General features: G+C 42.0%; 6 protein-coding genes and 1 long non-coding RNA gene across 20 annotated transcripts; 3 read left to right on the forward strand and 4 right to left on the reverse strand.

Moving 5' to 3' along the window:
* Positions 1 to 82,452: 82,452 nt before the first annotated feature.
* On the reverse strand, positions 82,453 to 88,395 carry LOC118922790 (uncharacterized). The gene is made up of 3 exons (XR_005028884.2): positions 87,050 to 88,395; positions 86,049 to 86,138; positions 82,453 to 84,518 (listed from the first exon to the last, which is right to left on the reverse strand). It is a non-coding gene; the product is annotated as an uncharacterized LOC118922790 (long non-coding RNA).
* A 38,346-nt stretch (positions 88,396 to 126,741) lies between these two features.
* On the reverse strand, positions 126,742 to 245,902 carry ANAPC1 (anaphase promoting complex subunit 1). Of its 7 annotated transcripts, XM_057496996.1 has the most exons (49): positions 245,650 to 245,902; positions 244,654 to 244,768; positions 243,448 to 243,684; positions 241,933 to 242,094; positions 241,010 to 241,061; positions 240,687 to 240,787; positions 240,001 to 240,083; positions 238,855 to 238,928; positions 236,987 to 237,132; positions 236,567 to 236,787; positions 235,640 to 235,849; positions 230,802 to 230,897; positions 229,346 to 229,436; positions 229,189 to 229,254; positions 225,953 to 226,087; positions 221,972 to 222,112; positions 221,368 to 221,428; positions 219,402 to 219,589; positions 205,821 to 205,895; positions 203,633 to 203,901; positions 202,275 to 202,366; positions 201,357 to 201,505; positions 198,543 to 198,621; positions 198,092 to 198,128; positions 197,926 to 197,996; positions 184,118 to 184,296; positions 180,768 to 180,982; positions 178,461 to 178,579; positions 174,962 to 175,233; positions 172,477 to 172,711; positions 170,214 to 170,305; positions 168,749 to 168,883; positions 168,500 to 168,582; positions 167,549 to 167,627; positions 166,890 to 166,964; positions 150,915 to 150,991; positions 150,297 to 150,387; positions 150,146 to 150,199; positions 149,052 to 149,245; positions 146,407 to 146,493; positions 144,260 to 144,377; positions 143,280 to 143,357; positions 142,863 to 142,930; positions 141,787 to 141,925; positions 138,143 to 138,229; positions 136,821 to 136,916; positions 135,026 to 135,224; positions 132,077 to 132,205; positions 126,742 to 127,089 (listed from the first exon to the last, which is right to left on the reverse strand). In XM_057496996.1, exons 3-49 carry the CDS (start codon positions 243,658 to 243,660, stop codon positions 126,974 to 126,976), a joined length of 5,829 nt encoding a protein of 1,942 aa, XP_057352979.1. In that variant the 5' UTR covers positions 243,661 to 243,684; positions 244,654 to 244,768; positions 245,650 to 245,902; the 3' UTR covers positions 126,742 to 126,973. The 7 variants fall into 7 exon arrangements, with proteins under 7 accessions (XP_057352979.1, XP_057352980.1, XP_057352978.1 ...); XM_057496997.1 differs by lacking the exon at positions 244,654 to 244,768 and having other exon boundaries at positions 132,077 to 132,202; XM_057496995.1 differs by lacking the exon at positions 244,654 to 244,768.
* Positions 245,903 to 255,140: 9,238 nt separating this feature from the next.
* On the forward strand, positions 255,141 to 363,132 carry MERTK (MER proto-oncogene, tyrosine kinase). 3 transcript variants are annotated; one of them, XM_036905061.2, is made up of 20 exons: positions 255,141 to 255,812; positions 277,501 to 277,605; positions 278,500 to 278,908; positions 286,324 to 286,424; positions 288,589 to 288,762; positions 311,180 to 311,266; positions 314,107 to 314,222; positions 319,181 to 319,364; positions 324,269 to 324,420; positions 333,060 to 333,213; positions 335,309 to 335,462; positions 338,214 to 338,299; positions 339,738 to 339,833; positions 340,508 to 340,588; positions 343,519 to 343,611; positions 344,969 to 345,087; positions 354,136 to 354,245; positions 355,702 to 355,861; positions 356,490 to 356,626; positions 362,058 to 363,132. In XM_036905061.2, exons 1-20 carry the CDS (start codon positions 255,689 to 255,691, stop codon positions 362,569 to 362,571), a joined length of 3,156 nt encoding a protein of 1,051 aa, XP_036760956.2. In that variant the 5' UTR covers positions 255,141 to 255,688; the 3' UTR covers positions 362,572 to 363,132. The 3 variants fall into 3 exon arrangements, with proteins under 3 accessions (XP_036760956.2, XP_036760957.2, XP_057352985.1); XM_036905062.2 differs by lacking the exon at positions 277,501 to 277,605; XM_057497002.1 differs by lacking the exons at positions 255,141 to 255,812; positions 277,501 to 277,605 and adding an exon at positions 255,837 to 256,068.
* Positions 363,133 to 371,089: 7,957 nt separating this feature from the next.
* On the forward strand, positions 371,090 to 428,589 carry TMEM87B (transmembrane protein 87B). 4 transcript variants are annotated; one of them, XR_008995750.1, is made up of 20 exons: positions 371,090 to 371,458; positions 374,709 to 374,769; positions 385,427 to 385,518; positions 387,488 to 387,625; positions 388,558 to 388,611; positions 389,834 to 389,924; positions 391,334 to 391,395; positions 391,627 to 391,810; positions 395,961 to 396,060; positions 405,566 to 405,659; positions 407,176 to 407,246; positions 411,681 to 411,790; positions 411,872 to 411,930; positions 413,125 to 413,228; positions 414,353 to 414,426; positions 417,670 to 417,743; positions 419,972 to 420,024; positions 423,176 to 423,263; positions 424,254 to 424,284; positions 425,365 to 428,589. XR_008995750.1 is itself a non-coding variant. In XM_057497003.1 (19 exons), exons 1-19 carry the CDS (start codon positions 371,303 to 371,305, stop codon positions 425,422 to 425,424), a joined length of 1,668 nt encoding a protein of 555 aa, XP_057352986.1. In that variant the 5' UTR covers positions 371,091 to 371,302; the 3' UTR covers positions 425,425 to 428,589. The 4 variants fall into 4 exon arrangements, 2 of the variants coding, with proteins under 2 accessions (XP_057352986.1, XP_036760954.2); XR_008995751.1 differs by having other exon boundaries at positions 419,972 to 420,026; positions 423,185 to 423,263; positions 425,365 to 425,382; XM_057497003.1 differs by lacking the exon at positions 423,176 to 423,263 and having other exon boundaries at positions 371,091 to 371,458.
* A 27,318-nt stretch (positions 428,590 to 455,907) lies between these two features.
* On the forward strand, positions 455,908 to 495,514 carry FBLN7 (fibulin 7). The gene is made up of 8 exons (XM_036905056.2): positions 455,908 to 456,402; positions 477,050 to 477,209; positions 481,318 to 481,488; positions 489,199 to 489,324; positions 490,887 to 491,024; positions 491,796 to 491,933; positions 492,931 to 493,069; positions 494,452 to 495,514. The coding sequence occupies exons 1-8, from the start codon at positions 456,331 to 456,333 to the stop codon at positions 494,822 to 494,824; spliced, it is 1,317 nt and encodes a 438-aa protein (XP_036760951.2). The 5' UTR covers positions 455,908 to 456,330; the 3' UTR covers positions 494,825 to 495,514.
* Positions 472,653 to 474,040, reverse strand: LOC118922381 (polyadenylate-binding protein-interacting protein 1-like). Its single transcript, XM_036905055.2, is given in 3 exon segments — positions 472,653 to 473,323; positions 473,325 to 473,956; positions 473,959 to 474,040. Coding segments are annotated over 3 exon segments (1,206 nt in total). The 3' UTR covers positions 472,653 to 472,831.
* Positions 495,515 to 513,284: 17,770 nt separating the features above from the next.
* ZC3H8 (zinc finger CCCH-type containing 8) lies at positions 513,285 to 542,250 on the reverse strand. 3 transcript variants are annotated; one of them, XR_008995755.1, is made up of 10 exons: positions 542,072 to 542,250; positions 537,855 to 537,951; positions 528,414 to 528,645; positions 527,421 to 527,554; positions 525,770 to 525,889; positions 525,285 to 525,398; positions 521,157 to 521,264; positions 520,275 to 520,314; positions 518,413 to 518,478; positions 513,285 to 513,874 (listed from the first exon to the last, which is right to left on the reverse strand). XR_008995755.1 is itself a non-coding variant. In XM_057497005.1 (9 exons), the coding sequence occupies exons 1-8, from the start codon at positions 542,146 to 542,148 to the stop codon at positions 520,285 to 520,287; spliced, it is 912 nt and encodes a 303-aa protein (XP_057352988.1). In that variant the 5' UTR covers positions 542,149 to 542,250; the 3' UTR covers positions 513,285 to 513,874; positions 520,275 to 520,284. The 3 variants fall into 3 exon arrangements, 2 of the variants coding, with proteins under 2 accessions (XP_057352988.1, XP_057352987.1); XM_057497005.1 differs by lacking the exon at positions 518,413 to 518,478; XM_057497004.1 differs by having other exon boundaries at positions 513,285 to 518,478.
* Between the last annotated feature and the right edge of the window lie 10,246 nt (positions 542,251 to 552,496).

Consider the following 552,496-nt stretch of genomic DNA (forward strand, 5'->3'; position numbering starts at 1 on the left):
ACCCTGGAGATAGAGAAATAAATGAGACCTGGCCCAGAAATGAAGCAGCCCACCCATAGGGAAACTAAGAGCTGCGTTCACCTGTCCTCACAATTGTAACTACAACAAAACAGGCATTAGACCAGTGCAAGCCCAGACACCCAGGACCTCCAAGCCACCTGATGCACACCGGGACGCTTTTTACAACAGGCAAACAGTAAGGTTACACCAAGGGTCTAAAATCTTAGGCAGAACTTCTAAGTGGTGTATAGATTAGTAGCAAAGAGCAAGGAGGCCCTCAGGTGACCTAGTCTCTCAAACACAACGAGAGGGGGGGTTCCAGAGGGGACTGAACACAGGTGAGAGCACCGGTCCTCCTGCCCTGGAGGAGGGCCCCCAGGTGGAGCTGGGGAGGTGGCGCTGGAGCTGGGTCCTGAGGACACGTCACAGGCTTGCCGGGGATGCAGGATGTGGACCCACCGGGAAAACACTGCGAACGACAGGCCCCTAGCGTGTTTCCGAGAACCTCAATTTTGCACATTTTTCAGTCTCTTGTCACCGAGCTGGTGTAGGTGGGAAGTGAAAGTGTAAAATACAGTGGTTTCAGAAACAGGGTGTTTATGCACCTAAAAAGTTTTGAAAACTCCTTGATAGGCTAGCAGATGATTTTAAAAGTTAAAAAAAAATTATGTATGATAATGTAACTAGGTTTCTTAACTTCTAATCATTTCAAAGAAACCCCAAGAGCATTGGAAAGGAAGTTATGTTTACGAAGATATTTTGGAATTTTCTGCCCTCTAAAGGACCAAAATTTAAAAACCAAACCAGACACACACACACACACAGGCTAAAATTTAATCTGTGTTGCATGAAAGGGGAGCTCTTCACCCTCCTCCCTCTCTTCTTCCCCTTAAATAGATAAGGTGGGATTTCTTGAGAGGTTGCCTGGGTGCTTCTTCTCCCCAGGGGCCTCTCCTGGTGAATGCACACTGGTTATTCTCTGCTCCCTGCTTCAGCCAAAGGTGACATGGCAGATAACAGAGGAAATGGGGAGTCTTTATTGTTCCCTCTGAGTGCAAAGCTCAGGTCCTGGGATGAGGCCAGGGTTCAGGAGGAGTACGTGGCCTTGCAAAGCCAGTGCCTGGCCTCTGCTGGCCTCCTGAGCAGAGGAAGGGCCTGTGCCCCCAAGCCTGCACCATCCCCCTCTGTGCAGTTCTGGAATCATTGTGCAGAAGGGTGCCCCCAGGCCCCAAGGCAAAGCCCAGGGTGGGGAAACCCGAAGTCCCCAGGAGAGGCAGGTGGAGCAAATACCTCTATTCAACAGCTGGGAATCAGCAAGCCAGACCCAATTTCTCCTGACTACCTTCCAGGATGGATGAGAGCTCCTGAGGGCTTCCTGTAAGAAGTGGGGGCTGTGGCCCAGAGATAGCAGGCTCAAAGCAGAATTGGGGTGGGGCAAGAACCAGAGACAATAGCAGTGGCCAGTAGGAACCGAGGACCAGGAGCAGGTAGGAGAGCACCTCACAGACTCAGGTGGAGAGGCTGGCCCCAGGCCCAGGCAGCCAGCCCGGCCCCCTGCAGTAGGCACATGTTCAGGAAAGCAGGGCAGGCCAGCTGACCAAGAGTAAGCTTCCTCTGCCCGGGCAGAATGGGAGCCTGAGAAAGTAAATTATGCTAAAAAAACAAAAAATGTCTGGGTGATTTCTTGCATACCCAACTCCTGGGCCTGAGATTTATGTCTGTCCCCAAGATATGGGCTTGTTAAATCACAGTGGGCTTCTCCATAGTTGTCCCAGTAAAGTGGAGGGCAGGGGTGCAGCGGGGCACAGGAACCCAGCCCTCCTTTAACCAAAGAGTCCAGGAAGAGGTGGGACGGAAGAAGGGGAGGCAAAGATCTGAAAGCAGGACAGATCAAAACAGTAGGGAAAGAAGGGTTCTGGGAGCTGTCCTACCACCTTGTGTTGTGAAACTCCTAAGTCAGGGACACTGGACCTTCCTAGGGAGCCGTGGCCTCCCCTCCAACTCAGCACTGCATTATTTGCAACCAGAGTTCAGCCCTGGGTGCATCTAGGTGTTGACAGAGTGCCAGGCAGTGACCATGCTGGACAGGACACTACTGGCCTTGTTGAGCGGGGTGACTGAGGAGCCCCCAGGAGCACAGGGACAGGAGTCCCACAGAAGCTCTTGCAGCCTTGGGACTGCCCCTTCCCACCTGGGACTCCCTTCTGGCCTCTCAGCAGGGAGCTCTCCATCCTTTCCCCAAACTGTTGCCTGGGAAACAGACTGACCGGTTAGAGAAGAGGAGTATGCCAGCAGGAGGGAGCGCCAGCCTCACTGTGCACCGCACCCTCCAGCCCAGCTCACCTACCTGTGCCAGCCACCTGCTCGTGACCCCGAGAAGGTGGCATTGTGAAACCAGAGCCAGACAGACATGCTGTCAGAGGCAGGAAGGTCTGCAAAGGGCTGTTTGAGGGCAGCTAGTTCACCCCTCCTGAATCCCATTTCCTGACTTACACCCTTGATTCAAGAGATCTGCTTATCATGAGCCCCAGTTTTCCTGACCCCCAAGAACATTCCTTATTTATGTGACAATATGCATGCTGGTCTATGGAAGGTCTTCAGTCCCCAGGGCCCTGAAATCCTTGTACCTTCTTAATCTCAGCACACTTGCTCAAGAGAACTAGAGTGGCCAAGAAATCCTTTCTAAATTGGGCTCCAACAAATTTGGGCTACAAAGGATGCCCTATTCCAGCGAGCCTCAACTAGACCCATTTCAACACGGGCTGCCATGAATCAACACCAACTGTAGTTGTCCAGAGCACAAATGCCCTCAACAATTCAAAAACCTTCTCCTTGTGCCACTCATCAGCCCACGGGGGCAGGAAATAGAAGATGGGGAAAAATCTATTCTATTCTAATCTAATCTATTCTAGGAAAAGAAAAAATAATTTTCTAGACAAAAGCAGAGCCTAGGAAGCAGAGTAAGAAATACTGTGTTTACTGACTTCAGGAAAGCATTTCGGCTGGCTCCTTTATAAGGAATGTTGACGTCCAGTTGGGGGCTGATCTCTGAGTGATCAGCCACACACTCAGACAACATGGACGGGGGAGGACACAAGCTGTGGTGAGAACCCCTCGCCTCCAGCTCCTCGTGCGGACAGGTCATAGAGAGAGGATGCCTGTTGGTACTTCTTAATTTTGGTACTTCTTAAATTTCCAGGAGTGGTACTGACACTTCAAAAAGACTAGAGTTAAATGTTCATCAGAATGTTCACACCAAATTTCCTAAAGCACAGTTCACAGGAATTCTTGCTGGTCCTGCACAACCCTTTGGTCATGCTGTGGGTCTTTCATATTGCCGGCATCCCTCAATTCTGGACTTTTCCACTGTACTGGGTTGTAAGTCATCTATGTGGGCTCCTCGTGTATGGGGACCTCAGCGTGCCTCCCTAGCTCATTGTGAGACCAGGTGAAGCTTTCAGGACATTCCCCAAAATGGGACCAGTGCTGCAAATAATTAATTAATAAGAAGTGGAGATTTAAGCGAAGAGTATGGGGAATCAAGAGAAAGGCTCCCTTGTTGCAGTTGTAGCTGCATTCATCCCACCAGTTCCTGGACTTGCCACTGGAATGAAGAAGGAGATATCCAAGCTGGCCTGTGCATACAGTAAAACAACAAATTCGACTGGATCTATACTGTCGGAACTCAACCAAGAATTAGGAGAAGTGCAAGTTGCAGCGCTCCAAAATCGTGCGACTATAGACTATCTACTGTTAAAAGAACATATGGGATGTGAACAGTTCCCAGGAATGTGTTGTTTTAATTTGTCTGATTTTTCTCAAACTATTCAAATTCAGTTAGACAATATCCATCATATCATTGATAAGTTTTCACAAATGCCTAGGGTGCCTAACTGGTTTTCTTGGTTTCACTGGATATGGCTGGTAATTGTAGGTCTGCTTTTGTTATGTAGCCGTATTCCTATTATGTTAATGTGTGTATGCAATTTAATTAGTAGTTTAAAACCTATACATGCTTACGTTACTCTACAAGAAGATATGTCAAAGAAATAATCAATCTTCCCAGGTTTTCTTCTGTCTGCTACTTCTATAGCTTTTCTTCTTCCTTCCTAATTACAACCCTTTAGTAGAATTCGTGCCTCATATCGAAATTACCAAGTATAATTCTTCCAAGTGGTAAAGATACCTCATGACACATGCTGGGCATAGAAGCCCCAGGGCATAAATCTGCAAAGAAGTAAAAAGCTAACCTTTTCAAAGAATATTTCTTCTCTCTCACTTACCAACTTTACATTTCCCTGTATGGCCCCGGGAGATGACTGGTTAGCCAGAGACGGGTAAGATTCCTCAAGGGAGGAAGAACCTCAGACAGGCACAGTTGCAGGGGAGCCATCAGGTGAGAAATTGGGGATCAACAGAGGTGAGGCTTAGAACCTCACCCTCCCTGTTTTGAGAGAAATCTTCTGCATCCGTGGATGTTTTGTTGCCCTTGTCTAGCTTGGATTAATACTTAGTCTATAGGCACACACCTGATCATCTACATTTGCCTTCTTACAGCACTAAATTATGTTTTCTACCTTTATCTTGCATCTACCTACCACTTCAGCATTTTATTAAAAATAAAAATAATAATAATAATAATGGAGAAATGTGGGATTCACATATAAATCAAGTATAAAAATCAAACGAATAATCATATCTGACTTGATTGTTTATAGTTCATGATGCATGATCAAAACCGAAAGTTTCTGTGATATGACTGCCCTTGCACTGTTCACCATGTAAGAACTTATTCACCGTGTAAGAACCTGTTTGTTATGCTTCAGAAGATTGGAGACTGTTGAGAATTAGGCTTGGGGTTGATTAATGATTGTGCATTGAGTCCCCTATACAGAATTTTATTGTTGTTAACAACCATTTGATCAATAAATATGAGAGATGCCCTCTCAGAAAAAAAAAAAAGAGAAAGGCTCCATGACATACCACCCAGGGAGAAAGCATAACCCAATGCAGGATCAAATCCGGAGGGGAGAATTGGTGCTTGAGGGACCCTCTGTTCTTGTCTGTGCAACAGCCACTGGGACGAGTAAGAGGACATGTGCGCAAGCAGAAAGAGGGCAGAGAAAATGCAAGGGAAGAGTTGTAAAACCATGCTGATTCTGCTGCCCTCCACGTGGCCATGACACCAAAGTCTGCAGCCAAATAATTTGTCTCACAATTATTCATCATGAGAGAACATCTGGGCATTAAAAAACTGTCAAACCCAAGTACCTTGAGTGGCTAGACAAACACATGTTCCCTAGCCCTATCAGGACAGTTCCAGGTTTGGGGAGTAATGAAGTTTAAAAAATTGGGGAACCCATCAGAGGAAAAAAATGGTGGGGTAGGAGGACAAAGTGGAAACCTCCTCCCACACACACCCCAGGAGGCATGTACAGCAAACACAGCTAACCCTGAAAGTGACCTGAAGGCTGCAGAGCAGCCCACCTACCCCTGGGGGAGGAATGAGGGCCACACAGAGAACAGTGCTCTGACCGTGAAGTGCTGTGAGCTTTCAGAACTTCTGGAGACACTAAAGTTCCGGTTGTTACAGTACTTTAATGGGCTCATACACTTGGGATGACACAGAATCAAATACCTACTAAGGATGACATTCCTGAACCCAGTAGTCTGGCCCCTGCAAGTCCTCAGCAGAAACACATTCAAGGCAAATAGCAGGCTTGCAGTCTCTAAAAGACGCAGCTTTGAATCTGAACTTGATGACTGAAAGAAGAGATGAAAAACACTAGTTGGATTCAAATGAACTGGCTTCTCGTAGCTGGGGTTTCCTTCATAGGGGTCCAGAGTGGGACATACTTTATGCAGAGCACTGCAAAACCATCTATAAAATCTCAATCTAAAGACAAAAGAGTATTGAAGAATGAAGTAAAATAACTATTTGGAATTTTTTAAAGATGTTCCCTAGGTAGCAAATGGGTATACAGAGCACTAAGAGTGCAAGAAACCTGACCTGGCCCATGGTCACTTCCCAAGTAGCCTTCTTAGAGGTCTCAGGATGCTGTTGCGCCATGGCTGCTCAGGCTTTCGGATCACTTGACTTTGGGAATGTACAGATGAGCAAAATACTTTATAGAGTTTTAAAGGGAATTTTAAGCTAGGCTCAAAATCAAGACAGTGGCAAATGTGATTTTTCTTTTACCCAGTTAATAACAGACTGTCAGTCCATGTGGGTGCCTCTAAGTTCACATTTTCTAAGGACACCAAGAGAAGGGGGTCTGGGGCTGCTTTCGCAGGGAAGCCACCAACTAGTTTCACACTAACACTTATTTCAAATGACTGATTAATGGTTCTAAGCCCTTTGTCTAAAACACCACCTTGGATTTATATGGCACCCATCTTGCCACAAACACCTCCTAAAACTCCTGGGAATTCCTCTCTTTTGCAATGTTTACTCCATCACAGGGTTCAGGCCTATTCCCCCTGCACAAAGGGCACAGCCACACCTGCATGAATGGTCCTGCCTCCAGCGTTCCTCTGCCCTGTGTGATACACAGGAAAGCATTGCTTCTGGGCTTCTGCAGGGCTTTTCCCTCATCTGGCATACTCTGTGACACCCTCTCTCCCCCACCTCCCCAAAAGATAAGCCCAGCCCTCTGTAGGACTCTCCTCTGAAACCTTCAGGCCTCGGCAAGAAACCTCTTCCTCTGGGACACCAGTCACTGGCTCCCTGCGTAGCTCCATTTCCCCCATGAAAACACTGCACCTCAAACCAGCTGCAAGGCTGGTGTTCAGAGTGCATGTTAGTCCTGCGTCTGCTGTAACAAATGTAAAAGCTTAAAACAAAGCTGTTCTCTTACAGTTCTGGAGCCAAGGGTCCGAAGTGGGTCTCACAGGGCTGTCGGGAAGGTGCAGAAAGGCCGGTTCCTCTGAGACTCCAAAGGAGAGCCTGCTTCTCACCCCTCCCAGCTCCTAGAGGCTGCCAGCACACCTTGGCTCGTGGCCATGACCCTCCAGTCTCCACTTCTGCCATCATATGGCCTGCTCCCACTCTGACCACCTGCCTGCCTCTTACAAGAACCCCTGCGATTACATCAGGCCCATCCAGATGATCCAGAAGGATCTCGCCATCTCAAGAACGAGAACTTAATCAGATCTGCAAAGTCCTTTTTGCCACATACAGTAACATTCACAGATTCCAGGGGACACGACGTGGGTGACTCTGGGGCCCATTACTCAGCCTATCACACAGTGTGTCCATACTCCCAGGATGTGAGCAGTAAGGGTCATGGCGGATGGCCGAGCTTGCCCTCAGGGTCTAGCACCCCACCAGATACACTGTGCAGGGGGTGAGCGAAGCCAGCAGAGTGAATGAGCAAAACGGAGTTCTTCACGCACCTCTTTCTGGCTTCCTTTAACTCACATTTATTTATTTATTTGTTTGTTTATTCCCTTTACAAAATAAAATAAACTCTTTTATTTTTAAACTCCCTTTTCTTCTCTCTTTCCAGCTCCCACTCTTCTTTGCATGTACATCAGGGAACCCAGTGCACTGTTTGTCACCGTTTGTCTTAAGTCTGTCTGCTGCCTCGGCTGTCATTTTGGTGAAGTACGTGTCAGACCCCTTCGCCAGATCTATGCAAGCTTTAAATGGCCAAGAAGATTACTGTGTCATCCGTCTAGAATACTCTTCCTGGTTTTCCCTGCCCCTCCTTGTCCAGGAGCAGTTTTTCAACTTTGTAAGCTGTGCTCACAGGAACACACACCTTTCTTGTCCATTGGCAATTAAATGGCCTCTGATCCACGGCTACTGTCAATTTTGCATCTACTTATAAATTCCCTTCAGCATTCCTATTGCCAGTGTCTGTGTGGTATTTTTAACTCTCCTTTGGACTTATGGGAACATTTTACTGGTTCGCTCATTAATTAATGAATTAAAATCTTTGATGTGTGTTCATTTACACTTGTATGAGAGTCAGGATTTTTCCTTTTCAAAAAAAACATTAATACTCCCTCTCCAGGTCTCAGGGGAAGAAGCAGCTGTATCAGCAAACACAGGAGAATGGCAGCTGACAGGCGGACTCAGTACACGTGTGCTTCCCTCCCTCCCATCCCCTTCACCTGTGGACACATACCATGGGATGAGACACATTTCAGAAGGAATAGTGCAGATAAAAGCTCCTGATAAAATGCCCAGGCCGGTGGCGGGAGGCACGTGTCTGCAAGGCTGTCCCAGAGAGGCTGGGGCGTCCGCCCACCTGGCGGCCTTTTGCTCCAGCAGCCGGCCTCTTCTCTTCCTTGCACTCTTATTTGCTGTGAGTCCAGGGGGCTCCTGCTTCTCCCAGGCGCTCCCAGCCCTCCTCCTGGACTGCCTGTTCAACACAGGCAACCACTGTTTTCTGGATCTCATGTAAAGTCTGTGCCCCACAACTTCCCTGCCTGCCCCCCTTCCACAGACAGCCATCAGGTGGAGACATTCTGGAGTTTAATCCATGAGCAGCTGCCCACTTATCCTGGCAAAGAAGAGGCAAAGTCCACTCCCATGCAGGAAAAGGGTCAGGCCAGGGCCTACAGCCCGGAGATTCCTGACACTGGAGCAAAGGCAGGAGGGACCAGCGGCCTGAGGGCCAGGGGCTTGGCTCCAGGAACCTGGAAGTTGCAGCACTCCACCAGCTCCTTCTACCTGCAGATGCTCATCCCAGGGCATACGGACTAGAAAGAGCCACCATGTGCTCGCTCGCTGCTGTTAGTGCACAGTTAGGTTTAGTGGGTCACTTGGCGCATGTGCTTCAGATCTCGGGGCCTAATGACCTCACCTACCAATTTGGGCGGACAGTGATAGACCTGGATAACCATCAACCACCCTTCCAACCCTGAAACTCTCTCAAGTCAGAAGAGCAAAGCGCTAGCTTCTGCCCTCTGTAGGAGGTGGACCAGAATGAACCAGGAGCACCGGTCTTCCTGTGGAGCTCATATGTGTGAGAATACGCTTTCTGGATGGCTCTCCTCCTTCACCACCCCTTAAGCTCTGTGCAAGTGGGACCGGCCGTGTCAGACTCAGTCACTGTTCAGTCTGGCTAGGACACAGGGCGCAACACCCAGCAGAAGGCTTCCATTCTTATTGCCCAGATGAGGAAGCCAGCATGGTCCAAACAGCGGCAAACACATTTTCATGGGCAGTTGTGATCCTTGCTCTGGGGGAGAGGGTGGCCTGAGGGGGCACTGACGGGGTGTGACCTGAGCCAGGGGCAGGCGCGCTGTCTCAGGAGGAGGGAGTGGGCTGGGAAACAATCCAGGCTTTCACCTCCAAGCGTGATGTTCCCTGTAGGAACTTCGTGAATGCATTTTACTGTTTTGAGGAAATTCTCTGCTGTTCCTAGTTTGCTGAGAGTTTTTATCATGAACAGTATCAAAGTTTGTTGATTACTTTCACATTTATTGAAATGATCTGACCGTTTTAATCCTTCATTCTGTTAATACAGTGAATTACATTGATTTTGTTTCTAATACTTATCCAGACTTGCATTCTTAGGATTAACTTAACTTGGTCATGATATATATATACTTTCTCTAATATAGACAGGGGCCCGTGAATAATTTAATTCTGCACACAATTCTTAATCTCCACTTTTTAAAAATCACTATCATCTAAGGCTGGCTGAAAACAGTGTATGTCACAGGGACCACGGGAAGTCCTGGGGACACAGGCATAGCAGCCTGCCCTGGTGTGGACCAGGCCATATGGTGCCACAGCTCTGGGTGCCATCTGGACCTCGAATGGTGGCAGGGAGAAGCACTTTGTAAGGAGGGTGGCAGATGGCAGGAGCAGAGAGACAGCAAGTCTGGGGGAAGCTAGCAACCCACACAGCTGGGCAGATGGGCCAGCCACGGATGGTCTCAGATGTCTAGATTCAGAGGTGGAGTCGTATCCCCCTGGGCAGTAAAGACCTGTGGACATGGGAGAGGGCCACAGGGCAAAGGCAGGTGAATAAAACATTGTGCGAATGCCTTCAGTTTTGTCGAGCTGTGTGTGGGATGAGAGAGGGATGCGGTATGTGTTTGCCGGGCCGGGTGGCCCTGGCAGCTCCCCCACCCCCACCCATGGGAGGTGGGCTGGAACCCCGAGCCAGCAGGGCTCCCGAAGGAATCACACCGGCCTGACACAGGCGCTGGCGTTTGCCCCAGCTCACCCAGCCCGTGCATTGCTGAGCCAGGATGTACCATGAGGTGCGGCCAGCTCCAGGATCATTACGTTTTCTGTTCCTTACACCACACTGCCTTTCCCAGATTATCTTCCCCAAAGCCCTGGGGAAACAGCAGCAGCCAGAACCAGACAGATGGCCAAGAAGTGGGGCTCCAGCTCTGCACCCTTGGGACACAAATTGATTCAAGGTCACAGAAACCAGCAGCTTTCACGGGGAGGCACCAAGTCCTAGAACTGGGGTGCCAGAAGAGGAGCCAATGAAAATAGCCACGGGTTTGGAAGCAGACACCCAGCCATCAGGGAGTCACGGAGTGAACTCACAGGCGGGAGGGGTGCTGAGTTGCACTCGGCACAGTCGTGCTGCCACAGCTGCTGAGGGAGGCAGGAGCCCATGCCGACTTCTGCGGAGAGAAAGCACCCCGGTGGCAGCTCCATGGAGGAGGGCCCTGCGCTGCTTCAGGAGGCGAGCATCACCATGGACACCCGGCCTCAGTGGGCCGCAGGGTCAGGGTCAGCCGCTCTCTGTGCCCCGCGGAGGCCCAGAGAGGACCTGGGGCCCTTCCAGTCAGTTTCTCACTTCCCTGTCACCTGAGAAGATATATATATTCATGGTCTGCACTCTGTGACCTGCTTTTGTCACATTGGTGTCATTATTTTGGGTTTCCCTCCATGCCCACTGGGGTGTCTCCCCTGAGGATGCCTGGGTGGTGGCCATCTATCTAGAAGCAGGAAGGCAGCCCTGGAACAAAGCAAATGCCACCCTCCTGAGCCCATCACAGCCACTCTAATCAGGTGATCTACTTAGAAACAGAACTCCTCTTCCAGGCAGTCCACCAGGACAAAACTGCTGGAAGCCTCTTCCACAGAATGTTTCCCATCATGTGTGCAGACACCTGCCACCCTGCCTCACTCTCCTGTTTTCTTGGCTCCACAATGACTGTGGACAGTAGCACCTTCATTTCTTCCATGTATAACAGGGTTTCCCATTTTTCTCTTCTCCTTAGTCTTGCTCCCATATGTTTAACTATTGCAAAGCTATAAATGAAAGCCTACTGAGCATTATTTCCTCAAAATCATTTTTTTCTTAAAAAAAAAAACTCATACAAATTTTCACTCAATGCAGGGCCTACAGATACTTTGTAATCTGTCCCTGCCTGTGTTGCCAGCCATGCATTCTGACATCGCCCCACATCCACTCTCTCTTGAAGCAGTGACGGTTCTCCTCTGTGACTCCCGGATATGCCATTCCCTCTACCCTGTCATCGCCCCAGAATCTCAGCTCAGACGTTGCTTCTCACCTCTCCACTATGCCTCCCCAACATCTGTCCCCTGTTATCATCCCCTGCTAATTAGCTCTCCCTCCGTGGTTCTCTAGGACTTTTTCTTGCCCCCGTTATAGCATCAATCACACTGCAGTGGAATCATTTCTCTGCATCCCTCTCTCCCACTAGACAGTGAACTGTGGGATGAGGGACCACGTCTTCTTCTCCATCTGCCAGCACCTACCATTCTTCTCACACGGGGCAGACCCACTGTTTTGACAGAACGATTTTTTCCCTCTGCTAATCTAAGTCTGCCAAGGATGTGCTTGCCATGAATTAGCTCGTTGTGTTTCTTTAAGAAATGTCAAGAGTAGATTTCCCCATATAAATCACAGTGTGTGCAGAAACAGGAGCTTTGTCAAGCAGCATGTTCAGATGCTAATCTTACTTAAGCCCGGTAGACTAGAGCATTTCTCAACATGGATTTCTAAGAAGAGGGCTGCAGGGAAGGTTCAGATTACAAGATTTGCTCATAGAAGCTGGTCAGAGTTGTGAACATCAGTGTAATTGGTACATGGAATATAGAGTACAGCCTCTTCAATGAGGCTTTTATTGTATTTGAATTGAATCACATTTACAAAATTAATAAGCCAGTAGGCTGGAACCTATTTCAAGTTAGTTAAAATGAGCAAGTTTCTTAGAATTAGAAGTGGGATGCCAGAATTACAACTTACAGGAAGATGAAGTACATGCACTTTTCCCCTTCTGCCTGCTAACTCCAACCAGAATCCCTGAACATTAAGAATAATATAGAGACAGAGAGGCTCTGAAAGGTAGAGTGAAGGTAAACGGGCTGGGGAACTCAGAACCCAAGTAACAAAACAATGAGTTCTCTGAGTTAAAGTTTTGCCTCACGTATTCCAGACTTGGAGCTAAAGACGCCAGTAAACTGCAAACACCGATGGGCACAGACAACATAACCCCAACAGAAGCTGCTCTCTCTGTCCAGCCAAAGGGCAAGGAAGCAGACAGCCTAGTAAGGCAGAAAACGCTTAGACAAAAACCACCCCACTCCAACTGAACACCACAAGAGTAACTGTGGCCTGACCTCTGGGCACAACAGCAAAGCCCGAATGGAAAGCCTAGACTTACCTGTACCAGGCTGGAAGGAGATGCCCAGCCCCCTGTCAGCATGCTGTCACAGAAGGCTGACTAGGGAGCCAGAACCTTCACCTCCACCAAGCAGTAAGGAGCACCCCCTACCACCACGTGACATCAGTGCAGACAACCCGGGAAGTCTGGGTTCCTCCCTGCTGGGGGAGTCTCAAAGGGACAGTGGGGAGTGGGGAGTCCGAATCACCTCTGCTGATGGTGTCCCCTGGGTCACCTGAGGAGGGGCAATGAACCACTCCTACCCCTCGCAGCCAGGGAGGTCACAGGGGTTAGAATTAACCAATGTAATCTGCAACAGTGAAAATCAGGAAAAAATAGTGTTTGACACAATGGAGAACCCATTCATAGTGTAGATCCAAAAAGTTAGAAACAGAGGGAACTTCCTTCTTCACCTTAATAAAGAGCATCTCCAAAAAAACCTACCACTAACATCTACCCAAAAACTACATCTACAACTAACACCGCACTTAAAGGTGAAAGAAATTGTCAGATGCTGAGCCCAGGAACAAGACAAGGATATCTGTTCTCACTACCCATACTCAGCATGGGCCTTGGAAGTTTAGCCAGGGCAATAATGAAAGAAAAGGAAGGAAACGATATACAGATCAGAAAGTTAAAAAACTGTCCTTATTTGAGATAAGGAGATGAGATGGTTGCCTATGCAGAAAACCCAAAAAATCGGTTGTTTTTTGTTTTGTTCCCTCTATTTCTTATCTCCCTGTTCGGTTTTTTCTGCTTTCCTGTGGTTATTTGAACATTTTTTGTAGCCTCATTTTTATATAATTATAATGTTTTTGAGAATATTTCTTCATATAGTTTCCTTAGTAGTTGCTCTAAGATACATACATGGATACACACACATATATATATATAACTTACCACCGTTTCCTGGTGTTGATGTTTCACTGTTTCAAGTGAAATGTAGAAATCTTCACTTTCATTAGGTCCCTTTATCATCTCTACGTATCAAATATAGTAATTGTAAAAGTAGTTCTTTTACAGACATCCAACATGGCATCACACGGTGCGATAACTTGTGCTTCAATCATCAAACTACAAAATGTGACTAACAAAATTCATTAGATGAAAAACAGCCAATTCCACTGTCTTGCCAATGGGTTTCAGCCCCGGACAAGTTCACTATGGATTTAATGAGACCAAAGAAATGACAATGGAACACTCTTGGGGTGAAAGGGTTATTTATACCCAACTTTATTCTCACGGTGGCAGGTCAATCACTAGAATCCAATCCACTCAGAGCGAGTCTGTGTGCAGCAAGCCGGTCTCTGCCTCTGGGCCTCTCTTTCCCTGCAGCCGTCTCAGTCTCCGTCCTCAGCACTGCCACCACTCCAGCCTCTGCTCTGCTCTCCTGTGGCCTTGCAGCCGTTCAACCGTGTCACCCAGAGCGCTGGGCGGAGCTCTGTATGTAGAGTCAATAACAACGTATTGCCCACACATGTGTAGTGAGCTAGCCGACCAGGTGAGAATCCCGCCCACAGGAACCTTCACCTCATCCACATCCACTTAATTCTATTTGTACCCATTCCATTGTTCTTTCTTTTCTGATGATTCTAGCTTTTTCTATTATCATTGTCTTTCTGTTTGCTGAGCTTTCTTAGGCATTCTTTAAGCATAGGTGCGCTAGCAACAAATTATCTTAGTTTTGCTGCATCTGTGTATGTTTTAGCCTTCTCAACCCTGAAGGATAGTTTCACCAGATAATGATTTGAGGCTGATGGTTCTTTCCTTTCAGCCCCTGAAAAGTGGTGTGCCATTTCCTTCTGATCTCCATGGTTTCAGATGAGAAATCCACCACCATCCAAATTTGGTGTTCCTTTACATGTAATGCAGCATTTTTCTACAGCTATTTGTAAGAATTTTCCTTTGTCTTTAGTTTTGACAAGTTTGCCTAGATGTGTCTCGGTGTGGGTTCTTCGGGTATATCCTGCTGGGAAATTGCTCTTGAAGCTGTAGATTTTTATCTTTCACTAAATTTGGGGCATTTTCAGCAATTATTTCTCCTAGTACTTTCTCAGTCTCCTTCTCTCTTTCTGGGATGCCAATGATAGAAATGTTAAATCTTTTATTGTCTCCAAAAAATCCCTAAGGTTCTCTGATTTTTTTTCCCAGCCTATTTTCTCTGTTGTTCAGACTGAGTAAATTCTATTGATCTCTCTTCAAATTTACTGATTCCCTCCCCTGTCATCTCCACTCTACTTTTGAGTCTATCCAGTGAGTTATTTTGTTTTGGTTATTGTATTTTTCAATACTAGGATTTTCATTTGCTTCTTTCATAAATTTCTGGCTTTTTGCTGAGATTTGCTGGGGTTTTGTTTGTTTCAGGAGGATTTGTAATCAACTGTTTAAGCACTTTGGTAATGGCTGCTTTGAAATCTTTGTCCAATAGTTGCAGTATCTGACTCATCTTGATATTATACAGTAAATTATCTTGTGTCATTCAAATTGTGGTTTTCCTGATACAATGAGAGACTTTTTTACTGTATCCTGGATATTCTGATTACTATCTTAGGAGATTCTTGATCTGCTTCAATGTATTTTAGCCAGCAGTTGTTCTGTCGAGGTTTAGAATATAGGCTCTATCTTACTTTGGGGAGCTTTTGTTCTAATTACAATTTAGTTTTTTGAGCCCTTGCAATGTGATTCTGGTCCATTTTGTTCTTCTAGTGTGGCTAATGTTCTGGCTCACCCTATGTTAGTGCTTTCTGCAGGGGCAGAAGGGGCTTCTCTCAGCTGTTTACTATTTCTGGGTGACCATCTAGGAAGGAAGAGGCTGAAGCCACTGGGTCTGGGTCTCCTTATGCCACTAGAGGAACATGGAGATACTGGGTTTCATTATTGCTGTTATTATGGGCATGTGGGATCACCCCTGGTCCTAGCTTGCTTAGTGGGGCTGAAATGGCCAGGGCATTGCTACTGCTGTCATAAATAGACCAGACCTCCTTCAGGGGCCCTGATTGTGGAAGTGAGCCTAGGGGTCCCCACTAGGCTGGGCTTCCCTTCCACAATCCTTTGGCCAGAGAAGTAAAGACTATTCATGGGTTTTCGTTTTTTTTTCCTCTCCCTATTGGCAGTTCCAGATTAAAGATTTCTCCTGTACCCAGTCTGAGAGATAAAAAAAAAACCCCAAGGGAGTTACCATACTGTAGTTCCTCAAGTCCTGAAGTCCCTACTCAATCCTCCTCTTCCTTTCCAGCTCTTGGCATCCTTTTCTAATCGTCTGTTGAGTAATTTCTAGAGTACTTAGTTGTATTTAGAAGGGAGGAGCAGGGGGAAATGAGTATATGACATCTCGTTCTGGAACTCAAAGAGCTAATGTCTATTATCGATGCACACTCTGTACAAGGCACTGACTCAGCTTCCACAGCTACCCAGACGAGCAGATGCTCATGGACTTTGCTGACTGGACCATGAGAACAGGTTGTCTCTGCTACAGGGCTCTTGGTTTCTCAGTAGCGGCCTTCGAGAAAGGCCAAGTTTCACAAAAGTGAATGTTCCTTTAATCTGAAGTTTCAAGGTTGCTTTTATTTTAATCACACAGGATGCAAAGTTTTCTCAGTGGACTGCACATTAACTAAATGGATCGAATCTGAACTCTTGGTGCCCTCCATCCTTCGCTGTACTTCTGTCTTCTGCCTTGGTCCAGCTCAATAAATGAGCTTCATTTCCACCTGCTGGAAGCTGTCCTCTGTCCCGCCGGACCGACCACCTGCCAGTGGTCACTCTGACATCAGGGTACCCACCTTTGGAAGGCTCCTCATTTCAACCCTTACATCTAATTTGCTGAGGGTCAAGGAAATCATGCAGCCAATATTGTTTTCATTGTATCCAAATTAAGAGTAAATCGACTGTGAAGAAGCACCTAACAGACTTGTGTTACGAGCCAGAACTTGGGAACTTGGAGGTTTGATAATATTTTGGCAGTTCGATGGCTCTTTTTACTGTACTCTTGTTGGCTGAGTTCCAGATAATCAAGTCTGCTAAAAGAGTGACCTGTAGATAAATGAAGCATTTTTGCATTTTTTTTAAGCACCCCTACCCTCTTCAACACTGAACAATTTTAAGCTTATGACATGGACCCAATAAGTCCTTGGTAGGTAAAATACACAAAAAAAGTGAAGATACTTTTTCTACTTTGCTATTTCAAGAAAATAGCTGAGAGAATATTTTATAATAATCTCCAAAAGAAATTGTTTCTGTACCAAAGTTAAACATGAGACATTTCACCCAGAATAAAATCTGACAATCCCACGGGTAACTGAATTATAGCTCTTCTACAAGAAAGGGGGTTTTCAGTTTAACTTTATTGGAAATTAAATCCAATTATCATTAGCGTTAACTAGGTACTGGACAAGCCCATTTGCAGAATGAAGGACACCCCTATCCTAGATCCAGATTTTAATGGTGAGGCTCCATGCCAGGGACCTTCAGTCACTAAGAAGGAAACCTGGCAGGCCAGCCCGTCACCCTGGAATCAAGCCTAACTCGTAAACGGACATGTGTGGCTTAACAGGAAAAAACCAACAGACTGCAAAATACCTCCAAACTCACTTGTTTGGCTTCAAGATGGGTCCCTACCCTAAAATAATCGTATACCTCAATTTTCTAGTAGCCTTTTAACAAGGCTATGAAATCTTTATTAACAGCACACACATTCGGATTAGACAAACCACGCTCCTTCTCTTGTTTGTCTTCCTCTGATGCACAATGAGTTATTTGGATGTGTTATTTGGATGACTCAGCACCCCCTTCCAATCCTGATGCCTAATTAATCCTGAACTGTCAGAGGATTATTTAACTGTGTTGAAACTCGGGGGCACTGTGCTTCCCACCTTGCTGCCAAATGATATGGGCATTACATCATCTTGAGGCCCTACTTGCCTTCTCAGGCTCATCCCAGCTCTGTCCCCAAGGCTCTGAGAAGGGATGCTTTTCAAGGAAATTTACTCTCAGGAGCTGTTGTTCCCAGGGATTCTATCCTTTCATGGCAAGTGTGAACTGGCACCAGCTCCTGCATCTGACCATATGTGTGTGTCCATGTGTGTGTGTGTGTGTGTGTGTGTGTGTGTATGGATGGGCAAGTGCACACATCATACATTTTATAATGAAAACCATCTTGATTCCTACCCAAAGGTCTCTCTCTAGTGGATGGAAAGTCCCTGCAAGGCAGGACCTTGGCAACATACCCTCATATGCCCAGGCTTTTACCTAAATACCTGTCACACCGCATTCAACAAACATTTGACAAGTAAATGAATGCATCTTTTGGCTGGCAAGGAATTCCAGGCCCTTCCTGGAATAAACCATATATTACAAAAAAAGGTATCTGAGCACAAGGGGACGTCCCGCATCAGGGAAGTGTGCAGTGGGGAGCTTGCCAAAAGGCTCACCAGGAGAACACGAGCCTCGCACAGAGCGGGGTGCTTGTGGCCAGCAAAGACCAGTCCTCATGCTTTCCTTTGGCCATGGCACCTTGAAGTGCCTGCCAGCAGAGGAGGAGCATGTACCCCCGACCCTACTGGCTTTTGGCTTGGCCCTGTGACTTGCTTTGGGCAATGATATGTGAGCAAAACTTTGGGATGTCTTTGCATGGTTTGGCCTGGCCTCTTGAGCTCCTCTGATTTCCATGAAAAGAGTATATCCCAGGGAGTTGCTTCTCCCATGAAATACAAGTTGGAGCCAAGCCCACCCAAGTCTGTCCAAAAGCAGCCAAACTCTAGCTGACCCAGAGACCCAGAAGCAAGCAAAACATATGTTTGTCACTATAAGTCACATTTATGGGTAAATTGTTATATACCGTTAATGCAGCAATACCTGATTAATAGACAAACACAGGAAGTTTATGAGTTACCAGGCCCCTTTTCTGAAAGAATCACTAGAGGATATCCTTCAGTAATGTAGTACAATCCAAGAGACAATCAGGGAACTAAAAAATAAAAGTGGTAAGAAAAGAATAAAATACAGAGTTATGTTAAGAAAAAATTAACAATAATCTTAATGATAATTCGAGGTGATCTCAAATGACAAGTGGTGATGGCAGAATAACTTATCTTATTCAGATGGGACAGGAAGGGATGAGGAATATACATGTAATGCAATCAACAGTGAAGGAAAATGTCAATACGGAAATTAAAGTTTTAAGGATAATCACTAGAAAAATATAGATATGAGATGTATTAGTTTCAATCTATTAGAATTAAAAAGATGGCAAGAAAATGAAGAAAACAATCCAACAGAAAGCAACAAAGATTTTTTTTAATTAAAAAGGAGAACAGGCAGCATTTTAGAGATAAAACAGAATATCATGGCAGAAACAAATTCAAACACATCAAGCGTCAGAAAAAATTCAATGTTAAATTCTTCTAAAAGGCAGAAATCCTGGAACTAGAGGATTCTCCTGAAGCAAAATAATGCAAAAAGGATGAAAAGATAAAAAAACATCACAGGCAAATACTAACTGGATCAATATTACCTCCAGGCACTAGAATTCAAAGATAAAGCTTCCAAGAAGACCAAGAAAGAATATATCTGATTAATAAAAAAGTAAAATCTATATAACAATTATCAATCTTGATGCATCTATCAACTAATTCCAAAATATTTGGCACAAAAACTGATAGGAAAGCAGGAAACGGACAAGCCTACCTCACAGTGGATACTTCCACATACCTCTTCCAAACCTCAGCAGATTAAACAGATCCCCAAAAAGTAAGGGAAGATTTGGATAATATAACTGACATGAATGATTTAATAGAGAACTTGGTACCAAACAAGCAGAAAATACACATTCATTTGAAACAAAATTTTGCTGCTACCAGGCTTCCAAGAAAACCTCAACAGGTTTCTCAAAGCAGAAACCTTATAGGACACCTTCCTTGAACACAATTCCATAAAATATAAATTAATAGTAAAAGAAGAGCCAAAAACCCATTTCATCTGAGAACTTAAAACAACCCTCTAAAAAGACAGAAAGCCAGATCACCTATTGTCTCCTCCTAGCCCGCTCTCCTGACGTTTCCCATTGCTGTTTGCTGTTTCACTGTGTATATCTTCTTGCCTCTGTGACTTTTGGGACTTGCTGACATGATTGGATATGAATATTATCAGAAAATAATTTTTCTTTCTATCTAGGATGCTAGTTCTTAATTAAGAACAGTGGTCAGAGGGTGTTTGGATAATTGTATCCTTTGCTTATCTTCGTAATACCGAAAATTTGCCTGAGTAACTGGCTGTACAGAACATACCACAAGTTTTTCATATTCTTTTATTCTTAACCTTGCTATCTTTTTACAGTATTCTTTCTCCAACATCCTTTTTTGTATGTTTAAGAGTAGTTTGATGAGATAAGACTGCTGACTTGGCTACTTTTTTAAAGGATTCTTCAAGTAAGTACAAATATATATACATTATAGGTACATAATAGGTATATACAGGAAAATAAATTTAAATATATATAAAGATATATATTATTAAATATATATAATATTTATAGGTATATATAGGAAAAATGTAGGTTAATTAATTACATAAATTATAAATGTAATTAATTATAGGTATATATAGGAAAAATGTACCTTGAATTTACATGTTCCTCTTATATCCAACCTATGAACAATTGACATGTTTTGTTTTAAAACCCTTCCTTCAGTGTATGCTTACTTGTTTTAAAACATGTATCATCCAACTCTTGATTTAAAATGCTGTTGAATATGATGCTTTTGGAGAAAGAATGTGCTCAGAACTTAGAATAGATATGGTAGGCCAAGTATACTATGTGTACAGTAAGTTTTCTAATTTTACATCTAAGACAAGGAGATGTGGTCCCTAGAAAATAAGAGTATGTACTTAGGACTTAATGAGCTCTTGCTTTGTCAAGCTGTTTGCTATATTTTTCAAGATCATAATATTATGTTACCTCTGAAAAGTGATGTAATCTGGTAGCAATGTATTAGTTCAAAGAAAGGCATTTATAGAATATAAATAAATACATATTAAAAAATGAAAACTTATACAGAATTGTGAACTAGTTTTAAACACAGGGCACTACATCTCAAAATCTGTAAATTGCAGTCAGAGAGGTATTCTGAAAAAGGTTTACAGTCCTTAATGCATAACAGAAAAAAATTCTAATGAAAGATGGATGCACTAAGCACTCAATTCAAGAAGCACTCAACTTCAAAAAGAAAATGACAAAGGAAGAAGCGCAGAATTGACAAACACAAAAGCATAAATAAATGAGTTGCTCAATAAAACCAAAGATTCTTTTCTTGAAAATTAGATCAACAGCCAGATAAATACCCTTATAAAAGGAGTAAAGAATTTAGAATTTAATTGCGTGTGTGTGTGTGTAAGCAAATGAATATGTAAGTGATGGGATCTCAAACCAGTGGAAAATTACATAAATTCTGTTAGGAAATCAGTAAAGGTTACTGGGATACAATTAAGTTGAGATCCCTACCTCACACCATACACACAAAAATGAATTCCAAACGAATTCACTACATACACTACAAATGCAATTACAAAAAATATAAGACAACATTTTTGTAAGCAGGATAGAGTAGAAATAAAATGCAAAGGCTATAAGAGGACTGCCTATATCTTTCAATTGTGCACAACAAAAACACAATTAAAAACAATAGAATCAATCAAAATACTTGCAATATGTATAAGAGAGAAAGAATTAGCATCCAGAATTATAAGCAATTTAATGATACAGAATTCTTTCTCTACACTAGGAGCCAATAAACAGCAGCATGATTTCATCACTTGTTCTCCTTAGCTTTCTGCACAGGCTTGGTATATATTACTGGAAATGCAACATTTCAAAACCCACAGCCTAAGGAACCTGCATTATGTTGACTGAAAATGAATAGTTGTGGAGAATTAAATGAATAGTTGTCTAGATAGAGATATGGATCTCACCATGCATAACTTCTAAGATGATTTTGTGATAATGTCTGCAGATTATTTTACTTTGCAGCTAGATAAAATTAATGTCTTATGTGGGAAATCTTTCTGATTTCTGTATAACTCAAACTAATATTAACAGCCTCCAGTCAGTAAGACATAGATCCAAAAAAGGTTATACTGGACTGTTTTTACATATGGGAAACAGTTTCTACATAAAATTTATCAACCATATGGAAGCAGCGAAGGTAAAATTTAGCTAGAACATTTAATTGCTGTTGTTTTGCTATTGCTATTTCTAAAAATCTGTTTTAACTTATTTTGTATCACACTTAGTAAAGCATAATAAGCATTGAATTTTAACATGTTTTTCCCTCTTCTTTTTTTCCAGTTTTACTGATACAATCAACATACAGCCTTGTATAACATACCGGTTTGAATTACACATTCTGTGAAATGATTACCACAATGAGTTTAATTAACATCCACTGTCTCATACAGATACCAAAGAAAATGAAGAAAGAAAAATGCTTTTATTCCTTGTAATGAGAACTCTTAGGAGCCACTCTCTAAACAGTGTTCATATATATATATGAGCTGCTCTAATATGTATATTACAGTGTAATGACCCTGTTTTTAGACGGGAGAATGTGGGTAGGCAATTCACACACAGAAACATACAAAGAAGCACTAAGCCTACAAAAGGAGTCCAGCCTTTGCACAAAGGCCTTCCATTTCCACACGGCTCTGGGGAAGAGAGAGAGCAAAGAAAAGCACACACCCTTGCACTTGAACCCTTTCAGATTTCCAAAGTCGCAATGCAGGGAGAGAACTTTGGTGTACCAAAGGCATTATCCAAGGATGTCTCCCACCAACATATGAATCTTGATTTGAAGGGCCTCTTGGACCCACCAAATGTGTCTCAAAACTTCTGGAACTTTGAGAGTAGCACACACTCCTGTCTGTTTCCATCTGCGTCAAAAGTACAATCACCCTTTGTTTTCCTTTCTGGATCACACATTCTGCAGGGAGTCTTCATGTAATTACCCTTGAAAACTTACCCACGTGTAAATCAGGCCCCCAGGTTTTATCATGCAAAAAGCACCCTGTCCCTCTTCTCAGGGCTGCAGCGTGAAACCTAGTCAACATCTTAGAAACCACAGGCGCAGGCTTGCCCACAAAAACACCACTCCCAGGGGCCCAGGCCTGCTGAGCCAGGGGTCATGGGCTGGGCTGGGGAAGACATGACAGTTATATCAGAACTCCTGCAACATGTCACGGGGCTTCTGAGGGCACAACAGCCCTGGAGACCAGCCCTCACCTTCAGGAAACGCTGCATTTAACCATTTAACCTATTTGTTTTTAACTGTGCTAAAATACACATATCATAAAATTTACCATCTCAGCCATTTTTATGTGGACTGTTCAGAAGCATTAAATGCATTCACATTGTTGGGCAACCATCCCCACATCCATCCCCAGAGTTCTTATCACCCTGGCTGAAACTCGTGCCCATCAAATAGTAACTCCCTAAATCCAGTCCCCCAGCCCCACAACCACTGTTCTACTTTCTGTCTCGATGAGTTTGACCACGCCAGGTGCCTCTTATATAAGTGGAACCATGAAGTGTTTGTCCTTCTGTGACTGGATTATTTCACTGAACATAATGTCCTCAAGGTTCACCATATTGCAGCATATGTAAGAATTTCCTTCCTCTTTAAGGCTGAATGATATTCCATTCTATGTATATACCATATTCTGCTTATCCATTCATCCATTGATGGGGCCCTTCGGTTGCTTCCACCTTCTGGCTACTGCACCTGTCTCTTTTTAAAGGGATCCAGAATATTCCACAGTAACTCATTGCAAGGCTTTGCAATGATATTTATTTTCCCCATATTAGTCTCACATCTAACCTAAGGCCTTTGTGTCACATTATAACATCGTCTGTGCCTTATGCTGGAGGAAGGCTCTGCCTTGGCTCTACCACCTGCAATCTGAGAACCTTCAGTAACACCCTTCACCCTTCACCTTTCTGTGCTGTGGTTTTCTCATTGGGAAAGGGGAAAATCATCACAGGGCTTTGTGGAATGTGAAGCGGACTAATGCAGGACAGTTCAGGGCCCGTGCCTGACACACAGTGGACCGAAATATGGGTTTCACTCTGAAATACACATGCTTGGCAGATTTAAAAGTTGCCAATCTTCTGTACTCGATCTCAGTTCTTTTCACTCCTCTCGATGACTCATATTTCCTAATCAAGCCCCTATGTGTGAGTGTGTGTGTATGTGTGTGCTCTGAGTCAGCCTTCACGTACAGAGATGCCAGCTGAGCTATTGCACATCAGCTCAGGGCTGAGAAGTACGGGCCATGCGAGGAGAACCAGTCTGGGAGTGCATCATTTTAGCCACCCAGGGGCTGGCTTCTAGACTCACATCTCTTTGCATCTCACCACCTAACCATCCAGAAACACTTCCTCGGCTAGTACTAAAGGCATGGAACTAAGCCAGCCGGCACACAGCCCCTTTGGGGCAATGTTTTCCACATGCTAAGGTGGCTCTCAGACCCAAGGTCAACTAAGCTAGCCCCGGATTCTCCAGGCTCCATTAGATGGCCCTCCCCTAAACTGCCTCATTTATGGTTATGTTTGCCCCTTTCACAGTCAAATTAAAGAAACAGACCGTAAAAATGGTATTTCCTCTCAGCCCAGAACAGCCTGTGCAATCCCATCTCCAGCAAATGTGCTCCTGGATTTAACCTACAGTCAGGTTGCAAGTGCCCAGATTTGCCAAGCATGGCATTGGGGACAGCTGCAGGCACTGTCTGCTCTCATCTCCTCCTCCAGAGCCATCCCAGTGTTGGCTATGGTTCCTCTCTTGAAATAATAAACCAAACGCAGCTTTTCAAAGCACCTCCCCGCCCAGGACCCAGTGCTGGGAACCCTGTCTTGCTCCAGGTGCCCTGTTCTCAGGCCCTGTAAGAAGGAAATGCTACTGGAAGGACAAGAAGGCTAGTTAATAAGGGAACAGCATCCTATCAGATGCACTTTCCTGTGGAGAAGAGAATTATGGAGGAGGTTGAGCAGAGGCGGGGGTGGGGTGGCAAACACACCTGGGTTCGAATGGCAGCTTCCCACTTATTAGCCGTAGGGTGGCTTTTCTGCTCACACCATGTTCCTCAGGGGCGGGGGGCTTGGGAACCCACCCGCTGGCCGGAGCTGATGGAACCTGACCAACCACCTTCACCATATAATATCAGCCAGTGGCAAGCCCTCTTTTTCACTTTTGGAATAGTTCTCATTTCAAACTGGTGGTCCCAGGACAAGCCCAAGCTTCATCTGCTTCTGCATTCAGACTCAGAAATCTGCATTCATTCTTCCTCTTTTGTTTTGAGTAGCTCGTGTGACTATATTGGGTCCACCTAGGCAATTCAGGATAATCTCCACATCATCTGATTAATGATCTTAAATCCTTCTTCTGCAACCTTAATTCCATTATTCTGAAGACCTCCTGTAAGCATGTAACCACATGATGGTCAGATCCCTTTTCTGGAACATGGAGCCTGAAGGACACCATTCCCAGACAGGGAGCTCCCAGCCCCCCATCCTGCTCCCAGCAGCGTTCCAGCCTGAAGGCCTGTCCCTCTGCTGCTAAGGTCCTGGAGGAGCCCCTGCACATGCTCCCCCTGAAGGCTGCTTGTTTCCACCTTTCCTCAGACCCTGGAAGTGAGCTCTGCTGCCCTGGTGAACCCCTGTTTATTGCCTGAGCCACCACGACCTTAACTAACATACCATGTGGTCTTCGACTGAGCAATTAGCCTGTGTGCGTCAGAAACACTTCCTATGGTTCCTCTCCTGAGGAGTCAGAAATGGTGCAGATAAAGCACCCAGCACAAGCCTGAACCACCATTAAGAATAACATCTCTCCCATCTCAGTCAAACAGAGACAAGAGGGCATCAAAAGTGGAGGGAGAGAGGTAAGAACTACAGAATGTGCAAAGCCGGAGTGGTGGGCAGGATGGAGGGCACAAGGCAGAAAGACCAGCGGCACTCAGTTCCCACTTTCACTCCAGACTACCATCCCTGGTGCCCACGCCTGGGCTCCCATGCCGAGGACGCACCTGGGCTCCCATGCCGAGGATGCGCCCCAACATAATCTATCCTGATGATTTCAAAAAGCCCCCTGATCAGTGGTGAGGATGTGTACATCTCTGCATGCTGAGTCCTTGGCACATCTACTTCCTTTAAACTCCCTGGATTAGGACGATGATGATGAGGATGCGATAGGAGAATGCTGGACCCGACATGTTCACCTCCTAATGCCCAGAACTTTGAATATGACAAAAAGGGATTAAGGTTGCAGAAAAAGGATCCAAGATCGTTAATCAGATGATGTGGAGATCATCCTGGACTGTGCAGGTGGACCCAATATAGTCACGTAAGCTATTCAGAACAAAAGAGGAATGCAGAAGGGTTGGTCAGAAATGTGTGAGAGGGACTCATCCTACCATTCCTGGCTTTGAAGATGAAAGAAGGTGTCACTAATCCAGGAGCTCCTGGGAGCTGGGAATGGCCCTCAGCTCACAGCCAGCAAGAAAATGGGGAGCCAGTCTGAGCCCCACAAGGAACTGGGTTTGGCCAACAACCCAAATGACCAAGGAAGCAGATTCTCCCCGAGGGCCTCCAGAATGGAACACAGTCCTGCCAACACCTCATGCTGAGACCCATATTGGACTTCTGACCTCCAACTGTTAAGATAGTAAATTTGCATTGTTTTAAGTCACGGAGTGTGTGGTGGTTTGTTATGGCAGCAGTGGAAATGAATGCAGATTGTAATAATGCATGTGCTGTACCTCTGCTGTTTTTATAGGCATGATCATGTTTGATCTTTGTAGATCCTGCTAGGTAACAACTCCATTTTATGGAGTGGGAGACAATGTTAGAGAAGAAGCTATAGGTCCTTTCCCAGGGTCACACACCCACTTAGTAGGGAGCTGGGATTGGATTCCAACTGATTAGACTTCAGAGGTTGTCCAGAAGGCACTATGCAAGTATGCCTCCCCAGGTACCAGGGCCCAGCATAGAGCTACTATATGACCATTAGTCCCCTAAGCATGCAAACACACACTCACACACACACACTCACACTCATGCATAAACAGAGCAGTAACATCATCCTGGCCTTTTGCTACTCCACTGTTGTGTTGACTCTCAGGACCTTTTGACAGGAATGTCTGCTTGTTGTGGTTGGGTCATGAGATCGCCTAGAACTTTTTGGTTTTCTGGGTTCTGTTATCACTTGACATAAACTCGGGAAAGGGTTCTCCAAGTTCAGCAGCTGCTCCAATAGGAAAAAGCACCACATGGAGCGTGGTTGTGCCACTTAAGAAAGGGTTAGCACCAAAGACCACACCCACCCTGTGCCACTCCTACCACGGAAGATCAAACCCATTGGCTACAACAAAACTAATCATCATAAGAATCCTTTTTTTAAAAGTCAAGCAAATCTAGAATAAAAAGTCTTTGGCTAGTAGAGAAGGGAAAACAGAAACTTTAATGGGTACTGTGGTTTCTTTTACTATCTGAGAAATATCAAGATGACATGTATCCCAAAATCATGAATTGACACAAAAGAGGTACAATTTTGGACATTTATTTGTCACTAATTCTCAGAATTCTAAAATGGGCTAGCAGTCATCATAATAAACCATGGCTTTGTAAACTGTAATCTACTGAATTACAAAAGGGGTTTCACCCAATGTTAATCCCCCAGCGACTTTTCATTTTTCATATCTGATGTTATTTCCTCCTTTTGCAAAAAGCAGTCATGACACAGCAACCATGACCAGGGAGGGACCTTCTTTTTCTATAAGTTTTGTGTATCAGATCACTACCTTCACAAAGGACTTTGCTGAGGTCTTCAAAGGAAACTTCTCTTTTTATTTAAAAAAAAGTAAATCTGCAATTTTGTGAAATGTAGGGAATCCCAGGAATGAAGAACCATCCCATTCAGCAAATAAATTAGGAAAGAGCTCCTAAAAGAGTGTAATGGCTTTCCATGAGGCCCCTTCCTCTAGCATGTGGCTTGCTTTTTCACTTCTTGATGGTGTCTTTTTTGTGAACAGATTCTTAATTTTAATAAAGTTCAATTTAGCAGTTTTTTCAGAGCTGCTAGTGATATCTGTGTCATTTGAGATACCTTTGGCTAGCTCAAGATCATAAAATGATTATCCTGTATAATCTTATAGAAACTTTATTGCTTTGCCTTTCTCAGTTAGGTTTACAATACTACTGGCATTGTTCATTTTATTTCTGGAATCTCAATTCCCTTCCATTGATCATTATGTACATATGTCTGTCCTTAATACCAGTACCACACTATCTTGATGACTGAATCTTTATTGTAGTGTTTTGTAGACTTTGAAATCTGGAAAGGTGAGTCCTACAATATTGTTCTCTTTTTCGAGATTGTTTTGGCTGCTTAAGGTATTTTGTAACTCCATATCAATTTTAGGATTGGTTTGTCTATTTCTATAAAAAGGCAGCTGGGAACCATGAGGTATCAGAAGACATGACTTTCACACTTACATTCTCCCTGTGATTCCTGAAGTAAAGAGAGAAATCACAATCTGACTTGTCACCAAATACCTCTAGACCAAGAAGAAAGGAGGAAATTGAATTTTTTCATGTCTCAGAGGCTGTGGAAATAATAACTATTAACATGTATTGAGTTAGGTATTTTGTTATGCTCATACGTATATCATCTCATTTATTAATCACAGCAATGACATAAGTCCCCAGTATGCAGATAGAGAAACAGGCCAAGACAGCTTTCTGTCCCAAGATGCCTCAGTTAGTGGACCATGAGGTCCAGATTTTAAGCAGGAGGCCAGAAGCTTTCACACACCTACACTGCTGCAACCATTACAGATGAGAAATCCTCATCACTGATTCACCAAAGAGTCCATGAAGGGTCACCCGTCCAGAGTGGATAGAGACGAGGTTGAAAATCACATTGTCTTTTCCCAAAATGAAGCAGGTTTAGGGGAGGCAGACTGGAAATAGGGAAAGGCTGCCGCTGTACATTTCCAGAATATACAAAGAAAATATTATAAAGAGTCAATTCTAAAATTGAGCAAATAACGTCAACAGGCACTTCACAAAGAGAAATATTCAAATGGCCAACAATTGTCTGAAAGGCCACACAGCATTCTTAATCATCAGAGAAATGCAAACTGAAGCCATAATGAGATACTAATACACATATTCCAGAAAATAAACTAATAGGAACAAGTGTTCATGAGGATGTACCACAAAGGCATGCTCATGGGATTAAATTTGTTTAACTGTTTGGCAATATTCACTGAAGCTGAACTTAAGCATATCCTGTGATTCATCAGTCCCACTTGGAGACACATACCCAATAGAGATGCCGACATGTATTTGCCAAGAGACAAGCTCATGGCACCAGTATTCATGATAGGCTAAAAGAGAAAACAATGCAAAAGGTCCATCAAGGGAGAATGGGTGAATAAATAGAATGCAAGAATGGACTTGTACAATGGAGCTCTGTACAGCAATGGGAAAGAACTACCACTGTCAACAACACCAAGCCTCACAGATAGAATATGAAGCAAAAGACACCAAGCTCAGAAGACTACATACAGTGTGATTCCATTTATCCAAGGTGTAATAGAATGGGCAAAATCCATTTATTGTGCAGGAAGTCAGACTGGTAGTAAGCTGTGGAGGCAGTGAAGCTTGGGAGGAGATGTGAAGGGAGCATGCCGGGTGTAGTTTATGCTCGGGGACTTCATCTGCTGGAGTGCATTCACTCTGTAATAATTCAGCATGATGCATACATTGTTCCCTAGGATTGTTACATTTAAATGGAAGGGTTCACTGAAAAAGCACTGGAAAGGCCATCCAGAAACCACCAGGAGGAGTGTGAGTAGAAAGCGGCGCAGGTGAGAGTGAGGCTGAGCAGAACCTTCAAGCAAATGCAAAACACAAGATCGAGCCTCCCCTCTTGTCAATTTTGCCAGGAGGGATCAAGGCTGGGCCTGCTGAGATGGAGCAGCTGCTTCTCTGAGGATCAGAGACAGACCATTTAGAAGAGCTGACTTGGTCCACATGGAAAACTTTATCTCATTTGCCTCCTCTCCATAGTTTTGAACCATATCCAACTTCTTTCTTTCTGATAGCAGAAAGGCAGGAATGTGCATACACAGAATTGACTAAAAGGTGCCTCTGAAGATGACCAGGGAAAAACATTAGGCAGCTTTCAGAAGGCAAGTGTGCAACCCTGGCACTGAGCAACAGTGTGCAACAACTCAGGCTGCTTGGAACTGTCACAGCCACTCTGTCTGCACCGCTGACCAGCATGGCTGAGTGTGCACCATGGACCAGGCACACTTTATATGTACTACTAACTTGTTTAGTCCTCCCCATGAGCCTCTGAAGCATATTTACCACCACCATCATCATCCTCAATTTGCAGATGAGAATACTGAGCTACAAAAATGTAGGCACCTTCCTTGCCCAGTTTCCAACACTAGTTAGTATGGAGCTGGGATTTGACTGACATGGTTCACCTCTAAGCTGTACCACATCCTGATAACAGAAGTCCAGTTCACCTCTACAGATTCCCAAGGTCAGCTTCTGCAAGACTGCATTCATTTCTAGAGCAATATTCTTAAGGACTTCAAATCTGATGTATGTAATCTGCACACACAGGTGTTCCAGAGAAAGATGCTGCATTTCTGAGTTCCCCTAGACATATCATATTGTTAAGAAAAAAACTGATGTCCAGCTTTTTGTGGAAATGACCACAAGCACAAAAATTTCATCAACTATAAATGACATTCTTTTGAAAAGGTTCACATGTGTCTTGGAAAGTTTTATTCAATCCAAGCCACTTTTTGGTTGAATCAAGTCCTGCTTTTTGGTTCATGAAGCTGAATAACCATCAGCCTTGGAAAAAGCTTTTCCTGCAGGGAGAACTTTTCGCAGGCAGACTGCTGTTGGTAGGTAAGGAGACTGGTTCAGGCTGGTGTCCTTAAGTCAGTGCTATCACAAGCGCTTACAGCAGCAGCTCTGCCTGTTTCCAGAAGCAGCTTGTGAGCCTCACACAGAACTGTCCCCCTACGGTACTGGTGTCGCCCCCTCTTTCCTCCTCTCTCTCCGGGGCACTCCAGAAGCAGGCTGATAGGTGGGAGTTCACAAGGAGCATTCCTTGCTGCTTCTAAGGGCTGGAATGTGGATGTAAACTGGCCCAGGGATCCCATCCTAAATCATTGGCCCCTGACCTGTTTCAAGTCAGGAAGGTCTGCATTGGGGTATAACTGCTTCTTTTCCAAAGGGGACCTTGTTTTTATCATTTGTGGAGGCTTCTAAGGTACCAGCTTTCAAGAGTGGAAAAGAAGTGAATGCATATTTGGAATGTGTTACAGATCAGTTGTGTGGTGATTAGTAGACCCATTATTTCTAGTCAGTCTATTAATGCCACCCGCAAGTCACTCACAGTCCCTCTTCTGTGTTTGCAGCTGATGGAAACAACTTGTTCAAGAGCTCCTTTTTATGCTAAAGCTAGAAGTCCTCGGTTCCACTGAGACAAAGAGGAAACTGAAAGAGATAATACGGTTGCTAACTGTGTGGGCCTGGTGATGCTGAACCTTGAGTAAGGATCACCTTCCCAGAGAAGGGAATACAGGTCTTCATTGTTGGTCCTCATCCATGTTCTTTTCCAGATCATGTCTACAGAATTTCATGTCTGAACCATTACAATGCAAAGTTCTGTGTAGATGGAAAATGTTGTCCAAAACAATGCAAGATGTAAAACAATTGTTCTGATTTCCAATCGCGATAGCTCATTCTGATGCACACGTACTGCTCGTAATCCAGTGGAGCCTGATGCCTGCCTCTGCACCGGGAAACCTCTGCCTGAACCACGAACAGGGAGGCCAGTCGTGTTCTCATTGTCGAGCTTTCCTGCCCACAGCCCTGCTCTGGTGTTGCAGACCAGCTATGCATCAGGTTCTAGGGGCAGTGGTGGAAGTGCAGCCCCTGGGGTTAACATCTGCAGGCTGCCTGCCCTCAGACCCTGCGTTCATGAAGGCCTTGCCTTAAGAAACAGGGAAGTGAGGGGTAGAGGGTTCGGCGAAGGCTGTCCAGCAGCCCAGGGAGCAGAGACAGCCTGAGCCTACTCCCTGCTTCACTGCTCAAAGCTGGGTGACCTCACAAAGGCTGCTCAGCCTTTCTGAACCTCTATTTCCTCACCTGTAAAGGTGACTGGTTGGATCTATTCACTGGGCTGTTGTGAGAGTTAAATAAATTAGCATAATAAGCCCAGCTCAGAGCCTAGCAGGGGCAGCTCTCCTGCAGGGAGTTAGGGAGAGGCAGGCAGAACCGCATCAGAAGGTTCTGCCCTGGGAGGAGGGGACCTGCCCAGTATGCTTCTGAGTATGAACAGCCCTGCACCAAGTTACCCCTTACCCCCTTTCGCCCACCACTCCCAGTCCCCAGAAGAGAACCAGAGCTCTTGTATTTATTTTGTTCCCAAATGACGTTCCATGATTCTTTGTCAATAGAGCCACAGCTGATTCTGAGGCTCTGGAAAACAGAGTCCAGCGCAAGCACAGATGTGCTCTCTGCTGACCCTGTATCAGCTTCTCGGTGCTCCGCCTGCTCCCGGAGCCCTAGTCCCCGTGTGTTGCTTCCTAGGAGCTGCTTCTTCCCACACAGCGTCAGACGTGGGCTGCTGGCCTTGGGCCTTCCGTCTGTCACTGAGCTTCTCTCTGAAATGTCATCGCTCTTCCCTGATTCTGCTTTGCCCCAACTTTTGGTAAGCAAAAGTTCCATTTTTTCAGAAAGTAAAGAGAAGTCAGTCAACCTGAGGGAAGAGTTTTGAGTTTTTACCCAAATCTGATCAATATACACTGCAAAACATATTGTTAAGGCTTTCAACCAGCAGAGGATAAAGAAAATCTAAGAATGCAGCAGTTTTTCAAAACCTTCACCCGCTGAAGGTCTTGAATTGGTGAGAGGTTTACAAATATGGCTAAAGAACAGATTTCTGCATGGCGTAGACCACTCCAGCCTGATCTTCACATGGGGCTTGAAAGTATAACCATTTCTAGCTGGACTGGTGTTTATCGTTGGTGACGAGGTGGGGAGGTCAGGAAGACAGGGCTGGGGCTGCTGTTGGGGAGACGTGGGACAGGGAAGCAAGCCCCCGAGGAGGCAGCATGGAGAACAGCTTCTTTTGCAACCACCCCTGTATTTAGTCCACCTTCCAGTCGAGGTGACGCAGTGTTGTTATCTACCAAAAAGGTAAGGAAATAAATGCCTGTGTCGCCTTGACAAGGGAGCTCCGCGGGGCCTCCAGAGATGGCGGGCAGAATGGACGGTACCTGCTCCCCTGGCTGCCGCCTGCTTCCACAGAAAGGGGCAACACTTAAATGGCTTGCCCCTTGTAGCCTAAGCAAGGGTTAATCAAAGTAATGACTGAAAATTTCTTCGCCAAATGCACAAACAGAGCCTCAGCCCTGAGACCAAATGGTTTCAATTCCTCACTCCCTCTCCTCCCTCCTGCCTTCAAGATAATTCTGGCAGAGTTGTGCTGGGAGCAGGTCAGCAATCTGCAGCACCCGGCCCTCCCTCGGCCTGCAGCCGCCCTGCTGTTTTCTCAGGATAGCCTTGCTATGGTTCTTACTTCTGTTCTGTGTCACCTTATTTGAATGTTTCTTTATTTTATTATCAGCCACAGGGCAAAGGTCTCAGTGATTTCATCGTGGCGGGACATCACCGCACCTCCCGAGTGACTAGGGGACTGTCGCTTACCCCTGGGCAGAGAGTGACCGGGTCGCACCATGCCAGCCCTGAGCCAGGCAGAGGAGAAGTGGACCTTGTCCAGGAAACTGGGGGTCTCTCCCTCATCCTCTCTCCCCTTTCTTTTAAAGCTTTCCAGGTGTGTGCTGCCACAGCCACCTCACCCTTCCTGCTGGGTGTCTCTACACCGGTCTTCAGGGGCTGATGAAGTCGAGTCCACCAAACCTCCCCTTTCGCCCCTTCTCATTCAGTGGGCTTCCACAGGGCATTCCGGCCCGGCCCCCAGGTGAGCAGCCGAGAGACCCCACAGAAGCTGCTCAGCCTCTGAGACTCAATTTCCTCTGGCAAACAAGGGTACTCAAGGCGCTGCTCCCCCGACGGGTTGCCAAGGAGCAGTGACACCGGGGCGGATGCTGACATGGCGCCTGGTACCCGGATGTGCAGAGGCAGAGCCCCCAGCACCCTGGCTCTCTGCTGACCAAGCTGTGTGAAGGCCCGCAGCTCTGCCCCATGTTGGACAGCCCTGGGGCTCCTATGCCCATGGCCTCTGCAGTGAAATTGCCCAGGTGAGGATGAAGAGAAAACTTGGTTCGACCCAACACATATTTTGTATCCAAGACATATTTCTTATCACAACTACCAATTCAACTTACTGAGAACGAAATATAGCAGAGTGTATTCAGGATTCATTTCTCCTACTGAGAAACAATGAATGTAATGAAGACAATTATAATAACTTAAGAAAGGCTGTCAAGGTCAAGCCCGTGGGCTATTTGGGGTGGGGTGTGTCACTCACAGTCCTGGACCTGAGGTGCTGTAAGGACCTGGCCTCAGAACCAGAAGGTTAGGGACGTGCCCCCTAAAATGCCCAAGATTCCCGAGTCACCATTTAGGGCTCAGTCTTGGAGCTGGGGTCATTGTCCTCGTCAGTCCCACACTATTTAGAATTTTAACCTAGACCTGCTTCAAGACAACAAATTCCAAATGTTGCCCAAGTGATGTGTCCTGACTCACCTCTTAGAGCTTTACAGACTCTTTCAGGGATGCGCCAGCAAGTAGGGGCCTTGCTGACCGTACCCTCTGCCCTCACCACCAACACCCTGATTCCTGCCATTTTTAAGCTCCTGTGATGCCAGGCACACACCGAGCCTTTACCAGCCTCATCTACTGAACGTGGACAACAAGCCTCAGAGGCAGGTCCTGCTACCATGCTGATTTTAACAAGGAAGACCTCCAGGTCCTGACACAGCCATGCATGGTGAAGTTGGAACTTTCAGCCCACCTCCTTCTCCACAGAGGGGCTGGGGATTAAATTTCATCAACGAATTTAATTGAATGGCCAATGATTCAATCAAACTGCCTACGTGAAGCCCCAGACAAAACCTAAACTATGAGGTTCAAAGGGCTTCCTGGTTGGTGAGCATATTGAAGTACTGGGAGGGGGGCACATCTTGATTCCAGAAACTTCTGCACCTGCCACCCCCGCCCTCTTCCTCCTACAGACCTGGCCGCCCTATGCATCTCTTCATCTGGCTGATCACTTGTACCCTTCTTAATAAAACGGTGATTGTAAGTACAGCACTTTCCTGAGTACTGTGAGTCATTCTAGTGAATTATGGAACCTGAAGGAACCCCCAGACTGTAGTCAAGTCACACAGAAGTGTGAGTCACTTGGGCACCTGGGACTTGGCGACCGGCATCTGAAATGGCAGGCCGTCGGTGGGACTGAGTCCCCGTACCTGTGGGGTCTGCATGAACTGGGTGATGTCAGAATTGAATTGAATTCAAGGACACTCAGTTGGTATCTGGGAATGTGTCTGGGAATGAATGTGCCCTCACCCCTGCCAGGCTCTGGATGAAGCATTCCCGTCCAGCTCGTTGGCCTCTATTCCTCAACAGCTGCTCTTTGATCATACATCTGCCTTTGGTGCAGTAATGACCACCACACACCTTCTCCAGCTCAGATACTGCCTGGTTGTGCTCAAGATGGTACCACATTGTTAACAGAGGGGGACCAGCCCCTGCTGTCACTGCTGGTACAATCATTTTACGAATAGTGTTTAATGGCTTCCCCTCAAGATTAGCATACATCAGTAATTGATTGATGTGGTCAAAAGCCTCTTCAATTAGGTTTCCTTTTCTTTCATTAAACTAGAGGCCAGTTATGGGGAATTTAATGTTCATTCCACAAATCTGCTGGGCCGGTGGGGGAAGAACAGCTTTATTTAAGACCACTTTTTTTCTTTTAAACCCCAGCATGTGATTCTCTTATCTTGTTCTCCTAACTTAACACATAAAAGTTTCCCATGTTTCTAAGGCTCCTTCCATCTCCCCAACAAAACTGAACAGAAGGTTCCTGCAGCAATAATACTACATGGCAAGTTTACATTCCCAAATTGTTTTCACACACAGCCCTTTACATTTTCTTTCCAGAGCAGAAAAGCTAATGTCATCTTCCTTTTTAGATAATGAGAAAACTGAAGCCTCAAAAATAACAGCAAGTGTGCATTAAACACAAATTCCACGTGGGCTATGTCACTGCCATGTATTTTCCCATGTGGGCCCTTCAACACCCCGAGAAACCAGTGCTATTAAGGACCCACTTTACAGATGAGGAAACTGAGGTTCATAGGAGCCCAAGAGATTACTTAGGGCCACATAGCAAGTAAGCAGCAGGCTTCTTACCCTACATGCACAAAGCCACAGCCATAGGCTCCTGGGTGCCTATCTGGGGTGTAGGCTTTGAGGGCAATCCCCTCCCTGCCTTGCGCCCTTGGGATAGCACAGCAGACCTTGACCCAAACATCATGAAGAGATGCCTACCATGTCTCTGTCAGCTGCTTCCCTTCCCTGACCCTTCCTACTATTACTCTCCCTTAGGAGGTTGATGGATCAAGATCAGCAGCAGCAATGATTCCACTCACCCCTCGGACCCCTGACCTCTTCTTCCATCTTGAACTATTCTCCAGTCCTCTTTCCCAGCTCTCCGATGCCAGGACCACTGGTTCCCTGGCACCTCCTCTTCCCGGAGGTCTGGTTCTCCTCTCAACATTTGAGCCATGCTCACTGCCCTCTCTTCAGCCACCACTTCCAGGTGGAAACTGCAGGTTTCCAGGCAAAGAAAGGCCTTTGATTTGTCCTATTTGGCCAATTACCAGATGCACAATATGGATCCAACAAATATTTGTTTAATTGAGTCATAAACCCATAAATAGGAGTAACTAATGGTTTAAATGAGTAAGGCATGGAAACCACTAAGGAGAGCAGAATAAGGATTATCCAAATTCCAAGCGTTGTGCTAATGCTTTACACATTCAGTCCTCACCAAAACACCAGGGCAGATGCCATTAGTATTCCCAATTTGCAGTGGAGAGAGCTAAGTTTTAGAGAGGCCAGGTGGTTTTCCCAAGACAACCTAACTAGTCGTAGCATAGCTACGACCCCAGTCCAGACTCTGCCTCCAACTCCTTGGCTACCCAGCCTCAGAATCTCACTGTGCAGCCTTGGTCAGCGCCCCTGCCCTGCCAAGGGCTCTGCCATATTCTGTGAAATAAAGGAATTGGAGGAGATGACCTCCAAAACTCAGCCCCACTCAAAAATGCCAGGCGCCTCTGCAGGGCTCTCCCCTTTGTGATGTGCATTCTGCCAAAGAAAGGCACGGAGCAGGACACTCAGATCCCGTGAGTAGATGTAGCTCACGTTGGACTTCCTGCTGATGGACAGCAACCCTTTTCAATGTTATCTGGGGAGGGGGGGCTGAAGGAATGGAAGACGGAGGGACAAACCACCTTTCTCAGGGATAACTATTTCTAAGCCTCACTTTGTTTCATTTGTGAAAAACATGATGTGTTTTTGGCCTGAAAGCAACATCTGAGAGCCACAGACCAGCTTGAGCTGCAAACACCAGCTGCTGGAAGTCACTTGCAGTGTCTCCCACCTGGGCCCCAGTCCAGGCCAGGCTGAGGCTGGGAACCAGCAGCCCTGCCACCCTCTGGCTCCCATTGTCATGCTCTTCCTGCCCCAGGAAGCCCCTTCTTGCCTCGTCTGGAGCTTTTTCCTTCCCTGACTTCCCAGCCAGTCTGCCGTTCCCGGAGCCCTGAGCAGGACCCAGGCCCTGTCGCCCAGCACCTGGCTCTCCTTCCTCCAGCTTCTGGCACCTGAAGGGGGCCATGCTGCCCACAGGAGCCCCTGCAGCTCTGAGCAGTGACAAGGTCCCAGAGAGCCAGGGGAAAGCAAACGGTGGATCCAATTTTGCATTCTTTTCCTGCAGAACAGAGCCCAGTGAGTCCTAGTCCACTCAGCTACTACAACAGGATTCCACATAGGGGGTTACACAACCGCATTTATTTCTCACAACTCCAGAAACTGGAAGTCCAAGGTGCCGTCAAATCAATGCTGGTGAGTACCCTTCCTGGTGTGCAGCTGACTCTCTTCTATTATACCCTCACATGTCAGGGCAAGATCACCTCCCGCACCTGTCTCTTCCTCTAAGGGCACTAATCCCATTCATGAGGGCTCTACTCTCACGACCTAGTCACCTTTCAAAGGCCCCACCTCCAGCACCATGGCAGGGGGAGCCTCGGCTTGAATGCATGCATCTGGAGAGGACTCAAACTTCAGTCTGCAGTGAGAAGTAGTCAGGTGATTGTTAGTGCTCACAGCCCTGACACGCAGCTTCCGAGTCAACCCAGAATCTGCCAGAGGTGGGATGCCAAGCTAAACCTGGAGCCTCGGTGGACCTCAGCTGGGACAGGAAGGAACCACAGGTCCTCCCGGAACCAGCAGGGAGGACGGAGAGGCCTCAGAGCACTGCGGGCCGGCACCTACATGGAAGCCATCCCAGCCACACGTATCCCTCTATTCATCCCTTAGAAAGCAAGGGTTCTGTATGCGGTACTAAGGATGAGGCCACCAGGAGCAAAATACTGCACGCCACTAAGATAAGCAGGAATTGGCTTCTTGAGAGCCTCAGAAGCTTTGAGCCTGGCCTGGGCAGCAGGCAGGGGTTGGGGCTCTAATCTCCACCCCCAACCTCTGCCACTTTCGTCCTGGGGGTCCTCATCAATGAAATTTGTCAAATTACTTGCTCAGAGTATCTTAATGAGAATTCAGGTGGGAGGCGACTTGTACAAGCTGTGTAGGAGTAGGAGTCCACAGCTGTTAGTGCCAACACCAGTGCAGCTACCCAGGGGCTGTCTGCCCCAGTCCTGATTCCACAGGCAGGGAGCCCGTGAGGAGCGCCGTCCGAGAACAGAGTTCACTCCACATGGGGCCACCCTCCGCCGGTTCTTCCGAGGCATATTCTCCACTCTACACATCAGTATCTGTGGTCACTTCACAACATTTGTGAAGGTCACATGCACAGCGGGAGGGACTAGACAGAACACAGCCATCACCCCCGGGCCCAGTTTGCCATGCAGGATATAATCCTCTTCATTTCCCATCAGCGTCCTAAGGACTGGACGTATGATCTTTCACGAATGAACAATAGCCAAACAGTACTGGGACCCACACCTCCTTCAACCGTTTCTCCTGTTCCTGAAGATTTCTTCAGGCTGTATTTCTCTGCTTAGTGCAGGTGGGAGTTCCAACTACCCAGAAAAACATGCTTTACCATTGGAGGGGATCTGCCTCGAGGTCTGGATTTTCCACCATGCTTTTTAAGTAAGACCTGCTCTGGCCAAGCACTCCTCACTAAAGGCATCGGCCCAAAGGCTTGGTTTCTAGGGGAGCATGGGATAAAATAGACTTGGAGTGAGGATTCTGGAAGAAAAGGCAAGGGACTGACAAGCCCTTCCACAGCCTGCGGGGGGAGAGTCTGAGGCTACAGGTCCACCCCCCGCCCTAGCGCAGGGGTTCTTCACTCATTGGCCTCCCTCACCCGGCTTTGAGATTTGAGTAAAACTATTAAACACACACACAAATTTTGAAATCTGCACACCCAATCCAGTTCTCTCATTTTACAGGTAATAAACAGGCAACCAACCGGGGCAGGGGTGATTAGCATTGGTGACATTAAAAATACACATTCCCTCATCCCACAGCCAGTGTGGTGTGATCATGGACTGCTTTCTGGCCCTGGGAAAGAAGGGTCTTGAGCATCTGGCCTACCAGAACCATTGCTGCTCAGGGCTTCTCCTCAACAGGTACTTAAAGGTTTCTCAGTGGAGAAAATGGGTCTCTACAAACCAGATCCTCTTTAGATGGAGATACTCTGACCTTTTCTTCTGTACCTTCACTTGGAGGCCAGAAGTCCTTGATTGGATAGAATAGAGAAAACAAACCAAAAATCTGGAGGCCAGATATACCCAAGTGAATTCATTTGACCTGCACAATATTATAATTTTTTTTAAGTGGACAGTGTTTAAAAATCAGGCATTTTTGCGTTTTTAAAAATCCAATTCTAGTTTGTCTTTGAGGGGAGGCAGGAATCAGAAAATCTGGCAACAAAGGGCTCTCATTTTCCCATGGCAAAGACTGGCTGAAGCTGAGTGGCTTTGCTCCACTGAGATGGGGCTAGAGCTCTGTGCTCCCCACAGGCCCTAGTCCTCCCTGCCTTACAGCTAGCCCTCTGTGCCCTCTACCACCACCTGCCTGGCCTGGAGGCACAAGAGCCCACACCCCAGAAATAGACTTTGTAGCCTGCTTTTCTCATTACACATCCCTCTCCTGCCTTGACTCCCCCACCCCAATCCTATGCCCATCTGGCTGCTCCTCAGAGCAGAAAAAGAAAGAACACCTCAGCTAGCATCTGGAACATGAAATGTCACCCTGGCCTCACAGTGTTTCCATCATCAGACACAGCAGTGCAAAGAAATAATTGTCAAATAAATAAATGAAGGATTTGTCATCAGAGCTGGACCCACATATAAGTCTCAGTCCTGTTTCTGTGCTGGATTTTAACAACACATGATGTTAATTTTTTTTTCTCCAGAGAGCAAAATTTCAAGGGAGGGAATTATCCACTAAGGCTGTACAATTTATTATCCAAGAGACAAGATTCATGCCATTGACCCCAAAGGCAAGTTTTAGCAGAAGTGGGTGCAGAGAGAGCAAACCTCCCAGAGAAGCCTACCTGGCCTGGCCCTGGAGTGACCGGGCAGTGGGCTGCAGACTGGAAGACAGCCTTCGCCATCACTGAGTGTGGGAAAACTTCACAGCCTCTCCAGCTGTTCTTCGTAACCATAGAGTAACCAAATCTCATCTTAAATAGGTCTTGGAAACACTAACTTTACTGCAAGTTTTCTTTTCCCCTTTAGTTCCTTCCAGCTGCTTTCTCTGATGCCAGCCCAGGAATGTGGCGTCCCAGCCTCTCTCACCACCAGCCAACACAACCCTGCTGTCTAATGACAAACGAATCTGCTGTATTTCTGCGTGCTGTGAATTAATGCAGCTTTTAAGGTCTGGAACTCTTCAGGTGGAATCGTATGAGGACCCCAACGTGAAAAGTAAATCACAGGGGCACCTAGACTGAGGCATGAGTGGGAGAGGATGGGCCCAGAGACCCTCTGCTTCGTGACCCCCACTTCTACTCCACCCCTCGGGTTCCTCAGAGTCTGAGGGCTTCACAGGTGTAATTTGAAAACATTTGCTATGAAATCTTGTCCATAGGAGGGGTGAGGATGGTGGTGGTTCTGCCAGTGATGGTGGTCATGGTAGTGGTGATGGTGATAATGGCATAATCCTAGTGGAGGTGGTGGTGGCGGTGGACCAACTGGGAGTGACAGTGATGGTGATAAAGGTGACGATGGTCATGATAAAGGTGATGGTGGTGGTGTTAGTACTGGTGGTGGTGGTAACTGTGATAACAGTAGAGGTACTTATAGACAAGGTTGTATTGAAACAAAGGGTTTATTAAAACGATATTAATTTCAGGCAGTAGGGTAGGGAACACAAGAAGGCAAACCCCTTTTTGAAAAGCATTTGTCTTCTAATCCTCTTGTATTTCTCAGTGGTATACATACTACGGGCAAAGGCACACGGTGGGTATTCAATAAATGTAACTCCATTTGAGATTTTCAACTCTTCAAGGAAGCAGCTGAGACAGAAAATTCTGTGTGATGACTCCCTGAGCCTTAAAGAACACATATTAGATGTAGGGAAAATTTTTAATGAAAAATAGATAAAGTTATCTCAATATGAAGTTAAAGGAAAGCAGAGGATAGGACATAAAGAAATCTTCTAGAATTAGGGAGGTACATACCAACCCATCCTGGAAGGAATCAAGGAAACAACATAAAAAGCCATGTGTGTCGCGTCCTCAGGGACCCGAACAGCCTTGCGGGATGGGCCTGATGAGTGGTGTCTCCCAGAGCCGGGGGCCATGCTCACACGCCAAGCCCCAGGGCGAGGTGGGTCTGCCAGCCTAGTTCTCCGCAGCATGGTTCTTGAACAAAGGTTTGACGTCAGCCAGGCGGGCCAGGGAACACAGTTTCTGAGCCACATGACGCATATGGGACAGTCCCAGGCATGGCCACTGCATACGAGCACACCTGACGGGGGTGGGTCCGTCCCCAGTTTAGGAACTTCATGGCCCTGTCAGGTTTCTGCCGTGCATCTCCCTCTGCGTGGCCTGTGGCTGAGATGCCCCGTGGGTGTTAGTCATGTTCCCCTGTGAATCTGGCACACACAGTAAAGACCCGAACTCCGTGGGGGTGAGTGCGGAGCCTGAGGGACACTGCACCTGCTCTGGTGTTGCCAAAACATAACTCTCTTTATTCTCCACCTACCGAGTCCTGTAACCACATGATCCAGGCCAAGCACTCCTGACTTTGGAGGGCCTGCTCTTCTCCACTATTTATTTGATTTTTGTGACTCTCTCTTTAACATAAAAAAGAAAATAAAAAAATTGGCCCATTTTGTTTACTCTTAAGTTGCTATGTCATGTGATAAAGGCAATACATACTTACTGATGACACTTCGGAAAAACTCAAAATTACATTTTTTCCCACCACCCCTGTGCCTACCATCCATAAACAAGCACCGGGAACAGTGGGTGTTCCAGCTGTCACGGGGGGCGGGTGTGCAGATGCAGGGTTTCCTTTTGTTTTTTTAACAGAATCAAGCTAAACCACTCTGAAACAATGTTGTATCTTTTTATTTAAAATTAGGCCACAGGCATTTTCTCAAACCACTAGCTATAGAAGAGTATCCATTCACTCATTCTTTTCACAACATTTCACTGGGCACCAACTAAGTGTCAGATGCAGGCTGGGGACACAGGGACAGACAAGGCAGAGAGGCCTAACCTTCCATCTGGTAGTGAAGAAGGGTGTCAAACCACAGTCAACAGTGGGGAGGGTTAAGTCAGGGGACTGAGAACATGGAGAAAAACATACCAAGGGCTTCCAGGCTCACAGGCAGGGGTCCCACCTGCACAGCCACTGAGCACAGCCCACCAAGCCTATGTGAAGCTGTCCTTTCCACTGTATTGTGTGCACGCCACAGATGGCATGCTGACTTGGTTTGAGAATGAATGTAAGCTGGCATCCAGCACAGAAGGCCCTGAGCTGTCTCTCTGGAGTGCCTTGTGGCTGGGAGGCCATGATATTTCAGAGCTCTCAGGAGCCAGACATACACTTCTGGCTGAGTGAGTGCCTTGTGACCAACGGGCAGCCCCAACTCAGATACTTCCTCTGTAGAAACACGGCTTCAGGGATGTGGGCCTGCAACATGGGCATGAATGATCATAACAGTCGCACAGTGACCCAGACACTATGTGCTGAGCTGACACGGCAGGCCAGGCAGCATGCTGAGAACTAAGCGTATTTCTAAGGGACTTTGTTTTACAAGAACACAGGTGGTCACAGACCTTCAGAACAGCCTCTGTACCTCACTTCTTTGTGTCCCAAAGGCCCCCTAATGTTAAGTGAAGCTGAGAGTTTTTCATCTACGTTTTGCTTCAGTTGCATAGGACTGAGCCTGGGCCTGGACAGGGAACAGCTACTTCCCATTCGTGGATGAGTGACTCTCAGGTCTGAACTAGACACAGTACCCTATGAACAACAGCTCCTTCAACTACAGGTCCCCAGCCACTGCACAGCTAAACTGGGGCCTTAAGCACAGACACTAGCCCTGCCCCCATCCTACATCCCTGAGCCTACCGATTCAGCCAATCTCATCCTACAACACCCACACAGACACACTCAGAAACGCTATTTAACCTGGGCACCCCATGGCCAGTCAAGTTAGCACATAAAATTCACCATCACATCGCTGCTGGGCACTGGAATGCTGCCCAGCCACTAAAAGAAATGATTCTGATTTGAGCATATGGATGTGGAAAGATGTCCATGAGGCATTAAATTGAAAAAAAAAACTGGCTGTAGAAAAATATGCACACAAAGAAAAAATATTTTTTAAACATCTCTTCTGTGTTCAGTGGGATGGTCAGATATTTGAATATGTTCATGTATGAATATAAAAAGTTCTGGAAGGACAGTCAACAAAGTATTAGCCATAGTTACAGCAAGAGTATATTTTAGGGTGATTTCTACTTTATAAATTAAGCTATTGACAGATGATGTTTGTTACTAGCATATATTATTTGAAAATGAAATGTTAAAAGTATCCATTGTTTGAAAAACAATAAACAGGCCAATTTAAATGTGGGTCCTAGCTATACAAAGATCTATTTTTAGATTCGTTTTGTGACGTGGAGTCAGGTTATTTGTCAAAAGGAGTGAGGTATTTTTACTTCAAAGAATAAAAAAATTGTGTATGATAATCGTAGACTTGGAGACTCTTGCACATGTGCGTGCCAGGGTGCCCTCTGCTGCTCTGCTTCAGTGGCAGAAGGGTGGGAACCACCGCATGTCTTCTGGTGACCCAGTGGGGAAGCTGGGCAGGGCTTGTGGTGCAGTTAAAGGGAACCAGCTAGATAAGCTCTAGAAAGATATGAGTAAAACAAAATTTTCCCCACCTACAGAGAATTCTTGCCCAAAGGGTTGAGCCTGCCTGCATCCAGCCTGGAGATGGACTTCCATTTATTGGGAAAATGACATGGAGGATCAGGTCTGCCACAGTCTGAATGTCTGAGTCCCACAGATTTCATATATAGAAAGCCTAACGCCCCGCGTGCTGGTACCAGGAGATGGGGCCCTTGGGAGGTGATTAGTGCCCTAATCTAACAGCATTAGTGTTCCTGTAAGGGAGCTCCCCCACCCCTTCTGCCATGTGAGGACACGAGAAGTCTGCATCCATCAGAGGGCCCTCCCCACACCATGCAGGCACTCTGACTTGGACATCCAGCTTCCAGGCTGTCAGAAATAAATGTCTGCTGTTTATAAGCCCTCTAAGTCTGTGGTATTTTACAGCAGCCCAAATGGACTGAGAGTCCTCTGATGCTCTAAGTAAAGAAAAGAGACCCAGAATGGGGCCTGCTGTCCGGGCATGGAACAAGGTCTCCTCACATTTGAGGCTCGAAAACAAAGTGGAGGAGGGAGAAGTGTGCGTAGGAATGCTCGGATCCTGACTCAGACCAAGTCCAAAGACATTTCTGAGACACTCCTGTAAATCTGCCTGTGGAGTGGGTGTTAGATGATAAGGAATTGTTACTAATTTTGTTACCTTTGATCAGCTTTGTAGTTATGTTTCAAAAAAAAAAAAAGCCCACACATTTTGGCACTGAATACAGACAGCTGTCAGGATGAAATGACATGTGACCGGAATTTGTTGTAAAGTGCCTCAGCACACAGGAAGCAAAGGAAAATAAACAAATGTGGTAAAGTCATAATAGCCTCTCATGCTGAGTGACAGGCCGGCTGGGGTTCAGTATAAACTTTTCTACTCCTTTTGCTGTGCATGTGAATCATATGCCAACATGCAGGAAATGGGCTGGGAGGAAACATGTGCATCCTGAAGGGGGGCAGCGGGGTGGGCCGGGAGTGCGGGGAGAGCCCTGGGCCCCCACTTCCTTGTGCACTGCTCTGTGCCTGCCATTGACACACCAACTGCTGGCAGATATGACAGGTGGCCCTAGTTACCCAGTCTAAGCGGTGTGATCACAGGGGTTTGTGTGTTTTCTGTACTTCCATGTGAAGTTTTTCAAAATAAAAATGATTTTAAAATAGAAGTCAAAGGAAGATAAAACAAGAGCTTATGAAATCCGTGGAAAGAAATATCTCTCGGAGCCCTGAGAATCAAGCTGAGGACGTGGGCCCAGCCCAGCTCAAGCCACTATAGCCACGGCTCAAGGCTGGGTGCCTGGCCTCGCAGGGGACGTGGGCTTCTGCCGCACTGACCGCCAGGGCGCCACGGGCTGCACAGGCTCGCTGTGGGCATCTAAGCGTGTGTGCTTACAGTGTGATCACAGCTAGAAAGACCACATTCTGGTTGCTTTAAAAATATCTTTCCCAATTCTAAACCAGCAGGTGCAAAAAGGAGCATGTACAGTCAGGGGTGACACCCGAGAGACCCGGATGGCTGGCCGTCCTGCACGGGCATGAAAGGGGGACCCAGAAGGAGGATTTAGCAGTGGTCACCCAGGTCTGGGGTGGCATGGGGACCTTCCTCCTTAGGAGCTACTTCATTTCCTACAATAACGTGAGTTATTGCTGGTGTTTAAAAGCAACATACATTTTGTCATTAAATAACTATTTATCAGGTCTTTATTACCTCCAGGCCACAGGAACCACACAAGGGCGGCTGATACCAGGGTACACAGGCTGGGCACTGTCCCCACTGGTCAAAGTCTGTAACAGGGGGCCACGCTGGGCTCAACCTTCCTCATATTGCTCCATGGTGTCTGCAGTGGGGAAACACAGCACCCGCCAGGGGATCCTGTTAATTCTCATCGAGTTCAGTGCTTGCCTTGTGGAGGCCCACCCACTGTTACAATGTGTCTGTCCTCCTAGGTCCTTGCCATCCCCAGCTTCCATCCTCAGGACCTGCCTGAATGTCCTTTTTAACAGTCTGTCTTCACTGGGGGCTGGGGTGGATTCCACTAGCCTTGGCCCAAAGCTCACCCCTTGGGGTAAGGCCCCTCCTGGAGCAACAACAGCAAGAGCATTGTAAGAAAGAAGACAGACGTGTTCAGATGCCAGTGAAGAAAAAGGTAGAGAATGTTTGCCCGAAAGAGATGGAAGAGAAGGTGGGAAATAACAAGGGGATTCGGGCAGCCCAAAGTAAAACTGATGAGGATGTGAATCCTGGGTGGGATTCTATGAGATTGTCACCTTTTTCTTGGTGCTTTGCTGACTTTCATGAAAGTGATATTATATACACACCATTTTTATCATCAGAAAATGCAAATCTAAAGGAAAATTTTAAAGACCTATCAATTCAAAGTGAGTAATTTTTGTAGCAATAAAATTTCACCAGTTTTTCATTCCTAACACTTTGACAGACAATAGGGATGGGAACCCCAGTCACCCACATACAACCGGGAGCTCACAAGATTGCTTTGGGGGGTATCATCATGTGCAGCAAATTGAGCCGAGCCAGTTCAAGTTTATGGACACATCTTCTGCCTACTGAGGGCATCCAGGGATGGAGCCCCAGGCATGTGGGAAGAAAAGTTTTTGGCAGTGTGATCACAGCTAGAAGGAGCACATTCTGGTTGCTTTAAAAATATCTTTCCCAATTCTAAACCAGCAGGTGCAAAAAGGAGAACACCAGCCTGTCCACACCTCAGCCTTTAAGAGTAAGGTCAGATGGCAGGAAAATTCACAACCACGGTTCTGTTCTGAAATGGGGACAAATAGCAGCTTCACCTTCAGCCTTTGCGGGTGGCTCTCCTGCTGGCCCTGCATTGCTCCTCTGCTCCCCTACGCTGCTGAATCTAGTCCTTTGCCTCCTTTCTCCTAAGTAGTTGGGGCTCCCTGGAGAGAGCCCCAAAGTTGTGTTTGTCTTTTAACCAATGATGCTGAGTCACGGGAGTGGGTAGTCACAGGTGGGGACAACCTCAGGGGCGGAGGGCAGGACGCACTGCCTTGGAAATGGAGAGATTTGTGTTCGGTATCTGATAGAGCAAAAGCACTGTGATTAATTTGCACTAATCTGAGCTGATTTGTAAAATGCAAAAATTACTTACGTGCAGAGTAAGTAATTCACAGAGTGGTTCTCGCTGATTGGGCCCCCAGCATGCACAGACCAGCAGGCAGTAGCCTGCGGCACTAGGGAAAGCCCAGAGCAGGGAGACTCCAGGCTCTCTCCACCCACTCCAAAGCAGTCACACCTTCTCATGGTCAGACACAGAATGCAAACATGAAGGTAAGGAGTAACAGTGTAAAGTCAATTACAACTTGATTACAGAGTAAGGGGGGCAGCAATCAACCTTCGGCTTGCTTGTTCTACTTACTGCTGGATCCCCAGGCCTCTAACAGTTCCTGTACAAGATATCTGCTCAATAAATATTTGTTGGATAAATGAATCCATGAAAGATATTGCCAAACTAACGGATGCCTTATAAAACATATCACAGTACTATTGAGGTAAAAAGATGACTGGCCACCGTTAAGATGACATCAAGTTAAACGGACATTAGGATCAAAAACCACAAGCTTGCATTTAACAATTTACAGGTACGTGTTGAAAACAGTACCACCCACCCCACTTTGTGCTACAAGGCTTGCAAGAGGCTTCCTCAGGGCAGCATGCCTGGGACAAATCCTGTATCCAGGTGAGATAGGATGGACAGCTTAGATCACATTAGTGGCACCACACTTTTGCACCTAGGACTGAATTTTTCAGGTGAGCAAGTGAGAAAGTTAAGTTCTCCTAAAAATGAAAACAAAAACAAGACACCACAGACATGCTCTGTCAGAGAAGGGAATTCATCACATTAGGTCCTGTTAGAGATAACAGTGGCAGGCATTTCTAAGTAACAAAATGGAACTACAGAGAAGAGTGCTGGGTAAAGGGAAGCTTCTGGTAGGCCCGCAAGGCTGCAGGACTGCCGCCTCGCCCGGCATCCGCACTGAATCCCAAAGCATCATATTTGCCAGAAGTCATCTGCTCCAGAGCAACTCTAAGTTGTCATAATCCCCGGCACCCTCTGAGGAGAGGGCCCCGCTCCCTGGGACATGCGCCCCCCTGCGCACCCTGAGGGCTGGGATGGGGAGTGGGGGGTGGAGCTGGTCATCAATGGATGAGCCCTTTGCGCTGGGGGTGGCATGAGAGGGAGACACTAGTGCGGCAGCTGATGAACCTCCCAGCTCAGAGACTTGTCACAAGAAGGTTTTTCCTGCTCACAGGCAATCCCACCCGTGCACTCCTTGATTTCAGGCTTCAGGCCTCCAGAACTGTGAGAGTAAATTTCTGTTATTATAAGGCACCCAGTTGGTGGTGATTCATTACAGCAGTGGCAGGAAACTAATACAGAGGGGCTGGCTGAAGGGGGAGGTTACTAAAAACATGCCACAAAGTATAGTTATTAGTGGCCCCCGTTGCCCATGCCTGCCTCTCTCCTTAGCTCTAGATGTTTCTCCCAACAAACTGTCAATCTGTCCAGCTGCTTGTCCTGGGCATGCCAAGTACATAAGGTCTGGAGCCCACCCCCTGCCCCTCCAATCCCCCTCCGTGGGGCACTTCCCCTCTGCCTTTCCATCTGCCCCATGTCCAGCCTCTGTCCACCCCATGTCCAGACCTCCAGCCTGGACAGTCACAGGCACTCATGCCTCCCTCTGTCCTCAGCACCGTCCACACTGCTGTCACCTAGCTTTCCCCTCTGCCTCCCAGGGTCCCTCCTCTGAAACAGGGCTCCTGTCTCCAGGGTCTGTGGTCCTTCCTATCAGCAATGCTTCTGCACGCCAGCACAGGTAGAGCCTGCCACAACTCAGACCCAGCCACTCACCGAGCTTCGCCATGCCTGCTCATTCTGTACCCAATGTGCCCTCAATCTTCTGTGGATATGATGAGCCTAGAACTATCTCTCAACAACATGCAAGTCAAGCACTGGACATGGATGGTCTGAATTATACCCCCAACCATCCTACATACAGGTCTGGTCTTTAACCTCCTCTGAAAGGCAGGAGAACTGAGATGGAGGGAAGATTGGTAAGTAGCAAAGAGGGGCTTGACATATTTCCTCAAAGTAAGCCAGTTCCATTGAAAGACTTCAACTCGGAATTAAAAAATGAAACATGGACTCTCCCAAAAAACCAGCTCTCTGGGCCCCCATTAAAACACATAAACCACCATGGTAATTATGAAATAGTAGTAATAATAAATGATGTGGGGCTAGTTTGAAAACTGTATTGAACCTGTGGAACTTAGAAGATTACCCATGAAAATTCCCATCATTGAGGTCTCTTCAGAGCCTTTAAGGTCTGTTATCAGCCAGGTCAGAGTTCTCTGTTGACTGGACTTGGGGCCACAAAGGAATGGGTGATGCCTCTGAGGAGTCTTTCTTCAGAGCTCTTGTGCAAAATACTACCCCCAACAAGTCTGGGCAATAAAACTGACAGACATACACCTCTTACCAGAGCAACTGTTACAGAACAAATGTTTGTGTCCCCCCAAAATTCATATGTTGAAGTCCTAACTCAGTGTGATGGTATTTGGAGGTGGGGTCTTTGGGGGTAAATAAATTCAGATGAGGTCATGAGGGTACTCCCCTCATGATGGGATTAGTGCCCTTATAAGAAAAAAGAAGAAACAGAGCAAATTTTACATACAAAATTAGCTTTAAGGTAGAAAAACTATGCTTTCAGTTTCCAAGCACTTGATCTGTGACAATTCTGACCCAGAAGGTCAGGATAGAAAGATGAACACCTGCTATACCATGTGCACAGGGCTACATGGACCACCATGGATGTTTTCACAGTCATGAAGGTCTCCTCTTGTGGCTGTGTGAGTTTGCTATTTCAGTGTATCAAATCATCCCAAACTTAACAGCTTAAAGCAGCAGCCATTTGTCAGTTACAGTTTGTTAGGTGAGAAGTCCGTGGCTAGCATGGATGGGTTGTCTGCTCACATTGTTGCAAGACTACAGCAAGAATCAGATAGCTGCATTCCTTTCTAGAAGCTCTGGGAGACATCTGCCTGCAAGCGCGTTCAGGTTGGATGAATGATTGCAGGACTGAGGCCCCTGTTCCTTTGCTGTCAGCAAGGGGCTACTTTTAGCTCCTGGAGGTCACCTGTATTCCTTGCCACGTGGCCCCCCCCATCTTCAAAGCCAGCAAAGGAGACCCTCTCTCACACTGAGTCCCTCTCACACTTCAAATCTCTCCCACATGAAAAGTCCAGTCCCTGCTAAGAGCTCACCTGATTCGACCAGGCCCACCCACGATAATCACCTTTCTTTACAATCCACAGCTTGGGGACCTTAATTACATCTGCCAGATACCTTCCCAGGGGCACCTAGATTAGTGTTTGATTGAATAACTGGGAGAAGGTATGTGTGCATCTGGGGCAGGGAGCTTGGGAGCCATCCTAGGATCCCACCTACCACGAGGACTGGGCCTAGATCCCCTGCCTCATTATCATCTTTATTCAAAAAGGGCAGAAAAAGGTCCCTTATTTCTAATTATTTCAATATGCCAGAAAATGAGCTTATTTTGGAGCTGACAATCTATTCTGTGGCCAAATTGGCAAGATTTCAGAGACCAAAATAGAATCCAGCCTCCTCTGAATGAGGTTTGTGCAGTACCTAGCATTAAAGTCTCCTACTAGCTATCACCATCCTCAGAACAGTGGGACGCCTCAGGCACTGCAAGCCACTAAGTGGCCCTACAGGGACAACCTGTGGCCTGCACAGGCGCGCCCGGCTGTCATTTCTGCAGAGCTCACTGCTCTTAGAAGGAGCTCTGGTTACCTAACCCTTCCCTCCTCAACTCACAGTCCTGGCCGTCAGCACAGGCACTACCTGAGAGCCTGCAGGGACTGCAGAATCTCAGGCCCCCACCCCGGACCTGCTGAACCAGGATCTGCCTTTCAATGCAATTCCAGGTAATTCATGTATACATTGTAGCACTGGCGTAAACCACCCACCCAGGACCAGAAATAAGTCATTCTGCTCTGCAAAATGCCCTGAAACACAGTGGAGACAGAATGTCACCCCTTCCCAGCACACCTCCACATCGGCCCTGCCCAGCCAAACCTTGGCAACAGATTCCATCCAACCATATCTAGCCACGCCAGAAGGTTATCTTAACTCAGGAACGATTGCCTAAAATTGCTTCCATTCCTGCTGTGCAGGACTGAAACCAGTGAGTGAGGGGAGGTGATGCGGGGCTGGCCCCGGCCGTGAGCTGGTTAGGTGCCTGCCGTCTCAGACTCTCAGGCCGGCTCTGTGACACAGGGGAGCAAGTGCCACCTGCATGGGGTCAAAGGTAAAGCATGGAATCAGTGCCCAGTGAAGGGCAGGGAGGGAGAAAGAGAATAGGCCCCAGCTGGCATGCTCACTGCGTAACTGATCACACTCCTGAGTCTCCCAAGGCCCGTGCTATTCATCTTTCAGACTTGTTTTCTGCCCCAGTTAAATATGGACCCACTTCACTGAGGGGCCTGGGTCAGCCCTGGGGTTCCTTATTCTCTTGTGCAGGAGCAAGATGGAGCTTCCCTGGCAGAATCAGATCCGTAAGGCTGGGAAGGCCTGTGCTGGGGCAGGGGCTTCCCTGGGCCAGGAGGCCCCGGGTCTGTGAGTTCGCTGTCATCAGAGCAGCGTGGGCTCTGAGAGGCTCCAGGCAGCACAGCTCCACTGCAGGCTTTGACACTGCACCACCCGCGTGCCGGTCTTGGCATGATTACTTACTGGCAGGAGGACTTTAAGCAAGTCCCTTAGCCTTCCTGGGCCTTAGTTTCCTTGTGTGCAACCTGAGGGCTTTAAAAGCTTCCCCCTCAGAGGACTGTGGGGAGGGGAGAGAGGGGTAAGGATTAACACAGGCAGAGGGTGGTAGGGACCAGCAGTGTAACCATCACTACCTAAACTCTCATCCTAGGCTTGCTGCCACACCTCAGGGAGGGAGCCGACTCGGATGCGGTTTGGACATGCAACTGGCATCCCTGCCTCCCCAAACCTCACTCCCTGCCCTGCTCTCAGGGTGCAGGAGCAGCCCTGCATGCCCCCTGCCCATGCCCTAAAGCGCCCAGGAGCCACCGCCCGTGGGCACACACATTACTGTTAGCTGGGCTTCCAAGCGGCTGGGGACACTCACCCGCAGGGAACCTGTGGTCTCCAAGGATTTTCCCCGGAGGATTGGGCTTCCCACTTCTCACATATTCTCCTAGGCTCCTACCACCCCGCCAAGAGTTTAAGCAGGAGCTATAAACCTCTGTTACACAAACTGATTTCTGGGGAGGTGGGGGACGACTTAGCTCCCATGGTGGCTGGAACCCCGCTGGCTGGATGCCTGCTGAGTGTCTCCTGGATTTGCCCCCCAACCCTGCTGGGGGGACACCAGTGATGGGTGGGTATCCAAAGTCTGGCCGAAGACACTGTCTCTGGTCCCTCTGCACCCAGATCCCACTTAAGCACCGAGGTGCCTGGGAGCTCCCAGACCCGCCACTCCTCAGAGGAGCCCTCGCACTGGCTGTTTGCTAACAACAGAAAACCCACCAGGGGGCGCCGACAACGATGTTGCCCTCATCCACGCGGTGATGCGGGCTTGTAGAGCACGAGAAACTTCACGCCTTGGATTTAGAAGCTGGCAACAGTTCTGTAAGTCCTGGGGCTGAGAGCAGGACTAAAGCGCCAGTTTTTTAGGGGGTACTTTCATTGGTGGTGGTGTTGGACTACAGCAGCCATTTTCTCATTTCAAGCAGTATAAGAAAAACATCCCCTGTCCAGGAAAACCAATATAACATGTATTTCAAAGCTAATTTTGGATGGGCCTCAGAAGTTTCTACCTTTCTAGAATGTCCATGTGTTCTCAGAGGGGCAGACAAGCATCTCTTCACTTAACAGAGGATGTGACATCTGCCATCTCCTGTTCCTGCTTTTCAAATGTCTCATTCATGCAAGTGGGTTTTATCAAAGGGACAGGCCTCTTTGAGGACACTAGGAAATCGGCCGGGCCCTTTCTCTTGTCATCATGATGGGGGAGGGACCAACACATTTGGCAGGTACAACTCAGGAACTCCAGGACTGTCTCTCACCACAAAGAATCACTCCCCATCCCATGTGATTTCAAATATCCTCCTTGACATCTGTGTAGGAGAAAATCTGCTCACTTTCACCTGAGCCTGAACCCAACTCCGTTTGACATGTAAGCTGTGTGCATTTTTTACATGGATTAAAAGGCACTGGATCTCTCAGGAATCAACCGCAGCAGACACCAAGAAAAGGCTGTACTTTGATTTGTTTGGAACATTTCCCAGAGCCATTGTCCAGCCTGGACAATCGGGACACAAACACCATCACCCTCCAGGTGCTCAGCCGCCGGCGCCCATCCGGCTCCTGTCTGTGTTCATAGCCTTTGAATTTGTGGTGGTTCTAGGATTGGAAACAGGCCAGTGTGCGACCCCTTACCCTAGCAGGGGACTGGCAAGGGGTTTCTTAGGGGATAGGCAGGGAAAGGAAAGCTGGAATTTATCATAGGTCCCCCAACATTTACATTTACACCCAAAGTTTTAGTCCAAGAGAGAAAAAAAGTCCATGTATTATAAGTTCCCTCTGGAGATGGGATGGGGTCAGTGTCATCAGGTCAGTCCTACAGCCCCACGTCTCCCAGCATTCTGTCTTCTGCACCGAGAAGGACTGAGGCTCACCGAGAGACCTCCCCAGGCCGGCATATCCTGGCAGCTGACATCCTGGCCCTTCTCGGCAAGGTCTCTTCCTGGTTAAGGTCGAGTCCTACATCCCCAGCCTGATGGGGTTGTGTGGCAACAGGTGCCCTGGCTCTGCCTTGCCAGCTGAAGGAAGCCCGTCACCGCGGTAGGGGTCACTGGCCCAGAGTCAGGGCCCAGCTCCCCGCTTTCCAGCCAGGTGACCCTGGGCTGCTCCCTCACCCCAAGCCTCTTTTTCCCGAGGGAGGACAGGGTTGTGGCGGGGCTGGGGAGAGAAGTGGTGGTCCTGGGGCAGTGTTCAGAAGGAGGGGCTCTCCCTCAGCATCAGTGACCATCCCACTGCCGTATCTCAAGAGGCCCCTGTCCTGGAGCAGGTTTGGTGACCCTTTGGGCTCAAGCAGAGGGTGAGCCCCTCCCTTCATTTTCCATCCCAAATGACAACCCATCTTGGGTCCCTGGCCCAGTTCGGAGGCCTCCTAACACCCCGCTGGGGTGTCACTGGAAACTCTGGCCAGCTCCTCTCCCTCACAACCCCAAAAGGGTGCCCCTCTTCCCCAAGCTGCTGGAGCGCCCTGCCTGTCCTCAAGGCTTTTTGGCCAGGTTCTCGCACCATGACCCTGGGCTCTGCCAGGACAGGGGCTCAGCCTCATTTCCTCCCATCCTCCCAGAGCCATGCACATGCCGGGTGCTTAATAAGTGCTCACCGGCTGGCTGGATGGGTGGATGGGTGGATGGACGGACAGACCTGACAGCAAACTCAACCCAGGTGAGAAGCCCCATGGAGACAATGCTGTTTCAATGCAGCTCTCTCCACTCCCCAGGGCAGAAAGGGACAGGACAAGCTGGGAATAGTTTGGATTCATCACCGCTCAAACCATTTTTCAAACTCTTTCTTGATCCAGCCCTCTAAGCCCCTTGCCAAGCACTTTTCTCCTCAGTTTTTAAACCCCGGGGAAATGTTATCTGAATGTTTCCAACTCATTTATGCTCAGCTCATCAAAATGCCATTTTATAATTGCTAGTTAAACTCCAAAAAGTCTGGGCAAATTTCCTCTCATGTATTTATATCTGAAAAGCAGCCTGGGTCCTCCTGGTAAACAGAGGGCCCTGCCATACCGCAGCAGAGCGCACGGCCTCCACATGCCGCACCGCTACCTGCCCAGGCGGAGGTGCAGACAAACCCCAGCCATTGCAGGGCAGAAGGTCAGACTCAGCACCACCCAGGCCACCTCACCTCCACAATCGAGACATGATTCCTGGACCCAGGAGGAGAGTTGAGTCCCCAAAGGCAAACACTTTCATAAAGATTCACCCACCCCAGAGCGAGGAGTCTCCTGAGGTCCCCAGGTTGGTGCTGGGGGAGGGAGGGAGGGACACTTTCCTAGACACTGAGGCTAGGAGAGTCTCAGGCTCCTCTTCCCTCTCTCCTTGACCAGGCTATGAGGTCTAACTGGGAGAGTGTCCCCCTGTGCCCAGAGCCCCGCTAGGCCCAGGATCCCCTGCAAGAAAGGCCAGCAGTGTCTGGTGGGAGCTGCCCCCCTCACCACATGCAGCTCATTCACCATGCAGCCTGGAGTCAGAGAGCCATTCTACATGAGCTGCTGGAAACACTGTGTGGGCTGTTCCCTAACACTTATAGCTCCTCCAGATAAAGATGGAAATACCTTCCTGTCCCCCACCCCTTCGCCGTATTTACCTCCATGACCTGGTTCTAGGAAGGGGAAACACCAGAAATCTGAAAATCAGTAATCACTAAAACTGAACACAAAATCAATAGAGAAAAATCAATGAAACAAAAAGTTGGCTCTTGGAAAAGATTGATAAAATTGACAAACCTCTAACAAGACAGATGAAGAAAAAAAAGAGAAGGTACAAAGTACCAATTTCATAAATGAAATGGGATAAAACTACAGATATAGCAGACATAAGGAAATACTATGATCTACATTACATGCATAAGTCTGACAACTTAGAACATGAACCTGTTCCTTGGAAATTACCAATTGCCACAATTCGCCTGCTATGAAAGAGGCACTTTGAATAGCCCTGTAACTAATATATAAACTCAACTCATCATTTAAAAATTCCCTAAAAAGAAATCTCTAAGCCCAGATTATTTCACTGAAGAGAATTTTAACTGATGTTCAGAAAACCTTTAACACAAATTTTATACAATTTCTTCCAGAAAACAGAAAAGGGGACACTTCCCCATTTATTTTACTATACACCAATCAGAACAGCTAAAATAAAAGCAGCAATAATAGCAAATGCTGGTGAGAGTGTAAAGAAACAGGATCTCTCATACATTGTTCATGGGAATGTAAAATGGCACAGGCCCTCCGGAGAATAATTTGCTAGGTTCTTCAAAAGCTAACCTCACCTTATGTCCCAGCAATTACAATCCTGGGTGTTTATCTCAGAGAAATAAAAACTTAGGCCTGCACCAAAACTTCTACACAAATTCTTATTTTTGCTTTTTTATATATAATAGTAAAAAACTGGATACAATCAAAATGTCCTTCAGTGGGTAAATGGCTAAACAAGCTTTGGTACAACCATACTATGGACATCTTAGTCCATGTTTTCCAGATATATATATATAGAGAGAGAGAGAGATTTTAAGGAATTGGCTCATGTAATTGTGGAGGCTGACAAGCCCAAAATCTGCCGAACAGGCTAGCAGGCTGGGGACCCAGAAAAGAGCTGATGCTGCTGATGGAATCTGAAGGTGGTCGGCCAGCAGGGCTCCATCCTCCTTTGGACAGGTCAGATTTTATTCTATTAAGGCCTTCAACTGCTGGATGAGGCCCATGGATGTGATGGGAAGTAATCTGCTTTATTCAAAGTCTACTCATTTACATGTTAGTCTCATCTAAAAAAACATCTTCATAGAAACATCTTTGCAGTATCCCAAAGAATACTTTTTGACCAAATATCTGAGTTCCATGACCTAGTCAAGTTGAAACATAAAATTAACCATCACAAAGGAGTACCACTCAGCAATAAAAAGGAGCAGACTGGGTACATGTGATAACTTGGATGTCACTGAGGCATTCCTCTGAGTGAAAAAATTTAGTCCCCAAAGGTTACATAATCCATGATTCCACTGATGTATTCTTTTCAAAATAACACAAGTACAGACATGGAAACCCAATTAGTGGTTGCAAGGAGTTAGGGATGGCCAGGAAAGACAGGAGTGTTTCCATAAGGAGAAGAACAAGGGGGATCTTTGTGGTAAAAGAACAGTTCTGTATCTTGACTGGACTGGTAGTTTCAGGAATCCACGCACGTGATCAAACGCACAGAACACTGCACACCTCGTGCCAGGCCAGGTTGCTGGTTTGGGTATTGTACTACAATTGCATGAGATGGAACCAGTGGGGTAAAGTGGATGGAGAGTACACGGGACCTCTCTGTACTATCTTCGCAAAGTCTTGTGAATCTATAAGGACTTCAGAATAAAATTTAAAAAAAAGGACCAGAGGGATTTATAGCAAAGATTCAATATGCAAATTCTCAACAATAAACATGTGTTCCTCCTGAAATAATACAAGATTTTTTCCCCTCTCCTTTTTCTTTTCTTTCTTTCTTTCTTTTTTTTCTTTTACAAGAATGTCCAAAACTTTTTCCACAGAAGGAATCTAGACAAGCACTGGTTAAGGTGGTGATGATGCCTGTTAATAACTGGGGGGAGGCAGCAAAGGGAGGGGGATCTGCCTAGAAGCAAGTGTTAGGGTGCCCTCTGCCAGAATTCCGAGAAGCCACAGAGGTGGCCAGACCCTCCAGTTGTCAGGCCCCTGCAGGAAATCTGCACCGCCCACTCTCCCGCCCGTTCTCTGCTTCAGTGCTCCTGGGCTGGCAGGGGCTGGACCTGGGAGAGCAGGATGGGCCAAAGGCACGTGGAAAGCAACCTCTTGGGAACCAGGGTCTATTCTTTTCCATTTCTTCACCTTCCTCAGGCAAACCGACTTCCTTCCTTTTCACTTCTATCTAAGCCAACAGCTATAAATAAATAAGCACGACTGTCCGCAAAGGCCACACAAATCTGTGTTCGTAGATTCCATTCATATGCACATACTAAGCCCAGGAAGATGAACAACCCTTCCTACAGCAAGTTATTTGTAAACATCAGTGGTGACAATTGAAAATGACATGTGCAATTTATTTTGGAAGCCACGTAGATTCACTTAAGATGTTTAGTTTGGGGACCCAACTGCCTTCAAGTTGCCTTTCAAAGAGTACTCTAAAATAAAAATAAGGGTGATGTAGACAGGACTTTAAGGAGGTCTAAAGGAACTGCCAAATAAGAGATCAGCAACCTATGGCTTCTATCTAGTCCAAGGAGAAAGACAGGTGTGTGATGTCATGAGCTGGGCTGGCTCGTGGGAAGACAGCCCCCAGGGATGTACTTTGCCTGTGGTGGTCCCCCAGTCCCTTTCCTGGCAGCCTCACCTTCCTGTGCCCATCAAGATCCTCCTTCCCGTCTGACTTTGTCAATCAGGTGTCAGCTGACCTCCCAGGTCTCTGGGGCTTCCTCTCCATAGCCCCTTCCTCTGGAATGAGTAAGCAGGGTTTGGCTGGCTCAGCCTGCTGCCTGTGGTTATTGTAACTAACTCCCCAGACCATCCTGGGTACACAGTACAAGCAATTCACTTCACATTAGATCAAATTTCCCTCTCATTATAACATGATTTTCAATGGCTGCTAACACTGCAGGCACTGACTGCTGACTAGATGTTGGCATTCAAGCTGGCAGACCTCAGCGTTCTCCTGGTCTTGGGTCCTTCCAGCAGAGACCACACGCCCACATGTGGCCATTCGCAGGCACTGCATGCAGTACACAAAACCCCCAGCAAGGCTGTTTTGAATCTAAGCGTCGAAATATTAAAACAAGATAGCCACAAAAAGAGAAAGAAGAAAGAAAAACACAGCCCTACACTAAAAGCTATTGTGGCCCTGAGGCCTCCTGGCCTTTAGCCCAAATGTACCTGCCCCTGGGTTATTTCCATCCAATTTAGTTCAAATAATGGAACAAATTCACTTTCTTGCCTATACGAACAGCAATAGACATCCAGCATACAGGCACAACGAGATGACATTAAAGGATCCTTAAATTGTAGATATTTTTTAAAAATTACGTTTACCCCACATAAGATGTATTTATGCACCAAATACCCAAAACAACATAATAGAAAGTATTTCAAGAATAAAGTATCTAAAATAAGGCAGTTGCTTATCCATTTAAATAGATACCATAATATTAACATTATCGTCACAAAGTTCCTCTCCTCTAAGGAATCCGTGCTGGTAAGGGTGAGGGCCAACTTTTTAAATCCTCACAGCAGTAATCAGATAGAAACCCTCTTCGTGTATTCCATCTTCACCTACGTCTGTAGAAGAGAAACAACACATTCCTGCCCCGTGTGGGGCCCTCTTCGAGGCTTCTGAGAAAGTGGACAATGAAAGCCTTTCTGGTGCCCATGTCCTAGCTCCCAGGTGCTACACAAACCACTTGCATGGAAAACAATCACCACCCACTTGCAGTAGTATTTTTGGCCCAAAATAGCAAAGGAAGAGATGCTTAGCTGCAAAATACGAGAACTCAGTTTCCAAAGTCCAGAACAGTATATGTAGCCAGCACACAACACCCCACAGAGAGGATCTCTGAGCCCCCTGGCCTCCACATGGGCATCTCCTCCTGGTCAAATGTGAGAAACCTACTGCCCTTCCATCACGGGCCATTCCTGCAAGCTTTCCCACCAACTCTTCCCAACCCCATGCCTGCCAGTTGAACTGGGCAGCAAAACTGCAAAGAATACCTCCCATCCCACATGCACTGCCAGAAGTTTGCATTCCTTCAAGGGGTGGCACCAAGTCCCTTCTTTCTGAGCAGGGAGGGCTTGGGATGCACTTACAACCAAAAGCACGCACCAAAATATCACACCTGGTTTCCAAAACGAGGACATAAGTGATGCGCTTTCCACCTTGTCGTGAGACTCCTGGGCCCCTTGGGATGATTCCAGGCCTCGGCCTCCATCACCACCACCAGCCTTTGTGCCTCCCCAGCTGAGGCCCAGACACCGTGGAGCCAAGGCAGGCCAAGGAGGCCAAGGTAGCTCCTAGGCGTGGAGGCAAACTCTTCAATGGGTGTTGTCACTTCTAAGAGTATTTTGGTTAGTCAGTGCTCAAGAAAACTTAAATTTCCCTGAAATCTTACAGCTCGTACATAAAAGAAACCTGATGAAGATGAGGACTGAACAGCCCAGAATCTGCAAAGTTCACAGCTCTGTGGAAAAGCTGTATTGGGGAACTTGCTTAGTCCCCGAGTCACCCTGGAGGCTCATGAGCTCACTGCACGAGCCTAGGCCTGGGAACTGCCAGGGGCGGCTGGGCTGCTACATCCCGTTTGGAAGGTTACACCTTGGCCCAGGATAGACATGGGCTGTCAGAGAGGCTGGTTCTGCTCCAGATGTGCCTGCCCTCTGGAAAGAAAACAGGGAAGAACCCTGGGCCTCCCTCCCGGGGGAGAGACACGTGGCAGGGTGTGGGACTCAAGGAAGAAAGAACATTAATGAAAAACATGGTGACCACATCCCCTTTGTCAATGTCGATGTGATTTGTCAGACATGACACGGCACCTCTTTGGGCATGGGTCAGCATGTTGGGTGGGAAAACACACAGTTTAATCCTAATACTGCGGGGAGCAGGGGTAGTCTGCCCCTCAAGGTGGCCTTGAGAACAGAGGTAGGAAACCCCAGAAACCATACAAAAGGATTTTAGGTGCAATGGATCCACCATTCTCTCCAACACTGCTTTGAGGTGGCTGTCACAGCTCTCGCTCTCTCTCTACTCCAAGGTGAGCTCACCGGCCCTCAGGAAGGCAGGCCTGGATGGCAAGAACGTCTCCCACACGCCCACAACCCAAGGCCTCCCGCCTGTGCAGAGAGGGGCTCTGGCTGCGCCAGGAGTGTCTGTCCATGCACTGGGCTCCTCTCTCCTGAGGGTACAGTCCTCTGGGGACAGGAGGGCTGGGGGACTCTCCCCTGGCCATGCACTGCCTTGTACAAAGTGAGACCTCGTCCCGGTGGAGCACTGACTGTGGGGGAGGGAACCACAAGGGAGAAGAAAGGCAGCACACTGCCCACGACCGCGAGGATGGGGCAGTGTGACACATGCCGCGAAGCTCAGCCAGGCACAGCCTGGTTTCCTTGGGAGCCTGTGGGAGAGGAAGGGGTCAGGCTGCTCTGTGCGCTCTCCCTCCCTGCAGGGTGCTCTTCTAGGCACCAGCCCTCCATGCTGTGTGTGCATCCCTGCTCCTAGATGGGACCATCAGGCTGGGCAGGAAGGTGGCAAGCAAGGGGCAATTATGTGTTCCTGGAACTCCTGCAAGATGGAGAACAGAAAACCAGGACTAGATTTTTAGATAAAAGAATAAGCACTTGTCTTGTGTTGGCAGCTTCTGAGGATGGCTGCTCTGCCCTTTCCGCAGACCCCCTTAGGGCTCCGGGCAGCACGACAGCAACCCGTTTGGATGTCTCGTCCTGGCTGTAGGTAACCAGCAACAGCTATATTTTTTTAGCCCTGGTACAGTTCCCCATACACAGCCGGTGCTCAGTCAATGCTGGGCAATTCTAGGGAAATCTTAGCAGTAGCTCATATGAATTTTAAGACTCTTGTCCACCTCCAACCCTAAGCCTGTAGGTCTGGGGTTTCCGTGATCCCCACCAACATAACAGATGCCTCCCAGGAGGCCAGAAGGGTGAATAGAGTCCTGTTGGTTTGAGTGCACCCAGCAGGGCTGGCATGTCACCAAGGAGCCTCACCCACACCCTCGGGAGCCTACCAGTGGCTCCAGGTGCCTTCCTCATGCCAGTAGCCCCAGGCTTTTTGCACAGTGGCTCACTATGGCTTCATTAGCCAGGTGAGGAGCCACCCTTGGCCACTGCCCACAGGCCCCATACCTCACTTTATCCACAAGCCAAATTGCTTCGTCATTTGCAGCAGCCAGCTTCCCCCATTGCTGAGGGTTCCTGCAGGCCCAGCTCCAGCTCGCTTCCCGTGGGCAGCCTGCCCCCCAGCCCCGGAGCCCCATTGGAAGTGCTCATTCATTCATGATGCCCGGACTCCTATTTGCCCTCTTGCTTACTCCGCACCATGTCCCTCCAATAATACACTTGGGAAGAGGAAGAGGGAAAGGGACAGTGCCCTGCCCAGTACCACCTCTAACCTGCCAAAGGAAGAAAATGGAGTCACCCAACCAATGAACTGACTGCTACGTGCCCGACAGGTTCAAGGATGGGGGATGCAGCAGCAAGAGAGCAAAGATGACTTGCACAATAGTTTCTGCCAGCTGTACCCCGGCCCCTGCTGGAGAGCAGCCAGTTGCAGAGCTCCATCAGCCATCTCCCTCGGAAATGACCCCCTGGTGACATTCATTTCTAATAACCCCAGCATTTGACTCACCCAGCAGCCCTGATTCTTCCTGCCAGCTGCAGTGACCTGGTGAGGCAGCAAATCTTTGGCGCTCCCAGCCATAGAAGGGAAAGTCTAAGCACCCCATGATTTCCAGGGGGCCCTGCAGCCTTGAGATCTGGCTCAGTAGCAGAGGACCGCGAAGGCAGGCACTGGGGCATTTGCTGTTTGGCAGCCCAACCACCTGCTCCAAACTGCAGGACTCCAAGTCTAAAGGTCACAGTCACAGATGTAATGTGGGTCCAGCCAGAATGGAGTAAGTAAAAGCAGGATATTTGGGGCCACCTTTCCTCCTGGAAAAAAAGGTTCCTGGACAACATTTGCCTGGCAGAGCTCAGCCACTTTCAGTACCAAGGCGAGGGCCCAATCTGGTGCCTCCCTTCCCTTTCATCCCTGAGAATAGAGCAGATTTGATTGGAGTCAAATATTCTCATTTCTGAAGGCCTTGGCAGTAAAGCCTGGAACTCACCCTTCTAGGCCTGAGGACTGGAGGGAAGCAGTCGGCCCCTGCAGCTGGGGAGGCAGAGCTCTTGTAAGTCTCCCAGGACTGGACATACAGCGCGTGCATGCTGATGTGTGTGAGACAGGAAAAGCTGCAGCTTCTGGCTGCCTGGCTGCTGGGCCAGGTGGGAAGAAAGCCCGAAGCAGTGTTTGGATAAATGCACAACTTTTATTTCCATCCAAAACATAACAGAACTCAAGGTGAGAGCTGTCAGCTCATTCTGGAGGCACGGGGAAGACAAAGCCAAGGTCAGAGCCATGTGCTTGCTTCCATGGGGGGTCAGCCCCTGAGCAGCCTGCAAGCACTTCCCCCAGTCCCCCGCTTCATGGACATGACAAGGATCTGAGGTTTAAGGCTCAGTATTGGTGCCCTGGGACACCTAATCTAAAGAGCTTGCCAGCTGCTCCTTATTTTCAGTTATACACTTAGCATCAACCAAACTGGGGTGGCCACATGACTACAATAAGCAGCTAAGAGCAGGGAAGTGCTCGTTCAGACAGACACCCAAACACCTGTTTTTCTTGTTAAGTAAAAACAATAGTCACAGCAAAACCATGACAGATACCACAAATGACCTGAGGATCTCTGACTCAGCCCCCAGCCTGAGGACGTCGTGATATTCCACCAAGAGCCTTCAGCCACCTGCAGAGACACTGGAGCTGCACATGGGCAGCCTTTCATCTCCCCAGCTTGGGAATCACCCACGTGTGTGGCTCCCAGATGGCCCCTGCCTCCACATTAAAGAACTGAGCAACAACAGTAACAAAACCCACCTTCCCCCAAGCCCGAGTGACTAAGAAAAGCTGGCAGGGACCCTCCCTCAGACCATAATTGTGGGAAACCTCTTGCAAAACAGTTTTCTCTTCAAGATAAACTGTGTCTGTTCCCAGGAGCCAAGGGCCACACCCGCAGAGCGGGTGAGAGAGTTCCTTTAAGAAACCTTGAGAAAACATCAGGAACACTCAAGCACTCTTCCGTGCCCTGGGAACAACTGTGAAGAGTTACACCCTGAGAGAGATTTTAATTTTTTGGTCTTTATTATAAAAAAATATATACAGCCTCCAGGACAGGCATAACATAGGCATGTGTCCTGCCAATAGGTTTCAGCCCAGGGCAAGTTCACTATGGATTCACTGTGAACAAAGAAATGACAGTAGAACATTATTGGGATGAAAGGGTTATACCCAACTTTATTTCCACAGTGGCAGGTCAATCACTAGAATCCCATTCACTCAGAGTGAGTCTGCACACAGCAAGCCGGTCTCTGCCTCTGGGCCCCTCTGTCCGCACAGCCGTCCTCTGGGTCTCTGTCCTTGGCGCTGCCACCACTCCAGCCTCTGCTCTGCTGCAGCCTTGCAGCAGTGCCACCATGTTGCCCAGAGCACTGGGCAGGGCTATTTCTATACAGTCAATAACAACATATTGCCCACCTGTGTAGTGAGCTAGATGACCAGGGCCAGGTGAGAATCCTGGCCACAGGAACTTTCATTTTATCCATAGTACAATTCTGGAAACCAGGCTTATTAAGCTCCACATCACTCTGGGACTCGGTGACCTCCTGATTACCAAGGGCATCAGGCAAGACCCTGTCCTTGCTGGCTGGACTGATGGCCACAGCCCAGCTGTCCAAGAGAGCACAGGGGTCAGACAGGCCCTACAGCCATCCCAGAAAGGGCAGCCAGTGTGAATGTTGCCATGCCCTGTGGCACAAAGCTGAGGTCAAGTGGTCACACCTGGCAGGAACTGGGCCCTGGGCCACAAGCCAGAGCCTGCCTTCCTTAGGCTGGGCTGCAGGGGGCAGTGAGCTAAGAGGTTGCCTGTTCCCAAGCACTGCCCTGGGTCGGGGCTGAGGCCCTCTGACCCCAGCAGAGTCTCCCCCTCTGGGTCTGACATAGATCAGAGTCACAGAAGGGCGAGGAGAGGAGACGGCCTCCCTCTGCCCACCCATGGCCCACCACCAGGCCTCTACACCTGCGACTACCCAGATGGCCTGATGCCCAGGGGTGCCTCTCTCCCTGAAAGCTGGCTTGTGGGCACAGCATTCTGGGCCTCTCAGCCAAGACAGCACTAGGGGTTCAGAGAGGACACAGGACAGGAATACAAAGAGTCTGCCCAGGGCCCCAGGGTGACAGGGGCTGGTGTTTCAACCCCATATGTAGGAGCTGCCCCATCATGTCTGTGGTGTAAGCACCCTCTGAGGGCACAGGACAATCTCTCTGCTCAAGGGAAAGCATCTCCCTCAGAGGCCCCTCCACATCCTGAAAGTTCCCATTCAAGGTACCCCAAAAGATTCTAAGTTGTTGCCTCTGTTCTTCTGTTGATTGTTCCATGAGATGAAGCCCAAGAAAGTCAACATTCACCCAGCACCTTCTAAGCTCTTTCACTACATTTCCAATATAAGATCTTTCCAGCTGACGAGGTGGGAGTTTCTACTCACCCATTCACAGTGCGGGACCCGCAGCTGAGTGAGATGATGACGTGCACAGGGCCTTGTCAGCAGTGGTTGGGGGACCACCCAGTCCAATCCCAGGACACAGATACCTCAGACACCATTTTTGGCAGCCCAAAGACTTTCTCTGACTGTCCTGCTGGCACCTGACCCAGATCAGCACCCTGGAGGGACAGGAGTCTGCAAGGCCTCAGCCCCAGGCGGTCCCCAGCACCTGGGCATCTTGGGGAGAAGGTGGTGTGGGAGGTCTATGCTGGGTGCATGGCTGGCTGTGAAGACTGTGTTTTTAGCTAAGACATTTCTACAAATCCTTTTATAGGTATTTAAAAGAAAGAAACCTGAATTTGAGAATCATAATGTCCCACTCTTCTGGCACTCAGAATCTACTTCACCCTGAAGCTCTGAATGTAGCAGTTAACAGGAAAAAAGTCCCCTAAACCTAAAGAAAAGAGAAACTTCACCTCAGAAAGCCAATACCCCTGCCCTAGACACCGTGAGGACTGCCTTCCTCAGAGCCTGCATACTTAGAATGATGTGTGAAGTGACAGTTCCAACTGGCTCAGAGGGAGTATCCAGCTTGGGCCTGAGGGTGCCCAGGACGCACTGGCTATTGACCAGGATCAGAGACAAGCCAGAGCTCACACAGCCGATACTCAGGGTCTGCATGCTCACTGGACATGCCTGCTTCTTCCTCGAGTGATTTATATAACTTTTACCTAACATACAGAGTCGTTAAAGCCTGCACACCTTAAAGGTGAAAATAATAAAAACTTTATCAAGCCGAGAAACTGTGTGGAATGTTCTAGAAAAGAATTCCTTCCCAGGCATCATATTATTATGGTTGTTGTTTCCACTGGGTAAGACATAAATTCTCAAAGTGTGTTCATTTTCTCCCTCCTGTTTGGCCTAAGCTCTTAAAGTAACAAGCCAAATCTTGACCCCTCTTCACCTGAGGAATGACAGCCAGAAAGTGAAATGCAAGGTGGACTCTTCTGACAGTCCCCAGCTAAGGTTGTCCCCAGTTAAGGCTGCTGACATGGGCTGCAAGCCTCACCCATCTGTGTTTGGAAGAAACCTTCTGGAAGGCAGTTTGGCCATCTGAGTTCAGAGCCTTAAAAAAGAAGTTTATACCCTCCCACCTAGCAATGACCCTCTGGCAATCCATTAGTGGGAACTCGTCAGAAACTTGGATTTATTTGCAACGATGTTCATTGAAGCTTCATACACAGTTGTAAAAAGTTGGCACCAGTATATTTGTCTCAAAATATGGGAATAGTTAAATAAATTATGGTACATCCATAAGATGGAAGAAACAGCACTGATTTCAAGATGGTGTTTTTCAAGACTATAGTAACATTAAGTAGAAAGCTATAGCTATACACAATTATATACACAAATCCCAAAACTACAATTAAATTATATATGTGTGTGTAAATGTATACATATAACTGGAAAGAAATAGAACAAATTGTCAAAAGCAACTATTGCTGGATGGTGAGATTATGGTTCATTTTTATTTTCCCCTTTGTCCCTTCATTATTTTCTATACATTGCCCTTTTATTTAAGAGGCTATTGAATAGAAATTTCTACTGAAAATGACACGAAAAAATTTCCCATTGTTTATGGTACAAGAGTGGAAAAATGGGAACATTTTCTAAGTGGAACTTCAGTCAACTACTGCCATGGGCTGGCTTTGTCCTTGCAGGGCCCAGCTGGGTGTAAGGTGCTGGCCTCTTACACCATTTCCACGGGCGAAGTGGGCAGGGGCCAAAGCTGGGCAGCGAAGGATCACAGTAATGCTTGAAACTCACAACAAAATGTCTCAGTTCACCTGACTTAGAGCATCCAGTTGTTTTTTGTGTCCTTCAGGACTTTTTTAATGCTGTAATGGGTTGCAGAAGTTCATATAATTACTCTGTTTACACTGGGAGATGTACAAAAGAGTAGTGTCAGTTATCAGTCACAAGACACATGAGGGTGCTGGGGCTGCTGATCACCTTGGTGCTGAGCGTGACAATGGCCACAGCTTCCCTGTCCCACAACAGCTCTGGGCAGTGGGCAGTTTCCCCTGGAGCGTCGGTGGAAGGTTCTGGAGCAGCACTGGCTGCCACAGAGAGGGGGCCAGACTGATGAGCCCAGAGGCAGCCGGGAGGAGGGCAGCTGGTCGGTGCAGCCCTACATAATTGTCCACATGCCCTGGGGCTCTCCCCTCCCGGGCTCTCCGCCCCCACCACCCCGGCTCTCTCTGCTCCCCTTGTTCCCCTTCACACACTGAGACAGTAAAACCTGCTTCTCCCACATAGGCCAAGGAATTTGGCTTCAGACTCCAGCCTACACCTGACAAACACCGTACAAGGAAGCCCTGTTCCTGGTGCAGAAGTCAAGCCTCCCCAGGGAGGACGTTCCGCACCCCACTTCTGAGCCTCTGGAGTAGGGGACATGCTTTGAGAGGCAGCCCTGGAGTATGCCCATGGGACAGGGCAGTGTCCCAGCTGGCCTGGACACTGGTCTGCAGAGGTGGCCCGGACTGAGGTGCTGAGGCCCTGAAGGAAGGCCACTTGGGACTCCTGCCACCAGGAAAATGTGGCAGATGCCTGGGCCTCCTCTGCTCTGTGGGCTGCAGAGTCTACAAGTATGCTTTGATCACTGCCCTTCCAGAACTGGGGATTTGACACTGTTACATGAGGTCACAAGTGAGGGCTTTGGAGAGTGAAAAAGCTACGTAAGTAGCTTTACTTATTTTGATTTTTTTTAACTTCTTTTGTTAACTTTTCTCAAGCCACAGAAAGTAATAGACCTGAGGATAGAGTGATCAGTGACCCCAATTAAGAGCTGAGGAAGCAAGATGGGGCAGAAGGACTGGCAGGAGCTCAGCTGACCCTGGCCTGGCTCTCCTAAGAGCAGAATCAGGGAGCAGGGGCAGGAGGACAGGGTGGGGGAAGCTGGTGGAGGGCCCAAGCTGTGGGACCTGCCAGGCCTTCCTCCCCAAGCAGGTACGAGCAGGGGCACCTTCGGGCCTTGGTCACCAACGTGCACTGTGCAGGCAACAATTTCCATGCCACAGGTTTTTGAGCAGGAAGGACACCTAGACCAGTACCCAAACTGCACCCCCATCACCACCATGCCCACAAAAAGGGGGTTTCATGGTCCAGAAGTGAGGGGAATGTCCACCACACCTGACCAGGCATCTGCAGAGCCTGTAATGCGCTAACATGTTCTGTAACTGAAAGAACATGGAGGCCAGTGTTTTTCAGACACACTTGACCAAAGAACCTTCTCAGGGAACACAATTTACTGTTCCCCATTGCAAAGCAAAAAGAGAAGCTAAGAAAAACCGAAGGTTTCTGTGGTGGCTGCCCTTGTACTGTTCACCATGTAAGAACTTATTCACTATGTAAGAACTTGTTCTCCATGTAAGAACCTGTTCATTATGCTTCAGAAGATTGGAGACTGACGAGAATTAGGCTTGGGGTGGATTAATGATTGTGCATTGAGCATTGACTCCCCTATACAGAATTTTATTGTTGTTAACAACCATTTGATCAATAAATATGAGAGATGCCCTCACAAAAAAAAAAAAGAAAAAGTATACACTTCCAATGGTAAAATAATAAGTAACCAGGATGTAATGAATATAGATATTTTAACAGCTTGGTATGGTGATAGCTGGTACCTAGAATTGTCATGTATATAAATGTTGAATCACTGTGTTGTACACCTGAAACTAATGTAATGTAATACCGTGTGTCAACTACCCTTCAATAAAAAAATAATTATCTAAAAAAAAAAAAAAAAAAAAGAGAAGCTAAGAGGTTGGAAGACTTGCCAGAGGTCACACGGCCAGTTCCACAAGAAGGCAGGAGCAGCCCCCAGACCTTTCCCTCTGAGCCTCCCAGGCCCCCACTTGCCACCACATCCACCGCATGCAGCCTCCCTTCCTCACCACCCCAAATGCAGCTAGGAAGGCCTAAACCATGTGTCCCAATGCTGCAGATACACACTGATCATCTGTGGTTTGAAGTTGCACTGTAGCTCACTCTAGTATCGACTTAAGAGAGCCTCACCAAAACAGTGCACTCTTTAAAGCCACTGCGGAATCCCTCCCACACCCACCTCGGGAAAACCCACAGCACTCACCCTCAGTGGCTCACAGTAAGAGAGGGCAGATGAACATCCCCCTGCATGGCCCAGGACCCAGGGCGAGCCCTGGAAGACTGTTTGCTAAGCACCCTCACAAGAAGGTTGGTTGGTGTGAACTTCCTATAAAAAAACTTGGCTAGAAGACAAGTAGTGATTCTATAGCATCTTACTACGCTGATGGACATTGACTGTAATGGAGTATGTGGGGGGGACTTGGTGATGGGGGGAGTCTAGTAAACATAATGTTCCTCATGTAATTGCAGATTAATGATATCAAAATAAATAAATAAATAAACTTAGCTAGGTATAAAGTACAAACAGCCTGTCGTCTCCCCATCTCTCCTTTCCTTTATCTGGACCAGGAAGCAAAAAGAATTATGATCTTTTCTTGTGGGGCAGAAACAAGCTTCCGAGCTCCTCATTTCTCCTGTAGTGGCCCTCAGACTCAGGACCACCAATCCCTAAGAGGAAGAACACAAGGAAGAGTAAAAGGAAAGGGTCCAAAGGGTTGCTGGGCTGAAGTCAAGAGTGCAAAAGTAAGAGAAGAGGAAAGACAGGGCCGAAGAAGAGCTCACCACCCATGATACTCCAGTGTGACAGACAATATCAGGGCTCCTCACCCAGCATGCCCACCCCAATCCTACCCCAGTGGAGGCTAGAAGAGCAAGACTAGGAGAAGGCCACCCAGCTGGTCACCTTCTGCCATCAATAGCCTCATCCCACAAGTACCCAGTGCTTGTCGTGCAAATGTTATTCTCTTTGTGGACCAGGAGTGAGGAAGGCTGGTGCACCCTCAAGGTGGGATGGTCTCTGGTTCTTCCTGGATTGGGTGAAATGCCCTTCCTCAGTATCACCACAGAGGTGAAAGACCTGTATGCTGAAAACTAAAGACAATAATGAAAGAAATTGAAGATGACACAAATAAATGGAAAGATATCCTGTGCTCATGGATTGGAAGAATTAATATTAAGATGTCCATATTACCCTAAGCAATCTACAGATTCAAAGCAATCCCTATCAAAATTCCAAGGATATTTTTCACAAAAATAGAGCAAACAATCCTAAGATGTGTATGGAACCATAAAAAACCCCAAAGAGTCAAAACAATCTTGAGAAGGAAGGACAAAGCTGGAGGCATCTCATGCCCTGACTGCAAACTGTATTACAAACTACAGTAATCTAAACAGTATGGTACTGGCATAGAAACTGACACACTGATCAGTGGAACAGAATAGAGAGCCCCAGATATAAGCCCACACATATATGGGCAATTAATTTACAACAAAGGGCCAAAAATATACAGTAAGGAAAGAACAGCCTCTTCAATAAATGATGTTGGGAAAACTGAACAGTCACATGCAAAGGAATGAATTTAGACTATCTTACATCACACATGAAAAATAAATCAAAATGGATTAAAGACTTGAATGTAAGACTTGAAACCATAGAACTCCTAGAAAAAAACATAGGTAGTAGTCTCCTTGACATGGGTCTTGGTTATGTTTTGGATCTAACTGCAAAGGTAAAATCAACAAAAGCAAAATAGTAAGTGGGACTGAAACAAACTGAAAAGCTTTTGTACAGAAAAGGACACCATCAACAAAATGAAAAGGTAACTGACTAAATGGGAGAAAATATTTACAAATCTGATAAGAGGCTAATATCCACAGTATATAATGAGCTCATACAATTCAATGCCAAAAAAAACAAAAACAGTTCTATTGAAATATGGGGGATCTACATAGACATTTTTCCAAAGAAGACATACAATGTAGGCAACAGGCACATGAAAAGATTCTCAACACCATTAATCATCAGGGAAATGCAAATCAAAACTACAATGAGATATCACCTCACGTCTGTTACAATGGCTAGTATCAAAAAGACAAGAAAAAACAAGGCTTGGTGAGGATGTGGACAGAGAACCCTGTTGGTGGGAATGTAAACTGGTGCAGCCACTATGAAAAACACTGTGGAGGTTCCTCAAAAGATTAAATATGGAACTATTACATGATTCAGTCATTCCACTTCTAGGTATTTATCTGAAGAAAACAAAAACACAAATTTGAAAAGATATCTGCACCCCCGTGTTGATTGTAGCATTATTTACAACAGCCAAGGTATGGAAGTAGCCTAAGTGTTCATTGATGAATGAATGGATAAAGAATATGTGATATACACACAATGGACTACTACTCAGCCATAAAAGAGAATTAAATCTTGCCATTTGTGACAACATGGATGGAATCTGAGGGCATTATGCTAAGTGAACTAAGTCAGATAAAGAAAGACAATATTGCATTATTTCACTTATGTGTGGAATCTAAAAAACAAAACAAAACTGATAGATACAGAGAATAGATTAGTGATTGCCAGAGGAAGGTGGGTTGCAGGTGGGCAAAATGGGTGGAGGAAACATGATGAATAAGCTTCAAGTTAAGAAATAAGTCCTGGAGATGTCTCACAGCAGGACGACCACAGTAATACCACTATATTGTATATTTTAAAGTTGCTAGGAGAGTAAATCTTAAAAGTTCTTACCACAAAAAAATGTATACCTCTGTGGGTGACAGGTGGTAACTAGACTTAATATTGTGCTCATTTCAGTGTATACAAAGATCGAATCATTATGTTGTACACCTGAAACTAACATCAAGTTATATGTCAATTGTACCTCAATAAAAAATAATAACAATAAACACAATCAAGCACTAGCCCAAGTGAATGGGCTAGGCACAATTATTGATCCCCATTTTAGAGATGAGAAAACTGAGGCATGGAGAGTTTATGCTACTTGCCCAGGGTCACACAGGTATAGTCAGGCTCCAAACCCTAGCAGTTGGGCTATGAAGCCTGCGTTCTTAACCACAGCCTCTCAAGAAAATACGTGTTGGATAATCAGGAACCATCAATCAAGGCCTATTAGAAACCAACTTACTACAAAATATTGCACTATTTTGTGTATATCAAATGTCTCTCCTGAAGGGGACTGCCCCCGGACAAGTGCACCCTGGATTCGGTGAGACGGGGTCACAACAATGGAAGCTGAGGAGTAAAAGGGTTTCTGTCCCGCGTTCTCACGTGGCAGGTGAGCTCCGGAACCACACCCTACCTCTGGCAAGTCCGCAGACATCTCTGTTGCCACCTGCATCCAGCCTTGGCCCTCCTCTCCTGTGCCCTTGCCCTCTTCTTAGACTCCCCTCTCAGCACCGGAGGAACCCTTTTCATATAACCACCTCGGCAGTAATGGCTCACCGCAATGGGCATAGGGGTATGTGCCTGCGCAATAGGCTGAGTACTTCATCATTGCAAGTATACCATGGATGGACTAGAATGAGGTGAGGCTTCAGGTCGTGGACCTTCCATTTTTCCCTACACCAAATACATGTGCTCCACCAAGGATACTTTGTGCTCAGCGCTGACCCTTGGCACCAGCATCAGGAAGAGGACGAAATAGAAAAGAAGGATAAAGGACAGCTGGCCAGCGCCCACCCTAGTGATGGCTAGAGAGATCCCATTTGGGTAATAGCTATGCCAACACTGTCCCGCACAGGCATAGAGGGAACTAACCAGAGATGTTACAGCCGAGGGGGAAGTGCAGCCCCTGGGGAGCTAGATGGCAACTGAAATCGACTTTCTTCCTTGCGTTTTCTGGGTTCGAAATTATTTTCACTTACATTGACTATGATATGCTTTTACAGAAATCTTTTGAAAATGTCAGGGCTTAATCCCTGTCCTCAGCGTTTTGCTATCAAGCTAGGGCAATCTGCCACAAGCTAATAAAAAGAAAAAGGTAGAAAGCACCCTGCACCCCCAAACCAGTGGGGTGACCGAAGAGAATGGGGAGGATTCACGAGCAGGTGAGACCTGTCCAAGCACACAGCATGAGCAGTGTTTGCACCGGCACAGGCCAGAGGCAGGACCCTGCCCACTGGGTTCAAGAGGGCACCTGGGCTATTTTTAAAGGTGAGATAGGAGGAAGGTTGGCTTTGGTGTGTTGTTGTTTTTACTGAAATAAACATGTTGTAAATGATGCAAACTAGCACGTCACTCTCCGTTCATTTCTCAACCACTAGGAAACTGCACACCACACGGCCAGAAGCTTTCCTTGGAAGGTCAGGGTGCGGTGAGGGGGTGAGACACGGCCTGGCTCACTCACAGGAGGACCAAGGCATACATGTGGCTTCCCCCAAACTGAAACACAGTGAAGGAGGTTCTGGGAACAAAAACCACAGGTCGGTCAGCTCAAGGGACTTGAAAAGAACTTTCCAGGGAAGGAAACTCTCACCCATCCCCTAAGTGGGGTGGCCACAGGCTCAGGCCACAAGTCCCACAGGAGTCCTAACACAGTCCTCAGGTGGCAGCTGCCCACACCCCTGCCCATGGCCAACAAGGCCCAGTACCCTCTCCCCATGAGCTGCTCTGGCCTGGCGCCTGCCACACGGGAGCCTCTTGGCACCCGATTCGCTGTGTGCTCTGCAGAAGCAGGGAGCCAGCTGGTGGTGTACACTTGGTGATGTGAATAGCACCCATGGCATCTCTGTCATCACTTCGCTTAATAAAGAAAGTCATTGATTCATTGGACAGGATTCCTAAAAGTAAAAACACCCTTCAAATTTGAAAGGAAACCTTCATGTATAGCAGTGTGAAGGAAGGGCAGATAGACAATTTTGATGAGAAATGGGTCACAAATGTGCTGTCTTCATCCTGCGCTTAACCCTAATTAGAGCTAATGACTCCCAAGTGTTTCTATGTGCCCAGCACTGAACTAAATTCTGTAAGAATGATCTCATTTCATTATCAGTGATCCCACAATGTGGCTTCTACTGCTGTCCCACTTGTCAACAAGGAATCTGAGTGCCAAGGAGGTTGAGAGATGGCCTGTGGTCAGCCTGCACGTAAATGGCAGAGCCAGGATCTGAGCTGACACCTGCCAGGCCAACTCCAAATCCTAACTCTTGGCGGCCCCAGTGCCCTGAAATGAGCAGCTGAACAGCCTCACCCTAGTGCTGAGGGACTGTGGGAATGGGCCAGATGGACAGGCTCTGCCCAGAGTGAAATCCAGGCTGGAGTGGCAGATCGCCAAAAGGTCTTGTCACCAAAAATGCCAGCGGCATGGCTAGCAACAGAGGTGGACAGTGCAAGATACATTTCAGCCCTTTTGGCCAAAACATCAATACAGACCCTTGTTGACTTTGTCAAGTGCAAAACCAATGGTGTCTACAACTCCTGCAATACGACAGTAGCCTAGGCAGGAGAGAGATGGAGGAGAGGGAACCTGTCTCCCAGAATCTGATCCCAACTGTAAGGCGTCCTCCACAAGCCAACTTGTTACCATCGGCAGGTCGGGAAGGTTTAGCATATTCGACTGTGGGGCAGGAAATGCCTTGGGCCCCTCAGCCATCTCTGCTGGGTGTGCAGGACCCTCTGGCATGCAGTCCCAGCTCCCCCGTGACCCTGTAGCCTCCTGGAGCCCTGCCAGCCACAGCCGCTCTGCAGCTCAAGCCACCTTTGGGGCCCAGGACCATCCCTGTCTTCACCCTGAACATCACCTCTCCTGCTTTCTCTTGCTCAGGGTTCACAGCTCCGAGTCCCTGGCTGAAGGAGCGCAGAGGGTAGATCTCATAGCTGAAGGAGCAGGCACTTCCAGAAGACACAAGCTCTTAACCCAGGCCGAGCGCCCTGAGACACCAGGTGAGCTTACAATTCCAGTGCGTTTCCAGAGCATGCCCAGCCTTTCCTTGGGGCCTCAGAGAGGCAACCTGGTTACGGGGTAAGCCTGGGACGAGAGGGAGGGATGCCTTATGGAAGAACCCTCCTCTAGCTCCTCAGTGAGATCCTGAGGGGTCCAGGACAACAGCCAGTCACAGCAAAACAGGAGCATCTAATTCTCAGCAGCTTCTAGCCCTGAGTTAGGGTAGTGTGGCCTTCCTGGATGTGGGAGCCTGGAGTCTGGAAGGGGACTCACCCAGGGAAACTCGACCCTCCCCTGGGCTTGCTATCCAGCTTCTCTTTATTCTCATACCATTATTTTCTTTTTAGGTATTTATTAAATATTCAAGTAATGGATAAGTCCATACTCGTTCAAACTGTACAGAAATCTATAAGGATATGCTAAGGCGTGTGCACACACACAGTAGTGCCGTCTTCTTACTCCAATTATTCTGGGAGAGGCCGAGCTGACCCGGAGGTCTCAGCTGCCTGCAGCAGCAACATCCAATGGGCAGAAGTGGGTGGAGGGAGGTGGGAACCAGCACAGGGCAGCCCCGAGGAGGCCAGGGAGGGCCTGACGGCCGGAGGAAGGGGGTGCTAAGAACACATCAGGGCCCAGGGCCCTGAACTGCCCAGGCCTGGCTACTTGCTGAACCTCAGCCTCCATCACCCACTTAGCGTCTTAGGAATTAATTACCAGATTGCTCCAGGCAGAAGCCAGGAACTCAAAGAAGGCCGCAGGCAATTTGTGGAGGCCTACAGAGCAAGAAAGCAGCGTTTGATGCCAAATATCAGCAGAATTCTCAGAGGATGGATTTTGATATTTTAACACTTACTAGAGCTCTGACTGCATCTGAACTTACCGATCCTGTATTGCAGAACTTGGCTGTAATAGGTTCACCAGTAATAGTTACATGATGGAACTACTTCAAGAGAAGCTCTGCTTTCTGGACAGCCTTTATCAATCAGTGGCTTGATATTTTTTAAAAATCAAAGTATATGAGAATAAGGCAATGCACAGTTGACAACAAAGAAAGCTTATCATGAAATAGCATCAGGAAAGAAATGGAAGAAAAAAATTACAAACATCATACGAAGTCTAACATTCTTTGAGTTTGTATTGATCTGTATTCTTTTCCCAACTTGAGGAAAATTTCCTGCCTTCCAAAATTACTTCACTAAAATGCAAAGGACTTGGCTTTTTAATTATAACAGGCTTATAATTAAAATTGAAGCTTATGACTGCCAATAATAAAGCCCATGCTAAAGAAGAATGCTAGCAAATGGTGAGAGGAATACGGACTTAGAGCTGGGTTACTAGGGCTTAAAGTCTTATGGAGAGAACTTGGGGGGTTGCAGAATATGTCCTTTCCTCATGTCAGGGTCTAGGGAAGTTTTAATATAGGATCGGCTTTGTTTTCTGAGGTACTTCAGATGGCAAGGAATGTACATCCTGTACATACTACATGATAAATCAGGTCTCAAGAATACCTGAAATTTCTGGGGAAAAGTCTTTTATAAAGCAAAAAATTGAAGTTCTCCTTTACTCTCAATTTTTGTCAATGCTTAGTGTACAACCTTCCAGAATGTTACATACTTGCATACACTTGAAATAAAAATTTGCGACATGTATCATTCCCCAACTTGCCTTTTTTATTTAACAATTCATCATAGGGAACTTTTGATCTGCTTTTGAAATAGTATACAATAAATTAAGCCACGTGAACAGCTTCATTTAAATGCTGTCTACTGTAGTACTTACTCAGAACCCTGGGGGGAAGTCACAACTTGCAGGTGTCTGGGATGTGGGGGGCTCGCGCCTGAGGGCTGGGACCAGGTTTTAGTTCAGAAATGACCAGGGGAAGATGAGAGGAAGCCAGATCACCGGGTGACCACCTTTCCTGCCAGAGTCTTGCTGACTCCCTTCAGGCCTGAGCCCCGACCTTCCCCGGGGAGGTGTCAGCTTCACTGATGTGCTGGAGACTGCGGGCTGGGCAAGTCTGAGTGCATTGCTTCAAGGCCAGGGCTTTTTGAGAACAGAAAGCCCTGGCCCCTTGCATCCCCCCTGTCCTCAACACCTCACGAGGCTTTGTACTGAATCTGTCTCAGAAGTGCTCTGCTAGCAGACTGCAGTCTGGTCACTCACAAAATCCAAGGGTCAGTTGAGGCAAGAGAAAAACAGGGCTGGCTTTTTAAAACCACCATGTACACCCTAGGAAGTCAGATGATGCCCTAAAAATAAAGCAGTTTGCCCACTGATTTCAAAGCCCATTCCTCTGCATGAAATGCTGTGCCCGCTCGCTCCCCCTTTCATCCCTGGCAGTGCTGCTTGCTTGCACACCTTCCTTGGCACATGCTCCCTGAGTCATTCCCCGCTATGGAGCTCCTGCTCAATCTGGGGTCACAAACCAATTTGGAACACGGAGGTGGAACTCTCAGAGAGCCCCAGGCAGCCAGGTGAGCTGTCCCCAGTCATCCTGTCTTAGCCAGCTGCTCCTCTCGTGTGGAGCCAAGACTGGGAACATTCTCTTCTCCATCAACGCTCCATTCAGGTCTTCCTCCAAGGGCCTGCAGCACACATTCCCCAGCAACAATGTAATGATGGCCTCCAGTTACGAGAATGCCCCCAACCCAGGGGCCACACACAGCCTCAGTGCTTTCTAAGTAATGCTTATGACAGCCTTGTAGAGCAGACATGATCATTTCCAGTTTCCATATGAAGCTACTGAGGGCCACAGACACAGCCAACATTCCAGCCCCCACCCAGCTGACGTCCCAGCCTGGTGCTCAGCCATGTTGCTCTAAGACTTCCCTAAAACCTACCCTGTCAGCCAGAGAACTTACAAAGCCCAGCTAGCCCTCTTCATCGGGTGAGTTATTTCATCCTCTGAAAAATAGGGAACACTATCAAATGCAGCTCTGCCTTATCCACTGAACCCACGGTTTCCAAAACAAGGGTCTCATGGGACTCACTGATAAAATATGTAACTTACTAGATCGTTCACTGGCTGGGTAGGAGGTGCAGGACAGGAGGCATGGGGGGAGGGGGAATGTGCTGGAGTCAGAGGAACCTTCTCTACCTTCTCAGTTTGGTGGAGATGCATCTGGCTGGCTAGCGATGCCACCAAGCACTCAGCCTTCAAAGGTGGTGTTGGGTGACAGACTGTTAATTTCCAAGTGGTTTACTGCCAGGGGTCAAGCACACTTGGAGTCCAAAGGGACTCATAGGGCTGTCATTTGCTTGTATCAGACCACATATTCCAACCCTTACGGATTCCACAGGGACCAGGGCTGAGAAACAGTCCTCACTCCTTCAAGCCAGGCTCCTGCGGTCACCCTCTCGTGGGTGAGGGGGGAAAGCTCTCTTGTTCCCCACGGCCCTCCTCCCCTGCTTTGGTGTGGTTGGGTGGGAGGGGGAGGCCCTCCCTGTGGTCTGGCCTCAGGGTAGAACAACCACAAGACAATCAGACTGCCGAAATTAATGTCACCATGGCCCTGTTGCTCTTACGCTCAAAGAGCCTCTTTGTAGTGTTGAATTCTATTTGAAAAAATATCCTTGTGTGTGTGTGTGTGTGTGTGTGTAATATAGATACATATAGGTAGGCCCCAGGAAAGAGTGGGAAAGGGGAGAGAAACCAGTCCCACTGCATTTATCACACTCTGTAAATTTTCACACTCCATTTGTGGTTCCTGTGAGAAGCTACCTGAATAGACGGTTATTTCGAAATGACAGCCTGCATCTCCATCCCTACTAGGGTACTATTTTCCACAAAGCTGAGTCAATGATGTGAAGCCAGCCCTTTTTTCCATAAGGTAAACCACACAGTAGGTTGGAAACATGGCATCCATGGATTTGCTCCTAGTACATGCACCTTGTGAAAAGGAGCATTATAAATGAGACCCAGGAGGCAAATACCTTTAAGAGTTCACAATCCTAAGAAAGAGAAAGCGTCTACACAGAGCAGCATTTTCCACAATTCCCCTTATTTTCATGACAGACCCACCGTCAGACCAGAGTCCGTCTGTAAACTCCCAGAGTGACTGTGCGGTCCCCACCTGGCCCAGCTCTCTCTGTGTTCAGCTCAGCCCCCCGCCAGGCACACAGCTAGTCCTCCCCCAGCCGGCCCCAACCCCCCACCATCTTCAGGCCTAGCACGTTAGAGCCAGAGAAACAAGCCCAAGGCCCTCAGTTGAATTTTTCTTATGGGTGATTTTTTTTTTCAGTGTTTGGCTAATGGTTTTAGGAAATCAAGAACCACTTCCAAAGGTGCTTAGAACAGAAAACTGTTTCAACTTTGGACCTGAAAAAATACAAAATGAGGCCATTTCTGGAATGCTGTGGCCCCCTCCCTACCTACCCCTCTCCCACCCTCCTCAAAGATAAAAGGATGGCCTTAGGGAGCAGGCCACATGACTACAGTACCCACTGATTTCTCCCTCCCAGAATAATGATACCACACAATGCAGTGTATTGTTTTGTTACACATAATGTTTTTTCTGGTGTAACACTGAAAGGACATGGAGTTCTCCTGTATCCTTATTTCCAACTTTTGGGTAACATTTTTCCAGTTTTTTCCACAAAGGTTTTCTTTCATTTGCATCTACACCTCTAGGAGGTAAATAAGGAGGTACATTTCTCACATTGGCCCTTAGAGAAAAACTAAGCCCCACAGGGATGAGAAGTTATTTGCAACCTCAGGGTGAAGTCCGCATAAAGCTAGAACCAGAGACCCTCCCAGGGGTGCCAATCCCAGAGAAGCAGAGCCCACAGGGCCTCTGCATGACATTACACAACAGCCTGGTAAGGCTTTCTGCCTCCTAATTGATAAAAGACGGCACATCCCATTCCCAGTCAGTGCCCCAACTCCACAGGCAAACCCCACAGGCAAACCACAGGATCTAGCTTAGAAGCCCTCAGACACAGGTGGAGAATGAGCCTTTGCAGAGTGTACCCTCCCATCTCCGTTACAGACTTGGCAGGGCACAGGCCAGGGCCTGCTGCTGGATCACATCCTTCATGTTTTAAAGACAATTTATTAAAAAAAAAAACAGGAAGGGAATAAGCAGAGTGAAATGGCTGGTCTGACTTGAACTGACAGAGTGAATTAACTGTCTCCCCACCTTGTGACCAGTACTCCATGAGAAATGCATGCTAACAAGTAGAAACGGGGAGTGGGGAAGTGGGTTTGGCCCTTTTCGTACATACTCTGCGACACTGACGTCATGTTGCAGGCTTGGGTGAATGCAGAGAGCTCACGAGGATTTTTACCTCCTCTGTTAAAGCATCGCTTTCAAAATATTGGAAGCTTGACTCTCATACTGTCAAATACATTCAAGCGCATTTGTCCAACTCATTAATGAGGGAGCCAAGAGGGCGGTGTAGCTGCCTCTCAGAGCTCAGAGGGACAGGCGCGCAGAGCCAGCTGGGAGGAGAACGCTGAGGTGGACGCCTCGTGCCTCTGTCCATGCAGGCCGCAGTAACAGACCTCCTGGCTCAGAGAGGGCTGTCTTCCCACTGTGTCCTCACAAGGCAGGAGGGCAAAGGAGCTCTCCGGGTCTCTCTTGTAAATTTACTAAAGCTGTTCAGGAGGGCTCCACCTCTGTGACCCGATCCCCTCCCAGGGCCTCACCTCCTAGTACCATCACCCTGGGGCTTAGGATTTCAACACGAATTTTAGGAGGTGGGGAACATGAACATTTATTTCATTGCACTAAGTTACTTATAAAACTGGCTAGTATTCTTTTTATTTTTTCTTTTGAGAAGGCTAGAAGACAGTTTCATTTAGCCAGGAGAAAATACACTCTCGAAGAGAAATGCATGCTAACAAGTAGAGCTTTTTCCCCATGAGAGAGTGGCAGCCTGAGAGGTCAGGATCAGCCTGGTTAGGGTTCTACCAGACAGGAAAACTAACATGGGTGGTTTTCCTTTCAACAAGACAGAAATCATGTGCATCTTTACTGGACAAAAATTATATGCAACTTATGTTCAATAAGTTAACAAGGAACTTCACAAAATTTGAATCCTAATTGCCAGTTAAGTAGTATGTGAAGCAGAGGTACATACCCACCCCTAAAGGTTTAAATAATCCTTGAGAGGGGCAAGTGGGCAACACTCCGGTATGACTTTGCAAGGACATAGAGTCATCCATTTTCCTTATCTCCAAGTTTGGGGTAATTTTTCTTAGTGCCCGCTCGGCCCCCTGGCAGTTTGGGCAGCTTCCAGCAAGTCAGTGGTGTTGCCTGACTTACAGCTTCATGACCAGACCCTTAGCTAACTGGGCACAGGTCACAGCAACTTCACTCCTCTAGGGAAAATGAACTGCATACTGAAAATTAAGCATAATATTAAATCACTGATTTCAAACAGCCATACAATGAAGAGCAACATTTAAAGAAATCCCAGCAGCCCAATAAAACCTGGTGCCTTGAGACATTTTACCTTTTATCATATAACAGCTCAACTTTGTTAAGGTCTTTTCAAGTTAGCTTTATAAAGGCACTGTGGTTCTTCCAGAGCAGAGGAGAAAGACAGCCCTGGGCAGCAGTTTGTGAGCAATAAATGGGTTTTAAACTTTAAAAAAAAAAAAAAAGGCACTGTGTCTATTCCTCTAAAGATCAGTCCTCAACCTCAGGCTCAACCATCTGAGTTAAGGTTACACAGTAAAGAATGGGGACAGGGCCTGGGATCATGGAACAAGGGGCTGGCGTGGGAGAGGACCAGATGTACCAGAGTTATCTGAAAGCCTATGGTTAAATCAGAGCTGGAGTCTGAAATACCCTTATAAAGAGTCCTTATAAAGAGTCATCCAAAGCATGGCCAGGCAAGCATCCATCTCCTGCTATCCAATCTAAAGACCCCATTCATTCCTTCCTTCACATCCCTGAGGCCACCACTCTGTCTATGCCTTTAGCCTGCCATGCCTAGTTTACCACAATAGTATCCAAGGTCTTCCCAGGCCAGTCCCTCCAAACACCACTGAAAGATTAATTCATTCAATTCACTCAGCAAATACTTACTGAGCAGCTTCCAAATGCAGAACTGTTGAAGGTCTTGGTGATAAACAGAAAAAAAGACAAACTTCTTTATTCTCTTCAATTTCCTTAAGAGAAAGGGGACATTTAACAAAAGTAATGTCAAGTGGTGATAAGGAAAACAGAAACAAGCAGGGTTAGTTAAGAGATAAATGATAGAGGGTCATTTCATTACAAATGCTCATGAAATTTCTTGGGTAATAACTGACCTCTTAACATCCTAATCATAACCAGTGAATCTGTAAAAGCAGATGAAATGCTTCTATAAACTCAAGTGAACTAGAAAAAGTTTTTCAAATGCCTGGCCAAGTCCCTGAATAGAAATGCTTTTCCTATGTTTTGGTATTTTAATAAAGACCATATGATATGAGCCTTATTTCTTGGTTATTTAAAAAAAAAGGATGATAGAAGGGGAGGTTACTATTGTATACAAAGTGGCCCTGTGATAAGGGACCTAAGGGAATGAAAGAATTAGCTATGCAGATATCAGAAGGAAAATGTTTCAGAGAAAACAGCTAGTGCAAAGGCCCCAGGGCAGGCATGTGCAAGCAAATTAATTAATAAGCAAATTAAAGGATCTCAAGGAGTCTAGTAAGGAAAGAGAACGTAAGCAGTCCGAACTTGGTCGGAGAAAAAGACACAGAGGCGCCACAGACAAGACCACGTGGAGCCCTGGAGGCCATGTGAAGGACTTAGAAAATTGTTCTGAGGGACATGGAGAACCATGTGATGGCTTTGAGCAGGGGAGTGAAATGACCCAACTTGTTTTTAAAGGATGCAGAGAGCTGCCCAGGTGGGGCAAGGGGAGAAGCGGGAAGTCACATGGGCACTAACAGGGGTCCAGCAGGGATGGTGGTGACAGTGGCTTTGAGTGCAGGGGTGGGGAGAAGGGATTAATTCTGGACAGAGTTCAAGGAGAGTTGGTGTCAGGTGTGAGATAAAGAGAGAAGTCATAGATGACGCCAGGGTTTGCACCCTGAGTGGTTGGCAGAAGGGAGTGTTTTCCTGAGGCTGGGAGGGTTGGAGGCCTGAGAGAAGAATGGGCTGGGGCAGGAGCATGGATTCAGAGCTCAGCTGGGGATATGTTCCAAGATGCCTACAGGAGATCCAGGTGGAGTTGAGACATAGGCAGTGGGCTATAGGCACCTGGATTCAGGGCAGACTCCAGACTGGAGAATTACACTGGACAGCGGAAAGGAAAGCAGGGAGCAGAGAAATTTGCACGTTACACACACACACACTACACAGTCATGTATGTGTTTGACACCGATTGCACTGATTGAACATAGATGTTTGTTGGCAGGATGATGAAAGTTGGCAGCATTTAGAAGGAAGAATCTAAAGCCAGACATAGCTCCCCACTTAGAGAGTGAGCAGAGAAAGGGGAAAGCCCTGAGAACAAACCTGCATTTCTCTAGCACATTTGTCTAATACAATGCTCACATGGCCACTCTCCAGAACCATCGAAGATGCTCCTTGTCCAAATGCTTTGGGCTGATCTCCTTGGGGCCCTGCCTGCCAAGGCCACCACCTCCCCTCCCCAACATGAGCCTTCACTGGTGTCAGCCCTGGTCCCCACAGACCGCCCACCCCAGAGAACCGGGGCTCACACCATTTGCCTTTGTAGGACTGTCTCCTACTCCTCTGTTCTGCTTGATTCTTTCTGACCCAGCCATCCGAGATGGTCTGAGCCCATCCCTCACATCAGTGCTGCTGTAAGCCCTGCCCTGTGGAACACTCTCTGACATCCCCCATCCCGGGCCAGCCTCAGGGACCTTTCCCATTAACCAGGACCAGCCTCTGCTGTCCAGTTCCAGGGGCTTTCTCTCCCCTAGTGAGGGTGTGGTCTGACACCATACCCAACAGGGAGCAACATTCAGCAGACATTTGTTCATAGCTGATGAGAGTTGTCTGGGCAAAGAGAAGGGCCACCCCATCATTCACCCTGGATGACCAGTGCCCCTGGGTGGGCCCCCAAGACCCACGGACAGCCTCTGGTCTGTAGCCAGCTTCGAGTGAGTCCTAGCAGGGTGAGCTCTTCTCCTTCTAATAACCGGTGGGCAGCCAAGCATCCTCCTGCTTCTTACGAGAGAAAATCACGGGTGTTTTCCTCCTTAGTGCTGACCTTCCACTCCGTTTGGCTGTGCAAAACCTGGGAAAGAACACGATGAGGCTCCCTAGGGCCCCACGCCACAGCCCCCGCGACCATCCTTTCCAACCAGAAGTGTCCCCCTCTGATGAGAGAGCCTTTCTCTAACTGTAAATTATTTCTAAATTGTATATCCTGTTTAATGTGTTTCAGAAAATGGTAGAAAATACTTCTACCACAATTATAGTCATTTTGTAACTAAACCCCACAGTTTCCCAGCTCCTTCGAAACCTACTTATTTTAATACAGAAAAATACTGCCATTTCCCAACATTGAATAAACCGGGGGTGTGTCCAGTAGACCACTTTCCTCCCTGGATTATCCTGGGACTATTGGATTAAAGCAAATTAGGTGACAAAGCATGCTGCTCTCTTTCAGAGAGATTGCAAAAAAACAGGTTTAAGGGAGGAGGGGGCAGATGGGAGCACATAGCGAGCTGGGTGGGGACCAAGTCACCGAGACCAGTGACAAGGAGACACTGACCCTGGGGAAGACTGTGTGCCTGGAGGTCAGAGAGCTGTGTGCCGGGGTGGGGTGGGCCTCACAGCATTTTCCAACACTGGGACAGGACCCCATACCTTTCCAAAGAATGAGCTATAGTCCAGAAGCTCATGGGGTGACATTTTCTAGTGTCTAGCCACTGCTCTCAATGAAAAAATAGAGAGACCCCCACAAACAAGGCTTTAAAAAGAGTGAACCGCACCTGAACTTGACCCTGGGTCTTAACCTGCACGTGCGTCCCCAACTAATGCCTGGACTTCCATTAGTGAGACATAACTAAACTAGGGGTTCTGTGGCAACCACACCCCCAGAGACTGGGGACAGAGAGAGAAGATCACCCAGAAAATTTAGGACAACGGGAAAGAGGTTTTTTTCCAGAAGCTGGATTTTACCTAATGATAAATGCCACAGATCACATGATCTGGAGACTGCCAGGAAATATGCAAGGTCATGTGGACAAAGCTGACTTCCAGAGGAGGAGGTTGAAGGACCCCAAGAGAAGCAGCCACTTTGCTCTTCATAGGGTCCACAGACACTGTGAGCAAGAGGCTTCCAAGATAACACAGGATTCAGGGGCTGCCAAAAGCTAGGGTGCCCCCTCGCCCTGCTCATCCAAAAGGCCTGTTGGCTCTGAAAATCTGCGGGAGGTTCTCACCCAAAGCTCAGTCAACTAGTGTTTCAGCTCCCAAACTCTTGTTTTAATTGGGAGTCAGTTTTCACCAGGTGTGAGACAGAGACATCGACCCCACGCCAAGCCCTCAGTAGCAACGTTCCTTAACCCAGACACTTGGCATCTCAGATTCAAACTTGACCCTGCCTGCCCCTGCACCTGCCCCACATGGGATAAATACTGCGAGTCTCCATGATTAATCACTTCCCACCCTGTTTGACAGCCACAGATAGTTTTGCCTCTTGCCTTCAGGCATTATCTCAACCTAGGGGTGAACTTGAAACTGCCATTTGAGGCATGCACACGGGGGCTAGAGAGACACTCAGGAGGCCTGACTCACACGTGGGCTGTGGGGGATGTACCTGGTTTCCTCAGGAGGACAACGCACGCCCTTGTACAGCACCCAGAGTTCAACACTGGGGTCGTCCTGTCCATAGATAGGTCATCACCTTCTGCCAAAAAGCCACATACCTTAATTACATGTAGTATCCAGTAAACTTCTCAGAGACCATTGCTCAGACAGATACCCATGGATGTCAGGAAGGCCAGTTATAGGTCCTGACATAAAAGTGCCCATTTTTTAAACAAATTGGTACAGCCATGTTGGAAAACTGGCAGTGTCTTATGAAGTTAAACATGCATCTACTCTCTGACCCACTAAACCCACCCCCTGGTATTTACCCTGGAGAAATGAAAACAAATCCATATAAAGACTTGTACATGAATGCTCATAGCAGCTATATTCAAATCACCGAAAACTAGAAACAACTCAAATGTCCATCCACTCGTGAATGGAAAGTCAAATTGTGGTGCATCCACACGATGCAAAACCACATGGCATTGAAAAGGAGGCCGCCGTGGATCCGCAGTGACCTGGGACAAGTCTCAAATAGATTAAAATAGGGTGAAAGGCAAATGCAAAGCTCCATACTCTTTGATTCCCTTTATATGAAATTCTAGGAAAGGCAAACCACAGTGATAGAAAGCAGGTCACTGGTGGCTGGGGCCAAGGGGAAGGGAGACCCCAAAAAGGCTGAAGGGGCTCTAGGGTGATGGGGCATTCTGTATCTCAAGGAAGGTGGTGGTTGCACGACTGTATGTAATTATCAAAACTCAATGAGGCTGCCTTTAAAATGGGTCAGTGTTTATGAAACTCAGTGTTTTTAAAGGGTCCCATCTACTTGCTCCAAAACCCCAGTCTACAGAGTCTATCCCTCTTTCTTTGCCTTACTTGCTGTCTGCACCTCTGTTCCTACAGAAAGCTGTGGTTACACAGACAGGAGTCTGGCAGGGATCCCTGGAGTCCCTTCTAGTACAGAGTGGCTGTAGATAAAGTGAAGGTTCCTGTGGCCAGGATTCTTACCGGGCCCTGGTCAGCTAGCTCACTACACAGGTGTGGGCAGTACACTGTTATTGACTCTATATAAAGAGCTCCTCCCTGTGCTCTGCATGCACGGTGGCACGGCTGCTGCAGGGCTGCAAGGCTGCAGGAGAGCAGACACTGGAGTTGTGGCAACACTGAGGCAGAGACTGAGACGGCTGCGGGGAAAGAGAGGCCCAGAGGCAGAGACTGGCTTGCCGCATGCAGACTCGCCCTGAGTGGATGGGATTCTAGTGATTGACCTGCCACCGTGGGAATAAAGTTGGATATAAACCCTTTCACCCCAAGAGTGTTCCATTGTCATTTATTTGGTCTCTTTGAATCCATAGTGAACTTGTCTGGGGCTGAAACCCATCTGCAAGACAGTGGCCAATGTCAGGACAATGACACCCCTTCAGAAAGCCAGAATGGGCTCCTGGCCACTGGTGGGTCCCAGGGAAAGCAAACAGACATAAGGCATTCTACCCCAGAGACAGTGCACCCCATCACCCAGGAGAGGGGGGTGGATCCATGGTGACCACTGCACCTCTGGAGCACAGGCAAAGTCAGAGCCCAGAGCAGAACATCAGCCTCAGGGATAGACGCTGAGTTCCTGGACCATGAAAGGAAAGCCAGTGTGATGGATAGAAATTTGCCAGAAATAACATGAGGAGCATCTGTGATTCAAAGGAACGAGATGAGTCTGAAAGTCAGAGGGACTACACAACAGATGTAAGTGCTGAGAAACGTCACCCAGATGGTCTGGCCAGATTCTAGATGATCTCCCTTTTTTCCTCACCAGGGAACAAACCATGAAGCTTCGTCTTGTTTAGAGGCTAAGCGATGAGAGTCAGCTGTGTTATTTTTGCAAACTTACAAATGCACTGAGCCTGGGAAAATTCTCAAGCAAGAGCCTGAGGCACCCACAGTTGGTGTTTGCAGGTCAGCGAAGTGACCGCACTCCCTTCCCGCCAGCGCGCTCTCCTGGAAAGGTGTTGGGCAAATGTGAGAACCAACACTACCAGGTCACGTGCCAACCCCTGGGACCAACTTCTGTAAAATAACAAAGGAATCATCACAGATTTTCTTGAAGCCAAAACCCTGAATAACACCAACAATACCACAATAGTCCCCAAATTAAAGGTTGCAACTGCCAGGCCTGAAAGGGCTCTGGGGGCACCCCCAGCCCTGGTCCTCAGTCTCTGATGAATGCTGCCCACATTCCCATTTTCACAAGCCACAGGGAGGTGCTGGGCCCTTTACAACCAAACTCCAGTGAATTTGCAAAAATAGAGAGGAGAATAGCTAATGCCCCATCTCAGCAAAGACTACAACCATCCTATTTCCCAGGGCTCCTCTCAGCTGAGCTGGCCCCCCCAACCCCCACCCTGCTTTCTGCCCCTCCCTCCTCCCCCAGGCGGTGCTCAGCACCATTCTCCACATTCTCCGCCCCTCCAGGGCAAGAGGCAGACCGTATCCTGCCCCCCCATTAGTTAACAGAAGAAAAGCTGTGACAAGGGGAAGATTTAAACTATGGAATGAAAGGTGCAGGGCCATGTAGCTCGTTAGTGGCCAGACAGGGCCTGCATCCAATCTGTCCTCTCTCTCTTGTTCCACCCTTCGATTTACTAGGTTGTATTTTAAATTATACGTCCTAAAAGTGAAATACAAACTGAGCTTCTCCCTTAGAAAGGGAGCTTCTCAAATGCCAGCAAGCACCTCTCAGGACCTCAGCCAAGGGCAGAGCCCAGCTGACCAGGGTTGGGGATGTATGTGCCGTGGGAGGCCCCCAGTTCTGCTCCTGCCATTCCCTCACAGCCCTGGCCTCTGTTTACCCATCTGTAAAAAGGGCACCCTGCTGACCATCTGGGTGACGTTTCTCAGCACTTACATCTGCTGTGTAGTCCCTCTGACTTTCAGACTCATCTCATTCCTTTGAATCACAGATGCTCCTCATGTTATTTCTGGTAAACCACCCTGACTTGGCGAGGCAAGGCTCTGGGAGGGCAGACGGCCTCACGCCGGCTGTGTCTGCCGCTGAACATTCCCCTCAGAGATGCCCAACAAGGTCCTTCAAATGAAGTGAATCTGGGAATAAAGAATGAGAGGAAATTAGTGAAAGGCAAACTAAACTGTTCCTCAAGGCAACTACCCAAACAACCTTACAGAAGTTAGCTTCCACGTACAAAAAGCCTTTACCCACCAGTAGCCCATTAGTTACCAGTCAATAAACAACTCCAGGTTTACAGTGCTCGATTTCAGATGATACAACGGAACTGCCCTGCCCTTGAAGGAGTCCTTCCTCCCCTGGGCTGTGCCCAGGCTGGCTGCAGGAGTGAAGCAGGAGCCTGCGCAGAGCCTTCACCAGGAAAGCTGAGCCCTTCCCAAGTCCGAGCCCAGGGTCAACCAGAAAGTGGCTGCCACTGTGCCAGAACTTACCCAAGACCAGGGGCAGAGTCCCAGGGCCGTCTCCCCTCTGTGCTGCAGGGAGCGTGCCTGCTGTCCACACGCCACATGGCCACAGAACGCAAGTGGGCCAGCAGCCCTTCTGCTCCCACATGCCCACCTTTCTCCCCTCCACCTAAACTTGGCTCAGTGACATTCCCACCCGCGCTGAGCCGATGGCGTAGAGGAAAGAGAGGGAGGACACTGACCAGCCCCTCCGCCATTCCAGATGCTTCTGTATGCATCATCAGCTTCTTTAAGCCTCCTGGCAACTCTGATGTGGCTATCATCGCTCTCATTTATGCCAAGGACACAGAGCAAGTGAGCAAGCTATAGGGGGCTCAGGTGCAGGCCTGCCCCAGGGCGTCACACAGCCACCCCACCTACCCCAGCTCCATGACCTCCACCCAGAAACCACCCCGACTGGCGAGGCGAGGCTCTGGGAGGGCAGACAGCCTCACACCGGCTGTGTCTGCCACTGAACATTCCCCTCAGAGATGCCCAACAAGGTCCTTCGAATGAAGTGAATCTGGGAATAAGAGGCCAACCCACAGCCACCTACAGCAGTTGACCCCAAGAGAATAGTTGGGGCCGACGAGGGATACTGTGGGTGGATACCTGGAGGGACTCCTGCTGGGTCTGGATGGCGCATACACACGTGTCCCTGGCAGTGGTACTGCATGTTTCAATGGCCTTAATTGGGTGGCCACATTGAGGACTTGAAGCTTCCTAACCTCCCAGGCCATCAGTGAGGGACTCCTGGGACCTGCCACCTGTGGGCCAAGAGGGCAACACAGGGCGGGTAACAAATCAACCTGCCTCACTCCTGCCCTCAGAGGTCCGAAACTGTGTTCTCTTCAGCAGTGGCCTGGTGACCCCTCAGGAAATTCCAATGACTTAACATTGGTCCAAATGAAGCTCCTTTCAGTGGGTCCCTGGGGTGGATATCCACATATACAAGGGCTCTGTGGGTGGAGGCTCTGATGGGGGAAGGGGAGACACCACGGTCATAAAAAAAATAGCAGGTTACCTAGCCCACTCAAGAGAAAGTCCCAGAAAAAAACAACTTACATGTCTACACACTATTTCATGTCTATCAGGATGGTTACTGTACCCCCTCCAAAATATATACACACACAGAAATAACAAGTGTTGGCAAGGATGTGGAAAAATTGGAACCCTTGGGCACTGTTGATGGGACTGTAAAATGATGTAGCCACTATGGAAAACAATAAAGCAGTTCCTGAAGAAATTAAAACTAGAATGACTACAGGATTCAACAATTCCACTTCTGGGCATATGCCCAAAAGAATTTAAAGTAAGTTTCAAAGAGGTATTTGTACACCTGTGTTCACAGCAGCACTATTCACAGCAACTAAAGCATGAAAACAACCCAAGCGTCCATGGATGGGTGAATGGATAACCAAAATGAGGTCTGCGCATGCGATGGCGTTTCGCTCAGCCTTAAAAGGGAAGGAAATTCTGACATCTGCTACAGCACGGATGAACCTTAAGGACATGGTGTTAAGTGAAGTAAGTCAGACATGAAAGGACAAATACCATATGACTCCATTTATATGAGGCACGTAGTCGAGTCAAATTCATAGAGTCAGAGAGTCGAATGGTGGTTGCCAGGGATTGAGAACCAGGGAGTCAGTGCTTAATGGGTAGAGAGTTTCAGTTTTACAGGAGGAAACCTGGAGATGGGTGGTGGTGATGGTTGCACAGCAGTATCGATATATTAAATACCACTGAACGGAAAATGATTAAGTTGGTAAATTTTATGTTAAGGGCATTTTACCAAAATTGTTTTCAAGTGTCCACACATATTAAAACTAAAAGCACCCAATCCTTATCACTCCGTGTTGGCCAGATTCCATTTTGTGTTTTTTTTTGCTGGGACGTTTTCCTCCTCAGCTTCATACCCATCAGGTGCCAATTTTGTTAATGGCAGAATGAGATTTAAATCAACTCTCCTCCAGAGAAACGACAAACGCAAGAAGTGGACAACTTGCCAGGGCCGAGGAACAGGAAAAGAAGCCAACATTGGTTCAGAAGGTGCTGGCTCTGCGGGCAGCCTGGCCCTGCAGGTGGCTGGGAGGTGGGCTTGCCTGTCCTGTGTGAGGGGTTCTTGTCTCCTTCTGAAACCTGATGAAATGGAGAGTCTAAGGGGGCAGGGTGGACCCAGGACCAGGTTACAATCCACAAAATGTATTATCATTGTTCTTCTGGGTTCTAAAATTTTCTGTCAATGAGTCACAAAGGTTAACTGGAAGGCTCTTAAATTAAAAACCCACAGAGTTTTCCTTTTATAGACTGTCCTCAGCAGACCTCTGACTGAGTGTTCCCTCTGTCCTCATCCCCAACTGGCAGCTGCTCTTAGCATGTGTGTTTACAGCAACACCAGTAGTTATTGCATGTTCCATTCCACGGGATTACACATTGCCATAAAGCTCAGGCTGGGGCAGAAACTGATCTTTCCCTCCTGAGAAAGGCTGAATGAGGCAAACCCCGCAGCAGTGTGCAACGTGTGCCACCTACTGGCCACCTATGAGATCACATAGCAAATGTCAAAGGGGTAGACAGGACTTTGCCACCTGCAGAGGGCCAGCCAACAATGCCGGGCAGAAGGAGAGGTTTGAGCACAGTCTGACTATGCGGAGCCTGAGAGGCAGGAGGCCACCAAGGAGGCAGCCACACCTCTACAATCAAGTGTCCTACAGTCAAGTGTGGATGATAAATGATCAGCAGAGATGTAGGGAAGAATGGAATTGGATTTAAAGAGAATACAGCCAGAAGTAAAGTAGACTAGTCCCAAGGACATTCAGTGTCTGGGTCAGGGAGGCAGAGGGACTAGAGAGAAGTGACCAGGGAGGTGGAGGCACCCACAGGATTGGGTCACCCAGGCCAAGGACACTGAAGCCAAACGACAGAGACAGCAAGTGTCCAGGGATTCTGCGGGACAGCCTCAGAGGACCCTTCTCTGACCACTCCTCCCAGGTCAACAGTGATTAAACACACATGAAAAACACAAACCAGTGGACTAGTCCCCTGTGCCCTTGTGACTTGTGTACCTTTCAGGATGTATGTTTTATAGCAATAAAAAAGAAATAAAAACAAAAATTTTAAAGCCCTCATCTGTACTTCTCTATAGATCATAAGAAAATATTCCTATCCAGACTACTACTTTCTGAGAAAATTGATTATTCTTTTTCTGGTGAAAAAGCTGGGAATTCATTCACTCATTTATTCACTGTTTATTGAGCACCTACCATGTGCCAGATAGTGTTCTAGGCAATTAGGATACCTCATGAGAAAAAAAGATAAAGATGCTTGCCAGGCTGCAGACCCTCTGCCTGGCAACCGCAGAGGAGGCAAGTCCCCAGATATATTCTAGAAGAGGGAGACAGATCATTAGCTTAAAATGTAAGTTATATAACAGAGTGAAATATGCTAAGTGCTACGAGAAAGCAGGAATACAGTAAGGAGACTCAGGAGTGCCAGTCGGGACAGGGAGGGAGTTAGACTAATTTGGCATAGAACAGTCAAAGGGGTGGACAGGGCTTTGCCACCTTTGGCTGTCAAGGAGGGTTGGCTGTTGAGAAAGTGACATCTGAGCAGAGGCAGGGACCGTTTAATGATAGGTCACACAGTACTTGGGAGAAGCAGAACAGAAAAGCCTCAAAGCAGTCAGAAGATTTCATCATGATTTCTTACAAATCCATCCACAGAGTTGGGCACAAAAATTTAGGAAGGGCGACCAGAAAGCTCTCCAAGATATGAGACTTAGCAAGCACCTGCGGCTCTGATAAGTAAGGCACCTGACCCTAGGGGTCAGGCCTCTGAGTGGCCTTGGCCAAAGCTGGAAAACACACACATGACCAAGAGAAAAACTCCGAGTGGTGTCAAACCTCAATGGCAGAAACCTGCAAAGCAGGCCAAGGACATACCAGCAAAAGCAGCCTCTGAGGGTCCAAGTGTGACAATGGAGGAGGAGGGGTCTGCCACTCACAGCCAAAGTGGGAGTGTTGGCATGTGATAAAACAGGAGAACCCGGCAGGTTCTAACACTCAGAACTAGGAAGAGGAGGCTCTGCTTCCAAGGAGACCGGCTCCTGTGAGTGGGCCGTGTCTCCTGGCCACGTGGGTTCCATCCCTGGCCAACATTTGAGTCCCTCTCGATGACCTACTGGGAACGAGAGAAAAAAAGGGATGCCAGAAGACCAGAGATGGGGAAATGTAGTACTGGGCTGCAAAGGGGACTGCGGAGGTGAGCAAGGAAAGACAGAAGGAAGTGGCTCATGACAATGACGGTGAACTGCTGCGTCACCAGCCCTGGGCCACCCCTCTGGGCCTCATGACCTGTTCAGGCCTGTTAAGTTGGGGCTTTTTCTTTCTCACAGCAAAAAGCAATGGTCCATATTTCTAGCTACAGACAAGAGAATCTCCTCTAGCTAGCTGAAGGAGTAATCAGCTTATTACAGAATAAAGAGAGCAACAAAACCACTGGGCACTGAAGAAAGGGGCCCCCAGCACCACAGCGCAGAACTGACCTGGCAAGGTGCAGCCTCTTGGGAACGTCCCGAACCAGAGACCACAGCCCAGTGGCCGGCCCAGCCCTGGCAGCTGTTCGCACTGAAGATGCTGAGCGGGTGCAGATTACAACTGGACCCTAAGTCAGGTTTGCACCTTAAACTCAAGGAAGGCTGTGAAATGGAGGGCTTTGCCGCTCCACGCTGGAAGGCGGGGCTTATACTGTGGGGAGCTATCCAACAGGGAAGAGGGTGCTGGAGGTCTTCGGGGACCACTGATGCCAGTGGCAGGCCACAGCATGGTTGCTGGTTTGCCAAGCACCTTCCAGAATGAAGGCAAATGACTCCGTCCAATCTGGACTCCAGAAAAAACAGGCCCAGTCATCCCTGGCTCCTTTCAGACATGGAGGAAAACAACACTCAGCATCAGAAAAATAAGAAAGCATGTTGCCGTTCACCAAAAAGTCTCTCTGCAAAGGGTATCCACGCAAGTAGCCGCATCTCTGGAAGCCCTCCAGGCAGTGATCCGGGGAGCTGCAGGCTCCTTCCATGTGTCCCGCTCAGAGAACACTCTTGTGCACTGCCTCTGGGACATTATCTTGAAAACTGGGTTGGTTGATTGTTTTCACATATTTTGTCCTGTGTTTAGTTATTGCCAGTGGGAGGGTAAATCCAGTCCCTATTACTTCATGTTAAGTGGAAGCAGAAGTGCAGAGAAGTGAGTCTTGAGGTTAGACACCTGGCTGAGAGCTGCAGACCCTCCGCCTGGCAACTGCAGAGGAGACAGTCCCCAGCCAGGGGAATGTGCAAGCCCTTGAGCACATGGGTGTTTTTAATGTGTGATAACTTGAATGGTGCTCCCAGTCCTTCACACCCCAGTAGTTACACATTCCTGACCTTGTCACGGCCTTGGGGTGAGTGGAGCGTGCTCCCCATACAGGGAGCACGAAGGCAGCCTTGACATAACACAGGTTTGAGTTCACTTCCAAGCTGGCTTTGGGCAGGAGCAGCGCCCAGGGGGCCATCTCCATAGACTCTGTAGAAGGAGCTTCTCCACTCTGCCTGCAGAGATGTTTCCTACAAAGGTTACGGTCACTATTTCAGCTGCAGGCACAGCGAAAATGACATTGGGAGCAAGTTCGGGTTCACAGACTGAGTGTGGCTTGATCCCAAATGCACTGTGCCAAGTAAAAGAAAGATAATTTGCTACTGTTCTGAAAACTCTAGCCACAGCAGTACTTGAAATTCAAACAGGGTCAGCTTGTCTCCCCAGACAAGATGAAACAGCTAAGCAAGAACGAGGCCTTCACTGGGAGAGCGAACAGCCTCTAAAGACCCCAAGATAAGCAGGCCATCCTCTCCTGGGTGGCCACTGGGGGAGTGAGCCTAGGGCAGGAGCTGCAGCAAAAGGGGCCTCCTGGGGTGCTGGAGGGCGGGGCCATTTGATGGGTCTACCACTGGCTCCATCTTCCTGTTGGGCTGATATGCTGAATCCAACAGAACCCCTGGGTCATGTCACCTCCAGAATGATACATGACCAGCCTCCACACGCCCAGCCACAGGGACCCTGGTTGAGGATGCACAGACCCCACCTGGCCCAGAGGCAGCCCTGTAGGGGGAGCCCCAGGGAGGGAGGAGGAGGCAGACAGAGAAGGGCAGGTGGGCTTTGCTGTCTCTTTCCCTTACTTTTCTGCATTCTTGGGAGCAACATGTGAAGATGTTTGTTCATCAGTCCTGTGGCCAGGTCCAGGAGGGTAAGGGCAGCTTCCCCACCCCCAGCCTGGCCCTCGGCCACTTACCGCCTGACTCCTGCAGCCACTTGTGACTCACCCCGACCCTGCCTCCCGGGGAGTGGCTTCCTCTGGTCTCCCCACAGACCCCGCATACTCCACTGGTGCTGGCCCCTCTTCTCTTCCCTGGCCTCCCACTCATCTCACACGTCCCTTCATCCTCACTGAATTTCAGGGCCCCTTGTAGTCAACCCCAGAGGTCTGCCCCTGCCTTGCTGTATCTGAACATGTCCCAGACTTAACCACCTCCCCCACTGCCACTCTGGGGACTCACTGTAATGTCACCTTGAGAATGTGGCTTTGCTTGTGTGTGTGGCCTATGTGTGCCTGTCTAGATTACATTTTTTTCCTTCTTTTATAAGGACCCAGAATGTAAGAACTGAATTTATTCCATGTATGTAAGCCCAGGCACTAAACTAGATTATTGTGATAAATAACAGCACAGAAAAAATTTAAAAATGGGAAGTGACATCAATGCCATGGACAGTGTTAAGATTCTTAACTTAAATAGAGGACCAAGTAAACTATAACCTCTGCTCCCCATCCCATCATTGCTCAGCAATAGCCAAAGACAAAACCACATCATATTTAAAAAAATGATGCTCTCGCTGGCCATAGACCTCCCGGCCATGGCCAAGATTTTCAGTGGCCCTCTCTCTGGCCCTGCTTACTGATCCTGTAACTCACAGATCCCCCAAGCACCAGCATCTACCATTTGGGAATGCCAGGCTGCATGGCTCAATCAGTGCAATTCAGAGTCAGAGCCACACAAGCACCACCCTTCCTTACCTTGGCCACCATGCAGCCAAAGGCCCACAGAAAAGGAAACATGACCATGGACCCAGTCACTATCAACAGGAATAAAGATGCTTACCAACTTCTCCAAAAGAGAAATTATCCCTAGATTAATCAACATCCATAAATACATTTGTACTTCCTAACAAGTTGTCCTATAAAATACTACACGTTACTGCTAATTAAAACATTATAAATTCCTCGTACTTATGTCACCCTTTACACTTTCAAAACACTCCAAACAATATGGTAGCCCCTTGGGAACCATATGAAATCTGTAAGCTGCTGGCTTTTTTACAAGGACATAAATAAAATCCCTTCTATGGTGACATTTTCACAATAATTTTAAAGTACAAATAGCCTAAGCATGCACATTCTCTGAAGTTATTAAGTACACAGTCCAGGAGAATTTTTGCACAGAAACAAGGATGTTTGCATGTTGCTCTTCAGGCCTTCTCCCGGGAGGGGGCACTCTAAGCCAATTTAAGCATGTCCGATAGCCAATATCAGCCCCTGAAACTCTCCTGCCTAGGCCTAAAGAGTTCAGGAGAATCAGCTAATCCTCCCAACAACCTTGGGACATAAGGATTCAGTTGTGTGGCACACGCACCAAGGACTCATGACGCATATTCAGTACCAAAGCGCTTTTATAATTACATCCTGGAACAACAGGCTACGTTTGAGCAACGTTTTCTCCCTGAGGTGTTCGCCAACCCTTAAAGCCCTTCTACCTAAAACAAATGAACACATCACTTTTCTTTCTCTCTCACAGATCTATTGGGAGGGAAGGGAAAGAGGACTAAGACCACAGCCATGTTCCCTCTGCCAGGGGAATATCCAGCCAGGCCTGAGGGGTCTCAGAAAGAGAAAGATCTTGGTGGTCTAGGGGGTCCTCAGAGAAGCCCATTTGCTATGGATATTTCTCAGCCTCCTTTGGGGAGAAATAAGCATCCATTTCCAGTGGAAGGATCAAGGAAAAACACGTTTCCCCAGCCCAGAACTACCTGTCCCCTCCCCAGCCTGCATTCATGACTCAAATGCAAGTGGCCCCAATGAACCACACCCCCAAGTACCAACGAACCACGCCTCTCAGTGCCTAGGGGTCAAGTCTCCTGTCACCGAGTCCAAGCTTGTGCCACTCTCTGCTCAACATGCCAATAAGTCAAGAGATACATGTTGGGGCCACAAAGGAGACTGAGGAAAGCCAGCAGCCTAAGATGGTGGACTAATGTCCTAAAGCACCATCTTAACTTAGAGTTGATTTCAACCCTCTTTTCTATTAGGGAAGGGGTGAAAGGAGGGGGCTGAGGTGAGGAGGTGATGACTGACCTCGACATCTGCATGTCAGCAGGGGGTCTGAGAAGGGTGGCGACACTCCATGTGCCTGGTCAGCTGACTCCAGTCACTTTTGTTGACGTGGGTCTCACCATGATATTTCCAAAAGTCCCTGACAACCCAGTTGCCATTTTTGTACAAACTTCTTTTTTTGTTTTCTTTTTTTGTTTGTTTGTTTTTTCATTTTATTATCATTAATCTACAATTACATGAAGAACATTACGGTTACTAGACTCCCCCCTTCACCAAGTACCCCCCCCACAAATCCCATTGCAGTCACTGTCCATCAGCATAGTAAGATGCTGTAGGCTCACTACTTGTCTTCTCTGTGCTGCACATCCCTCCCTATGCCCTGCCCCACATTATAACTGCTAATCGTAAGGCCCCCTTTCTTTTTCCCTGCTCTCATCCCTCCCTTCCCACCCATCCTCCCCAGTGCCTTTCCTTTGGTAACTGTTAGTCCTTTCTTGGATTCTGTGAGTCTGATGCTGTTTTGCTCCTTCAGTTTTTTCTTCATTCTTATACTCCACATATGAGTGAAATCATTTGATACTTGTCTTTCTCTGCCTGGCTTATTTCACTGAGCATAATACCCTCTAGCTCCATCCATGTTGTTGCAAATGGTAGGATTTGTTTTCTTCTTATGGCTGAATAATATTCCATTGTGTATATGTACCACTTCTTCTTTATCCATTCATCTACTGATGAACACTTAGGTTGCTTCCATTTCTTGGCTATTGTAAATGTGTTGAGATAAACATAGGGGTGCATCTGTCTTTTTCAAACTGGGCTGCTGCATTCTTAGGGTAAATTCCTAGAAGAGGAATTCCTGGGTCAAATGGTATGTCTATTTTGAGCTTTTTGAGGAACCTCCACACTGCTTTCCACAATGGTTGAACTAATTTACATTCCCACCAGCAGTGTAGGAGGGTTCCCCTTTCTCCACAACATCACCAACATTTGTTTTTGTTTGTCTTTTGGGTGGTAGCCATCCTTACTGGTGTGAGGTGATATCTCATTGTGGTTTTAATTTGCATTTCTCTGATGACAAGCGATGTGGAGCATCTTTTCATGTGTCTGTTGGCCATCTGAATTTCTTCTTTGGACAACTGTCTGTTCAGCTCCTCTGCCCATTTTTTAATTGGATTATTTGCTTTTTGGTTGTTGAGGTGCCTGAGCTCTTTATATATTTTGGATGTCAACCCTTTATCAGGTCTGTCATTTATGAATATATTCTCCCATACTGTAGGGTACCTTTTTGTTCTATTGATGGTGTCCTTTGCTGTACAGAAGCTTTTCAGCTTAATATAGTCCCACTTGTTCATTTTTGCTTTTGTTTCCCTTGCCCAGGGAGATATGTTCATGAAGAAGTCACTCATGTTTATGTCCAAGAGATTTTTGCCTATGTTTTCTTCTAAGAGTTTTATGGTTTCATGACTTACATTCAGGTCTTTGATCCATTTCGAATTTACTTTTGTGTATGGGGTTAGACAGTGAACCAGTTTCAGTCTCTTACATGTAGCTGTCCAGTTTTGCCAGCACCATCTGTTGAAGAGACTGTCCTTTCCCCATTGTATGTCCATAGCTCCTTTATCATATATTAATTGACCATATATGTTTGGGTTAATATCTGGGGTCTCTATTCTGTTACACTGGTCTGTGGCTCTGTTCTTGTGCCAGTACCAAACTGTCTTGATTACTGTGCCTTTGTAGTAGAGCTACAAGTTGGGGAGTGAGATCCAACCCCCTACTTTATTCTTCCTTCTCAGGATTGCTTTGGCTATTTGGGGTCTTTGGTGTTTCCATATGAATTTTTGAACTACTTGTTCTAGTTCGTTGAAGAATGTTGTTGGTAATTTGATAGGGATTGCATCAAATCTGTATATTGCTTTGGGCAGGATGGCCATTTTGACCATATTAATTCTTCCTAGCCAAGAGCATGGGATGAGTTTCTATTTGTTAGTGTCCTCTTTAATTTCTCTTAAGAATCTCTTATAGTTTTCAGGGTATAGGTCTTTCACTTCCTTGGTAAGGTTTATTCCTAAGTATTTTATTCTTTTTAATGCAAAAGATTTGGGAACGGAATTGTTTTCCTGATTTCTCTTTCTATTAGTTCATTGTTAGTGTATAGGAAAGCCACAGATTTCTTCTGTGTGTTAATTTTGCTGTATTCCGATATCAGTTCTAGTAGTTTTGGAGTGGAGTCTTTAGGGTTTTTTATGTACAATAACATGACATCTGCAAATACTGACAGTTTAACTTCTTCTTTACCAATTTGGATTCCTTATATTTCTTTGTTTTGTCTAATTGCTGTGGCTAGGACCTCCAGTACTATGTTGAATAACAGTGGGGAGAGTGGGCATCCCTGTCTAGTTCCTGATCTCAGAGGAAAAGCTTTCAGCTTTTCACTGTTCAGTATGATGTTGGCCGTGGGTTTATCATATATGGCCTTTATTATGTTGAGGTACCTGCCCTCTATACCCATTTTCTTGAGAGTTTTTATCATGAATGGATGTTGAATTTTGTCAAATGCTTTTTCGGCATCTATGGAGATGATCATGTGGTTTTTGTCCTTCTTTTTGTTGATGTGGTGAATGATGTTGATGGATTTTCGAATGCTGTACCATCCTTGCATCCCTGGGATGAATCCCACTTGGTCATGGTGTACGATCCTTTTGATGTATTTCTGAATTCGGTTTGCTAATATTTTATTGAGTATTTTTGCATCTACGTTCATCAGGGATATTGGTCTGTACTTTTCTTTTTTGGTGGGGTCTTTGCCTGGTTTTGGTATTAGGGTGATGTTGGCTTCATAGAATGAGTTTGGGAGTATTCCCTCCTCTTCTATTTTTTGGAAAACTTTAAGAAGAATGGGTATTATATCATCTCTGTATGTCTGATAAAATTCCAAGGCAAATCCATCCGGCCCGGGGGTTTTGTTCTTGGGTAGTTTTTTGATTACCGCATAATTTCTTTGCTGGTAATTGGTTTGTTTAGATTTTGTGTTTCTTTCTTAGTCAGTCTTGGAAGGTTGTATTTTTCTAGGAAGTTGTCCATTTCTCCTAGGTTTTCCAGCTTGTTAGCATATAGGTTTTCATAGTACTCTCTAATAATTCTTTGTATTTCTGTGGGGTCCGTCGTGATTTTTCCTTTCTCGTTTCTGATTCTGTTGATGTGTGTGGATTCTCTTTTTCTCTTAATAAGTCTGGCTAGAGGCTTTTCTATTTTGTTTATTCTCTCGAAGAACCAGCTCTTGGTTTCATTGATTTTTTCTACTGTTTTATTCTTCTCAATTTTATTTATTTCTTCTCTGATCTTTATTATGTCCCTCCTTCTGCTGTCTTTAGGTCTCACTTCTTCTTTTTCTTCCAATTTTGATAATTGTGACTTAGACTATTCATTTGGGTTTGTTCTTCCTTCTTTAAATACGCCTGGATTGCTATTTACTTTCCTCTTAAGACTGCTTTCACTGCGTCCCAGAGAAGTTAGGGCTTTGTGTTGTTGCTGTCATTTATTTCCATATATTGCTGGATCTCCATTTTAATTTGGTCGTTGATCCATTGATTATTTAGGAGTGCGTTGTTAAGCCTCCATGTGTTTGGGAGCCTTTTTGCTTTCTTTGTACAATTTATTTCTGGTTTTATATCTTTGTGGTCTGAAAAGTTGGTTGGTAGGATTTCAATCATTTTGAAATTACTGAGGCTCTTTTTGTGGCGTAGTATGAGGTCTATTCTGGAGAATGTTCCATGTGCACTTGAGAAGAATGTGTATCCTGTTGCTTTTGGGTGTAGAGTTCTATAGATGTCTATTAGGTCCATCTGTTCTAGTGTTTTGTTCAGTGCCTCTGTGTCCTTACTTATTTTCTGTCTGGTGGATCTGTCCTTTGGAGTGAATGGTGTGTTGAAGTCTCCTAAAATGAATGCATTGCATTCTATTTCCTCCTTCAGTTCTGTTAGTATTTGTTTCACATATGCTGGTGCTCCTGTGTTGGGTGCATATGTATTTATAATGGTAATACCCTCTTGTTGGACTGAACCCTTTATCATTATGTAATGGCCTTCTTTATCTCTTCTTACTTTCTTTGTTTTGAAGTCAATTTTGTCTGATACTAGTACTGCAACACCTGCTTTTTTCTCCCTATTGTTTGCATGAAATATCTTTTTCCATCCCTTGACTTTTACTCTGTGCATGTCTTTGTGTTTGAGGTGAGTCTCTTGTAAGCAGCATATAGATGGGTCTTGTTTTTTTTATCCATTCAGTGACTCTATGTCTTTTGATTGGTGCATTCAGTCCATTTACATTTACGGTGATTATCGATAGGCATGTACTTACTGCCATTTCAGGCTTTAGATTCGTGGTTACCAAAGGTTCCAGGTTACTTTCCTTACTATCTAAGAGTCTAACTTAACTCACCTAGTATGCTTTTACAAACACGATCTAAAGGTTCTTTTCTATTTCTCCTTCTTTTTCTTCCTCCTTCATTCTTTTTTTTTTTTTTTTAGATAATTATTTTTTATTGAAGGGAAGTTGACACACAGTATTGCATTACATTAGTTTCAAGGGTACAACACAGTGATAAAACATTTATATACATAATTCTAGGTTCCAGCTATCACCCTACCAAGCTGTTACAATATCTTGACTATATTCCTTATGCTATACATTACATCCCGGTTACTTATTTATTTTACCATTGGAAGTCTGTCCTTTTTTTTTTTTTTTTTGTAAGGGCATCTCTCATATTTATTGATCAAATGGTTGTTAACAACAATAAAATTCTGTATAGGGGAGTCAATGCTCAATGCACAATCATTAATCCACCCCAAGCCTAATTTTCGTCAGTCTCCAATCTTCTGAGGCATAACAAACAAGTTCTTACATGGAGAAAAAATTCTTACATAATGAATAAGTTACATAGTGAACAGTACAAGGGCAGTCATCACAGAAACTTTCGGTTTTGCTCATGCATTATGAACTATAAACAGTTCAAATATGAATACTCATTTGGTTTTTATACTTGATTTATATGTGGATACCACATTTGTCTCTTTATTATTATTATTTTTAATAAAATGCTGAAGTGGTAGGTAGATACAAGATAAAGGTAGAAAACATAGTTTAGTGTTGTAAGAGAGCAAATGTAGATGATCAGGTGTGTGCCTGTAGACTATGTGTTAATCCAAGCTAGACAAGGGCAATAAACATCCACGTATGCAGAAGATTTCTCTCAGAACGGGGGGGTGAGGTTCTAAGCCTCACCTCTGTTGATCCCCAATTTCTCACCTGATGACCCCCCTGCGACTGTGCCTCTCTTAGGTTGTTCCTACGTTGAGGAATCTTACCCGTCTCTGGCTAACCAGTCATCTTCCGGGGCCATACAGGGAAATGTAAAGTTGGTAAGTGAGAGAGAAGCCTTATTGTTTGAAATGGTTAGCTTTTTATTTCTTTGCATATTTATGCCCTGTAGCTTCTATGCCCAGCATTTGTCTTGAGGTATCTTTACCACTTGGAAGAATTATGATACTCGGTAAATTTGATATGAGGCACAAATTCTATTTAAGCATTGTAATTAGGAAGGAAGAAGAAAAGCTATAGAAGTAGCAGGCGGAAGAAAACATGGGAAGATTGATTATTTCTTTGACATATCTTCTTGTAGAGTAACTTCAGCATGTATAGGTTATAAGCTACTACTTAAATTGCGCACACACATTAACATAATAGGAGTATAGTTACATAACCAAAGCATATCTGTAATTACCAGCCATCTCCAGTGAAACCAAGAAAACCAGTTAGGCACCTTAGACATTTGTGAAAACTTATCTATGATATGGTGGATATTGTCCAACTGAACTTGAACAGTCTGAGAGAAATCAGACAAATTAAAACAACCCATTCCTGGGGAATGTTCACATTCCTTATGTTCTTTTAACAGTAAATAGTCTGTAGTTGTAAGATTTTGGAGCGCTACACTTTACACTTCTCCTAATTCTTCGTTGAGTTCCAACAGCATAGATCCAGTCAAATTTGTTGTTTTACTGTATGCACAGGCCAGCTTAGATATCTCCTTCATTCCCATGGCAAGTCCAGGAGCTGGTGGGATGAGTGCATCTACAGCTGTAGCAGTGCGTGGATCTTTGTTGGGGTTTCTTGATGATCATCTTCTGGCATGAGTCTTCCAGAGAGTGCTGATGTTGGAAGTTCTCTTTCATATCGTATCTTAGTTCATTTTCGGGGTAGCCCAATTAGGCTTTGATCTTCTGTATAAACGCAAACAGACCCTTTGCCTACACTTTTATATGCCCTTTATACCCTTGTGTAGAAATCATTGGAGGTTACCACACAGGAACTGCCCTTTTTTGTTTTGTTTTGTTTTGTTTTTGGTATCACTAATCTACACTTACATGACGAATATTATGTTTACTAGGCTCTCCCCTATACCAGGTCTCCCCTATAAACCCCTTCACAGTCACTGTCCATCAACATAGCAAAATGTTGTAGAATCACTACTTGCCTTCTCTGTGTTGTACAGCCCTCCCTTTTCTCCTACCCCCCCATGGATGTTAATATTAATACCCCCCTACTTCTCCTCCACCTTATCCCTCCCTACCCACCCATTCTCCCCAGTCCCTTTAACTTTGGTACCTGTTAGTCCATTCTTGAGTTCTGTGATTCTGGTGCTGTTTTGTTCCTTCAGTTATTCCTTTGTTCTTATATTCCACAGATAAGTGAAATCATTTGGTATTTCTCTTTCTCCGCTTGGCTTGTTTCACTGAGCATAATACCCTCCAGCTCCATCCATGTTGCTGCAAATGATTGGATTTGCCCTTTTCTTATGGCTGAGTAGTATTCCATTGTGTATATGTACCACATCTTCTTTATCCATTCATCTATCGAAGGACATTTAGGGTGCTTCCAATTCTTGGCTATTGTAAATAGTGCTGCGATAAACATAGGGGTGCACTGATCTTTCTCATACTTGATTGCTGCATTCTTAGGGTAAATGCCTAGGAGTGCAATTCCTGGGTCAAATGGTAAGTCTGTTTTGAGCATTTTGATGTACCTCCATACTGCTTTCCACAATGGTTGAACTAACTTACATTCCCACCAGCAGTGTAGGAGGGTTCCCCTTTCTCCACAGCCTCACCAACATTTGTTGTTGTTTGTCTTTTGGATGGCAGCCATCCTTACTGGTGTGAGGTGATACCTCATTGTAGTTTTAATTTGCATTTCTCTGATAATTAGCGATGTGGAGCATCTTTTCATGTGTCTGTTGGCCATCTGTATTTCTTTTTTGGAGAACTGTCTGTTCAGTTCCGCTGCCCATTTCTTAATTGGGTTATTTGTTTTTTGTTTGTTGAGGCGTGTGAGCTCTTTATATATTCTGGACGTCAAGCCTTTATCGGATGTGTCATTTTCAAATATATTCTCCCATACTGTAGGGATCCTTTTTGTTCTATTGATGATGTCTTTTGCTGTATAGAAGCTTTTCAGCTTAATATAGTCCCACTTACTCATTTTTGCTGTTGTTTTCCTTGCCCGGGGAGATATGTTCAAGAAGAGGTCACTCATGTTTATGTCTAAGAGGTTTTTGCCTATGTTTTCTTCCAAGAGTTTAATGGTTTCATGACTTACATTCAGGTCTTTGATCCATTTTGAGTTTACTTTTGTATATGGGGTTAGACAATGGTCCAGTTTCATTCTCCTACATGTAGCTGTCCAGTTTTGCCAGCACCACCTGTTGAAGAGACTGTCATTTCGCCATTGTATGTCCATGGCTCCTTTATCAAATATTAATTGACCATATATGTCTGGATTAATGTCTGGATTCTCTAGTCTGTTCCATTGGTCTGTGGCTCTGCTCTTGTGCCAGTACCAAATTGTCTTGATTACTATGGATTTATAATAGAGCTTGAAGTTGGGGAGTGAGATCCCCCCTACTTTATTCTTCTTTCTCAGGATTGCTTTGGCTATTCGGGGTCTTTGGTGTTTCCATATGAATTTTTGAATTATTTGTTCCAGTTCATTGAAGAATGTTGCTGGTAGTTTCATAGGGATTGCATCAAATCTGTATATTGCTTTGTGCAGGATGGCCATTTTGACAATATTAATTCTTCCTAGCCACGAGAACGGGATGAGTTTCCATCTGTTAGTGTCCCCTTTAATTTCTCTTAAGAGTGACTTGTAGTTTTCACAGTATAAGTCTTTCACTTCTTTGGTTAGGTTTATTCCTAGGTATTTTATTTTTTTTGATGCAATTGTGAATGGAGTTGTTTTCCTGATTTCTCTTTCTGTTGGTTCATTGTTAGTATATAGGAAAGCCACAGATTTCTGTGTGTTGATTTTCTATCCTGCAACTTTGCTGTATTCCAATATCAGTTCTAGTAGTTTTGGGGTGGAGTCTTTAGGGTTTTTTATGTACAGTATCATGTCATCTGCAAATAGTGACAGTTTAACTTCTTCTTTACCTATCTGGATTCCTTGTATTTCTTTGTTTTGTCTGATTGCCATGGCTAGGACCTCCAGTACTATGTTAAATAACAGTGGAGAGAGTGGGCATCCCTGTCTAGTTCCCGATCTCAGAGGAAATGCTTTCAGCTTCTCGCTGTTCAATATAATGTTGGCTGTGGGTTTATCATAGATGGCCTTTATTATGTTGAGGTACTTGCCCTCTATTCCCATTTTGCTGAGAGTTTTTATCATGAATGGATGTTGAACTTTGTCAAATGCTTTTTCAGCATCTATGGAGATGATCATGTGGTTTTTGTCTTTCTTTTTGTTGATGTGGTGGATGATGTTGATGGACTTTCGAATGTTGTACCATCCTTGCATCCCTGGGATGAATCCCACTTGGTCATGGTGTATGATCCTTTTGATGTATTTTTGAATTCGGTTTGCTAATATTTTGTTCAGTATTTTTGCATCTACGTTCATCAGGGATATTGGTCTGTACTTTTCTTTTTTGGTGGGGTCTTTGCCTGGTTTTGGTATTAGGGTGATGTTAGCTTCATAGAATGAGTTTGGGAGTATCCCCTCCTCCTCTATTTTTTGGAAAACTTTAAGGAGAATGGGTATTATGTCTTCCCTGTATGTCTGATAAAATTCCGAGGTAAATCCATCTGGCCCGGGGGTTTTGTTCTTTGGTAGTTTTTTGATTACCGCTTCAATTTCGTTGCTGGTAATTGGTCTGTTTAGATTTTCTGTTTCTTCCTGGGTCAGTCTTGGAAGGTTGTATTTTTCTAGGAAGTTGTCCATTTCTCCTAGGTTTCCCAGCTTGTTAGCATATAGGTTTACATAGTATTCTCTAATAATTCTTTGTATTTCTGTGGGGTCCGTCGTGATTTTTCCTTTCTCGTTTCTGATACTGTTGATTTGTGTTGACTCTCTTTTCTTCTTAATAAGTCTGGCTAGAGGCTTATCTATTTTGTTTATTTTCTCGAAGAACCAGCTCTTGGTTTCATTGATTTTTGCTATTGTTTTATTCTTCTCAATTTTATTTATTTCTTCTCTGATCTTTATTATGTCCCTCCTTCTGCTGACCTTAGGCCTCATCTGTTCTTCTTTTTCCAATTTCGATAATTGTGACATTAGACCATTCATTTGGGATTGCTCTTCCTTTTTTAAATATGCTTGGATTGGTATATACTTTCCTCTTAAGACTGCTTTTGCTGTGTCCCACAGAAGTTGGGGCTTGGTGGTGTTGTTGTCATTTGTTTCCATATATTGCTGGATCTCCATTTTGATTTGGTCATTGATCCATTGATTATTTAGGAGCGTGTTGTTAAGCCTCCATGTGTTTGTGAGCCTCTTTGCTTTCTTTGTACAGTTTATTTCTAGTTTTATGCCTTTGTGGTCTGAAAAGTTGGTTGGTAGGATTTCAATCTTTTGGAATTTTCTGAGGCTCTTTTTCTGGCCTAGTATGTGGTCTATTCTGGTGAATGTTCCATGTGCACTTGAGAAGAATGTATATCCTGTTGCTTTTGGATGTAGAGTTCTATAGATGTCTATTAGGTCCATCTGCTCTACTGTGTTGTTCAGTGCTTCCGTGTCCTTACTTATTTTCTGCCCGGTGGATCTATCCTTTGGGGTGAGTGGTGTGTTGAAGTCTTCTAGAATGAATGCATTGCAGTCTATATCCCCCTTTAGTTCTGTTAGTATTTGTTTCACATATGCTGGTGCTCCTGTGTTGGGTGCATATATATTTAGAATGGTTATATCCTCTTGTTTGACTGAGCCCTTTATCATTATGTGGTGTCCTTCTTTATCTCTTGTTACTTTCTTTGTTTTGAAGTCTATTTTGTCTGATATTAGTACTGCAACCCCTGCTTTCTTCTCACTGTTGTTTGCTTGAAATATGTTTTTCCATCCCTTGACTTTTAGTCTGTACATGTCTTTGGGTTTGAGGTGAGTTTCTTGTAAGCAGCATATAGATGGGTCTTGCTTTTTTATCCATTCTGTTACTCTGTGTCTTTTGATTGGTGCATTCAATCCATTAACATTTAGGGTGACTATTGAAAGATATGTACTTATTGCCATTGCAGGCTTTAAATTCGTGGTTACCAAAGGTTCAAGGTTAGCCTCTTTAGTATCTTACTGCCTAACTTAGCTTGCTTATTGAGCTGTTATATACACTGTCTGGAGATTCTTTTCTTCTCTCCCTTCTTGTTCCTCCTCCTCGATTCTTCATATGTTGGGTGTTTTGTGCTGTGTTCTTTCTAGGAGTGCTCCCATCTAGAGCAGTCCCTGTAAGATGTCCTGTAGAGGTGGTTTGTGGAAAGCAAATTCCCTCAGCTTTTGTTTTTCTGGGAATTGTTTAATCCCACCGTCATATTTGAATGATAGTCGTGCTGGATACAGTATCCTTGGTTCAAGGCCCTTCTGTTTCATTGTATTAAATATATCATGCCATTCTCTTCTGGCCTGTAGGGTTTCTGTTGGGAAATCTGATGTTAACCTGATTGGTTTCCCTTTATAGGTGACCTTTTTCTCTCTAGCTGCCTTTAACACTCTTTCCTTGTCCTTGATCTTTGCCATTTTAATTATTATGTGTCTTGGTGTTGTCCTCCTTGGATCCATTCTGTTGGGGGTTCTGTGTATTTCCGTGGTCTGTTCGATTATTTCCTCCCCCAGTTTGGGGAAGTTTTCAGCAATTATTTCTTCTAAGATACTTTCCATCTCTTTTCCTCTCTCTTCTTCTTCTGGAACCCCTATAATACGGATATTGTTCCTTTTGGATTGGTCACACAGTTCTCTTAATATTGTTTCATTCCTGGAGATCCTTTTGTCTCTCTCTATGTCAGCTTCTATGCGTTCCTGTTCTCTGGTTTCAATTCCATCAATGGCCTCTTGCATCCTATCCATTCTGCTTATAAACCCTTCCAGAGTTTGTTTCATTTCTGCGATCTCCTTTCTGGCATCTGTGATCTCCTTCTGGACTTCATCTCACTTCTCTTGCGTATTTCTCTGCAACTCTGTCAGCATGTTTATGATTCTTATTTTGAATTCTTTGTCAGGAAGACTGGTTAGGTCTGTCTCCTTCTCTGGTGTTGTCTCTGTAATCTTTGTCCGCCTGTAGCTTTGCCTTTTCATGGTGATAGGAATAGTTTGCAGAGCTGGGACGAGTGAGGGCTGGAAGGACTTCCTTTCTTGTTGGTTTGTGGCCCTCCTCTCCTGGGAGAACAGTGCCCTTTAGTGGCTTGTGCTGCACAGCTGCACGCAGACAGGGTTTCTGCTTCCTGCCCGGCTGCTATGGAGTTAATCTCCGCTGTTGCTGTGGGCGTGGCCTGGCTCGGGCAGCTACTCCAAAGTGGTGGAGTCGCGTTGGAGCAGGACCGGCTGGGAGGCTATTTATCTTTGTAGGGGGCCTCCCTGCTCCCTGCAACCCAGGGGTTAAGGTGCCCAGAGATCCCTGGATTCCCTACTTCTGGATTAAGTGTCCCGCCCTGCTCCTTTAAGACTTCCAAAAAGCACCCGCCAAAACAAAACAACGACCACCAAAAAAAAAAAAAAGAAAAAATTTTTAAATTAAAAAAAAAAAAAAATTTTTTTTAATTAAAAAAAAAAAGGTGGTCGCTCGTTTTTCTTTATTCTCCGGTGCCAGCCTCAGGCCTCTGCTCACCGGTCTTGCTGCCCTGTTTCCCTAGTATTGGGGTCCCTATCCCTTTAAGACTTCCAAAAAGCGCTCGCCAAAAAAAAAAAAAAAAAAAATGGTCACGCGCTTTTCTTTTGTCCTCCAGCACCCGGCCTCCAGTGCCCGCTCACTGTTCTTGCTGCCCTGTTTTCCTAGTATCGAGGGCCCTGCACTCTGGCCCGGATGGCTGGGGCTGGGTGTTCGGCAGCCCTGGGCTCCGTCTCCCTCCTGCTCTGCCTATTCTTCTCCCGCCGGGAGCTGGGGGGAGGGGCGCTCGGCTCCCACCAGGCTGGGGCTTGTATCTTACCCCCTTCGCGAGGCGCTGGGTTCTTTCATGTGTGGATGTGGTCTGGATATTGTCCTGTGTCCTCTGGTCTTTATTCTAGGAAGGGTCGTCTTTGTTATATTTTCATAGATATATGTTGTTTTGGGAGGAGATTTCTGCTGCTCTACTCACGCCGCCATCTTCCGCCCCTCTCCCCTCCTTCATTCTTTATATATTAGGTATCAAATTCTGTACTTTTTGTCATCCCTTGATTGATTTGGGGGATAGTTAATTTAATTTTGCTTTTGCTTCATCATTAGCTTTTCCACTTTCTTTACTGTGATTTTATTACCTCTGGTTACAGCTATTCAACCTTAGGAACACTTCCATCTATAGCAGTCCCTCCAAAATAGACTGTAGAGATGGTTTGTGGGAAGTAAGTTTTCTCAGCTTTTGCTTATCTGGAAATTGTTTAATCCCTCCTTCAAATTTAAATGATAATCTTGCCGGATAAAGCAATCTTGGTTCCAAGCCCTTCTGCTTCATGGCATTAAATACATCATGCCACTCCCTTCTGGCCTGTAAGGTTTCTTCTGAGAAGTCTGTTGTTAGTCTGATGGGCTTTCCTTTGTATGTGATCTTATTTCTGCCTCTGGCTGCTTTAAACAGTCTGTCCTTATCCTTGATCTTTCCCATTTTAATTACTATGTGTCTTGCTGTTGTCTTCCTTGGGTCCCTTGTGTTGGGGGATCTGTGGATCTCCATGGCCTGAGAGACTGTCTCCTTCCCCAGACTGGGGAAGTTTTCAGCAACTACCTCCTCAAAGACACTTTCTATCCCTTTCTCTCTCTCTTCTGCTGGTATCCCTATAATGCGAATATTGTTCTGCTTGGATTGGTCACACAGTTCTCTCAATATTCTTTCATTCTTAGAGATCCTTTTTTCTCTCTGTGTCTCAGCTTCTTTGTATTCCTCTTCTCTAGTTTCTATTTCATTTATCATCTCCTCCACCATATCCAACCTGCTTTTAATACCCTCCATCATGCTCTTCAACAACTGGATCTCTGACCTAAATTCATTCCTGAGTTCTTGGATGTCTTTCCGTACCTCCATTAGAATGTTGATGATTTTTATTTTGAACTCCCTTTCAGGAAGAGTCACGAGGTCCATATCATTTAAATCTTTCTCAGGAGTTGTATTAATAATTTTACTCTGGACAAAGTTCCTTTGGCATTTCATGTTTGTATATGGCGCCCTCTAGTGTCCATAAGCTGTAGTCTCTGGAGCTGCTCAGCCCCTGAAGCAATGTCGGGGGTCGCAGGGGAGCAGTACTGGTGCGTGGGGGTAGAAAAGAGCTGTTCCCCGCCTCCCGCTGCTGTGCCTGTCTCCACTGCCTGAGCCAGTGGGCCGGGCACCCAGGTATAAGTTTTTGTCCCAGAGCAGCCAGATATGGATCCCTGCTTTCCACAAGTGGCCAGAATCCCAGTCTCCCCAGGAACTCTGCCTGTATTAACTTTCCAACCCGGTAGTCATGCGAGTCTCATGAAAGCACCATGAAATGTAGGTTTGTGCTCCCAACACAGTACTCTGGAGCTAGGTATTCAGCAGTCCCAAGCCTTCCACTCACTCCCTGCTCTGTTTCTCTTCCTCTCACCGGGTAGCTGGGGTGGGGAAAGGGCTTGGGTCCTGCAGAGCCACAGCTCTGGTACGTTACCCCGTTCGCTGAGGTCTGCTCTTTTCTCCAGGTGTGTGCAGTCTGACGCATCCTCTTTCCTGTTGCTCTCTCAGGATTAGTGCATCAACTATATTTTCTAATTGTATCCAGTTTTAGGAGGAAGCCTCCATCTCTCCTCTCACACTGCCATCTTTAATCCATATCCTTTACAAACTTCTTTTATCTCCTCAGGATAGGTGAATTTCTGGTAAGGTTGCATCAATCTTAAGTCATGAGCAAAATTCTTTTTGAAAATTAACAAGACTATGTGTAGGGCTGCAAGGCAGGGCAGAAGCTTTTTAATCCAAAGATTCAGGCAGCAAAGGAGACAGATACAATATGAAGGCAAAGATGCCAGGCTTTTCACTTTGTTAGACTCTGAGTTGCCTTCCACACTGGCTCTGGGCAAGGCCATGTTTTCCCTCTTCCATCCTTTAAGTCTCTTTAGCTTACCACACTTATTATATTATTGCCTTAAATAGTCCCTCTCAATGTGCCTTCACTACCTTGAATCCCCTTCAGGACACACTGAGAACCCTATTGGTCACTGTTGTACTTTTTGCTTCACCCTTCAAACATGTTTTAGAAAACTCAAGAAAAGAAGGAAAGTCTGTAATATGCATTTACCCATATTTTTACTTTCTTGTTCTTCTCTCTTTCTGTGCCAAGATTCCTTCAATTATCATTTCCTTTCTATCTCAAGAAATTCCTTAAGCCATTCTTTTATGGTAGGTCTGCTGGCAACACATCCTCTCAGTTTTCTTTTACCTGACACTCTCTTGATCTCCCCTTCATATTGAAGGATAGTCGTGCTGGATATAGAATTGTGGGCTGACAGTCCTTTTCCTTGAGCACTTGAAAAATGTGTCACCTTTTTTTTGGTCTCCATTGTTTCTGATGAGAAGAAATTCATTGTCATTCAAATAGCTTTTCCCCTATAGGAAAACAGTCATTTTGCTGTTTTCAAGATTTCTTCTTTTTTTCTTTAATTTTCAGGAGTCTGATTATGATGTGTCATAGCATGGATTTCTTTGGATTTATCCTGCTTGGGGTTTACTCACCTACGTGAATCAATAGGTTAATATCTTTTGCCAAATTCTTGAATTTTTAGCCATTGTTTCTTTGACTACGTTTCTCAAAGCTACTCTACTTCTCTTCTCTTCTTAGTCTCTGACAATACACGTTAGATCTTTTTACATTCCCACAGGTCCCTGAGGCTAACCCCACTCCTACACCCATCCAGTATATCTTCTTTCTCAGATCGGTTAATTTCTATTGTTCAATATTTGTTGGTTTTTTTCCTCTGTCCTTTCCATTCTGCTATCCAGTTCACATACTGACATTTTTTTTTTTTTTAGTTATTATACTTCTCAATTTTAAAAGTTCTATTTGGTTCTCCTTCATATCTTCTATTTCTTTGCTGAGACTTTCTAATCTCTCATTTTTTTCAAGCATATTCATAATTTCACATTGAAGCATTTTAAGGCTTTAAAAAACCTTGTCAGATAATCCCAACATCTATGTTATCTACGTCGTGTTGTCATCTGTTGATTGTCTTTTCTCATCCAAGTTGAGATTTTCCTGGTTCTCGTTATGGTGACTCATTTTTTAAATTATATTCAGAAATATAACACAATATAACATAATATAGGACCTATAACATAAGACTTGACCTTATTTAAATCTTCTGTTCTTGCAGTCCTATTTTGACACCATACCATCAGGGAAAAGAGAGTGCTGCTTTGTTAAGGCCACATGGGAGAGGAAGTCTGGTTTCCCCACTCAGCTCTATTGATATTCTGGCTGGGGAGGGATGCCTCATTACTTTTGGGAGGGAGTGAGAATCCAAGATCTCTATGTGGCTTCCACTAGCACTGCAGTGGGTGAGACATGCCTCATCACTGCAAGGTGTGAATGAAATTCCTGGCTCTCACTCAGCCTTTCCTGACACCAACCTGCATAAAAGACATTTGACAAAATCTAATACCTACTCAAAATTCAAAAGTCTTAGAAAACTAGGAAAAAGGAGGAACTTCCTCAACTTGATAAAGAACAACTAAAAATTCCTACAGTTAACATTTGTATTTAATAGTGAATGACTGAATACTTTCTCCCAAAGATTGGGAAGAGCAGCCATGGGTACATTGCATGTTTGTAAATCCAACCCCTGACATAGATCTAGACATAATAGGCACTTAATAAACATGGGATGAATTCATATTGTTCAACCCCCTTACTTCAGAGTGGAGCACACTGTGCTTCTGAACAATTAGATACTCTGGGCAAAGTCATACTCCCAGACGATGACATGCCCCAGAGTAAGACCAGTGCTTCCTGAGGAACAAGCTGATGGTAAAAACTCATCAGACACTGCTTGGAGCAGAGCAACTTTAAGAGAGGCATCATTTGGATTAAAGCGCCCTGGAATTGGACAAAGAGCACTACATTCAAGCCCCAGGTCTGTGTCTCTGCAGTGGACACCTATGAATAGCCTCCCAGAGCTCCTTTCCTCCTAACAAAGAGCCTCGCTGGCATTGCACTTCTGAAGAAGCTAACCTCACTCCGCGGCATCAGTACACACCCCAGGGTCACACCCAGCAGGGGAGTCCACAACGAGCCTACAATGACCGATGCAGAGCCAACCAACAGACTCACCCAGGTTGGCCTTAGTGAATGTCAAGACCTCTGCTTCTGATGCTGTTTGATGGCCCTTCCACAGTCGATGTAGCACTCATTCATGAGATTTACAACTCCCTAACACCAGCATGAAGCTCTGGATCAAACCATACCTGAAGCCCATCCCATGGCTGGATTTCTCAGTTACAAGAACCACTAAATTCCTTTTATTATTTAAGCCTGTCTGGGGGTTTTCTTTTGCTTGAAGCCAGAACAAAATCCTAGTATGTACTATATGTCTAACACTGGAAAAGTAAACATGGAGATAACTTTCACTTCAAAAGGACATCTTGTACACCAATGAAGGACAAGAAAGTGCCTAAAACAATGTCTGGCACTTAACCAGCCCTAAATATTCTTTACTTTTATGGAAGGCGCCACCACCAAGTTCCTTTAAATAGCCTTTTCACCCAATACACTAAAGAAATGATTTACAAATGATCTTCCACTTAGCAAAGCAGCAAGAGCAGCCAAAAATAAAGGCATAAAAAGGTTAAATGTCATTGATAACTGAAGCTCAATGCAAAATGGAAACAAACATCCCTTAAGTTATAATAAACATCTACATAATGTCTACAAGCACAGAGTCACACACTTTATTATACATATACCCATGTATAAACAAATGTGATGCAATGAAAATCTAATTCTTACAAAACAAGAAGACGTTCGCTGCCTGAAGGGGGCCGTCATCAGCTGCGCTGCATTGTGTTTGGCTCCCTCCCTGCCCACCTTGGCTCCCTCCCCATCCCACCTCCCAGCACACACAGTACACACGGAGGGACCAGGGCAAATAAGGTTCTGGTCAAGTGGGCTGACCCCAAGACTGCGGTGCTCAGTAGAGGGGGTTCCCTAGGCGAGCAGGAAAAGCCAGAAAAAGGAGATAAAGACGCGTCCTTGCAAGAACCATCCAGAGGCAAAGCCAGACAAGCCAGGTTGCCTCAATTCCACAGGGCAAAGTGCAGGCTGGACAGGGGAGAAAGGGCCAAGGAAGTCAGAGTTAAGAAATAACAGTGCGGAAGGAAGAGTGAAACTCAGCCAAAACAGTAGCCAATATCAGCAATAGTCAATACTTACTAAGCACAACACCATTAAGATCTTTATTTGTGTTATAGATCTCTTTTCTCACAAAACCCTTGAAACTATTATTCTCCCTATTTTTAAACTTACAGAAAAATTTTATCATACACAGTAGTAAAAAGAGCAATTCATGAAACTTTATCTATAACAGCTAACTATAAAAGTAATATATGGCAACTCTTGATTTATCAGTACTTCCTCTACCTGCTTCTCACCACTGTTCTCACCCTCAGCACCAAGAAATCACTGGCAAGACATGTCAGCAAGCTCCCCAATGTCTCACCTGATGGACCCCCTGCGACTGTGGCTGTCTTAGGTTGTTCCTCCCTGAGGAATCTTACCCGTCTCTGGCTAACTGGCCATCTTCAGGGGCCACACAGGGAGATGTAAAGCTGGTAAGTGAGAGAGAAGCAATGTTCATTGAAAAGGTTAACTTTTTACTTCTTTGCAGATTTATGCCCCGTGGCTTCTATGCCCAGCACTTGCCTTGCCGTATCTTTACCACTTGGAAGAATTATGATACTCGGTAATTTCAAATATGAGGCACGAATTCTAGTAAAGGGCTGTAATGAGGAAGGAAGAAGAAAAGCTATAGAAGTAGCAGATGGAAGAAAACAGGAGAAGATTGATTACTTCTACGACATAACTTCTTTTAGAGTAATGTGAGCATGTACAGGTTTTAACAAACTACTAATTAAATTACGTACACACATTAACAGAATAGGAATACAGATACATAACAAAAGCAGACCTACAGTTTCTGGCCATATCCAAAGAAACCAAAAAAACCAGTTAGGTAACCCAGGCATTTGTGAAAACTTATCAATAACATGATGGATATTGTCTAATTGTTTTTGAAAATGAATGCGTTAGTGTTTCTGGAAATTTGAATTGTACAGAGATGAATAATGAATAAGCAGAACTCGGTTGAGAAAAAAAGTAGTGTGAAAGGAAAACTTTTGAAACATACAAAAGCTAAAACAATTCACCAGTAGACTTGCACTACAAAAAATGTTGAAGTCCTTCAAGTAAAACAACAGTGAGGCCACATGAAAATTTCTATCTAAACAAAGGAATGATGAGCATAAAAACTATATAAACATTAAATCTCACTATTAAATCTCCTTAAAATAAAATCAAGTGTTTACAACAACAACAACAACAAAAGAATAATCCTCAGTTCTGCTCTACAGAACAAGACAACTGGATGGATGAAACTTAGGACATATCAAGTACAGAGAGTAAACAAGCATGGAGCTTGCAAGACATGTTAGTTATAAATGAAGTAGCACACATATTGTCTAAACATAGACAGGAAGGGACCGAAGAACCAAGTGGTCACCTAGTACTCATGAGCACCCAAAATTGGCCACCCACTGCTGGTACCCATTCTGGATCAAAGTGTCTGCCTGAGACAGGGGAAGACAAGCTCTTGATACCCAAGAGGGGCTTTGACAAGAGACCTATGGCCAGGCATGCTTGCCCCTGCCCTTCTCCAACAGAGCGTATGTGTATGGGCTCCAGGCCCCTTCCATCTCCTGAGTCCCGATGCCCATTCCCAGATCTGGTCCTCATGACCACATCCTCAGCAGGGAATGGTGTTGAGGCAGAGAGAAAGAGACAGGCTATGTGAATGCTGCCAAAGCCAGGATCCAAATACTATAGTCTAATATATTCACCTACTCTGTCTTCTTTCCCTTGCTTCTTAGGGTGTTTGAATCATTTAAGTCCATTTGAAAAGCTTAATTTGATCTGTAGGTCTGTTTATGTCTTCTAGGACACTATCTTTGGAGGCCACAAGAGCATCAAGATAATTTCCCAAAACCACAATTACAGGAAATGATTAGGTAAATTCTCCTATATCCACATAACAAATTATATATTTAAACTACATTTACACAGTTTCAAACAACATAAGCATTGTTAATATTAATTGAAAAATGAAATACAAATACAAACAGAATGTAATTAAAAATATCCAAATTTTATGAAGGAAAAGGTTTCTTTAGATTTATGTATATACTTAAGGAAATGCACTAAAATATTACCAAGTGATATCGAAGGTAAATATATACACATGATCTTTAAATTTTTTTATATTTTTCGTATGTGTTACTTTTGTAATCTGGAAAAATTATAAACTCTTAAATATGCACAGAGAAATTCAAGATTCAAGTTGGTGGCATGAGAGGTGAGACAGAGAACTCCTCCCAAAACCACAAATAGCATGTAAGGTACTTAATTCATGCAACTGACCCTAAAACAGCAACAGGAAAGAGGGCTGCAGGCAGACCTCACTAACGGAGCGGACCTCACCCAACAGGGAAAGGAACGAAGGCCTTGATCAGCGGGACCCAAGCCCTTCCCCCGCCTCACCTCACTGGCGGGAGGAAGAGAAACTGGGCAGGGGAGGGCGTGGAGGCCTGAGATTGCTGAACACCCGGCCCCGGGGTTCTGCTTTGCGAGCAGAAACCTACCTGGTGTGGTGCTCTAGAGGATGGGCAGCTCAGACAGGTGGAGTGCTTGAGAGAGTTGACATTCTGGCCATTTGTGGAGGACAGGATCCCCACCCAGCCGCTCTGGGTCACTGGAAAGGCAGGCGGTCCAGCAGGTTGGGAACTTTGGGGAGCTTCAGGCGCTCCATCCCCCTGGCTACCTGCTCAGCTCCGAGGCCCCCCACTGTGACACGCACCCTGCTTGCGCCTCCCTCCCAGCCTGCCGGCACCGGGTCGCAAACCAGCAGTCACTGTGCTGGCGGTGGGCCAACCTGAGGGAGGTCCTGCTCACCACAGCTAGAAACACCCAGCACAGAGGCTTACACCTGTGTGGTCGGCCCACTGGCTCTGACACCAGAGACAGGCAGCACAGACGGGAATCAGGAAACAGATCTCTCCTCCCCCCAGGCAGCAGCTCCGCTCCCCTACAGCCCCCAACCTCACTCTACGGGCTGAGCAGCTCCAGAGACTGGAGCCTCTGGGCACTAGGGGGCACCTCACAGAAATATGAAATGTCAAAAGAGCATGGTTCACACCAAAGTCTCACAAACCCCATAAAAAGGCCCAAATGAAACTGAACTCACCAATCTGCCTGAAAGAGAGTTCAAAATAAGAAAGACATATGCACCCTTATGTTGATCGCAGCATTATCTACAATAGCCAAGAAATGGAAGCAACCTAAGTGTCCATCAGCAGATGAATGGATAAAGAAGATGTGGTACATATACACAATGGACTATTATTCAGCCATAAGAGGAAAACAAATCCTACCATTTGCAACAACATGGATGGAGCTAGAGGGTATTATGCTCAGTGAAATAAGCCAGGCAGAGAAAGACAAGTAAATGATTTCACTCATCTGTGGAGTATAACAACAAAGAAAAAACTGAAGGAACAAAACAGCAGCAGACTCACAGAACCCAAGAATGGACTAACAATTACCAAAGGGAAACAAGACTGGGGAGCATGGGTGTTAAGGGAGGGATAAGGGGGAAAGAATAGGAGGCATTACTATTAGCAGACATAATGTAGGGAGGGCTGTACAACACAGAGAAGACAAGTAGTCCCTCTATAGCATCTTAGTATGCTGATGGGCAGTGACTGTAATGGGGTATGTGGGAAGGACTTGGTGATGGGGGGAGTGTAGCAAACATAATGTTCCTCATGTAATTGTAGGTTAATAATAGCAAATTAAAAAGAAATAAATAATAAATAAATAACAAGGGCACAAAAGTATGAATGACTGTCAGGAAAAAAGGCAGTCCTTCAATAAGTTATAGGCACTCAACCCCACTTACAAGAGAAATGCAAATTAAAACAATACTCTATCATCTTTTGTAAAGACAAAGATCAAAAAGTGTAACAGTTTGGACACGGGAGTGGGGAAACAAGACTTCTCTTAAATCTTTCCTCCACAGAGAAATTTAGTAAAATATACCAGTTTTTAAAATTTATATTCCTTTTACCAGCGACTTTTAAGAATTAATCTTATAAATTCACATATATGAAAAATGGTGTGGAGGCAGAGAGAAACAGACAGGCTACATGAATGTAGGCCAAGCCAGGATCCAAACACTATAGTCTAATATATTCACCTACTCTGTCTTCTTTCCCTTGCTTCTTAGGGTGTTTGAATCATTTATTAAGTCCATTTAAACAGCTTAATTTGGTCTGTGGGTCTGTTTTTGTCTTCTAGGACAGTATCTTTGGAGGCCACAAGAGCATCAAGATAATTTCCCAAAACCACAATTACAGGAAATGATTAGGTAAATTCTCCTATATCCACATAACAAATTATCTATTTAAACTACATTTACACAGTTTGAAATAAAATAAGCATTGTTAATACTAGTTGAAAAACAAAATATAAATATGAACAAAATGTAATTATAAATATCCAAATTTTATTGTAGGGAAAGGTTTCGTTACAGATTTATGTATATACTTGCACTAAAATATTACCAAGTTATCAGCAAGGTAATTATATACATATGACCTTTAAATTTTTTTATATTTTTCATATGTGTTACTTTTGTAATCCGGAAAAATTATAAACTCTTAAATATGCACAGAAAAGTTCAAGATTCAAGGTGGCGGCATGAGAGGTGAGACGGAGAACTCCTCCCAAAACCACAAATAGCATGAAAATGTAGTTAATTCATGCAACTGACCCAAAAACAGCAACAGGAAAGAAGGCTGCACCAGACTGCAGGCGGACCTCATGAACAGAGCGGACCTCACCCAACAGGGAAACGAACGAAGGCCTTGATCCGGCCGGACCCAGCTCACCGGCGGGAGGAGGAGAAACTGGGCGGGGGAGGGGGTGGAGGCCTGGGACTGCCGAACACCCAGCCCCGGGGCTCTGCTTTGAGAGCGGAAACCTACCTTGTGTGGTGCTCTGGAGGACGGCAGGTCTGACAGGCGGAGTCTTGAGAGACTTGACAATTCCGGCCGTTTGTGGAGGACGGGTTCCCCACCCGGCCGCTCTGGGTCACGGGAAAGGCAGGCGGTCCGAGAGGCTTCCTTGCAGCGAGAGGGCTGCTGAAGGGGCGGGGTAAGCGCAGAGCTTGCGTCTTGGGGGAGGGGAGACATGGATGGGCTTGTCTGCGAGCGCTCGGCCCAGCAGGTTAGGAATTTTGGGGAGCTTCAGGCGCTCCATCCCCCTGGCTGCCTGCACGGCTCCGAGGCTCCCACTGTTACACGCAGACTGCTTGCGCCTCCCTCCCAGCCGGCCGGCACCGGTTCAAAAATCGGCAGTCACTGTGCTGGCGTCAGGCCAGCCAGAGGGAGGCCCCGCCCACCACAGGTAGAGACACCGAGCACAGAGGCTTACACCTGTGTGGTCGGCCCACTGGCTCTGACACCAGAGACAGGCAGTGCAGACGGGAATCAGGAAACAGATCTCTCCTCCCCCCAGGCAGCGGCTCCGCTCCCCTATAGCCCCCAACCTCACTCTAAGGGCTGAGCAGCTCCAGAGACTGGAGCCTCTGGGCACTAGTGGGCACCTCACCAAAATATGAAATGTCAAAAGAACACGGTTCACACCAAAATGTCACAAACCGCAGAAAAAGGCCCAAATGGAACTGAACTCACCAATCTGCCTGAAAGAGAGTTCAAAATAAGAAAGACATATGCACCCTTATGTTTATAGCAGCACTATCTACAATAGCCAAGAAATGGAAGCAATCCAAGTGTCCATCAGCAGATGAATGGATAAAGAAGATGTGGTACATATACACAATGGAATATTATTCAACCATAAGAAGAAAACAAGTCCTACCATTTGCAACAACATGGATGGAGCTAGAGGGTATTATGCTCAGTGAAATAAGCCAGGCGGAGAAAGACAAGTATCAAATGATTTCACTCATATGTGGAGTATAAGAACAAAGAAAAAACTGAAGGAGCAAAACAGCAGCAGACTTACAGAACCCAAGAATGAACTAACAGTTACTAAAGGGAAAGGGACTGGGGAGGATGGGTGGGAAGGGAGGGATAAAGGGGGGGGGGAGGAAAGGGGGCATTACAGTTAGCATGCATAATGTGTGGGGGGAGCACGGGGAAGGCTGTACAGCATGGAGAGGACAGGTAGTGATTCTACAGCATCTTAGTACGCTGATGGACAGTGAATGCAATGGGATATGTGGGGGGAACTTGGACCTGGGGTGAGTCTAGTAAACATAATGTTCCTCATGTAATAGGAGATTGATGATACCAAAATTAAAAAATAAATAAAATAAAGTGAACACAAAACAAATGAAAGAAACACATGTGCTACTAACTGGCTTCCCACCACTGTCCCGTGGTAAGTGTTCCCCTCCTCCGCCACCCACCCCCACCAGCATGTTATGACTGCCCAGCCAATGATCTGGCACGTCTGGGCTCTGAAAGCACAGCCTACAGCTTCACAAGGCAGCATACCTGAATGTACGGCTAGAAATGACCCCTCCCCACTTTCTTTCCAGCTGATATATAACTGAGAAATAACATTGTGTAAGTTTAAGATATATAACATGACTTACAGTAACTAAGATGATTTAAGATGTACTCTCAGCAACTTCCAAGTACACAGTACAGTATTGTTAACTGTAGTCACCGGGCCCTACATTAGTTCCTCAGAACATATACAGCTTATTGTAGTAAGATTCTTTGATCCTTCACTGAAGTGGAGCAAGATGGGCTTTACCCATTCATCACATACTCTTTGTAAGAACTATACAAGATATTCCTCTCAGAAAAAGTTCTGTCTCTCCTGAACAAATCAATTTGTACCTTAGAGACAGTGTGATTGATATATGTCTAATCATGTTTCCTTCTTTGCTTTGGCCACTTAGGTAGCTTAACACTACATCTACAGCCTGTATCTACTCATCATAAAGGACCTGTGGAGACAGCAGAGGGATGAAAACTTGGGGCTCTAAAGCCAGACTAACCTGAGTTACGATCTCACTTCTACTTCTTAGCCATGTGACTGTGGGCCACTTCTTTTTTTCCAAGTATTTATAAAATAGGCATAAATAAGCACATTATTTGCTTTGTTGGATGGCTTAAGGGATCCAATGCTAAGCCTGCGTCTGGCCCTTTGATCACCACAGCTGCGATCATGTTTCACTTTACGGTCAGCGGTCCCACATGCTTCCGTTCCTCCTGCCTTCGGTATTTTCCAGTCCCTAAGATGTACAGTTTTTTAATTCAGAATTGTGTACACTGATTAGTTTTGGGTTTTTTTTAATCTGCTATACATACCTTACAGATAAGAGTGTCTCGAAAACTTGCCATAGTGATAATTATGAGCATTTGGGAGGTTCTCCCTCTCAACACAGAACAGCAAGGGAGCAGATATGTCTGACAGTATTAGGGAACATGGAAAGGTGCATGTCCTGCTGAAGGCATTCATTACTTAAGGTGACCCTTCATCATCACAGGTTCATTACTACTACTGTCTTCTGATACATGCACTGACAACATATTTGTTTGGCTTTAAAGGGCAGCACTAAATACCAAAGCAATTAAGGAATCTGTTGTTTAGCTTCTGTTTGGGGTCATATAAATTCAAACAGAGATCTATTAGGGTGACACTAATGTCTGGTACATCAACATAACTTAATTAGTCTCAAACTGAGTAAATGTATCTTCATATTTTATAAAAGGGGACTCTGATATTTATATTTAAAATTGTTTCTTATTCAAGTCAGCTTACTTTCAGATACTTTCCTGCCCACCAAGGACTGACTTGATCTATCTCAGGGATTGTTCTGGAAATGATTCCCTTAATACAGAGACAACCAATTTCACACCTACTTAATGGAGTAAAAGCAATGGAAATTAAGAACATCCCATTATTTAGACACTTTCATTGATTTTATTGAGTACTAAGATTTTCTAAATTTCCTATTTCATGTTACAGTGTACTACAAAATAGGAATTTTTACTAAAAGAAAAAACTTTAATTAATATGGTTGTTATAAGATCAAGAAGGCAACACATATTTCAATTAATCTAATTCCAAGAAATTACATCTCTCTCTAAAGATGCAGAGAGAGAGGAAGAGGTGATTTGTCTGCTTTTCAAAGGTGTTCATAAATTGCCTGGTGCAGCATCCTGCCTGCTTGTATTTCATCTGCCTCTTACTGAGCATCTACTGGACTAAAGACAAGGGCCAAGTTTCAGGGGGGTAGAAACAGTGTGCTCTGGGAGCCCCAGCTCATCAGAGACCAATGGAGAGCCTTGGGCCGGCCAGCCCTCTCCCTGAGCTGCAGGGATCTTAGCTGTTGAATGAGGGACGGAACTAGATGCTACCTGAGATCTTCCGGCGCGGGCATTTTAGCACCTGCCAGATCAACAGGTTCTCCTCGTCTGATGCCTGAAGGTCCTGGCCTTGGAGGACCTTCATCTCCACTGTCCATCCCAGCCTCCCTTTCACCCAAGGACTTAAGGTGAAACGAAGCAAGAGGATGGCAAATATGTAAGTGCGCCTTATGCACAGGCAAGAATTAAGGGTGGTTTAAGGGTCTTTTACCGGAAAAGAGTTTTCTGCAGCTTGTGACTACAAGACACAACCAGTGTATTTCAGCATTGGGAGAACCTGGCTGGCCCTTGGAAACAGAAGTCAAACACCTGGGGAGCTTTGTAACCAGCATGGGCATCTGCAGGATGCCTATGTGCTGACAGAGGGCTCCAGCCTGGGTGCACCCTCTAGAGTAGTCAATTTTCCAGCCTCACTTCTGCTTTCTTCCACTGCTTATTAAAAACTGCAGACACCGGGGGTACAGAAGTGACCAAATTTCCTTGTCCCCATAGCTTAACTGGAGAGACCTTCAGTGAGGCATTTTCCACAGAATTGTTAAGAGGCCCAGAAGATGGGCTCCCAACCCTGTATGAAGGAGATTTGGATCTCAAATTGGTCCAGGGCCTTCCAGGCCCAGCCCCTCAGGTCCAGCTTTGCCATGGACACAGAGCCACTCCCCTGGCCACTCCTACCCTGGCTCCCGCTCCAAATCCTGGCCTCCACATTCTGGCCCACCTGACCATCAGGCATGCTGGCCTCCCAAGTGGTTTGCACACTGATCAAGCTGAGAAATGAGAGACACCCTGCACCCCGTTTCCTCTGGAATATCAGATCCTCTGAGGGGGTGCATGCTCCTCCCCTTAGACTATGATATCAGCCAGCTTCTAGACAAAGGGTGAGAAAGTGGCCTTACTCAAGTATGATTTGGCATCAGCATGGGAAATTCTGTAGGACTTGACCCATGGACTCCTCCTGCTGAGGTCTGGCATCTATGCTGCAGAGCTACCCACAACTCGTGCCTTCACTCCTTTACAAGACACTCAATGGAAGGGCACAGGTGTCCGCATCCATCGGGGAAAGAGTAATCAACTGTGTGCATGCGTGTGTGTAACTGTACTGTTTAATTGTGTCCATCTCTAGAAGCAGTTATGTGCATTTGTATCTGTGTGAATAGAAGAGATACAGGGAGTTAGTGAGTTAGGAGCCAAACTGTGATAGTACTTACCAGTGTCTGCTCCTCCTGCCCACTGTGGACACACAAAGAGCAGTTATATGAGGTAGAGTAATTCACTACTTCCTGCCAACAGGCTGTACCTGGAAGTGGCATGTGCCACTTCTGAGCCTGGTGCACCCCTCCAGCCATCCACTTGCCATGGCTCTGAAGAGGCTGAAGAAATGTTCTAGATGGTGACAGCTATGCTCAAAAGATATTTTGAGAAGCTGTAAGTAGCTGGCGTTGATTTGTTTGGTGATCCCAGCAGGTCTGCTCAAGAGCAAGATGGCCGAGAATATGCTATTTGCTCCCCACCAGCTAATCACTAGGCCAAAAACATAAAGACAATGCTGTTTCCAGACCACCTGCAATCTTACTCTGCTCTTATAAAGCCTGCTTTTTGCTTTTGTTGACAGCATTTTAGTGATGTCCTCCCTCATACATTAGAGTTTATGTATGTGCAAAGAACTATCTCTTAAGTCATTCTTCAATCAGAGGAAAGTACACAAATTGTAAACAGATGAGAGTGAAGAAAGCAACAGTTACCCAGATACAGCATTCTTTAAGTCTTGATTCAAATGGAATTCTGCAACCTACCATTTTTAACTGAAAGAAAACCTCTCAGTCAGCCACATCTTGCCTACACTTCTTACACAGAGGCAAATCCTTGGAGCAGAAACACAGATGGAATACTGAGCACCTGGAGAACTGTTCTGCCTCCATATGCACACCTTGCAAACGCAAGCCTCCTCTGCAAAAGCAAATGCCACATGGGTTTTTGTCAGAATCTCAATGGAAACATTTCTATTTGCTTCTAAAGCTAAACACTACAGTTCGGGATGTGGACATGTGAAACCACTGGGTGGCTCTTACAGTTTCTACCAGTTTATGGTCCACTGGCCATTCAGGAAGCACAGGGCACATGGCAAGATCTGGAGAGCAGGGAGCTCTCTTCTTCCTGTACTGAAGACACCTTTACAGAAGTATCTTTCATCACCATCTAGTCCAGAAACTCCTGGGAGAGATGTACATTCTCTAAATCTTGCGTGGAAATGGACTTTTATCTTACAAGTAGAATTTCTGAAGACTTCTCTACAATGGAAATTTCATATTTTTTCTATTCAGAGCAGGCTTCACATTGGGCAATTCTTCATAAGGGCATAAATCCTTGTTCAGGTGATTGATCACACAAAGAGGACGCCTTACACTGTCACAGAAGTACAAGTCATTTCAGACCAGATAACTGTGCCATCTCCACAAATGCTAAGCCCTTCTGCTGCTGCAGAAAATAAACTCTGACAGAGTTTCTTTAAAAACTGCACTTTTGAGCACAAAGTCACTTCACTTGAAGCCCCATAGTTAACAGACTTTAAAAATCAGTATCTACCAAACCCACACCACTCTATTCTCTCAGTTTACCCCAAACTGAGATAATCAAGAGTTTTGAAAACAAACCAAAAAACTTTATTTACAAAAGTAAACTTTAACTCACTTTTATATATCATATTATGTTAATGCTGGAATATTTAAAACACTTAAATTTTAAAATACATTGAGGTTTGTGTAGCTCATTTCCCCCTAGCTATAAAACTTATAAACATTGTTTAGCTTTGTTGTTGGGTAGCGTTTGGGGGCAGAAGTCACGTTCAAGGTAGGTTTACCACCAGACGTGATCACATAACCATTGGCTGTGGATTTCCAAGGAGCAAAGGTGCCAATCTTAGCAAAGCTCGCACTGGCATCTTCAGCTGTTTAAATTTGAAGAGCAGGTCAGCAAAGCTTGTGCTCCCTAAAGGAATAGAAATGAGGGAAAAAGTCACACCTCTAAATAAAATCAGCCACACATCCCCTTTCAAGAATGCTTCAGACACAAAATCATGTTTAAAACTGGCATTCTTCCCTTTGAAAACAATTATACAAACATAGTATTTAAATTATGAATTTCCCTAATGTACTCTAAAATATAATTTGATATAAAAATGTTTATACATTCAGCACCTCAGAGAGTGTCCTGTAACTATATGTGAAACTATATGTAATAATAATTAATAAGGGTGCCTGTCTACCTTCAATTACCATAATCCATGCATTCAGTATTTAACTTACCTACAAAAAGAACACAGGCTTAAAATGAGTACTAGGGAAGTTATCTAATGCCTCTTCCTCTAAGAAGCAATCGTTTTCAACCTTGGTCCCTCAGAGATTCTGATGTGATTCACGTGGAGCTCAGCCTGGGCACCTGGAGTTCTGAAAGCTGCCCAGGTGACTGTGATGTGCAGCCAAGGTCAAGAATCACTCTCTGAAGAGAAGTAGGAAGTGTATACCTAAAAATCCTATTATGCATCATCTTCCTTTTTGCCTCCAACCCCACCACATGCAACTGTCCACAGTTCCCTTTCCCTCAGACCCAATGTATACACATAAATGATCCCTAGAGCTTTCTAAGCCACAGCGAGCATCCTAGTAAACATGCAGACAACAGAGGGTACAGGAGGACCACTGGATTCCATTGAGACAGACAGAGAAGAGTTTCATGATATGATCAAGTGGCTTTCTGATAAAGGCATGAATAACACAAGAAAGAATTCTACTACTACACAGCATATGAAAAAAGCAACTATTTCTCCTAAGTATTTCCTTTTATTGGGCTGTACCCGTCAGCTGTGAATTAAATGTGTCTAATAAACCTCAACGGAAATTATAACAAATTTCCTATTTGATTGTTACTCCACATGCTCCCCAGGCCTTGCTAAAGCCCAAGTACAGAGAATAAAAGCATAAAAGATGGTATGAAACAAGTACAGAGAATAAAAGCATAAAAGATGGTATGAAACAACTCCAATATTCTGATACATAGTGGAATCTATGAGACCATTTACATTTAATGTGATTATTGAAGCAGGTTTAAACTTATCACCTTGCTGTTTATTTTCTATATGCTCCATCTGTTCTGTTCCCCCTTGTCCTTTGTCTCTTGAGCATTTTTTAATGCTTCCACTGTAGCTCCTTTGTGACTTATTGGCTGTTTTCTTATAGTAGTAGTGCTTTACGATTTATAATGTATTTATCATAGATTACATTCACGTGAGATTGTATTAATTCACATATAGTGTAAGAGCCTTACAAGAGTACTTACATTTCTCCCCTCCCAGTCTTTAAGCTATTGTCACACATTTTACTTCTCAGATTTTATAAATTCTGTATTACACTGATATTTTTATAGTCAGTTGTCTTAAACAATTGTTTCTTATAAAAGAAACAGATCTTGCTTATTTACCCATGCGGTTACCATTTCCAATGCTCTTCATTCCTTTGTATAGTTCTTTATTTCCATCTGATATTTTCCTTCTTCCTGAAGGACTTAAAATATTTCTAGTAGTGTGATCTGCTAGTAATTAATTATTTTACCTTTTGTGGGTCTGGAAAAGGCTCTATTTCATGGTTGCTTCTGAAAGATATTTTTGTCGGGTATAAAATTCTAACTAAACAGATTTTTTTTGTTGTTCTTTATAAATATTATTCCATACATGTATCACTTGCTTGTTTCCTATGGAATATATGCTGTCCCTCTTATTTTTGTTTAACTGTGTGCAATATGACTTTTTTCTCTGGCTACTTTTAAGACTTTTATCAACAATCTTAGGCAATTTGGTTATGATGTGCCTTGGTGTAATTTTTTTTGTATTTCTAGGCTTGCAATTCATTGAACTTCTTGAATCTGTGGCTTTAGAGTTCTCACCAAATTTAGAAATTTTCCAGCCATTATTTCTTCAAATATTTTTTCTGTCCCCTTCATTTCTCTCTTCACAGGCTCCAATCATATGTAAATTGGATGCTTATGTCCCATAGTTTGCTTCACTTTCAATGCCTTTTTATTTCTTCTTTATCATTCATTCTTTCTTCTCCCTGTATTTCAGTTTGGAGTTTCTAGGGCTACATCTTCAAGATCACTAATTTTTTATACTTCAATGTCTAATCTGCCATTAATCCTACTCCATGTATTTTCATTTTAGACATTGTATTTTTTATCTTAAAAAGTTAACTTAGAGTCTTTTTGTATCTTCTATGTCTCTTAATGTTTTGAAATATGGAATAGACTTACAATTATTTTAGTGTCCTTGTCTGCTAATAATAATAACATCTTTGTCAATTCTGGGTTAGCTGTAATTGATTTTGCATCTCATTTTAGTTTCTATTTTCCTGTTTCTTTGTATGCCAGATATTATGAATTTTATTTTGTTGGGTGCTGGATATTTCTGTGTTTCTATATTCTTGAGCTTTGTTGTGCAATATAGTTACATTACTTGAAAAACAGTTTGATCCTTTTGTGTCCTGCTTTTAAGATTTGTTAGGTGGGATCAGAACTCTAGTTAGTTTAGGGCTAAGTATTTTCCATTACTGAAGTAAGACCCTTCTGAATACTCCACCTAGGCTCCTTGAACTATCAAGTTGTGGGAATAGGCACTATTGCTGTACCTGTGTGAGCCCCTGGTAACACACCCTCTAATCCATGTAGACAGTTCTTCCCTCAGCCTCACTAAGATGAATATGATAAAAATGAGAAGTATGAAATATTGTGAAAATTACCAAAATGTGACAGAGACACAAAGTGAGAAGATGCTGTTGGGAAAATAACAGACTTGACAAAGGGTTGCCACAAACCTTCAATTTGTAAAGCACAGTATCTGCAAAGTGTAATAAAAGAAGGTATCCTTGCTTGAATTCTTATATATTTTTCAGTTCTAAATTTTCCATTTAAATTTCTGGATTTTTAGTGATATTCTCTATCTTTTCCTCTATTTATTAGAAATATTAGTCACAGTTATTTAAGTCCAAGGCTGATAAATCCAGGACCACATATAAGTCTGCTTCCCTTACCTTTTTATCTTGTCTTACAATTTTTGATTCAATAGTGAATATTGTGTAGAGGCTCAGCAAAAATTTTATTTCTAGAAATTCACCTTTCTAAAATAATTCAAAATATAGAGAATGTTCCATGCATGAAAATATTCTTTACCATCCTATTATTTATGATTAAAAATTGGGAATGGCTGGTTAAATTATGGCATGCTACAGTCATTACAAAATAATGGTTTTACACATTACTTTTTTATTGATGTACAGTTGATATGTTAGGCAGAAAGACAGATATGAGAGGGATGAAAAAAGGGTGGGGCCCATCAAGAACTCAGGGAGTTAATGAGATAAAGCCAGAGCCAGAAAGGACTCACAGAGTTAGTGCCCTTTGCAATGTGAGTTCACTCCACATGCTCTGAATCTGGGCTGAACTTGAGACTTGCTCTAGCTAAAGCAGGTGAGATAGAGCAGAGACATGGGACAAGCATCATGATTAATTTTCCTAAAAATGCCAAGATATGAATAGCATAAGAAGAACAGGAGGGACTTATCTTAAGGCTAAGAATCCATTTTACAAGAAAAGGGAGGTTAGATTCCTGGTATATTCTTTGGTAGTCAGTCAACAACCTATCTTAAGGCAAGGAAAGCAGTCTTAACTACTATCTTCCCAGTGCTTGGGGGTAGCCACTATCTTAGAGAGGAACAGGAAGTTTATCCTAAAGAATTAACTAGAGGACTGACTACAGATAATGACATATTGTCTCTTACTGGAGATAGACATCATGAGACTGCATGACAAGCCTACACCCCCTGAACCTTTTACCTTTATCCCATTCTTGAAAATCCTTAAAAGACAGAATCCTAAGCCCTTAAGTGCACCTCCTTTCTGAGGTTGCCCACACTCCTCTTTCTGTATTTTTAAAAGACTTCTTACTGCTCAACTTATGTTTTGTCTCTGTGCTCTTCCAGTGGTGTCTGTCACTTTGCTATTTCATTCTATTTTCCAGACTTTAAGCACAGTTCCACTCTCTGTCAGATATGCAGAGAGTAGCTAGCTACTGAGACCTCTGATTTGAGCTTGCAAGTTCCCGTCAATGAGCTTCCCCTTCCTCTCTGCTTTATTCAAGTAAACCTGCCTTTGTCTCCCTTGACTCTGGCCCATTCCTCCCTTGGAGTGTAATCAAATAAACCTACTTTTATCTACCTTGAGTCTAGCCCACACCTCCTTTGGAGTGTATTTGAATATAACTTTCCTTCTGCTTCACTACTGTATCTCTGCCCTTCACTTCTTTGTTGTGGCGGGGACAAGAACCGAGGAGAACAAACTCAACCCACCAACTGAACAATCTTCACTCTTTTCAAAAATATTTTTTCACACTCAATTAAGCGGCAGCAATTCAAAAGTGGTGTAAGTAAAGGGGCAAAGACTTAAATATATTTTATTATTCAGCTTATGGACAAACGCTGTATATCTGACTTCATACTCTGAAAAATACAATCAGGTGCTAATATTTTAAATTCTCTATTCCAAAAGCATTCAAACACATAAGAAGCCAGGTACCTGTTCATTCTAAAGCTTTATAATATCAGACACTAATATGATTTAAAAAAAAAAAATACAAACTGAAAACCCCAAAAACAAATAAAAATAACTTAAGGTAGAATAATATGAACATTTCGTTTATTATAACATACTGGTGTTCACATCTGTGAAAAATCCATCCTTTTCTGTATGTAAATAAGTTTATGCATGTGTAAAGTTCACATAGTTTTCTACAGAAAAAGTCCTCAACAATACCCAAATATGAAAGAAGACAAAAACTAGACAAAGTAACTCACTAAGAACACCTTCTACCAAAAAAGTAAAAAAATATCGAGTCAATTACCACAGACAGTGAAGGAATTTGATATGCAATTACCTTCTAGTCCTGGCAAGTGCCACGGAACTGGCACTGAATGGTAGACAAGGAAACAGGCCAGCATGCTGAGCTCAGATTCCTCAAAGGGCTGCCCACTGAGGTAGGTGTGCACACACACATCACCCCCTGCTGTGAGAGAAACACAAATGAAACTGAACCAACTGATTATAGAAATGAGAGGAATAAGAAATGTCTCCCTTTTATTATTTTTTTATCAAGAACTCACTGTGCACTTATCATATACCAGACAAGTATCATGTTAGGCATTAAAGCTGTTGTGGTAAACCAGACAGAATATTGTCACTGTAGAGTTTAGACTGTTGTGGGGGACAGAGACAGACATTACACAGATAATGACACAAACAAAAGTGTAATTACAAATTGTGATGAGTGCTAGAGAAGACAAGTAGTGACTTTATAGCATCTTACTACGCTGATGGACAGTGACTGTAATGGGGTATGTGGTGGGGACTTGATAATGGGGGGAATCTAGTAACCATAATATTGCTCATATAATTGTATATTAGTGATACCAAAATAAAAAAAAATTGTGATGAGTGCTATAAAGGGGTAGTGGTCACTGTGGCTATCTTCCCAAACCCCCATTTTACCATACATTTGAGGGGATTGACTTCAGCTCCAGAACTAGATCCTCATCAGTCTTGGCCAGAGGTTTTCAAACTTTTAATGTTTACCAGAATCATCTGCAGGGCTGATTAAAACACAGATGGGTGGGCCCTATCCCCAGAGTGCCTTGGATGGGGTCAGGAAATCCACCTTTCTAACAAGTTCCTAGATGATGACGATAATGCTCTAGGGACCCTGGTCTAGGACTATCAAAGTAACCCATTCACCTGACACAGTGACTGGTTCAGGGACAGGCAGACCAAAGCCACTGGTAAGAGACATTCTTTGCCACAGGAATTGACTGGGGAATATGTGTGTGCTCAATTCAAGCCAGAGACATGAGATGCTTGACAGATGTTTGCTGGAGGGTTCTGGGGAAGAAATTTCCCTCATACACTGTTGGTGGGAATGTAAACTGATACAACCACTATGGAAAACAGTATGGAGGTTCCTCAAAAATTTTGAAATAAATCTATCAAATGATCCAGCTATTTCACTTCAGTATTTACCTGAATAAAACAAAAAAACTAATCCAAAAAAATATCTGCACCGTTATGTTCACTGTAGCATTATTTACAATAGCCAAGATATGGAAGCAACCTAAGTGTCCATCAATAGATGAATGGACAAAGAAGATGTGCTACAGGTATACAATGGAATATGACTCAGCCATAAAAACACATGAAATCTTGCCATTTGCAACAACATCTGTGGACCCAGAGGGCATTATGCAGATGCAGTAAGTCAGAGAAAGACAAACACTATACGATTTCACTTATATGTGGAATCCAAAAAAGAAAACTAATGAACAAACAAAACAAAATATAACAAAACTCACACATACAGAGAACAGACTATGGTTATCACAGGGGAAAGGAGCTGAAGGGCAAGCAAAAAGGGAGAAAGGGGGCAATCTGTATGGTGACAGATGGTAACTCGACTTGCTGTGGTGATCACTTTGTAGTGCAAATATCAAGTTATTATGTTGTACACCTGAGACTATTATGTTATATACCAATTTTACTTCAACTTCAAAAGAAAGTGATGGTTCTTCACTAAAAAATACACATTTTTGGCAGTAAGAGAAGCAAGTCAAATCTGGTAGAGGTTCAGTGGACATAAACCACCAAATACCCTAAAGAACAGTTAGGAAAAAAGGTATTTGGGGCACTCTTCAGAGAATCCTCCAGTCACTGCCAAGGCTTCATCACATCATATGAAACATGCAAATCAGAGACTCTGCAAAGACTTAAGAACATACATTTCATCAATAGCAAAGGTCTGCTATAGGTGATCAAAGACTAAACTGAATAAAAACAAAGTATCAAAACCTATGAAATAACTTGTATTTTTCCCTCAGAATGAGAACAGAAATGATTATTACATTTCTTAAAAATTTTAAATAACATGATCTTTCAAATTCTAAGAGGAAATAATAGATCAGATGCAGGTATTAAACAAACACTGGGAGTTTGAAATTGCTGTTTTACATGTAGACCCTTCACAATTTGGTTTACAATTTAATTTTCTTCAGAAATTTATTTCCTAATATTACATTAGATAGTTAACTTCATTATATTCAAAACTCAGGTTCCACTGGTAACTAAAATCTTTAAAAAAATCAAGAATTGCTACTACTGATATTACTAGGGTTAGTTATTTACCCAAAGCAGGAAGCATTTAAATGAACTGAAAAGACTAAAAAGATCATGAGTTGACTACTAAAAATTAATCTCAGGCATATATCACGCATCAGGCAGCTTGCCATAAATCAAAAATTCCCATCATTTGCCTCATGTGAGGCATAATTACTTCTACACTATTATGAGTATCTTCACAATTCCCTTCCATTGGCAGAAAGCCATAATTACATGATGTCCCAGATTCTCAATGACTCATTAAAAGATCTAGTAAAACATGCATTCACTCTAAGTGCATGTCACAGTTTTAGTACACAGGGAGGAGGTTAAAAAACATGGAAGAAAAGGACTGTTGGCTCCATGTAAGTGACAGGCCATACCGCTAAGAAACAGAAGAAAGGCACTGGAAAAGAAACATGCTAGAAAAGATCAAACAAGCTCCTATGTGTCAAGTGGTATTTAAAACGCTATCTATATTCTCTCAACGGTGTACAAAGCAGAATTAAACATTTTTTAAAGAAGCTGAAATAGATAATCAGGGTCTAATTCACCTAACTGGAAACATTAAAGCTACAATCATTCTGACTTATACACAGATGTACCTTGCTTACCAATGAAACAAATGTTATAACAGAAAAGCCTGTATCTTATCTTAAAAGCACAAGGAGCAAAATACTATTACCTTGTAGCCACTGGTCCAAAGCGTTATCAATAGTGCACTTCACAACGGGGAGGAATTCAGAGTTCATGAAGAGCCCTCGCTTAGGATGATTCTGCAGCCGCTCCTGATGGCTTCTGGAGCTGAAAAACTCTAACACCAACTTTATCTGCCAAAGTTCAGATGTCTCAGACATTTCTCTTCTTCCTAACCTTCTTATTGCCTTGAAGAGAAAAAAGGAACAGCAATAATGGAGTGATGGTGTTCTATTCACTCTTCTCAGAGTTGTATACTAGACTATTTTCTAAACATGGCCCACTGATCATTAAAGGGCAGAGGGGATTCCACTCCATTTTGCTGCAGTCTACCCCACAGAGAATTCCTCCACTGGGTACAGACACATGGCCCACTCTCCTCAATTGGATCTCCACATGAGCAGCTTTCAGGTGAAAGCAACACAGGCAACTAAGTTCATTCTTGGCTCAATGTCTCTGAAAAATGAGACCCAGGGGGTCCATACCCAATCACTTCTGGGAAACCCACATGGGCACACTGACATGACCAGATCAGGTCAGGGTTCCCAGGAGACAGAGGCAAAAACAGTACTAGTGATTAAGACTGCTCTTGGCAGTCATGAGGGCTGCAACCAAACAGGATATTCTTCCCTACACCTGCCTGTGACTGCAAGGGGTGAAGGTTCTGAGTGTAAAAAGATAATACACTGTCAGTCAGCAACTGAAAACTCATCACCCGCCTGCTGCAGAGAGGCACTGTGGGAAAGAGTGCCAAAATGAACATCATATATTCATACTTTCTAATAAAAAAAGTGAATACCAGACAGTAATGGCATTCTTGGCTTACTTGGTTACACTTGAACTTTTTTTTAAGAATGTTATTTAACACAATATGACTTTCAGGATTTGGGGAATTATATTCCTTGTATAAACATATCTGCCTGCTCAGCTTTTCAGTAGAGATTATTTTGCCATTAGGGATTTTTCCCTTTAGCTTTACACACTGAATCCCAAATGGTTCTGTGTGAACTCATTATATCATATTTACTTGAAGATCTATTTAAGACTATAGACTCTAAACCTCATTTCAGAAATTCTGACTCAGTAGATATGGAATGGGATTTGAGGATTTGTATATTTAAGAAAAATTTTAGCCAAGTTTGAATACTATCAGCTTAGCTTGACTGCAATTTTGGGTCTGAAAGATATGATACTATTAAAAAGCCACAAATAAACTAAAATGAATAAATTGTTCTGATCCTTTAGAAAAGCTATGAAGCATTATTCTCTGCATTATCCTATTTGGGCTCTTTTAAAACAACAATAACACAAAAGAATTTAAAAGTGGACTCTGATCCCTAAATCACTACATACTGATACTACGACCTTTCACAAGCCTAATCACGTAGGTATAATCACATTACTGCCATCACAAAGGCACTGTCTGTTCACTTACTGCTCATCTGCATAGTATTTTCCATGGAGAGGCTTTGTCAGGAGGGAAGCAGGAAACTTCCACTAGGATGGTAAGGGAGAAATGGAGGGCATGTTCTCTTCCTCTCTTTGCCAGGGGACATGGAAAACAGATGAGAACAGGAACCCTTAATAAGACAGCCCAGCAAGGGGCACTCCTATCATCATAAACTGAAAGCTTTTTTGATATTTAAGAGCTTTCAACTTTGATAGGGCTTCCTTTTTTGAATTTGTAAAAGTAAATGAAAAACCAGAGAACTTTACCTATTGCATTGTTATTTGAAATATAGGATAAATCTCATCATAGTTGGAATAGGTGTTTTGAACCATACCTGATCCATTGCTATGTATGCAGACAACATCTCTGGAGTCTCCTGAGTAACACATTCATAGAGTACTGAAGAAAATAGATCCAGAATTTCCTGTTTCTGTGGAAAATCAGAAAATGTTAATACCACATCAATGTATATTCCAAAATCAATTCAAGAAATAATTTATTGTATGGCAACTACTATGACTCATTCTTTAGTTCTGCAGTGAATGATATAAAAGAATACACAGCTATTCCTTTACAAATCATAGTACATGGAACACTAAACATCAATGAAATGCACCCAAAGTTAAGTCCCACCGGACAGTTAAGGATACAAGTGCTATGGAGGAGAGGAGTGGCTAAGCTGGGATAAAATGAGCAGAGAGGACCCCACAGAGATAGGCCTAGGCCAGCAAGAGCAGGAAAGAGAACCCAGCATCCACAGAGATGCAGCAGAAACACCGAGCAGAACAAATACGGGGGAGACAGTACAGCCAAGACCAGCTGGGGTTAAGGGTAGGCATGAGCCTTTCATCCAAGATCTGAGGCCCTGAGTGTATGCCCAGCCCTTCCTTACAAGCTGCGTGATCTTGGGTATGTGACATCACTGAACAGCAGTTTCCTCCTGTGTAAACCCAGAATGATAAAGCACCCTACCCTCAGGGTCAGAACTACATGAGAAAATGACAAAGTACTGAGCAGTGTCCGATACATAGTAAAGATTCAGTAAATAAGAGAGGGAAAGGCTATTTCACTTACCCCTCAAAACAACCATAATTCCACTTTTAGAAATGAGGAAACTATGTCTTAGGTTGAAAACTGTACCAAAGGCCATACACACTTGTAGGCAACAGACCATCAACCCCAGATCATCTAATCCCTACACCAATCTCTGCTGTCTGCAATGACAGATTAACATCAAACATCTGCTGGGAACCCTCTAAATTCCGAAGAGAACACAGTTTTATGAGCAACAGAAAGAAGGGCTATAAAACACAGAGGAAATAAAATTAATAAACTTTAAGAACAAGAGAAGGGTAGTAGGCACTGAAAACATAAATCAGTACAAAAATGGGCATAAAGTATCACCTATCAAAACTAAGGTCTTAGACATTTTTAGTTGTTTCTTCTAATTAAGGGGGAACTACTGAATTTAATAGTTACACTATGGAAAACCTATTTTTGCCAAGCAAAAATCATCCAATGTCCCTAAGGCGTGTCATCAATCTCAAAGATAGATATGGCTATTGCAGATATTTTTGGTAGAATATATATTCCATAGAGAGAAACAATACCAAATTCTAGTCTTTGACCTGAGGAAACCATATAATGTGAACATACCTGACCCATGTTCACAGTGGGTTTACAGAAATATTCAGCAAATGACAGAAGTGCTGGATCAGAAGTGAATGCTGAAATCGTTTCAGGCTAGGAAATAAACAACAAATGTAAGTGAAATAATAAAGATAATTTTCGTTACTGCTCAAATTGTAATATATGGAGTTGTAGTAAATTTACCTCTTTTTTACACAATGTTCCCATAAAACCCAAGGCTGTACAAACTTGCCAGAGCTTCATCAACCTGTTCTGCTAAGAACTTACAAGAAGCTTTGTGCACAAGCTAGTATGAGCTACTGATTCATCAAATGGTCAATAATAAACAGTTCTTTCTTACACAACTCACCTCAAAAAGGCTCTCCCTCTCCTTCACTGACCAACTGGAAAACCCACTAAAAACTAGAATAATTTCTGAAAAGATGGGGAAAAATATGGCTTAAGTAACCCACTCACAAAAAGACAAATCCTATGTGGTCCCACTTATATGAGATATCTAGGAGTTAGAATCATGGAGACAGAAAGTACAGTGGTGGCCATCTGGGGCTCAGGGGGAAAAAGAATGGGGAATTATCTAGTAGGGACAGAGAGTTCTGGAGATGGATGGTGGTGATGGCTGCACAACAGTATGAATGTACTTAATGCCACTGAGCTGTACACTTAAAAGAGTTAGAAGAGTAAACTTTGTTAGGTGTATTTTACCACAATAAAAAAAAAGTGGAAAGAGAGAATATCACTGAAGGTTCAAGACCAAAAATGGAATATGAAGGTATTACCATTTTCCATTAAGGTTTTTAAACCATATTTTATTCCTCAACTCCCAGCAATTAGCAAATTGAGATGTCTTTGAATTTTATGTAATTTCCCCATTCAAACTCTAGTACAAACTTTATGTTCTTTACAAACTGGATTAGGGTTTTTGAGATGGGCTCTAATTTGTTTAAGAAGGAATAATGCTAATTTAAGTTTAAGCTCATCCAAAAATCCTTCAAAAGTATTTCATCATTGATCATTTAAAGGGTGTCAGATGATCAGCTATGGAAGTACATTTTTCTGATAATATTCCTTTCTCTTAAAAAAAAAAAAAGCACTTCCTGTGTGGTGATCTCCAATAAGTTCTTCACAATGATATAAAAGGCATATCAAAGTGTGGGCAAAGGGTTTCTTTGTGTTTACACAGAGGATCAAAGCCTAATTTGGCTACCCAGAAAATGAATTAAGATACGATATGAAGAAGAACTTCCAACATCAACATTCTCTGGAAGAGTCATTCCAGAAGATGAACATCAAAAAACTTCAACAAAGATCCTGGCGCTGTTGCAGTTGTAACTGCATTCATCCCACCAGTTCCTGGACTTGCCATTGGAATGAAGAAGGAGATATCTAAGCTGACCTGTGCATACAGTAAAACAACAAATTTGACTGGATCTATACTGTCGGAACTCAACCAAGAATTAGGAGAAGTGCAAGTTGCAGCGCTCCAAAATCTTGCGACTACAGATTATCTACTGTTAAAAGAACATATGGGATGTGAACAGTTCCCAGGAATGTGTTGTTTTAATTTGTCTGATTTTTCTCAAACTATTCAAATTCAGTTAGACAATATCCATCATATCATTGATAAGTTTTCACAAATGCCTAGGGTGCCTAACTGGTTTTTTTTGGTTTCACTGGAGATGGCTGGTAACTGTAGGTGTGCTTTGGTTATGTAGCTGTATTCCTATTATGTTACTGTGTGTATGCAATTCAATTAGTAGTTTAAAACCTATACATGCTTATGTTACTCTACAAGAAGATATGTCAAAGAAATAATCGATCTTCCCATATTTTCTTCCATCTGCTACTTCTATAGCTTTTCTTCTTCCTTCCTAATTATAACCCTTAAGTAGAATTTGTGCCTCATAACGAAATTACCGAGTATCATAACTCTTCCAAGTGGTAAAGATACCTCAAGACAAATGCTGGGCATAGAAGCCACAGGGCATAAATCTGCAAAGAAGTAAAAAGCTAACCTTTTCAAACAATATTGCTTCTCTCTCACTTACCAACTTTACATTTCCCTGTATGGCCCCGGAAGATGACTGGTTAGCCAGAGACGGGTAAGATTCCTCAAGGGAGGAACAACCTAAGACAGGCACAGTCGCAGGGGGGCCATCAGGTGAGAAATTGGGGATCAACAGAGGTGAGGCTTAGAACCTCACCCCCCCTGTTTTCAGAGAAATCTTATGCATCCGTGGATGTTTTGTTGCCCTTGTCTAGCTTGGATTAATACTTAGTCTATAGGCACACACCTGATCATCTACATTTGCCCTCTTACAGCACTAAACTATGTTTTCTACCTTTATCTTGTATCTACCTACCACTTCAGCATTTTATTAAAAATAATAACAATAATAATAAGGGAGAAATGTGGGATCCACATATAAATCAAGTATAAAAATCAAATGAATATTCATATTTGACCTGATTGTTTATAGTTCATAATGCATGATCAAAACCGAAAGTTTCTGTGATGACCGCCCTTGCACTGTTCACCATGTAAGAACTTATTCACTATGTAAGAATTTGTTCACCATGTAAGAACTTGTTCGTTATGCTTCAGAAGATTGGAGACTGTTGCGAACTAGGCTTGGGGTTGATTAATGATTGTGCATTGAGTCCCCTATACAGAATTTTATTGTTGTTAACAACCATTTGATCAATAAATATGAGAGATGCCCTCAAAAAAAAAAAAAGTATTTCATCAACAACCTATCAAACACTGCCAAACAAAATTCACTGATGTCAACTACAACTATTTAAACCCTGGGAACTATTATAAAGGCTCGGTCATAAGGAACTGACCTAAAATAAAATGTGTTGAACAAAAATAAACTGCTGTCTCCTTATTTATAAGAACAAAGAATGCTGACTCAGACCTCTGGCTACGACATAGCTAGTTCATCTGCCATGTTTTTGCTCTATGTAACTATCCTTCTAGGATCCTAACTACTTTAGATGGCTCCTTGATGCATCTTCAGCAGGAACAAATCTCTTCATGACTTCTGCAAACTGGAGTTAAATTCAGAAATTTTAATGGTAGATTATGGAACACATTTCTAGTGTCAAAAACTTAATTTGAGTTCTAGAATATAGAACATTGTTTCGTACACTCTTTTAACTATTTATTCATTCCAAATACTACCATATTAGAGGTCAAGTACTATGAGAATAATAAAGCAAACTAATAAAGCCAAATCTGTCATCAATTTATTCTCACCAAGATCTATGCAACAAATGGAAAAGTTTTAAAATGGAACTAGTTAAGTACTACCTTGCAAAAATCTTTTTCTATTTTTGCCATGAATTAAACAAATTTTGACAGATTTGATGATTAGTAAGTAAAATTTAAACAAAATATTTTTATAGTGTTAAAATATATTGACTGTCCTTGCCACTAAATGAAGATCATCCTCAGAGTCTTGGGAGATGGCTCACGTTTTATTATGGTTGCCACATAAAACAGCAAACAGACCCAAGGTCATTCTGTCTTTATAATTTGCAGTGATGAGGGGGAGCAGATCCACCTAACGATATGCCATGCTTTGGGTGGGACTAGTGGGATGTGGAATTATTCTCCCTCATGCCTCAGTTTTTACCAGTCATACTACCTTGAAAGCCCGAGCTTCAGAGTTCCTATTGGCAACAGTCTGGGCCAACAAACTTTGCCATCCCATTGGATCTTCCTTGTAGGAAAGCTGACCTGCTCTGAGCTTGACATATAAAACTCCATCCTTGGAAAGGATTGATCTGAAAGAAAACAAGAATGAATTTTATGAGTTATTACTGGCAGTTCTTGGCTGGAAATGTCATGTTCCCAATAGCATGTTCACATGAGATGAAGTCCATAATTTCCTAATAAGGTTTGTGATTATGTATAATTTATACCTTCCCATCTACTTCTATTCACTGTGTCCAAAATTTAATCAGTCTCTAGAAAAAAGCCAAAACAAAGTTCTGCTTTTCTTTGGTGTCTAGATCATGGAACTTGCTAAATAAGAAGGCTTTCTCACTGTCTGCTCAATCGTGAGCTTCAAAGGCAGTATTTTACCTAACACTGCTTCATATTCCCCATATCCCCTGGCATGCCTGGTACTAAATATGGAGATACTATTATCTCTTGATTTGTTTCTATCTTGTCAGACTTTATGGAAATTTAAGGATTGAATTTACACACTATCTAAGGTATAAAACTATTAACATTCTGTTCACTAAAGCAACTACTTCCATATGATTATTTCCACCCTAAAGTAATCTATCATAATCTTAATTTTATGAGCACAATGTAATAAGAGAATGGCAAAGAGATGCAAAGGAGATATGGTCTGTCAAACATCAACTGGCAAAAATTCCCTTTGTGGACATACACATCAGCCTTATTTTCTAAAACTAAATCTTTCATTATTATTCCAACAGGCAATTCTACTGTCTCAACTTAAGTCACTTCAAGTTTCTCAAAGAAAAATTACAAATACTTATGGCTTATTTTCTACATTAAAACTTTCATTTTCTAAAACAGACTCTGTTTCAAAGATATAGACCAATTTATTCAATATACACTCTATACATTGTCCTGGATGAGATCAAAGGGTGAAGAGCACCATTCTAGATAATAATCTATAGTTTATACTTTGCCATATACTTCTATTCTCTCCACAGAAACATCTGAGAAATTCATTATACTTACTTCAAGTGTTGTGTTCCCTTGCTTAAATCTATGAGCAGTTCCCAGTATCGTGGACCTTTAACTTTAATCTGCCAAGATAAATGCAAACATAGTCAATCGTACATGAAAAAGTGATAATCTGTTCAGATGAAACCCATGTACCTCAGAGGAAGTAAGAATAACTGGGCTGGAAAGAGACAGCTCCATCTCCAGACAAGAATGCATGTGCATCATGTTTGGAGGCTATCTAAACCTGTCAGTAAAGACCTCCCCTAATCCTCATGTGAGTTCCCTCTGGGACTGCTTTCCTATTTCCTGCAAAACACTGAGAAAGCAGAGGCTTTTGTTTAGCTACCTTTAATGCTATAGCATCTTTACTGCTATACTGCTCTGGTGAATTTAGTTCTCGGATATCACCCTAAATCATATCCAACTCACCTGTTTTAAAAGGTGGAGCTCTGGAAGGAGGGTGGGCGCCATCAATTCTTCCTTGGTTTGTTCGTACCACTGAGTGCCCTTTCAAATGTGAAAGAATAGCCACAGGTCACCAGGCAGGTACAGGAAGCTACAAAGAAGCCTCTCCATCTCTCCTTCCTCACAGTTGGTACACAGATGATCAAATGGCATAGAATCCTCTGTGATACTCATGTCTTTCAGTGCTAAACTCTACAACCCTTCACAGGGACTGCATCACCTTCTACCACTTGCACTTTATGTGCAGGCCAGAGGCCCCTGGGATTTTGCACATGTCATCTTCTCTGCTGGGAACATGTCCCACTCAGCTGGCAAATCTCAGCCAAACACTGTGCCTGCCATGATGGCCTCTTCAACCCCCACAGCTAGAGATGAGCACTTCTTCTCTCCTCCCGCTGCATCTACACATGCCTCCACTTATTATACTCCACCCTTACTGCATCAGTGCCTGGCTCTCCAATGGGCAGGAGTTCCTTAAGGACCATGAGAATATAATCTCATTTTTGTACCTGAGAGATAAGCAGTTTTGATATACAGAAGGTACTTAATAGTTTTCTAAATGAAGGAAAGATACATGACTTGTAACCTATCTGTACATAAATCAAAGCTCTCTCAGATCTTGGGCTTACAGCACTCTGCTAACAAATCTAACGATTTGTTCTTTAGAACACTACCATCAGGATATAAAGTTAACAGGGATGTTTTCAAACCTCAAGCCCTAAGGACTAAAAAGCAGCTCATGAGCTCTAAAATATTATACTCATAGACTATAAATGAACCTGAATGGCCTGTCAGGATGTAAAGAATTTTGGAAGTTTCCATTCTTATGAGTATTGAATTCATTACTGCCACCTCTTAAAGGACAACATTTAAAAATATTTTGACCTGCAAAGATAGATGCGTGATAGTAAAATTACAAATAAATGACAGAGGCCAAGAGTTACCTTATAGGTAACTTCCAGGAGGGCATAGCAGGGCGTGTTTGTATCCACATCCACAGGCACTAAGAGCCTTGGTTCTGCAGCCAGCACATACAGGTGCCGCAGAGCCTGGAGATGATACCTGTTGACAGAGAACACAGAGGAGGTCATGCACAGGTGCTGACAGTGTAAGCCCTACAATCTGTTGTCATCTACAAGCCGAGCTGGGACAGAAGCTAGAGTTGCTATCTTCCCATGATAGCATACTAAAGATGATGATGAAATTTAATTAAAAAGTAATGGAATAAGGGGGGGAAAGGGGCATTATGATTAGCACACATAATTGGGGGGGGGCATGGGGAAGGCAGTACAACACAGAGAAGACAAGTAGTGACTCTATAGCATCTTACTACGCTGATGGACAGTGACTATAATGGGGTATGTGGTGGGGACTTGATTATTGGGGGAGTCTAGCAACCATGTGTTGCTCATGTAATTGTACATTAATGACACACACAAAAAAAATAAAGCTCCGCCTAGTACTCTGGGCAATACACACACACACACACAAAAAAAAAGTAATGGAGAAATTCTCTTTAAAAAATTATACACATGATCCTTGACCCAAGAATTCTTTACTTGAGTTTTCAGTTGAGAGGTTTTATAGAGAAGCAAAAATTATCTTAACATGAAAATATTTAGTAATAAATTGATCACATATAAAAATTAGTTCTCAAATATCCTTTTCTGCCCAACATAGGCATCTCTTCTCACCCTCTATGGGATTTACTTTTGGTGGTTTCTTTTCTTTTCTTTTCTTAAGGGTTGGTAGGGAAGAGAGGGGAACAAAGAGTGCCAGGTTTCTTCACATAGCAAAGCTCTTCTACATGTACATACTAGTACACACACACACCCAGAATATGGGACACCAGAAATTACCAGGCAAGATATGAAAATATTTTTCTTACTGTATGTGTGCTCTGCTGAGTTTTCAACTTTAAAGTTTTAAAATTTATGCCTCAGAACAAAAAAAGTTCTTATATTTTAAGATCCCAAAAAGGATAAAATGAGATAATTTTTTTTTAATTTTAGTTATAGCCTCCCTCTTCCCATCCAAATTTACCCATTCCTATAAATCTGTTAAAATAAAATCAATCAAGGCCAAAAAAAATATAATACTTACCAGTTACATAAAGGTTCTTGGTGCTTTCTTATCACCAAATTACTTTGTTTAAAATAGCTTAGCCAACTGATACACTGACCAGCAATATGCAGAGAGTGGTTGTTCACTGTACACTAACCAATTACTGGCTTTCCCAACTCAAAAAATCTTTCCTAAATCAACAAAAGACCACATGTTGGAACCGTATTAACAAGAATATTGTTATGCTCTACCTATTACCAGTCTGGACTCCAGACCAGGCTATACCTTTGTAAAACAATCTTTCTTTTACTATTATTACTATTTTAAACTAATTACCCTGTGGTTTAAAATGATGTGTTAACTCCTATGAGTGCTCCATCTCTGGATCCCTCCCTGGGCAGATTACTTGAGCACACTGGTCATCTCAAACATCACTGAGATACAAGGAGCTTCTTTCCTTCCACCAAATGCGCTACAGGCTGGCTCTGCCTGCAACTTCTAGGCAAACTGAAGGGCTGCTGGTTCTTTGTGCTCTAAAATTCAGAGCTTGTGTATGATCAGACTGCCTCCACATGTTGCAGGTTCTACCACTCACTGCCACTTCTTAATTGTCTCTGACTTTTGCTGCATTTTGCTTTTCTTATCCCTTCTATGTCATATAAAACTTGACGGTGTTCATGTAAGAAAGGCAAAAAGGGAATTCACATAGGCATTGTCATTAACTCAGACATCTCTCTCTTGGAAAACAATTATAACAAAAAACATATCTTCAGCTTCTCTTAACTACTATCCCTTTCTTGATTAATTTTTCTCTAAAGATAACCTTGTTTGGCCTATTTCTGCATTTAGAGCAGTTCCACTGAATGAACAGATGAAAATCTTAAAAAATTTAGCCAGGAAGATAACTAAGTTCAAAAACAAAAATAAAGCTAATTTGGAAATGAGTCCATGGAACCAAAACACAATCAAATCATCCCCTTAGAGAACTTAAGGAAGACCACGCTGAGGACAGAATCACGGGACTCACCGGTTGTCAGTGCTATGAGCTGGGAAGTGCGGGTAAAGGGCACAGAGGAGGGCGGCAATGGAAGAGTTGGATGTACTCAAAGAGTACCTGCAAACGAAATTCAGGAGGACAGACGTTATTAATTGTACAGGGCAAACTTCCAAGGCACTCTTGAGAATCGGGTTATTGGAGTATTAGCATACCAATGAAATAACTCTGATAAATACAAGTGTGTGGATGCCGGGACATTTCGATTTTCAGTTCTTAAGCCATTTCAAGGCTATTTACTATTTAAAGCAGAAGCAACACCCCACAAATGTTAAATATTTCAAACGTTTTAACCTAAAATAGAATGGTAGCAAGGACCATGAATGCAACCCTAGAGATTATAGTGAAAAAGTAAACCACCTTCTTCTCCAGTTTTATATATATATATCTATTTTTAGAATTATGAACCTTACTTTTAAAAATACAGGGTTTTTTACTGGATACCTCAAACATTTTTTTCCATTTCCCTAAAGCATGAGCATTTCCTTAGAATGTCAGTGTAAATGGACAAGGCAAAAGTTATCATTAAAAAGTCACAATGAATGTATGAACACCTATCCCTTTGAAATACAAGTATCATTTTTTATCAATAAGATAAATTTATTTTATAAAGGCTATATACTCCTAGTAAAATCTTTTGAAATTTTCCTTAAATTATTTTACTGTTACTCAAATTCAGCAAGGCAAGCAGGCAGATTAATCTAAAGTTCTAGAGTTTTTCTTACAAATATTTTGAAATAAAGATGGTACAGAATATCACATAAAACCACTGTTGTAGTTATTCAGTAAGCATATATATTACACACACACAAATCTTTTTATCATTTTTTAATACTTAGGGTATCAAGTAAGAACTTAGCATTTATCATGCATATACATATTTAATGACTTAGGAAGAAGAGATTTCAAAATTTAAGTAAGGAAATACATCTCTTTTGACATGTGCACAGAATAGGCTATATCTCTTTACTATTCTGATAAAACCAAAATCCAAAGATAGACATTAGGATATTTATCTTGGAAATTTTGACATTAACATAAGGGTGTAGCTATGCTATGAAATGTGAATGTTATCACAGAGTACAGAGAAAAGCAGCAGCAAAGTGGGAGAAATCTACTGGATATGAAAGAAGAGCAAGTAGGGTCATATAGTGTGGAATGATGAAAGATGAAATTATAAGAGAATAAAATTAATGCAGGTGCTTACTTTGAAAGTAAAAAACTTTTCAAAATTATAGAGTAAGAATTTTCATAGCAGTACTTCTTTAACCATTCTTAATTATAAACAATTAAAGAAAGAACAATTCTACAAAACCTGTTAAAACGGAATGCACACCTTCCTGGTAATCTTTACTTTTTATACTTCTGGAAAGCTGATTTCTAGCATTTAATTAATTTATAAGAAGAGGGGGAAATAAAGCTACATGATTTGTAGAAATCCCATCAGTTGACCCAGGTCACGTACACCAGAGCTAAATAAATGAAGGGATTTACCATATTAACAGACTGGAAGACTCAATATTGTAACGTTCTCAATTCCTCCCCAAATGTCGATGCAATCTGATCAATATTTTATCATGTTATTTACTGTGGAAAAATCACAAATGAATGCCAATACTTTTATGAAAATGCAAAAAGCCAAGACCAGAAAATTAAGAAGACACACAAGACTGATGGGTATGCACTTTGGAGCACTGATGGAATTACCTACTGAAATTGAGCATACATAAATACCCTATGACAAGCTCTATGTACAACAAAATGTTTTAACAGTATTATCTGGAATAGCCTCAACTAGAAACAATAAACATATCCATCAATACCACAGTAGATCAATAACTGTGATATAATCATTCAATAGCACTAAAACAGGAATAAATTGCTACATGCAACTCTGATGAATCTGACAAACATAATGTTAAGCCAAAGAGTAAGGTACCAAAGGATACACTGTATATGACTCCATTTGAATTTAAAAAAAACAAAAACAAAAAATAGGCAAAAACCAGTGTAAGGAGTTAGAAGACTCAACAGTGTATCTTTGGGTAGTAGTAGTAGTGCTCCCAGGGGCACAGCAGGGGTGGAGGCGGGCACTGTGAGTTATATTTTGATCTACATGACACCAAAGAGCACATCAGAGTATTGATAGTTCATGGAGCCATATTCCTATTACTTGTACACTTTTCTGTTTGTGTATTTTTATTCAGTACAGATCTTTAAAACCCAATAAGTCTTACAGAGGATGAGGTGATCAGGAACAACAGATGCAGGAAAGAACAAGAAAACTGAAAACTAAGATCTCAGAGGATTTGATGATGAATAGTGTTTGTGTCCTTTAGAAAGCAGTGTAGTAGAAGGGTCAAACAGTGGGGAACAAGAGGTGGTGCACTGAAGACCTGAGTACAGAGAAGTACAGACAGGATGGTAACTCTACTAAATATGACATAAACTGATGGTTAAACTATCTAAAAAACCCTTTTAGAAGTGAAATAATACCTCTGGATAAGCTAACAGCTGGTTGTAAGTGGAAACTTTCACTTATCTTCAAAATAAAATAAGTCACTCTTATCTTGCTGCTGAAATCTCCCCACTGAGGAAAAATATGTATATTCATTTACCTTCCTCCTCCCAAAAACAGAAGTCCAAGGGCCATGTGATGGGCTAAGTGGAAACCATAATTCATTTCACCACCTGTTTTCATGTGCAAGAAACGACAAAGCTGCAACACCTTCAGGTTCCCCGAGCCCGCCATCACCATGGCCAGAGCCAGCAGGACCACACTCAGGCAAGTTTCCAGGTTGTAAGGACCCGTCTGGAAATGGGAAAAGATGACATTCTACAACTGTTGTGTTACATTTCTTTATATCAAAACTAAATATTGGCCATCACTAGACTACAAATGTTTCAAACTTTATAAATTTGTAAAAACATTAGTATTTTCTCTGGTTGTGAAATTAAATTCAATGCCATAAATTCAGAAAATAAAGTATCAAAAAGGAAATATTCACTTGGAAAACTAACACCCAAAGAGAACTGTAATAAACATTGTGGCTTTCTTTTTCTCCAAATCTTTTTCTGTTATCTGTTTACAAATGAAACTGAGATACACATATTTTAACCTTCTTAATCTATTATAAGCAATCTTCACTCAAAAAATTCTTGTAGAACATTTGATAGCTTGATATATTTTGACAGCTCCATTGTGTAACAGTCAACAGATATACCATTAACAAATTTATTTAACTACTTTTATTAGACTTTTTAATGTTTCCAATTTTCTCATATTATAAATAATGTTGCATAAATTTTACCAGGAAATAAAACCTTGCAGTATTCCTGTCATCAGAGCAGCAACACCTCAAGACCAAATGCATTTTCATTAAGTACTAATATTTTTTTTAGAAAATAAATTACCAATATTCGGTACTGAGACAGAATGGCACAGATATAACAATCCATGACGGATATGGCTTTTCTTATTTATTCTCTTGTTATAAGAATTAGAAATCTGTGCATCCTTTAAGAGTAACCATATTCTCACTTAATTAGTATCCCAGAAGAAAAAGACAAAGATGAGCCAGAACCTCAAATCTCCCATACTAAATTCAAACAAACTGCAGAGATATCTGACAACACAAAGTAACTGAATGATCAGTGAACTTTCTTTGAATTTAATTCTATTCCCAAAGAGAATCGTCATAAAAAGACTTACTACAGAAGCATTAGGAGCAGACAAATAAGTCATGAAATCTTTTGCAAATTTATGCTGGAAAAACAAAAGAAAAAATTTAAAGTTAAAAGAAGCATTATTAAGGCTTTGTTAAAAAAGAAAACAGAACAGAGTAAATTAAGATACTGCTTACCAAACAGTTAAATGCTGATAAGTTTTCTGAGCCAGCAAATCTAAAACCCAGAGACAAACAGGCTCCTGCAATTATGTAAACATGTGCTTGCCTGGAAACAGATTACAAGAAATTTAATACTGCAGTTATTTTGCTTTTTTCATTATTACTATTATCTTGGGGTAAAAATAAAAAATATTCCTGGTCTCTAAATAAGTTTATGTTCTTCTGGGAATACTCAATTGTGCCTCTACTCAGATTTCTGAGCAGTTTTCTACTGCAGAAGCACCATATGTAGATAAAATGTGCCTCTTGCCTGCACATTTCATATTCAGCAAAAGAAGGTAATTTTTTAAAAACACTGCCAATTTTTAATGGAAAGGATAAAACAGGTTATAAAACAAAAAAATATGTACAAGTTAAAGTTTCCAATAACATTTTTAAAAAGTGACAGCTCTACACTTCAGAGACATGAACAAAAAATCAACTTTGTGAACATCTGATGAACAATGAATGGTTAGAAACATGGAGGATTCAGAATTACTCAAATCAAGGATAGTGCTGCCCCTACACATTATATTCCTGTTTATCTGACAAATGCTATAATAGCTTGTTTACATTACACATTTCATGACTTACGACAAAGTTTCCAAGTTCAAATCCTCTGAGCAAGGCAATTCAATTTCACTGAGAGAGATACTATTTTCTCTTATAATCTGTCAAGACAGAAAGCAAGAATACTTGGACATTAATATTCTACTTACAAATATTTAATGATTGGAAAAATAACATATTGCTTATCGTGGCCATATTTATGTAAAATGTTTTACCAAATCATTTCATTCGAAAGCCTGTATTTCAATCACATTGAAGGCAATCCTATTTCATATCTAAAATGGGCCAAATAAGAACAATAAATGAATAGGACTGAATGAATATAAACTAAAGGGCTTACATATTCTGAATCCTAACAGAGTAGTAGTATTTCATACCAGTGAACTGAAATGCAAAGATGGTGACTACAGAGCAGAGTTGGGGCAGATGTGTGGGAAAGCAGGGGGGAAAGAGGAAAGAAGCAATTGGGAAGAACTCTAACTAGACACATAATTCTTATTCATGGGAAATTTCTAATATTAAGCCTACCAGAAGCAAGGTTAGACACTACATTAATTATCCAAGCCAAACTACACTGTCAATATGTTAATCTGTAATTACTGTTTAGAAACATACCCCTTTCCTTTTAGTACAGTACAAAAACTTTTGTTAAGTACAAAAACTTAACAAAAAACATACACAGAATATCTAGCTTTAACAACCAAGAACAGACTTGATCCTCTTTCCTTAAAAATTACAAATATATAGTAAAAGCTATGTATTTTCTAAATATATTGAATGCAAGTACAGGTACAGAAGTAGTACTCTGAAGATTTATTCTGATTCTTTTTAGAAGTCTGCTCAGGAGAAAAACATTTCAGAATGCTTTCTATAATAAGCCAATAAACACTGAAATGTCACTTAATGATACAACCTCCTTATGTACTAAATATCACCAAATTAAAAAAACTGAAATACCTTTTCTCTTTGGTAACCTCAATGAGGTAAACAATTATGTTGCCTTTGTAATACAAGCTGGTAACTACTTCTATCTTCCTTTCTCTCCAGTCTTTATTTTTAATTTTGAATGTTATTTACTCAGAAATTCAGTGGCATTCTGAAAAAGTGATGTAACTTCAAAGTGAGTAATTTATACATGGATAACCTGATTTAACATCCATGCAAATCAAAGTGTTCAGCTGTAACATACAGGAGTGGAATAGTGCTATTTTGACAGCAGGCATTTATAAGCTCCTTTGGTCTTCTAAAGATATGTACCCTGAGCTTGACAGCCTACATTTGAATCCCAGCAGGGCCACACACTATCTCTATAACCACAGGCAAATTTCTTGACTGCTCTGGGCTTCATCTGTAAAATGAGCAAATAAAAGTTACTACCTTCTAGGTTTGCATGAAAATTACAGGATTTAATCTACTCAAAGTTCTTAAAATTAGTGCCTGGCACATAGTAAGTCCTTTGTAAGTTTTAGCTGCTATCATCATCATATTATTGTTGATCTGTGTACCACCCCTACCATAATGCCACAGATAATCATAAACCATTTAAAAACATCACTAAGAACTAGGGCTGTAAATATCTGCTATGGGGGGATGTTCTTTTCAAACCAGTCCTTGTCATCTTCTCTATAGTCTCCTAAAGTTGACAAAAAAAGTACACACACACATGGGGTGGGGTGGGGGGAAAAGTCAAAAAGAAGAATATAATCCCTAGGAGCAAGCTGAGGCACACAGGAAATGAACAAGAAAAGACCACCCATACACTGGGCACAGCACTTGAACAACTTGCAGCCCTGCACTGCATAAAAGAACAACTATGGTTGTAGAGAAAGGATTTTAATGAAGGAAAAAGTGCCAAGGAGGTGTTAGTTGTTGTTATTGCACACATGCCTTAAGTCCAAACAAACAAACTTACACAGTGAACTTTTTAGTCCCCCTTTTGATACTAGGTCATTCCTATAAGGGGCCCTGCTGCAGAATCAATGAAATAAGTGGGAGAAAAGTGGACAGTGACAGGAAATAGCAGTGAATAGAACTGTGCACCTGTTACATATCCTACTGGGAATCCCTAAGGTATGAAGAGCAAATTTAAACTACTGAGTCTGAAGTAAAAGAAATGGAGGAAAGATAACATTCTATTAAAAAGCCAAAGACCCCATTTCCACAAAGGTAAAAGAGAACTCCCTGACATAAACTCTCACTTTCCACTTTGGAATAGTTACTTGTATCCACGTTTAATCTAAGTCTATAAACTAAACCTGGTTTCCTGGAGGGCAGTCAGCCTACATGCCTAATGCACTGTTCACTGTGGCAAGTTTATTTAGCACAGTGTCTGGCATGTGTAGATGTGTGAATGAAGGAATGTTAACATAAGCAGAATGTCATCCTACAATATGCACTTTAAAGGGTACTTTCAAAAGGAACTGACATCTTTGACATCCAAATGGGCTGGAAGTTAAAATTTGATGACAAATGGCTCAGTCAATTAAAACTCTTCCTTATCTGTTTCATATCAGTGATTAACAAACTGGAAGAATTAAACAAATAAAAATGTATCTAGGAGTACTACTTCAGGTAATGGATGAATCATTCCTATCAGACTGACCCTCTTGCAGAATGTAAGTATAAACTCTAGGAAAAATATAAAAACCAATTCCATGGCAGGGGTCAGCAAAGTTTTCCTAAAAGGGCCAGAGCATAATCATTCTAGGGATGCAGCCATATAGTCTCCAAAGCTACTACTGATCTCTGCCATTCTAACACAAGAGCAGCTGGTGACAATAAGTAAATGAATGGTTGTGGCTAGTTTCACTGTTACCCCTCTTATTAGCTGGGTCACTTTGGACCAGTCTGTCATCTTTCCATGTTAATTGTTCCAATGAAACTTTAAAACATAGGTAGGCTGTAGTTCCTTAATCCCTGATCTCAAGGCACTATAGATCACACAAAAGCAAACCATTTCCAGAAAGGAGACGAAACTTGGAAGACAGGAACTCCACTGGGTAAGTTTCCTTTTTCATGGCTTCTGCCCTAAGAGCAGGTCCTAGCCTGTGCCATCAAATGTAGCTACAACTCCATGTAAAAACCCATAGTCTTTCTGACTTAACCAGAATACAGCACTTAGGAAACCACAGCCACTAGAAGCTAAAGATGGAAGAGTAAAGAAGAGAACTGCAGAGGGGGTCCCAAATTCTGTGCAAATACCTGCCTAACTTATGAACCATGGGAACTCCAACAGCCCATATGAGAACTGAACTCAAATTAGAGCTAGCACCCAAGAGACAAGGTTTGATATTTAATTCCAACTAAATCTAATTCCTACTTTAAGATGAAACATATTTGTGTACATGTGTATATGTAAATATACACACACATATACAACATATCAACACTTTTTAGAGGAATACAACAGAAAGACAACATTCATAATGTGTGATATAGTTTAAAATTATTCAACATAAGAACAAACAAGAAATTTGTGCAACCTAAAAACAAAACAAAATAAAATGAACAAAACAGCAGTAGACTCAGAGACACTGAGAAGTGACTAGTGGTTACCATGGGGAAAGGGTTGGGAAGGGCGGGTGGCGAGGTTGAGGGGATATAGGGGCACAAAAACCTCAATCATAATATCAGTTGGTCACAGGGATGGAAGTACAGCATGGAGAATATAGCCAATGATTCTTTAACATCTTCCTATGTTGACAGATAGTTACTATACTAATTGGGTCAGGATTTAATAATGTGGTAACTGCTGAATCACTCTGTTGTATACTTGAAACCAGTACAAAACTGTGTATCAATGATACTTCAATAAAAAAAAAAAAGAAAGAAAATGCCACATACTCATAGGAGCAGAAATAAATTACACAAAGAAAACAAAAAAGCCGAAAATAAAATGGAGGCTTAATAACATGCACCTAAATAATCCATGGATTAATGACCAAATAAAAACAGAGATGAAGCAATACATGGACATAAATTAAAATAATAATTCAACACCGCAATATCTGTGGGACACAGCCAAGGCCATGCTAAGAGGAAAGTATATTGCAATATAGGCCTACCTCAGGAAAGAACAATCCGAAATGAACAGTCTAAACTCACAATTAATGAAACTAGAAAAGGAAGAACAAATGAGGCCCAAAGTCAGTAGAAGGAGGGACATAATAAAGATTAGAGCAGAAATAAATAAAATCAAGAAGAATAGAACAATAGAAAGAATCAATGAAAGCAAGAGCTGGTTCTCTGTAAAAATAAACAAAATAGATAAACCCTTAGCCAGACTTATCAAGAAAAAAAGAGAGTCTACACACATAAACGGAATCAGAAATGAGAAAGGAAAAATTACTACAGACACCACAGAAATACAAAGAATTATTAGAGAATACTATGAAAAAGTATATGGTAACAAACTGGATAACCTAGAAGAAATGGACAACTTTCTAGAAAAATGTAACCTTCCAAGGCTAACCAAGGAAGAAACAGGAAATGTGAATAGACCAATTACCAGCAAGGAAATTGAACTGGTAATCAAAAAACTACCTAAGAACAAAAATGCCTGGACCAGATGGTTTCACTACTGAATTCTATCAAACATTTAGTGAAGACCTAATATCCATCCTCCTTAAAGTTTTCCAAAAAAGTAGAAGAGAAGGGAATACTCTCAAACTCATGCTATGAGGCCAACCAACATCACTCTCATACCAAAACCAGGCAAAGACACCACAAAAAAAGAAATTTACAGACCAATACCCCTGATGAACATAGATGCAAAAATACGCAAAAAAATCTTAGCAAACTGAATTCAAAAATACAGCAAAAAGATCATCCATCATGATCAGGTGGGATTCATCTCAGGGATGAAAGGATGGTACAACATGTGAAAATCCATTAATATCATCCACCATATCAACAAAAAGGACAAAAACCACATGATTACCTCCATAGATGCTGAAAAAGCATTCGACAAAATTCAACATCCATTCATGACAAAAACTCTCAAAAAAATGGGTACAGAGGGCAAGTACCTCAACATAACAAAGGCCATATATGACAAACCCACAGCCAACATCATACTTAACAGCGAGAAGCTGAAAGCTTTTCCTTTAAGGTCGGGAACAAGACAAGGATGCCCACTCTCCCCACTTCCATTCAACATAGTATTAGAAGTCCTAGCCACGGCAATCAGACAACACAAAGAAATAAAAGGCGTCCAGATCGATAAGAAGAAGTCAAAGTGTCCCTGTTTGCAGATGACATGATATTGTACATAAAAAACCCTAAAGATTGTCGGCGGAAGATGGCGGCGTGAGTAGAGCAGCGGAAATCTCCTCCCAAAACAACATATATCTATGAAAATATAACAAAGACAACCCTTCCTAGAATAAATACCAGAGGACACAGGACAATATCCAGAACACATCCGCACCTAAGAGAACCCAGCAACTCGCAAACCGGGTAAGATACAAGCCCCAGCACGGCAGCAGCCTAGCGCCCATCCCCCCAACTCCCGGCCAGAGAAGAATAGGCAGAGCGGGAGGGAGACGGAGCCCAGGACTGCCGAACACCCAGCCCCAGCCATCCGGGCCAGAGTGCAGGGCCCTTGATACTAGGAAAACAGGGCAGCAAGAACAGTGAGCGGACACTGGAGGCCGGGTGTCGGAGGACATAAGAAAAGCACGCGACCATTTTCCTTTTTTTTTTTTTTTTGCTTTTTTGTTGTTTTGTTTTGGCGAGCGCTTTTTGGAAGTCTTAAAGGGATAGGGACCCCAATACTAGGGAAACAGGGCAGCAAGACCGGTGAGCAGAGGCCCGAGGCTGGCAACGGAGAATAAAGACAAACGAGCGACCACCTTTTTTTTTTTAATTAAAAAAAAAATTTTTTTTTTTTAATTTAAAATTTTTTTTCTTTTTTTTTTTGGTGGTCGTTGATTTGTTTTGGCGGGTGCTTTTTGGAAGACTTAAAGGGGCAGGGCGGGACACTTAATCCAGAGGTAGGGAATCCGGGGATCTCTGGGCACCCTAACCACTGGGCTGCAGGGAGCAGGGAGGCCCCTTACGGAGATAAATAGCCTCCCAGCAGCTCCTGCTCCAACGAGACTCCACCATTTTGGAGTAGCTGCCAGAGCCAGGCCACGCCCACAGCAACAGCGGAGATTAACTCCATAGCAGCCGGGCAGGAAGCAGAAACCCTGTCTGCGCGCAGCTGCGCAGCACAAGCCACTAGAGGCCGCTGTTCTCCCAGGAGAGGAGGGCCACAAACCAACAAGAAAGGAAGTCCTTCCAGCCGTCACTCGTCCCAGTTCTGCAGACTATTCCTATCACCATGAAAAGGCAAAGCTACAGGCAGACAAAGATCACAGAGACAACACCAGAGAAGGAGACAGACCTAACCAGTCTTCCTGACAAAGAATTCAAAATAAGAATCATAAACATGCTGACAGAGATGCAGAGAAATACGCAAGAAAAATGGGATGAAGTCCGGAGGGAGATCACAGATGCCAGAAAGGAGATCGCAGAAATGAAACAAACTCTGGAAGGGTTTATAAGCAGAATGGATAGAATGCAAGAGGCCATTGATAGAATTGAAATCAGAGAACAGGAACGCATAGAAGCTGACATAGAGAGAGACAAAAGGATCTCCAGAAATGAAACAATATTAAGAGAACTGTGTGACCAATCCAAAAGGAACAATATCCGTATTATAGGGGTCCCAGAAGAAGAAGAGAGAGGAAAAGAGATGGAAAGTATCTCAGAAGAAATAATTGCTGAAAACTTCCCCAAACTGGGGGAGGAAATAATCGAACAGACCACGGAAATACACAGAACCCCCAACAGAAAGGATCCAAGAAGGACAACACCAAGACACATAATAATTAAAATGGCAAAGATCAAGGACAAGGATAGAGTGATAAAGGCAGCTAGAGAGAAAAAGGTCACCTATAAAGGGAAACCAATCAGGTTGACATCAGATTTCCCAACAGAAACCCTACAGGCCAGAAGAGAATGGCATGATATATTTAATACAATGAAACAGAAGGGCCTTGAACCAAGGATACTGTATCCAGCACGACTATCATTCAAATATGACGGTGGGATTAAACAATTCCCAGAAAAACAAAAGCTGAGGGAATTTGCTTTCCACAAACCACCTCTACAGGACATCTTACAGGGACTGCTCTAGATGGGAGCACTCCTAGAAAGAACACAGCACAAAACACCCAACATATGAAGAATCGAGGAGGAGGAACAAGAAGGGAGAGAAGAAAAGAATCTCCAGACAGTGTATATAACAGCTCAATAAGCAAGCTAAGTTAGGCAGTAAGATACTAAAGAGGCTAACCTTGAACCTTTGGTAACCACGAATTTAAAGCCTGCAATGGCAATAAGTACATATCTTTCAATAGTCACCCTAAATGTTAATGGATTGAATGCACCAATCAAAAGACACAGAGTAACAGAATGGATAAAAAAGCAAGACCCATCTATACGCTGCTTACAAGAAACTCACCTCAAACCCAAAGACATGTACAGATTAAAAGTCAAGGGATGGAAAAACATATTTCAAGCAAACAACAGTGAGAAGAAAGCAGGGGTTGCAGTACTAATATCAGACAAAATAGACTTCAAAACAAAGAAAGTAACAAGAGATAGAGAAGGACACTACATAATGATAAAGGGTTCAGTCAAACAAGAGGATATAACCATTCTAAATATATATGCACCCAACACAGGAGCACCAGCATATGTGAAACAAATACTAACAGAACTAAAGGGGGATATAGACTGCAATGCATTCATTCTAGGAGACTTCAACACACCACTCACCCCAAAGGATAGATCCACTGGGCAGAAAATAAGTAAGGACACGGAAGCACTGAACAACACAGTAGAGCAGATGGACCTAATAGACATCTACACAACTCTACATCCAAAAGCAACAGGATATACATTCTTCTCAAGTGCACATGGAACATTCTCCAGAATAGACCACATACTAGGCCAGAAAAAGAGCCTCAGAAAATTCCAAAAGATTGAAATCCTACCAACCAACTTTTCAGACCACAAAGGCATAAAACTAGAAATAAACTGTACAAAGAAAGCAAAGAGGCTCACAAACACATGGAGGCTTAACAACACGCTCCTAAATAATCAATGGATCAATGACCAAATCAAAATGGAGATCCAGCAATATATGGAAACAAATGACAACAACACCACCAAGCCCCAACTTCTGTGGGACACAGCAAAAGCAGTCTTAAGAGGAAAGTATATAGCAATCCAAGCATATTTAAAAAAGGAAGAGCAATCCCAAATGAATGGTCTAATGTCACAATTATCGAAATTGGAAAAAGAAGAACAGATGAGGCCTAAGGTCAGCAGAAGGAGGGACATAATAAAGATCAGAGAAGAAATAAATAAAATTGAGAAGAATAAAACAATAGCAAAAATCAATGAAACCAAGAGCTGGTTCTTCGAGAAAATAAACAAAATACATAAGCCTCTAGCCAGACTTATTAAGAAAAAAAGAGAGTCAACACAAATCAACAGTATCAGAAACGAGAAAGGAAAAATCACGACGGACCCCACAGAAATACAAAGAATTATTAGAGAATACTATGTAAACCTATATGCTAACAAGCTGGTAAACCTAGGAGAAATGGACAACTTCCTAGAAAAATACAACCTTCCAAGATTGACCCAGGAAGAAACAGAAAATCTAAACAGACCAATTACCAGCAACGAAATTGAAGCGGTAATCAAAAAACTACCAAAGAACAAAACCCCCGGGCCAGATGGATTTACCTCGGAATTTTATCAGACATACAGGGAAGACATAATACCCATTCTCCTTAAAGTTTTCCAAAAAATAGAGGAGGAGGAGGGGATACTCCCAAACTCATTCTATGAAGCTAACATCACCCTAATACCAAAACCAGGCAAAGACCCCACCAAAAGAGAAAACTACACACCAATATTCCTGATGAACGTAGATGCAAAAATACTCAACAAAATATTAGCAAACCGAATTCAAAAATACATCAAAAGGATCGTACACCATGACCCAGTGGGATTCATCCCAGGGATGCAAGGATGGTACAACATTTGAAAGTCCATCAACATCATACACCACATCAACAAAAAGAAAGACAAAAACCACATGATCATCTCCATAGATGCTGAAAAAGCATTTGACAAAGTTCAACATCCATTCATGAAAAAACTCTCAGTAAAATGGGAATAGAGGGCAAGTACCTCAACATAATAAAGGCCATCTATGAAAAACCCACAGCCAACATTATATTGAACAGTGAGAAGCTGAAAGCATTTCCTCTGAGATCGGGAACTAGACAGGGATGCCCACTCTCTCCACTGTTATTTAACATAGTACTGGAGGTCCTAGCCACGGCAATCAGACAAAACAAAGAAATACAAGGAATCCAGATAGGTAAAGAAGAAGTTAAACTGTCACTATTTGCAGATGACATGATACTGTACATAAAAAACCCTAAAGACTCCACCCCAAAACTACTAGAACTGATATCAGAATACAGCAAAGTTGCAGGATACAAAATCAACACACAGAAATCTGTGGCTTTCCTATATACTAACAATGAACCAACAGAAAGAGAAATCAGGAAAACAACTCCATTCACAATTGCATCAAAAAAAATAAAATACCTAGGAATAAACCTAACCAAAGAAGTGAAAGACTTACACTCTGAAAACTACAAGTCACTCTTAAGAGAAATTAAAGGGGACACTAACAGATGGAAACTCATCCCGTTCTCGTGGCTAGGAAGAATTAATATTGTCAAAATGGCCATCCTGCACAAAGCAATATACAGATTTGATGCAATCCCTATGAAACTACCAGCAACATTCTTCAATGAACTGGAACAAATAATTCAAAAATTCATATGGAAACACCAAAGACCCCGAATAGCCAAAGCAATCCTGAGAAAGAAGAATAAAGTAGGGGGCATCTCACTCCCCAACTTCAAGCTCTACTATAAAGCCATAGTAATCAAGACAATTTGGTACTGGCACAAGAGCAGAGCCACAGACCAATGGAACAGACTAGAGAATCCAGACATTAACCCAGACATATATGGTCAATTAATATTTGACAAAGGAGCCATGGACATACAATGGCGAAATGACAGTCTCTTCAACAGGTGGTGCTGGCAAAACTGGACAGCTACATGTAGGAGAATGAAACTGGACCATTGTCTAACCCCATATACAAAAGTAAACTCAAAATGGATCAAAGACCTGAATGTAAGTCATGAAACCATTAAACTCTTGGAAGAAAACATAGGCAAAAACCTCTTAGACATAAACATGAGTGACCTCTTCTTGAACATATCTCCCCGGGCAAGGAAAACAACAGCAAAAATGAGTAAGTGGGACTATATTAAGCTGAAAAGCTTCTGTAGAGCAAAAGACACCATCAATAGAACAAAAAGGATCCCTACAGTATGGGAGAATATATTTGAAAATGACACATCCGATAAAGGCTTGATGTCCAGAATATATAAAGAGCTCACACACCTCAACAAACAAAAAACAAATAACCCAATTAAAAAATGGGCAGAGGCACTGAACAGAGAGTTCTCCAAAAAAGAAATACAGATGGCCAACAGACACATGAAAAGATGCTCCACATCGCTAATTATCAGAGAAATGCAAATTAAAACTACAATGAGGTATCACCTCACACCAGTAAGGATGGCTGCCATCCAAAAGACAAACAACAACAAATGTTGGTGAGGCTGTGGAGAAAGGGGAACCCTCCTACACTGCTGGTGGGAATGTAAGTTAGTTCAACCATTGTGGAAAGCAGTATGGAGGTACATCAAAATGCTCAAAACAGACTTACCATTTGACCCAGGAATTGCACTCCTAGGCATTTACCCTAAGAATGCAGCAATCAAGTATGAGAAAGATCAGTGCACCCCTATGTTTATCGCAGCACTATTTACAATAGCCAAGAATTGGAAGCAACCTAAATGTCCATCGATAGATGAATAGATAAAGAAGATGTGGTACATATACACAATGGAATACTACTCAGCCATAAGAAAAGGGCAAATCCAACCATTTGCAGCAACATGGATGGAGCTGGAGGGTATTATGCTCAGTGAAACAAGCCAAGCGGAGAAAGAGAAATACCAAATGATTTCACTCATCTGTGGAGTATAAGAACAAAGGAAAAACTGAAGGAACAAAACAGCAGCAGAATCACAGAACTCAAGAATGGACTAACAGGTACCAAAGGGAAAGGGACTGGGGAGGATGGGTGGGTAGGGAGGGATAAGGGGGGGAGAAGTAGGGGGGTATTAAGATTAGCATGCATGGGGGGGTAGGAGAAAAGGGAGGGCTGTACAACACAGAGAAGGCAAGTAGTGATTCTACAACATTTTGCTATGCTGATGGACAGTGACTGTAAAGGGGTTTATAGGGGAGACCTGGTATAGGGGAGAGCCTAGTAAACATAATATTCGTCATGTAAGTGTAGATTAGTGATACCAAAAACAAAACAAAACAAAACAAAAAAAAAAAAAAAGGACTCTTCCTGTGTGGTAACCTCCAATGAGTTCTACACAAGGGTATAAAGGGCATATACAAGTGTAGGCAAAGGGTCTGTTTGCGTTTATACAGAAATCAAAGCCTAATTGGGCTACCGTGAAAATGAACTAAGATACGATATGAAAGAGAACTTCCAACATCAGCACTCTCTGGAAGACGCATGCCAGAAGATGGTCATCAAGAAATCCCAACAAAGATCAACGCATTGCTACAGCTGTAGATGCACTCATCCCACCAGCTCCTGGACTTGCCATGGGAATGAAGGAGATATTTAAGCTGGCCTGTGCATACAGTGAAACAACAAATTTGACTGGATCTATACTGTTGGAACTCAACCAAGAATTAGGAGAAGTGCAAATTGTATCCCTCCAAAATCTTACAACTACAGACTATTTACTGTTAAAAGAACATAAGGGATGTGAACATTCCCCAGGAATGGGTTGTTTTAATTTGTCTGATTTCTCTCAGACTGTTCAAGTTCAGTTGGACAATATCCACCATATCATAGATAAGTTTTCACAAATGCCTAAGGTGCCTAACTGGTTTTCTTGGTTTCACTGGAGATGGCTGGTAATTACAGATATGCTTTGGTTATGTAACTATACTCCTATTATGTTAATGTGTGTGCGCAATTTAAGTATTAGCTTAAAACCTATACATGCTGAAGTTACTCTACAAGAAGATATGTCAAAGAAATAATCAATCTTCCCATGTTTTCTTCCGCCTGCTACTTCTATAGCTTTTCTTCTTCCTTCCTAATTACAACCCTTAAATAGAATTTGTGCCTCATATCAAATTTACCGAGTATCATAATTCTTCCAAGTGGTAAAGATACCTCAAGACAAATGCTGGGCATAGAAGCTACAGGGCATAAATATGCAAAGAAATAAAAAGCTAACCGTTTCAAACAATAAGGCTTCTCTCTCACTTACCAACTTTACATTTCCCTGTATGGCCCCGGAAGATGACTGGTTAGCCAGAGACGGGTAAGATCCCTCAAGGGAGGAACAACCTAAGACAGGCACAGTCGCAGAGGGGTCATCAGGTGAGAAATTGGGGATCAACAGAGGTGAGGCTTAGAACCTCACCCCCCCGTTCTGAGAGAAATCTTCTGCATACGTGGATGTTTTATTGCCCTTGTCTAGCTTGGATTAACACATAATCTACAGGCACACACCTGATCATCTACATTTGCTCTCTTACAACACTAAACTATGTTTTCTACCTTTATCTTGTATCTACCTACCACTTCAGCATTTTATTAAAAATAATAATAATAAAGAGAGAAATGTGGTATCCACATATAAATCAAGTATAAAAACCAAATGAGTATTCATATTTGAACTGACTGTTTATAGTTCATAATGCATGAGCAAAACCGAAAGTTCTGTGATGACTGCCCTTGTACTGTTCACTATGTAACTTATTCATTATGTAAGAATTTGTTCTCCATGTAAGAACTTGTTTGTTATGCCTCAGAAGATTGGAGACTGACGAAAATTAGGCTTGGGCTGGATTAATGATTGTGCATTGAGCATTGACTCCCCTATACAGAATTTTATTGTCGTTAACAACCATTTGATCAATAAATATGAGAGATGCCCTCACAAAGAAAAAAAAAAAAAAAAAAGGACAGACTTCCAATGGTAAAATAAATAAGTAACCGGGATGTAATGTATAGCATAAGGAATATAGTCAAGATATTGTAACAGCTTGGTAGGGTGATAGCTGGAACCTAGAATTATGTATATAAATGTTTTATCACTGTGTTGTACACTTGAAACTAATGTAATATAATACTGTGCATCAACTACCCTTCAATAAAAAATAATTATCTATAAAAAAAAAAAAAAAAAAAAAAAAACCCTAAAGAATCCACTCCAAAACTACTAGATCTAATATCTGAATTCAGCAAAGCTGCAGGATACAAAATAAATACACAGAAATCTGTGGCATTCCTATACACTAACAATGAACTAGCAAAAAGAGAAATCAGGATAGCACTTCCATTCACAAGCGCATCAAAAGAATAAAATCCCTAGGAATAAACCTAACCAAGGAAGTGAAAGACCTATACTCTGAAAACTACAAGACACTCATGAGAGAAATTAAGGAAGATACCAATAAATGGAAACACATCCCGTGCTCATGGATACGAAGAATTAATATTGTCAAAATGGCCATCCTGCCTAAAGCAATCTATAGATTCAGTACAATCCCTATCAAAATACCAACAGCATTATTCAATGAACTACAGCAAATAGTTCTAAAATTCATATGGAACTACAAAAGACCCTGAACAGCCAAAGCATTTCTGAGAAGGAAGAGTAAGGCAGGGGCAATCTCGCTTCCCAACTTCAAGCTCTACTACAAAGCCACAGTAATTAAGACAATTTGGTACTGGCACAAGAACAGACCCATAGACCAATGGAATATTCTAGAGAGTCCAGATATAAACCCAAGCATATATGCTCAATTAATATATGATAAAGGAGCCATGGATATACAATGGGGAAATGGCAGCCTCTTCAACAGCTGGTGTTGGCAATACTGGACACTACATGTTACGAGAATGAAACTGGATTATTGTCTAACCCTATACACAAAAGTAAACTCGAAATGGATCAAAGACCTGAATGTAAGTCATGAAACCATAAAACTCTTAGAAAGAAACATAGGCAAAAATCTCTTGGACATAAACATGAGCGACTTCTTCATAAACATATGTCCACGGGCAAGGGAAACAAAAGCAAAAATGAACAAGTGGGACTATATCAAGCTGAAAAGCTTCTGTTCAGCAAAGGACACCACCAACAGAACAAAAAGGGATCCTACATTATGGGAGAATATATTCATAAATGACAGATCCGATAAAGGCTTGACAGCCAAATTATATAAAGAGCTCACGCACCTCAACAAACAAAAAGCAAATAAGCCAATTAAAAAATGGGCAGAGAAGCTGAACAGACAATTCTCCAAAGAAGAAATTCAGATGGCCAACAGACACATGAAAAGATGCTCCACATAGCTAGTCATCAGAGAAATGCAAAATAAAACCACAATGAGATATCACTCACACCAGTAAGGATGGCTACCATCCAAAAGACAAACAACAACAAATGTTGGTGAGGTTGTGGAGAAAGGGGAACCCTCCTACACTGCTGGTGGGAATGTAAACTAGTTCAACCATTGTGGAAAGCAGCATGGAGGTTCCTCAAAAAGCTCAAAATGGAAATTCCATTGGACCCAGGAATTCCACTCCTAGGAATTTACCCTAAGAATGCAGCAGCTCAGTTTGAAAAAAACATATGCACCCCTATGTTTATCGCAGCACTGTTTACAATAGCCAAGAAATGGAAGCAACCTAAGTGTCCATCAGTAGATGAATGGCTAAAAGATGTGGTACATATACACAATGGAGTATTATTCAGCCATAAGAAGAAAACAAATCCTACCATTTGCAACAACATAGATGGACCTAGAGGGTATTATGCTCAGTGAAATAAGCCAGGCGGAAAAAGACAAGTATCATATGATTTCACTCATCTGTGGAGTATAAGAACAAAGAAAAAACTGAAGGAGCAAAACAGAAGCAGACTCACAGAACCCAAGAATGGACTAACAGTTACCAAAGGGAAAGGGACTGGGGAGGATGGGTGGGAAGGGAGGGATAAGAGGGTGGGGGGAGGGTAAGAAAGGGGACATTATGATTAGCATGTATAATGTGGTGTGGGCACAGGGAGGGCTGTACAACACAGAGAAGACAAGTAGTGATTCTACAGCATCTTACTACGCTGATGGACAGTGACTGCAATGGGGTATGTGGGGGGAACTTGGTGATGGGGGGAGTCTAGTAAACATAATGTTCCTCATGTAATTGTAGATTAATGATACCAAAAAAAAAAAAAAAAGTAACTGAGATCACCAGAAATGGACAGTTAATTAAAGCCAATATTAAGTTACAATTTTTGGTTTATGGAGTTTTTACAAAGGAGTCTGCTTATTTTTAACTATTTGGCTTATTGGGTAAATATGCTATAAAATAATTAAAACAGTTATAATATAAGGGATCTAAAATTGTCACAAAGTAAAACAGCATCTTAGATTAATGCATACTTAATTAGGATAAAAACATCAAAAATACTTTTTTAGGGTACTTTGAGATATTTAATTTTTTAAAACTACAATTTGTCAGAATCTGGGGCTGATGTAAAGACTGTGGTCTGTAGTTAGCACACAATCTTAAAATTAAAGTTCCTATATTTTTGAGAGATAGCCTTTATAATAAAATTGTATTATCAATACTGCCTTTATAAGAAAAAGTATCTTACAGAGTTTAGAAAATCCCACAAGAAATCATAATTTTATGCTATTTAAGATATAACAATATTTATTGTTTGTACTTACTTGAGGAACGTTGCTATCTACCCACTTGGAATTTGGCAAAATATCATCCCACAAAATCAGGCATCGAGCAAGTGTCTTAAATATGTAATACAGATAAAATTAATTAGAGCAGACAAATTTAAAACTATGTTGATTATTATCAAAGTTTGGAGGAGTTGAAGAGGACTTTTTAAATTTTGTTCCATAAAAGAAAATTCACAAAGAAAATAATCATAGCTCTGTCATTATAATTTAAAGGCTTTCATATGCTAAAAACATACAAGTTTAAAACATTAAAGAATAGAGGGAAACAGGCAACTATGTCAGTTACTGTCATCAATCATACCTTTTATAGTAATACTGTATTTTTAATAATAATGAAATAATGTAAAATGAAGCAGTAATGAAGCCCCAGTCACTTGCTGCTTGATACAAAGTCTTGAATAATATGAGAAGTTGAAATGTCAACTCAAGTATTACATTATCAATATCGCTGCTTTTCCTGGCATTCCCACAGTTCCATTTGGAGAATTTCAAAAGAACACTACCTACCAATTACATACTCATGATGGATTAATAGTAAAAGGTTCCCTTGTAGACATTTAACTTGCAAGCTGAACTTGAAAACCACAAATAGACTCCTCATGTTAACAGAAGTGAAAAATTGCAAAGTACCATACCCTAAGCAAGAGAAATTCTGGTTTCACAAAGTCCAGCAAATACATGGTGTCAGGAGCTCGAAGCCAATCTGCAATAGATCTGTCGGAGGAGGTCAGTAAGCATTGCCACGCAGGTATAACGAAAAATAATCAAAAATCCCAAGATAGATTCCAAAACATTTCTCCCAACTCATCCACTGTCCTATTTTTTCTATAGTACTTTATACCCTCTAACAAATATTTATTATATATGTATGTACATAAGCTTCAAGAGGGCATATACTTCTAGTTTTGTTCACTAAAATATCTTCATTGCCAAGAAAGCACTGACATTCACATTTACCCAAATATATGAATAAATGTCTTTAACCACTACGCTAATTTTGCATACATTCACTTTTTCTAAGAGGAGGAATTTGCAACACTGAAACTCTCAGAATTTCTTTTAAATTAAAAGACTTAAAATGTGGCTTAATCACCTACCCAACTTACTCTTCTATGCAAAATGTAAAATAATAAATGCCAACGGTCTACTTCCAGTGTCAGCACTAATCATTAGGGGCTGGGAAGGTAGATGGTATGGTCTTAAGAAAGCTTCTGACCTAAGCAGAAACGATTTTAATAAAGAATAACCAAAAATAGAATAATGCTAAGTATTTCTGGCTTAATCAGCCCTCACAACAATATGCAAAATTAATGAAAAGGAATTTGGCCATTTTTTGATTGTCAGTGACATTAACTATAAAACAGAAGTGAATAAAAATTTGCAGTTATAACATCAAATATCCCTGAAACAGAAAAATATATTATTTCTCGATAAAAATCTCAGTAACAGGTAGTATTTGAGAGAATTAAAATCATGTTGATTGAGCACAGGAAAAATAAACACTCTAAGATAATTTAGTTTTACTACTGAGGTCAGAAAGGAAGTCACAATATCATAGCAAGGGGTGGGATCAGGGGATTCAATACCTGTTATTGGTTTTTAAGTAGATCATAGCCAAAGCCAGAGTGGCACCTGGACAAGTTACATCCACATTTATTGTATCTCCTTCCTATCAAAAGAAAAGTTTATTCATGTAAGAGTTCTGAATTATAAAATTCTGAATACTAGCCTATGCTTAAAGTTAACATATTTATAAATGTTGGTATAAAAACTACTATTTTCAAATTAACTTTGTAGCTTCTACAATCTTGATCTATTGCTTTGATTGGACTTACTTTGATTTGGTAACTTGGAGATTTATGTTTCTCCCTGTGCATCCCTGCTTGAAAGCGCCTATGACCTCCAACCATGTACTGATAAAGCTGCTCAGGCACATTGAGATCAGACATACCTATCAAATTACTGCCATGCTGGAAAATGAAATAACAGACATGTAAAAGGAAACCTATGGATTAAGATCCAGAACACATACCCATGACAAATAAAAGAACAAACTAACTTCAAAGCAGTGTATTTTGTGTGGTTTTTTTCCAACTAAAATAACTATTACTCAAGAGTTAGTACTTAAGGTATTAATAATTGACATTAGAATTACAATACTTTCATTTTCAAGTTAATACTTTCATTTCACAAACTACATATAGGCTTCAAAATATAGTTTAGCTGCACTAACAGTAAAAGAAAATAGTAGGTATGTAAATGAAACCTGAACTATGAACATTTGGATCCTTTCATTATTGTGCCTATGAACTATTTCAACAACAATAATTATAATAATAAAAATAACTTACTGAACACTCTGTTTCAGGAACCATTCTGTGTGTTTAACATGGGTTAACTAACTTAATATCACAATTCTATCAAATAGATAGTTATTTTATAGGTTTTGAAAGTGGGGGACAAAGAGATTAAGCCCAAGGTTACATAGCTAGTAATTAGTAGGGCTGGAGATAAGGCAGCTTGGCTCCACAATCTATGGGGTTGCTTAACGACTAGACAATACGGTAGTTAAATAACATGACACACTAGTCAGGACCAGAATTCGGGTCCCAATTCCCAGTACAGTGCTTCCCACTGTACCACCTGCCTCTTCAGCTCATGTGTCAAATATGCAGGATCAAAAACCTAACAGAAAATCAACCTTCTTTATGTAATTTAGTTTCAGTATAACACTGTATTGATGATTTTTCAAGGAACCCACATTCTGGCTACTACAATCATTTAATGAAATATTTTTGATAATTCTGTACTATCCCCAATGGATGGGGTCAAAGTGATACTGAGTTCTATCACAAAGCAAATGCAACTACAGCAACATTTTGGGATAGCCAGTGAACACCAGGGTGCCAAAGGAAGGTTATGGTTTGTCTCTAGCAATACCACAGACTCTTAAAGCTCTCCATCATGCATATATTTTCCCTATTTTCGGTTTTCTGTCCGAGCGTGCTGTCACTTCTTCATCTTATGTCTGACACTCTTTCCAAGAAATTTCATTCCCTTAGTTCATTCATCAACACTTACATCTAAGCCAGAGGAGTGAAACCTTAAAGCCCCACTCTTCACTAGAATTTCTCTCCATTTCCAAATCTAGCACTTTGAAAAATATCCAGAAAGAAAAGGCTGAATCACATGAAGTCAAGTCACGTAAGGCAGAATGGTATGCAGAATAAAGTGTCAAGATTACTCATGTCAACATGAGCTGGGTTAACTGAAGCATCGGAAGGCGCAGACTATGCTTACCCCCAAGCAAACCATGCCGAGGGCTAAACCAGCAGCTAAAGAGTAGGACTCTCTGTCGGTGCAGTATTCCATTTCAGGACCAGGGGGCCGGCCTATAAAAGAGAAAACAGTGCAATTCAAGCTTACCTCTTAAAATCCTAACTCATAAAAGTTTCAGTTAGCTTTCCAGTAAGTTGCATAAGAATTAGAAAAATATAAACCCACCCAGAAAGATATAACATTACCATAAAGTGTCCACAACTGTCAGTTTACTACAAAATAAAGCCCCAGATGGTTCTTTTAATTTGCCAATTTGAAAAAATGACTTTAAAATACTTGGGTTTTATACAAATAAAAAAAAATTACCAGAAAGTAGGAAAAAAAATTTTTAAGGGAGGGATGCTCAAAAAATGTTTCAATTTTTAATCTCTTGCATTTTGTTTTGGTTTTTTTATTTTCAAATCCATTGTATGTGGTGAAAACATGTTCAAATACTGGATAATAAACAGGAAGGATACTTCAAGTTTTAAGCATGTTAAATATTATGTTTCCAGACATTTATTTTGAACCTATATAATACTGAGCCCTACTATGGTAAAATTTCTGCATATTGATCCTTAAAGTTTGGCTGGGTACAAAATTCATACTTTTAAAAAGCATCCCATAACTCTAACTCTACCATTTGGGGCAGCAGGATGTATTATATGTAAAAATCCCTTCTTCCAAAAAAAATTTTACACTTCTAGAATTTTATCCCTAGGAAAAAATTCATTCAGGAAAAAAAATAAATACATACTATACAAAAGTAATGAGTGCAATGTTTATACATTATAGGAAAGCATTAGAAACAATAAAAAACATCCTGAAAATAAGGAAATAATTAGAAAATTCATAGAACACCAACTCAGTGACGTTATTACACAATATAAAATTAATTTTAAAAATATTTATGACAACTATATATGAAGAGAGCAGTACAAAAACAGCATGTATGTTCTGACTGTAATTATATAAGAGCATATGCATATTGGCCCAGATGAAATCCTCTACATATATTATGAAAAAGTGTGCTATGGCTAAGATATACGGTGGTATATTAGATTCATTATGATATAGCCAAAGAATATTAAGTTACCTTGCAGATGAACGAGCTTTAAAAGCCAGTCTTGAGTATCTTCTGAATACGTGTTTCTTAGACCCAACTTATGCTATTATGTAAATTTTGGTAACTGGAAATTTCAGTTTTGTGAGTAATTTGTTTCATCATTTAGTAGACTAAATTGTTGGTCCCGATTCTTCAGTACCCTTTGGTGCTAGTATATAAACACTCACACCCTTGGCAGAGCCTCAGAGTGGACCTGAACATGTGACTAGCTTTGGCCTGGCATTATACCTGGCATAAGGTAAGCAAAGCTCTGCAAGCTCCATTATTTGGTTCTCCCTCTTGCCCCTCTGTCATTACCATAAAAGAAGCACACCTTACAACCTGGGACCCAGAATAAGGCATGTGTGTGGACCATAGACAGAGCAGCAGACCCACAAATCTATAGCCTGAGGCAGAGATGCCTGAGCCAATTCTGTGGCTGTTTATAGCACTACTGTGGCAACAGCTAACCGATACAATCATTCTAGAGAATTATATATCTTCAACAATATATCCTGAAATATATATAGAAAAGATCCTAAATAGGATAGAAGACATGTAAAGATGTAACTAAATTGACATACTAATAATGTCAATAGCATTTCCATTTGTCAGAAAAAGATGACAATATGTAAGACAGATTTCCACAAAGTTCAGACTCAATTGAAAGCACAGAAGTCATTTATTTCATCACCATACAGCTGCCAGCATGTGAAGGAGAAAAGCAGTCGAGTCACTCCTGTCTGCTCAGAAGTGCTGCTGTCCAACAGAGTAAACACCACATTTTCAGGGACCAAAACAATCAACTGCATCTTAAATGCAGACCATTGTTAGACATTGCTTGGTGAAGACACAACAGGGATTAAGACCACAAGCTACCTCATTCAATGGGATCACTGGGGCTCAAGAATGGACTGGCCAAATATGAGGACTAATAACTGCACAGTGATACCAGCCTGAGAAACATTACTTGCAGCTTTTTTGCTTTTAGGGGTTTTTTGTACAAAATCATTCTGTCTCCACAAAAGCTACTATTTTTTTCCCTAAAAAATATTTTTTAATAATTTTACCATCATTTATACTTGGGTCCCTACGGGGTGGGAAATGTGTGCGTATGAACACACACCATTAATGCCATACCTATTTCTGCCAATAGGACTTCAGCAGTATGCCTGTGAGCTGTCCCTTGATATACGAGGCCAATACCAACCACTGCAGCCACTTGGACATTGTGAGGAACATCGAGCTCTGTGGACGTTGGGGGTAAGAGAGCAGGAATGTGAATGCTTAGAAGCCGAGTAACTGACATATCCATGGTGCCTAGTTTAGCAGCAGAAACACCAAGGAGCAGTCCAATGCTTGTCATTTCATGGCCCTAAGGAGGAAAGCAGAAAAAAACTATGTGGATTAAAATAAAATACTTTCTGCAGTGCTTTCAGGAAGTACTTCCATGCAACAGGTACAGTGAGAAGCACCAGTAGTACAACAGCAAACTAAACAGACATGGCCCTTGCTCTCATGAAGCCAGTGTCCTAATGGAGGAAAGTGTTAAACTACAAATATACAAATACACTATGAAAAGGTAACATAATGAAAAGTACTAAGTAATATGAAAGATTATTTTAAAGTAGCCTGATTTAGATTAGGAGGAGCTGGAGAATCATGGAATCTCAAAAGAAGAGAAGTTTACAATAGGACCTGGAATACAAATTAGCCAGGAAAAGTGGCAGAAACAGGAGCACTCAGCTTTAGAAAGTGATAAAAAAAATGATGTCAGCGGAGAGAACAAATGTAAATGGCTGAGGTGATCCAAAACTAATTCCCACATTGATGGTCAGGTGACGACAAGAGCACCAGGACAATTCAATGGGAAAAGAGTAATTTTTTCAAAAAAACTGCTGTGGTAACTGTAGAGTCTCATACAAAAGAATGAAGTTGGACCCCTCCCTTCCTTACATCATACACAAAAATTAACTCTATGGGGATCATAGAACTAAATGTAAGACCTAAAACTATACAATTCTCAGAAGAAAACATAGGTGTAAGGCGGAGAAAGACAAGTACTGTACGATTTCACTTATTTCTGGAATATAAAAACAAAGCAAAACAGAAGGAACCAAACAGCATTAGACTCAGACACCGAGAAGTGGCTAGTGGTTACCAAGGGGGCAGGGGGAGGGGGAGGAGGACCGCTGAACCACTGTGATGGACATTTGATAAAATTTAAAATAGAAAGGGAAAAAAAGACACAGGTGTAAATCTCTGACCTTGGACTAGGTAACAACTTAGATATGATATCAAAAGCACAGCGGCCAAAGAAAAAAATAAGTAAATTAGACTTCAGCAAAATTAAAAACTTCTGTGCTTCAAAAACACCATCAAAACTAAAAGGAGAAAAATTTTCCAAATCACACATCTGTTAATGAACTAATATCCAGAACACATAAATATGACTCAATAACAACCCAATTAAAAAATAAGCAAAGGATTTGAAAGGACATCTCTACAAAGATGACTTAAAAGTGGCTTATGAGTACATGAAAAGATGCTCAACATCATTAGCTATCAGAGAAATGCAAACCCAAACCACAATGAGATATTACTTCACACCTAGTAGGATGAGTGTAATTAAAAAGAAAGACATGAACGTGACAAGAATGTGGAGAAATTGGAATCTTTTTGTATTGCTGGTGACACTGTAAAATGGTACAGCCACTCCGGGAAACAGTTTGGTGGCTCCTCAAAAATTTAAACAGAGCTACCATATAATCCAACAATTCCACTCCTAGGAATATACCCAAGAGAAATGAAAACATGTCTACACAAAAACATGCAGTATATAGCAGCATTATTCATAATAGCCAGAAAATAGAAATAACCCAAATATCCATTAACTGATGAATGGATAATAAAATACAGTATATTCATACAACAGATTATCTATTCAGCAATAAAAAGGAACAAAGTGCTGATACACAGTACAACATGGACGAACCTTGAAAACATACTAAGGGGAAAAAGCCAGTCATAAAAGACCATGTACTGCATGATTCCACTTATAGGAAAGGCTCAGACTGACAAATCCATAGAGACAGAAAGTGTATCAATGGTTGTCAGAGGCTGGAAGAAGGCAAGAAAGGAGCATGACTGATAATGGGTACAAGATTCTTTTATGGGGTGATGAAAATGTTCTAAAATTAATGGTGATGCACAACTCTGAATATACTAAAATCCACTGAATTATACACTTTAAATGGGTGAATTTTTTTGGCATAAAAGTGGAAGAGTTTAGGCCAACAGAAGGAGTTCAGTTTGTCAAGGAGCTAAAATAGCCAGTCCCTATGGCTGGAGTGTGGGGAGCAAGCAGAACATGGTACGAAGTAAAGCTGGAGAAGTGAGTAGGATACACAGGCTCCTAGAATGTATATTACAAGCGATGGACAATCACTAAATAGTTTTGACCAGGAAGTGATACAGTCTGATTTACTCTTTAGAAAGTCCACTCAGCCTGCTCTGAGAGGAATGGATTTTGAGGTACCAGAATGTAGAAGTAAAAGCAAACAGAATAATTAGGAGCTGCTTACAGTAGCCCAGATGAGGCACACGCCAGGACACAAGTTCTCACCTTGGTCAAATAGTCATGGATATTAAGAGTAGCCAGCTTGGTAAGGTGCCCATTAAGACCCAGAGCCATGAGAAAGCCAGCATACTCATTGGCTAACTCAGCATGTTTGGGCTTATTGTAAACAATCCAAGCTGAGTCGATCTGGGAGGCAGGGGCTATCTTCAGGCCAGCAGCCACACCATTATGGAAGCTGGCCCAGCTTGTCATGTTGGGAGGCACATCAATGTTGCCACTGTTAAGGTCTACTGTTGTGTTCCGAGGAGGAGCCCGTCCTATTCAGACAAATGAATTTAAAATTAAGAGAATAAAAATTCATAAAACCAAAATTGTTAAATTTATATTTTTGAGAAGAGAGATTACTTATTCTTCATTCAAAACCTTAAACTCCATAATATCTGCAATATTAGGTTACTATACTTAAACTTTTATATGACTCAAAATTGAACAAGTTGGAAAACACTTGTTTAAAATAATTCATTGTCCTTTTTGCTGCAATACATGGGATTACAATAAGATAACTGATACCTATTTAACTTTATACAGATCTGATTAGCATACCCACTACTTTGAAATGTTTCTTTCAAACAGCAAGAAGCTTATTAAAAAATAAAATGAAGATTAACATCACAGTTAAACCACATGAGTAATAAGTAATAAATTACAACCTGTGACCAATGACACTGGTGTTCATTTCAAATACATCATTCCATATTTTTCTTTGGATATTAAGGAAAAATGACATTTTGAAAAGAAATGAGGATCTTTATAAATTTGCTCTATATCTACCTCTTATTCATGTATCTGTCTACATATATATATATCTATATATATATGTGTGTGTGTATCTAATTATATGCTGTTAAAAATGCCAAATTGCATTCAGAGATAGAACTATAAAAAGCATCATTTTATAGACTAGAGCTACCCAGTGAACCACAAGAGTATTCACAAAATTTAATTTTAAAGTCAATTTATTTAAGATTTATGTTATGATTAGCACACATAATGTAGCAGGGGGGACCACAGGAAAGGCAGTATATACAGAGAAGACAAGTAAGGTTTCTATAGCATCTTACTATGCTGATGGACAGTGACTGTAATGGGGTATGTGAGGGGGACTTGATAATAGGGGGAGTTTGGTAACCATAATGTTCTTCAAGTAATTGTACATTAACGATATCAAAATAAATAAATAAATAAATAAAAATAAAAATAAAAGAGTAATGTAAATTAAATGTTTACGATGCTGTATGTTCTCTTTCAATTTCTTGAGTCTTTTGGTTGTGATCTACACTGTATACAGGCAAATACTGAATTATTTTTATATTTTTAATATTCTGAATTAGCTCAAGTAAAGGATGAACATGAAAAATAAACATTCTAAATATTGCATAAATTTATATAGCTCACTAGAGGTTTACAAGCACAGTTGAAAGTTTTGAAAGTTATGCAAATAAAATTTTAATAGATGCACAGCGTCTTATTTGTAGCGTATATATACATACACACTGACACAAACACAAAATAAAATACATTTGTCTTTTGTACCTAAGAGGTAACTCAAATGCTGGTGTATGGCAGCCTCACATGGGGTGACAAGTGCATACTTTTACTTTTTCAAAAAGATAGATTAATAATGAAAAATATGCCTCTCTAAAATAACAATTCATCATATGCATAAGATGTAATATTTATGTACAAGATAAAATGAAAGGCCAAGGGTAAAGCAAATTTTCTTCAATAAAAGTAGCAATATACAAAGGTGCAACAGGTCATATCAGTGTAAGTTAAGGAACTACTTTAAGAAAGAAATTTTTCCAAAATTAATTTATTATTAGAACAAGATCACCTTTTTTTTTTTCTGGGTGGGGGATAGGTAGAGGGAGACTACCAGAATAGCTAAAAGAATAAATTTTGGATTAATGTCACAAACACATTTTAAAATGCAACTTTTACAGGAAAAATAATACAATAATTCATGTATTTATTTTTTAATATCCACTCAAGCATCCCTACCCAGATTTAATACATTTTAATATTTTCCAGTTTTGCATGAAATTCTAACACAAATTTTTATATGAAAACCTTCAAAGAACTGAAAGACTAGTAAACAAATGAACATCTATATACCATGCCTTCCATCAAAACTCAAAAACTGTTCAGATTTTACCATAACTGCTTTATCTCTAAGAAAGAGAACAAATAAAATATTAAAGGTCACCCCACTGGCTGTGCCTCTCAAGATTAGGCTCCAGAGTAGGTGTGATGCTGGAAGTGGGCATCATCCTCCACTCAGTGACCTCATTTTTCATTGGCTGCTAAAAGCACAAGTTCTTCACAATGAGTAGGACACTGGATTGTTTTAATTATATAACTTAAAATATCGTGGAATTATATTTGCATATATTATATACTCTAAGTTCCTATGTGTATTATATATAATTTTGTACAGATCTCATAAAAACTACTATACTGTAAGTTAGGGATTTTCAGTGACAATTTGACTATGTACCCAACTGTCACCCTTAGAACACAATCAAACCAGCATCAGGTGGACATGCACTATAAAATCCACTGTAATCAATCATATTAAGAAATGTGTACACTTACAAATGGCATAAGTAAAAAGTAATGCAACTATTCAGTAAGGCAATTTAATAATATGTTACATCAAAGCCTTAAAATCTTGCTGTCCTAGGTGTTTTCCTTTTAAGCAATTACTAATACTAAATAAGATGAATATACCTAACAGTATGTTTATAACTGCAAAAAGTGATTATTTCCAACAATACCAGGTGCATATAAACGATATTCCATTAAATGAAATACTCTGGAGCAAATAAAAATGAAGTTGATTAAAAGCATGTGTATACATACATGTATATAATACATACATATATACAAAATTATATACATGTTTATGCCAGATATGGAAGGATGCTCACTGTACAGTAAATTCTCAAAACAATTTCTAAAACAGATTTAAATTTCCTGATAATTAAACACACATAAAATTTTACAAGATGGAGAAATAAAATTGGGAAATGTATATATCAAAATGTTAACATTAGTGAACTCTATCAAGTGAGACTACTATAATGAGTTGTTTTTCTTTTTGCTTAGTGTATTTTCTTGTTCTTGTACAAAGATCATTTATTCATAAGACATAAAAAGAGGCTAAATTTCTTTTACATACTACACTTTAAGATTAAGTTCAATACTCACTCTTATCAATAATACCTTTCTAAACTTTCCCAAGTGCCTTTTTATATCTTGAAATGGTTCATTAAAAGCAAAAATTAACAATGGGCCACATCCTTCTTTGCTCTATGTTTAATTTAATTTGCTATCTGAGTTTGGATAACCACCAGAGTAGCCATTAACAATATTTTAAATCAACAGGGATAGAAAGAGTACTTCTTTGGTTTTAACTAAAGTAATTTAAAAGAACTCCTCTAAAATCATGTTCCTTTCTCTGTGAGCCCAGAATGTAACATACCAGTCAAATTCAATTTAGGAATAGGCAATGGTTCCGTTGGAACAGGATGGTATGAAAACAAGGTAAACATTCCTCGTCCTATCGGAAGGGCCATAGTTCGCTGACACAACTGGAGCAATCTATAACCAAAATCAAACCAACATATGAAAAATGTTTCAACAAACAAAAAAAAATTGGAATGTAATCGGTAGGCAATTATTTCAAAAGATACTCCTCTAAACATGTATTTAATACTTTTTACACTTTGAAAGGAGGCATTCTGTGTAAAATGACGTCAAATTAAAGTAAATCCATACAAAGATGTAGATGAATCATCCAAACTTAGTTTTTACTTTGATGCTCTTGTTCCCATTAGAAACTCTATACATTTCCTTTTTTGTTGTTTCAAATTTGCTTCGAATGAAAACTAGCTGGTCTATAAACCAGGCCAACTCTCCATAGGTATCCAAAAAGAAAAACCTAAAATTCTACCCTGATGCTATCCCTGTCAAAGGAAACACTTTTTGGGTTCCCTCCCCTCTTTACATTATTTTCAGTCTAGCTGCCCTCAGCACATACAGGATTCTGGTCCCATCCTTTTTGCCCATATAGCTTCAGAAATACCATCTCTACAGCCTGTACACAACAGGGAAGGAAAGGAAGTCCTTATGTAGGTCAATGGATTACATAGTGTCTCCAGGAAAAACAAAGTATTAGTATTCACTTACATGATGGTTGGAATTTATAGGACTAATAACACTGTATGTTGCTTATGCTCAAGGTTAAAATGGCTTCTATGGGCTATATTTTGAAACTAATACACTATTCTTAACTTATTTCTAAGTTAAAATAAATTATATTCCAAACAGAGCCTTAAAACAAAACAAAACAAAACTGACACTGTGGAAATGGGCATTTATAACCTGGAAACACTTAGCATGAGTTATATCTGAAGACACATAAATACCCTTTCAGGGGCTAACATTTTCTCTGCAAAACTATTCACAAGCATGCCCTCTCCCTAACTGTACACATATAAATCTGCTTTTCTAGGTCTTTGGTGAGGAAAATTTTTCTGACCTAAGATTCTTTGGGAACATTAATTTAGAATGAGGGAAATTCAAAGCCAGGAGTCTATATCCAGCAGAATTTTTTGTAGCAGAAACTTTATACATAATCTACAAAATTACAATAATGAAAACAAAAATACTGTTTAACCCTTCCATTTAAGATGACTGATCATAAGACACATCACTATTTCATGAGGCACAAAGAAAAAAAATAACATTTAAACTATAACATTTTGACTGAAAGATATATTCTGATTCCAGAAATAATTAAAGTTTAAAAAAAATCATCAGAGAATCAATGAACTCTGTTCATAATAACAGCTGACCACATGGAGCCTTACTATGTACTGGGCAGTGTTCTGCAATACATGATTCACACAGAGGAACCGTGTGAGATACAAATGCTCCATCATGCCTATTCTCACCCTGAGGCAACTGAGGTGGCCATGAGGTTAAGTAATTTGTCCAAAGTACCCCAGTAGATAGTGGCCAAGATTGGCTCCAGGGCCCACGCTAACTATGCTGTCATGTGACTTCTCTGTCACTCCACCTCATTTTTCCATGTGGACAGGAAATATCTCCCTCCCATGAGAGGGAGAAGAGGACTAACTCGGATCTCCAGCAGCCTGTGGCTGAGTGTGAACAGGCCTTTCCCCTGAAGCAGTGCCACACTAAATAAAGTCAGGAGAACTAGGAAACAGTGGCACAAGAAAGATAAGGGACAGAGACAGGCAGATAAAAGGACAGGGGAGAAATTTTAAATACAAGATGAACTGTCCCAAGGCAACAACTCTGCAATGTCACAGGCATGTGACATTGCTCACTACTGAGTTATATTTTATCAAGGGATATAACGTGTTTGAGTGTAGCAGGAGAAAAGGTTTATATGTATTACCTCTCACATTAGAAAAAAAAAATACTGGTAAAAGTTTAAACTACACCAAAAAAATACCTCAAAATATTTTCCTGATCAAGAAGGACAAGTTCAGTGTTTTTCCCTCTCTGCAAATCAAGGTAAGTACAAGCAAAATAGTTCTAGATCCACCTTTTCTAAAAAGCACACAACTAACAGTATTTCAAGAGGAGGAGAGAGCGAATACACTTATGTCATCAAATGCCAAATATTTTGAAAACATGTATGGTTTACAGAGGTTGGATAAAAACTTAAAATACATTGTATTTTTTACTTCAAAGTATCTTTTAGGGTTTTTAGCAGTAAAAAATCTCTGGCAAACAATAATGCCGTGTTCTCCTTTACCTGTTTTCTTTTTCCTCAATGAACTCGTGGTCACTGAGTTCTGGATACTGTACCACATTGACGCGAACAGGATGCGCACTCTGAAGAAGCCTTCGCACATCCTGCACCCTTAAATCTTCACTCCATATTAATGACATAACCTCCTGATTCATGTCATTCATGCCATCATCTTCCTCCTCAGCTTCTGTTCCTGAAGGAACATCTGATGAGAGCACCTGAGTAACAGACTTGGTTGTAATAATGATTTAAAAACCAGTCAACATGCACTTACTGAACTTGGGGATATACAGGATGATGTACCACGCCTGTATCAGTAGAGAAAATATATATTCCAAAGCAGGGCTGGCTTGGGTTCCAAACGTATACAGGGATCCCACCCTAGGAAACTTTTCAAAAGTACAATTATATTGCCCCTTAGAAAAATTCATTAATGAGCCAAAAGGAAAAGTTTAAATTAAGAACAATAGCCAGGAGGTTGATCCCACTGACAAAACAATGCTAAATAAATTGTAAAATTCTAACTACATCCTAAACATCTTGAAAAAGAAATGAATTACTACAAATGGAATATGAATCCCATTCACTATCACGAAAGAACCTGCACTCATTTAAATACCATCTTTGATTAATATAAACAGAAGAAAACAACCTGCAAGGATATACACCAAGAGTTAGAAGAAGTTACACAATACTTTCTTACTTTAGTATTCTAAATAGAATGGATCGTGGTTGTTTTTCACTTTTTTTCATAAGCATGTTTCAAATAAAAATTTTTTTCAAAAATAAAAGGGATTGAGTGAAACAAGTTAGGAGAGTTAATTCCCTGATTATCATTTTGTCCTCATAAGCTCAGCATGTGCTTTAATATGAGCTTTCCCAGTCCAAATAATTGAGCCACACTTCAACACAGATGTGAAGTACATAAAATCTCATTTTCTCTCAAGAGGAGTTTTATACTCCTTTAAGAAAAGGTTAGCTCCTAGTTAAAATGCTAAAGTTTTGCAACATTTAATATGAAAGCAACATCAGCCAAAAAAAAACAGTGCCAAATACAACTAAATAATCACTTTTACTTAGTACATAAATATTCATTATGATTCCTGTGGAGTATCCATTTTAAATGGAACTATATTCTAATGGGTGAATTAACTACAAAATACAGACCGAAACAGCTGATAAACTTAAGTTAAATGAGATGAGTTATAAAACGTAGCCTCAAGTAACTGAACAAATTTGATTTACACAGCATTATTTAAAATGACATTTAAATACAAAAGAATTATCACTAATACCATTTGGTTTTAGTGCTAATGAAGTTAAACCTCTCTCACAGTGCTAAAGGCTCATCTTGGTCAAGGAAAGGATAACCATATTATTAGCAAAAAATTTGGTTTTCTGTTTAAAACAGGGCAAACATTAATTAAAGTTAAAAGTTGCTATTTAAGTGCAGATTTAAAGAATGTGCTGAGAGGATCCTGCTAGAGACTGGAACCCATGAGAACTGCTTATGTCCTGGATCCTCTAGGCAACTCTGGTGTTAGGAATATATTTTGATAGAGGTTCTGAAGAAGCATAAATAGCCTAAGACCTAACGTGAATTTTCAACAGTTACAACGCATTGGTTATTATGTGTTGGTTCAAAGGCCAGCAAGAGAGAAGCCAAACTTGCACTGTTTTCTCAGTTTTCTCAGGGACATAAACAGGGTGTCAACAAGAGGGGAAGACCATCCCTGAATCATAGGGTGACACAATGCTACCATTTGTTCTATTAAAGTTAACTAGAGTTCTAAATAAGTTTTAAAAGTTCAATTTTTAAGTTTTAAAAAAGGCTAGTTCTAAAAGAGAGACAACTGGAGAGTAACGATGTAATTCATTTTCTATGTGTAGGCTTCTGCAATATAATGAGTCATAAGAAATACATATTTGGTCATTCTTATGACCAAATATATATTTCCCAGGTGTATTTGGTCTTCATCACAATTCCTGAAACTGTAGTCTTTAAGGTGAAATGGGTGTCTTATCATGTTAATGAGACTTTTGGAACCCGGCCCAAGGGCAGGGGCTAGGCAGTCAATGGCCAATGATTTACTCAATCATGACTATGCAGTGAAGCCCTCACAAAAACCCTTGAGAAGAGCTTATTACTCTACTCTCAGCACTCTTGGATCCTGCTTCTCAGTTGGAGAGAGTTTCTATGCTTGGGGAACCAGAACTCCTCCACATTCCACCAAGCCAGGCCCCAAGCTCCATGAGGATAGAAGCTCCTTTATTTGGGACCTTGCCCTGTGTATCTCTTCATCTGGCTGTTAACTGGTATCCTCTACAGTATCCTTTACTAAACTGATAAATCAAGTGTTTTCCTGAGTTCTGTGAGCCACTCTAGTAAATTAATTGAACCTAAAGGGGAGGTCATGGGAACTTCTGATCTGTAGTGGGTAGGTCAGAAGCCTGGGGCTTGCTACCTGCCTCTGGAGTGGGGGGTGGGGTACAGTCTTGTGGGAGAGAGCCCTTAACCTGGAAATCTGGTGCTGTCTTCCAGCAGATAGCATCAGAATTGAGTTGAGTTCGCCAACACACTGCTAGTGTTCAATAATTGCTTGGTGTTATGTGTGGGAAGACCTCCTCCCACATACTTACACACAATGGAATTGGGGCCGGGAACAACCTGAATGGAGTTATACTATTATTGCTGTGTATAATACTATTATTGTTGTTACATGTAGGAAAAGAATGCATCGCAGTTTCTTAGAAGCCATTCTTTAAAAAAAGAAAACAAAAAACAGACTGGTACATTGATGAAGGACAATCTTTCAAGACAGATAACTTCTTCTAAACAACTTTAGTGACCCCCAGTCCTCCCCAGAAAAACCTTTCCCTGGGGCTTTAGCTTTATGTAATTAAACAGACATATTTATACCTATCTAAAAGGTTAAATTCAAGAAGTTAAGCAAATCAAAAAAATATATGAAAGAGAAACAGTTAACATATGCAAATGCAGGCTTGTACGTGCTCTCCCTTTCTCTATGTAATAATGAAAAAGTAGTTAATTAACAATATGGTATTTGGTATAAGCAGAGGAAGAGTCATGCCTGTGGATGTGCTAACTCAGCATCTGTCCCAACTCACAGCAAAGAAGGGTGGAGGGAAGGCAGAGCATTCACAAACCTCCTGTTCCCATGTTCCATATACAATTAAAGATTTGTCCCATTATTAACTCCAGCTGGCATGTAATATAAAAGACAAACTGATATATAAACTTCTAAACTGCCTTAAAGGAAAATGAAGAACACCTGTATTTTGACTTTATTTGAGGCAAAACCTGAACTTTGAACTCCCATGCTGATACTCACTGATTTTCCTTTGGGTAAGTTTCCTTCGCAGGCCTGTTTAGATAGATCCTGACGTCCGATCAAGAGACAGACAGCCTCTGGCCAGTCTGAAGCAGGCTGCTCACGACAGTGATAAATCGCATCTCTGATGGGAAGAGCAATTCCAAAGGGAAGAGTTTCCAAGTCTCTTAAAGTGAAACCTTACGATGAAAGGAAGGGAGAAAAAATTTCATTTAGGCCAGTCCCAATTACCGTCTGACTGAAATTAATAAACATCTACTCTGACAAATAAGAAAGAAACTGACTTTATGCATCACTACAAGACTAGCTTCTTATCAGCAGGAATTAGTATAAAAGGTCTCTTTAAAAGAACTCTTAAAAACCTTAAGAAAAACTCTCCTACATTGTTACTGTGAATGTAAATCGGTTCAACCGTTGTGAAAAGGAGTATGTAAGTTCCTCGAAAAAACTAAAAATAGAAATAACATTTGACCCAGTCATTCCACTCTTAGCAATTTACCTGGAGAAAATAAGATCCCTCATTCAAAAAGACATATGCACCCTTATATTTATTGCTGGACTATTTACAACAGCCAAGATAAAGAAGCAACCTAAGTGTCCATCAATAGATGGATGGATAAAGAAAATGTGATACATATACACAATGCTATATTATTCAGCCATAAAAATAAATCCTACCGTTTGCAACAACATGAATGGATCTAGAGGGTATTATGCTTAGTGAAATGAACCAGGCAGAGAAAGACAAGTACCAAATGATTTCACTCATTTATGGAGTATAAAAACAAAGTAAAACTGAAGAGGCAAAATAGCAGCAGCCTCACAGACATGGAGAAGGGACTAATGGTTACAAAAGGGGATGGGCTAGAGAGGGAGAAGGGGATTAAGGGGCACTATAATTCACAATCACAATATAGGTAGGTCACAGGGAAGGCAGTACAGCATGAACAGGACAATTAACGACTTTATAACATCTTACTATGCTGACAGATAGTGACCGCAACAGAGAGGGTGAGGACTTGACAATATGAGTGAATGATAAAACCACTGTGTTGTTTTATGGGAAACCATCGTAAGATTGTATATCAATGATACCTAGAAAAAAAAACCCTTAAAAAAAAGGCAAAAAATCCAATATGAAAAACATGAAAGACAAAAAGACATTTCCCTAAGAGGAAGCACAAATGGTCAATAAACACATGAAAAGATGCTCTATCCAGTGAGTGATCAGGGAGCTGCAAGTTAAAACAACTCAGAAATAAAATTCCACACTCACTTGACAAATATTAGTCAATCAAGGAGAGAAGAACAATCCCATATAAGCAGTCTAAACTCACAATTAATGAAACTAAGAAAAGAAGAACAAATGAGGCCCAAAGTCAGTAGAAGGAGGGACATAATAAAGATTAGAGTAAAAATAAATAAAATCGAGAACAATAAAACAATAGAAAGAATCAATGAAAGCAAGAGCTGGATCTTCAAGCAAATAAACAAAATAAGATAAACCCCTAGCCAGACTTACCAAGAAAAAAAGAGAGTCTACACACATAAACAGATTCAGAAATGAGAAAGGAAAAATCACTATGGACACCACAGAAATACAAAGAATTATTAGAGAATACTAAGAAAAATTATATGCCAACAAACTGGATAACCTAGAAGAAATGCACAACTTTCTAGAAAAATACAACTTTCTAAGGCTAACCAAGGAAGAAACATAAAATCTGAGCAGACCAATTACCAGCAATGAAATCAAACTGGTAATAAAAAAACTACCTAAGAACAAAATCCCTGGACCAGATGGCTTAACGGCTGAATTTTATCACACATTTAGTGAAGACCTACTACCCATTCTCCTTAAATTCTCCTTAAAGTTTTCCAAAGAGGAGAAGAAGAGGGAATACTACCAAACTCATTCTATGAGGCCAGCATCAATCTAATACCAAAACCAGGCAAAGACACTACAAAAAAAGAAATTTACAGACCAATATCCCTGATGAACACAGACGCAAAAATACTCAACAAAATATTAGCAAACCAAAATCAAAAATACATCAAGAGGATCATATACCATGATCAAGTGGGATTCATCCCAGGGATGCAAGGATGGTACAATATTCAAAAATCCACCGACATCATCCACCACATCAACAAAAAGAAGGACAAAAAAAACATGATCATCTCCATAGATGCTGAAAATGCACTCGACGAAATTCAACATCCATTCATGATAAAAACTCTCAACAAAATGGGTACAGAGGGCAAGTACCTCAATATAACAAAGGCCATATATGACAAACCTACAGCCAACATCATACTTAACAGCGAGAAGCTGAAAGCTTTTCCTTTAAGATCGGGAATAAGACAAGGATGCCCACTCTCCCCACTTCTATTCAACATAGTACTGGAGGTCCTAGCCACGGTAATCAGACAACACAAAGAAATAAAAGGCATCCAGATTGGCAAGGAAGAAGTTAAATTGTCCCTGTTTGTAGATGACATGATATTGTACATAAAAAACCCTAAAGCATCCACTCCAAAACAACTAGATCTAATATCAGAATTCAGCAAAGTTGCAGGATACAAAATTAATACACAGAAATCTGTGGCATTCCTATACACTAACAATGAACTAGCAGAAAGAGAAATCAGGAAAACAACTCCATTCACAATTGCATCAAAAAGAATAAAATACCTAGGAATAAACCTAACCAAGGAAGTGAAAGACCTATACTCTGAAAACTACAAGACACTCATGAGAGAAATTAAGGAAGATACCAATAAATGGAAACATATCCCATGCTCATGGATAGGAAGACTTAATATTGTCAAAATGGCCATCCTGCCTAAAGCAATCTATAGATTCAATGCAATTCCTATCAATATACCAACAGCATTCTACAATGAACTAGAGAAGATCGTTCTAAAATTCATATGGAACCACAAAAGACCTCGAATAGCCAAAGCAATTCTGAGAAGGAAGAATAAAGCTGGGGGGATTATGCTACCCAACTTCAAGCTCTACTACAAAGCCACAGTAATCAAGACAATTTGGTACTGGCACAAGAACAGACCCATAGAACAATGGAACATACTAGACACACCAGATATAAACCCAACGATATATGGTCAATTAATATATGACAAAGGAGCCATAGACACACAATGGGGAAATGACAGCCTCTTCAACAGCTGGTTTTGGCAAAACTGGATAGCCACATGCAAGAGAATGAAACTGGATTACTGTTTAACCCCATACACAAAAGTAAACTCGAAATGTATTAAAGACTTGAATGTAAGTCATGAAACCATAAAACTCTTAGAAGACAACAGAGGCAAACATCTCCTGAATGTAAGCATGAGCAACTTCCTCCTGAACACATCTCCTCAAGCAAGGAAAACAAAAGCAAAAATGAACTCATGGGACTACATCAAACTAAAAAGTTTCTCTGTAGGACTGGGGGATCGGAAGATGGCGGCGTGAGTAGAGCAGCGGAAATCTCCTCCCAAAACAGCATATATCTATGAAAATATAACAAAGACAACCCTTCCTAGAATAAAGACCAGAGGACACAGGACAATATCCAGACCACATCCACACCTGAGAGAACCCAGCGCCTCGCGAAGGGGGTAAGATACAAGCCCCGGCCCCGCGGGAGCCGAGCGCCCCTCCCCCCAGCTCCCGGCGGGAGAAGAGTAGGCAGAGCGGGAGGGAGACGGAGCCCAGGACTGCCGAACACCAGCCCCAGCCATCCGGGCCAGAGTGTAGACACAGAGCGTGTGCAGGGGGCCCTGGATACTAGGAAAGCAGGGCACCAAGAACACTGAGGGGGAACCGGAGGCCGGACGCCAGAGGACATAAGAAAAGTGAGCGACCAATTTTTTTTTTTTTTTTTGGTGTTTTGATTTGGCGAGCGCTTTTTTGAAGTCTTACAGCAATAGGGACCCCAATACTAGGGAAATAAGGCAGCAAGACCGGTGAGCAGATGCCTGAGGCTGGCGCCGGAGAATAAAGAAAAACGAGCAGCCAACTTTTTTTTTTTTTTAATTTTTTTTTTTTTTTTTTTTTTTTTTTTGTGGTCGCTGTTTTGTTTTGGCGGGTGCTTTTTGGAAGTCTTAAAGGGGCAGGGCAGGACACTTAATCCAGAGGTAGGAAATCTGGGGATCTCTGGGCACCCTAACCCATGGGCTGCAGGGAGCAGGGAGGCCCCTTATGGAGATAAATAGCCTCCCAGCCGCTTCCCCTCCAACGCGACTCCACCACTTTGGAGCTGCCGCAAGAGCCAGTCCATGCCCACAGCAACAGCGGAGGTAAACTCCATAGCAGCCGGGCAGGAAGCAGAAACCCTGTCTGTGCGCAGCAGCCCAGCACAAGCCACTAGAGGTCGCTGTTCTCCCGGGAGAGAAGGGCCACAAACCAACAAGAAGGGAAGTTCTTCAAGCCGTCACTCGTCCCAGCTCTGCAAACTATTCCTATCACCAAGAAAAGGCAAAGCTACGGGCAGACAAAGATCACAGAGACAACACCAGAGAAGGAGACAGACCTAACCAGTCTTCCTGAAAAAGAATTCAAAATAAGAATCATAAACATGCTGACAGAGATGCAGAGAAATACACAAGAGAAATGGGATGAAGTCCGGAGGTAGATCACAGATGCCAGAAAGGAAATTACAGAAATGAGACAAACACTGGAAGGGTTTATAAGCAGAATGGATAGGATGCAAGAGGCCATTGATGGAATTGAAACCAGAGAACAGGAACGCATAGAAGCTGACATAGAGACAGATAAAAGGATCTCCAGGAAAGAAACAATATTAAGAGAACTGTGTGACCATTCCAAAAGGAACAATATCCATATTATAGGGGTTCCAGAAGAAGAGAGAGGAAAAGGAAGGAAAGTATCTTAGAAGAAATAATTGCTGAAAACGTCCCCAAATTGGGGGAGGAAATAATCGAACAGACCACAGAAATACACAGAACCCCCAACAGAAAGGATCCAAGGAGGACAACACCAAGACACATAATAATTAAAATGGCAAAGATCAAGGACAAGGAAAGAGTTTTAAAGGCAGCTAGAGAGGAAAAGGTCACCTATAAAGGAAAACCCATCAGGCTATCATCAGACTTCTCGACAGAAACCCTACAGGCCAGAAGAGAATGGCATGATATATTTAATACTATGAAACAGAAGGGCCCTGAACCAAGCATATTGTATCAAGCATGACTATCATTCAAATATGACGGTGGGATTAAACAATTTCCAGACAAACAAAAGATGAGGGAATTTGCTTCCCACAAACCACCTCTACAGGACATCTTACAGGGACTGCTCTAGATGGGAGCACTCCTAGAAAGAGCACAGCACAAAACACCCAACATATGAAGAATCGAGGAGGAGGAACAAGAAGGGAGAGAAGAAAAGAATCTCCAGACAGTGTATATAACAGCTCAATAAGCAAGCTAAGTTAGGCAGTAAGATACTAAAGAGGCTAACCTTGAACCTTTGGTAACCACGAATTTAAAGCCTGCAATGGCAATAAGTACATATCTTTCAATAGTCACCCTAAATGTTAATGGGTTGAATGCACCAATCAAAAGACACAGAGTAACAGAATGGATAAAAAAGCAAGACCCATCTATATGCTGCTTACAAGAAACTCACCTCAAACCCAAAGACATGTACAGACTAAAAGTCAAGGGATGGAAAAACATATTTCAAGCAAACAACAGTGAGAAGAAAGCAGGGGTTGCAGTACTAATATCAGACAAAATAGACTTCAAAACAAAGAAAGTAACAAGAGATAAGGACACTACATAATGATAAAGGGCTCAGTCCAACAAGAGTATATAACCATTCTAAATATATATGCACACAACACAGGAGCACCAGCATATGTGAAACAAATACTAACAGAAATAAAGGGGGAAATAGACTGCAATGCATTCATTCTAGAAGACTTCAACACACCACTCACCCCAAAGGATAGATCCACCGGGCAGAAAATAAGTAAGGACACGGAAGCACTGAACAACACAGTAGAGCAGATGGACCTAATAGACATCTACACAACTCTACATCCAAAAGCAACAGGATATACATTCTTCTCAAGTGCACATGGAACATTCTCCAGAATAGACCACATACTAGGCCACAAAAAGAGCCTCAGTAAATTCCAAAAGATTGAAATCCTACCAACCAACTTTTCAGACCACAAAGGCATAAAACTAGAAATAAACTGTACAAATAAAGCAAAGAGGCTCACAAACACATGGAGGCTTAACAACACGCTCCTAAATAATCAATGGATCAATGACCAAATCAAAATGGAGATCCAGCAATATATGGAAACAAATGACAACAACACCACCAAGCCCCAACTTCTGTGGGACGCAGCAAAAGCAGTCTTAAGAGGAAAGTATATAGCAATCCAAGCATATTTAAAAAAGGAAGAGCAATCCCAAATGAATGGTCTAATGTCACAATTATCGAAATTGGAAAAAGAAGAACAGAGGAGGCCTAAGGTCAGCAGAAGGAGGGACATAATAAAGATCAGAGAAGAAATAAATAAAATTGAGAAGAATAAAACAATAGCAAAAATCAATGAAACCAAGAGCTGGTTCTTCGAGAAAATAAACAAAATACATAAGCCTCTAGCCAGACTTATTAAGAAGAAAAGAGAGTCAACACAAATCAACAGTATCAGAAACGAGAAAGGAAAAATTACGACGGACCCCACAGAAATACAAAGAATTATTAGAGAATACTATGTAAACCTACATGCTAACAAGCTGGTAAACCTAGGAGAAATGGACAACTTCCTAGAAAAATACAACCTTCCAAGACTGACCCAGAAAGAAACAGAAAATCTAAACAGACCAATTACCAGCAACGAAATTGAAGCGGTAATCAAAAAACTACCAAAGAACAAAGCCCCCGGGCCAGATGGATTTACCTCGGAATTTTATCAGACATACAGGGAAGACATAATACCCATTCTCCTTAGAGTTTTCCAAAAAATAGAGGAGGGGATACTCCCAAACTCATTCTATGAAGCTAACATCACCCTAATACCAAAACCAGGCAAAGGTCCCACCAGAAAAGAAAACTACAGACCAATATCCCTGATGAACGTAGATGCAAAAATACTCAACAAAATATTAGCAAACCGAATTCAAAAATACATCAAAAGGATCATAAAACAATGACCAAGTGGGATTCATCCCAGGGATGCAAGGACGGTACAACATTCGAAAGTCTATCAACATCATCCACCACATCAACAAAAAGAAAGACAAAAACCACATGATCATCTCCATAGATGCTGAAAAAGCATTTGACAAAGTTCAACATCCATTCATGAAAAAACTCTCAGCAAAACGGGAATAGAGGGCAAGTAACTCAACATAATAAAGGCCATCTATGATAAACCCACAGCCAACATTATATTGAACAGTGAGAAGCTGAAAGCATTTCCTCTGAGATCGGGAACTAGACAGGGATGCCCACTCTCTCCACTGTTATTTAACATAGTACTGGAGGTCCTAGCCACGGCAATCAGACAAAACAAAGAAATACAAGGAATCCAGATAGGTAAAGAAGAAGTTAAACTGTCACTATTTGCAGATGACATGATACTGTACATAAAAAACCCTAAAGACTCCACCCCAAAACTACTAGAACTGATATCGGAATACAGCAAAGTTGCAGGACACAAAATCAACACACAGAAATATGTGGCTTTCCTATACACTAAAAATGAACCAACAGAAAGAGAAATCAGGAAAACAACTCCATTCACAATTGCATCAAAAAAAATAAAATACCTAGGAATAAACCTAACCAAAGTGAAAGACTTATACTCTGAAAACTACAAGTCACTCTTAAGAGAAAATAAAGGGGACACTAACAGATGGAAACTCATCCCATGCTCATGGCTAGGAAGAATTAATATTGTCAAAATGGCCATCCTGCACAAAGCAATATACAGATTTGATGCAATCCCTATGAAACTACCAGCAACATTCTTCAATGAACTGGAACAAATAATTCAAAAATTCATATGGAAACACCAAAGACCCTAAATAGTCAAAGCAATCCTGAGAAAGAAGAATAAAGTAGGGGGGATCTCACTCCCCAACTTCAAGCTCTACTATAAAGCCATAGTAATCAAGACAATTTGGTACTGGCACAAGAGCAGAGCCACAGACCAATGGAACAGACTAGAGAATCCAGACATTAACCCAGACATATATGGTCAATTAATATTTGATAAAGGAGCCATGGACATAAAATGGCGAAATGACAGTCTCTTCAACAGATGGTGCTGGCAAAACTGGACAGCTACATGTAGGAGAATGAAACTGGACCATTGTCTAACCCCATATACAAAAGTAAACTCAAAATGGATCAAAGACCTGAATGTAAGTCATGAAACCATTAAACTCTTGGAAGAAAACATAGGCACAAACCTCTTAGACATAAACATGAGTGACCTCTTCTTGAACATATCTCCCCGGGCAAGGAAAACAACAGCAAAAATGAATAAGTGGGACTATATTAAGCTGAAAAGCTTCTGTACAGCAAAAGACACCATCAATAGAACAAAAAGGAACCCTACAGTATGGGAGAGTATATTTGAAAATGACACATCCGATAAAGGCTTGACGTCCAGAATATATAAAGAGCTCACACACCTCAACAAACAAAAAACAAATAACCCAATTAAAAAATGGGCAGAGGCACTGAACAGACAGTTCTCCAAAAAAGAAATACAGATGGCCACAGACACATGAAAAGATGCTCCACATCGCTAATTATCAGAGAAATGCAAATTAAAACTACAATGAGGTTATCACCTCACACCAGTAAGGATGGCTGCCATCCAAAAGACAAACAACAACAAATGTTGGCGAGGCTGTGGAGAAAGGGGAACCCTCCTACACTGCTGGTGGGAATGTAAATTAGTTCAACCATTGTGGAAAGCAGTATGGAGGTACATCAAAATGCTCAAAACAGACTTACCATTTGACCCAGGATTGCACTCCTAGGAATTTACCCTAAGAATGCAGCAATCAAGTATGAGAAAGATCAGTGCACCCCTATGTTTATCGCAGCACTATTTACAATAGCCAAGAATTGGAAGCAACCTAAATGTCCGTCGATAGATGAATGGATAAAGAATTTGTGGTACATATACACAATGGAATACTACTCAGCCATAAGAAAAGGGCAAATCCAATCATTTGCAGCAACATGGATGGAGCTGGAGGGTATTATGCTCAGTGAAACAAGCCAAGCAGAGAAAGAGAAATACCAAAGGATTTCACTTATCTGTAGAATATAAGAACAAAGGAAAAACTGAAGAAACAAAATAGCAGTAGAATCACAGATCTCAAGAATGGACTAACAGGTACCAAAGGGAAAGGGACTGGGGAGGATGGGTGGGTAGGGAGGGATAAGAGGCGGGGAGAAGAAGGGGGGGTATTAAGATTAGCATGCATGGGGGGTAGGATAAAAGGGAGGGTTGTACAACACAGAGAAGGCAAGTAGTGATTCTACAACATTTGCTATGCTGATGGACAGTGACCGTAAAGGGGTTTATAGGGGGGACCTGGTATAGGGGAGACCCTAGTAAACATAATATTCGTCATGTAAGTGTAGATTAGTGATACCAAAAAAAAAGGTAGTTCCTGTGTGGTAACCTCCAATGAGTTCTCCACAAGTTATAAAGGGCATATAAAAGTGTAGGCAAAGGGTCTGTTTGTGTTTATACAGAGGATCAAAGCCTAATTGGGCTACCCTGAAAATGAACTAAGATACGATATGAAAAAGAACTTCCAACATCAGCACTCTCGGGAAAACTCATGCCAGAAGATGATCATCAAAAAACCCCAACAAAGATCCACGCACTGCTACAGCTGTAGATGCACTCATCCCACCAGTTCCTGGACTTGCCATGGGAATGAAGAAGGAGATATCTAAGCTGGCCTGTGCATACAGTAAAACAACAAATTTGACTGGATCTATGCTGTTGGAACTCAACCAAGAATTAGGAGAAGTGCAAACTGTAGCGCTCCAAAATCTTACAACTACAGACTATTTACTGTTAAAAGAACATAAGGGATGTGAACATTCCCCAGGAATGGGTTGTTTTAATTTGTCTGATTTCTCTCAGACTGTTCAAGTTCAGTTGGACAATATCCACCATATCATAGATAAGTTTTCACAAATGCCTAAGGTGCCTAACTGGTTTTCTTGGTTTCACTGGAGATGGCTGGTAATTACAGGTATGCTTTGGTTATGTAACTATACTCCTATTATGTTAATGTGTGTGCGCAATTTAAGTAGTAGCTTAAAACCTATACATGCTGAAGTTACTCCACAAGAAGATATGTCAGAGAAATAATCAATCTTCCCATGTTTTCTTCCGCCTGCTACTTCTATAGCTTTTCTTCTTCCTTCCTAATTACAACCCTTAAATAGAATTCGTGCCTCATTATCAAATTTACCGAGTATCATAATTCTTCCAAGTGGTAAGGATACCTCAAGACAAATGCTGGGCATAGAAGCTACAGGGCATAAATATGCAAAGAAATAAAAAGCTAACCATTTCAAACAATAAGGATTCTCTCTCACTTACCAACTTTACATTTCCCTGTATGGCCCCGGAAGATGACTGGTTAGCCAGAGACGGGTAAGATTCCTCAAGGGAGGAACAACCTAAGACAGGCATAGTCACAGGGGGGTCATCAGGTGACAAATTGGGGATCAACAGAGGTGAGGCTTAGAACCTCACCCCCCCCTGTTCTGAGAGAAATCTTCTGCATACGTGGATGTTTTATTTCCCTTGTCTAGCTTGGATTAACACATAGTCTACAGGCACACACCTGATCATCTACATTTGCTCTTTTACAACACTAAACTATGTTTTCTACCTTTATCTTGTATCTACCTACCACTTCAGCATTTTATTAAAAATAATAATAATAAAGAGAGAAATGTGGTATCCACATATAAATCAAGTATAAAAATCAAATGAGTATTCATATTTTAACTGTTTATAGTTCATAATGCATGAGCAAAACCGAAACTTTCTGTGATGACTGCCCTTGTACTGTTCACTATGTAACTTACTCACTATGTAAGAATTTGTTCTCCATGTAAGAACTTGTTTGTTATGCCTCAGAAGATTGGAGACTGACGAAAATTAGGCTTGGGGTGCATTAATGATTGTGCATTGAGCAATGACTCCCCTATACAGAATTTTATTGTTGTTAACAACCATTTGATCAATAAATATGAGAGATGCCCTCACAAACAAAAAAAAAAGTACACACTTCCAATGGTAAAATAAATAAGTAACCGTGATGTAATGTATAGCATAAGGAATATAGTCAAAATATTGTAACAACTTGGTATGGTGATAGCTGGTACCTAGAATTATCATGTATATAAATGTTGAATCACTATGTTGTACACCTGAAACTAATGTAATGTAATACTGTGTGTCAACTACCCTTCAATAAAAAATAATTATCTACAAAAAAAAAAAAAAAAAGTTTCTGTATGGCAAAGGACACCATCAACAGAACAAAAAGGCATCCTACAGTATGGGAGAATATATATATTATTTTTTTTACATTTGAATTGCCAAAAGGCCTTTTTTGTTTGTTTCTTTGTTACCATTAGGAAGAATATATTTGTAAGTGATATATACGACAACGGGTTAACATCCAAAATATATAAAGAACTTACACACCTCAACACCCAAAAAGCAAGTAACCCAATTAACAAATGGGCAGAGGATATGAAGAGACAGTTCTCCAAAGAAGAAATTCAGATGGCCAACAGACACATGAAAAGATGCTCCACATCACTAATCATCAGGGAAATGCAAATTAAAACCACAATGAGGTATCACCTCACACCAGTAAGGATGGCCAGCATTGAAAAGACTAAGAACAACAAATGCTGGCGAGGATGTGAGGATGTGGAGAAAGGGGAACCCTCCTACACTGCTGGTGGGAATATAACCTAGTTCAACCATTGTGGAAAGCAATATGGAGGTTCCTCAAAAAACCAAAAATAGAAATACCATTTGACCCGGGAATCCCACTCCTTGGAATTTACCCAAAGAATACATCTTCTCAAATTTAAAAAGACATATGTACCCCTATGTTTATCGCAACACTTTTTACAATAGCCAAGATACAGAGGCAACCTAAGTGTCCATTAGTAGATGAATGGATAAAGAAGAGGTGGTACATATACACAATGGAATACTATTCAGCCATAAGAAAGAAACAAATACTACCATTTGCAACAAAATGGATGGAGCTGGAAGACATTATGCTCAGTGAAATAAGCCAGGCGGAGAAAGACAAATGCCAAATGATTTCCCTCATTTGTGGAGTATGGCAATGAAGCAAAACTGAAGGAGGAAGGTAGCGGCAGGCTCAGAGACTCCAAGAATGAACTAGTGGTTACCAAAGGGGAGGGTTGTGGGAGGGCAGGTGGGGAGGGAGGAAGAAGGGGACTGAGGGGTATTATGTTTAGTACACATGCTGTGGGGGATCATGAGGAGAACGGTGTAGCACAGAGAAGGCACATAGTGGATCTGTGGCATCTTGCTGCACTGATGGACAGTGATTGCATTGGGGTATGGGTGGGGACTTGATAATATGGGTAAATGTAGTACCCACATTGTTTTTTCATGTGAAACCTTCATAAGAGTGTATATCAATCATACCTTAATAAAAAAATTTTTTAAAAAAAAGGAAATATGCCAGGCGGAAAAAGACAAGTATCAAATGATTTCACTCATCCGTGGAGTATAAGAACAAAGAAGGAAAACTGAAGGGAACAAAACAGCAGCAGACTCACAGAACCCAAGAATGGACTAACACTTACCCAAGGGAAAGGGACTGGGGAGGATGGGTGGGAAGGGAGGGATAAGGGGGAAAAAAGGGGCATTACAATTAGCAGACATAATGTCGGGGGGTGGGGGACACGAGGAGGGCTGTACAACACAGAAGAAGACAAGTAGTGATTCCATAGCATTTTACTATGCTGATGGACAGTGACTGTAATGGGGTATGTGGGGGGGAATTGATGATGGAGGGAGTCTAGTAAACATAATATTGCTCATGTAATTGTAGATTAATGATACCAAAATAAAAAAAATTAAAAATTAAAAAAAAAGGAAATAATTACCATAAATATCACGATAGTGGTTACCTCTGAGTGGAAAGGACAGGTTATAAGAACAAGGGAAGGGTTCTGGGATACTGGAAACATTCACTTTTCAGTGGTGGTTACATGCATGTGCACTTTGTGGTAAATCATTCAGCTGTATATTTATATTTTTGTATACTTTTCTGCAAATATGTTCTATTGCACAAATTAAAAAAAATTTTTTTAAGTCTAAGAACATAGGCTTTGGCAATATAGAACGGAGAACTCTTTTCTTCCTTTTCCCTCTTCCCAGCTGAACCTGCATTTTTGTGCCTAGAGTTCTCCATCCTGAGACCAGACCATAGGCACAGCCTTGACTGATCTAAAGTGAATGGCAAAGATTTCTTATCCGCCTAAGAGATAAAAAGCTGGTTGCCAGATATTACATGGGCATGGTGAGATTGTCAAGGAAAGGAAGTGTGGCCTGATGGGCCATAATCTCAATCCTGCAAGACCCATTCACGGAAAGCCCCCTGCTCCCCATGCCCCTCAGGTCTAGCTCACTTGAAAGAAGCAAGGCCTACTTAGGGAGGTATCCAGGGAAAGCAGGGGGGTTCTCACAAAGACACCTTACCTACGTTAGTCATCCAGACAACTAATCTTTCAGCTAGACTAGAAACTGATGTAGAATGCCTGAAACTGAATCTGTAAAAGAACAAAACACAAAGTTATTAAACCAAACAGTAAAACACAGTAGTATTTTATGTTTTTAATATAAAAGCACAATCTGAATAAGTCACCTGTTTTCCTCTTGTTCTGCTTGTGACTTCTGGGGGGCTAAAAGGCAATAAAATAAAGTTTTAATATGATAGTTAACCTGGTAAAGAAAATAGAACATGTAGAAGACAATTTGGAAATAAAAATTTATTAATAAAACAACCCCTAAAATGTAATAAAATAAGCAGCACTATGGCAGGCCGGAAAATATAACAATTTGGGGAATTTCCCTCCAGCTAAAAAACTGTCCATCTTAGGAATACTGAAAATATAAAGTTTTTTAGATTTTATGTAATCCTGGTCTCTGCTAATCAGCTGCAGACCATAGGCTAGAACAGTGTAAGACATACCTCTAAAATGAGGCAAGATGTGGCTTCTAAAGCAAACATTTAAAATGTTTTTTTAATTTCAATTCTAGTATTAACATTTATAAAAACTTGTTTTGGGAAGCCTAACATTATTACACTGACTTACCTATAGTTATTCTGGATAAATACCGTGAGGATTCATCAGAAACAGAGCTCTCGTTACCCAGTATGTAGAGTGCAATGCTCTGCGTAAGGAGAAAATCAACAGTATTATTTTTTAAACAACAGAGATATAATTGCACATAGGAAAATTCATCCATTTTGGGTGTACAGCTCTGAGTATTGACAAACATTACACAATGACTAACCACTACCACACTCATGATATAGAACACCTCCAACCTTATTACATGGACAATGTTGAGATTGTCAAGGAAAGGAAGTGTGGCCTGATGGGCCATAATGCACCCTCTGTAGTCAATCCACTCCTCCTACACTCAGCACCAGAAACAACTCATTGGTTTTCTTTCCCTATGGTTTTACCTATTCTACAATGTCATGTAAATGGAATCATAGAATATGTAGTTTTCTGTGTCCTCTGTCTGAGATTCATTCGCATTACTGCCTGTATCACTAGTTTCTTTTTACTGCTAAGCAGTATTCCATTACACAGATGTACCAAACTTGGTTTCTCTATTCAAACTGAGGGGTATCTGGGTTATGTTTGGTTAGGCAAGTCCTAGCCCTCTAACCCTGACCCTTCTCTACTTTGGCCTTCAAAGTTCTCATCTGAAGTTGCTAGGAATACCAAGATGTGCACCTGTGGTGGGTTCTTTTTTGGGGGGGAGGGGGGGACAGTAAGATGACTGCGTTGAAGTTTTAATACAAAGCTGGAGGATCTTAAAACCCTATATTTAAAACCAATATAAGCACTGCAATTGGTATGTTACTGAATCTAGTCGACATCATATCTAACAAAGGAAAGTTACAGGAGTATCTTAAGCTAACTGATACAATGTAAGTTGGAGGCTGAACAATGTTGATATATTCAAATCTTTTTGGCTCTTTTTTGTGTAGATATACACCAAGTGCACTTTCATTCAGCAGAATTGGACTGGACCAATACTCTTGGTTGGTTTCAGTTAGATGTTTCCACACAAGCAGCACAGAATGTGGAAGTTCAGGGATTAAGCTGCATTTAATAGACTGCAAATGTAATCCCACTGAACTGTACACATAAAAACAGTCAAAATAATAACTATGTATATTTTATCACCATTTTTTTCAAGTCACCATTCTACATGTTATTTCAGAGCAACAAGAGGCTTTTGAAGCCTTTCTCAACAGGAAGTAAAGTAGAATGTAAAAGAAAAGACTGGTGGGGTACAAGGCCATTTACCACCAACTTACACGTGCAAGGAGACAAATGAGTAAGGTTTCCCCATAAGCCTGGGAAGGCCCTAACTCTGGAAAGGTCCACAAATGACCAACAAGTAGGCTGTTCTAGGGACAGGAACATGAAGGAACTCACCTTTACAAGCATCCTTTGGTTATTTTTGAAAGTTTGACCTTGGACATGTAATAACTATTCAAAATGAACTAATTTTTTAAAATAAAGAAGGATGCATCTCTTTGGGAAAAACATTCAAGTAGGTTTTTTTTGTAGCCATAGACAAGCTGATGATAAAAATTTAAATGAAAAGGCAAGGAACTAAAATAGCTAAAACAGTTTCCCTTTGGTAAGGGAAGGAGGAGCCAATTTTAAAACTTACTACAAAGCTACAGTAATGAAGGAAGTGTGGGGAGCAACACAGATCAGTGGACCAGAACAGATTAAGTCCAGAAATAGACCCACAAGGATGTGATCAATTGATTTTTGATGAAACTGCAAAAGCAACAGAGAAAGGATAGCCTTTTCAACAATGGTGTTAAAAGAACTGGATACCCAAATGGAATAAAAGCTTTGACCTAAGCCTCAGAACTTACAAAAAATTCACAAAAAAAGCTTTGACCTAAGCCTCAGAACTTACAAAAATTCACAAAATAGATGCATGGATCATACATCTAAATGCAAAATGTGAAACTATAAAACATCTAAAAAGAAATAGAGGAGAAAATCTTTGTGACCTGAAATTAAACAATGAGTTCTTAAGACATGATACCAAAAGCATATCCATGAAAGAAAAACTGGATAAAATGGCTTCATCAAAATTAAACGTTTGCTCTGCAGAAGAAACATTAAGAAATGATGAGCCAAGACAAGCTACAAACCAGGAGAAAATATTTGCAATTCACGTATCTGTCAAAACCTCACATTCAGAACTCTCAACATCATCAGCTATTAAGAAAATTCTAATTATCACCACATAAGATATCACTACACATTTATCAAAATGGCAAGAATTAAAAATCATGACAATACCATAAAAAACACAGACAAGAATACAGAAAAACTGTAACTCTCACACACTGATGGTAAGAATGTAAAATGGTACAGCCACTCTGAAAAATAGTTGACAGTTTCTTAAAAAACTAAATATATACTTACTATATGACCATCAATTCCACCTCTGAGTATCTACCCTACAGAAATGAAAATTTTTATGTTCAAATAAAAACCTGGACATGGATGTTTACAACAGCTGTATTCATTATTCTAAAAACTGGAACCAACCCAAATATCTTTAGTGAGTAAACGGAACACCAATGTGATACATCCATATAACAGACTAGCACTCAAATGCAACAAACTGCTCCTACAGGCAACAACTTGGATGAGTCTCAAACCCCTGAGGGAATTTTTGAGCATTGACAAAACTGTCCTGTATCCTAATTATGGTAGTGATTACATGAATCGATACATTTGTTGAAATTCACAGACATGTACACAAAATGAAAAAAAGTTAATTTTTTGTATAATTTTTAAAATTTAATTTAAAAAGAAAAAAGTTAACAAGTTAGGAACACTTGGACTACATACCAAGACTATAAGTCTGCTTCTCTCACAGATTCCAGGCAGGTAAGGATAGGGCGGCATTCCTTCACCCTTCAGACAAGAACTCACCCACTGATAAATACTTGGTGGCTCAGGAGTAAAAAATGGTGGTTGATGCATAAATCCTGTTTGACCTTCAGAATTAGACAAATGTGTGTAAAGACAAAAGACTATATTAAGATAGTACCATTTTATTCTAAAGGAAAAATGATCAACAGTACCTGTCATTTGGAATGAATTAGAGTAACATTCTTTTATATTCTCCCAAACGCTTCATGTTTTCTGCCACAGTAAGTAACTGACTATATTATAATATGTAGAATTTAAATGACTATTATTTTATCCCATCCTGGATGGAAATTTAACAAAGTCTTATTTTCAAGGTATATAAACAACCTAAATCAAAATTTTTTGCCCTAACCCTAATGGTGGAAAAAACAGAAGAGACACCCAGAATTCTGCTCTAATTTGGGCCCCAACCTTGAGTCCCTTTCACACAAGGTCTAGGCAGTACAGTGATGATGGAAATGTTCTACATCTGCACTGCCCAATATGGCAACCACTAGCCCTATGGGAATACTGAGCACTTGAAATATGCTAGTGCAACTAAGGAGACGGAAGTTTCCATATTAGTTTAAATAAAACATGGCTGGTGACTACTAAGTGGACAGCACCGGACTAGGGCAAAGCATCCTTGGCACTCAGGGGTGGGCAAAATTTCTTCCCCACACTAAGATCTACAAGTAAGAGATCAAGCACTACAAACTAAAACCTGCCTGGCGCGAAGACCCTCCCTCTGACTTAGAGGCTAACAGTAAGAAATATGTCCTTTGCTATTTTCTGAGAAAGATACAAGCGAATGGCACTGCAATTCAGAAAATCTGTAATGGCACAAACACTTACCTTGATCAATGGTGCATACTTGTCCAGTAGTTCTGACAAGCGTTGGGTAATCTCTATAGTAGTGATCTACGTAAGGCTCCAACTTTAAATCTCTAAAACAATAAAAGCATATAAGAAAAAAATAACAAGAAAGGTAAAACAGCATTTTCCCTCCACAAAGTCCGAATTCACCAGCTGAACTTTTCAATGAAAAAAATTTCCTTATGAGAAAGAAGATAAATCTGAGTCTCTTTATTCTATTTCTGGACTTTTAAGGGCCTAATACGATAAATGCAACCAAACCCCTTTTGCTAGATAAATTTTATGTAGATAAAACTCAAGTAAAAACACTGTAATCTAGTTCCTCCTCTGTTATTTATTGGTGTGATCTTCAGCAAGTCTGTCTATGAACCTCAGCATTTCCTTCTCAGAAATGGGGAAACACCGGTTAACTCAGAAATTTTAAAGATTAAATAAAATATATGTGTGAAAAATACCATAATAAAATGAAAAACATTATATAGATGTTATTTACATATTTTAGAGAGCCATAATTAGGATTTGGAAATCATTTCATTACAAAAGACTTTTCATGATAGTAATGATTTGTCGTAAGACAAAATCAACCATCAATTAAAATGGCCAATTTAAAAGAGCATAGAAGTGAGAAAATGTGTTATAACCTTTACTCAGAGGTTGACATTTCGATTCAAATTCAGCTTTCTTCATCACCAAGGGTCACAAGGGCTTAAACACCAACTATGACCTTTAGAATTCAGCAACAAACATGAGGTTCTAGAAGGCTGTTAAAACAAGTTACTAGGATAATCTTATTGTGGATACAAGAGTCAAAAAGACAGGGATGACCACAGATTGCAACAAAAGCTCAGCAAAAAAAGCCCACAGCTAGCAAACATTCATGTTCTTAGAAATAACCTTGGGCAAGCATTGTCATCGCCAAAACAGGGGTCATAATACCTACTTTTCTGACAGTTTATACATGTCAACTACAAGTGCATTAACTGTGAGCACTATTTGAATGCAGGTATCTACATAACACCAGGTGTTGTTATAGAACTTCCACCATAGAGTAGCCAGTCTTCTTGCCAAAATGAGAAGTTGAGCAGGCCATCCGCACTGATAACACACTTCTGTGACCTCCCACTATTTTTAGGATAAAGAAGAAATTCCAGTATGGCCCACAAGGCCCTTACATAGCCAGTATCTTTAAACAATTCTGTGATTTACAGAAAATGCTTTGGACTTCTGAGAAGGTAAGTTTCAGAAATTTCTTTACAAGGTTTTTATTTGATATTCAGCGCTAAGATCAAGTCATCAAAGGACCTCTTGGCAATTTCTAATCTACAAACAATATTTACCTTGCCAATTGAACGAGAAGGTCAACAAGAGAGCGAATTCCTTCGCCCATTAGAGTATTCAACTTCAGCTCCTCATAGACAAGGTGAAGAACAAAAAAAATTGCAGGTATATGAGTAAAGAGAAGTGTGGAAGAATCCAAAGTGAGATTCTGTGAAACATCCTCATCCTTTATCTGTGAAACTTCCAAAGGACTCAAACATAAAGATCTATTCAAAAGATGAGACTCAACATTCTGGTGGTAGTCTGAATTTAGTAAATATTCCCAGTCCTGAGAAAAACAAAGAAGATATAATATTTTAAATACTGCCTCCTTGTAATGTCATCATTAAAAAAGAAAACCAAACTCACTTAAAACAGATCAAGTTCCATTTTCACATTACATTGACCTAAAAATATGAAAAAAATCACAGTGCTGAAAATTTAGGACCAGCATCAAAATAACTAAGAAATTTCCAGATGCCAGTGAAAAGCATTAAGATAAGCCACCTTTAAAACTCATTTGAAAAAACCATAAAGTTATGCCCTGTTAGGAAGAGGCTTTGAGAGAAGAAAACTACTCACTTAACAAAGAAATTGATGAAGCCAAAAATGAAGAATGAAAGGTGGGAAGTGTAAATAGACAGGTTTTATGAGCACTAAACTGATTTGTGTTTATTTATCTTTTCATGTTTTTAAGATACTGGGGCTGGTAATATAACCAAAAAAGCAACTGAGTTTTATATTCAGACTGTACTACATGTTACAAGTATTGAGTCTGTTTGGGTTTCTACTTGTGATTTACTTTATTGTGTTGAAAGAATGTGGTCTATGCTATTATAAGATCCCGGAATTTACAGGTGTTTTTGTGAGGTGTAATACAGAATGTTAGTCTAACTTAAAAACTGTTGGGCCAAAAACAGAAAGAACTAACCATAGAAGTAAAACAAGGGTAAACTGAACAAGTAAACTTTTTTTTTTTAATCTACCAATCAAAAGACACTACTATGCCAAATACCAGGAGAAAATATTCCCAAAATGTATACAACAAAGAACTTGTCCAGAATATATAAAGAACTTTTATAGCTCAGTAACTTTAAAAATCCAATTAAAGAATAGGGAACAGCCTTGAACAAAACTTCACAAAAAGATACGTAAGTAGCTAAGAAGCACATGAAAAAGTGCTTAACATCATTAGTAATAAGGGACAGGTAAATTAAAACCACTAAGAGAAACTACTTCACACACACTCAAATAGTTAAAATGAAAAGAACTCACAACAGCAAATGTTGCGCAAGATGAACAAGAGTGTAACATGGCACAAGCTGGGGAACCAGCAATGTGACAACAATTTCACTACTAGGTATTATCCAAGGGAAATGTAAATATATGTCCACAAAGACTAACTGAATGTTGGTGGCAGCATTTTTCATAATAGTCAAATGTGGGAAATAGCCTAGGTATCCATCTGCAGAATGGATAAACAAACTATGGTACATTCATCCTAACTTAGCAGTAGAAAGGCATAAACCACTGACATCTACAACAGGGATGAGTGTCAAAAACATTATGCTGAATAAAAGGAACTTTAGACCAAAGAACATATACTATATTACTTCATTTATATCAAGTTTTAGAAAGGCAAAACTAACATAGTGACAGAATTCAAGTCCATGGCTGCTTCAAGAAGAAAGGAAGGGAATGATTTAAAAAGGGCAGAAGGGAACTTAACAAATGATGAAAAATGTTTTGTGTTTTGAGAGGGGTGTGGGTACGTAAGTGTGCATTTGTTAAAAGTGATCAATCTGCAAATTTAAGATCTAACCACTTTACCTATGTAAATTATACCTCAATTTAAAAATATTATTTTGAACTACTTAAGAATATACCCATGAAACTAGATATGTTTGAGACTTAACTAGAAGATCTAGTTTGAGAATGCACTAGAAGACAGACAATAAAACATCTATAACCCAAACTTAAATCGTGCAACATTATGTATGCTTGGTAATTTTTAGATGATTAAAGACAAAAGTGAATATATAACCATAGGAAACAGATCCTATTATTGAAAATAACTGTTATTCAGTATTAAAATAAAAAAGCCAAAGGCGTAAGACATATACACAAAATCAACTTGGATATGACAGAAATGGGAGACTAGAACAACTACCCACAAATTAATTTCTATTAGCAAGAAATAATGCTTACATCATCAGATCCTGTCTCCGAAGGCCTTGCTTTTTTGGGTGCAATGACTGGGGAAAGTGATCCTTCAAAGTCAAACTGAAAGATAACCACAAAAGAGAAGACAAAAATCATATAAATTAATCACTGTCTCCTGATCAATCTAAAGAATTTAGAAATCAGTTCTACCAATTATGGAAACTCAGTAAAGTCATCAAAACTCATTTTTTTCATCTGGAAAAACATGGCATGAATACCTTTCCTCTAGGGTCATTGTGTAGGGGAAATGAAATCATGTATATAAAGCACAAGGTACAGTGTCTGGGCTCACAGGTACTTCAGTGTAAGTTCCTTTACTTTTGTGATGACCCAGATCACCACTCCTTTAGTAGAAGAAGACCTAGAGTCATATCCAAAACCTGACAAGTCTCAAAGAATCAACCCAACATTAGCCAAATATCACAACTAAGCAGACATTTATGTGGTCTGTCTACAGTGGACAATCTAACAATTCTAGGGTAGAAACAGGTAATTCTTCGATTTCCCCTTTCTCCTGAATCCACAGTGAGGATACGCAGCACTGCCCTCCTGAGAGTTAGGTGTGGCCCTGTGATAGTGTGACTGAATGCAAGTGCATGTCACCACTTCCAGGTCCAGTTCATGACAAGCTCCTATGTAAGCTCCTTCAAGCAATTTTCCTTGACACCTGAATAGAAGTAGCAAAGACAATCTCTGAAGCCTCATGTTGAAGACGACAGATGCTCCATATGCCTGGGTTTCTAATAACTGTGCAGCCTATTTAACTGCTAACTACTGTTATATGAGCAAGCCATGTAGTTTTACTGTATGTGAGCCATTATATGTTTTAAGGACTTTCTGTTATAAGGGTTAGCCTATCCTAACTAATACAGTTACAGAAAAGCAATACTGTACGTCAACTATACTTCAATTAACAAAAAAATTTTTCTGAAAGCTCTTTTTTATTCAATTGCCTCTGGCATAAAGTTTGCCACCCTTCTACTTCATGCAGGCACCAAACTACAACTAATCAATCTAAACTATATAAATGGCAATGGCGTGTTGGCAAAACTGGACAGCTACATGTAAGAGAATGAAACTGGCTCATTGTCTAAACCCATACACAAAAGTAAATTCAAAATGGATCAAAGAACTAAACCTAAGTCATAAAACCATAAAACTCTTAGAAAAAACATAAGCAAAAATCTCTTCGACATAAAAATGAGCAACTTCTTCATGAACATAGCTCCCCAGGTAAGGAAAACAAAAGAAAAAATGAACAAGTGGGGCTGAGGGAGCCAAGATGGTGGCATGAGTAGAGCAGCAGAAATCTCCTCCCAAAACCACATATATCTATGAAAATATAACAAAGACAACTCTTCCTAGGATAAAGACCAGAGGACACAGGACAACATCCAGATCACATCCACACCTGCGAGAACCCAGTGCCTCATAAAGGGGGTAAGATACAAGCCCCGGCCCCGCGGAACCCGAGCGTCCCTCCCCCCAGCTCCCGGCGGGAGAAGAGCAGGCAGAGCGGGAGGGAGACGGAGCCCAGGACTGCTGAACACCCAGCCCCAGCCATCCGGGCCAGAGCGCAGACACAGTGCGTGCGTGGGGGGCTCTGGATACTAGGGAAACAGGGCAGAAAGAACAGTGAGCGCGTACCGGAGGTCTGGCGCGGGAGGACATAAGAAAAGCGAGCACCATTTTTTTTTTTTTTTTTGCTATTTTGTCATGGCGAACGCTTTTTGGAAGTCTTACGGGATACGGACCCCAATACAAGGGAAACGGTGAGCAGACGCCTGAGGCTGGCGCCGGAGAATAAAGAAAAACAAGTGGCCATTTTTTATTTATTTATTTATTTATTTATTTTAATTTTTGAATTTTTAAATTTTTTTTTTCTTGGGGGGTGTTGTCGTTTTCTTTTGGCGGGTTCCTTTTGGAAGTCTTAAAGGGGCAGGGCAGGACACTTAATCTAGAGGTACAGAATCCGGGGATCTCTGGGCACCATAATCCCCTCGGCTGCAGGGAGCAGAGACGCCCCTTACAGAGATAAATAGCCTCCTAGCCGCTTCCCCTCCAACGCGACTCCACCACACCCACAGCAACAGCGGAGGTAAACTCCATAGCAGCCGGGCAGGAAGCAGAAACCCTGTCTGTGAGCAGCGGCCCAGCACAAGCCACTAGAGGTCGCTGTTCTCCCAGGAGAGGAGGGCCACAAACCAACAAGAAGGGAAGTACTTCCAGCCGTCACTCGTCCCAGCTCTGCAAACTATTCCTATCACCATGAAAAGGCAAAGCTACAGGCACACAAAGATCACAGAGACAACACCAGAGAAGGAGACAGACCTAACCAGTCTTCCTGAAAAAGAATTCAAAATAAGAATCATAAACATGCTGACAGAGATGCAGAGAAATACGCAAGAGAAATGGGATAAAGTCCGGAGGGAGATCACAGATGCCAGAAAGGAGATCGCAGAAATGAAACAAACTCTGGAAGGGTTTATAAGCAGAATGGATAGGATGCAAGAGGCCATTGATGGAATTGAAACCAGAGAACAGGAACGCATAGAAGCTGACACAGAGAGAGATAAAAGGATCTCCAGGAATGAAACAATATTAAGAGAACTGTGTGACCAATCCAAAAGGAACATACTCTGTATTATAGGGGTATCAGAAGAAGAAGAGAGAGGAAAAGGGATGGAAAGTATCTTGGAAGAAATAATTGCTGAAAACATCCCCAAACCGGGGGGAGGAAATAATCAAACAGACCACGGAAATACACAGAACCCCCAACAGAAAGGATCCAAGGAGGACAACAACAAGACACATAATAATTAAAATGACAAAGATCAAGGACAAGGAAAGAGTTTTAAAGGCAGCTGGACAGAAAAAGGTCACCTATAAAGGAAAACCCATCAGGCTAACATCAGACTTCTCGACAGAAACCCTACAGGCCAGGAGAGAATGGCATGATATATTTAATGCAATGAAACAGAAGGGCCGTGAACCAAGGATACTGTATACAGCACGACTGTCATTCAAATATGATGGTGGGATTAAACAATTCCCAGACAAACAAAAGCTGAGGGAATTTGCTTTCCACAAACCACCTCTACAGGACATCTTACAGGGACTGCTCTAGATGGGAGCACTCCTAGAAAGAGCACAGCACAAAACACCCAACATATGAAGAATCGAGGAGGAGGAACAAGAAGGGAGAGAAGAAAAGAATCTCCAGACAGTGTATATAACAGCTCAATAAGCGAGCTAAGTTAGGCAGTAAGATACTAAAGAGGCTAACCTTGAACCTTTGGTAACCACGAATTTAAAGCCTGCAATGGCAATAAGTACATATCTTTCAATAGTCACCCTAAATGTTAATGGGTTGAATGCACCAATCAAAAGACACAGAGTAACAGAATGGATAAAAAAGCAAGACCCATCTATATGCTGCTTACAAGAAACTCACCTCAAACCCAAAGACATGTACAGACTAAAAGTCAAGGGATGGAAAAACATATTTCAGGCAAACAACAGCAAGAAGAAAGCAGGGGTTGCAGTACTAATATCAGACAAAATAGACTTCAAAACAAAGAAAGTAACAAGAGATAAGGAAGGACACTATATAATGATAAGGGGCTCAGTCCAACAAGAGGATATAACCATTCTAAATATATTTGCAACCAACACAGGAGCACCAGCATATGTGAAACAAATACAAACAGAACTAAAGTAAGGACACGGAAGCAATGAACAACACAGTAGAGCAGATGGACCTAATAGACATCTACAGAACTCTACATCCAAAAGCAACAGTATACACATTCTTCTCAAGTGCACATGGAACATTCTCCAGAATAGACCACACACTAGGCCACAAAAAGAGCCTCAGTAACTTCCAAAAGACTGAAATCCTACAAACCAACTTTTTAGACCACAAAGGCATAAAACTAGAAATAAACTGTACAAAGAAAGCAAAAAGGCTCACAAACACATGGAGGCTTAACAACACGCTCCTAAATAATCAATGGATCAATGACCAAATCAAAATGGAGATCCAGCAATATATGGAAACAAACGAGAACAACACCATAAAGCCTCAACTTCTGTGGGACACAGCAAAAGCAGTCTTAAGAGGAAAATATATAGCAATCCAAGCATATTTTTAAAAGGGAGAACAATCCCAAATGAATGGTCTAATGTCACAATTATTGAAATTGGAAAAAGAAGAACAAATGAGGCCTAAGGTCAGCAGAAGGAGGGACATAATAAAGATAAGAGAAGAAATAAATAAAATTGAGAAGAACAAAACAATAGCAAAAATCAATGAAACCAAGAGCTGGTTCTTCAAGAAAATAAACAAAATATATAAGCCTCTAGTCAGATTTATTAACAGGAAAAGAGAGTCAATACAAATCAACAGTATCAGAAACGAGACACGAAAAATCACGATGGACCACACAGAAATACAAAGAATTATTAGAGAATACTATGAAAACCTATATGCTAACAAGCTGGGAAACAGGAGAAATGGACAACTTCCTAGAAAAATACAACCTTCTAAGACTGACCCAGAAAGAAACAGAAAATCTAAACAGTCCAATTACCAGCAACGAAATTGAAGCAGTAATCAAAAAACTACCCAAGAAAAAAACACCCAGGCCAGATGGATTTACCTCGGAATTTTATCAGACATACAGAGAAGATATAATACCCATATTCCTTAAACTTTTCCAAAAAATAGAAGTGGAGAGAATACTTCCAAACTCATTCTATGAATCCAACATCACCCTAATACCAAAACCAGACAAAGACCGCACCAAAAAAGAAAATTACAGACCAATATCCCTGATGAACGTAGATGCAAAAAAACTCAATAAATATTAGGAAACCGAATTCAAAAACATATCAAAAGGATCATACACCATGACCAAGTGGGATTCATCCCAGGGATGCAAGGATGGTACAACATTCGAAAATCCATCAACATCATCCACAACATCAACAAAAAGAAAGACAAAAACCACATGATCATCTCCATAGATGCTGAAAAAGCATTTCACAAAATTCAACATCCATTCATGATAAAAACTCTCAGAAAAATGGGTATAGAGGGCAAGTACCTCAACATAACAAAGGCCATATATGATAAACCCACAGCCAACATTATACCGAACAGCAAGAAGCTGAAAGCTTTTCCTCTGAGATCGGGAACTACACAGGGATGCCCACTCTCTCCACTGTTACTTAACATAGTACTGGAGGTCCTGGCCACAGTAATCAGACAAAACAAAGAAATACAAGGAATCCAGATTGGTAAAGAAGTTAAACTGTCACTATTTGCAGATGACATGATATTGTACATAAAAAACCCTAAAGACTCCACTCCAAAACTACTAGAACTGATATCAGAATACAGCAAAGTTGCAGGATACAAAATTAACACACAGAAATCTGTGGCTTTCCTGTATACTAACAATGAACCAACAGAAAGAGAAATCAGGAAAACAACTCCATTCACAATTGCATCAAAAAGAATAAAATACCTAGGAATAAACCTAACCAAAGAAGTGAAAGACCTATACCCTGAAAACTACAAGTCACTCTTAAGAGAAATGAAAGGGGACACTAACAAATGGAGACTCATCCCAAGCTCGTGGCTAGGAAGAATTAATATCGTCAAAATGGCCATCCTGCCCAAAGCAATATACAGATTTGATGCAATCCCTATCAAATTACCAGCAACATTCTTCAACGAACTGGAACAAATAGTTCAAAAATTCATATGGAAACTCCAAAGACCCCGAATAGCCAAAGCAATCCTGAGAAAGAAGAATAAAGTAGGGGGGATCTCACTCCCCAACCTCAAGCTCTACTACAAAGCCATAGTAATCAAGACAATTTGGTACTGGCACAAGAACAGAGCCACAGACCAGTGGAACAGAGTAGAGACTCCAGACATTAACCCAGACATATATGGTCAACTAATATTTGATAAAGGAGCCATGGACATACAATGGCAAAATGATAGTCTCTTCAACAGATGGTGCTGGCAAAACTGGACAGCTACATGTAGGAGAATGAAACTGGATCATTGTCCAACCCCATACACAAAAGTAAATTCAAAATGGATCAAAGACCTGAATGTAAGTCATGAAACGATAAAACTCTTAGAAAAAAACATAGGCAAAAACCTCTTAGACATAAACATGAGTGACCTCTTCTTGAACATATCTCCCCGGGCAAGGAAAACAACAGCAAAAATGAACAAGTGGGACTATATTAAGCTGAAAAGCTTCTGTACAGCAAAAGACACCATCAATAGAACAAAAAGTTACCCTACAGTATGGGAGAATATATTTGTAAATGACAGATCCGATAAAGGCTTGACGTCCAGAATATAAGAAGAGCTCACACACCTCAACAAACAGAAAACAAATAATCCAATTAAAAAATGGGCAGAGGAACTGAACAGACAATTCTCCAAAAAAGAAATACAGATGCCAACAGACTCATGAAAAGATGCTCCACATCGCTAATTATCAGAGAAATGCAAATTAAAACCACAATGAGGTATCATCTCACACCAGTAAGGGTGGCTACCATCCAAAAGTCAAACAACAACAAATGTTGGCGAGGCTGTGGAGAAAGGGGAACCCTCCTACACTGCTGGTGGGAATGTAAATTAGTTCAACCATTGTGGAAAGCAGTATGGAGGTTCCTCAAAATGCTCAAAATAGACTTACCATTTGACCCAGGAATTCCACTCCTAGGAATTTACCCTAAGAACGCAGCACTCAAGTTTGAAAAAGACAGATGCACCCCTATGTTTATCGCAGCACTATTTACAATAGCCAAGAACGGGAAGCAACCTAAGTGTCCATCAGTAGATGAATGGATAAAGAAGATGTGGTACATATTCACAATGGAATATTACTCAGCCATAAGAAGAAGAGAAATCCTACCATTTGCAACAACATGGATGGAGCTAGAGGGTATTATGCTCAGTGAAATAAGCCAAGCGGAGAAAGAGAACTACCAAATGATTTCACTCATCTGTGGAATCTAAGAACAAAGGAAAAACTTAAGGAACAAAACAGCAGCAGAATCACAGAACCGAACAATGGACTAACAGGTACCAAAGGGAAAGGGACTGGGGAGGATGGGTGGATAGGGAGTGATAAGGTGGGGGAAGAAGAAAGGGGGTGTTATGATTAGCATGCATAACGGGGGGGTGGGAGAAAGGGGAGGGCTGTACAACACAGAGAAGACAAGTAGTGATTCTACAACATTTTGCTATGCTGATGGACAGTGACTGTAAAGGGTTTGGGGGGGGACCTGGTATAGGGGAGAGCCTAGTAAACATAATATTGTTCATGTAATTGTAGATTAATTATAACAAAAAAAAAGAAAGAAAAGGGGGATTACTCCCTGATAGGATAAAACTAAATGTAAATCAACGATTAAAGCATGCTCTAAATATCCTTAATTTTGATCATTTAAAGGGTGTCAGATGATCAGCTATGGAAATACATGTTTCTGATAATATTCCTTTGTCTTAAAAAAAACAAAAGCAGTTCCTGTGTGGTGATCTCCAATAAGTTCTTCACAATGGTATAAAGGGCACATCAAAGTGTGGGCAAAGGGTTTGTTTGTGTTTATACAGAGGATCAAAGCCTAATTTGGCTACCCAGAAAACGAATGAAGATACGATATGAAGAAGAACCTCCAACATCAACATTCTCTGGAACAGTCATTCCAGAAGATGAACATCAAAAAACTGCAACAAAGATCCTGGCACTGTTGCAGTTGTAGCTGCATTCATCCCACCGGTTCCTGGACTTGCCATTGGAATGAAGAAGGAGGTATCTAAGCTGGCCTGTGCATACAGTAAAACAACAAATTTGACTGAATCTATACTGTCGGAACTCAACCAAGAATTAGGAGAAGTGCAAGTTGCGGCGCTCCAAAATCTTGCGACTATAGACTATCTACTGTTAAAAGAACATATGGGATGTGAACAGTTCCCAGGAATGTGTTGTTTTAATTTGTCTGATTTTTCTCAAACTATTCAAATTCAGTTAGACAATATCCATCATATCATTGATAAGTTTTCACAAATGCCTAGGGTGCCTAAGTGGTTTTTTTGGTTTCACTGGAGATAGCTGGTAATTGTAGGTCTGCTTTGGTTATGTAGCTGTATTCCTATTATGTTAATGTGTGTACGCAATTTAATTAGTAGTTTAAAACCTATACATGTTTATGTTACTCTACAAGAAGATATGTCAAAGAAATAATCAATCTTCCCATGTTTTCTTCTGTCTGCAACTTCTATAGCTTTTCTTCTTCCTTCCTAATTACAACCCTTAAGTAGAATTCGTGCCTCATATCGAAATTACCGAGTATCATAATTCTTCCACGTGGTAAAGATACCTCAAGACAAATGCTGGGCATAGAAGCCACAGGGCATAAATCTGCAAAGAAGTAAAAAGCTAACCTTTTCAAACAATATTGCTTCTCTCTCACTTACCAACTTTACATTTCCCTGTATGGCCCCGGAAGATGACTGGTTAGCCAGAGACGGGTAAGATTCCTCAAGGTAGGAACAACCTAAGACAGGCACAGTCGCAGGGGGGCCATCAGGTGAGAAATTGGGGATCAACAGAGGTGAGGCTTAGAACCTCACCCCCCCTGTTTTCAGAGAAATCTTATGCATCCGTGGATGTTTTGTTGCCCTTGTCTAGCTTGGATTAATACTTAGTCTATAGGCACACACCTGATCATCTACATTTGCCCTCTTACAGCACTAAACTATATTTTTTACCTGTATCTTGCATCTACCTACCGCTTCAGCATTTTATTAAAAATAATAATAATAATAATAATAAGGGAGAAATGTGGGATTCACATATAAATCAAGTATAAAAATCAAACGAATATTCATATTTGACCTGATTGTTTATAGTTCATAATGCGTGATCAAAACCGAAAGTTTCTGTGATGACTGCCCTTGCACTGTTCACCATGTAAGAACTTATTCACTATGTAAGAATTTGTTCACCATGTAAGAACTTGTTCGTTATGCTTCAGAAGATTGGAGACTGTTGAGAATTAGGCTTGGGGTTGATTAATGATTGCGCATTGAGTACCCTATACAGAATTTTATTGTTGTTAACAACCATTTGATCAATAAATATGAGAGATGCCCTCTCAAAAAAAAAAAAAAACACAATGAGAGATCACGTCACACCAGTTACGGTGGTCACCATCCAAAAGACAAACAACAATAAATGTTAGCGAGGACATGGAGAAAGGGGAACCCTTCTACACTGCTGGTGGGAATGTAAATTAGTTCAACCATTGTGGAAAGCAGTATGGAAGTTCCTCAAAAAACTAAAAATAGAAATACCATTGGACCCAGGAATTCCACTTCTAGGAATTTACCCTAAGAATGCAGGCACTCAATTTGAAAAAGACATTTGCACTCTTATGTTTATCGCAGCACTATTTACAAAAGCCAAGAAATGGAAGCAACCTATGTGTCCATCAGTAGATGAATGGATAAAGATGTGGTACATATACACAATGGAATACTATTCAGCCGTAAGAAGAAAACAAATCCTACCATTTGCAACAACATGGATGGAGCTAGAGGGTATTATGCTCAGTGAAATAAGCCAGGCAGCAAAAGACAAGTATCAAATGATTTCACTCATCTGTGGAGTATAAGAACAAAGAAAAAAACTGAAGGAACAAAACAGCAGCAGACTCATAGAACCCAAGAATGGACCAACAGTTTCCAAAGGGAAAGGGACTGGGGAGGATGGGTGGGAAGGGAGGAATAAGGGGGAAAAAGGGGCATTACAATTAGCAGACATAATGTCGGAGGGGGGTGGCACGGGGGAGGGCTGTACAACACAGAGAAGACAAGTAGTGATTCTATAGCATCTTACTAAGCTGATGGACAGTGACTGCAATGGGGTATGTGGTGGGGACTTGATGATGGGGGGAGTCTAATAACCGTAATGTTGCTCATGTAATTGTGGATTAATGATACCAAAATTTAATAAAAACATTAAAAAAATGGCAATGGCTATTTTCCTATGCTATAAAAACTTGCATATTTATCAATCAATCCATTCATTTGAAAATTGATTTATATATAAAAACTAAATATAGATAGCAATAAAGTAATTTTTAAAACTGAACATTTAAAAATAAAACTGAATAGTTTTTAAAACTGATGAGATTTTTCTTGAGACGCATTCAAATAAAATACAGCCCAACTCACAAACAGTAATATCAAAAAACAAAAATGACACAAATCAAAGCAACAGATTCATTTCTGGTGGCTATCTTACCTAAAACTTAGACCAAAATATGGCATGTGCACACACACAGTCTAAGTCCCACAGTGAGAAATAATAACCCCCAGATTGGAAGACATAGAGTTAGGTAAAGACAGCAGAAACTACCTGATATGGATGCCTCTTTTTGGTATAAATGGATCTGCTTATTTTCATTATTTTAATATTTTATAGGTTAGCCAACCCTGATATACAGATCTCTGACCTTGATCTATTGTAACTTGGATATAAATAATAAACTTGTCTGTCTTCCCCTGAAACAGTCAGTTCCATGAGAGAACTGTCTTGCCTAATGCACATCTGAGCAGCATGCCTGGCCCACAGCAAGGGCCCAGTATCTATCTAATAATAATATGAGCACCCCAAAAGTTAACCCTGGATGTAGTCATTCATAGAATGTAAGAACTCAAAGAAAACATCATCTGGTCCACTGTTTTCATTAACACATCAGTAAATTAAGGACATCCAAAAAAATGCCATAAATCATTTAAATCCATTGTTAATGTCACTGGCAGAAATTTTGTACTCCCTACTCTCCACCTCATTATTTAAATAAAACAAAAAAGAGGACAAATCTGAACAAAGCAAAATGAAAACTATTTGACTTTGAGGACCATTTCATCCTGAGCTTTGATGTGAAGAAAAAAGACAGCAAGCATGTAACTAAGCACTCATATAAATAAATGTCAAAGCAACTAGACCTCAGAACTGATTTCCTTATTCCTTCCTGCAGGGCTATCATGCAATAAATAAGTCAGAGAGCCATGCCCTTTCTTTATGAAAGAACAGATGCTGGGTGCTCAGTCTTCTCCAAAACATGGAAACAGGAGTGGACACTAGTTCTCTGGTGGAGAATGGAGCACAATGATCCACATTCATCCGCAAGTTCCACAGCACAGTAACACAAAAAATACAAAAAGCTGAAGTGGACTTATTCATACTGTAGAAATCCTCAGTTTCTATAGGGCTCAATTTTTATAAGGGAAAAATCTAGAATGAGGTAGCTTCCATGCAGTTGTCTAGAAGAAAATTGACCCTATTTTCCCAGTAAGATTCTTCTCAAGGAAATTGCACAGTATAATTCTTTCACATGCTACAACAGACACAAATTCTCAAAAATAGTATCTCATTAAAGTGGGAAAGGGCATTCGTTTAACAGTGACTGAGCATCCATCTATGCCAGGCACTACTGTAAGTACTAGAGATAATAGTAGTGAACAAAAACAAAATCCCTGCCTACAGAGAACTTATATTCTAATGGGAGGAAGACAGACAGAAACAAGTAAAATATGTAGCATATTATATTTAATCAGTGCTAAGAGAAAAATAAAACAGATAAAGGGGATAAAAATTAAGGGGACTGGGGGTTACACATAATTTTACATAGAATGGACAGGGCAAGCCACACCGAAGTGACATCTGAAACAGACCGAAGCTTGTCTTGGCTGGGGTAAGACATTTTCTCCAGAGAAGACAGCAAATGCAAAGACCCTGAGGCAGGAACTTGCTTAGCGTGTGCAGGGAACAGAACGGAAACCTGTGTGGTGGGTAACAACGAGAGCAGGGCAGGGATGAGTGAGAGGCAGGAGAGGGCTGGGTCACGTGGTGCCTTGGAGGCCTTTGGCTTTCACTCTAAGCAGGAGCCTTAGGAGTGAGCTGAGCTGACTTTATTAGAGGGACTACTTTGGCTGATGGGAGAAGAAGGGATGAAACATAGGCAAGGACATGAAATCCAAGTAAAAAAATAAGAACTTTAAATGACCAATGAGAACTGCAAAAAAACCACTTCCACTTACACAAAATTAAGATAAAATTTCTAAGTTGACAAAGGTTCATCACACCACAAATAATCAAGCAATGAGGTGAAATGGTCAATTTCAAATAATGTTAGTGAGAGTATCAATTGGACAACACTTTCTTGGACATTATTTGACCTAGTAACCCCTCTTTTAAGGTTCAATTCTTGGGAAATGACTAGAGATATAAAGATTTGTGTGCAAAAGAATGTCTGCAAATTACTCATAGTAAAAAAAAATGGCTCAACAATGTTCAATTATTAGCTATTGGTTAATTATGATAAAACCACATGGTAGCCTATTATAAGGATAATATATTGAGGGGTTTTTCTGAAGAATTTTTAATGATAAGGGAACTTTTCATTGACACCATGTTTATCTAAGAGATATACCAAAAATGGACAGAATGATGATCTCTGAGTATATTTTCTTCTTCATAAATCCTCCATTTTCCAAATGTTCCTCAGTAAGCATGTATACTTTCATAATGAAGAAAAATGACTTCCTAAATGTACTTGCTGGCATTAAGACTAAAATGTACTTAACTGTTGCATCACTATGTTGTACAACACCTGAAACCAATATAATGTTTTATCAACTATTCTTCAATAAAAGTTTTTTAATAAAAAAATTAAAATGATGCCTCACATAAACACACATACACACCCCTAAAATGTACAAACAGGTACAAATAAGTCACCTGGACAAAGGTAATTGTTCTAGAGTGGTTTCTTCAGAGTGACCCAGGCAAGGTTGGCCTGCCTGTGATCTCCAAAGCCAAAAGGAAATCCCCAATACTGAAGACACTACTCTGCTGATGGCATGAATAACCTGTTGAGGGCCCATACAAAGCTTCTAAGGAGGGGATGATGGGTACAGCTTTGTATCATTAACAGAGTAGGTACTTAAACTAAAACACTTTAAATCCCCCTTAAATCAAACTTCCCTCCTGCCAGACCAAGCAATGTATGTGTGAAAAAAACAAGAGTCTGGGCTCCAGAAAAACACTAAGCCACATATCTGAAAACACAGTCCAGGCCTAGTTTTGAGCAAACCTCCACTCTGTGGTGACTTTATGATTCACTTTCTTCATTAATAAAGTCAAGACTATTACTACTAGTCCTAGCATAACTTGCAGTCATTTCACGAAGATGAAATGAGAAATAACAGTCAAACATGCATTACATTGTTAAAAAACTCAATAATTATAGTAGTAGTAAAAGTTATTAAATATTCAGTGATATTTAACCTACAATATATAAATTACAACAGCCTTAGTATCATGCCATTCTGTTGAGGAAGATACATGCCTTTTAGTAAATTGATCTGTTACTCTGAATATTGTACTACAAGTTATGCAAACATTATATTGATGACAATAGAATAACTAAGAAAGAAAAACAATCATATATACTTACATTTCGGGTCCATGCTAAGCGGTCTGTGTTATAACCCATCATGTTCATGAGGCAAATCACAAATAGATTCCACTCTGAGTGGTAACTGGGTCCTCCCGGAGCACTGTGGACACTGTACCACTTGACAAGCATCTGAACGGCTATTTCTTTTGGCAGGATAAACTTAATTGCTTGCAAACATGTTTGGACTATTAAAAGCAAATATTAATTTAGTATGTTTCCCATGCATGCATTTCTTTTCCCCTTTTGATAAGTTTTTTTGCCTACTATTGTATAAGACCAATTACTCTGAAAAGAGACCTGTCATTAAAGAGCCAATGGGATGCAGACATTACCTCGGCAATCAGTTGAAACTTAAACCAACTACTGAATTCAACAGGCCACAAGAGGTCTTGGCAGCTTGTCGATCATTTATTTTGGAACAAAAATGAAGTAGCCAAATGATCCAGTTAACCTGAGACAGAAATGATTTACATCTTCTGCCCCAGCAATTATTAAGAGCTCCCCATTTCACTCTCAAAAACATCCTAGTTTGGAAAATGAGTTAAAGGTCATTCCATCCATCAAAAACACAACTGTTACATGAATAAATATATATGAAATACTGTTTAAATACTTAAGTATACAATATTCATTACATGTAACCTCAACTAGCAATGCTCAATTAACCAGCATTAAAAGACATTCTTAACATTCCTGTTAACCAAAGCTTTTTAACTTTTAATTATTTCTGACAGCATTCAGTTTCTAAATTATTTCACCATGCTATCTTAAACTGCAATGTTCTGTGGTCTCATCTCCTTTTTAGAGGATTCTTTACTTCACTCCCCACTGTCAGTGTCACCATACCCACCCTCAGCAGCATACCTTTGCCTCATCAATTTTCTGTGTGTGCACATGCACACACAGCAAAGGCTGAAATCAAGTGGAATAGTTAGAAAATCAAATAATCAAGTTTGTCAAGGTTGACTCCAAAATAGGTGTAAACGAGATACTGCCTGAGGAGCTGAGGAATGCTTTGTAAGTACAGAAACATGTGCATGAACTATGCAACTTCTATTTGACTGTGAGCGAGTAAGATTTTTATTTTTTTTTCTATTTATGTAATCCATTATTTGTTTTTATATACTTTGTTTAGGCTTATACTTCCAGGTTCATGACCTGCAGTCACTGGCTAAATATAGGTTATCTCTAAACCAACTCATGATATCAATTACCACACCAATGAAAGATATTTCTTCCTAAAATGAAAGTCATTCTAGCCTACTTACCAAATTCCAGAAATCAAACAACCTGCCAATGCTTTACTTTGGCAGTTAGATTTTTAAGCTAACAGATATCATGATATTTTAATACCAGACAGTATTCTCTTCTTAGCTTACATCTGTTAGCAAATCCTTTCATTCTAAAGTTTTCTTTACTATTCTACATTCAGAAATATCCTCCATCTGGTATGTTCCAAATTGCATTTCAACAATTCAACCAGACTCCAATTTTATTAAAATACTTCTGATTGCATTTTAACTATAGTATTAAGTTTTATTAAATTAAGGCAATTATGCTAATTTCTCAATTTACCTAACAACTGAGAGATTTGTTTTAGGATTAAAAACCATCACATATACCAAAAGCTATTGTAGTTGCTTAGGTTTCCTGTTTCTCAGATTTCTTGCAAGAGGCAATCGCACTGCCACTCCGCTGGCATTCTTCAAGACAAGAAACCTCAGAGAAGCAGCACTACCATATCCTTCAAATGTGCCCCAGCCTTAGCGCACACCGAGAAGACTTTGCAAAATGCTCCCCAGCTCTTCAGAGCTTCTCTGACAAGTAAACAAACCAATCACATGGATTCAAAAACAGAAAACCTTTAAAAACCCCAATTATTAATGTAAATGAGCAATTACTCCAAATCAAAACAAAATCAAACTGAGCATACACAAAAGTGAGGTGTGATCCTCAATCATACCTAATTCAGAAGTGGCAATTTCAGGAATAGTGATCCTAACCATGGAGCCATTACTCAGTTCCTGGTGAAAAGAATGAAAACAAACGAGCAAGTAAGAGAATTTGTGCATTCTAAGTTTCTGAATGTCTCAAAAACAGCTGATGCTTTACAAGACTGCCTATCAAAGCAAAAGGCTTTGAAAAACTAACATTTTTCAAAAACTGTACACTTCTAAGTCTCAGAAACTATAAATGTGCTTATTTGAAAAACACTTCCAAAAATTATTGTTTTAATGTGTCTAATTTTTATAGACACTGAGAGACACCATCACCAAAAAGACTAACTTTTAATGAAAAGATAAAAATTATGTCAATGTAAAATTCAACTGACTGAACAAGATTTGTTTTTAAAATCTTGCTTTTAAGTTTTTAATATGTAAACTTTAGAGAAGTTAAGAATCACTTTGAAGTAAAACTATGCAAAAAAATATATGCAAGAGATTTTTTAAATCATGGGAAATGTTTGTTTTCATTTTTCAGACAAAATTTTGTATTTCTGACAAATTTGAAAGGGCAGTCATGTTTCTTAGAAAGCTCCCTAATCTTTTAAAAATAAATACACTTACCAGAGTCACTCTGTTACGGACAGGGTCTCTTATAGAATGGATGTAAGTTCCAAGTTGTTGGAAAGTACACTCTTCATTATAAAGAGAATCATGAATTTTTGAAGAATCCCTTAGTTCTGGAACTGGGGACAATAGAACAACCTATAAAAAATCATTAATACATATGAAGCATTTTTTGAGAAATTAAGGGTACAGAAACAATTTTTTTTTTTTGCATATGTCTAACAATTGCACATAATGATTTAAAATCCTTCTGCTCTAGGTACAACAATGTACCTTGTAGTACACCAAGGTCCTCACCAAAAGCAGCTAGAAAAAGTAAATAAAATAGCAAAGCATGTGTCCAATGGCACTGGAGAGTTGTGGCGAAAACCTAGACTTGAGGGACCAAGACCCAGGAGAGAAGGAAGGGAACCACAGGGAGGCAGGTGCTCTCCCCGCCCTGGGCATCTGCAGTGTTTGCTGGGGTTGGGCTGGGGGATGGCGTGGGGCTGGGAAAGCCCGAGAGTGTGCAAGGAAGGGCATGGCTGAGAGGAAGAACTGGCAGCACCACTTTTGGCAACCTCACGGGGCTAGTGACAGAAACCGCAATGTGAAGCAGCTAAGGCAGATGTGACTTGAGAATCTAAGACTCTGGAGAGAAAGGACAGCAATGAGAAAACAAAGAAATGAGAAGGGTACTTTGTGGCATTTCCCCTATAGGAAAATGTTTGTCCTGAAAATACAAGAACATTTATTTGCTCAATTGTAGAAACAGGAAAATTTTAAATGATTTTAGTTACTAATTAATACAGATGCTTCCAATTTTAGATCCAATCATGCCCACCAACTTTCTGTATACCTGTAATTCAATTTATAGGACATCTCTAAGTGAGTATCTTTCAACACTGACAGCCAACCAAGCATAAGACACATTTATTATATTCTACCATGTGCTCTAACAGCTGCCAAAAAAAACTGAGCTCCACTGGTCCTGGATCTATGTCCTTGTTGCACAATCTACCAGAGAAGTGGGACAGCCATCAGGCAGTGTGCTAGATTATGGTCTCCTTGTGCTATCAGGGCTCCCATAAAGACATAACTATTCCTAGGTTAAAAGAATTCTAATAATGTTGGCAACCATATTACATTATAAAATAAATTTTCCAAATCAGAAAAAATCTGATACTTCTCCAGCTCCCCTTTCCAAAGTTCTGCAAATGTCTTGGCTTAAAAAGGAAAGAGCTCAACACTCACTGTATTTAAAAAATAAAACAGGGCCATGACATTATCCAAAATTACTGCCAGCACCAACCTTCACTTTGAAGTTCCCCTAAACACTTGCACTCAAATGTCTCTGAAATACAGACCTCTTTTCTTCAGGCTTCCTAACTTGGGAAGCATGGGTATTCTCCCAGGTTGCTCAGAGAACTCTCCAACACCTCTCACCAGCACAGCACAAAACCAATCAGCTGACAAACCGTCATTTCCACCCCTCCTTTCCTATATACTGCTGTAGCTCAGATCCTCTGTGCACCTCTTAAATTAACACAGACAACAACACTTGGCATACATATACTGGTCTCTCTCTCTCTCTTCAATCCCAAGATAAATCTACCTAACACATGGATCCTGACACAACTCAGGCCTCAAAAACCCATAGTGCTCTGGTGATTGCATTCAGAATAAAAACCACTTTTTCATTCTTTCTTCCTTTAAGAACATGTTGCTAAGAATATAAATTCCAGCTGTACCCTTTATTAGCTATGTATATTGAGACAAGTAACCTCCTTGTACTTCCATGAACCCATTTGTAAAACTGGGATCATTATATTCCCAACAAAGCTGTTCTAACAGGGATTAAGTAAGTCAATACACATAAAACACTTAGAAACAAGTGCCTCCCACACAGAAAACACTCAGAAACAGGTTATTATTATATCACCCCCTGATCTGCCTCACCCAACAGACTAGTTGTAATCTTATAAGCATTCATTCATTCCAGACTTGCTTAATCTTAACCTGTACGCTGGGAGATGAAGATATGAACACACATAAAAATATGCTGCACTCTCCTGCCTCCACGCTCGTGCCCATGTGGCTGCTCCGTGCCCCAAATGCCCCTTTCCATCTACAGATATCCGACATATCCTCAAGGTCCAAACCAAGTCAGACATGCCTCTCAGAGATGCCTCTCAGACATGCCTCTGGCTCTGCCACATCAGCCCATAAGGAGGCAGCCTCCTATCAGTGAATCTCCTAATGCACTTTTGTTCTTCATTCGTAAGTCTTAGCCCCCTTTATATTATAATTTCTTATGTAGACAGTACATCTGTTCACTGTTCCACCCAAGTAAACTGTGAGATCCCTAGATGGAAAAGAAGGCATCACTTCTGAGTCTGTAGTACCTTCAAAAGTACATTACACACTGGCAAAACTGGACAGCTACATGTAAGAGAATGAAACTGTATCACTGTCTAACCCCACACACAAAAGTAAACTCCAAATGGATCAAAGACCTGAATGTAAGTCATGAAACCATAAAACTCTTAGAAAAAAACATAGGCAAAAATCTCATGGACATAAACATGAGTGACTTCTTCATGAACATATCTCCCCGGGCAAGGGAAACTAAAGCAAAAATGAACAAGTGGGACTATATCAAGCTGAAAAGCTTCTGTACAGCAAAGGACACCATCAATGAACAAAAAGGTATCCTACATTATGGGAGAATATATTCATAAATGACAGATCTGATAAAGGGTTGACATCCAAAATATATAAAGAGCTCACACACCTCAACAAACAAAAAGCAAATAAACCAATTAAAAAATGGGCAGAGGCGCTGAATAGACAGTTCTCTAAAGAAGAAATTCAGATGGCCAACAGACACATGAAAAGATGCTCCACATCGCTAATCATCAGAGATATGCAAATTAAAACCACAATGAAATATCACCTCACTCCAGTAAGGATCGCCATCATCAAAAAGACAAACAACAACAAATGTTGGCGAGGCTGTGGAGAAAGGGGAACCCTTCTACACTGCTGGTGGAATGTAAATTAGTTCAACCATTGTGGAAAGCAGTATGGAGGTTCCTCAAAAAACTCAAAATAGAAATACCATTTGACCCAGGAATTCCACTTCTAGGAATTTACCCTAAGAATGCAGCACTCCAGTTTGAAAAAGACAGATGCACCCCTATGTTTATCACTGCACTGTTTACAATAGCCAAGATATGGAAGCAACCTAAATGTCCATCAGTAGATGAATGGATAAAGAAGATGTGGTACATATACACAATGGAATATTATTCAGCCATAAGAAGAAAACAGATCCTACCATTCGCAACAACATGGATGGAGCTAGAGGGTATTATGCTCAGTGAAATAAGCCAGGCGGAGAAAGACAAGTACCAAATGATTTCACTCATATGTGGAGTATAAGAACAAAGGAAAACTGAAGGAACAAAACAGCAGCAGACTCACAGTACCCAAGAATGGACTAACAGTTACCAAAGGGAAAGGGACTGGGGGAGGATGGGTGGGAAGGGAGGGACAAGGGCAGGGAAAAAGAAAGGGGGCCTTATGATTAGCATGTATAGTGTGGGGGGGCCACAGGGAGGGCTGTGCAACACAGAGAAGACAAGTAGTGATTTTACAGCATCTTACTACGCTGATGGACGGTGACTGTGAAGGGGTCTGTGGGGGGGACTTGGTGAAGGGGGGAGCCTAGTAAACATAATGTTCTTCATGTAATTGTAGATTAATGATACCAAAATAAAAAATAAATAAATAAGTAAGTAAGTAAGTACATTACACAAGGAGATCAGTGTATGTTTAATGACACGTGTGGTGGAAAACATTCATATTCTAAAAGCATTAGCTAAACTTCCAATTCTGCCATTTTTAAAACAGAAAAATAGTTAACCATAGAAACAATATTTGACCAAACTTCTTGAAACCGCTGTTCATCTTTGGCCTCACTTCTTCATTACTCACCTCATCTAGGGATCCTAGTAGTTTGCTAAGGGGCTTAGGAGTACTAACACTGTCAAGTGGAGTGCTGGGCCGAGGCATCGTGTTGGACATTGTCAGGGAGGGAGCTGGCAATCCAGGAATAAAAACTTTTCCCACCTTTAAGCAATAAAAAGACATGGAAAAAAAATATTGGCTTTAATGTATCATATCCTTAAATAAAATGCTATGGCATATAAGCATGTATTTCTTTTGATATTTCAAATTTCATCCTTACCAAACACAACTGAAAAATAAAAAGAGAATAAAAATTTTAGTAATGTACCAAATTCTACCATTCAACTATAAACATCTCTAGGTACAATTTCTCTTGATTTGATTCTTCATTACTTAGGACATCTGTGGGAAAGTGGGAGAATATTAATATAGCCAAGACATACAAAATTCCATATACTATGCATTTTCCCACTTCATTGGTGGTAAAGACAGCAAGGACACTAAGCTTTCAGAGACCTTAAGCAGCAATCTTGGTAACTAAAACTCCACGTAGAGAGAAAGGACACCAATTAATTCTCAGAGGCTAAAAAAAAATGAGGCTGAGTGATGCTTGAAAAATTGAATCCAACCTGATTCAAACTGTGCTGTCTGCTCAGGATCAGTCTTCCACCATAAACTCTCAAAATACTTCTTCCTCAAAAAAACTTTACATAAAGCAAATTCTTCATTGACCTTAAAATTAAAAGGATGAGTTGAAAAGCTATACTAACTACCCTTATTTGAGCTATTCACAGGGTCTTCAAGAAAAACATGTCATAAGTTAAACTCCAGACAGGCTGAAAACTCTTGAAAAGACTTAAAAGGAAATGGAACAAGTGAAATTTTAACTATACACAGATTCCTATCAAATACTACCCACAGCTAATTAAATTATGAAAGTTGTCAAAATAAAATCCTTAGGATTAAAAGACAAAATAAGAATGAGAATTAATATATGTAGTTTCTAAAAAGCTGAGGCCTCAAGTTAATGAGAATATGGAATAAACACATTAAGTGATTACTACAACAAAAAAATTGCACAAAATTTGCACAGAAGACTCTGGCAGGTGAGAAAAAGAAGACTTCCTGTGTAGCAACTGGAACCTGGAATAACTATGACGAATTCCTTTGCTTTCTGTTTTTAACTGTTTACATAAACAGGCCTTGGACTCGAGGGTCCTGCAGTCCTGAAATGCCCGCAGGTACAGACCAAAAGAGGCCACAAGAAAACCCTGCTCTTTCTAGCCAAAGTGTCAGGAAAAGGGACCAAACAGGACAGAAACATATTCACCATACCTGCTCCACTCCAAGCAAACACTACAAAAAAAGCCATGGCCCTCAGTCCCTTCCTCATCAGGAGCCCACCAGCTGATTCCTGTCTATCATTCCACCTGTGAGGACTAGGTGGCGCTCCTCACCCGCATGGAGACTGGGGGACAGACCTACCTTCAATCTCTGCCCTGCAGTAACTAGGTGGCATCGCCTCTCAGGCACTGCAGCTGCAAAGACTTGTGGACAGAGCCCTGTTTAAACTGCCAAGAGGCGCCCCCTCTCCAGCTCCCCATGATGCACAGCAGCTGTGACAGAGGAGGAGCACAGGCTTTCATCCTCGCTCTGTAATAATAAAACAATACAACTCTCCCCTCCTCCACAGGAACTGAGGGTGGAGCACTGTATTGCATCCCTACCCAGCAGTAACAAGGCACTCACTAACTTCTCTCTGTCCAATTAGGGAGTGAGAGAGAGAGAAAAAAAAGGATTTTCTAAATATGTGTATGCACTCCTGAGTGAACCATGTGTGAAACTGAACAATAAAGACACAGCAAAAAATCTGAGAACTAAACACTGGTCTGTAATACCATTTAGTTCTCGGACTGGCCTTGGGTAGCACAGAAGTCAAGGTATACCCAACCTCATTACAGGAGTAGACAAAACACAGGCCCAAGAAATACTGCTCTCCCTGGCCAAGAATCAGGAAATAGAGCCTAACAAGATAAAAAACTTTCAGACAGTAACCAACCTACTCCACACATGGTGGAAAAACCATGCCCCACCTCTCAGCCTTGTCAGCAAAGGCCAAGTGAGGCACCTAGACTTCCATGCTCACCTGCCTGCAGCAAGGCACCAGTCTGGAAAAGTGAAAAAAGAAAGAAAAGACTAGTAGTACTATGGATGGCAAGAATGTACTAAAGAAGCATTCAGAGCTCTCATAACTGCTGGAGGCCAGTGATAGAGATGTTATAAGCTGGTATAACCCACACTTTGGAAAACTATTTGGCACCACATGGCCAAGTTGAATATGCACATGCTCTGAAGGCTTGGAGACATTTATAAGAACTTTCTTAATGCATTAGTAGAGGAAACTGCAGAAACAACACAAACAACCCTAGTGACTGGAAAAGTAGCAGAAGTTTTGGCAGGATTATATAATGGAATACTATATAAAGTGAGTAAACAAGAGCTACACAGGCAATCTAAAATACTATAACATTGAGCAGAATAACCAAGTCAAAGAAGAGCATATGATATGGTTTCTTATATATAAAAACTCAAAAACAAGAAAAACTACACAATTTACTCCTTAGTGGTACATACACAAATGCAAAAATCTAGTAATAAAAACAAGGAATGATTTATTGTAAAAGTTAGGGTAGTGTCTCTATGTGGGGAGGTAGGGCAATGAGTAAACACCCAGGAGATTATAAAGATACTGGCGACATTCTATTTCTTAACCTGAGTAGTGGTTATATAAATGCTCACTTCATTATTCTTCAAATTGTATACATGTGTTTAAATTTCATAATTTATACATTCCATATATAAATTTTACAACTGTTAAAAAAACAAAAAAATACAGCCAACATACATTTAATATAATGAAAGTACAAAACCTGAGGTTTTTTTACACAAAGTCACCCATGTATCAATTTTAAAACTACATTTTATAAAACTTCATTTTAACTTTTTTTTTAATAATCTACCTATATTCATTAAAGGTTCCCCATCTGTGCCAGGTTCTTACTGCCAATCCATCTAATGGCAGTGAGGCCTCCATATTAGGACCAACCTAAACTGCAGACTTCATTTTCAACTTTTAGAAAAATCTTCTGCCAAATCCTGCAGGCAGGAGGCAACAAATATTAAATATCAAACTAAAGTAACATTAAAAAATAGTAATTAAGAAGGTAGTCCTACAAAAGGACAAAATGCTGCTTACTACTTACCCGAACCACTCCTGTGTACAGCACCAGGTTTCCACTGCCTTCCAGGACCAGCATGGTGTCTATCTTCTAAAAAAAAGACAAAAATTTTATTTTCAAATCTGTGCAAATCATGAAACACAATGACTTTCATCTTCTCAAAAAATGTGCCTATATTTACCTCCACTGGTGCTGCATCCTTTGCTGGTATGTTGGTAATGGAGCCAAAGATGAGCTGGGTTTTATCATTACTCTCTTGAAACTTTACACAGCTAAATATTAAGATAAATGAAAGAAACACACTATTGATACATGCAGCAACTTCTACTGATCTTAAGGGTATTATGCTAATGGAAAAAGCCAATCTCAAAAAGCAACATACTATATGATTCCAATTATGTAACATTTTCAAATGACAAAATTATAGAGATGGAGAACAGATAGATCAGTGGTTGCCAGGGGTTAAGGATGGCAGCAGGTGGGTATATGACTACAAAATAATAGCATAAAGGAGATCTTTGAGGTAATAAAGAAGTTCTGTATAAAGATTGTGGTTATTTGCACAAATCTACACATGTGAGAAAACTTGAAATCATACATGCAAACGCAAATGAGTACATGTAAAACCTGATGAAATATGAATTTGTACTGATGTCAATTTCTTTATTTTGATAAAGTACCACATAGGTAAGATGTTACCTCTGGGAGAAAAAGAATGCAGGGTACACAGACCCCTCTACTATTTTGCAACTTCCTACGATTTATAACTATTGCAAAATAAAAAGGTAAATAAATGTGCAAAAGATTTGAACATATATATTTCACCTAAGAAGATAAATGAGTGACTAATAAGCACATAAGATGCTCAACATCCTAAGTCATTAGATAAAATTAAAACCACACTCATCAGAATGGCTACAAAGAGACTGACAATACCCACTGCTGTCAAAGATAAAGAAAGTGGAATCCTTAAGAATTACTGGTGGGGGTATGATATAGTGCAGCCTATCTGTGAAACAGCCTGGCAATTTCCTAAAAAATTAAACATGAATTTACCATTTGACCCAACAATTCCAACCCTAGCCACCTTTCCAAGAAAAAGACATCATGTATGTCTATGCAAAGGCTTTTCCTCCAGTATTTGTAGCGCCATTAATTCACAATGGTCAAAAAGTGGAAACAGACCAAATGTCCATCAACTGATGAATGGATAAACAAAATGTGGTGCATCTTCAATGGACTACTACATAGCAAGAGGAATAAAAGTATTCATACATGTGATAACATGATGGGTCCTAAAAGACATGCTAACTGAAAGAACCTAGACATTAAAAAAACTACATGTGCATGATTCTAAAAATGTCCAGAAAGGCAAAAAAACCTATGCAGTGGTTACCTGAGGGTGGAATGGGAACAGAAGTGAACTGCAAATCAAGCACATGGGATCTTTTTAAGATTTTAAAACTGGACTGTGGTGATGGTTGCATAACTTTGTAAAGTTACTAAAAATCATTTAAGTGTACAATTAAAATGTCAATTTTATGACACTTAAATTATTTCAATAAAGCTACTTAAGCCAAAAGAAAAAGCAGACCTAAGTTTGTTTACAAAGATTCAACAGGAATATATGCCCTTACCGTAACTGCAGCTGGGACTCTACTAAAAAGCACAGGAACTTTTGCCCACACAAGTCAGATGTAATAAACACTTTGGAGGCCTGTGAGTTTTTTTCTCTGCAATAGATACATTAATAAAGTTAACTGTCAGCATTGGTTCAAAAATCTACCATGGTAACTATTACACCAAGTCTTTGAAAATACTCTACAAGAAATCTAAAAACTACTTGGACCAAACAGAAACTTTGAAGACACAAAAACACTTCAGATTTGAACTTCATGATCTCTAAGATTCCTTTCAGCCCTCTGATTCTGAGTCCTTTCCATAGCTTTTAGGGAGAAAAAAATTACAAAGAATTTAATCATTATCAGTGGACTTTTTTTTTTTGGTATCATTGATGTACAATTACTTGAACATTACGGTTACTAGACTCCCCCTATTATCTAGTTCCCCACACATACCCCATTACAGTCACTGTCCATCAGTATAGTAAGATGCTATAGAATCATTACTTGTCTTCTCTGTATATACTGCCTTTTCCGTGTCCCCCACCACCAGCTACATTACGTGTGCTAATCATAATGCCCTTTTTCCCCCTGATCCCATCCTCCCCAGTCCCTTTCCCTTTGGTAACTGTTAGTCCATTCTTGGGTTCTGTGAATCTGCTGCTGTTTTGTTCCTTCAATTTTCCTTTGTTCTTATACTCCACATATGAGTGAAATCATTTGGTACTTGTCTTTCTCCACCTGGCTTATTTCACTGAGCATAATACCCTCTAGCTCCATCCATGTTGTTGCAAATGGTAGGATCTGTTTTCTTCTTATGGCTGAATAATATTCCATTGTGTATATGTACCACATCTTCTTTATCCATTCATCTACTGATGGACATTTAGGTTGCTTCCATTTCTTGGCTATTGTAAATAGTACAGCGATAAACATAGAGGTGCATCTGTCTTTTTCAAACTGGAGTGCTGCATTCTTAGGGTAAATTCCTAGAAGTGGAATTCCTGGGTCAAATGGTATTTCTATTTTGAGTTTTTTGAGGAACCTCCATACTGCTTTCCACAATGGTTGAACTAATTTACATTCCACCAGCAGTGTAGAAGGGTTCCCCTTTCTCCACATCCTCGCTAACATTTGTTTGTCTCTTAGATGGTGGCCATCCCAACTGGTGTTAGGTGATATCTCATTGTGGTTTTAATTTGCATTTCTCTGATGATTAGCGATGTGGAGCATCTTTTCATGTGCCTGTTGACCATCTGAATTTCTTCTTTGGAGAATTGTCTGTTCAGATCCTCTGCCCATTTTTTAATTGGCTTATTTGCTTTTTGTTTGTTGAGGTGTGTGAGCTCTTTATATAATTTGGATGTCTACCCCTTATCAGATATGTCATTTATGAATATATTCTCCCATACTGTAGGATGTCTTTTTGTTCTACTGATGGTGTCCTTTGCTGTACAGAAGCTTTTTAGTTTGATATCGTCCCACTTGTTCATTTTCACTTTTGTTTCCCTTACCCGGGGAGCTATGTTCATGAAGAAGTTGCTCATGTTTATGTCCAAGAGATTTTTGCCTGTATTTTTTTCTAAGAGTTTTATGGTTTCATGACTTACATTCAGTTCTTTGATCCACTTTGAATTTACTTTTGTGTATGGGGTTAGACAATGATCCAGTTTCATTCTCTTACATGTAGCTATCCAGTTTTGCCAACACCAGCTGTTGAAGAGGCTGTCTTTTCTCCATTGTATATCCATGGCTCCTTTATCATATATTAATTGAGCATATATGCTTGGGTTTATATCTGGCTCTCTGTTCTGTTCCACTGGTCTATGGGTCTGTTCTTGTGCCAGTACCAAACTGTCTTGATTACTGTGGTGGCTTTGTAGTAGAGCTTGAAGTCAGGGAGCATAAATCCCCCTGCTTTATTCTTCCTTCTCAGGATTGCTTTGGCTATTCAGGGTCTTTTGCCGTTCCATATGAATTTTAGAACTATTTGTTCTAGTTCATTGAAGAATGCTATAGGTATTTTGATAGGGATTGTATTGAATCTGTAAATTGCTTTAGACAGGATGGCCATTTTGACAATATTAATTCTTCCTAGCCAAGAGCATGGGATGAATTTCCATTTATTAGTGTCCTCTTTAATTTCTCTTAAGAGTGTCAGAGTTTTCAGGGTATAGGTCTTTCACTTCCTTGGTTAGGTTTATTCCTAGGTATTTTATTCTTTTAGATGAAACTGTTTTCCTGATTTCTCTTTCTGCTAGTTCATTATTAGTGTACAGGAATGCAACAGATTTCTGTGTATTAATTTTGTATCCCGCAACTTTGCTGAATTCAGATATTAGATCTAGTAGTTTTGGAGTTGATTCCTTAGCGTTTTTTTTGTACAATATTATGTCATCGGCAAACAGGGACAGTTTGACTTCTTCCTTGCCAATCTGGATGCCTTTTATTTTTTTGTGTTGTCTGATTGCCGTAGCTAGGACCTCCAGAACTATGTTGAATAAAAGTGGGAAGAGTGGGCATCCTTGTCTTTTTCCCATATCAGTGGACTTTTTAATTCCATATTATGAAAGTACTGCTGAAGTAATGCAAACGAATTCCTATCCCTTAAAAGGTCTAAGGGGTCAGACTTTTTATAACATGACCTCTCCCATCTATCTGCTCTTTTATTAGGTTCTATTTCATCCCTTTTTTAAACTATACCTCTAATTGCCAAAGACTTAAGAGTGGTGCATTAGACCATAATTCTGTAAAATAAAAATCTGCAAAATACTCAACCCACAATAAGGCATTTAAAGATAAGTGGTTATTTAAATGCAGGAAATTTTTATTTTATATATGAAGAACAAAAACAGAAAAGATAATTCAACACTATTCGCATCCTTACTTTCCTCCAACTACCTACCCATTATACCCCTAAGAATATGCATTTGCCTTCTGTTTCACAAAGAAAATGAGGCTGTAAGGCTTGAGCCCATCCTCCTGTCCTACATACCTAACAACCACCACCTTCGTCCTCCCAAGGCTAATCTCTCCACTTGTGCTCCTTCCTGGTTCCTTGTTCCATTATCATTTCCTCTCCCCTGTTTTTTCAATACCTTCCCTGCTTTGGGTACAGTCCTTATAGCCTACTCTCTCATATTAAGAAAAGTCTTGAAAATGACAATGGACTGAGCATTAGATGATATAAAGGACTTGCTGTTAACTGGCTGGGGGTGTAAAATGGTACTGTGGTTAGGTAAGAAAATGTTCCTACTTCTTAGAGGTACACACTGAGGTATTTAATCATGAAGACTAAATATCTTCAATACAGTGCAGCAAAAACAAAACTCTCCCTTGACCCTGAGACCCACTAGTTTTGCATCCTCATCCCCACTTCAAAGGCAAACTCCCTCACACAGTCTGTTTGCCTATGTTCACGCCCTCATTTACTTCTTCCACCCCTCCCTGCTCCACAGCCCTCAGCCTGCATGCTCTGGCCAAGGCCACAGGTGAAGCCACTGCCTCCAGGTAACTCCTCTCTGGGCTGGGCTCCTAGCACCATGCAGCACCAGCACCCGGCAGCACTGGCACCTTGTACTAGAAAGGCTCCCTGTGCTTCAGCACATTTCCTGCTGCTTCTCCCACTCGACCTCTTTTGCTTTGTCACTGTAGCAGCTTTCTCCTCTCTCTCTCTTTTGAGCCCCAAAATCTTAAGTTTCCAAGACCTCACACCCAAACCCTCTTCTGGTTTTTAACTATTTAGAAGTCACAGACCCCCTCTGAGAATCCAATGACTGTGAAAACCCTCTCCTTAGGACAAGCCTACACATACACAAACACACAATTACTGCACACAATTCCCAAGGGTCACCAGACTTCTGCAACTGCAAGCTCGCCCACAGGCCTTCCAGGAACCCATCCTCTACCCACTCTTTAAACCCCAATCCACCTCTCTTGCCTCACTCACCATGTATAAGCTAACAACTCCTACATTTATTGCTCTGCTCTTTCCCCAAGTTTATGACCCACATATAAAGCACCTTCTTATAGCTCTTATCACAGAAAACTACCCCAAAGGGTAAGCCCTCTCTCAGCCCTTTGCCTTCCTCCTGGCACAGGCAAAGTGAGAACACTGTGACCCCCTGAGCATGCGACCCCTGACCCGTCTAAACTCATCCTGATTCTCCTGCCTGCTGTGCCCTTCTCTACTCTCCCACTCAACAAACACCTAGTCACCTTCCCAACACCTCACCAGCAGAAGAGGCAATGCCTCCTGGTGTCACCATCCTACAACTGTCTTTTTTAGGACAGGGACAGTGACCTGTTTACCATTAACTCAAGCCACTAGCACACACTGTAACTGGCTGACTGATGAATGAATTACTAAAAAGAACATAAAAGGAGAGAGGAAACACACACAGAGGTCTGAGTTCTCTTTCCCAAAAAGAAGAGCTGACATTCAACTAACACAAAGATAAAACTGAAGAAAAATGTTATAAAATCCCAAGTTTCCCCATCTACAGAAATAGTTGTTTCTCCTAAAACATCAAACACCTCAAATCTGAGATTATTTTTTATATTTATATTATATATAAATATACATATGTATTTGTTAATGAAGTTACATTTTACATATGTGACTATTATGACTAAACCAAGGAAGAAATAGTAAATGACAAGAGTATTTTTATAATCACCTTAATATTATTAATATCCTCTACTGAAACTGAGGTGACCCTAATATGTATCTCTGTATTTTTATAAGTATTCATAACTGATTATATCAAAAGGAAGCTTTAAGCAAAATACCAAGTGTTTTCTAAGGCTTTCAGCAACATTTTTCTTTAAATATAAAAATAAATACTCCAAACCTTGTATTAGTAATCGTTTCTGTCCATAAATGGTCAATACAAAGTTCTGGAACAATTGGCTCTGTTTCTGGTGCAAGAAAGGAGCCATTAGAATTACTATTTGGAGAATGGGAAATACTGTGTCTCTTTGGAGATTGATTATGGCTTGAAAGGTTGAACCTCTGCACCCCTGAAAATGAGTGCACTCCTAAGGCAGGAGAATGGGCACGACTGTAAAATAAACAGAAGGAAGAAGGCATCACTATTCATGATTCGGGTGGATAAAGTATTCTTCCCTAAACACTTCCCACAATTCTATGCATACAGAAATCATGGCAAGCCCCAGTCAGAAAAACAACTTCTTAAAAAAGGAATAGTTACTTAAATGGTCCATGTTAATGTGTTTTACTATATTCTAAGGATTTAGAATTGATAGAACTCATTCTTTTAAAACTGAAAACCAGTTCATTCTCTGCCTCAGAAAATGAGTTGTCTGTTATTCAAACAGGACTAAACTATGTTCCTGTATATTTAGACACACACATGCCAACAAAACTAAGTCCCTATATCGCCAGATAAATATTAATAAAAACAAAAGAAAGCTAATGCAATGCAAAATTAAGACAAAAGAAAATAATACCAAAATATTTTTGCAGTCAATATTCATCAAATTGCTGCCACAGTCTTGGAAAAGAGGCAACATATCTTACGACAAGGCCCCGTAGCTGCTTCTAAATATGACTCATTGAAAAATGGTAACAGAGTAGACTTGGAAGTCTTAGTAAACTAACACAACAAGCATAATGGCTATTTTCCCTAAAAAATACCCAAAAGCCATCAATAGAAATTTTAAATTCTTCAAAACATAAGAGAAAGTTTGAAAAGAAGGAATCTTTTTCTTGGGAATCTTGTTTAAAACAAAGAAATACTTCCATACTTCATTCCCACCTTAGAGCTGCCATGTTGGAAATAGAAGGTGAACGAGAGTGCAGACTGGGTGATGAGGTGGAGCGACTCTGACTGTGAATAGAGGAGTAATTCTGGAAAGGTGAAGCCACAGGGGAATCTCCTTTGGAGAGGCTTCTGAGGTGTGCTGTGAGGGAGCTACTAGTGGCCACATTCTGTGGGGTTCCCCCCTGTTCAGAGAACTTTAAAACAACATTCTCTTCCTTAAGTCAAAATGATGAGAAGGGAAAAAAAAAGAGTAATTAGATTAAGTGTTAATTTCCTTGTGAGACTTCAGGGTAGATGCCAGTTATTAAAGACATATTTTATTTACCAAAGCTTAATCTATTTCACAAAAAAATGTGAAATTTTTCAGTATTAACTACCCTTGCATATTACCAAACAGCTTGTCTTTATTCTTACCTCTGTTTTGACTCTCCGAAGAGTCCACACAGAATGCAAACTTTGAATAGAGTCATAGGTCATTATAATGGAAGGGTCAGTGTTGAGAAAAACAATTTTCATTGAATTATCTACAACATACTGCACTCGGGATGAACCAAAAAGACCTTAAAGATAAAATAGAAATGATCAGGTATTGAACAATGACCTTTAGAAGACTATTCTTCATGAAGTGACTTCTTGCAATTTTTCAAGATAAAGAGAAACCAAACCAATTAAGGCACAAAACCCATTAATATTTAACACAATTAACTGTGAATTTTTAATAAATTTATCATGGACATCAACTTCCTTAAAATACCTTAAAGATGACAATGCTACCAGTTTCAATTTCACATACATGCAACTATACATTGAAAATTTGTACTGACTCACCATTAAATTCATTAGCCACCGATAAACAGTCCATGACCCCTTCAGTAAACAACTTATTTATAAATTGCAATCAACTCTTCTGCCAAGTTTGACTTCCTTACTGTTCTGTTCTTCTTTATAAAATCTGGTCTCTTCAGCAACTATTAAAATAGGGCTAAATAGTAGTACACTACTACATCTGCTTTACCAAATACACATGCAGAGTTTTTTCCAAGTGAGTTTACCTTTTACTTCTACAGTACCATTAATTGATTTCTATATCCTTATTTGACAGCTTCCTAAATGCTTCCCTCTCAGTTAAAATATTAAAAAATAAAAGATACCATTACTGTATAAAAATGAGAAGTACTTTACAAAGAAATAAAAATCACTCTTAATTCCATCATCTCAAAATATCCACTATTATCAAGGAGTATCCTTTCTATTTCTTTTCCCTTTGCATATACACATATTTTTTCTGTTTTTACAAAATTAGAATCATATTGTAGTTAGTTTTATATCTTAGTTAATATTATGAATAAGCAATTCCCGTGGTCATTAAATATTATTCAAAAACACTATCAGTAATGGCTGCAAACTATTAAATCACAGGCTCTAACATGTTTAATTGTCTGTAATTGTTACCAATATAATATAGAACTATCAAAAAACTTTTTCTGTAACAAAACCAAAAAATAAATAGTTTAGGCTTTGCAGACCACATACTGGCTCTGTTGCATGTATTTTAGTTTTTTTCTACAATCCTTTAAAAAGGTAAAAACCATTCCTAGCTCACAAGCCATACAAAAAACACGCTGCTGTCTGGCTTGAGCCTATGGACTATAGTGTGCCAAGCCCTAATATAGAAGATTAAAAATCTCAGTGGTATTTCAGAATATGAACTTGGAATAAAGTCCTAAAAATAAAATTGCTCAAAGAATATAAATTTTTTTAAGCTTTTAAATCATCATTATCTATAATTACCTATCGTGTTTGGCCAACTTAAAATTTAAAAATAAGCATCTATAAATAATGTTAAAAGTTCTGAGTCCCAGAAAATTATGTTATTATGGGCAGGAGAAATAAAATATTAAAATTTATACAATACAGGCCTAAGGCTATACATTTTCTATTCTTCAAAATGAAAAAACAACTTTAGTTCATCTAAGTACTCATTTATTTACTTACTAATTACTGAGGAACAAGTTGCATCATCTACAGTTAAGTTAGCAAATGTATCAGTATTCCTGAGTGACTTATAGGTCCTAGTTTTATTAAGAGTAACATTAAAACAGTTAATATCATAATTATTCAAGAAGCTCTTGCTTTGACTTTAATTATCTTCATAATAAACAAGTTATTTTTGTAAAATGCTTAAGTTACATTACTTTTTTAAAAAGTCGTATTTTCTTAAGCTCTTTCATTTTGTCCCCTCCCCCAAACCTACATAAAAGAACTTAGAAAACTATACTTACTTCCAGATTTACAAACAAGTGGGGTTATTTCATCTAGAGGATGCAGCATGCTGAACATAGTAGGTAAAGGTTCTCTAGTAATAAACAAATAAATAATCAATCACCAACACAACTTCACTTGTGCACAAAATCTGCACTTTCCTTACAAAGAATTATCTTCTCCAGATCACACAAGCAACTAGTAACCTACAATCTCAAAAAGCAACCGTCTAAACTTTTCACATACTGTTTTCACAGTATCTTCCAATTCATTCCTAGAAATCTCTCTTCGTATGCAGGATAATTCTATGAACACACACAGAAGGAAATCAATACAGCTGAGGAAGTATCTACAAACAGTAGGCATCCTGTTACAGAACCAATGGAGTAACAGGCACTGAGCGGTTTTTTTTGGTTTTCTTTTAAGCCTCTCTTACTGACAATGTGTTTTTGGCAGCTAAGAAAAATTTAGTCTCCTATTCCTATTTACAAAGGACTGCACTTACAATTTTTTTAAAGAAAAACTTCAAGTAAATTAAAAGGCTGCATTTTTTTAAGGAGTGATTGAGAAAAGGACTAACAAAGAGATTAAAATCTTTTGGCAATTATTTTAAAACTTAGTGTCTACTACTTCCATCACATTATGATAGGTACTGTATGTTCCTGCCCTGCAGCGAGCTCACAATTTATTAGGAAGACAAGGGAAACATTCCATCAATAAACACCTACCATTTACTGTGTGCCTAATATGTTCTAAACCCTGTGTCAAAGATTATGTACATTCACTTATTTAATCATTGCATAAAACCTAAGATGTAAATGATAGTATTTCTTACAGATATGGAAACTAAAGCTAAGAAAGTTCTAATGATTTGCCCAAAGTAGCAACGTGAAAAAAATGGCAGGGCTAAGAATTGAGTCTTATCTTTAAACCACCTGTGTGTTCAATTTTACTACTTGGAAGAAAAAAAGCTGTAGATAATTCATACCAAGTGAGAAGCAGAACATATTAAGTGCACAATACTGAGATGAAAGAAAATGGCATTTATCTACGCTATTAGCATGGGAAATTATCATCACCTCAAACTTCTAAGTAAACAATTTTACCTCAGAACCAACACAAAAAAGCCCAAGCAATAATATTCTGAAATGAGTACAGCTGAGTACCTGGGTGGACCTGGAGGTACTTCATGTGAAGAACTGCTTCGTTCAAACAATAATCCATATTTGGTGGGCCAAACATTTGCAACCTAACAGGTAAAAGGATGGGAAAAAACAGAAATAAAAGAAGCTACTCTTTGTAACATGCTTTTAGGTAACATTATAGAACATTAGATTTTTTTTTCTAATCTCAATCTAAAAAAAAAGAGCTTTACAGAAGAACATGGTCATTAACTGTATTTTTTTAGAAGTAATTCTAACAAGCAAGTCTAAGACAAAATCAAATCTAAGGAAGAGCTCAGTCTGAAATTCCTGCCACTGGCAAATACCAGTACCAAAATGACAATGTGACAAAATTTTTAACAATAGCACTAGGCATTAAAAAGATGATGAGAAATAGGGAAAAGACTAATATTGCTTATTTGCTTTAATATAGCCAAAATAATTACTTATACTTAACCTGAAAATACCTCTCAGAAGAAACTTCATAATTCACTTCACTGAATAATTTATTTTTAATGCAAAGAATGGAAAAATGGTAAGTCACTAAAGATGCTAAAATTTACTTACACTGAGTAAAAATAATGTTCTTAATTACTACATGACAAAAAGTAGCAAGACTTCTAAAACCAGTTACTTCATGAATATTCTCCAGCAAAACACAAGAACACTACAGTAACATTCAAGTTTACCTGAAAAGGTAAAGAAGCTATGTAATCCTTTCCTTCTATGCTATGCATGTTAACACATGAACTTTGCAGTATACATATGCATTTTTCTACTTCATCACTACCTGAAAAGAAAAGGTATAAGATGTATACATTTTTTTCCAAAAAAATTCCCAACAATCACAATTTGCAATTTCCAACAGCACAAATTCTTTAATGTACAATGTAAAAATGCTTAGGCTAGACCATATCATTAGTGACTATGTATTTTGAACAAAAACAAAAAAAGACATTGAGGTAAACATTTGGAACCATAAGATGAAATAAAATTTCAAAAAGAAACTTACTGTAGACCTTTTCAGATTTATCCTGTGATATAATGAAGTCACACCACAATGCCTAAAATCAAAACAAAATGCTTACCTCAGAAAACTGTATTTCAATAATAAATGATTAACTAATGGTATCTAAATAATGACATCTACATAATAATTGTCCCTCCTCATCAACTCAACACATACATCATGGGAATAAAAAAGAGTAAGGTAAAAGAAAATCAAACTAATTAATGATATATGTTGTAAGGAGAGATAAACTATGTTTGCAGATTTTATGGGAAGAAAAGGGAAGACAAAAATCAAAAAACATACCAGACAGAAGCCTTCTAGCAAAAGTGAATTCAAACAAGAGGCTCAACCTGCATGAAACCCCTCTATCCTAGACAAAGCTAACGAGTATTACAAGAGTTGAAAATTGCCAAGCTATTTTATAATCTACAGACTTACCTAATGATCTTATCATTCTTAGACTGTCCCAGACTTGCTTTAGAAGAAAATCTTTAGAAAAATTAACATTTCCCTTTTTTAAAGGCCCATCTTAGAAAATGTAAACTAGGAAAAGCCTTTTCTTTGTATCACTCAAACCCAATTTTTATTTACTCAATATTTTGCAACCAATTATAATCATCATGTGTTACATTATTTTTGTTCCCTTAATGTCTTAAAACTTCTCATCAATAGTAACAGATCAAATTACTCAAGGACAGATTATCATTAACCTGACAAGGGACAGTATAAAAAAAAAGTGATGACAGAGAAAAATAAATGAAATTTTTATTTTCCTACCATTATCTTCTCTACATGTTAAAATACACCCAGCTGCTGGGATCATTATGCTATGTTTTATCATTTCTGTTAAACTTTAAAACAAAGGCGCTTTTTTTTTTAAGTGTTAAATAGTCAATCAAATGCTAAAATTCAAATCAACTCACCTGTTGCACAGGACTGTCAACTGTAAATGCTTTATAAACAGCCAGTGCCTGGCTTTTACTCCCTTTGCTCCAGATCACCATATTTCCAGCCACATACAGTTCCTCATCATAATCCACTTCTTCTCCAATGTCACTTACACCTTTCCTCAACTGCCAGCTTTCCTTAAAAATAACACATGGAAGGTATGTTCAAGCACTTTTCCTTGTCAGTACTATGGAAAGCAATATTTATTAATTAAATCAGTTATCCAGATACAAGTCTCCTACTTTCTCCCTGTCTCAATGTCCCTGGAGTAAGGCTCAAAACTCTTACAAGGTTTGATGCCACTAATTAACATAGTAAGGTGTGTGGGTGTGTGTACTATATATCTTACAAGATTGCATAAACAAATATTTACTCAACAATTCTCTGTATTATAAAAAAAACAAAACAGAATGAACAAAGCAGCAGTAGACTCATAGACACTGAGAAGTGACTGGTGGTTACCATGGGGGAGGGGTTGGGGGAGGTGGTGAGGAGGGTGGAGGGGATGAAGGTGCACAACAATTTCCCAATCATAATATAAGTTGGTCGCGGGGATAGTAGTAGAGCACAGAGAATATACTCAATGATTCAGTAAATCTTTCTATGTTGACAGATAGTAACCACACTAGTGGGGGTGAGGTTTTAATAATAAACTCTTAAACCACTGTGTTGTATATCTGAAAACAATATAAGACTGTATACAATGATACTTCAATTTTAAAAAAAGAATTTTTTGTATTAAATGTTTAATATTATCCTACAATATTATTCTGCCAAAAATATAAACTAACAAAAATTATACCTTATCTATAGATCCAAAGATGAAACCAACATGCTGGAAGACTAAAAAGGCCTGTTAAGCATGAGAGTGGTTACGGAGAGGGGCAGTGAGGTGCACATGGGAATCCCTGGAGGAGTTTGTGCACAACGGAGAGTTCCCTGCTTCACGCTGCGTATACATACACCTTCCTTCCCCTGTCCCACCCATCAACATGAATGAGAGAGAAGGGTTTAGATTTCTAACTACATAAACTTCCCCTCTCTTGAGATTTTGGTATTCCAAGGGGATATGAAAATGGAGTAAGGCAGGAAAGACTGATTTTCTGACACACACGTCTCTATCTACTTGTGTACCTTTCTTTTCTGTTTTGGAAACATGTAAGTTTTTCAGCAGGGACCATTTCTAACTCTAACATCTAATCATTTGACAACATGAAATCTGGTTCCCACATACTAAAGTGGAGAGAAAGAGGTTAAAAATGAACCACAATTATAATACTGAACTTGACTCTCATTATTAAACTGAGTTTTACATCTAAATAATTATAACACTATAATACAACAGTCACTATATTAGCCTTGACTGAAGTTACCAAACCTGAACCTTTGCCCCAGAAGTAGCAGCATATTCATTTCTCTGAGTAGTCTTAAATCACAAGTAGATTATGTCACTCTATGTATCAAAAATAAAATGGAAAACTTAACGGAACCTTGTGTTTCTCGTGGATTGTAACCTCCTGCAGGGATCCCACCAAGCCTGCAGCACCGTCAGAAGACCATAATTCAGAGGCCGGCTGCAGCTGGCGAAGCTGAAGGTTCAGAGCATTAGGGTGGTGCTTACAGTGGTCTCTACCGAAAGGAACAAATTCCTGCAAATCCCCGGCTGCAATCATTGTTGCCCTTTCTTCATAGAAGTTCGACATGGGTTCCAAATATCAACATTATTTCTATATGAATTCAAACATATTCTGGTCAGATGCTGGAGTCAAAACCAGAATAAAAATATCATAAAAGTTTACAGAAGAGCCATTAATTCTATATGAGTGTCAAATAATCCTACCATATGGAAGGTGTACAAGTAACCATATTATCTAAGGGTATTCCAGATCTTGACTCTCTGGGACAATCAGAGCAATCTCCACACTTTGGTTGCATACTAACCAACAGACAGTTACCATTATCAGAAACCAGTGGGTTGAGACAAATGCTTATGTCCACAGCACCTGTCCTGTACTTCCTACTATTGTCCACCAATATTTCACACTTCACATTAATGAAGTACTTAGACAAGCTGTACTTTATAATCCCAGTGACTGCCTGGCTTCTCAACATTTAAGGTCATTTCTGTTCAGATGCTGGAACCTCATTGGAAAAGCACACCTCTGGCATATTGGAATGAAACAAAAAACCACTTATTACTTCTAATTCGTCAGAAGTTGGTTGACCAATCTACAAAGGATCTAATAAACTACCAAATGTCACCAGTAGTTTTGACACCACAATTCACCTAAACATGTAACAATAATCAATTCCAATTTTTGGTCCAAACCGAGAGAACCAAGGCACACGTAATTCTCACCATGCAACAGTAATGCTTGTAGCAAATTTAAGAGTCCTAGCTTTTAATTAATATCTATTACAGTACAGTCATTACTACAAAGATGTGGATGAGCTGAGAGTAAAAACATGCCCCTTTTTCCAAAACATTTCTATCCACAGTGATTGACAGCCAATAGAATTTCTGACACTGTATGATATGGTACATAAAGGGGATGTCAGTTCATCTGAGACAGCACCTACGTTAAAAACCAATTTTGTCCCATCACATTTAAACTGAAATCCTCAAACACAGGAATCAAAACATTTGATGTCAACACCACAGACAACCTTTAAAAAGTGTTTGAAACAGCACTCACAATTAAAATAGTTTAATTAAGAGACCTCTCATCTGGTGGGGTGGGGGGACAGTTGGCATCAGTAGTTTTCTTTGCTGCAATATCTCAAAGCTTCCGTAACCCCTATGCAGCATCTCTGGTCACAAAGGTATTTTGCTGTGAATGTTATTCCTGAGAAAACTGTATGTCACAATCATGACACTTTTATTTTCCTCCCGCTAAAATTCAGCATTCAGAACACTTGAAATTCAGACATTAACTAAAATAGTGCCTTAGAAAACTTACAAGAAAACAAAAAATTCAGCTGGTCTTCCTATATTCTAGTCAACAGGATAAGCAACATTAAAGAACTTGACACTTTATCCAACTTCAGCTGTGCAATTTTGAAATGTTATCCTATTAAAACTTTGAGAGAAAATTACAAAAATATTAATTATAAAACTATTTTCACAGTACAGTATTTTTCTGTACTGATTAAGGAAAAATATTCAAGGCTTTTACAGTACACCAAACTTTAATGTTTTGCTTATATGGGCAACATTAAGAGCTACATGTATAAGTACTATATTAAATTGATATGCTATAAATGAAGATACCAGTATTGCTTACTTTAGGAACCTACCAAAGGTAACCACAAAGCTACTTCAAGAAGAGACCCAAATGTACACAAAGGGCATCTGAGTATCTGCAAAAAAGGCAGAGCTTCCCCGTCCTCTTTAGGTTTTAAGTGAAACCGCTAAACTAAGAGCCTGGACCAAAGACCGCGTCAGAGAGACAAACGACCTATATAGAAATTGAGGCCCGCATGGTACACGGTGTTTGGCTCAGGAAGGAAGTCAGCGAGGAGGGGAGGGGAGGCGCACCCACAGAAAGACCAGCCACAGGCCGGGAGCCCCCGGGCTCCGCCGCGCGCTCAGGGCCTGCCTCCGCGTCGCCGGGCACGGGTTGGCCTCGGGGCGGGTGTGAGGGTCAGGGGACAAGCAGTGAGCCACCGAGCACTGCGGGCCCGGCCCACACCTGTGTAACGGGACGCGTCAGGCGCGGCGAGCCCCGGCTGCTCCCCGGAGGCGAGGGGGCCGAGAGGGCCCGAGAGCAGCGACGGGGTGGGTCACGGTGACTCCACGGCCACTGCAACTTCTCATTCCCTCTCCCTCCCCTAGTCCGGAGGAAGAATGGAGAGCAGCTGCGAACGCGACACCTAAGGACAAGCAGGCGTGCAGTCAAGCAACTCAGGCGAGATGTTCAAAAGGACGCTTCCATCTTGGATCTCCCGTCCTGCCTCGCGTCTGGGCGGAGAGGGGCGGGGCTTCGCGGGAGCCGCGGCCCTGACGCCTGCGCAATTGCTAGAAGAAGGCGAGGGCAACGCCAGATGACGGCCTCAGCTTTTTTTGCGCGGTACCGGGACCCGAAGGTGGACTACCTGGGCTGCAGTCTGTGTGGGACACGACCCTCCTGACGCCCAGATCTTCTCCGGGTCGTGTCACTTTCGAGTTTGAACTGCCGCCTGCCTCTGAATTAGGAGATATTCTAGCTAGCGAGTCTCCAATATCTGTCTGATGTGTAAGGCCTTAAACTATCCATTTTAGCGAAGAGAGTGAAAATGTATGCCACGTTTCCGTCCCTTCTGAGCCTTTGAAGCTTCCTCCCTTCCTCTCAGGGCCTTCAGAGGGCTCTGCAGCTACCTCTACCTGACTTGCACGGAATCCCACACTTGAGCCCTTCTCGTGGTCTAGTTCCTAACAATCTCATAGTGTCACAAACTACCTAAAGCACTTTTGTTAAAGCAAGGTTTCATATTTTTTAACTACCGCAGAAGAGAGGTAAAACAAGTTCTCTAACACCTGAACTCATACTTGGTTTTTATAGGATTGGAGGAAAAGGGCCAAAAAAAAAAATCAGGGGACAAAGGAAAAAGAAAAATAATATAAAGTTCATTACCAGTTCACTTACAAGCTACTTGATTAACAAGTACAGTTAATACTCTCACTTAACCATTGTTTCTGAATGTATCCAATTTTCCAATATATGGTTCACAAACTTTAAGTCAATTCAAGCATACGGATTAGGATTTATATTTAGAGTAGGGTGACCAACCAACCATACCAGTTTTCTCAGGACTGGGGTTTCCCAGGACACAGGACTTTCAGTTTTAAAACCAGATATCGCAGGCAAACTGGGACTACTGGTCACCCCAGTTTAAAATAATAGCTGGCAGGCTTTATACACATTCGAGCAAACCCTTACCTTCTGGGACCTTGGGTACTGGGGTAGTTAAGGGACATGAGCCCCACAGCATATGAAACAGTATCTTCTCCATGTCAAACATGGCTGGCCTGGCTGACCCAGCTTCATGTCTCACAGAGTATTTATAAAAGCAATTTTCAGATCAGGACAATTTACAGCATTGCACTGAATAAATAGGAAGTCTAGAAATCTAAAAAATAAGGACTTTAAGCCTCTGGGTCTCTGCTATAAATTGTCCTGATCTCAAAACAGTTTTTATAATTCTCAAGCCAAAAAGGAGGAGAGTGGACAGATGAAACTAGATAGGCAAAATGTTGGTAAGTGTTGATTCTTAGTGATGAGTATGTGAGCGTTCAGTACTAAAAGTGGACTAAAATTTTGCCATGTCTAAAATTTTCCATAATAAATAGTTTAAAAAGGCAAAATAAATAAATGCTGTCTTGTCAGAGAGGACTTCTCTGACCACCTGTCTAACCTTGGTACCCAAGTTCCCCTCTATGATCCAGTTTACTTCCTTCATTAAACTTTTCACAAACTATAGCTTTTTTTTCTTTTTTGTTTGTTTCTAGACTCCCCCTCTAGAGTACAAGCTCCATCTGATTCCTGACAGTGAAGTGGTACAGCATCAACCACTTGTACTTAGAGGATCAGCAATATATACTTTTTAAATGAGTGAATGAATGAATGAATAACAAAACCAGATTTGGGTGAGAGTGGGAGTAAAAAGCATTCTCAGGTACTGTCAAATGAGAGTATAAATGCATACACTTCTCCGGAAGACAGAAAGGGGTGAAGATGAATAGACCAGGTTGCTTTATATCATAGGGGAAAATGGAAACAACCTGCATATTCATCAATAGGGGACTTCTAGGTAAAGATGACAGATTAAACTGTTCCTTCTCCAAATGCCACTTAAACAACAATAAAGGATTTTTTTAAGTTATAAACTTAAGAGAGTAGGGTACATGGGAAAGGAGGTAATAGCTCCAAAATTTTGGAAGCTATAAATGAAAGTGATTAGTTATTTAAGTCATTTAAGAAAACCATTAAACAACAATGGGGAAAAGGTAAGGGCTAAGCTAGATTATACTATAAAACCGCAAAAGTCTCAGGAATTGGTGGCATTGGATACCCCTAGATGTGGTTATGAATACAGAGAACAGAGTGCTAAGATGAGAAGGTTGGGGTGAGAGCCCATTTAAAACTGAATCAATTTGTCCCCCACTCCAATCCAACACAAATAACTGTCCCTCCCCATTAGGACAAAAGCCTAGAGAGATGAACAGAGTTTCTGTTTGGGAAACATTAAGCCCAGTGTAAGGGGTGATGCCATAATAAAAATAAGGAATTGTGGTATATTAGCTATTGACATGCATACATCCAAGCCCACCTCTACTCTAGTCCCCTCTCACAGTCACCCAGGATCCAGCAGCTAGTCTCTACCCTTCAGTCAAGAATGGGAGTCCTCTGCAGAATCTCATTTCGCCAAGGGGAAAAATCTAAACACACTGTTATTCTACATTACTGGTGGGAATGCCAAATGAAGTCTCTCACATGATCCAATATGTGTGCTTCCCGTATGTTGCTGACTGTGGTGATGTAAGCCTTTGAAACACAATGTGAATTTGCCCCCACCACACACACACACACACACACACACACACACACACAAATGCACATGAAAATACTGAGCTGGGTGATTTCAAATCTCCTGTTCCACACATGCAATGAGGGATCTTACAAAATTATACCCGAACAAACTCAAGAACTGGACACTTGGCCTTTCAGCATCCTAGCTGAATGGCATATCATACCAGAACTCTCTGTCCCATTAACAAATGACAAGTGCCAGACAGTGGAACTTCAGATGTGTTTTTCAGCCTGGTGGAAACAACTACCACTTATTTTTATAATAAATTGCAAACCTAGATATTTGCCCTTCTGCTTTTCCCAGGACACCCAGTGGACTCTCTTACATGCACAATAGCACCTCCCCAACAAACTACAAAAACCCAACAGTTGCCTTTTTATACATTGTTCAATACTCTGAAGGGCACCCTTAAACAACGCCATCCTTTTCTGAGCTGGACAATTTTACTTCCATTAAGTTTTCTAGCCTGTCAGATGGATTTTCTAGCCAGAGTCCCAAAAAATCCCAAAAGGAAATAACTTTGTAAAAATAAGGCAAAACCAAATGAGTTCCGCCTCCCCCCAAATCCGCCACCCCAGAGAATAAGATGGATTCTGTCAGGCTACCAGGGCCTAAAACAAAATGGATTTGGATGCCATGTATTGACAAGAGGCTCCCCACATATTCTGTGTCCTTGGAAGAACCACAAAATGAAGTCTATTCTCCAAAGCAGAACGAGTCCCTGATATGGTCCTGCTCCCGCTGCCAAAACAGACCGGGGCTGAGAAATCAACCAATCAGCTGTCACTCGGATCAACCAATCAAGTCTTAACAAGCCTACATCTTCATTCCCATACGGACCTGTATGGGAACGTGGGCAGAAAATCTTTACTATAAAAACAACTTTCTCTCTTTGTTTCCTTGGACTTCTGGTTCACCGCTGAAGGCTCTGACTCACCGGTTTGCAAACTGTTGTTTTTTTGTTTTTGTTTTTGTTTTCAGTAAAGCTCTCCTTGTTTATCTTTCCTGCCTTACAGAGAGATTTATTGACACCTTTATTCCACTATCATGTTCTGTGCTGAATGGATTCTTTTACTTGTTCCATTTCATTTTGCAACAATTGCAAAAGCTATTGAGGGCTTGGAATTAGCTGTTATTTTGCTATAGTTCCAATACCCAGTGACTCCTCATCAGGGTGTGAAGCACACTGATTAATAGCGTTGCTGAGACAGGGACCATGGGCTTAGGCAGAGTAAGGTGAGGGCCTCCGGAGAAAAAGCAGAGCAAGATAATTACAGTCAGAACAATGTAACAATATGCAAAGAAGTCCCTATCAAAACTCTGTGTTAAGCATTATGCAAAGTCAGAGTCACACTAATTCTCTAGGGTAAAGATTTGTATACATGACTAGGAATATAGACATTCTTCAGTGAAATCGCTTGAAGCCCCAAAGGCCAGGAGCAACTTGGCCTGGAATGTTTGAGTGTTCTGCAGATAAAGAAAAGTATCTCAGCAAAAACCATCACTTTATTTTATCAGTTACATCATGACAATGTAAAGTTTACCTTATCCTGCTAAAAGGCCCAGTTTATTTTAATTGTAACTATGTGCTATTTTCCCTTCTCTAATGTAAGCTGCAACCTAGGCAAAAGACTACTTTGGTAAGCAATCTCAACTATAAACAACCCAAGCAAACAGACAACAACTCAGCCCACGTTGGGGGCAGGGCAGGCAGTCTTACAAGTCAGCCCTCCTAACCCTTTACCCTCATTCCTGAAAATCCTCAATCGCGAATAAAACCCCTAGACAATGAGCCAACGACGACGGACTCTTTTGTCCCCTCCCGGCATGAGCTGGAAGCTCTTTCCTCTCACTTTATCTCTAAATAAAAGCCTGTACCTTGCTCTCCTACCTTGAGTGTTTGTTCAGCTCATTCTTCGGCTTCGTGAACAAGAACCCCAGCATCATTGCTTTGTGATCATGGGTCTGAAGAGGTTCACAGAGATTTGTACCAGCTTGTTGGCACTATTTACTGAAAACAGTGAGATAGATAATCTGCTGTAGAGTCTGGTTATGCCTCAGGAATATGCTTAGATAACCAGCAAAATCTAAAGTCCCCAGCTGAACTTCTATTTTGGGCTCCCTGGTTCCAAGGTGCTCCAGGTGGCCTCTGATCTGGGTGCATCCAGCCACAGCCTTACGAAAGGGAGGACAAAGGATCCTGTATTTGGCCTCTCTGGACCGCTCAACATGAAATAACCCGTAACTGTGATGCATGTCCTTACTTCCCTGCAATTGCTATATGGTGTCCTCTTCTGTAACAAACCATAGGATTTGGATCCAATGAGTCTTCTTTAGCAATGGATTCCTATTTAGCTGCCACTTAGTTATACAAGTGCAGTGATACACTTGTGTTCAATTTAATATTCTGAATGGATTGTCTTACCAACAACATAGTCCCCGAAGAGCTATACGCCGGAACCCCCAGCACGCTCAATGGAGAGTCTCCTGTGAACCATCTACACTGCCCCAGAAACTACAAGATGCTTGTGCTCACTTAAGATAGTGGGCCTTCAGAGTTGACCCTCATATATGCACCATCCCAGCTCCCCAGAAAACTTCAAGAACTTGGCACTTGTATTACCGACATGTTGCTCAGCACACTAAATGGGGGGAAAGAGGTCAAGGGGCTTAGGATCTGTGGATGCTAATCTGTTGGAATGTTATTTATATGGCACTGAAACCACCAAGAATATGACCCAGATCATGTGAAGGAAGTAGCATTTATGCATGTACTGAAATCTTCAAGGAATGAGAGGGACAGACCCAGGAGTTTGTAGATGGCTGCAGCAAGGAGGTCTAATGATAAAAGATTCAAAGCCAGAGACTTTTTTGAGAGGAGGGACAGAGGATGGTCTTAAGGCAGCAAGGAGAACCCCATGTCTGGGCTTAGGTAAGAGGGAATGTGAGTGTAGGAGGCGTGGTTCAGCAAAGGAAAACCAGGTGCTGGGACTAGAATGACTGCTGGGTGGGTGATGGCCAAAATGTTCCAGACTTTGGCACTAGCGGCCATGGCTACTGGCTCTCTGAGGGAGGCACTGTGCACCAGCTCAGTGATATGCCTTAGATATTGGTGCTATAGCTGTACTCGAGCACATGCTCAGGCGATTTCCATGGAATGGTAAATGAACGAACGACTCTCTGGTACTGAAACTGGGAAGGAGCCATTTCTTGGCACACCATCATTCACAGAGTATCCTGAGGTCCAGCCAGTTGTCTAGATACTGGGCAGACTGCACAATGTCACAGTGGATGGGAGGAGGCCAGCTCTGAACTGGGGGTCCACATGATGGACTGGAGGCAGGAGGAGGAAGCAATGACTAGGGAAAGGCAGAAAGGGTGGGGTGTGGGGGTGTGGCAGGAGGACAAAGAGAGGTGAGAGGGGAGTTTAAAATAGGGTCATTGAGGACAGAGTCTTTATACCTTGCATATGTGCTGTGGCCTGTTCCAATGAGGCCTTTGACTGGAAGTTTTAACTCCTCTCACAGGTATGTTGAACACGATCAATGCCCAGGTAGTGATCACAATGCCAGTTGATTTTGGGCACAGCCCTTCCATACTTGAGTCAGTGGGGATAATCTTCCCTAGCCCCAGAGTGAACACTACTGCAAATCCTTGACATTCCTTCTTTTTCTTAGTGCAAATAGTAGGGGTCCCATGTAACACATGGAAGCTTAGCAGATACAGGAGACGTAGTGGGCATCAGAGTACAGGTACAGGTTCTAGAAATGGTGTTGCTCTGCTGAAGCTGCACAAATGTAGCTTTGGGGGCAGAAGTCCTATTCACCCAGAAATAGTTATGTAATATGGGGTCTGATTTTCTTTTTCTCTCTCACATTTCCCTTCACATATTTTGATCACCTGATTAGGACTTTAAATTGCAACATTGTTGGGGGAGTGTTGTTTATTTGCCTTGTTTCTTGTCCCCGCTGCAACAAAGAATTGAAGGGCAGAGACACAGTAGTGAAGCAGAATAAAAGTTTTATTTAAAGTTATGCACTTAAAGAGAGAGAAAGTGCATGTGACCTCAGAGAGAGGAGAGCTCCCTGAAAGGAAGTTTAAGGCTACACAGTTAGAAAGTGCAGGTGACTTCAGAGATAGGAACGTCGAAAGGCTGAGATAAAGTTTTATTGAAGTTACTCACTTAGAAAGTGCGGGCGACCTAAAGAGAAGAGCACACTGAAAGGTTTAGGGTCTGGGGTTTTATAGGCGGTTGAGGATTTTCAGGAAAGTGGCAAAGGGGCAGATGCAGACCTGCCAAATGGTCCCAGAATGTTTATCTTTGATAAGACGTTAAGTTTCTTCTTTTAACTTTACACAAGAAATTTATGGCTGTGATTCCTTCCCAGGATAGCAGTTTCTGTTTGGAAGCAGATCAATCAAGACTGCCAGCCCTGCCTCCAAAGTGGGCTGAGTTATTGTCTGTTTGATTAAAATACTATCATAGCTTTAAGATGGAATTCTTCCTGAATAAGCTAGGCCTTTTAGCAGGTGCTAATTGATACAATGAAAACATAGGCCATGCTGAGATACTTTTCTTTATCTGAGGAGTATTCAACATTCCAGGTCAAGTTGCTGCTGGCTTGAGCTTTAATTGACTAACTCATTAACTCTGAGTCTTTTCTGGCTTTCAACTTTTAACTGGTTAACTCTTTGAGTCCCTTCTTGTGGGCTTTACTGGACTTACTCTCTTTCCACCCCACTCATATCTATTTTTCCTGCCTAACATCATTTAGATGCATGGCAACTATGAAATTAACACAGTAAAGCTGATATTCCACATTTCAGCTAAGGGTTGGTGTTTTTGGACTTTTAAAACATAGCTGCAAATTCTTCAATACTTCCATCAAAAAGAGGTGAGTGAATGTGTCTCCTCCCTGTGAGGGTGCGTGTGACTGCTCCACCAAGAGAGTCTGGTGATGTGGAGCAAGGTGACCACTGCGCTAGATCACAAAAGATAGAACACATAGAGCTTCTACCTGTTCAGTGGGCTGAATGCTTGCTCTTGGAGCCCTGAGCTGCTATGCAAGACTTCCAACTAGTCTGAGGCCACCACGGAGAAGGCCTTGTTTGCGTGCTCCAGTCTGCAGCCCTAACCTTCCAGTCATCTCAGTGTAAAAGCCAGCTATGTGAGGAAGTCTGCCTTCAGAGCTGGAATTGGCCAGCTTTCTCTGTAAAGGGCAAGATCAGGCTTTGTGGGCCATAAGATCTCTGTCACAACTACTCAGTTCTGCGGATATAGCATCAATGCAGCTGTAGATAATATGCACATGAATAGCTGTGTTCCTATAACATTTACTTGCAGAAAGAGGTGATAGGTCCACGGCTACAGTTCGCTGACCCATCTTAAATGACTCTAGTCCTTCACCATTTGAGCCTAAGATCTCGGCAGAGATGGAGAGCAAAGAGAAAATTCTCCCCAGTGCCCTGCCCAAATTGTTGCCCCACCAATTCAATGAGTCTAATACAACAGGCTGTTGTTTTACCCCCAACTGTGTTTGGGGTGGCAGGTCACGTAGCAATGGATAACTAGAACAGTTCATCCAAGGTAGGCCCCACGACGAAAGTGAGATTTGAGCAAAGACTTGAAGGAAGAATGTTTACCAAGAAGGTATGAGTTTGGGGTAAGAACATTCCAGACAGGGGGAACAGTCAGTGCAAACCACTGAGATGGAAGAGTGCCTGCTACCCAGGAGCAATGACAAGGAGACCAGAAGTGCTCTGTGGAGGTGCCCCAGCCACCTTGTGCACCTCCACATGGGTGTGCAGGTGAGGTGTGCGTGCTGCCACACAAAGTCTCACACACTGCCCTGGGAGGCCTCCTGGAGCAAGGGGAGGTAAGCCTGCTGGGTAGCTGTTGGGGGGCAGTTTCATACCCTATCCTGCGGGAGGTTGCTTCAAGGCTGTTTTTCTTCCTTCTCCACAGTTTCAGATGAGCACAGGACTTTCTGTCTCCTTCTTCCACACCCTCCCCAAACCCCAGAATACACCTGCAGGCTCCAGTGTAAGTCTGTTAACCCTGCTTGCTTGGCTATGGCTTAGAGTCAGCTGCTCAGCGACAGAGAAAGCCCCTGCTCATGTCTCTTCATTTGGTCCTCTGCTTTGGTGTCACATGGCACAGGGGACACAAGGAGTTGACACCATGTAGATGTTGCCTTTGCTGTCAGTGTGATAACCTGTCTAAATTTGCTTGGTTGGGTTGTCTTCTCACAGTCAAATCTACCCAGAGGCTAGCCTGCCTAGGGCACAAGGACTGCTGACAAGGAATGAGCATAAACCAATGGAATAAGGAGATGTCAGGAGGAGAAGGGGCCAGGTCATGCAGGACCTGGAAGGCCACAGGCAGGACTTCTGTTGGCTCTTAAGGCAGCGAGAAAGCCAGAACCGCGAAGAGTGTTGAGAAATTTGAGCAAAGGAAGGACATGATTCGGCTCATGTTGTCAAAATGGATCACATTAAAATAAATTAATCCTAAAAATGTTTCTTAAGAAAATACTATGCAAATGAGGTTATTGTTGCGTTAATAGTAAAAGAGGCTTAAGTTTGTTCTGAAACTTTCTCTGCCACTGCTCCCTCGGCCTCCACACTCTCGCTGCGGAGCGGCGCTTTCCACTGCTCTGCGCCTTCGTCGGCGTCCTGTGCTCGCAGCCGCCTTCCCCGGGCTTCCCCGCGGGGGCGCAGCGGGATTCTTCTCCCCGCACCGATCCCGGGCGGCGGACAGCGCCGCTGCCGTCGGGTTCCGTGTGCTGCGCCCGGACTGCGAGGTCGCCGCGCCCCCAGGGAGCTGGGCTCTCCCCTTGGGAGACCGCCTCGGGCGCCCTGCACTCCTCGCCCACCTTCCCCGCTTTTCCCTCCCACCTACACGGCTGGTCTCCCCGCGGCAACAGCCCGTCCCTCCCCTGGGTTGGTCTCCAACCCCCTCCCCGCTTTCAGCCCCCTGCCTTCCGCTCCCCGCCCCTCTGTCCAGCCCAGTCCCGCCCCTCCCGCTGCTCCCGCTCCTCCCGCCCCGACCGGCTCGGTCCGCTTGACTCGGCCCCCGGCCCGCCCCTTCCAGCCCTCGGCCCCCGGCCCGCCGTCCGGCTGCGCCACTTCGGCGCGTGCGGTCCCGGCGCCGGCAGTGGCATGGCTGGCTGGCGCGGGATCGGGGCGTCTGTCTGTCCGTCGGTGCGGAGAAAACTTCCAGACCCGCGGTCCGGGATGGGGCGAGCCGTGGCCTGGCTCCTCCTATCCGCGCTCTGGGTCGGCGGTGAGTGCGCGGGGCCGGACGCGGGCCCGGGGCTGGGGGCGCCAACGGGGCACAGTTTCCGCGCACGTTCGCGAAAGCGCTTCGGGCCCGCGGAGCCCGTGAGTCCAGCAGAGACCCCCTGACCCGGCCCCGGGAGGCCGTGGGTGCGCCGCGGAGACGGGCGGAGGGGCCCCTCCACTGTCGAGGAAACCGAGCGCGGCCCGGCGCGCGCAAGCTTCGGAGTATTCCGCCTGGAGAACTGCGGTTCACAGTTCCGGTCGGTAGTGTGCTGAAAACGTTCCACTAGACGTGGTGGCGTGGTTGGACTTGGGCCGTGGGGACACTGTGGGAGCTGCAGACCGCATCTCCAAAGGACCCGCACCCCGAGGCGGGCCGGCTGCAGGAGGTGGGGTCCGGTCCGGGTGCGGCGACCGACCCAGACCGTCCCCTGTACCTAGGGGCCGCATGGGCAATATTAGCACCCCTTTGCGGGACTCCCTGTGAGTGTGGGGTCCCTGGAAAACGGGGAGGTGGTCTTTTCACTCTTGTTGGCTGAACAGAATCCGAAGTGTGCTGCGCCTAGGTTTATCTTGATTCTGTCAGACATTCCATTTAAGATACTGTATTGGTAAGTGGAGGCAAAGTAAGGCAGGTCCCATTCTGGATTAGCAGCTTGTTTGGGAGGTAAGTGATTACCAGGTTAGTTGATCGCTATGCATTCTTTGAGGAGGTGGAAGACACTTAACTAGGCTTTACCAAAAAGAAAAGAAGGGTATGTTGGGACTGAATAAACACATCCCAGGCATTTTTCCTCAACTTAAAGGTCTCTATTTCCATTTAGCATGTTTTTTTTTTCCCTCTTTTGGCCATGAATAAGGCTGAGTAGCTTTCACCTATGATACTAAGATTTTTTTTTTAAAGAGTACCTGGAAAGTGCAATTTACAGTTAAGTAAATTACTTAAAATTTTTTTCCGTTGAGGCTTTCCTTTGAAAGCCAGTTGCCCCAATAAAAAATTCTTGAGCAGTGCACCTCCTTGTTAACATTAAATTGCATATCCACTTTATAATTTGGGGCAACACAGCAATTAGAAACAAACATCAAAAGCCAAAACCAAACAAAGAACTAAAACAATTCTGTTCTCTTGTGTCTCCCCTTCCTCAGAAAATTCCTCAGCATTTCTGCCAGCTCCATTTTTCATAATCTGCTGCAAATCTGTTACATTTTGCTAGTATTTTGCTACCAAATTAGGGGTGGTGAATGTGGTGAAAATTACTAGAAAAGTAACAAGCCAATAATTCCGGTGTAACATACTTAAAAATTGAGTGTTGTCTTTTTTTTTATTTTTAAAAGGTATGATAAAAAAAAAACCTTAGTAGCTGACAGATAATCATAAATGGTCTGCTTACAATCCACCCAGCAGAAAGAGAGAAAAATTTCTCTAACTTTTCTTCTACGTTTTGCTTCTTATCTTGAATTTGCCCAAGACGCCTGACAGTGTTACATCTTGCTCTGTGAAAAGCTTAAATAATGGGGTTCTCACTGGCAGATTTAGAGCAAAAGAGTGCTGTAGGAAGAGATTAAAAATGGAAATTAGACTCTGTCTAGTTTTAAGATTTTCATATTACATACTGTGGGTGCCAGTGGTTTGCAGACATTCCATTTAAGATGGAAAGAGAGGGGAAGAGAGGAAAGACAGAGAGAGGAAGACAGAGAGAGGGAGAGAGGAATGTGTGTGTCTATTCTACACTGTAGAGAAATGGATAATTAAAATTTGCACGTCCTGTAACCCAAGCATGCCCACTACTCCAGACACCATCCCACACACAAGGAACTGAAACTGCTGAACCAGGAGTATGCCTGGGCTTTCCAGTCCTTCCTTTCTGCTCAGTCTCTAATGGGGGTGCCAGTGAGCAGCAAAACCAGACAAACTCTCCAGAGGGTCAGGATAAAGGAAGAGAAATGTAAAAGTGGGTTAAAGTGAAGGGCTTGGCCCATGATGAAGCTGTGCTGGCAGCCAAACTCAACCCTTAGAACAAACTGAGCTTTTGAAATTCTTGAAGTTAATGTTTTTTTCCCAAACTGACACTGTAACCTGTATTATAATACGTTGTAAACATTTTCCCAGGGAGAACTTTAAGTTATCCCATTACTTACAGCTTTGTAACAATGGCCTCAAATGGTTGTTGGAAGTAATAAGCAGGGCACATTTGAACAATAAATACATTTTTTAAAGTTATTCTGATCCACCTTCTTAAAGTGCTGAATGGAACAAATATTTTTAAAATGAACAATGTTTCAGTTTTATTTTTTGGCCAATGAGGTACCAGTTAGATTTGGTTATGAACAAGTTGAATCTTTAGTTGCCTCGGAGAATGGGAGACATGCTGCCAGGTAGAAAGCTGAGCCAGGACCTTGGGTTCAGATGGGTTTTCCCCAGCCTGCAAATGAGCACACACCTGTAACTGCTGCCTCCCACCGAAGAGCCAAATGAGACTTTGAAAATGAACGGGATTGTGTTGTCCCCTTGTTTAAAATCCTCCACTGTTTTCACATTCTTTACCAGGGTTTGCAAGGATTGGCAGGGCCTCCCACTCCTTTTGACTCACTTCCAGTTACTGCCCCTGGTTCACGCTGCTCCAGCCACCAGTGTCTTTCCAGCTTTGGCAGTGGATGCTCCTGCTGGCTGGTATCTTTTCTCCACCATCTCATGTGCTGGCTGTTTCTCATCAGGTTGGGTTTCTGCTTAGACACAACCTGTTGGCAGAAGGCGCAGTACTCGGTGGGGAGTATCTGGGTGCATACCCCGAACCTGCCTTCTCTGCAGGTCTTACCGTGTGCTCTGCCTCTTCTCTCTTCCTTCTGGCCTTCCCAGGAACAGCATTGCTGCAGCTCCCATGCCCTTGTTCTTGGGGTTTGGTTGATAGAAAACAATCTTATTTCGCTGTAATGCTATAGTGATTTTGTTACTAGAAAAGGTAGAACATTGAGAGAAGATAGATTTTTGGACTATATTAACTCCAATAGAGCGATATTAACATGATTTATATCCTCCTATTCCAACTAGAAAAAAAAAAGTCCAAAGCTGATCTTTCAGGTTAAAAACAGTTTTATTAGCTCCTTGCCCAGAGACAGGTTGCCCAATGCCCAGGTAGTTGTCGCCCTGAGTGCCATGATTTTGGCCCATTGTCTCTAGTTTAATCTTAACCCAAAGCACATGGTTCTGGGTTGGTATGCATCTCAGCATTATTATAAGGATTAATTATTATAAAGACTGAAAAAAAAGCGGGCTCACCATGTGAGCTTCTTGGGACTGGAATGAAAGTGTTAAGGGGCTGGGCTCAGGCTGAGTAGCCAGCTGGCCTCTGGGGAGCCCTGGGGGCAGTGGTTAACTCTCAGGACCTCAGTTTCCCCTCTGGAACAGGGACTCTTCACTATTCATAGATATCAACTGGAGGATAAAATGAACTGATGACACATAGTAGTGCTTCAAAAATACTAGCCATTGTTACCAGTGGTTCCCCTCCATTCTTCTGAACTCAAATTTTTGGCTAATTGTTTTTCCTTCACCAAAGGTGTTGCAGGGAATGGTTCTTCCCTCATTGAAATGTGTCCTAAGTTGCATCTTGGACTGTGGGTCCACCCTCCATCATTCACAGCGCTTCAGTGAGGGGGCTGTGGGTGTGAGTGCCACAGTGCTGATGTCCCTGTGGCTCTGAGGGCTTTCCTTCCCAGTAGTTCTGCTAACAAAACCCATGCGTGTCACCTGAGGCAGCGCCAGCCCTGACTGCCACTCCCCTCCCACCCCATTACCTTCATTGTTGAATTCAGACTTACCGTAGTACAGGAATGGTTTCCTGTCATGTGTCTCTCAGGAAGGTATAAAAATGAAGGCCAGTTCCTGCTCAGCTTTTCCCATACAATTCTGTCCCGAAGTGGGTGTGGTTTTAGTTTTGTGTTTGTGTTTTTATTTGTTCTGTTTTGGTTTTTTGAGTGTAAACGGCCAAATAAACCCTTCCCTTTTTACCAGGTAAAACTGAGTTTCCCAAGTGAAGCCTTTTGTCTGCAGTGGATGGAAAACGAAGCTTTGTTTCTTAGATTAAACTTGGGGCACACGTCTGAGCGTGTATGCACAGGCTGTCCTCTAGCAAGTGAACAAGCAGGGAGCCCCAGGTGCCCTGACGGAAGCCCCGACTCCCCTGCCTGCCTCACTCTAGGCATTTGCTAACCTCTGATGGCAAAGTAGTTACTTGCTGGCTCTCCTTACCTTTCCTGCCTCCCGATGAAACGGTGAGCACCCAGCCTGGCCAGGGCTGAGAATTCCATCAATACCTGCAGGCCCCTTTTGGAGAACAAAAGTACTGACCTTACTGCCCCCAGGAGTCTCTCCCTCAGAGGCCTTTCTTTGTTTGAGTTGTAGCTGCTGAACCATGTGGAAGACTCTGAACTATGAGGGCCCGGGTCTTCCCCAGCTTTGTGGGGTCCCAGTGATTTGTAGTGATCAAGGAGGTGATGGGGACTATTAACCATTTCGTTGAGGAGCCTTGACTCCCTTCTCAAGCACTTTATTTCATCCTTTGCCCATTGCAGGCATCATCAGTGCTCCGCTCACCTAATGGTGAAATGGATTTCAGTTTAGTGAGTGGTGCAGTGGGGGTGAAGTGCAGACAGACATTGACTTTATGTTTGGACCAAGATCATACATGAGAAGTTGTACACTTAGAGCAAAAGATAAGAATATTTGAGGGACTTGTGCCTGGAGAAACCCCATTTCATTTCATATCTTAATGTATAGATGTTTGTGGCAGCAGATTTGAGCATGTATGTGTCTTCTTGCCCTCAGTCATTAGCAGTGCTTCTGGATATGTTCCTTAGTCGGTCCCTTCAGAGGCTCTGCCCAGCAGCTGCGGAGGGAACCAAACCCCAGGCAGATCTGATCATCGTGGGGTTAGTGCCCTGCCCTCGCTCATCAGGGAGGGGCCCATCCTTATCCTTCAGTCTCAGGTTGGCTCTTGACTGTCAAGCAAATGCTCTCGGACAGGTCCCTTTTTGTGTGACCTGCTTTTCTCTGGAGGTGGGGTGGCGGGGGCTCCAGTTACCTCAGCATTCAGGGACAGTAAACATCTTTGAATGTGCCTTAGCTGTGCTCCTGCCTCTCATTAGACACACAAAGGAAAGCCTTGTTTATTTTGGAGAAGGGATTGTTTTGCTATTTTAAGCCGTAGCCGTAAAGCTCGTTAAAGCTTCTAACAGTAGACTGGCCTCATTATGGTTTTTTAAAATGAGTGTCTTTTACAGCTAAGAACAGGCTATCTTAGGGGAAAATATTAGATCATGGACTCAAACTTGTTGAAAGTTGTTCTCTGTTACAGCAGGGAATGGACAGCAAGGTGATAAATATTCATGGGCTCCCCGGTGTCCCTGTATTGAGGGGCTGTTTTTTCCCTTGGAGCCGTACATGGCAGGCTGCCTCCACACAGGAAGTGAAAACCAGCCTTTAAGGCTTTTACAGTTCTGGCATGTGATTTGAAGATTTGTTGATGAAAACAACGTTCTTTGAAAGTTTTGGAGGAAAGGAAAATGAAGCTCATTAGATGTAGCATTAAATCTAAAGGGTTGGTTTAAAAAATAACCACTTTGGGATCCAAAGATGTAAGCCGTCTTCCCTGTTTTGATATTAACTCGCAGGGACATTTGGGGTGAACTGTTGATCAAATGGAAGGGCAGATAGGTGATTCAGGGGTCCTTCTGGGAAGAAAATGGATTACATCGGAAGAGGAGAGGTGGGGAGGGACTCTTTCTCACATTGTACCTCCAGGCACAGTGCCTCTGACTCTGGCTGTGTCCTCAGGCGTCAGCCTAGAAATGGGGCCAGAGGCAGGGCAGGGTATTTCTTAAGGAGTCGTGCAAATGGGTTCTTTATTGCAGGCAGCTACCATTCGCTGCTGTGTTGGCTGGCTGTGCCCCCATGAGGCACCCCCCTGTAGGTCTATCTGGGGCAGTAGAATAGTATGGAAACACAGAGGTATGTTTCTGATAATGTTGGACCTGCCCAAACACATTATGACCTTCTACTGTCAGAGCTGCAGGGAACACGCACTAGGGTTCTGAAAGGCAGGGGGCTGATTAAAGAGTCTGGGCTGTGGGGAGTGGGGCATAATTTCCTCAGGATGCAGTGCAGCATTGCCAGGGTCCGGGGGGAATGATGTCATTTTTTGAAGTATTCATTCAGTATTCTGATGTGATTTTTATATTTGGAATTTAAGAAAATATTTTATAATGTACATGGTAGAATGTCATACTCCTAAGCATTTTGGCTGGGAGGATAAGGAGGAGGTTGACTAGGAAGCTTTTTCAAAATACAGAAGCCCAGTTCCACCCAGGACCTGTGGATTCAGCCTTTGGGGTGTACTCCTATCCTGTGTGGGTCCAGGCTATTCTGTGTACATCTCCTGTTATACTTCACTGATCCAGTACATCTGATTCTTGAGATTCCTAAGGAGCCTTTCACTGTCCCGCCCTTACCCTCCAGGTGAGGTGTGTTTCAGAAGCTGGCTGCTGAGGGTAGGGGTAGGTGGTTATGTTTATTCATGGAGAACAGCAAGTCTTGGACCAGGGTGAGATCTGCAGGGCTGGACAGTTTTCTTAAGCTAAGTGCATGTAATGATTTTAGGACCTGCAAATGAAAGAAAGGTTCAGATCTTCATGTGAAGCAATACAAGTAGGGATTCCTTCATTCTTACCAGATGGACCAACCAGTAGATACAAAGACCTAACTTTTTCTTTTGACCATTCCATTTTTTCTGTCTCACCTATGTTTTTTTCCTGTATACTCAAATACTGTTATAAAATATTAAGGAGTACAAAAGGGTATAAAGGATAATAAAACCAATGTCTGTACTCACCACTCAGCGTAAGAAATCAGACATTAGCGATAGAGTTGAAGTCTTCCATTAACCCCTCACCAGACCCGTCCCATCCCCTAGTCTCCCCTCCCCTAGAGAAAACCACTTACCCCCATATTAGGTGTTTTGGTTCCCATGCATCTCTTTATCCTTTGACTATCCTTGTATTGGTAACATTCTGTAGTATAGTTTTACACCATGTCAGTTAAGGTTTACATTTGGCTTCATGTAACAGAAAACCTCGCTGCAGTGCTTCAACCAAAAGGGAGGTATTTCTCTGCTATAACTAACAGTCTGAGGGCAGCCAGCCTGGGGTTAGAACAGAGGTTCCGTGACTTGGTCAGGAACCTGACGTCCCCTGGCTCTTTGCTCTGTCATCTTCAGTGTCTGCCTTTGGAACTCATCATCTCATTCTGGCTGCTGCATGTCTGGACATTTCGTTTGCATTCCAAGCAGAAAGAAGCAAAAAGGACAAAAACAAACAGTTTCATACCAACTGAGTCTGTTTTCTTTAGGACACAAGAAGATGAACGCTTTATGTGAAGCCCCATGCTGTGGACGTCTGCTTGCATGCCCTGGCCATTTCTAATCTGCTAGGAAGAGTGGCAAACCAAGTGTGTTGGGCAGGCAAGTTGCCACCCTGAATGAGGTCAGGCCCCATTTGTAGGGAAAGGGGGAGAGGGGAGCGAGCACTGAGCAGGACACTAGGAACCGCCACCCTGTTCGTGTTACACAGTTTAATAGAACTAGTGTGGTTTATTCTCCAGCTTGGTTTTTCACTCTGTGTTGTCTGCTAGACTCATGTGGGTTAAAAGTGTCTCCCTAATTTACTTATCTCTGTAGACAAATATGTGACAATACCATAGTTTATCCAGTTTCCTTGTAATAGATGTTTCGGTTTAAAAAAACTTTTCTTTTACAACCAGTGTTGCCATGAACATTCTTCTTTTAATCTTTTCTTTATAGAGGTTTAATTTGCTATAATAAAGTGGACACATTTTAATTGTTGAGTTTGATGAATTCTGACAAATACATGTGTTAAAACTACTACACCAGTTAAGATAGCCACGAGCTATCGTGTGTTTCTCATGACATGTGTGCATCTTTAAAGGCAGAAGTGCTGAGTTCTAGGTTATGTGCAATTTCAGCTTAATTATATACGTTGCCAAGTTGTTACTCGAAGTGGAGAAAAAGCTCTTTTCTGCATCTTACAGGCAGGTTATTGTCGTGGAAGATCTGGTCTGAGGTATTTCTTCCCAAGAATCCTTTAGGCAGGTCTGGTAATACTCCTCGGGACTGCTTGTAGCTAGGTTGTGACACAGGCAGAGGCATCTAGGCATCACCCACCAGCCCTCCCAGACTTCCCATCACCATCCTCGCCCTTGCCTCTTGCATCCTGGTTCTGTGCAGCTCTCAGAACCAAACATAAGCAGGGGCTTGGAAGCTGGGGCCTGACTGTGGCTGGCAAGGTGAGGGTGTGTGGTGCTGCAAGAAGCATCTTCACTCCTTCCTACCCTTGCAGACCTGGGCAAGACCCTCAGCACCTGTGAGCCTCAGACTCCTCCCCCACAAACTGGGTACAGTGATAGTCCATTCCCAGGATCAGAGAACATGGTGTAGGTGAAAGGGCTGGAGGAGTGTGCCTGTAGAGGTAATACTGGTGCTGTGTCCTTGACCTCTTACCAATAGAAGATACTGAATGTAGTCGGATTTTTCAAGTTAAACTTTTAATTTTGAGATTTCAGATTCTCATGCTATTTCTAATAAGAAATAATATGGAGAATCCCCATGTACACTTTACCTAATTTACTTCAGAAGGTAACATCTTTCAAAACTGCAGTACAGCATCACAAGCAAGATACTGACTTGGATACAGAACCCTTCCTTCACCACTGGATCCCTCAGGGCACCTTTTGTAGCCTACCCCCATCCCTCCCACCTTAGCACCTCCTTTAGCCTTGGCAATCACTCATCTGTCTTCTATTTCTGTAATTTTTTCATTTCAGAAATGCTGTATAAATGGAAGCATGCTCTATTGGTTTTCTATTTGCCACCATGACAGATTACCACAAACTTTGTTGCTTGCAGCAACAAAATATATTACCACAGTTCTGTAGGTCAGAAGTCTGACATGGGTCTCACTGGGTTAAAATCAAGGTGTCAGCAGGGCCTCATCCCTTCAGGAGGCTGTAGAGAGAATCTGTTTCCTCCCTTTCCTAGCGTTTAGAGGCTCATGGTTCCTACATCCATCTTCAAAGCCAGCATGTGTGGGCCGGCCTTCTCACAGTGCAACACTCTGACACTGGCTCTTTGCCTCCCTCTTGCACAACCTTGCCAGCCTTTCACAGATTTTAATTTTAGCCATCCTGCTAGGTATGAAGTGTTAGCACATCGTGGGCTTCGTTTGCATTTCCCTAGTGTCTTATAATGTGGAACACTTTGTCTTGAGCAATTGTGCTTCCATATTTCCTCTGGTGAAACATTTCTTCATTCCTTTGCCCATTTTCTAGTTGGGTTGCTTGCTGCTTATTGTTAAGTTTTAAAGAGTTCTTTAGTATTCTAGATACTAGTCCTTTGTCACATATGTGGTTTGCAGATAATTTCTCCCAGTCTGTAGTTGTTTTTTCATCCTCTTAACAGGGTCTTTTGCAGAGCATACCTTTGTAATGTTGATGAAATCCAGTGTATGTATCAAATTTTCCTTTTGCAAATCATGCTTTGGGTGTCAACTCTGAGAACTCTTTGCCTAGCTCTTGATCCCAAGGATTTTCTCCTCTTTTTTTCAAAAAGCTTTAGAGTTTTATGTTTTACATTTAAATCTCTGACCCCTTTGGGTTAATGTTTGAATGAGATGTAAGACTTAGACCAAAGTTCTTTTTTTTTTTTTTTTTTGCCTATGGATATCCACTTGCTCCAGCACTATTTGTTGAAAAAGCTATCTTTTCTCCATTGAATTGCTTTTGACCTTTTGTCAAAAAGCAGTTGGGTATATTTGTGTAGGTCTGTTTTGGTTTCTCTCTTCTGTTCTGTTGGTCTGTGTGTCTATCCCACTGCCAGAACTGTACAGCTGGACTATTTCAACTATGTAATAAGTTGAGGAATTGGATAGACTGATTCCTCCGAGTTATTATTTTTTTTAAGAGTTGTTTTAGCTACTCTGGTTCCTTTGCCTTTCCACACAAATTTTAGAATTATATTGTCTATATATACAAAAAAACCCTTGCTGGGATTCTGTTAAGAAGAGTGTTAAACCTGCATGTGGTTTTTTCCTTTTACTAAACACGGCATTTCAACAACCAATTCTCCAAATCTCTGACATCGACTCAGTGTCCTGCAATTCACTTCAATTCTGACACAGTTCAAGGCCTCACAAGTTAAGGACTTAGTCCCACAAGACTGCCCCTCACTCCAGACACAGCCCAAGTGGAGTGTCTGGGCGACCCACACTTCTGCTCAGCTGACTACAAATTAAGGGGTTCCCATGCCCTGCTCTCCCCATCATGCTTGATTATTCACTAGAATGACTCATAGAACTCAAGAAAGCACTCTACTGAGGTTATAGCTTTATTATAAATGGTACATCTCAGGAACAGCCAAATGGAAGAGATATATGAGGCAAGATGTAGGGGAGGGACTCAGAGCTCCTGGGCCCCTTTGGGGTGTACTACCCTGTCAGCACATCAGTGCATGCACCAGCTCAGAAGGTTCCCCAAAAGCCTATTGTTTAGGGTTTTTATATGTGGTTTCTTTACACTGGCATGACTACTTAAATCATTGGCCATTAGTGATTAAACTCAACTGCCAGCCTCTCCTCCCCTGAGGTTGGGGAGTGGACCAGAATGTTCTCTCTAATCCCATGATTGGTTCTTCTGGTGACCAGCCCCCATCCTGAAGGAATCTAGGTGTCCCACCTCAGTCACCTCAGGAGCATAGACTCAGATGTGTTCCAGAGGGACTTACTATGACTAACAAAAGACATTCCTATCACTCAGGAAATTCCAAGGGTTTCAGGAGCTCTGTGCCAGAGGAACTGGGGACAGAAGACCAAATATATGTAGTTTTATTATGCTGCAATCCAGATAGCACTTTGAGGAGAAGTGATATCTTTACTGTATTTTTTTCTAGTTTATGTATACAGTGTGTCTCTGCACTTATTTAGATCTTTTCATTTGTCCTATCAGTACTTCATAGTTTCCAGGATGTGAGTTCTGTATGTGCTTTGTTAGATTTATACCTAGATATTTCATTATTCATGAGTGATTGCAATTGGTATTGTGTTTTAATTTTCATGTCTAATTGTTCATTGTTTAGTATATAGAAGAAAAATAATTTTCATATGTTTATATTATATCCTGTGACCTTGATGAAATCACTTACTGGTTCAGAGTTCTTTTGTAGATTCTGTAGGATTTTCTATGTAGAATCATATCTGCAAATTGTGATGGTTTTATTTCTTCCTTTCTGATCTTTTCTTGCTGATGCTTTTTTCTGCCTTGCTTTATTGCATTGGCTAGAACTTTCAGCACTGTGTTGATGAAGAATAGGGGAAGCAGACAACCTTGCCTTGTTCCCAATGTAAGGGGAAAGGAATTCAGTTTTTCACCATAAAGTATGATGATAGCTGTTGCTTTTTGTAGATGCTCTTTATGAAGTTGAGGAAATGCCCTTCTTTTCCTATTTTCCTTAGAGTTTTTCAAAAATTATGAATGGGTATTGAATTTTTGTTAAATGATTGTTATGATTATGTGATTTTTCCTATTTAGCCTGTTAATATAGGGGATGACACTGATTGGTTTTCATAATTGAACTATCTTTCTATCTATGGAATAAATTCCACTTGGTCTTGGTATGTAATTAATTGCATTTGCCAATATTTTATTGAAAGTTTTTTGCATCTATATCCATGAAGAAGGTTGATTTGTAGTTTTCTTTGTTCTGTACTGTTTGTCTAGTTTAGTATCGGGCAATACTGAGCTTCATAAAATATATTGGGAAATACCCTCGCCTCCTCTAGTTTCTGGAAGAGATTATGTGGAATAGATGTTAAGCATTTGGTATAATTCTGGTTGGTAGTGAAACTAGTTGGGCTTGGAAATTTGTTTTTGGAGTTCCCTAAATAATGAATTCAATTTCCTTAATAGTTATAGGTTTATTAAAGTTATCTATTCCAAATTGGGTGAATTATGGTGGTTGTGTTTTGAGGAATTAGTCTGTTTCCTCTATGTTGTCAAATTGTGTGTTAAGTTGTTCATAGTATTTATTATCCTTTTGATGTCTGCAGACTCTGTAGTGATATTTCTGTTTCATTCCTGATACTGGTAATTTGTGTCTTCACTTTTTTTCTTTGGCAGTCAGTTTTATTATTCTTTTCAAACAACCTGCTCTTTTTTTATTTATTTTCTCACTTTCTTTTTCAATTTCTTTTGTTAAATTTGTTATTTACTCCCTTTTGTTTGTTTTGCTCTTTTTTCTATGTTCTGAGCTTAGGTTATTGAATATGTTTTCTCCTCAGCACTGTGTTAGTTGTATCCCACAAATTTTGATGTGTTGTCTTTATTTTCATTCAGTTCAATATATTTTTTTATTTCCCTTGAGACTCCCCCTTTGATGCATAGATTATTTAGAAGGTTAGTATTTAGAAGTATTTGGAGAATTGGAAGTATTTGGAGAATTCCCACTTAACTTTCTGTTACTAATTTCTAATTATTTCCATTGTGGCCAGAAACACAAACTGTATGATTTAAATTCTTTTAAATTTGTTGAGATTTGCTTTATGACCCAGGATATGGTTTATTTTGGTCTATATGCCACCGTCATTTGGAAAGAATGCCTATTCTGCTGTTGGGTGGAACATTCTATAAATGTAGACTAGATTCTTTTCATTGGCAACATGGTCAAGTTCTTTTGTATCACTATTTTTTTCTGCCTAGTTCTTTAATCATTTGTTGAAAGAGAGATGTTGAAGTCTCCAACTGTAATTGTGGATTTGTTTATTTATCCTTTCAGTTATATCAGCTTTTCCTTTACATATTTTGCAACTCTTTGCTTTGGTGCATATTCATTTAAGACTGCTATGTCTTAGTAGATTGACTCATATCTGTTATATAATGTGCTTTTCTGTCTCTGCTAATTTGCTTTGCTTTGAAGTCTACTTTATCTGATATTAATATAGACATCCTGGTTTTTTTTATTAATGGTTGCACGATACATCTTTTTTCATCTTTTGTGTTCAACTTTCCTATACTATTATATTGGAGTGAATTTCTTTTAAACTGCAGATAGTTGGGTCATGATTTTTAATCTACTCTGCCAATCTCTATCTTTTACTATTTAGATCGTTTACATTTAATATAATTATTGATATATTAGGTGTGCTTTTTTACCAGTTCAGGTGAATTATAGAATCTCTACCTCCTTTTTAAGTCCTTTTACATCCCCAATTTAAAACATAATTATCTTAAATATTTCCTCTTCATAGATAGAACCATATCAGACAGTGTTACAATTTTTCTTCAACCATCAGACAAAATTTAGGAAACTCAAGAAGAGTGGGAAAGCCTATTGTAGTGACTTGATATTTTTACTTTCCATGGTTTTTCCTCCTTCCTGATGATTCAGGTTTCCTCCTTTTATTGTTTCCTTTCTGTTTAGAGAATTTCCTTTAGCTATTCTTTTTAGGGTAGGTCTGCTGATGACACATTCTCTTAGTTTTCATTCATCTGGGAATATTTTTATTTCCCTTCATTCCTGAGAATTCCAAATTGGCAACTCATTTCTGTCTGTCCACTGGGCCTACACTGATACCTCCCTGGCTGGGAAGGGTAGGAGTGCCTTACCACTTTCCAACTGTTCCCCACCTGATCTCCACTGGCAGTAGGGGAGTGGGAGGGATGGCCTTGCTGGGCAGTCGTGAAAGCCCCCACTTTCTGCCAGGCCTCCTCTGATACCACCCTGGTGGGGACGAGGAGGGGTGCCTCTTAACGCCAGGTGGGAGTGGAAGTCCAGGTCTCCCTGTGGTCTTTGCTAACAGCAGCCAGTGGGGGTGAACTTGGCCTTCTCTGATACCATCCAGTGGAAGAGTTGTGCTCCTCTTTGCAGACTGGTAATGGTGGAAGAATAGGCACCCCTCCTGACTTTTGCTGGCATGGGTAGGGATGGGGCCGTAGTGTTTTCTGGTAGAGAGCAGTTAATTGTCTAGAAGTTTTCTGTCTTGCTGTGCTACCCCTTTCCTGATCCTCTGGGGAGAAGAGGCTGTTGTTGTTGTTATTGTTGTTTGTCTTTGTTAGCATTTCCAAACTGAGACCAAAGTGGGGCAAAAGGAAAACTCGGGGAATCCATCACTGTGGTGTTCTTGGGCCTGATGTCCCTGGTCTGTCTGCCTTCTCTCCACCTTTCAGGGTTTGGGTGCTTTGGGTTTTTTTTTTAAGTTTGTTTTATATATGTAATGTTCAGTGTGTTTAGGTGTACTTAGTGGAAGGAATAGGGAAAAGTACATATGTTTTTGGGGGGAATTCTTTGCCCTTTGTCACTTAGGAAAGACTCTGACAGACTGCTTTGCAAAGGTTGGTCTTCCAGAGATAGTACATTTTAAAAGGAAATAATTTTTTCTTTAAAAGCATGTCTTTTATTAATAGGAATTCAGGCACTAATGGGCTGGAGGTTATATGTTGGGGGTGGCATGATTGTGGAGTTAAACTTGGAGACTGAGAGTCTCTCCTGGGTCTTGTGAAGGCCACATCTGGCCTCTGGGGCAAACCAGCCCCAGACACTGCGTGGGGAGGGACTGCTCACAGCTCTGGCCAGAAAGTGTCCCCTCCTCTTTCTGTGACATGTGATGTGCTGCCAAAGGGGAATGAGAAGGGAAACCCTTGGTTAAGTAAACATATATTCATATTTCACTGCAAGAATGAACTCAGCATAACCAGTTCCATATGTTTGGCACTGATTGTCCAGCCATGAGTAGTTGCACCTTTGAAACAACACAGATCAGATGTTTCATGTTATGAAAATCGTAACAGCCATTTCTTGCATGTCTGGGCTCATGAGGCACTGCGCCCAAAGTCTTTTATGTGCAGTATTCTGCTATTATCTCTGAGAGACGAAGGTGTTGTCTGTGTGAAGATTTAATAAAGGGAAACCTCACCAAAATCGAAGTCAGGAGACCAGAAGGGGGAGCTGGAAACCATGCAGCATCAGCTACAGACCCCAGGAGAGGCATCCTCAACAGGAAAGAATCATAAAGTGAGGTGCAGGCTGAAGGGGTCAGGAGGAGCTGCCTGGAGCCCTTGAAGCCCTCAGGGCTCCCATGCTGGTGTGTGTGCCCAAGGCCAGGGAAGAGGCACAGGTGGGACAAGTGGGGTCCTGTTCTTTTTTTTTTGAGCCAAAAAGAATGTACGGGGCCAAGGGAAGTGGGAGGGTGCCCTGATTATCATCGTTTTGCTTCTTGCCCTGTATGTGAGGGCTCAGAGGGGCTGGATAGTTTGCTTGGGGTCCCTGTTTGCTGCCCTAGACCCAGTCTTCACACTGCTTTACACCCCAGGATGCAGATGAACTCTGACCCCAGCTGGTTTCAGTTAAGTGATACTGTTATACTTGTTTGACTGAGTGCATCTCACGTATCAGTTGTTTATCTGAAATCCAAGTGTGACTGGGGCATCTGGATTTTTATCTGGCAGTCCTATACCCACTGGGCTTATGTGGAAGACTGACCCACCACACCATGCTTTATGCCTGACCTTGGCACCCCAGATTTCCTGCTGTCACGCTGTAACCGTGACGCCTCAAGGAACAAGCAGCTGAACCATTATACCCCTTCCTTACCACACAGAGGGCCCGTTCTCTACCGGGCAGCTTCCCCGGCTTCTACCCAGGCAGCCCAGGAATCGCTTTCTTCCCAGGAATGGTTCTTTTCCATTTAATTTCTTCCACATGAGGAGTGCGTTCACTCCAGCGAAGTTAATGCTTACCATCTGCAATTTGGTGATTTCAGGTTGAAGGTTTTTAAAACTTTTCTCTCATTAAGAATGGTTGGTACTCTTCATCAGTTTGCGTAAGTAAGCAGTGCTGAATAGAAAGTTTCTGTTTTTTTCTGGGTTTGGCCTCAGCCAGCTGTGGGCCTGGGAGTAGGTGTCCTTAAACTAGGTGACAGGGAAACCACCCAGGGACACCATTCAAATGGCATCTTCCAGATATGAAGTGCTTTCTCCTGGGGGGTTGAGGGCACTGTAGAGAAAATGAAAGTTCCTATGGATTCTCATCTGACCCTGGTTGGCTTGCTTACTGTACATGGGTGGGCAGTACGTTATTGTTAACTCTAAAGAGCTCTGCCCAGTGCTCTGGGCTGCATGGCTGCAGGAGACCAGAGGCTGGAGTGGTGGCAGCGCCAAGGACAGATACTGAGATGGCTGCAGGGGTAGAGAGGCATGGAGGCAGAGATGAGGTGGGTTAGGGCCCTTCAGACTGTTGAATGCAAACGTGATTCTAGTGCTCAACCTACTGCCAGGAGCATGAAGCCAGGTATAAACCCCTTTGCCCCAAGAATGTTCCGTTGTCATTTCTCCATCTCACTGAATCTGTAGTGAGCTCACCAGGCAAGACAGGGGCCCATGAGGTGCCGGCACAAACGGGATTCTGGATGCCATAGCCTTTCCGTATACCACAAACCCTCCCCAAGTGGGGGTCTTTCTCCTCTCAACCACAGTTGGGCTGCTTGATGGCAAAGCCTGCCGTAGGCCCCTGGACAGGAAGCCTCAGCGCCTGGGCCCAGTGCATCCTCCCCACCATGTGTGCTCCATGGGTGGGAAGCAAAGAACCCCTAGGAGCTCAAGGATAAGTCCTCACTTTTGCAGCCTCCTCTGGATGTCCTGATTTTGAGGCTGAACTTTAGAGAGCTGGGCTATGCTTCTGTGTCCCTTTTGTTGTTTGGGAAAGACTAGGAGCAGGAGCAGGGGATCCCAAGACAGGCCCTTCAGTCCCGCCCTTATTCCCCTACTCCAGCCAAGGTGCTTCTACTCTCCCTTCCCAGGTACCCAGATTGTAGAGCAGGCTGATGGCACAGAACACCTAGAGCAGGGGTGATTTAGACAGGACTCACTGACCTGCACTCTCCATCCTGCACGGTGGCTGCCCTGCCCGGCCCTTTTCCCACAGCTTGGAGGGACTCCAGGGCCAGGGAGGCCATATAAGGCTGCTACTCCACCCACTGTCCTGGGACCTGCATTTCAGCAGCTGCTGCTTCCTCTGTCCACCTTGGACTGTGATCCTGAGGCTTCAAGAAAATGGAAAGGAGCTCATGTTAGGAAATGGTTATGGAGGCCAGTCCTAGAGAGATCCTTTAGAGCCCAGAGACTTGCCATCACAGGCCCAAAGTGCATGTTTTCCTCTCATTCATGGGTGGTGTCTTGCCAATGGGTTTCAGCCCCAGGCAAGTTCGCTATGGATTCAGTGTGAGCAAAGAAATGACAGTAGAGTGTTCTTGGGGTGAAAGGCTTTATATCCAACTTTATTCTCACGATGGCAGGTCAGTCACTAAAATCCTGTTCACTCAGAGCGAGTCTGCATGCAGTAAGCTGGTCTCTGCCTCTGGGCCTCTCTGCCCACACAGCCATCCTCTGGGCCTTTGTCCTCGGTGCTGCCACCACTCCAGTCTCCATTCTGCTCTCCTACAGCTTGCAGCCCTGCCACCGTGTCACCCAGAGCACCGGGCAGGGCTCTTTTATATAGAGTCAATAACGATGCATTGCCCACACATGTGTAGTGAGCTAGCCGACCAGGGCCAGGTGAGAATCCTGGCCACAGGTGGCCATTTGTGCTCCAGTGTTGCCATTCCCCATGTATTGTCCAAAACAGACCTCACTGAGTAATCCCAGCACCGGGCCTCAGAAATCCTGCTCCAGGTGACAAGAAGCCTGGGTTCAGATAACATCAGCGCGTATCTGTGGAGTGAGCGGGCAGACCCTGTCTATCCAAGTACCTCCTTCAGCCAAGGTACTACTCCTATCCTTGCAGGGGATCAGAGAGGTTAAAGAGCAATCCTAAGGTCACATCCTGGACAGTGACGGACTCGGTGGGCCTGGGATGTCTAACTGCAGAGCTGCTGGCTGGTCACCAAGCAGCAGGGCCCACTAACCTGCCTGTCACCACGGATACTCAGCAAACACTCAGCAGGCACTCATGGATTCAAGGGCAGGCCCTGCTAGTTGATCCCACAGAAAATAGCCCCTTTATTAGCACCCCCTACTCAACCAGTTTTGAGTCTGATATGGTTCCTCAATTTGGCCCAGGGTGGCTGTGTGTGGTTGGGGTAGGGGCACTGCTTCAGAGGTATACCAGCAATCCTAGCTACAGCAGTGTCCCTGTCTGGACTGTCTCTCTTCCCTGCTCACCCTTTGGAACCCTGCCCATCACCCATTTATTCTGTGCATGTTCCCTGCACCTTAGGTCCATCCATGGGTCATGCTGGGGTTAGAGGATTCCACTGGCAGCCTTCGAGGAAGCTACAGGCAAATGTGTTCATAAAAACAAGGCAAACCCACATGCAACAATGGGCAGTACACCAAAGCCATTTATTTGTCAGATGAACAGACATTTGCTGATCATGTCCCAGGCCTGTCCCTGTGTTGGGCACTGGAGGTCGATGATTGAGACACAATCCCTGTCTTTAAGAAGCTGACACTGGAATCCAGTCAAGGGCTGAGTGGTCATTGGAAGCACATGGGCACACGGCAGGGATGCTCCACGCAATGCCAGGACTGGATGGGAGAGGCCCCTGGAGCTGGCAGGTGTGGCAGCTGGAACACCTGGACAACTACTCATGTACTTGTCTGAGCTGGAGGTCACTGTGCAAGGTTGCTTAGTAGCATTGATTCCTGTAAGGTTCAACTTCCTATAGCAGTTGCTTATCCAGTCCACACAAGGCAACAACCTTGAAGGAAGTTAGGAAGAAGGGAAAGTTTCATGTGCATTCCACCCAGATCACAGCCAGAGGCAGCCCACTTTCCCTGTGTGCTGTGTAGAAAGTGCCAAATTCTCGTCGATGAGCTTTTCATGAATTTCTCACACTGACAGACCATTACCTCTAAATGGCCATCACCTACCAGGTCCACCATATGAGGATGGGCCAGCGAGGACATGTTAATGAGGACTATAAGGTTTGTTGTATAAGCAGATCCTTTTGGTCTGATCTCATCTTCCTACCATCACTCCCCTGAAAATAATTTGAAAGTATTTCACTTCTGTAAGAGTAAATGGAGGAGGGGCATTTGTGCAACTGAAGGAGACAAAGCCACTGAAAAATTAGTGTAACTTCTAATTGGTCATTGCCCTGACCCTTGGGTTCAGAACTTTGGAATGGTTTTGATTTTGCCTCTTCTCACATTATCCATGATCATTCACAGGCCCCACACATGACCATGTGCAGCCATTCAGCAATCATATCAACCCCTGGACATCTGCAATTCAGGTGTTGGCCCAAGGGCAGGTGTTTACTGATTGACAGTCAAAGGGGAAAATAATAAAATTAATAGTAGCTAACATTTATTGAGTGCTTACTATGGGGCATAATAATACCTCCTTTACTCCTACCAGCAGCCCTCTGGCGCCGTTGTCACCAGCCTCATTGTCCCACGAGGAAACGGACCCCGAAGCAGCCTTGGGGCCTGCATTCTTCAGGCAATGAGTATAAACCTGTCAACCCACCTCTCCTGAGAGTGATCCTGTGTCTGAGGTTTACAGCCTTCCTAATATTTGAGTCAGGCTGCCCTTTTGATGGCGATAGTGAGAATGCCCTTGTGGTCAGCCCCTCTTCCGTCTCCCGCATTCTTCCTACTTCCTGGCCACTCTCATAATTAGATCTGCAATCTCCTCTTGGCAGGCTTCCCACTTCCGGGCCCCCTCCTTCCTACACCTCTTCCTCACTCTCAGATGTCTGTGCCCTGGTCAGGCCCGGCTCTGGTCTTCTCCCTCCCCTGCTCAGAAACCTTGAGAGAGTTGCTGCTGCCTTAGTCAGGGTTCAGGGCTCTCCAGGCTGAGCCTGAATCCAGTTTATCTCCCCTTTTTGTCTCAGCCCAGGAGTACCACCCTATTGGGGCCTCATTTCTCTTCAATTTCCCACCACCTCTGCCCCTTGACACCATGTCCATCCTTCCCAGCTCTTCTCTAATTCATGCCCTTACTTATTCATCCAGCACACCCATTTTGGGCATCTCCTTTGAACTGGCTGTAGTGGGGGTGCTAGGCCTCATGGGTTCGCAGTCCAGTGGCAGAGAAAGAACTGAATGAGTGATTACAGAAGGTGTCACAACAGGAGGGGGCCGCAGTGCTTCAGCTTCAGGGCTGACCAGCCAGGGGTGGGAGAGCTCCAGAGAGGCCTCCCTGACACTGTTGGGACGGCCTCCTTGCCCTGCCTGCCGTTAGCTATGTCCCGTGTCCCCTTAAATTCCTGAGACCCTCTGCGGCTCCTGTCCCGGGATAGGTACCTTTCTGTATCCTATTAGACTGTCACAGCCAATTTTAGACCCAGGAGGTGCTATATAAATGTGTGTTGGAAATGGAACCAGTCTTCCAACCCCTGGGAATTCAAATTGCGGAGATGAGTTATTTTTTAAACCGTCCATATTGATTATGGGGTGGGTTTGGTTCCTCCCCAACTTCAAGGACATCAGCTGAGTGGGGTCTTGCCATTAGTTTGTCCAGTTAGCAGCTTGGCTCAGAGAAAACCAAAGGTAGCACCCCAAGTGGTTATCACAGGTTATCTTGCAGGGTTGGGATTATAGAACAGCTTTCCACTTTATACTTTCTATGCAAATATTTGAATTTTTCACAACAAACTTGGGTTACTTTTCTAATTAGACGTTTTAAATGTTTTTAAGCAGATTAAGCCAAAGAATTATTTGCTTCTCCTACTCCACTTTTTTTCCTTATACTTAAAGAAAAACAAACTTATCTGAACAAAACCCCTGTCTCGCCAGTCCCATGGAGCTCAGGGAATAGGAAAGACTACGGGTAAGTTTGCTGATCTAAGAGGCAAAAGTGAATTTAAGTGCTTTAAAGCCTAGAGGAAGAGTGTCCTTGAAGAGGGTCTGCTGGCCTGAGATAAACAGCCAGAACCATCATAACTGCAGAATGTACCCCTGAATCAGAGGATGTTAGGGGAGCAGGCTGGGACCCAGACACTGGGCTTCACCACCCTCTACTAAGGCACAGGCCAGCCTGATGCATTAGGTTTGCCTGGTGTGGGGATGACAGGAGAGGCATGGGCCCCTCTGTAGAGTCACTCTGACCTCTGCTCCCTGGAATAAATGGGTGCATCCATCACAGCACACCCCTCTACCTGGAGGACTGGGCTGAGGGCCAGCCCGCAGCTTGCCCACAGATGCCCCATACCCCTCACCAAAGCATGCAGAGGGTCCCTGCACTCTACAGTCACTGAGGCCTCAGGCTAAGGACAAGCCATGAGTTTACTCTGGTTTCTCAAAGTGAAATTGCTTGTCCTCTAACCTGGCATTCACCCTGGAGGCAATTTCCAAATGCAGCAACCACGAGCATCTACCTGGCATCAGAGAGAGAGATACAGAGACTCCCTGACAGGAGCTGTGACTACCATGGAGTAAGATGTGCAGTCCAGAGTGACTTGGCTGGCAGGCAGCTAGAGGAATAAGTTCTCAGATCCCCCATGCCGCACCCAAATCTCCTGCTTTAGCTCCATTAGCCAAATAAGTAGTTAGCTGAATACTTAGGCTAAAAATGATTTGTTTGCTGAAATTCAAGTTTTAACTGGGTGTCCTATGTTCTTATTTGCTAAATCAGGCAAAGCCCTATGCAGAGACCAGCCTACATCCCATCCACACGTGGTCAGGAGCTCAGGAGGGTGTGGCATCCTGAGTGTGGTAGGTGAACCAGCCCTGCAGCCAGGTGGGGTGCTCTGTGTATTTCTGGACACTAACCTGCAAAACGCCAGGCCTGCATCTCTCCCACCTGCCTGTCTCATCTGCTTGCAGCTGAGAATAAATAGCAAGCAGCATAGAATATATGCTCCAAAAATGCCTATAAAAGCTAAAAATGCTACCATTGTGGGTCAGTATTTCTAGAAATACTTGTGGGTGAAATCAGAACATTTTCAGGTTCATCCCAGCCGGCAGGGGGTACCCTGAAGGTTGAGGCACAAGGATTGCAAACTTGTCTCTTTAAGACCAGTAACAGCCTTTGCAAGATTATCATCCACGTCTATAGCATAACACGTGACTGAGGAGACTGAGAAAGATGATCTCAAGGGCCATCAGCCTTCTGCCATGCTGTTATATAGGAAGGGCTTGTAATGAGTCACAGCTTGGGTGGAGGGGGTCAAAAGGTCTAAACTTGCAGTTATAAAGTCCTGGGGATATGATGTATATTTTGAAAGTTACTTGGAGGGTAGATTTTAGTTTCACCACAAGAAAAAAGCAATCCTGACTGTGTGGTGATGGATGTTAGCTAGACTTACTGTGGTCATCATTTCACAATATACACAAATCATTATGTTGTACACCTGAAACTCATCACAGTGCTGTATGTCAATTTTATCACAATCAAAAAAAAATGTTTGATTGGGGGGAATTATATTTTTAAAACATTCTTTTAAAGGAGGTAAGTGAAGAAATGAATGAACTTGTGGATGAGAATGTACATAAGGGCGTGTGTTAAATTCTGCTCGTGTTTTCTGAGGACACTGAGGATGCCCCATTTCTCATCTGATGGCCCCATAAATTGGGGACCTACTTGGAAAACTCCATTATTTAAAAGGCTAAAAATTGATGTTCTGTTTTGCAGCTATCGCTGAGGTGAGGGAACACAGTAAGCGCAACCTGCCTCCCCCAGGAAGCCTGCAAGCTGCCGACATGCCATTTTCCTTTCTGCACCCCCCCATGAACCAGCCTGCCTTGGGGTATCCGCCAGCCCAGCCTGGAAGACACCACACAGGACACGCAGCCCTTCCCAGAGTGACCTCTGCCAAGTCAAAGCTCCCACTGCCTCTTGCATTTAATCATACAGTTGGCCACATAGTACTTTCAGAACATAAAGATGTCAAGTTTAACTGCTCGATCAGCATCCCCACTGTGTACCAGGACGCTGTCGCTATTTCTTGGTGGAAAGATGGGAAGGAGTTGCTTGGGGCACATCATGCAATCACGCAGTATTATCCTGATGATGAAGTTACATTAATAATCGCTTCCTTCAGGTATGTCTTCCATCTTCCTTTCTGTTTTAATGTTGTCATGCTTTTGCTGATTTGAAAGCCAGGGCCTCATCAATAAAAAACAGTCTTTTGTTTTCTGTGTTGGGAGCCACACTCCACTTAGAGGATGGATGAATAGGTGGCAATCTGTGTTTGCTGATCTCTTTTAAATTGAACTTGGTCCCACTGGAACTGTCTGTTGTCCGATGCTCTGGGTTCCAGGGGACCACCTCCCGCCTAACCTACAAATCATGCCACATCCTGCTGAACTCGGCTCTCCCAGGGAGAGGGAGAAAGGGTTTCTTACACAGGAGGAAACGTCTCAATCACCTGGTGGGCGTGGAACTTTTAAAACAATAGCGCCCTCCCATCCCTTTCATCTGCCTTATTCTGGCTCCCCTTTACCCTTCCCCAGCACCTCCAGCTGCTGCAGATTGTGGTACTGATTTTGCCATCTTGTATTTTGGGGCAGGAAAAAAGTGGAGAGTATGAAGTCTGGGGAAATGGGACAAATCTTCAGCCCGTGGGTCACCATCTCAACATTTCACTTTGTTTTGGCAGGGGCAAGCCGAGTGAGTGAGGGGAGTGACCAGGATAAGCCAAGCCAGGATGTTTATCTGGAATAATCTGTTGTCCCAAGCACTGGGACATCATGTTTCAGAATTCTGTGGACAGTGAGCCAACTGCCTCTCCTCTCCCCACCCCGTGTTTATTCTCTACCCTTTAGCTGGGAGGGCTTTGTTGGTTTTTGCGTCGGGACCTCCTTGCATGTACAGTTTTAGATTGAGGTGGCTTTGTGGTCATTAAAAGCTGGAAATGAGGTCAGCCACACTGAGCTGAAGTAAGCGCCTTTCCTCTGGGATTCATTCCCTCTGGAGAGGAGCCCTCTTTGATCTGGTAAGTTTTCACTTTCTCTGAGCAGATCCCTGGGAGCAGTCCCAGACTCTTGGGTCTTCTGGTGAATCATTTTGTTTCCTTTTCAGAAAACCACCTCGGAGTTACCACAGGCATAACAATTCCAAGTAGAGTTTAGCCTGTCAACACTTTCATAAGACGTACCCTTTGGGGGGCTTTTTTTTCCCCAAGCTTTGGCGCGGTCAGCGTAAAGAACACAGCTTCCACATTTTCCACTGGTGGGTTAGCTCTGGCTGGGTCCCTCCAGCTGACATTCTCAGTCAGTGGCTGAGCCCACTCAGGAGATTTGACTATCTTTTCCTGCATCGACTACAAAACAAAGATATTTTACCATTGTACAGACATGGCTTCCGGTAGGAGAAGTAAAATCACCATTAATAATGAATAAGGAGCACTTTAAAGGCTTAAAGAAACAGAAAGGAGACCGTGGGTGAGCTGCTCCAGCTTCCTTGGCCTTCTCGCCAAAGAAATAGGTTTGGACCACATGACTAGCAGCTCCCAGTGAGCTCTAGGGGGCTGTGACATGTCCAGAGGTCTCAAATTGGAGAGTTTTTAAACTTAGACAATGTGTTACTAGGAAAAAAGTTTATATTTTTCCACATATATTCAGCTTAATTCTCAAACTCATTCCAAAGGAAAAAATACCCTATTTGACCTCTAAACTAAACCTTCAAGTAAATTTAGTGATCAGAGTTCTTGAAAATAATGGACCCCCAGCTGAACTGAGTAGCATTTGGGGATAGTACCATGTCCACTGTTAAATATTCTTCAACTTTATGAAAGAAATGTCCAGTGGCTGTAGAGTGAATCAGTGAAGTCAATTATAGTGACATAATCAAGATTATAAACATTTGCATAATTTCCTGGCAAGAAGGAAGGATATTGGAGACCCTAGGTTTGCTGTCTAAAAGATGAGGACCCTGAGGTGAGGGGAGTTCACTGGAGCATGAGCTGTCTATGGTAAATGGAGCCGGGTTCATACACCTGTGGTGTCCTTCGCTCATGTCTCGTGGGCCTGAGGAAATCCACTCTGCTCCCAGGAATGCTGAAGAGTTAAAAACTAGTTGTTAGGTGCTCAGTGTATGCAATATTATCAGGAATTCATTAGCCTGCAATTTTGTTGGCACTGCCATTATCAATACCTGTATAGACCAGATTTCGTAAAGAGGATGTGCAAAGTAGAGATATCTGTCCATAGGCAGGGGTCAGAGGACCTGTACAGAGAACCACAAGGTATTTTGAGTTGGGTCACGCAACCATTTTTCTGTAAGGTGTTACTATAATAAAGGCAGAATGTACTTGAAGTTTGAAAGTCATGAGGTCTCCAGATTGAGTCCCTACAGTTTGTATCAGCAGCGTCCTTTAAACACGAAATGATTGTGAGTCTCTAGAGGAGGAATGGGTTGTGGGGCCCTGTTTAACTTTCTGAGCTTGACACTGGTTGCACATTTTCTCTTCTATATCATGCAGACCCTTGCTGCTTGCCCACCCCACCCTTACACTGCCAGACTCATCATTCTAAAACAATGGTCAGTCAAGCAGCTGGTCTTTGATCCTAAAACAGGGCCTGTCCCAGTTGAGGGTGTTGTTCAGGTGTGCATGTTTAATGCAGCAGAGCTCTGCTCTCTGTCACGCCTTCCCTGGCCTCTGACCCCCTGACCCTGTGGCCCCCTGCCATCACATTGCTCTCTTCCTTCCAAAGAAGGAAAAGAATGTGGTAAAGTAATTTTCCCTGAGGAAGGCTTTAACATTCACTTGCAACATCATTTTAGACACAGGAAGTAGAGATTTTTTTCCAAACTGCAACACAGGCAGATGCCCATTGATTCTGAAAACCACCAGACTTACTTGTGAAGGTTAGCAGGCTTCTGCTGTTGGTCGGATGAACAAGTTAACTGAACAAATGCATGGACATTGAGACAAGAACAGCCCCAGTCCATGTTCTCCTGCTTGTGACTGTGGACAGAAGGGACAGGAAGGGAGGTGGACTGCCAAGTGCAGAAGGGCTAAGGTCATGTTGGTATGTTAAGGCAGTGGTTTCCCTCAGTTTTAGATATGGCCTGGAAAGATTGATTAGGTGAGAGGACCCGGACACTTCAGCTCAGAAGCTAACACATCTTTCAGTCAAACCTCAGTTTATTGACACTGGGGTTGGGGTGGAAACGATAGGAGGAGCTCACACACATTTAAGTACAAATCCTATGTTTCTGGAGGAGTTAAAGGAGATTTGGCATTAAGCGTGAGTGTCCCTGAATAGTTTTTAAATGATTTGATTTTAGCTCCTGTGTGTGTGTATTTTTAAATGATTCTAATAGTAATATATGTATTTTGTTAACTACCTGGAAAATACCAAGCCATTACAGGGAAGGAAACTATGGTCCATAACCCCAAGAAAACTTTTCCAAGCATATATAAATTTCATATTCTTGAGATAAAATTAGCATTTTAGTACATAGATGATTGTACATCTTGTTTCATCACCTAATGTTACATTGTGAACATTTCCCTATGCTACTAAAAGTCTTCAAAGTATTTTAGTGGCTGCTCTGTGCCACTGTCATCTGCTATTATAAAACGGAAGCAGTTTTAGAAGAATGCAAATAAAATTATAAAGTGAAAATGTGCCATTATTTTCAAAATGCCAAGGCTGGAGATGTTTGCAAGGGAGGAAGTAACTGACAGGGCACTTCAAGTCCAGATGCCCTCTTGAGTTGAGTTGACCCCATTCCATATTAATAATTCATATTTGTTTCCTATTGCACTCGGGTAATTGTTATTATTGATGGAGTCGAGTTATCTTTCACTGATGGGTGTAGGAGACTCACACCTGCTAGCAGGTTGGGGTATTCCTGATGGGGGCTTGGTGACTAATATGGACATGCGATCGCCTCCACTGCTCCCTGCCCCGGCCCAGTCCTGGTGGTGGTGTGGGGGCTCAGCCTGAATCACTCAGAACTTGAACTACACCTACTCTGTGGGACTTAAGTCACCGGGCTGGGTCTCCCCCTTGGCATTGCAACCAGTATGTACCCTGTGTCATCTGCACCTGATAGCAGCCCGAAACTGTAGCACGTCCATTTGTGCAGGCCCCGGGACACTGCTGGGATAAGACCTTTCCCTGCAGCCTCCTAAGGAGGATATAATTTGTGGCATATAATTAGCTGTCAAGTCTGCTATGGCTTGTGAAGAGCTCTCTGGCTTAGTGAAGATGCTCCCTCATCAGGTAAAGCATTCCAGGAAGGCATGAGTCATCAGAAGGTTGGGAAGACGAGCTGTAGAGCAAAAAAAAGCTGATGCTCCTGTAGGCAGGCAGGCCTTCTGGATTTCATTATTGGGTGGTTTGTGGCAAAGGGAAAGTTTCAATGTTTGTTTTCTGTGTAGTCCAGGGATTCCCACTGCTCTTTGGGTACTGGCAAGGTTCCCAGTAGCTAATGCTGGAAGGACTTTGCTTTCCTAGTACACTGTTTTAGTAAAGATGTTAAGTGACTAGTTTGGGTCCCCAAGACCCTGTCCCTGTGAGGCCCACCCCCCATCCATGTGAGATAACTCATGTCTGCGGGGCTGTACAGGCGGCTGTGCCGAGCCCTTGTTGGTCCTCATCCTCCTGCTTCTTGGTGAACTCAGAAGTGTAATCATCCATGAAAATCAGAAAAACATCCAGAAAATGAGAACATAATTTCTTTAGTCACACCATCAGCTAGAAAAAACTATCCTTAGCCACACACAGACCCCTGGCACTTGGACTTGCTTCATACTCAGATTTCCTTCCAGCTCAAAGTTCATGCCAGATTCCTGCCCTTTGGTCACCTGCTGTCTCATCTCAGTGCCCTTTGAACTCTGGCACGTAAAAATAGGGTGCTTAGTAGTGGGTTTTTTATTTCTTCTAAAATGTTCGCTTTTCCTTTTTTTTATTGTGATAAAACAACATAGCATAAAATACACCATTTCTCCCTTTCTGAGTGTCCAGGTTGTTGGCATTAAGTGCATTTGCACTGTTGTGCAACAATCACCTTCTGTCTCTGATTATGTCCTTTTGGTAAGTTGAATTTTACAATTTTGTCCTTTTTAAAAATTTATTTCAAGAAGGCTTTAGAGTGTAGCCTACTAGCTTCAGAGCCATTTCTGAGCAGGCTAGCCTTGCTGTGATAGGTCTGAGGGACCGGCAGGCGCTATGTGTCCTTGCAGTACGACCTGCGGCTAACCCAGCCAGCCAAGGCTGCCCTGGTGTGATGACAGGCTGCCCTGGTGTGACTGAGTTTTCCCTGGTGTGACAGGCTGTCCTGGTGTGACAAGGCTGCCCTGGTGTGACAAGGTTCCTCTGGTGTGACAAGGTTCCCCTAGGGTGACAGGCTGCCCTGGTGTAACGAGGTTCCCCTGGGGTGACAGGCTTTTGCAGCTGGCCCTGCGGCTCTGTCCAGGTGGTTCCTGTCTAGACGCTATGGCTGGGTCATATGGGGTCCTTTCTCATTCATATGTTTGTATTTGACCAAACTCTGATGGGATTTTTATACCTTTTTTAAGCAGTGAATACATGTGGTAAAATACTCCAACTGTTCAAAAATTCTCTCTCCCTCACCAGCCATTTCCCAGTGGGGAACTGCGGTTACCCATTTCTTGGGTATCTTTCCAGGGATATTCAGTCCGTCTGAGTCTTCTGTGTGAGTGCATTTGTGAGTGTGTACGCATGTATGCCTGCCAGATAGCATATTACTCATGGCTGTGGTTAAATCAATACCCAGGGTTCATATTTTGTGTGGCTGTGTAAGTGCTGTTTTGAGCTGAATCATGTAATAGACTATAATTGCATTTTACTCTTTATAGCTTTTTGATTTTCCTGAATTTAATAGTTTTCTTGCTTGTTAGTTTGCTTAGCTTTCTAAGCATCAGTCACTCATTCTTCCCTAAACTCTAAAGGAAATTGTGCATCTCCTCCCCATGTGGTGAAGTTGTCAGATGTGACTTGTTCCTTGGAGATGCTGTCCCAGAGAGCATGCCCTTCTGCTCCCGCCTGGGCTGGCTGCCCTCCGGTTCTGGGTCTGGCTCATTCATCTCTGCTCTCATTCTGGGGACCCTCCTCCAGATTTCCAGCTCCTGTTGCCCGGTTTTGACTCCTCGCTTTGCCATGCAGCCCATCCCCCACTAGCTTCCTGGGACTCTCATGTCTGAAAATGCCTTTTTTTCCCCTACCCTCACCAGATATAGAATTCAGAAGGAAAATAGCTTCCTGTTGTCATCTGTAAATCATTGATGTATATTTTCCTTTTGCTTCCAGATTTGTTCTTGTGACGTACACTGTTCTGATTCACTAGTTAGTGACCTGCTTTTTTCTCTCTGGAAGTTGTGGTTGGTCCGCTTTATGTGAAGTTGTGACTTACCCTGGTGGAGCCCCTTGTTGGGTCTTTTTTCTCCCACTGTGCTGCCCAACTAGGGGCCTGGTTAGAAAAGATGAGTATCTACAGTTCTGTGTCATTTTCTTGAATTATACCCACCTCCCCTTCCTGTGTCTTTGGAACGCCAAGATTGCTGTTCTGAGGTAGAGCCTTCCAGGCTGAGCCTGCACGGGGACTGTGCCTACTGTTTCCACCAGGGGTCGGGTGGAGGGTGATGGAGATAATCATCTTGTCTCCAGTCACATCCCCAACTCTGCCTCCAGTATGGGAGACTTAACTTGGTGTCTGAAAAGCAACAAGTAGAATTATTAGTAAAAACTCTTCCCTGTACTGTAGGTAAGATGGATCTGGACTGGCTGAATAATGGAGGCACATAGTTCTCCTCCCCAGACTATTGCTAAACCCATCCTGACAGGAACAACTACAGACAGAGTTTCGATTATGTCCTCTTTTACTACTCTTGCCCCGAATTTGCCTTCCTTGCTAGTTGTCTTAAGGTATTCCTGGACTTTTTGTGCAGACTGACTTTTGCAGCTCAAGGTGTGCTGCTGAAATGTTATTTGTGTCTGATGGTTTCTCGGGCTCCCTGGGGAATCTGCACGGGTGTGCTCTGCACCTCTGGGCTGGATGGACCCCCACCCCCCGGCCTTGGGCTGTCTTCCGGGGGCTCTGTCCTGCAGCCCTCTTGACCTACTTTCTCTTTGGTCCCTGGCTCCTTAAGTCACACCACAAGCTTGGTGCAACACAAGGGTCCCAGGCCCAGAGCAGAGAGCCAAGCTTCCAGAGGCACATGTGTTCTCAGCCTGTTAGATCTTGACATCCACTCGGTTGAACTCCAGGTCTTCAACTGATTGGATGATGCCCACCCATGTTACAGAGGGTAATCTGCTTGACTCAGAACCTACTGGCTTAAATGTTAATCACATCTAAAAAACACCTTCACAGAAACATCTAATATTATATGTAACCAAATATCTAGGTACCATGACCTAGCCGTCTTGATACATAAGAGTAACCATCATAGCTTATGATAAAGAAGCTAAAGAATGTTCTGTTCCTGTAGGAGGAACTCAAAGCGTAGTCACTGTAAATATCTTTGTGTTTTCTCTGAAGCATAACCAGTGTGCAGCGTTCAGACAATGGGTCGTATATTTGCAAGATGAAAATAAACAATGAAGAGATTTTGTCTGACCCCATCTACGTCGAGGTGCAAGGTGAGTTCAGAGACACAGAGTAGCTTGAATTCACTGTTTCACATATAATACAGAGTTTGGCATCCCACTTCCAACTCTGTATGCAAACCTGGCAAATCCGTAAGCACTAGAATTTTATAAAGCGATCGTCTTTTTAGACTGTAGGTAATAGTGAAATGAATTGAAGTCTCAAAGTTTTAGCTCTATCCTAGGCACTAGGGCTGGCATAAAGAGAGGTTATAGACTTACTTATCCCAGGTTATAACACAATAAAAAAATACTGGGAGTTTTTCTTTCCCGTAGGAAGCTGTAACTCCGGGGAGAGGAAATCCTGGGACAAAATACCTCTAAAACCAAAATCAGTTAAAGGGAGAAATTAAGATTAAAACCCGTTTATTGTTTACAAACTGCAGTCCAGGGTCGTTTCTCTTTCCTGCTCTGGCAGAAGCCAGCCAGCACCTCCTTAACCTTTCAGATTCAGATAAGCCCTTGTCGTCCAGATAATTACCCATTGATATGGAGATGGACTTTTACCCATCCCCTGAGGAATGCCTGTTGATATGCAGATGCACTAAAGCCAGGCGAGATATTCTGGAAATATTACAATTTTACCCACATTCCACTACCCAGGTCTCAGTGCTGGCACTCACATGACCAAGTGGCACTTTGCCTCTTACTCAGCGTCATTTCTTGTCTTGTGAATGCAGGAGGGGAAACCAGGGAGGGTGGGCAGTTTTCCTGACTGGTCAGCAACTCAGTCTGGGCCTCCTTTTTGGGCCCAACGATTTGTCAGGTGTGTGGTTCAGTCCTGTTCTGTAACATGACATGTTCTGTGGGGGTGAGAAGTGAGACATCAGACAAGAAGAAGGCGTCTCTGCCCTCAAAGAACTTGAACTCTAGTAGGAACAGGAGTGGATGCACAGGTGGGCCAGGCCAGCTGAGCTCAGGTCCTGGATTTGATGCCCTGGGTGTCAGGTTGGCAGGCTGGGGTTCTGCAATGGCAAGGCCTGTGAAGTCAGACTCCTAAGAGGAAGCACCCCAGGTGGTCACTCCCTGCATGGCCCCCTTTTCTATATTTCCTGTGGCTCCTCATCGCAGGGTCATTAGCATTTTCAAGGAAGTTCGCTACAAGTGTCACTCACTGAAAGGCTCCTTTATCACCCATATTCTTCTGCAAATCTCAGCATTGCTGCTGCTGGAGGCCTGTGGGAGGGAGGCCCCACAGAGGAGTCTGTTTTAGAGCTTTGCTTCAGGCCCATTCCAGGCTGGATAGCCAGAGCCTCAGGGTTATGTCAGCATCAGCCTGGATCCAGGGTGGGGGTGGATCTGCTGTTAATATGGGGAAAGTAGTTAGAGGACATTTTACTTGTCCGAATCTCAGAAAAACGCCCAAGGCAAAAACATGTTAGGTCCCAATGGAATTTTACATTTGAAACAGGAAAGAAGAATCCCATTTTACCATTGCCCTGTCATTCCTACTGGGACCAGATCTGTGAGTTCCCAGTCCTCAAAGAGCACAATTTAAATGCCTGAGAACAGTTAGCTTGACCTGTTTGTTAAATTTTTGGCACATGCATCAGTCAGTAAGTACCAGCTGGTTTCCTCTGAGATATTCCTAAAGTCCCCCTTACGGCCTTGATTCTGGAATTACAGTTGGAGATCTTAGGGTTGTAACTGTGTCTGCACTGTTTTCATGTAAACACACTCTGAAAAGTGTTCAGCCCTATACAAATGTACACATTTTAAAATTCATTATCATCTATCTGCAAGTCTCACACACAACAGACTGTTCTCATAAAAGGGCAGGCCTATAACTTGGCTTTGTTTTTGCTTTGTGTTTATTTTGGTAAGAAATACTGAAAACCTACTCACCTATCTCAGGAGTTTGAGCAACACCTGCTTTCAGAACTGCCAGGCCTCCTTTCTGGTAAAACCAGTTCTGAATCACCTTTACAACCCTTCTTGAGAAAGTGTCCTAGAAAGTCAGTCAAAACTAGGCAGGTAGGAATTAGCCTCTGCTCTTTCTTATGCAACTTTCAGAAGTAAAAACTGGCCATTTCAGACCTGAGGTGGTGTATAAAAAGAATCTCCTATTGCCAAGTTCTAGTACGGTTTCCATTCCCTTTGGGACTCTGCCTTTGCTTATGGATCTGAAACACTCTTTCCCTTAATTCTTTGTCTGCAGGACTTCCTCACTTCACTAGACAGCCTGAGAGCATGAATGTCACCAGAAATACAGCCTTCAACCTTACCTGTCAGGCCGTGGGCCCGCCTGAGCCCGTCAGCATTTTCTGGGTTCAGAACAGCAGCCGCGTCAGTGAACAGCCTGAAAAATCCCCCTCCGTTCTAACTGTTCCCGGTAAGTGGAGTTGTGTGATTTATTTACTGTTTTCTGTCTGACAGTGGAAGGGATCAGAGGTGTGGGGACCTCTCCCATCCCCCAACTGCAGGCAGGCAGTGGAAGAGGGTGGAAACGTGTGCAGCTGAGGTTGGGGGCCTGGTACCTGGGGCTGAGAGCTCCCATGCCAGGGTTGGGAAGTGGGTGGCGCCCTACCGGGAAGTTGGTGAAATAGCCAGAATCCCCGAACCTGGGCAGTGGGAGGCCTGCTCGCATCTCCCATGGCAGCTGTGGCCAGGCTTGCACGTCAGGAGCCATCCATGAGAAGGCCTCAGTGAGTCTGCACAGCAGTGAAAATGTGCTGGTCCCAAGGCAGATTGAATCCTTCTAGGATTGTGTCTGCGTGCAAGTCAGTGTCATCTGGATCTCCATGCAGCGGGAGCGCCCGGCCTCGCTTCACCCCGCTGCCCGAGCTGTGCTCCCAGGGCCGACACCGTAGCTATTTCCCTTGCAGCTAATGCCAGCGGGCTCCTCTTTGGCCACCCTTGTTGCATCTTTCAATAACATCTGGCAAGGGTACCCCCCACACAAATCCTTCCTTCCTTCACGCATTTAGCACATGCTTTGTGAGGGAGTGCTGTATGCCAGGGGCTATTTTGGGTCCTGAGAACACAGTGGGGAGCTTCTGGACACACCATCTTCCTGGCTTTCTTTCCACCCTACTGCCCCTCCTCTGCTCATGACAGGACTTATGAATGTGGGGGTGATTCCTAGACCTACTTCTCGTTCCTCTGAGACACCCTCCCTGGGACTTCCTCTGGGCTCCTCGTACCAACATTCTGTGTGATGATGACCTTGAGCTTTGTATCTCCAGCCCAGTCCTCTGCTGAGCTTCAGGCTCACATACCCACCCACCTCCTTAGCATTTTTGCTGGCTGTGTGTTAGGTATGTTAAAGTAAAATTCTTGATGACCCCCACAGACCTGTTCCACCCCAGAATTCCCCATCTTAGTAAATGATACTGGCATTTGCCCATCCTTCCTTTCCTCATTTTTCATGATGAATGCATCAAGTTCCATCAGTTCTACTTTCAGAGTAGAGCTTAAATCTGCTTTCCTGCCCTCTCTGCTCTTGCCAACACCACCGCCATAGCTTCCTAAGCGGTCTCTTGGCTTCCAGCTTGGTTCCCACTGTGATCCATCATCCTCAGGGACAGATCCCTTCACCTGCTGCTGGAAACCCTTCAGCAGCTTCCTATTGTCTTAGACTGTCACTCAGAGTCCTTCCTGTCACTCAGAGCATAGGCCTGGCATGCTTTGGCCCCCACCCAGCTCTCCAACCCAAGTCCATCCTGCTCTCTCCAACCTGCTTGTTTGTAAGCACCAGTCATACAATTGCCTTTCATTTCCTTATTCACTTTGCCCTCCTTTCTGCCTCAGGACCTTTGCACTTTCCACAATGTTCTTCCATCTGCCCTAAGTCCCATGACACAGCTCAAACTCCACTTCTTCCAAGAGGTCTTCCCTGGTCACTCTAAACTGCTTTGGTCCTCCCCACCCCTCTGTTGACTCCCAATTACACATTCTTGTGGACTTCCTTCACTGCATTCGACACAGCCCATTATTTGTTAGTCTCCTTGTCTGTCTTCTTAGAGAGTATATGCTCCATAAGGAAAGGACTCTGTCTCCCCAAAAGCAGGGCCTGACTCAGAGTAGTATTCACTGAATAGTTATGGTGAGAATGGCTAAGCAAGCGAATGTCAGTCCCTGGGGATTGTCTCTGCATAATTTTTCTAACTCCTGACTCCATGAGAAATTATACGGTTTTCCCCTTCTCCATCTGAGTTTTCCTTGAGTTTCTCCAAGGAGCTGATAATCAAGTGACTTCTTTGTTCAAAGTCAATTTGAAAAATGTGCTCCACTTTTGCTAGGATAGTTGCTTTTAAGTCCCACAAAGAAAGGTTTTATCCATCGAGGTGAGACTGATATACAATTAAGTGTGCATAGAACTTAAGTGCACAACTCAGTGAGTTTTGATAACTGGAGATACCATGTGAGCCCCACTTCAGTCAAGATATAGAACCTCAGAAAGTTCCCTCATGCTTCCAGCCAGCCAATCCCCACCTCCCATCAGCAGCATTGTTTTGATGTCTATTGTCATAAAGGAGTTTTGCCAGCTCTTGAACTTTAAATAAACGGATGCATAAAGTATGTATTCTTGTTTGTGAGGTTTCTTTCATTCAATGTGATGTTTTGAGATTCATCTGTGTTGTTTTATCAATAGTGCTATTTTTTTTGTTTTGTTTTTAGCTGATAGTGCTTGGTTGTATGAGCGTGCCACATTTTGTTTATCTATTTGGTGAGCATTTGGGATGTTTCTGGCTGTTGGCTGTTACAAATAAAGCAGCTGTGAATATTTGTGTGCAAGTCTTTTGGGGGGCATATGTCTTGGGAAAATAGCTAGGAGAGGAGCTGCTGGTTGTTCCTCTGAATGTACCAAGTTACATTCCCGGAAACAGTGAGAGTTCCAGTTGCTTCACCCGCACGCATCCTTGCCAACATTTGATGTAGTTAGTTTTCAAAATCTTAGACTGCTTAATGGATGTGAAATGTTAAGTCATTGCAATTTAAATTTGCACTTCACTTCTCTGATGTCTAACTTTAGACTTAGAAAAGATTTTGGTATCTTCTGCTTATTGATCAATAATACATCCTTTTTGATGAAATTTCACTTCAGGTCTTTTGCCTGTTTCTGTTGAATCTCAGACTCAGCTTGACAGTTGACAATTTTTACGGAAGAGCCTGCTGTGATTTTGTTTGCAACTGGATTGTATTTATAGATCAATTCAGGGGAAGATGACATCTTTATAATATTGAGACTTCCAGTCCATGAACACATTCTCTCCATTTATTAAGGCCTTCCTTAATTTCTCTCAGCAAATTTTTATGTTTTGATATAGAGGTCTTACTTGTTAGTTAAATTTAAAATATTCTATGTTTTAATGCTAGTAAGTAGCATACTTGCTTTCATTTTCCAATTGTTTACTATTAATATATAGAAAGTAAGTGGATTTTTGTGTATATTGATCATTTATCCTACAACCTTGCTAAATTCACTTTTTAGTTCTAAGAGGTTTTTTTGGTTTTGGGGTTTTTTTGGTTAGAGTCCTTGGATTTTCTGTATAGACAATAATGTTTCTATTTGCAGAAAGAGACAGTTTTATTTCTACTTTTCCAATCCTTGTTCCTTTATCTCTGTTCCTTTCCTTATTTCACCTCTCCAGAACTCAAGCACCGTGCTGAATAAAAGTGGGGAGAGTGGATATTTCTGTTCCTGATCACCAAGCATAATGTTTAACTGTGGATTTTTTGTAGATGCCCTTCCTTGAAAACATTGAAGATTATTTTTGCCTTTTCCAAGTTTGCTGGAGTTTTTATTTTTTATGGTGATGGGTGTCAGATATTGTCAGATTCATTTTCTGCATCTACTGCGATAATCATACGGGTTTTCTCCATGTTTCTCCTAATGCAATAAATTGCATCAATTTGATTTTCAAATGTTAAACGAGTGTTGTGTCCCTGGGATAAATTCCACTTGGTCATGATGTACTGTGGTAGATTCCGTTTGCTGATATTCAGCTAAAGGCTTTTGCATTTATGTTTATTCTGTTTCATTGCCAAACTGGGATGCTTGGGTGTACTGTACTTCAGTTCTGGTGCTAACTGCCCAGAGTTAGTGCAGACCTCATAGTCTAAAGACAAAGTCTGCCACAAGACTACCCTCAATTCAAATGCCAACCATAAGCCTCGGGGGGTTCCCAGTCCACCTGCACTTCTTGCTGACTGTCTATAAGTTTGGAGGTTCCCATGATGACCTCTGGTTCAATAATTTGTTAGAATAATTCACAGAGCTCAGAACAGTGCTATATAGATGAGTACAGTTGTTACTAAGGATACACATAGGGTGAGGTCTGGGAGGGTCCCTAATGCAGAGCTTCCCTGCCCTTGCCTCATTGACTTAGGGTGTGTCACCCTCCTGGCATGGCAGTGTGTGCACTGAATAGAAAAGTGTACTGAGCGTCAGGGTCCAGAGTTTTTATTGGGGTTTCATTATACGCATAACTGATTATATTATTGGCCATGTGAGTGGATACAGTCTCCAGACCTCCCTCCTCTTCCTAGAGGTCAGGTTGGGCTGCTATCACTTGGCTCAAAGCCTCAACCCTCTTACCATATGGGTCACCATTCTTGTGACTAGTCCCCATCCTGAAGTTATCTAGAATACCATGAGTCATCTCACCAGCATAACAAAGCACTCCTGTCACTCAGGAAATAGTAAGGAACAAAAGCCAATAAAATTTTTTATTGTACAGTGATGTTCATGAGGAGAATTGGTCTATAAGTTTGTTTTTGTAATGTCAGGTTTTGGTATCAATATTGTTGATCTCATAAAACTAGGTGGGAACTATTCTTACCTCCTCTGTTTACTGAAAGAGTTTAGTAACACTGGTGTTACTTTGAAGAGTCATATGTCAAGTTCAGTGAAGGCCGTAATCTCTTGTGTTGTGGACACTATATTTCTAGTAATGCAATTTGCATTACCTTTTTGATGAATGTTAATGGTTAATGCTGAGGGTGAGGTTAACTGAAATCCCCAGGTCTTTTTTCTCATTAATTGCTGCAAAGTCAAAGCTCTACTGCATCTTGTATATTTATTGATTTTTCGAATTTGAGCCTACCGTCACATTTATCCTGATAACAACTTACTCCGTTGTCCCAATTCCCAACCTACTGTGGCCATTTTGAACCTTGAGTCTCTATAGATTAGCAAATCACCTTCCAATTCATTGATGGAAATCTGAATTCTAATCTAACTAAGACCAGAGCCAGTTGGCCTGTTAATAAAGGCAACCTCTGAATGGACATCAGTTCATTAAGTCAACTCCCTTACCTACCATTCAACCAGTAATTAATCTGCTTAATTTTTTCCCACAACATTTAGCTCTCTATCTTACATTCTGAGATGTTCCTTGATACATTGGGCTAGTAACTATCACAGAAAAACTAGAGATCAGTTTGGAATTTATTTTGAAATAAGACCTGACTTCTTGCTGGTGAGCTGAACTTCTAGATGTGACAGTTTTCTGCATGCTGATAGGCACATTTGATAACCCCCTCTGAAGTTTTGCTGTGGATTTCTATCTCTCAATGATTCTGTACTTAACCAGAATCGATGTTGCTTTCCTTACGAATAGAGGGACAAAATCTGTCCATCTCTGTTCATCTAAAACTTTTCTTCTTCTCTATGTCTTCCTAGAAAATAGAACTGTGTTTCTGTGATAAGATCTGCTGATTCTTTCCCAAGGCTATATGTAATTTGCCTCAGTTTGGAGATATGATTTGTTTCTAACTGGTGATACTCCTTTATACCTGCCACCTGTTTTGAGTTTCAAGTTCTTTATACTTTTTATTTTACTTTCTTTAATTTGAAGGGTTTTTTTCCTTTGGTAGAGAAGATAGAAGCAAGATAAAAAGTGAACAGTTTATAGCCATGTATATGCTTTTTAATACAAACTTTCTTGTGATGATAGATACACAAAGCTGCACATATAAGGAACTACACACAATACACACATACAAACATATAACATGTGCACATACAGATGAGTCCATGTGTAATGGTGCAATCTAAATAAGGTCTGTGGATGGTACCAATGTCAGTTTCCTGGTTTTATTTATTTATTTTAGTATTTTTTTTTGTATCATTAATCTACAATTATATGAGGAACATTATGTTTACTAGACTCCCCCCATCACTAAGTCCCCCCTACATGCCCCATTGCAGTCACTGTCCATCAGCATAGAAAGATGCTATGGAATCACTACTTGTCTTCTCTGTGTTGTACAGCCCTCCCTATGCCCCACCCCTACATTATGTCTGCTAATACTAATGCCCCCCCACTTTCCTCCCCCCTTATCCCTCCCTTCCCACCCATCCTCCCCAGTCCCTTTCCCTTTGGTAACTGTTAGTCCATTCTTGGGTTCTGTGAGTCTGCTGCTGTTCTGTTCCTTCAGTTTTTTTCTTTGTTCTTATACTTCACAGATGAGTGAAGTCATTTGGTACTTGTCTTTCTCTGCCTGGCTTATTTCACTGAGCATAATACCCTCTAGCTCCATCCATGTTGTTGCAAATGGTAGGATTTGTTTTCTTCTTATGGCTGAATAATATTCCATTGTGTATATGTACCACATCTTCTTTATCCATTTATCTATTGATGGACACTTAGGTTGCTTCCATTTCTTGGCTATTGTAAATAGTGCTGCGATAACCATATGGGTGCACATGTCTTTTTCAAACTGGACTGCTGCATTCTTAGGGTAAATTCCTAGGAGTGGAATTCCTGGTTCAAATGGTATTTCTATTTTGAGCATTCTGAGGAACCTCCATACTGCTTTCCACAATGGTTGAACTAGTTTACATTTCCACCAGCAGTGTAGGAGGGTTCCCCTTTCTCCACAACCTCGCCAACATTTGTTGTTGTTTGTCTTTTGGATGGTGGCGATCCTTACTGGTGTGAGGTGATATCTCATTGTGGTTTTAATTTGCATTTCTCTGATGATTAGCGATGTGGAGCATCTTTTCATGTGTCTATTTGCCATCTGAATTTCTTCTTTGGAGAACTGTCTGTTCAGATCCTCTGATCATTTTTTAATTGGCTTATTTGCTTTTTCTTTGTTGAGGTGTGTGAGCTCTTTATATAATTTCGATGTCAACCCTTTATCAGATCTGTCATTTATGAATATATTCTCCCATACTTCAAGCTCTACTACAAAGGATGCCTTTTTGTTCTATTGATGATGTCCTTTGCTGTACAGAAGTTTTCAGCTTGATATAGTCCCACTTGTTATCTTTGCTTTTGTTTCCCTTGCCTGGGGGGATATGTTGATGAAGAAGTTGCTCATGTTTATGTCCAAGAGATTTTTGCCTATGTTTTTTTCTAAGAGTTTTATGGTTTCATGACTTACATTCAGGTCTTTGATCCATTTTGTATTTACTTCTGTATATGGGGTTTGACAATGATCCAGTTTCATTCTCTTACATGTAGCTGTCCAGTTTTGCCAACACCAGCAGTTGAAGAGGCTGTCATTTCCCCATTATATATCCATGGCTCCTTTATCATATATTAATTGACTGTATATGTTTGGGTTAATATCTGCATTCTCTATTCTATTCCACTGATCTGTGGGTCTCTTCTTGTGCCAGTACCAAATTGTCTTGATTACTGTGGCTTTGTAGTAGAGCTTGAAGTTGGGAAGCAAAATCTCCCCTGTTTTATTCTTCCTTCTCAGGATTGCTTGACTATTCGAGGTCTTTTGTGGTTCCATAGAATTTTAGAACTATTTGTTCCAGTTTGTTGAAGAATGCTGTTGGTATTTTGATAGAGATTGCATTGAATCTGTATATTGCTTTAGGCAAGATGGCCATTTTGACAATATTGATTCTTCCTAGCCAAGAGCATGGGATGAGTTTCCATTTGTTAGTGTCGTCTTTAATTTCTCTTAAGAGTGTCTTGTAGTTTTCAGGGTATAGGTCTTTCACTTCCTTGGTTATGTTTATTCCTAGGTATTTTATACTTTTTTAAAATGCAATTGTGAGTGGAATTGTTTTCCTGATTTCTCTTTTTGCTAGTTCATCATTAGTGTATAGGAAAGCAACAGATTTCTGTGTATTTATTTTGTATCCTGCAACTTTGCTGAATTCAGATATTAGTTCTAGTAGTTTTGGAGTGGAGTCTTTAGGGTTTTTTATGTACAATATCATGTCATCTGCAAATAGTGACAGTTTGACTTTTTCTTTACCAATCTGGATGCCTTGTATTTCTTTCTTTTGTCTAATTGCCATGGCTAGGACCTCCAATACCGGTGTGAGGTGTTGAATAACAGTGGGGAGAGTGGCATCCCTGTCTTGTTCCCGATCTCAGAGGAAAAGCTTTCAGCCTCTCACTGTTCAGTATGATGTTAGCTGTGGGTTTATCATATATGGCCTTTATTATGTTGAGGTAGTTGCCCTTAATACCCATTTTGTTGAGTGTTTTTATCATGAATGGATGTAGAATTTTGTCAAATGCTTTTTCAGCGTCTATGGAGATGATCATGTGGTTTTTGTCCTTTTTGTTGATGTGGTGAATGGTGTTCATGGATTTTCGAATGTTGTACCATCCTTGCATCCCTGAGATGAATCCCACTTGATCATGGCATATGATCCTCCTGATGTATTTTTGAATTTGGTTTGCTAATAATTTGTTGAGTATTTTTGCATCTATGTTCATCAGGGATGTAGTTCTGTAATTTTTTTTGTGTGTGATTTCTTTGCCTGGTTTTGATATTAGAGTGATGCTGGCTTCATAGAATGAGTTTGGAAGTATTCCCTCCTCGTCTAGTTTTTTGGAAAACTTTAAGGAGAATGAGTAGTATGTCTTCTTTATATGTCTGGTAAAATTCAGCAGTGAATCCATATGGCCCGGAGGTTTTGTTTTTGGGTAGTTTTTTGATTACCAATTCAATTTCGTTGCTGGCAATTGGTGTGTTTAGATTTTCTGTTTCTTCCTTGGTCAGCTTTGGAAGATTGTATCTTTCTAGGAAGTTGTCCATTTCTTCTAGGTTTTTCAGCTTGTTAGCATATAGATTTTCATAGTATTCTCTAGTAATTCTTTGTATTTCTGTGGGGTCTGTTGTGATTTTTCCTTTCTCATTTCTGATTCTGTTTATGTATGTAGATTCTCTTTTTCTCTTAATAAGTCTGACTAGGGGTTTATCTATTTTGTTTATTTTCTCAAAGAACTAGCTCTTCGTTTCATTGATTTTTTTCTATTGTTTTATTATTCTCAATTTTATTTATTTCTTCTCTGTTCTTTATTATGTCCCCCCTTCTGCTGACTTTGGGCCTCATTTGTTCTTATTTTTCCAATTTCAATAATTGTGACTTTAAAGTATTCATTTGGGATTGTTCTTCTTTCTTTAAATAGGCCTGGATTGCAATATACTTTCCTCTTAGAATTGCCTTTGCTGCGTCCCACAGAAGTTGTGGCTTTGTGCTGTTGTTGTCATTTGTCTCCGTATATTGATTGATCTCTGTTTTAATTTGGTCATTGATCCATTGATTATTTAGGATCATGTTGTTAGGCCTTTATGTGTTTGTGAGCCTTTTTCTTTTCTTTGTACAATTTATTTCTAGTTTTATACCTTTGTGATCTGAGAAGTTGGTTGGTAGAATTTCAATGTTTTTGAATTTACTGAGGTTCTTTTTGTGACCTAGTATATGGTCTATTCTGGAAAATGTTCCACGTGCACTTGAGAAGAATGTGTATCCTGCTGCTTTTGGGTGTAGCGTTCTGTAGATGTCTGTTAAGTCCATCTGTTCTAGTGTGTTGCTCAGTGCCTCTGTGTCCTTACTTATTTTCTGTCTGGTGGATCTGTCCCTTGGTATGAGTGGTGTGTTGAAGTCTCCTAAAATGAATGCACTGCATTCTATTTCCTCCTTTAATTCTGTTAGTATTTATTTCACATATGTCGGTGCTCCTGTGTTGGGTGCATATATATTTATAATGGTTATTTCCTCTTGTTGGACTGACCCCTTTTTCATTATGTAATGTCCTTCTTTATCTCTTGTTACTTTCTTTGTTTTGAAGTCTATTTTGTCTGATATAAGTACTGCAACACCTCCTTTTTTCTCCCCATTGTTTGCATGAAATATCTTTTACCGTTCCTTGACTTTTAGTCTGTGTATGTCTTTGGGTTTGAGATGAGTCTCTTGTTAGCAGCATATAGATGGTCTTGCTTTTTTATTGATTCTCTTACTCTGTGTCTTTTGATTGGTGCATTCAGTCCATTTATATTTAGGGTGATTATCAGTAGATATATACCTGTTGCCATTGCAGGCTTTGGATTTTTGGTTACCAAAGGTTCAAGGGTAGCTTCTTTACTATCTAACCATCTCAGTTAACTCTCTTATTAAGCTATTATAAAAACAGTCTGATGATTCTTTATTTCTCTCCCTTCTTATTCTTCCTCCTCCATTCTTTATATGTTAAGTGTTTTCCTATGTACTTTGTTTGTGTTTCCTTTGACTGTTTTTGTGGATAGTTGATTTTATTTTTTGCCTTTAGTTAGTATTTGGTTGGTTTGCTTTCTTTGCTGTGATTTTATTTTCTCTGGTGGCATGTATTTAGTCTTAGGAGTGCTTACATCTAGAGCAGTCCCTTTAAAATACCCTGTAGAGGTGGTTTGTGGGAGGCAAATTCCCTCAACTTTTGCTTGTCTGGAAATTGTTTACTCTCTCCATCAAATTTAAATGGTAATCATGCTGGATACAGTATTCTTGGTTCAAGGCCCTTCTGTTTCATTGCATTAAATATATCATGCCATTCTCTTCTGGCCTGTAAGGTTTCTGTTGAGAAGTCTGATGATAGCCTGATGGGTTTTCCTTTGTAGGTGATCTTTTTTCTCTCTCTGGCTGCCTTTAATACTCTGTCCTTGTCTTTGATCTTTGCCATTTTAATTATTATATGTCTTGGTGTTGTCCTCCTTGGGTCCCTTGTGTTGGGAGTTCTGTGGGCTTCCATGGTCTGAGACACTATTTCCTTCTCTAGCTTGGGGGAGTTTTCAGCAATTATTTCTTCAAAGATAGTTTCTATCCCTTTTTCTCTCTTCTTCTTCTTCTGGTACCCTTATTATATGAATATTGTTCCATTTGGATTGGTCACACAGTTCTCTTAATATTCTTTCATTCTTAGAGATCCTTTTATCTGTCTCTGCCTCAGCTTCTCTGTATTCCTGTTCTCTGATTTCTGTTCCATTAACAGTCTCTTGCACCCCATCCAGTCTGCTCTTAATCGCTTTTATCAATTGTTTCATTTCTGTTATCTCCCTCCAGACTTCATCCTTTAGCTCTTGCATATTTCTCTGCTGGTCCATCAGCATGGTTATGACTTTTATTTTTAATTCTTTTTCAGGAAGATTGTTCAAATCTATCTCACCGGGTCCTCTCTCTGTGGTTGTCTGAGTGATTTTTGACTGGATCAGATTCTTCTGCCTTTTCATGCTGATAGAAATGGTCACAGGCAGGTTGCACATGTGTCAGGTGGGATAACAAAGTCCCTTCCTGCTTGTTGGTCCCCTTGCCCTTCTTTGCTGCCTGTCCCGGTTACCCACACCCCGGGAGCAGACTCTGAGACAATCTCCTGAGCTGCCGTGGGTGGGGCCACCCTCAGGCTAACCTAGAGCGCTGCAGGGGTTCGCAGCCATGCTGGGTGTGTTCTCCTGTGAGCATTGCGGCCCTTTGTGGTTTCCGGACCCTGCTCCAGCTTCCACTGCCTGTGCCAGTTATCTGCACACCAGGAAGACTCTGGGACAATCTCCTGAGCTGCCGTGGGTGGGGCCACCCTTGTGCTAGCCTAGAACACTGCGGAGGGTCGCAGCCACACCGGATGTGTTCTCCTTCAAGAATGGCACCCCTTCGTGCCTTCCAGACCGTGCTCCAGCTCCCACTGTCTGTCCCCATTAACTGTACGCTGGGAGGAGACTATGTGTGGTTGCTGTAGGTGAGGCCGCTTTCCAGCTGCTCCACAGCTGTGGCAGGTCAGTCAGTTCACTTGTAGTGCTGGTCAGGGGGAGCAAATGGTAGGCTGCTTCTTGCTGTGAGGGGCTTTGGGGCTGCTTTACCCCCCAGGGGGTTAGGGAGCCCAAAGATTCTCAAGATTCCCAGGCTGCTGGACTGAATATGCTGGGATGATTTTGTTCAGCTGTTGAGCCCTTGTCCCTTTAAGACTTTTAAAAAGCACCCACTTTTCTTTTGTCCCAGGGGAGCTGGCTGTGGGGACCCGCTCGCAGTCTCCATCTCTGACCCTGCCCTTCCGTTTCTCTAATATCCAGCACACCATGCAATGTGTGTCTGTGTTCCTGGTGCAGATTACTACGGCTGGGTATTTAGCAGTCCTGCGCTTCCACTCCCTCCCTGCTCCGACTCCTCTCCTCCTGCCAGTGAGCTGGGTTGGGGGGAGTGCTCAGGTCCCACCAGGCCGTGGCTTGTATCTTTACCCCTTTGTGAGATGCTGAGTTCTTGCAGATGTAGATGTAGCCTGGCTGTTGTACTGTATCCTCTGGTCTCTCTTTTAGAAATAGTTGTATTTGTTGTATTTTCAAAAATATATATGGTTTTAGGAGATTTTGCCACCCTGCTCATGCTGCCATCTTGAGCCGGAAGTCCAGTTTCCTGGTTTTGACAATGTGCTACAGTTATGTAAAATGTGCACATTGGTGAGGTAGGTGACATGGAACTTCCCTGTATGTTTCTTTACATCTTTATGTGAATCTATATTTTAAAATAAAAAGACTTTTTTTACTTTATTTCATAAGATTATTAAATGATTTTATGTTTAAAATGTAAAAAATTCAGAGAAGTATTTTTATAATCTTCATAAATATTTATAATCACAATGAGACCAAACACTATCCTTCCAAACTATTTGTCAGTGTATGTTTGTGTATATATATATATATGTATGTGTGATTTTCCTTCAGATTAGAAGCATAATACATGTGCAGATTAATTTCAGCCTTTTTAACACACAAATAATACGCGAACCCACATTCATTGTAAAACAGTCAAACCATAGTGACATACCAAAGCAGAATGTGAAAGTCTCTCGTTTATCTCCATGCTTTCATTCCCCTGGGCAGAGCATGTCAGCCATGTACATGCCTATGTACATAGGCCACCAACACATGGAGATCTTTGCATGTCGGTTCTCATGGCCTGTCTCATTGTTTGCAACAATGACCTCAGTGTGCAGATAGACCATAGTTTATTTAGCCACTCCCTTGTTGATGAACATTTAGATTGTTTTATTTATTTTTTTCTGTTCTTTGTGCAGACATCTTTGTAGCCCCATTTATTTCTTCTCTGAAAATCTTTCTGGACCCCCCGTCCTTCTCTCTGCACCCTCAGTGTCTTCTGTAACACTTGCGCTTCCCCACCACCTGGAAGCACAACCATCTGCTTGTCTGCTCCACCACCCCAGGTTATTAACCAGGTTACGTATTAATTGTTAACTAGATTAGCCCCATCATCCAGTATAGTGCCTGGCACATCAGAAGTGTGTGAATGAATGAATGAACTAATGAACAAACAAATGAGCCTGAGTCATAGGTCCCTTCTGGGACAAAGGGACAGAGTGATGGTGAAGGAACTTGCATTTGCATAGTTATTTTTGCATTTAAACTCTTTTCTCATTTATATCTCTAGCCAGTTCTGTGAAACTAGTAGAACAGGATTTTTTGCTTCCATTTTACAGACAGCTAAAGACCTTGAATAAGTGTGGGAGGAAGGGTGCAGAGCCCAGAATTCTGACAGCAGGGCTTGTGCTGGGCTTGATGTCACCAGCTACCTGCAGACTGCTCCCAATCACCTGGATTTGTGATCTGGTAAAAGAACTACACAAAACATTCCTTTCATGTACGTCTGATTTTAATTTAGAGGACAGGTTAGTGTGATACCTGAGCCCCTCCCTGTGTTCAGGCTTGGGGGCCTGGGTGTCAAGGCCCTTCAGTAGACCCAGGGGACCTTAGGGGGCTCTGGCCCAAGCAGCACGTCACATGCTGATGCGCAGCTGGGAGTGTTTCAGGGAGGTGCCATTCTGCCTTGAAACTAACCCTGGCGTTAACTTTTCCAACCCTTTCCATTGCAGGGAAGTGGCATAAAGAGCCCTGGTGGTTGAGACTGCTTTGAGCAAGCACATTTGTGACAGGAGAATCACATGCTTTTTCCTCTTAATACCAGTCCTTTTTCCTCCTTGATATAAGAGCTGTCTTCAAGAGCCGTGAGCAAAGAAGTCCTTTGCCTGGAGGGTACATGCTGAGTCCACCAAGCATGTAACTCAAAGGTTACATGCCATATGATTCCATTTCTATGACATTCTCAAAATGACAGTTACAGTGATTGCAAACAGATCAGCTCTTGCCAAGAGTCGGGTGGGGGTGGGATGTTCCAAAAGGGGTAAGGTTACCTAAGGGAGCTTCATTTGATGATGACCCAGTTTTGTAACCCTACCTATAATAAAATGTCATAGAACTAGATACTCTGCCCTCCCTCCCAAATGAAACAAAATGAAACAAAAACTGGTGAGATCTGGATGAGGCCTGTATTTATAATATGGTACAAAAGTCACTTTTCCTGGTTGTGATTGTTGTGCTGTGATTATGTAAGATCTTAGGGGAAGCTGGGTAAAGGATGTATAAGAATTCAGTGCCATTTCTGCAGTTGCTTGTGAATCGAAAATTATTTCAAAACCAAGTTGTTGGCTTTTTTAAAGAAGCACTTTGTCATGAGCAAAACCAAATCCCAGAATAAAGAGCAAGACTCAAAAGAGCTTATGCTGGGTGGCATTTAAGGGTGGAATGTGGTATAGGTTAGTGATTAAGATTCCATGCCTTATATGTGCATTAATTCCACTTCTCTGCTGTGTGTCCTTAGACGTTTACTCAACTTAGTATAAAATGGGGCTAATAACATGTCTTTCCACAGACCATTTATGAAAATTTAGTGAAATAAGGAATGTAAAGCCCTTGGCACAGGAGCAGTCTGTAGGAATGACTCAGATGTTACCTGTTAATTTAAATAAGATTTTATATGTAGTAGTTATTGACTCATTGTCAATTTTGAGCTACCTTTCTATGAAGAGTGGTAGACTGGGGTGGATCTTTCTCATTTCATTTTGTTTTATACAGTGATATCATAGGTTCTTTTTTAATTCCATGTACATACATTACCAAATCTTTTATTTTCTAATTTTTTTATTTTTTATTTTTTATTTTATTTTGGTATCATTAATCTACAATTACATGAAGAACATTATGATTACTAGGTTCTCCCCTTCACCAAGTTCCCCCCACCTACCCCTTCACAGTCACTGTCCATCAACATAGTAAGATGCTGTAAAATCACTACTTGTCTTCTCTGTGTTGCACAGCCCTCCCCATGCCTCCCACAATATACATGCTAATCGTAATGCCCCCTTTCTTTTTCCCCGCCCTTGTCCCTCCCTTCCCACCCATCCTCCCCAGTCCCTTTCCCTTTGGTAACTATCAGTCCATTCTTGGGTTCTGTGATTGTGCTGCTGTTTTGTTCCTTCAGTTTTCCTTTGTTCTTATACTCCACATATGAGTGAAATCATTTGGTACTTGTCTTTCTCTGCCTGGCTTATTTCACTGAGCATAATACCCTCTAGCTCCATCCATGTTGTTGCAAATGGTAGGATCTGTTTTTTTCTTATATACACTACCAAATTTAAAGATGGGTTCAGAACACAGACTGGGCATCACACAGATCAAGTGAAAGTCAGATGCATGCTTAGTCTTTCTTAAGTCTGTTTAAACTTTCAGTTGGAAAACTTTGTATGTAAGAGGAAAGAGAAGGAGAAAGCAATGGCTTAGGTAGAAGTCTCTTTGGCTATCATTTTCATTTTTTTAGAAATCTTTGTTTCATATTTAGATCCGTGGTTACAAAACAGCTAAGCTAGCTTTTGTTTAGTCGAATATCTTTCATCATATTCATTGCGATAGCAAGGATAATAACTAGAATTTCTGTGAATCAGTTCATAAATCTCAGCGTTTTCTATGAAGATTTGCTCTGAATCTCATAGCAGGCTGTGATAGAGTTAGGCACTTTAAACACCCATTTTACAGATCAGGAAACAATTTGGAGCTATTCATGTACCCTCCTTGCTTGAGGTCTAGTCTCTACCTGGTGGCTGGAGCCATCCTGATTCAACACAAAGTGGGGTCATGTCAGTCTTCTGTTCAAAGTTCCAGGTTTCCCAGCCCACTGGAGGACAAAACAAGGCCTATTTCACCTGTTCTCTCTGCCTAGAACCTTCCCTCCCCCCTCCCAGTTTAGACTCCCCTCCCATTCCCTCACGTCAGGCCTGTCCTCAGAGGACATTTCTCACGGAGCCACCTCTGACCCCCATATTTAAAATCACAACCCACCCCTGACCCTGTGATCTGCTTCTGTTTTTCGATAGTACTGATCACCTTCTGACAGAGCGCGCAGCTTACTTCTTTATCAAGGTCATTGTTTCCCACCCACTTTCCTCCATGAGAATGCAAGCTGAATAAGACCTGGGACTTTGATTTACCCACTGGTGTACCCCAAGTGCCTGCAAAAGTGCCTGCCACATAGCAAGTCCTCAGTGATATTTGTTGAGTAAATGTATTCAGGCAGGTAGTGCATTCTAAGTTAAGAAGCTGCTTCCTTTATGCAGTGTATTATTTTCCTTGCGCTTTTGGTAGAAAAACAGACACTAGGGAAAAAAAAAAAAAAAAGAAAACAGGATTGCTTCACCCAGAACTCAAAGAACTGGCCTAACTGTGCTCTTAGAAGTTGTTTTCTCAGCAGTTCTGATTGTCCTTCCCTCAAGGGAACATCCTGTTACTGAATGTTCCTTAAAATATCTTTCAGCCCTTGTGTCAGAGGCTGTCTTTTTTTAAAACCAGCAGAGGACCAAGCAAGAGGGGCGTGAACCGCCAGAGTGGAGTTCACACTCTGGGTGTGATGGGATGGAGTCAGGGGGATGGCCCCCCCGGAAGAGGACGCGGCCCAGGGGGACTGGAGGCCCCAGTGCGTGGGCACGCAGGTGGGCTGGCACTGGGGAAGCCACGAGGGTTTGGACTATGAAACTTGAAGGTCTGTTCCAGTCTGGTGGTTCTTGTTCATCCAGAGGGAGCAGAGGATGGTGAGGGGGACCTGTCTTTGCTGGTGCCCACTAGTTACTCTGTTCAGCCCATGCGTACACAGGAGTCTGATGTTGGGAAGTTCAGTGTAACTGAACACCTTCAGCAAAGATGACTGTATTTGGCTTTAAGTTTTGACCTATCTAGTTTCAGAGAAAGTTAACTGTTTTGAGCCAGTTTCCACATCTCCCTGCTGGCATCTATGTGGCTTGTGGGCATTAAGCACCTTAGCCCAGGGCAGGATGGCTGTTCAGAGGTGGTTTGGGTAGTTCTGAATTGGTGTGGGTGCATTGTGCCAGGGAATTTGCTTCAGGTTGTTTCCTGACTTGTGTGTACTTTGAAAAGAAACACAAAGAGGAAAAGTGACTTCCTGCTTCCCCTAAAGTCACGCCCCTAAAATCAGAAGCAGCTTCACTTTGGGCATTGGTAAGCCTTGTGGCACTGCAGAGTTAGGCACTGAAATGTCTACGTTGGGGATCTGTGACCTGGTAACAAATCCTAGTGAAACAAATCCATCCTCTTGTTTTCCGGTCAGACCAGCTCTTCCCCCCTCATGACCGGGGTGGAATGTGATATATAAATTTGCATTCAAATGTTTCCCAAGAGCTTCAACAAGAGGAATTGAAATCAAATGACTTCTTTCAGCTCGAATATATGAAAACAATATAAGGTGCATAGCAACTCCCTATATTTTCTGATAAGCCAAAGCTGAATTTATTCTAAATATAAGCCAGGTTTTGCATGTTCATGGAGCCTGGTGAAATGGGCATCTTACTTGGAAGTTTACCACCTGGAAAGTTAGAAGTGACACTTCAGCATGAAACCAAAGTACCACAGGGCCTGACTGTGAAATAGCGACCAGCAGCGTGGGCTTCAGGCGGCGGCTCAGAGGGATCAGTGCGTTTTCTTTCCTAAAGTCTGCCTGACGGTGCTCTAAGTCCAAAGGCTATGCCAGTTCTTTTCCAGCTTCTGCTTCCCTACCGTCTGCCTCACACTTTACAAAAGAAATAAGACCTCTCTCCAACTCAGTCTGGAGCCACTGTGCGGCATCAGTTCTCAGAGGCTTCATCTTGAGATCCCTTTCTGGCTTTAAAAATTATCTAGAACCAGTTTTTGCTCATGTGGGTTATGTCTGTTGGTAAGTACTGAATTAATGAATTAAAATGGAAAACTTTTAAAACACAAGAATACACAAGCACACATTCCATCAGCTAAGAGAGCTAATGCATCGCACATCATACAGCCTCTGGAAAATTCCATCGCTTATTTCTGACAGAATGAAAGTTAAGAGGGTAAATAACATCTTATTGTTATTACAGAAACAGTTTTCATCCTGAGGACCCCTAAAAGGGCCTCTGGGATGCCAAGGGGTCTCTAGAGCCCACTTTGAGAAAGGCTGCTGTAGTGCATTGGCACAAGGTTGAGAAATTCCCAGATCACTACATAAAAAATGCCAAATTTTGTCCAGCAAAGGAGTTGCCCTTCCAATAAAATTTTACTTTTTACATGTAAGAATCATATATATGGTTTCGATGAGTTGTACCATGATAATAATTGTAAGGACAGTCAATCGAGAAGAAATTTTTTTTCTAATTTCAACATACATGTGTAATTTTGTTGCAAAGAAATATTCTAGGATGATTAGCCAGTAACTTCCAGACACACACACACATACACACATGCCCTTAGGGTGAAAGTCTACAGGGGAAATAGAAAAGTGATGGAAAACCTGTTTTCTGGGGGAAATTATTTCGGTGGGTGGTGACGCTGAGTCTTCCATCCCAACAGTGTGTATGATGCACTGGAGCCTCTGGAGGACTTTTACTTTAATATGTTGGGATATTCAGGGCTCCTGAAATTATACTGTTTGCAGCTGATTAAGTTATTTTTTAAAAATTTGAGATGCAAACCTCAAAATCTCTGAGAGGCTGCCTACATTTCTCAGAATTGTTTGGGAGGAATACAAGCAGAAGATACAATGACCCCTGAGTCAGTTTTTATAGGTGTGGCTGATGGGTTTGTAATCATTATTCTTCAGCAAGATAAATCGTTTATTTATTGGTGAAAATTATTGGCAGTTTCATCTCTCACTCGAAAGAAGGGGACCAAAAATGTGACAATAGATGGCTCCTACCTGGAATTTTAGTTTCTGAGCACTTGATACTGTCAAGACAATGTCATTAAGCAGTCCAGTTCAGAATTTTCCTCCGTCTGAGGGAAATACTCCTCATCTTGGAAGATTAAAGTACCAGAAGTGTTCATCATAGCTTATAGATCACTCTTTTCGAGAAGCAAAAGTCGCTCCAGAATTGTAGGGCAGAGGTGCACACATTTGCTTTTCTCTTGAGAGGTTGTGTTGTGTTGAGTCAGGACAGACTTCTGTCTGGATGGAAAAGAACAGAAAGTCATCAGCACCGCTTTTTCTGTGTGCTTCAAATCCTCAAGGGAAGCACCCACGTAAAAGGGACCAGGTCTGCATTTCTTCCCAGAACTTCTCCCAGACACGATCCCCTGCCAGCCACCTGGCCTGGCCTCAGGGCAGCGTTTACCACATGGGCATCCAACATGCCACCGCCTTTCTTGGCTGATGCCCAGCTGGACTTCCCCTGGGACTTGTTCCTCCTTGCTTTTTCTAATATTTAAGTGACAAGCTTTGAATTTTAAAATAACCAGGTGGAAAATTTTCAACACAAGTAGATGGATAGGAGAAAAAAAAAAAGCTTTTCAGACAAGAAGCAAATGGTGGTGTATTTGCAAGAATTTTATCTAACTGTCCTTGTCCAGCGCGTATGATGTGACCTCTGTGCCAGATGATGCCTTTGTGTGTCAGCGATAGAATTTCCAGATTCAACCAGATGGTATATATGGCTGTGCTCTTTAAAAATGATCTTTATTGTTTTAGAATGGTTCTAGATTTATAGAAAAATTATGGAGATAATACAGAGTTTTCTCATACACTCCACCCTCACTTCCCCTAATAGTAACATCTTATATTCATGTGGTACATTTGTTACCATTAATTAACCAATACTGATATGTGATTATTAACCAAGCTCCATACATCATTCAGATTTCCTTAGTTTTTATCTAACGTCTTTTACTGTTGCAGAGATTCATCTAGGATTTAGTTGTCACATCTCCTTAGGCTTCTCTTCTTGGGTGTCACAGTTCCTCAAACTTTTCCTGTTTTTAATGACTCTGACAGTTTTGAGGACTACTGGTCAGGTTTTTTTGTAGAATATCCCACGATTTGGGCTGTCTAGTGTTTTTCTAAATTTTCTCATGATTAGACTTGGGTGATGTTTTTGGGAGGAAGACTGCAGAGGGGAAGTGCCATATTCATCATGTCCTATCGAGGGTACATTCTGTTAACGTGACGTAGCATGTTGGTGTTGACCTTGATCATCTGGCCGAGGGAGTGTTTGTCAGTTGGAGGGTTTTTCCTTTATGCCCCTGCCCATACTGTCCTCTTGAGTCACTGTGCAGCCCACGCTTAACGGGTCAGGAGTTGGTGCTCCTCCTCCTTGAGGGCAGAGCATCCACAAAAATGACTTGGAATTATTCTGCATGGGACATTTATCTATTCTCTCTCATCTATTCAATCATTTATTTATATCAGTATAGACTTACATGTACTTATTTTATACTCTGTGTTACAATCCAGTGCTCCTTCATTTATTTTCATCAAATTGTCCCAGTTCGACCACTGGGAGTTCTTTGAGTGGGCTCCCATGTCCCTTTGCTGTGCTCCTACTGAGGCAGAGCAGGGACATGGGACAAGCATCATGATTAACTTTTCCTGCTGATGATGAAAAATGCCAAGATATAAATAGTATAGTAAGAACTGGAGGGACTCCATCTTAAGGCTAAGATTCCATTTTAACAACCAGGGAGTTAGGAGGTAAGATTCCTAATGTATTTTATGGTAATTGGCCAATAACCCATTCTTTCTTAAGGTGGGGCAAGCAGTCTTAAGTGATATGTCCCCACTGCTTGAGGGTAACCACTATCTTAGAGAAGAACGAGATCAAGAAGTTCCTTGTGTTAAGTTTACCTTACAGAATATCAAGAGGACAGACTATGGATGGCGACATAAGTCTCTCACTGGAGATGGACATCATGAAACCAAATGTCAAGCCTGTGCCCTCATTTCCCCCACCCTTTGCCATTCTTGAAAGTCTTAAAAGACAGAACCCTAAGCCCTTAAGTGCACCACCTCTCTGACGTTGTCCACCCTCCCCTTTCTTCAAATGTGTAATTTTTGCCTTAAATAAAGCCTTCTCGCTGCTCAGCTTACTGTATTTTGTCTCTGCACTCTTCTAGTGGTAAATGTCTTTGTCATTTTATTTCATTCTATTTTCTAGACTTAAGCACAAGTCTTCACTCTCTCTGTCCACTTCAGATGAGTAGGGAAGGGCTACTGAGATCTCTGACTTGGGCTTGCAAGTTCACGTTGCCTGGGACAAGATTGCAGCTGTACAATCCTGCTCTGTAGTAGCCTGCCCCAAACTCTCCTTTCTTTGTCTCTAGGAAGTTCTCAGAACATAATCTCACTCCATCCAGTGCTCTGTGGCTCCCCCAACTCCTGGGGTGGTACAGACTTAGTCCTCATGCTGTGCAGACCCAAGAGGACCCTGGCTTTGGGAGTTGGCAAGGGATCTGCCTTATGCTGAGCAGGAGTTCAGTGAGCTTCCTTTTCCTCCCTCTGCTCTTCTTACAAAGCAGCTGCCTGCAAAGCAGCTGCCATTCCCTGATACTCTCTCTTTAATGAATTCCTTCCTCACCTACACTTCAGTGGGCGGGGAGAGACCAAGACGACCAAGACCTCCCCAGATGCAGCTGCCTGACAATGTCACGCTGTGTGTGTGTTGTGTGCTGTGTATATTATATTTTCTTCAAGGCTTATTTTATGTGTTTCCTGCTCCAATCTGAGAGTCAGCCATTTCTCCAAGGAGCTCTGATTCCTTTTATTAGAGAATAGCATGAGAAACAAAAGATCTGGATTTTCTATTTCAAAGATCTCTGCTTTTCTATTTAAAACTAATGACTCAGATAATATTTTAAATTTCTAAGATGTCTTCAAACTTCTAAAATGGTAGAATTTTTCTTCATTCAGCACTAGTGTCTTATAGAGTAATAATAATGCCTTGGATTTGTGTGATAATTCCATATGAATTGACTATCAAAAAAGGATTCGTTACAACAGATCATCTCCAACTGTGACTCCTATCCTGCTGTTTCCGGTATTCTGAACTATCCATAGTGTGTGACATGGTACGAACTGTGGGGCTGAGCAGCAGGGCACTGTCCTGTGAGCCTCAGAGGCTGCTTTCTTGATATTGGGGCCAGCAGTTCCCACACCCCCTTGCAGAAATTAAAATCTAACTGATAACTGCTTTGTTTCTTAATGTCTCACCTCCAGGGAACAGGAAAGGATCCCAGTGAAGAGCTGCCTCTAAGGCTTATGCTGCCTTGCTCCTGGTATCCAGGGTTTAATCCCAGGTTTGCTTTTCAAACACCAGCACATATTAAAAATTAACTTTGCATTTATGGCTTGAAGCAGTGAACCAAGAAGTAATGACAACCATAGGATTCTGGTGAACAGCAGCCTCTTCTCTGCAGCTGGCCTCATGGGTATCCTTCCATTCCAGGTCTGACTGAGACGGCGGTCTTCAGTTGCGAGGCCCACAATGACAAAGGGCTGACTGTATCCAAGGGTGTGCAGATCAACATCAAAGGTAAGCAGCAGGGCTGGGTCCCCTGAGCGTGTTCTGGGAGCTGGTGGAGTGACACCAGAGGAGCTCTGCAGCCAGCTGCCCAGGTTTGAGCCCTGGCTTCCCCACTCACATCCTTTGTGACCTTGGACAAGTCACTTAACCTCTCTGGCATCAGTGTTCCCCTCTGCAAAGCGGGGATAATTACAGATTTGGCCTATTCTTAAGGCTTCAATGCAATGATTCAAGTGAAAACACTCACAACAGTGCCTGGAACTAAGTCTTTCAAAAACATCAACTGGTTTAGCTCTGCTTTGGTCTGAGAAGAAAATAGGCTGAAATGTTTATCCTTGACTATTTTAGCTCTTGTTTTCACTATTCCCTCTTCTACCCTGAACTAGCTCCCATTGCCCTGTGAAGAGCCCCCAAGGGGATGGGGTGGCTGAGGGCACTGATGGAAGGCATGGGCTCTGTCCTTCCCAGGGCAGCTGGGCCGAAGCAGATCTCCACTGGCTACTGCTCAGAGGGAGGGAGAGGAGCGGGGAGAGCAGGTCAAGCGCTCTTCCTCCAGGGCACAAAGCTCCTGCCCCTTTTCCCCTTATCTCCCTTCCCTCCTGCTCCCTCTGGAGATATAGCGTAAGGGAAGGGCTTGTGTTTGAAGGTCCACATGTGGGTGAAGACATTCTAATCCAATCATTCACCCCTTCTTCCCTCTGTGGGATCAAAGGCACTTAAATCTGAAGTTTGAAAGGAAAGAAAAACCTCAAAGTAAATGTGTTCTTATCTCTTTTCAAATCATCTTCTTTACCCCCTCTCATAGATATTCAAGCAAATTTTATGTTTTAGTATTTCTTCTTAATTTAAATATTGAGAAGCAAAGATTGAGTTCATATTCCTTTTCCTTGGAGCAACGCAAGAGAAAAAGCAGCATGTGTTTAATAATGAGTTAAAGGCTGGGTGATACACAGCAGGGTCTCAAAATTGCAAAGGAAGTTACACTTTAAAAAGGTGCTGCTGTTGAGTTTCAGTAAGTCAGCTAGATGAAGAGGATGAGTGGCATTTTCTAAAAGCTCATTGGAAGAAGAAAAGCAAACTGAAAGTCATCAGTGGAGGAACTGTATAACTTCCTTCCTTCTATTGCAAATCCTGTTATTACAGTGTTCAAAAGAAATGTTAAGAATTTCAGGAATTTATGAATGGGCGTAAATTTATAGAGACATTTTCTTAAACTACAAACATCTCAGAATATAAAAATCCATAAAATGAAAAGTATTAATTGTGTGCTTCACACAGAATCTCAGCTAATTTTTAAAAAAGTAAATCCTGTTTCCAAAGTTTATGTATAGTGTGGCTTTCATTCAATTAGAAATTTATGTCAAAGCCACCCAGTCTCCCTTCTTTTAATCTGTTCTTAACTCTAGTATATGTGGCCCAGTTATGACCTTGGGAAGGCAGATATTTTGGGGCAATCCTACAAATAACCTTTGTAGGGAAGTGAGTCAAGCCATATGCTGATCCATTCCCACTCTTCAAGCTGTGTGTCTACTAGGAATACCGGAAATCCTGGACCTGGTGTCAGCACACGCTTACTCTGGTCCCAGCCTTCCTCCCCGCTTGTTCCCGCCCATCCTCCTGGCCTTTACTCCATGCATGTGCTCCTCATTTAATCCCACCACGGCCCCACGGAGCAGTGACTACCATCCCCACTAAGAGAAAGGGGGCTGAGCCTAGAGAGGGCATTCGAATGCCATGGCTATACAGCCAACCAAGTGGTGACCAGACCCTGTCCCTGCTGGTGCTCACCCTGATCAGCTTGCTGTCTCCAGTGTTCTCTTGAGGGTCAGGCAGACCCAAGTTCAAGTCCCTATGCCTCTGCTCAGGAGCTCTGTGGCCTTTGGCAAGTTTTTTTCTGATACTCAGTTTCCTCATCCATAAATGGGTCTTGTGGGACTACCTTTCCGATAGGGTTCTGGTAATGATTAAATGAGGTCCATAAAGTGCTCGCATTTAGTTAAGTATTCAGAAACATTAGTTGTCATCTTTGTTTATGTGATTTATGTGATTATTACTATTAATAAAGAATTTACCAAAAAAAAAAAAAAAAAGAATTTACCATAAGAAAATAAGACCCCAAACTTTAGATCCTTCTTAGTCTTTGTTTTTTATTGGAATACAGTTGACTTACCATTATTACATTGGTTTCAGATGGGCAACCTGGTGCCTGGATAATCATATACATTACTAAATGCTCACCACGTAAGTGTAGTTACCCTACTACCATACCAAGGTATCACATATGTTAAAATGCCTGCCCACGTCCCACGTGTGGCGAGGGTCATTGCATGCTCATTATGGCATTGTCCCCACCCCTCAAACAGATGCAGTTTGCTCTTTGGCTTGAACTGGCCCTTACCTGTTTCCTTGGCCTGGAAAGTCTCTCCTTGCCCTGCACATGTGCACACACACTCATGCTCTCTTCTCGGCACAGGGTGCTCTTCTCAGTTGATGTGGGTCTCCCCTTCACAGGGCAGGGCACACAGCAGGATAGCGAATATGCGCTCAGTAAAGGAAATGATGTCTCCCGTTTGTTTACAGCTAAAAACTCTCACTTCATCCGTGGCGGGGAAACAGGGCTGTGTTCCATGTCTCTGGCCCAAGCAGAACCATCCTGTCCCTGGATGCCCTGTCTCTAGGCTAATATGATTACTGTCGGGCATAGGGTAGCTTCTCTTTAAAACCTGTGTCTCATTTTCTTAATCGTAAGAAACAGAAACAGCCTTGGGGTTCATGCATTTGTTCGGTAGCTCTGGCCTCCTGTGGCTTCTAACCGTGTGTGTGTGCGCGTATCTTTGTTTTTGATGTAGTGATTCCCTCCCCACCAACTGAAGTCAATATCCACAACACCACCGCGCACAGCATCCTGATCTCCTGGGTCCCAGGTTTTGATGGCTACTCCCCCCTAAGGAACTGCAGCATTCAGGTAAGCCTCCAGGATGAAGAGGGAAGTACTATTTGGTGCTCTGTGGGTCCCCCTGATTTTTAGGTATCTCCTAGAGGATGGGCATGGAGGGCATTTCAGTACTCATGGTCAGAGCCCATTGACTCCACCCCTGCGCAGTGTCCACTGTGCATGCACCATTTCATGATGTTCTGTCCCTGGGATGCTGCCTCCGTCCTGTTTATGGTCCAAGGGCCAATGAGAAGGGAAACATGTTTCCAAGATAGAACTTCATGAGACCAGGGAGAATTAATTTTTAAGGTACAGAAACATATCCCTAACTTAGTGGCTTGTGACCAGGAGTTCAAGAAGCCAGCTACTCCTCAGCCTGGCTCCTCCTGGGCTGGTGGCCATGAAGGACAGACACGCAAATACAGGATGGGTCATCTCTGCTGTTGAATGTAGCACCTTGGCCCGTGGCCTCTGGGGAAACTGGAGTATTACAGGCCTTGTAAAGTCTTCACTCTTTTTTGACCACCACCTAAAATTGGTATAAAATAGTGCTGCAAGGAATACAGGTTAGCCATCCTAAAACATACCCTGCCTTGATGTGGGTTCTGCTCGTAGTGTTCATTTAGTCAAAATGGAAGGGGTTGCAATAGCCCTTATGAGGGCCCTCTATGGCCCAGGGACTTTACCCACATTACCTTACTAAAACTCATACCAGAGCTGCAGGCTGGGAGTGCTCACAGAGCCTGCGCATAGCAGAACCAGAATTCAAGCCCCAATGCCAAAACACAGTGCTCAGAACCATCTGCCCTCTGTGCTCAAGTGAGGCATTGCCTTTGGGGCAGGTCATGGAACACATGTGCATTATCTACTGAAGACATGAATGCCTTCTGCCTTCTCCTTTATCATACAGTAGGAGCAGGGATAGTTCTTAGTTTCATAAATGTCTGGTCTTATTAGTTAAAAACGTGTTAACCTGACGGAGGCCACTCATGCCAACTCAGCTTAAAGAAATGACTTCCACCGAATTTTGTGTGTTGACAGCCAAGCATTTTTAATACCAGACGGGATTAGTTTCTCTGCTCTTCCTGCCACCCACTCTCGTCTAATAGCTGTTCCTTCTCTGAAGAGTAAAAGCATGTATTATCCTCAAAATAGCCTCCACCCTAAACCCACCACTCCAGTCTTGCTTAATCCTGCCCAACTTTATTTGTAAATCTCCCAAATACCAGTAAGGGTTAGGAATTCTTATTGTGTCTACAAAGCCCTCTCTAGGGATATCCTTTTAAACAGCTCTTTTTGAGATATATTTCTTTTACCCATTTAAAGGTAAAATTCAATGTTTTTTAGTATATATCACCATTATATAATTGTGTCTACATTCATAAGAGATACCAGCCAGTAGTTTTCTTGAGTTAGCTTTTTCTTGTGATTATACTGGCTTTATAGAATGAGTTTAGAAGTATTCCTTCTTCTTCTGTTTCTTGGAAGAGTTTGTGAAAGATTGACGTTAATTCTACTTTAAATATTTGGTAGAAATCCCCAGTGAAGGCACCTAGTATTGAGCTTTACTTTGTGGAAATTATTTGAATATCAGCTCAACTTTTTACATGGTATAGATCTATCCAGATTTTCTATTTCTTCTTGAGTCAATTTTGGTACTTTGTGTGTTTCTGAGAATTTGTCCATTTCCTCTAGTTATCTAATTTGTTGGAATATAAGTGTTCATAATATCCCATTATAATCTTTCTTTTTCCTTTAAGTGTATAATGTCCCCTTTTTCACTCCTGATGTTAGTAACTTGAGTCTTGCCTCTTAACATTTCTTGATCTTACAGCTGAAGATTTGTCAGTTTTATTGATTAAAACCCAACTTTTGGTTTTGTGAACTTTTTCTATTCTTTTTTTCTCTTCTCTATTTCATTCATCTCTGCCCTAAACTCTTATTTCCTTTCTTCTCTTTGCTTTGGGTTAGTTTGTTCTTTATTTTTTTTCTAAGTTTCTCAAAGTAGAAGGCTAAATAATCAATTTGAAATTTCTTTTTTAACATGGGCATTTATACTATACATTTCCCTCTAAGCACCATGTTAGCTGCATCCCATAAGTTTTGTTACTTGGGGTTTTTTTCCCCATTCATCTCACATTTTTTGTCATTTTCCTTGTGATTTCTTCTTTTTCCTATTGGTTACTTAGGAGTGCATTGTTTAATTTTCACATAGTTGTGAATGTCTCAAATTTTCTTCCCTTGTTGCTTTCTAATGTTATTCTGTTGTGTTTGGAGGATATACTTAGTATGACTTCTATCCTCCTAAGTTTATTAAGGTTTGTTTTATAGCATAGCATTTGTTTTATCCTGGAGAATGTCCATGTGCACTTGAGGGGAAGGTATACCCCACCCTGGTTAGGGACCCTAGATGCCTGTTAGGTCAGTTAGCTTATGGTCTTGCTTACTTCTGTTTCCTTGCTGATCTTCTGCTTAGAGGTGCTATTATTGAAAGTGAGGAATTGAGGCTTAACTATTGTTTTTGAATTGTCTGTTTTTCTCCCTGCAATTCTATCAGTTTTTGTGTCATATATTTCAGGGCTCTGTTGCTGGAGCAACCAGGGGCTGTTTCCCTGGTAATGGACAGAACTGAGGCATGGGCTAGCCCTTTTTAATGGTTGCTAGGCTGCATGGAGAGTCCAAGAGGACAGGAGACTGCTTCTCACGTAAGGGTGGTTCCCTTCAGGGAGACTTGGTCAAGAGCGCTGCCCCCACCTTGAGAGATGAGTCTCAGGGTGGAGGTGAGGGGCAGTTAGGGTGGTTGGGAGGACTCAAAACACCAGGTCCCCTTGAAGGTGGCAGATAATCACACACAAGCTTTACCTGCTCTCTCGGTTGGCCTTGGTTTTGGGTAACTATGGCATGAAAACCATCCTGTGACTGCCAAATTGCAGGCCTCCCGTGCCTTCTTTGCATTTGGAGTGTCAGATGTGGTTATTCTGTCTTGGCCTCACCTGCTTGCTCAGCCTCCCTTCATCCATTCTCCTTTCCATCTCTGGTAGCATTAGCAGGTTTAGCAACCAGGAGTACAATTAACTTTACAAGTTAAATTACATGAGAGATAACTGGATATCCTTTATTTTCTTTAGCAATCCTAGCAGGGTTAGCTAGGACTGGCTGTAGAAGTCATACTTTTCTATTCTGCTAATTAACACTATTCCCATTTCTGAAGGAGCCAAATGCAGTTTTTAAGCAAGTTCCCAGTCCATTACAATTTTAAACTCTGACTTGGTGACAAATGAATGTTTTGGATGAGATTCAAATCCACACACAGAAGGACACACCCTCTCACTTCCTTTGGTCCTGATGCTTGGTTCCCTTCTTCACCCATTTTTGGGCTGCATACTCATCTCTATTTTTAACTCTTCCACGTACTTCTTGCCGTTTCATGACCTCTTTTCCCCCAGGACCCGCTGAGAAGGACTGCTATAGAAACCCTTCAGGAATGAGCTCCCAGTGTGTCCCTGTGCCTGGAAACGGTCCACACATGGTTCCGGAAGTGGGGCGGGGGTGCAGAGCCAAATGTTTCCTCCGTGCTAGTTTCAGTGGTTGGTCACCAGGAAGAAGGTGCTTACTTTAAATGAACAAACAGAAGGTAATTTCTGCCGACAGCCACCACTGGGATAAGCACAGAACTCCTTGCCCTCCTTCAGAGGCTCTGCAGGCCACCTGGGTCCTTTCTTGTCACTCAGTGGGCATCTGTGGGCCTGAGATGTGAGACACAGGTCTTAGACATGAGTCTCAGCCCCTGCACCACTGCCGTGGGGCCCACTAGGGGATCTGGAATCCCAGCATGTTGATTTGTGGCCCCTTGGCCTAAATTTCAACATATGTATCCTGAAGTAATAGCATTGTATCTCCATACTCCATGATAATATATGACATTATATATGATATTGGTACTATTTGGAAAACACAAGCTTTAAGATTTTTTCCCAAATTGCTTTTGGTTACTTGTGTTTTATTGGATACTATTTTGTCTTTTCTTATTTCATAAGTACTGCATTGTTGTAGAAAATTTGAAAAACATGTAGGGGAGAAAACCACCCTCTCTTATCCCCATTCCGAGACAGTAGGTATGCTCAAGGAAAAAGGGTGAAGTTTAGTCGGACTAGGGTTTTCCTGGGAATCCCTCCCTGTGTCCCATCTGTGCACACCGAGGATGTCTGGAGAGGGCTGTGGAGAGACTGGTGGAGTGTATGGAGGGAAGGATGAAAAGGAAGGATGCAGAAGAATATGTTCTAAAGTAACTTGGAGAACATTTGTTGGGTGAGGTACACATGACCTTTTCCTGTATTTCTCCACCAAAAAATGTCACAAAATCTACATTATCTATCTGCCACAGAGTTGCATTTATACTGGGTGGGAGGCAGAAATAAAGGACATGCTAAAATTAGTCTCAAGGCAAGAGCAGAGGTCCTCAGATTACACGCTGAAAATAAACACAGATTTTTTTAAAATCCAGTATTCCATCTTCTGAAATAGGATTTGGGAAACATTTTCTTTAAAGGACCAGACAGTAAATATTCTAGGCTTTGCCCCTACGTATGATGTCTGTTGTCTTTGTTGTATATTCTGTGAAACAGCTGAAAGAAAAAAATCAAGAATTGAGGTGGTTCTAAGAGAGGAAGGGCTACTTTATTTTATGTTGTATTATAACATTAATTAGAATCATTACAATACTGTGATGATAATTATTTGCTCTGTTACCTATCACAATGGGAACACCTACTTCAGGCATTTTCCTCAGGTCCTCAGTTGTTGCTCAAGTAGCATGAGTAACGCAGAGGAATGCTGGTAGGAACGCTCGTGTGTGTCCTGAAAGGAAGCAGGTACTTCCGCTCCTGAGAGGAAGGGTCGCAGCACCGGAGGCATATGTCTGCCGTGCCTGTGCCTGACGTTCCCACCACCTTACTAATGCCTGGTCCGCATTTGTATTCTTTGTGTAGGTCAAGGAAGTTGATCTGATGACTCGTGGCTCAGTCATGATTTTTAACACCTCTGCGTCAACACATCTGTATCAGATTGAGCAGCTGCAAGCTCTGGCTAATTACAGCATTGGTGTGACCTGCATGAATGAAATTGGCTGGTCCGCAGTGAGCTCCTGGATTTTGGCCAGCACGACTGAAGGAGGTAATTCCTGGAGTTCAATATTGTCCCTAATGGTGTGTGATAAGACAAATCATTCCCAGTAACCTGATGTAGACTTTAAATTTTGCTTTGTTTGTTCTTTGTCTCCAGAGGACCATTTTAGTGAGATAACCAATGAGAACTAGGAAGGATGGTATTTCCTTCTATACTTTAAAAGTGTTTAATTACAAAACTTATGCTTACTATGTATACCTCATGTTTTCTTCTAAATATTAATATCTAAGAAGATATTAATAGCAACATACTCTTTATAGCATAATTTTTAATTAAAAATAAAATAGCATATTATTTTTAATTAAAATACGATAATATAAAAGTTAACTACTCATTGCATCCAACTCAAGAAAGCCAATGAATGTAAAGATGCTGATGTTCACCAAGCACTTACTACATGTCAGGGACCATGTTAGGTACAGACATTATTTTATTAGATCCTCATAGCAGCAGTAAGGAGGAGGTATTATTATCTCTGTATTATCTTGCTCACAGCACATTTTATTTATATCTTTAATACATCTATATTTTCATGTGGTATCTTACTTTCTTTTTAAGGACTTCATCATTTCTTACAGTATAGATCTAGTGAGGAATTGAATTTATGTGTGTCTGAATAACATCTTTGCCTTTGAGGGTTTTTGTTTGGGGGGGTTGCCTGTTTTTTGAGAGATAGTTTTGCTAGATATAGAATTCTAGGTTCAGTTTTTTTTCCTTTCAGTACTTTAAAAATGTTACTCCATTCTTCCTGCTTGCATTATTTCTGATAAGAAATCTATAGTAATCTTTAATTGTTCCTCTATACATAATGTATCTTTTGTTTCTAGTTTTTCCTATCCCTGTTGATTTTGAACAATTTAATTATGATGTGCTTTGGTGTAATTTTCTTTATATTCATTGTGCTGGGAGGTTCATTGAACTTGGATCTGTGTGTTTGTAGTTTGCATCAGATTTGGGAAGACTTTAGCTGTTACTTCTTTAAATATTTTTTTCAGTTCCCACCCCTCCTCCTCTTTGAGGACTCCAATTACACATATATTAGATCACTTGAAGATGTCTCATAACTCAGTGATGCTCTTGATTTTTGACCCTAGTCTGTGTTGTACTCTGGATAATTTCTATTACTATGTTTTCAAATTAACTAATCTTTTCTTATGTAATGCCTTATTTGCCATTAATTCTATCCAATGCATATTTTCTTTTTTTTTTAATTGAAGTATCACATTGATACACAATCTGATACTGGTTTCAGACATATGACACAGTAGTTCAAGTTCCCATATTATTAAATCCTCACTCCCTCTAGTGCAGTTACTATCTATCAACATAGAAAGATGTTACAGAATCATTGGCTATATTCTCCATGTTGTACTACCATCCCCATGACTTATTTATGTTGTTATTGCAAATTATTGTGCCCCTTTCTCCCCCTCAATCTTCCCCCTACCCACTCCAACTTCTTCCCCTTGGTAACCACTAGTCACTTCTCAGTGTCTATGAGTCTATTGGTGTTTTGTCCTGTGTATATTTCATATCTCTTTTTGTCTCTCTTTTTTTTTTTTTTGATATCTTTCATGTTTCTACTTAACTTTTGGACTGAGTAGAATATAGTTACAATAACTGTTTTAATGTCCTTGCTAATTCTAATATTTCTGTTATTTCTGGGGCAGTTTTGATCGATTCATTTATATTCCTGCTACATATAGTACTTTGCAGTTTCTTTGTATGCCCGGTAATCTTATTTGATCCCCCTCATTGTGAACTTAACCTTGTTGGATGCCAGATATTTCTGTATTCCTATAAATATGGGGCTTTGTTTTGGAACACTGTTAAACTGTTGGATAAAGATTGATCCTTTGGTATCTTGCTTTTAAAATTTGTTAGGCAGAACCAGAACAGTGCTCAGTCTAGGATCAGTTATTACCCACTCTTGAGATAAGACCATTATGTACTCTGCCTGATGCTATTTGAATTATTAGATTTTTCAGTCTGATTGACAAGAACAGACATTATTCCTAGCCCTTAGTGAGCCCCAAGCACTCCATTGCCTTCTCCTGGGTGTTTGTTTATCTTGGTTCACTCTCTAATTTTCATGGACCACATTCATGGACCTCCAGGAAGAGTCTGTGTAAAAACTAAAAACTATGGAAACTTGCATGTGTTTGTGTTATTCTGGATTGGTAAATTTGCCTAATAATGTTGGAAATTATCTTCCCTCAAAATTTTAAAAGTTTTTCAGTGCTGTTTTTTAGCTTTACAAGTTGCTGTGAAGAATTCTGTTACTTGAGTCTTCTAGGTTAACTGTTGTTTAGTTTTAGTTTTTTAAAATATCGTTTCTTTTTAATCATGGTGCTGTGATGTGGAATTTATTTCAGTCATGATCATAGGCATTCAGTAGCACTTTTGATCTAGAAATGTAAGTGGTCTGGTTTTGAGACTTTTTCTTATCAATTTTTTTCCTTGAAATGTTCTATTTTTCTTAAAGAAATTACATTATATGGTTGTTGGACGTCTTTGATTTCTTCTCAGTTTCTTTTCTCAAATCAGCCTTTTTAATTTTTCTACTTTTTTTGAGATTGCCTTGAGTTATCTTCTAATTCTTCTATTAAATATTTTTCTTAATCATACTGCTAATCTCAAGCATTTTCTTTTTCACTGCCATTTTTTTAGTTCTCAGTTATGAGAAACTTTTCTTATTTTGGGGTATGTTAATTACCAGTTTTGCTTGTTTTTTAGTTTTCTCTAGTTCCCTATGTTGGCTTTGTGTCCTCTGAGCCCTCTGTCCTGTGTGTTGTTTTAGTCCCTGACAATCATGAAGGAAGCTCCTCCACTCTCTGTTGATTTTACACTGTCTGTTCGTACTAAAGAATGAGGAACCAGAAGTTTGGAAGCTCTGTGAGCATGGGTGGGGCTTGTAGACATCACTGTCAAGTGATTGGGCAGTGACCTAAGTGTTTTGGTTTGGATACGCCCAAGTATCAATATTGGTTTTCTTTACTATGTGACCAGTCACTTACTGTTGAAAACAAGTCCTCTGAACCCTACCTCAGGAATATAAACATGGTTATCAATGTACTAAGGAGCTGGGTGAGGAGGAAGGGTGACATGGAGTCCTTCTCATTCATTGTGCAAATTTTCACTTACTTCCCCAGTTGTCAGACTGGCCCCTCATTATGCCTCCATGCTGCTGGGTACCCCAAGCCCACAGGCTTTTCAATTCATAAAGTATCTGGCCTTCTGCAGGAATTTGAGGGAGTACATACCAGGTGTGTGGGAATAGGTTAGAAGGATCTGCAAAACTACTTTTAGTCTTCCAGTTTGGGTACGTGGGCCCACAGCTTCTGAGCCTCTCCTTAGTTCTTTGGGGAGAATTGGCTTGCTGGTTGGTTACACCTTCTTCATTTCTTTTTCAGCTTTCAAATATATGTTGAAATTTCTCTTCCACTGTTGATTTTTCTTTACCTTTTTAAGTTTATACTGTCTTAAATTCCTTACTGTCATTGTGGAAGGGTTTTAGGAGAGAGCAGACGTAAAGACATGTTGTATCAACCATTTTTATCCATAAAAAATTCTACAACAGACTTGGAAGAATGTGGCTCATTTCATAGGCACAGCTTTAGCTGTATGATGTTTCCTAAGCTGAAATTGATTCTACCTGCTCCTGGAATCAGCAAAGACATATAGGCTTTTTCTCCCCTTTCACACATATCAGAAATAAGTAATTTGATCCCCCCTAAAAACAACTACAGTGGATTGGTATATATTATTTTAGTTGTTTTTATATATATATAAAATACTTTTTTTGTTTCCAAAATGGATCACTGATACATACCTTTTATAATTTGATATTTTTCCTCCATTATGTATTTTTTCATATTAATGCACATGATCTGATTCTTTTCAGTGTTTGGGTAGTAAGTATTCCATTGGAAAAATATATCTACATTTATTATATCATAATCATTAACTGAGCATTACCATTATTCTTTTTTGTTCATTATTATGTTTCAGCAAATGAAATACCATCTACAGGAGAATTTTTCTAGATTGAATTCCTGGAAATACAATACGTGGTCAAAGAGCATATAATTTCCAGTTTTAACAGACATAGTCAAGTTTCTCCCAAAAAAGAATATAGTAATGGCCTTGACCTGTTATCCAAATTATTTTGTACACATACACACACATATATATACATCTATTTTTGAAGTGCTTTAACTTTTATTATCCTTGTATCCCCAGAGATAACAGACATTTTGACCTAGAGTGGATATGTGACTTAAGCAGAATTTATTATAAACCAGAGAGTGAAAACCAGTGCTGAATTCTACATTTTGACATCAAGCCCAATAATTAACATTTGACCATTTGGCCTTCAATAATGTATGTCTTTGACCTTCAATAATGATATGCATTTTTAAAAAATGACTGACTGACTGATTAGCTGTGTTCAGACCATCAGTAGCCTGCCTTTGGACGTTAAGATGGTGGCTTCCTTCTGGCTCTGCAGTGTTGCCTGCCTGTACATCTCACGTGACCCAGCACTGATCTCCAGTCAGCCTTGCTGACTTCCTACTGTGCAGGATTCTGTTGGATCATCTGTTCAAGTTGATCTGTTTTGCTTCCCCAGGAGGAGTCCATAAATACCACCCACCTCCTTCCCTGCCCTCCTCCTCTTTGTTATTTTAGTTTGGAAAGGGCTTGCTTTTTTAACAGTTGTGTAATAACTCAGTTCTTAATTGAAAAGAGGATGGAAGTCTAATATCAGTCTGTTTCATTTGCATGCTTCCCAGAGAACATTGGAAAACTAAGCATTTAAAAACCCAGAAGAGAGTGAATCTCTACTTTTCTTTGCTGTTCTTCATCTTTCTCTCCTTTTTCTTTTTTTGTAGCTCCCTCGGTAGCGCCCCTGAATGTCACCGTGTTCCTCAATGAATCTAGTGAAAAGTTGGACATCAGATGGATCAAGCCTCCAATTAAGCGGCAGGAGGGGGAACTGGTGGGCTACCGGATATCTCACATGTGGCAGAGTGCGGAGACTTCCGTAAGTCTGAACTCCAAAAGAGTGTGCTTGTCTCCTTTGATTTGCTGATTTAATACTATTTCCAAAGCTTTCTTTTTATTGTGAGAAGACCAGCTATTATTGAGTGAGGCAAAGGTACCTTTCAGTGGGATATGAAGAATGTAGTAAAAACTAGAGGTGACCGAATGGTTAAAAAGTCCCAAGGAATCTTGAGGGCTTTCCTTACTCATACATTCATCCATTCATTTATTTATCCAGATACTTATGTCCAGAACTTACCTGTGGTATCACCTGATTCCTGCCTTCAGGAAACTTGGGCGCCTCTAGGAAAACAGTGTAAACTACCCAGATAATCACAGTAAAAGGCCAAGGAGCTCCAGGGCATAGCGGTTGGACAGTCCATAGCCTCTTGGAAATCCCAAAGGATACTTTTCTGAAGAAGTTTTTCAGGGAGGAGCCCCACCCCCTAGAGAAGGGCCAGTGGTAACCAGACTCCAGAGGAGAAGGCTAAGCAAGCAACAGGTCACCTTGACACAGCTCTCTTGGAGCCCAAACCAGACATGAGACCCTGAGGGCCAGAGCAAGGCAATCTGTCCTGACAGCATAGCAGACAGCAGGAGCACTAACCTCAACAGGGCAGTTTCCCCACCTCCAAGCTCCATGGGGCTCCAGGGAGACCCAGTGATGGGCTGTGCTGCTGAGTGTCCCAGGGCTAAGAGCTCAGCACCCCATGTGACAAGACACAAACAAGCCCATGCTCCGCGCCATTGCATGGTAGTCATGCTGTCACCTTGACCAGCTTCAGTGCCTGCAGTGCCAGCTCCAGGATGGCTCAGGGTCAGGAGACAGTGGGGTCTTGCTGTTCAGCATGGCCAGTGAGGATGCGCAGGGATGCTCAGGGCTGGTGGCAGCCCACCTCTCCTCGTAAAGCTGGTACTTGATCTGGGCTTGGAATAATGGTGACAGGTGAATTCGTCACTTTGAGGAGTGTCCTGTGGGAAAAGGTAATGTGAGAGAAGCCATAACGTGGCAGCTTTGGGGGAATCATGAGTCACTGAAGGCCTGGAACATGAATGCTTTTAGGGTGCAGTGTGAGGTGAAGCTGGATGGGACAGTTGTGGCCCTTGTACACAGGGTCCTGAGAGTCAGGGCACAGTGTCAGGAAGACTTCAGTAGATGGCAAGGGAGCCAGTGAAAGTTGTGAGCCCAGGAGTATAATTCGAGTTACATGCATATTAGGAAGATGGCCCATATGACTGTTATTCTTTCACAAATAAGAAAATTGACTTCACTGAGAAAAGTGACCCTCACATCTGCCTTCTTTCTGCCAGAGCGTACTGCCGACTGGCCACGGGCCTCAGCAGTGGCTCCTGCTGCCCTCACTCATGGAGGAGGCGTAGGGGACAGTGGGGCCAGACAGCCCACAGTGTGGCTGGACGGGGACCCTGGCTGTTAAGGAAAGCCAGGGTGTCGCCAGGTGCACCTTCCGAAGGCAACTTTGCTTTCCCGCCCCAGCCACCTCAGGCATCATTGCTAGAAATCAGCACCAAGCTGAGCAGTTTGTTTGTTTGGCTCTTTCTTTTCTTTTCTTTTCTTTTTTTTTTTTTTTAGCATTGGATTTTTATTTTCTTTTTTTTTAAATTAAGGTATTATTGATATACACTCTTATGAAGGTTTCACATGAAAAAACAATGTGGTTACTACATTTACCCATATCATCAAGTCCCCACCCACACCCCAATGCAGTCACCGTCCATCAGTGCAGCAGAATGCCACAGATCCACTATGTGTGTTTGGCTCTTTCTTATGTAACCTACTTCCCACCTGACAGGCAAGAATGAAACTGCCCTAAAAAGGTGAAGAGTCAGGGATTTTTATGTTTCTTTAACTTACAGGGAAATAGACTACTTGATCTAGAATGATTCCTGATCAATTTCCCACATGCACACTAAGTTTCAGCAATGGTGCAGACCTGTGAGACAATGTGTCGTAGGATCTGGTGCACACATGACACTGCGCTCTAACCATAGAAGTTGGGGGCTGCCTCTGGAACATAACTTCTCTCTATAGAAGTCTGAGCAGAAATCACATCCTTCCTGAGGCCTCTTTCATTGACAAATGTTAACACCTGCACCAGCTACTTGGCTGTTTTGAAGAGATTGGCTTCTGGCTGAAGAATTTATCTATGCAGAAGAAAATGCCTGATGCTTCCCCTTAAAATATATTGTTTTGGCTTTCTATCTTCACAGAAACCCATGTACTTGACATAGAATTGTCTGGTTCCTATTAGAGTGAAGTAGGTCTTGTATGTTTAGAAACAAGACATTATGAGTTGTCTCCTTGGGCCTTCTGATTAGACCTGTGCATCTGCATCCAGACCAGGGGCATGTGGTTCTGCCAGCAGCAAGCTATACTTTCCTAACCCCACAAAAACGACATAGGTAAAATGAAACAACAAATGGCTTGTGTAACTGGGACCCCGAGTTGTGTGGGCTTTCAGACCAGCTGATCAGGTACACAGCTGGCGTCAACAGAGCTCGGTCTCTCCCTCTCCCAGCTGGCTCTCCATAGACAGTCTGCTCCCAGGTCAGCAACCTTTCACGGCTCCAGGTCAGCTGCCAGCAGGAAACCTGGGCTGCGATAGGAGAACAGGGTCCCCCCCAAAGAAAATGAAATGATAAATGCTAGAAGATGGAGAACTGCTGCTGAATGATCCAAAACTAGTTACCTCATGACGCTGTTCACAGCACTGTTTTTTTAGGGTCTCAGAGAAACAGCCAATGCAGAGTGTGTGGGTGTCTGTGTGTGTCTAGAGAGTGAATGAGATTTAAGAACTTGACTCATGAGACTGACCTGCAGTGAAGGCCAGCAGCCTGGGACTCAGTGAGGAGTTGGTGTTACAGTCCAGCAGGCAGAATCCCCTCCTCCTCATCCTTTTCCTCCCACGGTGTTCAACTGATTGGGTGGGGCCCACCCACATTCTGGAGGGTAACCTGCTCTACTCAGAGTCTACAGATTTTAATGCTGATCTCATCTAGAAAATGCTTTCATAGCAACATCTAGACGAGTGTTTGGCCACCTGTCTGGGTACCATGGCCTAGCCAAGTTGACACATAGAATAATCCATCACAATTGTCAACAAGTGCTTACTGAATACCAGTCTGCTCGGACCTGAGATGTGCAGTGATGTGTCAGAACGTCAGATAGCCGCTGCCTTAGACTCTAAGACTGGCAAGCTCCTCTGTCGTTCAGTAAGGACTCTCCAGTTTAAATACTAGTTTGATTTTACAATGGCAGACAAGGAGCAACAGCCTCCCTCGGTCCCAGCCAGAGTCCTCCCAGTGGGAATGACTTAGTTAGGCATGACTCCAGTCAAGCCCAGGGGGACATCCAGAATCTGATGCTGTGAGGTCTGAACATCACTGCTACGTTGGGAACACTTGACCCAAACCAGAAGTCAGGGACGCAGCTGAGTGATGATGCTTGTGTGTGGTTGGGTGGGCAGCTCCCACACAGGTCACTTCCCACCTGGAAAGGAGCAAGGTTGGGGGAACACTGACTTCTTTGTGACACAGAGAGTCCTTGGAGGGGCAGATGCATCGGTTCCTCGCCAGGGCTGTCTCTCTGCTGCCTTCATGGGAAGCATGCCAATTCTGTGTTGTCATACTCCTGATCAGTCCAGCCCAGTGATAGATGAGATTTGAGCATCCTTGTGGCATCTGTAGGCAGTATCACGTAAAAGTAATACAGCTTCTTGGCAGGAGAGAGGGATGGGAAACAACTATACCTACTGAATATAGGCAGGCTTTGTTTCAGTCACTTCTAACCTCACAGTATCATCCAGCTTTTACCAAAACTGCTGTTCTCCAAATGGCAACTGGGAAGTATTCTTGTTTTCTTCTTCAGTTTACCTATCAGGAAGTAGACTGTTGGAAGCAATAGGTGATGGAAGTAGATGAAAGAGAGAGGGCTTTAGAAGTCCATGACTTGTGGCTCATAGTGAATGAAGACAGGGTATTATTTGTGCCAGCCAAAACACTGCTTAAGAGAGTTGCCACCAGGAGAGAAGAAGCCTCTTGTTTCCTAGTCATTTGTCCCAGGGCATTTGTGCTAGGTGCCTATTGATTAGCGGCATTTCCACACTGGCTAAGTGAGGGGAGTCAAATGCCTCTCTTAGAGAAGAGCTCTTTTTTTACAGTGTTGAATTCTTAGTATAGTACATGAAGGCTCAATAATTCTGTTTCAGTTCAAGAGGAGTCTGATCTTTGGTTGACAGTGTTGATCATCAGCAGACACTTGACTGGTCTAAAAACAAACCAGTCTGTTCAAGAGCTGCAGGTCATCCTCCCTTCTTCTCCTTGTACATGGGTGCAAGCTGCTTCTCTAAACAGTGGGCCTCTTGAGCTGAGGCGTGCCAAAGGGACGCGTGATGAGCCTGGCACTACATGCCATCACCCCTCGGCAGTGCCGCGCACTCTTGCCTGTTGTTCAGAATGTCCCCTCTGTAGTGAGAACAATGCTGCCACAGTTAGGGCCGTGACCTTTCCAGTGGTTACCTCCCCGGAGATGTCGATTGCCCAGCGAGAAGGTCATTTGCGTTGTACTCACACTATACTTTGTGCATCATGACGGTCTTGTGACCTCAGAATACTCAGTGGCTCACTTTACTTCGGATGACATTCTCGGGTGCAGCTAAGCCTCAAACGCATGAAGCACACTGGAGACAAAAACACTGCAGAAAAGCCAACCCCGGGAGGACCCTAAAACCATGCCCCAAGTGAAGTTCAAAGACCTCTGCACCCCTCGGCTCTATCTCTTGAACCCCCTTATTTCAGAAAGGCCTGGAGTTAGACACAAGTAACCTCTCCAAATTGTCCTTTCATTTCCATTTTTATAAAACTTAGTAAAGTACATCTTTATGCAAGGCAATGGAATTGGATATATTTGAAAGACATTCCCACTTACTACTCTAATAAGGGTGGTTTTTGTATGCAGCTTCAGGACTTCCTTAGACATGTTCTTGGGTGAGTTACTGCAGTCATGCTGAAAACTTAGTGTTCAGTTAATACCATGTTGCCCCACAACTGTTATATTACTTTCAGACTATGAAACTGCTGATATTTTCTGTACAGACATTTATTAAATCTTGATAAAGATATTGACCTATTTTTGTTCTATTTTTCTTGATACCCCTTGCATTCTAAATCAAAGCTTAAAATCGAAAGGTCAGGAGCAAGTACAATCTGTTCTTCTTGAAGTTGGAGCCATGTCTTGCTCATCTTTGTACCATCTGAACACAGGCCCTCGAACTTGCTTTCTAGACATTTATTGCATATGGACTCCATGTATAGACCTAGCTGACATCCACACCAGTGAGATTTTCTCTCTGTGAATGGGATAATCTCTGATGAGTGAACTAGTGTTTCCTGTCACATTCCCATAACATAGCAGTAGACATTCCATGAGAAAAAAATCCACTGAGCAAATAAGTTACACAATATTGCATATTATACCCATTTCTTCAAGAACCACAGTGTATACTGGGAAGTTCAGATCTCTTTGATCTTCTGCAGTATGTAAAATAAATCAGTTTAACTTTGACCCAGATTTGCCCTGATGTTAGAGACTCATTTTTATACACACTGTTCTTGTAGGGCTCATTGTTTTGGGGTTGTGGCTCTAACAATGCTGGGTTAATTGTGCTTGGAAAGCATGGAGGTGGTAGATCAGAATGCAGTTTCATAGCACATTATTATGGGCCTACAAACAACATGACGTGTAGAGCTAACTTCTTTAAAGACCTCTGGAAGCCTCCATGTACTCAAGGGTTACTTCCTTGGGTCCCGATCATTGCTTCTAATGGCTGTGTGCCTGGATGTTGGCATGTGCCCACTGTCTCTTCCTTGTTTCTCCCTCTTATTTACTATCAAAGAAGGCAGAGCATTTGAACTGGTGTCATATTCTAGTATGAGGAATAGGTAAGATACTTGTGGGACAGACCTGCAGGCACCTGAAACACTTCAGAAACCCAAGGATTGATCAAGGATGGTACATTTTGCCTGGAGGAGAAACATACAGTGGAGATAAATTCCATGAATTGGTCAGATAAACTTCTTTGGTTTGGAGAACTAGACAGCCTAGATTATTTTCTCTAATGCTCCAGGATTTGAAGGATACAACAAAGCCAATTTTGTAAGAGGGCCTAATGTATATAGGGAAAGAAGACCCAACAGGCAAGGTCCACATGTTTTCTGGGTTAGTAAAATTGTGGTCAAATGTCATATTATAAATCTGATTTCATTTCCTGAAAATGCTCTTAGATTTTTAAGTCCTTGAGGAGATGGGCCTGTGTTGGTTAAACTGAAGCTCACTTTCATTTTCGAATGAATGAGGGAGATGCACTTGGCCCATGGGATGTCCTTATCACCTCATGCCAGGAAAATGGCCCCACCTTGTACCGTCTGCACCCGACATTGAGGGGAATAATACACATAGGGGTGATTCCTGCATGGGTCTAATTTTAAATGGATTTCTTTGTCAACTCTCAAAACCAAAATAAATACTTGGGGATATGGATATGGTCCTACCTTTCTTTACATAGTTGGCATCAAAACGGTATGGATCAGTTACATCAATTTTTAAAAGCAGGAATCATTTTGAAATTGTCTTTGATGTTACCATTTAAGGATATTGTTAGAGAAAATGGTAACACCGCCATTAAAATGTTTACTGTATTTCTTTCTAATCACTACTTCAGTGTTTGTTATAACTCCATACCTAAAATGGTTTGTTCTTTATGTATTTCCAAAACGTGTTACCAAATAAGCAGTGATAGACATCACTTCCATACTTGGAGATTCAGAATGATGGCAGCCATGATAATGGCCATTGCTCCATTTGGATAACATTTGCTCCAGGCCAGGCAGCATTCCAAGAACTTTATGCAGATGAGCTCTTTACATATGTTAACCCACTTAAGAAATAGGAGGTGGAAATTAAAAAGTCACTTGTATGAGTTTTTTTCATAGTGGGTTATAGGCCCTAAGAAAGCAGGGATTATAAACTGGTTTTGTGTTTAATTCCAAAAGAATAATATTGTTTTAGGATTTCTCTTCTTCTAGGGATTTAATTCTTTCGCAGTCATGCGGTACCTCCTATTTTGACATAATTTCTCTCATAAATGATGATTGCATTTTGGTCTTTGTAGACAAAATGTAGGAAGTCACAGGCAGGCCCGGCCTTCCTCATCAGGCATGGATCCACCTGTTCCTTGAAGAGCTGTTAGGCAGTGATGTGAAGCAGACATGTAATTTCTCAGCCGCAAGCCTGACTCGCTCGCTGCAGGGCTCCAAGACTGTGTGGGTTTGTTTGGACCACTGATTGCTCTACTTAATGATTTCCTGTCCACCCACCCCTACCCCCGCAGATTAAATAGAGAATGACCAACTAGCCCATAATCAAAGCTGGGTTTGCCTTGAATAAAATGCTCTATTTCTAAAAAAAGGTGTTTTGTGAACATACCAAAAAAAGTTCATTATTAATTTGTTTACTTATCCTTGGCACAGAGTCCAATGGTGTAAAAAAAAAGAATTGAAAGCCTTGTTTGCCCTTTTCATCCCTGGTCTGAGGACAGGTCCGGGTCCTGATGGTCACTGCCTGTGCAGAACAGTCTCTGGGTGGCAGACCCAGCTCATGAATGGTGGGACTGCCCTCTCCTCTCCTGGTTCCACCCTGTGCCATTGTTAGAAGTGGCAAGCGTGAGACTGAGTGACCACGGAATTACATTCCCACCCAAACCAGGCCCCCGCCCCTCGTGCGTGATCATGATACCAGTGCGCCGCAGGGCATGACATTTCTCTCCTTCACTCTGTGAAATCAAATCTCCAAAATTCAGAAAGAAAGATATGTTTCCAGGGCTTCAGTTCAGCCTTCACAACCCCTACAGTTACCATGCGAGGACCCAGCCTCGAATTACACACAAAACACAAAATTAGTTTCCTATGCCAGAGAGCATCCTCATAGTTGAGGTTCAGAAACAAAAGAGAAAATGTATGAACATTTAGTTCTGGTTTTTGGTTTTTTTTTTTTCCAAAAATCGTTTTCATCTATGCTTTTATGGCTCATGTTACATGGCAGTGGCTTTAAAACAAAATACATAGAAGTGAAAACAGATTTTTGAAAACAGACCAAATTTGTTCATGTGTCACCCTGGAAAAAAAATAGTGTCAGTGCCCTCCTTAAGGTAGATTTTAGTCAAAAGTCTTACAGTTGCAAGGACAAGGAGTCCATCTGTGCTGGTTTGAGGGGGGTTGGCAGGCGGTCAGTGTCTGCAGGGAGGCTCTGGGCACTGTGGGTGGTTCTGAGGGCCAGGCCTCCACTCAGTCTTGCTCTGGCCACCTGGCTGCGCTGACCTGTGCTGCCTCCCTTCCAGGGCTTCTCCACTGACCACCTTCGAGTGCCATGCCCTGTGGCCCTCCTTGGCCAAGCTCCCTGGTTCTGAGTCTTCATCCCGCCCGTCTTTTGGCTCCGTGGGCTGCAGCCCAAGTGAGGAGGGCATGCTGTGGGATACAAATGGGACCGCCTCCCTCAGGAGGCACTGTGGCATGAGGTGGTGTGCCCCGGGGCCTCAGCATTTCCTTTCCTTTGTTTTCTGTCCCCAGAAAGAGCTGTCTGAGGAAGTCGGCCAGAATGACAGCCAGGCTCAGATTTCGGTCCAGGCGCACAACGCCACATACACAGTGAGGATTGCAGCTGTCACAAAAGGGGGCGTCGGGCCTTTCAGTGACCCTGTGAGAATGGTCATCCCTGCACACGGTGAGAGCCAGGTCCTTGTCGCTGCCAGAACGCGTCAGCCCAGGCAGGGCAGTTGCCAAAGAGCCCTGTGCAATGGGCCGCTGGCTTGGGAATGAAAAATGGAGACCAGAGGGAATGTTTACAGAATAAAGGGAGTTGATCAGATGACACACTTCACAGCTACACATCCTCAGGAGTCCTCCGGCTGCTTTACTAGTGGTGGTGATAACTTGGTGGGAGGATTAGTCCTCTCAGCATACCAAATTGGACTTGATTTATTGAATTGAGTTGAAGTGATGTGTCCATGATGAATTTTGGGTAATCCTTACTCTGTATAATGAACATTATTTGCTAGTGTTTGCTTTGGTTTGGGAAGCAGTGTAGCTTGCCACCTTATTACTCATTCAAGCCTTGGGTAATGTGTTATATGATTGATTGGTACAGAACACGGAGTGTTCCTAGAGAAGCCGTCCTGTGGCGCTGGGCTCACAGAGCTAAATGCCCACCCCTGCATGCTGGCTTCTGCATGTTGTTGAGTGTCCTTTGGCAAGATGCCATCACGGTACCCCCAGTGGTCCAAACTCTGTGCTGGCTTCCATAGACCAGTGGAGCCACCTTTGTTCCGGCTGTGACTGCCCTGAGTTGTGGATATTAAACTGCTCTCATAAACTTCATGCACAGACCATGTATATCAGTGTGATTTGTGCCTTCACAGGTTCTTGCCAAATACGGCTTTTGTATCCAAGGCAGATGGGACTTGTGAGCTGGCACTGACTTGCTGCCTGTCTGTTCTGTGACCCACAAACATGCTTTCCCTTTAATGCTGAATTGGAGCCATGTTACAGTGCCCGCAGCCTCTGTAACTGGGGAACATTAGTAACTGGTGATGGGGATATGAGGCGGGTCTGCCTGGTAGAAATTCAAAGAGATTCTGATTCTAAAGGCACAGTTGAAAAATCAGAGTATAAGATGACACAGCTTTCATCTTCGTACATAAAACTCCCCAAATTTTAAAAAGCTTAGCTGTCCTGGCAGTCCTTGCTCTACATGATTCCAATATGTATACAGTTCAGTTGCCACAGTTAAATAGCACCAGTTCCCCAACAATACGGTTCAAATTCGAGTTATCATATACTAACTATAATTGCGTGAAGTATAAACTTCATCGCTTGCTCTCAGTCCACACATCGCAGGTGAGCATCACGGCCGGGACTGGGCAGGCCGCTGCCTCCAGCGTCTGTCAGCGGCCACGCTCTGTGCTTCCATTACTCGGGTCACACGCCTCTAACCTGGCCTGTAGCTGTGCTGCCTCGGTGTCTCCCAGGGACAAACCCACATGAGACTTTATAAAAATGGGTAATTGAAGGGGGAAGTTGGTGAACAAAGATGAAAGGGCAGCAGAGAAAGGAAAACTGGTAGTGTTGGAAGTGAAATCTGAATTGAGTGTGGAATTTCGGAAGGAATGGCTGACCCTGGGCGAGTTTGTCACTGATAAACTCGAGATAATGCAGCCATGGAGCTCGGTGAAGGTGAACTAACATGAGCAAAGTGGCTGTGCTAAAAAAGATGATACCCCAGAGAACATTACACCGCAAAAATCTTCACATAAGGAACTCTCAGACATGGTTTACAAAAGCGAAAGCACAAAGGATAAACTGTTGGAAACGCATCCAAACTGAGAAAGTATGACAGTTCACCAGGGCACAGAAAATAATCTTCTGTCCGTAGCACAAGTTCTGTGGTTAGAAGAAGGCAGGCACTGTTCTAACTACTCTTAATAGAAGCTTTTTACAAAGAAAGAAAACATTTTAATTCTCAGTGTTGCTCTCGGTCATTTGCAGCGCACCGAATAAACACTGTGTTACCAGTTTTTTTCAATTCCTAATACATGTGTAACTGACATGAAAAGAGTCACCAATCCATTACTAGGATCACATTGCCTGGGCTCAGCTTGCACCAGCCAGGGGAAGACTGCCTGTAGGTGTGGTTCTAAAACGTAAAAGCACTAAGGTCTAGAGCTCTATCTGTTCTTTCCTATTACAAGCCAATCAATATTCCTTATGTATTTCAGATTCCAAAGAGACGTTTTTGATTGATTCCTTTGGTGTTTTACCAGGTTTGGTAGATTTTGCCCCCTCATCAACGCCAGCTCCTGGCAACACAGATCCAGTGCTCATCATCCTTGGCTGCCTTTGTGGATTTTTTCTGATTGGCTCAGTGTTATACATTTCTCTGGCCATCCGAAAAAGAGTCCAGGAGACAAAGTATGGGTAAGTTTCCCAGTTTAAAATGGTGGTAGGGTTCCCAGCGATAGGATCCAGGCTGATGCTAAGTGGCAGTGCCTCACTTGCTGGCCCAGCCCCTCACATTGTACCCTACTGGGCGCCTGTGTTGTGCATGCCCCAGGGGCAGGCTGCTTCCTCACTTACCTGGTGCTACAAAGTCAGCCAGCAGCAAAAGCCAGCCTTGAAAGGGCCTGTTTACCAAGAAGACCATCAATAATAGGCTTTCACTTTTCAAATTGGTTGCTTTTAAATGAGGACTTTTATTAGAAGTCTTAAAAAGAAAGCTGTTTAAAAATTAATGAAATATGTTGTATAGGTTAAAATCCTGGAAGGAGAGTCACAGAGCATTAGCAATTCTGAGTGGTATAGTTGTGGGTCATTTTTTGCTATTATTTACATTTTCTGTAATGATCAATTATTTTTGTAATAGAGAAAACCTTTAAATTTTCACAGTCAAATTTAAAAGAAGCACTTTTTCTTATACTTTATACATTTGACTGTTATAACCAACCAGTAGTAAAATATCAACAGAAATTAGAAGTATGTTACAGCAACTTATGAAGAGAGGCTCTGTGTATAGATGTTTCTGAAGTACATTTTCTACTCCAGTGCCTCTGCAGTGAGTTTGGATTTCCATGAAATCCCGTCTGTCACTCATGGGGCAGAAGAAGTATTTTGTAAGTGGCAAGTTGTTAACAGCTTGGAATGGAATAATGGGCTTGGAGGGAGCCAAGCAGCCTTCTTTCTTGCTCCACCTTAAGAACGCTGCTAGAACGTCCCACTCCAGAACTTCCCATGGGCAAGGAGAATGGGCTTACAGGTGGAAGTTAGACTGCCTTTCATTTGTGACTCTCCCAGTCTTGAGGGTCAGCTACCTTTAGTACTTACAACTCTATCCTTATAAGTCTTATATCTTAGTAAGTAAATTCTAAAAAAGACTATTTTAGAGAAGTGGACAAAATCTGATCTAAATCCTGAACATACAATTGACTAAAATACATCCCAGAGTCTAGGTATGGTTCAGAGGCTCATTATGAAACAAGTACAGAGAACCTCTGTAGAAGTGGCAGGATAAGCTCACTAATGTGCTGAAGGCCTGCTAGGTGCCAGACAGGGTAATAGCCTTGGATACAATGGTGACAAGAGTAGGCTCTGCCCTACCCTCCTGCAGCTCACAGTTAGTTAATGGGGTGTCAGACAGTAATCACAAATAACTACAAAATGTCAATGGTAGTAAGTTCTATGTAAAAGGACCTGAGAGTGTGTAACAGGATAATTTGACTGCATTAGGAATGTCAGGAAAGGCCTCCTTGCAGAGGTGATGCCTGAGCGAAAATCTGAAGAAAGAGCAGGTATTACTTAGGTGAGCAAGAATGGGAAGAGCATTCCAGCTAGTAAGAACAGCCCATGCAAAAGCCCTGTGGTGGCAGGGTGCCTGGTATATAAGGGGAAAAGCACTGGACTAGAAGATAAGACACCTGGGTTCCAGCACTACTTATCACTTTAAAAAAGTCTTTTAACTTTTCTAGGCTTCCTATATATTATTTATTTGTAAATGATCTATGAGGTTATTACCAGTTCTAATTGCTATGATTTTGCATTGAGGCTTTTAAGCTCAGTCAGTAACTAAGAGATGCTATTCTAAGATGCTCATGTTCCTAAGAATTAGTGGCAGAATACAGTTTGTGTCATCAAGTGGGAATTCATAGTTCTGTTGTTGAAGCAATAGTTGATACAGAGCTGTTCATAGATATATTTGCATGAGGCCACCCAGACATAGGCTCAGTAAAGACAAAATCAAGAAAATGGTGGCCAAAGCCTCCATGGATATCCTTAGCTCCCAGGGGCCTGGTAAGGACTCCTAGAATATGCAACTGAGGTGACCCTGCCAGGGTGGAGCACAGTAGCAAAGGAATGCTTCTTTGCCTTTTGTGGCTTTTGCCAAGAGTTTAGGAACAGCATGTAGCAATGCTGCCCTTGCCAATAATTCAGAAATTCAATACCTTTTTGCTTCTTCCAGTGTTTCCCCTTGGCACTCTCCTTTCTTGTTGTCTTTGTGGAGTAAATTTAATATATTTTTAGGACATTATATGTTGCAAAAATATTTTGATTCAGGTTTTAAAATACACTAAAGACAAAGTGCTGGAAGATCCCATCAACAACAACATGAAAACTGTAATGTTCCTTAGAACAGACATAACAGATGTATGAGAGCTCTGTGGAAAAAAATTATTAAACTTTACCATCAGTGCAGAAGAAAACTCCAATAAATAGAGATGTGTACCATGTTCATGGATGGGAAGACTCAGTATTACTGTCAAGAGATCAGTTTTCCCCCAGTCCAACATAAATTCAATATAAGCACCCTCTAAATTTCTGCAGTGTTATTGATAAAACTTAGCAAGCTGATTCAAAAATTCATCTCGAAGAATAAATGTGCAATGACGACCAAGATAGTTTTGGAAAACCCAAAATTTGGATGGAGGGGGCTGGTTCAAGTAGGCATAAAAGCACGTTTACTGTTTAAAACAGGTGACGGTACCTAGACAGAGTTGTTTTCATGTTGCCAGGTAAGCCTAAAATAGATGTGAGGAAAGAAACATATTTCTTCCAATGGGAAATGCTTTTGTCATAAAATCCTTTGAATAGGCAGCACTTAGAAACATCCTTGTGGAATGGCACCTGCCTCCACGGCCTTATTTTTATTATATGAGATGTCTGTTTTCATGCACCCAGGAACGCCTTCACGGAGGAGGATTCGGAACTTGTTGTCAATTACATAGCAAAGAAGTCCTTCTGTCGGCGAGCCATCAAACTCACCTGTAAGTTGACTTTAATTTCCCTTTTTTGGCAAAAGTTGAAATAATTGAGAGAAAAGAAAGAACAGCAAATTAACTGACCATTTTCTAAGCCAAAGGAGTCAAAGAATAGATATTTTTAATATGTGAAATGTCTTCAGAAACCAACAAGTAGATAGTCAGATTATGCTATGTGCTTTCCTGCTGACTGGTTTCCTGGATATCTGGGGCTGGACCAGAGGTGAAGTAGTTGGGGTGAAGGACTCATAATACCATAAAACACAGAGGGGAAAAAGGAACTTTCTGGGGGGATAGGAGAAGATGTGGGTAGAGGTCAGAGATTTAAAGGAAATAGCAAAGTAACTGACAGTCTGAGCTCATTTCCTCTATTTTTCCTGGCAACCAACTCAGAGAACAATTTGCCAATATACTTTGTTATGATTATGATTTGAGTTTTACTGAATCAGAGAGGCTTTCTAGTTTGAAAAGTGGGAATGAATAGGAGCTGTGTTTTTTAATAATTTCAGAAGTAGTATCAAAAGTATGTGCAAATACTATCAAATTCAAGCCCCTCAATGTTTGCCTAAAACAGAAACAACAGAAAAACAAATAAAAGAATGATAGACTACAGGTTGCTATGAAATAAAAACTCATTGGATGTAGGATGTTATTAATTTCTTTGGTTTTCTAATCTAGAAGTGTTGGATTTAAAAAAAATTGTATTTAAACTGATCTCTTTCCTTTATTGGAGGACTATTTGGGTAAAAATTTTTTGTCTAAGAACAAATGTGTTCTTCTAATTATCCATGTTTTTTTCCAAAGCCTTGTGCTTACCCTATTTACCAAATAGTTACTGAATTGTGTCCCTCCCCTGGTTAATTGCTCTTCTTGATAGCACTTACTGTCAGCGCTGTGTATCTCCACCTAATTATGGAAGAGCTTATTCTGCCATTCCCCTTGCCCAAGTCATAGTTTAGCACTTTCTGTGTTGTTCCATATACCATATGCAGAATAGTAAATGTTTAAGTGTTTCCTGCAGTTTCTGTGCCTCCGTTCCTGGCAGGAGAGGATAGGGGAGGTGTCCTGATGGCCCTTTTGCATACCATAGTTAGGAATATAATGGTAAATACTCCACTAGGAGGACCTATTGATTGATCTTCCTGCCCCCTGTAAGTCATGGGCAAACCTCCCCTAACCAAATTGGAATGCTGCCTGCTGGTAGCCCACAATGGAAAGAAAAGTAGGATTCTGATTTTTATAATCCTTCAGAATTAATCTTGCCCTAAGGGATTCATTTTACACAGTTTATCAGAATTAAGTATATTTTGCTTTTGGCATTTTGAGGGGAGAGCCATGTGTACAAAATGAAAAAACAGGTTATTTTATGTATAATTTTAATTATATTCAGAGGGAAGGAAGCACACTGACAGCTCTTCCACCTCCTCTGTCACATCTTTTACAGTACAGAGCTTGGGAGTCAGCGAGGAACTGCAAAATAAACTAGAAGATGTTGTGATTGACAGGAATCTGTTGATCCTTGGGAAAATTCTAGGTGAAGGTAAGCAGTTTAATTCTTTCAAAATGTGAGGTAAGAAGGTAAGCAAGGTACAGTAATGTTTTAAAATGTATTTTTTAGTAAATAACTTTTTTGGACTTTCAGTTATAATACAAATAGTTCTATTCTATAACTTAAAGTGAGAAAGTAAATAGTGACTTTTGAAACTCAGATTTGTCTCATGCAAGAGGCATCTACGGTGCCTAGAACATACAATAGGCCCTAGAAAAATATTAATTCCCTTTTTTCACTGAAAACCATGCAACTCATCAGTCGGTTTCCCATATATGTTAAATTTGTTCCTCTAGTTCTTAAGTTTGCTCTTCTTGGCACCTTCCTAATTAGTTAAACAGGAACAAAGGTGAAAGTATATATTATGAAGAGCTTCTGCTTTATAAACTCTAATGACATTTCCTATGTTGTCCTGTAAGTTTCTTGGATCGGTTATAATGCTTAATAAAGTGGTGAGCTGAGCTTAGTCTGAGCCAACCAAGCTGTCAAGCAGGAGGCTCGCATGGCCTGTGTCCCTGGCTTGCACGTGTGGGTGGCCCAAACAGCCTCTGCCCAGTTGCCGTATGTGGGTCACATGGAAACAGCTGTCTGGCTGTGGGTGGGAGATTTCCACAGTTGGCAAAGATCTTGTACAAAGTCAGCAAAGATGCTGTTTTACTCCACAGGAGAGTTTGGGTCTGTAATGGAAGGAAATCTTGATCTGCAAGATGGGACCTCTCAGAAAGTGGCAGTGAAGACCATGAAGTGTGAGTTACCGCTGATGAAACCCTTTCCTCTGGGTGTGGGCAGCTGCCTCAGGATCTGCGTTCCATGCAGCTGGTGATGGAGTCCGTATGTCCTGATTGCAGCTGCCCACGGGTCAGAAGGCCATCCAGGGCTCTGGCCACAGAGAGAAAGTTACCGTGATGTGCTCTCCATACCTGCACGAAACAGTCCTACTCCCAAGGCAGTAATATCGTTATTTTTACTATCTCTCTCTTTCTGTCTCTTTCTCTCTGTCATCTAGTGGAGCTAATGACTCCAAAGTAAAGCATGAATTTCCAAGGCAGGGCTGATCTGGTGGCAGCATCGACCGCAGGGGTTGGTCTGGCCCATCTGGCTAGCTTGGTGGGGTCACTCCCTCACTTGAGGATGGTTGTATGGTCCTTGGGTAGCTGAGGGCTGCCTGGAAGGTAAGTTTCCCAGCTAGAGGAGAAATATTCTTTGGCCAAAGGCATATGAAGATCTTTAATCACAAGCTAGACTTCCTAAGCAAGTGGGAAAGAACCTACAGCTGGGTCAAGGAGGACCTTAGAAGTCATCACAAAGAATCTGCTTTCACCCTGAGACTAGTAGAGCACTGTTAGAGTCTTAAAGCAAATGCGGAACTAGGGCAGACTACATTCTAGAAAAAGTTCACTTTGGTGGCCGTGTGGAGGAGAACGAATTGCAAGGTTTACAAAAACAGTGGCAGGTGCTAGTGAGGGCGTGCCAGAATCTGTGTAGATGTCTGCCTAGATAAGGAAACTAGAGCTCAGAGATGCAGAGACTTGTTGAAGTCAAAAAGCTAGAAAAGGGGAGGGTTGCACTGGACTCTTCCATCACCATGTGTTGACCAGGCTGCACGAGCAGAGCGTGATAGCCTTTCCCATTTCCTTCTCTCCAGCAAGTGCATTTCTGGGGCCTAGGGACCCATGATTGCCTAACTCCCTTAATTAATATATACAATACAACATACTGTGTATAATCAGTATTATTCTGATCAAGGAGTAAAGTAAAATTGGCTTCCTCCTATAATTTAAATCTGTTTACATGGCATTAAGCATATGTTAGATTATAGCTATTAGAATATAGTTATATTACACAGACAATGAGCCTGTATTGAGACTTTTTCAACAGAATGGGAGGCTGAAGTATTAATTCAGTTATAAAATGGAATGATAGTGACCGAGTTACAATGGTCTGGTGCTCTGCTTTTCAAGCTTTTATGTGTATATAGTAATGGCCAATGCTTACGTAGTACTCACTGTGTGCCACAGGACATGTAATAATAACTGTGTTCCATCAGGAAATTGGACAGCTAGGAAGTAGGTTCAGTATTATCCTCCAGAAACCAAGACACCCCAAGGTCACAGCACTCACTGGAGCTAAACCTAGTGTGGAGCCAAGTCTGGGTGCTGAGCCATCCTCAGCATTCCTTGCCTCTCTCAGTATTTCATTTGAGCCTCACGCTGGACCATGGGAGGGCTCCCTCCTTTATCCCCATTTACCCACAGGTTGAGGGGACCCAGTAAAAGGAACTGGGCTTGCACGCATGTCTTCTCTGGCATGGCTCTGCTATTCTTTAACTTCGTCAGAATAACTTGCATATGAGTTGCATCATTGCTGATTTTCAAAGACTGTAAGAGGAGTCTGGCTTTCTGTTCACCTGCCTCATTGTGACGAAGGCAGTGGGTGCAGGCAGAGTTGGCAGACATTTGGTGAGTCTATAGAATTGTTAAAGTTTTTATCAGATTTGCCTAGCTGGAAGATGAATATATATTAAGCTCATAGGATGTACAGACACTGTACTAGATGCTCTCACATGTGACTTCAGTCAATACTTACCCTGAAAAAGCAAATTTCCTGAGGTACACCCAGCTTTGTATTTGCTTTTGTTTATTTTTAATCGTGGTAAAATGCACATAACATAAAATAGACTGTCCTCAACCTTTTTAGGCATACAGTTCAGTGGCATTAGGCATTCACATTGTGCAACCATCAGCAGCATCCAGCTCCAAGACTCTCTTCATCTTGCAGAACTGAAACCAGACCCATTAAACAATACTCCCCATTCCCCTGGCGCTCCCCCCAGCCCCTCGCACCCACCATTCATTCTACTATCTGTGTCTATGAATCTGATGACTTTAAGAACCTCATAAGTGGAATCATACAATATTTGTCCTCTTATTAATAAGAGGACAAATAAAACAGTCCTCTTAATAAGCCAGCCAGTCTTATGAAATAACTGGCTTATTTCACTTAGTGTAATACGGAATTTCAGATGTTTCTCTTAAGTTGATTTAATTCCCCAAACTTGGTATGAAAGTGTATCTAGTTCACAAGGCATGATTGAGCAACCAGACTTGCAAGACGTGTTAATAGAGAGAGGCATGTGTTCTTTTTTTTAAGGCAAAAATAATTGCAACAGATCAGTGGATTTGATTTTAGGACTTTTTTTTAAGTAATATATACTTCAATTTTTTTTAGCAGTTTTAGGTTTATAGAAAATTTGGGCAGAAAGCAAAGGGTTCACATATGCCCCCCTCCCCATCACAATCTCCCCTACTATTAATAACATGCTTTACTGTGGTACATTTTTTACAATTGCTGAACCCATACTGATACATTATTTAAACTGAAGTCCAGAGGTTACATTAGGGCTCACGCTGTGTTGTACATTCTGTGGGTTTTGACAAATGCATAATGTCATGTGTCTGCCATTATAGGATCATACAGAGGTGTCACTACCCTAAAATCCCCTGGCACCACCTGTTTATCACCCCCCGCCCCCACCAGTCCCTGACAATCACTCATCTGTTTCCTGTTGCTATAATTGGCCTTCTCCTGATTTACTTTTAAAGCACAAAATTGCTGTTATCCCCCACACCTTCACTGAGTAAATTATTCATGCCTGATATTTTCTACCTTCTTTTAGTGGACAACTTTTCGCAGCGAGAGATTGAGGAGTTTCTCAGTGAGGCAGCATGCATGAAAGACTTCAGCCACCCGAACGTCATCAGACTCCTAGGTACCTCAGAGAAATGATCATTCCTTTGGGTAACCGGAGGGTCATGGACCATCCACCATTTGCCAAAGCAAAATCTCTGGGACAGATAAGTTTATACTTTATATATCCCTAAAGTAATTTTATAACATGAGCTTTTTCACCCAGAAGATTTTTCCGTATGGTTGCATTTTCTGAGGCTGATGGTAAAAATGAGGACTGCATTTCCTTGACACCAGTGGGCCCAGGAACATTTAGTGACCACACACTTCTAGGTGACTGTGAATTAAATAGCCCCAGTTACTCAAAGGCAAGACAAGAGCCGGTTGTGTTACAGTTCTTGCTGTCTCAAGGTTATCCCTGAATCAAATACCAGTGGGTAAAGCTGTAAACGTAGACAAATTTCCACAGATCATCTTTGAGAAACAATTTATTAACGTATTTTCAAGTAATGATTTCTTAGGATCTGCACTGACAATAGTATGTCATGTGATTGAATAAGCAGAATTTGGTTTTGTGGCACCATTCGCTAAAAAATACAAAAGAGGAAAACAGGTGTTGAGGGGTTGCTGTGTAAGGGATCTTAATGCAAGAAGGAAGAACAACCTGAAAATAACGGAATATTCTGCTGGCCTTTTTTTTTTCTGTCCTGTGACTTGAAAAATGCTGGATGCTTTTGGGAACTTGCAGAGTTTCATTATGATTGACACTGTAGAGAGCTGTGAAAACAAATGTTTGGTTACAATATTATGTCAAAGAACTACTGTTACTTACTTGCAGCTATTGACTTGAGAGGACTCTGAGAACAATCCCACTTTGTAATTCACCACAGTGTGCGAGAGCTTTGCAAGCCTGCTACCAGGTGACAGACCCTAGCATTCCAAGTGGTGTGGCAGCTTTACTTGTGGGTGACTGTTAAAATGGAGGGACATGGATTTTACCTCTTGGCGCACAAGAATTCTTTCAGTGGTTTTAAGAATTTGGTTGCAGTAGAATTTCTTCATGTGATTAACTATTTAACTATCACATGAAACTAGTTTTCCCTTGAATCCTACTGCAGTTGCTACCCGCCACCCCCACCCCTTAGACTCCATATAACAAAAACTCATGGGTTTCTAGATGGCTGTCCTTGAAATAGATTAATTTTTGAGAGCTCTCATGCAAAGATTGGCATAGTCTGCTAGAAAAAAATGCCAAGAGGTGGACCCCACGTGTGTTCCCTATTCTAGAGCCCAGTGTGTGAGTTACGAGTGTTTCTTTTCTTTAAGCTGCTAACTTGAGAGCACCTGGTTTCCACCTGGCCAGTGCCCCTGCTCACTGTGTTTTTCTGGTCACTGGTAACAAAGGCTCTTTGTACGTCACTCTCTGTTTTTAATTTCAGGGGTATGTATAGAAATGAGCTCTCAAGGCATCCCAAAGCCCATGGTGATCTTGCCCTTCATGAAATACGGAGATCTGCACACCTACTTACTCTGTTCCCGACTGGAGACAGGACCAAAGGTAATTACCCACGTGCACTGCCCCTGACCAGTCCCTGGGGCTCCCGTGACAGGGCCTGCTCCACTGGGCATCTCACCTTGAAAATGAAGGAGGGAGAGAGAGGGCATTGGCCTTTGTTCAGTGTTCAGTGTGCACCCCGGGGGTTGAGATGTGGAATCTGCCCTCACGGCAGGCCTGCTCATTGGTGTGAGTCCTGTTCTGCAGAGGGAAGAAGTCTGTCCAAGCAGTCACATGGCCCCAGCCTCATCACAGTGGAGCTGGGTGGGCCCTCATGCTGTGAAGTGGCCTCTTTCATTTGAAGTTTCCTTTTTAGCTTGTTCACTCTGCAGTCACTGGAAGCAGGATCCGTTTCAGTTCGTGGAGGGAAGTTGTAACTGAGCCCTTTTTAAGAGACACTGAGGGTGAATCTGAAGGCAGTTGGAAAACAAAAATCAAAACTTGAGGCCCCATTTGAGGTGAACATATTCTGAAGCCTTCTCTCCTATACCCTGTTGACCCTGTGTGTTACGGACAAAGGAGGGTATTTTTTCTTCTTTCCTTTTCCTTTTTCTGTTCTTCCAGGGAAAATGTAAGTGACCTACACAGGAGAGTGAGACCCTTTATTTTCTTTGTTCCCTCTCTTGTCCCATGCTCAGATTTTCATTCACTTCCTCGTGGCTACTTATACCAGACAAGTACTAACAGAGACAGGAAATTGTACCCACATCACAGAGCTATTTATAAAATCATGGAGGTTCTTCCAAAGAGGTGAAAGACCTGGTCCAAAGTAGTAGGCACTCAGCACACTGAGTGTTTTCCTTCTTTTTCTTTCCCCTAAAAAAGACAATACCATTGTAAGAAGCCTGGGAAAGAAGAAAAACTACTCACAGCTCCCAGCATCTTAGCACAATCACTGGCATCTTCAGACGGTCACATCCCAGCTGTTTATTCCATGCCTGTGTGTTGCATGGCCTGGAGCTCAGTATGTATCCCTCTGCCTGCAGGCGCCAGCAGGGTCTAGTGTTTCTCAAGCACTGAGCAGAGGCCAGCCTGTATTTTGCATATATTAATGCATTAATGGCACAACCACCACAGAAGTAGTTACTAATAGAATCTCAGGTGAGGAAACTGAGGCACAGCTCAGGCAGTGGTGGCAGCTGGACCGACCCTAGGCTGCAGACCCTGTGCCTTTAGCTTTTCTCCGACTGGCCCATTCCATGGGCACCCCCGACAGTACAGCCTCCCAAAAGGTGGCTACGAACAGCACACAGTCTCCTCTTGGACGGATTTCGTTTCACTTTGATGGGTGATTTCTCTCACTTTTAATTTGCATGTTGTATGATCTTTCTAATAATTTTTTTTTTTTTTTTTTTTTTTGAGAGGGCATCTCTCATATTTATTGATCAAATGGTTGTTAACAACAATAAAATTCTGTATAGGGGACTCAATGCACAGTCATTAATCAACCCCAAGCCTATATCTCAACAGTCTCAAATCTTCTGAAGCATAACAAACAAGTTATTACATGGTGAACAAGGTCTTACATAGTGAATAAGTTATTACATGGTGAACAGTGCAAGGGCAGTCATATCACAGAAACTTTTGGTTTTGATCACGCATCATGAACTATAAACAATCAAGTCAGATATGATTATTTGTTTGATTTTTTTTTTTTTTTTTGTGAGGGCATCTCTCATATTTATTGATCAAATGGTTGTTAACGACAATAAAATTCTGTATAGGGGAGTCAATGCTCAATGCACAATCATTATTCCACCCCAAGCCTAATTTTTGTCAGTCTCCAATCTTCTGAGGCATAACAAACAAGTTTTTACATGTAGAACAAATTCTTACATAATGAATAAGTTACATAGTGAACAGTACAAGGGCAGTCATCACAGAAACTTTCGGTTTTGCTCATGCATTATGAACTATAAACAGTCAGTTCAAATATGAATACTCATTTGGTTTTTATACTTGACTTATATGTGGATACCACATTTCTCTCTTTATTATTATTATTTTTAATAAAATGCTGAAGTGGTAGGTAGATACAAGATAAAGGTAGAAAACATAGTTTAGTGTTGTAAGAGAGCACATGTAGATGATCAGGTGTGTGCCTGTAGACTATGTGTTAATCCAAGCTAGACCAGGGCAATAAAACATCCACGTATGCAGAAGATTTCTCTCAGAACGGGGGGGTGAGGTTCTAAGCCTCACCTCTGTTGATCCCCAATTTCTCACCTGATGGCCCCCCTGCGACTGTGCCTGTCTTAGGTTGTTCCTCCCTTGAGGAATCTTACCCGTCTCTGGCTAACCAGTCATCTTCCGGGGCCATACAGGGAAATGTTAAGTTGGTAAGTGAGAGAGAAGCCTTATTGTTTGAAAAAGTTAGCTTTTTACTTCTTTGCATATTTATGCCCTGTGGCTTCTATGCCCAGCATTTGTCTTGAGGTATCTTTACCACTTGGAAGAATTATGATACTCGGTAAATTTGATATGAGGCACGAATTCTATTTAAGGGTTGTAATTAGGAAGGAAGAAGAAAAGCTATAGAAGTAGCAGGCGGAAGAAAACATGGGAAGATTGATTATCTCTTTGATATATCTTCTTGTAGAGTAACTTCAGCATGTATAGGTTTTAAGCTACTACTTAAATTGCACACACACATTAACATAATAGGAGTATAGTTACATAACCAAAGCATATCTGTAATTACCAGCCATCTGCAGTGAAACCAAGAAAACCAGTTAGGCACCTTAGGCATTTGTGAAAACTTATCTATGATATGGTGGATATTGTCCAAATGAACTTGAACAGTCTGAGAGAAATCAGACAAATTAAAACAACCCATTCCTGGGGACTGTTCACATGCCATATGTTCTTTTAACAATAAATAGTTTGTAGTTGTAAGACTTTGGAGCGCTACAATTTGCACTTCTCCAAATTCTTGGTTGAGTTCCAACAGTATAGATCCAGTCCAATTTTGTTGTTTTACTGTATGCACAGGCCAGCTTAGATATCTCCTTCCTCATTCCCATGGCAGGTCCAGGAACTGGTGGGTTGAGTGCATCTACAGCTGTAGCAGTGCGTGGATCTTTGTTGGGGTTTTTTGATGATCATCTTCTGGCATGAGTCTTCCAGAGAGTGCTGATGTTGGAAGTTCTTTTTCATATCGTATCTTAGTTCATTTTCGGGGTAGCCCAATTAGGCTTTGATCCTCTGTATAAACACAAACAGACCCTTTGCCTACACTTTTATATGCCCTTTATACCCTTGTGTAGAACTCGTTGGAGGTTACCACACAGGAACTGCCCTTTTTTTTTTTTTTTTTTTGCTATCACTAATCTACACTTACATGACGAATATTATGTTTACTAGGCTCTCCCCTATACCAGGTCTCCCCTATAAACCCCTTTACAGTCACTGTCCATCAGCATAGCAAAATGTTGTAGAATCACTACTTGCCTTCTCTGTGTTGTACAGCCCTCCCTTTTCTCCTACCCCCCCATGCATGTTAATCTTAATACCCCCCTACTTCTCCCCCCCTTATCCCTCCCTACCCACCCATCCTCCCCAGTCCCTTTACCTTTGGTACCTGTTAGTCCATTCTTGAGTTCTGTGATTCTGCTGCTGTTTTGTTCCTTCAGTTTTTCCTTTGTTCTTATATTCCACAGATAAGTGAAATCATTTGGTATTTCTCTTTCTCCGCTTGGCTTGTTTCACTGAGCATAATACCCTCCAGCTCCATCCATGTTGCTGCAAATGATTGGATTTGCCCTTTTCTTATAGCTGAGTAGTATTCCATTGTGTATATGTACCACATCTTCTTTATCCATTCATCTATTGATGGACATTTAGGTTGCTTCCAATTCTTGGCTATTGTAAATAGTGCTGCGATAAACATAGGGGTGCATCTGTCTTTCTCAAACTTGATTGCTGCATTCTTAGGGTAAATTCCTAGGAGTGGAATTCCTGGGTCAAATGGTAAGTCTGTTTTGAGCATTTTGATGTACCTCCATACTGCTTTCCACAATGGTTGAACTAACTTACATTCCCACCAGCAGTGTAGGAGGGTTCCCCTTTCTCCACAGCCTCGCCAACATTTGTTGTTGTTTGTCTTTTGGATGGCAGCCATCCTTACTGGTGTGAGGTGATACCTCATTGTAGTTTTAATTTGCATTTCTCTGATAATTAGCGATGTGGAGCATCTTTTCATGTGTCTGTTGGCCATCTGTATTTCTTTTTTGGAGAACTGTCTGTTCAGTTCCTCTGCCCATTTTTTAATTGGGTTATTTGTTTTTTGTTTGTTGAGGCGTGAGAGCTCCTTATATATTCTGGACGTCAAGCCTTTATCGGATGTGTCATTTTCAAATATATTCTCCCATACTGTAGGGATCCTTCTTGTTCTATTGATGGTGTCTTTTGCTGTACAGAAGCTTTTCAGCTTAATATAGTCCCACTTACTCATTTTTGCTGTTGTTTTCCTTGCCCGGGGAGATATGTTCAAGAAGAGGTCACTCATGTTTATGTCTAAGAGGTTTTCGCCTATGTTTTCTTCCAGGAGTTTAATGGTTTCATGGCTTACATTCAGGTCTTTGATCCATTTTGAGTTTACTTTTGTATATGGGGTTAGACAATGGTCCAGTTTCATTCTCCTACATGTAGCTGTCCAGTTTTGCCAGCACCACCTGTTGAAGAGACTGTCATTTCGCCATTGTATGTCCATGGCTCCTTTATCAAATATTAATTGACCATATATGTCTGGGTTAATGTCTGGATTCTCTAGTCTGTTCCATTGGTCTGTGGCTCTGCTCTTGTGCCAGTACCAAATTGTCTTGATTACTATGGCTTTATAGTAGAGCTTGAAGTTGGGGAGTGAGATCCCCCCTACTTTATTCTTCTTTCTCAGGATTGCTTTCGCTATTCGGGGTCTTTGGTGTTTCCATATGAATTTTTGAATTATTTGTTCCAGTTCATTGAAGAATGTTGCTGGTAGTTTCATAGGGATTGCATCAAATCTGTATATTGCTTTGGGCAGGATGGCCATTTTAACGATATTAATTCTTCCTAGCCACGAGCAAGGGATGAGTTTCCATATTTCTAATAATTTTTGAGGGCATGGGAATTTCATGTTGCACAAGAGTGACTTCTGTAGTGAAAAAAATATAAATTACCATTTGGTTACTGTAGCTTTATTGGGGCATTTTGAGTTGGGTTTTATATCACATGCAGGTGAGGTCATCTGACCTGTTACAGATCCCAAAAGTTGTCCCCTCATCTTATCTTACCTGCTTTATCACCCCATTCTCTCCACCACTTTGCTTTTGAAACATGAGACAATGTGCTTTTCCTAAAACACACATGTGCTCTCAGATTACTCAGTCTTTGCTCATTCTGACCTCATCATGTGCTTCTCTTAATTTGCCATTTAATGCTTGCCCCTCCATCGAGGACATCCGCAATGACAACATAGAATAGGTAAATATTTTTCCAGTCAGAATTCATGTCTTAGCTGAAGTTCGAGAGCAGGTTGCTCGTATCTCTGCTTGATGCATAACGTCCTTGTAGCTTGCCTCCCTTCATACTGTCCACCCAGGTGAGAACTGAGGTCTTGTCCTGTCTTGGGCATGTCTGCCCTGCGTGCCTCCAGAGTGCCATTCACATGGAGGACAGAGTGGCCCCCAGAGCCCAGCACCCACACCCTGCTGGAGAAGCACATTACCTAGCTGAGACCTGGTCTTGGGACAGAAGGATCTCACACCAGAAAGCCCAGAGATGGGACAGCTCCAGAGTCAGTCTGTTCTGTCCTCAACAGAATCATTCAGTGTCCAGAATGTTCCACTTTTTCTGCTCTTGAGCTGGAGCTGTTACTCCACCTGTCACAAGACAGTCGTAGCTCCTCCAGGCACCACATACCAGCCTCCAGAGACAAAAAGACAAGTCTGTCTTTTCCCTCTTTTCTTCTCCCTCTTCTCTCCTTTCCTGGAACAGCACTTTTTTTTTCGTAACAGCTTTGCTGAGATATCATTCAAATACCATACAGTTCTCCCCTTTAAGGTGTATAATTCAGTGATTTCTGGAATGTTCGCAGTTTTGCACCCATCACCACAGTACATTTTAGGGCATTTTCGTGACCTAACAAAAAGTCCTGTATCCTTCAGCTATCACTTCCCAACTCCTTACCCACCTTACTTTCAGCTCTATGCAACCTTCTTCTGTCTCTATATATTTACCTATTCTAGACATTTCATATAATCATATAATTAAATTAATCTACATCAATATAATCTAAATGTACTCTTCTGTGTCTGGCTTCTTTCACTCAGCATAATGTTCTCAAGGCTCATCCATGTTGTATATATCAGCACTTCACTCCTTTTTAAGGCCAAATAATATTCCATTGTGTGGATATATTGTGTCATGTATCTGTTGATGGACATTTGGATTGTTTCTACTTTTTGGCTTTTATGAATAATGCTCAATGAAGATTTGTTTACAAACTTTTGTGCTGACATATGTTTTCAATTCTCATAGATAATCTAATTTTGGAATTGCTGGGTCTAATGATAATTCAGTGTTTAACCTACTGAGGAACTACCAGATTGTTTTCCAAAATAGCTACACCATTTTACATTCCCACTAGCAATGTCTGAGGGTTCCAACTTCTCCACATCCTCGCCAACTCTTATTATCATTGGACTTTTTATTCTAGTCACAGTATCTCACTGTGACTTTCACTTGCATTTCCCTAATGACTAATGATGTTGAGCATCTTTTCATGGGCTTCTTGACCATTTGTTTATCTTCTTTGGAGAAGTGTATATTCTGATCCGTTGCCCATTTTTAAATATGATTATTTGTCTTTTTATTATTGAGTTGTAAGAGTTCTTTATATATTCTAGATTCAAGTCCCTCATCAGCTATGTGACTTGCAAATATGTCATGTTCTCTGGGCTCTTTCACTCTCTTTATAACATCCTTTGAAGCACAAAGGTTTTTTATTTTGATGAAACCCAGTTTATCTTTTTTTATTTTGATGGCTTATATTTTTGGTATTGCATCTAAGAAATCACTGCCTAATCCAAAATCACAAAGATTTACACTTACATTTTCTGCTAAGAATTTTACTTGGGCTCTTACATTTAGGTCTTTTATCCACTTTAAGTTAATTTCTGTTTATGCTCTGAGGTCCAGTTTCATTCTTCTGTGTGTTCCACTCACTTGTCCCAGCACTATTTGTTGGAAAGACTATTCTTTCCCCCATTGAATGGTCTTGACACCAGATGAAAGTCAGTTGACCATATGTTCATGTGTTTATTTCCGGACTCTCAGTTCTATTCCATTGATCTGTACGTCTGTCTGTGTGTCAGTACCACATTGCTATGGTGATAGTTTCTTTGTAGTAAATTTGAAATCAGTAAATGGGAGTCTTTTAACTTTGGTCTTCTTATTCAAGCTTGTTCTGGATATTCTGAATTCCTTGAATTTCCATATGAATTTTAGGATCAGCTTGTTGAGTTCTACAAAGAAGCCAGCTGGGATTCTGATGGATTTATGTTAAATCTGTAGATCAATTTGGGAAATATTGCCATCATAACAATACTAAGTCACCTGATCCATGAACACAGGATATCTTTCCATTTATTTAGGTCTTCTTTAATTTCTCTCAATGTTTTGTAATTTTCAGAGTATAAGTTTTACACTTCTATGGTTAAATTTATTTCTAAGCATTTTTATTCTTTTTAGATGAAATTGTTTTCTTAATTCATGTTCAGATTATTCATTGCTAGTGTATACTAACACAGTTAATTTTTGTATCCCAATCTTATATCCTGCATCCTTGTTGAACTCATTTATTAGTTCTACCACACAGTTATCTTTTAAATTACTTTTGGTCACAATCTGCAAGAATAAGATAATTGCGCTAGGAAAAATATAGCACAAATGACTAGAACCTAATACTCATTACACCTTCACGAATGTTAGCAGCATTTGATATATCTTAGCACCTGACTTCTTTCCTGGATATTGTCATCCAGAAATTCAAATGTCTCAGATATGCAGAACAGGGGCATAAGACTTTCATGCCTAATTTGTTTGCATTTTCAAATTCCACTGTATTAGGTAAGGGTTAATTAAAGCATTTCGTTATACATGCAGTATGTGATTGACGTGAGTCTTGGCTGGGAAATATAAATCATTACAAATTCAGTGTCTTCATGAATACCACTTTGGAAAACTCATGTCCCATAGAGAACAAGCTGTGACAAATTCACCGTCTTGGGGGGAATATGTCATGGAAGGACCCATTTGTGATGGCCGGGAACTCATGGTAAGCCCTTTCCTTGAGGGCCCTCCCTGCACTAAAACATGTAGTTCCTACAGAGAGGTCTTCATCACCATCAGCCTTGTCATCAGTTCCAGCGTGGCAGGTTTTCAAACACAGCAGTCTAGTTTGATTTTTACAACAAAGAGAGGATTCAAGACTGTTGAAACTTACAAACTTACAGGAGAGCCCTAGAGACAAAAATGGAAATTCTACACTTACTCGTTGGTACTTTGGTCCTGTGGTAAGGGGTGAAGACTGTCCTAATTTCTGCTCGAAGTAAAGTATCTTTCCAACCATTTCAAAGGAAATGATAGATCAGGGTGATAACTGGAAGCAACTCTTTCTAAGTGGCCTTTTTGCCTTCAAAACACTAGACGCCCCAATGCACACACCTTTGCCCCCCTTCCCCTCTGCATGGCACTGGTGCTCTGTCCACTGCCACTCAGCATCCGGATTGCATTTGACCTCATAACCTGCAGAAATGTCATTCACTGTCAGCACCTTTAAAGATGGGGAGAAGAGAATCTGATGCTGGCCAAGAAGTGTGGTGGTTTGTGATTGCTGCATTGTTCCCCTTTTGTGATATCAGTGATTTGGAAATGAGAGGTTTGTTTCCTTCTTCCACAGATGCACACCTTTAAGAAATAATAATAAAAAAAATTTCCTCTCTCAGGTGGAAATAACTTGCCAGGTTTTCCTCTTTAAAAAACAATCTTCTTGTTTCTTCCGTCCGTTAGCATATTCCTCTGCAGACACTATTGAAGTTCATGGTGGACATAGCCCAGGGAATGGAGTACCTCAGCAACAGGAATTTCCTTCATCGAGACTTAGCTGCTCGGAACTGCATGTAAGGGTCCTAGCTCATCCTGGAAGGGGCTACACATGGTAGCGGTTAGAAGGTGTTAGATATCGGGAGGTGGTGGGGAGGATTGGGGTGACCTGTTGCCATTAAAACAGGGAGGAGAGCTAGATTCGGGAGGGTCTGGAGGTGGGATTTCCGTCTGGGTGTTTGCTTGGGAGTTTGTATTGCCTCTGCCTCTGGGAGTTCTGGCTGGCCTCCAAACCATTCTGCTGTGACTACTTTTTTAGCTTCACACTCACTCAGCTAGGAGTGCTAAGAGGTGCCTTGTCTTTATGGTCCTTCCCCATTGACATCACCGTGCTTTGGACCCAGAGGTGTATGTAAGTCCGTTAATGAAGACAGTAATGAAAACCATAAAGGTTTGTCCCTAAGTTTTCATGTTGCTTCCTTGTAAAGAAGTTTTGTGCAGTGATCACACCAAAGCTTGCTTTTTGCAGAGACATGGACCTATATAAGAGCTTTGAGCTCAAGCTCTCCGTCTCTTCAGTCTGCTTCAACAGAACCATTATCTGTGTAAATCCTCAAAACAGTAACTGTTTCTTGGTTATAGGTTTATTTACTATTACAAGAAGAGGAAGTCTTCCTTAAACATACCTGTTAATTTGGGGTTTTCTTGACTGAGGATGTGGCGATGGGGCCTGCCCCCTCAGTCCTCCTCTGGCCCCTTGCCTTTCACCTTATTTTTGAAAATCCAGAAAGATCTTATTTTGGGTTTTTAATTTTTCTACCATGGAGGAAGAAACATGAAAACCTTTTTTCCCCTTAACATTTCTGTCATGTTTTTCACACTGGGGAGGGTGACCAGTTGTCCAGTTTGCCTGGAACTGAGGGGTTTCCTAGGCAATGGGACTTGCAGTTTTAAAAGTCAGTGTCCAGCAAATGGATAAAATAGACACCCTACCACCGGACCACTCATTTCTCCTCCTCCCCCTCCTCCTTGTCTGGATCTGTGTTAACAGCCTGGGCTATAAATGCAGATGTACCCCTTTCATTTTCCAGTTAACTCCTGCAGTTACCTCTTGGCCATCTCAGCAGGAAGTCCAGGGTCTCCCACTTAAACACGAACCTCCTCACTTCCCCCAGACTGTTAGGAGCTTGCTTACTGAGTCCAGAGAGCCGGTGCTGCTGCCATACCTCAGGCTGGAAGGCCACCAGGCTGTTAAGTGAGAGCACAGGAGGCTCTGCACTGGAGCCGCTCTGTCTGCTCCTGCTGTGTGCACACGTGCCCTTGCTGGTCCCAGCCCGCACACAGGCCAGAGGGGCACGAGGTTCTAACTCTGCTGGCTCCTTCTCATTTGCTCTGCCGTTGGTCCCAAGGCAGGACCCTCATGGGCTAGTGGGGTCTGTATCTTATGGGGACTTACCGTGAATGTTTTCAGCGGCATCTGATGCAGACCTGTGATTTATGCAGTTGCTCAGGACAGGAACTCATTCTCTGCAGGTTACAGGATGACATGACTGTGTGTGTGGCTGACTTTGGCCTCTCTAAGAAGATTTACAGTGGGGATTACTACCGCCAAGGCCGCATTGCTAAGATGCCTGTGAAGTGGATTGCCATCGAGAGTCTTGCGGACCGAGTCTACACAAGTAAAAGTGACGTGGTATGTACAGAGCCCCACATTGCAAAGGTGGAGGTTCACTGAAAGAAGTGACTTAAGCTGGGATTGCAAGACATTTATAAACAAGATCAGGAGCATGCTCACATATCTCTTGAGCACTAGATAACTTTTAATTCAGGTGAACACTACATTCTGGTGACATATCTGACATACAGAAGAATCATCTTTGCATAAGCCCTTAATTTGCCCCCGTTTTTCTTTGCTACGATACAGTGACACATTGCCCACAACTAAGATATTTCACACTCATATAAAATTTGAGTTCACCCAGTGGCTCGTTGGACCCAAGATGCAATATGAAAGTTGCTGTGTAATCAGAACCTTAACCAGCAATGGGGGACGACAGTGGGACAGAGCACAGAAGCACTGACGGGAGAGAAGGCCACACCAGCCTCTGTCAAATTTTCCGGGACAGCTTTAGTACGAATGGGGAGCTGGGACGCTCCAACCCCACATTATTGCCGTGCTGGAAGAGCAGTGCATTTCTGACATAATTGTCAGCTTTGTGCGCGATTGCTGTGGCTTAAAGGAAATGACCTTTCCAATGAAAAGGTCCATTCAGCCTTTCTGAACAGATTTGCATCCTAACTTCTTGTTGCTTTGTTCTCAGTGGGCATTTGGCGTGACAATGTGGGAAATAGCAACACGGGGAATGACTCCCTATCCTGGGGTCCAGAATCATGAGATGTATGACTACCTTCTCCACGGCCACAGGCTGAAGCAGCCAGAGGACTGCGTCGATGAGCTGTGAGTGAACTGCCTGTATCACTGGGCACTCTGCCTAGGCCAGTCAGCTGGTTCTGCAGATACCTGGGGACATAGAGCCTCTGGGCAAGGGGGCGCCCTTAGCCAGGTGGGTGTGAGCAGAAGGTGACACATGCAGACATCCCAGACCGGAAGCTCTCCTGGTGTGAGAGCTGGCGTGTGCACAGCTCTGGGGAGCCTGCACCCATCCTGAGGTTCTATGAGCCCCTCTAGGAAATGCCTCCCATAGGTAAACAGGTGGACCTCACAGTTCACAGGGTACCTGATCAGTACCTTCTCTCTTCTCCTGCAGCTAGTCCCTCTCTCTCTGTCCAACATTCCACACAGACCAATCACAGTATTTTCTTTAATCAGGGAATTTAGGAATCTGAGCCCAGGGCCTCACAGGCTGATGATCAGCAGAACTGTCCAGGAGACACTGACAGAGTCATCACTCAGCCCTGTGCCTGATGTTGTGATCCTCTTGGCACAGAGCAAGCCCAGAAATATATGTCCTGGAGCACTCCTGTGAGACCATGTGCCCAGCAGGCCCCTCTCTCTTCAGGGCTGGCAGCATGTGGAGAGGCATGGGACTTGGAGTCAGACAGGCCAGGCTCTGGCTCCTAATCAGCCATGTGTGTGGCCACCATAACTGACTTGACCTCTCTGGGCCTCATTAATAGTCACAGGAAAAAATCTAGTCACATAACCTTCAGAGAGGTATGGGTAAGAATGGCTAAGGGAGAAAAGTGTGTTCAGTGCTTGGCCTGCAGGAAGCCTGCAATGTCACAAAGGTGCTGACGGTTAATAGCATCCTTCTGCACTGACCTCCCTCAGACACCTTGCCGACTTTTGAAAAATAATGCCTTGTGGCAGTGGCTCTAGCTTGGTGGGTCTCTCCCCCACATCACAGGGGCCATGGGCTTGGAGAGGGATGTTTTCACCATATTTAGTGAGAACATCTCAGGACCGTAGGCCTGCAGGGGCTCTGTCATGGAACACCACACCTAGACCCTGGTATGGGTGGGCGTGTGCAGGACCGCTCTCCCCCGACGCACACACGCTCTCTGGCCCGGTTTCCTCACACGGGGGAGAGGGCCCAGGTCAGCTCACATGCTGGCCTCTCAGATCCCATCCAGGCCCAGCAGAAGGCAGCGTTGTTGACCAGAGCCTCACCCTGCTTGGTGGCGGTAGTTTGGTCACAGTAGATGAGTAACATGAGGAACAGAAACAAAAAATGTAAGCCCTTTAAAAACATTGTGAAACCCTAATTAAATTAGATTTGGGGTTTCATGGTAGTTTTTCTAAAGGGCTCCATTAATGAAATGTTTGCTTCTGAAAATGAGGAAGCAGTTTCAGCCAAACAGTATTGAATGAAGAAAGTTGTTGCCATTTCTTCACTGCCAAGCTAAGAGTTTTGTTTCTTAGCTTCTCTTGTGCCCACAATAAGTTGATTTTTATGGTGATTAGCTGGGGGGAGGGGGGAGTCTTAGCAAGGTCTCAGCTGTGTCACACTACAGTTTTTAGATGCTTCACGCGGAGCCCAAACAAGGGCATGCTGAGTCAGTTTTCTGCAGGAATTTTTAGGTGAAAGAGTCACAGAGTCAGCACATGCTTTGTGTGGGGGAAGTCGAGCAGAGCAGATGGATCTGTGGTTGGCTGGCTCACGCACAGCAGGCTCACAGAGGTTTTGGTGAACCAACCCTTTTTTCCAGGTTCCCCTCTCACACCTGGATGCCGGCAAGCAGGTATCCCCCAAAGAAGCTGTGTTTCCAAATCTGGGGCATTCTTTTCTAAAAACGAGAAAGAAACCTGTTGTCTTGCCAGTGGGTTTCAGCCCCAGACAACTTCACTATGGATTCAATGTGACCAAAAATATGACAGTAGAACATTCTTGGAGTGAAAGGGTTTAATACCCAACTTTATTCCCATGGTGGCAGGTCAATCACTAGAATCCCATCCACTCAGAATCCTGCCCACGCAGAGCGAGTCTGCACGCAGCAAGCCGGTCTCTGCCTCTGGGCCTCTCTGCCCCCGCAGCCGTCTCAGTCTCTGTCCTCAGTGCTGCCACCACTGCAACCTCGTCTCTGCTCTCCTGCAGCCTTGCAGCCATGCCACTGTGTTGCCCAGAGCACTGGGCGGAGTTCTTTAATAGAGTCAATAACAACATATTGCCCAAGTGTGTAGTGAGCTAGCCGACCAGGGCCAGGTAAGAATCCTGGCCACAGGAACCTTCACTTTATCCACACCTATGAGCATCCCATCTGTGTCTACTGCTCACCCGAGTACAGATGAGCTCACTGCCATGTTTAGTTGGCCTTTTTCAGGGCAACTCAAGGAACTAGCGACATTAAGTGACAGTGCACTCTGCGTGCTCTGTGCCCTGCTGTCGATCCTGCCCTTTGAGGGCTGCTTCTTAGGAGGCATAACCCCCACCTCCAAATGACAGCTGCTGACCCTGCTGCCCATTGCTTTTAAGATGGATGTGTGGTGGCCTATCACCTCTATGGACCTTTCCTTAGCTCACATCTATAAAAGTACTTCAAATGATGGCTATCAAATTGTAAACATGATAGGTCAGCGATTCTTACATATTCTTACTGAAGGACATGTAGAGGTCATGCATAAGAGCAGGGGCTGCAGTGTCAGACAGAAATCCATGTTGCCACTAGGAGTTAGTGTGACATACATGCGTCCCTCTCCTCTCCAAGCCTCAGTAGCCCCGTCCGTGGGTGGGAATGTGTTTCTCCTTCACGGAGCTGCTGTGGACCCAGCAAGCGCAGACAGTTGAGGCATCAGCCCCATGTGCAGCCAGCGCTTGTTAGTGGTGCTGCCAGTGTCGCCTCAAAGCTGTGGCTATTCAGAACCAGAGGCTCTGTACCGTCATACCACTGCCTGCCTCCCTCCAACACACCAACCTCACAATGCCCTTCATCGTGCCACCCCGGGCCTGGAATGGCAGGTGCAGAGCCAGTCTGACTTGTGTACCCTGGTTCCCACTGCCCTTCTCAGAAATGCTGCTCTACTCACTGAGCAAGCCTTTATCCTCTGCTTGAGGCAGCCAGACCCTGAGAAGAGGTGGGAGTCACCACCTGCTGAGTGGCAGAGCCAGGATCCCACCTTGGCTTAGCACTGTAGAGACACCTGCTGCTAACGTGGCACCCACCTTTCGGGAGTCATTCCTCTGAGCAGACATGAAGCACTGTGCTCAGTCATCCTCAGAGCAGGAACAAAGCCATAAATTTATAAATTTTGTAAATCTGTATAATTACATATTTTCTGACTCCTTCTTAAAACTTACGGTAAAATGCACATTAGATTTACCACCTTAAACATTTTTCATGTAACCATTCAGTAGGGCTAAGTATATTCACATTATTGTGCAACCATCACTACCATACATCTCCAGAACTCTTTCCATCTCACAAAACTGAATTTTGTACCTATGAAACAACATCCCATTATTCCCCTCATCCCTCACCCCTAGCAGCCTATGTGATTGCACGGTTTATAAACTCTCAACAGGAAAACAAGTGACCATTTACAAAGGCAAGTACGAAACTTATTTTTTCTTTCCATCATAAAACTGAAATCAGTAAACATCACAGCCCTCCCATTACTCACCAGGCTGGGGTCCCGTTGCTACTCTCCTTGGTCCTTTCGTGGAATCGTCCTTTTGTGGGAGCCTAATTAGGCAATATACATGCTCACCATGTCTTTAAAAGTCAAATTTCACTTTCATGTATTTCACAAAGTATTAAAAGAACAATAAGCTTCAAAGTGATATTGTTACACTGCTGTATGAAAAAGATTATTGAAACACTTTCTTCGAAGACCTGGAACAAATTAAAATGATAAACCAACACATTAAATAATAAAACATAATCAGATAATGCCTTGATGAGGTCATGAAAAGGTGAGTGTCTCTAAGGACAGAATTTCTCAAAGCTTAACTCAGACTATAAACAATCAAGGCTCTATGGGGAAAAAGGAGGTCATGCACATTGATTTATACCATAAAAACCTCAAAAATGGAAACAAAAGCTATTTGCCAAGTCTAAGTGGACTAACGAAGGTCAAACAGGGAGGAAAAAGACTCCTGAGCCTGAGGTGCAGGTGAGACCCAGGATCACCAGACAGGGAAGTGTCCTATTATCTTGGTGTCCTGTGTCCTTCACAGGCATGGCACTCTGCAGAGCTGCACGTCCCAGAAGCTTGTGCAAGTTGGTAGGGGCTGAGAAAGGAAAGGAATGAAAAGAGAGCAGGTGTACACACACGAGTGAGATCTGTACGTGTGTGAAGTACCACGTGTTAGCATTTGCCGAAGGATCTACATAATGTGATTAAATACAAATAAGGGAATTGCATATTTCTGTTCATAAAAAAATAGCAGTAATCTGCTTCATGTGTGAGATGATGGAAAAGTGGGTTGTTTTCTTATCCAGTGACATGCCTATTAATTTCTCAAAACAGGAGAGAATCAAAAGAGGTAATAGTACAACTCCCTCTTCATCTCAGACTTGCAGTCCCTAAGGCAGTCATTCCTGTATTTTGTGCTCACGTCCCTCTGTTAGAATTCTAAGTCATATCAGGTGCTGGGAATGGAGAAACCCGGAAGAGAGAGTTGTCCCTGCAGACCCCAGCAGGAGGGTCTCAGGAGCGCCAGGGCGCAGGGGCTGTCCAGCCAGAGGCTGGTGCCCATACTGGCCCTGCTGCTCTCACAGCTGCGGCATGCTCCATGATGTCCCTGAGCCCACTCGTTTTATGGCAGAGTAGCAGCGGCAGGGCTTTTGAGATTAGCTATAGGGACACACATGAAACACTAGCACAGTGAGACACACGTCCTTCGTCTTTGCCTTCCCCACACCCTCTGGCCTCCTTAACTTTGTCCCTTCTAACTCAGCTGTCCTGGTGACAAACCCAATTTGATGTTAATAGAACGGGTCAGCACACTTTTTCTGTGAAGTGCCAAATAGTGAATACTTTGATTTTTGCCATATAGTCTCTGCAGCAACTACTCAACTCTTAATGTTGTAGTGGAAGCAGCTACAGAAAGTACATACACAGGTAAGTATAGCTGTGTTCCAATAGAACTTTATTTAGAAAAAAAGATAGTGGGTTGGATTTGGGCCATGGGCCATAGTTTGCCAACCTCTGTTATCGAGGAATGCTCCGAAATACTCCTTTGTAAATTCGGATATGATTGCCCCAAATATCTTTTATCCCCAGAGAAAGAGGATCACTTTTATATACCCATGGAACATTTATAAAACTTGAAAAAATACTACTCCATAAGAAAACATCAGTCATTTCCAAAAAATAGAATTAGTGCAGATTAAAATATAAGTCCAAGATTAAATGGAAAAAAGGGGTGCATTGCACTAAGGGCTCTGGGGGCCAGTTCAGGAGATAACTCACTCTTTTTCACTTGTAGGTATGAAATAATGCTCTCTTGCTGGAGAGCTGAGTCCTTGGACCGACCCACCTTTTCAGTGTTGAAGCTGCAGCTAGAAAAGCTCTTGGAAAGTTTGCCTGAAGTTCAGGACAAAGCCAATGTCATTTACATCAACACACAGTTTCCAGAGAGCTCGGAGGGCCCCGCACAGGGCCCCACACTTGCTCAGCTAGACATGAACATCAGTGTTGACTCTATAATTGCATCTTGTGCTGCCAGCACTGCTGTCAGTGTGGTCACAGCAGAAGTTTATGAGAACAAGCCTCATGAAGAAAGGTACATCCTGAATGGGGGCAGTGAGGAATGGAAAGATGTAGCTAATGCTGCCCCAGCAACAGGGACAGAAGGAAAGAACAGCATTTTACCAGAGGGCAGACTCGTAAGCCGTGGGGTCTCCTGGTCGCAGTCCAGCACGCTGCCCTTGGGGAGCACATTGCCAGATGAACTTTTGTTTACTGATGACTCCTCAGAAGACTTAGAAGTCCTCATGTGACAAGAGCTGAGAGACATTCCCAAACCAAGGAAATTCTTCCACTTTGGGGAAACCCTTGTACACTTGATGTTTTTGGTATTTGTTCCCTTACCGAGTAAACCCCATGGTCCAAAACCACCATATGAATGTTGTCAAGTAAGTCATCTTTAAAAATACATAATATATGTTATTTAAAGAGGATATATATATGTATATATGTGTGTGTGTGTGTGTGTGTGTGTATATCATGGAAAGAGACAAAGATATTGTAATAAAAGATGAAATTTCAGGTCCCTTATCTTACAGATCTTAAAATTTAAGCTTTAACAGCCCCATCTCTACAGCTGTTCCCTGATGTTAATGTGCACAAAGTTGTTTTTTAAAGTTCTTTTCTTTTTCATAAGTAATAAGAATGAAATGTTTGTATAATCAAATGCTGTTTGACTCTGCTTCTGATTTTATGAAAAATGTGACATTCCTACATGAATCATCTATTTGATAAGAATGATTTCTTTAATATTTAAAGTTTTATAACTGATTAATTTTTTTACTATGACTTCCTAATAAAATATGAATGAGGAAGGATGTGTTCTACTTACTTGAGATTTGGAAAGACAGTGATCACAGGCCGCCTCAGTGCCTTTGCAAAGGAATTCCCTTAATGCCTGCCTGCTTGCCATTGCTCTCACCATTGTTGGCATTATTTTTTAAAGATGGAAAAACCTTCCAGAGAGTGCAAAGATGAAGGGCAAGAAATAGTAAAGGGTCGAAAAATACATTCTGCGTGAAAAGAGTAAAATCTTTTTTTTTATGTTGCCCTTGTAAGATTTCAAACACTTGATGTGAACTGTCCGCTTCACCTGTATACCATTTCCATGGGGACCAGCACTATCATCATGTGGGCCAGGAAACCGAGGCTGGAAAGGTTAACTAACCAGCTGTGGCCCACCTTGAAGGGTGGGCAGAGCAGGAATTCGGAACCAGGTAGTCTGATTCCAGCTGGCTCTTAAGCGTGTGATTTGGGGGTCTACTCCAGAGCCCTGCAACTTTCAATTTTATTGAATAAGCCCACAGCTAGCACTTTAATGTGGCCAGGCACAGCACTTAATTTAGTCCTAATAACCCTACCAGGTAGGTACAACTAAGCTCCACTTCACAGATAGGCAGATCGAGGACGGAAAAGCATCCTAGTAATACCACTAGCTGATGTAGTCAGTTTAAGTGTTGATCCCTCAAGGCAGCCACATAGGCCCAGTGCCACTGGCATCCTTCCATGAGCAGCCTATGAGGGTGGGTGGCCATGCTGGGCCCAGAGTGTGGCCTTCACAGGGTCCCCGCCCCAGCTGCCAGCACAGGGTGAGCGTTTGAAAAGAATCTGCGCTGTTACAAGAAATGCCAGTATCACATTGTATCAGTGAAAGAAAAAGAAAGGCTATTAGATCCTAGGAAGATCATTTCTACTGTTGGAAATTTTTTAATGGTTGTTAAAAAAAATCAGTTAAAAAGTGTATCTCACCTACCTGTACAAAGTTTCATGTTGATGGCAACTATCCAGAATGTGAATACCTCGTCATTAAAGTCTTGATCAGAACTAACTGGCTGGCTCAAGCAAAAACATCCCAATGTGAAAAGGTATGTTCATTTCTGTAAGATGAGTGAGAAGTTGAAAACCTTGTTTGGAAGTTTCATATACATATAATGTTAAATACCTAAAGTGCTTTATGTATTATGTTTCTAATTTTAATTATGCAACATAACCAAATACATAATGAACAGTTCATTGCATGCCCACAGCCCCCCAAATACTGTCTTGTTTGCTCAGGGTCTGCCCCATACCCTGAGAAGGGCGGGGAAGTCTGGGCTAATTCTGCCACAGGAGAGTGTAGAGAAGTGAGCAAGCTGTGGCTTCCACTTATTCCTGAGACATCAATAAACATAACAGAGAAATTCACTTCATCCAACCCACAACAGTGCACCTTTGGCCTTAGTTTAATGGGTGTGATGGGAGGCCCCATCCCCGCTTCTGTTTCCCAAAAGGAGAAAGAAGCTGGACTACCATTATGCAGACGCTGAAAATCTCCCTGTTTCCTAAGAACTTTGGAACCCCAGTGTTCTTAGCCACATTTGGACAATTGAAGGTTTTGAAAATAAGTCACTTTCAGAGGACCCAGTCATTTGCTAACTCTTGTACTGTCTTCTGAGTATGAGCTAAAATAGCCTTTCAAGGTCTCCTTTGTATCAATTCAAATTACTTTTGTAAGTGGCTCATATGGCAAAAAGTGGGGGAGAGAAAACAGGGAGAAACAAGTTGGGTCATTGTCTGCAGCTGGGCTGGGACAGGACCAGGGAGGTTCGAGAAGGCAGGAAGAATAAACACGGACCAGAGATACTTTCTGCCTCATGGGGTTTTTCTTCTCCCCTTCCTGCTACTTTCCTCTCTTCTTTTCTCCCTTATTTTTTCTTCCTTTCTTCCTCCTTCCTTCTCTCCGTTTTTCTTGCCTTGCCTTTTCTTGCCTTTTTCCTGTTCTTTGCCTTTCTTTCTGAGTAGAAAGGAGAAGCAAGGAACAGGGCCATGAGCCAGGCCACCGTGCAGCCGGCAGCAGAGGTTGGATCAGAACCAGTCCTGAGAGCACTCCTTGGCAACCTTGGGGAGATCTAAAGCCCAAGTTTCCTTAAGGTACAGTAAAGATAGTGGTGCCTCTTGCAACCCCTTGGGTGGTTATGTAAGGAGGAGGCAAGCCCTTTGAATATACTTTGACTTGTTAGAGGCTTCTCCTGATTACATTATTTATGCAGAGCAAACTCACTGTCACATTAGGCATACTTCCCCTGATTATATTATCAACTTCCTTCAAAATAATGCAAACTAAAATAAAATAACTTCATCTTTGCCCATGATGCTTGCAGAGCAAGGGAAACTGACCTCTGGCCCTCACCTCAAATAACTGTTGGGCTCAGAGGCAGGCAACTCCCTGCACACTGACGCCCAAAGGTTCCTTTCTTATCCATAGCCTCCTAGAGTTTGGTTACTTGTGAGCTACAGTGCCCATCACTCCCCACGTGTGTGAGATGGCAAACAGTGAAAGCTTTATCGACAGGATTTGGGGATTTTTTGAGTGCCCTCCAAGGAGGGGGAGATTCTCCCTCTGCCTCCATGACCCCTGGATTAAGCAGACATTTCACCTAAGGAAAAGGCTAAACCACAGTCTCATATGTTACAAATCAGATTGACTCTGGCCAGAGTAGACCTAACTCAAGAAAGTCAAGACCTTTGTAACTTCTAGCCAACAGCAAAAGCAATTGACTGCTGAGTCAGTGGGAAAATAATTGACCGCAAAGTAAACTGACTGTGACAGCAACTTAACTTCTCTGAAGACATTTAGTTACCTTGGGTGACAAATGGGAAAACCAGAAGTTATTTTATTTCTTTAATGAACATTTCAGTAATGTACAATGTTTCTACATCCAGATTTTGTTTTCTCTTAAAGCTCTAAGAACAGAAAACTGCCATTTATTTAATTTTAAAAAACATGACAAAATTATTTACTTGTATTTAAATTAAGGATTATTTCTTGAAACTATAATCCAAAGACCACTACTTTAGAATATATATGCTAATAAAGGATATTATATGTGGGAGCATAATATCTTTTATTAAAATGAGATTCTATATATAGGTATTTGAAAGAGAAACTGGAGAGTTATATATATGTGAACTCTTCCTACCTCTTAAAGGACACGATAATTTTAAATTAGTGGAGTTATTGAGAGTGCACAATTATAAATCCTAATGAAGAAAATGTTTTTGAACAACAGTCATGTTGAGGACATACACAATCAATTCATCCACTTGCAAATATTCACTGAGAAGTATTTTCTGGACATTGGGATTTGCAAAGAACAACAATCCAGTCCTTGCTGTCTTGAATAACAGTTGAGAGGAGGGAATAGATGGCTTCAAATGAATACTTTCTTTTAAAGAATATTCTTCAGAATGCTCTAATTTTCACATTTTGCTGAAGTCCATTCATCCCACAGTGAAGCAGCTCAGCCAAGCCTACAGATGCTGGTTAGACTCTGTACCAGAACTAGAGATCAAATGCTTTGTCTGGAAGCAGGATCTAAGGCCCTGCCCCATATGACTTAAAGGGCTGGAGTTTGAAAATCAAAATTCCATTATACCACAAATGGTCTAAGCAGTTCAAGGGAATGAAGGCTGCCTCTTTGGCTTGTTTTAACATAGTTTCTCCAAAGACAGAAGATTCTCACTATTAAAAATGTGTAGCTCTCCAACTCTTTTTCTTCTTATACTTCAGATTAGATTATCGCTAATGATCTCCCTTCAGTTTTGTTAATTCTTCTGCCAGCTTATATGTGCTGTTGGCCTTTCTAGTTTTTCATTTCAGTGTTTGTACTTTTTTTAACTCCGGAAGTTCCTCATGGGGATTTTTTTCTTCTCCCCTTTCTGCTACTGTCCTCCCTTCTTTTCTCCCTTATTTTTTCTTCCTTTCTTGGTTATTTTACTAACTTCCATTTCTTTATTAACATTCTTTGATTTGAAATTAAAAATTTTAGAACATGGTTTTCTTTAGTTCTTTGAACATATTATGCCTTTTTAAATGATAAAGTGTTTGCTAAGTCCAGTATCTGGGTCTCTTCAGGGACAGTTTTTATTGATTACATTTTTTTCCTATGTATGAGTTAACTTTATTGTTTATTTGCATGTCTCATCTATTTTTGTTGAAACTGGATATTTCAGATCATGTATTGTAGCAGCTATGGATACCAATTTGCCCTTCCCCCCAGGGATGACTTCTATCAGTGTTTGCTTATTTATTTTTAGTGGCTTTCCTGCACTAATCCTGGAAATTACATTTCTTCTGCTTATGTCTCTGCTCAGTTGCTTTTTGAAATTTTTTCTTGTTTTCATTTTTAAGCCTGGCTTTTAAGGGCTCACCCCTGAGTCAGCATAACTTAGTAGCAAGCCACTCGTTGGTCAGATGTTGCACTTAAACTTTTGAGCCAATAAGGCTTCCACCTTTTTTATGGATTTGCCTGAAGCTTGGAGAATATATTCCAAGCTCAAGAAGTTTATAAGTCCTCCACGCATTCACATTGTTTCTTGTTCAGCCCGTTATGAGTAGTTCACTAAATGTGAAAGGATTAAACATTCCAGTTAAAATACAGAAATTATCAGGCTGGATAAAATGTTCTTATATCCAGAAATATAAATAATTATTTTAACTGAACAACAAAAAGACAACTTAATTTTTTTTATTAAGGTATCATTGATATACAATCTTATGAAGGTTTCACATGAGCAACATTGTGGTTACTACATTTACCCCTATTATCAAGTCCCCCCACATACCCCATTACAGTTACTAAGACAACTTAATTTTTAAACAGGAAAAAATTGCCCAATTTTCAAGTAGGCAAAGGATATGAGTACACATTTCTCCTAAGAAGCTATATAATGACCAATTAACACATGAAAAGATATTCAACATCATTAGTCATTAGGGAAATACAAATGAAAACAATAGTGTGATACCATCTTACAGCCACTAGGATGGCTATAATGTAAAACACAGATAAGAACAAGTGCTGATAAGGGTATGGAGAAATTGGAGCCCTCATACATTGCTGATGGAATTATAAAATGGTGCAGCTGCTTTAGAAAATGGTTTGGCAGTTTCTCAAATATTTAAACAGAATTGCCGTGTGGCCCACCAATTGTATTCCTAGGTATATGCTCAAGAGAATTGAAAACACATGTCCACACAAAAATTTGTACTGAAGTATTTATACCAAGACTATTCATGATAGCCAAAAGATGGAAACAACTTAAATGTTCAACAGTGAAAGAATAGATAAACAAATTGTGGGATATCTACAGCATGGAATATTACTAAGCTGTAAAAAGGAGTAATATTCTGATATATATTGCAACATGAATTAACTTCAAAAATATTATGCTGAGTGACAGAAGCTAGTTACAACCACATATTGTATAATCCCATTATATGAAATATCCAGAGTAGGGAAATCCACAGAGACAGAATAAAGATAAGTGATTGCCAGGGGTCAGAGGAGGAGGGAATAAGAAGTGACGATTAAGGATTTTTCTGGGTTTCTTTTTTGACTGATGGAAGTGTCCTAAAACTAGACAGTGAAGATGCTTGCACAATTCTGTGAATATACTGAAAGACACTGAATTGTGTACTTTAAATGGGTGAATGTTATGGCATGTGAATTATATCTTGAAGCTGTTATAAAAAATAATGTGATACAGCATACTAGTAGCATAAAGGGGAAGAAAAACAAAAGATCATCTAAGTAGATGTAGAAACACATTTCAAAGAGTCAACGCCCATTCATGATAAAAACTCTCACGAAGCTAGATATAAAAGGACGTTTCTCACCTGAAACTAATGTAATGTAATACTGTGTGTCAACTACCTTTCAATAAAAAATAATTATCTACAAAAAAAAAAAAAGGACGTTTCTCAACCTGATAGAGGGCATCTATAAAAAAATTAAAGCTAACATCATACTTAATGGTTAAAGACTGATGCTTTTCACCTAAGACTGGGAATAGGGTATGCATGTCTGCTTTGTCACTTCAATTCACTGTCATACTCAAGGGTCTATCCAGTATAATAAGGCAAAAGCAAAATAAATGGTGCCAAGGCTGGAAAAGAAGTAAAATGTGCTTATTCACGAATGACATGATTTTGTACATAGAAGTCCCAAAGAATCCACACACCAAAAAAAAAAACAAAAAACGCTATTAAATGAGCTGAGCTAGGTCACACAGGTTATAGGATCAATACACAAAAATCATTGCATCTGTACTCAATGAGCAATTAAAATATGAAATTTAAAAAATTCCATTCACAAAAAGAATAGACACCAATTTAACAGCTGAAGTAAAAACAAATTTAATAGCTGAAGTGCAAGACATGTACACTGAAAACTACAAAACATTGCTGAGAAAAATTAAAGAAGAGGTAAATAGGAGACATTTCATGTTCATGGATTAGAACACTCAAAACTGTCAAGATGGTAATTCTCCCCAAATTGATTTATCATTTCAAGGTAATCGCAAAGTTACAATAATTTTTAATGTCTTTCACTGCTCATTCTGACATGTGTCAGTTCTAGGTCAGTTTTAACTGATTTTTTAACCCCTTATGTCTTATATTTTCCTGATTCTTTGTATATATCTGGTAATCTTGGATTGGATGGCAGACATTGTGATTTGACTTTCCAGAAGGCTAGAGATTTTTGTATTCCTATTAATAACATTGAGCTTTGTTCTAGGACACAGTTATTTGGAAACTATTTGATGCCTTTGGGTCTTGCTTTTAAGATTTTTTTCCTAAGGGTCAGAGAGGACCAATTATTTCCCACTATTCAGGCAAGACCTTTTTGAGTACTCTACACAGTGCCCTCTGAATTGCCAAGTCTTCTAGGTTAACTGAAGGCAGTAGGCACATTTCCCAGCCCTTTGTTTTAGTCTTCCTTTAAAAAAAAAAATTCTTTTCTTGGCCTCAGGCAATTTCTTTACACGCAGAGGTCAGTCAATTCTCTGCTGAAGATTTAAGGAGGATCTTTTTTAGATCTCAGGATTCCCTCTCTGCAGCTCTTTCCTCTGTGTAATTAGCACTGAGTAAGGCACACAGTGTTTGTTGATTCAATTAAGGTTTTAGTAATTTAAATTAGAGGTATATATAGTATCAGTTGAAGTGGGAAACTAAAAATTGGGTTAAAAAGCCATTTAGAGTAGACACGATTTTATATAAAATATCTTCAGTCGGCTAGTGTCACCTACTGGTGAAGATTGTCTAGTATTCTAGAAACAATTCTATTTCTCAGTGCTCTTGAGTTTTGATGGTTGTGTAACGAGGGGGCTGTATGGAACATTAGTAAACAATACAAATTTGACTCAATAGAAAAATGTTTATATGATTTATAATTACAAGTTTCTTGTGAAAAAGAACTACCAGAAATTGTCTTCACATTTATATATACATGAGCCTCAAATCAAAACTAAAATCAGAGAATATAAAGAAAAAAAAAAGGAAAACTGTTAAGTATGTGGGAAAAGGTGCTTTATGTGATAATCTCTCAACATTTTCCTCATACAATCCAAGTATTTTACATAAAAATAATAATTCAAAAGTGCAATTTTAAAAATGCAAAATAGCATTTATTCATTTCTGGTGTTAACCACATCCATAAGTTCTGTACTTAACAGTATTGAGTTAACAGTATTAATACTGAATCTGTACCAAAACGCATTGATGACTGAGCGCCAGGGTATTTTATACATTCTCTTTCAAGTCTTATGTAATTTTAAAAAGCTACAACATAATTTTTAATTTACAAAATTAGATCCTCCTTGCAAGACCCCGCCCCACCTAGCCCCACCCACATCCCAGCCTCTTCTCCCGGCCCCGCCTCCCCACCCCAGCCCAGCTCAGCCCCGCCTCCCCGCCCGGCCCCGCCCACCTCCACTCTCTGGCCCGCCCATGCCCCGCTTTTCCACTCTGGCTCGTCCTTTCGCTCCACGCCTGGGCCCGGCCTTGAGCCCTGCCTGCCCGCCCAAGCCTAAACCCCTCCTCCATCGCCTAGTCCGAACCACCCTACTGGACCTGAGTCCGCCTCCCGGGGGTGGAGCTGCGCCAGGTGCGCGTCCGGGGCGTGGCGAACGTCACGGATCGCCAGGTGCGGCTTCCGTGTCAAGATGGCCGCCGCCTGCCTCCTTGGCGTCAGGCTCCCGCCCCGCTGCCTTCTCGCCGGAGCCCGGCTGCTGCGCATCGTCCTCTGCTTACTGTGCTGGGCCCCGGAGGCTGTGCGCGCCGTCCCCGAGCTCGGGCTCTGGGCAGCGACTGTGAACGACGTAAGTAGAGTGTCGGGACAGAGGCGTGGTGCGGCTGGGGCCTTCAGGGCCCTTCCTGGCGTGCTCGGCCCCTTGGGTCCAGCCCCCGGCTCGTCAGTCTGGCCGTTGCCGGGCTTGCTCCGCGTCCCTTGGTGCGGCCCCAGCCTTGGTCTGTGACCGGCCCGACCTGGGCTGTGGAAGATCGGTCAGGCGTGTGCGTGGGGGCTGTTCACCTTCCCGAAGTCCTGGCCCCTCGCTCTGCTCTGACAAGTCTATTCAAACTTGAGCCCGAAGCCCCGGCCCCGCTAGCGGGTTCTTGGGGATTTGACCCTTCCTCGCGTGCGGGCGCGGCCACAGCGCCACACCCGGGAGGCCGCAGGGAGGACTTTTCCGGACTTCGGTTTCCGCGTAATCTTAAAAGCGTGTGTGCCGCTTTCCGGCCATTTGCGAACCTGGCATCCAGTAGCTATATGAGATGATGTGGGAGGAATGATTAACAGGGACAGGAAATCGGAAGAGGCATTATCTCAGGCTCTTCTAGAGTCAGATGGCTGATCCAGTTCTGTTGAGGTGAATATTTTCCATATGCATTGAAATGACCTCCAAGTTGTAAAGGCAAAATTTATATTTTGATTTACTCAACCAGAAAAAGAAAATAGTAGCAGAGGCTACAAATAGTTCTTACAACAAAAAGGCTATACAGAGAAATGAAAGTAGGTATGTTTTTGAACCCTAAGACCCAGTGCAGCCATTTCTTTCAGGATTTTTCTGGGTTGATGCCCCATTATGTGTGTCAGTGATACAGCATTCATGTCTTTATTACTGAATTTCTCCGAACAGTAAAAAGCAAAACTCTGAGAAGCACACTCATGATTTCACGCTGCTTCTGTAGTGAATGGGCAATATCATAAATAGGAGTGAACACTATTGGAAGTGAATCAGCTGCATACAGATTGATAAACTACTTGACCATGTCTGCAAAGATCTTTGCCAAGTATACGTTGGATAGTGAGACTCCACAAAGTCCATGGAGAAAGAATGACTTTGCTTCCTGCATGAGGATGAGAAATTTTTTCTTGGTCCCACATAATCTTTAGTCCTGTGTACTCAGGCCAGCAGGAGTCCAGAAAGCCTTCTTTGCAGAAAGTAGGCTGATTTCAGAAACTGCCCTTCAGAAGAGGAAAGACAAGTGGGGTTTTCATTTGTACTGTAAATCTATCAAGAAATGGTACTTTTGATTGTACAAGTCAGCAGATAGTTTGAGCACCTACAGTATGCCAGGCACTACACTGGCCATTGCTGTTGCCAAGATAAATTTTAGACAACAGCCCCTTCTCTCAAGAAGCTCACACAGTAGTAGGGACAGCAGATTCATGAGTAGTAATTATACATAGTGGCATTCTTGGGCTATTACTAGAGCTCCGAGGGTGTCACCTCCCCCCAACACTTGGGGGTTGGTGCCTGGCTGAGTCTTAAAAGATGAGTAAATGTTAACGTTGGTGAGGAAGGAGGAGCAGCAGCAGTGCATGAAGTCTTAGTGTTTCTGCCGAGTGAAGTTCTGGCAGGAGTGTTAGAGGGGACTCGGGCCATGGCAGGCCTTCCATGCCTGAGCTTGCCCTTGAGCCCGTGGCCAGGGATCCAAACTCAAGAACCTGCAGTGGCTGAGGCAAGTCACATCAGTACGTGAAGTGAGCTCAGTTCAGGACTAGAGGGGATGGTGGAGTACAGGTTACATTTCCCATTATATTACATTTAGAATGCCCCTCCTGAAGAGGGCAGCCAGCAGCTGGTGGATACTATATGGCAGTGGACAGTTCTTTACTAGAATTGCCAGGTTAAGTAAAGCCAGAATGCATATTTTTATTATGTCAGCTAATTCAAAATGCTTAAAATAAGGGCGCATGTGGGCCAAAAAACCCACTTACAGGTTTCATTAGGCTCCAGTCTACCAGTAGCAACTTTTGGGTGTGAATGAGGGAGAGTGACTGAAGGATTTTAGACATAAATGCTAATCACTGTGGCTGATGAATTATAGGCTCACATCAGTAGACAGAGGTACCATTTAAGTTATCGCAGAAGTATAGACAGAAAATGGGGGCCTGAATTAGGGCAGTGGTGGCAGGAATTGAGAGGAAGAGCTACATTTGGGAAGTGTTTGTGAGGTAAAAGTAGGCATGCCTGGGGGACTGGGTGATGGAGGGAGGGACTGGAAGGAGCCCAAGCTTGGTGACTAGGGATGGCATTACGTCCAATCAGGGTGGACAGTGTAGGGAGAGCTGGTGAGCAGCACAGAGGGATGCGTCTGCTTTCGGCCAGGTTAGTGTGGAATGTCTGTGGGTCCTCCCGGTGGGCATGACCTTTAGGCAGGCAGTCCGGTGTGTGGATCTGGAGCTCAGGAGGGATCCGGTCCGGGGTTTCTAAGGTTATTGTTGAAAGTTGGGAACAGCACAGTTGTTATCAAGAAAGAGCTGCTCATCCTGGCAGTGTGTTTCTTCATTCTTGACCAGTTGGTCATTAAACACAGTCCCTTCTCACAGCATTTTAACTCTTGGTGAGGGCATACGTTATTTCATTTTGATGGGGGAGAGGGTTGTGAAGAAGAGTGGGTCCTAGAGATCATGTAAGGGAAGGCCTGGCCTGGTGTGGGGCATGGTGGAAGACCTGAGGAAGGCATTTTTGGACAGGGGCTTCGAAGGGTAAGATGAAATTAACTAGGTGAAAAAAGAGTGACAGGGAAGGGTTTTTAAATTTTCAGACCAGGTCCTGAGGGCAGGAAGGAGTATCATACTTTTGAGGAACTGAAAGAAAGGTGCTCGCAAATTGAGTGGGCCTTGATGATGCAGGCTCCTGTGAGCTGCAGTAAGAAGTGGTCTGTTGTAAGTACACAGGGATAAATACCCTAACAATTTAGGAGAGGAGTGTTTGTTTTATCAAATTTACATTCGTATAGATACCAAGAGAGCAACTGCAAGTGCAGACAGATCCTGTGTCAGAGCTATAGTAATCACGGAAACGCTCCAGCCCTTACCTGTGTGTTGCTGGCCCCTGGCTGAGATGCTACAAGCAGGAACATTCTGGAGTCATATCAACTGCAGGGAGTAGATATGTCAGACAAGGTTTTACGCAAGTGAGTGATGTGATCAGATTTACATTTTTTAAAAAATCACTCTTTGATAGAAGTGTGAGGATTAGAACTATGTACTTTCTACTGTGAAACTACATAAACAGTTGAGAAAGTTATTTTTTAACAAGATATTTGTGTTTTTTTTAGAGATCAGGACCTTTGATATTTAGGAAAACTATGTTTAATTCTACTGAGATCAAGTTTTCTGGTAAGTACAATAAACTAATACAGTAACATTAGAAATGAGTAACGTAATATTATACATCATACATTAATTTAACATGAACTGATATATATTATATATTTATGTGTTATAAACTAGGCAAATGTTTTGTTTCTAAGTGGTTCTTTTGTTTCAGTCAAGATCTGGTTATTTATTTTTATTTTGGTATCATTAATCTACAATTACATGAGGAACATTATGTTTACTAGGCTCCCCCCTTCACCAAGTCCCCCCCACAAACCCCATTACAGTCACTGTCCATCAGTGTAGTAAGATGCTATAGAGTCACTACTTGTGTTCTCTGTGTTGCACCCCCCCCACATTATACATGCTAATCGTAATGCCCCCTTCTCCCCCCCCCCCCCCCCGCGCTTATCCCTCTTGTCCCACCCATCCTCCCCAGTCCCTTTCCCTTTGGTAACTATTAGTCCATTCTTGGGTTCTGTGATTCTGCTGCTGTTTTGTTCCTTCAATTTTTTCTTTGTTCTTATACTCCATATATGAGTGAAATCATTTGCTACTTGTCTTTCTCCACCTGGCTTATTTCACTGAGCATAATACCTTCTAGCTCCATCCATGTTGTTGCAAATGGTAGGATTTGTTTTCTTCTTATGGCTGAATAATATTCCATTGTGTATATGTATCACATCTTCTTTATCCATTCATCTACTGATGGACACTTAGGTTGCTTCCATTTCTTGGCTATTGTAAATAGTGCTGTGATAAACATAGGGGTGCATCTGTCTTTTTCAAACTGGGCTGCTGCATTCTAAGGGTAAATTCCTAGAAGTGGAATTCCTGGGTCAAATGGTATTTCTATTTTGAGCTTTTTGAGGAACCTCCATACTGCTTTCCACAATGGTTGAACTAATTTACATTCCTACCAGCAGTGTAGGAGGGTTCCCCTTTCTCCACAACCTTGCCAACATTTGTTGTTAAGATCTGGTTATTTTAAGAATGGATTTTTCTGATCCTGTCTTAGGAAATGTAATATGAATTGTTCTTTAAAAATTATAATTAAAGTCTAATAAAGCTTTAGCAAAAAAAAAATTGACTTTTGTGAAATTTGACTTTTGTGAAATCCAGCTTCTAAAACTAGATAAAATTCCTTTTGTGAATATATGAAATGTCATGATTGTAATAAAACTTTTATGCCCCTGAAAATTTTCTAAATGTGTACATGATCATAGTATAAAATAAAAATTGCTAAATACCAACATTTTAATTAGGATTTTAGGGCTTCTGAAAATGAAAATGTACATAAATACTGATGTGCAGGGACTACCAAGTCATATGTCTTGAGGTTTTTAATTTTTAATATTTTTAATTTTTTTTATTTTGGTATCATTAATCTACAATTACAGAAAGAACATTATGTTTATTAGGTTCCCCCCTTCACCAAGTCCCCCCCACATACCCCTTCACAGTCACTGTCCATCTGCGTAGTAAGATGCTGTAAAATCGCTGCTTGTCTTCTCTGTGTTGCGCAGCTCTCCCCATGCACCCCCCACACTGTACATGCTAATCATCATGCCCTCTTTCTTTTTTTCCCCGCCCTTATCCCTCTCTTCCCACCCCTCGTCCCCAGTCCCTTTCCCTTTGGTAACTATTAGTCCGTTCTTGGGTTCTGTGATTCTGCTGCTCTTTTGTTCCTTCAGTTTTCCTTTGTTCTTATATTCCACATATGAGTGAAATCATTTGGTACTTGTCCTTCTCCGCTTGGCTTATTTCACTGAGCATAATACCCTCTAGCTCCATCCATGTTTTTGGTAGGATCTGTTTTTTTCTTATGGCTGAATAATATTCCATTGTGTATATGTACCACATCTTCTTTATCCATTCATCTACTGATGGACATTTAGGTTGCTTCCATATCTTGGCTATTGTAAACAGTGCAGCGATAAACATAGGGGTGCATCTGTCTTTTTCAAGCTGGAGTGCTGCATTCTTAGGGTAAATTCCTAGAAGTGGAATTCCTGGGTCAAATGGTATTTCTATTTTGAGCATTCTGAGGAACCTCCATACTGCTTTCCACAATGGTTGAACTAGTTTACATTCTCACCAGCAGTGTAGGAGGGTTCCCCTTTCTCCACAACCTCCCCAACATTTGTTCTTTGTCTTTTCGATGATGGCGATCCTTACTGGTGTGAGGTGATATCTCATTGTGGTTTTAATTTGCATTTCTCTGATGATTAGCGATGTGGAGCATCTTTCCATGTGCCTGTTGGCCATCTGGATTTCTTCTTTAGAGAACTATCTATTCAGCATCTCTGCCCATTTTTTATTTTTTATTTATTTTTATTTTTATTTTTTTTGTGAGGGCATCTCTCATATTTATTGATCAAATGGTTGTTAACAACAATAAAATTCTGTATAGGGGTCTCAATGCTCAATGCACAATCATTAATCCACCCTAAGCCTAATTTTCATCAGTCTCCAATCTTCTGAAGCATAACGAACAAGTTCTTACATGGAGAACAAATTCTTACATAGTGAATAAGTTACATGGTGAACAGTACAAGGGCAGTCATCACAGAAACTTTCGGTTTTGCTCATGCATTATGAACTATAAACAGTCAGTTCAAATATGAATAATCATTTGATTTTTATACTTGATTTATATGTGGATACCACATTTCTCTCTTTATTATTATTATTTTTAATAAAATGCTGAAGTGGTAGGTAGATACAAGATAAAGGTAGAAAACATAGTTTAGTGTTGTAAGAGAGCAAATGTAGATGATCAGGTGTGTGCCTGTAGACTATGTGTTAATCCAAGCTAGACCAGGGCAATAAAACATCCACATATGCAGAAGATTTCTCTCAGAACAGGGGGGGTGAGGTTCTAAGCCTCACCTCTGTTGATCCCCAATTTCTCACCTGATGGCCCCCGTGCGACTGTGCCTGTCTTAGGTTGTTCCTCCCTTGAGGAATCTTACCCGTCTCTGGCTAACCAGTCATCTTCCGGGGCCATACAGGGAAATGTGAAGTTGGTAAGTGAGAGAGAAGCCTTATTGTTTGAAATGGTTAGCTTTTTACTTCTTTGCATATTAATGCCCTGTTCTGTCCATTTTTTAATTGGATTATTTGCTTTTTGTTTGTTGAGTTATGTGAGCTCTTTATATATTTTGGATGTCAATCCTTTATCGGATCTGTCATTTATGAATATGTTCTCCCATACTGTAGGATACCTTTTTGTTCTATTGATGGTGTCCTTTGCTGTACAGAAACTTTTTAGCTTGATATAGTCCCACTTGTTCATTTTTGCCTTTGTTTCCCTTTCCCGGAGAGATATGTTCATGAAGAAGTCACTCATGTTTATGTCCATGAGATTTTTGCCTATGTTTTTTTCTAAGAGTTTTATGGTTTCATGACTTATATTCAGGTCTTTGATCCATTTTGAATTTACTTTTGTGTATGGGGTTAGACAGTGTGATCCAGTTTCATTCTCTTACATGTAGCTGTCCAGTTTTGCCAGCACCATCTGTTGAAGAGACTATCATTTCCCCATTGTATGTCCATGGCTCCTTTATCAAATATTAATTGGCCATATATGTTTGGGTTAATGTCTGGAGTCTCTATTCTGTTCCACTGGTCTGTGGCTGTGTTCTTGTGCCAGTACCAAATTGTCTTGATTACTGTGGCTTTGTAGTAGAGCTTGAAGTTGGGGTGTGAGATCCCCCCCACTTTATTCTTCCTTCTCAGGATTGCTTTGGCTATTCAGGGTCTTTGGTGGTTCCATATGAATTTTTGAACTATTTGTTCCAGTTCATTGAAGAATGCTGTTGGTAATTTGATAGGGATTGCATCGAATCTGTATATTGCTTTGGGAAGGATGGCCATTTTGACAATATTAATTCTTCCTAGCCAGGAGCATGGGATGAGTTTCCATTTGTTAGTGACCTCTTTAATTTCTCTTAAGAGTGTCTTGTAGTTTTCAGGGTATAGGTCTTTCACTTCCTTGGTTAGGTTTATTCCTAGGTATTTCATTCTTTTTGATGCTATTGTGAGTGGAATTGTTTTCCTGATTTCTCTTTCTATTAGTTCATTGTTAGTGTATAGGAAAGCTACAGATTTCTGTGTGTTAATTTTGATCTGCAACTTTGCTGAATTCAGATATTAGTTCTAGTAGTTTTGCAGTGGAGTCTTTAGGATTTTTTATGTACAATATCATGTCATCTGCAAATAGTGACAGTTTGACTTCTTCTTTACCAATCTGGATTCCTTGTATTTCTTTGTTTTGTTTGATTGCCGTGGCTAGGACCTCCAGTACCACGCTGAATAACAGTGGGGATAGTGGGCATCCCTGTCTTGTTCCCGATCTCAGAGGAAAAGCTTTCAGCCTCTCGCTGTTAAGTATGATGTTAGTTGTGGGTTTATCATATATGGCCTTTATTATGTTGAGGTACTTGCCCTCTCTGCCCATTTTTAAAAAAATAATTAATTAATTAATTTTAATTTTTTTTTTTTTTTTTTAATAATTATTTTTTATTGAAGGGTAGTTGACACACAGTATTACATTACATGAGTTTCAAGTGTACAACACAGTGGTAGAACATTTATATACATAATTCTAGGTTCCAGCTATCACCCTACCAAGCTGTTACAATATCTTTTTTTATTTTTTTTTTTTTACTGATTCTTTTTTTAATTGAGGCCTGATTTATATACAATGTTCTATTGATTTCAAATGTATCACATAGTGATTTGGTAATTATATACATTATGAAATGTTCACCATGATAAGTGTAGTTACTGTCACAATACTAAAGTATTACGATTTTATTGATTATATTTCCTATACTGTACTTTTCATTTCCATGACTTACTTTTTTTTTTTTTTTTTTCAATTTTTTTCAATTTTTTTTTTTTTTTTTTTACATTACATGAGTTTCAAGTGTACAACACAGTGGTAGAACATTTATATACATAATTCTAGGTTCCAGCTATCACCCTACCAGGCTGTTACAATATCTTGACTATATTCCTTATGCTATACCTTACATCCCGGTTACTAATTTCTTTTACCATTTTTTTTTTTTTTGTGAGGGCATCTCTCATATTTATTGATCAAATGGTTGTTAACGACAATAAAATTCTGTATAGGGGAGTCAATGCTCAATGCACAATCATTATTCCACCCCAAGCCTAATTTTTGTCAGTCTCCAATCTTCTGAGGCATAACAAACAAGTTTTTACATGTAGAACAAATTCTTACATAATGAATAAGTTACATAGTGAACAGTACAAGGGCAGTCATCACAGAAACTTTCGGTTTTGCTCATGCATTATGAACTATAAACAGTCAGTTCAAATATGAATACTCATTTGGTTTTTATACTTGATTTATATGTGGATACCACATTTCTCTCTTTATTATTATTATTTTTAATAAAATGCTGAAGTGGTAGGTAGATACAAGATAAAGGTAGAAAACATAGTTTAGTGTTGTAAGAGAGCACATGTAGATGATCAGGTAATTTTAATTTTTTTGAAGAACATTATGTTTACTAGGCTCTTCCCTACCCCAAGTCCCCCCCAACCTCTATTCCCATTTTGTTGAGAGTTTTTATCATGAATGGATGTTGAATTTTGTTGAATGCTTTTTCAGCATCTATGGAGATGATCATGTGGTTTTTGTCCTTCTTTTTGTTGATGTGGTGGATGATGTTGATGGATTTTCGAATGTTGTACCATCCTTGCATCCCTGGGATGAATCCCACTTGGTCATGGTGTATGATCCTCTTGATGTATTTTTGAATTTGGTTTGCTAATATTTTGTTGAGTATTTTTGCATCTACGTTCATCAGGGATATTGGTCTGTAGTTTTCTTTTTTGGTGGGGTCTTTGCCTGGTTTTGGTATTAGGATGATGTTGGCTTCATAGAATGAGTTTTGGAGTATTCCCTCCTCTTCTATTTTTTGGAAAACTTTAAGGATAATGGGTGTTATGTCTTCTCTGTATGTTTGATAAAATTCCGAGGTAAATCCGTGTGGCCCAGGGGTTTTGTTCTTGGGTAGGAGGTTTTTAATATTTTTAATGGGTTTACATTGGATCATAGTTACTATAGTCTAACTCCTCTTAGTGTTTCTAGTAATTTGACTAGGTAATTTGTCTGCCAGGCTTAAAATTTTGGGACAAAGAGTAGTTCTTTGTTGGGTAGAGCACACTGGCTTCCTAGGGATTCAAAGCCACGTGCCTTTGCTCTGGCACTCCTGCTCTGATGACCATATATGGGTCTTTGCTGAGGAGTAGGAGAGCCGTCAGCTAGAAAGCAGAGGTGGTTCAAAGCAGCTTGGTGGTTTCACAGATCATCAGTGGTGATAAGAGCTTGGTAAGAGGAAATTGAAGTCCAAGGTGGGTGAGGAAAAAATTTTGGCGTCTGATTGCTTTAATGAATTCATATCTCAATGTTTAGATAAATAAGAATTAAAAGACTGGTGTGGACAAAACAATTAGGTGAGGGACACAAAGTTGTATGGAGCAGTAAAACACAGAATTTGGTTTTGAAAGAAGTCAAACATAATATCTGAGATCAGCCTAAGAGTACACCATAATCTAGACAGTGGTATTAACATACCTCAAGAAAGAACAAAGCTGCAGAAGGGAGTTAGGAGCAAAGGCATATAAAAATGAGGGCTTACACAGGGCATAAATATGCAAAGAAGTAAAAAGCTAACCTTTTCAAACAATAAGGCTTCTCTCTCACTTACCAACTTAACATTTCCCTGTATGGCCCCGGAAGATGACTGGTTAGCCAGAGACGGGTAAGATTCCTCAAGGGAGGGACAACCTAAGACAGGCACAGTCGCAGGGGGCCATCTGGTGAGAAAATGGGGAGCAGCAGAGGTGAGGCTTAGAACCTCCCCCCTCATGTTCTGAGAGAAATCTTCTGCATACATGGATGTTTATTGCCCTCGACTAGCTCGGATTAACACATAGTCTACAGGCACACACCTGATCATCTACATTTGCTCTCTTACAACACTAAACTCTGTTTTCTACCTTTATCTCGTATCTACCTACCACTTCAGCATTTTATTAAAAATAATAATAATAGAGAAATGTGGTATCCACATATAAATCAAGTTTAAAAATCAAATGAATATTCATACTTGAACTGACTGTTTATAGTTCATAATGCATGAACAAAACCGAAAGCTTCTGTGATGACTGCCCTTGCACTGTTCACCATGTAACTTATTCACTATGTAAGAATTTGTACTCCATGTAAGAATTTGTTCGTTATGCATCAGAAGATTGGAGACTGACGAAAATTAGGCTTGGGGTGGATTAATGATTGTGCATTGAGTATTGACCCCCCAATACAGAAATTTATTGTGGTTAACAACTATTTGATCAATAAATATGAGAGATGCCCTCACAAAAAAAATATATATATATATATATAAACACACTTCCAATTGTAAAATAAATAAGTAACTGAGATGTAATGTATGGCATAAGGAATATAGTCAAAATATTATAACAACTTGGTATGGTGATAGCTGGTACCTAGAATTATCATGTATATAAATGTTGAATCACTGTGTTGTACACCTGAAACTAATGTAATGTAATACTGTTGTCAACTACCCTTCAATAAAAAAAAAAAAAAAAATGAGGGCTTTGTCAGTCAAAAGCTGGCAGTGTCCATTAGGAGTTGGGAGAGAGGTCTTGACCCAGTACTATAGCTATGACATGGGTGGCAGGTACAGCTGCAGCATTCAGCTGAGCTTCCTGGGTCTGGTGCCATGCTCACCAAGCAGCCTTCTCATCACATTCAGTGTGCAGGAGTGCATGCTGAGGAGAGTTAGTTGATCATTACTTATCCACTTTATAGTTGCTGTTCTTCTAAGTAACTGGCATTGTGATTTATATATCTACATTGGTGGTGTGGTGAAGGAGTGAGACTGTATCTCTGTGTTCTCACAGAACCAGGTCTTAGTGCCTGCAAAGCTACAAATTGGTCACCTGTATGTGAGTCTATTCTGTGGTGGATCAGACATCTGGCTTTCCCTTAGGTGGTTGCTCCTTTGCTACCTTATTCAAGATGTAGTTATGTGGAGCTGCTGTTGAAAAATCTGTCAGTGTAATTCCCCATGTTATCAGAATAAAAGAAATACACCATGTAATCATCCCACTGTATTACAGAAAAGCATTTGTAAAGAACTCAGCATCCATTCATGATAAAAACTTTTACAAAACTAGAAATAGAAGGAAACTTCTTCAGCCTGAGAAAAGGCATCAATGGAAAATCTATAACTAGCATTATACTGTCTGTTCTCTCCAGAGTGAGCTCTAAGTTCAGTTAATTCCAATAAAAATCCAAGCTTTTATGTAGAAATTGACAAATTGTTTCTAAAACTTATGTGCAAATACAAAGAACCTAAAATAACAAAACAATAAAAAAAAAGTTGGAAGGCTTTTACTATCTGACTTTTAAACTTACATAAAGCTACAATAATCATACCAGTGTGGTACTGGCATAAGGACAGACATATAGACCAATGGAACAGACTAGAGAGCCCTGAAATAAGTTCATCTGTGTAAAGGTCAACTGATTTTCAACAAAGGTGCGGTAATTTATTAGAGAAAGGATAGTCTTTTCAACAAATGATGCTAGACCAACTGGAGATCCACACTGAAAAAAATCTCAACTGTTAGACCATGGACTTGGACACTATTCCCACCATGGTCCTCCCTGCCTGTGGTTCCATTTACATATGTTAGACTGTTAGATATTGTCTCATATGTGACCGAGGCCATATGTTAATTTTTTTAATTTGTTAATTTTTTTCAGTCTTTTTTTGTGCTTCATTTTGGATCTTTCTATTGCTTTGTCTTCAAGTTCAGTGATATTTTCTTCTGTAGTATCTAATCAGTTGTTAGTCTCATACAGTGAATGTTTTATTTTGGATGTAGTGTTTTTTAATCTCTAGAGGTTCTTTTTTTAAAATGTCCTGTTTCCTCTCCTCAGTATTTTGATAATGGTTTTACATCTTTGAGCATATGGAAAATATTTATAATAGCTGTTTTCATAATTTTCTCTACTAATTACATCACCTTTGTTTTTTCCACCATTTGTCATATTGACTGATTCATATCAGGATTATGAGTCAAATTTTCCTACTTTTTATATCTAGTGTTTTTATTTGGATGGTGGATATTGTGAATTTTACATTCTTGAGTGCTATGATGTTGTATTCCTTTAACAACTGTGTTCTAGCAGTTAAGTTTCTTTTGGGTGAGCTCCATCCTTTCCAATTTTTTTCTTAATTTTTTTTTAGGATGGATCTGGAGTAACCTTGGCAATAGGACTAACTTAGCACCCTTTTAAGGTCTGACCTTCCATGTCCCTTTTGAATGCTTGGTATATTTAATGAGGCTCCTCCACTCTGGCTAGTGGAGCAGTTCCCAGCCCTGTGCGAGCTGAGAATTGTTGGGCATCTCACTGTGTGTGGGCAGGATGCTGTGCAGCCAGAGACTGAAGGGTATCTCTGTGCACATTTCTTACACTGTTTATCTGCGTAGCTCCCAACGCTTAGGTGCTCTGCCCCAGAAATTCTATGAGCGTCAACATTCGAGCTTCAGTTTGGGTTCCCTCTGGTTGCCAGCCTTCAAAATGGCTCCCAGTGATTCCTGCCTCTTGGTATTCATGACCTTGTGTAGTCCCCTACTATATTCTATCCAGGTTGGTCTGACCAATGGAATATAGCAAGAGTCATGGCACATCTCTGACATTGTGGCTTCTTCTTTGCTCTGTGTCTGATGACTTGCTCTGGGGGGAGCCAGCTGCCACGCTATGATGACACTCCCAAAAGAGCTTTTTCTGATTCTAGACTTCTCTCAGTCTGTCTAATCACATTATTCTCCCACCCGAAACGGTTGGGGGTGCTTTATAATATTGAAAATAAAGGAAAACTCCTTAGGAGAGCATAATACTTATCCTTACGAATTTTCTCCAGCTTCAGCTCTTTCCTCTTTCCCCAGTCTTTCCTTACCATAGCAAACTGTTTTCAGGTGGCCATATTCATGCCATGCTCACATACCTGGGCATTTGCATTCCACTCTCCTCTTCCCCTGGCTAACTCCTGGTCTCTCTTCACATTAAAGGTCTCTTCCTCCAGCAAGCCTGCTGGCACCCCATTCTTCATGCTTTCCTAGGCTTAATTAGGTGCCCTGCCTGCCCTCCTGTTCTCAGCCCCTCATTCTAGCAAAGATGCTTGTTTGTTAAACCTCTCCTCCCCAATACCGTACTTAATTCAAGCACAGGGACTGTCCCCGTTTACCATTCTGTCCCTTCCTGACACACAAAGGGTGCTTGCTCAGTACTTTTGAAAGAATAAGTCAATGAGGAGAACATTTTGGATGAAATAAGCAGTGACTTACACATCCAGCTGCTCAGTTGATTTTAACACTGGACTTAGCATACAGATGAAATGAGTAGTATGACAGTTTTTGGTAACTAATAATTTAATGAATTTATGTGTCTCATTTTGCAGTGACTTTTTGGAGAAATTAGATAATATTTTATTCATTGTTTCGTTAAAGTAGCCTATTTTAAATTGCATTTTGATAACCTAAGTTTATATTGGAATATATATATTATTGTAAAATGAGATTTTCTTTTTCTGAACAGTTAAGTCATTCAGTTGTTCTGGGCCTGTGAAGTTTACCATAGAGTGGTATTTAAAACATCATACCTGTCAAAATGAATACTCTAGGCTGGAAGTAAGTAAAATATACAAATTTTTAATTTATATAAAGCTGTGAAGAAAAGTATGAGTATAAAGATTTATTAGTTCATCAAGTGAGGAGGCTAGAAATACCGATTGTAGTTTTAAAAGTGCCACAGATGTGTTCCAGGGTTTAGTCAATAAATGCTTTAATTATATCAAATACATGCTTTCTGAGAAGAATGTAAATCTTTTAGTTTCCCTGTATCACAAGAAATATGTTAGTAAATATTTCAATCACACATGTAAGAGCCATTAATAAAAGGACTATGGGTCACATCCACATAAAAAGCAGCTTAAGAAACAAACGTAAAAGTCTCACTTCATTCAAAAAATTAGGAACAGGGAACCTAGAACTTTAGTGAGTCTGAGTACATTTAGTGTGTAAAGTAGATCTCAGAAAGGTGCGGAGAGGAAAGGAGACAGCAGGGGAGAGGAGTGAGAAGGCGAGAGGAGGAAAGAGGCTGTGCACGGCTCCTTCCTGCCCGGCTCTGAAGGCTGGGCGCCTTGCATGCCACAGCAGAGTGTCCCTTTTGCTGGTTCTCAGGATGGTTGCTGGGAATTCCTTCCTGTTCAGCTTGCTGGTTACCTGTTGGCTCCTAGCTTGAATAATGGGTGGGTTTCCATACTTTTATTTGTAGTAGTATCTTTCCACTCGGGGTGAAAGATGGTATTTTCCTTGATTGCCTTTTGACATGAATCCTAAATATTTTACCCCTTCACACTAAATACTTAAGTGTGTATTTCCTAAGACCAAAGATAGTCACCCAGATTACACAGTACAATGATCAAATTAAGAAATTTAACATTAATACAATACTGTTATCTAATAAACAGACCTTGTTAAAATTTTGCCATCATCCTAGTGGCATCCTTTTTAGCAGGTTTGGTTTTTGTTTCCTGATACAGGATCCATTCCAAGATCACATGGTATTTCTGCAGCCTTTTTGGGGTCTTCTGTGACACGACTGATAATGTAGAAGCTCTTTATTTTTATGAAATGTCCCTCAGTTTGAGTATTTCTGATGTTTCTTTGTGATTAGAGTCAGGTCATAATTTTGGCAGGCATGCCAGAGAATACTGGTTTGTCCCATTTCTGGTGATGTTGAGTTTCTGTGAGTTTTCTCCATTATGAAGTTACGTACTGTGTTTCTCTTTGTTATTAACAATAATTTATGAAGAGATGCTTTTGTATTTGTATGTAAATACCATTTATTTTTTCATCCATCCTTATTTTATATCCTTTGATTCTTGCCTGATGAATCAGCTTTTGCTGTGACAATTGATACATGGTTATCTTCTAATTCCATATTTTCTTCTACATTTATTGGTATTTTTCTGTGAGTATGAGCTCTCCCTTCTCCATCTTACCAGCCAGCCAGTCAGTCAATTGATTAGCCATCAGTGTGGGCTCAATGATTTTTACTTTGTCATATGAATTATAGCCTACTACTTTTTTTTTGCTCAAATTGTCTCATATTTGGCCAGTAGAAGCCAACTTTAACCTTTTGATGACTGGGAGCTACCATTAGGAGCCTGGTCTTGTTCATCTGTCTGAGATATAAAAGAGACTCATGTTTGGTTTATCTTTGCTTGTAGTTAAATGCTTTCTTCTGCTGAAAAATCCTTTATATGTGGGATAAAAGAGAAATAGTCCCAGAACAAAGTTATTTTTTATTTCCCTATCAACCATTTCCTAGTGTGATAATACCGCAGTCACTTTTCCTCCTGTAAGATGATGCCTGTATTATATATTTCTGTATGTGAGCACACTGATGGCTAAAATGTTGGAATTACTTCAATTATACACAAACCTTTTTCTTTTCAGTATGTTGTTTTACTGCATGCTTTCAAATGTTCCAAACTGAGTAAATGTTTGGTATTACTTAGATTCTAAGTTTTACTAATCATCTTAGATAAGAGGTGTAGAAATAAATTATAACACAGAATTTTACCTCGGGTAGGAGGAGCTGTCACAAAACCGTGAACTTAGTGTTGCTGAAGACCTTTGTGACCATTATTTCAAGAACACTGAGTGTTGGACAACAAAAAACGAAAACTTAGATTGCAGCACCGGTTTACAGCTGTTTCCTCCGCTGAATGTGAGTACCTGCCTGGCCACATCAGAACAGAATGGACTCCCAGGGAATATCAACTTAAATTCTGTTTCAGCAATATTTTGATAAAGAAAGGTCCTTAATTTGTTAATTCTTAGATTGAGTCTTTGTGTGTGTGTTAGTGCATGATAAGTATGATTTTGGCACCATTATTCCATCTCTTTTACCCCTCTGCAGCAGCATCCTTGAAAAAGGAGTCTTTAACGTCCTCACATGACCTGCTGTCAGTTCCCCTCTTGTTCTCTTCTGTCCACTCCAGGCAGCTATTTGCCCCTGTTATTCCATCCGAACAGCTCTACTCAGGGTCACCAGTGACCTCCCTTTTGTTAAGCCCAGTGGTCTCTCCACTCTCCCCACAGATCTGTCAGCTTACCTGGCTTACAAGTATTTAACACGCTCTCCTCCCCTGTGTGCCTTCTCCGTCACAGCGCGGAAGATTAGATTCTAAAATGCTACCAGCAATAATCCCTTCATTGTAAGGCCGAGGGCCATTCTAACATCTTTTTGTTCCATAAATTATGAAATGAAATGAAACATTTTAGAGGGGTTGTTTTAAAAATTATGAAGTATAATAAATATACAGTTAAATGTGTATATCAGAACTATATGGTAGATGACTTTTCAAATCTGAACAGTGTAGATCTAGATTAAGCACAGACTGTTTTAGCACTTGAGCCCCCTTTTAGTTTCGATGCCCTCCCAACCAATGACAATCACTGTCCTGATTAAGGAAGTTATTTTTCAAAAGCAGAATTTTATTGCTCATGTTGGGGCTACAATTTGTTTTCTGGTGTTCAGCTTTCAAATCTTTACTTTTTTCATCAGACTTTTTTTTCATAATTGTTAAAAAAGAAGTCTTTAATTTTCCCCAAAGAAATGCAGCAGTATTACATGGAATTTTTTTTTTTCTTTCCAAGAGTAAGGAACTAATTACAGATACCAGAAATGTTTCAAACCAGGAAGGATCAATGGTAAGGCATTTTTTTTGTCTTTAAATCAAATATATAGAAGTTGTAGTGAGACTGAAAATTTGCTGATGGATAGATATCTGGAAAGAGATAAAAAGGTAGATTATTAGAATTGGTAAAGAAGAAAGAAGCATTATTTAGAACAGTCTCTTTTTTTACATATGTCTATATGAATGTTGTATATACTTGTTTCTGTCCTTGTTTAAAAATCTCTTTAAAGTTGTAATTTAAGGTTAACTTTTAGGCAGCCTTTCTTTTCTTTAAAAAATGAAATTCCACTTTCAGATGCCTGAGACAGTATAGCAGTGGGCTGGTATGGGTCGTCATTAAGGATTTAAAGAAATAAAAGTGAAGAGTTGTAACATGGAGGCAGGGGGAATTTGGTATTTTGGGGAGTTACTAAAAGTCAGAAGACCAGAGTTCAAGAGAGTTAGTAGTTGTATGTAGGACTGAAAGCAGGCTTAGGAGAGCATGTGGCCTGCTTTTATACCGTGACTCTCCATGTTTCTCATGTTCTTCAGCCATCCAAAAGAGTAGGCTAAGGGTGCAAAGGCATTCACTGTCCAGCGGCTGGGACTCTACAGACTGTCACAGGAGGAGGAAGAGGAAATGAAAGGGAGGGATAGGGAATATTCCAGAAGGAGGAATGTGAAAAGTTATGTGGGGGCATTGGAGGGCTCATGGGCATTGCAGTGGGCAATTACTTCTCAGTGGGGCTGCTAGTTCCTTATGTTCCACAGTTCCTTATGGAATTTAAGTATTTAACCAATACACTGAATCAGCCATGTCTAACAATGTTATCTGACTTCTTCCTTTCCCAGTTCCAGTTTTAAAATGTACACATTTAAAAAATGAATGCTTAATACGAGGATAAAATATGGGAAGAATAATATTAGAAAAAATATTTGAATGGTAATATTAAATAATAACATTGTAACATTGGAGGAGATCCTGTGGAAATACAAAAGGTAGAAAACACTGAAGAGTCGAAAAAGCTTTTTTCCTCCTCTATCCCTTTGGGTCTGGGAAGACGGTGATAAAAAGAAAAAATTGGAAAATCCTTCCATTGTCCTCTATGCTTCCATTGCCTTCCATTCCTTTTCACTGTTTTATTTGTGTTTTTTAAAAGTAACCCAGAATGTTTTAAGATGTGAATAATTGCTTAGCTGCATTTTATGTAGCAGTTTAAAAAAATAACACAAAGGGTTCTTTTTTTCTGTTTCAGGATGTTGTAGCCAGAACACAGAGAGATGGGTTCCATATCTTTATTGTTTCTATTAAAACAGAAAAAACAGATGCAAGGTGGAATTTGAATGGTATAGTTAAACTACGTGTGTGCTTACTGTCTGCTTTTACTGTGTTCCATATTTTTATTGACCCCTACATTTCCTCTTAAAACACATCATTCAAAAATGAATTTCTATTAATCACAAAAAATGAATAATCTATTTGGGAGACTTAAAACTTTATGCTTGCCTTATTTTTTTAATGGATTGGAAGCTTAAAATTACATGTTTCTAAATGTAAGACTTCATAGTGGAATATAAAATTCTCTTATCCTTTCAGATGAAAAAAGTCTTTTTTAAATTACAAAAGTGGGTAGACAACATTTTACTTGTATTGGAAGTAGTTTATATTCTCAGTTTCTTAAAAATGGCCATCACCAGGGGTTTAACATTTTTCTTCTAAAGCGTCTGTAGCCTAGAAGTAGATGTAGCATGTCTGGCAACTGTGGCTTCTGTGGTCTGTGATCCACCCTGCCCAGCATAGACTCTGTGCCTCATTAGGCTACATAGTGCCTAGTGCCCAGTGCATGCAGGCTGCCATAAGCAGCTGTCAGTGAAATGAATGCTTTCACATGTCCTAGAATTGCTTTGGCTGTCAGTTTGCAGAGCGGGCATCTGTTGGCCTAATAATAGCCAAACAGCATGTGAGGGTCCTAGGGGTTTGCCGACTGCTCTGAGTCATCCATTGGGGATGCAGGTGAAGCCAGGTTTTGCCTCTCAGAGTGCCCAGTCCAGCAGGGAGGCAGACAGTCCCGAGGTGAGATGGAGATCGCTGCAGAGAGGCATGGAGCTGGTGTACCATGGGGAAAGCTGGTGGCGGTGGCTGCTCTGCAAGTGTGAGGTAGGGCTTCCTCCTGGAGGTGACATCATAGGCCAAACGAAGGGAGTAGGAAGTTGGAGCCATTCTGCTACCTAGTTTTATGCTCCATTCCTTCTCAGGTGTTTTGTCTTTTCCTCTGGCACCAGCAGGTGGTTTTACAGCCCTGCTGGCCAGTAACTGCACCAGTTGCTGAGCTCTCTTGAGTCTTACACTACATCTGGCATTCTGTTTATTCCTGCTGTCTTGGACAACAACCCAGAGTAGATACTGGAGTTAGTAATTTATCCCAAGTTACATGAAAGGATACAAAGGCCTCAGGTCAGTAACACAGCAGGGGGCCAGTCTAAGGTCACTGCTAATTTGATGTCTGTATAAGATCAGATTTGGCCCAGGTTTTATAACAGCATATATACCAGTAAAGGTACCTTGATAAGATCACATAGTCAAACAACTAGTAATTATCCAGCACCTTGTATGTGCTAGGTAAGAACTCAGCATTTGTTAGCTTGGTTTGTGTCTCTCTCGGAGCCTTTTGGGAAATGAGCTTACATTTAAAAACTTAAGATTGATTGTTAATTTAACTCATTAATTTCTTTATCCCCACCTTTACCTTCCCCAGTTTCTCTTTCTATGGTGGGGCCTCATGGATATATTTCTGCATCAGATTGGCCTCTAATGATTGTGAGTATTTTTCATCATTTTTTCCTTTTTTTAAGATGAATTTTATTTCCTAATTGGAAATTAAATAAATTAAGAGCTCAGGAGTGGTAACTCCTTCAAAGTTAATGCTGTGACATACTCTATTTCTGGTTCCAGAGTGATGGGAAAATAAAGGATTGGATACTTGAATGTAGAAATGTCAGTTTTCAAATGATCCAAAGGTTTAACTGAAAATTGCTTCTCTTCCTACAGTTTTACATGGTGATGTGTATCGTCTATATCTTATATGCCATACTGTGGCTGATGTGGTCTGCCTGTTACTGGAAAGATATATTAAGAATCCAGTTCTGGATTGCAGCTGTTATTTTCCTGGGAATGCTTGAAAAAGCAGTTTTCTATAGTGAATATCAAAACATCAATAATACTGGGCTATCAAGTAAGTTGTGGCTGTCTTCATAAGTACAGTGTGATCCAAGAGGCTCCTTACATCTGTGAGCAGAGCTGTGGGAGGCCCCACTTGGTACAGTGGTTTGGGAATAGCCATATTATTTATGGAGAGGAGGGAAGCCAGGAAGGGAATGTCAGAGTACGACTGATCCAGGCTAGCATGTGTGTTGTCTTTATTTTCTATCTTCCTTCTTGCTTTTCCTCCTGGAGAAAGGAAACTTCCCACTCCCTGAGGGTCAGCTACCAGAGCTTGGGTTAAAAGAGCACAGTGTTCTGGGCTTGGGATCTTTCTGGTTTTCCCCCATACTCTTTCTTCTCCTTTCCCTCCAAAAGAGAAAAGAAAAAGAATTTAAGCCCAGGCAGTAAAATCAGTCCTGTTGGCCTGCAGCCATGTTTCCTTCTCCCCACGTCCTCACTCTTGCAAAGAACTTTATGCGGCCACTGGAGGCACCATCGCAGGCACACATTTACACAGTGGAATGTGTGAGTCAGGCAGGCATGTAGTTGGCTCCCCCAGATGGTCCCAGATTTCTAGATGACACACAAGCCAGAGAAGTAAAGACAATTCTGTAGCCAATCCTTTAGAAAGGGAGATTGTTTGAGTGGGCTGAAAGCTCTCAGGAATGTGCGACCGAGTGATCAGTTAAATTGATTGGTACAGAATTTCAAAAGGTGTGGGTATGGCCATGAGTGAGTTGGAATACTAGATGAAACAAGTTTGGCATGAAGTTGATAATTAATGAGGCTAAGTGACAGGTACGTGGGAGTGCGATATACTGCTTTCTCTATTTTACGGAGTGTTCATAATTTCTCAAAAAGTTTAAAAAGATACATAGAAAAGAATAAGAATAAAGGACAACATCCAGGGAGTTATAGAGGTCCTACTACTCTATGAGATGGTTTAGTGATGTTTGTGTGTGTGCACGCTCTTAACCAGCTGAAGAAGGAAGGATGGGCTGCTGTGCATGGCTGGGATTAGAGCAGCCTTGAATGTCAGATAAGGTGGCTCAGCTCCTTATCTTGAGAAAGTGGAGAGCGGTGGGGACTCTGGCGGGGAGCAGCAAAAATCTGAGGTGCGGGGAGCAGCAAAAGTCTGAGGTGCGTGAAGAGCTGGGAGGCCCCCTTCATCTCAGTACTTGAAAACCTCTGAGACACACCAGCAGCACTGGAGAACCCCAGAGTGCTGTCAGTCTTGGAGGAGTCCTGCTGGAGCAGGAAGGAGAGGTGTTGGGGGAGAGTGGGCTGATATTCCTGGCTTTCTCAATGGGACTTCTGGAGCAGAGGCTGTCTTGCCTAGTAGCATCGGTCCTGGAAGGTGGACTGTAGAAGAATCACACAGAGAGAGGGAGCAGTGATCATTAGGGCAGCATGGAGACGTAAGAACAGACTGTGTCAGACTGACGTTCTGTTCTGTGCTTCTAGATTGGCAGTTAGGAAGTAGGTCACTTGGTATACTGGACTTCCGGGTATTGGACGAGGTCTTGTGATTCCTTGGGGACAAGATGGAGAAACATGAGCTGAAAACTGGTTGTATAGCCATGTCTAAGGGCCTGTGCAGATAGCCACTTGTCAGTCTTGTCAACTCAGAGCTGTGTTGCCTCATATGGTAGCCATAAACCACATCTGGCTATTTAAGTAAAATTAGAAATTCACTTCTTCAATTATACTGGCTGCATTGCACATGCTCTGTAGCCACATGTGGCCAGTGGTGACTGTATTGGATATCACAGATGTACAGCATTTCCATTATCACAGAAAGTTCTGTTGGACAGCATTAGTCTGGAGCAGTGGTCTCACCCCTGGCTGCACATAGCACCACTTGAGGAACTTTAAAATGAGACCAGTGCCAGAGGTTCTAGTTGGAGAAGGCCTCTGAATTGCTTCTGTTCAGAGGTATCCCATGTGATTCTAATATGCATCTAGGATTGAGAACAACTGGGCTAGGAGACAGCTTTGAGTGATGTCTGTTTCACAGGTTTTAAACCTTGTTGCCATTTTATTTTTGCTGTAAGTCCATTGGTTCAGTTTGTTCAACTAACATTTATTGCATACTTGTGTGTATATAGAGAGCGTCCTCTTCAATTTTGTGAGGTTGGCAGAGTTGTAAATACTGGAGAATAATTTTAAATGAACCCTTCTCACCTGGAGATACACAGTGGGACGCGAAGAGATGTGATAGTGAAGGAAGGGAAAGGCGAAATTTAATTGGTAAGACCCTGAAGTTGGGATTAAAGTACAAATGCAAAAATAAAAATGGGGAAGTTCTTTTTAAAAGATTTAAAGGTTGAAGCTTATGGAAAATTAACTCAGCGTAGGCAGTGATAGGGTGGTTGCCTCCCACAGGCTTGTATAACCTTTTGTTGCTTTGCAGCAGGAGGACTAGCAGGAAGGCGTTGAGAATCCTGCTGTGCAGGCCCAGTCGTACCAGGAAGGTTGTATTCACTTTACTTCAAGAGGGAGGTAGTACAGACTGAGCAGCTCTCGAAGGGTTTGAAAACACGCCCACCCTCATAGACATTTGTCTTCCTGAACCTCCCGTTCACGTTCTGCACTCACAGAGATCCCATCCACTGTTCTCCTAAAGCTTGGTCTCCTGGCCAGATCTCTGTCCTGTTCTACAGAACTAGTAGCTAGTTACCTACTGAACATCTTCTGAATGCCCTGCAGACTTCTCAGTGTCATGAGGCAGAAATGGGACTCATCCTTCTGTCCTTACATTGCCTCCTTGCCCCCAGCCGGCTGCTCCTCCAGGTAGGCCTCTCAGCGGACAGCACAGCCAGTGACCTGGGGCCATCCTCTTGCCTTCTTCCTCTCTCTTTAGTTCCACACCTGTCCTCAAGGCATTTGACAAGGTCTCTTGTGATTTTTTGTGGGTAAAATGGAGAAATGTGAGCTGAAAACAAGAATAATTGTGTGGATTCACTAGTCAGGTTTCTGACTCTCTTTCTAGTTCTCTCCATCTTTGCTGTCAGTACTTTTCAGACCTCTCACCTGGACTTCTGGAAATGCTACTGAGCATTTTCTCTGCCTGCAATCTAGCTGCTCTCCAAGCCATTAAAGAGCGCAATCTTGATAAAATGAAACTGTCTATTTTATTCCAAGGGTCAGCACACTGTTCTTGCAAAGGCTATATAGTAAATATTTTTGGCTTTGTGGGCCATGCAGTTCATGTTGCAGCTTCTCAACTCTGCCATTATAGCTCCAGAGCAGCCACAGTCAACCTGTAGACAAAGGGTGTGGCTTCTTCCAGTAAAACTGTTTACAGAAGCAGATGTACAACCAGATGTGGGCTGTAGTTTACCAGTTCCTTTTTCACTCCCACTTACTACCATTCACTTACCATTGCCCTTAGCATCAAGTCTGTGCTCATAACATAGCCTAAAACCCCGTGTGACTGGTCCCTGCCCCTTATCACTGGCCTCTTTTCTTGGCATCTCTCGTTACTCTCTCTACTGCAGACCTTCTGAACTTTCACTTCTTGCAACACATTTTGCTTTTCCTCTTTTCTCCTCCCCCAAATAGTTAACTCTTACTTAGCCTTCAAATCCTGATGTAAACGTCACTTTTTCTGAGAAACTGGACCCATGTGCATTTCTCCCAAACGTGGGTTGGTTGCTATCTTCATAGTCCTGGGAGATACTGTGTTACCTCTGGTACCTCCCATGCCGACCTGTCTCTGGTTACTTGTGCTCGAGTACAAGCTGCATGAGGGCAGGGGTCACGTGTCACCCGTCCTGTTAGAACCGCGCGTTGTAGTCCAGGAGCAGGACTGGAGGAAAGAGAACTCTAGAGGACTTGATGGCTTTCAGATACTTAATTATAAGAAGAGGGCTGTAGTTCTTGGTAGCCTCCAGGGGAGGAACGAGCAAAAAAGGGTGCTCAGGAAGACAGCTGTTAGGTGGCTATGAGAGAGCTGTGCCAGTGGAGCCGATCAGATCACGGGGTGAATCCTTCATGGGTCATGAATTCCCCTTCACTGACGTTTTCAAACGTACGTTGGTAGGTGACTTCTGAAGTAGTATGGCTAATTGATCTTGAGGTCAGAATGGAGAGTTGTACACAGTACATATTTATTTGGAATCTTGGTGACAGGCCTCACATGTACACAGAATGAATTATTTTCTCTCTTTTCCCCTCAGCCCGAGGTTTATTGATATTCGCGGAGCTGATATCTGCAATTAAGAGAACCTTGGCCCGCCTGCTTGTGATCATCGTGAGCTTGGGTTATGGCATCGTGAAGTAAGTACCAGGTGTTGAGCAGATGCTGAGTTCCCAGGCTTATGGTTCTGTCCATCTGCATTATGACCTCTGTGAAACTGGAAACTTTGTCATATCATAAGACAAATTCCATAGGAAACATACCTGCATGAGCATGTTTTTAAAGGATTTCCAAATACTGGCTATTTTACACTGTCCTCAAATAAAGATCCTAAATTTAAATTCCAGTAACATTTTATGGTTTGATGAATAAAGAATCAACTTTAAGGATAATGGAAAAATAAAAGTGATGCTTGAAATTTAAGCCATTTTCTGTTCCTAGACAGCATAGGTAGCTTTTATGACAGTATTTGAGCATTATGAGCGAGGAGATTAAACCCAAGACTGGAACCTGGCTACCCATGAGGAGCCTGCTTCTCCTGGGCTCCCAGCAGGTCCTCCCTCTCATCCCTGTGGTCAGTAGGTATGAATGTGGAAGACCCTGTCCTCCATCCCCATTGCCCTCTCCAGGTCATTCTTCTTTCTTCCCTGAACTCTGATTCCCAGAAGCTTAAGCCTTCAGACCGGATCACCTGCTAATATCTTCTTACGTGGTCCCCTGTTGACTTCCAGATCTTGCCTTATCCCTTACCTCTCAGAGCACTGGCTTCGCTGCCTTTCTCCACAACTCATCCGTCAGAATTCCCTGGGATTTCTGTGTCCACGTGGTGATCCATTAAGTAACCTGTTACCACCTCACTTCAGTTGCTCTTACTTGTCACCTCACTATTTTCTAGATTCTTTTATTGTGTATAACTGCATCTTCTTCAGAATCATAAACTTCAGCAATCTGCTCTTCAACTGTCACCTCCTCTGATTCCTGTCAACTTTCTCTAATGTGTTAGCTGCAGTCACTGACCATAGCGTGGCCTCTGGCCTTTTGATCCTACCACCTGCCACTGATGCCACCAGATGCTCTCCATCCTTGCTTACCAAAGCTCTCTGCCTTCCTCTTGTCCACTTCCCTTGATAAGTCTAGCTCTCCCATCTGCTTCAGGCTGATGTCAGAACAGCAGAGTCCACCTGAGAACACCAGGCCTCACTGCCTGGGCACTCACCACACGGCCCTGAACTTCAGGGGCATCCTGACTGCTGCTGGCGCTTATCTAGATCCCCTGCCAACTTCTGTTCTCTCTCCCACTCTGCAGAACACCACTTACCCTTCCTCTCTTCGTTCCTCCCACTACTTACCCTCATCCATCTTAGCTGATCTTGGTTCTTTCCTCACTGAGGAAACAAGCCGTCAGAGGGAATTCTGATGCATTCCTGCCACCAGGTCTGTGTCATTCTCCCCATATCTGGACCACATGCAGCAGATTCCTTCTTCAAAGCCAAGGACCATTGGTGCTCATGGCTAAGTCCTGCTCCTGCCCTTGTGCTCTGGGTCCTTCTCTATCAAAAAGCGGCCAGCAGCTGCTCCTGTTTTCTCCTGTACCATCAGCTTCCCAGTCCCATTGGCATGCTGGTATTTCCATTTCCATCACTTTCAGAAGCAGGACCCTCCCTTGGTCCCAGATGGCCCTCTCCTCTGCTTCTGCTTATGTCTCTTCACCCCTGTGCAGCAGCATTTTTCTAATGAGTTGCCTGTACTTGCCACTCAACATCCCTTATTTCCTTTTGAACATTAGTGAGCTTTTTGCCTATCCTGAGTCTGTCAAGGTCACCCTGACCTCTTGCCAGATGACATGGCCCAGCTCAACCTGGTGCAGGGGCCCCTGTAGCAGTTTCAGTTGTGGAACCCTGGCTTTTCCTTCCCAGTCTCCCCTGCCCCGTCAGAACTCCTAACAGTGCACACCCTCTGTCCCTCTACCCCCGCATCCTTGTTATATGTCACTACTGTATGCATTAGGACTTACGTTCTCTTCCCCACTGGAATATGACTTCCATGGAGTAGGAACTTTGTATCATGTCCTGCTTTATCCTGAGACCCCAGTGTAATCCCTGGCACAGAGTCGACACTCAGTAAATGTGCATTAAATGCACACATGTATGCATGTGAGCTCAAGACTGGTGTAGTTAGCAAGATCTTAGCCAGGAAATCCTTTTTTCCATGGGACGTTTATTGAGATTCCTTCCCCCTCCCTCTCCCAAATTTTTTCCCCTGAGTATGGTGTGCAGATCAGAAAACCCTCTGGTGGAATCTGTTTTTTTTTTAATGTTTTATTAAGGTATGATTGATACAAACTCTTATGAAGGTTTCACATGAAAAAACACTGGTTATTACATTTACCCATATTATCAAGGCCGCACCCCATACCCCAATGCAGTCGATGTCCATCAGTGCAGCAAGATGCCACAGATTCACTATGTGCCTTCTCTGTGCTACACTGTTCTCCCTGTGATCCCCCACACCATGTGTACTAAACATAATACCCCTCAGTCCCCTTCTCCCTCCCCACCCACACTCCCACACCCCTCCCCTTTGGTAACCACTAGTTCATTCTTGGAGTCTCTGAGTCTCCTGCCATTTTGTTCCTTCAGTTTTGCTTCATTGTTATACTCCACAAATGAGGGAAATCATTTGACATTTGTCCTTCTCTGCCTGGCTTATTTCACTGAGCATAATAACCTCCAGCTCCATCCATGTTGTTGCAAATGGTGGGTTTGTTTCTTTCTTATGACTGAATAGTATTCCATTGTGTGTATGTACCACATCTTCTTTATCCATTCAGGTACAGATGGACACTTAGGTTGTTTCCATATCTTGGCTATTGTAAAGAGTGCTGTAAACATAGCACTAATAGCTATGCAATAAACATAGGGGTGGATATGTCTTTGAATCTGAGAAGTTGTATTCTGTGGGTAAATTCTAAGGAGTGGGATTCCTGAGTCAAATGGTATTTCTATTTTTAGTTTTTTGAGGAACCCCCATATTGCTTTCCACAATGGTTGAACTAGCTTACATTCCCACTAGCAGTGTAGGAGGGTTCCCCTTTCTCCGCATCCTCACCAGCATTTGTTGTTCTTAGTCTTTTTGATGCTGGCCATCCTTATTGTTGTGCCTGAGGTGATATCTCATTGTGGTTTTAATTTGCATTTCCCTGATGATTAGTGATGTGGAGCATCTTTTCAAATGTCTGTTGGCCATTTGAATTTCTTCCTTGGAGAACTGTCTCTTCATATCCTCTGCCCATTTGTTAATCGGGTTATTTGCCCTTTGGGTGTTGAGGCGTGTAAGTTCTTTATGTATTTTGGATGTTAACCCCTTGTCGGATATGTCATTTACAAATATATTTTCCCATACTGTAGGATGCCTTTTTGTTCTGTTGATGGTGTCCTTTCCCATACAGAAACTTTTTAGTTTGATGTAGTCCCATGTGTTCATTTCTGCTTTTGTTTCCCTTGCTCGAGGACATGCGTTCAGGAAGAAGTTGCTCATGCTTATATTCAGGAGGTGTTTGTCTATGCTGTCTTCTAAGAGTCTTATGGTTTCATGACTTACATTCAAGTCTTTAATCCATTTCGAGTTTACTTTTGTGTATGGGGTTAAACAATAATCCAGTTTCATTCTCTTACATGTAGCTGTCCAGTTTTCCAACACCAGCTGTTGAAGAGGCTGTCATTTTCCCATTTTATGTCCATGGCTCCTTTATCATATATTAATTGACCATATATGGTTGGGTTTATATATGGTCTCCGTAGTCTGTTCCATTGGTTAATGGGTCTGTTCTTGTGCCAGTACCAAATTGTCTTGATTACTGTGGCTTTGTAGTAGAGCTTGAAGTTGGGGAGCATAATCCCCCCAGCTTTATACTTGGTTCTCAGAATTGCTTTGGCTATTTGAGGTCTTTTGTGGTTCCATATGAATTTTAGAATGATTTTTTCTAGTTTGTTGAAGAATGCTGTTGGTATTTTGATGGGAATTGGGTTGAACCTATAGATTGCTTTAGGCAGGATGGCCATTTTGACAATATTAATCTTCCTATCCATGAGCACGGGATGTGTTTCCATTTATTGGTATCTTCTTTAATTTCTCTCATGAGAGTCTTGTAGTTTTCAGAGTATAGGTCTTTCACTTCCTTGGTTAGGTTTATTCCTAGGTATTTTATTCTTCTTGATGCAATTGTGAATGGAATTGTTTTCCTGATTTCTCTCTCTGCTAGTTCATTGTTAGTGTATAGGAATGCCACAGATTTCTGTGTATTAACTTTGTATCCTGCATCTTTGCTGAATTCAGATATTAGATCTAGTAGTTTTGGAGTGGATGCTTTAGAGTTTTTTAGGTACAATATCATGTCATCTGCGAGCAGGGACAGTTTAACTTCTTCCTTCCCAATCTGGATGCCTTGTATTTCTTTGTATTGTCTGATTGCCGTGGCTAGGACCTCCAGTACTATGTTGAATAGAAGTGGGAAAAGTGGGCATCCTTGTCTTATTCCTGATCTTAAAGGAAAAGCTTTCAGCTTCTCGCTGTTAAGTATGATGTTGGTAGTGGGTTTGTCATATATGGCCTTTATTATGTTGAGATACTTGCCCTCTATATCCATTTTGTTGAGAGTTTTTATCATGAATGGATGTTGAATTTTATCAAATGCTTTTTCAGCATCTATGGAGATGATCATGTGGTTTTTATCCTTCTTTTAGTTGATGTGGTGGATGATGTTGATGGATTTTCGAATGTTGTACCATCCTTGCATCCCTGGGATGAATCCTACTTGATCATGATGGATGATCATTTTGCTGTATTTTTTAATTCAGTTTGCTAATATTTTGTTGAGTATTTTTGCATCTATGTTCATCAGGGATATTGGTTTGTAATTTTCTTTTTTTGTTGTGTCTTTGCCTGGTTTTGGTATTAGAGTGATTGCTGGCCTCATAGAATGAGTTTGGGAGTATTCCGTCTTCTACTCTTTGGAAAACTTTAAGGAGGGTGGGTATTAGGTCTTCACTAAAGGTTTGATAAAATTCAGCAATGAAGCCATCTAGTCCAGGCATTTTGTTCTTAGGTAGTTTTTAAATTACCAGTTCAATTTCATTGCTGGTAATTGGTCTGTTCAAGTTTCCTGTTTCTTCCTTGGTGAGCCTTGGAAGGTTGTATTTTTCTAGAAAGTTGTCCATTTCTTCTAGGTTATCCAGTTTCTTACCATATTATTTTTCATAGTATTCTCTAATAATTCTTTGTATTTCTGTGGTGTCCGTAGTGATTTTTCCTTTCTCATTTCTGATTCTGTTTATGTGTGTAGACTCTTTTTTTCTTGATAAGTCTGGCTAGGGGTTTATCTATTTTGTTTATTTTCTCGAAGAACCAGCTCTTGCTTTCATTGATTTTTTAAATTGTTTTATTCTTTTCTATTTTATTTATTTCTGCTCTGATCTTTATTATGTTCTTCCTTCTACTGACTTTGCTTATATGGGATTGTTGTTCTTTCCTGAGGTAGGCCTCTATTACAATATACTTTCTTCTTAGCACGGCCTTGGCTGCATCCCACAGATTTTGCAGTGTTGAATTATTGTTGTCATTTGTCTCCATATATTGCTTGATCTCTGTTTTTATTTGGTCATCAGTCCATTGATTATTTAGGAGCAGGTTGTGAAGCCTCCATGTGTTTGTGGGATATATAATTTTCTTTGGGTAATTTATTTCTAGTTTCATACCTTTGTGGTCTGCGAAACTGGTTGGTACAATTTCAATCTTTTTGAATTTACTGAGGCTCTTTTTGTGGCCTAGTATATGATCTATTCTTGAAAATGTTCCATGTGCACCTGAGAAGAATGTGTATTCTGCTGCTTTTTGGTGTAAAGTTCTGTAGACGTCTGTTAGGGCCATCTGTTCTAATGTGTTGTTCAGTGCCTTTGTGTCCTTACTTGTTTTCTGTCTGGTTGATCTGTCCGTCAGAGTGAGTAGAGTGTTGAAGTCTCCTAGAATGAATGTGTTGCATTCTATTTCCCCTTTTAATTCAGTTAGTATTTATTTCACATATGTAGGTGCTCCTGTTTTGGGAGCATAGATATTTATAATAGTTATATCTTCTTGTTGGATTGACTCCTTTATCATTATGTAATGTCCTTCTTTGTCTCTTGTGACTTTCTTTATTTTGAAGTCTATTTTGTCTGTTACAAGTACTGCAACTCCTACTTTTTTCTCTTTGTTAGTTGCATGAAATATCTTTTTCCATCCCTTCACTTTTAGTCTGTGTATGTCTTTGGGTTTAATGTGAGTCTCTTGAAGGCAGCATATACATGGGTCTTTTTTTTTAATCCATTCAGTGACTCTATATCTTTTGATTGGTGCATTCAGTCCATTTACATTTAGGGTGATTATCAATAGGTATGTACTTATTGCCACCACAGACTTTTGATTTGTGGTTACCAAAGGTTCAAGGTTAACTTATTTACTATCTAAGAGTCTAACTTAACTCACTTAATATGCTGTTACAAACACAATCTAAAGGTTTTCTTTTTCTTCTCCTTTTTTTCCTCCTCCATTCTTTATATATTAGGTATCATATTCTGTATTCTTTGTCTGTCCCTTGATTGACTTAGGGGATAGTTAATTTAATTTTGCATTTGCTTAGTAATTAGCTGTTCTACTTTCTTTACTGTGGTTTTATTACCTCTGGTGGCAGCTCTTAAACCTTAGGAACACTTCTATTTATAGCAGTCCCTCCAAAATAGACTGTAGGAATGGTTTGTGGGAGTCAAATTCTCTCAGCTTTTGCTTATCTGGAAATTGTTTATCCCTTCTTCAAATTTAAATGATAATCTTGCTGGATAAAGTAATCTTGGTTCCAGGCCCTCTGCTTCATTGCATTAAATACATCATGCCACTCCCTTTGGCCTGTAGGGTTTCTGCTGAGAAGTCTGATGTTAGCCTGATGGGTTTTCCTTTGTATGTGATCTTACTTTCCTATCTGGCTGCTTTTAATGGTCTGCACTTATCCTTGATCTTTGCCATTTTAATTACTATGTCTTGGTGTTGTCTTCCTTGGGTCCTTTGTTTTGGGAGCTCTGTTGATCTCCATGGCCTGGGACACTATCTCCTTCCCCAGATTGGGAAAGTTTTCAGCAATTACCTCAAAGTCACTTTCTATCCCTTACTCTCTCTCTCTCTCTCTCTTCTTCTTCTGGTACCCCTATAATGCAAATATTGTTCCGTTTGGATTGGTCACACAGTTCTCTCAATATTCTTTCATTCTTAGAGATCCTTTTTTCTCTCTGTGCCTCAGCTTCTTTGTATTCCTCTTCTCTAGTTTCTATTTCATTTATTGTCTCCTTCACCATATCTAATCTGCTTTTAACACCCTCCATTGTGCTCTTGAATGAGTGGATCTCTGTGCTAAATTCGTTCCTGAGTTCTTGAATATCTTTGTGTACCTCCATGAGCATGTTAATGATTTTTATTATGAACTCCCATTCAGGAACAGTCATGAGGTCCATGTCACCTTTCTCAGGAGTTATATTAATTTTACTGTGAACCAGGTTCATTTGGCGTTTCATATTTGTATATGGCGCCCTCTAGTGTCCAGAAGCTCTACTCTCTAGCTGCTAAGCCCTTGAAGCAATGTCGGAGGTCGCAGGGGAGTGGTACTGGTGCCCCCGGGGGACGAAAGAGCTGTTTCCTGCTTCCTGGCTGCTATGCCTGTCTCCACTGCCTGAACCAGTGGGTTGAGCATACAGGTATAAGCGTCTATGCCTTGTGTTTGTAGTTGCTATAGACAGATCTTCCCTTTGGCTGGCCTAACGCCAGGGTAGGGTTTGCTGGTTTGCAAGCCATGTGGGGCTAGCTGGGAGAAAGGCGCTGTAGGCTGCCTATCACGGAGGGGGTCCTTGGAGCTCTGTAGCCAGCCAGGGAGCTGGAACACCTGGAAATCATGAAAGCTCCCAGGCTGCTGGGCAGAGTGCATCCAGACAATTTTGTCTACCTGTCCTTTCTCCTGAGCAGTAAGCTCTGTGCAATCCTTGCCCCTTTAGCAGCCCTCTTGCTAAGGGCTTCCTTGTTAGGAAGTCTCTCAGACTGCCCATCTTTCTTTTATCCCAGAGCAGCCAGATATGGATCCCTGCTTTCCGCAAGTGGCTGGAATCTCAGTCTTTCCAGGAATTCTGCCTGTCCTAGCTTTCCAGCCCCCTAATCATGAGAGTATCATGAAAGCACCATGAAATGTAGGTTTGTGCTCCCAGAGCAGATCTCCGGAGTTAGGTATTCAGCAGTCCCAGGCCTCCACTCCCTCCCCGCTCTGTTTCTCTTCTTCCAGCCAGTGACCTGGGGTAGGGGAAGGGCTTGGGTCCCACTGGGCAACAGCTTTGGTACGTTACCCTGTTCTGTGAGGTCTGCAGGTGTATGCAGTCTGGCGCAGTTCTCTTTCCTGTTGCTGTTTCAGGATTAGTTGTGTTAATTATATTTTCATATAATATGTGGTTTTAGGAGGAAGCCTCTGTCTCACCTCTCACACCGCCATCTTTAATCCTGTCTTGTGAAATCTTATAGTACCTCACAGTTCTGGTTATGAATATTAGGTGCCAAGGTATGGAGTGTGGTTGCTACGAAAGGGATGAAAGGTTTCAGCCCTCATGTGAGGGCACAGACCTTTGTGAACGAAGCCCTACACCACCAAGTTGTTGTATTCAGCTCTTACTGAGTGAGTGCAGTAACAACTCTGTCTACTGAGGGTTCCAGTTAGGTGGCTGTAAGGGATTAGAATTTAGATTAACTAAATTAAAGAGTGTTGAGTGTGAGCTATAGATATTAGTTTAATTTTTACTTAGATTTTGTTTTAAAATAACTACTTTAAGTATTTTTTCAAAGCCTGTTTTTTTTTTAACTACTCTGAGAAGCAGATTTTTGAGCTAAAACATGCATGATAAATTCTGATAAGCAACTGTCATCAATTTTTATTCTCTTTTCAAATTATTAATTGTAAAAGTCATCAACTTTGCATTATGAAAAGTGTTATTTTAATTCTTCTCAATTTGAAGAATAAAAACTAAAGTCTGTCAGCATTCCAGTTTTAAGTATTGAGAGAAGGAAGGTAATGGGATTTAGTCTTCTCGTGTTCTGCTTTTTCTTTGCTCAAGTCCTAAAATGAGTGAATTACCTCCTAAAAAACATACCTCATCATGGTCTTTAGTTGATGTTAGTGGAGTAATTAATGTATCTGCCAGTGGCACCTGGAAGTTGGCACATGCCTTCCTGGGTTTCAATCGATTTGTTCTTCTGTTTGATAGAAAGAGTGCCTGGGTTGTGTCAATTATATTGCTTTAATTTCAGCAGCAAAATCCTCTGGCACCTGTGTGGCCTCAGAATGCTGCTTCATGGGCATAAGTACACCTTCAAGGCCTGGATCAGGAGGCCAGTTTTTCCACCACCTGTTTCTGCCTCGCTCCCAAGAGATACTCTGTTTCCTGTAACAGAGTACCTCACCATGGGAGCAGGCTGATCTGATGAGCAGTGATGTCTCTGGTATCAGGAATGGGGCCAGTTCCTATATTCAGATGCATTTCACTTACTTATTTTTTTTCTTTTTTCTCCATTTCCCCTTCCTCATCCCAGGCCTCGTTTAGGAACAGTCATGCACCGGGTGATTGGACTGGGGGTGCTTTACTTCCTCTTTGCAGCTGTTGAAGGCGTGATGAGAGTCATTGGGGTAAAGACTGCATAATTCCACCCTTCCCCCTTTTTGGTGTTGGTGTGAAATACAACTTTATATCTCCCGAGAAGAAATTTTAAAGATAGGAAATTTATGGAAAAGGCTGAGTTTGAGCTTTTTTTCCTCCCCCTATAGATTATTTTTTTAATACTTGCTAAAAGTAAAAGGCTAGATAGAGCATTTCTTAAAATTGCTATGATTGATTATGAAGGCACCACTTGGTGTCATCCTAGGTATTAGCTCCATCTCAAAAATGTTCATGGTTGTTCTTTATAAAGAACATTTGTGTTTGTCGTAATGCAGTCTGAACTTAACCCTTGGGCTAATCGTGTATATGTGAACAGAAGGTTAATTATACCCTTTATGCATACAGACATCACATCTCGTCACTCTTTAAGTCTCTCTTTTGGTTTTAAGTTTCCTCTGACCCAATGGACTCAGTATCTTGGGGATTCAGCATACCCTACTTTTGGAAGAACCAGGAGAAGGTAGTGTTCAAGGGGGAAATGATTCGGGTGATACAGGCAGCAAGCTCTACTCTGTAGAGAAGAGTCAGCATATTTATGTCTATGAAGACCCCCTAGATTCCTAGTACTTGGTTTTTCTTAATATGGCTACAACTGAGTGATTAAGAAGCTTATAATATTTTACTTGATTCAAAGAATCTAGTAATTTTTACCCAAAATATCTTGGATTAGATGTATAAATCAGATCACTGCACAGAGAGAATATTCTGTATGTGTTGCTACATAAGTTTATTTCACATGTTTTGATCTGACCCTTAAAGCAGGACATTTGTCCAGTAATTAAAAAAAATTTTTTTTTGCATTCAGTGTTAGATACACCTGCTCATACTACCTTTGGTTCTTTGAAAAGTATGACAGTTTTTACCTTCACATAATGAATTTAAATTTACATATATAATTCACAGGAAACTAATCTTTGCTAGAAAGGAAATAGAAAAGATAAATATCCCACATAAAGTATGTATATCATATTTCTTTAAAATTTTACCCAGTCAACACCTTAGATAAAACCATTATAAATAAGGTCCTCTGTCAGCTCTTGATTCAAGTGTCTACTCTGTGATCTGTTTATACCTTCTACATGGTTCCTTTTGCTTATTTTACTTTTTCTCATCTCCCTTCCCACACAGTAGGAGAGGTCAGCAGTTTGCTTCATTAGTAGCCCTGGCTGTAGGTTTGGTGTAAACAGGGGAGAGATGGAAATGGTTGACCTAAGTGGGGCTGGGGAGGTGATGCGTTTTAGTTGCCATTTCCTAATAACAATTTTACATTGTCATTGAACAAATGAGTGGCAAAGTGACATTTGTTGCTGCCAAAACTGATCATTTCCCTGTGCTTTAAACACAGTGTATTAGGAAATAAAATCTTTTATGTGGCTTTTGGAAAATGGTGAGATGAGCTAAATTTTCTTTCTTCATCAGATGACGATTCCTATAACATAATGAAACTTTTACATTCAGGTTTGTTACCCTGTTTTTATTTTTTAGGGTTCTAACCACTTAGCTGTTCTTTTTGGTGACATTATTTTAGCTGTCATTGACTCCATTTTTGTGTGGTTCATATCCTTTACTGTGTCTTCAAGTACTTTGTTGTAGCATTAAAATCAGATTACTTTTAATTTGTAATAATTATAGAAATATAGTTGTGTGTTACTGTTACCTCAATATAGGAATTTAGTTTAGTTGAAGGTGGAGAAGAAATGGCCCCCCCTGAACAAAGAGTATCTTTATTTTTTCTATTCAGCAAAGTTAAGTGCTCAATATGTGCCCCATACTGAGGAGGTATGGAAGAAAAATATCTTGCCCCTGCATTTAGGGAATTCACAGTCTGGTAGGGAAGACAAGTACATAACTAGAACCTAAGAGCAATATAGCAGTAGTAATTGCCATTTAGAAGAGGTGCTGTGCAAATGGAGGTCAGAGAAATTCTAACATAAACACCAGGAAAGACTTCACAGAGATGGTGACATTTGTTTGAGACTGAGAGGACAAATAGGATTTTACTAGGAAAAGAATTGGGGAAACAGAACCCTGGGAAGATTGAGGGGAACAAATAGTTGGAAGCATGAAAATATAGGGACTGTAGCAGAATGTCCCAGAGTAGCTTACCTGGAGGTGAACGTGTGTGGGAGAATCATGGAAGGTGGGGAAGGGAAAGCTAGATGACATGCTCAAGAGCTGAGATTTCCTTCTGAAGGTGGAAAGGAGAAAATCAAAGCTGTGCAGGTGAGTGACATGGTGAAATCTGTATCAGAAAGAACATGAGGATGACAAGAGAAATGGCTTGGGAAGGGAGAGTCTAGACAAGAGGAAAGCTAGTAATGGGTCATTTGCAGTGGTCCAAAGAGATGAAATAGGGCTGAGGAAATGGAAAAAAGGCTTCACATGATAGACTTGCTAGAAATGGGTGGCAAAGGAAGGGAGAAAATCTGATGAAAGCTGTGGAGCTTCTCTTCACAGACTATAAGCACTCACCCACACAAGGAGTTTTGCCTACAGTGGGGCACTTAGAACCTCCCGAATTATACCCATAGGTCCCCTGTTGTCTGAGGGGTGTCCAGTTAAGAAATATTACCTGACTTAAAGAGTTGTTTCTGACCAAACTTGCTTAAAATTCATATTCTACTTCTGTCCAGAGCTACTAGTTTAGAATCCAAATTTACTGAATACAATTGTAGTTAAAGAAATGTGATCTTCTCAAGAGAATGATAGAAATATCTTGCTCTAGTGTAATTTTTCATATTTTCTACATGAAAATGCATTTCAAGACATGCATTTGACCAGTTGTCAAAAAGGTGAAGTATGTTCTTCAGTTCTGCATGTGAACAGTGTCCCAGCTTTCAGAAAACCACAAGCCCAAAATGGAGTCGCTTGTTTTAGGCTCATGTCAACAAACTAAGACTTACTAGCTACCTACAGTTTCCACCCCATCAGGAATGCAACCTTTAACCAGTCAACATGGAATTTCCTGGTCAGCAGTAGGAGTTTACTGATAGACCCCTTCCATCTCTCTTAGGATCATGACCTTACCTAAAACAACGTGGTCTTTTCTAATTATATCCTTTTTCTGCTATCTCTCTGCCTTTAAAAACCTTTCCTTTTCTGCAGCTTGACAGAGCTCCTTTCTAACTGCTAGATGGGATGTTGCCCAATTAATGAATCAGTTAAAGCCAATTAGATCTTTAAAATTTGCTTGGTTGAATTTTTGTCATTTAACACAGCCATGAGTACTCATCCTCAAGGGCTGTAGATCCTGTTCTGCCTCAGCCCTGTCACTTGGTAGGAATGCTCTTCTGACTTGAGAATGGACAGGTAGCATAAACATACCTGGGATTTGGGATGGGGGAATTGCACTGAAGATTAACCTAGCTATTGGTCTCACCATTACTAGCTCTGGATCTTAAAGTCTTCATTTCTATCATTGTGTGTTTAGAAAGTGAGCTTAAGAGATCTCTTCAATTTGGAATTATCTAACTTCCAAACTGTATATGCTTAAAGCCTTCAATAAGTTTAGTATGTTCTTTAATGAGTTGAGCTCTAGACTGCATTTTTTTAAAAATCTGTACTATCTTTTCTCCTGATAATTCACAAATACGTATTTCAAAGATTTCTTGTTCTTAACCACCCACAAGGTAGTTCATTGGGAAAAACAGCAATGCAACTTGGCAGAAAATTCCAAAGAAAAGCAACTCTAAAGGCTCTAATTCCATTTGGATTTGAATGAGGGTAATTTATCACTGTTATGTACAGTATTGGCTTTGATCCATTCTGATACATAATGAGCCAAATTGGGGTGGGGAGGTAAGGAAAACAAAGCAAAAGATTCAATTTGCTTAATTATTACTATTTTTAATAAAGGTGTTTGAGATAAAAGTCATAAATCCAGAAATTAAAATTATCTTGGTTAGTGTTTAATGATGAGAGAAAAGAACTTTAGTATCTGTTTCTCCTTGAGCCAGAATTTCTGGTGTTTGTTTTTAGAAATGGAAATTTTCCTTTCTCTGTGCAAGAAGAAAGGTTTCCTAAGTAATTACACATGCTTAGCAAAGAAGGCGGGCCTGCATGCACACAGTTAAGTGCTTGGGTGATGCATGGCTTGGCTTCCTTTGTCTTTGATGAACTTAATATGACTCATCCTACAAAAATCCAACTCTAAAGTCTTAGGTAAACTAGCTTGAAAAATTCAGAAGCCTTAATCTTTTTCCTGAAGCTCTCCTCCCTTTCATTCTGCTTGTTTGTTTTAACTTTTTGCTGTTTTACTGCAGGCAAATGACTCTGATCTTGTGCTTCTGGCCAGCCTCCCCCTCTCTCTCCTTGACTCTGGCTTGTGCTGGTGGATATCCTTTTCTTACCTCGGCAGCCTGCTCATGGGGCTTCGCACCTCAGGATGATGGGGCCGTGTGCTTCTGTCTCCGCTTTCCTTTAACGGAAGAAATGATGTAAGCCTTGCCTGGATTTAACAGTGTCCTGGTAAGTGGTGTCTTGGGCAGCTTTGGATTTGCTTTGGATCTTTTTATTCCTTGGCATTTAAACAACACTTCTGAATTGTTTAACAAGACCAGATTTTCAACTTGGAAAATTAGTTTTAGTCAAGAAGTTTTAAGAAGTATTTGTCTTCATAATGCTTACTGAATGAATCACATTTGCACTTTTGCAGATTCTGACAGCAGCCTTAATTGGTTGAATTGTGTTATTTTTAGAAGTTGATCTTCTTTTGCAATTGGAAAGATTGAAAAACAGTCTTGGTAGTTTTAGTACTAAAATGAAGTTTTTGACTAATAAAGTATCTGGAATTTAAAATAAGCATAAATAACAAAAACTACCACTACCATCCTGTGCACACCCGTGTTATTTTCGGTGTGTGGCTTATGACCAAGCCTGGTGGTGTGCTCCAGGAAGCCTCGGCCCCTCACAGGGAGCTCTGGCTTGAGGCCCAGCCTCACTGCTGAGGAGTCATTTCACAGGCTGCTTTCTGCTGCTTCCTACTTGACAGTGTTGAACTTTACATGAGCCCTGTGCTCCTGCAAAACGGCCATGGTTAAGGAAACCCTACCCTATCATGTTCCAGGAGAAGACTTTGTACAGAGTACCCCCTTCCCAGGGACTTAGATGAGACTCCCATGTGCCCCCTTATTTATTGTGACAAGGCTGGACACAGACCTGCGTACCTACTGACCCATCTGGACAGAATGCCAGCCTGGACTAAAGGAAGTTGTCCCCTTTCCCCAGTCCCTGAGCTTTTGTCTACTCACAGCCCTCAGAGGCCCCTCCTGAGAATCTGTAGACCTCAAGGAAAGTCATTCCCTAATCCACTGTCCAGTCACACTACGTGTCCTACACACCTGCTGCCCTCAGAGCTGTTTACTCCTCCCTGTAAGAGCAGAGTCCTTTCCTGCCTGAGCTTTGGGACTCTTGAGTCAGAACATTCTCCCTATTTCAGTTGTCCTCCTATTGCAATAATCATTTGAATAAAGTCTCTTACTTAAGTCTGGATTTTTTTACATATTTCAGGTTTTTAGTTTTTAAAATGGAATTGATACTTGACCTAACTTCTTAATCATTGTCATCCAAAGAATAAAACAAGAATAGACTAGAAAGAACAAAATAGAAAGAAATAAGAGACAGAAAAGCACAAGCCAAAGGGCATGTCATAATATGATCTGTAAAAAGTGTCTGGCCTAAGGGATACTCAGTGTTTACTGCTCTAATTTGTGTTTTGGGATCTAGGCATTTAAGGAGAACTTCATAGGTCTTACTTATGTGTTTTTCTCAAAGTTTATTTAATGAAAAATAACAAAAATATCACAGAATCTGTGGTAAAACCAGAATTGTGATTATGCAGTATTGACTAAAACAACATTGTGTTTTTATTAGGTTTAAATTATAGGACTGTATTTAGCAGTACAAATTTGGGAAATTAGCAGATTCTTACTTTGTTTTTTATTTTAATTGCTTATTATTCTGTTTAAAATGTTTTTCCTTAACTTTTGTCACATTTTTATAAGTTTGGCACAAACTATGAAGACTCTAAGGCTAAGAAAGAACACAGTGAAATTTTCGTTATACAGGCACTTTACAAATACTCTGATCTTTGCTGTAGTGGGTAAGCTGTTTAACTTTTCTTATCATAATTATTTCAGTGTTGCATGTGCCTTCAAAGGTGACTTTTTTTTGTATATTTCAGCTTCTGTAGTGTTTATGGTATGGACAACTAAGACATTTAGGATTGCAAAATGTCAATCAGTAAGTATAATCTTCCTATTTAAACAATTTTCACTTATAATTATATATGTGCTATTTTGTGTAATTTTGAAGAGTTTAGTTTGTGTTTGTAAATACAAGTAATTTTAGTGGGATTTTCTATTTACTTTGTATTATTTTATATAGAATTATAAAAACAGCTTCCTTTAAATGAATCTGGAAAAGTTCCTCTTAAATCTATTTTTCCAGTTATGCCCTTTTCTCAACTTTTCTTTTATATAACAGTTCTCTCCCTATATAATTTAAGGTGACAGGAGATCTTCATAAAAACTATGGAATTGGGTTGTTTTGTATCTAACTGAGACTGTAAACCTTAAGTGTGACATGTTTCTAGGATGTCACCCTCATGACATTCAGGAGATACTCTCCATGGGTTCTCTATTAGAGGAGGATACGTATTTTAGACTTAAAATATAAAAGGCCCTCTCCTGGGGACTTCCTGATTTGGAGCTAGTCTCTAATTCTCATAAAGTTGCCAAGAGCTGTGTGAAAATCCTGGCCTTCAGCTGCTCTTGGAACAATTAGTGGCAGAAGAGGCTGACCTTTTTAGAATTTCTTTTTTCTCCTTCCCTCCCTCAGTATTTTCCAGTAGGAGTTCTGAGTTTATCTTTTGGACTTTATTTTTGTTTTCTTAATCTTTTTGTTAACCCTTAAATTTTATGGAAGGGAAGTGTTTATAATGTTCATCAGCTCTTTAGAAACATTTCAAACAATGAAGAATGAAATCACCTGTCTTACTAAAAGCAAAATAACCTATAGGGTAAATATTACATTGAGATTTTGCATCAGATGACATTCTAATGTCACCAGTTTCAAAAATACCTATTGTCAACTTGGTTCTAATTCTGTTAACCTGCCTCATGACAGGTTCTCATCTAGAAAATAGATTAAATGACCTCTGAAGCCCTTTTGAACTCTTAATTCTTGTTATGGTACTATACTATGTAATTTATGTTAGGATTTTGTTTATCTGACTGGTTATAAGGCTGATGTAAGCCTTAAGGTTGATTTTATAAAGACAGCATTTCTTAGTTTTTATGTTTCTTAAATAAGTACTTATTTAGAAGACTTACTGGTTGGAAATGTGTCATTAGTACTTGTCATTGTACACATTTTAATAGGAAATCTGTATGTTTATGGGAAAGTTAAATTTTCATTTTTGAATTGTCCTTATAGGATTGGATGGAACGCTGGGTTGATGATGCATTTTGGAGCTTCCTTTTTTCGCTTATTCTTATTGTGATCATGTTTTTATGGAGACCATCAGCAAATAATCAGAGGTACCCAACAAAGGAAAATTAAAGTTTGACAGCATTTGTTGATCACCAGCTAGTGTTAGAATAAAAACACTTTTTTAGAAACTGTAGGGAGGCGGTCCTTGCTTTTAAAAGAGTGTACAAGCAAGTAGGAAGGCAAATCTAACAAATGTAAGACAGTATAATAAGACATGTATAATCTAAGTCCAGGAGAAAGAAGAGGGGTGAGGAAGACTCCATGAAAAGGCAGTGTTTATGTTACGCCTTGAAGAAAGGAGCAGGACAGTGGAAAACTGAGCAGGGAGAGAATGTATGTTTTCTGAGGTAGTGGGAAAAAAACAGTATACTTTGGAGATCATCAAGGCGGACAGTTTGGTTAACACTACTTACATTGGAGGGAAATAAAGCTGGAAAGGAAGGATGGGACCAAAATAATGAGCTTGGATGCAAAGTCCTGCAAATTGTACAGGTGATGGGATGCATATCATGGTTAAGCCCCACATTCCCTTGCCTCATTCCTGTTCTCCAAGGAAACCACTGTTAAGTGTCTTGTACACCCTTGTAGAAAAAAATGAAAAAATGTTACCAGTGTGTTTCTCCCTCTCTTTTTAGAATTATGCAGTAATAATAATACACACATACCTACATACACTGTTCTGCATCTTCTTGTTTAAGATGTATTTTTCCATATCGTCTTGTGTAGATCTGCCACATTACTTTCAGTGGCATGCCATAATAGGAATGTAGCATGATTTACCTAATCAGTCCCTAATTATTAGACCCTTTGTTTCTAGGATTTTTTGCTGTTATCAGCAGTGCTTTTTGGAGGCTTTTTTGTTAGGGGTAAGTTAAAAAGTAGTGGCTAGGAGGAAAAATAACAGGCAGAAAGTTGCTTTCCCTGAACATTGTATATTGCAAAATTGCTTTCCAGAAAGATTCTATCCATTTATGCTTTTGCCAGCAGGGTTTGGGAGCTTCCGTTTCACACTTTCTTCACAATAATCTTTGTTAATTTGAGGATAAAATCATTTTTATTTATGATAAATTTTAAAAATATAGATGTTTTTGTATGCAATGACTCCTTTAGATACAAACTAAAAACAGAACAGGTTTAAACATGCTACTAAAACTACTTGTTTTTGATATAGGTATGCCTTCATGCCCTTAATAGATGATTCTGATGATGAAATTGAAGAATTCATGGTAACGTCTGAAAATTTAAGTGAGTGATATCTTTTCTTATTACATTAAATTTTGTATTAAATCTAATATATTTATTAAATATATATTTAAATATAAATAATATATAAGTATTGTATATATTATAACAAAGAAATTTTGTACCTTTACCTGTGATGCAAGGTTAATACATTTTTTTTCCTATAAACTATATCTTCAGTAACCTCAATAACAGTAGACAATCACAAGAAGAAAAGTTAGTAATGACATTTTCAAGATTGTTAATGTAGTTTGAGCTTTTGTTGTTTGCTAGGTATTGAAAGTCTAGGTGTTGAAGTTAATTATTTGTTTTTCACAAAATGATGTAGTAAATATTGTGCTTAGCTCCTAAATAATACTCATCTTCTTGATGATTGGTAAATTTTTTACCTCATCTCTTGCTTTTTAAAATTATGCACATCTATAATTTCCTGGACATGCCCAAAGCATTTCTAATTTTGGTTTTAATGCTGTTTTCATCTTCTCATAAATTTTTACATAGAATTTTATCATTTTATGAATCTTACCTTAGTACTCTAAAAATTTGTTAAGTCAACATCACTGTTGAGATTAATTTTCCTTTGTTTCATTTTGCCTTCCTCTTACTCTGGTTTCTTTATTAGTAGCATTCTTTGTCATATTTTTTTTTTTGTTCTCTGTCTAAAATACTGTGAAATTTTTATAATCTACCCATTCAGCAAAAATTGCCACATAATCAATGTGTCTTCAGTGTCCTCACTTCCTTTTACTTCTTCTTGTCTTATCCTCACCATCAACTGATTCCTTTTATGTTTTTGTGGCTTTCCTATTATGAAAGGAAACCTATAAGTCTTATAGAAAAGATATTAAAATTCAGTGCATTCAGGTTCTGGCTCCAGTAATGATGGAATGAATTCTATTGGACTAACCTTCCTGCTGAAAGCTAGTATAAATCCTAGGTAGAATATTTTTATATTTAAACTGAAGGCGCTGGAGAACAACAGAAGCCTGCAGAAACTGGAGATTTGACTTTTGAATGAAGAGAACCACACTCTTGATAAATTCCACATTATAGAGCTTTTGTCCCAGTGCATGCCTAGTAGATGTGGTAGTACAGTGGCTAGAGCTCAAGTAGATACGTGCAGTCTTACTGATGCAGGGAATTGGAGTGTGGAATTAGGGGCTATAAGAATGCCTGGAAATTGAGGGAACAAATTCAGAAAAGAGAGAGTCACAGGAGAGATTCCAAAATCCATGAAGTCTCTAGAGTCTTAACTCGTGCCTGAAGTGGGCATGTGCAAAATGAGACTCGAGTCTGAGAGAAAACAATAGCCATTAGGCTAAGAAACAGAACAGAAATGTCAGCAGCTGCCCACTGCAGAGTTTGAAATTCAAATCTCAACAAGTTAAAAGTGTTTGGGTTAACACCTTGGGCTTTCCACTAAAACTTTAGAAGGGCCACTCTTTAGAAGTAAAGACCATATTCTAGGACTGCTGAAAATTATCCTAGGACTAAAGCTGAACTGAAATAAACCCACTAATAAAATCTAAAACATCCTTGTAAGGTGAAAGTGATCCAGCAGTAATTTAAATGCCTCTAAAAACAAAACCTAACACTTCCTAGAGGAAGATAAGAGAATCTGGAGTCCCTATGATATCATCCTCAATGTCTAGTATACAATGATAAATTACTAGATATGGGGTGAAACTGAAAACTGTGACTCATAGTTAATGGAAAAATCGATCAGTAGACACCTAGAGGTGGTCCAGATGTTACAGTTAGCAAGAAGGCCTTGGAAAATAATTATTATAAATATGTTTTAAAATCTTTAGGAATGGGCTACAACCAAATAAAATAAAAGTTAATGAATGTTTGAAGAAAAATCAAAAGAAATTTTATGAACTGAAAACCAGAGACCAAAGATTGGAAGCAAAGTGAACATAACTTCTGTGACCCATGGGACAGTATTAAACAGTCTAACATACACATATTTGAAGTCCAGAAGAGAGAATGAGTATACAGAATATTTGAAAAATATGGGCCAGAAGATTTCCAGAATGGATCAAGAAGCATACCCCATAGATCAGGAAGCTCAGTGAACCCCAAGGAAGATAAATACAAAGAAAACTATACTTAGACAACATAGTCAAACTGCTGTAAACCAGAGGCAAAGAAAAATCTTAAGAAGCCAGAGGAAAAATGGTATATTATATTCAGACCAGTGAGAAGGATGACAGCCAACTTTTCAGAAGCATTGGAGTGCTACAAACAATAGAATGACATTTTAAAATAAATATTAAAAGTAAAAAAGTGTCATCCTGGAATTCTATGCCCACCTAAAACATTTCAAAAATGAAGGTGAAATAAAGATATTTTCAGATAAATGTAAGCTGTAAGAATTGGTCATTAGCAAACCTTGCACTAGGAGAAATGCTAAAGGAAATTCTTTAGACTTAAGAGAAATGCTGTCAGTTTGAAATTCAGCAAGGAGACTGAAGGAAGAACACTGAAAATAGTACATACATGGATAAATATACAAGACCATTTTCCCTTTTTTCCTTTAATCTTTTAAAAGTTAATTGGCTTTGTGGCAAATATATTGTAAGACATATATAGAAGTAAAATGTATGATTATAAGTAAAATCTACAAGACAGGAGAAGGTGTAAATGAAATCAGTATTGTATTACAGATCTTATATATATTCAAAGTAAATTGTAATGATCTGAGAAATACTGGAAAGGAAGGAAGGAACATATCAAAAGAAAGAGGAAATAAAGGACATATCAAGGAATTGAAGGACAGAGGGGACAGACTAAAAGTAGCAATTTGGTAGACTTCAACCTAATTATTTTAATAATTATATTGCAAATGGACTAAGTGCTCAAAGTAATAAGCAGAGATGTGTTTTATTCTTGAGTATATACTACAAATCCAATAGATTTTTTAAATCTGTAAAATTTAAAATGTATTGAAACTAAGGAAATATGTATGTACACTTGTTTATCAAAATTCCTATAAAACTAGAATTCAAACTAGCAACTTGAAAACCTTGTTTTTGGAAACTATGAAATCTGTTCGTTTTTCCATACCTCCTACATTTCTAACTGGTATATTAAAGCCAGCACCCTGTCCAAAGCTGCCACTATTAACTCTCTTTAAAAATATACATATAGAAACTTTTTTTCCTTGTTGGTTATAGATGTGAGGCTATACAAGACAATATTATTTTCTAACTTTATATATTTATCTCATATTTCTCAATATAGCTGAAGGTATAAAATTAAGAGCTTCAAAAACAGTTTCCAATGGAACAGCTAAACCTGGTACTTCTGATAATTTTGTGAGTATAATACTTACAATATATATTTGAGTATATGTGTGTGTATGTGTTTATACAAACATATATATATGAGTAGAGTACTTATTTATAATATTAACTAGGGTCCCAGTCTTTAGTACTTTAGAATTCTGTATGAGTGTCACAAATGTCAGGAGAACATGTTTTACTGAGATTTTTTTGTATGAAAATAATGTTCCCAGGCAGTGATACCAGTTAAGTCCAATAACTGTACCTGCTGCAAAGCCTCCTTTTCAACTGCTTTTCTTGGACCAGCAGCATAAACATCACCTGGGAACTTGTTAGACAGGCAGCATCTCAGTCCTGCTCCAGGTGTACTGAATCTAACTTTGCTTTTTAGCAGGACTCCATAGATGATTCACATGCACATTAAAGATTGAGGAGCTTTATTATAGTAAAATAATTTTTCAGCATTTTAAAGTGATTTTTGAAGTCATTTCAGATAACTTGTTATCCATTGGGAAGGGACTTTATGTATTACCTATGCAGTTAACAAAATTAGCATTTTTTATACTGTGGAAGCTTGAATAAAATGGTAACATACAGGACAGAAATGAATTTTAAAATGTTCTATGCATATTTATGTGTAAAAGTGATAATTATGAAAGACAAAATGGAAAAGCCTATCATACAGTTTTAAATTCTGCTTTCTTACAGTTATATATTGTGATTAATATGGTGTAGAAATTTATGTATGCATGTAAGTCTGACAGGACAGATGATAAATGAGAATAGTTTTATCTGTTGGATTTGGTAAATTCTCTAGTTTTTATTTTTAGTAATCTTTAAAATGTGTTCTTTGAGTAGTTTTATGCTAATATAACTATAAAAAGATTATAATGGTTTTAATTATCTGGTGTTGGAGCTATTAAACTTCAAATTTGTTAAGATATTTTCCTTGTATTTTTGGGATATATCTCAGTTTATTTCAAAACTCAGTAGCTGCAAACACATCAAGGGAATACTTTTTCATTTCTCTAAGTATAGTCAGTTTACATAGGGGCTTCCAGACCCAAATCCAATACCTCATTAAAGGATCCATAAAGGATATGAATCAGCAGCCAGATGAAGAGAGGGCAGGTCCTAAAGGAGCCTCTCTCCTCGTGGAGCGTGGGGCTGAGCTCAGTGGCACATGCAAGTGTTCTGGTTCCCCAAATGTGGAAGCTTTCCAAAAAAGGGAAAAAGGAAAGGACCAAAACACTGCCCTCTTGGGTTTTTTAGGAGGCTCCATTACATAGTCATGATTGACGAGGTCATTGGCCATTGGCTGATTCAATCTCCAGCCCCTCTCCCCTCCCCAGAGATCAGGGAGCTAGGAACTGGTGGGGTTGTGTGTGGGGTTGGAAGTTCCAGCTCACTAATCACATGGCTGGTCCTCCTGGCAGCCCACCCCTGCCCTTGGGTGGGGTCTGAAAGTCACCTTCATTAATAACAAGACACTCATTTCACTTTTATGTCATCTGAATGACCAAATATGTATTCCGTATAACTCATATTGCAGAGCTCTTGGTCAGAAGTTGGATGCCTTATCTTTCATTGACTAATTTCTACCTGAGACCCCCTTAGAGGATTAGGGGTCCTACTAATACTGGCTCAGTTGCAGTGTTCTTTATTTTTATTTTACTTTTTAGTTTTCTTTCTCCCAGTGAGATAGCTATAAGCTAGATTGTTTAAAAAGAAAAAAATAGATGCCCTAGCTGACCTGCTTTCCTTTTCTTGTCTTCTGCAGAGAGATGATCATAAATACAAGTGGGTTTTTGTAAAGTTAGAATATTTGTACTTTTATTCAGTTGGAAAATTATACCATCTTTTGCTCTTGGAAAATTATAAACTGATGAAATAAAATATTGAACAAGTTAGGCATAATGCTGGAAGCAAAGCATTACTATAGATAATATTCTTGCTATTTTCTATCATAAATCAACTCCTGTGTTTTTATTGTGGTTTTCAGGACAAAAATAACACCTGTGCATCTAATTAAAACAAGAAGTACAAAAATCTGAAATCCACATTTTTGTTTCTTTGCCCGTTTAAGAAAGTACTACATAATTTCTGTGTGGCATGACTGCCAATTTCTTAGGCTATGTAGAAATTAAAAGAATATCATGCATTTGAATTTAAATGCTTTAATTTTATATACATTCTATTTAAAAGTCCTTGCTGTCAGGTGATATTAAGCAAATGCTAATATATAAATATTTATTCTACAGGATGAAGATTTGAAGTGGGTAGAAGAGAATATCCCCTCTTCATTCACAGATGTGTAAATATCCTCTTTTAAAGCTTGAATCTGAAAGTTAGGATATAGTATAAAGGGATAATTTTCATAGTTATGTGCTGTGTTTTTATAGGCCCCCATCACTAGTGATGCTGTACTTCATTTCTCACTAAAGAAATTACACATCTCTGCTTTAGTCTCCTTCTCCTTCCTTTTTGACTGTACTACTCTTTTAAAACTCATCGCCTATAACCAACTCCAGCCTTGTCAGATCTAAGTTTATCAGGATTAGAACCATTTTATCTTGTTTCAACTTTCTGTTATGGAAACATTCCAACCTCCATTTGAAACAAAATGTAAAAAAAAATTTTAACACATGTAATCACAATACCATATATGTTGGGGAAGCTTTTGGAGGAAAAAACATGAGCATAGGAAAAATAGAGCCCAGAGGAATTCCCTCTAGGAACTTTGACCTGTTCAGGTTCTTCTTTATCAGTGCTCTGTTTGACACAGAATTCCAAGTAGCTGTTTCCACAGTACAAAACAGGATACCTAACTGTGATAATGTTTTCACGTACTGTTCTTTCCTTTCATTGCCCTCGTTTACTCCTATTTACCCAGTTCCTATCTAGTATAATGCTCTATTTTCCTGAAGAATTTCCTTTATATTTCTGGTAGTGCAGGTATGCTGGTAATGAATCTCAAGTTTTATTTGTTTGAAAAAGTCTTTGTTTCAAGCTTTTTTGAAAGGTATTTTTGCTAGGTATAGAATTCTTTGTTGACCATTTTCTTTCAGCACCTCAAAGACTGTCATTTGAATGTCTTCCAGCTTTTGTAGTTTCAGAAAGAAGACTGCTTTAGTTCTTAAGTGTTCCTGCATATGTTGTATGTGTTTTGTTCTGTGTGTGTGTATCTGTGGCTGCCTTCAGGATTTTCTCCTTATATTTGGCTTTCATCACTATGAATATGATAATTCTAGATGTATTATGTGTGAACACATATCTTCATTTCTCTTGGGTACATACCTAGAACTGGAATTGCTAAATCATATGGTAACTATGTTTAGCATTTTGAGGAAATGCCAAGCTTTTTTCCAAGTAGCTGATCCATTTTATAATCCTATCAGTAATGTTTGGGCCTTCCAGTTTTTCTACATCCTGGCCAGTATTTGTTACTGCTCCCCTTTTTTATTTTAGCTCTCTTAGTGACTATGGAGTGGAATCTCATTGAATAACAAGAAATTTGAACTGCTTGTTGAGGAACTGTTACTTAACTAAACTGTGGTAATGGCAGTTCACACAACCAGATTTGTGCCAAGTGAGAACTACCTTTATATTATGAAACTAACAGTACACTATTAAACTTTTTTCTTTTAATAGTCACAAAAGGAAAGTAAATGTATATGTATTCTTTTACATTTACCCATGCATTTAGTGTTTGTTCTTTCTCTTCTGTATGTTGAGTACTGCTTTCTTCTGTAGGTCTTTCTTTAGTATTTCTTATAGATCTGCCAGAAACAAATTCTGTCAGTTGTACTTATATGACAATGTATTTTTGAAGGATAGTTTTTGCCTGATATAAAAATCTTGACTGACTTCTGCTTAAGCACTTCCAACATGTCCTCCCAGTATTTTCTGGTTTCTGTTGTTTTCAAAGAGAGAAGTCAGTCATTTGTTGTAATGTATCTTCTTTTTTTTTCTTTTGCTGCTTTTCAGACTTCATATTTGGCTTTCTGCAGTGTGTATATGATGTGCCTAGGTGTGGTTTTCTTGGTGTATTTTCCTTGGAATTTATTTGGCTACTTGGCTCCATATCCTTGCTCCTCTTGGTCATTTTCCAGTACTTTAAAACTATTCTTAATACTTTTGTCCAGGTTTTATAAATGTTTTTAGGGTCAGAGTCATCTGACCTATTCTCTCTACCTTTACCTGCTGTCTTCCATTTTTACCACTTTCTCTATGACCCTTTTTACTTCTTTCTCCACATCATTTTCTTTCTTCTAGTTGTTTTCCTGCCACATATTAAGTCTTTGAGTTTATTCTCCCTTAGACATCTTGTAATTATTTCTTCATTACCAAGATGATTTTGCCTTTTTCTTCTAATTATTTTCCTGAGTTTGATTGACTCTGAATTTTTTCCTGTTATTTTTAATCCATTTTGCTCTTGTTTTTAAATTTATTTTTGTAGATTTTTAAAAATGTTACCAAGTATTCTTTTTAACTTGATTTCATTTAATTTGGAGTGTTGTGTGATAGCTGCTAGAATTGCCATTTATTTCAAGACTTACATATAATTTCAGGTTTGCAGTATTTTTCTGGTAATGCTGCAGACCATGAATTGTGTGTGGTTTTATTTGCAATCCTTTCAGATTTTATGGTTTTGAGTAAGGGATTGTAGAGATTAGGTGGCAACCATTACCTTATAGATTTGGCCACTTGTTAGAAAATACTTTAAAAGAAAGCATCTAAGTAGGCTTGCCTCCTGCCATGCCACCACTTCTTGGCAGAAAGCAATAAAACAGCCTGCCTAGATCTGCTTACATCTTACATAGCTCTTTACGCTTTTTAAAATTTAAGTAGAAGTAGCTGCTTGATTACAAAAATTCCTTTGCAATATAAAAGACTAAAATGTCTTATTTTATGTTTTCCTGAACCATTTTTGTGAAATTAAGAGCTGTGTAGTCCAAGATAGTTTCCAGCATTTTAGGTTCTTGGAAATCAGTGTGTGTTCATTTCTGAAAACTTCTAACACAAGACATTTAGCACAATACTGCCCAAAATTAATGTACAATTTACATAGCAAGTTTAGAATTTAGACTTCATACACAGATAAACTCTTTTGTATACATCTATAGCAATTGAGTAAAAATTTTGCAAGTGATAGGACCATTTAGACAATCATGAGTAATCACGTAGTCCAGTATATTGTGTATGAGATATTTGTATGACATGAATTATGACTTTGTCTCTGATAAGCCATAAAGATCAGCTTAGCATAATTCACCTCCCTCTTCAGTGAACTAAATTACATCTTAATAAGTTTTAAATAGTTATTAATGCAGAAGGAACCGTTTTTGAGATTGCTAGTGTTTATCTCTAAACGGTGCTAAGTACCCAATGGACTGTCATCCAGGCCCATAAGGTTCTGGTTCATCTTTCCCCTAATGCAGTCTTCTCTGGATTTTCCTTAATAGTGTTATTCCAAAAATCTACCTTGGCTTCTTTCTCACATCTAGTTAGTCTCCCAGGTCTCTTTCTTCTGCCTTCGCCATGGACTGCGCTGTAAGTAGTACCCTCCGGAGTTGTGCATTGATGTGACTTTTTATGTTGTAATTTTGGCACATAGATTTGTCCCTTCAGGCTCTCTCTCTCTCTCAGTGAGGGAAAATATCACACATCGAGACTATGTATTTATCTTTTCTTTTTATCCACATTACCTTTCCCAAGCAAAGGTTATGTTGTGTAACACTCTCCAGGTACTTTTCGCTGGTGGTAGATGTCCAGTCAGTGATGGTAATGATGTGGGAATTAAACAAATACTTGATTCTAATAAATGCCACCTGTGGGTTTTCAGATTAGCTAGCACATCGCCACTCAGATACTGGCCCAACTATTCAAAGTGAAAAACAGGGGCTTAAAAAATTAGTATGTAGTTGGCTGTCAGTTGTGTTTGGAATTACTCATATATACAGTTTAGTTATTGATATTCCTCTGATCTTATTTTTTGTTGTTTCCATTTTGAAGTTAGGATTATTTTCATATTTCTGTTAATTTTTAACAGGAATTTTTTTAAAGTATAGCACACGTACTGGAAAGTACAAATTCTAAGTCTAATAAATCTTTCATATTAGTGCCTCATGTAACTTAGCACCCAGATTCAAAAAATAGAACATCACTAGTGCCTTAAAAAATCCCTTATTTTCCTCCCAAATCATGACCCAAAGGTACTGCTGTCTTAACGTCTGTAATTGTAGGTTATTTGTGTTAGTTTAAAAAACGATCCTTCAGTAGTCCATTTTCTTTGCTTATAGTATTCCACTGTATGGATATACCACAGTTCACCCATTTGGGTTATTTTCAGTTTGGAGGCTATTAAGGACAACACTGCTACGAAAATTCTTCTCTGTGTTGGTTGGTGAACCTAGGGTTCATTTCTGTTGGCTTTGTCTGTCCAGGAGTGAGAATTGGTGGATCATCGGATATGCCTTTATTCAGTTTTAGTAGCTACACTGGCCTTTTCATGACATTGTCAATTGTTTTTTGTTTTTTCAGAGCTCTTCCAGTATTAGTGGATTCAGATGAGGTAAAGTATATCTTTTTGCTTTTTTCCTTTAAGCTGTTATTTTCACAAAATAGAAATGTAGTTTAAAAAGGAATTCTGAAAGTTACATTATAGAATGATTATAAACTGAGCAGGCTGAAAGACCAGGCACTGATCTGTGGATAAAGTATAAAGGGGCTGTGGATCTCAACACAGGAGCAAGATACATGCTCATTGGTGGAAAAGAAGGGAAGAATTGTTGTATGAGATTTTGAGTCTGATGTTCTAATAGGCACATAGGTAGAAGTTTTAAAAGACTTTGGAAGATGGCAGTTTGTCTAAATCTCATTTGTAGTTATTTTAATGAAGTATTAAATAGACTTTCAATCTTATTTTCATTTATTAAGCAGGGGGTTTGAACAGAGGATGTGCATTTAAGAAGGCTCTGGGGGTAAAATTAGTTGTGGGTCATCTGGACATTGAAGGGGGCCCAAGCCAGTCCAAAGTGTGAGAATGAAAGGGTAGATGTGGGAACATTAGCTTATAAGAATGAAGAGTAGAGAGAAGTTAGTGGTAGCTAAAGAGTAGTTTATGTAGACTACGGCTGTGGAATATTAGAGAAGGTACAGCTGCTGGGTTGGCTGTCGTGAATAAGAAGTTGTGAAAAGGCTGCAGTGTACATGTACCTCGCTATGAAACAGGTGAGCTTCGGGATTTAAAACTCTACAGAAATATACACTATGGAGAATTACTTTTAAAAGAGCCTTTATAGTATTGATTTTATAATCTCAAAAATACATTAATTGCATAAAGAAAGGCAAATCCCTAGATGAGCCATACCAAAGAAATCCATTCTAGCTGTCTCTGCCTCTCATGGGTGATTGTGTACTCAAAATGTTTTCTAGCTAGGAAGACATTAGAGTTTCTGAACTTCTCAGCAGATCGTTGATTATGCATTGCTAAGAAGTGTGGATTATATGATTTTTATACATAAATACAAATATATACATATATCATAGAATATACTTAGTTCCCCACAAAATTGTGACTATTAAAAGAGTAGATTAGACTCTTAAAGAAGCTTCAGCATTTTGATGCATATCTTTTTTTTCTCCCCTTTAGGAAATCATGACCAGATCTGAAATGGCAGAAAAAATGTTCTCTTCAGAGAAGATAATGTGATTTGAACCCATATAAATGAGACCTAGTTCATGGTAAAGGGCCTCCTCAAGACTAAGACTAAGAGAGCTTTGTTCTGATAGAGTGCCACAAGTTTTTATTGCATTATCTTGGAAACCTATGCATGAAAATTAAGAATTCAGGTGGTGGGAAGGTTCTGCATCCCTTTTTAAACTGCTCTTGAGTGTCAGTTTAATGTTCATTATGTTGCCTGGACATGGAAATAACCTAAGAAAAGTAGTAAGGTAAACATGTATGTCCAAATGTCCTTAGCATACAGGTGGCAGGCATGTGGATTTGGAATGTGGCATGTGGATTTCTTTTCTCTGGGAAATATAACAGTTTCAGATTGAAAAATAGTTTTTACATCAGCACTCCTACTGTTCTCCCACTGACCTTTGAGAGATGATAGGATTTTCTAACGTGTGGTAAAGCAGCCTCACCCCTCCTGTTTATAGCTCTAGATGCAATAATTTTCTTTGACTTTTAAACTGAAGTGATAAGGTATTAAGTAAAACTCAGTTAACCTTTGAACGTAAGCATGTTTATATGATTGGTTTTGGTGTGTGTATATGTATGTGTATGTTTACTTGTCTGCACAAAGTCCTTGTTTGTAAATATGACCATGCGTATCAAATCACAGGGTTGGGTTTTCTGGTCTGAACTCAGGGGAACACAAGTACACGGAGGGAGAAGTCTTAAGCGTCACTTCCAAAGACTTGCTCTGCTGTGACCCTCTCACTCGGGTGGTGTCTGGGTCTGTGTGGGCAAGTGGTGGGCGCCTGGCCACATGGCACCCAGGGTGCTTCCTCCCCTGCGGGCTGGGCAGTTCATTGCCAGTGAGCCTTACAGAAACTACATTACCTTTTATGTGGTCTTGGCATATCTGGTTTCATAATAAAACATTCTTAATTGCACAATACATCACTATTAATTTTGTAATTATTTAACCTTCATATTTTATACATTATTTTGTTACATTATATGGTAATGTGCCATTTGAAATGTTTGTTTTAATTTCTTTTCTAAAAATGCAGAATTTCCTAAACTTGAAAGGCAATTGAATGTACTATGATGGAAATGTGAACATTTTGCTGCTTTTGTGACCAGAGAAACAGGCTAGTGGACATTTAGAGTAAGAGTTAGAGTCTTGTATCTTGTATGCCATTCTTTGAAGGAGTTCTAGCCTTGTAAATTGAGAATGACTTAAGAGAATTTTGACTGAATTAAATTCTTAACCAGTACCAACACTTAAATATAACCTTTAATATTTTTCATTATGAGTTCACAAAACAACATTTTTCTTTTGAATTTATTTCTCATTTACTCATTTCATAGGAGTAAGTAAAAAAGATTTATTTCTAGTAGTAATATCTCTTGAAAGATAGTTTCAAATTTATTTTCCTCAGTGAACATTTACAGTGTTGTATAGAAAATGGCATGGTTTTCAAGATGCCATTGCATTTAGGGCATCCTTTTTGGGAAAAGAGTGTCTCCTTTAACAGTGTGGGTTCTGTTCCCTATTTCACTTTCTGCCACAGCAGTGGCCCCCAGCTGCTGCACTGCCCAGCACCTCTGTCCGCTCTTGTTTTGGTGTATGGTACCCTCAGCCCAGCTGTTCCAGAGTTGGAGGTGGCCACTGCCTTCCTGTTCCTAACATTTTCAGCAGGTACCTCTCCCCTGATTCTGAAGCAGATTGACCCCCAATTCATCATATTCTAGTTGAATTTTGAAATGTGGAATCTTGGGCTTCCAGCTGGTAGGAGCTGCAAACTTAGTGGAGTGAGGGGGGGAGTGGATGGTAAGTGTGATAACAGAGGAACTGCCTCTGCCATATTAGTCATGTTTGTAAAGACGCTTCTTTCTGCAGCTGGAGAGGTAAATGCCTCCTATATCGCTCAACTGTAGGCTGAGATGCATACTTCTCTTATCTTCCAGGAAAGCAGGATTCCCTCCTGAGAGCCTTGTCAGAAACGGTTTTCAAAGCGCATATATTGTGTCACTTGCAGTGACAGTGGCACTGTCTCTTGATGTCTCATGACCTGAGTTGAGTATTCCTGTGGAGGGGCGCCTAGCTCCTTCATCTGAACGGAAGAGGGTACCTGGGAGCGGGAGCGGGAGCTCATACGAAGGGTGGGGGAAAGTTAATCCCGGGCCACTGTGCAGTTTCGCCGTGCTTCCGCACAGAGTCCCGGAAACGGTACATCAGAGCTTCTGAGGCTGTCAGGTCATTGATGCTTAGGATACCATGATGATGGGTCTCCGTATGAATGAAGAAATCTGAGGATAGGAGTCCAGTTTTGTGTGTTTCTAGGCAAAGTGCTTAAGTGTTCTTATTTATGCAGTTCATGATTTATATGATGTGTGAAGCTTGCTTAATGGAATTTTTACAAGTTGGGTTAGATTAGTATTTAAATACCTCGTTTAAAGGATAGTTTATTTCATAAATAGGGGAAATAGATAAATATGTGAATCTTTTTAAGCCGTAGAGATGATGTTCCCATACTTTCCCTGGAAAGAAAATAATATTTAATATCTTACATATCCTGTAGAGAATACCAACTATTCCTCTGTAATACAGTACATTGTTTGCACTACTATAATGTCAAGACTGAAAGTATAAAACTGTACATAAATGTACATACATGGTGGAATTTTATATCCTTTTTAAAAAGGTTTGAGTCTGTTGCCTTAGGCTATCCTGACTAGTTTAAAATTGAGAGATGTTACGCTAGATTTATAAATCACTAGTTTTGGTACTTGTGTCTTTGTATGATCAACAGCATGCATTAAGCAATACAAGCACTGACCACCAAGCCTTATGCTTACAAGGGAAGTTTAACATTGGTTAAAGTTCTAAACATAATAAATGTGTGTAAGTGACAAAACTAGATTTTTAAGGAAATGTACATTATAATATAGGAGTTCAGTACTACTTTGAGAAGCCTCTTTAGAACCAGGAAAACCTTCATTTGTTCAGGGAGAGAGTTTAGAGGCTTAAGAAGTTTTATTTTTATATTGGAAGAAGTTAAATTATTGTGTAATTTGGAAGAAGTTGCTTTACACATAGAACAAAACTGTCAAAAGATTTTTGTTTGAAAAAAAATTGATGTATTTTTGTGCCTTAATATTTGTTCTGACTTTAAATAAAATGCTTTCTGAAATTTGGGATGATTGATTCTTGATAATATCTACTGGAGCTAGAGTATGTAAATCTTCAGGAAATGTAGACTTGAATCAGTGGCAGGGCATAAACAAAATTTTTACAAGACGAGATACAACTAATTAACAAATATGGAAAAGTGTTCAACCCAAGTAGTGATCAAAGAAATGCAAAGTAAAGAGAAATTCTTAAAAATCAAATTAACACAAGCTTATAGTATGTATTTATAAACTCTTTGCTTTCCAAGTCTACTGAAATGAACACATTAATGATGGTGATGTAATTGACTAAATCTTTATGAAAAGAAATTCAAGTGTTATAACTTTTGAATGCTGCCAATTCTGGTGTTCTTAAAAATGATTCAACATACAGTTGAACCTTGAACAACAAACTAACTTTGTAGGGGTCAGGGGCACAGACCTGTGTGTAAGATCTGCATATAACTTTTGACTCCCCAAAAACATAACTACTAATAGCCTACTGTTGATTTTATGGTAATAAATGATGAGAAACTAGTACCTACATATATTTTATGCATTCATGTATCTTTTTCTCAATATTTTAAAAATATTTGTAGGCTGTGTAGTTCTGCAAGTGTTTTCAAATTATCACAGATCTCAGAAAGGTTCTCAATATTTTTATTGAAAAAGAAATCTGTGTGTAAGTGGACCCACACAGTTCAAACTCATGTTTGAAGTTCAAGGGTGAAATGTACAGAATCAGGCTTCTGCACAAAAAAGTTTATTGAAGCATTTTTTAAAGTAGAGGCAAAATTGGAAACAAACTAAATGTCAGTTGTAGAATAGTGAGTTATGGTCCAACCAGCAACTTTATGGAATACTGTACAACCATTAAATTATTATGAGAAATTTATAATGACTTAGAAAAATACTATAAGAAAGAATGATGCAGAGTCATGTAAGTGAGCTCTTATCTATATGAAAAAGTAGAGACAGGATTGAGTGGAAATGTGCCACGATGGCACTCATGGTTAGTGGTGTTTAGGTCCTGCTAGGCTGTGGTCATAACTTCATTCCAACTTTTCACTGGGTTGAGACAAAAAGTATTTCTTGATCATGTAACAGTTCTGGGGTGGGTATGGAGGTGGGCAGGGCAACCCTCCTCCACAGATCCCTCAGGGACCCAAAGTTTTATTTCCGGTTCGTGGGCACACCATCTCCTAGGGTCTGTCATCTGCATCTAGCCAGCAAGAGCAGGGACGGCACCCTAGCCCCATTTCTCCTGTCTTCTGGGGCTGTGCAGCTCTGTCTGCCTGGGCTGCTGCTTATTGGAAGATTATCCTAGTTCAGAGATGTTACAGGAGAGGAGCTTTTACCGGCTTCACCAAGTCACTGCTGTTCCATTGCTAACTTCAGGACTAACTGGAAACCTGCTCCAAAGTATCTTTGTAACTGTGTCTCTCAATTCAGCTGCTTTTCTTTACATTCTCTATGACAACCAAATTGATCTATTAATTGCTTCTTAATACTCCTTTTAGATACCCTCCTATATAAAGAAAATGGAGTAACGGGTCATAGTTATCCTTGTGCTAGAAACAACTAAAACACGGGGTGCTATGGTGAAACTGGTTTTGGAGACCCTTTGACGTCAAGCAGTAAAAAAAGGGACAAGCTGAGAAACAAGTGAGGTGGGGACAACACGTGTACCAATATACTGCCTGGAGAGAAGCCAGGTGCAACCTAGAAATGTCCCTACATTGAAATGGAGCTGGGGAGTTAGGAAGGCCAAGGCAGAGTACTAGAAAGGAGAGAGCTGTGCTCAGAGTGTTCCAGAAATGTGCAGAGGGTCCCACTCTGGTCTTTGGCTGTATATTGTTCACGGGCTCAAAGCTTATTCCCATCTTACGTCCCCACCATCTCCTAGGGCCTCCTAGGGTCATCTGCATCCAGGCAGCAGAAGGAGAAAGGACACTCGGGGATGTTTTTGGGGGTGTTAAACCTGGAAGTGGTGTACATCACTTCCCAACATATCCCACTGGCAAAAACTTAGTCATATGGTCACATCAGACTTCCAGTTAGACTGGGAAATGTCTAGGACCATACGTCTGACTACAATTGTTCTATGAAAGGAGAGGATGGATTTGGGTGGACAGCTAATGGCTTCTGCCACAGATTATTTAAGGTTAATGGATGAGGGGAGACTTTAATATTTCTGCCTTTCTATGTTTTACCAACTTTCTAGGGCAAACCTACTGAAATATGTAAAAAGTGACAGTCCATAACTAGGCTGAATGATAACCAGAAAATCTAGAAAAGTATAGTCTAGCATCACAGCTTAACTCACTAATAAAGTCCATCCTGCCCCAAGCAGATGGAACATGAATTGTCTTCATGGAAATTCTGCCAGCCTTGAGGGTGGCCAAGATGGGTAGTCCCGGGGAAGAGCAGGGGCTACAGCAGTGAGAGTGTTGACAATTTAGGGAGTGGTGGGTGCCGGGCTTGGTTAACCATTGTAGGCTCAGAAACCATAAAGTGGGTATAGCCAATGAGTTTATAGAAAAAAAAAATTCATTGTGGTTAAATAACACCAAAGGTCACCCTCGTGGCAAATGAAAAAGCTGGAATAGGACTAGTTGGAAGCAATCCCGAAGGGATGTCAATGCCCTGCAGGGAGAGGAAATTTCATTTAACAAATAACTGCTTGTTAGGGATTAAGGTATGTGTCTAAAGTGCCTGGTGTACAGGCCTTCACAACACAGCTAAAGTTACGAAAAATGCAACAGATTTCGTAGGTGCCCCTGAGACTCAGCTGATGCAAACTCCACCATATGAAATTCAAACACATTGTAAGACTTATTTACCTGTGTTAAAATGATGTTTTCCAGGGCAAGTTCTATGCCCCTTAAGCGGTGGTAGATTGATAGCTAAATTCCTATTAACAGAAGTTGGTATGGTACTGAAGTCAGATGTAAATAAATTTGACAATATTTCCTTTAAATAGTGTGGGAAAGTACTAAAAAATGCAGTGGAAGTGTATGTGCAGAAGAACTTCAAAAAGTTATCCAGCAGATGGTGCCAAAGTAATGTCTCCAGTAAATTCTAATCTCAAACAGTTTGGGTCACTAAATCTTGCCTTTGAAACATTTATAAACTTAATTTTACTTATCAAATGCCATTACATTTGGAGATGAAATAAAACAAACTTTTTAAAAATGTGCACAAAAAGTACCTCCATGCTGGCAAAACAGTTACCATTTTGGTTGTGTTTTCAGTCTCTCAGAATTAGAACTTGACAGCTGGAAAGGGCCTCAGATCATTTTACAGGTGAGAAAATGGAGAAACAGGAAGGCTTCAGCGGCCCCAGGCCCACAGGCCAGAGTGGGAGCCTGTCTTCTTCATTTGCTTCCCTTTCCTCTGGATCCTTGGGGTCAGAGGGAGAGAGGTGCTGCACGTCAAAACTTGAAATATACTTTTTATGCTTTAGTTTTCCTTCGCTACTTCATTTTGTATGACTTTGTTGTCTTTCATTCCAGCCTCCAAATTCTATCTCTACATAAATAGTCATAATTCTGATTTTTAATTTGATAAGTAGAGATTTCCATGGGGCATAGTGCAGTCCAGAGAGGTAGTGACAGTGTCAATTTTATTTTTAACACTACTGAAAACATTCAATAAACTTTATCTTTAAAAAAAAGTTTGAGTATTAATGTATCTGTTTCCAAAGAATTATTATTAGATAGTCTATTAAGAGGATGAAAAAGTTGGCCTTTTCAGTATGAAATTAATTTTTAAATAATTTATTACTATAAAATGCATTTGTGGATTTCAAGTTTGTAATGGAGAACTACCTTGTATTGGGCCAACCTTCCCCACAGATAACAATTCTAGACAAAGTTAAAATAACAACTACTTGAAGACATTTGAGAAAAAGCAGGGAGACAGTGGAAGGGACTCAACATTTAGATAAAGGGACCTGCACTGGATGAATTTCCCATTCTTAGGGCCTTTACACTGATAGCAGCCCAACAGTTCTAAGAGGGAAGATTAAATCCAGATATAAAACCTGCTATTTTACTTGCTGAGCTAGAAGGCAGAGATTAGAAGAAATACAGTAGCTAGAAAGTAAAAGAATTACCAAACCAAAAGAATGAACCAACGAAGGTTAAGAGCCACATTCTGTGTGTAAAGTCCCAAATCCCTGGCTCACCTTGAACTGTGCATGTATGGAGTATATTCTATTCAACCCATCTAAGGCTAAAAAGGTGGAACTGAGACTTCTGCTAACATAGGAGACAAAGTTTGGCTTGAGTCCAACCAAGTAAACTACCTGCTTAATAAAAAAAATAATGTGAATGTGACACCAGAAAAATGGAAGACCGAGAACCTCTGAAAATTTGTTCTGTCATGGAAACAATGAAAAAACTTATAAAAACTTTTAGAATTAACCTTTCCTGAACTCTGGAAATTAACCAGTCTTGCAGCAACCTAAGGAATACTTACTAAAAAAAAAATTCCTGAATTCAGTAAGAACACTAAGTTTTGTGGTGTCTAATTTCTCTCACTTCCCTACTTGGTTCCCCAGCTCAGCAGTAGCTATAAAATTAAGGGCCCACATTACCAGTACTGCAGGGGACAGAATGGAGCTAGAGATCTTTCAAAGCCTCATTTCCAATGAATTGTCATTTGATTTGTCTAGTGGTTCTTTGGAAGTCCCCACTAGGAAAACTTGTCTTTATTTGACCTGGGTCAGAGTTTGCCCAGTGTTAAAAGCCTCTTCCTTGGGGATATTTGTTAAAAACATCTGCAGTCAAGTGTTTCAATGGTGCAGCTGCCTGAGGCAATACAGAGCAATGGAGACAAACAGTAGACTGACCAAGAACCTTAAATGGAGAAACTAAAGAAGGGATGACCTAGGGACAACTGAAAATCTCCAACATTACTGGGAATCTAAGGGCTCTATGCATACTCAGCAAATACTAAGCTGGAAGTGAGGGCTAAAGCAGAATTGTAAACCAGCTGGATGAGCGTTGAAGAAGTGAGGGCTAAAGCAGAATTGTAAACCAGCTGGATGAGCGTTGAAGATGTGTCTTTCCATACACAGGACAAAGCCTGGGAGATTTACTGGTTCCGAGAGTTTAAGGAAGTTTCTGTCCAAAAATTAGCTGACCACTAAATAATTGAGTAGAGACTTCAGTGGCTGCTTTCCCTCTGGGATCAAGAACAGAACAAATGTGCACTCTCACTATTTCTATTCAACACTGAACTGGAGCTTCTAGCCAAGGCAATCTGACCAGAAATAAGATATTGAAATTGGAAAGGAAGAAATAAAAATATTTTGAGTCACATTATTACATGATTTTATACATAGAAAAGTTGGAGTCCACTAAAAATTTATTAGAATTAATAATAGAGTGAAGGAGGGTTGCAGAATATAAGATCAATATATAAAAATTAATCATATTTCTTTGTACTTACAATGAACAATCTGAAAATGAAATTTTAAAAAATTCTAATAACATCAAAAAGAATAACATACTTAGGAATAACTCTGACAACAGAAAACTTGTACACTGAAAACTACAAAACATTGTTGAAATAATGTCTTAACATTATTTTAAATAATAAATAAGATATAAGTAAATTGAAAGAACTTTCATCATCAGAAGTGTTCACATTGTTAAGATTGCAGTATTTCCAAAACAACTACAGATTCAATGTGATCACTTTCAGAATCCCAGATTAATTCTTTGCAGAAATTGAAAAGCTGATCCTAAAATTTGTGTGGAAGTTCAGGGGACCCAGAATTCACATTTCTCAACACCAAAATTTACTATAAAGCAACTGTAATAAGACAATATGGTACTGTCACAGACATACAGATAATGGAATAAAACTGGGAACCCAGAAATAAACTCCAATGTTTATGGCCAACTGATTTTCAACAAGGGTTCCAAGAACATTCAATGGGGAAAGAATAGTACCTTCAATAAATGGTGCTGGGATGACTGGAGAGGCATATGCAAGAGCAAAATTGGGTTCTTACCTCACAACATACACAAAAATTGAAATGGATCAAAGACCTAAATATTAAAGCACAAAGTATAAAATAATTATAAGAAAACATGGATAAATCTTCACACATTTGGTTTCAGCAAAGGATTCTTAGATATGACACCAAAAAATAGGAATGAAAGAAAAAAACATAAATTGGACTTCATCAAAATCTAAAACTTTCACCATCAAGAATGAAAAGTCAACCCACAGAATGGGAGAAAATACTTGCAAATCATATATCTAATAAGGGATTTATATCTCAGTGATATAAAGAATTATTTTGCCAAACCATAGCTAGAGAAACTAAGTTAAGCAAATATCAAGTAGATTTTCTGTAAAAAAATATTAGTTAAAAATAAATAAACTTTTCCAACTCAATAAGAAAACAAGTAACCCAGCCAAAAAATGTGAATAGACATTTCTGCAACGAAGATACACAATTAGCCAATAAACATATAGAAAATGCTCTGCCTCATTAGTCAGCAAGGAAATGCAAATTACAATGAGATGCAGCTTTGTACCCATTAAAATGGCTATAATAATAATATTTGTATACATTGTGAAAAAGAAAAACAACTAGCATTGCTTAGGATGTAAATAAATTGGAACCCTTGTTAACTTCTGGCAGGAATGTAAAATGGTACAGTCATTTTGGAAAACAGTTTGGCAGCTCACCAAATGATTAAAGAGTTAACCATATGCTGCAGCAATTACACTCTTAGGCATATACCCAAGAGATATGAAAATGTGTTCACAGAAAAACTTGTACACAAATTTTTATAGCAGAATTATTCATAATAGCCAAAAATGGGGGAAAAAACAATTGTCCTTCGACTGACAAAGGAATAAATGTAATAGCTATGTCCATACAATGGAATATTATTCAACTATAAAAAGTAATGAACATTAAAGGTGGTGGCATGAGAGGTGAGACAGAGGCTTCCTCTTAAAACCACATATAATATGAAAATATAATTAACACAACTAATCCTGATAGAGTAACAGGAAAGAGGACTGCGCCAGACTGCATACACCTGGAGAAAAGAGCAGACCTCAGGGAAAAGGGTAACATACCAAAGCTGTGGCCTGGTGGGACCCAAGCCCTTCCCCCACCCCAGCTCACCAGCGGGAGGTAGAGAAACTGAGCAGGGAGGGAGTGGAGGCCTGGGACTGCTGAATACCTAACTCCGGAGATCTGCTCTGGGAGCACAAACCTACATTTCACGGTGCTTTCATGAAACTCTCATGGTTATGGGGTTAGAAAGCTAAGACAGGCAGAATTCCTGGACAGACTGAGATTCCAGCTGCTTGTGGAAAACAGGAATCCATATCTGGCTGCTCTGGGACAAAAGCTTATACCTGTGTGCTTGCCCACTGGCTCAGGCAGTGGAGACAGACATAGCAGTCCGGAAGCAGGAAACAGCTCTTTCCTCCCCCCAGGCACCAATACCACTCGCCTCCCACACCAGACCTTGCTTCAGGGGCTGAGCAGCTCCAGAGAGTAGAGATTCTGGACACTAGAGGGCGCCATATATGACTATGAAACGCCAAAGGACCTGGTCCAGAGTAAAATTAATGTAACTCCTGAGAAAGGTGACATGGACCTCATGACTGTTCCTGAAAGGGAGTTCAAAATAAAAATCATTAACATGCTCATGGAGGTAAGGAAAGATATTCAAGAACTCAGGAACAAATTTAGGACAGGGATCCAATTGCTGAAGAGCACAATGGAGGATATTAAAAGCAGATTAGATATGGTGGAGGAGACGATAAATGAAGTAGAAACTAGAGAAGAGGAATACCAAGAAGCTGAGGCACAGAGAGAGAAAGGCTCTCTAAGAATGAAAGAATATTGTGAGAACTGTGTGACCAATCCAAACGGAACAATATTTGCATTATAGGGGTACCAGAAGAAGAAGAAGAGAGAGAAAGGGATAGAAAGTGTCTTTGAGGAGGTGATTGCTGAAAACTTCTCCAATCTGGGGAAGGAGATAGTCTCTCAGGCCATGGAGATGCACAGATCTCCCAGCACAAGGGACCCAAGGAAGACAACACCAAGACACATAGTAATTAAAATGGGAAAGATCAAGGATAAGGACAGACTATTAAAAGCAGCCAGAGAGAGAAGTAAGATCACATACAAAGGAAAACCCATCAGGCTAACATCAGACTTCTCAGCAGAAACCTGACAGGCCAGAAGAGAGTGGCATGATGTACTTAATGCAATGAAGCAGAAGGGCCTGGAACCAAGACTACTATATCCGGTGAGATTGTCATTTAAATTTGAAGGAGGGATTAAACAATTTTCAGTTAAGCAAAAGCTGAGAGAATCAACCTCCCGCAAACCATCTCTACAGTCTATTTTGGAGGGAGTGGTATACAAGAAAGTGTTCCTAAGGTTTAATAGCTGTCACCAGAGGTAATAAAAACACAGTAAAGAAAGTAGAACAGCTAATTACTAAGCAAATACAAAATTAGATGAACTATCTCCAAAGTCAATCAAGGGATAGACAAAGAGTACAGAATATGATACCTAATATACAAAGAATGGAGGAGGAAGAAAAAGGAGGAGAAAAAGAAAAGAAACCTTTAGATTGTGTTTGTAACAGCATATTAAGTGAGTTAAGTTAGACTCTTAGATAGTAAGGAAGTTAACTTGAACCTTTGGTAACCATGAATCTAAAGTCTGCAGTGACAATAAGTACATACTTATTGATAATCACCCTAAATGTAAATGGTCTGAATGCACCAATCAAAAGACATAGAATCACTGAATGGATAAAAAAACAAGACCCAATTATATGCTGCCTACAAGAGACTCACTTTAAACCCAAAGACATACACAGACTAAAAGTGAAGGGATGGAAAAAGATATTTAATGCAACTAACAGAGAGAAAAAAGCAGGAGTTGCAGTACTTGTATCAGACAAAATAGACTTCAAAACAAAGAAAGTCACAAGAGACAAAGAAGGACATTACATAATGATAAAGGGGTCAATCTAACAAGACAATATAACCATTATAAATATCTATGCTCCCAACACAGGACCACATATATACGTGAAACAAATACTTACTGAATTAAAAGGGGAAATAGAATGCAATACATCCATTCTAGGAGACTTCAACACTTCACTCACTCTGAAGGACAGATCAACCAGACAGAAAATAAGTAAGGACACAGAGGCACTGAACAACGCATTAGAACAGATGGACCTAACAGACATCTACAGAACTCTACACCCAAAAGCAGCAGAATACACATTTTTCTCAAGTGCACATGGAACACTTTCAAGAATAGATCATATACTAGGCCACAAAAAGAGCCTCAATAAATTCAAAAAGATTGAAATTGTACCAACCAGTTTCGCAGACCACAAAGGTATGAAACTAGAAATAAATTACGCAAAGAAAATTATATATCCCACAAACACATGGAGGCTTCACAACATGCTCTTAAATAACCAATGGACTGGAGGGGGCGGAAGATGGCGGCGTGAGTAGAGCAGCGGAAATCTCCTCCCAAAACCACATATATCTATGAAAATATAACAAAGACAACCCTTCCTAGAATAAAGACCAGAGGACACAGGACAATATCCAGACCACATCCACACCTGAGAGAACCCAGCGCCTCGCGAAGGGGGTAAGATACAAGCCCCGGCCCCGCGGGAGCCGAGCGCCCCTCCCCCCAGCTCCCGGCGGGAGAAGAGCAGGCAGAGCGGGAGGGAGACGGAGCCCAGGGCTGCCGAACACCCAGCCCCAGCCATCCGGGCCAGAGTGCAGGGCCCTCGATACTGGGAAAACAGGGCAGCAAGAACAGTGAGCAGGCACTGGAGGCTGGGCGACAGAGGACATAAGAAAAGCGCGTGACCATTTTTTTTTTTTTTGCTTTTTTGCTGCTTTGTTTTGGCGAGCGCTTTTTGGAAGTCTTAAAGGGACAGGGACCCCAATATTAGTGAAACAGGGCAGAAAGACCGGTGAGCAGAGGCCTGAGGCTGGCACCGGAGAATAAAGAAAAACGAACGACCACCTTTTTTTTTTTTTAATTAAAAATTTTTTTTTTTTTTAATTAAAAAAAAATTTTTTTTTCTTGTTTTTTTTTGTGGTCGTTGTTTTGTTTTGGCGGGTGCTTTTTGGAAGTCTTAAAGGGGCAGGGCGGGTCACTTAATCCAGAGGTAGGGAATCCGGGATCTCTGGGCACCCTAACCCCTGGGCTGCAGGGAGCAGGGAGGCCCCTTACGGAGATAAATAGCCTCCCAGCAGCTCCTGCTCCAACGCGACTCCACCATTTTGGAGTAGCTGCCCGAGCCAGGCCACGCCCACAGCAACAGCGGAGATTAACTCCATAGCAGCCGGGCAGGAAGCAGAAGCCCTGTCTGCGCGCAGCTGCGCAGCACAAGCCACTAGAGGCCGCTGTTCTCCCAGGAGAGGAGGGCCACAAACCAACAAGAAAGGAAGTCCTTCCAGCCGTCACTCGTCCCAGTTCTGCAGACTATTCCTATCACCATGAAAAGGCAAAGCTACAGGCAGACAAAGATCACAGAGACAACACCAGAGAAGGAGACAGACCTAACCAGTCTTCCTGACAAAGAATTCAAAATAAGAATCATAAACATGCTGACAGAGATGCAGAGAAATACGCAAGAAAAATGGGATGAAGTCCAGAAAGAGATCACAGATGCCAGAAAGGAGATCGCAGAAATGAAACAAACTCTGGAAGGGTTTATAAGCAGAATGGATAGAATGCAAGAGGCCATTGATGGAATTGAAATCAGAGAACAGGAACGCATAGAAGCTGACATAGAGAGAGACAAAAGGATCTCCAGGAATGAAACAATATTAAGAGAACTGTGTGACCAATCTAAAAGGAGCAATATCCGTATTATAGGGGTCCCAGAAGAAGAAGAGAGAGGCAAAGAGATGGAAAGTATCTTAGAAGAAATAATTGCTGAAAACTTCCCCACACTGGGGGAGGAAGTAATCAAACAGACCACGGAAATACACAGAACCCCCAACAGAAAGGATCCAAGAAGGGCAACACCAAGACACATAATAATTAAAATGGCAAAGATCAAGGACAAGGAAAGAGTGTTAAAGGCAGCTAGAGAGAAAAAGGTCACCTATAAAGGGAAACCCATCAGGCTAACGTCAGATTTCTCAACAGAAACCCTACAGGCCAGAAGAGAATGGCATGATATATTTAATACAATGAAACAGAAGGGCCTTGAACCAAGGATACTGTATCCAGCACGACTATCATTCAAATATGACGGTGGGATTAAACAATTCCCAGACAAACAAAAGCTGAGGGAATTTGCTTTCCACAAACCACCTCTACAGAACATCTTACAGGGACTGCTCTAGATGGGAGCACTCCTAGAAAGAGCACAGCACAAAACACCCAACATATGAAGAATCGAGGAGGAGGAACAAGAAGGGAGAGAAGAAAAGAATCTCCAGACAGTGTATATAACAGCTCAATAAGCGAGCTAAGTTAGGCAGTAAGATACTAAAGAGGCTAACCTTGAACCTTTGGTAACCACGAATTTAAAGCCTGCAATGGCAATAAGTACATATCTTTCAATAGTCACCCTAAATGTTAATGGGTTGAATGCACCAATCAAAAGACACAGAGTAAAAGAATGGATAAAAAAGCAAGACCCATCTATATGCTGCTTACAAGAAACTCACCTCAAACCCAAAGACATGTACAGACTAAAAGTCAAGGGATGGAAAAACATATTTCAAGCAAACAACAGTGAGAAGAAAGCAGGGGTTGCAGTACTAATATCAGACAAAATAGACTTCAAAACAAAGAAAGTAACAAGAGATAAAGAAGGACACTACATAATGATAAAGGGCTCAGTCAAACAAGAGGATATAACCATTCTAAATATATATGCACCCAACACAGGAGCACCAGCATATGTGAAACAAATACTAACAGAACTAAAGGGGGATATAGACTGCAATGCATTCATTCTAGGAGACTTCAACACACCACTCACCCCAAAGGATAGATCCACTGGGCAGAAAATAAGTAAGGACACGGAAGCACTGAACAACACAGTAGAGCAGATGGACCTAATAGACATCTATAGAACTCTACATCCAAAAGCAGCGGGATATACATTCTTCTCAAGTGCACATGGAACATTCTCCAGAATAGACCACATACTAGGCCACAAAAAGAGCCTCAGAAAATTCCAAAAGATTGAAATCCTACCAACCAACTTTTCAGACCACAAAGGCATAAAACTAGAAATAAACTGTACAAAGAAAGCAAAGAGGCTCACAAACACATGGAGGCTTAACAACACGCTCCTAAATAATCAATGGATCAATGACCAAATCAAAATGGAGATCCAGCAATATATGGAAACAAATGACAACAACAACACTAAGCCCCAACTTCTGTGGGACACAGCAAAAGCAGTCTTAAGAGGAAAGTATATAGCAATCCAAGCATATTTAAAAAAGGAAGAGCAATCCCAAATGAATGGTCTAATGTCGCAATTATCGAAATTGGAAAAAGAAGAACAGATGAGGCCTAAGGTCAGCAGAAGGAGGGACATAATAAAGATCAGAGAAGAAATAAATAAAATTGAGAAGAATAAAACAATAGCAAAAATCAATGAAACCAAGAGCTGGTTCTTCGAGAAAATAAACAAAATAGATAAGCCTCTAGCCAGACTTATTAAGAAGAAAAGAGAATCAACACAAATCAACAGTATCAGAAACGAGAAAGGAAAAATCACGACGGACCCCACGGAAATGCAAAGAATTATTGGAGAATACTATGAAAACCTATATGCTAACAAGCTGGGAAACCTAGGAGAAATGGACAACTTCCTAGAAAAATATAACCTTCCAAGATTGACCCAGGAAGAAACAGAAAATCTAAACAGACCAATTACCAGCAACGAAATTGAAGAGGTAATCAAAAAACTACCAAAGAACAAAACCCCCGGGCCAGATGGATTTACCTCGGAATTTTATCAGACATACAGGGAAGACATAATACCCATTCTCCTTAAAGTTTTCCAAAAAATAGAGGAGGAGGGGATACACCCAAACTCATTCTATGAAGCTAACATCACCCTAATACCAAAACCAGGCAAAGACCCCACCAAAAAAGAAAACTACAGACCAATATCCCTGATGAACGTAGATGCAAAAATACTCAACAAAATATTAGCAAACCGAATTCAAAAATACATCAAAAGGATCATACACCATGACCAAGTGGGATTCATTCCAGGGATGCAAGGATGGTACAACATTCGAAAGTCCATCAACATCATCCACCACATCAACAAAAAGAAAGACAAAAACCACATGATCATCTCCATAGATGCTGAAAAAGCATTTGACAAAGTTCAACATCCATTCATGTTAAAAACTCTCAGCAAAATGGGAATAGAGGGCAAGTACCTCAACATAATAAAGGCCATCTATGATAAACCCACAGCCAACATTATACTGAACAGCGAGAAGCTGAAAGCATTTCCTCTGAGATCGGGAACTAGACAGGGATGCCCACTCTCTCCACTGTTATTTAACATAGTACTGGAGGTCCTAGCCACGGCAATCAGACAAAATAAAGAAATACAAGGAATCCAGATTGGTAAAGAAGAAGTTAAACTGTCACTATTTGCAGATGACATGATACTGTACATAAAAAACCCTAAAGACTCCACCCCAAAACTACTAGAACTGATATCGGAATACAGCAAAGTTGCAGGATACAAAATCAACACACAGAAATCTGTGGCTTTCCTATATACTAACAATGAACCAACAGAAAGAGAAATCAGGAAAACAACTCCATTCACAATTGCATCAAAAAAAATAAAATACCTAGGAATAAACCTAACCAAAGAAGTGAAAGACTTATACTCTGAAAACTACAAGTCACTCTTAAGAGAAATTAAAGGGGACACTAACAGATGGAAACTCATCCCATGCTCGTGGCTAGGAAGAATTAATATCGTTAAAATGGCCATCCTGCCCAAAGCAATATACAGATTTGATGCAATCCCTATGAAACTACCAGCAACATTCTTCAATGAACTGGAACAAATAATTCAAAAATTCATATGGAAACACCAAAGACCCCGAATAGCCAAAGCAATCCTGAGAAAGAAGAATAAAGTAGGGGGGATCTCACTCCCCAACTTCAAACTCTACTATAAAGCCATAGTAATCAAGACAATTTGGTACTGGCACAAGAGCAGAGCCACAGACCAATGGAACAGACTAGAGAATCCAGACATTAACCCAGACATATATGGTCAATTAATATTTGATAAAGGAGCCATGGACATACAATGGCGAAATGACAGTCTCTTCAACAGGTGGTGCTGGCAAAACTGGACAGCTACATGTAGGAGAATGAAACTGGACCATTGTCTAACCCCATATACAAAAGTAAACTCAAAATGGATCAAAGACCTGAATGTAAGCCATGAAACCATTAAACTCTTGGAAGAAAACATAGGCAAAAACCTCTTAGACATAAACATGAGTGACCTCTTCTTGAACATATCTCCCCGGGCAAGGAAAACAACAGCAAAAATGAGTAAGTGGGACTATATTAAGCTGAAAAGCTTCTGTACAGCAAAAGACACCATCAATAGAACAAGAAGGATCCCTACAGTATGGGAGAATATATTTGAAAATGACACATCCGATAAAGGCTTGACGTCCAGAATATATAAGGAGCTCTCACGCCTCAACAAACAAAAAACAAATAACCCAATTAAAAAATGGGCAGAGGAACTGAACAGACAGTTCTCCAAAAAAGAAATACAGATGGCCAACAGACACATGAAAAGATGCTCCACATCGCTAATTATCAGAGAAATGCAAATTAAAACTACAATGAGGTATCACCTCACACCAGTAAGGATGGCTGCCATCCAAAAGACAAACAACAACAAATGTTGGCGAGGCTGTGGAGAAAGGGGAACCCTCCTACACTGCTGGTGGGAATGTAAGTTAGTTCAACCATTGTGGAAAGCAGTATGGAGGTACATCAAAATGCTCAAAACAGACTTACCATTTGACCCAGGAATTCCACTCCTAGGAATTTACCCTAAGAATGCAGCAATCAAATTTGAGAAAGACAGATGCACCCCTATGTTTATTGCAGCACTATTTACAATAGCCAAGAATTGGAAGCAACCTAAATGTCCATCAATAGATGAATGGATAAAGAAGATGTGGTACATATACACAATGGAATACTACTCAGCTATAAGAAAAGGGCAAATCCAATCATTTGCAGCAACATGGATGGAGCTGGAGGGTATTATGCTCAGTGAAACAAGCCAAGCGGAGAAAGAGAAATACCAAATGATTTCACTTATCTGTGGAATATAAGAACAAAGGAAAAACTGAAGGAACAAAACAGCAGCAGACTCACAGAACTCAAGAATGGACTAACAGGTACCAAAGGGAAAGGGACTGGGGAGGATGGGTGGGTAGGGAGGGATAAGGGGGGGAGAAGTAGGGGGGTATTAAGATTAACATGCATGGGGGGGTAGGAGAAAAGGGAGGGCTGTACAACACAGAGAAGGCAAGCAGTGATTCTACAACATTTTGCTATGCTGATGGACAGTGACTGTAAAGGGGTTTATAGGGGAGACCTGGTATAGGGGAGAGCCTAGTAAACATAATATTCGTCATGGAAGTGTAGATTAGTGATAGCAAAAAAAAAAAAAAAGGGCAGTTCCTGTGTGGTAACCTCCAACGAGTTCTACACAAGGGTATAAAGGGCATATAAAAGTGTAGGCAAAGGGTCTGTTTGTGTTTATACAGAGGATCAAAGCCTAATTTGGCTACCCCGAAAATGAACTAAGATACGATATGAAAAAGAACTTCCAACATCTGCACTCTCTGGAAGACTCATGCCAGAAGATGATCATCAAAAAACCCCAACAAAGATCCACGCACTGCTACAGCTGTAGATGCACTCATCCCACCAGTTCCTGGACTTGCCATGGGAATGAGGAAGGAGATATCTAAGCTGGCCTGTGCATACAGTAAAACAACAAAATTGGACTGGATCTATACTGTTGGAACTCAACCAAGAATTTGGAGAAGTGCAAATTGTAGCGCTCCAAAGTCTTACAACTACAAACTATTTATTGTTAAAAGAACATATGGCATGTGAACAGTCCCCAGGAATGGGTTGTTTTAATTTGTCTGATTTCTCTCAGACTGTTCAAGTTCATTTGGACAATATCCACCATATCATAGATAAGTTTTCACAAATGCCTAAGGTGCCTAACTGGTTTTCTTGGTTTCACTGCAGATGGCTGGTAATTACAGATATGCCTTGGTTATGTAACTATACTCCTATTATGTTAATGTGTGTGTGCAATTTAAGTAGTAGCTTAAAACCTATACATGCTGAAGTTACTCTACAAGAAGATATATCAAAGAAATAATCAATCTTCCCATGTTTTCTTCCGCCTGCTACTTCTATAGCTTTTCTTCTTCCTTCCTAATTACAACCCTTAAATAGAATTCGTGCCTCATATCAAATTTACCGAGTATCATAATTCTTCCAAGTGGTAAAGATACCTCAAGACAAATGCTGGGCATAGAAGCCACAGGGCATAAATATGCAAAGAAGTAAAAAGCTAACTTTTTCAAACAATAAGGCTTCTCTCTCACTTACCAACTTCACATTTCCCTGTATGGCCCTGGAAGATGACTGGTTAGCCAGAGACGGGTAAGATTCCTCAAGGGAGGAACAACCTAAGACAGGCACAGTCGCAGGGGGGCCATCAGGTGAGAAATTGGGGATCAACAGAGGTGAGGCTTAGAACCTCACCCCCCCTGTTCTGAGAGAAATCTTCTGCATACGTGGATGTTTTATTGCCCTTGTCTAGCTTGGTTTAACACATAGTCTACAGGCACACACCTGATCATCTACATGTGCTCTCTTACAACACTAAACTATGTTTTCTACCTTTATCTTGTATCTACCTACCACTTCAGCATTTTATTAAAAATAATAATAATAAAGAGAGAAATGTGGTATCCACATATAAATCAAGTATAAAAACCAAATGAGTATTCATATTTGAACTGACTGTTTAGAGTTCATAATGCATGAGCAAAACCGAAAGTTTCTGTGATGACTGCCCTTGTACTGTTCACTGTGTAACTTATTCATTATGTAAGAATTTGTTCTACATGTAAAAACTTGTTTGTTATGCCTCAGAAGATTGGAGACTGACAAAAATTAGGCTTGGGGTGGAATAATGATTGTGCATTGAGCATTGACTCCCCTATACAGAATTTTATTGTCGTTAACAACCATTTGATCAATAAATATGAGAGATGCCCTCACAAAAAAAAAAAAAAAAAAAAAGGGACAGACTTCCAATGGTAAAATAAATTAGTAACCGGGATGTAATGTATAGCATAAGGAATATAGTCAAGATATTGTAACAGCTTGGTAGGGTGATAGCTGGAACCTAGAATTATGTATATAAATGTTCTACCACTGTGTTGTACACTTGAAACTCATGTAATGTAATACTGTATGTCAACTACCCTTCAATAAAAAATAATTATTAAAAAAAAAAATAATAACCAATGGACTGATGACCAAATAAAAACAGAGATCAAGCAATATATGGAGACAAATGAAAACCATAACTCAATAATGCAAAATCTGTGGAATGCAGCCAAGGCATTCCACTTAGCAGTGGAAAGTATATTGCAATACAGGCCTACCTCAAGAAAGAAGAACAATCCCATTTAAGCAGTCTAAACTCACAATTAATGAAACTAGAAAAAGAAGAACAAATGAGGCCCAAAGTCAGTAGAAGGGGGGACATAAGAAAGATTAGAGCAGAAATAAATAAATTTGAGAAGAATAAAACAATAGAAAGAATCAATGAAAGCATGAGCTGGTTCTTCCAGAAAATAAACAAAATAGATAAAGCCCCAGCCAAACTTATCAAGAAAAAAAGAGAGTCTACACACATAAACAGAATCAGAAATGAGAAGGAAAAATGACTATGGACACCACAGAAATACAAAGAATTATTAGAGAATACTATGAAAAATTATATACGAACAAACTGGATAACCTAGAAGAAATGGACAACTTTCTAGAAAAATACAACCTTCCAAGGCTGACCCAGGAAGAAACAGAAAATCTGAACAGATCAATTAACAGCAATGAAATTGAACTGGCAATGAAATCAAAAACTACCTAGGAACAAAACACCTGTACCAGATGGCTTCACCGCTGAGTTTTATCAAACATTTAGTGAAGACCTAATACCCATCCTCCTTAAAGTTTTCCACAGAGTAGAAGGCAGAATACTTCCAAACTCATTCTATGAAGCCAGCATCACTCTAATACCAAAACCAGGCAAAGACACCGCAAAAAAAGAAAATTACAGACCAATATCCCTGAAGAACATAGATGCAAAATACTCAACAAAATATTAGCAAACTGAATTCAAAAATACATCAAAAAGATAATCCATTATGATAAAGTAGATTTATCCCAGGGATGCAAGAATGGTACAACATTCGAAAATCCATCAACATCATCCAGCACATCAACAAAAGAAGGACAAAAACCACATGATCATCTCCATAGATGCTTAAAAAGCATTCAACAAAATTCAACATCCATTCATGATAAAAACTTTTAACAAAATGGGTATAGAGGGCAAGTACCTTAACATAATAAAGGCCATATATGACAAACCCACAGCCAACATCGTACTTAACAGTGAGAAGCTGAAAGCTTTTCCTTTAATATTAGGAACAAGATCAAGATGCCACTTTCCCCACTTCTATTCAGCATAGTACTGGAGGTCCTAGCCACGGCAATCAGACAACACAAAGAAATACAAGGCATCCAGATTGGGAAGGAAGAAGTTAAACTGTCCCTGCTCGCAGATGACATGATATTGTACCTAAAAAACTCTAAAGCATCCACTCCAAAACTACTAGATCTAATATCTGAATTCAGCAAAGTTGCAGGATACAAAGTTAATACACAGAAATCTGTGGCTTTCCTATACACTAACAATGAACTAGCAGAGAGAGAAATCAGGAAAACAACTCCATTCACAATTGCATCCAAAAAAATAAAATATCTAGGAATAAACCTAACCAAGGAAGTGAAAGACCTATACTCTGAAAACTACAAGACGTTCATGAGAGAAATTAAGGAAGATACCAATAAATCGAAACACATCCCATGCTCATGGCTAGGAAGACTTAATATTGTCAAAATGGCCATCCTGCCTAAAGCAATCTATGGATTCAATACAATTCCTATCAAAATACCAACAGCATTCTTCAATGAACTAGAGAAAATCGTTCTAAAATTCATGTGGAACCACAAAAGACCTCAAATAGTCAAAGCAATTCTGAGAAGGAAGTATAACGTACGGGGGATTATGCTCCCCAACTTCAAGCTCTACTACAGAGACCCAGTAATCAAGACAATTTGATACAGGCACAAAAACAGACCCACAGACCAGTGGAGCAGACTAGAGAGTCCTGATATAAACTGAACTATATATGGTCAATTAATATATGATAAAGGAGCCATGGACATACAATGGGGAAATGACAGCCTCTTCAACAGCTGGTGTTGGCAAAACTGGACAGCTGCATGCAAGAGAATGAAACTGGATTAGGTTGTTTAATTCCATACACAAAAGTAAACTCAAAATGCATTAAAGACTTGAATGTAAGCCATGAAACCATAAAACTCTTAGAAGACAACACAGGCAAACACCTCCCAAATATATCCAGATTGGCAAGGAAGAAGTTAAACTTGCATGAGCAAGTTCTTCCTGAACGCATCTCCTCAAGCAAGGGAAACAAGCATAAATGAACTCATGGGACTACATCAAACTAAAATGTTTCTGTACAGCAAAGTACACACCAACAGAACAAAAAGGCATCCTACAGTATGGGAGAATATATTTGTAAATGACATATCCAACAAGGGGATAACATCCAAAACATATAAAGAACTTACACGCCTCAATACCCAAAAAGCAAATAACCTGAGTAACAAATGAGCAGAGGATATGAAGAGACAGTTCTCCAAAGAAGAAATTCAGATGTCCAACAGACACATGAAAAGATGCTCCACATCACTAATTATCAGGGAAATGCAAATTAAAACCACAATGAGACATTACCTCACACCAGTTAGGATGGCCAGAATCGAAAAGACTAAGAACAACAAATGCTGGCAAGGATGCAGAGAAACGGAAACCCTCCTACACTGCTGGTGGGAATGTTAGCTAGTTCAACCATTGTGGAAAGCAATATGAAAGTTCATCAAGAAACTAAAAATAGAAATACCATTTGACCCGGGAATCCCACTCCTTGGAATTTACCCAAAGAATACAACTTCTCAGATTCAAAAAGACATGCACCCCTATGTTTATTGCAGCACTTCTTACAATAGCCAAAATATGGAAGCAACCTAAGTGTCCATCAGTAGATGAATGGATAAAGAAGAGGTGGTACAAATACACAATGGAATACTATTCAGCCATAAGAAAGAAACAAATCCTATCATTTGCAACAACATGGATGGAGCTGGAGCACATTATGCTCAGTGAAATAAGCCAGGTGGAGAAAGACAAATGCCAAATGATTTCCCTCATTTGTGGAGTATAACAATGAAGCAAAACTGAAGGAACAAAATGGCAGCAGACTCAGAGACTCCAAGAAGGAACTAGTGGTTACCAAAGGAGAGGGGTGTGGGAGGGCGGGTGGAGAGGGAGGGAGAAGGGGATTGAGGGGTATTATGTTTAGTCCACATGGTGTGGGGATCACGGGGAGAACAGTGTAGCACAGAGAAGGCACATAGTGGATCTGTGGCATCTTGCTGCACTGATGGACAGTGACTGCTTTGGGGTATGGGTGGGGACTTGATAATATGGGTAAATGTAGTAAACACAGTTTTTTCATGTGAAACCTTCATAAGAGTGTATATCAATCATACCTTAGTATAAAAAAAAAGTAATGAAGTACTGATACATGCTACAACATAGGTGAGCCTTGAAAACATGCTCAGTGAAAGAAGACAGTCACAAAAAGTCACATATTATGTGATTTTATTTTTACAAAATGTCCAGAATGGACAAATCCATAAGATGAAAAGCAGATTAGTTGTTGCCAAGTATTGAGATTAAGGGACAGGGAATGACTGTTAATGGGTATGGGGTTTCTTTTTAGGGTAATGAAAATGTTCTGGAATTAGTGATAGCTACATAATTTTGTTAGTACCCCCCAAAAAAAACACTGTACCATTTAATGTGGTAAATTTTATGGTGTGTGAATTATATCTCAAATAAAAACTGATATTCAGAGTAACATAACAGAATAAGGAGTATGTACAAGATAGTCACTGTCCTTGGATACAATCCAAAATAACTATATGCACCAGTAAACCAGAAAAAAATTGTCCATACTCAGAAGATAATCAATGATTTAAAAACAGCAATTATAACTATACTCAAGGGTGTAAAGGGAAAAAGTCCTATAATAAATGAACAAATAGGAAATATCAACAGAAAATTTTTTTAACAGAAAGTACAATAAAAAAGAAAATTATAGAAGATAATCATAAACTATGTGATAGAAAATTCACTCGATGGTCTTAATTGCAGATCAAAGTAATAGAGTCCATGAACTTGAAACCAGATAAATTGAAAATATCCAATCTTGACTATATAAAGAAGAAATAAAAAATAAAGAACAGTAACTCAGGAACATATGGGGAAATATTAAAAGTTCTAACATGAAATTAGAGTTCCAAAAGGAGTGGAGAGAGAAAATATTTTTATTACATAGTGGCCCAAACTCCCAAACTTGATGAAGGAGAAACATTTTATAGATTCAAGAATGTATTTGAACACCAAGCAGAATAAATGTGGAGAAGACCATACCTAGGCATGTTTTACCTTCAGAAATACAAGATACAAATGAAATATTGAAACCATCTAGAGGAAACAACACATTACACAAACACAAAAAATGACAGAAATAAATCTGACCAGTTATCAGAAAGAATGGGTGACAGAAAACAAGTCAGTGACATCTTTGAAGTGCTGAATGTTAAAAATAAAAAAGTTAACCCAGAATTCTATATCTAGCACAAATATCCCTCAAGAACAAAGTCAAAATAAAGACATTTTCAGATAAATTATACATAAGAGAATTTGTTGCCATAAACCTACAATACAAAACATGCTAATGGAAGTCCTCATGCTGAGGGCAGTTGAATCTTCAAAAAGAAGTGAAGAGTATCAGAAATTGTACACATATAAATATAAAAGAGTACTTTTGCTATGAATTTGTTTATAACATCTAGCACTATTTAAAGTAAATATTAAAATACCACATTGTGGGATTTATGACATATGTAGATGTAATATCTATGACAATTTATTACATAAATGAGAGGACTTGATAAGTGGCCCATTTGGTTGCAATCTTCTTACATTTTACATGATGTGCACAACATTAACTGTAAGGAGACTGCTATGAAGGATGAATATTGTGATCAACAGCAAACACTAAAAAATTACAACAGTAATGCAAAGAGGTATAGCTATAAAGCTAAGAGATAAATCAAAATGAAGTTTTTATTATTTAGTAAATTAATCTAAAAGAGAGCGGGAGAGGAAGAAAAGAGGAATGAAAAGCAGAGGGGAACAAAATTAAACAACCCAGGTAAGTAGCCCAGGGTTCAAGGAAAAAAAATCTGGGGGAAATTAAAAGGCATCTTGAGCTGGATAAAAATGAAATCACTATATATCAAGGTTTGCGGGATGCAGCTAAAGCAAAACTTAGAAACTGTTATATAACTTTAAATACTTGCAATTGGAAAGAAGAATGGCTTAAAATCAATGACCCATGCTTCCACCTAAAAAGTAGAAAAAGAAGAACAGAGTAAACCCAAAGAAATTGAAAGGAAGAAAATAATAAAGTATTAACTGTATCTTCTATATTTTTGATGCTTTGGCATCTGGGGCCTTGCTGATCAGGGAGGGCCTCCCCGTCCAGGGTTAGCCAACCTCTAGAGGCAGTAAATGACTTGTGTTTGAGCTGCAAGCCAACCAATTTCATGTCCACACTACCTGCCTCCTTTTATTGGGCTTCTCTAGTCTGGGGTAAGATGCCCCTGTCCTAATGACCTCCGGGCTATGTGCCAAACAGCTAGGGACCACCCCATGGACCAGAGCCCACTGAAAATTATTCAGACTATCCAATCCTAAACCTGCTTACCTTGCTTCCCAAAAAAACCACCGTAAAGTCTCCTACTTGCAGTTCCTCCCTTTCTACCTGCTCATCTCGCCTTATGCTCTTTCAGGGGGTCCTGTATGGTGGGCTGTCTCCTGTTGCTAGGGACCATGAGTATAATAAAAACTTCCTTTGTGACAACTATTTTCATGCCTACGTGTCTTACTATACCTGGTTTAGACAAATCCTGGGAACCAGTAAACAGATAAAGGTAAGAGCAGAAACCAGTGACATTTAAACAAACAATAGAGAAAATTAATAAAGCCAGAAGTTTGTTCTTTGAAAAGATAAACAAAATTGATAAATGTCTACCCATACTAATCAAGAAAAAAGCATGAATTAACAATATCAGAAACAAAAGAGGGGCTTTCACTATATATTCCATAGATACTAAAAAGAAAAGAAGAGAAATCCTACAGGTATTAAAAAGTAATAAGAAAAGAACACTATTTTATGCTCTTAAATTTGAAAAATTAGGTAAAATGGGAAAACTTCCTTGAAAACTATAATTGACCATAATTGACATAAGATGAAATTTAAAAATCAAAATTTACATGTACACATAGATTTATCTTTTTGAGATACTTTTAGACTCACACTAGAGCTGCCCAATTAGCCAGGTTCCCTCACCCTTTTCATATAGCGTCCCCTTTGTATATAACATCTTATATGACCATAGAACGTTTATTAAAGCATAGAATCTAACCTTGGTACAAACTATTAATTAAAGCATTTATGCAAATTTCACCAGTTTTCCCACTACTGTTATTTTTCTGGTCTAGGAACCACTCCAGGATCTCAAGTTGCATTTAGTTATTATGTCTTCTTTGTCTCCCCCAGTTTGTGGCAGGTCCTCAGTTTTCCCTGATTTTTCATGGCCTTGACACTTTTGAAACCCACTCCTCAGGTCACTTTGTAGAATGTCTGTCAGTTTGGGTTTATCTCTTTTTTTCCTCATAATTAGATTGACCTTATGCATCTGTACTAAGAATATCACACAAGTGATGCTCCCTTCTCTGTGCCTCATATTGGAGGGTACATGATGATGTTGCTATGACTTATTGATCCACTGTAAATTTAATATTTTCCCTTTGTAATATTTATAAATATTTTGGCGGAGATACTTTGAGACTCTGCTAAAATCCTGTTTCTGCTTAAACTTTCACCCACTACCTTTAGAATTCAGTAGCAGATCTTGCCTGCAGCAATGATCACTGTAGTTCTAAATGTGGTGTTTCTATTTTTTACATTTTTCCTACATTTATTGATTATAATTTTTTTTATAAGGAAGAGTTGTTGCTTTCCTCCCTTTTGAAGATTTATTCAAGTATTTATTTATATCAGCATGGGCTCTTAGATTTGGCTTCCACTCGAAGCAAAAGGAATCCAAAGGCCAGTGGCTTTGCCAAATAGACTATATGTGCAAACAAGACATCTATAGGTGAGGCACAGTTCAAGGAAATCATCAAGGAAGTGAGCTCTCTCTACCTCTTCTCTTCTTTAACCTCCATCCTAAGGATTCTTGTCCTCATGGTGATGGGATGGCTGCTGCACCTCCAAGCGTTGGGTCCCTGCTCCAGGCAGGAGGAAGAAGAATACACACCAACTGAGTCTGTTCCTTTTTATCAAGAAAACTGGCTTTCTTGGAAGCCCCATCCAGTAGACTTAACTTAGATCTTGATAGCCACAACTAGGTCACACAGCCTCCTCTAACTGCAAGGGAGTCTGAAACGATGGTGGTGCGGGTATTTTTAACTAGGTATATTACAGCACTGAACAAAAATCAGATTGTCTTGGTAAGGGAGACAATTGGATTTTGGGAAGTCAGTATCTCTCCCAAGAGACTGTGTGTGCATGTGTGCCCATGCTCATGCCCAGTCCTGATCACATGGATAGTTCATGTCATTTTCTATTAGAGACATAATTCTAGAGGAGTCCTGATTCAGGCTAATATCCTGGGCTTTTCTCCCAAGACCCTTTGAGGGTGCTTTGGGGTAGTGGTGGTGACATTTAGTCTCACAGATCGATGAGGGCATGAAGGAGGGAACAAGAGAGAAGCAGCGTGAATGAGCCAGGTTCAGCCACAGAGAAGCCACGACAGCCAAAGGGGCAGCAGCACGGTGTGAGGCACCGTGAGGACCTGAGCGGTCCCTCCCAGACAGTCCTGGAATGGTTGTTTCAGACTGTGGGCTGCTTCTGATGGGGTCTTAAACAGTTTTACAGCAAATCTTCCTGTCCCATTTTGCATTCCTACATAACACAGGGAACATGAGCATATCAAAGAGAGCACTTGTTCCAGGAGACAGGCAACTGATTCTGCCAAGAACTAAAAATATTTTCTTTTGACCTGTAGACCCTTACCAATCCCTTGATATTCCAGAATATTCTCTTGAACACTAAATATAGAGGAAACAGAAAAAACAATACAGAGAATAGGCCCAGTTTATTAAGTCAAAGGTTAATTTTTGGAGCCCTGAATATAGGGCACTTGGCTTTTTTTCACAGTCTGTCTGCTTTTAGACAGTCTTGACAGGTTCTGGGCTGCAGAGGGTGGGCCTTGATTACTGCAGATCAAGGGCAGTTTAGGACAGAGAACGACAGGACAGTGGAACATTAGAAGGTTAATTAAGAACAGACACCAAAGCACTAAACAGAAGGCATCCATAGGACAAGAGCTGCAAATGGAAATTAGTAAGTAGGAAAAAATATCCTGTTGAAACTTAGAAATCTTGGAAAGTAAAGAAAGAAAGAAAAAAGAAAAAACAGAACAGGAAAAAAAAACTTTCTTTCTGTAAATAAAATTCCTAAAATCCTATGCTCATGTATTTAAGTAAAGGTGGGACAAGGTTGAAGGTAGGCTGTCCTGGAAACAGTGCTGGTCTATGAGGACTCTGGGAACTGGGTTTGCATTACTTGGGCAAGTCATTTAACCATGCCTGGGAAAAGCTGTATGAATCGACAGAGAGGACATGAGAAGAAAACAGAAGGCTGGCTGACATGTCTCTGCCCATCTCTGGTTCCCAGCCCAAAGCCAGAACGGGGCTGAGGGGCTTGGCCTTCCAGGTGAGGTCCCCATGTAAAGGCCATTAGGATGAAACACAGATTAAACAGATTAAACATGGCCACACCGACCAGAACCAAACCTTGAGTGGGCTGGGAGGGCCAGTGCAGAGGGGGGCTCTGGCTCTGGCATAGGCAGCAGACACCTGAGAGGTTGAAGCAGAAACCCACTTTGTCCAGGCTGCCCTGCATTGGCCACTGCTGCCTGCTCCCCTCCACCCGGGCGATAAGAAGCAGGGCTCTGCTCAGGTCTCTCTTGAAGAGGTTTAGCCAGGAATGTAAAATGGGGCTACACCGGCCCTGCTCTGCTGCCTCCGCAGGACGATGGAGAGAAGCGCGGGAGGACTTCCCGGTAGTGAGGCCGGTCTGTCCTCGCCCGTGGTTTCCAGGGGCCTCCAGCCTCCCTTTCTGCCTCCCAGTGGAAAACAGCTCCTGCTCTGAGAGGCTCCACTGCTTGAGCTCCGAGTGGGCTCCGCTTAGTGAACAGCAGAAAAGGAAAAATGGGCCTGTCCGGACCAGGTGTGCACCGTGGCACCTGTAGCTCTGCCTTGTGAAAGCATCCTTCCAGGGAGGAGGTACACGACGTTTCCCCGGGAGTGGGCCGAGGCCATGTGTTCCTCCCTCAGCCCGTCGGCGCGGAGCTTCAGGCTGCGGGGTCTGCCTCTCCAGCGGTGTTGCCCTCCCGGCTTGAAGGAAGCATCAGGCGCCACCCTCCACGTTAGGTTGCCTTTCTCCTTGCCTGGCGACTGGCGGCTGTAAGTTGGGCAGACCGCAGATTCTTGGTCGCCGTGCATGTGTGTCCCTGTACCCCACCAGCATTAATAAAAGGCCACTGGTCCACTTGGACGGAGCCCATCCCTTGGCCAAACAGGTCCTGGGCTCCAATGAAGCGGACGCAGGCGTCTGCGAGGACAGATGTGACTCAGCTCGCCTCTCTGCCCCTTGTGGCTGGGGCAGGTGAGGGAAGTGTCCCCGGAGGGGCAGGGGGACTCCGAAGGATGCCCGCGGCCGGCCCTTCGGGGAGCGGCAGTCGGCGCGCCCTCGGGTGCATTCCTGGCCGGGCGGCCCCCCCTCCGCCCGCGTCCAGGGGCTGGCGCCTCCCCGCCCTCCCGTGACGCTGGAGGCCGCGGGGATCAGGTCGGCGCGCCGCGCACCTGGCCCCGGACGGCGCCTTGCGGGCGTGGCGGCCGGGCTGCGCTCCAGGGCCCCCGCCTCCCTCCCGGAGCCGCCCGGGCCGCGCGCCCTGTGTTTGCACCCTGCCGGGAGGCTGCGCATCAGTGCCGACGGCGACATTCGCAGGGCCGGCGGAGTGACGTCCTGTCCCTGGGCACAGAGGCTGCGATCGGCAAGATGGGGCCCAGCCGTTCCCACGCGCTCCTACTGCTGCTACTCCTCGCCTGTCCCGGGTCGCGGGCCTCCCAGGTCGGTGCCCCTCCAGCTCCCCCTGTGCCACTGGCAGCGCCGGAGGACCTGCCCTGGTCACATTACACGCGGGGACTGGCGGGCGGGGGCGGTGGGAACTCCAGGGCTTCCCGGGCCTCGGAGGGGCGAGGGACCCCCGCTCTGATCCCCGATGCCGCGCGCCGGGCGCCTGGGAAGGACCCGGGCTGAGCCCACGGAGCAGCTTGCAGCGCGGGGACCGAGCTCCGGGTGAGCGTCGGGGCTGGAAAGAGTCCCCCGGGGTTCAGGAGCCGTGCGTCTCTGCCCGGCCTCCGCGGGAGCTCCTGCCACCCGGTTGGGATGGAGACAGCCCCACCCTCCACTCCAACACTTCAGCCTCTGCCTGGGGCGTCACTCCTGCAGCGGCCGCCGTCGAGCCGGCGCAGGGCCCCGCAGTGTGCGGCTTCGGGGAGGGCCCGCTGCGCGGCCTCGGCTCCGGGGCTGTTTGCCTTCCCGCGTACAGGCGGCCTGCTGCCTGGATGTCTTCTCCCCGCCGTTTGCGTGTGGTGGGTTCTCCCTGGATTGATTTATTTGGCCAGGTCCACGTTTATATGAACCAGTTAGAACTCGTAGTTAAAATTAGGATAAGAATGCAGATTAAAGTGCGTCTGCCCAAGGTAGAACTGGAATTGCCGAATTCGGAGCCAGCCGCCGCCAGACTGGCTCTGGCGTCCAGAGCCCCTGGGTCTATGAGGGCGCGGCCGCCACCCCAGTACGGTCCGCAGGGGCACGAGTAAGGGAGGCGGAAGGCGAGCCTGCGGGCTCCCTGAGCCCTGAGGGCCGACGGCACAGCTCTTCCAGGCCCTGGAGGCGGGGCTGCTGTCACCCATTTTGCAGGTGAGGGAAGTGAGGCCCAGGGAGACTATGGCTACCCCAGTCCCACAGCCCGGAACGAATGGGGCAAATTTAGTCTCCTTGGGCTCCAAGTCTTACTCCTTCCCTCCAAACCCTCGTGCCTCGACCCACCTCCTGACCCAGGCAGGCACACCCATGGCCCCCAAGGAGCTCCTGGGGTGCTGGAGGGGATCCCAGGCAGGGAGAAGTCCATTCAGATCAGACGTGGTGGTGTTAGTGGGGTGTGGTGAGAGGCTTACAGCAAGTCGCTCAGCCGCCGGGGAGCAGAGGCCTGGCCTGGGCCCAGGGGGCTGCCCACCAGAGCAAGGCGTCTCTCGCCCACTTAGCAGACTACAAAACAAGGTAAAGCAAAACAAAAGATCAGGCCCAGATGCAAGAAGGCGCATCCCCAGGTCAGCTCCCCAGCTGGGCCAGCAGAGAGGGTGGGGTGGACAGGGTGTGCAAGGAGATGCAGGGGAGCCCCACCCTGCCATTATGTGATTTTAGGGGGGCCGTGCTGACTCTCCTGATTACTTGGAAAACACGTGAGACCTTGGCAGCTCTCTGATGCTTTCAGCTGGGCCAGGACCTCTCTCAGGCTCTGTTCCTGGGAGATCTGGGTCCAATCCCTGCCTGCTGCATCCAGTCTTCCTCAAATTCCTTATCCTCTAAACCTTGGTTTCTTGACCTTGAAAGCGCCTGCCTCACTGGTTTTTGTGAGGGGCAAGGGAGGACAAGGGATTTTCCATAGAAGTTGGTGTCTAGTGAAACTGTCCTTCACCCAAAGTTGTATGTGACTGGGAGGTCTTCCTGCAGCCCCTGTCTGGGGGAGCCCAAGGGGTAAACCGTTTGGAAGGCCTCAGCAGCACTCTGTACCTGGCTCCTTCTCATCTTTCAGGTCTTTGCTCAAAGCCCCTCTTAGCAGAGCCCTGCCCAACCCTACTCTAAACAGGTCCCCTCACTGCCCCTGTATGTTTCAGCCTTGGTCCTCTGAAGGCCTCTGGCATAGGACTGACCACATCTGTGATGATCTGTTTCAGTAAGTAGAGTTTGTCTGTTGTCCCCACAGCAGGGCCCTAGGGGCCGGGACCACATCTAGGATTTCACCCAGAGACCAGCACAGAGCAGGAGTCCAGAGGGACGAATGGAGGGTGGTCGTGCCGGTGCTACTCTGAGCAGGACCGGGCCGGGCAGGCACTGGGTAGACCTTGGCTGCGCATAGGTGACCCAAGGAGCTTCTGGAAATCCTGATGTCAGCTTCACTTCAGGGATTCTGACTTAGTTGCTCTGGGTTGGGGCTCAGGCATCTGTAGTTTTAAAATGTCCCTAGTGATTTTAATCGAACAGGTAGGTGCCTGAGACCCAGGGGAACCCCAGCTTTCAGAGTTAAAGGCTGTGGACCTAAGAGAGGGCAAAGGGCAGAGTAGGTGAAGGATTGGACAGTGAGGACCTGAGATACACCTGGAGTTTATCTGATCCGGACGCAGTATGAGCCCAGGGCTCTTGAACCAAACAGGAAGCCCTTTTGGCTGGTGGAGGCTTGGCGAGTGTTTGGAGATTAAATTGTACACCCAGGACTATCCCCTGCCACGAGGAAGATGCGCGGGCACCTGGCAACCCAAGGGCATCTAGGTCTCCTAGAGTGGCTGCGCTTGGCCTTGTCTGGGTCCTCTGTTTACCAGGAAACGGGCTCACCTGTGGCAGCCCAAGGGAAGCATGATGGGTGTGTGTGCGTGTATGTGTATGTGGGTGCTGTGTCTGTGCACCAGTGCCTGTGACGGTGACAGCCTGTGTGGCTGTTTAAACAATTGCATATGCGATGGTGTGTGTGTGTGAGCGCTGTGGTGTATCTTGGACTGCGTGTGTGCGTGTGCAACAGGGTAGCTGGCTGCTTCCTGCCAGGCTCCTGCAAGAGCAGTGATCTCATGGGGACAGAGCCTCGTTCTCCCTCCTGCGGTCTTCCATGGCTTTCCACTTGTGTCCCTCTTGTCAGCACTTCTGTCCTGAGTCACTTTGCATTTCTTAAAACTATTGCCCACTCTGTGGCCTTCCCACTGGAAAAGAAACAGCGCTGCTGGGCAGACAAGAAAGGGAGAACATTTAACAACCCCCTGCACCTCTGCCTGCTCCCCACACTGGCTCAGGGCCAGCAGGGTGTGCAGGTTCTCGGCGTTCTCCCCTCCTGTGGGGTGGGGATGCACTGGTGTTTCAGAAGGCTTCCCCAACCCAGACCACTCCTTGCAATCAGATGTCACAAGGATCCAAATTCCACCATTAGAGGTTCATTATTTTGGGTGCCTCCTCCTATTTGATATGCTGCTTTTTACAGTTTTATGAAAAAAATATTTCCAGGAATTTAACCAGAGAACTACATTCTGTACATGGCAGTCACGGCCACAGCCAGGATACAGAACAGTTCCACCACCCCGAAATTGATCTGTTCTTTATCACTATAGTTTAGTCTTCTCTACAACATCATATAAATGGAATCAAAGAAAATGCATAACCTTTTGAGCCTGGCTTTTAAAATTTTGCCTAATGCATTTAACATTACGTTTTCCATGCTGTTCTGGTATGCAGGGTTCCTCTGCTAATACTATTACTGAGTAGTATTCCATTGTGTGGATGTAAGTCAGTTTGTTTATCAGTTCATCCATCGAACTGAATGATGCCTGTGGTGTCATTTCTAGTTTTCAGTGATTATGAATAGAGCTGCTATAAACATTCAGATACAGCTTTTTGTGTGAATGTGAATATTCATTTCTCTTGAGTAAATATCTAGGAGTGAGATTGCCGGTCATATGGTACATGTATGTTTAAGTTTGTAAGAAACTGCCAAACTGCATTCCATATTAAGTAGGATCATTTTACATTCCCACCAGCAATGCATAATAGACCCGGTTTCTCTGCCTCCTCACTGGCCCTTAAAACTGTCAGGTTTGTTTGTTTCCAAGTCATTCTAATAGGTATGTAGTGGTAGCTCACTGTGGTTATAATTTCCATTTCCTTAATAACTAATAATGTTGGGAATCTTTTCATGTGCTTAATTTGCCATGAGTAGTCTGACGAGTGAAGTGTCTGTTTAAACCTTCTGCCCATTAAAAAAATAGATTGTATTCTTACTGTTAAGTTTCGAGTGTTCTTCATATGTTCTAAATACAAGCCCTTTTTCAGATGTGTGAATTACAAATATTTCCTCCCAGTCTGTAGCTTGTCTTAACAGCAACTTTCCCAGAGCAAAGGTTTTAAATTTCATCCAATTGATCAGTTTTTTATTTTTATGGATCATGTTTTTGGTGTCAAGTCTAAGAACTCTATGCTGACTCCAGGTCATGAAAAATTTCTTCAGTGTTTTCTTCTGAATTTTTTATAGTTTTGCATTTTCACATTGAGATCTATCCATCTTGAATTAATTTTTGTATAATTTTGTGTGAGGTTTCTAGTACAGCCTAAGGCATTAATAATACTGTAATAACTTTGTATGGAGGCAGGTCATAACTACTCTTATTGCAGTGAGCATTTCATAATACATACAATTATTGAATCGCTATGCTATACATCTAAAACTAGTATGATATTGTATGTCAACTATATTTTAACAAAAAAATTTTTCAAGTGTGAGGTTTATGCTGAGGAGGATCACTTTTTGCTTATAGATTTCCAATTGTTCCAACACCATTTGTCAAAAAGACTGTTAAACTTCCATCAAATTGTCTTAGCAACTTTGTCAAAAATCAATTTATCATACATGTAAGAGTCTATTTCTGCAAATAACACACTATCTTGATTACTGTAACTTTATAATCAGGTAGATTTTAAGATCTCATTAGTCTTCTTCAAAATTGTTCTGGCTCTTCTAGTTTCTTTGCCTTTCCATTAAAAGTTTAGAATCAGCTTGTTTATGTCTAGAAAAAACCCTACTAGAATTTTGATTGGGACTGCATTAACTATCAATCAATAAATTGATTAGGAGTATATTTGCATCTGAACACCACCGAGTCTTCTAATCTGTGAACACAATATGTCTTGCCATTTATTTAGCTCTTCTTTGATTTCTTTCATCACAATTTTTTAGCTTTCAACCTAAACATGCTTTGTTTATATTTATACCTATATATTACATGTTTTGGAGCTCTTTTAAATGGTATTTAAAATTTTTTTTTCAGTTCCACTGGTATATTCCTAGTATATGGAAATCTAATGGACTTTTCTGTGTTTATCTGGTATCCTATGACATTGTGGAACTCACTTATTAGTTGGAAGGAATTTTTTTTGTAGATTTTTTCATACTTTTTTTATAAACAATCATCTCATCTGTGAATAGAGGCAGTTTTATTCCTTCCTTTCTAATCTTATTTATTTATTTAGCCTTATTGCACCGACTAAAACCTCAAGTACTATGTGAACAGGAGAGTGGAATCCTTGCTTTGTTCTAGAATTTAGGAAGAAAGCATTCAGTTTTGTAAACATTAAGTGTCATGCTTAGCTGTGGGTTTTTCATAGATGTCATTTGCCAGGTTAAGGTTGCCTTTGAGTCATAGTTTGATAGAATATTTATTAAGAATGGATGATGAATTTTGTCACATGCTTTTTCTGCCTCGATTGTTATGACCCTATGTTTTTCCTTCAGTCTGTTAATAAGGTGGATGACCTTTACTGATTTTCTAATTTTGAAGCCAGCCTTGCATTCTCAGATAAATTCTAATTGATCATTGTGATGTCTTACATATCTTCTGTAATTCTGGATTCCATTTGCTAATATTTTCTGAGAATTGTTGGACCTGTGTTCATGAGGGATATTGGTGTGCAGCATGTTCAGCAAACTATGGCCCACGGGCCACATCTTAGCCACTGCTGGGCAAGTCTGGCTGGATCCGTTCATTTGCACATCTCTATAGCTGCTTTTTGCACTGTAACTGCAGAGTCGTATAGTTGCAACAGAGACCATATGGGCTCCAAAGATGAAAATATTTACTCTCTGGGCCTCCACATCTAAGGTTTGCTGACTCCTGGTCTATAGTTTGCTTCTACTGTCTTTGACTGGTTTTGTTATCAGGGTAATGCTGGCTTCGTAAAATGAGCTATGAAGTGTTCCCTTCTCTTGTGTCTTCTGGAAGAGATTGTGTAGAATTGTGTGTCAGTTCTTGAAATGTTTGGTAGAATTTATCAGTGAAACCATGCATGCCTGGAGATTTTTTTCTGGAAGGTTTTTAAGCCACGAGTTACATTTCTTTGACAGATACAGAGCTATTCAGGTTAGCTTTTTTTCTTGGGGTGATTTTTGATAGTTGGTGGATTTCAGGAAATTAGTCTGTAGTCCCCTCTCTCTTGGGGTGACTGCTTTTAAATGTACTGTGGAGATTATTCCACATTCCTAAACAACCGATCTGTAATAACAGAGGAATACTTTGTTCCATTGCTCACAACAGGGCCAAATAGTCTACCATGATTAACTTGCTTTCTCGTGTAACTCTTTGGTTTTCCAGAAGTTTTTTCCCTCTTGCCCCATCTGTCATCTACATAAGCACAATTGTTTGCAAAAGCTCTTTCCTATTCCATGTTCTGTCCGCTACTTTTCCCTGGAGCCTGTACTCCCCAGTCCTGCTGACCCTGACTTTGGCTCCCTGCTCTCCTGAGCTGGAGTCTACATTTTCTAGATCATATGTCTTCCTCTTTTTTGGCTTCCTCCCTTGTTTTTCTGAATGCATCCTCAGGAAAATTATGTTTTAATCTTCTATAGTCAGACACTCCCAAATCACTTTCCCACTGTAAATATTACCCTTTCTTTACACTTTATTTATTTAATTGAGGTATAACTGACTTACAATATTATATTAGTTTTAGGTGTACAACATAATGATTTAACATTTGTATACATTGGGCAAGTTTAGGCTTCTTAATCCCCTTTACCCATCCCCCCAACCCTCTCCCATGTGGTGGCCACCAACCTGTTCTGTGTATCTACGAGTCTGGGTTTTCTTTACACTGGACTTTTAAAGCATCAGGTGGGAGCACCGCTGTCCCCACGCTGCAGGTGGGGCGCCTGATGTGCCCAAGAAAGTGGCAGCTGAATTGTCATTTGGAAGCAAGACCAGAGGAAGACGTGAAAGGGAGGTAGATGCACCCCGTCCACTGTCCCTTTGACTGAGTAGGGGTGAAGGAGGTGGCGAGGACTTGAGACCTGTTCCCTGGTCTGAGAATGAATGAGATGAAGAAGGCTGGGAAAATGAAACCCCAGCATGTTCATTCCCAGTGTGGAATGTCAGCTCAGCAATGTCAATAGATGCTAATTTGGGTCATTGCCTGGGGACTGCCTGGAGTCTGGGTTGAGATGGATTGCTGGTCACCTCAGAGCTCAGCACAAGAGGATACAGTGATTGATTAGGGGTCTCTGCCGTGTATTTGCCTGCACAGCAGTAGGGATTTTTGTACACCAGCCCCCTGTTACCCAAATATATGGAGATGAGCTGAAGCAACAAAGACATGTGAATCACCAGATCCAAAATGGGGGTACAGTACCCCCCACTTTTCAAAAGTTCAAGTTATGCCACTCTGCTTTTACAAAAGACTTACATCAGCAACAGTTTTTGATAACTTAAAGAAATCTGAAGATGATTTCCACTTTTACTAAAAAAGTCAAAAAGCAAAAATGGCATTCCACATCTGTTTTGCCGTGGCTCTTACAGAGGCAGTGTGTACCCCGAGCTCCTACCCGGCACTATCCTCAGCATCTTGGCATCCAGCTGCTAGAGCTTTGAGCTGGGTCTGGGAGCATTTGTACCGTATCTCGAGCTACTGTGTGCATCCATTAGCAAGATGTGTCCTAAGGTATCAGAAAAGCCTGAGAGAGGTTATTTTTTAGGTCTGTGATTCTCACAAACTTCCACTTCTTCACTTTACACCATTTTTGCTTATGATAGGTTTCATAGGAACACTCTACTTTCAGGCAGTGGGGAAAACAACTACTTGGTGCCTGCAGTGGCCCAGGTGTTGGGGTCAGAACAGTGGAGGACCCTGCTTTTGGTTTTAGAAATGCTGCTCTGGGTCTGGAGTTGGCAGACCAGGACGGCAGTTTAAGCTGAGCTCAGCTGGGGGGTGCTGATCTGCCCCACACTCGTCTGATCTGCCCCACACTCGACTGGTCTGCCCCACGCTCGGCTGGTCTGGTCAGGGCTCCCCATCCATCTGTGGATAGCTGCCAGGCTAGCTGGGCTCATAGGTCCAGGGTGGCCTCACTTGGTACATCTCAGCTCTCCTCCGCAAGGCCTCTCATCCCCCAGGCTAGCCTGGGCTTCTCACCTGATAGATGCCAAGACTGAGCAGAGAGCACAAGACCTCCTGAGACTGTGTCCTAAAATGAACCTGGATTTTGGGTTATCCAGATATGGTGAAGCCTAAAGATGAGGAGATGACCTGCCCCCCATGGGGGGTCCAGCTGTGCCCCAGCTGGCCACAGGAGAGAATGGCAGGCAGAGAGAGAGGGAGGGAAACTTGAGGAAAGCCTTTATTGGGGTTTTTGAGAGAAGGAAGGATGAGGGTAAAGGAGCTAACCAGATTAAGATTGGCTAGTTTGAGTAATTTTAGCAGGTGACAGTATGGGGTCTCTCCTAGTTGGATGCCTGGCCCTGGGGCTAGTGGAATTGGGGGCTGGGTTGGAAGTGGGTGCTAGTGTCTCACAGTGTAAGAGCCATTGAGGCAAAGGGAGTGGCCCTTGGGTTGGGGTGAGCTGGCAGGGGCAGGCGTACAGAGAGGGCGTTGAATGCTTTGCTGCCTTTGCAACTCGCCCCAAGAGGGGCCGTCTAGTCCAGGCCAACAAGTGCCGGATGGCAGCACATCGGATACAGGAACTAGACATGTGGTTAATACAGATCCAGACTTGGAACCGGTGCATCGCTTCCACTGCACTCTGTGGGCCAAAGCAGGTCACGAGGCCAGCCCAGGTCTCTGAGGTGGGAAATCACATTTCCTTCTTTATGGGAAAACCAGCCAAGTCTCCTCGCAAATTGTGTGGATGTGGACAGGGAGAAGGACTATGGCTGTTTCTGCAAACCTTCCATCACAGTGACCCAGAGATCTACTCCCTGAAGGCACCTGTGTTTAGACAGATGGGTGGAGTCAGGGTGAGAGTGCGTGACAGAGGGGACTTCCCTCCAACAAGGGCTTTTCCATTCCCTGGCACCTTCAGGATGGGGACTCTGGTCTTGTCAAGGACAGCTCTGATGACAGAGAAGTAGGGAGCCCCTTTACTACCCTGGGGAGTTTCTGACCCCCGGGTCTTGGGTGATGAGTATTGAGGGTGTGGACGGAGACTGGCCGGCTGGGGAAGGAGAGATGGCTGGGCAGTGATTTCCGGGGTCTGTCTGCAGTCTTCCAGCCAGGAACCAGTGCCCTCCCAGGCCTGCTCACCCTGGAGGATCCCATCTGATGCCACACTCGACTCGGGGCAGACCACGTTGTCTCCGTCTGTGCCATCTGGGCTCCAGCCCTCTCTCTGCATGGCCGCCCAGACCTGCCTCCTACCAACTGCCTGCACTGCGACTGCCACGGGAGGAATGGCCATCTCCTGCTGTTACTGAGCTGGACTGTACCAGCCACTCCCTTGACCCATGGGGACAATGGCTGGGTTGCTGGATTTCTGTCAACCATCCCAAGGCTTTTCTAGTCCTGGGGCCCTGGGGACATCGGGACAGCCTCCCTGGGTGGGTGAAACCTTTTACATCCTTTCAAACCCTTCATCTTCCATGCTTCTCAGTAGCTGCCTGGGGCCTAAAATACGGCCATTACACACAAGTTCATTAAAGGAAAAGCAAGCACTTATAATTTGACAGGACCCAAACCTACTATTTCAGTAGGTAAGGTCTATACCTCAATACAGTAATCACTTATTTCTCCTGTGTGTAGGGCACTTGTGCCTCTCTGGTTGTCTGGGCATGGATCTCCCCGAGAAAGCAGTCTAGATGGGAAGCAAGGCCCAAGGGACTCATCCTGGGGCTGGGTTACCCAGTAAGATTGACACATAACAAGTGTTCACATTAAACTGGAGGGGTCAGGGAGTTGGTGGCAACCCAAGGGACTCAAAAGTCTTCAAACTGCCTCTGGCCCCACTGTTGCCATCTGGTTGTCCATGTACAGACATTTCTCTTTATACTGGAGACTAAGGTACTTTTAGACCCTCAGCAGAAGGGAGGCACACTGCAAGCCCAAAAGGAACCCTTCCCTCTGCTCACCCAGGCTGTTTCCAGTCTCTGCAGGAGGGGCTGGGGATGGAGAGCATGACCAGTAACTGGGTGTACTGCCCAGGCAGCTGAGAAAATCAGATGATCCCCGGCTTATTTGAAGAAAGGGAAAGTGCCAAAAAGCTCCAAGGCAGTCTGTAGTATCAGAGGCAAAAAAGAAAAAAAAGAAAAGCTGCCTCCAGAGAAGCATCACACAGGTCAGTCATTCACATTGTAGTGAGAAAACATAAACATGTTGGCGTCACCCGAACATGTCAGTTTCACCTTGGGGCTCCTGAGACCTGGGCACTTTTTCTGATTGCTAAAGATTGTGTCCTCCCAGTAGGAATCTAACTAGTAAGGTAATGTGCTCATTCAGTAAGGATGTCTTGCCTGCTGACCAGGTGCTGTTCGGGACTGGGAAGGCAGCCTCGCTCCCAGACTTCTGGCTGTGATCAGGAACAAGTTCCTGCTCCTTATGAATCAGTTTCTGTCTCTGAACAGTGGGGTCTGTCTGCAGTCTTCCAGCCTCATCTCAAGGCTCTAGTGGCAAGGTATCTAGACATACTCATCTCAAGGGACTCTAGTGAGGAGAAAATGAATGGCATTTTCAAAGAACAGGTCTGTAGTAAGTGTTCAATGCATGTTAAGGGGAAGAAAGATGAGGCAGACACAGGCCCTGCTGTCATGTAGCTCTCCAAGCAGGTAGAGAAGAACAAGACAGACCTGAAAAGTATGGGAAGGCAGACAGACACTGGAAAGGAGGTGCTGGGTTGAAGGGTGGCCAGGAGGTTACTTTAGGCAGGTCAGGATCTGAGAAGGAGACTTCTCAGTGAAAGAGGAAGACAGGAGCAGGTGTAGATTTTCATGGTGGAGGAAAACAGCCAGTGCAAAATGACAAGGTGGCAATGAGCTTGTGGAGGTGTGTGGAGAAACACCCCTCCAGCTGGATTTGGCTGTGATGCCCCCAGAAGCAGCACCCCACCCCTTCAACCGCCTCAGTCAACTGCAGGAGACCCTGCCTTCCAGAGAAATCCAGGTGTCTGTCTCCACAAGTCACATAAATCTTGGATCATGTGTGAATGTGCACACACGTGTGCTGCACTGTAAAGCAACCAGTGACCTGGGGTGACCATTCCTGGAAGGTCTGTGTGCGGGTCCGGGGGACAGTTGGGAGAACCGAGAGGCACCGCTGGCAGATGGGGGGTCTTCTCTCAGCTCTCGCCCTGGTTCCCGTGGGCTGAAGAAAGAGTCAGAACGTGCTTTCTGAATGGACAGACGAGATGCCATGCGGTGCATAAGGCAGCCCCGCCACCTGCCAGCCAGGAGCCCTTGAGTCTCTGTTTCTCCAACTGTAAAATGGAGAACAACACCTGCCTAATTAATAGGGCTGCAAGGAGGAGGGAATGAGATTCCTAAGTCATTCTGAGTCTGCACCCAACATGATGGAGAGCACTTGGCAAATATCTGTGGAATTATGAATAAATGAGAAGGTGCAGTGTATTAAATTTCGCAAAACATGTCGCATTTCTGAGGCTAGGAGGTCCTCAAGTTGTGAAAAGAGGGGAGAGGAGGGCCTGAATACCAAGCAGGATACAGCAGGGGACTGCTGGTTGTGTAGCTGTGGCTGTGTGTGCGTGTGTGTGTGTGTGTGAACTGAGCTTCCCAGACAGAAGTTAGCTGGGCAGCAAGCAAGTGGAAGAATACAGGTATTAAGATGAAGATGATTGTGCTGGGCTCACACACACCTTCATTCTTTTACTTATTCGTTCATTTGTTGGTTCATCTTATGTGTACTCAGATCCTATACTCAGTGACGAGGATTCCAAGTTGGCCATAATGCTTCTGCCCTCAAGCATGCAAAGAGGCCAGGAGAGATGAGCTGGGAGAGTGTCTGAGGGCAGCCGTCAAGGCCAGCAAGGGGGTCCTGGAAAACAAGGAGTGTCAGGAGATGGGCAGTGGTGGGGCTCTTGGTGGTCCTCCAGGGACCCCTCTGTAGAGAGGACCCAACCATCCTTCACGTTGGGGTCTGGGAAGAGCACGCTGGAGTTCAAATTCTGGAGTGTCCCTATGGCCAAATAACAACTTGGCCTCCTCACCTGTAAGGTGGGCATAATAATGGTGCCCACATTCCAGAGCTGTCATGAGCATCTAACGAGACTTATGTGGAGTGTGGTGCTGGTGCTGGCTCCCAGCTCCCCTTGTTGTCATTGCTCCCGTGGCCATTTTAAGAAACAGACACGAAGGGACCTTGGGGTATAAATACAGAATTATGGGCAGCCAACAGAAAAACCTGAATGCTCTGAGCTGAGCACCCCAGGGTGCAGAACCCCAAAGGGAAGCTTGGGCTGGAGAACTGTGATGGTTAATTTTATTTTAAAAATTTACTTTTTTGCCATGGCACCCAGATATTTGGTTTAACCAGTGAGGTTTTGCTATGAAGGTATAGTTTAGATGTGATTAGCATTAGGTCAGTAGACTTTGTGTAAAGCAGATGGCCTTCCACAATGTGGGTGGACTACATCCAATAGACACAGGTGCCCCAAGATGGAAGGAACTCTGCCTCGGCACTGCCTCTGGACCCGAGCTACAGCATCAGCTCTCCCCTGGGTCTCCAGCCTGCCACGTGCCCTGCAGATGGGATTTTCCAGGTCCCACAGTTGCACAAGCCAGTTTCTTAAATTAAATCTGCCCCTCATTCTCTCTCAGTGTACATATACAGTGTATATCCCACTAGTTCTGTTTCTCTGGGGAACCCTAATCCATGGACCTTCGGCAGCTCCCCAGGTGAAGTTCTCTCTCCATTCCTCCAGGAACGTCTCTTTCTCTCCTCTTCTTTGGGGCAGCGTAGAGGTCACTGGGATGAGAGAAGGCAAGGGAGTTTTAACCAGCTTCTAAGTTGCTCTAAAATTAAAATAACTTCTGGAGAAAAAACACGCACGAGTTCGACATGACTCAGATGTGAGGGCTGGCTTCAGGCCTCGGCAAGCAGGCACACACTTGGCAACGTGCTCGGTCCTTTCAGAGACCTAACGGCATCCAAGCAGCTGTGTTCCCATCCACAAAGTGCTGACGGACGCATAGCTGTGGCTGAGGAGAAACCAGCTGAGAGAGAGACAGCCCTCCGAGGTCCGCGGGGTCATCCGTGGCCGCCTGAAGGGGTGTTGGGGCTCTGTCACCAAGATGGCTCTGGGAAATTATCACTGTTACCAGACTGTCACTGGGAGGAAGACCATCGAGCCAGGTCACATGAGAACAAAAGCCTCGAGGACCACTCCGGGGCGCCCACCCAGCCCTGGCGCTTCCCCCAGCACTTCGGTGCCCACAGGGCAGGCTCTGGGTGTGGATTTTGTTTATCAGTTAAGCCGGAACAGCAAGCAGGCCTGGATGTAGTGGGAGGGGACACTACACGACCTGTAGTCATGCAGTGACCTACTGGGTCTGGGCACGTGGACCCGGTGAGCTGGGGGGAGACACACATCATCTTGGTCTGTGCCCACCCCTGGGCCAGCAGATAGGGGCTTGGGGTAAAAAATGGCCCTGGAGGCCCACCTCTACTTAGTGTCAGAGAAAGGGGGGGTTGAAGCTGAGCACCTCCTTACGTCCACCAGAGTAAATGTTGTGAGCCAAGGGGGTGGGAGGGCGGAAGACGGGTGAGATTTTTCCAGGGGTGGGTGTGGTGGGTGGGGTTTGGTTCTGTGGCTTCCAGAACCATCTATTCCATGTCCAGACCAGCTTGGGAAGGGCTGGTGGGGTGGCTTCTGTTGCTGCTTCTCAGGTTCTCCTCGTGTCAAGTTTGATGAGGTGCCCACCCCATTCCACTCTCTGAAGAGTCTGATCACAGAAATAGTGAAGCTTCATCCTTTTTTCCTTAAAGATGGAAGAATCCCACTGCATGTCTTTCCTTGGTCCCATTTCAAATAAGTTATTAACTCAAAGAATCAGAGACTTTTTAAATGTATTGTCAAGGGCATAAACTAGGTGGAAGGGATGGGAACTTATACTGCTGGAGGAAACCTCTCTAAGAAAAGTGCTACAAATGAGGGTCCCTTGAGGGCCCTGGAAGAAAGTGGGGCTTGACGGGGCATCCTCAGCCTCTGGGATGTGCCCTTCCTTCCCAGGCATAGAGCCCGCCCTGCCAGCCCTGTCTGAATTTGACCTTGGCCCAGTCACAGCTTTGACCAGCCTTCCTGCCTGACTGGGAGGTCGGCTCTGGGAGGGGTGGGGAGTCTGTGGTGGCTTTTTGCAGTTGGGTTCTGAGAACCTGAGGTGGGAAGAGAACACCCAAAGCCAGCCCTTCGCTGTGGCAGGGCCAGGCTGAAGTACAGGTGGGTGACACCTGAAGGTCTGGCCTGCTTCCTGTACCCCAGCCTCAAGGGTCCTTGAAGCTCCCTTGGACTGACCTGGTTAAGAGCTGTGTTTGCAAAGAAGGCAATGATTTGTTCTGAGGCCATGGTTCCTCTTGGCCCAGAGCAGGAGAGGGTGGTGGTTATGGGAGGAGAAGTGGCAGACAAATGGCGGCCCCTCCCCAGACTGACAGGAGCACTGGGGAACAGAAGTGAAATCGGGGCCCAGAGCCCAGCAAAGTGCTCAACTAACTGACCTGAAAATGATTGGAAAACCCAGAGTCAAGAAGGAGGGGCTTCTACAGAACATGCACCCTATGGTCCAGTGTACACACGATGGTACTTGTGTGTGTGAGCATGTGTCTCATCCAAAAGTTAAAACCAAGAAAAAGTTAACAGTGGTTGTCTCTGGTCATGGGATGCATTCTTTGTTTTGATAAGGGGAAACACTTAGGTCCTCAATACCCCTTGCGTGACCTCACTTGCTCCCATAATGCAGGCCTTGTGAGCATTTATAGGGTCTGCAAGGATCCCAGCCTTGTCACCCAGCTTCGTCACCAGCCTTGCAGATGAGCTCAGTTATGCCTGTGATGAGGTCCAGCCACAGATTCTGAGCATGGCTCCCAAGGGGGCCATATAAGCACTCTGGGATGAAGGAACTGCACTGTTCGGAACAGCTGCAGCACAGACTCATCAAACCTCGTGTCAAAAGGCAGTAATTCTCTTGGTTTCCCTGGCACTCTGCCCTGACCCTGGCATGTGGTCTGGCCAGGAGAACAAACACCTTTCTTTTTATTTTTTCCCTTGGAAACTTTCTTTCTTTCTTTTACCAGTTTTATTGAGATAGAATTGAGATGCAGCATTGCATTAGTCCAAGGTATACAACATGATTTGATATGTCTGTATACTGTGAAATAATCACCACCAGAAGTTTAGCTAACATTCATCATCTCACATGGTTACAGATTGTTTCTTTCTTGTGATGAGAACTTTTAAGATCTACTCTCTTAGCAACTTACAGATACAAAGGACAGTATTGTTAACTGTGGTCACCATGCTATACGTGACATTCCCAGGACTTATTTATCTTAACTGGAAGTGTGTGCCTTCTTTTTATCACCTTCACCCATTTCTCCCCCAACCCCCTCTGCCAACAACCAATTCTTTTGCTGTGTCTGTGAGTTTAGTTTTTTTAGACTCTGCATATAAATGAGATCATAATGCTATTTGCCTCTTTCTGTCTGATTTATTTCACTTAGCACAATGCCCTCAAGGTATATCTGTGTTGTCACAAATGGCAGGATTTCCTTCTTTTTGTTTAACTGCTGAATAATATACTATTATATATATGTATATAGCTCACAATTTTTAAAACCATCAGTGGACACTTAGGTTGTTTCCTTATCTTGGCTGCGGAAAATAACACTGCAGTGAATGTGGACACTGAGGTATCTTTTCAAGATACTGTTTTTGTTCTCCTTGGATAAATATCCAGAAGTGGAATTGCTGGATCATAGAGTATTTCTATTTTTAGTTTTTTGAGGAACCTCTGCACTGTTTTCCATAGTGGCTGCACCAATTTACATTGTGCAGGAGGGCCCCCTTTTCTCCATATCCTCGCCAACACTTGTTATCTCATGTCCTTTTGATCATAGCAATTCTAACAGGTGTGAGGTGATATCTCAGGGTTTTGATTTACATTTGCCTGATAATTAGTGATGTTGAACATTTTTTCATGTACCTGTTGGGCATATGTATGTCTTCTTTCGAAAAATTTCTGTTCAGTTCCTCTGCCCATGTTTTAATTGGATTGTTAGGGGGTTTTTTTTGGTTTTTTTTTATAGGGAATAAAGTTTATTTTGGCAGATAGTGTTAAACAAAATTAAAGTTGCATACATTAGTAACATAACTCAACATCCTTAATTTGGTATAAGTGTGACAAATTTTCTTGCTTTCCTGTGTTCTGCTAAATCACCATAACCTAAACTGCTAAAACCGCTATGCTGAAATTTAGCTTTACTGTTTTCGCTTACACTCTGATTCCAAACAAAACTTTTCATAAGCTTCTTCTATATCTGGGTCCATCTCATCACCAATATCATCCAAGTATGGATCACCAGCCCCTGATAAATCTGTTCCATTTTCTTCATAATCTGGAAAAAAGTCTTCTCTTTCAAGTAACTCTTGATATTTCTCTTGGTAATCTGGATCAGCTGCAGTGAAAGGAACACCATCGGAGGTATAAAACGTTGGTTCATTCATAAAATAGTTAGGATCATTTTCAGGTGTTGCTTCTCTGTATGTTGAGGTTGCATGGACTCTACCCCAGTTACTTGATCGGAGTTCTACAAGCTTCAAGAGCATCTGTTTCATATCTCTACTGCAATTTGCATCAAGGACAACATTTTCAATTCTCTGAATAATTTCTTCCATATCAGTCTTTCCTTTTTCCTTCCAGGCATCTTCCAAAACTGACCCTGTCAACTTCAGTAATTTTACTGCACATATTTAAGTTGTCATCCATAGGATTAGAAAAGAGGGCATTCAATAACTCCCAAAGACCAACCTGAAGAATATCTGCTCTTGTAACCTGTCCATTTGTTCCCTTGATCTCCAGGTTAAGATAAAGTTCTCCCAAAAAGAGAACAAATGCATGGAATCGTTTTCGAGTCACTTCCTCCCCTTTTGTAGCTTGATCTTTAGCTTCATATTCAGTCCGACATCTTTGAAGTAACAACTGGCGGAAGTTGCCACTCTGTGGGCTAATTGTCAGATGATGGGACAGGTAATTACACAGGCGAGCTCCCATGTAAGAGAAATTTGGGATAGACGTGGCCTGTTGATAGATGAATTCCACAAGTTCTTGCAAAGCATCATCCGTTGTAACTCAGCCATTAAGGGTCTCTGCAAACTGTTCAATTTCAGTTTCAAAACTGCCAGGCTGCTCTGTAAGATGATTCAAAAAGTCCTGAACATATTCTGATAGAGTTGGATAATCCTCACAGCCATCCTCATAGGATTCTGCATAATTAGAAGAATAACCTGATGGATAAAATTCAGGGGCATTCACAGACAGCTTAGACATTAATACAGGCGCTACAACCACCTGGGGTTTAGCCATTGCTGACTCCAAGTTCTGCTTGGGATATTATCTTGTGAACTAGGTGGAGCTCTCAGAGGCCGAGGCCGGGTTCGTTCTGTGGCCCAATCGAAACCGTCCGACATGCTCCTTCTCCTCCTCCTCCTGGGGCCGCTACCGCTGCGCTGCGGAGAGGACGCGGGGAGGCACCGCGGGTGGGCTGACGCCGCCGCGCTCACTCGGGCCACATGTGTTAGGGTTTTTTTTTTGCTATTGAGTTGTATGAGTTCTTTATATATTTTGGATATTGACCGCTTATCAGATAAATGATTTGCAAATATTTTCCCCCATTAGTACATTGCCTTTTCATTTTGTTGATGGTTTCCTTTGCAGTGCAGAAGCTTTTTAGTTTGATGTAGTCTCACTTGATTCTTTTTCCTTTTGTTATCTTTACTTCTGCTGTCAAATCCAAAACAGCATTTCTAAGACCAGTGCCAATGAGCTTATTCCCTATGTTTTCTTCTAAAAGTTTCATGGTTTCACGTCTTAGTTTAAAGGTTTTAACACAATTTGAGTTAATTCTTTTGTGTGGTATAAAGTAGGGGTCCAGTTTCATTCTTTTGCATGTGGTTGTCTAATTTTCTCAACACCATTTATCAAAGAGACTATCTTTTCCCCATTGTATATTCTTGGTTCCTTTGTCATAATCGACTGTATATGTGTGGGTTTATTTTTGGGCTCACAAGAGTCTTCCTTGAACCAGTTTGTTCTGTTAGCAACACCCCAGCAAGGCTGGAGGCAGGGGTGGACCAGGCCTTCCCTAAGCTCCCTCAGCAAGTCTGCCCAAGCTCGCCGTCTCCCTCCTGCCTGGGATGCTCAGTGTGCTGGGCTTGAAGTTCTTTGCACTGGGAATGGTGAGATGAGCACATTTCCTCTGTATTGAACTCTTGGAAGGAAAACAGTTGGTACCAGTTGTCCACATTCTGGGTGCCAGGCAGGACTCGGGGGAAGTGCAACTAAAAGCAGAGGACAGTTGTGCCCAGACCCAGGAGCACGGAGGTTAGACATGCTTGCCTGCCCAGTGGCCAAGTGAAACCCGAGCCCCGTCCCTCCACACACTCTGCCCATCTTTCTCTGCTTACTGAGCCCCATGTCGCCAGCCCCGGGTTCCCCGCAGAAGCCTTGGCACTGAGCTCCCCCTTCTCTGTCCTCTGGGACATCCAAGGCCCAGCAGCCCTGCCCCAGCTGTCACAGCCCTGCCTGGTGTAGAAGAGGGCGGCAGTTGCTCTCCTGGCTCAGTGTGGGAGGGAGGTTTGCCCACTACCTCCCCACTTCCTGCCCCCAGCCCGCACTCCCTAACCTGACCTTTGCACAGGAGTTAGAGTTCCACCCTGGCGGGATAGTTGGCGTAGGTCAGAGAATTATCAATCACTAGTGCAACCTAGCAAGGCCACTGGACACCCAGGGCGTGTGAAGAACAGACGAGAAAGGACATAAAATGGTCTGAGCATGGGGGGCCGGCATGGAAGTCAGCAGGGCTTCCAGTCCTGCCCCACCACTCCTAGGCCGCGTGATTCAGAGAAAGTCTCTTGACTTTCTGCCTCTGTATCTTCATCTCTGAAATGCAGACCATCCCGGGCCTCCTTCCCAGGGTGGCTGCTAGCCCTAAGACTTGTTGAAGAGGCAAATAGCTTTGTAAAGTGAAGAACTTCACAAATATAATTACACATAAGCCCGAAGTCATCTTATAAAAGCAACTCCTTTTTCTTTTTTTTTTAAAGGAGGGGATGTGAGTGTGGGAAACCCCGTCTGGGTGGGATGGCTGTGCAATGTTGGGCAGGGAGGGGATGGCAGGAGGTCGCTGCCTGGGTACCCGAGAGCCCATGTGGGGAGGACCGCAATGGGGGAGGAGGAAGGAAACTTCTTTCCCAGCAATTGCGTTTGGGGCGCGGCCCCGTCAGGCCCTGGTTAGGGTGGAGGCCAAGGCGCCCCCATGGATTAACGAGTTTCAGGGGCGACTGGGGATTCAGCTTTGTCAAAAGCATCCATTGACTCAGGCCAGTGAGTCATGCGTTCGGGGGAGTCGCCAAGGTGCCGCGGCCTGGCAGCCTCCTGGGAGAGCAGCGGGGGCCCCGCTTCCACCTCCGCGGCAGCTCTCCACTGGCGAGACTGGAAGCCACCCAGGCTGCAGAGGCCACGGGGCTCCCGGCAGTCCTGCTGCCTTGTGGACCATTTTCTGAACAATGAAACTAATGCTCATTGTAGAAAAAAGTTAAATATAAAAGATAAAATTAAAATGACCTTTAAGCCTATCCTCGAGACAGCTATCCTGCTGTTCTTGTGTGTTCCAGGCAGGTAATAGGAGTCAGGTTAGGGCAGACTATGCTGGGGTAACACACAACCCCCAGGGGTCTCCCCCACCCCCCCAGGGCCAGGTCACTGTCACTACCTGCATACCTGTTGTATTCACCCTTCGTACTCCTGTTCATGTCCCGTTCGTGTCTTAAAGGCAATGGAGATCGGGAACCTGGAGACTTTTATCATTAAGTAGGATGCTGGGTGTTGCTGGAAGCATGAGCCTTCTTTTTGTGTTCTTTAAACTTTTTAAAAATCGTTAGAATTGGGGTTGACTTTTATGGAATGCCTCTTTAACTCTACTGAGATTTTATTTTTATTTGCCCTGTTACATTTTTATAATCTGAGCACCCCTGATTTGCCTGTCTTACATGTTTGATCATCCAACTGCTTTAAAAAATGTCTAAGGGAGAAAGAAAGAAAAAGCTCACCAAGGCCCAGATTTCAGAGCATTCATCTGGAGTGCAGAATTAGGGAGCGTCTTCTGTAACAGATTAGAGATTATTATGCACTTTAGGTTCAAATGTTGTTCAACCCCCTGATCATTTAGATTCATCAGTCCTGCCCTTTGCTTTGAAAGTGACATCTTTTGTTTAGGAGTGACCTGGGGCTGCGAAATGTGCCCTACAATTTGGTTCCTTAAGTGGCAGAAGTTGGGTCACCCTGTGAGGTCACTTTCACAAGGTGCTTGGTGAGCCGCTAAGGTGTTTTGGTCCCAGGGGTCTGGGTACTTCTGGAAGCCAAGTGCAAGCATGCCAGACTGAAACAGCCACCACGGGGGTGGCTTCTTCTCTCCCCAGAACTGTCTCAGCAAACAGCAGCTCCTCATGGCCATCCGCCAGCTGCAGCAACTGCTGAAAGGCCAGGAGATGCGCTTCGCCGAGGGCATCCGCAACATGAAGAGCCGGCTGGCCGCGCTGCAGAGCTCTGTGACCAGAGTGGGCCCGGATGCCCCACCCGGTGGGTCCCAGATCAGCACCACTGAGGCCACAGGATCCTCAGGCCACTCACCTGTGGGCTCCATCCCATTCTGACCTGGGGTTCCCCTGTCCCCAACCTTCCCCTGCCTAGCCTTCTGTGGGGCCCATTTCAAACCCTGGTTGGTAGAGGTGCATGGTAAGTGTGCCAGGAGGCATCTGCTGGCTCTGTGTCCCCGTTTGAATGTCCCCCTTTCCCCTTAGGCCTTTGCATCCAGCCACAGCGACTCTCACGTCTACATCTTATCTTTGCAGAACTGTCCAAAGGCACCATTTTCAGAGCATGAGCTGCTTCTCCTTTCCTGTTCCTACCTGGGGAGACTCCAGTTGGTTCCATTTTTTAAAAATTTAATTGACTATTTTTTAGAGCAGTTTTAAGTCCCCAGCAAAATTGGATGAAACACCCACTTGTTCCCATGTGCACCTCCCTGAGCCCCCACACAGTCTCCCGCCAGCAGCCCTGCGTTCATGCAGTGCTCCTGGTCAGTCCATGAAACAGCACGGGCCTCAGTTTTCCAGGCATGGAAATTAGTCCTCGGATGTGAGTCCCATTAGTGCCAGTGGGTGGGAGGGGGAGCCTGCTGAGGGCAAGTACCGTCCATCTGTTGAGGTGACAGCGTTCCCCCATACTCCCTCCCCCAGGGTGGGACCCTTACAGACACCGGAGGCTTCCTGGCAAAAGCTTTCACAGCCCAGGCCCAGGACCGGCTGGATTTCCTCTGGCCCTCACCAGGGTGGTGGGGCCGAGGAGGCGGCTGTCGTGTTTGTTCTGTCATGAGCCTGTGGAAGATCTGATGCCATCTACTCACTCACAACACACTTGTCAAGGGCCTTTGTTGTGTGAGATAAGTTCCCCAGGGAAAGTGCTGGATTTCCTACCTTCTCAGAAATTATGGTAGCAAATCCAGGTTCTCAACCACACTGAGCCAACTCCTGTTTTCCTTGGCTCCGCAAGTGCGGAAGTGGACTAACCTGCCCAACTCCTCACTTTCCAAGGTGCTGCAAGGAGCCCTTGGTGGGGCTCGTCACCGCCAGACTCTGAGAGGCAGGCAGGACATCCTTTTTGCTACAGTTGGGGGAACCTGAGGCCAAGAGAAGTAAGCTAGCAATAGCAGGTCCCAGATCTGGTGATTTTTTTTCTTCTGCTGGAGGCTCAACACAGATTTTTTTGTTTTTGTGAGATCAGAGCTCCTGTGATTCCCGGGAGTTTCAACAAAGCTGCCCTGCCCATGTTAGAGGCCCCTCTGTGCACTAGGACAGACAGAGAGGTCGCCACTGTGAAGTGAGTAGCCCTCTTGTCACTGGATTCAGGGTCATGCAAGATTTTTTTAAGTGGGCAATTCTCTTTAAAAAATTGCCACCAAGCATTCTGTCTGTCCCATGAATTGGACATGGGAGCAGGCCCCTGTCAGGATCCCCACTGCAGGTGAGGAAGGGGGGCTTCGTCTGAGCCTGCTGGCAGCCAGAAGCTTGCCCCAGATTGAATTGCAGATAGTGGGAAAACTATCTTTCTCGTTTGTTTGTTTTTAAGGGCATTTGCTGGTAGTCAGAATCTCTAGTCCTGGAGAACTCTTGGCCTTTCTCTTTCTGATTTCCATTCTGCGTATCTCCCTCCTATCTTTCCAGACTTTCTTTCCTGGGAATGGCACAACTGATGGCTTTGAGGCTTATTTAGACAGCCTCATTCCATCTTTTATTCCCAAATCGCCAGGATTGCTTCACTGCTGACCTCATTCCTTACCCATGAATCTCCCTCCGGAAGGTGCAGAGAGCTTCCCCATGACCCCAGAAACTCACCGGGTCATCCTCATAGTGGGAGAACCAGCCAAGGCTCGTCTCCTTCCACTGCACAGAGGCTTTGGCTCCTAGTTAGAGCTGTAAATAGATTTTTAATTGATATGTATCCGTCCGTTAATTCCACTCACATTTATTGAGCACCTGCTATGAGCCATGTACTGTTCCATCTATTCAGGTATGATTTACCTGTTGCTCCAGCAGGTAATTGGGTCTTTTTTCTTGGGGTTTTCATTCCTCATCCCCAAAGAGACCCTACTCCTTTCCCTCAAGGCATTTTCGATCCTTTTCAGCACAATCAAGCAGCGTTTAAAAGATAACTATAAAGGCATTAATCTGCAGGACTGAGGCAGCAACTTGGGAGCACTGAAGCGTTGGGATGTGAGCTCACACTGAGTTCCTTCTCGCCAGGTTGTGACCATGGGGTGGAGCTGGAGGCTAACTAAAAGAAGGCAGCCTGGCAAAGGGTGGATGCCCCCCAGAAGCCGAGGGCACTGAGAGCAAGGGGAGGGGCCGGCTCCTGCCCTCCCCCCAGACTGCCTTGATGCTCCAGGAGGGACTGTGGTGGGATGGGTGGGCAGAGCCACGTGGACTGCCTGCTGCCTTGGGGACAGGGGCCCCTGATCAGTGTGAGGGCAGATGCTGCCCTCATGCCAGCTGCTGAGGGATGCTCTCTCACTGCAGCCTGCCCACCTGAAGCGATAGCTTCCTTTCATTTATCTAAAATCTTAAAAGTATTTTTACAAATGCCACTGAGAACTTACTTGGTAGTATTTTAGAAGTGGCTCTGAATTTCCAGCTAAATGAAATCCAAGTCCAACCTGTGCCACCACTCTCTTGTTAAACAAGCACCAACAACATGTGGCCCTGAGAAGATGGGGCTGGGGGGCAGGGTGGCTTACCCAGAGTCTGTCTCCAGCCCACAGCAGTCCCCTGGGAAATCCGGATGGCTCTGCTACACAGCACAGCCAGGGCCCGGCCTCTCCTCCACTCCCAGTGCCCACATCTCAGGGTTTTGCTTCCTGCCCGTTCCTCTCTCACACTCAAGCTACCTTCAGTGTCATGCTGTTACCATGTTAGTGAGTCACTTCACCTCGGCCCAAAGCTTCCAGTGGCCTCCTCACACAGAGAGCGAGTTGCCTGGCCTCCTGTTTGCTTTTTGATGCCCTGTGAAACTCTGCTCTCCCTTACTCCTGTTTCCTCTGTGACTTCATCCCTAACTACCTTCCACCTGGTCCATTCCACTGCAGCCACGGTGGTCTCCTTGATGTTCCCCAGACCTGCTGGGCACACTCCTACATCAGGGCCTTTGCACTGGTTTTTCGTTCTGGCCTTTCCAGATATCTGCAAGGTTGTGGCTTCACCTTCTTCAACACTTTGCTCCAAAGAGGCCTAGTCTGCCCACCACATTCAAAATTGCACCCCTCCTCTGGCATCCACAGTGTTATTCCCTACTTCCATTTTCTACATGCCACTTACCACGTCTTTTCACACTCTGCCATTTGCTTATGGATCTTAATTACTGATTGTTTCCCCTGGTAGATGGGGAATTCCTGAGAGCTGGGCTTTGTTTGGCTCACTGATTATCCCAAGCACCTAATATAGTGGCTGGTGCCTGGCAAGAACTCAATCAGCAAGTTTTCATTCATACATTTGCTGGGCATTCAGTGTGTGCCAGGCACTGGGCAGATCAGGGGGGATGCCACAGGGACACCAAGCCCAGCAAAGCCCCTGTCTCTGGGACTGCATTCTGAGGGAACAAATACATCAGTCAGATGACTCCCATGGTCACAGATGCCAAGAAGAGAGCAAAGTGAGCTCATAGGATGGGAGCACCTGCGGGAGGTTCTAGCCCAGCAAGGTGGTCAGAGAACTCTGGGAGGGGGGAGCCGTGAAGTTGAGACCTGAAGAGTAGGAAGGAGCCATAGATAGGAATTTCTGGGGAAGGAACATTCCAGGCAGAGAAAAGAGCAAAAGGCGAGGCCCAGAGATGGGGCTGAGCCCAGCCTGTTCAGGAGACCTCAGGAGACAGCGCAGCTGGGGTCACACACCTGTGGGAGTCCCAGCTCTGATCCTCCCATGCCGCGAGGCCCTGTGCCAACATGTAGTGTCTCTGAGCTGTGGTCTCATCTTTCACTGAGCAGCATGTGTTACCCATGCCAAGAGGGCTTTGAGGATCCCATGAGATGCAGCATATAAAATGCTCACAGGTGCAAAGGCTGGAGCAGGCAGCCAGCCACGGGGCCTTGTGGTTGAGAATGCTGTCTGAATGACCACGGTCCTTCTGGTCCTCCCAGTGTCCTGTCCTGCTTTGAATGCCCTTCCGGATGGCAGAAAGTTTGGGAGCAAGTACTTAGTGGATCACGAAGTCCATTTCACCTGCAACCCTGGCTTCCAGCTGGTTGGGCCCAGCAGCGTGGTGTGTCTTCCCAACGGCACCTGGACGGGGGAGCAGCCCCACTGTAGAGGTACGGTCCCTCCTCCCTGCCCCCTGGCTGGACCTATTGCACCCCAGCAGGGGTCTACTGGACAGAATGGGTCATTCCATGGGACACCTTCTGCCTGATTTCTCCACCATTCCACAACCACTAGACAGCAGCCAGCATGCCTGGTGAAGCACCCCCACACTAGGCTTGGGCTGGCCTCTCTCTGCATGACTCTCTAACTCTTGCAACAATTTAGTCTTGTGTTGCATATGGGGAAATAGAGGCATGCAGAAGTGAAGGAATGTGCCTGCAGCCACACAGATGGGATAAGGCTGCGCAGATTCACTCCCAGACACTCTGACCCCAGAATCTGTGCTCCCCAATACCTCCCTCTGCTGGATACTGGTGACTGGCTCTGATCGACATTCTGGGGCTGTAGATTGTTGATGAGGCTGTTGATGACCTGGGCGAGGGAGGGAGGGTGAGGAAATTCCTAGAATGCCCTTTGTGTCCACTTTGGGACTCGGTGTAGACAGGCTCCAGGAGAGACCACTGGGATGAGGGGGAGACAGAGAAAGGTTCTCTTTGCTCTGTGCTAGGCTTGAATACAGTACTTTCTTGATATGGAAAATAATGAGAGCTGGCATGCATAATTTGTTGACTCTTCAAAATCTGTGGTCAAAAAAACCATGGACACCAGCCATTTTCAGAGCTGGGGCAGAATGTCCATGAGTTTAGTTGAAACAGAAATACAAATATTACATAAAAATGTTGCAAAGAGCAGTGTAGAGAGGACTGTGCATAAATAACTTGAAAACATACAGGCCCTTCAGAAAACATGCTGTTTTAAGATGGAGTATGTGGATTGACATGAGGAGCCCAAGGCAACCGTGCTCATGGGTTTAGACGTCCATTTCCCATCTCCTGCGAAAAACAAGGACAGGTACCGGCTCTCAGATGTAGCTGGGAACCAGCCAGGAAATACAAGTCATGTAACATGCAAACACCCAGGGAGAAGCCCAGGATCTGGATTTGCTGTTGGCCTGCAGGTCTCCATCCAGGGTAAGCACCTTCTGGGTGATAAACTATGGCAGCAGAGGTGGGGACATGACCTTAGGTTGTGATTGCTTTGGGTGTCTGTATTTTCATTGATGGATTAAGGTACAGAGCCCCGCTGATCCTTCCCTGGAGCACTCTGGCACCTCTGCTGGCTGCATCGTCCTCCACGGGGCTCTCCCCACCTCCTACCCATCACGGACACTCACATGGCGGCCGACTCCTCACTGCCACACACAGTGCTAAGGTCTGGGTCTGTCCTCATCGCTGCTGGGCCGTCGATCTGGAATTGGAGTGGGGTGGTAGCTGGCTGCACGCTCACTTCCTCTAACCTGCTCAGAAGGGCCACACCAGCCCACTCCCCGAGTAGGGCAGAAGCACTTTTACCCATGTGCTATTTTTTCTGTCTTGTTCAGATATTATCCACGTATTCTGTCCTCCATATGATGTGTGCATTTATAGGAGCATGATGGAGTTCAAATGAAGAGATGAGTTCATCAGAGAAGACAGCTGAAATAATGCACTCTTAGGCAGATAGGTAAACATCAGAGGCTCAGGAACAGTCATACGAAATGGCTTGAGGAAAAGAACACCTAGTGACTAGACAGAGGCAGGGACCTAAGCTCTCTCATAGCCTGGCTCCATCAGCAGCTTGACTCGGATGCCTTCCTGGAGGATCTGGACACGCCGGCCAGCTTCCCTTTTAAACTTGCATGTTTCAGATATGTATTAGTATCGTGTCTCCCTGCAGCAGGACCACCTCAGTGGGTAAGAAGGTCCTACTGTATCAGGGCTTGTGTCCTGGGGTTCTCAAACTTTCAGGAGCTTCGGAGTCAGCCAGAAAGCTTGTAAAAGGTAGGCTCTGAGGCCTCAACAGACCTACTGAGTTGGGGGAGATCTTTACAGATGAGATTTGGGAAATCTGCATTTTAATATGATTCTGACATAGACTAAATCTTGAGAAACACTCCTTTGCTGCTTCTTGCTGCTGCCAGAATCTTGAAAATTTTGAAGCACTGATGCATTTTGGGCCCTGAGCAATTGGAGCCGCCTGCCACAAGCCAGCCCCAGGCCTTGTCGACCTGACTGAGCACGTGTCAGCTCTTGGCCAGGTGAGACATAGCTGCGCATGTTCACTTCCACCTGCCCTGACATTCTGAGAAGGCCAAGCTGTCCCTTCAAAGATCAGCCCTGCGATGTGGTCTAAGTTCTGGGAGGACCACTGCCAAGTGTGACCTGCAAGTCTGCTGGCCTCCCCATTGTCCAGCATGGTGCTCCTCCTGATCTCACCCTGGAATTTCCCAGTTCATCCAGATTTGCCGTACTCTTCATCCTCCATCACCTCAGCCTCCTTCCTGGCCATCTGTCCTCCCTGACTGTAGCCGGAGGGCTGCTTGCTGCTGTCCTTTGCACCTTCACTGGGACCATGTGGACCATCTAAAGCCTGGGAAGGATGGGCTCAGGGGATGAGGCAGTGGCCAGTCACACTGAGATCTTAGGTGGATATTTTTCACTTCTTTAAGTGTAAACAGGCATGCGAGTTCACTCTGTGTGGTGACGGAACATAGACACTTGTCACAGCCACAGGCTCCATCAGCGGCTGGGCATAACCTCTCCCCAGTTAGTGGGTGGTGCCTGCATTGACACTTCCATTCTCAGTAGGAATTTATGTGATTAATGATACTGCCCCCAGTAAGAGCCTCAAAGGGGTGCCGCCCAAGCCCAACAGGAGGGAGAAGCAGTGTTTTGATCTGCTATTTGGTGACCAATGTAGCAGTGCTAACAGCGTGGGCAGGACACAGGCTGGAGTCCCACGACCTGGTTAGCCCCTCCACCAGGAACCTCCCCTGCACACCTGCATGTATCCACCTTCTTTGCCATGTCAGCGGTCTTGTAGTCACTGTGTGCTGTGACCAGGGCGGAAAACAGTCTTCTTAATCACAGAGACTCATTTCCGTGTCAGGGTCAGTGAAAATTTGGCAGCTTCTAAAAATTGCCCCCGACCCCTTCCTCAGTCAGCTGCTTGGAAAGAAGGCGATGAACCCAAGTGGGCATAAAAGGAAATTGCGCATAATTACACCATGAAAAAAATCCAGTGGGCAGAGGTTGGCTCCAGAGCTCCAGAAGGGAAAGCAGCCATTTGGCTTCCTGGATCATTTCCCTCTTTCCCTCTGTTCTTGGAAGGGCTTGTTTTTTTTTTAAGAACTGAAGTTTTCTGAATCTGGGGAATCACAGTCACAGAACTTGTTCCTTTGACAACATGGGTGACCTAACACAAAACTTGAGAGAAACAGATACCTCTGTCCCTTACCACATGCTGGGAAAAAAGAAGAGTGTTTAGCAATCATCACCACTCTGCTTTTTTTTTTCTTTTTTTGACCTTTATTAATTCATTCAACCAGTTTCCATTGAGCACCAGTTATGCACAAGGCATTGTGCCAAATGCTAGGATTCGACACTGAGGCTGACTGCACTGCCTGTCCTGGACGGGCTCACGCAGTAGGCAGGGGAGAGCACAGCGGTAAACGAATTGCCATTTGTGGTCAGGGCTTTGTAGGGACAAACAAGGGACTGCGAAGAAACTGCATGGGGGCAGAAACAGTGGAGGGCCCCTCTGAGAGGGCGACCACGGTGCAGAGACTGGAAAGATGAGTAGGATCTAGTCACATGGGGAGTAGGTGGTGGGCGGCTTGGGAAGAGGCCATTCAGTAGGAAGGAGTAATGTCGCAAAGACCCTAAGAAAGGGAAGAATTTGGCTTGGTTGAGGAAATGAAAAAATCAAATCTAAAGCCATGTGTCCGAGGAATGTGTGAGCTGAAAATGCGCATGGCCAGGAGGAGAGACACACAGGGCTCTTTCAGCCTTGGAGGCCGCATTAGGCAGAATTTCCTCCGGGCGGGCGTGGTAAATGGGCTTAAGACGAGGACCATGGTGACTGCAGCTGTGCATTGCTGCTGTGCAGAAAATGTGCTGGAGGAGTGGCTCTTGCTGCCTTCCCACGTGGGCTGTGAGGGCCGGAGAGAAGGCGAGGCTTCCAGGCTCCACGTGGGGGTCAGGGAGCATGGTGTCATTCACAGAGGCAATGAAGACACAGCCATGGATGTAGGTTTGTTTATAAACTACCTGTGTGAGGGTTATTGATAAGAATTCCATTTTGGTCATGTCTGTGCAACATCCTAGGGGAGAATCATTCATTCAGCCCATGGAGATCATGCAGTAGAGCACTGTGCACAGGGTGCCAGTCCAGCGAGGACCCAGCGGGGCTGCCCTCTGCTCCTTGTAATCTGAGCTACCAGCAAGCCCACTGGGCTGGACACTGGCTGGACAATGCTTCACTCACATGGAGAAAAGGCAGCAAGCTCAGTTTCCACAGAGGGGGCGGGACCCCGTGGCCACAGGTCCCTCTCAGCAGCCGACACCGGGCAATTCCCTCGTGTGTGCCCCTCTCTTGCTGAAGGACCCTAACTCCTTCCCCAGGGAGCGTGAAATATTGAAAGCAGAGGTTGTGCCTGGGGCCACTACATACACACTCACTGAGCTTGAAACAGGGACAGATATTCCCACAGGAGGTGGCAAGCTCGGCACAGGGTATGTGGGCTCTCTATCTCCTGTTAAGTGTTGTAGGCCGAGGCTTATTGTTCAGCCAAGCAGGGTCTAAAAACTGCCTTTCACAACAGAGCTGTCAGCTGAACTGTTGGATGTAAACTCTGGAGCTCAAGGTAGAGGAAGGTCAGAGAGAGCAGTTGGGAGTTATGAGCATAATGATAGTATTTGAATTTAAATCCTTGGGCAGTGGTAGGACCACCAATGAGGAGAGGGTAGAGACAGGAAAGAACTGGCTCAGGATGGGGAGCTGTGATCAGTCACATTGCCCACTACATCCCTAGGACTTACTTGTCTTATAACTGGAAGGTTGTTCACTTTTGGTCTCTGTATTTCTTATAAACCAGTCACTAACTCCAGATCAGATTCAGGCAAGAGTTCTTCTTTGTTTGGACAAGACTACTGCCAGAGTCCCCGCTGTCAGCCATCTCTGTTCTTGGGATGCTGTGCATTAGTGACACCAGTCGATTCCTGAAGATGGACTTGGGTGGCAATGCCCCAAGTTCTTGCACTTTCAAAAAGGGTGCAGTACCTCTACTGGATGCCAGTTGGATTGGACATTAAATGCCTGGCTCCCATTTTCTTTCCTGGAGTATCTTAAGTATGTTCCTTCATGTCCTCTGTTGTAACCGATACTCTTGATGCCATCCTAAGTCTCTTGGTCTTCATCCCTGGATGCCCAAATAATTTTTTTCATTTCATTTAAAATGTAGTCATTTTATTAGGATCCATCTCAGTCTGGCCTTTCTGGGCCAGTTTTCTCAGGTGTATGGTTCATCTTCTCAATGGGAAGCGTCATTTGCTGGAGTCATCTGGCCCCTAGCAACTCTTAGAACTTTCCACGGCAGAGGAGGCTCTAATGGCAGGGGAATCGAAATTGAGCCCAACAAGAAAAATCAGTGCAAATGAAAGAGTTGGCCCAGAGAAAAGTGGGAGAAGAGAGCAGAGGGTTGAGCTGGGAAAGCGTGAGCCACAGTGAGGTGGGACAGTGAGTCAGGAAGTTAGAAAAGCTACGCAGGAAAACTTGTTTCCCCTCATAGGAGTAACAGAAAAGGACTTGTGTCAAATCTCATACAAACTCTTACAAGAAAATTGAGAATAAAAAATCTCTACAGACAATAGGAATGCCAGAAATACATGCCTATAAAACAGATGAAGACTATAACCTAATATTTCCATACAAACTGAAAGCAACTTACAAAAGATAAAAACTATGAAAGGACAGCATCAATAAAAATGAGAAAACCTCAAACAGAGATTGGAGAAATGGAGATTTTGCAGTGATATGACAGAACACAGGAAAGAATAAAAATAAAAGGGAAAAAAATCAGACCATGCATGTTAAACCTATAGCTCCATTCCAGGAAAATAGTAAGTGCTCAGAATATAGTAAATTCACACAGAATTATCCTCCATTCTCCTAGCTTGCCAGCCTCTGCCAATGCCCCTCTTTACTGCTCTGAGGGCACCATGCACGTAACTAATTGCCACAGCCAGGGACAGATGTGAATGTGGTGACAACCAAATCTCAGTCAAGACAAAGACAGGGTGCCAGGCCTGGGTATCGGGCCATGGAATGCCTCTAACTTCAGATCATGATAAGACACAAAGAGCATCTCTGTAGAGCCTGTCTAGGAATGAAAATCCAGCACAACCAGATCCAGACAGGGAGACAGAGCATGGGGTCCCAGGGCACCAGAGTGGTTCTCTGTTGAGCCAGGGATGCCCCACCACTGGCCCCTGTTCCCCCACCAGCCAGGTGCAGCCAGGCCCCGTGCCTTACACTGGAGGCCCTGCAGGTCCCACACTGAAAGACGTTAGTGTTCACATCCTTGGCCTCTGTCCACAGATTAATGGCCTAATGGCCTGTCACTTTCAGCCTACTGTTGAGCAATGATGGCATGGAACAATGGATAGAAACAGGAATTCCAAGCTTGGCATTCCAAACAGATGCTTGGAAACTGACTGTGTGAAGACAAAACGTATGGGAGAGAGCACAACCAGGCTAAGGTTACTGAGAAACTGAAATGCTCCTTCCCCAGGAATAAGCAGCACTTGGATGGTCTGGGTCCTTTCGTGGGTAATAGAAACTGTGTAACAGCCTGCAGCACATCCTACTCATGAGGGGGCTGAAGGGAAGGTGCGGTCCCTGCAACCCACCCCCAGCAAGGCTGCTGTTCTCATCAGGAGCGAGGCACCTGATAGGCATATCAGGGAAGGATGCTCTTCTAACAGCAGGAACAGCTTTCCGATTTTCCTTCCCAGGATGCTGGAGTCAAGTCCATGAACTGACAAACCCTCTCTCTCTGGTGGAAAAGGCCTGTGCGCTGTGCATTATCACTGGGTGTAAGAAATTCATAACAAGCAGATATTACCTCTTTTTCTAATTAGAAGACTTAGAAATGTTCATTGTGGAAAAATGGAAGCACACAAAAAATATAAATAAATAAAGAAAAATGACCTGTAGTCCCACCACACAGAGAAAAACCTATTAAACTTTTAAATATGTATCTGTCCCTAATATATAGCTTTTCCACAGGACTGTCTTGTGCATGAACAGGGAACATTTCCCTTTCCCAACACTAAGGAAATGTTGAGGATAAGAAATTTGGAGAGAGTTGATTTTCCCTACCTGTGGTCATTCTGATGGGCCATCCCTCCCTCTCGGAACTCCCCTGAATTGAGTTCATGTTCCAAAGGTGTTCTGCCTGGATGCATGCTGGTAGGGAGTTGGGGGTGTAGGTAGGGCTTGACTCAGAGACAGTGTGGACACTTTTGCACCACTACAGTTGTTTATACTGCATTTTAGAAAATGGTGCCCCTGGGTGGAGCGTGACTGGGTGATGGGCCAGCTTCCTCGGCAGAGCTCCACATGGACACAGTGTGTGCGAGAGTATGTGGTGTGCTGAGTGGAGGGTGGGCGGCCATTCAGCCCCATCGCCCCCTCCCAGCTCTTGCAGGGGCAGGGGCAGTGGCCAGCGCAGAGCGGGGAGGTGGAAAGCCACCATGTCAAGCAAGCTACGCCATCTTTGATGTTTGGGTTTTAGAATTAGAACTCACGTACTTGTACTTGAAAATGATTTATTTTCCTAGATGTCAGTGAGTGCTCCAGCCAGCCTTGTCAAAATGGTGGGACATGTGTAGAAGGAGTCAACCAGTACAAATGCATCTGTCCTCCGGGAAGGACTGGGAGCCGCTGTCAGCAGCAGGCCCAGACAGGTACGTAGCCGTCGTGGGCTGGGTGAGGACATTCCACTGCAAAGAGTGGAGAGCTGCCCAGTGCAGACAGGGCAGGAGCTCAGTTCCCCACATGGGCAGCGGGCTCTTCTCCCGTCCACACTTTTGCTTCTGAGAGTTGGCTATTTGGGATGAAGTTTAGCTCTTTGGTGTAACAGAGTTTTGATCTTTTTAATGGAAAAAAAAAGCCTCTGGAAGGACTGACTCCCAACTTGAGAACTCCCCAGACTGGGACTCTGGCCGGAGAAGTTCCCGTGCTCCACCTTCCCTGGTCAGCCTTCCCTTCCTCTACAGAGCAGCTTCTCCTGTCAAATACTCCCATCACATGCTGCAAAATCAGTCGATTTTGCTACCGGCTGGAATATTTCAAGCTGAATAACTAGATGTCTCGTGAGGTTATTGTCCACATCCTGAGTCTCTTGGGCTGTTCACTATGGAAACAGGCTCAGGGCAGAGCCTCCTCCTACTTAAAACAGGAAGGAAAAAGAAAGGGCCCCCTTTCAGACTGAATGCACTGGTTCTGGGCTCTGAGAGTTCTGAACCCTGCACGCCAGGGTGCCTGCTGTCAGACCTTTAGGGAATTCTTTCTTGGGTCTGGGGGCGCTGGAGAGGAACATCCCCAGAAAGAGGGGGGCAGAGTAAGCAGGTGCACCTGAAGCCCACTCAGGTCTTCACATGAATGGCCCAGCAAATGACTGGGTTCTTGCTCACCTGGTCCTCTGTATGGAGACTTCCTTCTCATTAGCTCTGCCAGGAAAGCCTCTCTCCAAATATTTTTATTGATAATCGTTCAATATTTTTTTATATTGTGGTAAAAATATGCAAACATAAAACTTACCATTTTAACCATTTTGAGTACATTCGCATTGTTGTGCAACCATCTCCACCATCCATCCCCAGAGCGCTTTTCATCCTGCAGAACTGAAGCCCTACCCACGAAGCGTTACTCCCCAGTCCCCTGCCCCCACGTCCCCCAACAGTCATTCTTTTCTATGAGTCTGTCTGACCCCGTAAGTGGAATTGTACGATGTGTGCCCTTTAGCGTATCCGATTATTTTTTACCACCGCATCCTCTACGATCCCCTGACCGCATGAGAGCTCTAAATCCTTTGAAAACTTTGAAGAACCAATCGGTCTGAATAGCAGACCGATTTCTGTTCTTGGTTTAAAAAAAACAAACAAAAGGCTTAGCCACTTCAGAAAACATAAAAATCACAACAGTAAATAAGAACAGCAACAGGAAAAGAAGTGTTTTAAACCCCAGTGATGATGGTTAGCATTTTGGCGCTTGCCAGGCCTCGGAAGCGAGACCGCCACCTCCGCGCGGCGCGGGGGCAGCTGTTCCACGCGGGGTGCCCTCCGCGCGCTCCCGGCTCTGCGCGTGCCCGAGCGGCCCGGGGCGCTGCTGCGTGCGTGGTTCACCCCCTGTCCTTCCTCCCCACTCCGGGGAACTCCGAGAAGCGGCCGCGCCCGGCTCGGCTCTCCTCCCGGCCGGCCCGGGTCGGACCCACGTGCCGGGCACTGAGGGTGTCCTCTCCCCGCAGGCGCCCCGCCGGGGACCGTGGCCGGCGACCCCGCCTTCAGCCGCGCGCCGCGCTGCGCGCAGGTGGAGCGGGCGCAGCACTGCAGCTGCGAGGCGGGCTTCCACCTGAGCGGCGCCGCCGGCGACAGCGTCTGCCAGGGTAGGTGGCTTCGCCGAGGGCTCGTCCCGGGGGAGCCTGGCCGTTCGCCACCTACTGCTTGTCAGAACCTGGCCAGGGTGCCACCCAAACCAGGCAGATAGGCCAGAAGAGCCGCGAGCCCCCTCCCTCTCCGTCGTGGCTGAAGTCACAGAGCGGGTGGCTGACAGCCGCCCAGGCTGGACGGGGCCATTCCCTGACAGGCCCATTTCCTGGGCTCCTCTGGCTTAGCTTTGTGGACCCGCCACTTGCCCTCACCTCTCCCAATTACCGAAGTTCCTTCTGAAAACAGCTCAGACCTGAGGGTTGAAACCTGAGTCAAATGGTGCTAACAGCCTGTTGTGCAGCAGCAGAAACTAGACTCTCACTCCACTCTGAAGTGGGGGCTTCAGGTGAGCCCACAAACCAGGCGGGGAACGTGAGTCTGTGGCTCCGCGCCTGCTCTCTGGGCTGCCAGAGCTGATGTGCCAGCCTCTGCAGAGTCCCCTTGAGTCGTAAGCCTCAGGCAGAGGAACCCACCAGGGGGCCAGTGCATCAACTCCCTCTCACTCCTCCCTTCAGCCCTCTGTGGGCTGTGGCTAGGGAGAAAGGGGGGTCTGCTGCCTCCTCTTCTGGGTACTCCGCCTGGGGGTAGGGTTTGCTGGCCACTCCAGTTCCAGCCACTTAGCCTCAGCTGCCATCACCTGCAGGACCTGGGTGCAGGGGTCCTGGGTCACAGTTGATGGACACCAGCCACATGGCTCCAGGAGTCATACTGGGCACTTCTATCCCCAGACGTTAACGAATGTGAGCTGTACAGGCAGGAGGGGCGCCCCCGGCTCTGCATGCACATCTGTGTGAACACCCCGGGCTCCTACCGCTGTGCCTGCCCCAGTGGATACCGGACCCTGGCTGACGGGAAGGGCTGTGAGGGTGAGTGAGGCTGCAACAGAGGCAGGGGCTGCAGGGCTGGGGGGAGGCCAGCTGCCCCAAACAAGGCTCTGAACTATGGGGGAGAGGGAGGGCAGAGGGCTCCTCTGCAGGCTGTTGTGGAACGTGAGAGAAGAGTTGGCTGCCCAGTGACATCCTCCTGGGGCTCATTGCAGGGCTGAGAAGTGGGTAACCTGGAACTGGGGTAAGAGAAGGCACCCAGATAGCCATCAACCCATCCATCCACCCATCTACTCACCCACCCCTCCACTCACCTACCCCTCCACTCATCCAAACATCCATCCACCCATCCATCCATCCAAACATCCATCCATCCATCCATCCACCCATCTACTCACTGACCCCTCCACTCATCCACTCATCCATCCACCCACCCAACCATCCATCCAAACATCCATCCATCCATCCATCCAAACATCCACCCATCCATCCATCCAAACACTCATCCATCCATCCATCCCATAAGTATGCGTATAGGATTGTGCAAGGTTGGGAAGAAACAGCCTCCAGCTGGGAGCGCACTGTGAAGGGAACAGAGAACTCACTCAAAGGAGAGTGGGGATGTCAGCATGGGGCATGGGGGAGGCTGAGTAGAAGGCCTTCCTGAAGACTTGAATCTTAAGGGGTGTGACACCGAGGGGAGACTCCAGGGCATTCAGGCTGGGGAGGAGGCAGGTCTGAGAGAAGCACTGTAGCACTCATTTGTGCTTCCAGCTCCTCAGTAACCTATCACACCCCAGGGAGGGAAGACGGGATCCTGGGAGAGGAGCTCCCCAGCATGGTTCTGCAGCACTCCCATGAGACCTGCATCTCAATTGGTTAAGGAAGATGGGGTTTCCCATTTCAAGAATAAGTGTTGGGGCTCTGGGAAGTTCACTTCCGTGCCAGTCAGGGCCTTTTACACGGTCCTGTCAGTGATGGAGGAGCAGTGGGTGGGGGTGAGGGGTCCTTCACCCTCACCAGGTTTCCTGTATTTCAGATGTTGATGAGTGTGTGAGCACCCAGCACCTGTGCCCCCGGGGGACTGTGTGCATCAACACTGGAGGAGGCTTCCAGTGCGTCAGCCCCGAGTGCCCCGAGGGCAGCAGCAACGTGAGCTACGTGAAGACGTCTCCCTTGTGAGTATAGCCATGGCCACCCATGGCTGGCCACGCTCCTCTCAGCCAGGCTTCCCAGGGTGCTGGGCCAGCCGGTCTAGAGGCTCGTGGGAGAAGGTACAATTATGTTGGAGGAAAGACTAAAGGCAGGGAGCCAGAAGCCTGGCTTCCCTGAGCTCCCATCTCCTTTCAGTGATATTACGGCTCTGTGCATTAGACGCACTGCTGCTCCGTGCGGTTAGGTCTGCTGCTGCTCTGTGCCGCAGAGCCCAGCTTGCCTGTGATGTCCCAAGTGCCCCTGTGGGCACATAGAAGGTGACTGGTCACCCAGGCACAGCTGTCAGGCAGGGATGCTGGGGGGAAGATCTCTGTGGTGACCATACCAGGAAGCAGCATATGTTACACACATTTGGGAAAGGATTGTTTTCTCCTGTCATGTAGCTAGTAACTGGCAGTCACGTCATGTTTCCTACGTTCTATAAGAATCCTTGCATTCTATCACTCTGCTTTTCCACTCGCACTTGGAGGTTCAACATCAAGTAACCTCAGCACCTAACAGATTTTTTTTTTCAAAAGGTGGGAGACAGGCCTTTGAGGAAATTACTACAGCTATCACAAAGTACATGCATTTTCTTCTGAAGAAGAGATCACAAGAGCCTTAGCACTGTCTCTGTGATGAATTGGTTTCACAAGCTTAAGTACTTCAATTGCTTTTTGGGCTAGAGCAGATTAGAAGCATTGAGAGTCAGTGCCAACAAAGAGTGACAGTTCCTTACTGAGAGTGAAACTTCCTCAGGAGTCACTTAGTAAAGGGACAGAGGGACCTGTATGTATAGCCTTTGGGGACACCCCTGATTAACAGATGTGATACCAACCTCCGTAACCGTGAGGATGTGAGGCACCAAATAGCTAAAGTCCATCTGTCTTTATGCTGGGTAAGGTAGAGAAATATCAAAAGCACTTCCACAAGACCCTGACTCCAAATGCTTAAGGAAGACAGGGTTTCCTGCTTAAAGAATAAACTCTAGGTGTTTGGAAGGTTCACCACACTCCAGGAAGTTGCATGTTTACTGCCAGAGTCCCACCATCAGAGAGGTCTCAGCATGCATAGAAAAGGCACCTGGTGTGAATACCAGCTCTGGTGTTAATCTTCCTCAGCTTTTCAGTCAAAACCTTTTCTGGAATAGCATATATGAATACACATGCACACGCATACACACATGCGCACATGCTCGAACACCAGCCGCGCTCATTTGCCTGTGGCTGCAGAGCACTGGTGTTGAGGGAGCCAGGCTGGGACGGGTCGTTCTGGTGCAAGAGGGCAGGCGGGCAGACGAGTCAGGTCAGAGGAGCCCCTCCTGAGCCTGTGCAAGGCTAACACCCCAATTTTGCTTCTGCTCCAGCCAGTGTGAACGAAACCCCTGTCCCATGGACAGCAGACCATGCCGCCACATGCCCAAGACCATCTCCTTCCATTACCTTTCTCTGCCCTCCAACCTGAGGACGCCCATCACACTCTTCCGCATGGCAACGGCTTCAGCCCCCGGCCGAACTGGACCCAACAGCCTGCGGTTCGGGATCGTGGGTGGGAACAGCCGTGGCCACTTTGTGATGCAGCGCTCAGACCGGCAGACAGGGGAGCTGATCCTTGTCCAGACCCTGGAGGGGCCTCAGACGCTGGAGGTGGATGTCGACATGTCGGAATACCTGGACCGCTCCTTCCAGGCCAACCACGTGTCCAAGGTCACCATCTTTGTGTCGCCTTATGACTTCTAAGGGTGCAGTGGGGTCACAGGGATGCAGAGAGCTGGGCTTTCTCTTTCTCAAAGACTCAGCTGGGGGCACTGACTGTAACAGATGGCCCTCCACAGCCCGCCTCACCCCTCCCAACCTGTTGGCCCAGGTTTCCAGGGCAGCACTGCCCACAATCCTTGGAGTGGCACAGCCACAGCCCCGAACCCTAATGGCTGCTGTCACGTGTTTGTTCTGCTTTAAACCCCATCCCTTAGATTATGCACTCGCCCATACCTTTTTTGCAGGGGAGTGGGCAGCTTTCAAAATGCTGTGTGAATGGCACTGTGAGTTTGACCTGGCTGGGGAGGGAAAGCTTATGGCGTATGTCTGAGATGGTTGCCAATCCTCCGGTAATTGTTACAGTCAAGCCTTGCTATGAAGAAGTTGTTGGCATGCTGAGGGGCAAACTGTACCCCTGTGCAAGTGGCAGAGCGATGGGGCTTCTGCCACGACCCAGCGGGCTGCTCTTTTCTGCATCCCCTCTGTGACACGCCTGCCAGCCTTCTCATCAGAGCCATGGCAGGGCCTGGAACCCACACAAACTTTTCTAGACCAAGAAACCAACATTAAAGCATAGATTATGCCTGAACTTACTCCCTTTTGAGAACTCGTATCTCAAAACATAACCTGGTGTTATCACTGAATAAATAAATTCTGCTGCTCCTCCCTGCCCACCTGACCTGTCCCTGAACATGAGCTAGCCCGGGGCCTTCTAGGAGGAGATACCTTGTTCTCTTCCTGTCTAGCCTGGACCACTGGGATCAGTGAGTAAGGGCTGGGCTGGGGTGGGGTGGCCGGGATGGGTTAGGTGGGACAGACCATTCAAGTCAAATCTTAAAAGCTAGTTGAGCTGGAAGGAAGTTTTAATACCCACACTCATGTTAGTCTAGGTGAGATCGCATCACAGATGTTTAAAAAATTCTTTGTATTGGCCTCAGTGTGAGGTGGAGCCCAGGGAAGTGTGTTGCCAGCGTAGTGATCAAGCCCCAAGTCCAGATGCGCTCAAGGACGCCATCTAGGGTCCCGTCCAGTCAGGCAGGGGGAGACCGCGCAGAGCTGCTTTTGGCATTTTTCTTCCCCTCCCACTAGCCTAGCTGCGATCTCTCAGACAACAGAACGAGGGTCTGCAAACCTGCTTTTCTGGGCTGCTGCAAGACTTTATTAGAACTATTATCCACAGCCTTGTGTTTCCAAATGGTGCTGTGATGGGTCAGACACCTTCACACTCCCTAGTCCCCTATGCAGAACACCAGGTGTGGCCAAGAGCCTGGTCATATCCTGAGAATGAAGTGTCAAAGCAGTGGTGTGCTTGTCCTTCCTGCTGCGGACAGGTGGGGTTCCAGGGCACAACCTCTTTCCCCTCAGCAGGTGAGTGACTTGGGGATCTACAGACCAGGTGCCCTGCCTAAAAGGTGTACAACGCTGACATGGACGACACACGGGCTCGTTCTACACTGGTGGGTTTCATCTGCTATCATCAAACGTGCTTCCCACTTAACGAAATCCCACACTGAGCTCCAGTTCCCCAGCCCCGGCATGTGAATGCCAGACTGCTTGGGAAGCTCTATTGTAGGTTAGGCCTGGGCCCTTGCTCCCTGGGTCATACCTTGTTCTCTGTCATCACTCCATTCACATTCCCCTATGGAAACCAACTTCCCCTTTGTCCTTCCAATCTGTGCTAGGTCTGAGTAGCCAGTACTTAACAGGTATTAATTTGTACCCCTTCCCAGGTTTCATAGTGTTTGGCAGGGTTTTTAAAAAACTTTTGATTATGCACAGTTGCAAACATGCAGAAAAGCAGAGAGAATACTATAATGAAGTCCATGTCCAAATCACCAGCTTCCACAATTAATACACAGCCAGTCTTGTGTCGTCTCTGCTCCCACCCCATCATGATTTTGAAGCAGATCCTGGGCATCATATCATTTCATCTGTAAATATTTCTGCATGTATCTCTAAGCCATAAGGACCTTTAAAAAAACATAGCCTGAATACCAATCACACCTAAGAATTAGCAGTAATTCCTTAATATTTTCAAGTACTCAGTCATTGTTCAAATTTCTGAGCAGTTCATGATTAGTTTGAATTAGGTTCATGCTCTGTAATTTGTTCATATGTCTCTTAAGTTTCCTTTAATCAGTAGCAGTAGTTGTCTGCTTTAGCGTATATTGGAATAACCTGAAGCTTGTTAGAAGAGCTTTCTGGGTCATTTGTCCTGTGGACTTTCTCACAGTCTGAGTTTTCCAGAGTGCATCTCTGGAGGGGCTGCCTTCTCTACTTCTTATATATCAGTAGTTAAATCTAGAGATGTAATCAGAGTCCAGTTGGGTTTATTTTTGCAAGACTACTTTACTGGTGGTGATAGGTACTTCTGTGGGAGCCGTATGGTCGTTAGTTCCCCTTTTCTGGGTGAGCAGCTCTGGTGATCACGCACAGATCTGTTTCTTCTTTAGGGGTTGCAAATAATATCCTAGTGCTGTTGTTTCTTCCTCCCTCATTAGCTGGCACACTTTATAAAGAAATTCTTCCGTCAGTTATTTTATTACCTGGAGGTTGGGTTTCTATAGGAAAGGCAGGACAAATTCTTGACTTTCCCCTTCTGTCATGTCAGTTTCTAGGGGAGTTTGTTGGCATCTCTCCAAGGTGACCAGTTAGAGTTATTTTCTTTTTTGCATACACAATGAATTTATGGCTTAATCAATCCGTTGCAGTTACTATCCTTCACTTTTGTTCAAATTGTCTGATCTTTTAAATCCTGGGAACTGCTTCCGGCTGGCTGATTGCCCCAGACATGAGCCTAGTGGTCTTTGATAGTTTCGTAGTTCTCTCCTATGGCAAGATGTTTCAAGCTTATTTCGTGTAACTTATGCTGCAGCTCTGACATCCATTTTGCTTGCAGGGACCCCTGGTTCCTTTTAGCGGCGAATGTTAATTAGAGGTCAAGATCTGGGTGCTGGGAATGCTCAGTGGTAGTCGTTTGGTCATTGTTCTTGATTTTAGTTGACAGAGGTAGGAAATATATACTAGAAGTTTTTGGCGTTTTTTGTTTTTAAAGAAAAAACACTACATGAGTTTATAGTGATACTTCCAATTCAGCTTAGGACTACAGGGTTTTTAATGTAACCACATTGATCTAACATCTGTTCTTCTTTCTGATTCTGAAAACCTCCTTCTCAAAATCACCTAAACAATTATGCATTGTTTTAAATCCTCAGAATAATACCACCAAAATTATCACACAAAAATAATTACTCACTGTTACAATTTTTCTCTTGCAATTCTTTTTGTCCTTAGGGTGTATGCCAGTGCAGATGTACACCTTTAAAATCAGTTGGGATGGTTCCTTTCTCTGTGGTTATGTCCCCAAACTGAATCAGAGTTGTGGTTATTTGCCTTGGTTAGCTCAAATTTTTAGAGATGGCTTTTTTCATTTTAATTTTTTTATGATTATGTAAACTATGTACATGGTTCCAAAGTCAGATCCACAAAATGAGATGTACTCAGAGAAGTCTATATCTAACCCAGTCCTCTCCACCATGTTTCCTCCTTTTACAATAATCAGTTTTTCCATTTCACCCTTCCATTTAAATATATATATATATAAACAAATGATAGATGATGGCATATGTTTTCACACTTCCCTTGATCTTACTTTTATTTCTCAACAGTTTATTGGATATCACTCCGTAGAACCAGATAGAATGTTCTCCTATAAAATGCTCCATAATGAGGATATACCATCGGTTACTCAACCAGTCATCCTTGATTGACATTTGAGTTGTTTCCAGTTCTTTGATATTAAAAATATTGCAGCAGTACGCATTTGTCTTATTAGTCTTTGTATCTCTGGGGCCAATTTTTCCTCTGTAATGAGTATACGATTTTCTGTCCCCAACAAAAATGTGTGAAAGTTCCTGTTCCTAAGTCAAAGAAGGTCCCAGTGGTGTCCCTGCCTCTCACATCTGTGCACTCACCAGAGCCTCCTTTGAAAGGACAGAGAGGCCTGAATGGGGGCTCTTCCACAGCTAGCCCACCTTCCTGTCCAGGACTTCTGAGGAGCAGTCAGCCATCAGGAAATGTCAGACAAGTCAACTGGATCATTGGCTCCGGAGTGATGGAAAGCTAGCTTGGTTTTCGGTTGACTTTTAGAAATCATCTTATTTTTAAAATGTAACATTTCCAACACTAACAAACAAAGAGGAAAATAAGCCAAAACAAAACATTGCTGCATAGTCACAGTAAACTTGATGTGTTTATTGGGAACTTGAGCATATGCTTCAAGGAGACATGTAGTCAGACTTGACTGGGCCACTTTCCACCAGCTGCTGCCTCAGCTCTTATGAAGCTCACATTGCAGGGATGCAAACATGGACTTTTAGGACTTTTACCTTGTGTGTGTGAAAATCTATAGGTGTTTATAAGCTGCATAAAAAACTCCTGAATGTCTACTGTGTTCCAGGCACTGTTTTAGTTGCTTAAGATACAATGGATGACAGGATTGACAAGAGACCCTGACCTGACAAACCTTACATTTTAGCAAGTAGGAAGATGATGTACATGTAGACAAGAAAAGTATAGAATTGCAAAGAGGGTAAGTACTGTGAGAATAAAAGTAGCAAAAGAGGGTGGTCAGTGTATAGCAAATGTATGCATGAATATATCATCCATGTAGCCCGGATGCTGCAAACACTGTAATCAAGTGTGGTGACTGTTGGATCCCATTTCTCAGTGTTTGGACTTAAGACTCAGAATCTCAAGTGTTTGAATGGAGTATTGACGTAAAGCAAGGCAGAGGATGACAATACTGTTTTCATGTGCACAGCGAGAACAATGATGCTGACATGGACAGAAAGGAAGAAAGAGACCATGGGGCTTCCAGTGTGACAGAGCCTAATTTTGTGTTCTGGTTATTATTGCTGTATAAAATATCCCCAAATTTAGCACTAAAAACAATTATTTCATTATGCTCTTGGGCTCTGCAGATCAGGAATTGAGAGAGAGTGCAGGGAGATGGTTTATATTTGCTCCACAACATACGTACCTCCCCCAGATGGAAGTCTGTATGGCTGGAGGCTGGGGTTCCCTGAAGGGTCATTCACTCACTCGCATGTCTGACCTGGGCCGGAAAACCTTGAAGTAGGACTGACAGCCAGGACAGCTCTCCTTGGGCTCTGCATGTGACCTAGCTTCCTCAGAGAATGGTGCCTGAGTGGTCAGACTTCTGACATGGTGCCTCAGGGTTCCTAGTGTGAGTGTTCCAGAAAACAAGGTAGAAGCCACATGGCCTTTATGACCCAGCCTCACATGTCACATAAGGTCATTGCCACCGCACTGTTGGTCAAAGTTGTCACAGAAGCTCCTGAGTCAAGGGAAGAGGACATGGACAGTGAGTCATCACTGACTTGAGAAGTTTCAAAGCATTTTAGGGCCAGGTTTTAAAGTGCCACTCCTGGTTTCCCGTGTAGAGTTGCAGTGTCTCATGAACCCAACTGCCCTCCTGTGGGTTCTATCAGAAGGCCCTGTACCCTGTGTTAGGTGAGTCTTTCTTTGCTCAAGCTCCTCTGGGTGTGCTTTTCAAACAGAAGTTCCCTGCCTGAGAGAGAGTTTATGCTCAAGTTAGAGGATAACTTATACCTCCCATACATCACACCGGGTCCCTTTGATAGAGGCAGACACAGTTAAAGTCTAATGTGCATGGCGCCTGTAACTCCGGAGGGAAAAAAACTTCCCAGCCCTGGGCAAATTACCTTTGAAGATGAAATCAATCAAAGGGAGAAATAAAGTGGGAGAAACCTGTTTATTGCTTACAAGCAGTCATCCACTTCTGCTCTCCAGTGTCTCTTGCAACCTGGCTGTAAAAAGGGACCCCACCCAACCTCTCCAGTCCAGCTATACCCTCGCTCCCCTCACCCTTGGAACCACCTATTGATATGGAGATGAACTACTTCTCTCCACCCCATGGAAACACCTATTGATATGGAGATGCAGTAAGGCCAGGCAAGAGATTCTGGAAATATTGCAATTTTACCCACAGTGCTGCAAACTCGCTGAGGCTGGGGGAAAGAAATCTCTGCAAGTCAGGACAAGTTCATAAAGAAGCTGGCACTTAAAATGGCTCTTAGGATGGGAGCCCTGGTGGGACGTGCAGGCCACATCCTGGCACCTTGCTCTCACGAGGGGGATTTCCAACAAAGCCCAGCCTCGGCAGCCACAGCAGTGTCCGCGGACTGAACCGGTGAGTATGGTGTGGTGAAACTGGGCTTGGGATGGCAGTATTTTCTGAACCTGACCACCTTCAAATGAAGAATTAGACTACAGCAATCTGGTTCTTGGTCTTCAGGAAGCTCTTTAGATGTACTTTTTAAGGGAAAAGCAGTGCCCATGGTATGTACACCTTGTTTACGTATGTCAGGATCTACAGCATTTATGGGGTAGCATTTTAAGAGCTTGTGTGCCTTCCTTTTACAGTTGGCTGAGTGGTCAGGCTGCTCTGTAGATAAATATTTCTGTTTCTGAAGACTCATCAGATTCTACCCCAGGCTGGAGTCTTGTGGGTTTAAGATAAGTTGTACCCATTTCTTCATTCCTGCCTTTAGCCCTTAGGGAGTGCCACACTTGGTTGCAGGCTGGGCCTTGAAAGCTGGAGTCAAGGACTCTGGGTCCTACAGCACTAGAGATGGCACCGCCCTCTAGGGGGTCTTCTTGCTCCAGCGCGGGCTTAAGGTGGTTTGGAGTTTGTCCCCAGGAGAGGCGTATCTCTGCAGTTCCTTGGCCAGGTGCAAATCCTACACACCGTGGCCCATCGTAGTCACGGCATTTCCCGGGAGGCAGCTGGTCTTTGGGTGCAACCCCAAATCGCTAGAGCCCTGAGTGGTCTGGCTCCTGTGACCTCCTGGGTCACTGCTTATGAAGACACTGAGTCCTCAGGCCTCCTTTCTGCCACACCCACTCCCCCTCAGGCCTTTGAAGTTGCTGCCCTGCACTGTGCTCCTTGCTCAGCCCTCCACCTGGCATGGGCTCCCATGTCCTCTCCGCAGGAAGGCCGTCCCAGCCACCCTTGCTGATGGTGCTCACCCACTGCAGTCCCTCTTGACTTCCTTATCCAGTTTCATTGTCTTTAAAAACACTTTTCACTATATGAAACTATCCTGTGCATTTATGTGGTTTTTTTTTCTCTGCCTGTGGCACGGATCCTGTTGGTTGCCCATCCAGTATCCATGTCCCTTTTCCACCTTCCAAAAAGCTGTTTTGCTCAGAACACCTTCCTTCCTTGTATGGGCTCCACTGTGTCCACCATAAAATTCGTATGTTGAATTCCTAACCCCCTAGTATCTCAGAATGTGACCGTATTTGGAGATAGGCTCTTTGAAGAGGTAATCAAGTTAAATGAGGGCATTAACGGGGGCTCTAAGCCCACAGGACCATTCTTTTTACAAAAAGGAGGTTAGGGCGCAGACACACACGCAGGAAAGACCAAATGAAGACACGGGGAGAAGGCAGCCGGCTAGAAGCCAAGGAGGGGCCTCAAAGAAATCAATCTCACCAACACCTTGATCTCAGACTTCCAATCTCCAGAACTGTGAGAAAATCAAGTTTTGCTGTCTGTACCACCCAGTCTTTGGTACTTTCTATGGCAGCCCGAGCAAACCGATACACTCCTCATTCCGGCCTGTGTCCTAAGGAAGGTGACCACCGACCAGCTGCCTCCAGGCTCTAAGGCAACAGCGCGTGTCCGTGACCCAGACTAAAGCCAGCCATGCATGGCATCCCCCCGGCCACTGCTCTGTGTCCAGGGACTGTCCCAGGCAGAGGAAGGGAAGGGTTTATTAGTACATGGTTGGAAAGGTCTCTTTCTTCTCCACTGAATGAAAGGAACTCTGTCATCACGGTTGCTGCTGGAAGCCACTTGTTGACAACAACAGAAGCTAGTACAGGAGCAAAGCCTCCTGAACAAAGAGCCAGAGGAAAGGGGCTGAGTCCCAGGTGATATACGCCTGGAACCTTCCCTACCTCTGAACTTCCCCATCCAGAGAATGTGGTTATGGTTAAGTAGGTTTGAGGTGGTGTTCTTATTTGTAACCCAAAGTATCCTGGACCTAAGCAGCTAGAATGCCAGCTCCATCACAACAGGCACGTTGGCTGCACACTCGCTGGCATAGCCCCAGCACCTGCATGCCCATGGCGTGAATACGTGACCACACCCATCACCACCACAAACAACTTGGCTTTAACTGAGTTTGTAAAGAGCCAGGCCCTAGGGCAGCAGTTAGGGGAAGGAACCTTAGATGCACAGAAGGGGACAGGCGTGAGGGCCTCCCAGAAGTGGAAGTGCTTAATGGAAACCCGAGGACAAGGTGACAAACAGAAAAGAGGGTATTCCCAGCACACTGTGTATTTGGCCAAATCTTTCCTATTTACCTTCTCTAGGCGGGCAGTTCTGCCCCCTTGTGGTTGGGCCCGGTGGTGGGGCTGGTCCAGGTTAAGAAGTGGAGCTAGTCGCTTCAGGGCCAGGTACCTGGTTGCAATACTGGAACTTCTAGTTAGCAACTGGCCCACTCAGGTGGGGGATGCCCTGTCAGCTTAGGTGCCTGGGTGATACTGACCTGCTGACCCATGATATGAGCAGTGTGGGCAAGAAATCGTCCTTTGTTGTTTGAAGCCACAGAGATTTTAGGGCTGTTTATTACTCCAGCTTAACTATCCTGGCTCAGGGCAGAAAGACAAAAAGTAAAATAAGAGAGAATCCCTCCATCACCGATGAGATCATGCTATGGACCAGGGAGTGAAATGCACTCAACTCCTTATATCTGCTCTACAAACAAATAAAACTCACACCACTGTTAATTTTTCTTCCTTTTTTTTATTATGGTATCACTGATAAACAATCTTACGAAGGTTTCACATGAGCAGCAACCATTGCTAATCTTAAATTATAAGACTGGGCGTGAATGGTTGTCTCAAAGGTCGACGTAGTCTTCCAGCAACATGGAGGGTTTCAGGCTGTCCTAAAGGCCAAACCCCAGCTCTGTCCCAACCTCTTGCCTTGGAAGTAGAACAGACCTCATGCTGTAGGTTGAATTGTGTCCTACAAAAAGATATGTTCAAGTTCTGGTGTCTGGTTCCTATGCACGGGACCCTGCTTGGAAATAGGGTTTTTGCGGGCATAATTAAAGAGAAGCCAGACTGGATAAGGGTGGGTCTTAATCCAATGACTGGTATTCTAATAAGAAGAGAAAACAAACACAGAAGCACACACAGGGAGGGCAGGTGGAGGCAGACTGGGGTTATGCTCTCTCAACCAAGATGCACCAAGGATGCCAGTAACCTCCAGAAGCTAGAAGAGGCCAAGGAAGGACCTTCCCTTAGAATCTTCTCAGGGAGAATGGGCCTGCCCATACCTCGGATTGCAGGCTTGTAGCCTCCAGAGCTGTGAGAGAACACAGTTCTGTTGCTTTAAGACACCCGGTTTGTGGTGCTGTCACAGCAGCTGCAGGAGCCGAATGCACCATGCATCCCAGGCTCCCCTCCAGAAAGTCTGCTCAGGGCTCATCATCTCACCTCGCTGGTGGAGGGGCCCTCTCCATCTTGGGGAATGTGACAGCCACTGCCGAGCACACTTCTCTTCAAATGTCCACAGCCCAGCCCAGTCACTCTCTTCTTTGTCAATAATCTGGGATCACTTAAAAGTGATAAAGATGATCACTTTATTAGTGTAATTACTGCTAAACTTTGAGTAAGAAAAGGCCATTTTTGCAGTAAGTACAGAGTCACACTGGGGACATCAAGAGGCTGATTTTTCAAACATCGTGGCCTTTTTTTCTCTTTTTGAAAGAGAAGTTGATAATCTTATAACTCATGGTACATAATGCTACTTATTTTGGCAATAAAAGCTGAAACAAAAGACCCAATCACCGTATTTCATGAAAAGATTCATTGGCTCTAACGATCCGGAAGGAATGTGGACTCTTAATCCCAACCCTGGATTAACCTGGAGGACTGGAATGAGACTGGAGCCATCTCCCCTCAGTCTGCAGGAGCCAGACTCGTCTGCTGCCCCCGCCTCCCACCCCAGCAGCTGCACTCCCCTCCCACCCACATACCCCTCCCTAGAAGCCAGCACCACAGCACAGGGTGGGGGGCTTACTCCACTGCCAATCCCACTCCCGGCGCTCTACCAGGGAGAGCCGGGCTGCCTGACACTCCCCTGGGGATCTCTGCTTTCAGGTGCATTGGGAGACCTCACAGGCAAGTGAAGGGCCTCATTACAGTCAGGTTCTGCCCTAAGAACCAGAGCGCATGGCCTGCATTTCCTTCTCCGCTTAGACAAACAGAAGGGGAACACAATTTATGTCTAGATCAGAAGTGAGTCCCAAGACAAATGACGGAATTCCTCTGAGATCAGGTCCTTCCCTGCAGGCTTGCAGGCGTCATTGCACGCAGCCTTACCTCTCACTGCTGGCGGGAGAGGAGACAAAGCCGGCAGGTAGGCAGGTCACCACCTGGCATCCATCCAGTTCTCCTGTTTGCCATATGTTCCCCATGATGAAAATGCAAAGCTGCCCTGCTGCCAGCCAGGCTGTGGGGGAGCTGAGCACTGAAACAGACACACAGCCTTTCAAGATGGGCTGCCCTGGGACTCACACAACCCATACGAGCACCCATATTCAGCTCTGATGTTCCAAACATCTGCGTGTCACCTCCTAACACCTGCTCACTCACAAAGACAATTGGCTCTTCTAGCAGCCCTCCAGTTGACAAAATCTGACCCGCCCCTGCCAAGCCCATCCTAAAACTCTGTAATCTTTTTTTTTTTTTTTTTTTAAACTCTGTAATCTTAAAGGCTGTGATTATCATTCCCTAACTCCCTCCAGCTGAGATGCCTCCAGCCCCCTGTAACTTGCTGCAGCAAATACCAAACATGACTTTGTGGACTTTCAGTGGGTTCTGGGTGGTCTCTGATTGATGGGACTCCCAACCCCCAACTTGAGCAATCCATCTCCACCACTGTCCCTGCATCCACTGGGTCTGTTTATGAGTGGTGATGAACTGCACAGTGTGTACTAGGTAGCTGGTACCAGTTTAAGAGTCCCAAGTTTGGAAATAGGCTAGGAGGATGGCTTGTTCAGGAGGAACTGTGCAAGGCCTTGGAGGGCACCTCACATAAGGGAAGACCAGTGCATGTCAGTGTCACATATAGATCACATCCTCATCAACCCATTGTAGGTCGAAAATGCATTGAGAACACCAAACCTATGACACATCATGGCTCAGCCCAGCCTCCCTTAAACACGCTCAGAACACTTACATTAGCCTACAGTTGGGCAAAACCGTCTAACACAAAGCTTACTCTATATAAGTACTGAGTATCTCCTGTAACTTGAATACTGTACTGAAAGGGAAAAACAGAACAGCTGTCAGTGTATGGGTTGGTTACCCTTATGGCTGCAAGGCTCACCCAGAGTTGAGGCGCACTGCTCCTGGCCAGCATCAGGAGAGAAATCAAAGTTCAAGTGCAGATTCTTCTGAATGTGTATCACTTTCACACCATCGTAAAGTTGAAAAATCCTAAGCTGAACTCTTAAGTCAAGGCCCCTCTGCTTTGAGCCAGGGAGACAGCCAGCAGTGCTCTTGGTCCCGGAAGTTCTTGAGTGACCTGAGCAGGACCCATCACCTCCAACTGTGTTGCCTTATGGTTTGACTTCTACCCCTTCAAGGCTTAAACATTTAAAAAATCCTTTTTACTCTTTCACTGTAAGGCCCATTACTTTTCACATGGTTGAGGAGAAAGACCATACCCCTTTAATGGTTTAGTACTTCAGTGACTCAATGATTATTAAGGGAGGGCCTCTTGTATGCCTGATCCTTACAGGGAATACAGACTTGAACAAGACAGGAACACTGAGGGCCCTGTGCTGCTTCCAGAATATCAGGGAGGACAATTTAAGACAAGGGGTGTGAGGGCTGCTGAGTCCACGAGGGTGGAGGTTGAGCGGCGCCTTTGCCTGATGTTCACTAAAGCTTCCCCCTAACAACACAGGAAATGTGGGTGAGGCCTCAGAAGAATGAGGGAAGGCCAGTGAGGCGAGGCCAAAAGCATGGCCAAACCCCATTTCCCAATCCTATGACTGGACATGGCGGGTTTGGAACAATAGACCTCGCAAATTCGTGGGTAGGCCCAGGAGGCCTGTTTCAGGATTCTTCTTGCAGCTCCCATCCCACAGCCTTGTTACAGCAGTTTTCTGCAGAAATTTAACAGAACAGAAGCTATGGGCACCTGCAGTATCTTCCTAGCTATCTCCCAGGTCTCCCCACTTGTTACCGGGTACCCCTTCCCCTGAGGCCTTTTGTTCCCCAGATAGAGGGGTTTGAATATCCCATTCAGAAGGTCAAGGTCTTTTCCCTTTTTCCTAGTACCAATTAGCTGTAGGGCACATCCCAAAGAGCAGAGAGAGCCCTGCACTGCAGCACTAGAGTGGCCGGGGCCAGGTGAGCTGGCAGGTTTGTTTACTGAGGGGCCGTGCCCATCATCTGCCCAGTTTGGGGAGAACACAGAACCCTTCAGAGCTGCACAGGGACAAGCATTCAGCCTGAGACAACCAGGAATTCACTGGGGCCAGGTTTTCCTTCTTCGTAGACTGGAATGACTGTTTTATGTGCATTTGGCTGAAATAAGGAGTGTTTCTGTTGATTCCGGGTTCACTTAACTGAATTCAGTTACTCAAGGAAGTTTAAACTGGCTTGGAGTCCGCGGGCATACAGAAGGCTGAAAAGAGCTGCTGTGTCAGCAGATACAGGGCTGAATCACAAATTTGTTCAGGAAGTCTAAGATTAAAGTCCCATTTATATTATTATGTAACAAATAGACCTGCCAAGCAACACATCCAGGCAAATAAATTTCAAATATTTTTGCGTAGGATCCAGCTGGGGTATAAACTCATACTTACTCAAGATTTATGTGAATGGTAAATAAAGCCATTCTGTGGAACCCCTGAAAAAGGTAGCTTACACATTTGGAGGAGTTAAGGCCCTAAATGCTCAGGACTGAGGAGCATCCTGCCAGGAAGAGGAGTCTCTGGACAGTGAGGCACAAAGGGGGATTTGGGAATGAAAGGACTAGAATATGGCACATATTCAGTCTCTATGGCAGTCTTAAATATTTCTAAAGTGCAAATATGAAAAAAAGGCATTATGATGTTAAACTATACTTAAAAATGTCAAACTATACTTAAAAAAATCAGAGTTTCCACTTCTGAAATGGCAGACTAAGGATCTCTGAAAATGCAATACTCCAGAAAAGGTATGAGAACACTGGCAGAAACAACCAAAATCAATTTTTTTCAGAATTCTGCAAATCAAAGGCTTGTAACAATTCAAAGAGAATTTATTGAGCACAAAGAGTGGAATTCTGGTAAAAGGCCTTGGGGCAGTAACTTGCCTTAATCTCATTTTCCCCTCCTCAACTGCACAGTAGCCAGGGAGATCAACAGCTCAGAAACTCCAGAAACTGAACCTGCAGCCTAGCTGTCACCAGAGTGGGGAGAACAGATCTGGAGCTCATCAAAAGCCCCATTCCCCACAAACTGCCACTTTTTTGATCTGTAGGACAGCCACAGTGCATTCCCAGGGCCTGCCTGCATCTGACAGACTCAGCAGCAAAGAGCATATTCAGCAGCCAGATCCTGGGTGGTAAATACTGTCCTCAATTTCAAGGAATCTGGGCTCTTCAGAGAAATGGCTGACTTGATAGCAAGGGCAAGAACATACAAGGTAAGCCATCTTCCAAGTTCATTCAGATTGTTGGCAGAAGTCAGTAACTGGTGGTTGTGACTGAAGCTCCCACTCCTTCCATGTCATTCGAGGGTTGCTCTCAGCTGTCTAGACACATGGTCCTCTCAGGACATGGCAACTTACTTCCTGAAGGCTGGTAGGAAATCCTCTCTGATGCTTCTAAATCTTTGGCTTCAAGAAGGGCCTGTCTCTTTAAGGGTTCATCTGATTAGCTGAGGCCCACCCAGGATCACCTCCTTTCTAATTAATCAAAACCAACTGATCTGAGATCTCAGCTCTGGCAAAGGTAAAGCCAGTTCATCTTTGACATACAATGTAAGTTAACCATGGGTGAAACCCATCATACTCACAGTAATGCCCATACTCAAAGGATTATACAGGTCCTATACACAAGGCGCAAGGAATCTTAGAGCCAATTTAATTAAAATTCTGTCTTCCACAAAGGAGAGATTGGGGAGACAGGGGACCAGACTTTCATTAAAAAGCTTTTTATTTTCATAATTATTCTAAAATAAATTTAATCACACATTTTCACAGTTAACTTTTGACTATGTATATATGTGATTTCAGTTAAAAATTACATTCAATCAAATCCAAATGTTACCTAGTAAAATCTGCTATTTTTTAGGCACCAATAAGAAAAAAATAACCTCTACCTAAAATGTGATACTCTTATCAACTGTGAAATACATTCCAATATCAGAGATGTTAACTATGAAAAGACATGTGTGTCTCAGAATTAATGACATACAGTAACTAAAAATATGTCTGTTTAATACTCACACATACAGAACAAACTGGTGGTTGCCAGAGTGAGGGTGGGAGGTGGGGGACAGGCAGAATAGGTGAAGGGGATAAAGAGGTACAAACTTCCAGTTATAAGTTGCAGGGAGGAAGGTACAGCATGGGGAATATAGTCAGTAACACTGTAATGCCTTTGTGTGGTGACAGGTGGTTACCACACTTACTGTGGTGAACATTTCATACTGTAACCAATTGCAAAATGGCTGTGCTGTACACCTCAAAGCAGTACTGTGTATCAACTACACATGCAGTTTTTAAAGTCTAGTTTTTCTTAATTTATTTTTAAATAATGTGAAGACTGTTGCAAATTGCACAGTAATTAGTACCACTTTGAGTGGCATCTGAGTCCTCCCTATGCAAGATTCATTCTCTCCTTTCCTCTTAACCCTTCTAAATAACTTATCTAATTCCTTCCCAGTTTCTGATCTATGTCATGAAAATAGCCCTCCCCACTGTCATGTTCCCTTCTTCCTTACACCTGTTTTTCACTGTGTGCTGTCAGCAGGAGATGAGACAGTGAACGCAGTCTTCTGTGAAGAGGGTGGGGCTGGGGGAAAAATGTAGAGTTTGGGCAGACGAATGTGGGTTTGATTCTTGGCTCACATTTATTAGCTTGCCCTTGGCTGCAGGTAACAGAAAATGCAAACCAAAATGGCTTGAACAGTAAAGAAAATACATTATTTCATGTGGTATAACATGTAATTGGAAGGTTGTATATCTCCCAAGGTTAATGAATTCCATGGCTCAGTTGTTATCAAGAACCCAGCTTCTTCCCAAGTTTGTTCTCTATCATCTTTAGACAGCTAGCTCCCCTGGAGGCCAAAAGACAGCTGCATCAGTTCTGGGTGGCATTGTCTAGACATGGTGCTGTCTCACCTCTTCCAGGGATCTCAAAAGACGTAAACTTTTCGGAAGTGCACCAGAGGACATGTGCTCATATTCCAAGCCTAGACCGACCACTGACAAGAACGGCACTTTCATTAGTTGTCGAGACCAGTGGTTTTCAACCTTGGCTCTGCTTTAGAATTACCTGGGAGCTACTGAAAATCTCATGCCACACACCAGGCCTCTACCCCTGACCCCGACAAAAGAATCAGGATTTCTGGAAGTGAGCTCCAGACAACAGTGTTTTAGTTTCCCAGGTGATTCCAAGGTCAAGCCAAGGTTCAGAACAGCTTTAGACCCTGTTGATACTGGCCCCCCCATCCACAAAGCACAATCATATGGAGGCAGGGGGCACATCTAAGCCAAACTGAAACTGTTGTGAAGGGGAACAAACCTGTGTGAAGGTGTACAACTAAGAACTTAAGGCTACAGAGACTCAGCGGGGGGAATGCCTTCCTACAGGCGAGGTTTCCTCATCCATAAATAGTAGCAATGTTATCACTATAATGATCCCCATTTGTAAGTAGTAACAACAGGGATTACTGTGATAAGCCTTACCACAGGACTGTAATATGGTCTGTATAGGACCCTAGCACTTAGCAGGTACTTACCCTGAGATATCCTAATCTCAATGACCCCCAAATATGGTGTTTGTGCTTCTAATCGGCAGCCTGAGCTCCCTATTCCTTAGGCCAGATCACCAAATTAGAGTATTTGGACCTTAACAGGCAACTGCCAGAAGAAATCTTTGAATGCAACCTTCCAATGGCTGTGCTTATCAAAACTAGTCAGTGAACTGACACCCTTGTGCTGGAAGTCAGGAAACTTATTAAGACAGGGGACAAGTCACTAAGCATCTCTGGGTCTGAATTCCTTAAATTGTAAAATTAGGTCAAGTCAAAACACCAAAAGACTATATACCTGACTTACATTATCTTACCAACTGGCAAAAATTGAGTTTTACTGTCATGTGGCTTTTAACATGGACCACAAAAAAGTTATATGAAAGCTGTCACATAGAATCTTACAAATGAGGATTTTAACCATTCTCTTCAGTGATTTCCACAATGAAGACCCATTTAAGACTTTTTATGAAACTACTATTAGGAGAGGTTAGGTTTTCCACACTACTTTTCTGATAATAAGAGATAAATAGACAGCTACTTCCTTTTACTGTTTTGGCTACAAAAAAGATAAGAGATAAATTTATGATAACCCTGTTAGCCAAATGACATGTAAATTCATGTACAGCGTTCCCCAGTACAACCTTCTTACACATATTTCCTCTGGTCCAGACTTTTTTAACTACAGCTTTATTGTATGTGTGCTTGCTAGGAGCTGTATGAAGGGTCAGTGAGATTTACTTCACAGGAGCAGAGAGGAACTGAGGGCAGTAGGAACTAAGGCTTGGTATGGCTGAGACAGCCAGACGACAGAGCACATAACACTAGGCAGATAGATGGACCCTGATTTGGTACCACCCAGCAGAGGCATGGCTGACAGAGTGTACTGGGAAATCTGCTCTGAGGAAACAAAAGGGAACTGTAGAGATGTGGAAAACAGGCAGGAGATGAGCTGGAAGGTGCTGTAATAACTCACATATAAGAGACCCACAGCCTACTGGCTGCTTGAGGTCCACAGGGTGTATCTGAGAGAGTGTGTCTCTCCCTCAACTTGATGAAATATACAAGTTAAAAGATTTCACTGACACAACACTCTGCCTCCTCAGAATAACAGCTGTAAAATGAGCTTTTTAAACTTCTCTGCATGCTTAGTCCTTCAAACCTAAAGGTCTTTTAAGTCTACAAGTGAGATGGGTATTGTCTCTTGGAATATAAAAAAAATTATTTTATATGTAAACTTTATATATAAACATTTATATCTGGTAAGTATTAAGCTATACATGAGGTAGTATTGTAAGGAAATAAGCTGTTAAACTGCCATATAAAATTAAATAAAAGTATTTTCAAGGCTTATGAAAATAGAAAAAATATAAGGTAAATGTTCCTATTTACTCCTTTTCTATGCAATGGATTCCATTAACCACTTCTGAGTTATGAGGCTTAAATAAGAAAGTTGGGCATTCAATAAAAGAGCATAATGCCTGCATATAAGTGAGCATTAATGTTAGCTTATTATACATGTCAGCCAATGTTAGCTTACATAAAGATCTGTCATAAAATTTACTTTCTATATTTGTGAGCCATGACAGGATCTTGAATTCTTTTAAATTGTATGTATTCTTTGAAGATACAAAGTATCAATTCTACAGGTAATATAACCACTCCCTTGTATAATTTCATTAAATTATTTAAGGTTTTTAAAATAGACTCATTTAAAGGAGCAACTCAGCCTCTCTCTGACTTCCCCCCACACCTTCCCTCACTGCCTTGCCCTTCTCCCTGCTCACAGCCAGAGGGCGAAGCAATCTACCTGGCAGACAGCAGTGGTGCACTGAGAGATGACTACCTCAGCTCTCAGACTCCTGATGCTATAGGCCCAGGATCTACCCTGGTTTCTTCCTTTCCTAGGTTTTGTCTAATAAACCTTTGCTTGGAGTATATACAATTCCCTTTCTTACTTACTTTAGTGGGTTACGTTACAACCAAAATAATTCTGACTCATATTTCCAAATATGAGTTTGCTAAGAAGTGTCACTAACTCTGGTGTACTCTTATGTATGGCAAGTTAGTGATGTGTTATTGTTCCCAGCAATAAAACAGCATGGTGGTCATAGTTCAAGTTTCACAGTATTTTTCTAATAATCAGTACCACTATATAAAAGTGCATATTTAGAATCTCATTTGTGTTTGGAAAATTTTGTATTTGAGTATTATGTTAAGGACATCATCATACTCTGACAATTTACATATAATCCAAGTGTATAATCTGACTATATTGTATAAACCAATAAGAAAGATAACCACACTTTTATCTTAACAACAAAAAAGTTAAGAACTCCAAGTTTAGGAGTGGTATAGCAAGAGACATTATTCCATTTTATTTATAATAGTAAGAAATTAGAAACAATTTAAATGTCCAACAACAGGAAACTGGCTAGAAATCACAGAACCATCATTTCAGCCACAAAATAAAATTGTGAGCAACTGTTAAAAATATGTTCTGAATGTATTTAATGGCATGAAAAGATGTAACTGTATATTCATCATCTATTATCCCAAAATCTTCCTAGAGAAATCTAACAATTGTCTCTCTTCAAATCTCCTCACCTCTTCATCCATCCTCTCAGCCTAACTCTGCTTCCAATTTTATAGAGAGAACTCATCAAAAAAGACTTCTGCAATTCATCACGTTTACCTGCCAGCCAGCATCTCTGCAACATGTGCTTCTCTCCCACTGCAATGGCTGGACCATCTCGCTTGAAGATCAACCCCTTCAGTTATACACTAGATTCTGTCCCCCAGCACCATCCATTAAAGGATTTGCACATCATCCTTAGGACACAAGAGGGCACTTTAAATGAGGAACTTGTAAACCACTCCAAATTAACAGTCTTGAACAGGCACAGACACAGCATTCTTCACCAACACAAAACTATGGAAGAAAACAGACAAAAACACATCAACTGGTGAAAATTAACAACTTAGCCACCCCCATTCCTCTCTCACAAAAGTAACATGCAGCAGAAAAAAACTATAAAAAAAAAATCCAAACTGAATTAAAAACCTGTTTATTAGGAATATGAAAAAATGAATTGAAATTAAAAATTAAGACCAAAATTGAACAAAAAATGGAAGTAATGAAACGAGAGTTGACTGACCTCAGAAATGATGGGGGAAAAAATATACTATCAAAAAAGAAAAGTATATTGCAAGACAGGACAGATTTGAATGGAAATTTAGTAAGGATTATTGGATAAAAGTGGGAAAAGAATAAAATTGAGGTAAAGATAGTAAAATTTATTAAAGAGCAAAAAAACTATAGGGAAAACACACAACTATAACATAATAGACACAGTAACTGTAACATAATGATAGAAGCTATACCAAATGCTCAGTCATTTCAATAAATGTTAGTGGGCTTAACTCACTTATCAAAAGAAAAAAGGAACTTTAGTATGGTTTACAGAGAAAAACCAATCATATGCTCCATATAAGAAACAAACTGAAAACTTACTCAGAAAAGCTAAAAATAAAGTGATGGGCAAATGAATATTAAAAGCAAATGCAAACAAATTTCTAGTTGCAATGCAGAATCTGAAACCACATCAAGGAACTTTTTCTACTGTTATAGTAAAACCCACTTTTCTACTATATTGTAGGTTGGATGGATGTTTTTTACCCATGCATAATTATGTAACATCATACACTTTACTTGGAAAACATTAGCTTACTAACTTATCTAGTTCTTTCAAATGTTTCATTATACAGTATTTTAAAAATCATATTCTTTAGTATCATCAACCAATCTCACCAAAAAGTCTTTAGGCACAAGAAAGGTTTCAAGCTCAGAGGCAGATCACATGTTTCAAAATTTTAATTTTCACTCAAAAGCCAGCATTTTATCATTGATAACAAATATTTTCAGTTGTTTTCCCTGAAGTGACAGGCTCACTTCACTGATTTGTGAAAAAGTGCCTGCCAGCCAAACACCCACATAGAATAAAACCAGTTTGCTTCTCAGCTGTTCTCTCACGTAAAAGAGTATTCATGAAAAAATGAAGGCAATTCAGCTTGCAACTAAGATAACAGCACAAGTGATTTCCTTGGAAACAAGTACACTTCAATATGTAGAAATCTATTACACGTCTTTCCATTTTGCTAAACATAATGCTTAAGAGACATGTACTGAGGAATTGAGATTTAATAACATTAATAATTTCTACTGCTTCATCAAGGACATTTTAAAGGAAACTGGTACCAGATACAGATGTTTTCAGAGGGGAATTCCATTTAACTTCTAGAAACTAGACAGTCCCATGGAATACAAACTCTTTGAGTGGAAATGCCTCTACTGTATCCCTATTAAGTATGATGTTAGCTTTCTTATTAAGGTATAACATTTTATCATGTTAAGAAAACATCCACCCAATGACCTCATATGTAGAAAACTACAGATTTCACAAAAAAACTGTTAGAACTAAAAAATAAATGCAGCAAAGCAGTAGGATACAAAGTTGTTACACAAAAATCAGTTGCATTTGTATATACTAACAACAATCGAAAGGAAATTGAGAAAACAGTTACATTTACTAAACCACAGAAAGAATAAAAGTCTTAGGAATTAACCAATAAGGTGAAAGACTTGCATAAAGAAAAGTATAATACATTGCTGAAAGATGTTAAAGAAGACATAAATAAATGGAAAGACACCCCATGTTCATGGATAGGAAGACAATACTGTTGTCAGTACTACCCAAAGCAATCTACAGTTTCAATGCAATCCCTATCAAAATCACAGTATTTTTTGTAGAAATAAAAAAATCCATCCTAAAATTCACATAGACTCTCAAGGGGTTCCAAATAGCCAAAACAGTCTTGAAAAAGAACAAGGCTTGGGGCTCACACTTTTTTATTTCAAAACAATAATTAAAACAGTGTGGTACTGATATGACATATAAGCCAAAGGAACACAACACAAAGCCCAGAAATAAACCTTTGAATATATGGCCAAATGATTTTTGACAAGGGTACCAAAGCCATTCAATGGGAGAAATGACAGTCTTTTTAAACAACCGGTGCTGGGAAAACTAGATATTCACATGCGAAAAATGAAGCTGGACCTTACCTAACACCATATATAAAAATTAACTCAAAAAAAATGAATCAAAGACCTAAAGAACTAAAATGATAAAACTCTTAGGAGAAAATATAGGATAAAAGTTTTATAACATTGGATTCAGCAATGATATCTTGAATATGACACCAAAGGCACAGGTAGCAAAAGAAAATTGGACTCATGAAAAAGTTTTAAATCTTGTGCATCAAAGGACATTATCAACAGAGGGAAAAGGCAATCTACAGAATGGGAGAAAATATTTGCAAATCATATGTTCATAAGTGATTATTATCCAGAATATATAGAGAACTTCTAAATCTCAAAAAAAAAAAAAATAGTAACTCAATTCAAAAATGGGTAAAGCGCTTGAAAAGCCCTTTAAATTTCTCCAAAAATGATATACAAATAGCCAATAAGCACATGAAATGATGCTAACATCACTAATCATTAGGGAAACGCAAACTGAAACTACAATGACATACCACTTCACACCCATTAGGATGGCTACTATAAAAAACCAGAAAATAAAAATTGGTTAGAATCTTGAGAAATTGGAACCCTGTGCACTGTTGGTAGGAATGCAAAATGGTGCAGTTGCTATGGAAAAACAACACTGGTTCCACAAAAAATTAAACGTAGAATTACCACATGATCCAGAAATTCCACTTCAGGTATATACCCAGAATTGAAAACAGGGCTTATAAAAGATATTTGTACATCATGTTTATAGTAGCATTATTCACAAGAGTTGAAACATGTAAGCAACCCAAGTAACCATCAACAGATGAATGAATAAACAAAATGTGGTAGATACATACAATGTAATATTACTGTACCTTAAAAAGGACATTCTGATGTATGCTACAAAATAGATCAACCTTGAAAACATTATGTTAACTGAAATATGCCAGTCACAAAAAAACAAATACTATATGATTCCACTTACATGAGGTACCTACAGTTGTTGAAATCAAAGACAACAAGTGGTTGCCAAGGGCTTAGGGGAGAATAAGCAGTTATTATTTATTGGGTATAGAGTTTCAGTTTTACAAGATGAAGAGTTATGGAGATGGATGGTAGGGATGGTTGCACAACAATGTGAATGTACTTAATACCACTGAGTCATACACTTAAAATGGTTAAGATGGTAAATATTACGCTACTTGTATTTTACCACAGTTAATAACAAAAGAAAAAGTGTTCATCCATTCCTATTGCCTGTAGAGTTTATTTTTAAATAAGGAATGAGTGCTGAATTTTATAGGAAGCCTTGTCAGTATTTACAGACATAATCATGAAATGAATGTTTTTTTTTTTTTGGTCATTTTTTTCCCATGGTAATCCTTGTAAAACCATGTGAGTTTTAAAACTATCTGCATATATTACCTTGATTAAAAATACTTAATGAAAGAAATAAACTTCTGGGATGCAAGTAAAATAGTACCTTAAGGGAATTTATAGGCGTTGATGTATGAATTAGAAAAGAAAAAAGCTAACATCCAATCTTTGGGCAAAATGAACCCAAGAATGTAAGGGGAATGATATAATAACAGAAATTAATGAAATGGAAAATCAATATAAAATAGAAATAACAAAAGCAAAACTGGTTCTTTATAAAGACAGTTCTTTATAGAACTGTCAAACCATTGATCAGGAATAGAAGACACAAATAATTATAAGAAATGAAAAGGAAGATATAACTACAGACATTAAGAGAATATCATGAACATTATGCCATAATACTTGAAAAAATTCTTAATTTAAATTAGAAAACATAGTTTATCACAAGGACTCAAGGGTAGCTTAACATTTTTAAAATCCATAGATAAAAAAAAACCCACAGATATAATTGTCACATTAGCAGAGTAAATAGAAAAATCCTATGATTATCTCAAAAGAACTCCAAAAAATCCAATATCTACATCTATTCATCATGATTATAAAACATAACAAAAAGCTCAATAACTTTTGTCAAACTACAATTTGAAGAGTATTTACTTAACCTAATAAAGAGTATCTACCAGAAAATTACAGCACACATTGTAGTCAGTGGGTAAATATTAATAGCAGTCCCTTTACAATCTAGGATGAAACTGCACAATCCCTTTTATTTAAAATTGTACTGCCACAAAGACTTGAGTATAAATGTGCACTGAAGCTTTATTCATAATAGCCAAATCTCCATCAACTGATGAGTAGAAAAACAAACTGAAGGACATCCATGGAAAGGCATACAACACAGCAATAAAAAGAAACACACTACTGACAGATGCAAAATCATGAAACTTGAAACAAAATACTGCACTGCACAACAACACAAAGCACAAGAGTACACAGGATGGGGTTCTACTTACACGAAATTTTAGAACTGGTAAAACAAATCTATCCTTACTGAAAGAATACTAGTGGTTCTCTGGGACCTGATGGAAGAAAATGGATTACAAAATGTTACAAGGGAACATTCTGGGGTGATGAATATGCTGATTGTGGTGGTGGTTACATGGAACTGTATGCTTAAAATGGGTGCAATTTACTGTATATAATGTAGACTTTAATATAGTTGATTTTTTAAAAATTGTACTGCAAGTTCTAGTCAACCATGCAAGAAAAATAAAAAGAGAAAAGAAATGAGAATTGCAAAAGGAATAAAAATCATTATTGACAGATAACTCTACAGGAAAAAATGCAGAAAAATTTACTAAAATTTTAAAATTTAATATAGAGATTAGCAAAGGTCCTAATTAAATTCAGAAAAATCACCCTTAAAAATCTTAGTCAGAGTAACATCCAAAATTATACATTATGTAAGAAAAAATCTAGCAAAAATGTGCAGGTTCACTGGAGAAAACCCTAACTTTATCAAAAGACATTTAAAAAACTACAGATAAAATATTTACGGATTGAAAAACTCACTATCACAAAGCTATTAATTTTTTCCAAAATGATGCATGAAACTGAAGAAATTCCAATAAAAAACCCCAAAGCATTACATTTTTATTTTGCTTTGTTGGGGGAAGAGGGACTTGGCAGACTGATGATGCTCAAAGTCTACATGGGAACAAACTAAACACAAAACAAACAGAAGGAAGGAAATAAAAATTAAGTGGAAATCAGCAAAATAAAAAAACAAAAAGAATGTATTAAATAAATTATAACCTCATGATAGGAAAGGATTTAAGTAAAACACAAAACCTACCATAAAGAGAAAGACTGCCAAAATAATTCTGCTCATTGAGACACCTCAAAAACAGTGAAAATATAGCACACAAAATAAAACAAGACCTGCTCCACATATCCCACAAAGGACTATATCAGGAATATATAAAGTCAATTTAATAAAGGACTACCAGCCCAACTGAAATAGGCAAAAGGCAGTAACAAGCATTTTACCAAAGATGAAACTCAAAAGCTAGAAGCATAAGAAAATAAAACTAAAATATAATATTGTATATAAATTAAATTTCAATAAAAAAAAAAGAAAGCTATGTCACACCCACTAAATTGGTAAAAAAATGAAGTCTTGACATTACAAAGTATTATCAGGTATGGAGCAACAGTTGTTTTTACACAGCTGGTGGGAGTATGAACTGTTACAACTACTTTAGAGAAGATTGCCATTATCTTAAATTTTAGGATGATATAACAATTCTACTCTTTGGTATATACCCAGGATAATTCACACATAATTACATCAGGAGACATGTATATGATTATTTATATGGTTTATATTTTAAAATTTGAAAATAACCTAAATGTGCATCAGTAGTAAAATGACTAATTATAACATATTCACAGAATGAAATGTTATATAAGAGTAAAAATGAATGAATGACAGTGGCATGCATCTACATGAATAAATCTTAGAAGCATTCTGTTGAGTGAAAATAACAAGTCATCAATAGAGTACAATACTGTTTAAATAAAATTCATACATAAGCGAAACTAGCACACATTTGTTAAATCTACAAAGAAACAAAAGAGGAAAATAAAAACACAAAAGATAGTAACAAGCTCAGAGATGAAAGGAGGTCCATGGAGTCCCACGTATTTATCTATGAATGTATGAAATATTTTATAATTTTTTAGTGGGGGATGATAAAGAAAAAGATTTCTAGAGAAAGCCCTATGAGAAAATGGAAAAAGCCCAATGTCTTCATGCCAGCTTCTAAAGATGTTTAAAAAAAAGAGAGAGAAATGTGCAAAATTCTAATTTTACCTTTTTATTTTCATGATGACTTTTTTTCAGTATCCAAAACCTAATATGAAAAAAAAATCAATCATTTTTATGCATTAATGTCTAACTCAGGTACATTTTAATAGTCTCATAATTTTCTAATGATTCCAATAATATTCATTCTAGTAAACATCTAATAATGTTTACTCTAAGAGGAACTGAAAAATTACTTAAATGTATCATTTTTTCCATATATATTTCATATTAATAAATGACCAAATATTGGTATGACTTCCAATTCCAGGGAAACCCTTCATATTTTATAACCTAAAAATATCCAGAAATAAACACCCTTTGACTTTCTAATATTTGTATAAGCTCAAGGGAACTTGTGCCACAAGATGGTATGATTTGCTTTTAAAAGAATCTTTTATTTTCACCTATATGAGAAATGAGATAAAATTAATGTGTATTATTTTTCAATTACCTTTTCTCATACATTGCAATAATATTTGAAGAAAACTTTGAAATAACAACTTCAGTATCCTTTGATGTAACTCTTAAAATATTTATCAACCAGTGACCCTGAATTTTTCCTTCTAAGGGTGTAACAGTGGTACGATTTCTCCTATTTGCTTTGTTTTCCTCTGGTTAGCTTAGCTACTAAGGTTGCTAACTACAATGAAGGTTTAAAGAACATTCTGATTTATGCCAGCCATAAGTATAAATTTTCCATTAAGCTACAAGGTAAAATAAACAAATGAATATCATTTTATAAACTGAAATAAATTCTTAGACCACAAGTCTTAATATATCTCATATACTAACTCATGAGGCATTCTCCTTACAGAATAGTACATTTTCAAATTCCAAGATTCAAACACATTCTTTAAAAAGAAAAACAAAAATTTAAATTATACTTACTTTAGCCAAGAGTTCTTGTGTTTCAGCAGTCAGTGGAGCATGTGAAAATTTGCAATATTCTCCCTGGTAACATTTTGCTCCTGTATGATAAAACTTGCAAGGATATTCATGTAACCCCAAATGTTAAGGAAGAGAACAATTTTAATCCAACTAAAATAATGTTACTAATTTAGTGACTCTATTTTCCTATACAAAGGCCTTTTCTACTAGTAGAAACATTGAGTTCTCTATTTAAAATATGAGATGAAAAATTATTTATTGGGTCACTTGAAAAAAATCTAATTTTAGTATGATTACATAAATCAAGTTTTATTACAGTATGGGACACTTTCTTCCTTCATATTCATTCTACAATAGACTACAGGTATACCTCATGGATAAAAGAAAGGGATGTGTATCTCCGTAGATGCTGAAAAAGCATTTGACAAAATTCAACATCCTTTCATGATAAAAACTCTCAATAAAATGGGTACAGAGGGCAAGTACCTCAACAAAATAAAGGCCATATATGGCCAATAAAGGCCAAACCCACAGCCAACATTATACTTAACAGCAAGGAGCTGAAAGCTTTTCCTTTAAGACTGGGAACAAGACAAGGATGCCCACTCTCCCCACTGTTATTCAACATAGTTCTGGAGGTCTTAGCCACGGCAATCAGACAAAACAAAGAAATAAAAGCCATCCAGACTGGTAAGGAAGAAGTCAAACTGTCCCTGTTTGCAGATGACATGATATTGTACATAAAAAACCCTAAATAATCCACTTCAAAACTACTAGAACTAATATGTGAATTCAGCAAAGTTGCAGGATACAAAATTAATACACAGAAATCTGTTGCATTCCTATACACTAACAATGAACTAGCAGAAAGAGAAATCAGGAAAACAATTCCACTTACAATTGCATCAAATAGAATAAAATACCTAGGAATAAACCTCACCAAGGAAGTGAAAGATCTATACCCTGAAAACTATGGGACACTCCTAAGAGAAATTAAAGAGGACACTAATAAATGGAAATTCATCCCATGCTCTTGGCTAGGAGGAATTAATATTGCCAAAATAGCCATCCTGCCTAAAGCAATCTACAGATTCAATGCATCCCTAACAAAATACCTACAGCATTCTTCAATGAACTAGAGCAAACAGTTCTAAAATTCATATGGAATGACAAAAGACCCTGAATAGCCAAGGCAGGTGGAATTATGCTCCCTGACTTCAAGCTCTACTACAAAGCCACAGTAATCAAGACAATTTGGTACTGGCACAAGAACAGACCCACAGACCAGTGGAACAGAATAGAGAGTCCAGATATAAACTCAAGCATATATGGTCAATTAATATATGATAAAGGAGCCATGGATATACAATGGGGAAATAACAGCCTTTTTAACAGCTGGTGTTGGCAAAACTGAACAGCTACATGTAAGAGAATGAAACTGGATTACTGTCTAACCCCGTAAACAAAAGTAAACTCAAAATGGATTAAAGACCTGAATGTAAGTCATGAAACCATAAAACTCTTAGAAAAAAATATAGGCAAAAATCTCTTGGACATAAACATGAGCAACTTCTTCATGAACATAGCTCCCCGGGTAAGGGAAACAAAAGCAAATGAACAAGTGGGACTATACCAAACTAAAAAGCTTCCTTACAGCAAAGGATACCATCAGTAGAACAAAAAGACATCCTACAGTATGGGGGAATATATTCATGAATGACATATCTGATAAGGGGTTGACATCCAAATTATATAAAGAGCTCACGCACCTCAACAAACAAAAAGCAAATAAGCCAATTAAAAAATGGGCAGAGCGGAAGATGACTGGTTAGCCAGAGACGGGTAAGATTCCTCAAGGGAGGAACAACCTAAGACAGGCACAGTCGCAGGGGGGCCATCAGGTGAGAAATTGGGGATCAACAGAGGTGAGGCTTAGAACCTCACCCCTCCTGTTTTGAGAGAAATCTTCTGCATCCGTGGATGTTTTGTTGCCCTTGTCTAGCTCGGATTAATACTTAGTCTATAGGCACACACCTAATCATCTAAATTTCCCTCTTACAGCACTAAACTATGTTTTCCACCTTTATCTTGCATCTACCTACCACTTCAGCATTTTATTAAAAATAAAAATAAAAATAATAATAATAATAAGGGAGAAATGTGGGATTCACATATAAATCAAATATAAAAATCAAACGAATAATCATATTTGACCTGATTGTTTATAGTTCATGATGTGTGATCAAAACCGAAAGTTTCTGTGATATGACTGCCCTAGCACTGTTCACCATGTAAGAACTTATTCACTATGTAAGAACTTGTTCACCATGTAAGAACTTGTTTGTTATGCTTTAGAAGATCGGAGACTGTTGAGAATTAGGCTTGGAGTTAATTAATGATTGTGCGCTGAGTCCCCTATACAGAATTTTATTGTTGTTAACAACCATCTGATCAATAAATATGAGAGATGTCCTCTCTAAAAAAAAAAAAATGGGCAGAGGATCTGAATAGACACTTCTCCAAAGAAGAAATTCAGATGGCCAACAGATGAAAAGATGCTCCACATCACTAATCATCAGAGAAATGCAAATTAAAACCACAATGAGATATCACCTCACACCAGTTAGGATGGCCACCATCCAAAAGACAAACAACAACAAATGCTGGTGAGGATGTGGAGAAAGGGGAACCCTTGTACACTGCTGGTGGGAATGTAAACTAGTTCAACCATTGTGGAAAGCAGTATGGAGTTTCCTCAAAAAACTAAAAATAGAAATACCATTTGACCCAGGAATTCCACTCCTAGGAATTTACCCTAAGAATGCAGCAGCCCAGTTTGAAAAAGACATATGCACCCCTATGTTTATCACAGCACTATTTACAATAGCCAAGAAATGGAAGCAACCTAAGTGTCCATCAGTAGAAGAATGGATAAAGAAGATGTGGTACATACACACAATGGAATATTATTCAGCCATAAGAAGAAAACAAGTCCTACCATTTGCAACAACATGGATGGAGCTAGAGGGTATTATGCTCAGTGAAATAAGCCAGGCAGAGAAAGACAAGTATCAAATCATTTCACTCTTATGTGGAGTATAAGAAAAAAGAAAAAACTGAAGGAACAAAACAGCAGCAGACTCATAGAACCCAAGAATGAACTAACAGTTACCAAGGGGAAAGGGACTGGGGAGGGTGGGTGGGGAGGGAGGGATAAGGGGGAAAATGGGGTATTATGATTAGCACACATAATGTACGGGGGGTGACACGGGAAAGGCAGTATATGCAGAGAAGACAATTCTATAGCATCTTACTACCCTGGTGGACAGTGACTGTAATGGGGTATGTGGGGGGGACTTGATAATGGGGGGAGTCTAGTAACCATAATGTTGTGCAAGTAATTGTACATTAATGATATCAAAAGAAAATAAATAAATAATAAAAAAGAAAAGGATGTGTATTTTAAATACTTGGAGAAATGTGATTCTTTTTAAAACATTCTTCTGGGGTGGGGCAATAAAAGAAAATGACAATGATATGTACTACAAATCTAGATCTTTCATATATTAGGTTTGTTTAAAAGAGGTTCAGTTTACACAACTTCAATACTGTTTTCTAGGAAAAAAGTTTCAAGTTAGAATTTATGATTCCTTCTATTGAAGGACTGAAGTAATATAGCTTTTGTGGTAACCAAAGGTACTATATTACCCTAAAATATTTATTTCACTACATATTTGTACCATTTGCACTTAAGAGTTAGGGTTATTCTTCAAATTCCTCAACTTTTATACAGTACAGAATATACAGAAAACTATATTTCATATAGTTTAGACACATAAACCACTTAATGTATGTTAACTTGTGATACTCCTTACAGCTTCTGCATACCAAGTTATGCAATTCTTGCCTCTTTTTATGAAGTAGATTACATGAATACAGAAAAATTCCCTCTTTTCTTTCCTGGAAAAATGTTCTTGGTAGAATTTAATCACTTTGATACTGAATTGGGCTTGGATAATGTAATTTTGCTATAGCTAAAATACTGGTTTCATTCAGAATTTTACAGATTTTAAATGTTCATGTAAATACTTATGAAGAATAAAGTTACCATCTCTTGTAATAAAGGATATTATGCAAATACAGACAGTTTTCACCTCTGGTACAATATCCTTGTACATAAAATTTACACATTTCCTTTTTCTTCTCTATCTCTGCATCATGATCAAATTTACACTGGTCTCCCTGGGCCAAAAGAAGGAACAAGGAAAAGCCATTATTTTTCATAGTTAGGTCATTATAATTCCTACTAAACTTCAATAGAAAATGAGGAGTCTTAGAGCAGTACAGTCTAATTCTTAACAAGTTATCTTTAACCACAGTATATATATCTACTTAAAATTTTAAGTCCTAAATGAACGATTTTTAGAAAATTATCTTTCTTAAACATAAAAGAATATTTCTGTAAAATTTTCTAATTGAATGTTTTCCAGAAGGAAACAGTTTTTAAAATATATAGATATGCTTTTAGAGTGTCTATTGGAAATAGGAGTTGGTTTTAGTAATTTTTGCTACACCTTACATTTTAGTTTATCTTTGCTTACACATTTTTATACCTTAATACATTTTCTTTCGAGAAAATATTTACAAATTTGCTTTCCGTTGCGTTCCACTGTGTGTTGGTTGATGAATCCCTGACTCATTCTCACATGCTGCTTCTCTTTAGGTTTACCATCCTTTGAAAACAAAAACAAAAAGGAAATGTGAGAAATAGAAAATTAAGTATTTTATTTCATTGCACAAATCATTTTAAACCACCTTTAAAACATTAAAAAGGCCTTGATGTGTAAGATTTAGACTTTCGCACACAAGGTGAAAAAAAATGTTTGCCAGTGTCAACAGTATTCTATCATTGAACACTAGTGTTGTTTGAGTATTATACTTTGCCCTTACTTCTAAAAAATGAAAATATATTAAAAAATGAAAGTGCTACTACTTGTGATAAAAAATAAAGTCCAAGAACAGACTCTTTAGAACAATGAGGACAAAACTGGAAATCATAAGACACCACCTTTAATTTCAATGAAATGGTCACTAGGTGTGAGCTGAGTATACTGACCAGCTCAAATTAAGAAACATAACTAGAAATAGACCCTTAAAGATGGCAATAAAGCCATGAACACAAAACAGGAATTTCATAATATATTTTAGCTCTTTAGAAACATAAACCACTTCATGCATGTTAACTTGTGATACTCCTTACAGCTTCTGTATACCAAGTTTCCAAACAGTTTTAGGAATTCATTATGTGGAAAGCAGGGAGCTGACTACATTTATGTGATCTGCTTCACAATAATGTCAAATTTCCACTTAGAACCACCAAAATTATGTTTTAGAAATACATGTCAGTTCAAGTCTTTGGTTTTATTTTGTTATGTTACTCAATTCTAACATATATATTTGCAATTTTTTCCTCAAGTAGAAGGGCTGTCAGCTTTGGCTGAATAATCATTTGAGTTGATGTAAACCAAATGACAGGGAATACTGACTGGGATCAGGAAACAAAGTTCCAGCCCCAGTCTGGCCCTTTGTTACCACAGGCAGTTACCTGAACCCTAAGGCTTCAGATTCCTCATTTATAAAATATAGAGGGAGGGAAGATTTTATATAAATAAGTTTGAATCCAAAGTATTTGGTTTTTCTAATATTTTGCCACCTCTAACACTTGTCTCCTGGACAAAGCCTAACAAAAACGGCTGCCATTCAGTTAAGAAGCCCTCAGAGAATCAGAGTCCAGAGAGGTCACTTACTGTCCTATCCCAATGACATCTGCAGACCAAGGTAGAGGAACACAAAGCAAAAGCAAAATACCAAGAGGGCAGGGGGTTTTTGGTAAGGCCAATGCTCAGAATTATTCATTTTTAATTTCCAGAGAGAGTTAAGAACCAATAGACCATGGACTGCAACAGTGGAGACACTAAGACTCTGTGGCCTTTGAAATGTCCTCATGGCTGTTTTGTCTTCCCCCTGCTGCCCCACCAGTTTTTCCAGAGTCACTGACAGTACAACACTCAAAATCAAAGGCTCGTGTGCACTTATTCAGGGGCCCAACACAAAGGCTTCAAATGGCTGCTGGCAGCTCAGGGAAGGCAGCAGCCATGTGAGGAGGAGGAACGTGGTGAGCCCAGTGATGTAAGAGACTCTCACCATTAGAGAACCCTCATTCTGTGGCTTGTATGTAAGTGTCCTACATGCATATATTCTTACCTGTTTCTGTGAGCCACTGTGCTTTAGTGAAGCATTTGATCCTTTGTCTCCAGTGCCAGGCCATTTTCTTTTCATTTTCTTCTGTTTACCATTCTTATGAACAGCTTTAAGATTTTTTTTTTTTCGTTTAACAGCTAAAAACAAGAAATTTATTTTTAAGATGATATAGAAGTACAATAGCAGTTTACTCTTAAGAAGTGTATTCTATAATAATCCAGGAAAAGTTCTCCAGTAAAAAATTGGTAAGATGCTGATCTACCTTTCTAGAAGCTCTGGGATTAAGAGACCAAAAAAAAGAATCAATATGTTCTGGATCCCCAATTCATTCTTTGTGAAAATATAAGGTATTTGCAGGAAAATCAAGATAATTATTGAAATCAATCTTCCCAGCCACAGCCAGACCCTTTTAAACTGTTCAGAGTATGATGGATATAATTAGGAATTGCTACAGCCCTAAAACAGTAAAAGCTTCAAGTATTTAAAATGAACTTATATATTACTATCACATTTTTCACTGAAAATATTTTATACCAATTAATATTTTTTATAGACTCATTTTAAACAGAAAATAAAGAGGAAAAATAAAGGTAAAATCAGAGGAATAAGGATTTGATTTACAACTGTCATTTGTCCTCATACTTACGGCTAAATTACATTTTAGTAATCAAAAAGAATACACTTCTGAGTTTAGTCTGACATACTACCACCCTACATTAAGTCAATTCCTCTTTAGTTTGACAGCAATATAACAAGCATAGCTTGTCCTTCACACATGTGGCAGCCAGGGATTTAGTATTCTCCCTTTCACCACTGTCAGGGCCCTTGATAACCCTCCTGTATTCTCAGAAACTCCTGCAAATGGAGCATCTGTGCACTAGGTGCCCAGGTTGTGGCAGGTAGTCTCAGCCCATGCAAGCTCAAGCCTGGGGTAAAGATCCAAGAACACCATGATCTTTAGATAAACTTGAAATGATAAAATAATTTGACCCTCACCTTTCTGGGTATCCTTCACTCCCTCTTTTTTCATAGATTCTTCAGGAAATGGTAAGGATTGAGCAGCATTTGCCATTTCCTTAGCTTGCATATACTGTTGAAGCTCTTTAGCAAAATTATCTTCTGGTTCCTGATTGCAGACATCATTATCACTATATACATCATAGTCCTTACTTCTTGATTTTCTATGTGGCAAATTCTTTGATGATGTAGAATTTCTGAAGTGCCTACACTAAGAATAAATTTATTTTCAATTTTAAAAACATACCATGATTCAAAACAATCTGATTATAACAAAGAAACAAAGACTGACCATGCATTGATCATTGTGGAGGTTGGATGATGAGTACATGGGGGTTCATCATTATTCTTTCCACTCTTACATATCTGAAATTTCCCAGAATTAAAAAAAAAAGGCCATCAAGAACTATCCATGCTTAAAGATAATATGAGGGGAGATTCTGATTTTGCACACTGTGTGTACTGAGTTCAAAGGCTAAACCCTCAAATAGGTGAAGGGGATAAAGTTAAAAATAAATAAATAAATAAATAAAAGACTAACCCCCCTAATGAATTACTTGATAAAAAGGAATTATAGTAAAACCACAATGATATTACCTCACACCAGTTAGGATGGTCAACATCAAAAAGACTAGGAACACCAAATGTTGGCGAGGATGCGGAGAAAGGGGAACTCTCCTACACTACTGGTGGGAATGTAAACTAATTCAAACACTGTAGAAAGCAATATGGAAGTTCCTCAAAATCCTAAAAATAGAAATACCATTTGACCCAGGAATTCCACTCCTTGGAATTTACCCAAAGAAAACAACTTCTCAGATTCAAAAAGACATATGCACTCCTATGTTTACTGCAGCACTATTTACAATAGCCAAGATATGGAAGCTACCTAAGTGACCATCAGTAGATGAACGGATAAAAAAAGATGTGGTACATACATACAATGGAATACTATTCAGCCAAGAAAACAAATCCTACCATTTGCAACAACATGGATGGAGCTAGAGGATTTTATGCTCAGTGAAATAAGCCAGGCAGAGAAAGACAAGTACCAAATGATTTCCCTCATTTGTGTAGCATAACAACAAAGCAAAACTGAAGAACAAAACAGCAGTAGAGTCACAGACTCCAAGAAGGCATAGGTGGTTACAAAAGGGGAGGGGTGAGGGAGGGCGGTGGGGAGGAAGGGAGAAGGGGATTGTGGGGCATCATGATTAGTGCACATGGTGTGTGTGGGGTCATGGGGAAGACAGTGTAGCACAGAGAAGACAAGTAGGGACTCTGTGGCATCTTACTACACTGATGGACAGTGACGGCAATGGGGCATGGGTGGGGGACTCGATAGTAAGGGTGAATGTAGTAACCACATTGTTTTTCTTGTGAAACCTTTATAAGAGTGTATATCAATGATACCTTAGTAAAAAAAAAAAAGGAATTACAGTATTATAGTTCACATTTTATTTCTTCCTTTGCATCAATTATACTTTTAAACAGTTTAATAAAAAACTCATCATTTCATAAAAGAGCAAGTAAACTCTAACAGCCCAAGTGAAAATCCACTATACCAAGATACATCACAGCAGCCCAAGCCTACTTGTTTTCCTGTAACTCACAGCATTAGTAGCAGCAATGATGAAAGGAAGAAAGAATTGCCCAGTTCTCTGTAATCAAGTTAACCTACTTTCAGAAATCATTTCTTAACTCTTGTTTGGAGCTTCCCCACAGCAACAGCAACACACACTGAAAAGGAACCAGGTGTGGCAGCTGACCCTGTAGCAGCCTGAGGTGAGGACAGAGGACAGCTTAAAGCACTTGATGATAAGGAGGACTAGTTACACAGACATCTATACTTGGTGACATGGATGTCAAGATACAATTTACAATAGCCTCATCAAACACCTAGCAATAAATTTAACAAAAGGTTTGTAAGATGTAAGATATCTACAAAGATAATTATAAAACACTGTTGAGAGAAATTAAAGAGGACCTAAAGATCAGACAATTCAATATTCTAAAGATGTCAATTCTTCCCCAAATGATCTATAGATTCAATGCATTCCCAGTGAAAATCCTATCAGGATTTTCTGTGGAACTTGACAAACTGATTGTAAAATTTACATGGAAATGCAAAGGGCTAAGAACAGACAAGACACTTGAAGAAGAAATACAAGGTGAGAGGACTTGCTTACCAGATACCAAACTCATTATAAAGCTGGAGTAATTAACACAGTGAGATCTTGGGGGGAAGGGGTGGACAAATAAACCAGTGAAAAAGAACAGCACAAAAACACACCCACCCAAACATGAACACTTGATTTTAACAGTGGTGACACTGCAGACTGATTTTTCCCCCAGTGGATGATGCTGAGTGATCAGGTATATTAACAATAGCGATAATAAATCTGCGCCCCCACCTCACTGCACTGTGTACAGAAAAATCATTCCAGCTGACTATAAACTTCAATGTGAAAGGCAAGACTATAAAGTTTTAGAAGACACCGCAGGAAAATCTATTTATTACTTCAGAATATTTAAAATATGAAGCACTAACTATAAAGGAAAAGACTGGTAAGTTTGTATATATTAAAATCATAAACTTTTTATCAAAAAAAGCCATTGAGTGGAAAGCCACAAAATGTAGATATATGCAATGCATAACCCATAAAGAAAGGGAACCCTTCTTATGTTCAGAACAAAGAACTACAAAGCAAGAAAACTGGACACTCACACACAAAAATGAAAAAAAAAAAGACAAAAAGACTTGAATAAGCACCAAAAAAGGGGGGGAGAAGGGGAATTCAAATGGACAGAAATGAAAAGATGCTCCTTCTCAACAGTAACTGAGAAAACGCAAACTAAATTACAATGAGATACCTCACGAGATGGGAAACCATAAGAATGGTAATAATATCAAGTGTGGAGTAGTAGAAAGTGTCTCTCATGCTGCTTCTGCGAACAAAAATCAGAAGAACCACTTTGGAATATAGTTTGGCATTATCATAGAGGCAAAGATGCTGATAGTAAGAGCACGCAGTTTCACCCCTTGTTAAATGTGTGGCAGGATACAAGGTTAAGAATGTAGTAGCATTGCCCATAACCTCCAAAAATGGGTATCAGACCAACAACAGAACATGGTATATTCAAATAATGGAATACTACAGGGCTAAGAAACTGAGCAAAGTATATATTACAATATCTATGACTCTTTTCAGTATAAAGTTGAGAAAAAAAAGACAGAAAAAACATAACTTTTCTATTTTTGTTAAGTGCAAAACAGGCAAGAAAAAAACATGTTCTTAAGGATGACAGCATTAGTAATAAAACTGTAAAGAAGTACTGGAAGTGACTGATCTGCAAGTTAGGACTGTAGTTCTCTCTAGGGGAAAACAAGGGGATCTGACTTAGAAAGGAGGCATCACTCATGTGTACAACGCTCTTCCCTGACTTGAAAAGTGTTTACCTGGGTGTTCTCTTTTTAATTAGCCACGATACTAAACATTTATTCTTTACCCACTTGTGAGTAAGGAGCCTGGGCTGGAGCAAGCCCATTGAGGAATAATCTAGGTGACCACGTCTCAGAGTACTGTTTCCTGGAAGCTACTTAACATAATCATAGAATGTTGTATCTGCTTATCTCCTATATGGGGTTATATGTGGACTGAAGAACTTAAAGTGGGTATGAAGGAATAGGGCCTGTGTGACTAAAATAGCATGAAAAGTGTGGAAAATCCAAGACGCAGTTTCTCAGCATCAGCCTCAGCCCTTGCCCATAGCAGCCACACTCCCCCAAAGGCCCAAGAAGTAATATACTCAGTAGGCTGAGGCTTCCTGAGATGAATGTGTAGCTCCTCTACATTTTCTGTCCTGTATTCCTTTATAGGGCCAAGTATATGGGTATCATATTAAAGTCTATTTGTATCTTCTTACTCTTATTACTAATTTGTACCCATTCTTTTACAGTGTTAAAATTTGCAAAACAAAACAAAACAAAAGTTCATAAAGGGAAAAGAGGCAAGAAAGAAGCAGAATAAGATCACATACAAAGGAAAGCCCATCAGGCTAACATCAGACTTCTCAGCAGAAACCTTACAGGCCAGAAGGGAGTGGCATGATGTATTTAATGCAATGAAGCAGAAGGGCCTGGAACCAAGATAACTTTACCCGGCAAGATTATCATTTAAATTTGAAGGATGGATTAAACAATTTCCAGATAAGCAAAAGCTGAGAGAATTTACCTCCCACAAACCATCTCTACAGTCTATTTTGGAGGGACTCCTATAGATGGAAGTATTCCTAAGGTTTAATAACCGCCACCAGAGGTAATAAAACCACAGTAAAGAAAGTAGATCAGCTAATTACTAAGCAAATGCAAAATTAAATAAACTATCTGCAAAGTCAATCAAGGAATAGACAAAGAATACAGAATATGATACCTAATATATAAAGAATGGAGGAGGAAGAAAAAGGAGGAGAAAAAGAGAAGAACCTTTAGATTGTGTTTGTAACAGCATATTAAGTGAGTTAAGTTAGACTCTCAGACAGAAAGAAGTTAACCTTGAACCTTTGGTAACCACAAATCTAAAGCCTGCAATGGCAATAAGTACATACCTATCAATAATCACCCTAAATGTAAATGGTCTGAATGCACCAATCAAAAGACACAGAGTCACTGAATGGATAAAAAAAAAAAGACCCATGTATATGCTGCCTTCAAGAGACTCACATTAAACCCAAATACATACACAGACTAAAAGTGAAGGGATGGAAAAAGATATTTCATGCCACTAACAGAGAGAAAAAAGCAGGAGTTGCAGTACTTGTATCAGACAAAATAGACTTCAAAACAAAGAAAGTAACAAGAGACAAAGAAGGACATTACATAAGGATAAAGGGGTCAATCCAACAAGAAGCTATAACCATTATAAATATCTATGCTCCCAACCAGGAGCACCCACATATGTGAAACAAATACTAACAGAATTAAAAGGGGAAATAGAATGCAATGCATTCATTCTAGGAGAATTCAACACTCCACTCACTCCAAAGAACAGATCAACCACAGAAGATAAGTACGGAGAGAGAGGCACTGAACAACACAAAAGAACAGATGGAATTAACAGACATCTACAGAACTCTACACCCAAACCAACAGATTACACATTCTTCTCAAGTGCTCATGGAACATTTTCAAGAATAGATCATATGCTAGGCCACAAAACGAATCTCAGTAAATTCAAAAAGACTGAAATTGTACCAACCAGTTTTGCAGACCACAAAGGTATGAAACTAGAAATAAATGATGCAAAGAAAATTGTATATCCCACAAACACATGGCTTCACAACATGCTCCTAAATAACCAATGGATCAATGACCAAATAAAAACAGAGATCAAGCGATATATGGAGACAAATGACAACAATAATTCAACACCGCAAAATCTGTGGGATGCAGCCAAGTCTGTGCTAAGAGGAAAGTATATTGCAATACAGGCCTACCTCAAGAAAGAACAACAATCCCATATAAGCAGTAAACTCACAATTAATGAAAAAGAAGAACAAATGAGGCCCAAAGTCAGTAGAAGGAGGGACATAATAAAGATTAGAGCAGAAATAAATAAAATTGAGAAGAATAAAACAATAGAAAGAATCAATGAGAGCAAGAGCTGGTTCTTCAAGAAAATAAACAAAATAGATAAACCCCTAGCCAGACTTATCAAGAAAAAAAGAGAGTCTACGCACATGAACAGAATCAGAAAAGAGAGGGGAAAAATCACTATGGACACCACAGAAATACAAAGAATTATTAGATAACACTATGAAAAATTATATGCTAACAAACTGGATAACCCAGAAGAAATGGACAACTATCTAGAAACATACAACCTTCCAAGGCTGTCCAAGGAAGAAACAGAAAATCTGAACATACCAATTACCAGCAATGAAATTGAACTGGTAATTAAAAACCTGCCTAAGAACAAAACTCCTAGATCAGATGGCTTCAGGCTGAATTTTATCAAACATTTAGTGGAGACCTAATACCCACCCTTCTTTAAGTTTTCCAAAAAATAGAAGAGGTGGGAATACTTCCAAACTCATTCTATGAAGCCAGCATTACTCTACTACCAAAACCAGGCAAAGACACCACAAAAAAAGAAAATTACAGACCAATATCCCTGATGAACATAAATGCAAAAATACTCAACAAAATATTAGCAAACCAAATTCAAAAATACATCAAAAAGATCATCCATCATGATCAAGTAGGATTCATCCCAGGGATGCAAGGATGGTACAACATTTGAAAATCCATCAACACCATCCACCACATCAACAAAAAGAAGGACAAAAACCACATAATCATCTCCATAGATGCTGAAAAAGCATTTGACAAAATTCAACATCCATTCATGATAAAAACTCTCAACAAAATGGGTATAGAGAGCAAATACTTCAGCATAATATAGGCCATATATGACAAACCCACAGCCAACATCATACTTAACAGCAAGAAGCTGAAAGCTTCACTTTTAAGATCAGGAACAAGACAGGGATGCCCACTCTCCCCACTTTTATTCAACATAGTACTGGAGGTCCTAGCCACAGCAATCAGACAACACAAAGAAATAAAAGGCATACAGATTGGCAAGGAAGAAGTCAAACTGTCCCTGTTTGCAGATGACATGATATTGTACATAAAAACCCTAAAGAATCCACTCCCAAACTACTAGAACTAATATATGAATTCAGCAAAGTTGCAGGATAGAGAATTAATACACAGAAATCTGTAGCATCCTATACACTAACGATGAATTAGCAGAAAGAGAAATCAGGAAAACAATTCCATTCACAACTGCATCAAAAAGAATAAAATACCTAGGAATAAACCTAACCTAGGAACTGAAAGATCTATACCCTGTAAACTATGGGACACTCCTAAGAGAAATTAAAGAGGACACTAATAAATGGAAATTCATCCCATGCTCTTGGCTAGGAGGAATTAATATTGTCAAAATGGCCATCCTGCCTAAAGCAATCTACAGATTCAATGCAATCTCTAACAAAATACCTATTGCATTCTTCAATGAACTAGAGCAAACAGTTCTAAAATTCATATGGAATGACAAAAGACTCTGAATAGCCAAAGCAATCATGAGAAGGAAGAATAAAGCAGGCAGAATTACGCTCCCTGACTTCAAGATCTACTACAAAGCCACAGTAATCAAGATAATTTGGCACTGGCACAAGAACAGACCCATAGACCAATGGAACAGACTAGAGAGACAATATATAAACCCAACCATATTTGGTCAATTAATATATGATAAAGGAGCCATGAACATACAATGGGGAAATGACAGCCTCTTTAACATCTGGTGTTGGCAAAACTGGACAGCTACATGCAAGAGAATAAAACTGGATTATTGTTTAACCCCATATACAAAAGTAAACTCAAAATGGATTAAAGACTTAAATGTAAGTCATGAAACCATAAAACTCTTAGAAGACAACATAGGCAAATATCTCCTGCATATAAACACGAGCAGCTTCTTCCTGAACGCATCTCCTCAAGAAAGGGAAACAAAAGTATAAACGAACTGATGGGTCTACATCAAACTAAAAAATTTCTGTACGGCAAAGGACATCATCAACAAAACAAAAAGGCATCCTACAGTACGAGAGAATATATTTGTAAATGACATATCTGACAAGGGGTTAACATCCAAAATATATAAAGAACTTACACGCCTCAACACCCAAAAAGCAAATAACCTGATTAACAAATGGGCAGAGGATATGAAGAGACAGTTCTCCAAAGAAGAAATTCAGATGGCCAACAGACATTTGAAAAGATGCTCCACATCACTAATCATCAGGGAAATGCAAATTAAAACCACAATGAGATATCACCTCACACCAGTAAGGATGGCCAGCAACGAAAAGACTAAGAACAACAAATCCTGGTGAGGATGCAGAGAAAGGGGAACCCTCCTACACTACTGGTGGGAATGTAAGCTAGTTCAACCATTGTGGAAAGAAAGAAACTAAAAATAGAAATACCATTTGACCCCGGAATCCCACTCCTTGGAATTTACCCAAAGAATACAACTTCTCAGATTCAAGAAGACATGCACCCCTATGTTTATTGCAGCACTTTTTACAATAACCAAGATATGGAAGCAACCTAAGTGTCCATCAATAGATGAATGGATAAAGAAGAGGTGGTACATATACACAATAGAATACTATTCAGCCATAAGAAAGAAACAAATCCTATCATTTGCAACAACATGGATGGAGCTGGAGCACATTACGCTCAGTGAAATAAGCCAGGCAGCAAAAGACAAATGCCAAATGATTTCCCTCATTTGTGGAGTATAACAATGAAGCAAAACTGAAGGAACAAAAAGGCAGCAGTACAGTACACATGGTTTCGGGGATCACGGGGAGAACAGTATAGCACAGAGAAGGCACATAGTTGATCTGTGGCATCTTACTGTACTGATGGGCAGTGACATTGGGGTACGGGTGGGGACTTGATAATATGGGTAAATGTAGTAACCACATTGTTTTTTCATGTGAAACCTTCATAAGAGAGTATGTCAATCATACCTTAATAAAAAATTTTAAAAAAAGAAAGAAGCAGATACTGACTGGGATTGACTGTGTCTTCCCAAAATTCTTGCGTTGAAGTCCTATCCTCCAGTAGTACCGCAGGATGTGACCTCATTTGGCAAGATGGCCATTGTATGTGTAATTAGTTAAGATGAGGTCTCTAGGGTGGGCTCTAATCCAATATGACTAGTGTTCTTATAAAAAAGGGAAGCTGACACATAGATACATGGGTGCACATGAGAAGCACACCATTTAAACATGAAGAGAAAGACTGAGATGATGCTTCTGGAAGCTCAGCCAAGGAACACCAAACATTGCCAGCAAACTAGCAGAAGCTTGGGAGAGGCACAGAACAGAGCCTTCCTCACAGCTCTCAGAAGGAACCAACCCTGCTAACACCTTGATGGCATGGACTTCTAGTCTCAAGAATTGTGAGACAACCATTTCTCTTTAAATCACTTAGTTTGTGGTGCTTTGTTATAGCAGTCCTAGCAAATGAATATAAGCTTAAAGCTCTAAATCAAAAAGGTTAGCTAAGTTAGCAAATCAAAACCTTTAAAACTTTTTATCTAAATGGAAACAGTTTATAGCCCATTTTAGGAACAGGGGAAACCAAAATAAAGGCAATACACTAGAAACAGTTCATGTAAAATGACAAAATTCTTGAATGATAAATTTTTTGAAGTGTAGCTTCCTTGATACAGGTAACTGCATCACAAATGCTGACTAAAATGAGACAAAAAGGATCCCTGATTAATTTCTCACAACCACTCCTGTTTGTTTTTTAGTATGCCAACTTAATCTTACTTTTTTGGGAATGTGCTCACACTCCAGTTTTACTTCCCATTTTATTTTCTCTTCTTGTGTTTCTTCAACTTCTGTATCATCTATTTCATCATCGATTCTGTAGCAAAAATATTAAATAACACAAGAGGGTTTTTTCAACCTGAAAAGGGTTCATACCACAGCATTAAAATTCACTGCTTTGGCCTGTCCTCAACTTGTACTTTAAGAAATTTCAAATTCAAACTACTCCAAACACTCCAGGGAAATAATGTGCAAAATTTTGATGATCAGTAAATGTCAACATATATTTATGAGTAAACTGTAAAGCTAAAATTTTAGATTACATAACCTTAATGTTCAAGATTAGCAGCTATATAAATCATCTATCCATTACATTTTTCCATTCATTCAACAAATACTGAGTATCCACCATACACCAGGCCCTGGACCTTAAATCCTGACTAATGACTTAACGACAATGAAAGACCTTGTTCTGGCCTCTGAGGACTTTCTATCTGCTTAGAAGGAAGAAAGAAGGCAATTTCAATATGGTGTTATAAGTGTAGGTGCATACACGAGGAACATTTAACCTAGATTTGGGGGCCAGAGGTTTTCTGAACCTAAAAAATATGTAAGAGTTAGCAAACAAAGAGGAATGTAAGGGAGAAGAGCATTTCAGGTAGAATGCAGGGTGCCTTCCAAGGTCAGGAGAGAGTCAAACTTATACTCAAGTGGGAAGTTGAAAATGAAAAGTTGTTTTCAGACACAAGGACTGAGAAGTTGAGTATGAGATACTGAGAAAATCACTTGAGGAGATTCCAGTAAAACTAAAAATGAACCCAAGAGAGATGAAGATGGAAAATAAGAAAGTGAACAAAGAAGCCAATACAATTGATCGGTAAATCTAAATAATGACTGATGCCATAGCTACAGGGGGCTGAAGGCAATTGTGACTCAGCAAACAGTTACTACTGGATAAAAGCTTAAGACATGAGTTACATGCCAGATAAAGGTAAGGACTAGACCTTGTGTACATTCTTGAAAGAACATGTCACAAATAGAAAGCACTGCCAGGCCAAGAATGTGAACAGTGGCTTTGTGCTTCTTTCAAAGTTACAGGAGTTCAGGCTTCACAGCTTTATTCGATTCAACAGTTTACCACTGATGTGTCCCTAGACAAGAGTTTCCAAGCTACATCTGTTAAAGTACCAAGTTGTGAGCCTTCTATGAAAGCCACCATTACAAGAACCAATAAACTGAATACAGTTAACTTTCAAATAACAGGTTTGAACTGCTTGGGTCCATTTATACATGGACTTTTTCCAATAAACATAATGGAAAAGTTTTGGAGATTTGCAATTATTTGAAAAATAATTATCTGGCTTACTTTATCATAAGACTACAGTACATAATACATATATAACATATGTGTTAATTGACTGTTTATGTTATCACTAAGGCTTCCTGTAAACAGCAGGTTGTCAAAATAACAGTCAAATGTTATACATGAATTTTTAACTGCACAGGGGTCAGCACCCCTTATCCCTGAGTAGTTCAAGGGTCAATTGTACTGTGAACCTTCATTGCTCTAGTTTTCAGTAATGAATAATCTTACGGAATAGGAGACAACCTCTCCAAAGGCAAAGCAACAATGACTAAAACAGCAATAACAGCAGCAGCTAAAACTTATGCAGCTAAAACTTCATGCATATTACACATATCACAACAACCCTATGACATACATAAACTTAAAAAGCCTGTTTTACAGATGAGAAAACTGAGCTATGGAAAGCTTATGTAACTTGCCACAGACCTAGTAAATGGTTGAGTGGAAATCTGAAACTAAGAAGGTAGAACCAACTTCCTATTCAATGTATCTGCCTAGATAGTTACTAGACATGATCTTAAAATACCCAAAACTGAACTCTTGATCTAATCCTGCTATCTTAAACAGACATTCCACCCTTCTGTTGAAACTGACCAAAACCCTTAAAGCTGACTTTGACTCTCTCCTATCTCTCATCCAATGTGTGAAGAAATTGTTTATCTTTAAATATATCCGTATTTGATCACTTCTTGCCACTAATACTATGATTCAAGCTGCTCTTGCCCCCATATTCATTCCTCTCAACACAACCAGAATGACCCTGCTACAATGTCACTCTCTTCTGAAAACCCACCAGTAAGAGTTTCTTATCTCATTCAGGGTAAAAGCCAAAGTCTTTATTATACCACCTACAAGTCCCTACATGATATTCCTCCTTCTACCCCATCCCCAATACCTCTCAAGTCCTACTTCTCCCTACATCATACTACTCTTACTCCACCCCAGTTGTTACATTGACCACTTTGCTCCCTCCATCCAATGACACCAATCTCACTCTTCCTCCAGACCTTTATAAGGAACATTCTCCCCAGTAGTTATCAACTCCCTCACCTTCTTCAGGTCCCTACTCACATATTACTTACCAATGTTATTAGTGAGGCTTTCCTTTACTATCTTCTTTAAAATACCTATACCCACCCTACTATCCCATCCTCCCTTATCCCTCTAACCTGCTGTCACTTTCTCCATGGCATTTATCATCATCTAAATATACTATATGCTTATGTATTGTCTGTGCACCAAGAATGTAAATCTCATGAGTAAGAGGATTTTTCTGTTGTTTATTTACTGCCAAATCCCCAGGGCCTAAAAGAAATGTGTACATAGCAGGTGCTCAATAAATGAGTAGTCCCATCATAAAATTAGCAGGAAAAAACCCCAGAAACCATAAAACACTGGTTCATTCGACTGCATTTAAAACAAACAAACCATCTTTACAGACTGAAAATAATCCCATAGGCAAAGTCAAAAAAGACCACACATTGGAAGTAAAATATTTGCAGGCTAGAGATCCTAAAATTGTAGAGAAAAGACCAAAAAAGAGAAAAATGGGCAAAGAATATGAACAAAGAAGTTCATGAAGTTCACCATACTTCAATACCTTCTCCACCTAACATTTTGGCAAAATTCCAAGTATCTTTTACATAGTTCAGGAAGTTTTTGTGAATGGAATCTCTGTCCAACCATTTTTAAATAGATAGCTGCTACTGGTTTTTACTAGGTGGCTACTGTCCTTTTTGTGATGATTCACTTTTATTATTTTATGTATTTTAACATTTATTCATTGGTTTCCCTTGTACATTTTATCACCTGCAAGTAAGTAATGTCTTTATCTGTTTTTCAATATGTATAGGTCAAATTTTATTTTAGTCATTTTTATTAGAAGCATGGTAATGAAATCATGGGTCCTGGAGTAAGATTGTCTAGGTAATTTAATCCTAGTTTTGCCCCTTCCACTGTGTAATCTTGGCAAGTTATCCTCTCTGTGCTTCAATTTTCTCATCTGCAAAAATGAGGATATCTTCTTCTTAAGGTTGTTGTGAAGATTAAAAGACATTTCATGTAAAGCATTAGTAAAGCCCGTGATGGTAGAGAACATTTACCTGAATTAAAGTAATAGTTTCAATAAAGGTATCTGAGGCAGATGTGAATGATTTCAGAGGCCAAACCAACCAGAATAAGAGACATACTGAGGATTAGAGAAATAGAAGAACACAGGATGTGTGTCCAGTTTCGGCTCAGGGAATGTGGGGAAAACGTGTTTAGAAGAAAACATGGTTTTTAGCACTTCAAACTTACAGGGAAGAAGAGTGAATGGTTAACTGGGTGTAAATTAACTCTACTACACACGTCTCCGAGATCAGTAAGTCAGCTCCATTGCGATCTAAAGGAAATAGGCTATCAGACGGTGTTGGCCGCTTTATTATGGCCTTTAAGATGTTAGGACGCAAATCAGTAGACTACAGGCAGAGTATTCGCTCCCTTCACCGCTTCATGAACTCCAGGTTTCGTCTTTCTACAAAAAGGTGCCCAGCGTTGTGTCAGTGAGAGATGACAAGTGATCTCTGTCCTTCAGGAGCTCATGGCCCGGGGAAGTGCAAGCGATACGGGAATTTGAGAACGAAAGCGGGCTCCCAGCAGCCCGCGAAAGCCGGCAGCCTGGAGCCCCCGCCAGCCCTGCCGCCGGGCCGCGCGCTCCCCTCACCCAGGCGGCCGGACCCACGGCCCCTGTAGCACGGACCACAAGCGCTCCCGGCAGGACCTCGCGACGCCGCCCAGGCGGCCTCCAGAGGGACCGGAGGGTGGACCCGGTCAGGCCCCTACGTTCAGGTCAGGAAAAGATAGGGATCACCTTTCGTCAGAGTCCGCGGCTGCTGTTTTGCCGAGGGCGGGGTTGGGGGGCTTGGAAAACAGATTCTCGAAATCCATCTCCCTCTGAAGAGCCAGCAGCTTTCCGAGGTCACGCCGGCGTGAGGAGGAGGAGATGATCCAGGATGGCCTCTCGCCCCGCGCATGCGCCGCCCCGCCCCGCCGCGCCCGGCGCATGCGTGCGAGCGCGCTCTTCTCCCCACCACCCAACCGAGGCTCTGCGCAGGCGTGGTGTGGTTGTACTCTTTTCTATGAATGTTCCATCTGTTATATCAGGTGTTCAGTAGGCTTTGTGAACTTGGTCCTTGGGATTCTCATTTCTTTCACTGTAGTTCAAACCGTTCCATCGAAGTCACAGTTTTTCCAAGGAATGGTAGTAATACCGAACACTCATTTGAGCACTCGCTCTATGCAGGCACCGTTTCACATTTCTGTTTACCTAATCCTCACAACAGCCCTGTAAGCGAGGTACTACTACCTTCCACATTTTTCAGATGGCTAAACTAAGGTGTGGACAGCTTGTGTGACTTGTAGAATGTTTATAATATAATGAGATTAAAATAAATTCAAGGCAAAAAATGTCCATTAAGAGTACCAAATGCTAAGAGAAATTGGTGAGGGGAGTTAAAGGGTAAAAACAAAAAAATAAGTTAACAAATTAGAGATAATTTGTTTAAATGCTCAAGCTTTAGGAGTGGGGCCCTGGCATCAGTAGGTTTTTGGCTGCTATCCCACCAATACTGAAACCCCCTGGGCTAAAGTTTTAGGCGGGCTTCAGAATGGTTAGAGCCAGATGTGTTCCAGCCCTGCGAGGCCTTGCTCTGTTCCTTGGTGCCCGATTTTTCTCTCATCTGGATGAGGATGGAGAGGCTTGCCCTGCTTTCCTCTCAGATATGCAGTAAGATTCTAAGAGAAGTGTTGAAAAAGCTTTGGAAGATGTCAAGCCCTGAATACATCTAAGAGATTTGTTACTTTTCCTTGTTCCAAGTCTCCCTACAGTGAGGCCTTGAAGTAGGGTTGCCAGATACCACAAATAAAAGTGCGGGAGACCCAGTTAAATTTAAATTTTAGCTAAATTACAAAAAAAAACTTTAATTTTTGTAAGTATACTCCATGCAATACTTGGGACATATATATACTAAACGTTTGTATTTTATCTGGCAACCCTATTCTGACATCTCTTTCTCAGGTGTAGCTGATGGAGGTGGGGACCTTAAACTTTTAATTTGTAGCTGCACATCCATGGGTCTATCTTTCTTTAGGGGATCTTATTGTGAACCATCATTGTGAAGGAAGACATTTCTAAACCTCTGATCTAAAATGAGGCTAAAAGCCCCTGTATGGCCCCAGAAGATGACTGGTTAGCCAGAGACGGGTAAGATTCCTCAAGGGAGGAACAACCTAAGACAGGCACAGTCGCAGGGGGGCCATCAGGTGAGAAAATGGGGATCAGCAGAGGTGAGCCTTAGAACCTCCCCCCTCCTGTTCTGAGAGAAATCTTCTGCATACGTGGATGTTTTATTGCCCTTGTCTAGCTCGGATTAACACATAGTCTACAGGCACACACTTGGTCATCTACATTTGCTCTCTTACAACACTAAACTGTTTTTTACCTTTGTCTCGTATATACCTACCACTTCAGCATTTTATTAAAAATAATAATAATAAAGAGAGAAATGTGGTATCCACATATAAATCAAGTATAAAAATCAAATGAGTATTCATATTTGAACTGACTGTTTATAGTTCATAATGCATGAACAAAACCGAAAGCTTCTGTGATGACTGCCCTTGTAATGTTCACCATGTAACTTATTCACTATGTAAGAATTTGTACTCCATGTAAGAACTTGTTCATTATGCATCAGAAGATTGGAGACTGACGAAAATTAGGCTTGGGGTGGATTAATGATTGTGCATTGAGCATTGACCCCCCTATACAGAATTTTATTGTTGTTAACAACCATTTGGTCAATAAATATGAGAGATGCCCTCACACACACACACACACAAATATATATATATATATATGTGTGTATATATATATAAACACACTTCCAATTGTAAAATAAATAAGTAACCGGGATGTAATGTATAGCATAAGGAATATAGTCAAAATATTGTAACAGCTTGGTATAGTGATAGCTGGTACCTAGAATTATCATGTATATAAATGTTGAATCACTGTGTTGTACACCTGAAACTAATGTAATACTGTGTGTCAACTACCCTTCGATAAAAAATAATTATCCAGGGAAAAATAAATAAATAAATAAATAAAATTAGGCTAAAGGAGTTGGAGAGTTCGTTTTTTAAAATTCAGTGGAGGAATAATCCATTTATTTAGATCTTTGATTTAGTTCATCAGAAGTTTGTAGTTTTCCTCATATAGATCATGTACATATTTGTTAGATTTATACCTATTTTTATTTTGGTGCTAATGTAAATGTTTCCAATTTCAAATTCTAATTGTTTATGGTGAGTATATATGAAAAGCATCAGCTTTCATGTATTAACCTTGTATTTTGCAATCTTTCTCCAACTGCTTATTAGTTCCAGGATTTTTTTTTGTCCATTTTTGAAACTAGTAGTTGCCAGAGGGTGGGGTTGGGGTAGGGGAGGAAGGGAGGAATGAATAGGTAGAGCATGGGGTGTTTTAGGGCAGTGAAACTATTCCGTACACAGTAATTATGGACACACGTCATTATACTTGTTAAAACTCATAGAACATACAACACAGAGTGAATCCTAATGTAAACTAGAACTTTAATATATCAATATTGGTTCATCAATTGTGCAAGTGTACCACATTAATACATGGTGTAAATAATGAGGGAAACTGTGTTGCAGGGAGTGGGTAGGGGATATTTGGAAACCGCTTCCAATCCATTTTTCTATAAACCTAAAAGTGCTCTAAAACAAATAAAGTCTTTTAAAAAAATTAATAGAGGACTTTGGTGAAATGAAGATACCCAGGGTTGGTTGGCATTTTCCAACCAAAAAAAAAAAAAACTCAACCAAGTGCTAAGAGAATTCAGAAGAGAAAAAAAGCACATTGGATGGGATGGCTTCTTGAAAGGTGTATTTTTGAGATTGCTCTTGAGGCAATTTCCAAGAAAGAAATGAAGTTAGGGGTAAATGGGCATCCCAAGTGGAAAAAATTGTATCAAGGCAGGCAAACAGAGCACACATTTGGAAAACTGGGAATTTTTTGGTTTTGCTTAATGAATGCCAGTATAAGGGAATAGTGGAAAGAAAGGCACAAACAGTGGGTTGGGCCAGCAGCAGAGAACGTGACACATTTATAAGTGAGCAGCTGTTTGATTTCTGGTGTGAATCAGGGTCCACTTCACAGACAAGTTCTTTGAAGCCAAACACCTTCTCAAGGGAAGTTGTACATTCCCCTGTTGTTTGTGTGATAGGTAATCACCTTCTTTTGTACATGCATCACTACTAAAAATTGAGAAAAAACTTGGATTGAATTATGGTAGTACTCCCTCTTTGGAGGAAAGTGCTCTATTGTAGAACTCAACTGCTACCATACTTACTTTTTCATATAAAATGTCCAGCATGCAGAAAAAGATGACTAGGCTACAAAAAGAAACTAAAGTGGTAAATAAAAAACCAGCAAAAACATTGAACAAAAAAAACTGATTTGCAAAGGCATCAGATACTAGCCTTTTCAGGCTAATATATAAAACTATAAAAAGCTGCTGACCCTATAGTATCTTACTACACTGATAGACAGTGACTGCAATGGGGGGTGAGTACTTGATAATATGGGTGAATGTTGAAACCACAATGTTGTTTGTGTGAAACCTTCATAAGATACTTTAATTTTAAAAAAAGCTACATATGTTTGTGGTAGCTTGATTTCAAATATGGCCCCAGTTCTCCACTCTTTCCTACAGCCACATCATTTGCAACAGAACTTAGCAGTTCCTCCCATCAAGAAATAGAGTCTATTTCACCTTCTTTTTAATGTGGGTTGAATTGATTATTTATTTTGGCTCCTAGAAGGCAGCAGAAAAAGCCTGCCAACTCCAAGCCTAGGCATCAAGAGGCCTTGTACATGTACGCTCTCTCTTGAACTCCTGTCTCCTCCAGGAGAACAAGCCCAGGCTACCCTGCTGAAGACAAAGGAGAGACATGTGGAGGATAAGACAAAACGAGGAAAGCACCCAGTCAGCAGCCAGCAAAACCCTCAAAACAAAGCCACCTAGCCAACACACAGCCGACCACACAGGACACATGATGGACCCCAGCGGACAATTGAAGAACTTCCCAGATGATTCCAGTCCAAATTGCTGAACAGCATTGCATCATGAGCTAAATAAATGGTGGCTGCCACTGCGTTTTAAAGTAGTTTATTAAACAGCAATAGCTAACTGATAAGGAAACTATAAAAAGTGACATAAGAATTGAAAAAGAACCAAAGAGAACTTTTAGAAATTAGAAACATGATACTAAAATTAAAACCCAATGTTTGATGGGGTAGTAGTTTTAAAATATGTTTACAAATTCTTCACTCCAGCTTCAAAACGTGGAGCCTATTCCCCTCTCCTTAAATGTGGACTGGATTTAGTGACCCACTTCTCACAAATACATTGTGGCAAAAGTGATGGCATCTGACTGCTTAGGACAGGGCGTAAAAGACATGGCAGCTTTTTCCTTACTCTCTTGAATCACTTGCTTGAAGAGAGTTCAGTTACCATGTCACAAGCACTCACACAGCCTGTGCAAAGCCAGCCATGAGAGTGAGCCACCTTGGAAGCTGATCTTCCATCACGAGTCAATCTAGAAGACGTCTTGGCTGCAAACTCATGAGAGACTGAGGGACAGAACTGCCCAGCGAAGTAACTCCTCGATTCCTGACCCACAGAGAATATAGGATAAATGCTTATGTTTTAAAACACAAAGTATTGGGATGATTCTTTAGGCAGCAATAGATCAGTGATGTTTCAGTAATTATAAAGCTGGCTTAAACATAGAATTATCATGACCCAGCAATTCTACTCCCGGGTATATACCCAAAAAAATTGAAAACAGGGGTGCTGGCAGTTATTTGCACACTCATATTAATTATAGTGTCATTCACAAAAGCCGATAGGTGGAAACAGGAAACAGAGCAGGCGTGCATCAACTGATGAATGGATAAACAAAATGTGAGATAGATGTGTGTGTGTGTGTGTGTGTGTGTGTGTGTGTGTATAAAATGGAATATTTTTCACCCATAAAGAGGAATGAAGTTCTGACATATGCTACAACATGAGATACCTAGAATGGGCAAATTCACAGAGACAGATAATAGATTGGAGGTCATCAGGCTGTGGGAGAGGGGGTTGGGGAGTTATTGCTTAATGATTACAGAGTTTCTATAAGGGATGATGAAAAAGTATGGAAAGAGATGGTGATAATTTCACAATAGTGTGAATGTGATTAATGCCACTGAATTGCAACTTAAAAATGTTAAAATGGCAAATTTTATGTTATATATATTTTACCACGGTTTTTTAAAAAAGAAAGTAACTGGCATGATAAAGTGGATTGGCCTCTTGTGGACTCAGTTACAGTACTAGGTAGGTACAAAGTAGATACCTTGTAGACATATGCTCCAAATCAGCAATCAATATGTGGTATTGTTTCTCCCATACGCAGGATTCATGAGTCTGGGAATCAAGCCATAGAAATGGAACTGGAACCTCTCCTTGTTATCCCTGGTGATACTGTAGGGAAATTTTTGCTCCCCATACCCCAAACTTTGGGCTCTGGTGAACAAGAGCAGGGTTTTTTCAACCTCAGCATCGTTAACATTTGGGCTTTATAATTTTTTGTTGCAGGGACAGCCTTGTGCATAATGGGATGTTTAGCCACATCCTTGGCCTCTCCCCACTAGATGCCAGTAGTACTCCTTCCCCAGCTGTGAAACCAGAAATCTCTCCAGACATTGCCACATGCTTTCTGGGGGGCAAAATCATCCCCAATTGAGAACCACTGGTCTAGAGTTATTAATTGCAAAAGTAGGGATACTTCTGCCAAGGGACATGACAATGATTAAAATTGAACTTGAGACTGCAATTTGGCCACAGGGCTCCTCAGGCTAGTGACTCAACAGATAAAGAGGGAACTTACTGGGGTGTTTAATCTTACCAGGTTATCCTGGCTACCCAATGATGTTAAGGAAAAAATAGATCTTGAATGCAGGTGATTTCTTGGGAGGATTCTAATGAGTCCTATGTCCTGTGATTAAAGTCCATAGAAAACAGCAACCCCACAAGCAGCACTACTAATGGTCCAAACCCTTTGGCAATGAAGGTTTGAGTTACTCTCCAAGAAAAAGCTAAGACCAGCTGAGGGCAAAGGAAACATGGCAAAGGGTAGAAGCAGAAGGTAGTTATAAGCCAACTACAACCTCATGACCAGTAGCAAAAGTGATTGCAGTAGTTATGAATATTTCACCCTTAATTTGATATAAAATATGTAGACACCTATGTATGTGAAGTGTATGTAAAATCTTCCACTCTCCCACTCCCCTAACATCTAACATAAACGTGTTAGTAATCACTAACTTTGTATCTCATTCCTTAATTTTTTGGATATGAAAGAAGTGTGACTGAGCTAAAAGAAAATTTTGAAGAAGAATGAACATTAACCAAAAATGGAAAAGAGACTTTTTATCCTTTTGAGGGGAAAGGGTTAGCATGTTTCTGATTGAATGTGGGGTAGAGGCATCAGAGAGGCAGAGACATTACTTTGCTTAACTCTAAAAGTTAAGTATGAGTTAAAGAAGTACATATGGGGGCTTAGTTGAAAAGTGTGTGCTTGGTGGTTTTGTAATGTGTCATCTTGGCTGTTTTTCAGGATTCCTAGCCTTGCATATTTCCAGTTACGATGGGCTGTAAGAAAGATTTTCCACAAAATTTGGCAGGTGGAAGTGAAACAGCAACCATATTATTTTTGTATTCAGGAGGTAAATGAAGGGGCAAGAGATGCTGATGCAAATTACAAATTGTCATTATCTGATAGTTCACCTTGTTGATATCTAGCAGCAATCAGACCTTCAGCTAACACACCTTCTCCCCAGATCTTCCTTCAGCTTCTCCAAAGTCTGGTCAAGGTGTATGTTTAGCTATAAGATAAAGGACCCAAGTTTCTCCTGCAGAATGCTCATATCATAAAAGTTGGATATGGAGAGACTAATACAGGTTCTACTTTGATTTTAGGGATTCCAGTTCATTTTCGCTCTCTTTTGCTTTACATCCACCTTCTCTTCCTGAATCCTTGCTTTGCATATCTCAACCTCCAGCCTCAGACAAGAGCTTTACAGAAACTATTTTAAACAGCCAATTGCATAAGGCTAATTCCCCATAAATCTATCTATCTGTCTATCTATCTATCTATCTATCTATCTATCTATCTATCTATCTATCTATCATCCCCTAGTGATTCTGCTTCTCTGATTGAACCTTGATTAATAAAACAGTTTTTGATAGAAAACTAGACAGGGTTAAAGAGAAAATTAATGAACTGGAAGACAAGTCAGAAGAAATTATCCAGAGTATGGATCTCCCCTTTAAAAAGGGGAATCTACAAAAGAGGTTATTAGAAAAACAAATAATAGATCAAAATATCGAATGTATAATCAATCATAATCACAAGAAGAAAAGAGAAAGAGAACAAGGTAGAGGAAAAAATATTTAAAGAGAAAAGGCTAAGACTTTTCCAGGACTGATGAAACACGCCAGTCCACAGATCAAGACCCTCAATGAATACCAAGAAAGATAATGAAAAGAAATTCATGCCTAGACACATCATGGTGAAACTGCCAACAAGCAGAGAAAAATTTTAGAGCAGCCACAGAAAAAAATTAAATGTGTCAAAAATAGATGGATTGATCAAAGGATAGAGGGAAAAATAGGTAACTAGTAGTGCACTAAAGCAAGTACAGTAAAATGTTAACAGAGTAACAAGAAACAGAAAATTGTGAGAAAACCTCTGAGGATCAGGGAGGGATGGTGAAGTTTGTGGAGGAGGTACTATTTCCATGATGTTCATGGGTTGGTGTTTCGGGGCCTGAGATAGGAGGCAGCTCAGAAGGAGAAAACAAACAAACAAAAAAACTGCTCCAACTGTGCCCTTGATTCCCCCACCATTGCCTTAAACAAACAGTAACTGCTCTGGCACTTAGCACAGGTATCTTCCAGACTAAAATCAGGGTGGCATAGTACCTCAAATTTGTGAGATGCTGAGAAAATAACAAAAAAAGGCTAGACAGGCAACAATTAAAAGAATTCTATTGGAGCTATATAAATATAAAAAAATTAATAGAAATACTTCAGGACAAACAGTATTATTAGAAATAAAGTAAGTTACTAAATAATTCACTAGGAAGACAAAACAACTTTAAACATTTATGCACCTAATAAAATATCTTTATAATAAAGCAAATGTGGTACAACTATAAAGAAATTGATAAACCCAATATCAAATCCTTGAAATATTAGATGGTCTGGGTATATTTCCAGAAAATCTAGATAAAATGTGTAAATCCACAAATAATGTATAATCCCCAGAACTGACATAAAAATAGTGCTATAACTAGTGAAAGAAATAGTGCTATAACCAGTAAAGAAAATGGAGCTGTGGTTTAATCTTCCCACAAATAAAATGACATGTTCAGATAATTATATATGCAAATTCTTCTAAATTTTCAGAGAACAAAACATTCCTGCTTAACACAGACTCTTTCAGATGATGAAATACTCCTCAACTCATTCTGCAAAGTAAGCATAACTCTTAACAAATCCAGGCAAAAATATTAAAAGAAAGTAAAATTACAGATATAATACCTATATCTATCTATGTCTCTTACTGTTGAATAAAGAATGTGTAAAGGGAAGGCTAGAATGAGCCCTGTGGTTTTAGGTCAGAATTGGAGTATCAGTATGAACTCAAGTTTTTAAATAAATAGATATAGATACGTATGGTCATACACACACATTCTCACACACACAAGAACATATATATATATATATATATATATATATATTTCCTAATTCTCTCCTGTGACAGGATTCAGAAGCAGTGACCCTGAAGTATTAATGAGCACATCTAACACCAGATCTTGGCTTCTAAACACCATTTTCTGCTTAAAGGAACCAGGGCTCTTTGAAGAAATGCCTGGTTTCCAGGCAAAGGATGGTGAAGAACAACATGAACCAGGAACATATCACTGCACCAGAGAAAGTGATCAAACAAAAACAGGGACATGTCAAATCGACACAGGAGCCAGCCTAATGGGGCTCCAACTGACCAAATCTGGACAATTTGAGCATCAAAATAAATAGATGAATTATAATCCATAGAATAAAATAAGAATCCATGAGTACATATGTACATACACATATACAGAAGCAAAATCTCTTCCTTATATTTCCAAATAAGATATGTTACAAAAAAGTGTAAGAAAGACTTTTTTTACCCTTAAAAAATAAATTGACTCAGCAGGCATTGCCTTTTGCTTTTTGTCTTTAACTCGTTGCTGCCTAGAGCCCTCAAAGAATACTTGGAGGTAAAGCAACATTTTAGCAACTGTAAGGATAAAAGCTTACAGACCAAGAAGCTAGAAGAAGCCTGTGTTTTTAATAACTTCAGTGAGTAGTTGCATCGATCTTGGACTCTCACCTCCAGATATTTTGTTATTAGGGAAAGTTAAAACCTATATCTAGTTAAAAAATGAAATAAAACTTGTATTTAGTGAAGCCATGTAGTTGGGTTTTCATTGTACACAGTCAAGTTCAATTTTAACTGAGTAAGCTCCTTGACCCCAATTAGCATTTTGATAAACACGAGCTTCACAAGTACAAATTATTAGACTCTAAGCTCCATGACAATAGATATCCCAAGAATATATCCATAACTCTGCTCAGGGAATAGCAAATATCTTGAACATAGTGATATGATCAGTAAATCATTGCTGAGTAAATAAATGAATGAGCCAATGCTTCTGAGTTTAAGGAGGGAGTTTAAGCACATATCATTCCTCATACTGGAAAAAACTCCACATTTCTATTGCAGACATGCATAAGTGGTAGCCTAAAATAAAGACTGTTGTATTTTTTGTATCAGAAAATGCTTTCTTAACTGCTGAGAGCAGCCTTTGGGTTCATTATATTTGGAGAATAATAATAAAGTATTTGCAGAGAAGTATTTATGAAACACGTTTAAGGAAGTTCTGATATGACATAATTGACCTCCGAATTCTTAGAGACAGGCACCTGAAGTATAATGTGGCTCAATCCTGACCTTTTCATCCAATGTTGCCTGAGGACAAAAACTAGATAAGGGGCCACCCCAGTCTTTCTTGAAAATAGAGCCTGCCAACTGTATCAGTATCATAGTCCTGTTT

This window comes from Manis pentadactyla, chromosome 2 (genome assembly GCF_030020395.1).
Source record: "Manis pentadactyla isolate mManPen7 chromosome 2, mManPen7.hap1, whole genome shotgun sequence".
Classification (NCBI taxonomy): Eukaryota; Metazoa; Chordata; class Mammalia; order Pholidota; family Manidae; genus Manis; species Manis pentadactyla.

What these genes read in the sequence shown, in the direction of transcription:
- ANAPC1 (XM_057496995.1), bottom strand. Translation starts at nt 243,660, where the DNA reads ATGTCGAACTTCTATGAAGAAAGGGCAACAATGATTGCAGCCGGGGAT. An exon ending in AATTGCCACTTCTGAATTAG is followed by an intron (nt 219,590 to 221,367) that starts GTATGATTGAGG and finishes TGCTTTTAATAG; the next exon opens with TCCAAACATGTTTGCAAGCA. An exon ending in CAGAATTTCTCTTGCTTAGG is followed by an intron (nt 166,965 to 167,548) that starts GTATGGTACTTT and finishes TACATATTTAAG; the next exon opens with ACACTTGCTCGATGCCTGAT.
- MERTK (XM_036905061.2), top strand. Translation starts at nt 255,689, where the DNA reads ATGGCTGGCTGGCGCGGGATCGGGGCGTCTGTCTGTCCGTCGGTGCGG. An exon ending in GGCCAGCACGACTGAAGGAG is followed by an intron (nt 319,365 to 324,268) that starts GTAATTCCTGGA and finishes CTTTTTTTGTAG; the next exon opens with CTCCCTCGGTAGCGCCCCTG. An exon ending in GTCCAGGAGACAAAGTATGG is followed by an intron (nt 335,463 to 338,213) that starts GTAAGTTTCCCA and finishes TCATGCACCCAG; the next exon opens with GAACGCCTTCACGGAGGAGG.
- TMEM87B (XM_057497003.1), top strand. Translation starts at nt 371,303, where the DNA reads ATGGCCGCCGCCTGCCTCCTTGGCGTCAGGCTCCCGCCCCGCTGCCTT. An exon ending in AGCTGTTTCCTCCGCTGAAT is followed by an intron (nt 387,626 to 388,557) that starts GTGAGTACCTGC and finishes TTTCTTTCCAAG; the next exon opens with AGTAAGGAACTAATTACAGA. An exon ending in CCATCAGCAAATAATCAGAG is followed by an intron (nt 413,229 to 414,352) that starts GTACCCAACAAA and finishes TTTTTGATATAG; the next exon opens with GTATGCCTTCATGCCCTTAA.
- FBLN7 (XM_036905056.2), top strand. Translation starts at nt 456,331, where the DNA reads ATGGGGCCCAGCCGTTCCCACGCGCTCCTACTGCTGCTACTCCTCGCC. An exon ending in CCGGGTCGCGGGCCTCCCAG is followed by an intron (nt 456,403 to 477,049) that starts GTCGGTGCCCCT and finishes TTCTCTCCCCAG; the next exon opens with AACTGTCTCAGCAAACAGCA. An exon ending in GGAGCAGCCCCACTGTAGAG is followed by an intron (nt 481,489 to 489,198) that starts GTACGGTCCCTC and finishes TTATTTTCCTAG; the next exon opens with ATGTCAGTGAGTGCTCCAGC.
- ZC3H8 (XM_057497005.1), bottom strand. Translation starts at nt 542,148, where the DNA reads ATGGATTTCGAGAATCTGTTTTCCAAGCCCCCCAACCCCGCCCTCGGC. An exon ending in GCCGCGGACTCTGACGAAAG is followed by an intron (nt 537,952 to 542,071) that starts GTGATCCCTATC and finishes TTTTTGCTACAG; the next exon opens with AATCGATGATGAAATAGATG. An exon ending in TCGAAAGAAAATGTATTAAG is followed by an intron (nt 525,399 to 525,769) that starts GTATAAAAATGT and finishes CTTTTGGCCCAG; the next exon opens with GGAGACCAGTGTAAATTTGA.